We start from the raw sequence: 494617 nt of genomic DNA on the forward strand, positions 1-494617 counted from the left end.
CCACAGACACATACACGTACAGACACCACCGAGATATATGCACAGATACAGAGATGTAAACACACAGACATACACACGATGCAGACATACAGAGACACAGAGACATACAGACACACGTATGCTCACATGCACATGGCACTCCATACGCAGGAAGATGGGTGCGGACCAGCCTTCCATGCCCCAGCGTGTACAGTGAACTGGCCTGCACACGGCCTCAGACACAGTTTCTCCTCCTACCCTTCCAGGCATCGCCCCAGTCTCACTGAATGACAGGTGCTTCTGCTCCCATCTGAATCTGCTTGGTAGAGGTGCAATGCGCCCTGTAAATGCCTTGCCTCGCTTGTTGGCCAGTGGGTCTCTGCTGCAGCTGACCCTCTCTCCGCCCCCAACTCCCACCGGGCCTTCACCCCCACTTTTCCCATGAGCTGACCTCCTAACACTCCCAGAGGCCAGGGGTGGCCCATCACAAGGACCTAGGGGCCCAAAGGTCTGGAGAAAGGGGGCTGACATGGATGCCTTTGTGTCAGGCCTCCCAGCACTGGCCCCCAGGCCCAGGCCGGCCTGCAGCTGTGGCCCCCATCCTCTCAGAGGCTGAGCCGGGCCACCGTCCTCAGCACCTTCTCTGTGAAGCCAGAAGCCCCGTGGCGGCTGAGCGGAGAAGCAAAGCCTACAGGAAGGAGTGTTGTCCCTGGTCTGCCTGGAGCCCAGGAGCTCCCTGCTTCTGCACTCCCTGGGTGAGCGCAGGACCCTCACAGCCCGTCACAGCAGTGGGGCTAACCTGGGCCTGTGCCTGCCACACTCCTTCCCTGGAAGTGTGTCCTACCTGGTCCTATGGAGTTGAATCCCGAGCCCCACTGGGGCCCCAGACAGTGGCCCCAGCAGGCCCAGACACTCCCAGTTGAGCCCTGCCTGGCCCAGCAGCAGAACACTGAATCCTGATGCCTCCAAGTCTCCCTACAGCCAGACTTTCACAAAATTGTGATTAAATAGCCCATCTTTACTAGGGAAAGCGGGAGGTTTGAACCTCTTTGGAATCACAAGGCAGCTGTTTAGTATAATGTCATCTAACAAGAGAGTGTTAAACAGAATTAAAATAACCAGTGGAAATCTGGCCAGTGCAAGGTGGAGTTTGAAGCCTACCCAGCCTGGTCCTCATTTCCAGAACTTGGAGGTGATAACCCTCCTGCCTGCAGGTGGAGTGTGCAGTGAGGCCAGCTACAGGAACGTCCTGCGGTCGGAAGAGGTTTGCATTGAGCTCTACAATCACAGGCATGCATCCTGGTTGCAAGCAAGCTATTTGAGAAACCTATGCATGATGTTAGAAGACGAAATGATTGGGAAGGAAGGGGCCGAGTCTCTGTTCACAGATGATGCAATTGCCAGGGCAGAAAATCCTAAAAGTTTATCAAAAATACTATAAATAATAAGGGCATTTAACAAGGTCATGAGATACTAAGTCTATATACAAAAGAAATTGTGCTTCTATAATCTAGCAACAAATAAATGGAAGACAGAATTTGAAAAACAGCATTTACAATGCCATTGAAAATCAGAAAATACCTAAGAATGCATTTAATGAAAAATTTGCAAATTCCCTATACCGAAAGCTGCAGAACATTGCTGAGAGAAATTAATGAGGAGCTAAACAAATGGGGGAGACACACCTTGTTCATGGATTGTGTAAACCAAAAATAAAATTCTAAGCCCCCAGCCCTCTGAACAGACCACTCCTCTGGGCAAGGGCATTCCAAAATTAACCTGAAAAACTGGTTCAGACCAGGAGGGGAAGGGAGGGATGGATACACGTCATTATACCTGACCCCCTTTTGGAATTCAGGGAAAGTTGACCAGCTTTCAACGTCAACACAGACCTTAAGTCTGATAAGAATCATTTAGAATCTAGTCTCTGAAGCCTGCGACCCAGAGACTTCAACTGTTGATAAAACTTTGATCTCCACAACCCCTTACTGTAACCTAGACATTCCTTTCTATTGATAATAACTCAACCAATTGCCAATCCCAACATTTTTAGCTTTACCTATAACCTTGAAGCCAGCCCCCACCAGGTTGTCCCACCTTTCCAGACCAGAGCAGTGTTTATCTTACATGTATTTGATTGGGTCTCATGTTCCCTTAAATGTATGAGACCAGGCTGTGCCCAGTCACCTTGGACGCATGCTTTAGGATCTCCTGAGGGCTGTGTCAAAGGCCATGGTCACTCATATTTGGCTCAGCATAAATCTTTTCATATATTTTACATAGTTTGACTCTTTTCATTGACAATTGGAAGGTGCTTTATTTAAGGTGAAAATTCTCCCCAAATTGATCCATAAATTCAGCACAATCCAATAGAGATCTCACAGGCTTATTTTTTAGAAATTGAGATGTTGATTAGAATTGAGGTGAAAATGTGAAAGATTTATAATAGCCAAAACAATTGTGACTAAGAAGAGCGACGTTGGAGAGCTCAGAGATATAGAGACTAAGGGAAGCTGGTGGAGTCCGAAAATAGGACCACCCACACGGAGAACAGATTTCCAACAAGGGTGTCCATTTAATTCAGTTAGGGAAAGGACGGTCTCTAGATCACATAGTTCGAGAACAGCTGGATATCCACAGGGGAAGATGAACATCAGACTTACCACATCCCTTTCACAAACACTAATTTGAGACGGCTGATAGACCCAAACTAAAAGCTAACACTGTCAAACTTGTAGATCTGTGTCCAGCGACACAAGAAGCAAACAAAATGTCAGGCCACACCTGGGAGGAAACATTCATATTCCTTGTATCTGATACAGGACTTGTATCCAGACACATAACTGTCCCTTACAACTGAGTAATAAGAAAACAGCCCACTTCTTAAAATACACAAGAGAAGCCGAGCACAGTGGCTCAGGCCTGTAATCCCAGCACTTTGGGAGGCTGAGGCCCGTTGATCACTTGAAGTCAGGAGTTCAAGACCAGCCTGGCCAACACGGTGAAACCCCATCACTACTAAAAATACAAAAATGAGGCTGGTGTGGTGGCGGGTGCCTGTAGTCCCAGCTACTCAGGAGGCTGAGGCAGGAGAATGGCTTGAATCTGGGAGGTGGTGGTTGCAATGAGCCGAGATCTCACCACTGCACTCCAGCCTGGGCAGCAGAGTAAGACTCTGTCTCCAAAAAAAAAAACAAAAAAAAAAAACAAAAAAAAATAGCCCGGGCGCAGAGGCTCAAGCCTGTAATCCCAGCACTTTGGGAGGCCAAGGCGGGCGGATCACGAGGTCAGGAGATCGAGACCATCCTGGCTAACATGGTGAAACCCCATCTCTACTAAAAAAAATACAAAAAACTAGCCGGGTGAGGTGGCGGGCGCCTGTAGTCCCAGCTACTCCGGAGGCTGAGGCAGGAGAATGGCGTAAACCTGGGAGGCAGAGCTTGCAGTGAGCTGAGATCCGGCCACTGCACTCCAGCCTGGGCGACAGAGCGAGACTCCGTCTCAAAAAAAAAAAAAAAAAAAATATATATATATATATATATGCACAAAAGATTTGAACACTTAAATAAGATGTGAAAATATATCTAATATCATAAATATCATAATCCTTTGTCATTAAGGCCTGAGGTACCAAACCACTCCCACAATAAAGGCTAAAATTTAAGAAGCTGACAATACTAAGTGTTGACAAGGCTGTGGAGCAATATATGGGGATGTGAAATGTTACAAACACTTGGAAAACACTGGGGCAGCTTCTTGTGGAGTTTAACATGTGTCTACTTTATGAACCATAGTTCTACTCCTAGGCATCTGCTGAAGAGATATGAATGCATGATCCCACAAAAGCCCATGCACACAGGCTGTACCCTGTTCTCATGTAACTGCTAAAAACTGGCAACAACCCGAATATCCATTATGGGATGAAGGATAAACACACAGTACATCCACATAACAGGGACTACTCAGACTAAAAGGAAATAACAAAGGAGTGAGTCTCAGCACCCTCGTGCTGGGGGGCCAGAGTCCAGCCTGGGAAAGTTCATCTGTGGGGGAGGCAGGTGAGCAGGGGCCTGTGGTGGAGGCTCGGGGTCAGTGGAATTGTTTTGTGTCTGATGGGGGCAGAGGTTAATGGTTGTGTTCACCTGTCAGACATGTTTGACAAATGCTTCTAATGGGTACAATTTATGGCATGTGAATTGCACCTCAATAAAATTGTTTTTTAAAAGCCTGCACTGGTGGAAGTGGGTGAAAGGCCTGGAAGCAGATCGAATGCTCCAAACCCTCTCGTGTCTCTTGGGAGAAAATCCAGGCCTCAGCTGATTACAAAGGAGAACCCAGAATGGCCTCAGCCTCGGGAGAAAAGGGTAGGAAGGGGCAGGGGACAGGTGGTGGGCAGTGCGGGGGGGGGGGGGGACAGGTGGTGGGGGAGGGGCAGGGGACAGGTGGTGGGGGAGGGGCAGGGGACAGGTGGTGGGCAGTGCGGGGGTTTGGGGGACAGGTGGTGGGTGGTGGACAGCGGGGAGGGGACAGCTGGGCACACACTCTGGCTCTTGGTTGCAGGTGGGGTGCAGGTCCAGTGTGCTTCGGCCAGGTAGGTCTCCATGTGTCCTCCTTCACATCTTGTCCCCACAGAGACCCCCATCTCTGCCCTTTCTCAGCCCCAGGGCGGCCCTCCCAGGCTGCAGAGCCCCAAACTCTCCAGCATCTTGGGAACTGTCTCTCCCCGGCCAGGCTGGCACATGTGGATGTTGCAGGATTGGCTCAAAGTAGACAGTGTGGGTCAGTGCGAGGTACCGCCGACCCCATCCCAGCCCCTCCCGGGTTCCTGTGCATCCTGCTCCTGCCCACCCAGCCCAGGCTGGCACCTCCTCCTGGTCTCTCCCACACGCCATGCACTGCCCTGGTCACCTTCGTGGTTGGGGTGTTTCCCTCCTGGGGAGGCGCCTCCTGCCCTGTGAGGCCTCTGAGCCCCAAAGGGTCACTTGAGACTGTGTCCCCAGGTAGCAGCTGGTGGTTCTCTCTGGCCCCCACAGACACCTCAGGCCCCCGTATGCCAGGCCCCATGGAGACCGGGTCTTCCGTGCTCCCTTCTTCCCGAGGGCCCACCCGTCACCCTGTCCACAAGCACAAGTGAACGGTTCCAGGTGGAGAGGGCTGGTTCTCCAGCTGGAATTTCCTTGACTGCACTGTCTTATTAGATCCGGAGTGGAACTGCAGGAAATTAACAGGCAGATTTGGGCAGGATGGAGTTCAGTTCTCCCAGCCCAGGGGAGACCACAGCCAGCACTCCATCCACGGTCCAGGATCATGGCAGCCCCGCTCAGAGGCTCGGCCTTGCAGGCCTCGGGCTTCTGTGGTTTTGTTGCACGCAGGTTTTGTCATCTTCTTCAGAATGTTTCAGTATTCACGTGTTCCTGGATGATTGGCGTTCCCTCTCAATTTTCACATGCAGTGGTATAGGGGTGTGCAGTCTGCAGACCCCTCTCCTCTCCTCCGCCTCCCCCTCAACCTCCCTTCCCCCCACACCCACCTCCCCTCCCTGCCTCCCTCCTCCACCTTCCTCCCCTCTCCTCCTCCTTTCCCTCCCCTTCCCTCCTGCCACCCCCCATCACAACCCTTCCCCCGCCCTCCCTGACCTTCCCCGCACCGGCGCCCGCCTCCATTCTCCTCCTCGCAACACCCACTTCCTCCTCACAACACCCACTTCCTCCTCCACCTTCCCCCTCATCTTAGTCCCTCTCCTGTTCTTCACAGTCCCAGCTGCACCTGGGTTGGGCACCCTTTCTCGGTCCTAGCACTGGAAGTTCGTTTTATTTCTTAAACTGGCCAGCGCATTCTCTGTTCCTCTTATTTTCTTTCAAGGAACTACCTTTTGGATCTAAAATATCAAGTTTTACTTAAGAGGCTGAGGCAGGAGAATAGCTTGAACCCAGGGGATGGAGGTTGCAGTGAGCCGAGACACTGCACTCCAGCCTGGGCGACAAGAGCAAGACTCCATCTCAAAGGAAAACAAAACAAAAATCAAGTTTTAATTGCTTTCCAATTAATTTCTGCTTTTCTCATTTTTTCTTTTTCCTGTTGATTTTGTTGTTCCTTTTCTGTTCTAGTTTCTGAGTTAACTGCTATGTTCCTTTAATTTGAATAAAACTAGGAATAATAAACCATTTAATAATTCATTCCTCTCACAGGGCACCTCTGGCCAGCCCATAGGTGCTGTGTCACTACATTTGTTGCCGTCAGCCTCTACGTAGGACGTGATTTTTGCTTGACTTCCTTTTGGACTCATGACTCATTTGAGAGAATGATTCAAACGTTTCCAGCGGCCAGATGTTGTTTGTTGGTTTCATTAATATGTCGTTTTATAAAGTTAAGATCAAAGAAGGTGGCCTAAGCAGGTTTTCATTTTGTGAAATTGTTTTGTGCTTCGATTTGTGGCTTGGTTTTGGGTTATCTTTTAAACTTTTTCATGGGCTTTTGAAAAATGCATATTCTCTATGCACATTGTGTTTTCTATGAACAATAAAATCTAAATTGCAAACAATGGGATTTCAGTCTTTCATAGCCTCATTTGCATTTTCTGGGGTATGTGTCAAGTTTGCCAGAGTTGAGGGCCCTCTGTGACTGGGGTTCACGCCTCCCTGCATGTCCGCGCCTTCGTGTCCACATTTTAGGGCAGTGTGGAGATGGACCTGCACTGCACCACCTGCGTGTTCTGCCGCTGCGCCTGCCTGAGACCCTCGGCTTCCTGTGCAGCCTCCTTATGGCTGTTTCAGGTGCATCCCCCAGAGCATGGGGTGGAATTTGCTTTTCTACAAAAAGTGTCCACCACAAGTGCCTGACCCATGGTCTCCACCACTCCACGAGGCTGGCTGTGTGGTGGGGACTGACGGCCTCCTCAAGAGAAGCCGGTGATGACCCAGGGAGTGGGCATGGGCACTGCCAGACCAAAGAGATCTGCAATGAGCCAAAGAAGAGGCTGGGCTGCTGCTGTCTGTGTCCGCCCAGGGGAGCTGCGTCCTGGCCTCAGGACCTCCCTCCCGGCCTGAGCAGCAGGGGTCGGGCCGGTCCAGCTCTCAGGAGCATCCCAGGGGAAGAGGAAAGTTGCCCTCCTGTCTGCTCCAGGGAGATCCCCAGGCTGTGCCACCAGCAGGCGGCGTGGACATTTGTGACTGTTGGATCAGGGGCCTCAGGGAGAGCCACGGGGGAGAGCCACACCCACCTGGAGGCTCAGCCCAGGCCAGGACCACAGCCTTCGAATGTGCAGAGATGCCCCGTCCCCACCCAGGCCCTGGTCTCGAGACCATGTGGATGAGAGACAAGCGGGTGCTATAATCCGCAGTCACCAGCAGAGCAGATGGCCTCTCGCCCAGAACAGGGCACCCGGGACAGCGTTGGCCCCAGCAGGGAGGGGCCGGTCTCAGTGGAGTGGGGCCAGTCACAGCCTGGCCCTGGGTGTGGTCCCAGACCCCTAATGCCGAGCCTGCAGGTTCCTGGGCCACGAGTCTGACCTGACACGGAGTCTCTGGGCTGGTCCACCTGTCCACCCTGTCCCTGTGTTTGTGCTGATAAGAGGACAGTGCACAAAACACATGACGGCTGTGCACTATGATCCATACTCACCAGCACAGCAGACGGCCTCTCGCCCAGAACAGGGCACCCAGGGCAGCGCCAGCCCCAGCTCTCCCTGGGGCCCCCTGTGTGCTCACTTTTACACAAGACCTCGCGCAATGGAAGCTCTTCCTCCAGGCAAATCACAGGGGCAGATCCCTCATGCTTGAGGCGCCCGTGCTCACAGTACCATGAGCTTCCACTATCTTACCACCTGGAGGCCTCAGCACCAAGTCTGAGAAGAAAGAAGACTCCATCAGGGCGGCAGGTGGCCAGGCTCAGGGCTGGGGCAGGACGGGAGCCGGGCCTCGCTGCAGGCTGGGCCTGGAGGGCAGGGGCCTTTGCTGCCATTTCCTGGGTGCTCTTTTGTAAGCAGAGGCTGGGGCTGCGTCCTGCCCAGCAAGCTCTACTGGTCCTTCCGGGCACAGTGCATCCCTCCCACCCGCCTAAGGGGACGGGAGCCGCTGACCTTTAGGACCTGTGCAATGGTCATGGCGCTGTGTGTAGGACATGACTCCAGGCCACATCCTCCCTCCGGCCCATGAGGGTCCCTGGGATAAAGTCCAGAGGAGCCACAGGGAGCCTGGCCCATCACAGTGCCAGCCCTAGGCCTTGTTGCTATTATTTTGTATTTTTTTGTGGTAAAAGAGACATAAAAAGTACCATGTTAACTATTTTTGACTGCACACATCAATGACATTAAGGACATTCACACTGTTGTACGGCCATCACCCCCATCATCTCCAGAACTCTTTCATCCTGCAAAACTGAAGCTCAGCACCCAGGACACACTCACCCACAAACCCCCACGTCTCCCTCCCAATCCCCCACGCCCCCTCCCAATTCCCCGAAGCCCCCATCCCAATCCCCCGCGCCCCCATCCCAATCCCCCGCGCCCCCTCCCAATTCCCCGAAGCCCCCATGCCAATCCCCTGCGCCCCATCCCAGGTCCCCGCGTCCCGCCTCCCAATCCCCCGTGTCCTCCCTCCCAATCGCCCGCGTCCCCATCCCACTTTCTGGCCGGGTTTGGCCACCGCGGCCTCTAGGTGGAACCGCGCACAGTGGGCGTCCTCCGGTGCCTGGCCAGGTGCGCTCAGCATCGTGTCTCCAGGTCCCTGCACGGGGCCGCGGCGCGGGAACTTCCTTTCAAGCCGGCGATCCTCCCTGCGTGCGTCTCCACCTTTTCATTTTTCCTTCACGGATGGACATGTGGACGTGTCCTTCCGCTTGGCTGTGGTGACTAAAGCCGCTGTGCTATCGTTTTTACTGTCGTTGCTATGAAAAGTTGACAAATGAACCTTCCTCTTACTGTTTGGGTTTTTCCCATTTTATCTGCTTTTAACTGTCCAGGTTCATTGAGCGCTAGCAGCGGGCCCGGTTCTTGGCTCCAGTGGCGGGGCCCCTCGCCTTCTCCCCAGCAGCAGCCCCTTTGACGACATCAGGACTTTCGGTCCATTCCCTGGGTCGACGTTTCCAGAACCCCGCGCCCAGGCCTCGGAGCCCGTCTAGGTGGCGTGCGGGTCCCCTTGTGCGCGCTCCCGGAGGCCGCGGGTTTCCCGCACGCAGCGCGGGGAGCGGCCACCAGGGGGCGAGCGGCGCCCGGAGCCTCCGCGGGTCCCCGCCCAGCAGCCCTGCGGCGCAGGGGGCGGCGCTGCCGGTGGGGGTGGGGGTTGCAGGGGGCGGCGGGGACAGCATGGCGGGGCAGGGGCGGTGTGGGGGGGTTGGAGGCGGTTGTAGGGTCAAGGGGACCGGCTTGGGTGGCGGCGCAGGTTGCAGGGAACGGAGGTGCAGGGGGCGGCGGCGGGGGCCGGGCGGCCTGCGTGGGGAGCGCCTGAGGCTGGCCCGGGACCTGGGACCGCAGCCTCCGGTTCAGGCGGGTCTCCACGCGAACGGCGGGCGCTGGCAGAAAGCGACACACGCAGAGTTTCGCGCGAGCCCGAGGGGCCCAGCTGCCGCCCATGCGCGGTCCTGGAGGTGCCGGGAGGGGGTCGCGGACCTTGAGGCTGGATCCACGTGGTCCCCACGGCCCCAGTGAGTGACATCACTGCGATGCTGCGCATGGACCAAGTCTACACCCGGGAGATGGCCACAGTGTGCGTGGACCAAGGTCTGCACCCGGGAGGTGGCCATGGTGCGCATGGACCAAGGTCTACACCCGGGAGGTGGCCACGGTGCGCATGGAGCAGGGTCTACACCCGGGAGGTGACCACGGGACAGACGCTCCCATGAGGTTTCCAGGAAGACCCCCGCCCTAACCCTCTGAAGGTCGGAGGTCACGGATCAAAGCCGAGAACAGAAGCTGGGGCGGAGCACACGGAGCTGGAAAGAGGGGCCTGAGTGTGGGGCGGCCACCAGCAGGGTCCCCTCCAGGCCACAAGGATGCTCCGGTCCCAGTTCCCGGAAGAGGGTAGCTCCAGTCACCAGGGGGGTGACCAGCAGAGGTCCTCATGGCTTGCGGTCTCAGGTCAGGGGAGACCTGAGACTTCTAAGTTGAGCACAACAGCGTCTCCACCGCCCCCGCAGACAGAAAGACCAGGCCAACCCAAGACTGCAAGCTCAAGCTCTGGCTGCAGGGCAGCTGAGCCTGTGAGGGCCCAGGGCGGAAGCTGCTCTGAGCCAGGCCCCGGGTCCGCAGTCCTCCCCCGCTGCTCCCCACCAGTACCCGGCTGTGGGCTTGGATTTTTGATGCTTCCAACTTTTAAAGAGAAGCTTGAAATCTGTAATTCTTATGTGAAACCCTGCCTTTCTTAACTAAAGACTTAAACTTAACTAGTTAAAATTAATTACTATTGATTAAATTTGTACCAATTAAAGCTAACTGAATTCTTCTCAAAACACCGTGCAGATGAAACTAGCCAGAGACACACCTGTCTGCAGCCATGGCTTTAGGAGACACGGAGTCGGGGCCAGGGACGTGGCCGGAGCTGCCGCAGACGGGACAGAACAGGACGTTGTCAAGGGCTCCATGGCTGATCTGTCTCTGTTGCACCAAAGTATTTTAAGTGTTCTCTCACGTCCCCTGGAAGATCTTGGATGGGGAGAGAGGCGGGGTGGAGGGTGGTGTGGGAGACCTGTGGCTGGGGCTTCCTGGGGACCCTGCACTGCAACCGGCCTGCATGTGTCTCCTGGGACAGTGCCTCAGAGGCCTGGCCACTCCGAAGGGCCTCTGGACACCTCTTAGCCTTCCCAGGCTTCCCTGGCCTGGCTACTGCCCTGTTGCCGGGACTTGGGCACCAGCCACTGCCTCCCCACATGTCAGCTCCTTGCACAACAGCACCTGCTTCATGGAGCTGCCCAGGACTCAGGAAGAACAGAGCTGGAAGCTGGGTCCTGGGGCTGCTGGAGCCCTGGCAGCAGGAAGTGATTTGAGATAGAGAACCCGAGGCCAGGGCACTGGGGCTCAGAGAGCAGCCCCAGGAGACGGGTCTTCCCTATCAGTGGAGCCAGACCTTGGTCTTGTGACACTCTGGAGTCCCTGGCTTTGACCCCGTAGCCCCTGCCACATTCTCCTGAGGCTTCTTGTCCACTCTGGGTGAATTAGATGCTGACCTGTGCCTCGTGGCCCCTGCCTGGCCCTGAACCCCGGGCCCTGCACACCTTGCTGGTAGCCTCTGCCACAGAGATGGGAGGGTCCACCTGGAGTGTCCCGCTTCAGTCACAGCCCTGGAGTGGTTCGTGGCCAGAGCAGAGCAGCGAGGGCTGGGGTTTGTGCAGTGACCAAGACCAGGGTGCAGGGGCCCAAACCAAGGCCACTCACTGCCGTCAATTGAGCAGAAGGGATGTTCCGGGGAGCCTCAACCCTCCACCCCACTCAGACGGTGTGCCTCTCTTGAACCCTGCCCTGGGCTCTGGTGACCCTCAGGGATGCTAGTGAGGAGCTTGTCCTGGCTCAGACTGAGCCCTCTGCTCAACTAACAGCACAGATGCAGCCCAGACGGCTGCGGAGGAGAAGGGGGGTGTGGCGATGGCCGTGCCCTCAGCACTCAGACTTGGCCTGCTGAGCCCAGTGGGGTGGGGAGTGTTAGTGCGATGCCCACACTTGCCCCCTGTGTCTCTGACAGAATCATTCCTGTTCAGACATGAGCTCCATTCCTTCGAGGGCATGACCAAGAGGTCACCTATATTTAGGGTCGTGCCATCCAAGGCAGTCTGTGCCGAGTGGCTCCATATTCAGACAGTGGTGGCATCATCTCCAAGCCTGATCTCAGTGGTCGGCACATCCCATGCTGGTGAGAGACTGGAGGCGGCTTCTGAAAACCCTTTAGGGCCAAGACTGTCTAGTCGGGCTCCGCACGGCCGGTGACAGATCAGGCCAGACAAGTGCATGACGCCCGGCATCCAAGACGACAGACTGAGACCCCCAAGCCCAGGTGGGCCACGGCTGGCTGGACCTCAGCTGGGACTCGGATATGCTTGCTCTGCAGCCTGGCCCCAGGGTGTGGGCCTGCAGCTCTGGCTGCTGAGAAATCCTGAGTGAGCACTTCAACCTTTGAAGGGGGAAGGATTCGCCCCATTGTCACTGCAGTGAGATCCCCTGAGAACCCAGGAAGCCAGTGGTGCCACAGAAGGGGTGCTGGCCGGCGAGTCCTGGGGATCCTCCCAGGGATGCAGCCGATGGTGGGGCTGTGACCAGGCTGCAGTGGGCGTTTCTTCTTTGCATGTGGCCAGCGTGACTCGAGTTCAGCTCCAGAAATATGTGTGTGAGGACTACATTTGGTTTGAGCCAGGGCAGGCACAGGTAGGGAGCGGAGCTGCTACAGGAAGCCCTGCGGCCGGGAATCTGAGGGAGTCAGGGCAGGCTTGTTCCCACGGCAAGACAGAGGACGGCCACCTGGTTGCTTGGAATAAGATGGAGAGCTGTGTTCCAATTTCTCAGCACACAAGAAAACACATTTCAGTTAAATTGAATTTTCTTTTTTTTTTTTTTAGACGGAGTCTGGCTAGGTCTCCAGGCTGGAGTGCAATGGCGCGATCTCAGTTCACTGCAACCTCTGCCTCCCAGGTTCAAGCGATTCCCCTACCTCAGCATCCCAAGTAGCTGGGATTACAGGCGCCTGCCACCACACCTGGCTAATTTTTGTATTTTTTGTAGAGACGGGGTTTCACCATGTTGGCCAGGATGGTCTCGATCTCTTGACCTTGTGATCCATCCATCTTGGCCATCCAAAGTGGTGGGATTCCAGGCGTGAGCCACCGTGCCTGGCCTAAGTTGAATTTTCATGTGGAAGTCAATAACTACATACATTTGGGGATGCCAGTGGCAGAAATCACAAAGGAAAAGACAGGTGGACATGCTTGCATCCAATCTAAAAACATCTTTAAGTCAAAAGTCACCGTGAAGAACTGCCAGCCGCTCCGCTGTGTGGAAACATCACAACAGTGAGGCTGGGTGAGCATCAGTGTCCTGGGTCCATTAGGCAATTGCCTCCGTCTGTGTATTTAGGTCGGTGAGGTGTCACCATGTACCAACAAGCAGAAACACACACACACTGAAAATGGCCAGGGGTGTGGGCGAATCCTCCCATGGGGACCAGCGGTAGGCAGGGTGCTCCGGAGACCACGGGAATGCCACGTCCTCCAGCTCCAACTTGCAAAGATTTGCTAAGATTTATATATTTTTTTCCAGTTGTTTTTCAGTCTTTATTTTATGGAGGCCCCTGAAGGTACTTGTGGATTCTGATTTGCAGCTCTGTCCAGGGAGCGTCCGGCCAAACCTGGAGCCCGGGGCGTGCAGATGGACCTCTGGACGTGGGGCCACACCTGCGCACTGAGTTGTTCTCACTTACTGTCTGGAGGTGGTTCCACATCAGCACACACAGAGCTTCTATGTTCCTCATTAACAGCAGTGAAGAACTAGTCACTCAAATGCCCATCACTCTCTCTCACAGGGTATTTTTTTTTTTGAGACGGAGTCTCGCTCTGTCGCCCAGGCTGGAGTGCAGTGGCCGGATCTCAGCTCACTGCAAGCTCCGCCTCCCAGGTTCACGCCATTCTTCTGCCTCAGCCTCCCGAGTAGCTGGGACTACAGGCGCCAGCCACCTCGCCCAGCTAGCTTTTTGTATTTTTTAGTAGAGACGGGGTTTCACCATGTTAGCCAGGATGGTCTCGATCTCCTGACCTCGTGATCCGCCCGTCTCGGCCTCCCAAAGTGCTGGGATTACAGGCTTGAGCCACCGTGCCCAGCCCACACAGGGTATTTTTAAGAGAAATTGCTAGACATGGAGTTTGCTGTCAAAATGGCCCCCAGTGTGACAAGCAGATTTATTTTCACTATAACGTCCAGTTCTGGTGATGACAGGGGCAGACAGCCCTCCACATGGGCAGTGGGCACAGGTGAACCTCAGGCAATCAGTCACAGCCCCAGAGACAGGATCCGCATGTGAACAGACCATCCACAGGGGCCCAAACGTCGGAAACGCAGCTTACTCTGCGAGAGGCAGCACGTCATACCCCCTGCTCCCAAAATGTAGGAAACTGGCTTGTGCCAGGTGTGGCCAGAACGTGGGCATAGGGGAGCCCTGGGGTCACTCATGGAGCATAAACCATGCAGCCTTCCTGGGGAGCAGCCTGGCCCTGAGAGTTGGGGACGCCAGGGCCCCGCAAGTCCTCTCCAGGACCCATCCCCCAAGGACTCCTCCACAGCCACACAGGACCCACACGGGGACATGCCACAGCTAGGTGAGGCCGGCAGGAGCCACACAGGGCCCACACGGGGACGTGCCCACAGCTAGGTGAGGCCGGCAGGAGCCACACAGGACCCACACGGGGACGTGCCCACAGCTAGGTGAGGCCGGCAGGAGCAGGACACTCCATGTCCATCACCTGGAGAGAGTCAGGCAAAGCGCACTGGGTGCCCACTGTGGCCCCCACAGGAGCTAATCCACCACGCAGCAGGGAGGGGTCTTGGAGATGCCATGTGGGAATGGGAAGTGGCACTGGCACCCCCGCTAGGGTGCCCACCGTGGCCCCCACAGGAGCTAATGCACCACACAGCAGGGAGGGGACTTGGAGACACCATGTGGGAATGGGACGTGGTACTGGCACCCTGGTAGGAAGCGAAGTCAGAGTCCAAACAAAGAGACACAGGCTCCTCCAGAACAGGAGGGAAGAGACCACACCAGCAAGGACAGCTGCCCACATGGGGGAGGGGTAGGGGCCAGAGCTGGGAATGAGGATTTGAGGGACCAAGAGGCGGAACGACAAAGGTGAGGGGCCTTGCGGAGTGGTGACAGCAGTGGCCAAGTGCCAACGAAGAGGACGAACCCAACGCTAGGCTGAGGCCAAACAGAGAAACAAGAAGAACAGCCCCCAGGCTTGGAGCTGAGAGATGCCCGAGCCCCGGACTGTCGGTGCTGTCCTCTGAGCTGGCCTCTCTGATCCTGCTTTCTCCCTGATAAAGAGGCACTCTCATGGCTGGCGGAGGGGATGCTGGTGGCCTGGCTCAGCCTCAGCAGCTGCTCTTACCACTGCTGTGGTCATTCGCTGCCCTTCGAAACAAAGCTGCTTGCCAGCCACCCACGTGCAAAGGAAGAAGGAAAGAACGGGAACAAACGACTGAGCCTAATCCACTTTCCCTGCCATGTGAACCACAGTATTTTCCACTACTATGCACTTGGAGAGAGCAAATGTCACCGTCTTGTTGAGAAGACGAGAGAGGCAAGAGATCTGAACAACACCCAGCTCGGGGCAAATGCCTTCAGACAAGCACGACCAAAGTAAAACAGGAATGAGTAATGACCCTAAAAGATGCGCTAAAAATAATTGACAAAGTATAAAATAAGTATTTGAGTATTCTATTGCAATAATTTGCCATGCCATTCACTCGCAATAAATCAATCTCTGTCAAGTTAGAACAGTGTTGCCTTTGTCCTTCTTTTGAACCAGGATTACATATGGTCGTTCTGGGGCCCGGAGTGCCTCCCAGTGTTCCCACTCCTGGCCTAGTGGGTTCCAGCTACAAGTGCTGGACTCTGCATTGGAAGCGAGGGTGAGGCCTGGCACGGTGGCTCATGCCTATAATCCCAGCACATTGGGAGGCTGAGGCGGGCAGATCACCTGAGGTCAGGAGTTCGAGACCAGCCTGGTCAACATGGTGAAACCCCATCTCTACTAAATATACAAAAATTAGCCAGGTGTGGTGGCATGCACCTGTAATCTCAACTATTTGGGAGGCTGAGACAAGAGAATTGCCTGAACCTGGGAGGCGGAGATTGTAGTAAGCCAAGATTGTGCCACTGCACTCCAGCCTGGGGGACACAGCGAGACTCCATCTCAAAAATAAATAAATAAATGAAAAATAGTAATAATAAAAAGTGAAGGTGGGAACCTGCACAGCAAAGAAAGATAAGACTTCCAGGCTGGGTACAGTGGCTGACGCCTGTAATCGCAGCACTTTGGGAGGCCGAGGTGGGCGGACCATAAGGTCAGGAGATTGAGACCATCCTGCCCAACATGGTGAAACTCCATCTCTACTAAAAATACAAAAATTAGCTGGGCGTGGTGGCGGGTGCCTGTAATGCCAGCTATTCAGGAGGCTGAGGCAGAAGAATCACTTGAACCCAGGAGGTGGAGGTTGCAGTGAGCCAAGATCACACCACTGCACTCCAGTCTGGCAACAGATCAAGACTCCGTCTCAAAAAAAAAAAAAAAAGACTTCCAGAAATACATGCACATCACACTGACACACCACCACACACATTGCCACATCGGCATCGCAAAGGGAAACCCTCATGACTACTGAACATTTATGACGGTCTCCGGGAGGTTTTTCAAAAGGCCAAGTTCTGAAAACATCCACTTACAGCGCGTGGAGGAGCAGAACCTAGACTCTCTCTCCCCCATGAAACAACTGAAAAAACAGGCAAATATGTGAAGCAAAATGTTTCCAGACCCTGGTCTCCCAGCACCGTGGTGCAGTGCTCCCTGAGAGACACGAAACAAACGGGTTGAGACCTAGAACTGCCAGAGCTCATGACAGGGAGAAAGTTTCCAGGACGCAGCACAGTGAAAAGGAATCCAGGCAGAACTACAGTTTCCTACAGCTGAAGAAACAAAGCTGGGAGCCTGAGAGGCAAACATGGCCAGAAATCACGGGACGGAGCCCCAGACAGAAAGGAACTGTACTTACGGTAGATTCCAACAGTCCGTGGAAGATCCTCCTCCGGTATCTAGTTGTGAATGGATCAGAAATGAAGGAGCTGAACTTACAGTAGATTCCAACAATCGTGGAAGATCCTCCTCTGGTATCTAGGTGTGTACGGATCAGTGCAGGTGTGAGAGGCAAATACTCAAGGCCAGAGAAGGACCATCAGAAAGAAGCAGGAGTGACCCTTGGAGCTCATGCACAGCCAGGAATGCTGCCTGTTCCCGCCAGTCAGAGAGCAGATCTCATGGCCCATGGGACGTGGAGTGGAGCACTCGCAAGACTTTGCCACAGCAGGGGAGATGATCTTGTTCTAGGCTAAAAACTGTTCTGACCTTGCGTGAAAAGTTCAAAGCAAGCCCTGGAAGAAACAGACTGTTTCCATGTAACTTAATTGCATTCCAGAACAAAGCTCAAGAATATTTGTAGGAAGACAAAAATGTCAATTATTTAACAAAATAAACTCATAATGTCTGGCATGCAATCAAAAATTAATGGGCATGCAAAAAATAATAAGAAAGAAAGAAAACATAACCCAAAATGAGGATATAAATTAATCCATGGAAACACATCTAGAAATGACAAAGAAGGTAGATTTAGTAGAAAAGGACATTAAAACAATTATTATAACTATATTTTTATGTTCAAAATGGCAAAGAAAAGAGTATTAGGAGGAGACACATTGAAGATTCAAAAAGAACACAAATTAAACTTCTAGAGATGAAAACTACAATGTCTGAGGTGAAAAATGCACTGGATGGGATCCCTGCAGATTAGACACTGAAGAAGGAAAGATGTGTGAACCTGAAGACACAGCAACAGCAAGAGAGACTGTACAAAATAAAACACACAGAAAAAAGACTTAAAAAAATGAGCAGAGCATCAGTGAGCTACAGGACAACTGAAAGTGTCCTCATATGTGTGTAATGTTAGGACATGTCAAGTTGTAAAACAAGGATTTGAACAACGGAATCCCACAAATCCAAGAATCTCAGTAAACCCCAAGCACAATACATATTAAGAAAACAGGCCGGGCGCGGTGGCTCAAGCCTGTAATCCCAGCACTTTGGGAGGCCGAGACGGGCGGATCACGAGGTCAGGAGATCGAGACCATCCTGGCTAACAGTGAAACCCCGTCTCTACTAAAAAATACAAAAAAACAAGCCGGGCAAGGTGGCGGGCGCCTGTAGTCCCAGCTACTCGGGAGGCTGAGGCAGGAGAATGGCGTGAACCTGGGAGGCGGAGCTTGCAGTGAGCTGAGATCCGGCCACTACACTCCAGCCCAGGTGACAGAGCAAGACTCCGTCTCAAAAAAAAAAAAAGAAAACAACACCACGTCACATTATAATCACACTGCTCAAAACTTGTGTTAAAGAAAAATTTCTTAAAACCAGCCAGAGGGAGGGAAAACTTCGCATACAAAGGAATGAAGATAAGGACAAGGATGGATTTCTGATTGGAAACAATGCGAGTGAGAAGACCATGGAGCAACCTCTTTAAAGTACCAACAGCCAACAGATAAATATATACACACATACATATATATATATATATATATATATTTTTTTTTTTTTTTTTTTTTTTTTTTTGAGACGGAGTCTCACTGTGTCACCCAGGCTGGAGTGCAGTGGTGTGATCTCGGCTCACTGCAAGCTGCCCCTCCCAGGTTCAAGCAATTCTCCTGCCTCAGCCTCCCAAGTAGCTGGGACTACAGGCATGTGCCACCACGCCTGGCTAATTTTCATGTTTTTAGTAGAGACGGGGTTTCACCATGTTGGCCAAGGTGGTCTCAGTATCTTGACTTTGTGATCCACTCGCTCAGCCTCCCAATGTGCTGGGATTACAGGTGTGAGCCACCGTGCCTGCCCGAAAATACCAACAGATTTTTAAAAAGGGTTCAAATTCTATTACCCGAGAAAAGCATCTTTTAAAAATGGAGGTGAAATAGACTTTTTTAGGCATCCAAAGACTGAAAGATTTCATCAACAGTAGACAAATGTCATATGACATGTTAAAGGCAGTCCTCAGACAGGACAATCTGAATCTGGAAAAAGGAATAAAAAGTATTGGAAATGGAAAACGTGGACAAATATTAAAAACTTACTTTTAAAATCTCTTTAAAAGATAACCAACTGCTTAAAATGAAAAGAAAAAAGCCTAATGATGTATTGTGAGGTTTAAAAATGCGTGACTTTGGCCAGGTACAGTGTCTCACGCCTGTAATCCCAGCGCTTTGGGATGAGATGGGCGGATTGCTTGAGCTCAGGAGTTTAAGACCAGCCTGAGAAACATAGTGAAACCCCATCTCTACAAAAAATACAAACAATTAGCTGGGCATGGCGGCATGTGCCATAGTTCCCACTACTCGGGAAATTGAGGTGGCAGGATCTTCTGTGCCCAAGAGGTCAGGGTGGCAATAAGCCATGATCATGCCGTTGCACTCCACACTCCAGCCTGGATGACAGAGTAAGAAAGACCCTGTCTCAGGCAAAAAAAAAAAAAAAAGTGTGAGGTTTAGAAATGTTTGACAACAGCACAAAAGCTATGAGAGGGAATGGAAATACGCTATTTTAATATCACATTACTGTATAAGTTAAAGATGTATATCATTTATCTTAAAGCTACACATAAAAGAAAAAAGAATTATAGCTATTAAGCCAACAAAGAAGATAAATGGAACTAAAATCACAATGCAAAAGAAGGCAGAAAAAAGAAAAAATAACAGATGGAACAAGTATAAGAAGAATAGTAAGATAATAGGTTTAAACCCAATTATATTCATAATCACAATTATGTTCTAATGGCCCGAACATTTCAAATGGGGCAGAAATTATATGATTAGATAAGAAAGCCAGACTCAACTTTATGTTGCTGGCCGGACGCGGTGGCTCAAGCCTGTAATCCCAGCACTTTGGGAGGCCGAGACGGGCGGATCACGAGGTCAGGAGATCGAGACCATCCTGGCTAACACGGTGAAACCCCGTCTCTACTAAAAAATACAAAAAACTAGCCGGGCGAGGTGGCGGGCGCCTGTAGTCCCAGCTACTTGGGAGGCTGAGGCAGGAGAATGGCGCAAACCCGGGAGGCGGAGCTTGCAGTGAGCTGAGATCCGGCCACTGCACTCCAGCCTGGGCAAGAGAGCGAGACTCTGTCTCAAAAAAAAAAAAAAAAGAAGAAAGCCAGACTCAACTTTATGTTGCTGACAGGGAAAAACACTTTAAATGTAAATATACAAATTGGTTTAAAATCAAAAGATGGAAAAATATATGCCATTACACTATTCAAAAGATGGCCGGAGTAGCTATTACAATATCAAAGTAGATATCAGATAAGGAACATTGTAAGAAATAAAGAGCATTATTTTATAATAATAAAGGGATCAATTCATCAAGAGATCTTAACAACCCTAACCATGTACGCACCTAATAATAAAGCTTCAAAATACGTGAAGGAAAGACAGCTATAGGACATAAGGAGAAGCAGACAAACCAGCAATTATAGTCAGAGATTTCAAAACCCCATTTCAGTAACTGATACAACAAATTGACAGACAACTTAGGAAACGCAGACAAGACTTGAAGGATACAATCAGCCAAATTAATATTTATCAAACATGTCACCCAACAACAGGCGAATACACATTCTTTTCATCTGTACACAAACAATTTACCAAAATAGGCTGTATTCTGGGTCACAAAACAATCCCTGGCTGGGCGCGGTGGCTCATGCCTGTAATCCCAGAACTTTGGGAGGCCGAGGCAGGCGGATCACAAGGTCAGGAGATGGAGACCATGCTGGCTAACATGGTGAAACCCCATCTCTCCTTAAAAAAAAAATGCAAAAAAAATTAGCTGGTCATGGTGGCGGCGCCTGTAGTCCCAGCTACTCAGGAGGCTGAAGCAGGAGAATGGCATGAACTTGGGAGGTGGAGCTTGCAGTGAACCAATATCGTACCACTGCACTCCAGCCTGGGCGACAGAGCAAGACTCCATCTCAAAAAAAAAAAAAAAAAAATTCCCAATAAATTTGAAGGATTCACTGCACCAGGGTATGTTCTCTGGCCCATCGGAAATATATCAGGTATTAATAATACAAAGATTTCTCAATAATCTCCAAATATTTAGAAATTGAAAACAGATATCTGAATAACCCACCAGTCAAAGAAATTATGAAAAGGGAAATTAGAAAGTATTTTAAACTGGTTGAAGATGAAAACACAATTTGAGATTCTTTTTCTGCTTTCTCTGGTTTTAACTGAGCATCTTACATGATTCTATATACATTCCATCTTACATGTTTCTTTTCTTTCCATATCAATTTTTATTAAATATTTTAAGTTGTTTTCCTAGAGTTTGCAATATACACTTATAATTCATCTAAATCCACTGTCAAATAATGCTATGTTGCTCCACGTACAAGTATCCTGTAACAGACTATTCCCAATCCTCTCCCATCCCTTACCACATTGCTGTCATTGGTTTTACTTATCTCCTATATGCTATAATCACACAATATCATTATTATTACTTTTCATAAATAGCTGTATTTTAGATAAACTAACAATAAGGGGGGAGGATTTTATATTTATTCATTCTCAAACACTTAGTTTCTTTATGTAGTTTCAAGTTTCTGAGCTATATAATTTCCTTCTTCCTAAGGAACTTCTACTATTTCTGCTGGTGATTAATTCTCTCCATTTTCATTTGTCTGAGAGCATGTTTATTTTTCCCTTACACTGAAGAATAATTTTACTGGATATAGAACTCGAAGTTGGTGGGATTCTCAACACTTTTTTTTTTTTTTTGAGACGGAGTCTCGTTCTGTTGCCCAGGCTGGAGTGCAGTGGCGCCATCTCGGCTCACTGCAAGCTCCGCCTCCTGGGTTCATGCCATTCTCCTGCCTCAGCCTCCCGAGTAGCTGGGATTACAGGTGCCGCCACCACACCCAGCCAATTTTTTTGTATTTTTAGTAGAGACGGGGTTTCACCGTGTTAGCCAGGATGGTCTCAATCTCCTGACCTCGTGATCCGCCTGCCTCAGCCTCCCTAAGTGCTGGGATTACGGGTGTGAGCCACCAGGGCCTAGCCTTTTCAACACTTTAAATATTTCACCCTGCTCTGTACTTGGTTAAATGTAGATAGAAAAATTCTCAACTAAAATGTTAGCAAATTATGCCCAAAAACATATAAAAAAGAAACTCCATTGTGACCTATTGGTGTTTATGCCAAGCATGTAAGGTTGGTTTAGCAATGGAAAATCAGTGAATGGAATTCACCACAATAAACATAAAGAAAAACCATATGGTCAATAGATACAGAAACACATTCCTGATAAATCTTAAAAGCATAAGACAGTGAAAGAAGTCAGGCAGAAAACACTACGCACTATATAACCCCAATGATATGACATTCTGGAGAAGGCACAGTCATTGTGCTGGCAAAAAGATCAGTGGTGAAGAGTTTGTGGGAAGGGCTGGAGGACTGAATAGCTAAAGCACAGGAGATTATTTAGGGCAGTTAAAGTATTCTGTATGATAGTGTATTGGTGGATATGTCATATTCCAAACCTATCAAAAACCTGTGAAACTTTATAGTACAAACAATGCACCTCATTGTATGCAAATTTAAAAATCATTTAGGAAGCTCAGGGACCTCAGGATGGAATCCAGAATGTGACAAAACCATCTAACTGTATTACAAATGCATGAAACATCCTCACTGAAGGGAATGGGGGGAAAGCAGTGACCTAACTCAGGATGAGTGGAGTCTGAGACTACAGGCAAAGGAACATACGCACTGGACTCTAGCTGACAAAGCTGTCTCCCAGTGAGGCATGAGTTAACAGTTCCGACACCATCATAATATTCTCCTAGTCTGTTTTCTGTTGCTATAACTGAATGCCCAAGACTAGGTACTTTACAAAGAAATCTATTTCTTTTTTTGTTTTTCCTTTTGAGACGGAGTCTCGCTCAGTCACCCAGGTTGGAGTGCAGTGGCGCGATCTCGGCTCACTGCAAGCTCCGCCTCCCAGGTTCACGCCATTCTCCTGCCTCAGCCTCCCATGTAACTGGGACTACAGGCGCCCGCCACGTCGCCCGGCTAGTTTTTTGTATTTTTTAGTAGAGATGGGGTTTCACCGTGTTAGCCAGGAAGGTCTCGATCTCCTGACCTCGTGATCCGCCCGTCTCGGCCTCCCAAAGTGCTGGGATTACAGGCTTGAGCCACCGCTCCCGGCGTAGAAATCTATTTCTTACCATTCTGGAAGTTGGGAGTTCCAACATCAGAGAGCTGCATCTGGTCAGGGCCTTCTTGCTAGTGGAGACTCTCTGGAGAGTCCCAGGTGGCACAGGGCATCAGATGGTGAGGACACTTACAAGAGACGGCCAGACTCGCTTCTACAACAGACCCATTCTCGTGAGAACTAACCCACTCCCTGCATAACCCATTCATCTATGAATTGATTAATCCAATCACCTCTCAAAGGTCCTGCCTCTCAACACTGCTTCACTGGGGGTCAAATTTCAACATAGGAACTTTTGGGGAACACATTCACACCACAGCACATGTATACTGAAATTGAACAATTAAATACACGGATAGCAGATGGTAGGAGCCAGGTTTCTCACTATTAGGAGGTTACAGAAGCAAGAGGAGGCAGCTGGGATGATCCACGTGGTGCTAGATTTGAGTTGCAGACATTGGTATGAACTGATGTTTAGCCCAGTATAGATTCCGATGGCTACCCGGAGAAGTGTTTTAGATACGCATATACACATGGGTTAATACCTGCACATATATTTTCTTCTCTGTGAGCTGAGAGGGTTTAGCAGCAGCAACATCCCATTGGCTATAAGCACATCTCATGCTCAGATCTTGGTTTTCAACACCCTTCTTCAGTGAAAGGAACCAGGGTTCCTTGAAGAACTGTTGGATTCCAGAGCTGGGGCCAGTAATATACAAGATGAGACTTCTAGTAAGACCTCTAGCATCTTCTAGTAAAAGGTAGTAGTAAGATGCCAAAACAAACCTCACACTGACGGGCCTTGTCAAAGGGCTACAGGAGCTGACTGGAACAGCTCCTAACGGGCAATGCTGGAACAGTGTGAGCAACAAAATCAAGAAATGTTATTGCAACATGACCCAAGTGTAAATACCCACAAATCCATGCCAATCGTAAACAAAGGATGCCATAATATACCACAAAGAAATGAAGGAGAAGAGACAAATCTGTGTGGAGGAATTACAAATAATTAACGTAGACACTCTGCCTCAAAGCGGGGTAACTCCTTGCGTGCAGGCTGGGCACAGCGACTTCCCTCCAAGAGGATTGTTCTGGAAGGGGAAAGGACATGGTCAGCAAGGACACGGACGAACTGTCTCAGCCAGGTGATGAAAGTCCTCATCAATGGTGACAATCATGTTGGTCATATGGATCCTTGACATGATTGGCTGAAAATGGCAGGTTACCTCAAGGGTCTTCTTCCAAAACCCCACAATCCCAGATTAATCATGAGAAAACCTCAGACCCCAGCAGATCCCAACTGAGAGACACTCTGTAGAATATCTGCCCAGTCCTCCTCAAAACTGACAAGACCATTGAAAGTAAGAAAAGTCTGAGAAGCTGTCACAGTCAAGAGAAGTCTCTGGGGATGAGATGACTAAACATAGTATGGGATTCTGAACAGGATCCTGGGACAGAAAAGTTGCCTTAGAGAAAAACATAAAATCTGAATAAGGCAGGGACTTTGGAGAGTGACAATGTATCAATATTGGTTCATGAATTGTAACAAATGTATCCTAGTAATGGAAGATGTTTATAATGAGGGAAGCTGTGGGGATACCAGGTATGTGGGAACTCTCTGTACCATCTTCACAATTTTTCTGTAAATCTGAATCTGTTTCAAAAAGTACTTTAAGGTGGCTCATGCCTATAATCCTAGTGCTTTGGGAGGCTGTGGTGGGTGGATCACCTGAGGTCAGGAGTTCAAGACCAGCCTGGCCAACATGGAGAAGCCCCATCTCTACTAAAAATACAAAAATTAGCTGGGCGTGGTGACGGGTACTTGTAGTCCCAGGTACTTGAGAGGCTGAGGCAGGAGAATCGCTTGAACCAGGGAGGTGGAGGTTGCCGTGAGCTGCGATTGTGCCACTCCAGCCTGGATGACAGAGACTCCATCTCAAAAAAACAAAACAAAACAAAAAAAACAACAACAAAAAAGGATTTAAAAATAAATAAAAGAAAAAACTACACTAGAAAAAATTGTGGCAAATAAGCACATGAAAGAGTGTCATTATTCACGAGGGAAGCGGAAATTAAAACAGGGTGAGACAGCACCACCCACGGCTGGAAGGGCTGAAATGCATACGATTGCACATACCAGGTGCTGTGGAGGAGGGGAAGCAGCTGGAACACCCGTGCACTGTGGCGGGAATGTGAGAGCACAACTGCTTTAGAAAGTGGTGCGGCTGCTCCTCAAAAGATACACTGCCAGCCAGGCTCGGTGACTCACGCCTGTAATCCCAGCACTTTGGGAGGCTGAGGTGGGCAGATCACCTGAGGTCAGGAGTTCAAGACCAGCCTGACCAAACATGGAGAGACCCCGTCTCTACTAAAAATACAAAAATTAGCCGGGCGTGGTGGCGTGTGCCTGTAATCCCAGCTACTCAGGAGGCTGAGGCAGGAGAATCACTTGAACCTGGGAGGCAGAGGTTGCTGAGATCACGCCACTGCACTCCAGCCCGGGCAACAAGAGCGAAACCCTGTCTAAAAAGAAAAAGAAAAAAAAAGATACACTGCCACATGACCCAGCCATCCCACGCCCAGGCATTTACTCAGGAGAAATAAAAGTGTGTGTTCATGAACTAGAAGTAACCTAAATATCAATGTGTGAATCGATAAATTGTGGTGCATCTGGACAAGGAATACCATGCAGCCATATAAAAAGGAGTGAATGGGCTGGGCGCGGTGGTTCACACCTGTAATCCCAGCACTTTGAGAGGCTGAGGTGGGTGGATCATCTGAGGTCAGGAGTCAAGACCAGCCTGGCCAACATGGCAAAAGCCACATCTTTACAAAAAAATACAAAAAATTAGCCAGGTATGGTGGCGGGTACTTGTAATCCCAGCTACTCAGGTGGCTGAGACAGGAGAATTGCTTGAACCTGAACCTGGAAGGTGGAGTTTGCAGTGAGCCAAGATAGCACCCACTGCACTCCAGCCTGGGCAACAGAGTGAGACGCCATCTCCAAAAAAAAAAAAAAAGTAAATGACCAATCCACATGCTCAGTGAAGGAGTGACCAGCCCACATAATGCCCTGAATGAATGTCAAAGCGACTGTACTCGTGACTAAGGCCAGTCTAACAACAGTGTGCGCTGCCTGATTCTTTTTTTTTTTTTTTTTTGAGATGGAGTCTCACTCTGTTGCCCAGGCTGGAGTGTGATGGCATGATCTCGGCTCACTGCAACCTCCACCTCCCTGGTTCAAGCGATTCTCCTGCATCAGCCTCCCCACTAGCTGGGGCTACAGATGTGTACCACCACGCTCGGGTAATTTTTGTATTTTTAGTAGAGACACGGTTTCACCATGTTGGCCAGGCTGGTCTCGAACTCCCTACCTCAGGTGATCCACCAGCCTCAGCCTCCCGAAGTGCTGGGATGACAGGCATGAGCCACCGTGGCTGAGGCTGGTGGATCACCTGAGGTAGGGAGTTAGAGACCAGCCTGGCCAACATGGACTCGAGTCCATTTCTACACAACTCTGGAAGGTGGGGATCCGTCGGTAGCTCTGGAAACAGACCGACAGCTGCCTGGGGACTGGGGAGCAGTATAAGAATCCGAGGGGGAGGAAGATATTTTGGGGTGAATATGTTTATGATCTAGATTTGTGAGTTTCACAAGTGCCTACATAGCACATTGTACACTTTAAATGTGTGCAATTAATTTGCGTTCCCAATAAAGCGAAGCCAGGGTGGGGGAAGCACGTAGGAACCCCAGAGTTGGAAATGTGGGTTTTGGAGTAAAGCCTGAGGATTGCTGTTGTTACAGGGGGACCACAGCACTGCCTTTAGCATTCACCCTGGAGGTCTGTGGGTTCTTTCTGAGATTAAAATGATTTACTCTCAAGTCTGTAAACACAGACCGTCTAGTGGCACACTCCAACAGAAGCCCTGTCATCGGAGCGGATTTCATTTCACCCAATCTTGTTAAACAAACAGCTTGCATCGAATGAGTCATAATTTTTAAGACAAATATGTCTTCCGAATTCTCTTAGAATGCGTCTCATGTTTAAAAAATAACACTGCTAATAGCTGACTTCTCCTCAGCAGGCTGAGTGGAAACGTGCCCCACTGAGCTTCTTGGCAGGAAGATAGCAGCCCAAGTTGCTGTCCTGATGGGGGGAAACAGATTTGGTCTCCAGAACTCAGATGGAAATTTCCAGAGACCTTTTTTTTCCTTTGTCACATCTTTAATTTTTCAAATGGGCCTCTCTCTTGCTCCAGTTGCCAGGTTAACAAAGCTGCCAAGGCCAAGAAGAAACTGGCAAGCGTCCCCAGAGATGCATCTTAGTCTTCAACATAAACCAGACCTGATTCCGCCCGCTCTGCTGTCTCCAGCCACCTCCGTCCAGGGGCAGCCAGCACAGGCGCCTGGGAGGCCTAATCGGATCACAGCTCCCAGAGAGTCACTAATCAGATTGTTTTGCCTGCCTTGTTCCTGTCAAAATGAATGTGCAGCGTTTCCAAACGGACGCCGTCTTTAAAAGCACACGCTTCCCTCCTCATTCCAATTAGAAAAGACAGAGTGTGCAGGTGCATCGTGATTCATGAAATCGTTCTTTGCTCAAAGGTCTGTTAATGGACTATTGTTTTGGATGAGATCTGGTTCTATGAACTGCTACCTATGACCCTGAGAGCGTGATTTACTCTTTCTGGGCCCCAATCTCCTGCACCTTGCGGTCGAAGTGTCCCCTTCCTATCTACCATCCTGGGGCTCTTCGGACTCTGATTCAGTGTTTCTACAAAGTTCACGAAAAAGAGACCGTTTATTTTCTATCATGTGAAAGAAAGCAACTGCAGAGGACACCAGCAAGGCTGCAGGTCTTGTGTGGGTCTCTGCAGCTTTCCTTCCAGGGAGAACAGGTAAAAGTTTCTTCTAGCATGAACTGTCCAGCTGTGCAAGTCAAAGGCCAGCTATTAGGTACATGCAGACAGAGCAGCCCCAGGGGCTACTGTAAGAGGAGGGAGGAGACTTGAAACCTGGGGTGAGAGATGCGTTGGAGGATGACTCAACACCCTGGAAAGGACAGAAGCTGGCGTGGGGTGCTGGAGGAGGCAAGGCCCTGGCCCAGCTCTGAAGTCGCCACGACTTGTGGCCAGCTGGATGCCTGGTTCTTACCAGGGGAGGGGGCTGCAGGGAGTCTGGGTTTGCAGGCCAACTGCCTATCCTCAGGGTTCAGCGACTTCCCCATTAGTGCTGGGTGCACACACTCCCCTGCTGGAGGGGTGCCCTGATGCTCTGAGCCAGTCAGCACAGCCTCCGCACTGATCCCAGCTTCTGTCAGATGGCCCTTCAATCATCAGGGCAGTTCCTGATCTTTATTTGGAAGTATAGGACAGAAGCTCCTGCTGTCCCTGGTGTGGGGTGTGGGGTGTGGGTGTGAAGCCTGGAACTACTGCAGTTTTTTTTGTTGTTGTTTTGCTTTTTTGTTTTGTTTTTTTTTTTTTTTGAGACGGAGTCTCGCTCTGTCGCCCAGGCTGGAGTGCAGTGGCCGGATCTCAGCTCACTGCAAGCTCCGCCTCCTGGGTTTACGCCATTCTCTCGCCTCAGCCTCCCGAGTAGCTGGGACTACAGGCGCCCGCCATCTCGCCGGGCTAATTTTTTGTATTTTTTTAGTAGAGACGGGGTTTCACCGTGTTAGCCAGGATGGTCTCCATCTCCTGACCTCGTGATCCGCCCGTCTCGGCCTCCCAAAGTGCTGGGATTACAGGCTTGAGCCACCGCGCCCGGCCTTGTTTTTGTTTTTATACAGAGTCTCACCCTTTTGCCCAGGCTGGAGTGCCGTGGCACGATCTTGGCTCACTGCAACCTCCACCTCCCAGATTCAAGCGATTCTCCTGTCTCAGCCTCCCCAGTAGCTGGGATTAAAGGCACACACCACCACACCCAGCTAAGTTTCACATTTTTAGTAGAGACAGGGTTGTACCATGTTGGCCTGATGACCTCAAGTGATCTGCTTGCCTCGGCCTCCCAAAGTGCTGGGATTACAGGCATGAGCCACTGTGCCCGGCTACTACGGTTACTTTGATACCAGGAGGGAAGCATCCCTGAGGGTAAGACAGAGGCAGATGGGTGGAGCACAGTGTAGCAGAGATTTGCAGATAAATGTTACTGGAACCCTGATCACATTGTACCCGAACCTGCTCTTCTCTGGACTTTCTAGTTATAAGAGTCAATATTAATCAACAAATTCGTGTTTAAGCTGGTTTGAGTTGGGCATTCTTTTCTTTTTTTGGAGGCGGAGTCTCGCTCTGTCGCCCAAGTTGGAGTGCAGTGGCCGGATCTCAGCTCACTGCAAGCTCCGCCTCCCAGGTTCACGCCATTCTCCTGCCTCAGCCTTCCAAGTAGCTGGGACTACAGGTGCCCGCCACCTCGCCCGGCTAGTTTTTTATATTTTTTTTAGTAGAGACGGGGTGGGTTTCAACGTGTTAGCCAGGATGGTCTCCATCTCCTGACCTCGTGATCCACCCGTCTCGGCCTCCCAAAGTGCTGGGATTACAGGCTTGAGCCACCACGCCCGGCCGAGTTGGGCATTCTTGAAACATAGAAGTCCCCATCTGATGCCAGCACTAAATAGCACATTCTTAGTACTAGAGAGAACATCAAGCTCTCGGGTTGCTAAAGCTGTCTTTCTGTGGGCTCATACATGCCAATGATAACAATGTAATAATACAGTGCCTGACCCTACCTGGGGCAGTGCCAAGGTCTCCACAGGCAGGAACTGGCTTCGTCTTCCCAACAGCATGCTGGGCGGGAGCTGTAATTAGCTCCATCTTGCAGAGGAGGAAACAGGCTCACAGAGGCAGGAGCTTCACCCGCCTCCCTGGGTTCTGCTTTTCTTTCTCCCACACAGAGACACCCTGGGGTGGGGCAGGGGGTGGGGGATTGAGGACAGGCCAGCTTTGGTTTCTTTTGGTAATCTTTTTCCCTGTGGTTTTTTTTTCTTCATTAGACACACGTAGGATGTTTCCAAAATTCGTGTGATTCAAATTCATTCCCAGCATGTGTCTGTGTTTCTTCGCTTTGACTCCTTCAAGCAACACAGGGCACGTCCCCATCTGCGTCAACAGATCCTTCTGAGGCCCGAGGAAAACATTTCCACTTATGTTTTCAGTTATTTTTCTTTCCATTCAAATGTTTTTGTTTATTCCTCAAAAATGTCTAGAGCCCTTACTTGAGTGGGACTCTGTCTTCTCCGAGGATGTTAGCTGCTTTCACTCTCCCTTGGTGCAGCACGACGTCTCTGCCTTGGCCTCCGGGTCAGGTCTGCTTTGCAGCCGTGTCTGGTCTGTGACTGGCTCCCAGGAAGGGCCTCCTGGCCTTGTGACCCGCATTTCTCTGGAACTCAGCTGTAGCCCTGGCTTCTTATCCCACTCTCCTCTTTTCGTGGCTTTTTGCCTCATCGTAGTGGATGCTGAGGCTTCCAGACCTCGCCCATTCTGTTTGTCACAGCCCAGAAGTTTTAGGTGGGACCACCTTCCACCTGCTGGGCTGAGGGGCCTTCGAATGGTCTCATGGTGGTTTATTCTCGGCCTCTCAGTGTTTTTCCGTTTTGCTTGTTCCCACAGATGTAAAGGCCAGCAGCGGCTGCACACCCTGCGTTTTAGTTTCTCCGGCTCTGCTGAGCTCTCCTCATTGGCTGCATCCCCCCTGCAGAGCCGCCTGTGCTAACATGCCAGACTGGCGGCGACGCCGACCACCTGGGAGAAACGTCCCACACCTGCGCCCGATCACCTGGGAGAGACACCCCGCACCTGCACCCTGGCAGGACAGCGAAGCCAAAGAGGCAGTGGGCGTGCCGGCCACCCTCCTCCCCGTCCAGACTCTTTTGTCCCAGGGCCGTGTCCTGGGCCTCACTTCCTGCCCTGAGCAGCCTACCCCACACCCGGCCAGGCTCTAAAGTCCCCTCGGCCCACGCCTGCAGCCTCAGGCTGCCCATGTGTGGGGAGGGGTCGGCTCTGTAGGTGGTTCTGACCTCAGTGAGCCCCGGGGCCTGCGGGACACCAGGTTTCAAGGCTGCAGGCGTGATCCGCATGCTTCTTTTTCACAACGTTAAACTGATCTTGGCGGAAAGCTGCTGATTCCCTGCTGTGCCCTCCTGAGAGCAGTGAACAGTCCCACGTTTTAGATTCCATCCTTTTTCCCCCAGAGTAGGGGAAATCTAACTGCCCAATGCTTCTTATGGGGACCAGGGCCTGAGGAGGACTTGGCACCGTTCTTGGGCCTGGAGCTGTGTGTGGCCAGCCGGCTGCAGCTGGGTGGGCTGGGAGTCTGCGGAGGACCTCCCTGACCTCTGTGCGCCCCGGGAGTGCGCAGGCATCCAGCCCCACCCCCACTTCAGTGAGCAGCCAAGAATCGGGCAGTGCCCCCCATCCAGGGGCAGAGAACACCGACGCGGACCCCACCCCCAGGCAGAGGCAGCAGGCACTGCTCGGAGAGTCACAGGGCCACAGGGCTGGTGGGGAGGGCGTGGAGGCCCTGCCCCGGCATGACAGGTGTGTCTCCCACACAGCCCCCACCCCACAGCAGCTGCCGTCTCCCTGCTGGTCTCCCCTGGAGCGCCTGGCTGGACAGTGGGCCCGGGCCACTTTTTTTTTTTTCTTTTTTTTTTTTTTGAGGCGGAGTCTCGCTCTGTCGCCCAGGCTGGAGTGCAGTGGCCGGATCTCAGCTCACTGCAAGCTCCGCCTCCCGGGTTTACGCCATTCTCCTGCCTCAGCCTCCCGAGTAGCTGGGACTACAGGCGCCCGCCACCTCGCCAGGCTAGTTTTTTGTATTTTTTAGTAGAGACGGGGTTTCACCTTATTAGCCAGGATGGTCTCGATCTCCTGACCTCGTGATCCGCCCGCCTCGGCCTCCCAAAGTGCTGGGATTACAGGCTTGAGCCACCGCGCCCGGCCACTTGATGCCCACAGGATGAGGAGGAGTCAGCCCAGCTCCTGCCTCCGGTGATGGGCATTTTCTGGTTGTTGGTGGTTCAAGTTTTTCTGTTTTAGTTCCTACCTCATTAAAAATTATAAGAATAATTTAAAACCCCTCCGAGTTTGTACAGGTTGGTGGACTCTGCGGAGAACACCTACGTGGCCGTAAGCACTTCTGAGGATGACCCAGCCCCACGAAGCAGCTTACAGCATGCACCACCGGGCCCCTCCCATCTCCTTAGGGAACCAAGAACCCTCGCATTCTCCAGGGGGCCCCCAAAGTGTGACCTGCTCCCGAAAGCAGCACCCCCCAGGTGGGTGGGAGAGGCCCTGCCCTGTATCCCGGCCGGCCCCTGAAGATATGCACAGTAACAGCCCCAGCACTGCAGACGCGCAGTCACCACCCTTGCTGGACGAGTACTTCCCACATCCACTTACCTGGGCACAGGAGCTCACCTGTGCCCTCCGGTGGGGCGCCGTGAGTAAGCAGTGCCCAGGGGGCTCCTGGATTTGCCTCCAGAGACAACAGGATGGAAGTTTGGTGCTGAGAATTTTATGTGCCTGTGGGTAGTTGAGGTTAATTAGCTTCTACTAAAATGCACAAACCAGGTGTCTATTTCTGGGTTCTGATCACTTCATGCATAGGTGCACCCGCCACCCAGAGCAGGCCGGGCTGTTTCCCCACGGGAAAGCCCCTTTCCCACCAGCTCCCCACCCGCTGCTGGGCATACCCTGGGAGGATTCTTGGCTTCCCTCCCTGCAGCTGGGTTTCTGTTCCTGCCGTGGGGATGGTGGTCCAGGTGGGTTTCTGTTCCTGCCGTGGGGATAGTGGTCTCTCTGCTGAGAGGGCTTTGAATGCGCAGCTGGACAGCACCAGCCTTGGGTGGACATCAGTGAAACTGCCGCCAACAGTCTTGGCCCTTGGAGCATCCATCCCGAGGAGGACCTCGCAGGCTCCACTCCGGCCCCCTGGGCCTTCTCTCAGTGCCTCCTGAAGGCCCCCGCCTGGCGCCCCCACTCATCCTGCCCTTGTCCACAGCTGCGTGAGCTGCAGATGCAGGAGGACCCTGGGACGAAGCTCCCTGCCCTGGCCCCCCTTGCCCCCTCACATGGCACCCTGGCCCAGCTCATTCCCCTGCCTGCAGGGCCGCCGCTGTGAGCAACTCTGGCGTCACGGCTTGGTTTCTCCCTGGCAGACGGGCGCCTTCACAGCTGATTTACATTTCGAACACGGACGCTGTCTCCCTGGCCTCTCACACCGTGTTAGTGGCCCAGCCTGTATTCCATTAGCTGATTAAGCCTTTTCTCGTCCTTCATTTGTTAGAAATAAAAGTTGGCTGAATCCCCCAAGCTTTCACCAGTAACATTTTTTGTCCCTTGTTTCCGTCTTCCTCTCATTGACAGTAAAAGTCTTCTCTCCTTCATCAGAGACCCTGGCTGTCCTTCCGCCCCACCCAGTCCCTGGCCTGTGCCAGGGAGAGGCGTGCTCCCCACCCCACCAGCTTGTGGAGGCCCCGGAACCACCCGGGAAGGACACTGCGGGGCCGGTGGGTTTGTTCAGCTGCTGGCTCAGCTCAGCTGGAACCTCCAAAATGAGGCCGAAGCTGCCTGAGGTAGGCTCCTGGTTTCCATGGGTCTTCGGAGCCATCGACCTACAGGTTGATTTTAGGGGTGAGATAACCCTTGAGTTCCCCCTGGGGCAGGGCAAGGGCCGCAGAACAAGAGGTGGCATCTGGGGAGCTGCCTGTGGCGGGGAATGCTGCAGACAGGGACAAAAGGTCAGTTCCCACCTCTCCCCAGACAGCCTTGGGCTGCACAGGAAAGCGTGCCACAGCACCAAGCAACACCTGACACTGATTCCTACCTCTGAACACACAATGCCATCTCTTCTCATGGTGAGGAGAACCTGTCAGAGCGACCTGGGCCCATGCTCCATGCCTCCCCTGACACGGGGCAGCCCATGCCTTCCTGCCAGTGGCTGCAGTGGGCTGGGCGAGCAGCCCTCACCCCGTGGGAAGCAGCAGTTGCCTGCCTCGTATGGCTTCTGGGCAGGGGTGAAATCTATCTGGACCACATGGCACTGCCTGGGCACTCCTTGGAGGGGCTTGAGGACCCCTCCCCACTAGCCCCCCAGGCACTCCCAGGGTGGGGGGCTCTGTTTAGCGCTGCTGGCTCTGGGCCACAAGCCACCCAGCTGGCTGGCAGCTCCACCACACCAGGAAGTGATTGGCACTTTTCGCAGGAAGAAGAAGGCAGCTGTGCCGGACCTGCAAGGTTTCACAGAAGCAGGAAGTCCTTCCTGAGCTCCGTTCAACAAGAATCCGGAGGCTCAATTGGACCCATGAGGTTTCAGCTCCTGCCAAGGCTGGGAGCCCCGGGAGTTAGAGGGTGAGGGTCCTGCCCAGCTGGGAAGCCACGTGGCCCAGTGGCCAGGACACGAGATGCCGTGGGACAAGCACTCTGCCTCCGTGGGCCCTCCCTCCACCAAACATCAAAAATCCTGTTTTACATCTGTGTTGATAAGAAGCCCAAATGTGCTCATATTATATATGAAAACATTTTATTTGACCTAAAATTTTTTTTGTCTTTTCTTATGATTTAAAAGTAATTATAACAGTGTTGTGGGCCCTGAGCTGGCCTGGGGGAGACTGGGGGTTACCAAGGAGGTGGCGACTTGGTGGCCCCAAAGGACCTGGAGGAGCTTGGCGACTCTAGTGGTGAGAACCAGGAGTTCTCAGGGTGATGGGCAGGACAGTCCACCTGCTCAGGGGGCCCAGGTGGGCTGTGTGGGGTATGTCCCGGCTCAGGAAAGGGCCTCGAGTGCTGGCCAGTGCACAGCCCTGTGGAGGGGGAGAACAATCCACCTGCTCAGGGGGCCCAGGTGGGCTGTGTGGGGTACGTCCTGGCTCAGGAAAGGGCCTGGAGTGCTGGCCAGTGCACAGCCCTGTGGAGGGGGAGAACAATCCACCTGCTCAGGGGGCCCAGGTGGGCTGTGTGGGGTACGTCCTGGCTCAGGAAAGGGCTGGAGTGCTGGCCAGTGCACAGCCCTGTGGAGGGGGAGAACAATCCACCTGCTCAGGGGGCCCAGGTGGGCTGTGTGGGGTACGTCCCGGCTCAGGAAAGGGCTGGAGTGCAGGCCAGTGCACAGCCCTGTGGAGGGGGAGAACAATCCACCTGCTCAGGGGGCCCAGGTGGGCTGTGTGGGGTACGTCCCGGCTCAGGAAAGGGCCTGGAGTGCTGGCCAGTGCACAGCCCTGTGGAGGGGGAGAACAATCCACCTGCTCAGGGGGCCCAGGTGGGCTGTGTGGGGTACGTCCTGGCTCAGGAAAGGGCTGGAGTGCTGGCCAGTGCACAGCCCTGTGGAGGGGGAGAACAATCCACCTGCTCAGGGGGCCCAGGTGGGCTGTGTGGGGTACGTCCCGCTCAGGAAAGGGCCTGGAGTGCTGGCCAGTGCACAGCCCTGTGGAGGGGGAGAACAATCCACCTGCTCAGGGGGCCCAGTTGGGCTGTGTGGGGTACGTCCAGCTCAGGAAAGGGCCTGGAGTGCTGGCCAGTGCACAGCCCTGTGGAGGGGGAGAACAATCCACCTGCTCAGGGGGCCCAGGTGGGCTGTGTGGGGTACGTCCCGGCTCAGGAAAGGGCCTGGAGTGCTGGCCAGTGCACAGCCCTGTGGAGGGGGAGAACAATCCACCTGCTCAGGGGGCCCAGGTGGGCTGTGTGGGGTACGTCCCGGCTCAGGAAAGGGCCTGGAGTGCTGGCCAGTGCACAGCCTGTGGAGGGGGAGAACAATCCACCTGCTCAGGGGGCCCGGTGGGCTGTGTGGGGTACGTCCTGGCTCAGGAAAGGCCTGGAGTGCTGGCCAGTGCACAGCCCTGTGGAGGGGGAGAACAATCCACCTGCTCAGGGGGCCCAGGTGGGCTGTGGGGTACGTCCCGGCTCAGGAAAGGGCCTGGAGTGCTGGCCAGTGCACAGCCCTGTGAGGGGGAGAACAATCCACCTGCTCAGGGGGCCAGGTGGGCTGTGTGGGGTACGTCCCGGCTCAGGAAAGGGCCTGGAGTGCTGGCCAGTGCACAGCCCTGTGGAGGGGGAGAACAATCCACCTGCTCAGGGGGCCCAGGTGGGCTGTGTGGGGTACGTCCTGGCTCAGGAAAGGGCTGGAGTGCTGGCCAGTGCACAGCCCCGGGGCAGGTGGGTGGGGCTGCTGATCTGATCCTCAGATCCTGCCCACATAACCCTGGATGCCTGGAGTCAGGGCACAGCCAGGCTGAAGGTGAGTTATGCATGTGCTTGGACTCCCCAGGGTCAGGTGAGCAGGGACAGTGACCAAGTCTGCCCCTCGGGGTCATGTGAGCGGTGACTGCGATGTCTGCACCAGCTTTTGGAGAAGGTGTGTGGCCTCACACCCGTAGTGGGGAAGAAGCTTTGGTGTGGCCTGGAAGGTTCCTGAGCCTTCACTGCCCTTCAGGGAGCCTGGGAGGGGCCTGGCGACTGGGGCAGGTGTGGTCTCCACTTGGGACCCAGATGCGCCCCAGTGCAGGCAGCGAGGCCAGCAGGCAGAGGTGGGCGAGTGTCCTCGCTGTGTGACTCTGGCCCATCCTCAGCCATGGGGGCTCCTGTGTAGGCAGCTGTCCCAGGCCCACTTCTTCTTTCTGAGCTCCAGAATCGATTTCCTGGTGGAGGTGTGAGGGCGTGGCACAGCTGTCTCTGAACCTGCTGCAGGTTCTGGCCCGAGTGCCTGGATGCCAGACACCCATAAGCCCTGCATCAGACCCGCCTGCCTTGGCAGCCTGGGGCTCACCTCTTGTTTGTCCTTCGACTGGAGCTGGCCCTGAGCCAGTTTCTACAAAGAGTCTGTCACTTTGATGGGACTTTTCCCCGGCGCTGGCTGGACATCCATTCACCACCCTGCATCCACGTCCCTCCCACTCAGCCTGGAGCTCTGCGCCCAAGTGCTGCATCTTCAGGGTGTCTCTGCCAAACTCTACTCGAATCAGGGAATCGGGGCTCCCGCTGCCACAGTGTGCATTCCTAGCCTGGGGCCCACCCTGCCCTGACACTCACAATCCAGACAGGGTTCTCTCCACCCTGGCCTGCAGCTCCTGGAGAGGAGTGCTCCTGGGGGAGGGGAGGGTCACCTCCTGTGCACAGCACCCCTGGGATGCGGGTGCTTCTGGGATGTGGGTGCCCCTGGGATGTGGATGCCCCTGGGAGCAGTCACCCCTGGGATGTTGGTGCCCTTGGGATGCTGGTGCGCCTGGGATGCAGGTACCCTTGGGATGCTGGTGCCCCTGGAATGCAGGTGCCCTTGGGATGCTGGTGCCCCTGGGTTGCAGGTGCCCTTGGGATGCTGGTGTCCCTGGGATGCGGGTGCCCTTGAGATGCTGGTGCCCTGGGATGCGGGTGTCTCTGGGATGTCTATACCCTTGGAATGTGGGTGCCCCTGGGATGTGGGTGCCTCTGGGATGTCTGTACCCCTGGGATGCTGGCACCCCTGGGATGTGGGTACCTCTGGGATGTCTCTAACCCTGGGATGTGGGTGCCCCTGGAATGTGGACAACCCTGGGATGTGGGTGCCCCTGGGATGTGGGTACCCCTGGGATGCAGATGCCTCTGGGATGTTGGTGCCTCAGGGATGTGGATGCCCCTGGGATGCAGGTGCCCTTGCCTCTGACATCCTTCCCAGTGGGCAGCTTCAGCCACTTGGCCTTTGGCCACTTGTGTAAACTCTGACCACAGCTTCATTTCAATGTGAGCCAAGGAGAGCTTCCTGGTGGCAGGGACTGGGAAGGCACAGTGGAAGCCCTGCACACTGTAAGGTTCTGCCTGAAGGTACCAGTACTGAATGGAGAGTCGAGGTGCATGAACGGTGGGTGTGATGGCATGCAAAGCCAGCAGCCCTGTTCCAGAACTTTCTTCAGGTTCCTGCATGGGGCCAAGACCTCTGGTGCCAGCTGCACCCTCGTCAGGCATCTGGCCACTGGGGGGGCAGTTGGAATGTGAGGCTGGGCTTCAGCTGCAGCAGACACATGCCCAGTGCCAGCCACCAGCTTCCACATTCACTCATTCGTTCCACACACATTCTCGGAGGTCCTCTGTGCTGCCAGGGCAGGCTGGGTGTGTGAAAAACAGGCCCCAAGGTATAAAACAGCTCAAGCATAACAGTGTTCTCCACCCCTGTGGTCCCAGATGGGGTCCCTGCCTAACTGGTGGCTGAGCCCCACCATTTCCTGAGCCTGATGGAGACACAGCTGCCTCTAAAGGCCTCTAAAAGTGGAGTGGACTGCGTCTCTCCTGCCAAGTGCTGCTGGTAAGAACCAGTCTCAGGGCCACACAGGTCCAAGGCTTTCTGGATGGCAGTCACATCCCTGCCAGACTCCCCATGGGGTGCAGGAGGAGCTGGTCATGGTCTCCACCCCATTCCAGGTGCTTTTGCCACTCTGCAGCTGTGACCGCAGGAGGAGAAGGGCAGGATGCCACCCTGGGAGTGCACACCTGGCAGGGGACAAATCTCAGATGGCGAGGACGAGGCAGGAGGCCCGGCAGCACTGGGAGGGTGGGGACGAGCGAGTAGGAGGTGACACCGCAGTCCCAGGGGAATCTCTGTGGGAGACAGGCCCATGCCCCACACCATTCAGTGAGTGCGAAGCCAGGTGTGAACTGTAGCAGACGTGAAGGGAAGGCAGTGACGAATTCTCACCTCCCTCGTCAGACGCCTGCTTGGATTTGAATATGGGCTCAGAGAAGGCCTTGGGTGAGGAGGGTCAACGTGAGGTGGGCGTTGGACCTGCGCTGTCTTTCTGGCACAGCAAAGCCACTGACCGGGTCTCTGGGGCGATCGCTGGTGGCCTGCACCCAGACGGATTTCAGAATTGCTGTGGGCCAGCGGCCACTAGCACCCGTGCCCCTCTTTGGAGCAGGGAGTGCTATTTGCAGCTATTCTGTCCCGTTGTAGACTAGGGGGATCCATACCTGCGAAGCCTCAGCCTCACCTGGACCCCATATGGATGACGAGATCATGCACTTGGAGCGATATTCTAGGGGATGCGTCATTGGGGCTTTGAGCAGGGTGAGTGCACCCTACATGCCAGCACGTGATTCACTGTGGCCAGTATGTTCCCCAGAGACGGCTGCCACAGCCCTCATCCCATAATGGGACCCCGAGTCCAGCATGCCCCATGGCCAGGCTGAACGGCAGCACACAGCAGGGCCGCCTGTCCTTGGGAACAGGCTTATGGCCACCCCTTCCTGCTGTCTGGAAGCTCCTGCCATGCAGGAAGTCCACCTACCCTAGAACCCTGTGCTGGGTGGAGCCCAGGCTCATGGAGAGGCCTGGGGGGTGGGCTTCCATGTGGGGAGAGGGAGCCCAGGGTCGGGGGTACACCAGACAAGCAAGTGAGAAGGAGGCCGCCTTGGAAGGGTACTGTCTGCCCAGCCCAGCCTTTTTTTTTTTTTGAGATGGAGTCTTGCTGTGTTGCCCAGGCTAGAGTGCAGTGGTGTGATCTTGGCTCACTGCAAGCTCCGTCTCCTAGGTTCGTACCATTCTCCTGCCTCAGCCTCCCAAGTAACTGGGACTACAGGTGTCCGCCACTGCGCCCGGCTAATTTTTTGTATTTTTAGTAGAGATGGGGTTTTACTGTGGTCTTGATCTCCTGACCTCATGATTCACCCGCCCCGGCCTCCCAAAGTGCTGGGATTACAGGTGTGAGCCACTGCGCCTGGCCCGGCCCAGCCCAGCCTTTTTAACTGAGCAAGTCCCTCAGCTGCTTTAGGGGTCAACGTTACGTGGTTAGGGACAGCAAACAGCAGGAGCCCCTGGGAAGGAACGTGACCTCGTACAGAGCAAGCAGGAGGGGCCCTGAGGGCCTCCTGGGTACTCCGCACAGACATGAGGTTACCAAGGCTTCTGACTCTATACGGTCTTTGGTGAACCCCTGGTATTTTTCTGGAGAGTATGGTGGGCGCGGCTCTGGGGAGGTAGTCATGGTCCTCAGAGAAGGTACCTGGTAACAAGGGCAGGTTCCTCCTTTCTAAAACCAAAACAGCGTGAGTCTCTGTACCCTGCAGTGGGGAAACTCTGTGTGACTCACTGCAAGCAGGGGTGGTGTGCACCAGTTCCATTGACAACAACAGGGTCTAAGGATCCCTTTATCTTAACTCACACCACCAAACTTGGAAAGATAAGATCAGGCTGTGAAAATTAGAGATAAAGTGGTTTTTAAATGGAAGTGGTAGAGAATTCACACAAACTTCTCCCCACTGTAAGGTTTGTCATATCTTGATACACATTTCAGTTTTCAAAGTAAATAGACCAATGTTCAAAAACTGTGTTCCTTCTCTCCATTGAAAATAGACTGTGGCGATTATTTCTGTCACCAATTTGACTTGACAGCACTTGGGAAACCAGCTGGATGCCTTTTGCAGGGAGAGTTAATCAGATTTTTTAAACTGACTTTTTCTTTTCCTTCTTTTTTTAAAAAATGGTATAATACTAATACATGTGCATGACAAAATTTAAACATAAGGGAAGTAAAATTTGAGATACAAGTTTCTCTTTCCCCATCCCTACAAACTCTGGTTCCATTCCCCACTGGAACCTTGCAGAACATATATGTGCAGAACCAAAGGGCGTGTGTGTGTGTGTGTGCATATGTATACTTTTAACACATCAGGGAGATCACACTATGCAATACTGCTCTGCATCTTGGCATATTGAATAAATAATACATTAAAGGGATCTTTTCAAATTAATACAAACAGACTCAACTCATTCTTTTGTATCCTGTCTGTTGTTATTGTCTTGTCAGTGAAATAGATATACACAACTTATTGTGGACTCACAGTTCCATTAGCATTTGCCCTCTGTGTTTGGAGGCCATGTTCTTAGGTGCATATGGATTCATCACAGTCATTCCTCATGCCCACAGTTTTTGTCCATCACAGTTTTTGTCCTGCTGGTGAGTCATTCCTTTTAACATCTTTGACGTTCATGATGCTTTTTGCCATTAAGTGTATTTCATGGGATAGTCATAGCAATTCAGCAGCTTTCTAATGGATAATATTGGTTTAATATATATTTTCTTTCACTTTATTTTAAATCTTCCTGTGTCCTATGTCAGCATATCTCTTTTGAAAAAACACATATTGGCCGGGCGCGGTGGCTCAAGCCTGTAATCCCAGCACTTTGGGAGGCCGAGGCGGGCGGATCACGAGGTCAGGAGATCGAGACCATCCTGGCTAACACGGTGAAACCCCGTCTCTACTAAAGAAAAACACAAAAAACTAGCCGGGCGAGGTGGCGGGCACCTGTAGTCCCAGCTACTCTGGAGGCTGAGGCAGGAGAATGGCGTAAACCCGGGAGGCGGAGCTTGCAGTGAGCTGAGATCTGGCCACTGCACTCCAGCCTGGGCAACACAGCGAGACTCTGTCTCAAAAAAAAAAAAAAAAAAAAAAAGAAAAAACACATATTTATAAAATATTAAAGGTACATACATACAATGTAGAAAGAAAGTGCAATCAACACAGGAGAAGTAAAGAATTCTAACCACCCCAAGCTTCCCTCCCCATGCAATAAATAGTAACAGTTTCTTACAGATCCCTCTAGAAAACTCTGTCAACAAAAACATAATGTCATTTTAGGTACTATGAAGCAATGGTCCCCAACCTTTTTGGCACCAGGAACCAGTCTCATGGAAGACAATTTTTCCACAGATGAGGGGTGACAGGGGGCTATGGTTTCAGGATTTCAGGACAAAACTATTCCATCTCAGATCATTAGGCATTAGATTCTCGTAAGGAGAATCAAACTGCTTCTCACAGTTTCCCCTATTGCTGTTTAGGTGTTGGTTTCAGTGTGTTTAACAGCTACTCATTCTTCTCCCCAGCTGCTTTTATAATCTTTGTCTTTGAGAATCTCCAGTACAACAGATGTGTCCAGATGTGGCTTTCTTCAAACACACACTGCTTAGATTCTCTGAAGCTTCAGAGTCTGAGAGATGGTACCTTTCCATTCACATCTCTTGGCCCATTTAATCCATTCTTCCCCCCCTGGAGCCCCAGTTAGGCCATGTGGGGCCATTTTACTCCATCACAATGCCAACCACTAAAGATAACTTGTTTTTCACCCTTTGTCTGTGTTGCATTCTGGGTGACTTCTTCAAATATATCTTCCAGTTCGCTAATTTTATATGTATTTGCATCTAATTTGCTGCTTAGCCTATTCATTGTTTTCAAATTCATTTATTCTTTTTTATTCCTAAGATGTTTCTCATATCTGCCTCCTCAATTCTGACTGTGTGGCAGGGTGCGGTGGCTCACACCTTTAATTCCAGCACTTTGGGAGGCTGTGGCGGGTGGATCACCTGAGGTCAGGAGTTTGAGACCAGCCTGGCCAATATGGTGAAACCCCGTCTCTGCTAAAAATACAAACATTAGGTAGGCGTGGTGGCACATGCCTGTTCCCAGCTACACAGGAGGCTGCAGGAGGCTGAGGCAGGAGAATCGCTTGAACCCAGGAGGTGGAGGTTGCAGTGAGCCCAGATCGCGCCTTTGCACTCCAGGCTGGCCACAGAGTGAGACGCCATCTAAAAACAAACAATTCTGATGGTGTCTTGTCCACCTATTTTTAACACCACGTTTAGTTCTTTAAAGGGTCAGGATACTCCCAGGCCCAGGCTGGGCCGCTGTCTTCCTCGTCTCCCCTTGGGGCAGGGACGTGTAGGAGCGAGCGGGGCCTTCGCACGGAGTTCTCCAGCGGACTTCTTCCTTTCTCGCCTTTTCGTTTTTTTATTTATAATTTTCCCGTTCCACCCAGACCCCTCTGGGGCGCGGGGACGGTCCCCAGGTTGCGGGTCCCGCGCGGGCCGGGCCGCGCTTCTAAGGCGGGACAGCCGCGTGTCGCTCACGGTGTCGCGTGTTCTCTGCGGGACCGACGAGTCTTCAGGTCCAACCCGCCCGGTGGGAAGCGCAGACACTGGTTTTCTCGAAAAAGTCCTCGTTCCGTTTCCCGCATTGGTAGGAAAGCTGGGGAGACAGAAGGGGGCTCAGCGTCCTGGACCAGGCGGAACGACGGGGGCCGCTCCCGGTCCGGGTGCGACTCGGTGTCGGGGAAGGAGCCCCGAGGACGCGCGGCCGAGCCCAGACCCAGCACAGCGCGCGGCCGCCCGCTCCCGGGTTTCCCTCCGTCTCGGCCCCGGCCGCCTCTGAGGTGCTGGACCAAGCCCGGCGCCCGCGGCCCGCAGCAGCCCTCGCGCCGGAGCCGGCTGCCGAGAGCTCCGTGCCCGCCCCGGGAGCGCGAGGGCGCAGGGACCGCGGGGAGGGCTCCGGTCGGCAGCGGCGGCTCCCAGAGAACCTAAGACGGAAACGGCCCAGGATGGGCGGCGGGGCGGGGCCAGGAGGGGGCGGGGCGGAGATACGAGAGGGCGGGGCAGGGGCGGGGCGGAGGCGGGCGGGGCAGGGGCGGGCGGAGGCGGGCGGGGCGGAGGCGGGCGGGGCGGAGGCGGGCGGGGCGGGGCGGAGGCGGGCGGGGCTGGGCGGAGCCTGAGACACCCCGCCCCCCACCTCCGCCTCGGGCCCGCCCCTCCCCCAGGCTCCTGTCAGGGCAAACCTGGGGGTCCTCTCCCCTGGCTCTGTGGGGGACCCCGGGGAGGTCGCCCTGGCACGGGACACTGCCACGGCGTAGGGCCCGAGAGGGTCTGGGGCGGTCGGGCTTCGTGCTGAGCCCCGTCCGGGTGCAGGGGGCCTCGGTGCTGGGGAGGCGCGCGCCTGCGGGAGAGGTGGGGCGGGGGCGGCAGGGGTCCCCGGGGCACCCACGGCGGGCGAGGCGGCGGCTTCCACTCGCAGGGAGCGGGGGTTTCGCACAGGGGACGGCGCCCGGCTTGAAGTGTGGGAAATTCCGATGTCCCGGCCGCGCGGGAGGCGCTGGGGCATTTCCAGGCCGTGATAGGGCCGGGCCGCGTGGGGACCCCGGGGCAGATGCGCGCCAAGCCTGAGACGCGCCTCCCAGGGCCTGCCCGAGAAACCCTTGCATGCGCGGGCACACAGAGATACAAGCAACACTCCATGTGGACACACACACAGAGATACACAACACTCCACATAGGCACACACACAGATACACAGGTACACACAACACTCCATATGGACACACAGAGATACACTCCACACAGACACACACCATGCACAAACCACACACATACAACACGCCGCCCTAACTCCACCCTGAGGGACGGGGTTTGAGGTAAAACCTGTGGCCAGCATGTCCTGTGGAAGGCAAAACCAGGGCATAGGTGGAAATCGCCCTAAAGCAGCATACGCCCAGTAACCTAAAACTGTAATAACGTTTACATGTGGTCCCCTCGCACCGGGCTTTTCTTAATGAAGTATGGGTAAAAATATGCACAGTTTAATTTTAGCTATATCATCATAAACTGCCAATCAAATGACACCACTCTGTCACTCAGACACAGCCCAAACCTCAGCTCCTCCTCACACACCCCACAGAAGCACCTTGAACTCTGTAACCAGGTGCTGACATCACTTCACAGAAATCAGCCTGCACACCCTCTGAGAGAGTATCACTGCAAATTTCAATCATCCTTGCTTTAAGCTTACATTTTGGTGTTTGCAATTCTTTGCTCACTGTCAGAAGAACCAGATTGCTGGTTCAGAGCTCTGGCTCTGTGGATGTCGTCGGTTAAAAAATCCATCTACCTTCCTGGCTAACACGGTGAAACCCCGTCTCTACTAAAAATACAAAAAATTAGCCGGGCGTTGTGGCAGGCGCCTGTAGTCCCAGCTACTCGGGAGGCTGAGGCAGGAGAATGGTGTGAACCCGGGAGGCAGAACTTGCAGTGAGCCGAGATCTCACCACTGCACTCCAGCCTGGGCGACAGAGCTAGACTCAGTCTCAAAAAAAAAAAAAAAAATCCATCCAAACACAGAATTCCCAGTAACAGACACACAACACACCACATGGACATACAACACACACATGCACAAGGACGTTCACGATGACAGTGCTTGAAATAGAAGAAAACTATGCGTCCACATTTCTGTTAGTCAACTGTGGACCGCCCATGGCCACCCATCCACAGGGCCTGGTTGAGGTCACACGGGGTCCCCGTCAATAACGCAAGAAAATCATCAGCCAACTTTGCTGGGAACAAGGGTGCAAAAATCTAAACTTACAGAAATCACTACACAAATCTGACAGTGATTTAAAGATAACACCCGGCGATCAGTTAGGAGTGCAGGGCAGGCTGACAGGGAAACCTGCACCTGTTAAGGCAGGAAAATTGGGTCTGGAGGCAGGGAGCATAAGGCAGTTCACACTTCAGCTAAGACAGGAAATATCCTCTCCATAGGGCGTGGGCCCAGTAAATGACTTTGTAACTTCACTTCATCCTCTCCAGTTACATAGGGCGCACCCCCAAGAAGCCAATGGAATCCCCTAGAAGGTATTTACACTTCCAGAAATTCTGTAATGGGGGCCCTGAGCCCCTATGCTTGGCCGCGGCTCCCACACTGTGGCAGGTGCTTTCGTTTTCAATCAGTTCCTTCATTCCTTGCTTTGTGCATTTTGTCCAATTCTTTGTTGAAGACGCCAAGAACCTGTACACCCTCCACCGTTAACACTGTGACGCCTAGGTTTACGCCCAGCAGCGCCCCACGGCCCCGTCGCCGCAGGCCCGGTCGTTTGAGCACTGAGGGCTGCTCTGCTCTGGGATGCGCCTGCCGCGTGCATCGATTTAAACGTCAGTGAGGTGATTGATTCAAATCCTGCCTACGCTTGCTAGTATTTTCCTTGCATGCTGATATGGGTTGGCTGTGTCCACACCTAAATCTCAACTTGAATTGTATCTCCCCGAATTCCCACGTGTTGTGGGAGGGACCCAGGGGGAGGTAATTGAATCATAGAGGCCGGTCTCTCCCGTGCTATTCTCGTGAGAGTGAATAAGGCTCACGAGATCTGATGGGTTTATCAGGGATTTTTGCTTTTCCTTCTTCCGCATTTTCTCTTGCTGCTACCATGATTCTGAGGCCTCCCCAGCCATGTGGAACTGTAAGTCCAATTAAACCTTTTTTCTTCCCAATCTCAGGTATGTCTTTGTCAGTGGCATGAAGAGACTAATACACATGCTTTATTGGTGACCAGGAGATGTTTTAAATTTTTCTATATGATTGTGGATTTCTCTGCTTCTCTCTTGGACTCTGCAACTTTGTTTTCTGTAGTTTGAGGCTGGCATCTTCCCGTGGGCTGGGCCCCATGCCGCCAGCTGACCCTGGTCTGCTGAGCCCCTTGCCCGTGGTTCCTCCACTTGGTGTTAATGCTGCCACCCCAGCTTTCCAGACCTCCCTCTCCATTTATCCTTCTGTGGCCTTACATTGAGGGCTTGTCTCCTGCAGGATCCAGTCTGACCATCTTTCTGTTTGAATTGAACTTTCTGGTTCTTTTATTTTGATTTCATTATCTGGGTTTGAATTCTGGCATTATGAATTGTTTCCTGTTTTTCCTACCTGTTCCCTGTTCCTTCTTCTCTCTTCTTGTGGCTTCTTTCAGATCAATTATTTTTTATTCCATGTTTATCCTCTCCTAGCCTGCCAGTTATAAGTTACTGTTCATTCAGTAGTTGTCCATGTTAAAGTCCAGCGTAAATTCTTCCTGCCATCTCTTACCAGACCACCAAAAATTTAGATTCCCCCTTTATTCCATCCCACCCTTTGTTCTGTTGTTCTTACGTATTTTAACTCTACTCACGTGTCAAACTCTGGAAATCACTATTGTTATTATTTTCTTTTTCATTTTTTTCAGGGTCTTGCTCTGTCACCCAGGCTGGAGTGCAGTGGCACCATCACAGCTCACTGCAGCCTCCAACTCCCAGGCTCTAGCAATCCTCCCACCTCAGCCTCCCCAGCAGCCAGGACTACAGGCATACACGACCATGCCAGCCTAATTTTCAAAAATTTTTGGTAGAGACAGTGTCTCGCTGTTTTGCCCAGGCTGGTCTCAAACTCCTGGGCTCAAGTGATCCTCCTGCCTCTGCCTCCTAAACTGCTGGAATTGCAGGTGTGAGCCCCTGTGCCGGGCACGTTATCATTATTTTCTACCATGTGTGCATCTGTGTATTCACTCCCGCTTCCCGGCTCTGCGTTCCTTCCTTTATCCCCAAGCTCCCATCCCACCTGGGGGGTCATTTCCCTTCCACCCTATGAGCCCCTCATCATGGGCACAGGTCTCTGGGTGGCCGCTTCCCTGCCTGCCCGGGGTCACCTCCCTCCACTCTCCTGCCCGTCCGAGGTCACCCTCTCCACTCCCCTGCCTGCCCGGGGTCACCTCCCTCCACTCCCCTGCCTGCCTGGGGTCACCTCCCTCCACTCCCCTGCCTGCCCGGGGTCACCTCCCTCCACTCCCCTGCCCGTCCGGGGCCGCCTCCCTCCCACTTCCCTGCCCCCACCCCCCTGTAGCTTCTCTGCGTTGCTACTTCTCCTTCACCTTTTTTGGTTGATTTTCGTCTTGTAGCCCTTGGCATTTTTGGTTGAGTGACAGACGTTCCTAGGACAGGTCTCAGGGGCCATCTCAGACCACCAGTGGTGCTGTCTCCAGGGAGCCGAGTGGCGCTCGCTCCTGTGGCCACCCAGGGAGGGAGACCCCTGTGGCCCAGTGGCAGACGCTGGGAGGGTCAGGTCAGGCTGATTCCCCTTCAAGGTTCCCACCAACAGCTGAGGGGCTTCTCGGCTTCTTGGGGCCCCTCTTTCGTTTCCTTTGGCCCCATGAGTGCTGAGAGCTGAGTCCAGCTCCCATGGCTCACCTCGGCTTTTGCTTCCCCAGTGATTGGTCAGCCCGGATCCACGCTGCCCCAAGCGTCAGCCCATCATCTTTACTTTCCCTTCTTCCAGACCTTGGCCCCCCACATTCTCACTGCTTTAGGAATTCTCCATTGATTTTGAACAGACATGTTAAGATAGTTTTTTCTAGCTTGTGTTGTTGTTTTTAATTGGAGAGTTGGTCAGTGTCTGCTAGAAGAGAGCTACGTCTATGGAACCTTAGACTTGTTCGTGCTTTATTGTAAGTTTCAGTCACTCCTGTGTGCATGTGTCTCTGTATGTGTGCGTGTGCATGGTGTGTGTGTCTGTGCATATGTGCATGCATATACGTGTGTGTCTGTGCATGTCCATCTGGGCATGTGTCCATCTGCATGTGTGCATGTCTATGTGTCTGTGCATGTATGTGTGCGCATGTGTGTATGTGTGTATGTGTCTGTGCATGTGTGTGCATGTGTGCTTGTGCATGTGCGTGTGCATGTGTCCATCTATATGTGTGCGTGTGTGTCTGTACATGTGTGTGCATGTGTGTCTGTACATGTGTATGCATGTGTGTGCATGTGTGTATGTGTGCATGTGTGTGTCTGTACATGTGTGCATGTGTGTGTCTGTGCATGTGTGTGATCTGAGGCATCTTCCCATGACTGCTGCTTTCTGCTCCAGTTGCTCCTGGCTGAGCATCAGTGCGGCATCAGTGCACTCCCTTAGCACCTGGACATCACTCCAGAGACTTCTGAGCAGAGGCTGACAGTGCATGGGGACTTACTAGCTGCCTTTCATGCTGGCCATGGTGGGTGAGCTGTCCAGTTCTCCTCTCCCAGATCTCCCAGGTGCCAGCAGGCTTCCTCTAGCCACAGGGCCTGGGGGCACTTCAGCCTACCTGGGCAGGTGCTTGCCAGGCCCGTGGGGACCAGCAGGCTCCCACAGGCCCTCCCAGAGCCACATGCAGCAGTGAGGCTGGCAAGCCCCACTTGGGGGAGACCCTGCTGTTACTGGCCAGGCCTGTGGGACAAGCACAGTCTGACATCTTTGCTGATGGCCTGGAGATGAGCACCCCCTGCTCTCTCCTCAATGTTGCAGCAGAACCCACGTGTAGAGAGGGTTGGGGCGAGCAGTCCAGGCAGACCCCCGGGATTTTCCTGCCATATTGCACAAGCATTCATGCGTTCATTTAATCTTGCTTTTTAAGGCAATACTTTAAAAACACAAAGACCCAACAACCATCTTCCGCTTGACAAGACAGATCATTCTAATTTGAGCGGAAGTTGCATGTCCTGCCCTTTGAACGCGGCAGCCTGGACAGCTGACAAGGACACACTGTGTATTTCCATTCCAATTCTGGGAGTGCTCTGAGGCCTCTGGGGGAGAAGAACCCATGAAATATTCAAAACATAAGTGGAAAAAAAATCCAGGTGCTAGATATGGGCCAGGAAGAGCCCTCGGCCCTGCCAAGTGTGTGCGATGGTGAGAAGCTGTGATGGTGAGAAGCTGCTGGAAGAGATGGTCTTGGTTCATTCCTCAGACATTTATCAAGCTGACGAATGCAGCAGAGATGCTTCGGTCGGCTGTAATTCCACGGGTGGAGTGCTGGCTAGAGAGGTACCTACAGCCGTCCACGGGTGGAGTGCTGGCTAGAGAGGTACCTACAGCCGTCCACGGGTGGAGTGCTGGCTAGAGAGGTACCTACAGCCGTCCACGGGTGGAGTGCTGGCTAGAGAGGTACCTACAGCCGCCACACTGCATGGGTTCCGGGACGCTGGGACTGCCCTTGTGTGGTGTCTCCAGAGGGCCTTGCAGGTGTCACGCCACTGCTCCACACTGCCACCTGCTGTCACACCTGTGCAATGTATCCAGGTCTCTGGGGGCTAGAATGAAAAACATGCATCTCCTAACCAACAAAATCGGGCTTGCCCTGAAGACCTGGTGCATTCGTCTGTTCTGACACTGCTATAAAGACATACCTCAGGGCTGGGCGTGGTGGCAGGAAATCACTGAAACTTGAGAGGCGGGGGTTGCGGTGAGCTGAGGTCATGCCATTGCACTCCAGCCTGGGCCACAAGAGCGAAAGTCTGTCTCAAAAATAAATAAATAAAAAGACAGCAGGTGATGTGGTTTGGACCTGTGTCCCCTCTGCCCAAATCTCACCTCGAATTGTAATCCCCCACGTTGGAGGTGGGGCCTGGTGGGAGGGGATTGGATCATGGGGTCCTTCACGAGTGGGTTAGTGCCAGTTTCTTGGTGCTGTTCTCGTGATAGTGAGTGAGTCATCGTGAGATCTGGCTGTTTGAAAGTGTGCGGCACCCCCTCTTTTTCTCTCCTGCTCCCGCCATTGAGACGCCTCACACTCCCTTCCTTCTACCATGACTGAAGGTTTCCTGAGGCCTCCCTAGAAGCAGAAGCCGCAATGCTTCCTGCACAGCCTGCAGAACCGTGAGCCAATTAAACCTCTTTTCTTTATAAAGTGCCCAGACTCAGATATGTCTTTTTTTTTTTTTTTTTTTTTTTGAGACGGAGTCTTGCTCTGTCGCCCAGGCTGGAGTGCAGTGGCGCGATCTCAGCTCACTGCAAGCTCTACCTGCCAGGTTCACGCCATTCTCCAGCTTCAGCCTCCCAAATAGCTGGGACTACAGGTGCCGCCACCACGCCCGGCTAATTTTTTGTATTTTTAGTAGAGACTGGGTTTCACTGTGTTAGCCATGGTGGTCTTGATCTCCTGACATCGTGATCCACCCGCCTCGGCCTCCCAAAGTGCTGGGATTCCAGGCATGAGCCACTGTGCCTCGCCTACCTGCTGTCCTTTTGCATCTTCCAGGTAGATGCAAACCTCAAAGATTGGTTTGTTGTCAGCATCACTTCTATAATCCGTGGTTCTATATGGAGAAAACAAAACCCCAGTTGGGGAAAATGAACACACAGCATTTTGTTTCTTACCCTGAAGCCATTTCTGGCGTTTTATCAGTAAGCACACAGACCCACAGGACAAGCTCAGCTCATGGCCTGGAGTGCTGGTCTTGCTCATGGATATGCAATCTGAAGCCCCTGTGCTCATGGCAAGGAGCTACATGGGCTTTCAGGGTGGAGCCAGGGCTTCAGGGAACCCCCTCATCCCAACAGGCACACCCAGAGCAGCCTGCAGCAGCGTGGAAGGGGCTGGCACTGGGCCTGAGGTACAGGGGAGGCCTGCCTACCTGCCTGCCACTGGGCTTGCCTGGGCTCCCGCCTCCAGACCATGAGAATTCCCCTAGCATAGGAAGAGAGTCTGACCAAAGTGACAACAGCCACCCCCTGACTGCACAGCACTGTTCACTTCTTCCCAGATACTCCCACCAGACTAGGTCAGCCCTTCTCTTACTGGGGGAGCAGAAAAGTCCCCCCAGCCCCAGTCCGGGACTCCAGATGATGCCCGTTCCTCTCCCAGTCCCAGCAATCTCCCTTCTCAGCATCTGGCATCTTGGGATGTACCCTAAAGTTCACTCACTCAGAGCGCCCTAACTATGGCTGTGGCGAGCGGGGGAGGGCGGGATCAGGTCGGCGTGCTGCACATGGGCCCTGGAGCAGGAACAGTATTCCGAGCTATGCTCCTGCGGCTGGGCCCTCACAAGGAGGGCAGCGTCTGCACCCTGTCAAGGCTTTGCAGATAAGGGTTTATTGAAGAGGGAGGTGACCCACACCATCCCCGCTGAGAGATCTGGTTAGGGGGCTCCCCCCGGAATGTAGGCAAGAGGGCAGCACCCTGATCGTGAGGGTTGGTCACCTGGGAACCACAGTAACGTCCGCAGGGACCTTCCCCCAGCAGCACGCACTTCCCAGAACGCTCATGGTCACCCTCAGCTTTCAACTGTGGGGACCTCACATGTCTCCTGGTAGAGTCCTCACTCCCTCGGCTAAAACTTCTGAAAGCAGCGAGGTCGGGCTCCCTGGCTGGGACAGCTCTGGCCCTGAGTGGGTCATCCAAGTCGAGTTTCCACCATCCAGCACCCTGTGCTTTCCCCAGCCGGCTGCACGCTGGGCCTCTGGGAAGCCAGCAAGCCCACCTGATTCTGAATCCTCCCCGCGAGCCCGGGGGTCAATTCTGCTGACATCAAAGGAACTGCCAGAAGCTCCCAGCAGGGAGTTAGGCAGGGAATACAAGACTGTGTCCAGAGCAAGGGTGACGCCAGCTCCTCCAGGACGGAGAAACCAGTGTGACCCTGTCCCAGGCCCCCATGGCCCTGGCTGCTCCTGGTGGACAGAGGGGCATCTTGCCCATGCTATTCCTTGTTCCCTCCGGGCTGCCATGGCCCCTGGAGCAATTCCTGGGACAGTCTGGGGAGGAGCTGACAATCACGCAGGGTGGACTGAACTTGACCCCTCCCAGTCACCTATGCGTTCCTTCCTCAGACTTCCGTGGGGCTAGAGTCATGGTCTTGTTCCCCATCCCATCTGCAGGCCGCCCCTGCCTGGATGTGGACCACTCCAACACTCACACGCCTCCCTCCAGGAGGACCCCAGCTCCACTTTCTCCAGGACTGCCTGTGATGCACCAGGATCCATCCTGTAATCCCAGCTACTTGGGAGGCTGAGGCAGGAGGCAGAGGTTGCAGTAAGCCAGGATTGGACCACTGCACTCCAGCCTGGGCAACAGAGGGAGACTTGGTTTCAAAAAAAACTATGCAAATCCCAATTACACACGCTGAGCGGCATGTTCAGCTGAGCCACCTGCCCAAGGTGGGAACCTCTCTTCCTCCATCTGCAGGTCATGTGGAGATGGCAGAGCACCTGCACGTGCACCTGGAGACCCTTTCAAGCCTGGTCTCCTGACACTGCCTCCTCCTGATATTGGGGGCTGCTGGAAGTGCCAGCCTGTAACCCTCATTGCAATGGCACCTGCCTGGTGCTATAATTCAGACATTTGTCTCCCCAACCTCGTGTTGAAATTTTGAACCCCAGTGTTGGAGATGGGACCTGACAGAAGGTGCCTGGGTCATGAGTGCTTAGTGCTGTCCTCGCGGTCATGAATGCTTTCATGCTTTATTCCTTCTCACAAGAAGTGATTGTTTAAAACGCTTGGCACCTCCTTTGCCCACTCTCTCTTGCTCCCTCTCTCACCATATGGTCTGCACGCACCTGCTCCCATCACCTTCCGCCATGAGTGGACACTTCCTGAGGCCTCACCAGAAGCAGATGCTGGTGCCATACTTCTTTTTTTTTTTTTTTGAGGCGGAGTCTCACTCTGTCGCCCGGGCTGGAGTGCAGTGGCCGGATCTCAGCTCACTGCAAGCTCCGCCTCCCGGGTTCATGCCATTCTCCTGTCTCAGCCTCCCGAGTAGCTGGGACTACAGGCGCCCGCCACCTCGCCCGGCTAGTTTTTTTGTATTTTTTAGTAGAGACGGGGTTTCACCGTGTTAGCCAGGATGGTCTGGATCTCCTGAGCTCGTGATCCGCCCGTCTCGGCCTCCCAAAGTGCTGGGATTACAGGCTTGAGCCACCGCGCCTGGCCGGTACCATACTTCTTGTACAGCCTGCAGAACTCTGTGCCAAATAAACCCCTTTCCTTTATAAATCACCCACCCTCCCAACACAAATCATCCAAGACACCTGGTGTCCCCCAAACAGCTCCTTGGTCAACCTCAGATTCCGGACCAATCTGAGAGCTATTTCCACGGAGTGGGGAGAGGAGAGCTGTTTGCTGAAGAGGACATGGCTTTGCTCAAGATCCCTGCATCCTCTGCTGTGGCTCTCTAATTCTCCTCTCTGAGCTTGTGGCAGACATGGCCAATACCTCAAGCATGGCTGGGCAGCAGACGTGGGGTGAGAGGAAGAGGCTGAGCCCAACTTGTCCCTCCTTAGACCCCAGAATTGCCAAGACCAGAGTCCTCCATGAAGACCTCACAGAGAAGGAATCACTGCATGCTTTTGCACAATTAAATACCTGCACATCTTAAGGAAAGGCCCTAACATCCTTCAGTAGTATCTCCTCCCAGGGCAGGGAGTGACTGGGTCAGCAGCCTCAAGTACCTGGAAACTGTTCACATCAGGCAAAGTGTCGGGAGAGACACAGATGTTTCCACTGGCATTTAAAAGAAAGGAAAGAAAATTATTGACAAGAAGCTTCCATGGTGGATCAGGCTTTAACGTTTTGATGGACCTGGCCTCTCTTGGAAGCAAACCCCTGGATGGAGCCCGTGTCTCTTTGGGCCCCCAGAGGCAGCCCGACCTTGACACGGAGTGCAAAGCAGACTCAGCTGCTTGTGTTTAATGTGGATTTGCATAGTGTTTTGTTTTTTTTTTTCTTTTTTCAAGATGGAGTTTTGCTCTGTCGCCCAGGCTGGAATGCAGTGGCGTGATCTCTGCTCACGGCAACCTCTGCCTCCCTGGTTCAAGTGATTCTGTTGCTTCAGCCTCCCGAGTAGCTGGGATCACAGGCACGTGTCACCATGCCCTGCTAATTTTTGTACTTTTAGTGGAGACGGGGTTTCACCAGGTTGGCCAGGCAGGTCTCGAACTCCTGACCTCAAGTGATCCTCCCACCGTGGCCTCGAACAGTGCTGGGATCACAGGTGTGAGCCACCGCACTAGCTGGGATTTGTGTAGTTTTGTCCATGCTGTTACATGGTGCACTGGGCAGAGCCAGCCCGTCCCGCCTCGAGCCATGTTACTTTAGTCTGTGATGCAGATGTTGTGTGGCAGTGGAATGGCCTCATCAGCCCCACCTGGGACCTGGCAGGGGGTGGGTCTGAGCAGCCCGAGAGGAGGGTCCCCAGGGCCCACAGCAAGAGTGACATGACCCACACCATCCCCACTGAGGGGACCCACACAGTGACCCTCCTCCCACACATCCTCTACAGCATCCTCTATGGCTCTCCCCGTCGGCCACTTGGACCAGAGAGACATTATCAAAGTGCCCTCTCGGAAACGTCCCCTTCATCCACCATCCTCTTTCAACCCACTGGGCTTGGTCAGGAAGCCGTCGGTCAGCAGGTGGGCGGGTGGGGTTGGGGGCACCCCTATGTCCTGTGAGACCCCGGCAGGCACTGCAGCTTGGGGTTCCCAGAGGCTCCGAGGTGGCTAAGAACAGGATGACAACTCCAAGGTTCAACTCTTCCCCCAATGGCCACTCCTCCCTATACTGTTCTCATCTCAGTTTTTACCTGTTTTTCTCAAGATGTTGGAAATGAGATCAAAGATCAGTGTGGATCTGAACATCACTATTCATCAGGGAAATGCAAATCAAACCAGAGATGAGACACCACAACACTCACACTCGCATGGCTAAAATTTAAAAGTCTAGCTGGGGCCGGGTGCGGTGGCTCATGCCTGTGATCCCAGCACTTTGGGAGGCTGAGGCAGGAGGATTGCTTAAAGCCCAGGAGCTCATAACCAGCCTGGGCACCAAAGCAAGACTGTACCTCTACAATAATTTTTTTTAATTGGCTAGATGTGGTGCACATGCCCGTGGTCACAGCTGCTTGGGAGGCTGAGGAGGGAGGATCACTTGAGTCCACGAGTTTGAGGCTTGGTGAACTGTGATCATGCCACTGCACTCCAGCCTGGGCAACAGAGTAGGACTTCATCTCTTAAAAATAAAGAAAAGAAAGGAAAGGAGTGGAAAGGATAGGAGAAGAGAGGAAGAAACTTGGTATTTCAATTATTTTAAATTTGTTGAGACTTGTTTTGTGGCCTAACATGTGGTCTATCCTGGAGAATGTTCCATGTGCCGAGGAGAAGAATGTATATTCTGTGCAGCTGTTGGATGAAATGGTCTGTAAATGCCTGTTAGGTCCGTTTGGTCTAAACCATAGTTTAAATCCAATGCTTATTTGTTGATTTTCTATCTGATGATATGGTGAAGGCTGACAGTGTGACGTTGAAGACCCCAACTGTTAGTATATTGGAGTCTCTCTCTCTCTTTAGATCTAATAATACTCGCTTTATATATCTGGGTGATCTGGTGTTGGGTGCATATATATTTACAATTGTTATATCTTCTTGCTGAGTCAGTCCCTTTATATAATGACCTTCATCTCTTTTTAGTTTCTGACTTAAAGTCTGTTTTATCTGATAAAATATAGCTACTATTGCTCACTTTGGGTTAATGAAATACCTTTTCACATCCCTTTCCTCTCAGTCTGTATGTGTATTTCTAGGTGAAGTGAGTTTCTAACAGGCAGTATATAGTTAGGTCATTTAAAAAAATAATCCATTCAGCAAGTCTATGTCTTTTAAGTGGGGAATTTCATCCATTTACCTTCAGGATTATTATTGGTAGGTGAGGGTTTATTTTACACTTTTGTTAATTGTTTTCTGATTGTTTTGTATATCCTTTGTTTCTTTTTCCTTTCTTCCTTCTCATTATTAATCATTGAGGTTGGGTGGTTTCTTGCAGTGATGAGGTTTGATTCTTTTCTCTTTCTCTTTTGTATATCTGCTTTACCAGTGAGTTTTATACTTTTGTGTGTTTTCACGATAGTGATTGTCATGTTTTCACTTCCAGATGTAGGATTCCCTCGAGCATTTCTTGTGAGATCAGTCTAATGGTGATGATTTCCCTCAATTCTTGCTTTTCTGGGAAATATTTTGTTTCTCTCTCATTTCTGAAGAATATATAGTATAGCATTCTTGGCTGACTTTTTTTTTCTTTCAGCACTTTGAATATATTATCTCATTCTCTCCTGCCCTGTAATATCTTATCTCATTCTCTCCTGCCCTGTAATCTTACGTTAGTCTAATGAGGATTCCCTTATATGTGGCTTGATGATTTTCTCTTGACATTTTTAGATTATTTCTTTTACTTGAAAGTTTGACTATAATGTGCCTGTAAGAGGACATTTTGGGGTTGAATCTACTTAGGGACTTTGAGCTTCTTAAATGCCAGTATTCATATCTCTCCCCAGACTTGGGAATTTTTTAACTCTTACTTCATTAAATAGATTTTCTTTGCCTTTCTCCTTCTCTTCTACTTTTGAAATTCCCATTACATGAACACTTGTTCACTTAATAGTGTTACATACTCCTTGTAGGCTGTCTTCACTGTCTTTCATTCTCATTTCTTTTTGTCTTTGATGGGGTAATTTCAAATAACCAGTTTTCAAGTTCAGAAATTCTTTTTTCTGCTTGATCAAGTCTGCTGTTGAAGCTCTCTATTGTAATTTTTATTTCATTGCTTGAAATCTTCAGCTATAGGATTTCTATTTGGCTCTTTTTATTATTTCTAGTTCTTTGTTAAATTTCTAGCTCACATAACAAATTGTTTTCCTGATTTTGTTGACTTGTCTTATCTACTTGTATCTCATTGAGTGTCCTTAAGATCATTGTTTTGAGTACCTTTTCTGGCAGTTAGTTGATTTCCTCTTCACTGGGGCCTGTTAGTAGAGAGTCATTTTGTTCCTTGGTGATATATTTCCTTGTCCTTTTATGTTTCTTGTGTCCCTGTGTTGATGTCTATGTCTCTGGTGGAACAGTTGCTTCTTTCAAACTTTCTAGAGTGGCTTTCATAGAGAAAAGCTTTTACTTGCAGTGGATTTTAGCGTGCCATTTGGGAAGGGTATGGTGACTGTTTCTGGATCAGGGCAGTGGTATAGTCTCTGCAGCTTGTGGACCCCCAGTAGCCTAGGCTGTAGGCGTTTGTGACACTGGTGGGGACAGTGTAGGTTTTTAACGTCCTCAGTTCAAGGGCTGTTGGGGTTCTTCTAGTCTCATTTTCCCCATAATGGGAAGATAAGCCAGGGGGATTCCTTAGACTCTAGGGGGATAGTTCAGCTCCAAGGAAGCAGGCAGTTGAGTTGTTTGGCCTGTAAGGTGGGATGTCTGGGTTCAGCTACTTCTGTTTCTCTGGGATGTAGGGCCCTGCCTCAGCTCAGCCCTGGGGTATGCAGCTGCTCCGCTCAGCCAGGGCTCTGATTCCCCTTGGGGTGGTTCGTCGCTTCCGCTCGGGCCTGAGGGACGGGACTGTCCTGGGTGGCCCAGGCATCATTTTCCTGGATGCAGAGTGCTGCTTCAACTTGGGTGCCAGGAGGTACCACGGCTCTGAGCAGCTAAGGTATTGTTTTCACCGGAGGCAGTTTATGGCTTGAGCTCCAGCCTGAGGGGGCGAGAGCGGGTAGTGAGTGGTTCCACCTTTGCTTGGCCCCACAGAGAAGGTGTAACAGCTGCCTGCAGCTTGGCTGGGGGATGTGGGGCCACGCGGTGGGGTGGATGGGCAGCAGGTTAGCCTCAGGGGTGAAGGGGAACTGGGGGCTGCTCCCCCAGGAACAAGACACTCCACGGTAGTTCCAGTTCCAGGAGGGCACCGCGAGGGCCATGCGGTTAGGCACAGTGTGGATTCCTTCTCTGGCGGGAGCACCGTGGTGTGACCTCCAGGCAGCTCACTCCACCCTGGGCTTCGTGCCTGTGAGGACGGCAGGGGACCCCAAGGGTGAGGGTGGTGGGTGTCCACGGTGTTGGTGGGGGCTGCTGGGGTCCTCTTGATTACCTCCTCACTGAAGGGAGATATCTTCCTGGCTTCTAGCTGACCCTGGTTAGGGGATGGGGTGGCAGGTGGCTGGCATTTCCTTATGTTCTTTTTGTGATTATCACAAATTTCTGGGCTCACCAGGGTTGCTGTGGCTCCTCTGATGTGTTCTGGAGCTCCCTGTGGGGATTTTCATTAACATTTCATGGCTTGTGGCTGGGCAGAGTGACTCACGCCTGTAATCCCAGCACTTTGGGAGGCCAAGGCAGGCAGATCACCTGAGGTCGGGAGTTTGAGACCAGCCTGGCCAACATGGTGAAACCCCATCCCTACTAAAAATAAAAAATAAATAAAAAATTAGCCAGGCATGGTGGTGGGTGCCTGTAATCCCAGCTACTTGGGAGGCTGAGGCATGAGAATCACTTGAACCTGGGAGGTACAGATTACAGTGAGCTGAGATCGCACCATTACACTCCAGTCTGGGCGATAAGAATGAAACTCCATCTCAAAAAAACAAAAAAACCATTTCCTGGTTTGTTTACTGTTCTGTGTCTTTGTGAGGGACACCAGTGCTGGGGGCTTCTAGTCAGCTGTTTCACTGACATCACTATCCCCCACTTTTTTCTTTTATTCCATATTTTACTGTACCTGTTCTATGCTTAGATACACAAATACCACTGTGTTACAGTCGCCTGCAGTATTCTGTGTTACAGTCGCCTGCAGTATTCAGTGCAGTCACATGCTGCACAGGTGTGCAGCCCAGGAGTGATATGCTGCACCACATGGCCTGGGTGTGTCGCCAACTCTACCGTCCCGGTGTATGTGAGTTGCCTCTGATGTTCTCACAACAGCGAAACTGCTACAGATGCGTCTTTCAGAAAGTCTCCCTGTCATTAAGCGACGCATGACTGTAGCACTCAGCAGTGAAAAGGAAGGAAGTACTGATGCGTGGACCTCAGGATGATTCTGCCAAATGAAAGAAGTCAGATAAAAAAATCTACACAGTATCATCCCATGTATCCAGAATCCTACCGCAAACTTACCAGCAGTGGCAGGACGCAGACCTGCACTTGTTGTGGATCCAGGACATGTAGGAGGGAGGGGAGGACAGAGGGAGGAGGGAGGGGAAGATGGAGGGGAGGAGGGGGAGGAAGGAGGGGAAGAAGGGGAGGAGGGAGGGGAGGGAGGGGAGGAGGGAGGGGAGGCAGGATAAGGAGGGAGGGGAGGGAGGGAAGGAGGAGGGAGGGAAGGAGGAGGGAGGGAAGGAGGGGGGAGGGAAGGAGGAAGGAAGGAGGAGGGAGAGGATGGAGGGGAGGAGGGAGGAGGGGGAAGGTGGGGAGGAGGGAGGGGAGGAGGGGAGGAAAGAGGGAAGGGAGGGGAGGGAGGGGAGGAAGGAAGGAGGGAGGAAGGAAGGAGGAAGGAGGGGAGGAGGGAGGGAAGGAGGAGGGAGGGAAGGAGGAGGGAGGGGAAGGAGGGACCACGAGAGGAGGGAGGGAACTCTGAGAGCTGCAGAGATGGGTTCAGGGTGTCATGTGTCAAAACTCAACATGCTGTGCACTTTAAACAGGGGCAGCCTAACTACATGTAATTGTGTATCAATTATGCCTCACTAGAGCTGGAGGAAAAAACAGAAAACAACGGAAAAGTCAGAGTAAAGAGAATTCACTTTCGAAATGCCAACCATTTAAAAATACTCCATACTGAACATTATAAGCCTTTTCCATTATTAATGCCTGAGGGAGAAATCAAAGTCCAGGCCGCAGCTATCCCTGCTATTCTCGAGTTAGGAGAAATCACCGTGTCCTACTTGACTTCAGGGTGGGTGGCGAGCGTTCCTGCGGCAGCTGCAGCCTCGCTGTGCCTGAGTCATGCTCCGCTGTGCCCTGGGCAGCTCCGCTCCCACCCACGCCCTCAGGTTGCTTATATGCTTGTGCATGTTAGTTTGGACTTTGAGGGGTGCTTGCTGTATTTTATGTTAAGGTGCAGTTTACAGGCAGTAAAATGCATCCGCTGTCACTTTACAGCACAGTAGAGTTCACACACATATACGCTTATGTGACTGACCCCCCGAAGCAAAATATGGAGCATTTCTATCTCCCAGGAAGTCCCCTCCTGCCCCTTCCCAGGCAGCAGCTCCCCACCCTACCCCTACTAGATACTCACAGTCTGATTTCTAGCCCGGCGATTCGTTTTTCCTTTCTCGAGCTTCGAATAAAGTGGAGTGCCTCGGTGTGTCCTGTGCTACAGAATCTGATCCTCTCCATCTGAGCTTTGAGACTTGCACAGTGTTTGTGCCTCCCACAGTGCCCCACCCCGTGTGTGGGCCTCATTAGCATATCCATTCTCCTCTTGCTAAATGCCGGCACTGTTTCCAGTTTGGGGTGTAACGCACAAGGCTGCTGTGAAGATTGTTCTCAAGCCTTTTTGTAGACAGATGCCTCCATCTCTTGGGCACACACCTAGAAGGAGCATTGCTGGGCCATAGGGTGGATATAGGTTTAACTTTATTAGAAATTGTCGAAATGATTTTCAAAGTGATTGTACAGTTCACACTCCCACAGCAACGTACAGGACTTCCTACGGCTCCCTGTCCTCGCCGGCTGGTGCTTGGTGTTGTCAGTCTTTTTAACGTTCATCCTCCTGGTGGGGGTGTGGTGGTGTCTTGCGGTGGTGTTAATTTGCATTCCTCTGATGAATGCTGATTCTGTGCACGTGTTCGATGCTTAGGGCTGCCCGGATGTCCTGTCCTGGGAAGCACCTGCTCAAGGCACTGTCAGTGCTTTCGTTCAGTTGTTTGTAGCTTTCTTAATTACTTGTAATTCGTTATCTATCTGTACAGAAATCCTCTGCCACATAAACGTTTTACAAACGTCTTTGCCAGACTCTGGCTTGCTCTTTCATTGTCTTGACGGTGTCTCTTGATGAATTTGTAGTAGATGCAATACTGTCACAGATATTCAGCGTTCTTATATCTGCTGTGTCAATTTTGGTAGGTTGTGCTTTTCAAGGAATTTGTCTCTTTCTTCCTTTTTTCTTTATTTCTTCTCCTTCTTCTTTTTTTTTTTTTAGACAGTCTCACTCTGTCACCCAGGCTGGAGGGCGATGGCACAATCTCGGCTCACTGCAATCTCTGCCTCCTGGGTTCAAGCGATCTTCTTGCCTCAGCCTCCTGAGTAGCTGGGACTACAGGCACGTGCCACCACGCCCGACTAATTTTGTATTTTTAGTAGAGATGGGGTTTCGCTATGGTTGGCCAGGCTGGTCTTGAACTCCTGACCTCAGGCGATCTGCCCACTTCGGCCTCCCAAAGTGCTGGGATTACAGGTGTGAGCCACCGTGCCTGGCCAAATTTGTCTAATCCATCTTGAACAAAATGCTTTTAATTTTTTTAAAGTCCAATTTGTCAATGTTTAATTTTACATCAGTGGGATTTTTCAGTCCTGCCCAAGAAATCCTCACCAGTGCCTGGTCCGGAGGCATCTCCTGTGTTTTCCTGTAGAAGCGTCATCGTGTTTGTGCCCCTTATGCTCCATCCCCTTTGGATCTATGACCTGCTTCAAATGAGCTTTCATGTGTAGCACAGAAGAAGGGCCAACGTTCCTTATTTTCCCTATTGACGCCCAGTTATTGCGGCACCTCTGAGTGAAGATGCCGCCTCCCTCCAGGCAGGTGGCTGAGTGCCGGGTGGTCTTCACGAGGAAGTGTTGATGTTAGCCGAAGGTTTCCCATAGATATGCTTTACCGGACTGTGGAACCTACTGCTTCCAGTTTGTTGATAGTTTTTGTTGTGAACCAACTGAATTTTATAAAATGTTATTTCCACCGGGCATGATGGCTCACGCACGCCTGTAATCCCAGAACTTTGGGAGGCCAAGGTGGGTGGATCACCTGAGGTCAGGAGTTCAAGACCAGCCTGGCCAACATGGAGAAACCCCATCTCTACCAAAAATAAAAAATTAGCTGGGCATGGTGGCGCATGTCTGTAATCCCAGCTACTTGAGAGGCTGAGGGTGGAGAATTGCTTGAACCCGGGAGGTGGAGGCTGTGATGAGGTGAGATCGTGCCACTGCACTCCAGCCTGGGCAACAAGAGCGAAACTCCATCTCAAAAAAAAAAAAAAAAAGAAAAGAAAAGAAAGAAAAAAATGTTTTTTCCGAGTCTATTGAGTTGATCATATGGTTTTTGTTTTTTATTTTATCAGTGACATTGATTGATTTTTAAATGTCAAAACAATCTTGCATTTCTGAGATAGCTTTTCTTGGTCTTGGCCTTTTAATTTTCATTTTATTTATTTATTTGTTTTCGAGACAGAGTCTTGCTCTGTCGCTCAGGCTGGAGTACAATGGCAAGATCATGGCCTACTGCAGCCCTGACCTCCCAGGCTCAAGCGATCTTCCCACTCATCCTCTGGAGTAGCTGGGGCTACAGGTACATGGCACCACACCTGGCTAAATTGTAAACATTTTTGTAGAGATGGGATCTTGCTATGTTACCTAGGCTAGTCTTGAACTCCTGGGCTCAAGCAATCCTGCCTTGGACTCCCAAAGTGCTGGGATGACAGGCGTGAGCCACCGCGCCTGGCCACCTTTTCGTATGTCACTGAGTCTGATTTGCCGGAACCCGGTTTAGGATTTCTGAGCACAGGGCTTTCCGTGGGAACACGGGCAACACTGCATTTGTTCTTCATCCTTAAGGGTTTGCTGGAGCTCACGGTGACCCCTCAGGGCTGGGAGTTTTCTCTGTGGAATCTGTTTAATTATACATTAAATTTGTAATGGATATAGTATGGCAGTAGATATGTCAGAGTTTTTATATCTGTGTGTGTCAATTTTGATAGGTTATGTTTTTCAAGGAATTGATGCTTTCACCTGACATGAAATTGCTCACAAGAGCCTTGTCTTAACCTTCTGGTGCCTGGAAGACCTGCCGGGTGTCCGCACCTTCTTTCCTGAGAAAGTAGCCACCATTGCTCCTTGCTCATTTTTCCCCTCTGTGTTTTTTTTTTTAAATCAATTTTATTGATCATTTCAAAGAACCGGGTTTCCGTTTTGTTGGCTTTCTCCGTTGCACGTCTGCTCTCTCTCACTGATGTCCACATTTTGCTTTTCCCTTCTGTCTGCTCTCTTTGGGTTTAGTTTCTCCGTCCAGCTTTGACTCCTTGTGATGGTCCGCTGCTCGCCTGGTCCCTCTGTCCATCTGCCGGCCTCCCTGCCTCTTCACTCCAAAAACGATACGAGGTTGCCACAGAGTTCTCCTGTCAGTCGCAGGCTCTTATGTAGAGCTGGGGAGAAGCAGCTGGTGTTAGTGAGCGAGCTCAGGCTGGAATGGCAAGGACGTCACCGTGCAGGGCTGGGAAGAGCAGCTCCTGGGCAGCAGGCCCAAGATGTACCTCCCTGCCGGGAGCAGCCTCAGAGCCAGGATGACGCCATGCCCTTCTGAGCAGGAAGGTGGAGCGGCCGTCTGATGCCCTGAGGTTGCTGTTTCAGGTGACTGGGGGTGTGGAGGAACCTGAGGCTTACAGAGCGTAGGAAGATGACATTCCGGTTCTTCTCAGACAGTTATTAGCTGGGGACATTTCACACTAGGAGCATCAGACTTTAAATAAACCTGGAAGTGACTCACCCTCAGTCTGACAGAGGCTGCCTCCTAAAACCTCCTAGGGCAAAAATGAGATGTAAGTCAGAAGTCTTCGGAATCTCAGGAAGCTTTGGGGTTTGGGTGCATGACTTGGCTTTTAGGGAGTGGCGCTGTCCCAGGCCCCTGGGCTCTCCCAGAAGGGCTCCAATGAAGAGCAGAGAGAAGGCGCTTTCTTCCTCACTCATTCGCACAGATTCCCTCGGCACCAGCCCAAGACCACTTTCTATGGGATGCTGGAGAAGAAGAGACCAGGTCCAGCTGGGGGGCCCATGTGTGCATTAGGATCTAGAGTGAGAGCAGGTCCAGCTGGGAGGCCTGTGTGTCTGTTGGAATCTAGAGTGAGACCAGGTCCAGCTGGGGGACCTGCGTGTCCGTTAGGATCTAGAGTGAGACCAGGTCCAGCTGGGGGACCTGCGTGTCCATTAGGATCTAGAGTGAGAGCAGGTCCAGCTGGGGGACCTGCGTGTCCGTTAGGATCTAGAGTGAGACTAGGTCCCGCTGGGGGGCCCATGTGTGCATTAGGATCTAGAGTGAGACCAGGTCCAGCTGGGGGGCCTGCGTGTCCGTTAGGATCTAGAGTGAGACCAGGTCCAGCTGGGGGACCTGCATGTCCGTTAGGATCTAGAGTGAGACCAGGTCAGCTGGGGGACCTGCATGTCCGTTAGGATCTAGAGTGAGACCAGGTCCAGCTGGGGGGCCTGCGTGTCCGTTAGGATCTAGAGTGAGACCAGGTCCAGCTGGGGGGCCTGCGTGTCCGTTAGGATCTAGAGTGAGACCAGGTCCAGCTGGGGGGCCTGCGTGTCCGTTAGGATCTAGAGTGAGACCAGGTCCAGCTGGGGGGCCTGCGTGTCCGTTAGGATCTAGAGTGAGACTAGGTCCAGCTGGGGGACCTGCGTGTCCGTTAGGATCTAGAGTGAGACTAGGTCCCGCTGGGGGGCCCATGTGTGCATTAGGATCTAGAGTGAGACCAGGTCCAGCTGGGGGGCCTGCGTGTCCGTTAGGATCTAGAGTGAGACCAGGTCCAGCTGGGGGACCTGCATGTCCGTTAGGATCTAGAGTGAGACCAGGTCCAGCTGGGGGACCTGCGTGTCCGTTAGGATCTAGAGTGAGACCAGGTCCAGCTGGGGGGCCTGCGTGTCCGTTAGGATCTAGAGTGAGACCAGGTCCAGCTGGGGGGCCTGCGTGTCCGTTAGGATCTAGAGTGAGACCAGGTCCAGCTGGGGGGCCTGCGTGTCCGTTAGGATCTAGAGTGAGACCAGGTCCAGCTGGGGGGCCTGCGTGTCCGTTAGGATCTAGAGTGAGACCAGGTCCAGCTGGGGGGCCTGCGTGTCCGTTAGGATCTAGAGTGAGACCAGGTCCAGCTGGGGGACCTGCGTGTCTGTTAGGATCTAGAGTGAGACCAGGTCCAGCTGGGGGACCTGCGTGTCCGTTAGGATCTAGAGTGAGACTAGGTCCCGCTGGGGGGCCCATGTGTGCATTAGGATCTAGAGTGAGACCAGGTCCAGCTGGGGGGCCTGCGTGTCCGTTAGGATCTAGAGTGAGACCAGGTCCAGCTGGGGGACCTGCATGTCCGTTAGGATCTAGAGTGAGACCAGGTCCAGCTGGGGGGCCTGCATGTCCGTTAGGATCTAGAGTGAGACCAGGTCCAGCTGGGGGACCTGCGTGTCCGTTAGGATCTAGAGTGAGACCAGGTCCAGCTGGGGGACCTGCGTGTCCGTTAGGATCTAGAGTGAGACCAGGTCCAGCTGGGGGGCCTGCGTGTCCGTTAGGATCTAGAGTGAGACCAGGTCCAGCTGGGGGGCCTGCGTGTCCGTTAGGATCTAGAGTGAGACCAGGTCCAGCTGGGGGGCCTGCGTGTCCGTTAGGATCTAGAGTGAGACCAGGTCCAGCTGGGGGGCCTGCGTGTCCGTTAGGATCTAGAGTGAGACCAGGTCCAGCTGGGGGGCCTGCGTGTCCGTTAGGATCTAGAGTGAGACCAGGTCCAGCTGGGGGACCTGCGTGTCCGTTAGGATCTACAGAGTGAGACCAGGTCCAGCTGGGGGGCCTCCGTGTCCGTTAGGATCTACAGAGTGAGAGGACCAGAGCTCCTCCTGTGTGGACATGTTTACCCTCCACCCGTGAGGAAGGAAGAACCCCAGCAACACTCCACATCAGCCCTGCAGGCTGAGTGTCAGAAGGTGCCACATCACACACAGTGCACACCACGCCTGCGAGACGGGCGGGCCCCGCAGGGCAGAGGCCTGGCCAGCACCCCCACCTGGGGCTTCCCTTTCAGCTCAGTTTGAAGTCCTGCAGTTTACCTGGGGCTGGGCCAGGGTATTTGTGGGTCAGCGTAACTGTTACTGTGCATTATTCATGTAACGGGCAAGTGCTTTAGGTTCGCGGAGTAAAGTATGCAAGAGACAAAGACTAGAAACCATGACAGGGAGAGAGGGCACCAGCCACAGCAGGAGGCTTCACAAGTGGGATTTGAGTCCTGGAAGGGAAGGAATGAGAGTACGAGCAGAAGACATATGTAAAGAGGTAACGACTGATGATTACGTAAAATTGATACCAAACCCCAGATTCCAGAAGCCCCACACACCACGCAGGATAAACTAAAAGGAAACCTCACCCTCACCTGGAGGGAAAATGTGGAAAGCCACGGAAAAAGGGAAAAATTGAAAGTGAAACAAAGGACAGTTGAGTGAGGCGTTGAGTCTCCAGCCAAACGCCCACCTGCAGAGACCAGACACGGGCTGTTGGAAACCTCTGAGTTGAGGGGTGGTTCATTATCCAGCAAAAGCTGACTGATAAAATCCTTGTTTCATCCCAGCCTCCAAAGTGAAAGAAAAAACCAAATATTCTTTTTTTTTTTTGAGACAGAGTCTCACGCTGTCGCCCAGGCTAGAGTGCAGTGGCGCGATCTCAGCTCACTGCAGGCTCCGCCTCCCAGGTTCACACCATTCTCCTGCCTCAGCTTCCCAAGTAGCTGGGACTACAGATGCCACCACCGCGCCCGGCTAATTTTTTGTATTTTTAGCAGAGACGGAATTTCACCCTGTTTGCCAGGATGGTCTCGATCTCCTGACCTCGTGATCCACCCACCTTGGCTTCCCAAAGTGCTGGGATTACAGGCGTGAGCCAACGTGCCTGGCTGACAAAACAAAATTTTCTAAGAAAATATGGTTACGACCTTGAGATACACAAACGGCACTAAACATAAAGGCAAAGACTGGTAAACTGGTAAGGTTAGAATTCAGACCTTCTGTTGTCTAGTGGATGCCATTAAGAAAGCGAACAGGGGCTGGGTGTGGTGGCTCACGCCTGTCATCCCAGCACTTTGGGAGGCCAAGGCAGGTGGATCCCCTGAGGTTAGGAGTTCAAGACCAGCCTGGTCAACATGGTGAAACTCTGTCTCTACTAAAAATACAAACATTAGTGGGTGTCTTGGTGGATGCCTGTAATCCCAGCTACTCGGGACGCTGAGGCACAAAAATCACTTGAACCCAGGAGATGGAGGCTGCAGTGATCTCAGATGATGCCACTGCATGGCAGTTTGGCAAACAAAGCAAAACTTTATCTCAAAAATATTTAAAAAAAAAAATAGGAAAGAAAGTGAACAGACATGCCACGGAGTGCAGGATGGTGCCTGCAGCGCATGCAGCCGTGGAGGTCTTACAGACAACACGCAGGAGTCCTGCAAATCCAGAAGGGAAACGGCATGGTGGGAAAGGGGACAAACACGTCCAACTTCACCAAAGAGGACATTCGAATGGGTGGTAAAAAGTCAGAGGGTGAAAAGCCTCAGGACCCACCAAGGAAATACAAGTTAAAGCTCAGTCAGATGCCACCACGTGGCAGAATGGCTAAACTATGGCCTTGTCGATGACCCTGTGGGGTGACAAGGACCCCAGCAGATGGCGGGCGCGAATGTGAACTGGCTCTGCCTCCTTGGAGGGCTGCCTGGCCCCCGGTCATTAAAGCCAAGCATGTCCGCCGGTGCTGACCCAGCAATTCATGTCCTAGGTCCATACCACAGACAAGTGCACGCATGTGTGCTCAGACGTGAGAGAAGGGAGAACGGCCACAGGCTCACCAGCAGAGGGGAGAGAAATCAAGACAGACGACACAGTAAGCAGGCGTGGGAGCGAGCAGGCTGCAGGTGTACTGGGTGACGGTGACGCAGGTGACCACCGCGTGGGGAACAGAGGAAACCACGTGTAGGAAACTCATCCAGATGAAAAACAGAACGGCCCTGGCGGGGCGCCAGGAGGGCTGTGGATGTCCAGAGTTCTGCTGCTTTGCCTTTGCCAGCTTGGTGGTAACTTGCTAGCCATCCCCTTCTGCTCTGTGCACTTCTCTGTATGTAACACTGTAACAAAAGTTAAAGAAGGCCACGCCTCCACCACCTCCACTGCTGCAGACCTCCCAGGGATTTGTGAAAGCCAGGGAGCTTCATGGAACCTAACAGAGCCTCTCCCACAGTCAGCCCACTCCTGGACTGTCCTGAAAGGAGGACAACATGTGTATTCCAAAGTTATTCATACTAATGGGCACCACTGCAGAACACACACATCTGGCACTTCTCATGACGTGGTCTGCACATCCCTCACCTCCCAGCAGCCCCAGCTGGCAGACCCCGTCCCCGCTGGCCTCCTCAGCCCCTCCTGCCCCTTGGGTCTTGCACTGCAGAGTCTGTCCTGGGCCAGGCGGAGGGTGGTGAGGACCACACGGCAGCTGTACCCCAGCCGACATCTGCCTTGTCCTGGGTTAGCTGGCTGCCCTGCACGTACTGACCACCTTGCACCACAGGCTTCCCAGGAGCCCGTGTCCACCTCGCCCACCCAGAGAAGCTGAGTCTCTGCTGAAAATGCCTCCTTGTCACCCTTCCCACGCAAGATCCCGGTTTCCCACCAGCCCCTCCCCGCCGGGCTCCCGGCCGGGATCCACGCCTACCCACAGTTTTCTGTGCAAGACAGGTCACCTTAAAGGATGCTGAGTGTCACAAGGCTTCAAAAAAGCTGAATACTTAAACTATATTTACATCACATTTTTAAATTAAATGGTTAAGACATCGTTAAAGTTTTGGTATTTAGAATGAGTTTTGGTTTCTGTAAGTTATCTACATGGGTGCAAAATGCCTTGGGCAGTGGTCCCCAGACCCGTGTCCCACATGGCATCATCCCAGCTGTGTGGTCTTGGGCAGGTCACTCCCTCCTGATGTCTAGTGGCCCGGGGGTCTCTGCTCTTTCCCATCAGGGCCTGCAGATGTGGCTAGTGAGGGCGGGTCATGGGGGGCAGGTTCCTCCAGGAAGGTGGCTGCTGGGGACGTGGATCTCTAGACCCCCATCGGCACTCCTAGAATCACTGCTGAATCCACTCAGCGGACCAGAGGGTGGACACGCACGTGCATCCTCTGCACAGGCCATCAGCCCAGGGTGGGCTCCCCAGCAGGGTCTGTGAGCTCCACTCCCGCCTGCAGCCCCGGGGCCAGCAGGTGGCTTGGTCCTCCTGTGGGTTCTGTGCTCGTCTGGGGTACCCCACATGGATGAGAGATGAGGGCACTTAATGAGACCTCGCAGCAGCGCAGAGAACGCCGTGAGAACCAGCTGTGGTGGCCCTGACCCATGGGAAGGAGCCGCAGGGTCTGCCCCACTCTCACTCCTCGCCCTCCCACAAGCTGAAGCCTGGAGCGATGGCAGAGGTGCTGCTTCCTCAGGCCCTGGGGCAGCCACTCCCTCTGCCCAGGCCTCTCCTCCTTTCTCCCTATTTCCCTGATCCGCTCTGCCTCTCTGCTTTCCCCCTTTTCTTCACTCTTCTCCGCAAGGTTTTTTCAAGAGCCTGCTGGACACCAGGCACTGTGGTTTAACCAGAGCCACAGAGGTGTGTCCTGGAGATGGGAAATTCGAGGAGGAAGCTTTTGGACAGGAAGTTTGCCCCAAGCCGGCTCCCTCTGCTGCTCAGCCTGGCTGCTTGCTGGACAGCCAGCGCTCGGGTCTGCTTAAAGCACCTTCCACGGCCTGCAATGCCATTCGGTTCTCACAGTGACCTTGAGACCAAGTCAGGACATGGATGTCCTTGTCTTGCATGTAGAGAGAGAAACTGAGGCCCAGAGACAGTGGGTGCCGACCAGGCAGCTGGAGGTACTCATGTAGGGGAGTGTCCACCCAGGCAAACCTGACCCTGACTGGGGAGAGTGTGGGTGCCCGGGAGGAGAAGGACAAGGAATTTTGAGGCCCGGCTCCTGGACTTGGGAATCACTGACCCAGGGATGTCTAGAACGCTTAACAAAAACAGTGCAGTTACACCCACAGGGGTAAGAATTATCTGGTGTGGACCACCGAGCAGACTCAAGTTGCAACCCCGAGGTGGTGTCTGGGCCACCCTGCGGGCTCAGCAGCCTCATCTGGACAGCCTGGGCTTCCTTCTTTAACTTCTCCCAGAAGCAGGTCACACGGAGGGGGGCAGATTTCCCATAACTCAGGAAATAAATATCTTTGCTTTGTAAAATCACTCTCAAGCGAATTGCGTGCCGGGAGCTTAAAGAGAAAAAATAAGCTTAAGCCAAATACTTTGGTTTCCAGTGACAGGCAGCAGGAAGTACAATGCCCCGTGTCTCGAGGACCGAGGCTTTAATCCGAAGCCTCCCCGCACAGTGATATAAACTCTCAGGAAGGATCAGTCACTTCATCCTCATCAGAATCTTCCCCAGACTTTTCTCCCTGAACATTTTAATGCCCAGCTTTGTCCAAGATGAGTGTCGTTTGTCACGGAGAATGACGCAATGTGGCAGGGTGCCGGGGCGCCGGGGGTTACTGGCTCTGTGAGGAGTCCTGGGGGCCTCACATCCTGGGAAAGGCGTCACAGGACATTACAGAGTGCAGCTGTAACACTGAGCTGATAATCCAAGGGCTTATGGGGACCTGTCCTAGCTTTGGACTGATTAAAATTCTGCTTTTAAAGTGCTTTAAAGGAGCAGGAGCACCTGGGGGTGTGTGTGGCTTGTTTTGCTGTTTCTTTTCTTTTGCTTGTAAGTAAAATGTGGTAACATTCCTGGGACAGTGCTCTCAGCAAGGTGATCAGGTGACCGAGGTGACCAGCTGGCTGGGAGTGGGCAGGGGTCCTGGGGGTGGGAGCTGGGTAGCCTCCTCTCCTTGGAAACCAAGCTCACCAGCCTCACCGATGCCACCAGCCAATTTCCCTTCAGTGCTTGGGGACTGTGAGCCCGTGTGGACGGGACCCCGCATTACACACCCTTGTCTTCCCAGGGCTCGGCGCCTGGGAGGTGCTTTGGGGTTGTGCCGAGTCAGTGAGAGGTAACGTTCCTTCTCATTCCCTCCAGCCCCTCACAGGCTCTCCATGGACGACGGGCTTGTGAACTGGGAAGCAGGGTCCTCATGGAGCTGTGGTGCTTCTCCTCCCAGGCAGGGCCCAGGCACGAAAGCTGCCCCTGGGCTGACAGCAGAGGCTGCAGCATTGACCAGCATTGTGGTGACTCAGCAAAGCGACTCTTTTCAGTTACGCAGGGCTGGGTAACCAGCAGCCCGACACCTAGTGGCTTCGAACAATGGCAGTGGTGTGTATTCTTGTCTGTGTTGGTTCTGTGTTGGCGGGGCTCAGCTGGCTGGCTGTCGTGTGCACTGAATGGTGATAGGGAACCACGGAGGCTCATTCACCTGTGCCTGACCCAGGGCTGGGGAGACTCAGCATCTGGGACTGGAGCTCTAAGCACCCAGTGGGTTCACCTTGCCCACTGCCTAGACAGAGCTGATTTATCAAGACAGGGGAATTCCGATGGAGAAAGAGAAACTCACACAGAATTGGCTGTGCAGGAGACCTGAGATTCATTATTGCTCAAATGAGTCTCCCCAAGCATTCGGGGATCAGAGTTTTTAAAGATAACTTGGCAGGTAGGGGTTTATGTAGGGGAAAGTGCTGATTGGTCAGGCTGGAGACGGAATCACAGGGGGTCAAAGCGAGTTTTTCTTGCTGTCTTCTGTTTCTGGGTGTGACAGCAGACCAGGCTGAGCCAGATGACTGGTCGGGTAGGGTCTGCAGAATACCTCATGCACTGATCTTAGGTTTTATGATATTGATGTTATCCCCAGGAGCAATTTGGGGAGGTTCAGACTCTTGTAGCCAGAGGCTGCCTGACCCCCTAAACCGTAATTTCTAATCTTGTAGCTAATTTGTTAGTCCTGTAAAGGCAGACTTGTCCCTAGGCAAGAAGGCGGTCCTTTCAGGAAAGGGCTGTTAACAATTTTGTTTCAGATTCAAAACCATGAACTGAATTCCTTCCCTAGGTTAGTTCAGCCGAGTCAAACCATGAACTGAACTCCTTCCCTAGGTTAGTTCAGCCTACACGCAGGAGTGAACAAGGGCAGCTTAAGGGTTAGAAGCAAGATGGAGTTGGTGAGGTCTGGCCTCTTTCACTGTCATCAGTTCCTCAGTTATAATTTTTGCAAAAGCAGTTTCAGAACTACCAGGCCCTGTGGAGCCCCGTCTACCTCCACGCGGTCTCCAGCCTGGCTCACTTCAGGCAGGCAGATGTTTTACGTGGCAGCTCGGGGCTCCAGAGGGATTGGCCCCAGAGAGACAGAGCCAGGAAAAAGCTCAATTGTGTTTTCTAGCCTGACCTCAGAAGCCACAGGGCATCGCCCACTCCGTCTTCTGAATTGAAACAGGCCACAGTCCAGCTGGGGTCGAGGGGAGCGGACACAGGCCTTGCCTCTTCGTGGGCCGGTAGCAAGTTCTGGAAGGATGTATGGGCAGGAAATCTGTGCCAGGAAACATTGCATTTTTGGAAAGTATGAGCTGCCATGTTCCTCTAATGCCTCCATGCCTCATTTTCCTCATCTCTGCCATTGGGAGAAAGATGAATACTGATTTGTGGGTCAGACAGTTAAACAATGGCAAGTTCATACAGTTCAACCTCATCAGAACGGCAGCCTTTCTACAGCAATTGCCATGTGCTGAGCACTGATGATTTATGTCTGTTTGCTCATCCTCCCACCAGACCCAGAGACAGACTGTTATTATCCGTGTTTTCCAGTTGGGGACCTAGGCAGGGCTTTACTTGTACGTTCATTGTGGGAATGAATGAACAAAAACAGCTTCTGGATGAAACTCCTGGCCACCCGCACTTTCTTCTCTGCTGTTTCCGATTTCTCCTCGGCATTTTGTGTATTTTTTAGCTCTTTAAATTTTTTTTCTAATTCTTTGGCTTGATGAGTGGTCTTTAAACTTTTTTGGTCATTCAGCTCATCAGTAAAAACATCTGAGCAAATTTCCCCAAATACATGTAATCTAATTAAAAACACACTAAAAACATGCACAAACATGAAAAAGAATGAGATAAAATGGAATAAACAATATTTCCAAATGTTTCTCTTATTATTAAAAACATTGTGCACTCAATTTAACATTTTACTAATGTAAAATTAATACTCATAATCCTATTTAGTGAATTAATGTCGGCTTCCTTATCTTAAACACCTTGGTTTAGCGTGCTGTGAAACTGATTTCAAGAGTCTGGTTTAAGACTAGCTTGTTCGAATAGTTGGCTATTACAGCCGAAAAGAACACCTCAAAAATATGCAAATTCAAATTAAAAAGTGGATTGTTGGCTGCACGTACAGAATCATAATATTCTTGGTTTCACCCCATCTATCAATTATGCACTGGCTTTTGGCTGGAAAATTTCCATCTTCCCTGATACCAGTCCCTGTTCTTGCAAACTACTTGGAAAGAGTTGTATTTGTATATGTTTAACAAACGGCTTCACTGAAACCTTTGATTTAGAATACTTTTTTTAACAGGTTAGAGAAAACATTTCTATATTTTAAGGATGAGCAAATATGGTAGTTTTTAGATGTGACAAGTTTAACAGGTTTTGGCAAGAAGGTCACATGACATTCAGAAACCGTTCCAAACGTTTGCTTCCCCAGCAGCCTCTCCCAGCACCTGCCTCTAAGGGCAGCTGACTTTTCAGTGATTGCTAAAAACTTCATTTTTACCTGGAAGGGAGAGAGATTATGTCAGTTCTTTTGCTTTTTGTTAAGACCACCGGCAGCGCCCCGCTTTCAGGCCTGCCTGGAGTGTGAAGACGGTGCCTGTGTGAGCGTCCACAGGCTGGAGAGCCGGCAGGGTCAGTGCCTTCTCTTCCACGTGTGGTGTGAGCTGCTGCCTTGTCTCCAGCCTGTGGGGCTGTGTGTGTGCGTGTCTCTTAAAGCCACTTATCTTACCCAAAGGATTATAAATCATGCTGCTATAAAGACACATGCATACGTGTGTTTATTATGGCACTATTCACAGTAGCAAAGACTTGGAACCAACCCAAATGTCCATCAATGATAGACAGGATTAAGAAAATGTGGCACATATACACCATGGAATACTATGCAGCCATAAGAAAAGGATGAGTTCATACCCTTTATAGGGACATGGATGAAGCTGGAAACCATCATTCTGAGCAAACTATCGCAAGGACAGAAAACCAAACACCGCATGTTCTCCCTCATAGGTGGGAATTGAACAATGAGATCACTTAAACACAGGGTGGGGAACGTCACACACCAGGGCCTGTTGTGGGGTAGGGGGAGGGGGAAGGGATAGCACTAGGAGATATACCTAATGTAAATGACAAGTTAATGGGTGCAGCCCACCAACATGGCACATGTATACATATGTAACAAACCTGCACGTTGGGCACATGTACCCTAGAACTTAAAGTATAATTTTTAAAAAAGCCACTTATCCATCTGGTGGGGGATAGTTACTGAAAGCAGAGTGAGACGTGTGTGCACCCACGCCGTCAGGCTCATGTCACCTGGACCTGAGAAATTTCACCCAGAGCCTGTCTGGTTCCACCTGCCTCTCCCGTAGTAGGACATAGACCCCGTAGAAATCCGTGGGGCCAACCAACGGGGTGTCTCCACCTGGATCCCACACTCCTTCCCTGGAGAACCACATCCTGGGTCCCCGAAGCCTGGAACTTCCTGACAGACTATCTGGGTAGCTTTCAAGCCCGTGTGGGCCTCCAAGGCAGACCCAGCTGCCAGCCTGGGGCCAAACGGTGGCCGTTTCCAAAACGTGGCAGACAGGCCACCGCAACGATGCTTCATGGCCCTAGGGTCAGGTCAGTGAGTGACAGCAAGAATCCCCAGTGTCATCCTGCAGACGAGGCTCTGCTGTCTCAGCCCTGTCTTGCCCGCAGTCCCCACACCCCTCACTGCGAGGCTCATCTCATGCCCCAGGCTGATTCAGGCTTCGTGCTCCAGCCCCTGCATCCCACGGCTTCCTTCTGGGTTCAGTTTCCTTCTTGCTGGGCCATAACATTCAGTGGTCACTCTGGACGGACACTGACCTCAGCTCCCAGCTGGATGACAGTTCAGCTGGGCCCATTCTCGGGGATCCGCTCCCCTCCTGGGCCCGTTCTCGGGGGTCCGCTCCCCTCCTGGGCCCGTTCTCGGGGGTCCGCTCCCCTCCTGGGCCCGTTCTCGGGGGTCCGCTCCCCTCCTGGGCCCGTTCTCGGGGGTCCGCTCCCCTCCTGGGCCCGTTCTCGGGGGTCCGCTCCCCTCCTGGGCCCGTTCTCGGGGGTCCGCTCCCCTCCTAGCGGGGAAGATGTCGCGCTTTCTCTGGCATCTGAGGCTGCTGCTGGCCCCTCCTGTCGCTCTGGTCCCTCCTCCTTGACAGCATTTACCTTTTCTTTCTAGTTACCTTCAAGCTCCTCTTCACTTTTGAGATTCTGTGTTTTAATCTTGCCCAAGCCTAAGAAGGCTGCTTTCCTGTTTTTCTATCTTCAGTCGCTTTTGTTACAGGCTGAACGGGGTCCTCCCCCCTCACCAGATTCCTGCGTCGAAGTCCTAACCCCCAGACCTCAGAATGGGACTGCACCGGGAGGTGGGTCACTGATTTAAAATGGGGATGTTAGGGTGAGCCTAAACCAGTATGACCGATGTCCTTACAGGAAGAGGGGATGAGGACACAGACACGCAAGAGGGATGGCCCTGTGAGGACGCAGGGAGAAGATGCCATCTGCAAGCCCAGGGGAGAGTTCCCAGAGGAACCGGCCCCATGGCACTCTGACCTTGGACATCCAGCCTCCGGGACAATGTGCCTCGTTTAAGCCGCTCAGTCTGCGGCATTTCTCGTGGCAGCCCTAGTAGATAAAAGCACTTCACATTCTGGAGAATTCTGAGTCACCATCTCTTTGAACCTCATCTTCTTCCCCTCTCTCATCACTGCCTGCTGTGCTTTGAATACATGTCCCCCAGATTCGTGTGTGGGAACCTGAGCCAGTGTTAGGAAATGGGGCTTAGGAGATCGTTAGGCCACAAGGGCTCTGCCCTCAGGAGTGACTTTCTTTCCTTTTCCTTTTTGGAGAGAGTCTCATTCTGTTACCCATGCTGGAGTGCATTGGCGCAATCCTGGCTCACTGCAGCCTTGACCTCCTGGGTTCAAGTGATCCTCCTACCTCGGCCTCCTGAATAGATGGGACTGCAGCATGCACCACCATACCTGGCCAATTAAAAAAAAAAAATATATATATATATATATTTTGAGATGGAGTTTCGCTGTTGTTGCCCAGGCTGGAGTGCAATGGTGAGATCTCGGCTTATGGCAACCTCCGCCTCCTGGGTTCAAGCGATTTTCCTGCCTCAGCCTCCCAAGTAGCTGGGATTACAGTCATGTGCCACCACACCCAGCTAATTTTGTATGTTTTTAGTAGAGATGGGGTTTCTCCGTGTTGGTCAGGCTGGTCTCGAACTCCCGACCTCAGGTGATCCGCCCGCCTCAGCCTCCCAAAGTGCTGAGATAACAGGCGTGAGCCACTGTGCCCAGCCTAATTTTAAATTTTTTTTGTAGAGACAGGGTCTTACTATGTTGCCCAGGCTGACAGATGAGGTGAGTGCCTCATAAAAAGGCTCAAAACAACGGTCGGGGCCCTTTTTGCCTTTTCCATCATCCTCCACATGAGGACGTAGCCACAGGGCACCGTCTTGGAAGCAGAGACAGCCCTCACCAGACACCAAACCTGCCGGCACCTTGATCTTGGACTTCCAGCCTCCGAACTGTGAGCCATAAGCTTATGCTGTTTACAGCTCGCATGGCCTTGGGCATTTTGTTACAGCAGCAGGAACTGACAGATGCCGCCTCTGCTACGTGGCTCACTCTGCTTTTCACATCTCGTCATGACCCAGATCCTGAATATTTTAAGGCCTTTCTCTGCTGTTTTCTGGATAATTTTCTCATCTCTGCATTCTAGCTTGTTTGTTCTCATTTCTACAGTGTCTCATCTGGTTCTCGCCTTTCCTTTGAGTTTTTAGGTTCTGTGATTATGTTGTTCATTTCTTTTTTTTTTTTTTGAGACGGAGTCTCGCTCTGCCGCCCAGGCTGGAGTGCAGTGGCCAGATCTCAGCTCACTGCAAGCTCCGCCTCCTGGGTTTATGCCATTCTCCTGCCTCAGCCTCCAGAGTAGCTGGGACTACAGGCACCCGCCACCTTGCCTGGCTAGTTTTTTTTTTTTTTTTTTGTATTTTTTAGTAGAGACGGGGTTTCACCATGTTTGCCAGGATGGTCTCGATCTCCTGACCTCGTGATCCACCCTTCTCGGCCTCCCAAAGTGCTGGGATTACAGGCTTCAGCCACCGCGCCCAGCCTATGTTGTTCATTTCTAAGCCATTTGTTTATTCGTGTTGCTCTTGATTTTATTATTGCTTTGATTCTTTAATGCATCTTTAGCTCTGGAGGACACAGAACCTACATTCCTCAGCTCTTTGATGCTTCCTCGTGTGTTTCTCTCCCTCGTGGGGCTTGGGTGTCTTTAGAACAAGCTTGTCTTTCAGGTTGCAGGAGTTTCCTTCCAGGGAGACATGTATTTGCTTCTTTCCAGGCACCAGGGACTTCAATCACATTAAACAATGTTTCATTTTACTTTTTTCGTTGAGATCCACACACCAAGAGTGAGTGGAAAATCAGATTTCACGTGGTCATATGTCACATGTTCATTTATCTCTTTGGGGAGGTTTTTTTTTTCATTAAGATCTCTAGGCAGAGGGAAAATGCCTTTGCTGATATCTTAGAGCCGTGGGTAGAATTTACCTAGTCTTTTTTCACGGATGAGATAGCCCTTCAGGGTGTTGACCTTGCCAGTATCCTTAGCTGGGCGCGGTGGTGCACACCTGTGGTCCCAGCTACTCAGGAGGCTGAGGTGGGAGGATTGCTTGTGCCCAGGAGGTCAAGGCTGCAGTGAGCCAGGATTGTGCCACTGCACTCCAGCCTGGGCAACAGAGCAAGACTCTGCCTCAAAAAAATAAAGAAAAGAAATGTCATGGGTGAGGGCAGAGCCCTCGTGGCCTAATGACCCTATAGGAGGCTGCTCTCCCTGCTGTGGCAGGCCAGGGCCATCGCTTTTACCCCATTTGAAATAAAACCCAACCCTCACCTCTCCAGGGCCTGTTTCTGGTCCCTCTTCCCAGGGCTGCTTCCAGCATCAGCTCCCATGACAACTCGGGCTGTGACGTCTTGCTTCTTTTGGGCACTGATGAAGTTCTCTTTCTTTTTAAATCTTTTTTATTTTACTTTAAGTTCCAGGATACATATGCAGAACGTGCAGGTTTGTTACATAGGTATACGTGTGCCATGGTGGTTTCCTGCACCTACTGACCCATCGTCTAGAGCTTCCCTCCCCTCACCCCCCACCCTCCAACAGGCTCCAGTATGTGATGTTCCCCTCCCTATGTCCATGTGTTCTCGTTGTTCAGCTCCCACTTACGAGTGAGAACATGCAGTGTTTGGTTTTCTGTTCCTGTATTAGTTTGCTGAGAATGATGGTTTTCAGGTTCATCTGTGTCCCTGCAAAGGACATGATCTCATTCCTTTTTGTGGCTGTGTAGTATTCCATGGTGTATATGTACCACATTTTCTTTATCCAGTCTATCATTGATAGGCATTTGGGTTGGTTCGTGTCTTTGCTATTGTAAATAGTGCTGCAATAAGCATACGTGTGTGTGTGTCTTTATACTAGAATGATTTATAATCCTTTGGGTATATACCCAGTAATGGGATTGCTGGGTCAAATGATATTTCTGGCTCTAGATCTTTGAGGAATCACCACACTGTCTTCCACAATGGTCGAACTGATTTACATTCCCACCAACTGTGTAAAAGCGTTCCTGTTTCTCCACTGTCTCTCCAGCATCTATTGTTTCTTGACTTTTTAATAATACCTGTTCTGACTGGCGTGAGATGGTATTTCATTGTGGTTATGATTTTCATTTATCTAATGATCAACGATGTAAAGCCTTTTTTATATGTTTGTTGGCTGCATAAATGTCTTCCTTTTTTTTTTTTTTTTTTTTGAGACGGAGTCTTGCTCTGTCGCCCAGGCTGGAGTGCAGTGGCCAGATCTCAGCTCACTGCAAGCTCCACCTCCCGGGTTCCCACCATTCTCCTGCCTCAGCCTCCCCAGTAGCTGGGACTACAGGCACCCGCCACTGTGCTCAGCTAGTTTTTTGTATTTTTTTTTTTTTTTTTTTGAGACGGAGTCGTGCTCTGTCGCCCAGGCTGGAGTGCAGTGGCCAGATGTCAGCTCACTGCAAGCTCCACCTCCCGGGTTTACGCCATTCTCCTCCCTCAGCCTCCCGAGTAGCTGGGACTACAGGTACCCGCCACCTCGCCCGGCTAGTTTTTTGTATTTTTTTAGTAGAGACGGGGTTTCACCGTGTTAGCCAGGATGGTCTCAATCTCCTGACCTCATGATCCGCCCGTCTCGGCCTCCCAAAGTGCTGGGATTACAGGCTTGAGCCACCGCGCCCGGCCGTTTTTTGTATTTTTTAGTAGAGATGGGGTTTCACCGTGTTAGCCAGGATGGTCTCGATCTACAGACCTCGTGATCCGCCCGTCTCGGTCTCCCAAAGTGCCGGAATTACAGGCTTGAGCCACCGCGCCTGGCCTATAAATGTCTTCTTTTGCGGAGTGTCTGTTCATATCCTTTACTCACTTTTTGATGGGGTTGGTTTTTTTTTTTTCTTGTAAATTTGTGTAGGTTCCTTGTAGATTCTGGATATTAGACCTTGCTTAGATGGGTAGATTGCAAAAAATTTCTCCCATTCTGTAGGTTGCCTGTTCACTCTGATGATAGTTTCTTTTGCTGTGCAGAAGCTCTTTAGTTTAATTAGATCCTGTTTGTCAACTTTGGCTTTTGTTGCCATTGCTTTTGGCATTTTTGTCATGAAGTCTATGCCCATTCCTATGTTCTGAATGGTATTGCCTAGGTTTTCTTGTAGGGTTTTTGTGGTTTTGGGTTTTACATTTAACTCTTTAATCTATATTGAATTAATTTTTGTATAAGATGCAAGGAAGGGATCCAGTTTCAGTTTTCTGCATGTGGCTAGCTAGTTCTTCCTGCACCATTTATTAGATAGGAAATCCTTTCCCCATTGCTTGTTTTTGTCAGGTTTGTTGAAGATCAGATGGTTGTAGATGTGTAGTGTTATTTCTGAGGTCTCTGTTCTGTTACATTGGTCTATATGTCTGTTTTGGTATAAGTGCCATGCTGTTTTGGTTACTGTAGACTTACAGTATAGTTTGAAGTCAGGTAGCGTGATGCCTCCAGCTTTGTTCTTTTTGCTTAGGATTGTCTCGGCTATATGGGCTCTTCTTTGGTTCCATAAGAAATTTAGGCCAGGCATGGTGGCTCATGCATGTAATCCCAACACTTTGGGAGGCCAAGCTGTTGGATCATTTGAGGTCAGGAGTTCAAGACCAGCCTGGCCAACATGGTAAAAGCCTATCTCTACTAAAAATACAAAAATTAGCCGGGTGTGGTGGCAGGCGCCTGTAGTCCCAGTTACTTGGGAGGCTGAGGCAGGAGAACTGCGTAAGCCTGGGAGGCAGAGGTTGTGGTGAGCCGAGATCATGCCGCCACTGCACTCCAGTCTGAGTGACAGAGCAAGACCCCTCTCAAAGAAAAAAAAAAAGAAAGAAAAAAGAAATTTAAAGTTTTTTTCTAATTCTGTGAAGAATGTCAATGGTAGTTTAATGGGAATAGCATTGAATCTATAAATTACTTTGGGCAGTATGGCTATTTTCATGATATTAATTCTTCCTATCCATGAACATGGAATGTTTTCCATTTGTTTTTGTCCTCTCTCATTTCCTTGAGCAGTGGGTTGTAGTTCTCCTTGAAGAGGTCCTTTACTTCCCTTATTAGCTGTATTCCTTGGTATTTTATTTTCTTTGTAGCAGTTGTGAGTGGGAGTTCATTCATGATTTGGCACTCTGTTTGTCTATTATTGGTGTATAAGAATGCTTGTGATTTTTGCACATTGATTTTGTATCCTGAGACTTTGCTGAAGTTGCTTATTGGCTTAAGGAGATTTTGGGCTGAGACAATGGGGTTTTCTAAATTTAAGGAGGTAATCCTCCCTAACAAATTTTATGAAGCCAGCATCATCCTGATACCAAAACCTAGCAGAGACACAACAAAAAAGGAAACTTCAGGGCAATATCCCTGATGAACATCGATGCAAAAATCCTCAATAAAATACTGGCAAACCAAATCCAGCAGCACATCAAAAAGCTTATCCACCACAATCAAGTCGGCTTCATCCCTGTGATGCAAGGCTGGTTCAACATATACAAATCAATAAGCGTAATCCATCACATAGATATAACCAAAGACAAAACCACATGATTATCTCAATAGATGCAGAAAAGGCCTTTGATAAACCTGAACATCCTTCATGTTAAAAACTCTCAATAAACTAGGTATAGATGGAACATATCTCAAAATAGTAAGAGCTATTTATGACAAACCCACTGCCAATATCATAGTGAATGGGCAAGCTGGAAGCATTCCCTTTGAAAACCGGCACAAGACAAGGATGCCCTCTCTCACCACTCCTCTTCAACATAGTATTGGAAGTTCTGGCCAGGGCTATCAGGCAGGAGAAAGAAAGAAAGGGTATTCGAACAGGAAGAGAAGTCAAATTGTCTCTGTTTTCTGACACCATGATTCTATACCTTCCTTTCTTTCTTTCTTTTGAACAAGGCTGGATAGCCAACACTTTATTGTGGTGGTTGTGTATTCTTAGCCTAGCTCCCCAAGCAAACAGAGCCTGAGGCAAAAGTCTTGTGCCTGCATTTTTCTGGGGAGTGCAATCCCAGGAAGCAGGAGTGAGGGAAGAGGGGACTAGGGCAAGAAAAGCAGGGAAGCGACTCTCAGGGAGGTCCACTGCAGGCTGATGGCTGGCTCCATGCTTCTCCTCAGGGACTGCGTGAAGCTCCTGCATCTCTGATCAGTGGAGCAGGGAGAGGAGTGGGACAGGGTGGACCTGCCAGTTCCTGTTGCTGGCATCATCTCACACCTTAGAATGCAGGTGGCAGACAGCTTCTGATGCGTGTCCCCCATCACAGGCAACAAGAGAGCCCTGAGAAAGTAAGCAAGAGGCCTCCAGTGCGATCGGAGCTGAGCGTTGTTGGGGTTTGTTGATACCTGATGGGTGGACCTGGGAACAACTCCCCAGGGACCCCAGCAACTGGCCACGGCTGCAGGAGCAACAGCAGCCACCCAGCTGTGCATGCAGGAGCTGGGCTGGACATTCGCGACGGCTGCTCAAGCCCGACAGCAAGGCGACCATGCCAGCCTCAGTGACCTGAATGGAACCTGAGATAGTCCACCCCGCGAGCCTCACCCAGGAACAGACGGCCCTGGAACCGATGACAGCCCACCCCGTGAGTCTCACCCAGGATTGGATGGCCCTGGAACCAATCACAGCCCACCCCGCATGTCTCACCTGGGAACAGATGGCCCTGGAACCAATCACAGCCCACCCCGCATGTCTCACCCGGGAACAGACAGCCCTGGAACCAATGACAGCTCACCCTGCGTGTCTCACCCGGGAATGGACGGCCCTGGTTCCTGCGGGGTGGTGCAAGTGCAATTCCTCCAGAGGCTCTCTGGTTGTAATCTACTGAAAAGCCATTAAAAGGGTTGCCACACCAGGCTGTGGTCCCTGCTGACACCACTAGTCCTGGGGCCAAACCCCACACTAGCCTGTCCTTGCCCTCCCCACATTCTAGACTGGCCTCCCTCAGCTGAGCCTTGGTCCAAACTGTTCACCCCACACACCCAGGCCTCGGTCGTCCTGCATTGAATGGGTCATGGTTGCTGTGATTACAGCTGCCACTCAGCGCAGATCCCGAAGTGCCCCAGCGAGTCTGTTGGCTGCAGGCATTCCCCTCATTGTCCCTGTGGTGCAGAAGCAAGCCTCGATCTCCACGATGTTCAGAGCCTGCCCACTCCCCATCTCCATGTGTTCAGAGTGTGGCCCCCCAACCCCAATCTCCGTGGTGTTCGAAGCCTGGCACCCACCCCACAACCCCGCCGATTTCCATGATGTTCAGAGCCTGGCCCCTTCACGGGTACAGCAAGTGCATGTGTGGCTTGCCCACTGACACGAGGAGGCCACAGTGGCCAAATGGTGGCCATGGCTTCCAGTCTTGAGGCAACCTGTGTACTCTGGCAGGAGCCTCGTCTCAACCAGGGTGCCAAGGGTTCCAGTCCAAGAGAGCCTCAGATTTCAGCCCCAGGAAGCACAGTCATGCGAGCCGTTTACCGTGCATGCTGGGGAGGGGCCGAACTGGCTTCCATCCCTGGGGTCTCTGGAGCTTTGTTTGCAAGGTTCCAAGGACATGGGATCATTTCCTGACCGTGGGCTCAGCACGGATCCTACATCCTGAAGTGCAGTTCCTGGGCCAGACAGGCCCAGGCTGTCTCAGAGCTGCCACCCACGCTGGGCCATTCGCAAGTCTCCCTTCACTTGTTGTAGGCCGGCTGCTTCTGGGTGATGGGTCTGTGGTAACACCAGTGAATTGCACGGTCACATGCCCATCATCAGACCTTCTTTACTTGGAAGAGGTCTCTGGGTGCAAGGCAGGTGCTGTGTGAAATACTGTCATAAATGTCTCATGCAGCGTAAGGAGCTACCTACGAACTCAGTGGCCTGAAACCTCGACGTGTTATCTCTCACTGTGCTGAGGGCCGACAGGCTCAGCTGGGTGTTCTGTTCTCACTCTGTTCCTTCACGTGGTGCAGTCAGATGGCAGCGGAGGCTGGAATCATCTGAAAGCTTCTTCACTGGGACACTGTGTCTGCTGCAGGGATCTCTCCTTCTCTGAAACCTCTCCTTCCGTCCAGCTGGGGTTTCCTCATGGCATGGTAAGCCCAGCACAGTTGGATCCTATGTGCTGACTGGCTTTTCTCAGAGTGAGCAATCCCAGAGGGAAGAATTTGCAGGTCAACCCCAGAAATGCACAGCATTGCTTCTACCATACTGTATTGGCTAAAGAACCCACCCACTTTCAAAGACAAGGAGCACAGGTTTCACCTTTTCATGGGAGGGCTGTCAAGGAATTTGTGAGCATCTTTAATCTTCTATGTCAGCAAGTCAGTGGGGTTCAAATTCTGAAAGCCACTGCCAGGGGAGCTGGAAGACACAGGAAGGGTGGGAAGGCAGCCCCACACCGTGAGTGTAGGTCAAGTTCTGTAAGGATGAGTTGCCCTCTTCTCCAAGGCGAGAGGAGTTTGAGGTCATTGGTTTGCCTCCACGAGGCTGACTGGTTTTCCCCAAGAGCAGGGCCAGGTCACAAACCGTGCTAGTCCATGCTCTGGCAAGCCAGCCTTGAGGAGACCCACGCTGCTGGACCCAGGCCAAGCTTTCAGCCTTTCTCTCTTGTGTGCTCTGTTCCTGGCTCAGTTGGCTGATGGCACAGGCTGGCTCGTGGCTACTATCTAGCCATCCAGTCAGCCTGGTGGCCTATTGCGTTCTCTGCAGGAGATGCTTCCTGGTGTGTGTTAATGTAAGACACAAATGCCTCCACACATGGGGCCCTCTTTTGTAGGACCACCTGCCTGCCTCTTCCCCCACATCTATTATTTCCCATGTTCTGATCTTCTCCTTTTGGTTTGCTTGCCTAGGAGCCAGTGAAGATACCTGCCATCCGGTGTTTAGCATTCGTTCCACAGAACTGGAGCCCTGAGTGCTGTGTGCACAGCTCTCACCAGGAGGACTTCCCGCACCCAGAGAGGTCATCAGGTGGCAGCATCCATGCCTGGCTGGAACTAACATATTGTGCTGCTGCATCTGTGTTTCTGGCTAGAAACATGGCAGCGTTTCCATTTTCCTCTGTCAGTTACCACAGGGAACCCCTGCGAGAGTGCGCTGTAAGCAGAGGAGGAGTAACGGTGCATGGAGGCAGGCAGCACGGACTCCGCAGCACCTGAAACTCACCTGTGCCTTCTGAACCTGCTCAGACTGTTTCCCTTGTGCTCTGGGCTGACCCTGCACTCGCCCTCCTGTGGCTCGGTGCACTGGTGATAGCCAGCCCACACGGCAGCTCTGCTCACACAGTCACTTGACCGCAAGTTGCGTAGTCAGCCTCTGCTAACGCCAAGCGTGCCCAGTTGCTTTTGAAATGGAGGGTAGCTCTTTGGCACTGAAGGCACGGCCTTGCTTGAGAACTCCAAGGGATGTTCTGTGACTGTCGTATCAGGATTCACCAGAAACACTGCCATGCCGTTCTCTCCAGAGGAACTTCCAGAACCATTGACTCTGCCGATCCCACAGAACAAGTGGCTCAGCAGCTTGCACTGTGGCCTGGACCTGATGCGGAGCCTTCCCTTGCTCTGGGTCCCACTGGAAACAGGCACTTTCTGGCTCTGACACTAGGTGGGTTGGAACTCATTCCAGCTGTGGCATCCGCTATCTCTGAAATCTACAGAGGCCCACCAAAGCCGGTGCCTCCTTCTTAAAGGAAGAAGATTCAAGGTGCAACAACTTGCCATTTACCTAGAAGGCATATCCTGGCATGCCCGAGTCACTAGACCCCCACGTCTTCACTCCTGGGTGGGTCCCTGAGTCCTCCTGGATTGGCTCCCAATGTCCTGTGCACAGGTATTTCCTAGGGCAGGTAGGACACTGCCGTGTTCTGCTTCAAGGGCGGCCAGGGCACCATGGTGTTCAGCTCCTAGGGTGGGCAGGGCACCGTGGCATTTAGCTCCTAGAGCCGGCAGGGCACCCCCGTGTTCGGCTCACCAGGCGCAGTTAGGATGCAGCAATACAGCAGCCCACAGCACTCAAGGCCCTGTGGACTACACCCTCAGTAGTCCGAGAGCAGCGCGGGGTTGGGAGCCTGTGCTGCTGTTCCGGCCACGCCGGTGAAGTGCTTCTGGTCTCCATGCTGGTGGAGACTGAGGAGAACATGGGTACCGCTCCATAGCTACCTTCCTGGGCCAGAGGCTGGGCGGATCCGCCCCAGGTAAGACCCCACATCTGCTGCGGCAGCTGCTGTCGGGCTCCTTGAGGCTGGTTTCCTGGCCCCTCCTTCCCACCACGTCCCCTTCCCACCAAAGCAGTGACATCAGCTCCATCTAGTTTGAAAACAGAGGCTGGTTTGAGGGCTGGAGTCAATTAGTAATCACATTAAAAATGTGTGCTATCCCTGGGGAATTTCCTGCAAGGTTTCACTTCTTTTCTGTTTTCAAAGAACAGCACTCTTGTTGGCAGGGACTAGCAGAAGACGGAGACGTTTTGCCATAACTGGCTGCTGCTGTGGGAGTGGTGGGCTGAGAATGCAGCCGAGTCTTCTCTGGGGCATGTGGGTCTCTGAGGCTGGAGGTCTCAGATGGTGTGTGTGCATGTGTATGGGCTGTGGAATCTGTGTGGAGTGTGTACGTGTGTGATGTGTGTGTGTATGTATGTGTGGTATATGTGTGTGTTGTGTGATATGTATGTGTGTGAGGTGTGTTTGTATGTGATGTATGTGTGTGGTGTGTATGCATGTGTGGTGTGTGTGATATGTGTTTGTATGTGACATATGTGTGTGGTATGTGTGTATGGTGTGTGTGATGCATGTGTGTGTTGTGTGTGATATGTATGTGTGTGACGTGTGTGTATGAGTGTGCGTGTGATGTGTGTGTGATATGTATGTGATGTGTTTGTGATATGTATGTTGATGTGTTTGTGTGTGATGTATGTGTGGTGTGTGTATGTGTGTGATGTATGTGTGTGTTGTATCTGATATGTATGTGTGCTGTGTGGTGTGTATGTGTGTGATGTGTGTGTGGTGTATGTGTGTTATGTGCGTACGTGTATGTGTGGTGTGTGAATGTGTGTGATGTGTGTGGTGTGGTGTGTGTGGTGGTGTGTGTGGTGTGTGAATGTGTGTGATGTGTGTGGTGTGTGTGTGATATGTGTATGTGTGTGATGTGTGTGTGGTGGTGTGTGGTATGTGTGTGATGTGTGTTGTGGTGCATGTGTGGTGTGGTGTGTGTGATATGTGTATGTGTGATGTGTGTGGGGTGGTGTGTGTGATATTTGTATGTGTGTGATGTGTGTGGTGTATGTGTGATATTTGTATGTGTGTGATGTGTGTGTGTGTGTGTGTGGTGTGTGGTGTGTGTGGTGGTGTGTGTGGTGTGTGAATGTGTGTGATGTGTGTGGTGGTGTGTGGTATGTGTGTGATGTGGTGTGGTGTGTGTGTGTGTGTGGTGTGTGGTGTGTGTGTGTGTGTGGTGTGTGTGTGTGTGTGGTGTGTGTGATATGTGTATGTGTGATGTGTGTGGGGTGGTGTGTGTGATATTTGTATGTGTGTGATGTGTGTGGTGTATGTGTGATATTTGTATGTGTGTGATGTGTGTGTGGTGTGTGTGTGTGATATGTGTATGTGAGTGATGTGTGTGGTGTGGTGTGTGTGATATGTGTATGTGTGTGATGTGTGTGGTGTGCATGTGTTTGGGGGAGGGCTGTGCATTTCTGCTCTCAGCTTGGCCCCGGGCAGCCAGCAGAGACTGCTCTCCCCTGGGCCCCCACACACGAAGTGGCAACCTGGCTCCAGGCCTCTCCCCTGCGTTCACACTGCCTCCTTGCAGTCCTCCCAAAGGGCTGCCAGGCACAGGGCCATGGGCATGCTGGTGACCGGGCACAACTTCTCCAGCCCGGAGCATTCCCGTTGTTGGCGCCGTTCTGCACCCGCAGTCTGTGCCAGGGAGCTCAGCGCCCTGCCACTCCATGTGTCCAGTAGCCCGGGACCACGGTGCGGGCGTGCTGCGGCTCCACCGTGGTTTGGACAGGACTGCTCACAGGATCAGCACAGCATGCTCTGCCTGCCGCAGAGGGTCAGCGATCAGAGAGACAAGGAACAGCAGTAGCACCGTGCGTGGGTGCAGCTGTGGAGCCTGCTGGGGTGGAGTTGAAGCTGCTGTCTGTCAGGCCCTCTTTGAGCAGCTGACAAACACCCTCCGTGTAGTGTCCACACCAGCAGAGTGAGTGCCACCAGCTCCTCTGGGGTCCTTTAGGCCAGAGGTAGGCAAGGGTAGACCTGCTGTGCTCCAGGAGAGAGCCTGTGTGGGCCAGGGCTGCTGATACAGAGCTGCTGGTTAGTGGGGCAGCTGGGCATGCGGCCCAGAGCTGGGTAGCGGCCACAGAGCTGGTGGTTAGTGGGGCAGCTGGGGCATGCGGTGGGGCAGACCCCAAGGAGCTTCCCCAGCTAGAGCGGCCTGGAGCGCCCCTGGCTCTCCAAGATGGCTGACCCCGGGACTCGGGAGTGGACAAGCAGGCTCCTCCACCTCCATCTCCACCTGTCCCTTCAGTATTTAAGCAGGGACCCACAACGGGCGCGGGGTGGGGTGGGGTGGGGTGGGGGGGGGGGGGGAGAGGATACACCAGTGCGGACGGAGCTTGGGACGCCAACAGATGTGAGTCATATCTGTGCCTTTCCAGGAGGCCCCATCATCTGGATGTCAGGCAGGGAGGAAGGGAACCTGCCGTGGCAACCCACCTGCTGGGCGCATCCTGTTCTCTGGGTGTGGGGCTTCCGACTTGTTCACTCGGGAGGCCAGAGGGCAGTACACACAAGACCTCCTGACCTTGGCTTTGTTGCCAGCCTTTGTTCATAGGTTTGCAAACTCCTAGGCTCCCCAGGTACCATAAACATAGAGACTGACCTAGTCCTAGGTGGTCTGGGGGGTGGCAATTGGGAGAGAAGGGGCTAAAAAGAATCCTTTGTGAGCCAGACTAAGTTCCTATGTTCCCCATTTGTGACTCCAGCTACAGTGGAGGGTTTTGTCCCCTTAATTTACATCTTAATGGTATATTTCTCACGATTTATGTTCTTGAATTTTCACCATAAAACACTTACCAGAGGTCGTTGGTTGCAAGGAGACTAAATGCATTGGTATTTATTTTCCAGTCCAGTAAAGTAGGAAGGCGGGTGCTTGCTAAACTGTGGCAGAGGTGGGACACCAAGAAATTTGGGGTCCTAAGTAAATAAAGGCTTGGGGGGCTGGGCGAAGAGTGTCCCACCACCCTCTTTCTCTTACAGGAATACTCTGCTGAACAGCTCCACGTGTTTAAATCCATCTCTACAAATATTACAGAGGAGTACTGATGTCAACAGAGAGGTTTTAGGTGGCTGTAATAAAAAAGCTGCAAATGGATATAAAAGTCAGTCTTAAGGTGTTACTTGTCGGTAGGCAAAGCAAGGGCGTCTGCAGCACACCCCACCCATGCTGGTCTGCCCAGCAGCTGGTGGACTTTCTTTGCGGGATTTGGAAGCTTTGCGTTTCCCCTCCAGTCTCTTCCTGAGAACCCAGCAGAGGTTGGAGGGAGGGTGGGAGTGACGTGGTAGCTCGGCACCAAAACAAAGAGTTGTTCTAATTTTAGAGTCTTAATGGTGCCCGTTGAGGCACACAGAGAAGGGGCGGAGTTCTGGCTGCCTCTGAGCAGAAAGTCTTCCCAAAATAAAAGGAAGGTCTGGATGACCCGTGACGTTTCTGGTGCATCTGTGAAGTGTGTGCATTTCTTCTTTATGCAAAATATAAGAAACCTTGCATATAACAAAGACTGGGGAGAGTGCTCTGCGTGCAGTGGGGGAGGGGCCCAGGGCAGAGGAGGACTGCTCCCCAGGGCTGAGAAGCACCCAAGGGCACCAGGGTGGCAGCAGGAGCTCTTTCCTCCCTCTCTGTCTCTCTCTGTCAGCAGTGACTCATGGACCTCAGGGCCTGAGATGTCTATCCCAGTTGCCGAGATGCCCGTCTGAGGGGGGCAGGCCAAGGATTCATTTGCTTCTTACCATGAAGGGCTGAGAGGACACAGGGCCCACCCCTCATCCATTAGGCATGATGAGGGCAACTGGGGGAGTTCTGGGCGCTTCTCCACAGCCAGATATTAGAGACCCTGTGATTATTTTCTGCTAAAACCAGGGCACGCCGCCAGAGAAGCTGATGGGCTGCTCTGTGTGAGACTCCAAATCACTTCCACGATGTTTTACCCTTTGGGGCAGAGCCATCTGCTTCCATGCATGGCTTGAATCCAACTTACCAACATTGATAACTTTTTGTGCATATGATAGGGACAGGTGTCACTGCCAGCCCTTCACGTTGGCAGAGCAGGCACTCCCCATCCTGTCTGTGTTCACTCTGCGCTGGGCAAGGGGGTTGGACACTGAGGGAGTGGCCAGGATGCAGAAGCAGTGCGGAGTGTGCTTCTGGGAGATGCCTGAAAGCAGGGCGGCTGTGGGGCACAGGGCAAGGGTTACCTTGCCAGCGCTGAAGAGGAGAGGCGGCTGCAGCCCCACCTACGCCAGATTTCTCTCTCCACCTGTCCTGGGTGTCTCTTTCCAATGCTCCACCCATGCCCACTGCCCTTCCAGAGCACACTTCCAGGAAGTGCCCTGTTCTGGGTGTCACCATCACCCAAGCTGGGGGCACCTTGCAAGCCTGCTGGCCATGGCTTGCTGTCTATCTGTAGGTGCCCCAGGCCCAGGGCCAGGAGCCAGTCAGGCAGTGCCGCATGTGGGAGCTGCCTCTTCAGCAGGGGGACAGAGGAGAGGGCATGAGGGGACCCCTGAGCAGCTTCATCTAATCCAAGTACAAACACCACGGCACCAGGTAAGTTAGGTCAGGTGCATTTATGATGAGGCTGATATAAAAAGGAGGAAGCGGAAGTGGGAAGTATTTTTAGTTTCTGTATTTCCCTAACCAGGGCAGCTGGCACAGGAATTGGCTTCTTGGTCTCTGATTTCCACTCCAGCACTCTGGCCATCAGAGGATCCTCTGTGAGCTCAGCTGAGCCAGCCCCCCCCCGCTCCCGCCACCCCAGCGGCTTTTGGTGGGCAGTGGCAGCGGTCCCTGTGCAGGGCAGGAGCCTGGGGAAGCAGGGGCTGGGTGCTGCTGGTCCCTGGAAGAGGGACTTCTGCCCCAGTGCTTTGTGAAGAGGACAGGAGGGTAAAGTATTCATTTGCCCCTGGGTAACATGTGTTCTGGGGTTGCAGGCTGAGGTAAGGGTGTGAATTCTCCCTGAGGAAAGGCTCAGCCTGGAGTGTAGTCCTGCTGAAGGCCACAGAGACCACACACTCCACCCAGACTCCGGATCTCCCTCCCCAGCAGGGGGATGGAGGCCCTGCCGCTAGGAGTGCTGGGGTTGTGTGGAAGGACTGGGCTTCTCCAGGGCTCCTGGGAGGCCTAAACATCTCGCAGGATTGTGACGCTAATTACCACCGTGATTGCTTTCTGTGTGTAACTGCTTTCCCCAAACTTTAGCCATCTAATGTGGAGCTACAGAAGGCCCCCGCCCCTACCCCTCCAGATGTCCCAGCCCACCACAAGCAGGAAGGCCGGGTGCTGGGAGACTTCCTGGGGCTGGATCTGACATCATTCCAAGCAGATGATAACCTGCCTTCCCGATTTCCATACCCACAGCAAGACACCCTGGAGTTATTTATAAATGTGAACCTCTGGTGCCGGGACCAGCACCCTGACGACCATGAGAGGGTGGAGACAGCGCACTCCGAGCTCAGGGAGGCAGGAAACTCTGGACCTGGAGGCCAGGGACCATGAGGGACACGCTGCAGGCCCAGCTGCTGCCACCTGGGGCGGAGCTGCCCTGCAGGCTCCCGGAGAACCCAGAGCGAGGCCGGATCAGCGCGTGTCAAGGGGCGGGGCGTGAGAGATGGAGCTGCTTTTTTCTTCGCAGGGTTGGCAGGAACTGGAAATAATAGAAAGTCGTTAGGGTCCAACACGCTGCCCTGAAAACACTATCATTACTTTCCTAATGACTAACTGTGTCTTTCAGCCGGTGGGGCAGGCAGCTGAGGCCGCAGGCTCCCGCAGAGGACCGCGACGTGGGAGGCTGGCAGCCTGTAATCTGGGGGCGCTGACAGCGCTCTGCCCAGACCCTGGCGCCGGCTCCAGCCTCCAGCACAGCAGCCCTCGGTCCCTCCAGCCCCCCGCCCGTAGAGTCCAGGTGAGGCTGAGGCCGCCCAGTATCCCTTCTCCTCCTCCTTTTTAAAAAAACACAGTCTCACGATGTTTCCCAGGCGGGTCTCCAACTCCTGGGCTCAAGCGATCCTCCTGCCTCGGCCTCCCAAAGCGCTGGGATTAAGGGGCAAGCCACTGCACCCGGCCCACCATCCCTTCTGGTTCATTTCCAGTAAGGTCCTGTCCACAGCGTCCTTCTCAGCATTCTCACCAGGCTGCGGGCCTCGGCCTTCCTCTCCCCCATTCTCATTCTCCCCGAAACCGCCAGGCCCGTCCAAAGCATGGGTTCGCCAAGCGCCCCCCGCTCCACATTCCCTTCCCCGCGGACTCAGCCTCCATAGCTCGCGGACGGCCCCTCCTCACGCCAGCCCAGGCTTTTTTTTTTTTTTTTTCTATTTTAAGGTTTTCTTTTAATGACACAAGCGACATTTGGAGACAAGAGGGCACATCTCTTCCTGACCCACCTCCAACCCCAGCTGACGGCCGCCCTGCGCCTGGCGTGGACGGCCGGAGCGTTCCCTGGGTGGGTTCCGTCCATCCCGACCCCTGTCCCCGCGCCCGCTCCGGGGGTGCTTGGGGCCTGTGACGTTGCCTCGAGGCCGCATCCGGTGACCCGGCAGCCCCTGGCGCTCGCGGCAGGCGGGCGGGCGCGGACCCCGGGCTTTGGGGCGCAATTCCTGCCACTGGCTGCCGGCCTGAGGTTCTGGGGTGTCCGAGGTCCCGGGCGAGGAGAGGACGTTTCTCCGGCTCAGCCCCCCACCTCCTGCGCTGCCGCCCCCCACCCCCAGCTCCCCACGGACGCCCAGAAGCGTCTCCCACCCCGGCGAGGACCCGCGGAGAAACGGGGCCCAGGCGCGGCGACTGCGGAGGACGCGTCTCGGCCCCAGAGCCCCGGTCTTGGGGGCGTCCAGCTCCCCTTGCCCGAGGCGGGCGCTCAGCGCCGCGGAAGAAACGCCCGGGGCGGGACGCACAGCGAGGCGGGCTCCGCGGGAAGTACCGGGAAAACGGCGCGGAGCAGAACAGCCCGGAGCCAGTCCAGAGAAAGGGCGGCCTCGCCCTGCAGACCGCGGGGCCCGGCAACGCCCCGCCCCAGGCCAGGGCACGCGAACGCCGGGCGGGCGGAAGGGACGGGGCCGCGGGACCAACGCGGGACGGGCGGTGTCTGGGCCCAGCCCGAGAGGACCCGCCCTTCACGGGGCGCTCGGAGCCCCTGCCCGCCGGGCGCTGCGGCCCCAGCCTCGGGGCCGGGGCCAGACCCGCAGGGAACGAGAAGCGGGAGCTGCAAGGGGACCCTCGGGGCTGCGGCCCGGCCGGGAATTCAACGGCCACTAGCGTCCAGTCCGGCCCGCCCACCACAGGCCCGCCCCAGTCCACCACGGACCCGCCCCGTCCACCACGAACCCGCCCCGTCCACCACGAACCCGCCCCGTCCACCAAGGTCTCGCTTACCGCAGGCCCGCCCCGCCCACCACAGGCCTGGCCCGCCTACCAAGGCTCGCCCCGCCCACCCTCGGTCCCGCCCACCACAGGCCCGCCCCCAGTCTGGACCCCGCCCCGTCAAGGACAGGAATCCCCCAACCCCGAACCCCGTCCACTGCTCTTGCTCGTCTCCCGCCAGCCCCGACTTAGACCTCTCCCCGGCCTGGCTTCTCGAACTCAGCCCCGCCCCTTCCCCACCCCAAATGATGACCGGCCCCTCCTACTGCCCGTGTCCGCCCCGCTTCACTTCATTAGGGCCCCGCCCCGATTCTTGCCCCGCCCGCTCAATGTCCCGCCTACGACCCCGCCCACCACCAGTGACTAGCACGCCCTTTCGAGGCCCCGCCTCCTCCCCGCCCAATACTCGGCCCCGCCCTACGCGTCTTTGGGCCTAGTCCCCGCCCGCCCGCAGCCCCATCCCCGCCCCTTTGACTCGAGTTGGCTTTTTCCAGAGAACTTCCCGGGCTTGGATTGGCCGCGCCGGTCGATGTTCCGCCGTTTGATTGGCCCGCGACGCCCGCTTTCGTGAGCCTGCCCTTAGGCGGGGGCGGGGCCGGCGGCGGCGCGCGGCGCTAGATTGGTTAGCGGCGCAGAGGGGCGGGCCCGCGCCGCGCGCAGCGCTCCGGCTGAAGCGCCTGAAGCCGCGACCGCCGCCTGAGCCGCCTCAGCCGCGGTCGCCGCCGCCTTCTCACCCGCCTCGCCCGCCTCGCCCCGACCCCGCCCCGATCCCGCCCGGGCCTCCCGGCCTCTCCCCGCCGGCCCGCGGGCTCGCCGTCCGGCGCAAGGCAGGTGAGTGAGCGATGGCGGGCGGGGTCGGGGTCGGGCGCCCTTGCGGGTTACGGAGACCGAGTCCCCGACGGAGGCCGAGTGGCGGGGCGACCCCGGGCCGCGGCAAACTTCGCCCGAGCCGCGGCGGGCGGGGGTCCCGGGCTGGGTCGCGCCGTCCCCGATCGCCGCCGGCGCCTGCGTCGGCCCGGGGCAGCGAGGGGACCCGCGCTCCCTCCAGGTGCGGTGGCCAGGCCTGGCCCGCCCGCCTCCGCCCCTTCCCCAAATTCGGAAGTTGCGGCGGGAAGCCGAGAGCGCCTCGGACGTGGGTCAGAAAACGTCTGGACTACTTGAGGCTTCAGTTTCAAAACAGCACACATTTCATCTCTTGGTTGAGAAGAGATCTGGGGAACACCCCGGGGCGGCCGCGGCGGCGGGAGGGCGGCGGGGCGCGGCGCGGGGACTCCTCCCCCTGGACGGCCTCCGGGAGCGCGCGGCCTCACCCCTCAGTGACCCCACGGGGAGCCGCGCGCGGGCGGTGGGGCGCGCGCAGGTTCCTCTTGTTGGTAGCTGTGCTGTTTTAATTTGGGGGGTGGTTAGAACGTGTGTCTTGTTGTCCCCACACGTGTTGTGATTGGAAGTCTTGTTTTGTGAAAGAGTTTGTTTTCGCCTGGCGGTGGTTTCCAGTTTCCCCTCCCCCTGCTCGGAAATGCTGGCGTAAGACATTTGAAAGTTCACCAAAAGTCGGGTCCTCCATCTCGTGGCTCGGGGTGGATTATCTTCCACCGTCCTTCAGAGCAGCCTGGATTTGCAGGACTTGTGAGCCCTCAGTGTGAGCCGATAGCACTCTTAGTTGTGGAGTGTAGAGTGAGATTCACCAGAAGGAATCTTGGGCAGCAGGGCCTTGCGGAGAGGCCTTTAGAGATTTGACTGGGTAACTTACAGACTCCCCCCATTTCAAAAATATTTCCCTGGCACAGGCCCTCACACATTCCTCCGAAATTGAACTCACTTTGAGGGGCAAACTGTTGCCCTTTTTCTTTTCTTTGGACTTTCTCAGATGTGGATCCCAAAGGAGTGTGCAAGGGTGCTTCCCTATTTAAGAGAACTAACTCCCAGTCTCTTCATAGTCAAGAAAAATTCATCATCTTAAAGCGCGTCAGAGATACTTATTTTAGCCCCAAAAGGAGTGTTTGTAGAACAGTGGCACTCTGAAGGGATCACTGGCAAGATCTGAAAGGACCTGATTGATCCTCACATGAGAGAAACAGAAATAGTTCTGGTGTTTTCAGACTTGGAGATCCATCAGAAAACATGGGGCCTTAAAACATAAGTGCAGTGACTGACGAACTGATGTCTCACTTTCGAGTCGTATTTTTTTTTCGCTTGTGTGTAGATGCTGTTGTTTATACAGTGCAAGTTCATTACAAATGTTTTAGAACTTACATAAGTTCACGTATTTACTTAGTTGACACTCATAAGGTTTTGAAAAAGTTTTGATGGTAAATGGGGTCTTTATAACTGAAAAAAATGGACTCTCTAGAATTCAGTGCTTTTGGCTGGTATTGCCACAAGTGCTGCTGATTAGCAGTGATATTGGACCTCAAAACATCTCTTTCCCAGATATCTTTACAATACTCAAGGTGGGGGAAAATCCACACAGCTTTGTGGTTACATTTTTAGCTATTTATGAGAAAAAATTCAACACATGGTTATATGTTGTTAGCTGTTTTGAAGAAGCTATCCTTTACCCTATTGTTCTGAGGGAGGCTGAGAGCATGCTGCATTTATAAATTTGAAAAAGTCTCAATGAGCTTCTTGAACCAATCTAGCCATTCAAATTTGGATTCTGTGTATCAGTTTTGATTATTTCAGTTCCTGTGTCAATGGCAGAATCATTTCTATTTTTACAAAAGTCTCAGGGCTTTATTGTAAAGGTGATCACTGAAGCAGATTTTAGTAGATGTAAGTTGTGTATCCTCTCGGTGAAGAAGGCTGTGCTTTGGGCCATAACCAAGGACAATACTTGCTCATGTATTGGAATTGCCCCAACTTAAACATTAGAATAAATGCTATAGATTTTGGGGCAGCTCTGATGTCTCAGCTCTCATCTCTGGTGGCAGTGACTCTCACAGGCAAGGCGTCATGGGCCCGCTGTCCATGGTGCTGAATCCGTGTCACCTGTTTCTCTCTCTGTGTGTGTGGGTGTGTTTTGCGTGGGGCGGGGGGCTCAAACTTCCTTTCCAGCGTACTTTAAAATTAATTTCAGAATTCATATGATTAAATAAAATTTGATCAGGGAAATTCTGTTGAATGGGAGCATGTCTTCAAAACACTTAAGCCATTTTATTCTTCTTTTTAAGGAGGATGGTTATGCTACAGCATTCCGTTTCCTTTGCTTAGTCTTCACCGTCTCTCTAGGTGGGAGTTTTGTTGCTTGAGTGTGGGCATCAAGTAACAAATCACTGACATTACATGAAACCCTGTTTTCTTAACAACCATTCTTTTAAGAAAGTACCAGTTTGTTTTAGTCTGTTTTGTTTTGCTTATAACAGAATACCTGAAACTAGGTAATTTACAAAGAAAAGGAATTTATTTCTTATAGTCATGGAGGCTGAGAAGTCTAAGGTCCAGGGGCCAAAGCCATTAGTTCCAACTCACATGACAACCCACTAATCCATTAACCCTTGAATGGATTAATCCATTTTATGAGGGCAGAGTCCTCTTGATCCAATCACCTCTTAAAGGCCTCACCTCTCAATACTGCTGCATTGAGGATTATGTTTCAGCATAAGTTTTGGAGGGGATATTCCAACCATAGTACCTTTATTACAATACAGACAATACATCTGTAGGCATATATCTACGCAGGGGCAACTTGTTCCCAAAAGGGTTGACTGTAGCATGTTTTGCATTCTCCAGTATGTTGGTTCTCAGCCTTTCCTGATGAAGGGATCTGTTTATGTGTTGGGTTAGTGAGTGGTTGTCAGGCATTCCTGTTGTGTTAGAGCTATATCTACTCTCTTTTCTCTAACGTTGAGGACATTTTTGTAAATAATTTTACATGAGTCTTTTCTTTCTCTTGAGGTTAATTTTGTCAGCTACTTTAGAATTGCCCCACAGGTTAGCAGTAAAAAAAAATGATAGATGTCACTTGTGGTACAGAGATTGTTGCACATGGTAGTAAATTGTATATCAAGCTAAGCAGTGGATTGTTGAGGTGCTTTTTGTTATGATCATCTGAACTAATGCTTTGGCCCCATTTGTTGTACACTTAACCCAGGTTAGTTTTTGACATCTCTTTTGTTGACAGAAACTCAGGAAATCTTCCTTCTGCCTCATCCAAGCTTCAGAAATACTCCCTGATTGCCTACTCTTTGCCATTTCCTATGCTGTGACCTGGGAACCCATGGGGGAATGAGACAGAGTTCTTACTGAAGGGCTCACCAGTTCAGATTGAGGAAGGAACATGTAAACATATAATTATAGGGGGCTATAGTCAGTGCTACAGTTGGGATACATAGAAAGCCAGGCGAATGTGTTGAGGGGTGATTCATTTGGGCCGAGAATCAGGGAAAGCTTTAGAGAGGAGGTGGTCTTTGGGCTGGGCCCTAGGGCATGAGTTATAATTGGGCATGGATTGGGTATACATTTATTAGAACAAGACTGGAAGGTTGGAATAACCGGAGTACAGAGCGTGTAGTGGTGTGGAGGCTGGAGGTACGGAAGCATAGTAAAGGAGTTGGGACGCTGCTGGAAGTGTTAGGGGCATTGTGAAATGGTTGGAACTCTGTTGGAGATGGAGGGGGGCGAAAGTGGAGGAGGAGTTACGTGGTAGGTAGAATAATGGCTCACAAAGCTGTCCACATCCTAATCTCAGGACTATGTTATGTTACATGGCAGGGGAGTTAAGGCAGCAGATGGAATGAGGTTGCTAATCAGCTGATTTTAAAATAGGGAGATTATCCTGGATTATCTGGGTGGGCTCTGAGTAATCACAAGGGTTCTTAAAAGTGGAAGAGAGAGGCAGAATAGTCAGTGTCAGAGTGATGTGAAGTGAGAAAGACTCTAACTGCCATTGCTGGCTTTGAGGATGGAAGGGTGCACTAGTCAAGGAATGTGGGAAGCCTTTGGAAAAGGCAAGAAAAGGGATTCTTTCCCCTAGAGACTTGGGAAAGGAATGCAGTCCTAGATTTCTAGCCCAGTGAAACCCTTGTCTGACTTGTGACCTCCAGAACTGTAAGGTAGGTAAATGTTTGTTGTATTAAAACACTAAGTGTCTGGAAGTTTGTTCCAACAGCAGTAATAAACTGATACAAGCTGGGGCTCTTCATTTGGCAGTCTTAGCTGACAAAATTAAGGAGGAAATAACATGATTAGATTGGTTTTAGAAGATAAAATGATGGAGCTGCCACTTGGGGAGAATTCACTCCAGATAAGCATAGTTCTATTCTCTATTTCACCTCCTAGGCAAGACTGGCATCTGATACTGTCTTATTTGGCCCGGATCCCACTTACAGTCTCTCTGAGCAGCTTCCACAGCCTCTACCCTTCCCAATTGCCATGTCCCACTGGGTCATCTTTCCTCTGTGTTGGACACGTGGGAAAGAGTAGACCAGGTCAGGTATACACTTACCACTGAGATTGTGTTGTCACAGGCTAGGCCCAATTCCAACAACCTAGTTGTTGTCAGATTACTTTCCAGAGGTTAGTTTCTTTACATCCTCACTAATCCTTTGTATCTTCAGATGTTTTAATTGTTGTCAATTGAGTAGATATTAAATATCTTACTGTTTTAATTAGCGTTTCCTTGGCTAGTGAGTTTGAGGATTTTCCACCCATACTTTGGCTACTTGAACTTCTTCTAAAAATTGTATTCTTATATTGTTTGTCCATTTATTGTCTGGATTATCCTTTTTATAGCTTTGTAGAAGTTCTTTTACATATTCTAGATTATATTTGTATCCTGTTCTTTATCCTTTGAAATATGCTGTTTTGATGAACAGATGTTCAGTTTTAATGTAGTCAGATTTATCAATCTTTTCCTTATGGTTTATGGTGATTGAGTCTGATTTAAGAAATCTTGTGTTACTCCAAGGTCGTTGTATTAGTCCATTTTCATGCTGCTGATAAAGACATATCCGAGACTGGGCAATTTACAAAAGAAAGAGGTTTGATGAACTTACAGTTCCACGTGGCTGGGGAGGCCTCACAATGATGGCGGAAGGTGATGATGATGAAAGGTACATCTCACATGGCAGCAGACAAGAGAAGAGAGAGAGCTTGTGCAGGGAAACTCCCCTTTTTAAAACTATCAGCTCTCGTGAGTCTTACTTCCTATCATAAGAACAGCATGGGAAAGACCTGCCCCCATGATTCAATTACCTGCTTACTGGGTCCCTCCCATAACACATGGGAATTAAAGATGAAATTTGGGTGGGGACACAGCTAAACCATATCAGTCATGATAGATCCTCCTCTTTAAAAAATATTTAAATATTTGCTTTTTATAGTCTACTTGGAGCTTATTTTTGTGTGGGGTATGAGATAGAGATCCAATTTTAAATTTTTTTCCAAATTGATAACCAGTTGTATCAGCATTGTTTATTGAGTACAGTCCTTTCCCCAGTGATCTGCAGTGGTACCTTTGAAATACATCACATTTCACAAATGCGTGAATCAGTTTCTGGTTTCTTTATGTACCTAATGATAACTTAATTTATTTCTCCCTAGTTCTTAAATCTTTTATTGAGCTTTTTTTTTTTTTTGTCTTTTTTCCTTTGCTTGGACCACTAGAGAAAGTTGCATGGAGATTGTGGTAAGATTATCCTTATATTGTTTTTCATTTCAAAGAAATGCTGTAAAAGACCTAATTGTGAACTTTGTTATTTTTTTTTCTTGGTCGATTCCTTTATTAGGTTAAGGATGATCACATTTACTAGTAGTTTAATAAAAGCTTTTTTAAAAAATCGTGAATAGATTTTGAATTTTCTCAAATGGTTTTCTATACAGTATACTTATTTACATAATTTTATGCTTTTCTTAAAACTTATGATTGAGATGAAATATTTTATTCTTTTAATTTAAGCCATCGTTGATTTCTTGGGAGAAACTGTGATGTACTACATTAAAAAGTATTATCGGGGCAGGTGTGGTGGCTCACACTTGTAATCCCAACACTGAGAGGCTGAGGCCGGAGGATCATTTGAGCCCGGGAGTTCAAAACCAGACTGGGAAATATAGTGAGACCCCATTTTTACAAAAACAAACAAAAAAAAAACCAAAGAAAAAAATTGGCTGGGCATGGTGGCATGCATCTGTAGTCCCAGCTACTTGGGTACTTGGGGGACTGAGGTTGAAGGATCACTTGAGACTGGGAGGTTGAAGCTGCAGTGAACTGTGATCATGCCTCTGCACTCCAGCCTAAATTATTGGACCCAATATGCAAATATTTCATTTAGGATTTTGGCATATATTCATAAGAGGTGTTGACCAGTGATAATCTTTTCTTGTATTGCCCTTATTCAGATTTAGTATCAACATGATACTTCATCATCTTTGTAATAGTTTCTTTCTGTTTTTTAGGGACAGGGACTCTCTCTGTCACTCAGGCTGGAGTTCAGTGGTGCTATCATATCCTACTGCAGCCTTGAACTCCTGGGCTCCAGTGATCTTCTTGCCTTAGCCTCTTGATTAGCTGGGATTATAGGCACAAACCACCATGCTCAGATAATTTTTAAATTTTCTTTTTGTAGAATAAGGGTCTTGCTATGTTGCCTAGGCTGGTCTTGAACTCCTGGGCTCAAGAAATTCTCCCACCTTGGCCTCCCAAATGTAATAGTTTTGGAAAGGGAGGAATTTTTGTTTCCTGGAAATTTGGCAAAATCGATTCTAGCTGGTCTGGATCTGGACCTTTTTAAATATGGAGCCACTTGCAGTAGCAATTAATCACTTTGGAAGGGTCGCTAGTCCATTCTGCTCACATTTCATGGCCAGAAGGAGTCATTCTGGCCGTACCTAATTTCAGATGGGGCAGGGTGGTAGAATCTTCCTCATCCTGGAAGCAGGGGACACTCAGTCCAATAGCACAAGGAAACAAATTTTGTCAATAATCTTGAGTGAGCGTGGAAACAGATTCTTCCTCAGTCAAGCCTTCAGGTGAGAACACAGCCTGGCTAACACTTTGAATGCAGCCTTGTGAGACCCTAAGCAGCCGACCCAGTTAAGCCTGCTTAAATTCCTGACTCACAGAAACTGTGAGATATTAAACACATATTGGTTTAAGGTGTTAAATTTGTGATAGTTTGTTATGCGGCAATAGAAAACTGATGTACTGATTTCTACTGACCTCCCCTTAGAAGTGGATTTGGGTTGATGAAGGGTGTTTGACTCTGTTTAAGGTAATCAACTTATTATTTATTTTCTTTTATATGATGTTGTTTCTATTTATAAAAATAATATAAATATTTTGTGTAGAAAAATTGGAACAAACAGAAAAGTATAAAGTAGAAGATCAACATTATCCATAATCTTACCACAAAAGCATATTCAGTGTTTTTTCCTACTTATATTTTTGTATGATATGCATATCCTAAAATTGGGATTCATTCTGAAGTATGTTTTTTGAAGCAATATTTTTCCTTTTACTAGATCATGAGCATTTCCTTGTCTCATAATGTGTTCTTCCAAAATATGATTTCAAATGGCTGCATACTATTCCGAAGTGTCCCAGTTTGTTGAACCATTTCCCTATAGCTAGACATTTATGTTGCTTTAAAATACTCATCATTAATAAATAATGCTTTGAAAAATATCATATACAAAAATCATTGTGCGTATCACTGATTGCTTCTAAATTTCTAAAGGTAGAACTATTAGCTCAAAGGTTGTAAATGTTTTTAAGTCTTTTTGTGCTTAACCATCTATCTTCCAACATTTCTAAAAAATAATATAAAACTTAGACATCTGTTTTTGTAACTCACCAGGTTGGGATAGGACAGAACTATTGATTTTTGAGCATCTAGATTCCTGTTTTCTTAACCCTGTTTGCAGAGTGGTTTTAAATTATTCATTAAAGTGCAATATGGATTCTATTTATAGACGCATTTGTGTATGAGATCGCTCCCTTAATGTTTGGGGAAAAGCCTACAAATTGCTATTATCACATTCCTATCTTTGTAAATCTTTTCTACTCCTATTCACCCTTTCTTTGTTCTCAGTCAACCCAGTAGAGACACTGAGACAAATAAGGACTTGTATCCTTATATTACTCAGATAAAATGGCTATTCTGAGCCAGCCCTTGTTCTTTTCTTCTTGACATTTATTAACTAGTGGATCTCAAAAAGATGAGCCATCAGAATGTTAATGATTAATTCAAAAATATTTTTCCTGGTCTCTAAAGTAATGGATGTTTGTGTAGAAAATTTCTAAAGGAAAGATTAGCATAAAAAGCAGAATAAAAATCTTGATAATTCTGCTACCCACAGATGACCACTATTTAACCATAACTTGATCATGCCAGCTTATTCTTAAAATATGTGACTGGATTCTGATGGCATATATATATATATATATATATATTTTTTTTTTTTTTTTGAGATGGAGTCTTGCTCTGTTGCCCAGGTTTGAGTGCAGTGGCATGATCTCGGCTCACTGCAACCTCCTCCTTCTGGGTTCAAGCAGTTCTCCCTGTCTCAAGCTCCAGAGTAGCTGGGATTACAGGCACATGCCACCACGCCTGGCTAATTTTTGTATTTTTTAATAGAGACGGGGTTTCGCCATGTTGGCCAGGCTGGTCTCAAACTCCTGACCTCAGGTGATCCACCCGCCTCAGCCTCCCAAAGTGCTGGGATTATAGGCGTGAGCCACCACACCCGCCCTGATGACTAATATTTTGTTTGGAGTTTTTGCATTTGTGCCTGTGAGTGAAATTGGCTTGTAATTTTCCTTTATTATAGCTGTTCTCTTTCTAATCTGAGATGAATACTTAATTTGTTAATTTGCAGCTTTTCCTTTTTTTCTAATATGTGTGTTTAAAGTGATATATTTTCTTGTAAACAATGCCTCAACTACATCATACAAAGTTAGATTTAAGGCATTTTCATTATTGTTTGTTATACTTTCTAATTTCCATTATGGTTTTTTCTTTGATTCCTAGGTAATTTAGAAGAACATTTAAACATTTCCAAACATATGCATATTTTATTGTTTTATTATTCTTCAGGACAATTATATTGCCCAAAGATCTTGCTTTCTATGATTTTAATCCTTTAAAATTTGCTGATTTGCCTTATAGCCCAGAATATGGTATGTAAGTTTTCTCAGATATTCCTATGTGCCTGGAAATAATTGGGTTCAATGTACTATACTACGTATTCTGTTTAGCTGAGTTGGTAAGCATATTATATCTGCTTTCTTACTAGTTTTTTTGGTTGTTATATCCATCACTGAGATAATTACACAATTTCATTATGATTATGGATTTGTCTCATTTTTCCTTGCAGTTCTGTAAGTTTTTATTTACAAATTATTGAGACTGTGTTGTCAGGGCTACACAGATTTAAAACTGTTAGGTCGGCCGGGCATGGTGGCTTAAGCCTGTAATCCCAGCACTTTGGGAGGCCGAGACGGGCGGATCACGAGGTCAGGAGATCGAGACCATCCTGGCTAACACGGTGAAACCCCATCTCTACTAAAAAATGCAAAAAACTAGCCGGGCGAGGTGGCGGGTGCCTGTAGCCCCAGCTACTCGGGAGGCTGAGGCAGGAGAATGGCATAAACCTGGGAGGCGGAGCTTGCAGTGAGCTAAGATCCGGCCACTGCACTCCAGCCTGGGCGACACAGCCAGACTCCGTCTCAAAAAAAAAAAAAAAAAAAAACTGTTAGGTCTTCCTGATGAATGGAGACTTTAATTATTATGACTGTTTCTCTTTGTATCTAGTAATGAATATTTGACTTTATGATATAGCATATCTGATGTTAATATTAACATACCTGTACTAGATGTTTTAGGCTCATATTTACATGATGTCTTTGTTTTTTATCTTATTCTCGACCTTACTATACTTTTATGCTTTAGGTTCGTCTCTTGCAAAGAGTATAGTTAGATTTTTTTTTTTTTTGAGATGGAGTCTTGCTCTATCGCCCAGGCTGAAGTGCAGTGGTGCGGTCTCCGCTCCCTGCAAGCTCCGCCTCCCAGGTTCACGCCATTCTCCTACCTCAACCTCCCCAGTAGCTGGGACTGCAGGTGCCCACCACCATGCCTGGCTAATTTTTTTTGTATTTTTTGGTAGAGACGGGGTTTCACCGTGTTAACCAGGATTGTCTCGATCTCCTGACCTCGTGATCCGCCCACCTCGGCCTCCCAAAGTGCTGGGATTACAGGCGTGAGCCACTGCGCCTGGCCGATATGTATTTTTTTTTCATTAAGTCTGACAGTCTGTGTCTTTTAATTGGAACAGTTCATTTACATTAAATGTAATTACTGATCTATTTGGGTTTAAATTCATCATCCTATTATGTATTTGTCTTGTTCTACATTTTCTGTTTATTTTTCTCTCTTTTTCTTGCATTATTTGAATCTGATTATGTGATATTTTGAAAAAATCACTCCATTTTTCTACCTTCTCCAGTAGATTGGAGATTATGTCCTATTTTTCGTTCTTTTAGAGGTTATTGTGTAAATTGCTACTAACTTATCCAGATAATGTAGTTATACCTTTATCTTTCTCCTAGACAAATCATAGTTTCTTAGAAGACTTGAACTCTATGAGCCCCCCTCCAGTTTCATATGTGCTTATTATTGTGCACTTTAATTCTATATATTCTTTTTAAATTCAGTGAAATAAATTAACATTAGCAGTATTATATTAACAATATTGGTATTAATAGTATTATTACTGGTAACATTAGCAGTATTGTATTAACAGTAATATTAACAGTTAGTGTTCATTTAGATTTATTCAGATACTTGTCTTGTCTTTGCTCTTCATTGCTCTCTGGCATTTCTGACTTATTCTGCGATGATTTCATTTCTGCCCAAAGGGCCCTCTTTAGAAATTCCTTTATTGTAGGTCAGCTGATATAGACACTGCATATATATATATATGTGTGTGTGTGTGTGTATATACATATATATATATATATATTTTTTTTTTTTGAGATTCGCTCTGTTGCCAGGCTGGAGCGCAGTGACGTGATCTTGGCTCACTGCAACCTCCGCCTCCTGGGTTCAAGCGATTCTCCTGCCTCAGCCTCTCTAGTAGCTGAGACTACAGGTGCACACCACCACACCTAGCTAATTTTTGTATTTTTGGTAGAGACGGGATTTCACCCTGTTGGCCAGGATGGTCTCTATCTCTTGACCTTGTGATCTGCCCACCTTGGCTTCCCAGAGTGCTGGGATTACAGGAGTGAGCCACTGTGCCTGGCCAACATTACGTATTTTTTAATCTAAAAATATTTTTATTTCATCTTTTAACAAATTCTTTCAACTTACTTAAACATTTTGTGGGATATAATTCACACACCATAAAATTCACCCTTTCACAGTTTACAGTTAAGTGTTTTTTTGGTGAATTTTCAAGGTCGTACAACTATCATCACTACATAATTCTAGAACCTTTTTTCACTTCAAAAAGAAACCTCATACACAGTAACTACCGGTTTCTCCCTCCCCAAAGGCCCTGGCAACTGTTAATTTAGTTTTCATCTCTGAGAATTTGCCCATTATGAACATTTCATATAAGTGGAATTATATAGGATATGGCCTTTTGTATCTGGCTTCTTTCACTTTGCATAACATTTTCAAGCTTTATCCATGTTGTAGTAGGTATCAATATTTCATTCCTTTTTATGGCTAATATTCAATTGTGTAGATATATGGCATTTTGTTTATCCATTCATCAGTACATAGGCATTTTGGTTGTTTTTTGGCTATTGTGAACAACATGCTATGAAAAGTCGTACGTGTTTTCATATGAATATATGTTTTCACTTGTCTTGGGTTTACACTAGAAGTAGAATTGCTGAGTCATACAGTAACTCTGTTTAAATTTTTGGGTAACTGCCAAATTGTTTCCCAAAGATGTTGCAGCATCTTCGGAAAACAATTTGGCAATGTAAAATTCCAAACAATTTGGAATGTAAAATGGTGCACCATTTTATATTCCCATCAGTAATTTATGAGGGTTCCAATTTCTGCACATTCTCTCAAACACTTGTTATTTTTCAGTTTTTTGATTATAGCCATGTAGTGGATGGGAAGTAGTAGATATTGTGGTATTAGCATTTCTGTAGTGACTGATGATATTCAACCCTTTTCATGTACTGCTTATTGGCCATTTTTGTTTTTTCTTTGGAGAAATGGCTATTTAAATCCTTTGCACAAGACTTTATGACTAAAACACCAAAAGCAATGGCAACAGAAGCCAGAATTAACAAGTGGGATCTAATTAAACTAAAGAGCTTCTGCACAGCAAAAGAAACTATCATCAGAGTGAACAGGCAACCTACAGAATTGGAGAACGTTTTTACAATCTATCCATCTGACAAAGGTCTAATATCCAGAGTCTACAAAGAACTTAAACAAATTTACAAGAAAAAAAAAAAAGTCCATCAAAACGGGCGAGGGATATGAACAGAAGAAGACATTTATGCAGCCAACAAACATGAAAAAAAGCTCATCACCACTGGTCATTAGAGAAATGCAAATGAAAACCACAATGAGATACCATCTCACACCAGTTTGAATGGCAATCATTAAAAAGTCAGGAAAGAACAGATGCTGGAGAGGATGTGGAGAAATAGGAACGCTTTTACACTTTTGGTGGGAGTATAAATTAGTTCAACCATTGTGGAAGACAGTGTGGCAATTTCTCAAGGATCTAGAATCAGAAATACCATTTGACCCAGGAATCCCATTACTGGGTATATACCCAAAGGATTATAAATCATTCTACTATAAAGACATGTGCATACATGTATTTATTGCAGCATTGTTCGTGATAGCAAAGACTTGGAACCAACCCAAATGCCCATCAGTGATAGACTGGATAAAGAAAATGTGGCACATATATACCATGGAATACCATGCAGCTGTAAAAAAAAGATGAGTTCATGTCCTTTGCAGGGACATGGATGAAGCTGGAAACCATCGTTCTCAGCAAACTAACACAAGAACAGAAAACCGAACACTGCATGTTCTTACTCATAAGTGGGAGTTGAACAATGAGAACACATGGACACAGGGAGGAGAACATCACACACCAGGGCCTGTCGGTTGTGGGGGCCTAGGAGAAGGATAGCATTAGGAGAACTAATATAGATGACATGTTGATGGGTACTGCAAACCACCATGGCACTTGTATACCTATGTAACAAAACTGCACATTCTGTACATGTATTCCAGAACTTAAAGTATAATAAATTTTTAAAAAGCTGAAAGCAAAAACAAAAATAAATCCTTTGCCCATTTAAAAGCTGGATTGTCTTTTTATCACTGAGTTGTAAGTGTTCTTTATATATTCTGTATATTAGTCCCTTATCAAGTATATGATTTGCAAATATTTCCCCTTGAACTGTGAGTAGTCTTTTCATTTTCTTTTCTTTCTTTTCTTTTTGAGACAGAGTTTCACTCTGTCACCTAGGCTAGAGTGCAGTGGCGTGACCTCGGCTCACTGCAAGCTCCGCCTCCCAGGTTCACGCCGTTCTCCTGCCTCAGCCTCCCGAGTAGCTGGGACTATAGGCGCCCGCCACCGTGCCCAGCTATTTTTTTGTGTTTTTAGTAGAGACAGGGTTTCACCGTGTTAGCCAGGATGATCTCGATCTCCTGACCTCGTGATCCACCCGCCTCAGTCTCCCAAAGTGCTGGGATTTACAGGCGTGAGCCACCGCACCCGGCCTCATTTTCTTGATAGTATCCTTTGATGCACAAATGATTTTTATTTTGATAATACCACATTTATCTGTTTTTTTCTTTTGTTACTTATGCTTTGCCATATTTAAGACATTGCCTAATCCTAGGTCACACAGATTTATACCTCTGTTTTATTCTACATCTGTTTTATACTTTTAGCTCTGAAATTTAGGTCTTTGGTGCATTTTGAGTTAATTTTTATCTGTGGTATGAAGGAGGAGTTTAACTTCGTTCTTTTACCTGTGGCTGTCTAGTCCTGGTACCATTCGTTCAAAAGACTACCTATTGAATGGCCTTAGCACTTTTGTCAAAAATCAATTGACCATAAAATATGGGCTTATTTCTGAACTCTCCACTCCATTCCACGGACCTTTATGTCTGTCTGTATGCCAGCAGCACACATTCTTGATTATTGTAGCTTTGTAGTAAGTTTTAAGATTGGGAAGTGTGAGTCCTTCAACTTTGTTCTTTTTATTTATTTTGGTTATTCCTGGTCCCTTGCATTTCCATATAATTTTTAGGTTTGGTTTGTCACTTTCTGGAAAAAAAAAAAAAAAGGCAGGTAGAATTTGATGGGGATTAATTGAATCTGTAGATAATTTGGGGAGTATTGTCAGGTTAACAATATTAAGTTTTCCAATCCATGAGCATAGGACTTAGTAGCTATAATAGTTTTTTAGTGGATTCCTGAGGATTTTCTATATGTAAAAATATATCATCTACAGATATATATGCTTTTAATTCTTTGTTTCTAATCTGCATGACTTTTAAAAATTTTTCTCGTGTAATTGCCCTAGTTATAACCTTTAACACACTGTTTAATTGTTGTGGCAAGGGTGGACATCATTGTTTGTTCCTCATCTTACAGCGAAGCTTTCAGCCAGTCACAAGTAAGTATAGTTAGCTGTGAATTTTTATAGATGCACTTAATTGGGTTGAGGAATTTCCCTTCTATTCCTATTTTGTTGAGTATTATTACCATGAAAGGGTGTTGAATGTTGACAGATGCTTTTCCTGCATCTGTACTATGTTATTTTTGTCCTTTATTATATTAATGTCATGTATTACATTGATTCAGTTTTGTATGTTGAGCCAACTCTGAATTCCTTAGATAAATCCCATTTGTCATGGCGTATAATCCTTTTTATATATTGGTGGATTTGGTTTTGCCAGTGTTTTGTTGAGGATTTTTTGAGATGGAGTCTCTCTCTGTCACCCAGGCTGGAGTGCAGAGGTGCGATCTCAGCTCGCTGCAGCCTCTTGCCTCCTGGATTCAAGCAATTCTCCTGCCTCAGTCTCCCAAGTAGCTGGGATGACAGGTGCATGCCTCCATGCCTGGCTAATTTTTGAATTTTCAGTTGAGGTGGGGGGGGTCTTACCATTTTGGCCAGGCTGGTCTCGAACTCCTGACCTCAAGTGATCCACCTGCCCCGGCCTCCCAAAATGCTGGGATTACAGACATGAGCCGCCACATCCGGCCTTGTTAAGGATTTTTATGTTTGTATTCTTAAGGCATGTTAATCTGTAGTTTTCTTGTGATCTCTTTGTCTGGCTTTCGTATTAGGGTAATACTGGCCTTATAGAATGAGTTGGGAAGTGTCCGTTTCTCCTTGTTAAGGATTGGGTGTTCATTCTTTAAATGTTTGGTAGAATTTAATAGTGAAGCCATCTGTTTCTAAATTTTTCCTTGTGGGAAATTTTAAAAATACTGAATATCTTTACTTGTTTTAGTTTTTTTTCAGATGTACTATTTTTTGGGTTAGTTTTGATAGTTTCTGTCTTTCTAGGAATTTGTGAATTTCACCTATTGGCCAACAGTTGTTCATAGTATTTCTTTATAGTCCTTTTATTTCTGTAAGGTTGGTAGTTTTCTTTCTGATTTTAGTAAATTGACTTCCCTCTTTTTTTCTTGGTCATTGTAGATAAAAGTTTGTCAATTTCGTTGGTCTTTAAAAAAAGAAAAAGCAACTTTGGTTTCATTGTTGTTTTTCTATTTTCTATTTCATTTTTGCTCGAATATTTGTTTTTTTCTTCCACTTGCAAAGATTTAGTTGGCTCTTTTTCTAATTTCTTAAGGTAGAACATTAGGTTATTGATTTGAGATATTTCTCTTTTAATATAGGTGTTTACAGCTATAATTTTGTAAGAACTGCTTTCACTGCCTTTCATAAGTTTTGATATGTTGTGCTTTCTTTTACTTTACTTTTTTTTTTTTTTTTTTTTGTGAGACAGGGCCTTGGTCTGTCATGCAGGCTAAAGTGCATTGGTGCCATCACAACTCACTACAGCCTCAACTTTGAGTCTCCTGAGCTCAAATGATCTTCCCACCTCAGCCTCCTGAGTAGGTGGGACTACAGGTGCATTCCCCTACACCTGGCTAATTTTTACATTTTTTGTGAAACACAAGGTCTTGTCGTGTTGCTCAGACTGGTCCTGAACTCCTGGGCTCAAGCAGTCCTCCCACTACGGCCTCCCAAAGTGCTGGGATTACAGGTGTGAGCCACTGTGCCTGGCCTCATTTTTAATGATCTCAAAGTCTTTTCTAATTTCCCTTGTGGTTTCTCCCTTGACTCTTTGGTTATTTAGCAGTGTATTGTTAAATTTCCACAGATTTTGAATTTCTTAATTTCTATCTGTTACTGATTTCTATTTTTTTCCCTTGTGGTTGGGGAACATATTTTATATTATTTCAATCCTTTAAAATTTTGAGACTTATTTTCTTGGCTAACGCCTGTTCTATTCTAGAGAATGTTCCATGTGTATTTGAGAATAATATGTTTTCTGCTTTTTGAATGGAGAATTCTATAAATGTCTGCTAGGTCTAATTAGTTTATTAGTATTGTTTAAATCTTTTGTTTTCTTTCTGATTTTCTGTCTTGCATTCCATCCTTTATTGAAAGTGGACTTTTGAAGTTTCCAACTATGACTGTTGAACTGTCTGATTCTCCCTTTGTCTTGTAGTATAATTTGAAGTCAGGTAATGTGATGCCTCTAGCCTTGTTCTTTTTGATTTGGTTATTTGGGCTCTTTTTGGTTCCATATGAATTGTATGATTGTTTTCCCTAACTCTATGAAAAATGACATGAGTGTTCTGGTAGGAATTGCATTGAATCTGTGGATTGCTTTGGGCAGTATGGTCATTTTAATGATACTGATTTTTCCATTTCATGAGCATAGGATGTTTTTCCATATGTTTGTGTCATCCACAGTTTCTTTCATCAGCATTTTGCTGTTGTCCTTGTAGAAATCTTTCACCTTCATGGTTAAATGTATTCCTAGGTATTTTATTACTTTTTGGAGCTATCACAAATGAAATTGAGTTCTTTATTTGGTTTTCAGCTTGATGGTTATTGGTGTTTAGAAATACTACTGCGGGGGTATGGTGGTTCATGCCTATAATTCCAGCATTTTGGGAGGCCAAGGCAGGAGGATCACTTGAGGCCAGGAGTTCAAGACTGTCCTGGGTAACATGATGAGACCCCCATATCTACAAAAAATTAAAAAAAAACTTAGGCAGGTATGGTGGTACGTGCCTGTAGTCCTAGCTGCTTGGGGGGCTGAGGTGGGAGGATCACTTGAGCTCAGGAGTTTGAGGCTACAGTGAGCCTTGATCACACCACTGCACCCTGGCCTTTGTCACAGAGTGAGACCTCATCTTTAAAAAAAAAAGTGAGGCCGGGCGCAGTGGCTCACACCTGTAATCCCAGCACTTTGGAAGGCCGAGGCGGGCGGATCACAAGGTCAGGAGATCTAGACCATCCTGGCTAACACAGTAAAACCCTGTCTCTACTAAAAATACAAAAAATTAGCTGGTTGTGGTGGAGGGTGCCTGTAACTCCTAGCTACTCAGGAGGCTGAGGTAGGAGAAGGGTGTGAACCCAGGAGGCGGAGCTTACAGTGAGCTGAGATCCGGCCACTGCACTCCAGTCTGGGCGACAAAGCGAGACTCCGTCTCAAAAAAAAAAAAAAGAAGTGCTACTGATTTTTGTTGGTTAATTTTGTATCCTGAAATGCGACTGAATTCATTTATCAAGTCCAGGAGTCATTTAGGGCTTTCTAGGTCTTTAGGGCTTTCTAGGTACAAGATCATATCCAAACATACAACCTTCCAAGATTGAACCAGGAAGAAATTAGATATCCCGAACAGACCAATAACAAGTAGTGAGATTGAATCAGTAATAAAAATTCTCCCAACAAAACAAAGCCCAGGACCAAATGGAATCAGAGCTGAATTCTACCAGATGTGTAAAAGAAGAACCGGTACTAATCCTACTGAAACTATTCCAAAAAATTGAGGAGGAGGGCCTTCTCCCTAAGTAATTCTGTGAAGCTAGTATTACCCTGAAACCAAAGCCAGGCAAGGATACAATGAAAAGAAAACTAGAGACCAATATCATTGATGAAAATACATGCAGAAATTCCCAACAAAATACTAGCAATCCAAATCCAACAACATATCGAAAAGATAATACACCACAATTAAGTGGGTTTTATTCCAGGGATGCAAGGATGGTTCAACATATGCAAATCATTAAATGTGATTTACCACATAAACAGAATTAAAAACAAAAAACATATGATTATTTCGATAGATGCAGAGAAAGCATTTAATAAAATTCAATATCTTTTCATGAAAAAATCCTCAATAAACTAGGCATAGAAGGAACATACCTCAAAATAATTCAAACCATATATGAAAGACCCACAACCCACATCATTCTGAATGAGGAAACACCTAAAGCATTCCCTCTAAGAATTGGAACAAAACAAGGATGTCCATTTTCACCACTCTTGTTCATCATAATACTGGAAGTCCTAGACAGAGCAGTCAGGTAAGAGAAAGAAATAAAAGGCATCCAATTTGGAAAACAGGAAATAATATTATTTCTGTTCATTGATGATGTGTAGAAAAAGATTTATCTTTTAAATCAGGTAGGAGGAAAGGGTTACAAACAGAAGTTACATTTATACTGTCTTTTATATTTACCGTTATAGTTATATCTTTACTGGTGCTATTTATTCATTCACCTGGATTTTGTGTACTATCTAGTGTCCTTTAATTTAAGCCTGAAGGACTCCTTTTACTGTTTCTTGTTAGGTAGGTTTTCTAGTGACATCGTCTCTCAGCTTTTATTTGAGAGTGTCTTAATTTCTCCTTTGTTTTTGCAGAATGATTTTTCTGGATATAGAATTCTTGTTTGACAGTCTTTTTCTTCTATGATTTTGCATATGTTATCCTACAGCCTTCTAGTTTCTATGGTTTCTGGTGAGAGATCTGCTATTATTCTTATTGAGAATCCTTTTTTTTTTTTTTTTTTTTTTTTAAGACAGGGTCTTGCTCTGTCACCAGACCGGTGTGTAATAGCGCGATCTCAGCTCACTGCAACCTCTGCCTCCCGGGTTCAAGCAATTCGAGAATTCCTTTTTAATGAGTTGCTTTCTTGCTGCTTTCACAATTCTTTGTCTTTGATAGTTTGATTATAATATATTTAGGTGTGGATATCTTTGAGTTTATCCTTGAAGTATATTCAGGTTCTTGAATGTATAATTTTTTTCCATCAGATCTGGGAGGTTTTCAATTATTATCCTTTCAAATATTCTTTGTACCCCTTTATTTTCTCTCCTTCTGAGAGTTTCATTATGCCTTCTTTCCTTCCTTCCTTCCCTCCCTCCCTCCCTCCCTCCCTCCCTCCCTCCTCCCTCCCTCCCTCCCTCCCTCCCTCCCTCCTTCCTTCCTTCCTTCCTTCCTTCCTTCCTTCCTTCCTTTTTCTCTCTTTCTCTCATTCATTCATTCATTCTTTCTTTCCATTTTTGTAGAGATGAGTTCTCACTATGTTGCCCAGGCTGGTCTTGAGCTCCTAACCTTAAGACATCCTTCCACCTCAGCCTCCCAAAATGTTGGGATTACAGATGTGAGCCACCTTGGTTGGCCATCTGTTGGTATTCTTGGTGGTTTCCCACAGGACTCTGAGGTTCAGTTCATTTTTTTCAAACTTCTTTACTTGACTTTCTGTTCCTTAGATTGGTTAATCTCAGTTGATCTATCGTCAAGCTCACTGATTCTCCTGCCTGTTCAAATAAGATGTTGAACCACTCTAATGACTTTGCTATTTCAGTTATTATATTTTTTAACTCCAGAGTTTTTATTTGGTTTCTTTTTATAATTTGTTTCTTTATTGATGTCTGCTTGGTGAAACAACACTGCCATTATTTAATCCTTTAGACATGGCTTCCTTTAGTTATTCAAATATGTTTAAAATAGGTTATTTGAAGTCCAATACTGGGGCTTCCTTGGGAACAGTTTCTATTGATTGCTTTTTCTTGCCCTGTGTATGGGCCATATTTTCCTGTTTCTTTGTATGTGTCATAATACTTTTTTGAAAACTTTATGTTTTAAATAATATAATATGGCAACTCTGGAAATCTGATTCTCCTTTCTTCCATTTTCTTTTGTTGTTGTTGTTGCTGCTTGTTATAGTAGTTTCTGTTCATTTGTTTATGTAGTGACTTTCCTGAACTAACTCTGTAAAGTCTGTATTCTTTGTCATGTATCTTCACTGACTCTGTACTTGAATAGCTTAGTGGTCAGCTAATAATTGGACAGAGGTTTCCTTAAATGCCAGGAATCAGTAAGTCTCATAGTCTTTCCCAGGAGACCCTGTGTATGTGTTGGGACAGGTGTCAGCTCTTAACCTACCAGTTTATAATTGCAAAGGCAACTTTTCAAGTCTCATTGGAACAGCCTGTTCTCACAGTCTGCAGGAAAGAAACAGGGCAACATTTTGCAACATTAGTCTTCATTTCCTGATTGTGCAGAGTCTCAGTATCAGCTCAGTGTGAGCGCTTAGGGCTATCTCAGGGCACTCCAGTTTCTTTTCTGGGCATTCCCACAACCTTGAGTAGGTGCATGGCTTTATGTATGCACCATGGTCTTCTAGATTTCCACAAATATAGAGTTTTTAATACCCTGTGGGCATCTCATTCCCCAGATTTTCCTTTTAAGCTTTTGGGTTAACATATTATTTGCTCCAACTGTTGTCCACTGTCTCAGGTAGTCACAAAATTAAACAATTGTCTTTAGTTGTTTTGACAGATACCTCTGAGGAAAATACTTTTCAGTGAGCTCTGTGTCAGGCCAAATAAATGGAATTACTAACCTTGCAGGTGGAACCTTGTAGCCATAACAAATAATAAGACTTTGAAGGAGCTCCAACCCTGTTTTGTCCTCTTCTGTTGCTGCCAGGATAGGATGTTGGTTTTCACTATGATTGTAGGCTGTTGGTTTTCAAGACTACTATAGAGCTGGGGTAGGGTTGGGGATTGGGGGAGGGAATAGGGCAAGTTAAAATACCACAGAATTTATGTTCTTAGGATATTTAATCATTTTCCTTTAACAAATATTATCCAGATTGTGACAAATCTTTGGTTAAATTTCTAGATTTCTAAAGAAAAGTTGATTTGGCTAATTTTTTGGCATTTAAAAATTGCTTTTGTGGAAGAAGGGATTTTTGGAAGTTCTTACTTTGATATTTTCACTGATATCACACTCTCATGTTTATTCTTAAAAGATTTTGTTTCCGTATATTGAATTTAATGTTGACATTATTTTTTTTCAGCACATTGGAGATATATTTCCACAGCATGTGGCTTTTCTTGTTCCTGTTCTGAAGTCAGTAAATGTAACTGCTATCCTCTGGAGGTAATCTATTGCCATAAAGGATTTTCCAATTATCCTTAGGTTTCTATGGTTTTACTAAGTTTCATGCATCCCTGCCTGAGGTATGTTGGCTTCTTGTATCTATGGCATGATGTCTTTCATAAGTCTGGAAAATTCACTGCCATTTTCTTCAGCTGTTGCTTCTGCATCATCCTTTTTCTTTCTTTCTGGGACTCTGATTAAATTTGTGTTAGATTTTTCACCATATATTCTCATGCTCTCTCTTGTATTTCTAGATTTTGGCTGCTCCACTTTGCTTTGAATATTTTATTTTATTTTGACCTAGTTTCCAGTTCACCAATTCTTTCTTCAGCAGCACCCAATCTGCTTTAAAACCCATTCATGACTTTATAACTTTTCAGTTTTAGATTTAAAAAAATTGAAACTATTACTTTTTGTAGCTTCTAATTTCTTGTTTCTGTTTTTAACTACAAGTATAGTTTTAAAATTTTAGTCAAGCATATATAACAAAATTTGCCATTTTAAAGAGTACGTTTTATGTGTACAATTCTGTGACATTAAGTACATTCATGTTGTTGTGCAACCATCCATTTCCAATACTCTTTTCATCTTGCAAAACTGAAACTCTTTACCCATTAATCCCTGGCAACTACCATTCTACTTTCTGTTTCTATGAATTTGACTTCTATAGATACCTCGTATAAGTGGAGTCATACATATTTTTCCTTTTGTGACTGGCTTATTTAAGGTAGCATAATGTCTTCAGGGTTCATCCGTGTTGTAGCATGTGTTGGAGTTTCTTCCCTTTTTAAGACTGTATAATATTCCACTGTGTGTGTGTGTGTGTGTGTGTGTGTGTATATATGTATATATACACCACATTTTGTTTATTCATTCTTTGATGGACACTTGGGTTGCATCTACTTCTGGCTATAGTGAATAATGCTGCCACGAACATGGTTATACAAAATATTTGAGTCCCTTGCTTTTACGTCATTTGCGCATATACCCAGAAATGGAATTACTAGATCATATGCTAATAATTTTCTTAACTTTTTGAGGAATGACTGTATTATTTTTATAGCAGCTCCAGCATTTTACATTTCTACCAGCAGTACACAAGGCTTCCAGCTTCTCCATATCCTAACCAATACTTATTATTATTTTGATGATAGCCATTCTAATGGGTATGAGGTGATATCTCTTTGTAGTTTTGGTTTGCTTTTCTCTAATGATTAGTAATGTTGACCATTTTTTTTTGTGCTTATTGCCCATTAGTATGTGTTCTTGAGGGAAATGTGTATTCAGGTTATTGGCCAGATTTTTAATTGGGTTGTTTGGGTTTTTGTAATTATACAAGTGTAGTTGTTAAAATAGTCTATGTTGGGTAATTCTAACTTTTTGTCTTTGTAGATATGTTTTTGTTTGCTGTGATTTCTACTCTTTCTTCCTGGATGTGTTACTGATTTCTGTTAGGCTGCTAGACGTTTGTATTTGCAGAATTTTTTTGAGGAATAATTTGAGATAATTTGGGATGATTATTGTTTTTAGAGAGGTTTTTGTCAGGTACTGCTAAGGTTCTTAAAGGAGCAAACTTAATCCATTGTAGTCTTAAGGACAGCCGGATGAGTAGAACAAAGACTCAGTGCTTGGGAGGGCTGACTTGCTTCTGAGGACTTATTCTCTACCTTGAGGGGTTAGCCTTTGTGGTTCCAGTGCCAATTGAAGGGTGGTTTCTCAGTATCTGATTCATGCTTTTACTCTGTATCTCTTGCCCCCAGTTTTTGGATATTTTGGTTAACTTTCAATCCCACAAATTTCAGGGCCTTACATGGTAAAATTTACTTCTTGCTCGTGTAACAGTTCACTGTGGATGTTCCTCATCAGTGATCAGGTTTCCTCTGTGTGGTGATTCGGCCTAGCTCCTCACAGTGGGTGGTCATGCCATCTGCTACGGAGGTGGCATCCTTATCCTCTACGCCCAGCTTCCTGTAAGTCCAGCTGGCAGATGGGAGAGCACACATGGAGAAGGCACACATGCTTCTCAGCCATGTTGGCCCAAAAGTGACGAGGACCATGATCTGTATCTCTTCATACTTTCCACTGGCAAGATCTAGTTACAGGGTTCTATCTAGATGCAAGCGTGAGATCTGCAGTGTGTTATTCCTGGTTGACAGTTGCTTCCCAGTTTCATTGCTGTCCTGGGAAAGGGGAGCACAGTTCTTCATGAACAGTTAGTTATCTCTGCTTCAGTCCTTTGCCTTGGCACACCCTTCTTTCACAACTGTCATGCATTTATCTCTCCAGGGACACAATCCAGAGTTGCACCAAGTTACTGTGTCTTGCACAAAGGATGGATTACTAGCATTGTGTGATCTTTATCAAATCCAGTTGTTGCTCTTGTGGTTTGAATGACTGAACTGACACACAGATTATCTGCTGTTCACATTGTACAATAGTGGAGCCAAATCAAGCCAATTGCAATTTTAAAACTTCCATGTTGGAAGGGGAGAATGGAAGATAAACGTCATTTCTTGGTCCACAGTAAGAGCAACATCCCATGGGCAAGTATTATGAAGGTATCTACCAATGTTTTCTAAGCAAAGGCCACTAGACACTCACTTGGGAACCATGGGGTGTTGTGGTAAGAGGGCATTAGAAAGAACCTGTTATAGGATTTGGACTTTGGTTAGGTGATTTGGGGGAGGGTTCAAGAAAGTGGGATGGTATCACTAAGTGGGGACAATTTTATGATAAGTGTCTGTAAATCTTATCTACAAGGAGATTAGACTGGAATGAGGATAAAGCTGTGATTGGTAAAGAAACAGTCATCACTTACATCAGTGGGGAGAGGGATTTTGGCACAATCTTTTTGTCTTCCTTCATCGTGGTCACAGTGTGGCGTGTCTGATTCTTTCCACCTCCTATCTTGGAAATGGGGGCAGGAGAAACTGGTCTGTTGTTCTCCAGGGCTCCTTTCTCTGTCCCTCCATCTGGCTAGGCCTTGGGAGTGCTGTGGTTTGAATATTTGTCCCCTCTAAAACTCATGTTGAAGCTTAATCTTCAGATATGATTGGATCTTGAGGACTGTTCCCTTATGAGTGGATTAATCCATTCATGGGTTAATGGATTAATGGATTAATGTGTTATCAGGGAAGTGGAATTGGTGACTTTATAAAAAGAGGAAGAGAGACCTGAGCTAGCACACTCAGCCCCTTATTGAGTGATGCCCTACACCACCTCAGGACTCTGCAGAGTCCCCACCAGCAAGAAGATCCTCACTAGATTCTCCTCCTTGACCTTAGACTTCTCAGCTTCTACAACTGTAAGAAATAAATTCATTTTCCTTATAAATTACTGAGCTTTTGGTATCCTGTTATAAGCAACAGAAAATTGACTAAAATAGGGAGAACATCTTCCTTAGGGGTTAGGGGTCGCAAGATCCCACATCCTGCTTTCTGCTTGTGGAAGTTTGGAGGTCTGGGGTTGTTTTGACGGTCACTGACTGTTTTAGGCTCATGTTTCTTTGGCAATGCAGTTTCTCCCCAGTTCTAGTGGCTTCTGATCTATTTGCGTCTGATAGTTTCATGTGCCAGTAACTATAGCCAAAGTTCTTTTCTAGTCACAATCTTCCAGCTACTTCATATTTTTGCTTTCTTATGCATGTGTCTCTCCCTACTCAGGGCATCTTGAAGCTTAACATAATATAATAGGCATAGGTGTGGGTGGGAGACACACCTGTAATCTCACCTGTGTGTACAGTTTAGCCCTCTTTTCATTGTGGAGTCTTAATGGGTCTTTGCTGCTCAGAACATGTTCAGTCGCATATCTTACTCTTGGGGTGCCGAGGGATAGCTTTTCCTGGATTGTGAGGCCCATGTTTCTGGACTGTCTCTAGATGCTTTCCTGTCTCTCTCAAGCCAGCCAGTTTTTGCCTAAGCTCATGTCTTTCTGTGATGCTCAACTGAGTAAAATGGGTAACAGTCACCTAGACAGTTGGCATTCTTTTTTCTCTTCCCCCTGAGCTGGAGGCTGGGTGTGTGCATGGTCTGCCTTCAGGTGATCAAGGGTAAATGGTTTCATAAAATGACATGCACTGTATAAAATAGGTCTTCTCATTATCAGCTTTCTGACAGCGGTTTTTATTATGGTGTCACCTTCTTCAAAGAGCCCAATTCCATGTTAATTTATTTCTGTTGAAATATGTGTTTAATGATAGATAATTTGAAAGAAGAAAATTTCTGATTAGACTCTTTCTTTGGGACTCTTTCTTTGGCAATTATTTGACCCATTTTCTTCTTCTCTCCTCCTCTCCACTGTTTGGAAATGAAGCTGTACATTTGTGGCAGTTTTCTAAGCAGACGTCACAAAGGTGTGGTATGGCAGTTCATCTTTTTTGTTTTTAACTGTGTTAACATTGGAAAATCAAACCTTTTCTGATTTCTTACAAGAAGAAAAAACAAGACACTTCAGTTTTTTTTGAATAAAATGAGATATAAAGATAAACATTTTTGATGAAGAGAAGAGTTTTGCATTTAAGTTGCAGTGATGTGGACAACTCCCAGACTCATTCCTGTCTCTCTGTAGTATCCTACAAGAAGTGCCTGGACCTTCTTGCTTTCAGTCTTTTTCTGCTTTGAAGACAGGCAGAAACGAATACCTGGCCTGAGCTTCTCCTGGGGCCCTTGTGGAAGCAACATGAAATGACTGATGTGCAAACACATTCAGTAGTAAAGCTCTCTGGGTAGAGAAGACATTATTTCATCCTGAAGTACTTTTGGAAGGTAAATGATTTATTTAGCATACTAAGTTCATCCTCTGAGGCCATGTGTTTCTACTATAAGGTACCCAAACCAGCCTTGGAAACTTACACATTGAGAGAGGAGAGGTTCCAGTGATCATGTCTGTCTATGAGTTTTACTGAGTTGGGGGCTTTTCTATAGCGTTCTGAGCTCTATTTATAATTATCCTTAAGCAAAAAAGAAACAATCCAAAATGGTGACACAGAGAGTCCAATTTACAGTTATCTGTGATATAACCCAGTTAATAATCACCATAATACTTAGGGTCCTAGAATGCCGGTTTGAGTTTTTATGGAATTTTGAAGATAATGAGATTTTGTAATGGAACCATGTTTCTCAGTAATGTCTTTTACTGAATTATCTTGTCTTGAGTCAAGACAAGACTCAAGAGTGACTTTATTTTAAATGTAAATCTGCCATGTAACTTCTGACTAACCCTGACCTGATCATACCTCCACAATGTTTAGTTAATGTTATTACTCTTTATGTAGGAAGACCAATTCATTGTAAGTTTTCTTCAAAACAACCCTTGTTTTTGCAGAGATCATAGGCTGTGATTAGAGCATCCTACACATATCTTCCAGAGCACTATACTTTTGTTCCAAGATATAAACCCTATGTCTAGTTTTGTAGTGCAGAAATCTACCTGTTTGCACCTGCCCAAGACCATGATTCTGTCTGTAAATTCTCCAGTAAATCACCCAATACCAACAAACTGGATTTCTCTGTCTCCTTTGGTTTCTTGGATTTCTCTGTCTCCTTTGGTTCCTCCTTTGGTATTTGAGGATCGCTTTGCATATATGGCCCTTTCACAGAACACTTGATTAATTATCCAATTAATTTAAAAAATGATAATGAAGTAGGTTATGTTGCTTACTAAAAAATTGATAAACTTGAGGTAGCCATACTTCTTTAGGTCCACTTAGGAAACTGAAAGTTTTAGTCTTTTCAAAGATAAGCCATGTATTATTCATATGATTAGTGTGGAGGCTGATATTGAGAGAAGGTGTAGTAGCTTGCTTTTATATGAGGGCACTGGAATGAGATGTGATCTGTAGATTCCCATAGTCTGTGACCCATGCTGGGACTGACTCTTCTCCCCAGCTCTTGGAAAAGGGATCCAGCCCCACATGACTTCCCCGTTCCCTGGCTCATTTGGACATCCACAGGGGCCTCTTTCTCTTGGACCTGCCCCACCTAGCACCCATCATTTCTATTTCTCTTGCTCTGGGTGCCACCACATCTTCAGGACACAGCTTCTCCCGAGCTGATAGGGATGCCCTGGAGCCTGTGGAGTGCCTCTGTTGTCCAGAGTTCTGTGGTAAGGTCCCAAGAAGTTTTCTTACCTGAAGAACAGCATAGTTGAGGTGAGGTGCTGTGCTTTGCAGGACTTACTGAGGAGACTTTGACCCCGGTCTTCCTTCTGTCATTTCCGAAAGTGAGTGCATGGGGCCAGTGGGGTGGAGGTCAGTTCAGTGAGCACACACAGTGGGGAGGCAGAGCCTTCTACCTCTTGGGCAGCTGAGGCTGAGGTCCTGGGCTGGGCCTGTCTGCTTGGTGTCCTTGATGCAGGGATAGATCTTATTTTAGCGAACATGCCCCTACAGACAGGCGGGTGCCACCAAGGGAACCCACAGACAAGGCCCAAATGCTCTTATTTGTGATGTACATTAGGCAAAGAACCAGATTGGACTATCAAGCCGGAAGGGAGCTTACAACTTCCTGCTGAACAGAGGAAAAAAATGTGACCCATTGAGGGCAGTAATAGCTGACGAGCAGTCATGGTTGTTCTTACTCCTGGTTGGCTCAGGGCTGGGGGCACTAGGCATATTGCAGCGCCAGTGAAAGCAGAGCTGGGACTCAAACCCTCTTTTTTTCCCTCTCTCTATGCCATAGCAACCACGGTAAGCCTGTAAAATCTCCTGTGATTTGTGGAGTCTCAGGGTCCCTGGAAACCTTTCAGTGAACTCATAAGGTCAAAACTGTTTTCATAATGATATGGAGCCATTCTTTCCTTTTTCACTGTGTGGACATTTGCACTGATGGTGTAAAAGCAATGGCAGGTGCTTTGACACAAATCAAGACTGTGGCACCAAACTCTACTGACAGTCATCATACTCTTCACTGCCACCCACTCACATACAAAAAGCCAACAGCATTTAAGAATGTTCTTGATGAAGTCATAGGAATGATTAATTTTATTAAATTTTGACCTATGAGTACATGTCTTTTTAATATTCTGTGAGATGGAATTGAAAGTTTGCATAATGTACTTTGGCAGATGGAACTACAATGATTGTTTGAGGAAAAGCACTTGTGCTTTTTTTGGGTTAGGAGTTAAACTAGCTCCTCTTTTAATGGAACACTGTTTTTACTTTAAAGAACAACTGACAGACAAACCATGGTTATTCAGACTGTATTTTTGGCATAAAATGTCTGAAAATTGAACTGACTGAGACTGTTACTTCAAAGGAATTAACTGCCTGTATTTGTTGCAAATGATAAAATTGAATTTTCAGGCAAAAGTTAGAATTGTGGAAAACTTGTATCTGTCATGGTGAGCTTGATAGCCTCCCCATATGGGCATCACTCATTTTATTGCACTTTACAGAATTTTTTTTTTTTTTTTAACAAATTTAAGGTTTGTGGCAACTCTGCATCAAGAAAGTCTTTCAGTACCATTTTCCCAATAGCATTGCTTACTTCATGTCTCTGTGTCACATTTTAGTACTGCTCATGGTATTTCAAACATTTGCATTATTATTATATCTGTTATGGTTGTCTCTGGTCAGCGATCTTTGTTACTGTTGTATTATTTTGTGGTGCCATGAACTGTGCCCATATAAGATGTTGTATGTGTTCTGACTGCTCCACAGCCGATCATTCCATCTCTCTGCTTCTCTTGGGACCTCCGTATGCCCTGAGACACAACAATATTGAAATTAGGCCAGTTAATAACCCTTCAGTGGCCTCTACATGTTCAGATGAAAGGGAGGGTCACACATCTCTCACTTTATTTTTTATTTTTATTTTTGAGACAGAGTCTCACTCTGTTCCCCAGGCTGGAGTGCAGTGGTGTGATTTCGGCTCACTGCAACCTCTTCCTCTTGGGTTCAAGCTATTCTTGTGCCTCAGCCTCCCGAGTAGCTGGGATTACAGGTGCATGCCATCATGCCTAGCTAATTTTTTGTATTTTTAGTAGAGGCGGGGTTTCGCTATGTTGGCCAAGCTGGTCTCCAACTCTTGGCCTCAGGTGATCCACCCGCCTCGGCCTCCCAAAGTGCTGCATTAGCCACTGCGCCTGGACACGTCTCCCACTTTACATGAAAAACTAGAAATGATTAAGCTTAGTAAAGAAGGCATGTTGAAAGCCCAGATAGGCCAAAAGCTGGCCCTCCTATGCCAAACAGCCAAGTTGTGAATGCAAAGGAAGTTCTTGAAGTAAGTGAAAAATGTTATTCCAGTGAACACACAAATGATAAGAAAGTGAAATAGCCTTGTTGCTGATATGGAGAAAGTTTGAGTGGTCTGGATAGAAGGTGGAACTAACCACAACATTGCTTTAAGCCAATGTCCACTCCAGAGTAAGGCCTAATGTGCTTCACCTCTATGAGACTGAGATAGATGAGGAAGGTATAGGAGAATTTGAAGCTAGTAGAGGTTGGTTCATGGGATTTAAGTAAAGAAGTCTCCCTAATATAAAAGTGCAAGGTAAAACAGCAAGTGCTGATGTAGATGCTGTACCATGTTCTCCAGAATATGTAAGAGAACTGATGAAGGTAGCTACACTAAGGAATAGATTTTTAATGTAGACAAAATAGCCTTCTATGGAAAGAGCATGCCATCTAGGACACTCATAGCTAGAGAAAAGAAGTCAATGCCTGCCTGCAAAGATTTAAAGTACAGGCTGACTTTTTTGTTAGGGTCTAATGCAGCTGACGACTGTAAGTTGAAACCAGTGCTCATTTACTATTCCAAAACTCCTAGGACCCTTAAGAAGTATGCTAAATATACTCGGCCTGTGCTCTATACTGGAACAATAAAGCCTAGATAACAGCACATCTGTTTACAGCATGGTTTACTGAATCTTTTAAGACTTCTCTTGAGACCTGCTGCCCAGAAAAGGGTTCTTCTCAAAATATTACTGCTTGTGAACAATGCACCCGGTCACCCAAGGGCTCTGATGGAGATGTGCAAGGAGAAGAATGTTGTTTTCATGCCCGTTACCACCGCATCCATTCTGCAAACCACGGGTCAAGGAGTGATTTTGACTTTCAAGTGTTACTACTTAAGAAATACATTTTGTAAGGCTATAGCTGCCACAGATGGTGATTCCTCTAATGGATCTCGGCAAAGTAAATTGAAAACATTGTGAGAGGCATTCACCATTCTCGATGCCATTAAGAACATTTGTGACTCATGAGAGGAGGTCAGAACATCAACATAGTTTAGAAGAAGTTGATTCCAACCCTCATGGATGCCTTTAAGGGGTTCCTTCCTTTATTGAAGGAAGTCACTGCAGATGTGGTGAAAACAGCAAGAGAACTAGAATCAGAAGTGGAGCCAGAAGATGTGACTGAATTGCTGCAATCTCATGATCAAACTTGAATGGATAAGGAGTTGCTTCTTATGGATGAGAAGCAGGAAAGTAGTTACTTGAGATACAGTCTAGTAGTAGTGAAGATGCTGTGAACATTGTTGAGATGACAACGAAGGGTTTAGAACATTACATACGCTTAGTTACTAAAGCAGCAGTAGGGTTCGAGAAGACTGACTCCAATTTTGAAAGAAGTTATTCTGTGATGAAAGGCTATCAAACAGCATCACATGCTACAGAGAAAACTTTCGTGAAAGGAAGAGTCCATTAATGTGGCAAACTTTAGTGTTGTCATATTTTCAGAAATTGCCACAGCCACTCCAGCCTTCAGGGACTATCAACCTGATTGATCAGTGGCCATCAACATCCAGGCAAGACCCTCACCACTAAAAAGATGATGACTCACTGAAGACTCAGATGATAGTTAGCATTTTTTTTTAAGCAATAAACTATTTTTACTTTTTTCTTTTTACTTTTTTGAGACGGAGTCTCTCTCTGTTGCCCAGGCTGGAGTGCAATGGTGCAATCTTGGCTCACTGCAACCTCTGCCTCCTAGGTTCAAGCAATCGTCCTGCCTCAACCTCCCGAGTAGCTGGGATTATAGGTGTGTACCACCATGCCCAGCTAATTTTTATATTTTTAGTAGAGACGAGGTTTTGCCATGTTGGCCAAGCTAGTCTCGAACTCCTGACCTCAAGTGGTCTACTCACTTCAGCCTCCCAGTGTGCTGGGACTACAGGTGTGAGCCACCACTCCTGGCTGCAATAAAGTATTTTTAAAATCAAGGTATGTACATTGTTTTTAGACATAATGCTGTTGCACACAATAGACTACAGTAGGGTGTAAACATAAATTTTATATGCCTTGGAAAATGAAAAAATCCAGGTGACTTGCTTTAATTTAATGTTTGCTTTATTATGGTACCTGAAAAATGAACCCGCAGTATTTCTGAGGTATAGCTATATTCTAATAGGTGTCTTTTATCACATTTGCAAATATTTCTCTCATCCTGTATCTGCTCTTAATCCTCTTAATCAGTGCTTTTGCAGATAAAATATTTGTAATTTTCATGAAGTCCATATTATCAGTTCTTACAAAGCATGTTTGGTGTTAAGTTTAGCCCTAGATCACAAAGATTCCTTCTATTCTGTCTAAGTTTTACAGTTTTATGTTTTATATTTGAGTGTGCAATTTATTTTCAGTTTATTTTTGTGTAAGATGTGAGACTTAGATTGAAGTTCATGTTTTTGCCTATGGATATTTGATTGCTCTTACATCATTTTTTGGAAAGTCTATCCTGTCAGCAGTTGCCTTTGCAATTCTCCAAATCATCTGAGAAACTCATTTCTCCAAAATCATTTGGTTCTCTATAGTATTTTCCATACTGGATTTCTTATATTGTTCGATTGATTGCCACATGTCCATCCTTCTGACAGTGTCACATAATCTTGGCTACTGTGACTGTAAGTCTTGAAATTGGGTAGAGATTTCTCTCATTTTGCTCTTTTAAAAAATGTTTCAGTTATTCTAGTTTCTTTGCTTTTCCATATTTATTTTACACATATATATTATTTGCTTTTCCATATTATTATATACACACATTTTTTATGAAATTTTAATGAAAGTTGCATTAAATTTGTATAATAACTTAGGGAAAGTTGATATCTCTACTATGTTGAATGTTCTTATCCATGAACATAGTATGTCTCCATTTATTTAGATCTATTTTGTTTTAATTCTTCAGTGTTGTAGTTTTCAGCATAAAATCTCTACACGTTTTGGTGGATTTACACCTAAGTGTTGTTTATTTTCAGGGATTTTATTATATTTTAAATTTGAGTATCCATGTGTTCATTGATAATATACAAAAATGAAATGAATTTTTGTGTGTTTATCTTTAGTTTTATGACATTGCTGAACTCATTGATTCTAGAATTTTTTGGTAGGTCCCTTGGGATTTTTTACATAATCAAGTCATCTGCAGATTTGGACAATTTTAGTTTATCTTTTCTGATCGCTAGGTCTTTTATTTATTTCCTTATTACACAGATTAGAATTTCCAGCACTATGTGGAATATGAGTGAGCAACCTTGTCCTGTTCCCGATGTTAGGGGAAAATCATTCACTATTTTACTATGAAGTATTATGCTAGTTGTAGATTTGTATAGATTATATTTATCAAGTTAAAATAACTTTTTCTCTGTCCTAGTCTATTTGTACTGCTCTAACAAAATACCTGGACTTAGTAATTTATAAACAATAGACATTTACTTCCCATGGTTTTGGAATACGGAAAGCTCAAGATCAAGGTCCCAGTATTTGGTAGTTGGTGAGAGCCTCCTTGCTGCATTCTCACATGGCAGAAGGGTCAAATGCTCTGTCCTTACGTGGCAGAAGGCAGAGGGCAAAAAAGGGCCTAAGCTAGTTCCCTCCACCCCTTTTATAAGACATTAATCTATTTATTAGGGCAGAGTCCTGATGACTTAATCACTTCCCAGAAGATGCCACTCTTAACACCACTACAATGGGGATTTAGTTTCAACACATTAATTTTAGGGGACAATCAGACCATAACGGCCTCTATTTCTAGTTTTCTGAGAGGTTTTGTCATGAATAGATGTTGGATTTTGTCAAATGCTTCACTACATTGAGCAATAGGATTACTTGATTTTTCTTCTTTAGCTTGTAAATATGAAGTACTACATTAATTGATTTTCAAATACTGGAGCAGTTTTGCATTCCTGGAGTAAACCCCATTTGGTCATGTTGCACAATTCTTTGTACAGAGGCTCCCTGATTTAGGATGGGGTTACATCCTGATAAACCCATTGTATATTGAAAGTAGCATAAGTAAAAAATGCAACCAGTCTTTGGTCAAAGAATCACTGTTCCTAAAAGTCTGAAACCTCATGGTTTCATATGATTTTTTCACCATCATAAAATAAGAAAGTCATAAGCTGAACCATTGTAAGTCAGGGAATTGCTGAATTCTATTTTTTAATACTTTGCTAAGGATATTTTACATCTATATTCATGAGGGATGTAGGTCTGTATTTTTATTTCTTTCGGTAATGTCTTGTTTGGTTTTGGTGTCAGGGTAATACTAACTTTGTAAGATGAATTCAGAAGTTTTTCCTCTTCTTTTTTCTTCTGGAAAATATGATAACCAAAATAAAAAACTCAATGGATGAATGGAGAGATCAGAGGAAGGAATCAGTGAAATGAAAGAACATTAGAAATTATCTAAACTAATAACAGATATAATATAGACCAAAAAAGAACAAAGGCTCAGAAACCTGGGGGGCTATGAAAAAAAAGAGTAAGAATCATGTCATCACAGTTCTAGAAGAAGAGGAGAAAAAGAGCAAAGCTGGAAAAAGTACTTGAAAAAACAATAGCTAAAAATTTCTGTGGTGTTTGTCTGGAGTGAGCAGTTATTTTGTTAAAGTTTTCTGTCTTACTAGGCTGTCCCTTTTCTGGTCAAAACTAGATAAAATATGCTTTTGTTGGGGCTTCTTCCCCCTCCCACCCCATTCATATTTATGGTATTATGAACACCCAGGGAATTCACTATCGTGTCATTCCTTGGGTCCCAAGGTTTCTAGCTGGTCGGCCTTCCTCTAGCCATCTCTCAGAGTCTATGATTTGTTTTATATATAATGTCCAGTGTTTTCAGTTATACTTAGTGGGAGGAATACAGAAAAAAGCACATCTACTCCATCTTCCCAGAAGTGGAAGTTAACCTACAGAAACATCATTCTGACTAATATGGGACTGACTGCCTGTAACTGGGCAACAGCTGAAGCAAGAAGACCTATTAAAAAACTGAATGCACTTATCCACGTGAAGAATAATGGTGGCTTACGGCCATAGAGTGATAGCAGTGGAGGTGGTAAGAAGTAGCTGGGCTCTGAACATAGTGTGAAGAAAGTGCAGGTAGAATTTGCTGATTTATGAGGTATGTAGTATGAGAGGAAGAAAAGAGTCCCAGGGTTTTAGACTGATGAGCACGAGAATGGCGTGCCATCAGTTGATATAGAGAAAGATGAGGAGGAGCAGACTAGGGGGAACAGAAGGATGATTGAATTATGTTTTTCAAATGAGAAGTGAAACATGCCAATTATACAGCCAAATCAAGGTGTTAGGTAGGCATATGGATAGCACCTTGGAGTTTAGGGAATGGAGTTCAGGCTGAAAAGATATACTGGAGATTCATCAGCCCATAGGAGTTGTTTAGAGTCATGAAACCACGTGAAATCACTAAGGAAGTGAGCTAGAGAAGAGTACCAAGAACCTAACCCTGGGTTTTCCAGTGAGGCCTGGGATAGGGGAAGGAATCTAAAACAAAACAAAACAAAATACTGCATATCATCAATCAGAGAGCTAGGAGAAAAGACAGAATAGGGGTCTATCCTAGAAGCCAAGTAAAAAAAGTATTTCAAGAAGGAGGGAACAATGACCTGGTTCAGATCCTGCTGATAGGTCAAATAAGATAGGATTGAGACTTGACCACTGGATTTAGCAAAGTCAAAGAGGCCTTTGGTGATCCCCACAAAGCTGTTTTTGGTGGAGTAATAGGACAAAATCCAGATTGCAGTGGGTTAAAGAAAGAATAGGAAGGAATTGGAGATAATACATGTAGATTTAGGTGAGTCACTAAGTTCACCTATAATTGAGGATAGTGATGATGCCTTTCCTTCCTTAAATTAATCTTTACTGAGGACTTACTTTGGGTTAGACACAGCAAAGTAAGGAGATCTAGGGTGAAAGAGACTTTTAGGGTTATAGGGAGAGATATAAAAATAACAGGTATATTGGATTGTAACAGGAGATCATAGACAAATATGTATAATACTGCAATGGAATGGCAGATTCTTTACAGGATGGGAAGTCAAGACAGAATTTTCCAGGAATGTGACACTATGCCTTGAAGAAGTTTATCACAGGAATCAATACACGTGAGTGTTTTAAAAATAAGGTGTTGCTGCGCCTGTAGTCCCAGCACTTTGGGAGGCTGAGGCAGGCGGATCACGAGGTCAGGAGATTGAGACCATCCTGGCTAACACGGTGAAACCCCGTCTCTACAAAATTACAAAACATTAGCCCCGCGTGGTAGCGGGCACCTGTAGTCCCAGCTACTCGGGAGGCTGAAGCAGGAGAATGGCGTGAACCCGGGAGACAGAGCTTACAGTGAGCTGAGAGCGCGCCACTGTACTCCAGCCTGGGTGACAGCGAGACTTCGTCTAAAAAAAAATAAATAAATAAAATAAATAAGTAAAATAAGGTGTTACTGGGCATGGTGGCTCATAACTGTAATCCTAGTGCTTTGGGAGGCCATGACAGGAGGATTGCTTAAGACCAGCCTGGTCAACATAGACCCCATGCCTACAAAAAGAAAAGAAATTGCCAGGTGTGGTGGCACATGCCTGTAGTCCCAGCTACTCTGGAGGCTGAGGTGGAAGGATCACTTAAGCTCAGAAGTTCAAGGCAGCAGTGAGCTGTAATCACACCACTTCACTCTTGCATGGGTGACAGTGAGACCCTGTCTCTAAAAACAAAAACAAATAAATAAGTAATAAGGTCCTGTGGAAGTATATGTTAAATTATTTAAGAGGGTATTAAGTATGAAATTTAATCTGTTCTGATGGTGCCATTGGTAAGGAAGGACCTGAGTTTAACTCTTAAGAGAGATGGAGAACTACTGATTTTACTGCTTTATATAGTTTGGATATTTGTCCTTTCCAAATCTCATATTGAAATGTGATCCCCAGTGTTGGAGGTGGGGCCTAGTGGGAGGTGTTTGGATCATGGGGGAAGATGCCTCATGAATGGCTTGGTGTCCTCCCCGCAGTAATGAGAGAGTTCTTACTCTGTTAATTCACATGATAACTGTTTGTTTAAAGAAGAGCATGGAACTTCCCCCCTCCTTGCTCTCTTTCTGTTTATGTGACATGCCTGCTCCTCTTTCACCTTCCACCATGAGTAAAAGCTTCCTGAGGCCTCAGAAGAAGCCAAGCAGATGCTGGTGCCATGCCTATACAGCCTGCAGAACCATGAGCCAAAGCACCTCTTTTCTTCATAAATTGCCCAGTCTCAAGTATTCCTTTATAGCAATGCAAAACAGAATAACATAGTGCTCATAAAATGTCTGCTAAACCAGAGGAATATGAATGGGCAATCCTACAGCTTAATTTTCCATTCTTAGTATTTATAGTGATTTACATGAGGTTTGATGAATGTTAAGCTATGGAACAAAACACACAGAAGTCTATCTTCCCCACACCCTGCCCCCTGCTACTCTGCCACAGAAAACCATCAACTTATATCCCTGTGACTCTCTACCATATCAGCTTGTTGGCTTGAACATTTTGGATATTACAAACCATCATCCTAACATTAGAAGCAAAGACCAAATGTTACACTTTGTTCAAAAACAAAGAGAGGTGAAATAAGCCAGTCATAAAAGGATGAATAATATATGATTCCACTTAAGTGAGATACCAAGAGTAGTCAAATTCAGAGACAGAAAATAACATGGGGAGTGGGTTTTAAAGGTTGTGGGGAAGGGAAAACTGGGGAATGATTGTTTAATGGATACAGAGTTTCAGTTTTGCAAGATGAAAACAGTTCTGGAGCTAGATGGTGGTGATAGTTGCAAACAGGGTGAATGTACTTAAAGCTACTTAGCTGTACACTTGAAAATGGTTAAGATGGTGAATTTTATGTGTAGTTTACCACCATTAAAAAAATAAAAATAAGAAATACAAAAAGGAAGGATACCTTTGCCTCTGCCCATGATGGAGTAACCAGGATAGGACTTATCCTTCTGTTTTAAACAACCAGAAAACTGGCAAAATACATAAAACAATTTTATATATTTATAAATATATAATATTTATAACAGGCTGCACAAGACTGATAAAAGATAAACCCTATAATTCCCAACTTTCTTAGTAAAAGTACTTTTCAAACTGCATGGCAATGAGGGGGAACATGAACATAAGCAGAGGCTGACAGCATTCGAGTTGGTGAAACAGATAAAAGCTCAGGCAGGCTTAGTTAGTTGGAGATGGTGAAGAGGAGATACATGGAAAGACTGAAGAGAAGTAAAAACGGCTCCAAACATCTGCACTGGGGATTCCTTCAGTCTGTTGCCAAACACTGACCAATAACCAACACATGAAACTCCATGAGGCAAGACAAGAAACAAAAACAAAACAAAACAAAAAGCCTATAAGATGAATTTTTTTTTTTTTTGAGATGGAGTCTTACTCTGTCTCCCAGGCTGGAGTGCAGTGGCACGATCTTGGGTCACTGCAGCCTCTGCCTCCTGGGTTCAAGCGATTCTCCTGCCTCAGCCTCCCAAGTAGCTGGGATTACAGGCACCTGCCACCATCTTGCCTAATTTTTTGTTTTTAGTAGAGACAGGGTTTCGCCATATTGGCCAGGCTGATCTCAAACTCCTGACCTCAAGTGATTCACCTGCCTTGGCCTCCCAAAGTGCTGGGATTACAGGCGTGAACCACTGTGCCTGGCCTAAAGTGAACAATTTACATTGCTCAACAGAGGGTTGGGAGACAATTAGAGTTTTGGCCAGCCAGAATAGAGCATCCCTGCTGAACCACCAAGGCAATCAGTAGAGATAATGACAGGTGTACCTCCAGAGTAGGGCTAACTTAGCTCTAGAGTAAAAGATACTGTACATCCAATCTAACAAAGCTTAAAAAAGCTGACCCACAAGTAAATTAACTGCATGAAAGAAGAAAGTCTACTGTTCTTTAAAAAATATTGACAAAATCCAGACACTTAATGTAATTTTCACAATGTCTACTATCATCTAAAGCTATTGAACCTACAAAAAAGCAAGAAAATATGGCCAAAAACAAGAGGAAAAACAGTCAATAGAAACAGACCCTGAAAGGTAGAGATGATGAACTGTCCAAACAAGGATCTTAAAACAAGTATTATAAATATGTAGAAGTACTTAAAGGGCAGCATGAACATAGTGTAAGATAAATAGAAGATATATAAAAAAGAATCAGATGGAACTTTGACAGTGAAATAAATATCAGAAATGAAAAATTTAATAAATGAAATTAACAGCTGATTAGATGTGCAGAAGAAAAAGAGTGGTATAACATAGAAACAGAAAAGACCTAAACTAAAACACAGGGAGGGAAAAAGAGCTTCAGTGACCTGTGGAACAATATCAGGCAGTGTGTCATAACTTAGAAGTCCCAGAAGAGGAGAAGAGGAAGGTGTGAAGAAAAAAAAACAATTGAAGAAACAATGGCAGGCAATGCCAGAAAATATTTCAAATGTGATAAAAGCAATAAACCCACAATTTGAAGATGCTTAATAAAACTCAAGAAAGATAAGCACAATGAAAACCATATTGAGACCCCAAAGTATCGGAGGAGAACCTTAAGCACAGAGGCAGAAATATAAGAATGAATAGGCATGGATTTCTCATCAGAAATTAACCTAAAAAACAAACCAACCAACCAACCAGTGGACCTACAACTTTAAAGTGCTAAAAGAAAGACTGTCAACCTATAATTCTATTTCTGGAGTAAATATTATTTAAAATTAAGGGGAAATAAAGACTTCCAGAAAAACAAAAGCCGAATTTGTTACCAGCAAATTTAGGTAATAAGAGATGTTAGAGAAAGTTCTTAAGGAGGAATTAAAATGATATAGGTGAGCATCTATCCATCAAGAAAAAGAAAAATCTGGCCGGGCGCGGTGGCTCAAGCCTGTAATCCCAGCACTTTGGGAGGCCGAGACGGGCGGATCACGAGGTCAGGAGATCGAGACCATCCTGGTGAACACAGTGAAACCCCGTCTCTGCTAAAAAAAAAATACAAAAAACTAGCCGGGCGAGGTGGCGGGCGCCTGTAGTCCCAGCTACTCGGGAGGCTGAGGCAGGAGAATGGCGTGAACCCGGGAGGCGGAGCTTGCAGTGAGCTGAGATCCGGCTACTGTACTCCAGCCTGGGCGACAGAGCGAGACTCTGTCTCAAAAAAAAAAAAAAAAATCCACTGTGATAGATATGGATAATACAGTGATGTTGTCAGGGCTGGAGATAAATGGAATGCTAAAAGATAAAGAACTAATAAGAGGAACAAAGAACAGATGAAATAAGCAAAAAACAAGTATTAAGTTAGTAAATTCAAACCCAACAGTATCAAAATTAAATAATAAAAGTAAATGGTCAAAACATTCCAATTACAAGGCAAAGACAGGATAAAAAAAGAGACCCAACAATATGAATAAAACTCACATTAAATATAAAGATACAACCAGGTTAGAAGAAAAAGGATGAAAAAGATATACCATGCAAAGACTAATTAGAGATAAAGACATTTCTTTTCTTTTCCTTTTTCTTTTTTTTTTTCTTTTTTTGAAATGGAGTCTCGCTCTGTTGCTCAGGCTGGAGTGCAGTGGTGTGATTTCCACTTACTGCAAGCTCTGCCCCCAAGGTTTCACGCCATTCTCCTGCCTCAGCCTCCCAAGTAGATGGGACTACAGGCACCCACCACCATGCCCTGCTATTTTTTTTGTATTTTCAGTAGAGACAGGGTTTCACAGTGTTAGCCAGGATGGTCTCGATCTCCTGACCTCGTGATCTGCCCGCCTCGGCCTCCCAAAGTGCTGGGATTACAGGTGTGAGCCACCGTGCCCCCAGCCAAAGATATTTCATAATGATAAAGTATCAATTTATCAAAAAGATATAACAATCCTACTGTGTATGTACCCAAAAGCAAGTTTTAAAATACATGAAACAGAATTAAAAGTAGAAATAAGACAGCACTCTTTTCCCTGTACTAAAGCAAGTAGACATGAAATCAGTAAGAGAATAGAAGAGTGGAACAACACCATCAACCAGTTTGTTCTACTGAAACTTATAGAATATGTCAGCAACAACTGAAGAATACAAACTAATTTCAAGAAAACATGAAGAAGTGTTAAATAATAAAATGTTTTCTGACTACCACAAAATTAAATTAGAAATCAATAATAAGGTTATTGATAAGAACACGAGACTCTTCTTATGATTTTTGCAACTTCTGGTAAGTCTACAATTATTTCCAAATATAAAAAGTTCAAAAATATGTGGGATATAGCTAAGGCAGTGGTTATATACAAGTGTATAGATGTCAGTGCTGATATCAGAAGAGAAAAAAGATCCCAAATCAATTACTCTAACCTTTACCTTAAGAAGCTAATAAAATAACAGTAAAGTATATCCAAAAAGGAAGAAAATAATAAAGTTAAGAATAAAGATCAATAATATGAAAAACAGTAAAAAGAAGACTATGAAGGCATTATCATTTTACTTGAAAAAGTTGATAAAATTAATAAACCTCTGGCTCAACTGATCAGGAGAAGAGAAGAAATACAGGTTAAAATATCAGTAGTAAAAAGAAGACATCATTACAGATCTTACAACACTGAAGAGGCTAATGATGCAATATTTTGTATCACTGAACTTGATAACTTAGGAAAATTCAGTACCTTAATAAAACAACATAAACAAATTACTAAAATTGACTCAGGACACAAAAATCTGAAAAGCTTTAAAAATCTAAGTCCTTAATTTAAAATTTTACCACTAAGAAAACTTGAGTCCCAGATGAATTCTATCAAAAAAGTTTGAGAAAAAAAAATTCCTTCACAATTTTTTTTTTTTTCAGAAAATGGATGAGGGAATACTGCTGAATTTTCTTTAATGAGGCCAGCTTTATCCTGTCATGAAACCTGGCAAAAATATTCCAAGATAAAAAACACCAGAAAATTTAACTCAGGATCATAGATATAAAAGTCCTTAATCACTGATATAAAAGATGACAAGTATTAGCAAATCAGACTTAGGAAGATAGGTAGGTAGGTAGATAGCCACCGGGACCAAATGGGGTTCAACCTAGGAATGCAAGGTTGGTTTAACATTTAGTAAACTCAAAATATTAACAGAACAACAAAAAAAGTCTCTCATCACCTCAATACGTGCAGGTAAAACACTTGACAAAATTCAACACACGTTGCTAATAAAAAAATGTTAGGAAACAAGAAAAAAAGGGAACTTCTTCAAGCTAACAAGTGGATTTATGAAAAATCCACATTAATATTATACTTCATGGTGAATGACTGAATGTTTCCCCCTAAGGTAAAAAACAAGGCAAGAAGATCCATTCTCACTACTTCTATTCAACTTTATACTGGAAGTCCTAGACAATAAGGTGGGAAAAATAAATAAAAGGCACACATATTGGATAGAAATTCACAGACGACCAGATCATAGAGCAAAGGTTATTAAAACTAATAGCTTTAGCTAAATCGAGGATTCAAGTTCAATATATAAAGCAAACTATTTCTGTATACTAGCTAACATTGGAAATGATAAAAATTATAAATAGCCATTTATAATAGTACCCCAGAATATGAAACAGGGTAAAGTTAACAAAATATATGCAAGACTTGTATACTGGAAATTTCAAAAACAGTGCTAGGAGAAACGAAAGACTTAATACATGAAGAGATTATGATGTACACTGAATGGAAGACTCAATGTTGGTAGTATGTCAATTTGAATTGATCTACAGATTGAAAGCTATCTCAGTCAAACTCTAGCAGGCTTTTTTGGAAGAAGTTGAGAAGCTGATTCTAAATTTTTGTTTTTAAATGCAAAAGACCTAAAACAGCCGCAACTATTTGGATAAGACCAAAGTTGGAGGACTTGATTTATCTGGTTTCAAATATCCAGTAATCGATAGCGTATAATAGCATAGGAATAGGCATGTAGATGGAACAGAACACAGAGTCTAAAATTAGACCCAAGCTTGTATGATCAATTGATTTTTGACAAATGTCAAGGCATTTCAGTGGAGAAAGGGAAATATTTCCAACAAACTGTCAGAAGAACTGAATATCCATATAAAAAAAATGAACCTGATTCTTGCCTAACACTGTATTCAAAATTAACCTGAATATAAAAGCTAAGTCCATGAAACTTTTAGAAGAAAACAAAGGAGAAAGTCTTTCTGACCTTGGGGCTTACTAGATTCTTAGAAACATCAACAAATAAATAAATAAAAATAAAAATAAAGCAATATACCAACAAAAGAAAAACTTTACATTTCATCAAAGTTTTAAAATTCTGTTCTTTGCAAGGCACCATTTACAAAATGAAAAGGCAAATAACAGAATGGAAATTTTTTTTCCTACATATATCTGAGAAAAGGGCTCATTCAGAATATACAAAGACCTTTTGCAGCTAAATAATAAAGAAACAGCAACTCAATAAAAAATACCAAAATATTTCTACAGGTACATCCTAGAAGACATATAAATGGTTAATAAGCATATGAAAAAGATGCTCATCATCATTAGTCTTCAGGAAAATGAAAGCTAAAAACACAATGAGATATTAATATCTATATTAATTAGTCTTTAGGAAAATAAAAACTGAAGTTATAAAGAGATACCAGTATACATCTAACAGAATGCCTAAAATGGAATGAAAATAAGTAGTGATACAAATAGTGGTAAGCTGGATCCATCACACAGGCCAAGTGGGAGAGTAAACCACTCAACTGCTTTGGAAAACAGTTTGACAGATCCTTATAAAGCTAAATACCATAGCACTTACCATATACCACCTAACCATTCCACTCCCAGATTACCCACAAAAAAATGAAAGTATATTCTTATGCAAAGACATGTACAAAAGTGTTCATAGTAGCTTTATTTATAATAGTTAAAAGCTAGGAACAATTAAAAAATCTATCAACAGGCAACTAAACAAAACATATAGTGCAATAACTAATAAACAGGAACAAAATACATTGATACAATATGGATTCATCTTAAAAATGATGAAAGAAGTAAGCCAGACATAACAAAAAAAGTCAGTACATATCATATGATTCTATTTACATAAGCATATCAATAATTGCCCAGACTGGAAGGTGAGAGTGGGGAATATTGAATGAAAAGGGGTACCAGAACTTTTTGGGGTGATGTTCTATATCTTGTTTGTGGGGGTAGTTATACAGCACTCTATTTATATGTATGTGTGGGTGTGTGTATATACATCACAGTTCACTAATCTGTACACCTAAAATAGATGAATTTGATTGTATTTAAATTAAACAGAGAGAGGGAGAATTCGGCCTTCAATTAGAATACAGCGAGTCAGAGCAGGCCAGTGTTACCAATGGAACAAGCGGATTTATAAAAAATGATAAATTGCAAAAACTGTATTTCTAAAATGATCAAAGCAATGAAGAGTATATGAGCTATAACAACCCTTCTAGATAAGCTAAAAATAAGCCAATAATTCCAAACATTGCCTGGAATCAGGTGTGGTTCAAGCTGAGGGATTCTATGGGAGAAAAGAAAAACCAGCAGAGTGTTTGTAGAATCTTAAGTTACTACCGTAATTGACTGGGAACTAAAGGAGTCCCCAACACAAGTCCTGTTCTGTCCATCAGATTATCTGGCAAGTTCTGGAACTGTGCAGGAAGCCAGGAGATGGGCCAGTGAGATAGAACGGCAACTCTCCCACATTCTCCAGGTGTCTAGGGAATAAAGTCACCCTGAAGGAAACAGGCCTGCAACAAATACACAGTCCATCTCCCCCTCAAGTCATTTTTCCAGATTTTGAATCCATCAGTGTGTGGCAAGAAGCTAAAAAGATCAGCTCAGAAGCTTTACCTGGCTGAACTTGCAGGATTGAGGAGATAAGGACCTGGAAGGGTCTCAATGAAGAATCCAGGAAGGCCACTCTCAAGTTCAGGGACAAACTAAAGTTTTCCAAATAGTGACTTTAGGTTGCACTCAAAAAACTAGAAAAAGAACAGCAAAATAATCTAAAGTAAGTTGAAGGAAAAAAATAAGATCGTGGAAATCAGCAAAATTTAAAACAGACAAAAAATTGAGCTAAAAGCTGGTTCTTTGAAAAGATCAACAAAATCTATGAGCTCATAGCTAGAATGATCAAGATAAAAAAAGAAGGCACAAAACATGAATATCAAAAATGAAAGAGGAATTATCTCTACAGATCCTACAAATAATAAAAGGATAATAAGAGAATATCCTAAACAACTTTAGCCAGCATATTACACAACTGGGAAGAATTGGTCGAATTTCTTGAAAGACTAAAGCTCATTCAAAACAACGAAGCAATTAAAGCTCATTCAAAAAGAAGTAAATAACCGGAAAGAAATAAATAACCGGAATAGGCCCATATCTACTATATAAATTCAATTTCTAGTTAAAAACTCTAAGCTCAGAAGGCTACACTGGTGCATTCTACCAGATATTTTTAAAAGAATTAATACTGATTCTACCCAGACTCTTCCAGAGAATGGAAGAGAGGAAAACACTTCTGAACTCATCTTACTTATGAGGCCAATAATATCCGGATACCAAAACCAGATGAAGATATCACAAGAAAAAGGTACTGACTAATATTCCTCATGTAATTAGATACTAAAATCCTTAAAACATTATGAAATCCAATTCAGAAATATTTTAAATGGATAAAACATCACAACCAAATGGGGTTTATAGCAAGAATACGAGGTTTGTTTACTCATCATTCAATATAATTTACCATATTAACAATAAAGGAGAAAAACCAGACAATTATTTCAATAGTTGCAGAAAAACATTTGACAAAATTCAGCACCCACTAATGATAAAAATTCTCAGTAAAGTAGGAACATACAAGAATTTTGTCAACCTGATAAAGGGCATCTATAAAAAACCTACAGCTAACTTCATACTCAAAGGTGAAATAGTGAACTATCCTAAGACTACCAACAAGGCAAGGATGTCTGCTCTGGCTACTTCTCTTCAACATTGTTCTGATACGCACGATAACGTGGGTGAATCTCAAAATTATTATGTTAAGTGAAAGAAGACAGAATTAAAAGAGTTTATAGTATATGATTCCATTAATAAAAAATACAGACTAACCTAAAATGACAAAAACATGTCTGTGTTTTTCATGGACCCAGAGGCAGTGGAGGGCATAGCCTATAAAGGAACACAGGTAATCTTTTGGGGGTAATGGAAATGCCCTGTCTTAGGATCATATACAACTGTTAAAACTCATCAAATTGTACACTTTGATTGAATATAATATTTAAGGTAAATTATTCTCCAATAAATTTGATGAGAACAAATATGATTAATATGTTTAAAAACAGGAAAAGAGGAACAAATGGATAAAAAGATGAAGAATTTCAATGCTGACAGAAAACTGTCAATCTAGAATTTCTATACCCAGTGAAAATATTTTTTAAAAATGAAGGGCAACATAATTATGTTCTCAGACAAAGATTGAGACAGTCTGTCATTGACAGACCTGTACTATAAGAATACTTTTAGCAAGTTCTTTAGGTTGAAAGGAAATATTCCCAAATGGAAGCATAGAAGGAATGAAGAACACAAGAAAGGGTAAGTATGTGAACAAATATTTTAAGATACTGACTGCTTAAAACAGAAATAATATCATATTGAATCTATAACATGTAAAAGTAAAAATGTATGACTCTGTCAGTGCAGGAGGGGATAAAGGGAGTTAAACTCTTCTGAGATTTTAAAAACAGTCTATAATACATTATAGTGTAATTGGAATCTCTTAGATAACTACTAAAATGATAACACTAGAATAAACAAAAGGCTGAGATTAAAACAACGGAATAAAAAATACCTCATTATTCCAAACGAAGATGGGAAAGGGGAAATAAAGTAACCAGAGAACCACAGAACCAAAAAAATAACAAAAACAACAACCAACCAAATAGCAAGATGGTAGAATTAAAATGAACATTTTAGAAATACAAATTGAATGCATCTAGATTAAACACTCCAATTAAAATTCTAAAGGTTGTCAGACTGAATAAAAACTATGTTCTGTCTAAAAGAAGCATATTTTAAAAGTAAGGATGTAGTTAGGTTGAAAGTAAATGAGAAAAATCTATACTACTTGAACATTAACCCAGACAGACTGGAGTAACTTTATTACTGTAGTCAAAATTGACACTAAGACAAAATATATTACCAGAGAAAAAGAAGGACATTGCATAATTATAAAAGGGCTAGTTCAGTGGGAAGATGTAACACCCTGAATAGGCATGCATCTAATATTGTCTCCTTAAAATACAAAAAGCAAAAACAGAACTGAAAAGAGGAATAGATAAATACGCAATCATAGTTGAAGACTTTACATGCCATTACACTGAAATTTGTAAATACATTTAGCAAGGTTGCTGGATAGAAGGTGAATAAACACCACTCAATTATATTTCTATGTAGCAGCAACAGTAGAATCAAAAGAATTTCTAGAAATAAATTGAACAAAACCAGTGCCTCTATAGTAAAGACAACAGAATATCATTGTGAAAAAGAAGCTTAAGTGGAGGAATAAATCATATTATTTGCATTGAAAAACTCAATATTATAAAAGTATCAGTTCTTTCTCAAACTACTCTGTGAAACTTAAACACGACAATAGAAATTTCAGCAGGTTTTTTTTTCTTAGGTGTAAAGCAGCATGTTTATTCTAAAATGCATAAAGATGTGCAAAAGACTTCGAATAGCACAGGCAGTCTTAATGCAGAATGCCAGTGGAGGATCTCCACCAGCCATTATGGGGATATACTATCAAGCTGTGGTAATCAGTACAGATCCTTGACATAAGATGGAGAAATTGAAACAGAAGAGTCAAGAAACAGACCCACCCAAAAGGTGTGCTGTGCCAGTTATCTGTTATTACCTCTTAACTCCTGATCCCACCTGTCTTGGCCCCATTTGTTGAAATTGGTGCTGGACCCTAAGAAAATTTCTTCTTGACCATTTGGCATAGTGGTGGGCTTGTCAGCAGAGGGTGCTGGAGGGACACTGGTAGAGGAAGGGGCCTCTCTTCCAGGTTCCAGGGCTTTTGTTCTTGTTTGATGGCATGGCAGCCAGTGGGCAGTTTCTTATTAACAGTAGCCAGCACCCCAGTAGATGAGTGCCCAGAGAGTCTCACAGGCACCTCAGCATTGGCTCCAGCCTCAAGTACCTCAGTGCGTTTCTCCAGTGGGTCAGTGCACTCTGTCACAGTGCCTGAATCTCAGACTTGTTAGAGAGACCCTCTTCTGTGTTTATTCCTTTTCTTAGGACTCTCCTTTAGTGGCTTTTACATTTGTTATTCCTGTATTCTTTACAGTGGTCTTCACCCTTTACCCATCTTGATAGTTAATCCCTTTTACTAGTTAATTATTCTTTTTATTAAATTTTCCCTACTCAGATTACTACTGTAATTATTGTCTCCTGACTAGAACCTGGTACATAAGGCCGTTTGATTTTTAGCAAAGGCACCACCTACAATTAAGCACGAAAAGAATGATCTTTTCCGGCCAGGCGCGTTGGCTTACACCTATAATCCCGGCACTTTGGGAGGCTGAGGCAGTTGGATCACGAGGTCAGGAGTTCAAGACCAGCCTGACCAACATGGTGAAATCCCATCTCTACTAAAAATACAAAAATTAGCCTGGTGTGGTGGCACACACCTGTAATCCCAGCCACTCAGGAGGCTGAGGCAGGGCAATCACTTGAACCCAGGAGGCGGAGGTTGCAGTGAGCTGAGATCGCGCCACTGCACTCCAGCGTGGGTAACAGAGCAAGACTCTGTCTCAAAAAAAAAAAAAAGGGTATTTTCAATAAATGGAAGTAGAGTAACTGGACATACATATGGCAAACATGTACTTGGACTCCGTCTCACACCAGCCACAGTTGGATTGGACCTAAATGTTAAATGAATATACTAACACTGCTAGAGGAAAATATGGAAGAATATCTTCTTCATGGCTTCAGGGTAAACAAATTTTTCTTAAACCAGACTCAATAAGCCCTACCTATAAAAGAAACTATTGAGAAGTTGGACTTTATTAAAAATAAGAACTTTGGTTTATCAGAAGACCATTGAGAGAAATGTGCGAAGACAGGGCACACACTAAGAAAAGAAGTTTGCAATACATACATTAACCAAAAGATTTGTCTCCAGAATGTATAAAAGCGACTGCAAGTTAATTTTTTTAAAAAGGCAACAAACAGGCCGGGCGCAGTGGCTCACGCCTGTAATCCCAGCACTTTGGGAGGCAGAGGTGGGTGGATCATGAGGTCAAGAGATTGAGACCATCCTGGCCAGCACTGTGAAACCCCGTCTCTACTAAAAAATACAAAAATTAGCTGGGCATGGTGGTGCGTGCCTGTAGTCCCAGGTACTCGGGAGGCTGAGGCAGGAGAATTCCTTGAACCTGGGAGGCGGAGGTTGCAGTGAGCCAAGATTGTGCCAGTGCACTCCAGCCTGGCAACAGAGCAAGACTGTCTCAAAAAAAAAAAAAAAAAAGCAACCAACAAAAAGTGGGCAAGATACTTGAGCAGACACTTCACAAAACAGGACATTGAAATGTCCAGTAACTTATAAAGAAGTGCTCAGTGCTGTCAATGATCTGGAAAGTACAGATTAAAACCACAGTGAGGTACCATGACAGCCTTTAGAAAGGCAAGCGTGAAAAAGACAGAAAATGGCAAGTACTGGTAGGAGTGTAGAACAACTGAATTCTTACATGCTGCTGGTTGATTGCGACCTGCTTTGACCACTTTGAAAAAATGTCTGGCAAGTATCTACTTAAAATAAACCTACACCAACCATATGACACACCAGTCTTCCTTCTGGATATATATGCAAAAGAAATACGGACATATGTTGGCCAAATGTTATCTATAAGAAATTTCATAGAAGCTTTATGCCTCATAGTGAAATACTGGAAACATCCCGAATGCCTGTCAGCAGTTCAACTGTTTTAGTTAAACAAACAAGCAAATTATGGAACATATGTACACTGGAATACTACATGGCATAAAAAATTACTCTAAATATCTTCCTAAATTTATGCTCCAGCACAAACTTGTGGAGAATAGACTCACTAATAATTTAATTTTTAAAAACTTTTCCATCTTAATCATACAAACCACTTTAAAAAATCACAAAGTTGCCAGATGCAATGGCTCATACCTGTAGTTCCAGCACTTTGGGAGGCTGAGGCAGGAGGATTGCTTGAGTCTGGGAGGTTGAGACCAGCCTGAACAACATAGTGAGATGCCACCTCTACAAAAAATTTAACAATTAGCTGGGTGTAGGTGTGCACACCTGTGGTCCCAGCTACTCGGAAGGCTGAGATGGGAGGATTGCTTGAGCCTGGCAGGTGAGGGCTGCAGTGAGCCATGATCATGCCACTGCACTCCAGCCTGGGCAACAGAGGGAGACCTTGTCTCAAAAGAAAAAAAAAATTACAAAGGAATTATTCTCCTACTTACAGTATCTTATTAATAAGACAGAGACAGAACATGTAGCCGTGGCTCATTTTTGAATCAGCTGTGTCCTACTAGTTTCCACAAAGTCCAGAAGACTTCTCCTCTGTTGTGTGAGCCTCAGAAGTGGCCAGGGGTAGATATCATGCAGGCTGAAGCATCTCAGTCATCAGACACCAGATACTGAGTCCCCATCTGGCCTGTCCACCTTCCCTACACACTACTCCCCATGCACCTTATCCTGTTGACTCACCTGGGCTTTACAATTTAGTCCCTGAGAGATGTGGAAAACAACTTTTTTCTATTTTACAAGTTAGAAAACAGAAGTCTAGGCAATAAAATAATAGTAACTCTCCCTTACTGCAACATCCCTATGTGCCAGGCCTGTTCCACAGCCTCTCCAAGATTAGGCTGTGGTGCCATCCTCTTGAGGCTCCTTCCCTTTCTCCAAAGTGCTCACCTCTCTGACGCTCCACATTGCTTTGTGGAGTGTGTGCTCTTCTCTGATTGTGCATACCTGACACTGTATGGCACTGAAGACACTTGTGTTCATGCATTAGCCTCCCATTATGGGGGACACATGCTCCTTGAGGATGGGAGCTGTCGCCCACCAAGCAGCTACCAGGACAGGGCTTTTCAATAAGTCATTTGTTGGACTGAATTTCTAGCATCACATCTCAGAGCCTCAGCCTGGCAGGGCTCTCTTGGGGAGAAGGGATCTGGGGATCATCTGATGAAAGCAAGGACCAGCATGTGACATAGAGGAAAAGAAAGAGCAGTCTACATGAGGTCTCTGGTCTGGTGCAGTGACAGCACTCATTCCAGAAGAGCTCTTGGCCAGGAATGTGGGAGCCAAAAGGCTGATTAGCTCATTGCTGCACTGCTGGCAAGCATGCTGGCCTCTTGGCACAGCCCCAAAAGAATGTGATGTGAACATTATGCGCCATTAAGCTGACTCAGAGAACAAATGACTAAGTTTCCCATAATCAAGGAGATTTTGGCTTGGCCCTTCATTTTGATGCAACCTGAGTTTAATGCATCATGATGGATGATTCCGGTCCACCCCAAAGGAAGTGTCTTTGCTGTGAGGTGTGTTCTTAGCCAGTCTTGCTTCACGGCAGGGGCAGGGAACATTTTACTGCCTTCCTAATGTTCTCCCAGCTATTTGGAATCCTCTGTGAACACTTTTCTCCATAGCAAGCTATAAAACAGGTGATTCTGTTTATTGGAGCTGTGCTATTTAAAGACCAGCTTGCTCATTAACATCACCTGCCACAGCCCTGAGCTTTATGTAGCAACTCAAACATGGCCCACAAATGGAGGAAAGTCTTCATACCCCAAGGTAATGAAAGATGTTAGAGGGTAATGAAAGAAATAAAATGGGCATAGACAACCTAATCCACACCTCTGAGTCCCCAGCGAGGCATGGCCTAGGGCTCTCCCAAGTGACCTAGAAGCTAACAATTCCACATCACTTTCTGCATTTTCATTATTCCTCCATCCTGGAGACCTTCTGTGGAGGGCACTGACTCCTGCGATTGATTCTTGAATGGCAGGAGACGATGGAGATTAGAAGATAAGCCAGAGTTCAATCTGCCCTTCCTCCAATGCAATCTGATAGAGCTTTCAACCAACACCCACTCCCTGTTTGTTACTAACACCAAACCTCAGTGCCATCCAATGTAGAGAAAGAGACAGTAAGAGAGTCCAGAGTCACATATAGCTTGTCATATCTGGAACTCTAGCCCTTACCCAGTGTATTAGTCTGTTTTCACACTGCTAATATAAACATACCTGAGACTGGACAATTTACAAAAGGAAGAGGTTTAAAGGGCTCACAGTTCCACATGGCTGGGGAGGCCCTCACAATCATGGCAGAAGGTGAAAGGCATGTCTCACATGGCAACAGATAAGAGAAGAGAGCTTGTGCAGGGAAACTCCCTGTATAAAACCATCAGATCTCATGAGACTTACTCACTATCACCAGAATAGCATGGGAAAGACCCACCCGCACGGTTCATTTATCTCCCACCAGGTCCCTCGGACAACATGTGGGGATTGTGGGACCTACAATTCAGGATGAGATTTGGGTGGGGACACAGCCAAACCATATCATTCTGCCCCAGCCCCTCTCAAATCTCATGTCTTCACATTTCAAAACCAATCGTACTTTCCCAACTGTCCCCCAAAGTCTTAACTCATTTCACCATTAACTCAAATGTCCACAGTCCAAAGTCTCATCTGAGTCAGGTTTTCTGATTTCATTTCTATAGTCAAGAAGCTGAGGGACAGGACCCATCATGCCAGTGACAATGTTTGCTGAGTCTGGTGGGAGGCTCCGCAATAGCAGGAAAAGCTCCCTGGGTGCTTCTGCTCTGAGACGGGAGATCTAAACCAGATGATTTCTCAGGACACTTGGATTATTAATATTTTGTGGTCAGTGATGCCCTTAGGCCCTGAAAAATCCTGTCTTTTTAGAAAGACTCAATCATATTTAATGTGTTCTAGGGAATAAATCAGAAACTTAGTCTTATGGCTTAAGGAATTTTCTAGTAATGGTCTGGAAACTGAAAGGGAACACATTAATCAGAATTCCCTGTTCCCTGGATTCCCAATAGAAGAGATGTTCCTGTATTTCCACAAGGGGCCCTGGAAGCAGCCCATAGATGGAAAGGACTGAGGCCAAGTGAGGATGAGTACACAGCACCCCTGTACTGTGATCCTGGGCCTGTGTCCCACACCCTCCACAGGGAGAGTTCCTTCTGCAAGGTGCCCGCCCAGCAACAGCGACCTCTCTGGTGCTGACAGACCTTTTTTTCTCCACTGCGCAGTGTGCCATAGGTACCCCGTGCATGTGAGTGAGCCAGCGAGCTCCATGTCCTGATAACAGGCAGTGAGATGTGAATTCCTGTCTAGGGCTGTAACCTGCCAGACTGCTTCCAGCCTACATGAAGGCTGGTCACTCCCTCCTTCTCAGGCACTGCCTCTCTTGGCCCAGAGCCTTCTGTAGAGAGTTGCTGTGGCTCCAGCTTTCCCATCTCCTCCACCATTTTACGTCGTCTTAGGCAGCCTTTCCATCGAGAGCTTGTCCTACCAACATTCTCTGCCTCCGAAAACCCTTAGGAGCAGAAAAATCATCTGCAATATCCCTGATCCCCTTCTTAGAACAGCGCATTGCCCCCACCAAGTGCTAATAAATGTTGTTGGATAACAGAGCAATTTGGGTTAAATCTCCTCTCACAGAGGATAATCGCCTGGAGGGATTTTGCCTTGAAAATTAAATTCTGATATCAGTTTCTAAAATTATTTGCAATATTAAAGTTGAAATGAATCCATCAGACAGTTTCCTTCCAATGTTAGTCTTTCAAGTGAACCTACTTTCCTATTAGCACTCACCTAAAAACAAACAAGCAAACAAACAGATCTTCCCTCTGACTCAGTGTGAGGAAGGGGACAGGCAGCATCTGGTGACAGCTTATCATCTCAGTGGGTCCATCGTTCTTCACCAAAACCACTTATGTGTCCTCCTCAAGCACCAAGGTATCCTATGACACTAGGCCAGTGGGCTCTCAAACATTTTGGATTCAGGACCCCTTTCCTCTCAACTTCTTAAGTTGGGTTCTATCTATTGATAGTTACCTTACTTGAAATTAACACAGAGATTTTAAAGTTACTCAGAAATTCATTTGTAATAATAATGAACCCATTACATAATAAAAACATTTTATTATTTACTTTTTGAGACAGAGTTTCATTTTCTTTTTTTGAGACAGACTCTTTTTTTTATTTATTTATTTATTTATTTATTTATTTTGAGACGGAGTCTTGCTCTGCCGCCCAGGCTGGAGTGCAGTGGCCGGCTCTCAGCTCACTGCAAGCTCCGCCTCCCGGGTTCACACCATTCTCCTGTCTCAGCCTCCCGAGTAGCTGGGACTACAGGCGCCCGCCTCGTCGCCCGGCTAGGTTTTTGTATTTTTCTTAGTAGAGACGGGGTTTCACCGTATTAGCCAGGATGGTCTCGATCTCCTGACCTCGTGATCCGCCCGTCTCGGCCTCCCAAAGTGCTGGGATTACAGGCTTGAGCCACCGCGCCCGGCCTTGAGACAGACTCTTACTCTGTTGCCCAGGCTGGAGTGCAGTGGCACGATCTTGGCTCACTGCAACCTCTGCCTGCTAGGCTCAAGCGATTCTCCTGCCTCAGCCTCCTAAGTAGCTGGGATTACAGGTGTGTGCTACCACACCAGGCTAATTTTTGTATTTTTAGTAGAGATGGGATTTCGCCATGTTGACCAGGCTGGCCTTGAACTCCTGACTTCAAATAATCTGCCAATTCGGCCTCCCAAAGTGTTGGGATTACAGGTGTGAGCCACGTCACCCAGCCCCAAAATAACATTTTAATAAAAAGAACTATATTTTATAAAACAAAAATAAATTAGGAGAATTTCTAGAACTCTTTAATGTCAGCGTTACTACGACAGCTTGATTTGCCTATGTCTTTCTGCATTAATCTGTTGTGATACATTGCTCTGATTGAATTATGTGAAGAAAACTAGAAATAAGAGGAGTGTTTTTGTAGCTTTATCAGATTGTTGTAGATGTTCTTGTTAGATAGGACATCAGAACTTGACAGGTGGTAGTTTCTTAAAGGTTAGTTGCAAAATGGAATCTGAAACACTATCAATAAACTTGTAGTACTTTATTATAACCCATTGTCTGTCAGTCTTGCCCCTCAAAGAAATATTTTACCATGCATGATTTTCGTAACATGCATTAGTCATTTGGAAATACTAGTTCGCTGAGTTACGAAGATTTTCCTAATGTTAACACATTTCTATATACGGTGTCAAAAATAACTTGATAATTTCACCGCTAAGCTCATTAGAAACATCAACTATAGGCAAATATCGGAGCTATTGTAGCTTCTATTCCAGACCACCACAATAAAGTGAATATCAAAGCAAGTCACGTGAATTTTTTGGTTTCTCAAGGCAAACAAAAGTTATGTTTACACTCCATTGTGTGTAATAGCATTATGTCTAAAAACAATGTATGTGCCTTAATTTTAAAAATACTTTATTCCTAAAATATGCTAATGATCATCTAAGCCTTCAGTGAGTCATCATCTTCTCACTGGTGGAGAGTCTTACCTGAATGTTGATGGCCGCTGACTGATCAGGGTGATAGTTGCTGAAGGCTGGGGTGGCTGTGGCAATTTCTGAAAATAAGACAACACTGAAGTTTGCCACATCAATGGACTCTTCCTTTCATGAAAGTTTTCTCTGTAGCATATGATGCTGTTTGATAGCCTTTCACCACGGTATAACTTCTTTCAAAATTGGAGTCAGTCTTCTTGAACCCTGCTGCTGCTTTAGTAACTAAGCTTATGCAATGTTCTAAACCCTTTGTTGTCATCTCAACAATGTTCACAGCATCTTCACTACTAGTAGACTGCATCTCAAGTAACCGCTTTCCTGCTTCTCATCCATACGAAGCAACTCCTTATCCATTCAAGTTTGATCATGAGATTGCAGCAATTCAGTCACATCTTCTGGCTCCACTTCTGATTCTAGTTCTCTTGCTGTTTTCACCACATCTGCAGTGACTTCTTTCAATAAAGGAACCCCTTAAAGGCATCCATGAGGGTTGGAATCAACTTCTTCTAAACTCTGTTGATGTTCTGACCTCCTCCCATGAGTCACAAATGTTCTTAATGGCATTGAGAATGGTGAATGCCTCTCAGAAGGTTTTCAATTTACTTTGCCCAGATCCATCAGAGGAATCACCATCTGTGGCAGCTATAGCCTTACAAAATGTATTTCTTAAGTAGTAACACTTGAAAGTCAAAATCACTCCTTGACCCGTGGTTTGCAGAATGGATGCGGTGGTAACGGGCATGAAAACAACATTCTTCTCCTTGCACATCTCTATCAGAGCTCTTGGGTGCATTGTTCATGAGCAGTAATATTTTGAGAAGAACCTTCTTCTGGCGTACCGTGACTGGGAGAGGGCGAGTTGGTCTTGAAGGGCCTTGGAGTCTGATGGGAGAATTAGACTTTTACTCCATGGGAAATAGGGAGCCATTGCAGGGTTTTGAGCAGAGCAGTGACATGAATAGACTTAGCCTGTAAAAGGATGATTGTGCCTGCTGTTTCAGGGGGCATGAACAGAAAAAGGAGCATATTTACTAGGGAGGATGGTGGTGGCTGTGCCCAGGGTGGCAGCAGTGGATATGCATGGTGGCTGGGTTCTGGGTGTAGTTTGGTGGTACATCTCCTGGGGCTTGCTCATGAACATGCATGTGACATGAAAAGGACAGGCATCAAGAATGGCTCTTGGCCTGATAACCTAGGAAGATGGCTTTGCAGTTGTCACATGAGGTTGCAGTTTGGACATGTCCTGTGGGGGACAGCAGTGGGATGTTACATGTGAGCCAGGGTTTGGGAGAGGGGACCAGTACCTGGAGATGGAGGTTGGGAGTGGTGGATGTATGAAATTACCAAGTGGGGGGGAGTACAAGGAGAGACGAGGATCCAGGTTGGAGGCTGGCCCTCTGGCTGATGTCAAGAGGTTGGAAGGGAAGACACGTTTCTCTTGGGGAGTTGGGAAGAACAAGCTGGTCAGCTGGAGGAAAGCCAAGGGGCACTGCCCAGCCGCTGAGTGGGTGGTGGTGAAGGTCGTATGAGATGCTGGGGATGGATCCAAGGAGACTCTGGTGGCAACCCTGAGCACTGTGGAGTCAATGGTGACTGGAGAAGGACCGCCACTGCTGGGGTGGAGCAGAGCCCTCAGGAATGAGGGGAGTTGACATAGTTTTTCTGCAGAAAAGAGTAAGGAAACATGGTGATTGATGGGGGAACTGGGAACAAGAGCAGGAAGTTTTAAAATGCAAGACATGATATCTTCTGTTGCTGTGGTCTGCGGGCCAGCTGCAGACTGGGAGGCTGCAGTGTCTGCCTCCATTTTCCTGCTCTCCCTTGGCAGAGGTGCCACAGGGGGCTCCAAGGAGTGCTGTCTGCTACTGGGGTGGGGCGGGGGGGGATCGGATATGAGAAGGAGGGAGACATGGAGACATTAAACATTGTCTAAGTGAAGGGCAATTGTATTTGAAGTAATTTGAAGATTGACAGGAAATTCATAAAGGGAATATGGAGTTCCATTTACAACAGCAAGAGATTGCCTTGTCCATAGCTTCCTGACCTCTGGAAGAACAGAAGTTGCTGCTGGCAGAGTTCCAAAACATGAAAATGTAAAATGGAATTGAATAATCTCTCCTAAATCAATTTTGTGAGCCAAATGACCTAGAGAGTGATGTGATACAGTGCAGGTAGACGACACAGAGCCCTGCTGTCTGCTGAATACATGATGACAGTTGATTCTGGAGATAACCAAATACCAGCTTCCCTTTGGCCTCTGGAGCCTGGTTTCTACCGTTAGCCTCCACAGAGCCCATCTTGGGGAAGTGTGCCTCTTTTTTCTGGCTTTAGCGTGCTGATTCCAGACTCCATTGTGAGGGTCACCTTGCTGGCTGTGAGGAGCTCTCTTTCTGGGCCCAGCCAGAAGGCCCCTGCGGCCTCTTGTCAGGAGCACTGGGCTGTTGCTCTCTCTGCAGCATGGTGATGGATGCATCCTCTGAGTGAGGCTCATTTGCTTATGTGAGTTCTCTTGATCAGCCAGGTTCCCAGGGAATCTCATGGAGACTGGCTGCGTCGGCCAGTGACGCCAAGTGAGGGCTGTTGCTGTTTGTACTTATCCAGGGACACCTTCAGCTTGAGGCTCCACCCTTGTGAGCAGGGGTCTCAGTGAGCATCTGAGGGCCTCTATGTGAGGTCACAGCAGGACCCAGGCTGGAGATGTGGGCACAGTGTGTAAGTGACACCAGGGCTGGGACAAGCAGGGCCCCTCCTCGGCTGAAGATGGCCACTGTGCACATAGAGACAAGGGCTTCTGCAGCTCCCTGGGGAGTCTAGCCATTGGTGGCTGTGTTTTCTCTGAGGATTCTTTACTGAGAGTGCACTTCTACATGGCTTGACCTGCTTGAGCCATTTCAGGGTGCTCCTGTCTGAATTAGCAGGGAAAGTGCCTGTCAGTGTGGACCCAAATAGGGAACCTCTTGGCACCTGTGGTTGCCACAAATCAGGGATCTGTGGATGTTTTCTGTCAAGGCCTGGGTAGTAAATATTTTAGGCATGAGGGTCACATGTGGTCTCTTATAGTCTTTTTTCCACCCCTCAGCCTTTTAAAATAATAAAAATCATTTTTAGTTCATAGGTTGTACAGAAATGGTCTGTGAGCCATGGCTTACTGACCCCTGCTGTGAGCCCAGGAGGCAGGAATAAAATACTGACTTGGCTGTGGTGCTCACTAATTCAGTCCCTGTAGAGGTGAGAGAGGCACAGAGCACGTCTCTTTTTGGGACAGATCATTCTTTTGCACGTGTGTGTTTATGTCATTGTGAAAGTCAGTTTTTTTTTTTTTTTTTTTGAAACGAAGTCTTGCTCTGTCACCCAGGCTGGAATGCAGTGGCTGGATCTCAGCTCACTGCAAGCTCCTCCTCTCGGGTTCATGCCATTCTCCTGCCTCAGCCTCCCAAGTAGCTGGGACTACAGGCACCCGCCACCTCGCCCAGCTAGTTTTTTGTATTTTTTAGTAGAGACGGGGTTTCACGGTGTTAGCCAGGATGGTCTCGATCTCCTGACCTCGTGATCCACCCTCTCGGCCTCCCAAAGTGCTGGGATTACAGGCTTGAGCCACCGCGCCCGGCGAAAGTCAGTTTTGAAGAGGACTCTCCATCTTTCTTACAGACTTTCACTGTTCAAGACACTCAGTTGTCAAAGAATCTTTTCCACCTTTACATTAGCAATGTTGTGTTTTAGAAAATCCTCATTGCTGCAATACACCAGAGGTAATGAATTTGAACAAACTCTTTCTTCCCCTAGAGCAGTCTTCTCTACTCTGACTACACATTAGTCATCTGGGAGGCTTTTGCAAAACAGCAGTGCCCAGGTCCCCTAACCAGGAAAGTTGAATCTCTTGGCGGCCCTGACATCGCTGTGTAGCCAGAAGAAGAGCCCTCTGCCCAGGCTTACAGCATCTAGCAGCAGGTTCATTGATTCTGAGTGTGCTGCCTGGATGTCCAGTCTGGCTGACATTACAGTATGCAGAGTCTCTCACACATCGGAGTGTGACAGGAGCTTACTATTGCTACTAGTGCAGGCTTCTCCTTTCCCTCCCTCTGCTCTCTCTCTCCCTTCTCTTCTCTCCCTCCCCTCTCCCTCTGCCTTCTCTCTCTACTGCCCCTTTTTCCCTACCTGTCTCTATTTCTCTCTCTCCCTCTGTATAGCTCCCTCCCCAGTCCCCACCGCTGCCCATATACTGTAAATGCTCTAGAATTGAGGAAAGATTTTTGGCTTAATCAGCAAGTGCTGGTTCAATTAGCACAAATCCCAAATGACATGAGGAGGTCTTTCAGCATTTAGGTTGAGAAGCCCTAGCCAGGCGGAGGGAGGTGGGCTGATGTGGAGCATCCACGGTGTGCACTTAGGGTGAGCTCGCTGCCTCTCAGATGTCAGGGACACCAGAAAGCCCCTGTTCTCTCTCTGTGCTTCAGTTGATACTGTTTCAGTTCCCAGTGGGACTGACATCTAGGAATTAGGTATTTACTTTAAAAAATATTTATCTCTGCAGTTTGGATCAAAGTTCAAGAAACTGCTTAGAAAGAGGTTGGGGCCGGGCGCGGTGGCTCAAGCCTGTAATCCCAGCACTTTGGGAGGCCGAGACGGGCGGATCACGAGGTCAGGAGATCGAGACCATCCTGGCTAACACGGTGAAACCCCATCTCTACTTAAAAAAAAATACAAAAAACTAGCCGGGCGACGAGGCGGGCGCCTGTAGTCCCAGCTACTCGGGAGGCTGAGGCAGGAGAATGGCGTAAACCCGGGAGGCGGAGCTTGCAGTGAGCTGAGATCCGGCCACTGCACTCCAGCCTGGGTGGCAGAGCGAGACTCCGTCTCAAAAAATAAAATAAAATAAAATAAAATAAAATAAAATAAAAGAAAGAGGTTGGTAAAAAGATGACAGAAAATCTCTTGGTTATGAGGCTTGTCAGCACATTTATTTTGTCCTTTTCTGTAACTTTTATTTCTAGGCCCCTAAGGTCAGCCTCTGCTTGCTCTTCATGCTGAGTGTGCACGCACATTATTGATAGCAGGAATGGGGAAGGAGTAATGCTTTCTGCTTGGGAATATTCCCTGAGAGAAGCCTTGGAATTGGAATACTTTTTTGTCTCTGGGGATCTAGGTCAGCGCTTCTGAAACTTTAGTGTGCATGAGTCACCTGGGTTTTTAAAATGCAGATTATGGCCGGGTGCAGTAACTCATGCCTGTAATCCCAGCACTTTGGGAGGCTGAGGTGGGTGGATCACCTGAGGTCAGGAGTTCAAGACCAGCCTGGTCGACATGGTGAAATCCCATCTCTACTAAAAATAGAAAAATTGTCTGGGCATGGTGGTGGGAGCCTGTAATCCCAGCTATTCGGAAGGCTGAGGCAGGAGAATTGCTTGAACCTGGGAAGCAGAGGTTGCAGTGAGCTGAGATCATGCCATTGCACTCCAGCCTGGGAGACAAAGTGAGACTCCATTTCAAAAATAAATACATAAATAATAAATAATATAATAAATAAAGTGCAGTTTCTGACCCAGTGGATGTGAGGCGTGGGGATCCGCATTTCCAGTGAGCACCTCTGTCCACACTTTGTGAGACTTTGGGCCATCATTGCATGTGATCCTTGACTGAGGCATAATCAGAATGATTCCAGAGGATGTTTGCCAAATACAGACGTATTATTAGGAGCATAATATCCAAATAGTGGAGGTGATAGTCCTGCTTCTCTGTGTGCTGCCTGCCTGTTCTTGGACTCCTCGGAGAGCAGGGAGAGAGTGGGGCCATCACTGGCACGTGCAGTCAGAGGAAGTGTCAAGAGCCCACGTTGAAGGATCCTCTGAGTTACAGAGCCGAGCACCCAGGTGTCATCCTGACTGCATGTGCAGCCCCAGGAAGCTGGTCCTCCCAGGTGAGGAGGATGACCTGAGAAGCTTGCTCAAGATCACTGCACTGGTGTCAGAACTTAGCCCAGGTGTCTTCAGTGGCAAAGCCCACATTCTGCTTCATCACTGAGTAACACTATGGGACTGAGGAAGTTTAGTTCTACTGAGATAGTCCGACTCAGCATACCCTACTTCCCTCCTTCCTAGGGGTTCCACATGCCGAAATTGGGAAAAAGCTTTAGACTGGTTCTGTATGAAAAGAGGATGTTTGGGCTCACCATGTGGGTGCTGTGGGGGATGGATGGGTTGCAGCTTTTCTTCCCAAGGGCTGGAGTGGTGCTCTGGTCTCCTGAAGGTATTCCTGCAGAGGCTGGGCCACTTTGTGGGAGGAGGCATGGCAGGAGGGTCAGAATCTGCATTTCTATCCAATTCCAAGGTTAAATTGCTGCTGTGAGATTTTCGGGATCCTGTGACTCCCCATGATCTCTGACCCCCTGAACCCTTGAGGGACACTGTTGATCAAGAAGCCAAGGAGAGCAACACCACTGTTTTGCTGCGTAAGTTTGGAAACCATGGAAATCTTGGAAGCTGACAAAGGATTATCCTAAAATTCAGGAAATAAAGTGAGAATAATCACTTGTAAAACATAGCTTCATATAAGCAAACTTCATGAGATAAAGAAATAAAAATCAATGTCTCATTTAAATAGAAAAAGAAAAGCTAGCAACTGTAGCTTGCAGCAGGAGTGGGAGTTAATACAATGAGGGGTTAATCGCTTCAAAGGTTCAGAAATACTTTTAGGGAATTAATGTCCAAGATCTAATGGCATATTGGTGACTGTGATTCATGTGGGTTCTGTAGGAGCTTTTAGACCCTGGCTCTGTTTCAAGGGCGGAAGAATCCTTTGTTCCCCGTAGGAGCATTTGCACTGTTCACACAAATGTCCAGTTGTCCAGAAAGCTCTGCACATGGCTGGGCGAGGCCCCCACTGGCAGGCCTGTGTGTGTGCAGAGGCCAAGGGACCCAGCATGGATGAAGAAGCTGGCCTGAGCTTCAGTGCCTGGTAGATGTGATTTCAAAGACTGGTTCCCTTGCTTGCTAGCTGTAGAAGTTGTGGACAAATGCTTAGCCTTTCTGGGCCTCTGTTTCCCCATCTGTAAAACAGAAACAATAGTCCTTGTTTTGCTGAGCTGGCATGAGGAGAGCAGCCATGCAGAGGAAGTGCCTGGCATGCTGTAAGTTCTCAGCAGAAGGGGCTGCTGTTGTGGCAGGGTCCCAAATTGGTAGCCAGTCTTCAGAACATTCAGCCTCTTAAGCTGAGTATTCACTGTAAGAATTAGGAAATATTTTGGGGCAAAGCTGACGTTTTCTGCTTCAGTTGTGACTAAGCACATCACATACCTTAGAGGGGAAACACTCTATATCTTAGACATACGGCATCTAACTGGGTGCCTCAAATGATGAAATATTGAGTACTTCCTGTAAAGTTGGACTTTCTGGGTTCCTCTTCTAAAGACACTGTTACCATGACCTCTACAATGTCAGTGTCTGAAGATAGGCGACGACTTTTCAGAATTTGACACTGCTGTGAGAGCTGCTGTTTTCCCAATGTGTTCAGACTAAGACTGGGGCCTTTTTTTTCCTTTAATTACTATTTCTTAAAAATTTTTTTTAAGATTTTAGAACAGTGTTAGATTTACAGAATTATGATGAGGATGGTACAGAGAATCTTTGTAAACCCCACATCCAGTTTAACATCTTACATCTGTAAGGGATATTTGTCAAAATTAATGGACCAATATCAAGCCATTATTATTAACTAAAGTCCATATTTTATATTTCTTCAGTTTTCCCTTAATGTCCTTTTCTGTTCCAGGATCCCAGTCAAGATCCCACATTATATTTAATCATGTGGTTCCTCAGACTCCTCTTGGCTGTGACAGCTTCTCAGACTTTCCTTGTTTTTGATGACTTTGACAATTTTGAGTAGGACTGGGCAGGTATTCTGTAGAATGTGCATCAGTTGGGATCTGCTGGGATCTGGTGTTTTCTCGTGATTAGTTAGGGGTTTTTTTGGTTTTGTTTTGTTTTTTGAGACGGAGTCTCGCCCAGGCTGGAGTACAGTGGCGCAATCTCGGCTCACTGCAATCTCTGCCTCCCAGATTCACGCCATTCTCCTGCCTCAGCCTCCTGAGTAGCTGGGACTACAGGTGCCCGCCACCTCGCCCGGCTAGTTTTTTGTATTTTTAGTAGAGATGGGGTTTCACCTGTTAGCCAGGATGGTCTCGATCTCCTGACCTTGTGATCCACCCGTCTTGGCCTCCCAGAGTGCTGGGATTACAGGCTTGAGCCACCACGCCCGGCCAGTTACGGGTTTTGGGGATGAAGATCACTGAGATAAACTGCCAGTGCTATCACATGTCAAGGAAGCTCACTGTCAACATAACTCATCACTCTTCATGGTGACCTTGATTACCTGGCTGAGGTGTGTTTGTCAGATTTCTTCACTGTAAAGTGACTCTTTTTTTTCTCTGTCTTTCCATACTGTACTGTTTGGAAGGAAGTTATCTTGTGTAGTGCACACTTAAAGGGTGGAGGGTTGTGCTCTGCCTCACTGAGGATGGAGTGTCTATATAAGTGATTTAGACTAGTATTATCTTGGGAGATTTATCTGCTCTCCCACTTATTTATTTTTCTAATTATTTATTTATTTCAGTATGAACTGATAGATTTTTAAAAAATTCTTGGGTTTATAGTTCCATGTTGCATTTTTTTTCTCTCAAATTGCTCCAGCTTTGCCCATTAGGAGCACTTTCAGTTGGTTCCTGTGTCCCTTTGACATACCCGCATTGTTGTGTGTGTGTTTTGTTTTTAAGCACCTCTTTCCTTTCTGGTACTACTGAAAGTGATGATGCTCCAGGCTCACTTTGTGTATAATATTTCCTGCCCTTGTGGTAGGATCAGCCATTTCTCCAAGGAGTCCTGGTTCCTTTTATTGGAGAATAATATAAGAAACCAATATCTAGGTGCTGCATGTATTTGTTGCTATGGGAGTTTTGTTGCTTTTAGGCCATTTTAGCTGACAGAGCAAAGGAGATATATGTTTGTATACTAACTAACTTGTATATAGGCACATGTCTATAGATATTTCCATATGTAACCATCTTTATCTTTCTTGAGCTGACCTGTGTATATATACATCTATAGATATTTCTATATGTAATTATCTGTACCTTTCTTGAGCATTAGTTCATACTGACATTTGTAACTTGAATCCATTGCCGCATGGATTGTTCTAGCCTTCTCCCCTTGCTGGCCTCTCACTCCAACAGTGAGAAACTGGTTTGCACCATCCACTATTCATTTACTTAATTGTTCACTTTCAGTATACACGTATAGCAGTATGAGGATTGTTATCTTGTACTCCTTGGTAAACAACTTTAACTAGAGTACAGTGCTTATGTACTTCAGTGCTTACAGTTCCTTTTTCTCCTTCCACCTTAGAGATTCTACTCATTTCTAAAATGACTTAGGTCAACACCTTCTTCTCCAACCCCTTTGGTAAGGTTGTTTAATATATTTTTAATACAGTTAGATTGTTTTGTCACTTTCCACATCTTGTCTTGAGCTTCGACCTCCTAAATTATTTTTTAAAATAAAGTACCTACAGTAAGTTTTAATTTTTGTGTTGTAAAGTTCTGTGGTTTTTGAGAACTGCTTAATGTCTTGTAGTTATAATTACAGCATCATACAGGGTAGTTTCACTGACCTAAAAATCCCCTGTGCTTCATCTCCTTACCCTTGCCCCTGAATCCCTGGTAATCACTGATCTGTTAACCATCTCTCTAATTTTGCCTTTTCCAGAATGTCATCTAGTTGGAGTGATACAGTGTGTAGCTTTAGTGGTATGCATTTAAAGTTCATCTGTCTTCATCGCTTGACAGTTCATTTCTTCTTATCACTGAATAATATTCTGTTGTATAAATGTACCTTGATGTGTTTATCCATTCGCTTACTGAAAGATGTCTTGGTTGCTTCCAGTTTTTGGCAGTTATGAATAAAGCTACTATAAACATTTGTGTGCAGGTTTTTGTGTGGATATGTTTTCAGTTCATCTGGGCAAATACCAGGGAGCACAACTGCTGGATCATATTGTAAAAGTATGTTTAATTTATAAGAAACTAGCAAACGCTCTTCCAAAGTGGCTGTACTAGTTTGCATTTCCACCAGCAGTGAATGAGATTTCTTGCTGTTCTACATCCTTGCAAACATTTAGAATTTTCAGTTTTTTTGATATTAATAATTCTAACAGGTGTGAGGTAGTATCTTGTTTGAATATCCATTTTCCTAATTTTGATGTGTTTTTTAATGTGGTGATCCAGTTTGGAAAACTGACTCTTTTGTACCTCTTTCAGGTAAATTTTTACTTCTCCAAATGATTTGTCTTCGCATCTTTACTGACACGGTACACATTGGTTTGTGGTCAGCATCTTATTAGCCTGAGCTGTTATATACTAATTATGATGATGATGATTATACATTTCTTGTGAGGGTTGCTCTTTCTTTCTTTCATTTCTTTTTTTTTTTTTTTTCTATTGAGATGGGGCCTCACGCTTTCACCCACGCTGGAGTGCAGTGGTGCACTCATGGCTCACTGCAGCCTTTGACTTCCTGGACTGAAGCGATAGTCCTGCCACAGCCTCCTGAGTAGCTGGGACCATATGTACACACCACCACGCCCAGCTAATTAAAGAAAATCATTTGTAGAGGTGTGATCTCACTGTGTTGCCCAAACAGTTGCCTCTGTGTTGTTGTGGTCTCGAACTCTGGGCTCAAGTGATCCTCCTGCCTTGGCCTCCCAAAGTATTGGGATTACAGGTGTGAGCCACCTTACGTGGCTGAGGGTTGCTCTTTCTATGAGTCATTTACACTAAACTATTAATGCCTTTACAGGAAGCTACAGAGGCCAGCTTCTAGGACCACATGGGAATTTTGGGATAAAATGTATTATGTAGACTTTAGGAAATTACTTCCAGTAGTAATGGATTCCAGATTTCAACATGCCACTACTGCTAAAAGTTGTGCTTAGTGTCCCTTTATCTTCCAGATAAAGCCCAGCCAGCAAGCCCCTTGGCCTCACATTCCAGATCTTCTGCCTTTGGCTTGCAGGCTCTCTCTCTAGCATATCCTACCCTTCTCCCTTTTAGTTGGTTTATGATCCAGACAAACTGGGATGAGCCACTGGCCTTGCTCTTGCTTTCTACCTGCTAGGACTGCCCTCCTGCAGACTGCATAAGCAGTCCTGCCCACATGGCCCCATACAGACACACTTTGTCTGTCCATGCAGTGTTCTTATCTACTACCCAGGGCCTGCTTTTGAATATTGTCCCTCACTAATGACCACCTTATGAAGGCAGAGCGAGATTTCTTCCTTACTTTGCACGTGGTTATGCATGTACCTGCCCCTCTTCCTGAGACAATGTGGGCTCTCTGAAGATGTGCCTGCACCTGCTGATGCCATGCTCCACTACTTGCATGGCACAGAGGGAGCACAGGACAGGCCGCACGCACTCTTTAGAGCACCTGCCATTCCAGCAGCCTCTTGATGGTGCTGGTGCTGATGAGAATGACGCTGCAGATGTGCAGCCATGTGAGTCTGCTTCAGCATCTCCTCCCAGAACTTTCCCGAAGGAGGAGCCAGTGCTGTTGTCTTGGGATTTCTGTTTTCTGTTTTCTGGGACTTCTGATTTCTGTTTTCTTCATTTGCATGCGATATTTTTATTGTTGTCTTATGAAGAGGGCCTGTTGCCAGGACAGCTAGGGGTGGGGTATGGGCAGAGCCACTTGGTCAAATTCCAGTTGTGTTCTTCCTTTATTTCAGTTTTGGGGATGGGAGAATGTAAACATTGTACACTTCTGTCCTCTTGTTTTGTCTTTCCTCTAAGGGCTGGCAGTTCCCACACATTCTTCTGAATGCACTGCCTGTGCTCTGTGTTTTCGTTCTCTTCAGCGTGGCTGGGTGTGCCTCCTTTTCCCCTTTGGGGTCTCATCTCTTCTCTCAACTTTAAATACTGGCTGTGCTCTGATGACTCCTGCTCTGGGACTCTCCCATCAACTCCAGACTAATTTGTCTCAGTGCTTATTTGACATTTCCATTTGCAAGTCTAATAAGCATTTGAGACTGAATATGTCCAAAACTGAACTCTTGAGCATTCCAGGACAGCTCCTTTTTCTGGTTGCTTAGGCCAAAAGCCTTAGTGCCACACTGGGGTCTACTTCTCTTAACCCTTAGTCCAGTCCTCTAGGAAACCTGTTTCAGGGAAAACACACACACATATGCATATGCAGATTCACAACGATGAAGCTCACATTACAGGGTATTCATAGACTTAAAGGAGAAACTACAGATAAGATTATACGTTTGAAAATCATATAACTTGAAAGGGATTAATATCAAAGATCTAGAAAGAATAAGCATACAGTGGATAAAAGGCTGTAAAATGACAAGTCAAAATGAAGAAGCCAGAAAAGGTTATAAGTATATGGAAACTTCATTTTTGAGATGAATCCATGAAATGTGAATTAAAACAGTGAGATACCATTTCACATTCATCAGCTTGGCAAGCATGAAGTCAGTTAATATGTACTGGTGAGATGTGGGGACCTTGCTCTTGGGAGTACACATTTTTATAACCACTTTGGAGACTATTTTGGAGGCACATTTTCAGGTAAAGTTGAAAATGTGCACATAATATGACCCACCGATGCCATTTTCAGGTGTTTGCCCTAGAAGAACTAGTGGGTGCCCAAGGATATGGGCCTGTGGTGTTTGTAAGAGCAAAACAGTAGAAACAGTTTATCTGGCCTCAGTAAGGGGAACCGGACATTTGTTTTATTCACATAGTCAAAAACTATTCAACATTAAAATGAATGAATTAGATCTATGGGTATCAAAATGGATAAGTCTCAGTAACAGTGTTAACAAAGCAGGTTGCAAAAGGATAAATGCAGTTTGGCATTGTTTTTGGATATGCACATGGTTGGTGAAGATATGTGCATGTGAATGTGAGTACTGAGGTACCATCTGTAGATTATGTGGCTGCCTTCCTATAGGGAGGGCGGGGTATCAGTGGAGTATAGGGCTTTGGTGGTATCTGCAAGCATTTTTAAAAGAGATCCAAAGCAAATCAAAATGTTGACAACTTTTTAATCTTCATGGTAGGTATATAGATGTCTATTACGTTTATTTTTTGAATTGAGGTATAATTTGCATACCATAAAATCCTCCCATTAAAGCATCCAAGTGAGTAGTTTTTGGTATTAATATATTTACAGAGTTGTGTAACTATTATCACTAATTTCAGAACACTCTTTATACCCTGAAAATAATTCCATATACATTATCAGTCACTCTCCATTCTTTCCTTCCCCGAGAAATGGGACGAAAATGCCAGAGTGTTTTCCAAATTGACTGCATCATTTTGCATTCCTGCCAGCAATTTATGAGTGTTAGAATTTTGCATGTCTTCACCAGCACTTGTTATTGTCTGTCTTTTTGATTATTACCGTTCTAGTGAATGTGAAGTAGTATATCGGTGTTATTTTCATTGGCATTTCCCTGATGACTGATGATGTTGAAAAGCTTTTCATGTGCTTACTGGCCATTTGCATGTATTTTCCAGGGAAATGTATATTCAAATCATTTTCCCATTTTTAAGTTAGTCATCTTTTTATTGTTATAGGAATTCTTTATATGTTCTGGATACTAGTTCCTTATTAGATTTGCCCAATTTTTCCCTTGTTCTGTGGGTTGACTTTTTACTTTTTTGATCATGTCCTTGCAAACACACAAGTTTTTGATTTTAAGCCCAAGTTATTTATTTATTTTTTCATTGCTTATACTTTTGGTGTCATGTGTAGGAAACCACTGCCTAATCCAAGGTCAGATTTTCATATTTTTCACGTTTTATTCTAAGAGCTTCCAATAGGTTTAGCCCTTAGGACTTTGATTCATGTTGAATTAATTTTTGTATGTAGTATGAAATAGGGTTCCAGATTCATTCTTTAGCACGTGGATATCCAGTTGTCCCAGCACACTGGGACAATTATTAAAATGAATAGTGTTTCTCCATTGAATTGTCTTGGCAGTCTTAGTGAAAACCAGTTGACTATAAATGTAAGGGTTAATTTGTTGATTTATATGTGGGGAGGGAGAGAGAATATATCTATATCTACATCATTATACCCTGAATTAGTCTGCTAGGGCTGCCATAACAACATACTACACTGAATGGCTTAAACAGCAGAAATGTATTTTCTCATAGTTCTGGAAGCCAGAAGTCTAAAATCAAAGTGTTGGCAGCTTAGGTTTCTTCTGGGGACTCTCTACTTGGTTTGGAGATGACATCTTCTCGCTATGTCTTCACAGTTCTTTTGCTGTAAGGATACCAGTCCTCTTCCTGTAAGGACACTAGTTCTTTTGGAGTAGGGCCCCACCGTTATGATCTCATTTAATCCTAATTATTAATACCTCTTTAAAGTTCCTATGTTTAAATATAGTGATTTGGGGGATTAGGTCTTCAACACATGAGTTTTGTGGGGATACAGTTCAGATGTATTGAGTGCTGTAGCTTTGTAATACATTTTCAGATTGAGAAATGTGAGTCCACTGACTTTGTTTTTCTTTTTAAAGATTATTTTGGCTATTCTGAGTCCCTTGAGTTTTCATATGAATTTTAGGATCAACTTGTCAATTTCTGTCAGAAAGTCAGCTGGGATTTTTATAGAGATTGCATTGAATTTGTAGATTAGTTTAGGACATATTGCCTTCTTAATAATACTACATCTTTCAATTGGTGAACATAGGATGTTTTTCTGTTTATTTAGGTTTTGTTTAATTCCTTTCCCTTTTTTGTAGTTTTTGGTGTATAAGTCTTGCATTTTTTAAAATTAAATATATTCCTAAGTTTTTTATTCTTTTTGCTCTATTATGAATGGAATTTTATTTTATTTTATTTTTGGATTGTTCATTGCTAATGTACAGAAATACAAATACTTTTTGTGTATTGATCCCTGCCACCTTGTTGAACTTTATTATACTAGTTTTTTAGTGGATTTCTTATTATTTTCTATATACAATATCATGTCATCTCCAAATAGAGATATTTGTATTTTTCCTTTTCAGTCTGGATGTCCTGTATTTCTTTTTCTTGCCTAATTGTCCTGGCTAAAACCTCCAATACGGCATTGATTGTACTGGTAAGGGCAGGCATCCTTGTCCTGTTTCTCATCTTAGGGGAAAAGCTTTCAGTCTTTTGCTGTTGATCATGATGTTATCTGTGAGCTTTTCATAGATATCCATTATTAAGTTAATAAAGCTTCCTTTTATTCCTAGTTTTTTTGAGTGTTTTTATCATTAGACATAATGAAATTTGTCAAATGCTCTTTCTGTGTCTACTGAGATGATCATGTGGTTTTTGTCCTTTATTCCATTAATGTGATGTATTGCATTGATTGATTTTTGGATATTAAGCCAACTTTGCATTTTGGGGATAAACCCCACTTGATTATGGTGTATAATCTTGTTTATATATTGTTAGATTTGCTTTGCTAATATTTTTGTTGTGATGTTTTACATGCGTATTCATAAGAGACATTGGTCTTTGGTTTTCTCCTGATGTCTTTGTCTGGGTTTGGTATTGGGCTAATACTGGCCTCATAAAATGAGTTGGGAAGTATCCTTTTCTTGTCTGTAATTTTGGAAGAGTTTGTGAGGGGTTGTTGTTAATTCTTACTTAAATGTTTGGCAGAATACAGTAGTAATCCCATCTGATCCTGGACTTTTCCTTGTGGAAAGTTTTTTGGTTACTAAATCTCTTCACTTGTTTTAGGTTTGTTCAGATTTCTCTTTTATCTTGAATCAGTTTCTGTATGTTTCTAGGAATTTGTTCATCTAGGTTTTTTGTTGATATAAAATTGTTTATAGTATTTTCTTATAATCCTTTTTATTTCTGCAAGGTTGGTAGTGATGTCTCCACTTTCGTTCCTAATTTTAATAGTTTGAGTCTTCTCTCCTTTTTTTTTTTTTTTTTTGCTAGTCTAGGTGAAGATTTGTCAATTTTGTTGATCTTTTCAAGAAACGAACTAACTTTGGTTTTGTTTTCTATTCTGTGTTTAATTTCTTGTTGCCATAGTATTTGTTGTTTCCTTCCTTCTGCTTACTTTGGGTTTAGTTTTCTCTTGTTTTACTAATTTCTTAAGATGGAAGTTTAGGTTATCGAATTGAGATCTTGTTTCTTTTTTAAAGGTAGGTGTTTACAGCTTCGAAAGACTCCTGTCTTGTTCTGCCCCTTCCATGCCCACCAGGCTGCTGGTTCTCATTGATTGCTGGGCTCTTGGTTTTCAAGGCTCAGATGCAGCTCGCAGGAAGGGAATGGAAGTAGGATAAGTTAAAATGCCACAAAGTTCACTGTTCTTACTAAGGTCCAGTTGTTTTTCTTGAATCAGTGATCCTTGGATTGCTGCAAGCCTTTGATGAATTTCCAGAGCTCTTAAAAAGTTAATTGTGACAATTTTGCCAGTGTTCTCATTGCTTTTATGGAGAGGTAAGCAGTTAGTGGTTATTACTCTGCCATTCTCACGGATGTCATCTGCGTCCTATGTTTTATAATGAACACTTTTCAAAAAATGAATGTGATTGCCACAGGATATTTTATGAAAATTGATGAACTGCTTCTCAATGTCACAATTAAATAAAAGCACAAGACTGGCCAATAAAGTTTGGAAAAGAACAGCAGTGCAGAGCTGTTTATTCATCTGATATCAAGATGCTCTGTAAAATAAAGGAGTGGAAACTGTGTGGGACTTGTGCTAAGCAGGGCCAAGCAGCAAATCTAGAGTCCAGCTAATGGGATGGGAGGTCAACGTGTGAGAAAGTTCTATCTTGGGTTAAACCTGGCCTGGCTGAATTCAGGGAACAAGCCATGTTGTATGATTAGCTCAGCTGTATCTGGCTGACTGTTCGTAATCCTCACCTTGCAGCAAGGTTGGCTTTACCTCAGAATTAGGGCTGAGGCAGTTGGGAAGGGGCTTCTCAGTGGATGTGAGTGACTTGGGGCCGCTCTTGGGGATGAAGGACAGAACAGCAAATGTTCTCAGGGAGGCCAGAGGGGCCATCACTGAGAGAGTTAAAAGAAGACAACTGAGGAACTGAGTAGTGAGAACAAGCCATATCTAGTGGCAGGAGATATGGGCAGAGGGTTTTTAGTGTGTCTTCTCCAAGACATACTGATATGGTTAGGCTTTGTGTCCTCACTCAGATCTCATCTTGAATTGTAATCCCTATTACCCAAAATCCACACATGTCAAGGGCGGGACCAGGTGGAGGTAACTGGATCATGGGGATGATTTCCCCCATGCTGTTCTCGTGACAGTGAGTGAGTCTCATGAGATCTGAGGGTTTTATAAGCATCTGGCACTTCTCCATCCTGCCACCCTTTTAAGAAGGTGCCTGCTTCTCCTTTGCCTTCTGCCATGATTCTGAGTTTCCTGAGGCCTCCCCAGCAGTATGGAACTGTGAGTCAATTAAACCTCTTTTCTTTATAAATTACCCAGTCTCAGGTATTTCTTCATAGCAGTGCGAGAATGGACTAATACACATACTACGTCATGAACACCAAATATGGAAACTAAAAGATTGCCAGATTTTTGAACCTCTATAGGCAAAATCATTACCTACCAACTTGTAAAGCCAATGAGAGTAAGTGGAAACCTGAGGGACCAGTAGAGAATGCACCACCAAATGGCCCGCCAGAGATAAGCCAGCAGGACAACTGCAAAGGTCTTTAACATCCACCGGTCCTTAGTGCCTAAAGAGGAATGCTCACTGCTGCTTGTACTTTATTTAGGGCTCAAAAATATGGTAAAAATATGATACTTGAGTTCTGGGATACATGTGTAGAACATGCAGGTTTGTTACATCTGTATATATGTGCCATGGTGGTGTGCTGCACCCATCAACCCGTCATCTACATCAGATATTTCTCCTAATGCTCTCCCTCTCCTTACCCCCGACCCCCTGACAGGCCCCAGTATGTGATATTCCCCTCCCTGTGACCATATGTTCTCATTGTTCAACTCTCACTTATGAGTGAGAACATGCGGTGTTTGGTTTTCTGTTCCTGTGTTAGTTTGCTGAGAATGATGGTTTCCACCTTCATCCATGTCCCTGCAAAGGACATGAACCCATTCTTTTTAATGGCTGCATAGTATTCCGTGGTATATATGTACCACATTTTCTTTATCCACTCTATCAAACCTGCACGTTCTGCACATGTATCTCAGAACTTGAGTATAATAAAAAAGTAATAAAAAATAAATTAAAAAACATATACTAATCAATTTTTAAAAACGATTTAAGCAGTGTGAGTACATTATTCTTTTAAATGCCTTAGCAGTAAAAATATTCAGAAATACAATGATTGTTTAGAGTTTTGAAAACACCTGCACTGTAGTTTAATTCTCCATCACCTCTGTACCTTTACCTTTGTAGGGTTGCAATGGTTTTGATGGATGCTTCTCTTACCTCTCTGGTGCGGATAACGTCCAGCAGCTCAGCACTTGCACCCTAATCAGCAGGGTGTGGGCTTCATGTTCTAGACCAGTTAGTCTAGGACAGGTGACTTGGTTGCATGTTCTAAGATGATTTGGACCTTGAGTTCAATCTGAGTTCCTGCTTCAAACTTAAACAAGAATATTACTTACTCTCTCCAATGCCAGGATGGCCACAGCTTGGCTGGGTGTGGGGGCCCTTTCAGCTGCCACTTTGTGCTGCCCTGCGCTGCCCCAGATGTTTGAAGGTAACTTGCTTTCTGGTCAGAACACTGTGTCAGGCCCTCTGACTTTTTCTTGCCTCAAGTTGCAGAAGCAGCTACTTGGCCAATAATGTTTGCAGGTATAGAAAGTTGTATTTGAGGCCGGGTGGGATGGCTCATGCCTGTAATCCCAGCACTTTGGGAGGCCGAGGCAGTAGGATCACTTGAGGCCAGGAGTTCAAGACCAGCCTGGCCAATGTGGCGAAACCCCCTCTCTACTAAAAATACAAAAATTAGCCAGGTATGGTGGCAGGCACCTGTAGTCCCAGCTACTCAGGAGACTGAGGCATAAGAATCGCTTGAACCCGGGAGGTGGAGGTTACATTGAGCCAAGATTGCGCCACTGTCTGTACTCCAGCCTGGGCGACGGAGTGAGACTCCATCTCAAAAAAAAAAAAAAAATAGTCTAAACTCTTGGCTGCAGGACTGACCATGAGTATTTGTGGAGACCATTTTTGGTGAGAGAACTGGAAATAAGCCTTTTGTGGTCCCAAGTTCACAATGATATCCACAGCTCCTGACCTCAATTTAATTATTTTTAAATGACTTGATTATTATTAGGTTCATTTAAAAGTTATTCTAATATGAAAGACATCAGAATTTCTTATCTAAATGTATTTGCTTAAATTTGTTGAGCTTTGACCAGAAGCTACTGGTTCCACTTTCTTTTCATGCTCCATGTGTTCCATTTGGTCCACTTTGTCACTTTCCTGTCGAATTTCACAGAGGTCCATAGACAGGGAGGGGACTGAGTCTTACTATTGATTAAGCAAATGTATGTGCATTGTTCTTTCACGATCTCATCTGCATGTGTTTTGAGAAGGTTGATAAGGTAGAGTTTTGGCAAGAAATCACAGAAACTGAAGTCACTTCGTGTGTTTCAGAGGATGACTGTGGGGAAGCAAGCTTCTGGGGGCTCTTTGTTCAAGTGTATGAGAAGCTCTGAAAATATTTATGCACTCTGGCTGAAAATTCTGCTCTTACGGCTTTATCTTCAGGAGATAATCAGATAAGCACTAAATTTATGTACGGAGTATGTTCACTACAGCAGTAATTTAAATAATTAACAATTGGAAGCAACCCAAATACCCAGTAATAAAGGATTTAGTAAATCAGTTATTGTGCTTCACAACACAATGAGATATTAGACAGCAATTAGTGTTTATAGGAATGATCCATGACATGAAAAAAATGTTCCCAGTATACTGGCACCTAAATCAGTAATGTAGGTAAAAATGGCCTACGTTTCATAAAATGTAAGTGGATATATGTGTGCATGTGTATGTGTGTGTACAGGTGCAACCAAAGGCTTACAGCATCTGTCGCTGAGAGCTAAGGTCACCCTGCTATTTGTTTTCACACACTTCTGAATTTTCTAAGCTTTCTTAAGTGAATGTATATCACTTTTATTCTCATAGGATAAATAATATATATTTTTATTGTTGGAGAAGAATTATGTGAATATTAACCTGATATTTGAAATGCAGAAGTATTTCTCTAAGCATAAAAGCAATCCAGATAATCTTAAATAATAGAGATTTTCGTAGACAAATTTCTTTGACTATTAATAAATATTGTTAAAAGGCTAAAAACAACCTGTTATAAATATTTTCTACAAATACTACAGATACAGATTTACTACATTTTCTTAGCGAACATATGTGTGATATCATTTTTGTTTTAAAAATGTATATAGGTAAATGTAGCCGGGCACAGTGGCTCACGTCTGTAATCCTAGCACTTTGGGAGGCCGAGGTGGGTGGATCATGAGGTCAGGAGATTGAGACCATCCTGGCTAACATGGTGAAACCCCGTCTGTACTGAAAATATTAAAAAAAAAAAAAAAAAAAAATTAGCCGGGCATGGTGGCATGCACCTGTAGTCCCAGCTCCTTGGGAGGCTGAGGCATGAGAATCACTTGAACCCGGGAGGTAGAGGTTGCAGTGAGCTGATATCGCATCACTGCACTCCAGCCTAGGAGACCCAGCAAGACTCCGTCTCAAAAAAAAAAAAAAAAAAAAAAAAAAAGTATGTAGGTAAATGTAATAATAAGAAAGTACTAGAAGAAAATACACTCTACTGCTGTCATCGTTTCTATCTGGGAAGTGGAGGTGCTTTTACAGATACTTTTTGCACTTTTCAGTTCTTTCCAGCTTTCTGCACAGAGAGCTGGCATGTGTTTGGCAACCAGGGGACACACAGGCGTCCTAGAGAGTGGCTCTGAGCACATGGCCTGCTGTCTGGGGCCTGGCGGCCTGCTGTTGAGGGAGGCTCTGGGGCAGGGCTCTGCAGAACTAGTTCTCCATCAGGGATTGGTGATCATATGGGCAGTTGTCTAGAGAGTGTAGCAGATATATTTTAGGCAACTTCACTACCCTGGTGAGAGGCCAGACTTCCTGTGTCCAGTTCTGATAATGAGAGTGATCCATTCAGAAAAAAGGAAAGTAAAAATAGTGAATTTTAAATTTTTAATAAGTTCATGTGCTAACATTGAAACAAAAATCATTTTATAAATCATTACAAGTTGATAGTGAGTAAAGCCCATCAATGTAATTTTATAAGATTGAAACATGAGTATATGTATCTGTATTCACACATACCTGAAGTATGATCTATCTTAAATAGAACAGTGAAATAAAAAATACACACTGTGGGCAGAGGCTGAATGTCTAAAGGGAGGAAACTTGCTGTCGAGTGTCTGGAAGAAGGGAAGGGGCTGGCTGCTGTCCCAGCAAGGGAGCACAGCCGGCACAACACTCAGGTTGGATGACAGGCCCAGGGTCCAGCCAAGGGTCTGTGGGATCTGCATTTCCTGGCCTTGTCAGTCATGTCATGGCCATGCCACTTTTGAGGGGGAGGAGTAAAGAAGTCCACCTGCTGACTGCTTCCTTCTTCTTTCCGCTAAGACCATCACTGAGAGTGGTAATTATTTATAATAGAAATGGTGATTACTGGTGGATTCTGCGATAGGAATTAAGTTGAATCTTCCTTGCCCGTCCTTTTCCATCATAAGCTGTTTTAAACTCTAGCTCCCTCACATCCTGCTTCTTGTTGGCACTGTAAAACTCTCAATTCACTCACCTGGAGAGGGTGAGTTAATGAGACACTCTGTCCCCCAGATCTGGAGAAATTCAGAGTCAAGGCTGTTCCCCTCCTGAAGTCAGATCCTTGCTGTGGCCTATTTAGGTTTTAGATAAAAACATAGCATTTGCTCATCTTCCTTTATTGAGATCTGTTGAAGTCTGAGCTCCTGTTAACACATGTAGCAAAAATGGAACCTATGAGCAAATTCCTAGGAGCTGCATTTCCAGGGGTGTCCAGCTGTGACCCACCCCCTCCCCCAGTGTTACCCTGAGTCATGAGAATGCAGTCTTTGGAAGTGGTGGGCTAAAACACTCCACAGGGTGGTGCATGGGGGCTGCCCCCACTCTGCTGCTTTCTGCTCTCTGCTTGCTCATCCTCTCCCCGTGGGGCAGCCCCAGAAGCCAACACTGCATGTTGGAAGGAGTCCCAGCCCTGCCCCTGCCAAGCGAGGTGGGGACAGCTGGGAATCTCGCTGCCTTCATGGTGGCGGGCCAGGCTGCTCTGTAACACGAACATTAAAACTGATGTGAGGTGTTAGCGGTGTCACCGTAAGTGTGAGAATGAGAAGCGGCGTAAGACATGTAGACGTGTGGGCGGTGATGGGGAACAGCAAGGGTGCGGTGCCTCAGTGGGATCTAAAAGAGAACCCGCCCTCCCTCAGTTGGAGTGGCACTCTGTCTGCTATTGTTTTCAGGCTGTTGGGCTGTGAGGCTGCTCTGGTCTGAGAAAGTGGGTGGCAGGAGGACAAGACGGCCTCTCTATAAGGGAGGCACTGACTCTCAGGAAATGCTGTCATTGGGATACTACAGTATTCCATGAACTTCCTCTATAACTTAAATGATGAAAGTTACAGATAATAGCTCAAATAAACTGTTTCGAGCAGTAAGTATGGCAGTTTGTATCATGGTTAAATCTGCAGAAGGTGTAACATTTTGCTTGCTTTTTTTTTTTTTTTTTTTGCCCTATTACTGGCTGTGTTTTAAAAATATCTTTCTAATGAAGAAATTCTGTCGTGGCTGTGTGATTTCCCCTGCGATGCTAGGATGTGTTTGCAGACCAGTGGCAATGCCAGAGCCTGGGCCCTGGGCTGCGGCACATCGGCTGGGCGTGGTCTGTGGTAGCTTCCACCTGCGGCCTGTGCTTGGGAAGCGCCCTGAACTCTGAGCAGATGACTTCTGGTCAGACAGTTTCTGATGGTGCTTTTTTTCTGATTAATTGAATTATAAGTATCCTGTGGAAGGTTCAGGGTTTTCCCTTTCCCTTGTCCAATAAGAATTACTTCATTCTGTGATTTTTTAGAAAAGGAAGAGTGCCCACAGATGTGGAGGCACAGATGCCCTGGGTCTCACAGCAAGCTTGTCCTTAATGCCCCATTCTCCTTCAGGACCTGCCACTTTGGGAGAAGACTTTGGGGGCAGTGCCTGCCTGTCCTCTCTCCATCAAGCCTCTGCTGGGGGCCTGCCTCCACAGTGCTCTTCCCAGTCTCGGAGTGGCAGGGAACACACAGGCAAGGTTCTTACTACCATGGGCCTTATTTCTAGTGGGCGGGGAGAGGGCCCACAACCAAAGAAAGTGACTTACAAACACAGCAGGCACATGCTAGACGGAGAGCAGGGAGGCTGAGCAGGAGGGACTGAGGGGCTGCCTGGAAGGTGGGCAAGGGAGACCTTTCTGAGGAAGAGCTGCTGGAACTGGGTGGCAGGAGGGAGCCAGGCATGTGTCTAGGCAGGAGGCGTGCATGGGGCAAAGAACTGATGGAGGAAAGGAAAGGAGGCAGGGGGCAGCTGGAGTGAGGAAGCCAGTGCAGGAGATGAGGTCAGGAGGGCAGGCCCCCTTAGGAGGTCAGGTGTCACCCTCAGGGCAGCGGACAGCATGGCCCCAGACCCCACAGCACAGGCTCACCCTGGCTGTGGGAAAGGCACTGGGGCGCAGGTTTGGTACGGAGGCCGCAGGTACCCAGGCAGTGTGGTTAGGCCTGCTGAGATGTCATACGTGCTGAGGCCACCAACAGGACTGGAGGGAGGACTACGACCTGACTCCGAGGGGCCTGAGCAACTCAGATGGGATGACTTGGGGAGGGTCAGGTCCAAGGTGGGAGGGGTTAATTATTTGGTCTTGGACTTTAGGTTATAGACGTCCAAGTGGCTTGGCCAGGTAGGCAGTGGATATGGGAGCTCATGGGGGACAGCAGGGGCAAGGAGATTAACTTAGGAAATTATCAGTAGAGAAAGAGAGCATGGCTATGGACTGGGTGGGCTCACCTAGGAGAGGAGCAGAGGCCCAGGTCCAATACCCAGAGGCCTGTGGCTGGAGCCCAGAAGAGACTGGTGTGGTTAGAACTCCAGGTGGGGCTTGCTCCACTCCATCCTGGGTGCTCATGCCCCAGACCTCTGTGTGCTCAAGGAGTGTTGACAGCATCCTGACTGGCTCTGCTCACATGCCCCATCCCCTGCTTTCCCCTGTCAGTGGGTTGCAGGCCCATGATCCCGCTAGGCCTGTCCATCTGTCCCTGTGTCGCAGACAGTGCTGACTTTTCCTGATGTTTGTGTCTCCCACTTGAAGCCTGCCTGTGTTTCCAGTGCCTTCCACCACGGCATTCAGGATGTGGAGGACAGTGACCCGCGTGTGGCTCCCATGGCTGGTCTGGCTGGTCTGGAAAGCATGTGTTGCGCTTTCCTGGCCAGATCATCTTTTCATGTGCTTATTTGCCATCTGTATATTTTCTTTGAAGTACCTGATCAAATATTTTGCTCATTTAAAAAACTGGGTTGTTTATTTTCTTATTGGGCTTTGAGAATTTTTTCTGTATATATTCTGGATACAGTCTTTTATGGGGTATGTGTTTTTCAAATATTTTCTCTCAGTCTGTATCCTGACTTTTCATTTTTATAACAGTGACTTGAAGATGAAAAATTTTAAAATTTGGTAACCTCCAACATCAGTTTTTTTCTTTCGTAGTTCATGCCTTTTGTATCATGCTTAATAATTCTTTGTGAAATTGAAGGTCTTTAAGATTTTCTCTTCTTCATTCTTCTATAAGCTTTATAGTTTTGACTATTACATTTAAGTCTATGATCTATTTTGAATTCTATATTGGATGCAAAGAAAATGTCAAGGTTCTTATTTTTCTTGTTTTTTAAAAATATAATGTCCAGGTGTTCTAGCACCATTTCTTGAAAAGATGATCTTTTCCTCATTAAGTTGCGTGGGAAACTTTGTCAAAATGACTTGTTCGTATGTGTGTGTTTTCAGGAGATCTGGGATTTGTTTTAATCCAGTGTGCTAAGACATGAGACATAGAAATGACTTCATGAAGGAAGAAAGTGTTTGTACCCACAGCTCCCTGGAAACAGGAGCACGGCTGCCAGGCAGGGCCACGCAGGAAGCACCGGGTAGGTTAAGAGGCAGAGGGAGCAAGGGGACAAAGTGGGCAGGGAAAGCCTCACTGTGGTCTCCACAGGACGAATGGGTGAGGCACGGGGAGCAGGCTTGGGAGTGGCAGTTTGAATCATTTCAACAGGCCCTTGGGTGTAGAGTCTGTCCCTAGTTGTCTGGTGCCTGGCCTTGGGTGATGGGGGCAGGTGGGGAGTGGCCCCATGTGAGAGGAGGTGGTTGGCGTGTGGGCTCTGGATTGGTGGGTTTATATTTGAAAGGTACACTCTAGGGTGGGTTGTTTGCTATTTCTAGGAATTGGCTAACGCTTGGAGGGCAGTCCCTCCAGGGTCAGCAAGGCCCTGGATGTCAAAGCATCAGATACGGAAAAGGGAAAACATGGTTAATACTGTGTGCAGACTATTTCTGGACTGTACTCTATTCCATGGGTCAATTTATTTATCTTTATAACCAGCTTTATCTTGAAATCGGGCAGTATAAGCCCTCCCATTTTGTTCTCTTTTTCAGAGTTCTTTGGCTGGTTTATTTCCTCGGTATTTTCATACAAATTCTAGAATTAGATTAGTTCAGGTTTTGATTGGGGTTGCACTGAATTGATAGATCAACTTGTGGAGGTTGGTATCTTGTTAAAGGAAGTGCTTGGAGGAGACAGTGTAACTTTGTTCCTGAATGTAGGGGTAAGCATTCAGTTTTCACCCCTGTGTATACTGTTAGCTGTATGTTTCAACTGGAGGTCCTTTATCAGGTTCAGAAAGAGTCCTTAAATTCCCAGGTTGCTGAGGATTTTTATCATGAGTTAATGCTGAATTTTGTCAAGTGTTTTCTCTATATCTATTGAGATGATCATATGGTGTCTCTTTTTTGTTTATATGGTGAATTACGTTGATTGTTTTAAAAAACAATAGTAAGCCAGTTGCATTTCTGGGTTAAAACCCACTTTATCTGCATGGATTTATTTTATATTGTTGGATTTTTATATGCTAAAATTTAAGAATTTTGGCATCTATATTTCTGAGGAATATGGATGTATTTTCTTCTGTGTCTTTTTCTGATTTTGTATCATGTTAATGCTTGCCTTATAGAATGAATTGGGAAGTATTCTCTCATCTTCAGTTTTCTAGATGAGTTAGTAAGAAAGCGATATTATTTCTTCCTTGAATATTTTATAGAATTCACCTGCGAAGTCATCTCAGTCAGCTCTTTTCTTTGTGGGAAGGTTTTATCTTGAATGCAGTTTCTTTGATATATATATATAGGATTATTCAATTCTCCTTGAGTGAGTTTCGATGATTTGATTCTTGTAAGAACTTGCTCCATCTAAGTTGGCAGATTTACTGACATGCAGAGTAGTTCATAGCATCCGCTTATTGTATTTATTTATTTATTGAGGTGAAATTCACTTAAAATGCAGTTAGCCGTTTTAAAGTGTACAATTTGGTGCATTCAGAATGTTGTACAACTAGTATCGAGTTTCAGACGTTTTCAAAACTTGTTTGTTACTACAGAGGAATACCTCCCACCCATTAAGTAATCACTCCTGGTCTCCCCCTTTCCTTATGCCCTGGAAACCACTAACCTGCTTTTTGTCTCTGTGGACTTGCCTGTTCTAGATATTTCATCTGAAGAGATAATGCAATATATAACCTTCTGTGTCTGGGTTCTTGGACTTAGCCTAACCGTTTGGAGGTTCATCTGTAACACGTGCCGTCCTTCATTCCTTTTGATGTCTGCAGAATACTCCATTGTATGGCTGTACTAAACGTGTTGATCCATTCATCTGCTGATGGACATTTGGGTTGTTTCCCCATGTTGGCTATTGTGAATAGCACTCTTAGAAACAAGCATCTGCTTAAATCTGTATTTTTAATTCTTTGGGGTCTGTACCTAGGAGGGGAGTTGCTATCCTATGGTGATTCTATGTTTAACTTTTTGTGGAACTGCCAGACTGTTTTCCACCCTAGCAGCACCATTTTTCATTTCCACCAGCGATGTATGAGGTTGCCTGTTTCTCCAGGTCCTCATCAACACTTCCATTAGACTTGTTTGATTATGGCCATTCTGGTGTGAAGTGGTATCACATTGTGGTTTGACGTAATTGTCTTTATAATATGTTTTGTGTCTGTATAATGTTCTATTTCTCATTCTTGATGTTGGTAATTTCGGCCTTCTCTCTTTTTTCTTGGTCAGTGCAGTCAATATTGTTTGCCTTGTTAAAGAATCAACTTTCAGTTTCATTAATTTTCTGTATTTTTTACTTCTATTTATATAATTTTAGAGACAGAGGCTTGCTCTGTAACCTTGAACTCCTTGGCTCAAGTGATCTTCCTGCCTCTGCCTCTTGAGTAGCTAGGACTACAGGGATGTTCCACCATCTACCATGCCTGGCTAATGTAACAGAATTTTCTTCTGTAGAGAGTAGGTCTTGCTATGTTGTCCAGGCTGGTCTCAAACTCCTGGCTTCAAGTGATCTTCCCACTTCAGTCTCCCGAAGCAAGTATTTTTAAAATGGCTTTCAGCTTATAGATTTCTATTCTGTATTTCCTTTCTTCTGCTTACTTTGCTCTGTTACCACCGGAGTTGGTTCCTTCTTCCCGGTGGGTTCGTGGTCTCGCTGGCTTCAGGAGTGAAGCTGCAGACCTTCGCGGTACAGCCGTCCTGTCCCGGATACTCTCCCTGCATTCTTACCATCCCCCATAGATTCAGAGGGATTTGAGAATCAGCTGTGCCCCAGACTTCAATGAGGCTGAGGACTGTGGGTCAAGGTTCAGGGACCCTGCGGCTCTAAGTCTTTATCAGTATTGTGTATGTGCCAGACTCAGTTTAGAATTGAATCACTTTTTGTGGAATTTTTTCTCTGGGAAACTGTCTTTGACCTTCCCAATAACTGATTTATGAACATGTCTTTTTAATAGATGACTTTGGTTTGATAAAATTTGGTGTCTAAGGTGAAAGATGATTGTGATTTCTGTCTCTCTTTGGAAAGCCTGTGATTTCCAATTTTAATTGTTTTTTCCTTCAACTGTTTACAGGACTGTCTGCGAGAGAGAAGCTCCCCACGTGGTTCTGTGTAAGTAGTGCTTCTTATGATGCTGTCACAGGCGATATTTTTAGACTAAACGACTCTTTCTGTGTCAGCAGAGTGGAAGCCGTGTGTCTCTGCCTTCCCCCTGGATCCTGGTTTTATGTCTCATGAGGAACCTGCCTCAGGTCACACTACTGCCAAGAGCATATAGTGTGAGTGACACGCATTTTCCGTTCTTGCTTCTGTGGAACCAAGATTTTCAAAGAGGCAGTTTCCTCTTTCTCTGGTAACCTTTCTTCACAGTTAACCTGACCATGTAGACCAGCAGGAGCTGGAGGGCCAGTTGTTAGCACTCTTGGAGCCTACTGCACGCCTTTGTTCTTGTGCCGACAGTGCCCCCTGCCCTATAGTGCGTGTGTATGCGGTGGCCGTGATGGCACCACAATGCCTGAAGCCACACGGTGCGTGGGTGACATCTGTGGAAAGGACCTGGCACCAGCCAGCACACAGCAGCACACACCTGTCTCAGACAATGCACTGTGGTCTCAATTCTAGTTTTGTAAAACTACCTCGAGATGACTCCTTTTAAAATTATCCTTAAGATGTCTTTCTTTTTCTAAAGCTTATAAATGTCATTTTCAAAACGTTTTCAGCAGGAACTTAGTGTATATTTGCAGTTTTGCATGGAAAACTAATGTAGTTATGATGGCTGCTGATGCTGGTGAAGTAGTACCAGCCACCCTGATTTGATAACTTCCATAGAGTCACTCCCTTCATCCTCCCAGTGCCCCTTTGAGATAGGGATTGTTATTCCCTGAGGCTTGGCGAGGTGAAGTAACTCACTCAGGTTATCTTGGTGACAGTGGTGGGGCTGGGATTTGAGCCAAGTCTTCCAACTTCACAATAGTAGAGTAAGAAGAGCTGCCTTGTTGATGTGATGTTGGTCGGAACTCCCAGTGTGTCTTGCCTTCCTGGTGTGCTTGATGGCAGCCCTGGGCTGCTGTGAGGTCCTGGGCACAGTGCATCCTGAGGAGACAGTGCTGCAGTTCCCACCCACCGGGGTGTCCAGAGATGTCAGCTGCAGCAGGGCAGCGCCCTGGTCAGAGAGATGGCATGGGGAGTTGGCAGGGGGAGCCCCTCGGAGAGATGGCATGGGGCGGTTGGGAGCCCGTGCATGTAGGTGCTTGGGCTTACAGGTGACTGGAACCCTAATATCCTAAGAGGAGAGTTCTTACCAACAAATTACTTGAACAAATACTTTGTTTGTTCCTTCATTTGTTTAGCAGATGTTTACAGTGTGCCTGCGATGTCCCAGGCACACTGCCAGAATCCTGACATCCTTGCCGGGGACTCGAAAACATAAATCTAGTCAGTGAGTTCATTCTGTGGCATGTCAGGGGCTGACAGTGGCTGTAGGGGAAACAGGGAAGGGCAGGGTGTGGGATCCTGGTGCCATGTGAATAGGCCATCAGTCAGCCCTGAGACATGGGGCATCTGTGTGAGTCTTGCCAGAGATGCAGGTGTGAGCCCCTTGGTGCAGGAGGTAAGTAAGGGGCTGCAGGGCCAAGGGTGTTTTGAGCAGAAGTTCGGGTCTGACGTGCCTGGTGCATCCATGGAGCAGTGAGGAGGCTGCGGGGCAGGAGGTGAGAGTGCGGCTGGGGCACGTCAGGGGCCTCACAGGTCATCCTGAGGCTGCTCTCAGTCCGCATGGCGTTGGGGGCTAAGAGGAGCCTACCAGCAGGGTGGGTGTGGGAGTGGGGAGCCAGCCAGTCTCTTCTCTGTGCTAAGTTATTGTTGTGGCTTTAACTAAAGCTTCTGTAATACCTACTTCTTGGAGGAATCCAAATCGCTGTTGCCTTGGGGCCAACTTCGTAATCTTACAAATCTGGATCTAATTTTCACCAAAATCTCAAGGGAAGAGCCTCTGGGACTCAGGCAGATAAGCAACACCCGTTATGTGCTGTTCCCATTTTCTCTTTGACTTTGGCGTTGTCCACATTCTTCTTCTGAGCCTAACTGTAGGCTCTTCAGACCCAGCCTACAGTTCTGGAAATAAACCAATGTGCTGGGGTGGGGCAAGCCTGACCTCCTGCAAGCCGTGCCTTGGCAGCCAGGCTGAGAGGCAGAGCAAGCAGTGCAGGTGGAACCATCGCCTGCCAGCACATGGGTTCTGGAGGCTGCAGCAGGCAGATTCTGGAAATTCCCTGAGGCCTGTGTGCAGTACAGACAGGGAACTTTTATAGGCACCTGTGGCCTCTTCTGCTGGTGGGAAGGAAGGTGCTATGAGCACTGAGCTGGTTGGAACAGAAGGGCTCTCCTCTCGTGGGCTGTGTCGAGTGAGTCCTGCAGCTTCCCCCTGTGGGATTCTGGGGTGCGGTGATGAAGCAGCGCAGAGCTCATCTGAGTGGATGTTTCCCAGGGGAGCCAGTAGTTTTGGGAGCACTTGGTTTTTCCATTCCCATGTCTTGGAGAACTCTTCCCCCCTCCTGAGAGAGAGCGATGAACGTAGGCCTCATGGAGAAGCACAGGTGGGCCTTCCCTGGGCTGTGTGTGGTCTGTGCGGACCTCTGAGGGCCACTTCATTTTGCAGGTAAGGACCCATCTCCCATAGCTGGTTAGTGCCAGAGCCCACTCCTAGCCCCATCTAGGGGCTGTTTTTCCGCTACAGCAAGATGGGGAAATAAGTAGCAATGAACACTTTGTTGAAGATTTTTATTTACTTTGAGGTCTTTTATTTCTTGTAATACTGAGTTGGTTATTTACTTCTTAGAGTTTTTGTTTGTTTTTTTGTTTCTTGAGACAGAGTCTCGCTCTGTTGCCCAGGCTGGAGTGCAGTGGTGCCATCTCGGCTCACTTCAAGCTCTGTCTCCCAGGTTCAGGCCATTCCCATTCTCCTACCTCAGCCTCCTGAGTAGCTGGGACTACAGATGCCCGCCACCAGGCCGGCTAATTTTTTGTATTTTTGGTAGAGACGGTGTTTCACCGTGTTAGCCAGGATGGTCTCGATCACCAAAAAATTGAGAAAGAAGATGACAGAACTTTGAAAGTTGGAAGGCAAATGGACAAACAGAGCAGATCTGAACCTACAAAGCTGAGAGGTGCATGTGAGTGTGAGTGTGTGTGGTGTGTGTAGTGTGCGTGTGTGTGAAGTGTGTGTGCCTGTGTATTTACCCATGCAGGTCTGTGTACACATGCGTGTGTATGTGTGTGCAGGTGAGTGTGTGTATAGGTGCGCACACACGTGTGTGTGTGGAAGGTGTGTGCGTGCGTATGTGGTCTGTGTGCATCTGTTGTATGTGTGTGTGTTGAGGGGACTGGGAAGTGAGTTTCTTGTGTTGCAGACAGTGCCCCCACGTCTTGGGAATGGCGTTACTATGCGGCTGAACATGGGGAGGCAGTGGAGGCGGTGTTGACATAGGAAAGCTGTCGAAAACCTGTCTGAGAAGGACTCGGCCTCTCAGCCCTCTCCTACCCAGTCTGGTTCCTCCCTGGAAGGTGACCTGGGAGCCTGCCGTGTGTTGGGGGACTGTCCTAAACGGAAAGCAGGGCACAGAATAGCTTCACCCCAGCCCCTCATTTGGCCCCAGAACACTGGGAACCTAGGAACAGATGCAGGAGGGAGGGAAAGGAGCCACTGGGTGGGTGAGGAAGCTGGACGCTGGGGCCCTGGAGCGTGGCTCCAAGAAAGGCTTGGAGGGTGATGTCAGGATGAGTGGGTCTGCAGTGGTCAGCCCCATGGCTAGGAGTTTGGAAAGAAATCAACCCAAGTTCATAGAGCACCAAGCAAAGCAGTCGGGAGAGCCTGATTCCCTGCGAGAAACAGAAACAAGAAGGGAGCTGCAGCATGAGGTGTAGGTACCAGGCGCACAGCCCGCGAGGGGAGTCCTGGAGAGTGGGGAGGAGGGCGAGGTAGGGGCTCAGGAGAATTGGTGCTCATCTTTTATAGCAGGAAGCTAACAGCTGACACATAGAATTGTAAGATCACGAACGGCAAATACAAACTCAGTGATTAGAAATATGGAGATAAAGAAGTGCCAAAGAAGGCTGAGCTCAGGGAAAGATTGTGGGGGGCGGGCAGGGCCACCGCTTTTTATAAGCTTTCTCGAATTATTTGCTTTTAAAAACTGTATATTTATAGTTTGATTAAAAATAAAAAATTTTAAAGGTTATATGGGCAAATATTATTTTATAAAATATTGATGAACCTCAGGGCCTGGGCTCCCTTGCTTGCCCTGCTCCTGCCAGGTCAGACTTCCACTGCCCTTGCCCTCTGGTCCTCTCCACCGCACAGGCCCAGCCTCTGGCTTGGTGAATCTGAGGCAGATCTTTCTACTCAGGTTGCTTGAGCTCTGCAGCGTTAGGCCTGGTGAGCGCCTCTTGCCCAGTGCTCTAGGGGCTTTGGGGAAATTTCAGTCCAGACGATCTGCGTCAGGTATTCAGTACACACTTCCGTGCCCTGCTTTTTAACTGAATAGTATTCTGCAAAGTGTTCGACCTTACCTAGTTTGAAAACATTATTTTTAGAAGGTTGCATGGTTTCCCATGTATGGATCTAGGTATCATTTATTGGATTATTCCCTTTTTGTTTATTTTTTTCTGATTTCCACTAATATCCATAATACAAGGTAAACATCCTTGTGCATAAATCCACAGCAGCTTCCTCTCTTTTGTAGGCAGTGTTCACACCTACAGAATTCCTGGGTCAGAGGACATGGACATTTAAAAGAGGCATAATGTGTAATTGCCAGGCTGATCTCAAAAGTGCAAGTTTGTACTGGAACAAGCTGTACCAGAGCACCTGTGCTGTTGTATCCTGACACACCAGGTGCTGCATATGTCTCCGTCTCAGAAGGCAGAAGCGAACTGAACACACATGGCTTTAGCTCTTTAACAATAATGTAGTTTTCCCATGCTCATAAGCACTCTTGCGTTATTGAAGATACTCTGCTTTTATGTTTGTGGGAGGAATTCTCCCCAGTTGAGTCATGCACCCTTTCGTCTCATCTGTAGCATTTTGGGTGGCTCTCAGTATTTTCCCTTGTGATGTCATCGTCTATTGTGTTTACATTTAGAAAATCCTTTTCTTGGGATTTAGTTAGGTGTATGTTCTTAGATCTAAGTTAGTTTTCTTATATTAGAAACACCATTTATTAAAAAATACTTCATTTTTCTAATGATTCATGCTGCAACTTCTGTTATGTATGTGTACCACATATGAAAATACTGTGTATTTTAGTGTCTGTTTCTGAATTCTCTAATTGACCTCTTTGTTCTAATGCTGGTACACTATTTTAATTATTTTAGTTTCATGGTGTATTTCCATATCTGATAAAGGTAACCAATATTTCAAAAAACATTTTGGTTATTCTTGGCTACCTACTTTCTAAATGAACTTTAGAATGATTTTCAAGTTTAAAAAATTAATCATATTGAGGTTTCTTTTCAAATGGATCAGATCTGTAATTTAAATTATAAACAGCTGGTATTTTAACAATATTTAAATAGTTTCCTATATATAAGAGGAATTCCTCTTTCCATTTATTCTGTTATTAGCCTTCAGTTACATTTCATAGCTTTCTTGCTATGGGTTTTATCTTTCAAATTCTTTTCCAACTAATTTGTGTTACTTGGTTATTGTAATTGGGACTTTTCCCATGGCATTTATCAAATATTTAACATTATATAGGAAAACTATCAGTTTTTATATATTTGAATGTGGTCATGTGTTAAAATGGTTTTATTTGCAAGAGGGTTTTCGGGTGAAATTTGGCTTATTTTTACCTTGACCCAAATGCCTTCACCATGAAGTTTGCTTGCTGTAGCTATCTGGTAAATATTCTTCATTAAGCTACAGAAGTTTTCTTTTATTCCTATTTATTAAGTTATGTGTTTTTTAAAATAGAAAATGAAAGCTGCATGTCACTAAATGTGTTCATTGCTACTATTTAGGCAGTCATGTGATTCCTGCTTTTGTCTCTCAGTGGAGTGAATTCTGTTCCTGACATTCCAAGTGTTGATTCTTGGAATAAATACTGTTAGGCCATAGCTCTTCCAATTATAATACGCTTCCAGTATCTTACTGGGACTAGAATAAGGGTTAATAATAGGGTTAGGGCTAGAGTTAAGGCTAGCATAAGGGTTGAGGTTACTGTTAGTGTTCGAGTTATTGTAAAGGTTAGGATTAGGGTTAGTGTTAGGGTTATCGTGAGGGTTATGGCTAGGGTGATATTGCTCTATAAGGTTCTTTTTTTCTAATTTTTATATGATTTTGGTAATATATAGCTTGCTTTCATAACATGATTTGAGAATCTTCCCATGTTTTTCTATCCTTTATTTAAATAATGAATTTTTCTGTCCACTGTTTAGAAATGCAAATGTTATCAGCCTTTGATAGAATTCTACCTTTGATATAATTCGTCTATCAAAGCCGCTAAGCCTGGAGTCTATTTTGGAGACTAATTTTTTAGTGTCTATATAATTTCTTCCATGGTTATTGGTTTTATACACATTTTCTTATACACCAATGGTTTTTTCTTAGGAAATAGTCAATTTTAAGCAAGTTTTTAGGTAGATAGGTAAAAATGTATATATGTTATATATACACACACATATGTATGTATGTAATATATATGTTGTGTTCTTGTCATTTTTCAGTCTTTTAAATTTTTTAATTTAATTTAATTTAATTTTAATTTTTATTTTTTTTTTAGAAACAGAGCCACACTCTGTTGGATATTGATCTCAGCTCACTGCAGCCTTGAACTACTGGGCTCAAGCGATCCTTCCACCTCAGTCTCCTAAGTAGCTGGGACTACAGGCATGTGCCAACACATCTAGCTAATTTAAAAAATTTTTTTAGGGACTGGGGTCTTGCTTAGATACTCAAGCTGGTCTCAAACCTCTTGGCCTCAAGTGATCTTCCTGCCATGGCCTCCCAAAGTGCTAGGATTACAGGTGTAGGCCACCATGCCGGGCTTCGCTTTTCAGTCATTTTATCTGTTACTATGTTCCCTTTATTTCAAATATTTATTTCAGCATTTTAGTCACATTTGTCTAATTTTTTCTCCAAAATAGCTTTAAGTTATATTGATCATTTATAATTTTACTATTAATTTCTCATTTTAGCATACATTATAATTATAATTCTCTTTTTCTTCAAGTTAATGCTATTATTTTAATAGTTTCCTGAGTGCTTCTTTGAACATTTTCATTTATTTTCCAACTAATGCATTTGACTCTCAATCTTCCTCTAAGACACTTTTAACTCTGTTCTACTGGCTTTGTATGTACTGACCTGTTGTCACTCATGTTTTTATTCTTTAATTTAAAAGATTAATTTCTTGGTAGTCCTGTCTAGGAGGACTATTCTTTTGTTGTTAGGTTTCTGCTTTTTAAGTATCATGTTTGCCCTGTGTGGGTCAGAGAGGGACTGGCCCTTTGTGATTGTGGGTGTTTTGTAGGAGATGGCTGTGGGGCTTGGGGATGGAAGAGTGGCACCCACTGTGGGCATGTCACAGGCTATCACAGAGCAGCAGGGTACAGTGTGAGCAGTGGAGAAGGTGCCCAGAGGGACCCCATGGGGTTTTATGCTGCCTGTAGTCCTGGGAGATGGAGTGATCGCATTGGAAGAAAAACAGTCTGGCGTTTGCGGGGAGCAGACAGACTTCTGTGTGAGACCCGTAGGAGACATGCCATGGAGGCTTTTGGAATCCCAGCTCACAGCTGAGGGGGCGGTGTGGGGCATACAGAGAGCCATGTGCCAAGAGGAGGAGTTGAACCCAGGGGAAAGGGTAAGCCACAGAAACACAGAGCTTCCCAGACCCACCAGCTTTATTTCATAAGGTCAGATGCTCTTGTTGACATCATCGTTCCAGGATGGGAGGGCTGGGCTCTGTGAGGCCTTCCCTGGCCTGGGCTCTGGGTGGCCTGCCATTCTTGATGTGTGGTTTCTGTCTCTTGCTATGTTGTCATGACTGCAGAGTTGGAAGGAACCCAGGTGCACCTCGTGTGTTCTAGCTTGTGGATGCAATAGGGGGCAACTTCATTTTAAGAACTGGAGGCCCAAGTTATGCTGACTTGTATCATGGTATCTGAGACCAGGTGTGTCTAACATGTGCCAGGCGACCCTTTCTGCAGAGGAGCTGGGCAACACATTCTCCCGCTGGGCAGCCTTGGGCTCAGCCAAAGCTCTGTCTTCACAGACAAGGGGAGGAGAGGACAGGGGAAGAGCTTCTGCCTCCATAGGCAAGGATGAGGACATAGGAGGCACTGAATAGTGGCCAGGAGAGGAGTGAGTGAGGACGTGGGGTCACCCACCCTTCAGAGTGAGGCACACTTGCAAGAGTGTTGGCGTTGTGTGAAGGCAGACATAGCGCCCACACGGTGTTGTGTCAGCATCACTGGATCAGTCCGTTTTCAAACTGCTATGAAGAGATACCCTAGACTGGGTAATTTATAAAGAAAAAGAGGTTTAGTGGACTTAGTTCCGCATGGCTCGGGAGGCCTCACAATCATGGCCGAAGGGAAGGAGGATCAAAGGTGCATCTTACATGGTGGCAGGCAAGAGAGCGTGTGCAAGGGAACTGCCTTTTTATAAAACCATCAGTTCTGGTGAGACTCACTCACTGCCATGAGAACAGCATGAGAAAAACCCACCCCCATGATTCAATCACCTCCCACCGGGTCCTGCCCACAACACGTGGGGATTATGGGACCTACAGTTCAAGATGAGATTTGGGTGCAGACACAGCCAAGCCATATCAATTGCAAAGCCCACCGGGCATCCTTGTTCTAAGAGGAGCACCAGGCTGGGGGGTGAGTTCTGGGCCTGCTGAGCCTCCTGGATTCTAGCCAGCACAAACCTGGCATTCATGGGCGCTGCTGTGGTGACGCAGCAGGGCTGTTCCAGCCCTCCCAGCCAAGACCCAGGGCCTGCGGGGATGGGCGGCACTATTGCACTGTGGAAATGTGGGCCCCAGAACCAGGAGGGCCAGGGAAGACCTGGAGGTCTTGACCGGCTGGGGCAGGGCGTTTCCACATGCTCTCAGTCACAGAGGCTGAGGTCTTGCCCTTACCCCCCTCCTCGCCAGCCAGCAGAAGCTCTGCAGCCTCAGCGAATCTCAGGTTCTTTATTGGAAATGGTGTGGCACACCTCTCAAGGGAGGGCAGACTGCCATGGGCCCAGCGGAGGTCTCATGGCACTGGTGCCCTTCTTTCCTTCCTCTGAGTTTTCTCCTTGGCTAGGTAGCGTTCCTTCTGGACCTTCTCCGCTTTGCTTTTTTCCCCCTCACAGGGATTTGGAGAGTGCTGCCCTCCCAGAGGTTGAGATCAGATTGCAGCCTGGCATGGAGGGATGATCATTTTTCGTGATGACTCATCCCTCCTCCGTGCCGTGCTGCCAGGCTGTCTGGCGACCCTGCGTGCAGAGACAGTGATGGATCTAGAGAGCCGTTGTTGCTGGTCCGTGGTGGCCGGGGATGGTGGAGAAGAATTTCCTCTGTGTGCACATTTAGACAGGTGGGAGTCAGCATTTCTGTGTGCTTTTATTTTACAAAGGCACTATCTGTTCATTGGAGATGCAGCCTGTCTACTCTTGCTCGTCAGCGTGCATGGTGAGCTGCATCCATCCCAGTCTCCTGCTCCTCCCAGGCCTCCGTCGTCTTCCTCTGGATCTGCGGTGACACTTGACAGCTTACTTCATTCTGTGTAGTGTTCATGCGTTTGTGCCATAGGCCCTGTGCGAATTGTGTCACAGAGGCCACCCTGTCTTTGGTGATGAAGGGCAGTCAGTGATAGAGCTAGGTTGAGGCTTTCGGTGTGGGTATGAGCTTTACTCCAAGTGCTCTGGCCATTTTGCTTTTCTGAGGTACAGGCTGAGGTACAGCCCTACAGCTTTGTTCACCTGGTAGTGAGTCAATGGGCTTGACTTTACCCACCTGTTTCCCAGCCTCTGCCTTCGCAGCAAACCCAAGATGGGACTCCTCCGAACACGGCTGCATCCACGTGTACCTTCTTTGCTGAGCTTCTGCCTCTGGCCACATCCAGCAGCGCTGGTTGCAGTTGGGGGCAGCTGTTGTTAGGAGCACAGCGGTGAGCTGTTGTCATTGTTCCCTTGTGTTAAGCTGGCAGAGTCTGAGCACAAGTCCTGGGAAGAGAAGTGTCCGGTAGGGACCCAGCTGGGCCGGTGGAGCAGGACTAGCCTGAGAAACCAGAGACTGTGTTCTGCTTCCGTCCCCTCTCCCAGATCACCACGCGACCTCGGCTGGGTTCCTTCCCTCTCTGTGCTGCTTTTCCATCTGTGAGACTGGGTTTCCTGACCTGGTCCTGCCCTGACCCTTGGGGGAAGGTTCCTTCAGCTTTTACAAAGAGGGCAAGAACCACCCGTGTCTTTCTAGGAACAAAATATGACCTGTGAGAAGATGGTTTCCTTAATCATTACTATATTCGCTGCAAAGGTTCCTCACTTAATTCCTGTAATTCTCCAAAACCTTGGAGAATTAACCCTTGTTATCAGTAAAGAAACAGAAACTAAAGATGAGTCAGCATTGGAGCAGAGTCCAGCCCATTGTTCCCCCTTTTCAGAACCTTCTCTCCTTCGCTTTATTACTATTAGATTGTAAGAAGTTCAGATCTCAAGTACTCATGGTCAAATTACCACCCAGAGTCACGGATATTTTACTCGTTCACCAGCGTGTAATGAGAGTGCCTGTGTGAGCACCCCTCAGTCACGCTGCATCACCAGGAAGCACTTTTTCTTTGTTCCAGCTTGAGAAGGGAGGAAAGCACAGCAGATGAGAGCTGAAAGATGGCATGGGACTTGGCACAGGGATGGTCGAGAGGTCCTGAGTCACTTTGAGAAGGTGCAGAGGAAGCCAGATTGAGCCAGCTTGAGGAGTGAGGGACAGGGAGGGGTGGAGATGGCTGTGTGAGATGTTTGACTCTGAAAACTTGGGGCCTAGAAGGGAGGTGTTTGGGTTGCATCTTTAGTATTAGCTACTTGGTTATGTTTAAAGCCTGAAAATGAGTTAGTAGAGAAACTTTGAAAATTAAGAGACAGAGAGCACGTGGGTGCTGCTAGACATTGGTCCCTGTGGAGTCAAGAAAGTTATTTGGAGGGTGGAGAGGTGCTGTTTCCTGGGCATAGGGGTGTCCTCTCATCACCACAGCACCATTTTACAAAACCCATCTTAATGCTACACCCCAGTATTTCCATTCCCTCAGTAATGTCTTTTATATTGTTTTCCCTCCAGCACAGGATGTGGTCTGGGATCAGGTGTTGGCACCTACTCGTGTGTCTGTCGTCTCTGTCAATCAGGAACATTTTCCACAGCCTTTCTGTCACTTTCATGACATTGACGTTTTGAAGAATAGTCTCTTTTAATAAGTAGACGTTTCCTCCTTTGGGGCATGTCCGGGGACTCCTGTGATAGGGTTCAGTGGCGCACGCTTGGCTGGTGCCTGCCTCCATGGGATTGGGCTTCCTCAGGGCCTCACCTCACCAGGTGCAGAGCAACCCTCTGCCCCACCTTGGGGTGTGAGGTTGCTGACTCACTGCAGAGCTCTTTGGCTTCTCCCGACTTTGGTTACCACTCATGACTAATAAACCATCTGCAGGAAGCCCCTGGAAGACCATGCGGAAATCCTACATCTCGTGGCATTTCCCCTGGACTTAGCCGTGGTTGGTTTCTGCCTAGGCCCGTCTTTACTGTGATGGCTGTAAGTGGCGCTTGTGCAGCCCCCATGCAGACTTAGCTATCTGCTGGGAGCAGGCCCCTCCCTTCTTCTCCATTTGCTTATCTGTTCATCTCTTACCAGCTTCTTGTCCTGGACTCCTGTGTCTTAATTCACCGCTGTCCTAGTGTCTCATTCATCACTGTCCTTGAGGATTTTGTGCTCAAATTCTCCTAGATTTGATCAGTGGGAGCCCACCAGACCAATTCCCGGTTCCTTCCCTCTTTAGTTCCCAGCTTCCTTTCTCTTCCTGCTACCATCTGCCTTATTTAAAGAAACAGTTTCCTAACTTTTCCATATAATGTTTCCGGCCCATCTTGTACCTAACCTACCCAGCCCTGGAGTCCACCAGATAGATGTTTGAAGGGCTCTAGTTTTTGTAGTGTGAAAATGTTACCAAGGAGCAATATCTGGGTACGAGGTAGGCTTATTGCTGTCAGGTGTCTTTGCTTCTAACAATGTTAGGGGTCAGAGCTGGGAAGTACGTGCATGTACACATACACACCTCTGTGTAAACATACATGCATGTAAGTGTGTGTGTGTGTGTATATATGCACATATACATGCATATATCTGCGTGTATAAAACAGACGAGTCCCACAAAGTCCTTTCTTTTCCTGTTATCCCCACGCCTAGTACATGACAGTGATGTTCCAAGGTGGTCTCTCACCAGCTCCTGGAGCCACTTCTGCACATCTCTTCCCAGTTCTGTGTTTAGTGACATCATGGCAGTAGGTTGGAAATCGCCCACAGTGGGAGGGTTTGCACATGGAAGGAAACTGGCAAACACTACAGGCCGGGTCCTCCCTCCCACCCCAGGAGCTGTTTGTTAAACGTTTGCTGGCATACCTCTAGGCAAACACATTTTTACAATTAGCCCTCCATATGTATGTTTTCTGTTTCTCTTCTTTCTCACCTAAAATGTACATAATGTATCTTGCTACATATGTTCTCTTTTTACTATTTTTATTGTAAACGAATATAACATTACATTTGCTATTTTAGCTGTTTTTAAGTGTATAATTCAGTGGCATTAATTACATTCACAGTGCCATGCCACCATCTACATCTCCCTTTTTGTACTTTGTGTTTTCTATTAAACAGCATCCCTGGAGTCGCTCCGTACCAGGGTGGAGTGATCGTCCTCATTCTTCCTTTTGCTTCCTCTGCTGCCCAGTGCTGCATCCTCGTTTGGGTTTCGTGATGGTGGGATGATGACGTAGTTTATGATATTTTGCAGTTACACACAGTGCAGTGGTGAATAGCCTTGTGCATTTGTATTTGTGTGACTGTATCTCCTGGAAAGGCCTTAGCGGTGTGGTAGTTGGGTTCAGTGGCAGTGCTCCGTGCTCCTACTTCAGTTAGACAGTTGCAAATCCCCTTCAGGGGTGGCCACCGCCCTCACCACCCACAGCCACACCACGGGGTCTGTTCTTCAGCTCATGAATTTTTGCCAAAGTGATGCCTGAACAGTGTAGCTCAGTGTAGTTTTAACTTACATTTCTCTTCTTGTGAGTGAAGTAGAACATCTTTTCATAGGTTTAAGGACGTTTTTATGTCTCTTTTCATGTATTTTATACATTTTTCTACACGGTTTTTGGTCTTTTTTGTCCCCTCAATTTAAACATTTATTTATTTATTGGTATCTTAGGGATATTATTTATTTTCCTGTGGAATACATTGCAAATATTTTCTTCCTAGTATTTCTGTCAAATTTTCTCATGTCATTTTGCTGTGCCAAGGATTTTTTAATTTTTATAGTCAAATTTATCTTTTATCTAGATTTTTAATTCACAATTAGAAAGCCTTTTCTACACCCAGATTAAAGAGGAAATCACTCATGTTTTATTCTAGTACTTGTGTAGTTTAATTTTTTATTAGTTTATTTTCATGAATTTTTCAATTGTTGATTTTTTTCTATGGGATGTTTTTCTGTTTCATTAATTTATGTTTTTATTTCTTCATTTTGTTTTTTTCCAGTTCATGTTTCTGTTCTTTTTCAAATTTTTGTTGGATGTTTGCTCATTGATATTCAGCTTTTTAAAAATGTAGATAAGCATTTAAAGTTGTACATTTCCCTCAAAGTATGTTGCAGTGCATAGATTTAGGACTTTTATTATCCTTAACTTATAAATGTTATCTTGTTTCTACTGTGACTCCTTTTTTGGCTTATGAGTTACTTAGAAGTATTTCTCAATTCCAAATACACAGAGCTTTAAAAACCATGTAGGCCGGGCGCGGTGGCTCAAGCCTGTAATCCCAGCACTTTGGGAGGCCGAGACGGGCAGATCACGAGGTCAAGAGATCGAGACCATCCTGGCAAACACGGTGAAACCCCATCTCTACTAAAAAAAACACAAAAATCTAACCGGGCGAGGTGGCGGGCGCCTGTAGTCCCAGCTACTCGGGAGGCTGAGGCAGGAGAATGGCGTAAACCCGGGAGGTGGAGCTTGCAGTGAGCTGAGATCCGGCCACTGCACTCCAGCCTGGGCGACAGAGCGAGACTCCATCTCAAAAAAAAAAAAAAAAAAAAAAACCATGTAAAAATATACATTTATATATAAATAATTTTAATTGTTTTAGTTTCTAAGTTCACTGCATTGTGGACCAGGTGATCTTTGTGTTTGTGGTCAAAGGGCAGCTCACATATGGTCACGTATTATAAATGACCTGTGTATCTGAGAGTGGAATCTATTCTACAATTTTGAATATATGCTTTCGGTATATGGCCATTAAGTGAAGCTTAATAATCTTGTCTTCTCTGTCCTCATAGATATTTTTCTCTGTGGCACCCTTCTGTAATCTCAGCATTTTGGGAGGCTGAAGGTGAGAGGGTTGCTTGAGGCCAGGAGTTCGAGACAAACCTAGGCAACATAGCAACCCTGTCTCTCCAAAAATTAAAAAAAAAAAAAAAAAAAAAAAAATTAGCTGAGCATAGTGGTGTGCACCTGTAGTCCTAGCTACTCAAGAGCTCAAGAAGATCCTTGAGCCCAGGTGGTCAAGGCTGTAGTGAGCTATGATCGTACCACTGCATGACAGCCTGGGTGACAGAGCAAGACCCCGTCTCCAAAAAAAAAAAAAAGAAAAGAAAAATGTTTCTCCAACTGATACATCAGCCACTATGACAGTTGTGTTCACATGTGCTGGTATGATTGGATTAATAGATTTGCCTATTTTCTTATATTTCTGTTCATTTCTGCTCTTAGGTCTGTGTAAGTTTAGAATTGTAGTATCTTGCTGATAAGTTGAACTTTTTAATCTTTATGTAAGATAGTCTATCTCTGCTGGTGCTTCTTGTTTTAAAGCAAACTTTGTCTGATGTATTTGCCTATATATATTTTTCTTTCCCCTTTTTTCAGTGTCTCTGTATCTGAGTTATGTTTTAGTGAATCTTTTAAAATGGGATGTAATGGATTTTTGTTTTATCCTTCCTGACAATCTTTGCCTTTTAAAGACTAGAACATTTACTTTACTTTCATTTATTTTAATTACTTATAATTTGGACTCCATTATACCGCTTTATTTTGGACTTTCTATGTAGCTCAACTGTCTTATTTTTTCTTTCTTCCCTTCTTTTGATTGACAGATGACTGTTTTACTCATCAGTTTTCTCCTTCACTGTATAATTTCGATTTCTCTTATTTTTGTGTTTGTCTTATATGTAGGCTTAATTTATCAGGGTCCAGAATTAGTTAGTACTCTGTCCACATTCCAGAGAATGCAGGAATCTCACAGTGCTCACCTCTGATGATTCTCTCCTGACTTGAATGGCATTTTCATTCTCAACTGTTGTATTTTTAATATCGTGCAGCCTTCTCTAACATTTTATACATTGGTGTCTGTTTAGATTTACTCATATCTCACAACATTCATTACTGTTTGTTGCCACTTGTACCACAGATAATGCTTCTTCTAAAATGCATCGTGGTGAGAATGTGGGTAAAAAACTATTTTTAACTGAAACCTTCTACCTTTTTTCAAAACCTGTATTTTATTTTTAATTTTTAATAAGTCAAATATATTTTACTTATTAAGTCATTCTGAAATTGTTTTACCCAAGACTTCTTTCCAAAATTAAATTTTCATGGAAAAATATTGGCATGTGGCATAGAAAAAGCTTGGACTACAAGTTTAGGAGTAGTGATGAGTCTTTGTTCAACATATGTATAATATTATCATAATGAAAATGGTTATGATAAGAGTAGTTCAAGTACCCAGTAAAAAATTGATGCTGAAAAACCAAGAAAACTTTTAAATTGTGTCCTGGAAATCTAAGGTATTGACTTATTTGTTGTATCTTTGCCGGTACAGTTTTTTTTATTTTGGTGATTAATGTCAGTGGCTCGTTTCTTTTGCCGTGGTTGTTTAAATTAGGCCTGCTAACCTACCCAAATCTGCTGGTGTTTCTATTTGTGACCCACCAGAAATTATCTCAGATTTTCAGCAGCATTTAAAAAATATTCCTTGTTGACATAGCTAGAAAATAGCTAGAAAATATTCATGAGTTTTAAATTTAGCATGACACCTTGTGTCTTCTCACAGCCACGTAAAGACTTAAATGGTAATTGCCTGTGTATCCCACATTAGAGTTTAGTAGAGAGTTTGAAAATCTAGTAATAGAGAAACTAATACTAACTCCTGCTCCTCTGGGTTGAAGTTCTGGGTGGAAGATTATTTTCTTAGAGTATGGAAGAGATTTTATTCTAACGTCTTTGGCTTCCATTGCTGTTGAGAAGCCATCTTTCAATTTAAATAATACTCAGTTCAAGGAATTTCTTTTAAAATTCTGGTTACTTTTAAGATCTGTATGTCTTTGGTGTTTTACAGTTTTACTATGGTGTATTTAAGTGTAGATTTCTTATATTTATTTTGCTTGGGCTTGTTCTTGGTATCTTGTTTAACATCAAGTATATTGATATAATTTACATAGTATAAAATTCACCCTTTTAAGGATACAGTTTTATGAGTTTCGACAAATATATGCAGATATTAGCTGTCCACACAATCATATTATATATAGAATATTTTCACCAGCTCAAAGTTCCCTCCTGACCCTTCCCCTGAAGCCCCTGACAATCGCTGATCTGTTTAACTGCAGCTCTGCCTTTCTCAGAATGTGGAATCATACAGTATGTGACGTTCTGATTCTGCTTTATCCCTTGCCCATGATACTTTTGAGATGCATTCATACTGTTGCTGAGTAATTTTTGATAAATATGCCACAATTTATACATCAATTCACCTATTGATAGAAAGTTGGAGATTTACAGTTTTAGAGATTATGAATAAATCTGCTATAAACTTTCTTGTACCGGTCTTTATGTGGATGTATGTTTTCGTTTTTCATAGGTAAATACATAGGAGTGGGCTTTTCTAGATCATATGGTAAGTGTGTGTATACTTTTGTAAGAAACTCCCAATGAACGCATTGTCCCAAGTTGCTGCAACAGTCAGTGTACATTCCCACAAGCAGTGCATGAGAGTTCCTGTTGCTTGTGAAATAAATGGTCAGCATTCGGTGTTGTCAGCTTTTACAATTTTCTCCTTTCTAGTGGGCATGTAGTGGTATCACATTACAGTTTTAATTTGCATTTTCCTGGTGACATGTGATATGGAACCTTCCTCCCATGCTTGTTTACCATCTGTGTGTCTTCTGTGGTGAAGTGTCTGTTCATACATTTTGCCCATTAAAATTAAAACCTTGTGTACTGTTTGTTTTCTTATTGTTGATATGTGAGGGTTTATTATATACTATGAATACCAGCCATTTATCAGATATGTATTTTCCAAATGTTTTATCCTAAAGTGTGCCCTGAATTTTTATTTTCTTAATGTCTTTAAAGAAACAGAAGTGTTTAATCTTGGTAAAGTACAATTTGTCAATTTTTGTCTTTTATGGTTTGTGGTCCCTGTGTCCTAAGAATTCTGCACATTCCCAAGGTCACAAAGATTATCTCCTGTTTTCTCCTAGAAATTATATAGTTTTAGGTCTTTTAATTAGGTCTCTGATCTATTCCCCACCCCCCATCATTTTGAGCCAGTTTAAAAATATATAGTGCAAGATTAGAGGTGAGGTTCATTTTCCCCCAGGGATGTACATTTCTTTGAGCATTGTTTGTTCAGAAATCTGTTATTTTCTTCATTGGTCATCTTTGCTCTTTCACCAGGCAGCCATCTGTGCTGGCATCTGTCCGGACTCTGTATTCCAGTCCACTGCACTCCATTCCTGTCTTCTCACCGGCACCAAAGTGTTCTGTTTACTATAGTTTTATAATAAGTCTTTAAATCAGGTACAATGAGTCCTCTAATGCAGGTCTTTTTCAAAATTGTTTTTCCTATAAAGTCCTTTGCTTTGATTCTAAAATATAAATTTTAGAATCAGCTGTCAATTTCTACGACCCCCTGAGATTTTGATCGAGATAGTGTTGGGTCCGCAGAACAATTTGAGGAGAATTTGCATGTTTTTAAAACCTTTATTTCCATTTTATCTTGTTTGTATTAAGATATAATTCACACACTATAGACTTTAGTGGTTTTTAGGACATTCACTGGTGTGTGCAGCTATTATCACCATCACCACCGGTAAAACAACCCCGGGAGTAGTCACTCCCCAGTCCTTCCTCCTTTCTGTTCCTATGGATTTGCCTCCTCTGAAGTTTTGTATTAATGGAATCATACAACATGTGGCTTTTGGTGTCTGGTTTCTTCCACTCAGCATATTTTCAAAGTTTATCCATGTTGTGGTATGTATTAGTACTTTATTCCTTTTTATGGCTGAATAACATTCCATTGTATGGATGGACCACATTTGGTTTATCCATTGTAGTTGATGGGTATGTAGTTTGTTTACACTTTTTGGCTATTATGAATAATGCTTCTACGAACATTCCTGTACAAGTTTTTTATATGCACATATATTGTAACTTAGCTTGAGTTTATACGTAGAAGTATAATTGTAGTGTCATACCTTAACTCTGTGTTTACCTTTTTGAAAAGATGCCAAGTGGTTTTTCACAGATGCTGTCCCGTTCGACATTCCCACCCATCTGTGTGAGTGTTCCCGTTTCCACACATCCCTGTCAACACCCATCTTCTATTTCTTTATGAAGTAGTATCGTGCTGTGGTATTGATTAGCATTTCCTGTTTCCACACATCCTTGTCAACACCCATCTTCTATTTCTTTATGAAGTAGTATCGTGCTTTATGAAGTAGTATTATGAAGGTATTGATTAGCATTTCCCAGGTAACTAGTGATGTGGAACATCTTTTCTTGTGCTTATTGACCATTTGTATATCTTCTTTGGAAAAACGTCTATTCACATTTTTTGCCCACTTTTAAATTGTTTGTTCTTTTTATTGTTGAGTTGTAGGTTTTTAAAAAATATATATTCTGGGTACTAGACACTTTTCAGATATAAGATGGCTATCAGTTTTCTTTCATTTAGTAGGTTGTCTTTTCATTTTCTTGGTAGTACCTTTTGACAAACAAAAGTTTTTAATTTCAGTGAAGTTCACTTTACCTATTTTTTCTTTGGTTGTGCGCAGTTAAGGTTATAGCTAAGAAACTGCTGGCTAATCCGAGGTTATGGAGATGTATGCTGGTGTTTTCTTCTAAGAGGTTTGTAGTCTTAGCTCTTACATTTAGGTCTTTGGGGTCTCTCTTGAGGCTGCACACCAGCTGGACAGCCCACTTCCAGGGTACTCTCGCAGGGCAAGGGCAGGAGGCCTCAGCCCAGCACCTTGCGGCCTCCCCACAGGGCTGCGTGCGTGTCTGTGTGGCATTGCCATTCGCTTTTCCTGAACAGGTGATTGGAGAGAGAGAGAGAGAAAGAGAGAGATAGCAAGGAGGGGTCACGAGGCCTGCATGTCCTAGTCTCAGGTGTCACACCCTGTCCCTTCTGCCACACTGTGTTCTTTCCATGTGCATTACCAAGTCAGTCCACTGTTAAGGGAGGGGAATTGTGCTCCACCTTTTTTCTTCTTTTCTTTTCTTTTTGTTTTTTTTCTGAGACAGAGTCTCACTGTGTCACCCAGGCTGGAGTGTAGTGGCGTGATCTTGGCTCAGCCTCGCAACTTCTGCCTCCCGGGTTTAGGGGATTCTCCTGCCTCAGCCTCCTGAGTAGCTGGGATTACAGGCGCCCGCCACCACACCTGACTAACTTTTTTGTATTTTGTTATTTTTAGTTGAGGCAGGTTTTTGCAGTGTTGGCCAGGCTGGTCTTGAACTCTTGACCTCAAGTGATCTGCCTGTCTCAGCCTCCCAAAGTGCCGGGATTACCGGCATGAGCCACCACGCCTGGCCTGCGCTCTGCGTTTTTAAGAGAGATGTATCCAACAATTTGTGGGCATTTTCTCAAACCACCTCACTCTCATTGAGGACTTCTCGGATTTTCCACATTTGCCTTGTAGGTAAGGCCAGTGGCAAACCTTCCAGGGGGTCATATGAGCCCTGGCTTTTCTGTCTCATCACTTTTGTGGTTACTTTCATTGCCTTTTCTTTTACAATAGGTTTTCTCTAGGTAATTTAACTTAAAGAGACAGTATGTATCCACATCTTCTTGCTGCTTGCTTAGGATTGAGGTTGACACGTACCTCTTAGAAGGCTAGAGGTTTGGTCACTGGAGCAGCAGCGCTCGGTGACTCTCCAGAGGTGCCCCCTCTGGCTTTCCGCTCGGTCAGCTGAGCCGCACAAGCAGCAGTGGCACTGCCCTTACATGGGGCATGCTTTGCAGGGCTGAGGTTTTGCAGTTCCCACCATTGAGGGCTGTAACATTTCTCTATTTCTGGCTTAGAAGATGTGTAGGATGATAATTATTTATTCAGCGTTCATTCCGCTCACGCTGTGCTCTGACCACACAGCAGGCACTGCGTGCGGTGCTGGCACAGTCTCAGGACGCGGCTTCTCAGCCGTGGGGCTCAAGGTGCAGTGGAGAAGGCGCGAAGGGGCTGCCTGTGGATGGATTTGTTTCCTTTGCCGTTCGTTGTTGCTCCTCTCCCTCTCTTCTCCTAAACTCGGGGTAGAGGAGAGACAGGAAGAGGCAAAGTTCACTGCAAAGATTTTTTTGGGTTGAACACCTGGAGGATAAGAATAGCAGAGGGCACCCCCAGACGAGATGCGACCGTGGTCAAGCCTCAGGATCGTCTGCCTGAGCCCATCAGTGTGGTCCTGGAGCAGGGAGGTGGCAGAGCCAGGGCCGCAACCTCCCCGCGGGTCTCCCGTGCTGCTCGCTGGCGGTTGGTTTCATCAGCGCCCTGGCGAGTGTCGCTGGTTGCACGTGGGCAGTGTCCACACAGAGCGATTTCTCAGGCAGGCCTCCTTCCTCTCTCTCCCCGGAGGCTGCTTCATGGCACTCCCTCTATTTGCCTGTGGGAACCTCTAGGTTGATCACTTGATCCTTTGATCTGCTTTTAGTTGGCCTTGATTTTTGTCTGCATTAAACAATTAATTGAGCTTCTACTAATACAATGTTTTCAATGTCATACATGGCTTTTCCTGTTGAAACATCTGCAGAAAAAAAAATAGCTTTATTATTTGTGAGTGAAGCTCTCTAGCTCCTCCCTTTTGTTCTTAGTGAGATAATTGCTTTTGTAATACAAAGTTTGTTTCTTTTTTTTCTTTTTCTTTTTTTTTTTTGAGACAAAGTTTTGCTCTTGTTGCCCAGGCTGGAGTGCAGTGGCACGATCTCGGCTCACTGCAACCTCCGCCTCCCAGGTTCAGGCGATTCTCCTGCCTCAGCCTCCCAAGTAGTTGGGATTACAGGCATGTGCCACCACGCCTGGCTAATTTTGTATTTTTAGTAGAGATGGCATTTCTCCTTGTTGGCCAGGCTTGGTCTCGAACTCCAACCTCAGGCGATCCACCCGCCTCAGCCTCCCAAAGTGCTGGGATGACAGGCGTGAGCCACCGTGACCAGCCAGTAATACAGTTTCTTGAATACAACAATTGTGCTAGAGCAAAACAAGCTGGCTGTGTATTAGTTAACCACTGAGTGAGGGGTGCTGCATGTTCTGACCCTATTTCTGACCACTTCCGTTAACCCTGCTGCCCACCATGAAGCCTCTCTCAGAAACTTCAGCTGCAGGCTGAAGGCAGGGGGCTTGCAGAGAAACTTTCGCTGCAGTTTTCTGGAAGGTGGGCAGGCAGATGGGCTTAGGAGTACACCTGGGGTACATGGAGTCAGCCCACTCAAGAGTGTTTTCATGCTTTTAATTTAAAACAAATCATAGAATGTAAAAAATAGCTTTATAATGTTAGTTTTCCATTTACCATATTCTGGCAAGGGAAAGAGTGGTGCCATCATCTGTGTGTTTGCTAAGTGATAACTACAAGTGTGGAGACAGATGTGCGCTTCCTGGGAACGGGTGGGGGCTATGCTGGAGATGCTCCTGGAAGGGAGGAGGTCTGGGAGTTTGGCTGCAGAGCCTTGAAGCTGGACAGGAAGGATCAGTGGTCGAGGCCCAGGGTGGGCCGTGGGGCCTGGGCCAGCCTGTGGTGAGATGTGGACTCGCTGCTGTCCATGTGTACGGCCCATAGAATGGACACCTGGTGTGTGTGCAGAGGGCATGAGTGTGCCTGACAGCACGGTGTGGGGTCAGAGTGCAGCTGCTGAGTTGGGGATGGTGCCCTTTAGGGGAAGGTGGGGGTAGACAGAGAGGCATGAGCAGATGTCCCTGTGGACTTGGATGACTGGGCACCAGGGTGACCCTCCAGGGGTGCCAGGATGTCTGTGGTGAGAGGAGAGGGTGGCCAGGCTGGGGTCTGGGAAACCCTTCCCAGAGCGCCATCTGCATCATCAGGTTGGGGTGGACATTGGCCAGATGAAAGCAGGTGAGGTAATCAGATTTTTTGTTTCATAAAAATTATGGTCCTGAAGTGAAGTTGGTAGAAACAATAAGTTAAATAGGAGGACAGCTCAAATAGAAAAAACCCCTCAGTCAAACCAAGTCAGCAGCTACAGTGAGGAGCTGCAAATGTGCTCTCCCCGCGGGCTGGGCCTGCCAGCCCCCAGGGTGCATGCTGCCCCTCCTGGTGGGGCTCCTGGGACTGGTGAGGGCACTGAGGACAGTGCCATGCTGTTCCTGGGGGGCTTTGCCAGTGCGACTCTTCCATTGCCTGCCTTCCTGAGGGGTCGGGGTCTTGTCTCCTGGCTCCTGCCTCCTGGCCAGTCCCTAGGAGGCCCCTCATATCCAGACATCGGCTTCAGTTTAGGGCTGTGGGGACTTCCATGGGGACAGCTGTTCACTGGAGTAACTGCGGATGGTGCTGATAATAAAATACAGAAACAAATCATTCCTCCTGAACAAGCACTGGCGACGTGCTTCCTTCATGTTCTGAGATCGGGGAAGGCTCAGATTTTGTTCAGTCTCATAATTGTGCTGAATAATAGTGTACTCAGTGGATGCCTTCAGAAGTCTCCCGGAGCCTGGAAGGATGAATGCAGTAACGTTAATGGTCAGTGATGTTGGATGTGGGCTACTGTGCCTTTTAAATGTGGAGATGTTGGCACATTTAAAGCAGCGTTTTTTCCCATGGTCTTGTCTCCTGTGAGACTGATGTGGGTCTGTACAGCATCGTCATCCACGGCTTCACAGTCCCAGGCTGAGGATGTGGGGAGCAGCGGCGTCGACCAGCGGTCCTTCGTGAGGCACCTGCCCTGCAGATGGGCCGCTGGAGTGGCTGGCCATGCCTTTGATGTGTTGCTGTGCCTCATGTGACTTTCTCCTCCTCAGATACCACCAGCTATGGACCGGATTGTGCCCCCAAGTTCACGTGTTGAAGCCCAAACTCCTAGTGTGACTGCCTTTGGAGATGGGGCCCTTGGGATGTGATTAAGGTTACTGAGGTCATAAGGGCGGGCCCAAATTTGACAGGACTGTGGCCTTGTAAGAGGAGGAAGGGATGCCAGAGCTGTCTCTCTCTGCACCCATGTGAGGACACAGCAGGGAGGCAGCCCTCTGCAAAAACGAGGAAGAGCGCCGGCACCAGATTCCAACCCAGCCAGCACCCTGATCTCAATTTCCAGCTTCTGTGTATAAGCCCCCAGTCTGTGTGGTTCTGTTATGGCAGCTGAGCAGACGAAAGCACTGTGTTTTACATCATGGTTACACTTTTGGGAAAGCAGCCTGCAGCTGGCCTGTGTGAGCACAGGCCCCAGCAGATGCCCACAGATGTCCCTGTCACCTGTCACTCGTTGGTCATTGAAAAGGCTGGAGGGAAGAGGCAGATTTCCTGTCAACAGGAAAGGTGTGTGGCTGCCAGGACTCTGCCTATCCTGAGTCTCCTTTCCCCCTTAGGGCTTCATAGCCAGTTAACTTGTGGATTATTTAGAGCTTTTTCTTTCTTTCTTTAAAAAAATGAAACAAATGAGAAAGCCAACACAACAAGAAGAGTGGTATCATTACTGTGTCAGACACTGACTAGAAACATGTCCACTTACACACACACAGTCACTCACTAACACAGTAAGTACTCAGTTTTGACCCTGACAGCAGCTCTGTGAGGGGTCACTCCCCTCCCCCCTTTTAATTGAGGCATAATTCACATAACATAAACTGTGCCATTTTCAAGTGTATAACTCAGTGGCATTGAGCACAGTCTTCATGCTGTGCAGCCACCACGTCTGCCTACTTCCGGAACATTGTCATCCCCCCAAAGTAAAGCCCTGTGCCTGTTAAGTCCCTCACAATCCCCCCTTTCCCCAGCCCCGGGCAGCCACCGGTCTAATTTCTGTGTACGGATTTGCCCATGCTGGGTGTTTAATATAAATGGAACCACACAGTGTCTGGCTTCGTTCACTTGCATCCTGTTTTTGAGGTAGTTCTACGTCGTCGTAGCATGTGTCAGAATTTCATTCCTTTTTATGGCTGGATAATGTTCCATTGTATGAATATACCACATCCACTTATTGGTTAGTGACTGTTTTTTTCCTGCCTTTCGGCTGTTGTGAGTAGTGCCGCCATGAACGTTCTTGTACAAGTTTTTGTTTGACACCTCTTTTCAGTTCCTTAGGAGTGGACCTGGGGGACATGTAGAGACTCTGTGTTTAACTGATTGAGGAACCACCAGACTGTTTTCCACAGCAGCTGCACTGCACTGTTTTGCCTTCTCGAGGTAGCACTTTTTTTATCCCCATTTTAAGAAATGGGGCATGGAGAGGTAAAGACTTGCTCAGGATAGGACAACCCTTTGTGGTGAGGCAGCTCTGTGCTGGCCAGTCGGGAGGCCATGGCAGGGCCCCTGCTCCTGCTTCGGTGCTCATGTCAGTCCCCAGGCCCCTGCAGGTGGTGCCCTAGAGGGCACTGACAGGCTCTCAGAGAGGAGGGACCCTGTGCTGGGCCCTGAGCTGGCAGAGGGAGGGCTCTCAGAGGGGCAGGCAGTGTGAGCGAGGGCACAGATCCTGCTGGTGTTTAGTGAACTCTAGCAGGTTTGCTTTTTGCTTGTTTGAGAAGGATGCCTGTAGTTTTAGGACCAGTACCGCTACCCACGTTGGCCAAAGGCCATGGTGCCAGTGTCCTTGCTGCCGCAGTGCACCAGCTTCTGTCCTGCAGGTGGCTGGCTGCTTCCCTCCCAGCTGCACTGGGGCACACTCTGTGGGGCAGTTGCCTTCTCACCCTTTGGCAGGGAGAGCCTGGGCTGTGGGGTGCCTCTCTGTGTGGCCGCCATGGTGCCTGCTGAGGCCTAGCACTGCTGTGGGCCTTTGCTGATGCTTCCTGCGTGGGTGGCAGTGAGCCACCCTCATGTTTCTCAGCAAAAGCACTTGGACAAGATGAAGGTTTCCAGCATTGCGAGACTCTCACGTCTGTTATGTTGTGTTATACTTGGCTTTGGTTTTGCTTACAGTAAATTCCTGAAGGCATTTCAGTTGCTCAGTGGAAATCATTGGCAGAATTCTTGTTACTGAGCATCAGACTGTGGGGCATGGTCATGGTGTCTTAGGGATGTCAAAGCAGATGCATTTGAGGGGAGATGTATTCACATTTTCCAGTATATCATTACCACATTCTTGTGTGATAGCTTCCTGGTAATTCAACTTGATTTAGTGTAATACAGCAGCACAACTTTTCCTTTCTGAATTGTGGAGATTTAAATTTGTTGAGCAAAGGAAACATTGAAGATGGCTCAGAACACTCCAGTTGAGTGCACACATTGCATGAAGCTGATGGCTCTGCCTGCTGCTACTTTCACCCCATTGCACTGGTGTGCTTGGCCCTCCCCACGGCAGCAGCAGGCTTTCCCAGAGCGCCATCTGCAGTTGGAGGCCTGGCTGAGGATGTGCTGTGCCTGCCCTGTGAGCAGGGAGCTGGGCACCCCTGGCCTGCTGTGCCATCGTCCCCTCGTCTCCACGACAGGCACCTCTGCCTGTTCTGTCTGACGGGGATGCCAGAACTCCAGGGCGCAATCAGGGCATGACAACCGATGGCAGGAGGTGTGTGTCGGGTGTTCCAGGAGGATGGTACCTCTGCTTCTCTGTTCAGGGCTGTTTGGGGATTGTTACCAGAAGTAGGGTTCAAGGCTTCGTGTGGCACTGGCTGCAGACTGCATTGCCTGTGCTGACTTAGCTCAGCCTCTGCCCCTCTTTCATTTGTTTCTCCACTGAATCCTTGTCTCCTTGCATTCACTGGGCATTGGCTAAGGCCCAGCTCAGTTCCAGGGCCCCACAAGGCACTGTGGGTGGCATGAGATGGGTTTTGTTTTCCCACAGTGCTCTCTCATGGTTATTCTGTGATTTGAATTGAGTGGACACAGGTTTCTACAGTTGAGAGAGTGTTGAACGACTTATTCCTCAAGGTAAAAGCTAGCCCTCCCAAACCTGTCCCTGAGTGCAGGTGACAGTGCGTGCTCACCATTAGAAGGCGTGGGTGCTCACGCAGGGCTGTCTGCTGCCTGTGCTGGGACTGTGGTGGCATCGCCCGTCTGTGCGACTGGAGCACCTGCGTCTCTGAAATGAAAGGGATCTTCAAATGGGCGCCCCCTATGGTGCTTTGTTCAGTTTAATTCTTAGAACCACCTATCCAGGCAGGTCTTGCGTTCTCCCTACAGAAGAGAGAACTGGTGTCTGGACCTTTTAGGTTGCCTTCTCTCAAACTCTGGGTTGGTGTGCAGGCCAGCCTGCCTCTGCCCCACCCATTATTGCAAGTTCTCTCTGGGGTCCTAAAGTCCTGCATTTCTGCCTTGCCAGGTCTTCACCCTGGCTGACTGTCTCTTGTAGGCAGGCCTCTGTAGTGTAACTAGTGTGTGATATTCAGAGAGAGAAAATGGGCTACTCCTTTCTCAAGTGATAGAAATGTGATGTGACATATTTCAGACAAAGCTTAACAGCACGGCAGCTCTGTGACTCAGCCCAGCAGAAGCTGTCTCTCTTGTTAGGAAAAATACACTTTATTATTAAACCTGTGGGAAGACAAGATGGAAGAACTTTTCTGAACATTGTTTAGCCTGTAGGAGGTTTTGTTTTAGCCCTGAGATGCACAGTGGACCATGGGGGTAGTAGTGCTCACCACACAGGACATGGTGAACGCAGGGAGTTCGGCAGGTGGCGGCCTCATGTTGGACATGGTGAATAATCGAGGGTCACCCTGCCTCCCCGCTCCTTGTGTCTGTCTGGACGGCGCACCCGAACTCTGCCAAAGGGGCGCCTCCTCTCCCCTGATGTCAAATAAGCAAACAGAAGTTTAAGAATATGGAAAGTAAATGAAATTTGTAATTTTGATCATTTCTTCTCATGATTACAGTTCCTCTAGACTTTATCTAAAGCTATGTTAAAGCCAAATATATTTTTTATTCATATTTCCTTTCTTTTTAGACTACCGTTTTACAATTTTTAATCTCGTTTCATCGAGTTTTTCTTTTCCTTCTTGTCTCTGAAAGCACGTAGCAGGCCATTGACTAAAATCACTTGTTTCTTTTTGTACATATTTCTGAACATGTGTTCTTCTACCTTCTGCTGTGTTGTTGTGTTTTTCTTCATATGGCAGAGACTTTTTTATGGCTTCTGTGTTTCTTTCTTTCTGTTTGTTGCTCCCTGAAGGAGAAGTCAGTGCTGGTCTTGTCTCTTCCCAGCGTGCATGTGTGGACATTTTCCGCTGTGCTCTCTCCTAAAGGATCCCCTTTAAGGTTGTTCTGACCCTCAGCTCAGCTGGATGAAAGTTCACTTGGGCCGTGCCTCATACCAGCTCTGGGCCCCCCAGCCTTCTGAGGTGCTGAAAGGGGGCTTGGTGGCCTCTGGTCCTGTGTGGCACCCTGTGTGGCTGGGACCAGCCTCTGCAGCCATGTATCCCCAGCATCTCCCTCATCCACTGCCTCCGGTGGCACACTGCTTTTCAGGAAGGGCAGGAGAGGGGCCTCTAGAACCCGCCTCCCATGCCGTCACATGGGAGCTTGTGGAGGGCCCTGCATCTGTGCTTTCCAGTGGCTTGTTTTCCTGATTTCTTCACTCAATTCAGTGGAAATTTGGGAAAGATGGAGCATAAACGTGTGTGCCTGAGTCACCCATCTGCCTTCGCCAGTCCTCATGTCCTGGCCGGAAGGCCTGCTCTTCCCCCTGGCTCAACCAGGGGTCTGCATTGCTGTCCATTGATAGAATTGTTGGTGCTTTACGATCCAGCTGCTCTTGTTGCCTTGAACCAGGATTTGAAGATTGTAACTTAAAGTGTTTTGCATGTTTATGTCCAGTAGATTATGTATTTTGAGACTAGACAGTGGGCTAATTAATATTCCACACGGGGTCCTGTGGGACACATGTTCATAGTGAGTTCACTAAAATTCTGTTTGAAGCACATGGTGGGTGTTCAATAAAGACTTAGAGATTTCGATTGGCCAAACATTTAGCATTGATTAGCAGTTTAGTGTGATGGGTGACTGAAAAGTAAATGTAAGCTTTGAGCATTTTCAGAGCATAGTTTTGTCTAAAATTAATCAGTATATTTCACCATCTTAACAAACTAAAAACGAAAAACAGTATCATTTTAGAATATGCAGTGAGATCATTTGACAAAATGCAACACTCCTTTCAGATAGAAATGTTCAGGAAACTGATAATAGAAGGAAACTTACTCAGATGCATGACATTTATGAAAAATCTAGAGCTAACCTCGTATTTGATGGTGCAAGACTGAATACTTTCCCCTAAGATGAGTAGTAAGGCAAGGAAACCTGCTCTCACCTCTTCTATTCAGTATTTTACTGGAGGTTCTAGCAAGTTCAATAGGCAAGGAAGAAAGAGGCATTGGAATTGAAAAAGAAGTAAAACTGTCTTTCCTCTCAGTCAGCATGTTTGACCCTGTAGAATGTCCTACAGGATCAAAACAAAGCTCCTGAACTAATGAGTAAGTTTATCAAGGCTACAGGATATAAGATCAGCATACAAAAATCAATTTTATATCTGCATACTAGCAAGAAATAATTAAATATTAAAGTAAATTATTTGTTTTTTATTCATTAAGCTATTCAATTATACAAATTTATGGGACATGTGAAATTTCGTTATATGTGTATAATGTGTAGTAATCAAGTCAGGATATTTAAGGTATCCGTCACCTGAATACAATATAGTTTTGTTAAATACATTCACCCTACTCTGGTATTATTAGATTTATTCCCTCTATCTTACTGAAGGTTTGTAACCCACTTCCTTTCCTCTTTATCCTCTCCCCTAACCCCCATTCACCCTTCCTAGTCTGTAGTATTTATCTTTCCATTTTGTACCTCCATGTGATCAAATTTTTTAGCGTCCACATATAAGTGAGAACGTAAGAATTTGTCTTTTTGTGCCTGGCTTATTTCACTTAAGGGTAATGACTTTGAGTTCCCTCCATGTTGCTGCAGCTGACATGATTTTATTCTTTTTTATGGCGGCATAGTATTCCTTTGTGTATATATACTACATTTTCTTTATTCATTCATCCTTTGATCAATACTTAGGTTGATTCCATATCTTTGTTATTGTGAATAGTACTGCAATAAACATGGGAGTGCAGGTACTACTTTGATATATGGATTTTATTTCCTCTGGGTAGATACTCAGTAGTGGGATTGCTTGATTGAGTGGTAATTTTATTGTTGGTTTTTTTGAAAAATCTCTGTACTGTTTTCCATGGTGGCTGTACTAGTTTACATTCCCACCAATAATATGTAAGTATTTTCTTTTTCCTGCATCCTCACCAACACCTGTTATTTTTTGATAATTGCCATTCTATTTTTAACAATAGCCATTCTGAATGGTTCAAGATGACATCTCATTGTGGTTTTGATTTGCATTTCTCTGGTGATTAATTATGTTGAACATTTTTTCACATACTTCTTGACTGTGTGTGTGTCTTCTTTCAAGAAATGTCTATTCAGGTCCTTTGTTCTAATGGGACTGTTTGTTTTTTTCCCTTTTGATTGTTTGAGTTCCTTTTATATTCTGGATGTTGATTCTCTGTCACAAGAATAATTTGTAAATATTTTCTCCCTGTTCAACGGTTGTCTTTTCACTCTGCTGATTGTTTTCTTTACTGTGCAGAAGCTTTTTAATTTAATATAGTTTCATTTGTCTATTATTGCTTTTGTTGCCTATGCTTTTGAGGTCTTAGTCATAAATTCTTTGCCTAGACCAATGTCCAGGAGAGTTTTCCCTAGGTTTTCTTCTAGTGTTTTTATAGTTTCAGGTCTTACATTTAAGTATTTTTATAGTTTCAGGTCTTACATTTTAAGTATTTAATCCATTGTGAATTGACTTTTGTGTATGGTGATAGATAAGGTCTAATTTCATTCTTCTGCGTGTGGCTATCCAATTTTTTCCACCATCATTTATTGAAGAGGGTGTCCTTTTCCCCCAGTGTAAGTTCTTGTCAGCTTTGTTGAAGATTATGTTGAACATTTTTTCACATACTTGTTGGCTGTTTGTGTGTCTTCTTTTAAGAAATGTCTGTTCATGTTCTTTGTTCACTTTTTAATGGGACTATTAAACCAGAAACTTTGTGGTTTTATTTCTGGGTTCTCTATTCTGCTCCATTGATCTCTATGTCTATTTCTATATAAGTACAATACTGTTCTGGTTACTGTACCCTTGTTATGTATTTTGAAGTCAGATACTGTAATGCCTCCAGCTTTGTTCTTTTTGCTCAGGATTGCTTTAGCTCTTTGTGCCGTTTTTTGGTTCCATATGAATTTTAGAAATTTTTTTTCTAATTCTGTGAATGAGGTCGGTATTTTGATAGGGCTTGCATTGAATCTGTAGATTGCTTTGGGCAATATGGTCGTTTTAATGATATTAATTCTTCTTATCCGTGAACATGGGATGCTTTTCCATATATGTCATCTTCAGTTTCTTTGATCAGCACTTTGTAGCTTTCCTTATAGAAATCTTTCGTTTCCTTGGTTAAATTATTCCTAGGTATTTTGTGTGGCTATTGTAAATGTGATTGTCTTCTTGATGTCTTTCTTGGCTAGATCACTATTGGTGTATGGAAATGCTACTGCTTTTTGTATGTTGACTGTGTATCCTGTAACTTACTGAATTCATTTATCGCATCTACAAGTTTTATTGGGCTGGGCGTGGTGGCTCACGCCTGTAATGCCAGCACTTTGGGAAGCTGAAGTGGGTGGATCACAAAGTTAAGAGATTGAGACCATCCTGGCCAACATGGTGAAACCCTGTCTCTACTAAAAAAAAAAAAAAAAAAAAAAGCAAAAATTAGCTGGGTGTGGTGGTGCGCACCTATAATCCCAGCTACTCGGGAGGCTGAGGCAGGAGAGTCCCTTGAACCTGTGAGCCGAGATCGCACCACTGCACTCCAGCCTGGCGACAGAGCAAGACTCCATTTCAAAAAAAAAAAAAAAAAAAAAAAAGTTTTTTTGGTGGAGTCTTCAGTTTTTTCTGGATGAAATTATATCATCAGCAAAGAAGGACAATTTGACTTCCTCGTTTTCTATTTGGTTTCCTTTTATTTATTTCTCTTTCCTGGCTGCTCTGGCTAGGACTTCCAGTATTATGTTGAATAGGAGTAGTGAAAGTACATATCTTATCTTCTTCTAATTCTTAGAGAAAATACTTTCAGCTTTTCTCTAGTATTATGTTGGTTGTGGCTTTGTCATATATGGCTTCATTATTTTGAGGTATGTCACCACTATGCTTAGTTTGTTGAGAGTTTTTATCATGAGGCGATGTTGAATTTTATCAAATGCTTTTTTGCATTTATTGAGATGGCCATATGGTTTTTATCACTCACTCTGTTTTGTGATATATCATGTTTATTGATTTCTGTATGTTAAACCATACTTGTATTCCTGGTATAAATCTCACTTGATTATGGTGTATTATTTTTCTGATGTGCTGTTGAATTCGGTTTGCTAATATTTTGTTGAGCATTATTGTGTCTGTGTTCATCAGGGATATTGGCCTGTAGTTTTATTTTGTTGTAGTCTTGTCTGGTTTTGGTATCAGGGTAATGCTGGCCTCATAGAATGAATTAGGAAGAATTCCATTCCCTTTGATATTTTGGAGTAGTTTCAGAAGGATTAGTATTAGTTCTTCTTTGTAGTTTTAGTAGAATTCTGCTGTGAATTCATCTGGACCTGGGCTTTTCTGTATTGGGAGACTTTTACTACTGATTCAGTCTCACTATTCCTTATTGGTCTGTTCAGGATTTTTATTTCCTCCTGACTCAGTCTGGGCAGGTTGTATATTTCCAGTTTATCCATTTCTTCCAGGTTTTCTAGTTTGTGAGTATATAGGTTTTTTTTTATAGTAGTCTCTGATGACCTTTTGTATTTCTGTGGTATCAGTTGTAATGCCTCCTTATTCACTTCTGATAATTGTTTTCTTTGGTTCTTCCCTCTTCTTTTTTTCATTTAAAAATTTTTTTAGAAACAGGGTCTCACTGTGTTGCCCAGGCTGGAGTGCAGTGGCATGATCACAGCTCACTGCAACCTCAAACCCCTGGGTCAAGCAGTCCACCAGCCTCAGCTTCCCAAGTAGCTAGGACTACAGATGGGTACCACCACCCTTGGCTAACTTAAAAAAAAATTTTTTTTAGAGATAAGGTCTTGCTATGTTGCCCACACTGGTCTTGAACTACTGGCCTCAAGCAGTCTTCCCACACTGCAGCTCTCAAAATGCTGGGATTATAGATATGAACCACTGTGCCCAGCCTTCTTCTTTTCTTGGTTAGTCTAGCTAGTGGTTTATCAATTTTGTTTATCTTTTTGAAAAATCAAGTTTTTGTTTCATTCATCCTTTGTATTGTTTTTCTGGTCTGTATGCCATTTAGTCTGCTCTGATTTTTATTATTTCTTCTCTTCTGCTAATTTGGGGTTCGATTTGTTTTTGCACTTCTAGTTCCTTGAGATGCATTATTAGATTGTTAGTTTGTAAGCTGTCTGCTTTTTTCAGGTAGGTATTTAATGCTATGAAATTCCCTCTTAGCTCTGTTTTTGCTGTATCACACAGTTTTGAAATGTTGTGTTTTTATTTTCATTTGTTTCAGGGATATTTTTGATTTTCATTTTTTCTTTATTGACCCAGGAACATAGGGAATTTCCATCTGTTTGTGTAGTTTCCAAAGTTCCTGTTGGTATTGATTTCTGGTTTTATTCTGTTGTGGTCTAAGAAGATACTTGATATATAATTTTTAAACATTTGTTGAGACTTGTTTTGTAGTCTGTCCTGGAGAATGTTCCATGTGCTGATGAAAATGTATATTCTGAAGTTGTTGAGTACAGTGGTTCTGTAAATGTCTGTTAAATCCATTTGGGCTGATGTCCAATTTAAATCTAATGTTTCTTTGTTGATTTTTCTCTTTAGATGATCTGTCTAATGCTGAGAGTGGGATGTTGAAGTCCCCCACTATTTTTGTACTTGAGTCTCTCTCTCTCTTTAGATCTAGTAATATTTGCTTTATGAATCTGGATGCTCTGGTGTTGGATACATATATATTTAGAATTGTTATATCCTCTTCCTGGATTGATCCACTTATCATTATTTAATGACTTTCTTTGTCTTTATCTTTTACCTTTCTTGACTTAAAGTCTGTTTTATCTGATATAACTGTAGCTTCTGGTCACTTTTGGTTTCCAATTTGTACAAAATATTTTTTTCCATCCCTTTAATTTCAGTTCATATGTGTCTTTACCAACAAGGCTAGTTTCTCGCAAGCAGCATTTAGTTGGATCATGTTTTTAAAATATATTCAGCCATTCTGTTTCTGGAGCATTTAACCTGTTTGCATTCGAGGTGATTATGTGACAGGTTTGTTTCTGTTGTACAGTTGTTTTCTAGTTTTATGTATTCTTTGTTTCTTTTTCTCTTATTAAGTTGGTGGATTTTTCTAGTGGTACCATTTAAGTCATTTCTCTTCCTTCTTTGTGTGATGCTTTACTACTGAGTTTTATAGTTTCATATATTTTCATGTTGGTAAATGTCATCTTTCTGTTTCCAGGTTTAGGACTCCCTTGAGCATTTCATGTAGGGATGATGTAATGGTAACAAATTCCCTCAGCCTTTGCTTGTCTTGAAAGGACTTTATTTACAAAGCATAATTTTATTGGATATAGTCTTCTTGGATGGCAGGTTTTTTTTGTTTTTTGTTTTTTTTTCACCCAGTACTTTGAATATATCATCACATTGTCTTCTGGCCTGTAAGCTTTCTGCCCAGAAATTTGCTGTCAGTCTGAAGGGATTTCTTTTATAGATGACTAGGTGCTTTTCTCTTGATGTTTTTAGGATTTACTGTTTATCTTTGGCTTTAAAGATTCTGACATAATATGCCATAGAGAAGACCTTTTTGCATTGTGTCTGCCTGGGAATCACTGAACTTTCTTATCTGAATGTCTAAATCTTCTGCTAGACATGGAAAGTTTTCATCTATTATTTCATTAAATAGGTTTTCTAGGCCTCCTTTGTCTTTTCACCCTTGGGGATACTGATAATTAGAATATTCTATCACTTTATGTTGTTCCAAATGTCATGAAGGATTTCCGTATTATTTTTTATCTTTATTTTTATCTGACTGGATTATTTCCAAAGACTTGTCTTCAAGTGCAGAGATTCTTTCTTCTGCCTGATTTAGTCTATTGTTGCCGCTTTCAAATGTATTTTGTATATCCTTCAATGAATCTTCAGTTCTAGAATTTCTGTTTTTTTTAAAGTATCTGTCTCTTTCATACATTTCCTTTTTATATTGTGAATTCTTTTTCTGATTTCTTTGTATTATTTTTCAGAATTCTCTTGTATCTCACTGAACTTCCTTAAAATCAATATTTTGAATTCTTTATTTGGGATTTCAAATATTTCTTTTTGATTAAGATCTATTATTGATGGATAATTATTGTGTTCCTTTGGGGAGGGTCATTTTTTTTTTTTTTTTTTTTTTTTGCTTTCTCATGTTTCTTGTGCTCATACTTTGATGTCTGCACTTCTGATATAACAGTTGCTTCTTCCTATTTTTGAATTCACTTCATAGTGAGGACTTTTTCCTGAAGATGAATCTATCATGTTGGTTGGGATATTCTGGGTTTGACTGTGGGTGCATGCAGTAGGGAAGTCTCTGTATGATATCTTCGTCTGTAAACAGCATTAGTGGTGTCTGTGATTTCTTCAGTAGGTTAGGGTGCAGTTAGTAGTGGAGGCTGTGCTGAAGTTGTGCTGAGACTGGGATGCCAGGCGAGCCAGACTTAAGGCCCCACTAGAGGCAGCATTGGAGTGAGCGTGCCCATCTTTTTGTCCCAGGGTGGCATATCCTGGCACCTGTGCTAGTGGTTACCAGTAGACCGACTATTGGGCCTCCACGTGTCTTCCTTGGATCCTCGTAATAGCAGCAGTGGACCAAGCTGGTGGGTGGATTCTTGGGCCCCTGGGAAACTGGCATGGGCGATGACAATAGCAGTGGTGGGATGATACTCTGGGTCCTAGGCAATGTACATTTATGTTGGTGGTGGCTGTGATGAGCAGGGAGGGCCAGTCTCCAGACCCACAGGTGGTGCTTGCAGGTAGGTGCCAGCTGAGGTGATAGCAACTGGGAGATGAGACCCAAACTCAGGCCCCAGGAAGGAGTGCTGAGGTACCCACAATGGTAGATTGGGTTGGGCAATGCCCAGGACCCTGGGCTACATGCTCTGTCTTGGAATAGGGGAAGAAGGTGAAATTGTGCTGGATGGGCTTGTGCTCAAGACCCCCCAGTAGTGAGGGCAGATACCAGCTTTGGTTGGTGGGGGTGGGTCGATCCTCAGGCCCCAGGTAGAGTGCTGGGTGAAGAGTGGGAGCAGCTGCACTGAGGCCCTGCCACTGGAGCGGGTGGGTCCATCCTCAGTGATCAAAGTCTGGGTTGATAGATAGGGAATGCACACCCCTCTCAGCTCCCAGGCCCCCCAGCCCTGGTGGCAGTAGGCTGTGCCTCACGTGGTTCTTATCCTCAGCTGTAGGAACACTCCCAGCTTGCTCCCCAGTCCCAGCAGCGACAGCCTGAGTTTCCGTAATGCCTCAGTAGCAGCCCTGTTGGGCCCTAGGACATCATGCAGTTTGCCAAAGGCTAGGTTTGAAAATGGTGCCTTGCTGTAGCCACTTAGGTCTCAGGGAGTCGTGGGACCCAGCATGAGCTCCCTCCCTGGAGCAGCTCTGTCCCACGGTCTCCTGGCAGCTCCTGGTGTTATTTTCGGGACTGGGGAAGGTTGGGGGAGTCTCCCATGGCCAGAATTGCATGATTCCATGGTAGGGATGTGGGCCACTGGAAGTTTCTCATTCAGCCTTTCCTTGTGTTGGGAAGTCACTCTTGGCTCCCGACCAATCCCAGCCAGGCAGGCTCCCTGTCTTCCTTTTCCTTAACTCACTTTTTGTATTTCCTGTTACTTCTCTGTTGAATTCACATTCTCTCTTGGATAATATATTCAAAATGTGACTATACATTCTTTTGTTTCTTCAAAGTAGAGGAGGTGGGCATAAATTGCATCTCGTCAGCCATCTTGAAGCTCCTTTCCATGAAAAAATACTATTTTTAATAACATTAGAAATCTAAGTTGGACAAGAGATGTTCAACACTTGAACATGGAAAACTACAAAAAATTGCTGACAGAAATTGTTGAAGACAAATACATTGAGTGATATACCATGTTCATTGTTAAGATGACTCAGTGTTGTTAAGATGTTAATTCTCCCCAAATTGATTAACAGAACCAATGAACTCCCAATCAAAGTCCCAGAAGGCTTTTTCTAGACATTTGACTATAACAGTACTTGGTTTTATGATTTATTATAGGCTGCAATAATCAATGCAGTGTGATATCGCTGTTAAGATAGACAAGTAGATCAGTGGATCAGAATAGGAAGTCCAGAAATAGGCCTACACATACATGGTCAATTAATTTTCAACAGTAGTGCCCAGGCAATTTAGTGGGGAAAAGCATAGCTTTTTAAACAAATGATCCTGGAATAATTGTATATCCAGGTGAAAAAAAATCCTATACTTCTTACCATTTATAAAAATTACAGTAGATCAGGAATTGATCTCTAAAACTCAAAAATACATAATTTCTTGGAGAAAAGATGAGGCATTCTTTATGACCGTATGATCTTGCATTAGGCAATGTTTTCCTAGTTACGACTTTAAAAGCAATATTCCTAAAATATACAAATTTATAAATTGGACTTCATAAAATTAAAAAATTTCTGCTCTTCAAGATACAGTGTTGTGATTTTTTCCCTCTGATTTGATATTGAAGTGTCTCTCTGGAAAGAGGTTATAAATTCTAGTTATGATCTGATGGGGCTCCAGGGTCATAAATGTTTACAGTGTGCTTTAATGGGATTCTTCTTTATCCTGGCAGGTGGTCTAATGCCTACTTAGGTACCTGGTCCAACCTGTGACGAGGTGTCCCTTTCACACGCAACTTGTTTATACTGGCTGATGTCCTTGCAGCCCTTGTTTGACTGTGTCTAGTTTATTTTTACCAGGGTAGCCACTCTCTAGGAGAGACCTGATCAGGACAGGAGAGTTGGGTCTGGGTATGTGGCTCAGGTGAAACACACAGGAGACAGCACAGCAGAGCATGGAGCAATGGAAGCATTTGTATTATGTAATATGATCCCAGAGAGAATAAGACAGCCATGCAGGGCCAGTAGGCAGGGGGAAGCCATGTGGGACACGTGCACTCAACCAGCAGGTGGGGAGCGAGAGAGAGACAGAGCCAGGGACTGATGGGCCAACAGTTTTATTGGAGTCTAGGACATTGCTCAAGCTGGTTTCCTGCAGGGAATTTTAGTTGGTGGGTTTCGATCAAGCAGCCACAAGGTCCGTGGGATCACACTGACTGAGAAGGTGTCAGTGGGGTATATCTGGGCCGTCATTTGGGCTGTGGGGGTAAGTGGGGGAATCAAGTAGGTTGTGTCTAGCTGTCCCACAGGAAGGTGATCACCAGGAGGCTATGGTGTAAGGCAGATATCTGATCAATCACCTTGAGGACCCGGGAGGAGGTAGAGAACTGGAAAGTTTGTCAAGGATGATCAAGCCCTGCTCCTGGTATGAGAAAGTCCAACCTATATTCAAAATGGATTCTCAGGCAACATAATATTATAAAAATTCACTACATTCTCTTACATGGGTAAGAGAATGGAAAAACAAGCCACAGACCAGGAAAAACGTTTGCAAATCACATATCTAATGTATCTAAAATGTGTAAAGAACTCTTAAAATGCAGTACTAAGGAAATAAAGAACAAATAAAAATGACTGAAAGATTTGAAAATCCATTTCACAAAGACAGACGTGTGACTGGTGCATAAGTACGCGAACAGATGCTCAGCATCATTGTCATCAAGGAAATGTGAATGAGAACCCCGATGAAGAGCCACTTGGTGTAACTGATCATACTAAGTATGGGCAAGGATGGGAAGCATCTTTCATCTACTGTTGGTGGGAATGGGGAATGGTACAGTTACTTTGGCAACATTTTGGCAGTCAAACCAAGAGCTTATTAAGTATGTACCTGCCAACATCCCACTGTAACGTATTTACCCAAAAGTAATGAAAGCATATTTCCATACAACTTTGAACAGGAACATTTGTAGCAATTTGTTCATATTGCAAATGTCCATCCATACATGAATGGCTATACAAATTGTTGTACATCTATATAATGGAATACTGAATGAAGGTGTGTACATATGTTAAAACATTTCAATTTGCATATTTACAATATGTACATTTTGTTATATATCAGTTACCTGGCAACCACTTACTTGCCTTCTGATGCTACAGAATTTACTTTCACTGAAAGTTTATATAAATGGAAATGCACAATATATATACTTAGGATTTTTGGTCTGGCTATTCTTACTCATCGTAACTCACAAAATTCCTCAGTGCCATTATGTGTATCAGTAGTTCATTCAGTATTCCATTATATATCTCAAAGCTGATTTCTTTTTCCCCCAAAAGAAAGCAGCATTCCTTTTTGGAGCAAGATAACATTGTCCATAGTCTCAATTATTTTTTAACCATGATGTTCAGTACTCAGTAAAAAATTTTGAAGCATGCTAAAACAAGAACAGTAAGTGAAAGACAAGAGATAAAAACATGACAAATAGACCCAGAGATGATTTATATAATTGCATTACCAGATAAGAACTTTGAAATAACTAAGATTAGTATGTTTTTTTAAAAAGAGAAATAGACAGAAAAATATATGAAAAGATGGAGAATTTCAAGTGCAATAATCTATAAAAAGAATCAAATGGACATTTTAGAATTGAAAAATATAGGATCTGAAATTAATAATTTACTGGACGTGTCTAACAGAAGACTGAACACAGCAGAAAACAGGCACGGTGCATTAGGAGGCAGTTCAGTGCAGTCAGTCAGTGTTGAAGCACAACAGAAAAAAGGATGGAGTCATTCAAGGTAGAATGCAAGAGGCCTATAGGATGGAGTCAATGGTCAAGTGTCATGTAATGAGCATCCCAGGAAGCAGGGGGTCAGAAAAATATTTGAAGAGATAAAGACCAGGGATTTTCCTAAAGCATCAAAAGACATTTATATTCAAATTCATGAAACAACCTACCCTGAAATGAACAAATAAAAAAAGCAAGCAAACAAGCAAAGCAAACTTTTCACATCTGGGCACATCATTATTTGTTGCAAACCAAAGACAAAAAAAATCTTAAAAGCAACCCAACCAGATTTTAAAATGGTCCGTTGCTCTCCGAGGAGCCCAGCCGGCATCTGGCACAAGCTCGTGGTGGGCGCAGCACACGCTTCTCTGTGACGCGTGTTGCTGAGCGGAACTGCTGTGTCGCAGGCTATGTGGAGCTTCCGCTTTGCTGACTGATGCCATTCTGGCTTTCTCTTATTGTTTGTACTCCCACTGGTAAAATACAGACTGATCTCATATAATGACCATTCGGGCAATCACTTTCCTCCACAATTGCTCTTCAAAAGCTATACCAAGTTTTGGACAGCAGCATCTTCCACCTTTCTTGCCCAGATAATGACATTTTTGCCCAAAAATACATTAAATAAACTATATGGAGTAAAATTTCAGCAATATGGTTTTGGTTTTAATTTGTAAATCTTAATTTGCAATCCGTGAGCATCTTTCCATGTGCGATTGGCCATTTGGAGCTCCTCTTTCATGAAGGGCTTTCCTTGGTTTTCAGCCGTTTTTCTGTTGATGTCTGTGTTATGTATAAGGGATGATCAGGCTGGTCCGAGTTGTTTTTGCCACAATTTCCATGGTAGAAAAAAGTGTAGCAAAGTATACAAAAATCTTTAGAGAAAGAAATGATATTCTCAATAGTACATTTTCAACCTGTAAGAACTTGGGAAAAGTGATTCTCACAAGCATTGTTGAAAGAGCTCCTGGAGATAGAACCAGATGCCAAAAGAGGAATGGAGAGTGGGGGAAGGTCACAGAGAGTGGCAGTGGCCTCCCAGAGGCACAGTGCACAGTGGAGTGAGAAGTCGGGGTGGGGACAGGGTTTTAACGTTGCAAGCTTCACAAGGTAGCCATGATGATGGAGGAGGTCAGTACACGGCCTGAGCTGCAGGGGCCAGGGTCAGAAAGTCGGCTTTGTGCTCTTGGGGCCAACTGATGAGCAAGCAGGGATTTCAGGACAGCGTTCAGTGACTACCAGTAAAAGAACCAAAACCAGCTGGATAACCTACTCACTCCAGCAGTGGCAAGCGTGTGAAGATGGCAGTTTCCTCCTCCCCCTTGGGGAGCCATCAGTTATTCCGCTTCCTGGACCAGGTTGTGAGCAGGACTTCACACACACAAAGCACGGAGTTCAGTGAGCATAGAGAAGAACTCAGACTCACTAAAAATGGTTGCAGTTTTATAGTTTTAAGTCATTAAAATGACGAGGTAACATTTTTTCTTTTCAGTTTGTCAAAGGCTAAAACATTCGAGAGTGAATAGTGTAAGCAGTGGTGTGAAACAGCCCCTTGTCTACCTTGATGGGGATGTAATTTGCAGAGTCCAGTGTGGAGAAGATTCTGGCTAACATCTCCGAAATAAAAAGTGTACAATGTTTCACTTTTTGTGCCAAGGTAGCTCTGAATGTGCTGATTCAAAAAAATTTTAAGGTGTTTTGATTGTAAAGAATAACATGCCAGGTATAGAAAAGGCATGAACGTTTTGCTCCTACCTGTGTAGGAAATTCCTGGATGGACCACCAGGGAATGTTAATAGTCACAGTGAGCTCTGCATAACAGGAGAGAGTCTTGTTTTCCATTGTTGACATTTTCACTCTTTATATTTAAGTATCTTTTTTTTTTTGAAATGGAGTTTTGCTCTTGTCACCCAGGCTGGAGTGCAATGGCACAATCTCAGCTCACTGCAGCCTCCGCCTCCTGGGTTCAAGCAATTCTTCTGCCTTAGCCTCCTGAGTAGCTGGGATTACAGGCACCCACCGACATGCCCAGCTAATTTTTGTATTTTTAGTAGAGACGGAGTTTCATCACGTTGTCCAGGCTGGTCTTGAACTCCTGATCTCAGGTGATCTGCCCGCTTTGGCCTCCCAAAGTGCTGGGATTATAGGCGTGAGCCACCACGCCCGGCCTTAAGTATCATTTTGAAGAGTTACGAAAACCACCTCAGCCACAAAGAATTTTAAGAATTATTATTGTTAATAAGAGAATTTACATGTATTGCTACGTTCATTCCAACTCATGGTATGTTCCTGTTGTTTAATAATTGGGAAACGTGAGACATGATGTGAAGTAATTCACCCCCAACTTGGGGGTGCCTGCAGAGCAGGAATGTTCTGGTACCATGATTGCTCCTAGGAACACAGAATAATAGTCATTAAAATGCTCAAAATAGCAATGTGTCCTGAATTCACCCACACCCTCTGAAGGAATTGTTAGAACCTGTCTCCTGCCTCCTTCCACGAGAGTCCATGGGTCCCCTAGTGGCATGCAGCCTGCTGGGATGGAAAGGGCCTGTGCTGCAACTCTGCACAAAGAATTTCCAGCTGTTGACCCATCCCAACTGCTTCCTTCTGTGAGCCTGATCCTCATCTACAAAAATCATGATAATAGTGCCTGCTTTTTAATCTGGTAAATACTAGGTATATTGTAATAAACCTGAATGTTCTTAGAAATCATAAAATGCTTGAAAATAGTTTCATCTCCTTTTTAAGATTTTGCATGTGTTCATAATCAGTGCCTGTTTCTGGAACGTAATTCATTAGGATAACAGCTGGATCTTGACGTTTCGTCTGAGTTTCGTTTTGTTTGAGACAGGGTCTTGCTCTGTTGCCCAGGCTGGAGTGCAATGACACGATCATAGCTCACTGCAGCCTCAACCTCCTGGGCCCAAGTGATCCTTTCATCCCAGCCTCCCAAGTAGCTGGGACTACAGGTGCGCGCCACCACACCTGGCTTTTTTTTTTTTTTTTTTTTTTAATAGAGACTAGGTCTCCCTATGTTGCTTGTGCTGGTCTCAAATTCCAGACCAGCCGTGACTCAAGTGATCCTTCTGCCCTGGCCCCCCACAGTGCTGGGATTACAGGTGTGAGCCCCTGTGCCTGGCCTCATCTGAGTTTTTTGGAAGTGTTTCCTTGCTGCCTAAATTCTATAGAGGGGCCTCCAGGGAACAAAGCGAGTCCCCCTGCTTGGGCCCTGGTGGGCACTGGCATTCCTGTCCGCACAGCAGTAGGGGACATCCCAGGCTATGGCTAATGGCTGTCCACAGGGTAGGGCCTTGCATCTCCATCACTTGGCTCCATTAGATGGTAGAGTTTGGTTGGGGTCTGTAGCATGCCAGGCACCTGTGACGCTTCACAAATGTATTGCCAGATTTTTAAAAATGTATTTCTGCTATAACTGAGGATGTGGACTGTTGCAACAGGAAAAGCTGAAAGCCTTGCTAGAGATGAGGCTTTGCGGTATAGCTCAGGTAATGCTACCTGCACGTAAAGGGTAACTTTTTAGCAGACTATAGCAAAGGTGGGGAGAGAGTGGGGAGACCTACGGGGGAAGGTGGGGGCACCTACAGTTGCAGGGTGGGCACCAGTTGTCAGGAGTTGACAGGAGGGCATAGCCGGGAATAGCTGGTGTCTCCTTACCGTGACCCGCTGTGACCTGTAGAATCGTGTCTGACCATTGCTGGAGGATGCAGTACTGAATTCAAGTAACAAGGTGTCCTGTGAACCCCCCACAGTCAGATGGGTGAGGGATGGGGAGGGTCATGCGGGGTGTGGGCGGTGTGCCTGGCATCGGCCCTGCCAAGTTCGTCGGGTAACGTGATGCTTCTCCCTTGCTTTTTGGTAGATGGACAGTGTCTCACCCTCGGGGAGCAGGTGGGCTGGCAGGACAGGCGGCCCCAGGCCGGGAGAAGGAGACACTCCCAGGTACTCTCGTCTACCCCTGCTGGTGACCTGCCTGCCCGGCCCCGTCCTGTTCCAGATGATGGCTCACCTGTGACCCTGCCTGCCCTGCCCAGCTTCTCCCCCATGCCTGCCTGTCCCTGACCTCAGTGCTGTCGGCTGACCTGCCTCAGCCCACACCCCGCCCCCTTTTTTCCCACCCCACGGGGCCGATCCTGACTTCTGGTTGCTCCCTTTGCTTGACCGTTCTCTCGACGTTCTTAACCCTGAACTGCACCTACTCCCACTGACCTCAGTCACTGTGGGCCGCCATGAGGGCCCCTGCAGAGGCGATGCTAACAGCCTCTCATGCTGACCTGCTTCTTGTCTGTTTCCTTTTACAGGGTAATTTGTAGTGGAATGAGAAAAAAGTGTTGTATTTCTTAAACAACATGATCTGGAGTATGTGGTGACTGTAAACTTTTCATCTATGCAGAATGTGAATGACTCACCAGTCACAGGGCAGTTCTCCTCGGGTTAGAGACACAGTGGAGCTAATGACACGTTTCAGAGTTAGAAATGGTTTTAGGAGTCATTCTAAATGAGGTTGGAAGAATTGAATTGCTGTCCAGATCCAACAGACTTATTCAGCCAGCGGTAACTAAACACATGCTCTGTGCCCGGCTCTGTCCTAGGCTTGGAACACACTCTCAGTGAGCGCACACCAATGGCCGTGTCCCCAGAGCTGGCCGTCCTGTGTGTGCTTCATTCCTGAGAAAAGGAGATGGCACGCTCAGCAGATCAAGGACGGGCACGAAGCAGAGGCCAGGAGTGAGTGTGTGCACACGTGCGGGTGCATGTGTCTGCACATGCAAGTGTGCACGCATGTTTGTGCATAGTGTGTGCACATGTGTGTGTGTGAGTGCATGCATGTGTGTGATTGTGCACGTAGTGTACCTGCATGTGTGCGAGGGTGTGTGTGCATGTGAGTTGTGCCTGTGTGCATGAGTGGGTGCATGTGTATGTGTGCTTGTGTGCCTATGAGTGCACGAGTGTGTGCATATGTGTTTGTGATAGTGTCTTTTCATGTGTGTATGTGTACACGTGTGTGCATGCATACATGCAGTTGGGGGTTGCCAGTGTTCAATAGGGCCGTCAGGGTCGGCCTCATTGAGAAGGTGATGTTAAAGGAAAGATGAGGGTGTGAGCCATGGATGAGGAGTAGTCCGGGCAGAGGAGCCCCCAGCATGAAGGCTTTAAGGTGGAGAACAACCTGGGGCCAGTGTGGCTGGAGTAGAGTGAGTAAGGAAGAGCTTCAGGGGATGAGTTCCAGGAGGTGAAGAGCAGGTCATTTGTGGCCCCCTGGCGTCCTAAGAGCTTTTGCTCTGAGTGGGAGCCATTGGTTCTTGTCTTGAACAGGGGAGGGACCTGAGCCGAGTTAGGTTCTCGCCAAATTGCTCTGGTGTCTGGGTAAAGAATAGTCTGTCAGCCAGGCGCGGTGGCTCATGCCTGTAATCACAGCACTTTGGGAGGCTAACACAGGTAGATCACGAGGTCAGGAGATCGAGACCATCCTGGCTAACACAGTGAAACCCTGTCTCTACTAAAAATACAAAAAAATTAGCCAGGTGTGGTAGCAGGCGCCTGTAGTCCCAGCTACTCGGGAGACTGAGGCAGGAGAATGGCGTGAACCCAGGAGGTGGAGCTTGCAGTGAGCCGAGATCACGCCACTGCACTCCAACCTGGGCGACTGAGCGAGACTCCGTCTCAAAAAAAAAAAAAAACAGAATAATCTCTCAGGGGATCCAGTGGGGAAGCAGAGACCAGTGAGGAGGCTCTACCTGGACCCAGGTGAGAGGTGGTCCCAAGGACGTCGTGAGAGGGTCAGATTCGGGATTGGTTTGCAGGTAGGACCTTCAAACGGAGTAGAAGTGACCTGTGGGATGAGGGAGTTGAGATGACTGCGGGGCTCTAGGCCCGATTAGCAGGAGGGATGGAGTTGTGTCCAGCACTTCCGACGAGGGCAGCCACGGTGAGGCGCTGTGCCATTCAGGCAGAGCAGTGAGCACACAGTTGGATAGAGAGACGCAGGAGAGGTGGACTTGTGCCTGATTGGTCCCGCCATGATGTTTTATGCCAGGAAATGGCATGGGTGGTCCAGGGGCAGTCTGCGGAGAGAAGAGGAGCGAGGACTGAGGCCTGGGACACCCCTCCCTTGGCAGGCTGGGATGCACCAGAGGAACAAGCAAAGTCTGAGCCTAAGGGACCAGCGAGGGACCCAGGAGACGCAAAAGCTGAGGGCATTGCCTCATCAGGAGAGGACAGAGAGTCTCAATCCTGGGGACAGGTCGGGTAAAGGGAGAGCCAGGAATGAGCCACCAGAGCTCATGCAGGTCCTTGGGGGTCTTGAGCAGTTTTAGACTTGGCAGGCAACAAAAGCAAAAGTGGGGTGCTCTGGAGACGGAGAAGGACAGCAGAAGTGCTGGGGCAGCAAGGTGGAGTTTAAAGGAAGCCACAGTTTTATTTGAGAGTGGAAGAAACCGTAGGTTGTTTCTGTGCAGGTCACAGCAACCAGCAGAGCTCTCCCAAGGGCAGGAGAACCACTGAGGCAGCCTTGGGATGCCCAGGATGGGGGTAGGCTCAGTAGAGGGGCTGGCCAACCCACCGAGGCCAGCATCTTGGAGTGGTGAAGGTGCAGAGGTGGTGGGGTCCATCCCAGGAAGCCCCTCACAACAAGGCTGTGTTGGTCGTCAGCCCAGCATGGGAAGGGGGAGGTTTGAAGACAGGAATCGGTATGAGATATGCATATTTATATGTTTTTGACGTACGATAAAAGGCAGTTTCATATGGTTCCATGTCTGGTGTGTGCAGTAGAATTTGGAAGGCTGGGAGCATGGCCAGGCCAGGAAGTGGGTGTTGTCACTGGTGTGTGTGGCCTTCCTGTGGTCTGGTCTGGCGTACACTGAACCGTTTGTGTTCTCCTCCAGTTGTGTGCAGCTCCAGAGTCTAGGCACGGAATTGGCAGAGAGTGAGACTTTAATAGGGTGTGACTTTTGTCAAGCAAAGACAAGGAAGCAAGCGGGGAGCCAGATACGAAGGCAGAGAGGAGACAAGGCTCCCGCGGCATGATCTGGGCTATCGAAGGAGAGAAGCTTGGGAGGGAGGTGTGCAACAGCCAGAAGGCAGGTGACCGCCAACAACTTTCTTTTTCCAGTTGGTGGCAATCATAAGTCAGTCTCTATCGAAGTAGAATACAACTAAGAAAAAATTTTAAAATATAACTACCTCTTCAACTTAGAGAATAGTACTACTTGGTTTCCTTGGTAACTGTCAACCGCTTGACTAACTGCACAGCAAGTGTTAGATCGTGGCTCAGGGTAATTACAGACAACAGAGAAATTGCAGGGTAAGGCTTAAATAAACATAAAGCAACTGCATAGTTAGGTCCTGCTCATGAAAGCGAGGATACAGTTCATTTCCAGCCCTGGGCTGCACTCAGGAGCCTCATGCCCAGTCCCCATCCTAGGGCAATGCCTGCCCTCAGGCTGACAGCCTTTCCTTTCCTTGCTCCAGTCGCTTGGGTGTGAGTCCTGCTTCTCCCGTCTTCTCTGTGCTGGGACCTCAGGCAAGCCAACTCCAAGCCTACCTGGCCCAGGCCACTGCAGGGCCACCCTTCCCAGGGCCAGGCTGTGAAGCAGTTGAAGGCCAGGCCCGGGACTCCAGACTACTGTGTTGAGGTTAATCTTACCAACCAGAACTTTAAAAATTGTGTTTCCAGCCTTTATTTGAAAGTGGGAGAAACAGTAGCTTGTTTCTGTGCCGGTTGCAGCAACCCACAGAGCTGCAGCAAGGGCAGGAGAACCGCTGGGGCAGCCTTGGGATGCGAGGAGGGCTGGCTCAGTGGAGGGCCCAGCTGGCCCACCGAGGCCAGCGTCTGGCAGTGATGAAGGTGCAGAGAAGGTGGGGGCCTCCCAGGAAGCCCCTCTGGGATAAGAAGTTAGCTTATCTATTGTCTGTGGAAAGAAAACCTAAATAGAGTTTTCTTTTTTAGAAAAGACAGCACAAGTCGGTCTTCTGGTGATTGTAACAGGATGGTCACCAGAGAACAGTGATCTACTGACACCCTGAACCAGAATCTCTAGAAAAGACAGAAATTTTAAAACACCAGCAACAACAGAAATTCATGATGTGCTAGGAGACAGGGATGACTGCAGTCAGAGGACCAGATGTCTTGATTGATTATTAAGAGATAGAAACAGGCAATGTTTGTGGAATCAAAACACCACAGAAGACACGCAGAGAAGAGTGGAAGTGAGGACACTCAGCTCAGATTAGTGGACTCAGGGAGTTGGGGGTTGGCTGGCAGCACTAACTCAGAGGAGCAGAGTCAGGTATCCCCCTCAAACCCCCCGACTTTGGGCCCAGGCAGTCAGAAGGTATGTTGGGGCCAGCCACCAACTCCAGAGAGGGACAGGGAGCCAATTCCAGGAGACTAAACATTGTCACATGCAGTCCAAAGACACCCCTCCCTCTCCCCGCTGCAACACCCGAGTCTAACAAAAGTAGACAGGAACAGTATCCAGGATGAGCAAACCAAGACTCTCCAAAGCCAAACTGCCGACAAGCTGGGAACCACAGCATGCTGAAGGGAAACCGGCAGCAGGAGAAAACAGCAGCAAGCACGGCAGAAAGAAGACGCGGGGCTGCCTTCTGGACGGAGACTGGGTCAGACACACGGCTCCTTCAAAGGGAGCACCAAAGGCCTTGAAGAGTGGATGGTCAAAATGGCACAGCCAGGAAGGCAGGACTCACAGAACAGGCAGCATGAAGAGCGAATAGCCACGGACTGTTGAGAACGCAGACCCAGAGCTGTTACTGCACTCAGACGTCAAAGACCGAGAGCTACTCCCAAGCGCAGACTGAGGACCAGCGAGTCCAGGACTCGCTGATGCAGAGCTCCAGGACTGACAGGCGAGGAGAGCAAGAGGAAAAGCTGAGGCTGAGTGCGATACTGAGAAGCTCCATATTGTGTTTAACAGGAGTCTGAGGACCAGGAAAGAGAGAAGATTGAGGGGAAGACAATGCAGACATCCTAGAAGATCATCTCCCCGAGCACAGAGCGCATCACAGGACTGACCAGTGTTGAGTGGGCGTGGGGAAAACACGGCTGCCAGGACCTGTGAGAACCGAGTTCAGAGTTCCAGATACTGTGGACAGCAGAGACTCCACAGGGGCTCTGCAGGAGGAGACAGGAGGCAATAGTCAGCCTCTGCAAAGCTCTGGCTGGTGATTGGCATCAGACTTCTCAATGAGAAATTGTACTCTAGATTTAATTGGAACAGTATCTTCAAAATACTCGGGAAAAATGATTTCAAGCCTGGAATTTTAGACACAGACAGACTAGACACAGACAAATTCAAATTGAAGGGCAAAGGAAAAGTGCCTTCAGATAGTGAAGGACTCAGAGGTTACCAGCCTCATCCCTAATACCCTGACAAAACTAAAAAAAAGACAACTATCTATGAAAGAAAACAAGTTTTGATTCCACAGATAATGGTGAGGAAAGTATCCAGAGTAACACGTACTAGTCTAATCACTGTTGGTGTATATTGGTATGCAAATTAAAATACTATTTGAAATCAAAATCTCAAGTATATGTATCTGTATGTAATGATGAGAAGGAGAAAAATGAAAGCTTACTAAACTTCAGGGTTTTTTTTTTTTCAGGGGGAATTTATAGATGCTACTCATCTCCATAGTGTAGAAATGAAGGCTTAAATGGATTAATGATTTCCAAGGAACGACTGTAAATGATTTACAAGGAACCCTGGCTCTACAGAAAATTTACAAGTTAGCTGGGTGTAGTGGTGCGTGCATGTGGTCCCAGCTACTCCAGAGGCTGAGGTAGGATTATCGCTTGAGTGTAGGAGTTTGAGGCTGTAGCAAGCCATGACTGTGCCTCTGCACTCCAGCCCAGGTGACAGAGCGAGACCCCATCTCTAAACATAGATAAGTAAATAGGAGCCCCCTGAGGAATAGGGACAGATGCATGACTTCACATCTTGAACAGGAAAAATTTCAGAACTAAGAAAACCTCATCAATTCACCAAAAGGTGTAGTAGAAGGGAAAACATTTGAAATCATAGAAAATATATAAAGCAAGACATTATGTAGACATTAATTCAAATACAGGGTTAGATTTCTCTACTAAGAGGCAGACCTCAGATTGTCTTAAAAATGACCCAGAGATGTGGTAGCTGACGCCTGTAATCCCAGCGCTTTGGGAGGCTGAGGCGGGAGGATCACGAGGTCAGAAGATCAAGACCATCCTAGCTAACACGGTGAAACCCTATCTCTACTAAAAATACAAAAAATTAGCCGGGCGTGGTGGTAGGTACCTGTGCCCCAGCTACTCGGGAGGCTGAGGCAGGAGAATGGTGTGAACCCGAGAGGCAGAGCTTGCAGTGAGCTGAGTTCGTGTCACTGCACTGCAGCCTGGGTGACAGTGCAAGACTCTGTCTCAAAAAAAAGAAAAAAAAAAGACCCAGAAACAGAGAATTTGTTAATGGGAAGGGCACTGAGCAATGCCAGCCACTAGAAAGCAGACCAGCAATGACATTTTCACGAAAAAGATGAAAGGCATTAAATGGGACAAAGATACTTCATGTTGGTAAGTTATAATCCTCTAAGAAAATACGATCATTGTGAACTTTTATGTACATAATTACATAGCTGTGAAATTTATGTAGGAAGAAATTCTTTTTTTTTTTTTTTTTTTTGAGACGGAGTCTTGCTCTGTCACCCAGGCTGGAGTGCAGTGGCATGATCTCGGCTCACTGCAAGCTCCGCCTCCCGGGTTCACGCCATTCTCCTGCCTCAGCCTCCCGAGTAGCTGGGACTATAGGCGCCTGCCACCACGCCCGGCTAATTTTTTGTGTTTTTTTTTAGTAGAGATGAGGTTTCACCGTGTTAGCCAGGATGGTCTTGATCTCCTGACCTCGTGATCCGCCTGCCTCGGCCTCCCAAAGTGCTGGGATTACAGGTGTGAGCCACTCCACCCGGAAGAAATTCTAAGAATAAGAGATGGATTAATTCAGTACCATAATGGGAAATTTCAATTGACAAATCAAGGGGACCAGAATGTCTGTATGTTTACGAGGAATTTGAAGAACATTTGTAACCCACTCTCTTTTTGGAAGGGGACACAGAGGACACTTGTCTTCTTCTTTTTTCTTTTTTTTTTTTTTTTTGGCTTTCCTTTCTTCTCTTTTTTTCTTTACCTTCTCTGTCCCTCCAGGACCATTCACAAATGTCTCTGCCATGTATTCGATTTTATAGAAAATCTTAATTTTCAAAAGCGGAAATCATAAAGTACAATAAAAATGGAAAAAAAAAAAACAAAATGATAGCCAAAAATAACCCAGATGTCATTATATACTTGGGAATTTTGGAATGCCTTTAAATAAGGCATACTGTTTAAAAAGTAATGAAAATGAGAGAACACTGCGTGTCAAACATGAGGGATGTCACAAAAGCAATTCTCAGAAGAAAATGTTGGAAAACCAGAAACGTTTACAATGAATGAACTGGTCATATGACTCTAAAGATTAGAGAGACTTAAAACCAATTCAAGACAAAGTAGGAAAAATGAATGAAGATAAAAGTAGAGGTTGATACAGTAGACCATGGAAACTTATTGCTTGGTGCGATAAATTCTGAAAAAGAATCAATAAAATACTTAAACTATTAGCCACTTTGATCAAGAAAGAGAAGGTGTGAAACCTTAAAACTTGGGAAACAGGAAAATAGATGGCACTGCATGTAGGAAGCTGTTAACACTCTAAGAAACTGCTGTTTACAGCCTCTGTGCAAAGAAATTTGGAAATCTAGGTGAACAGTTTTCTACAAAGATGTATATCAACAAAACTGCCTCAATGTGTGTGACAAGTCTGAAAAGACCTGTAATTGTGAGAGTGACTGAAAACGCCATTCAGAGGGCTGCACTCAGACCACCTGACGATCCCCTCTGCAGGTGCGTTTCAGCGTGTCCCGAAGAAAGGGTGATGTGTGAGGTCTGTAAACCATCCTGGAGTAAAGAAACAACAAAAGTTCTGCAGATTGTCTGATGAGCTCAGCAATATTGTCATGCAGAACTTGTGCAAGAATTGTTAAAAAAAAAATTGTATAGGTAACTGTACCCTCAGGAAACAGATGTGCAATCGTAAGTAAAGTGTTAGAAAATTAAATCCAACCTGCACTTAGTTTTAACTTTTTATTTTCATTTAGGAAGAGCTTTTTACAATTTGGTTGGGAGATTTTGCTGTGTCTCCTGCCTTAGTTTCCTCTTTGGGATGCTGTTCACATGTGTTTGCACTTCCTTGTCTGTCCTCTGTATGTATCACTTCTCTTGAATTCGTTTCATTGCTTTTGTAAAAATTTTAGAAATTTTTCTATTTTTTGTCTGTTGTGTTTATTTGGTCTTTTTGTGTCTTCTAATTTCATCTTTATTTTTTAAGTATTTTTCTTTCTATTCCCACGTATTTTGTAGTTCTGTGACCTCAGTTTTTTAGTTTTTCTAATTCTGATTTGTATTTTTTCACCTTTTGCACCGTTAATGCCTTTTAGCCTATTAAAAAATACTAGATTATGATTTTTGTGTTTTTCATTAGCATGTTTTTATGGTGTGTTTATTGTCAGTAAAGATGATACTTAGTTTCTTATTTTCTTTTGTCTTTTAAAGAACTTTATATGGGGTTTGAATTGCGTGAAATTTGTTTCCCAAACCTCTTAGAATGGAAGCATGATTTATAATAGCATTTCTAATTACATAGCTCTTGAAGGCCCTCTTGTGTTATTTTTATGTAAAGTTTAAATATGAGGACTTAATCAATGAATTTGTAACGTGTCTGGGGACAGAGCATGGAGAATCAGCAGAGAATTAGGTGATAGTACCGGCTCAGTGCTCATGTTCTGATTTTGATCATTGTACTGTGGTTATCTGTACGTTGTTTTGGGGAAACACATGGTACAGTATTTGGGGTGAAAGAGTATGGTGTCTGGTAAGCACTCTCAGATGGTATGGGCCTACAGAGAGAGTGAATATGTGGATGGATGGATGCATGGATCTGTAGAGACCGTGAATGTGAATGCATGGATGGATGGATGCATGGATCCATAGAGAAAGTGAATGTGTGCATGAATGGATGAATGCATGGATGGGCGAATGCATGGGTTCACAGAGAGTGAATGCATGGATGGATGAGTGCATGGATCCATAGAGAGAGTGAATGCATGGATGGACGAGTGCGTGGATCCACAGAGAGTGAATGCATGGATGGATGAGTGTATGGATCCATAGAGAGAGAGAATGCATGGATGGACGAGTGCGTGGATTCACAGAGAGTGAATGCATGGATGGACGAGTGCATGGATCCATAGAGAGAGTGAATGCATAGATAGACTGGATAGACGAGTTCATGGATCCACCGAGAGTGAATGCATGGATGGATGAATGCATGGATCCACAGGAAGTGAATACATGGATAGACAAGTGCATGGATCCATAGAGAAAGTGAATGCATGGATGGACGAGTGCATGGATCCACAGAGAGTGAATGCATGGATGGACGAGTGCATGGATCCACAGAGAGTGAATGCATGGATGGACGAGTGCATGGATCCATAGAGAGAGTGAATGCATGGATGGACGAGTGCATGGATCCACAGAGAGTGAATGCATGGATGGACGAGTGCATGGATCCATAGAGACAGTGAATGCATGGATGGACGTGTGCATGGATCCATAGAGAGAGTGAATGCATGGATGGACGAGTGCTTGGATCCATAGAGAGAGTGAATGCATGGATGGACGAGTGCTTGGATCCACAGGGGGTGAATGCATGGATGGACGAGTGCTTGGATCCATAGAGAGTGAATACATGGATAGACAAGTGCATGGATCCATAGAGAGAGTGAATGCATGGATGGACGAGTGCGTGGATTCACAAAGAGTGAATGCGTGGATGGATGAGTGCATGGATCCCTAGAGAGAGTGAATGCATGGATGGACGAGTGTATGGATCCATAGAGTGAATGCATGGATGGACGAGTGCATGGATCCATAGAGACAGTGAATGCATGGATGGACGTGTGCATGGATCCGTAGAGTGAATGCATGGATGGGCGAGTGCATGGATTCACAGAGAGTGAATGTATGGATGGACGAGTGCATGGATCCATAGAGAGTGAACGCATGGATGGATGAATTCATGGATCCTTTGACAGAGTGAATGTATGGATGGATGAGTGCATGGATCCACAGAGAGTGAATGCATGGATGGACGAATATATGGATCCACAGAGAGTGAATGCATGGATGGACGTGTGCATGGATCCATAGAGTGAATGCATGGATGGACGAGTGCATGGATCCATAGAGAGAGTGAATGCATGGATGGACGAGTGTATGGATCCACAGAGAGTGAATGCATGGATGGACGAGTGCATGGATCCACAGAGAGTGAATGCATGGATGGACGTGTGCATGGATCCATAGCGTGAATGCATGGATGGACGAGTGCATGGATCCATAGAGAGAGTGAATGCATGGATGGATGAGTGCATGGATCCATAGGGAGAATGAATGGAGGCATACATGGATGAATGCATGGATCTGTAGAGAGAGTGAATGCGTGCATGGACGAATTCATGACACACAGTTGGGCCAGAATGTAAGTAATTGGATAAATGTGGTAAAGGATGTGTAGATTCTTTGTAATACTCATACACTTTTTTCAAGATTTGAAATTATATCACAGTAACAAGTTGTCCAATGAGTACAGTAGTCCCCCTTTGTCCACAGTTTCACTTTCTGTGATTTCAGTCACCCATGGTACAGTATAGTGAGATATCTTAAGAGAGAGACCATATTTACATAACTTTTATTATGGCATATTGATAAAATTGTTCTGTTTTGTTATTGTTGTTAATCTCCTTCTGTACCTAATTTATACATTAAAATTTATCATAGGACAGTTTATAACAGGGTTTGGTATAGTCCGTGGTTCCAGGCAGCCACTAGGAGTCTTGGAATGTACCCTCCTTGGATAAGGGGGTAGGGCTGCAGAATGAATTCTTCAGCCTTCTCCTCAGAACAGATCTTCTGTGAGACTTTGGCAGATGATGCTGTGACCCCACCTGGGCGGCCAGGCCAAGGTGTCTGTGCCTGGTCCTGAGGGGCCAGGAACGCGTCCTTGGCAGGGCCACCCAGAGCCTGGGGTGCTGGGAACTGGGCTTTGTTTTAGTTTCTCAAATGCTTTTCTCAAACTGGAATTTTAATTACAACAAAATTAATGCCTCGGAATATGATTAAGAAATAAATAATGAGCGAGAACAAGCAGCCTCTTGAGGTGATGTCCCTGTGGCTGAGCCTATCACTGCATTTGCTAATTTGTTGCATTAGCAAGTATTTGGCTTGTGCATGCAAGACAGCGTTAAATAGTCCAGTGTGGAAACAGAAAAACAGTATGTGGAGATCCAAACCCATATGATTATTCCCCATGATCTACTCAGTTTCATCAGATTCTGCAGGTTAATCATGTTTGTGATCCCTCCCGAACATCTCAGCATCATCTGTGGAGCTGGTCTGTTGTCCTGTGACACTGACTGTCCGTCTGTGGCTCTCAGGGTCTCCCCTCCTCTTCCTTGAAGGCATCGTCGTGATTCAGCAGTGACTTCTGGGCTGGGTGGCTAGAGGGGCTCCCTCCTTTACCCTCAGACCCCTTGGAAGCAATGCTGGGCAGAGGCCTTGGCCCAGTGTGAACTTTCTGCCCACGTTCTCCTGGTAGTGGCTCTGTAGCTGGGCGCTGTTTCCGCCCTGTCATGCAAGTGGGGTGGCCGTGGCTGGGTACAGAGGCTCGCAGCTGGGTGCTGGGACTGGGGGTGAGCCAGCCGTCCAGCCCCTGCATCAGCACCACCCCTTGCTGTGTTCCTGAAGCGTCCTGTCTTCCATGGTCAGGATGATCTTTCAAGACAGCCCTGATGGCATCACCTCCCTTCACTCGCCTCTTCTTAGCTTGTTGTTCATTAAAAACAGTTGTACTTACTGAGTGCCTACATTGTCCTGTGGAGATACTCGGCCACCCGGGCTGCCCAAGGTGGTATGAGTGTCAGGGCACGTGGCCCAGAGGGCTCTGCAGGGAGGGCTCTGAGAACAAGAGCGAGCTGTACTGGAGAAGGGACAGGAGCCCCTGGGAGACATGAGAGATGGGGACGGGCTGAGGGAGGAGGAGGACCAGGCTCGGGGCGGATGGTGGGGCCCTAAGCAGGGCAGGAGATCAGATTGTGTGTTTGGGATGTTCCTCTCCTTCAGGGGGAGGAGAGGCCCTGAGGGAGACAGGAGCAGGAAGGGCATCGGACCCTGAGGAGCCCAGGCAGGGCCTCCAGGGCTGGTGCTGGGAGGAGGCAGGGACAGGAGGGGTCCGGAGGGCCCTGAGCAGGGCTAACCCCAGGGAAACCACACGCAGGCCACAGAGGGAAAAGCTTTTAACCCTTGTCGTATATAAAGGACTCACTAGGTCTTGGTGCATTTTTCATTGGTACTTATATATTTACTGTTGAATCTCTATGAGTTCTTTTTAATGATTTTTCTTGTTTTCAATAAAGTAACATTTCCCGTCTGCATTACACAGTCATAATTTGAAAACAAAAGTTGTTTTGTTGTGTAAACAATTGTTCTGATTCTTTTTTTTTTTTTTTTTTTTTTTTTTGAGACGGAGTCTCGCTCTGTCGCCCAGGCTGGAGTGCGGTGGCCGGATCTCAGCTCACTGCAAGCTCCGCCTCCCAGGTTTTACGCCATTCTCCTGCCTCAGCTCTGATTCTTTAACTTCATCTATTCATTGGAAATCTGTCACAGAGCCACTTCAGAAAACAGCCCGTCTCTGCCTCCAGCCTGGTGTGCCTGCAGCTGTGTGGGTGCGTCCCCTCCTCACTTTCTCAGCAGAGGCAGAGGCTGCAGTCTGAGTGGCAGAGCCCATGTTTCTGCTGCGGGTGGTGGCCATGTAAGGGTATTGGTGTGTTTTTTGCACATGTAGCTGGCCATGCTTTAAAATAAGCAGACTGACTTTTGTTTACCTTTTGCCCCTCAGAATGGTTTGGTCAATGACAGCAGCCATTTTTGTTGTTTTTATTGTTTCTTTTCTGTGGTGACAAAGGTGGCATCCCCTCCTAGCAGCTGCACACTGGGGTGGTCCTGAGGAAAGGAGGGCGAGAGCAGAGCTAGCGGGTGGGCCATGAGGGGAAGTCCAGGCCTCTCCATCCAAGGATGACCCTTTCTCCAGGATCCTGCAGTCTGTTGTTGGGTCGGGAAAAGCCGTGGTGGTTTTATCCTGCCAGTGCAGGGAGCTTTCCCGTGAAGTTTAAGTGCAAACAGGACACTGAGGGCAGGAAGGTATGCTGAGCTGCCTTGCACAGTGCTTGGCTCTGGTGGCCACCCCACGGTCCCTGGGCACTGCAAACCTGGGCATGAACCTGGGATAACCCAGCAGAACCTGGAGCAATATGGGCTCCGTGAGACCCCTGAGTTTCTCTGGGACCCAGATGGCGACAGCCTGGAGCATGGCTTCCCCGTGGCCTTGCCACAGTCAGGCTTCGTGAGGTGACCCCGTGCCACGGCACCATGGCTGCTCCCAGAAGCCTGCACAGAGTCTGCCTCAGGGTGGCCCAGGTCCTGCTGGGGTGGGCTGCTGAGTACCTTCCTGTGAATGTTGTTCCTGCGCTGTATCTCAGTTGTGCCCTCGCTGAGATGAAGGACGCCTAGACCTTAGTGTGGGTGCCTTGGGGGTGTCCTGGCACTAAACATCCTTGAGACGTCTGTGGTGCTTCTCTTCCTCATCTGTGGCGTTGTGGGCCTCCAGGGGAGGTGGCAGTCTGCCTGGAACAGGAGGTCCAGCCCACAGGTGCCCACTGCCGCGCCTCCCTCTCTGCTGCCCACGTGGCTATAGCGTTTTTTACCCCATTGCTGTTTCGCTTGGCACATACACGTTGGTTCCCTCCTGTGCACTGGGCTTTGTGCTGCAGGCTCTGGCGTGTTCACAGGACTCCTTTGGACGGATTCTATTTTTAGAATTCGTGGTACAATACCTTGTCATCTTGGTAACTTATTCTTAATAAAAATGGTATAAAATGTGTTGCATCCTAGTGCCCACACCATCCATGTAGATTATATTGGTTTACTCCACCTATTCTTTGAAAGGCTTTGAGGTGATGTACAATGTCAAACCACATGAAACATCACGATTAACTGGCAAAACCGAAAACCACGGAAATGAGCAGAGGAGCTTACTGAAGATCCTAGTCTTAGGGGAGATGCTTGGTGAAAATGTGTGCATTTGCTTATAAAAGACTTGTATTTATTCTGCACCCCCCAACTCTGAGTGTCCCTTGGTCAGTGGCCTGGGCTCTGCTGTCCTCAGCAGGCACTGCTGCTTCCCCAGTCCCTGCTGTCCTGCTGATGTCGCCACATGCCAGGCCTTCGAACCCCCGAAATCACAGTGACGCTCAGGAATCACTTGGGTTGCAGTGTTGGCCACTTTTAGCCACATGAAGATGGCTTCTGAAACCTCCTGTGTGTGAATGCCAGTTTTCACCTTGGGCCAGTTCTGCTGCTGCCACCACAAGCAGGAGGGGTGGGAAGGAAGGATCGCCCCTGAGAGAGGCAGCACGGGAAGGCCAGGCCATGTTCCTGGGAGTCAGGCTCACCAGCTCAGAGCTGGGCGTGGTTCAAATCCCAACCCTGCTGTGGCAGGCCCTGTGCTTCTATGAAATGGGCCTCACAGGAGGGTGTCGTTGACGTAGATAAAGGCCTCCCACTGCCTGGATGCTGTGACTGCCTGATCCCGTGGTGATGGCACAGCCCTGCTGTGGGGAGAGCCTTGCGGCCCTACGCCATGTGTGGGAAGGCCTGTGCCACCCTGGGCATCATCATCTTAGGCCATGGCTGCCACATATGGCGCTTCCTAGCAAGGCACTACGTCACAGCTGCACCCCTGTGGCCTGGTCCCCGTGGCAGGCTCTAAGGCTGTACCCCGGAAGCCTGCCTTCTACAGGAAGAGGCATTCCTGTGTGACTCGCTGGTGGTTTGCTTGGCGGAGCTGGGAACCCCCCAGGTGGTGTCTAGGGGAGGAAAGTAATTAGAAGATAGATTATGGGTGGGTGTGACTGGTAACATGCAGGGATTTGGCACCCCCTTTGCCCACCTGCCCTGTGTGCTGGGCCTCGGGGAGGTGGCCACGGGCAGCCCTTCCTTCTGGAGCCCCATGTCCTCCCTCATCCACTGCCTCAAGGTTCCCGCCAGCAGAGTGGGGCCACCTGGGTTGGTGCTGACGAGGTTCTCAGAGGCCTTGTGGGCAGTGTGGCAGAACAGCACACACAGGTGCCTAAAATCAAGTTAGGGGACCTTGAAGATAATGCTTCCTGTCTGCTTTTGTGTCACCAGTTGGGGCAAGCACATTCCGCAGTGAGGGTGTGACTGGAAGGACCAGCCGTTGCTGCTGGCAGCTCGTCCCCGCACCTGAGCTTGCAGGCATGCTCCTGTCTTTCTGTGGTGGCAAAGGTGGCATCCCCTCTGAGCACCTGCACACTCGGGTGGTCCTGAGGAAAGGAGGACGAGAGCAGAGCTGGGGGGCAGGCCATCAGGGGAAGTCCAGGCCTCTCCACCCAGGAGTCTGTGCGGTTCCCATTGCATGAGAAGATGGAGGAGCCTCCCTGTGCTGCTGTGTCTCAGCAGTAGAGAGGGCAGTCCACATGAATGTCATGTTGTGGGGGATGTTTTTTATTCAGCCTCTGTCATTGCTGCCTCCAGGGCTCTCGCTGGGCAGAGAGCAGATGTGATGTGTCTGAGGACCAGCAGCTCTGCACAGAGTGTGGAAGACCCCAGCATAGCCACCTTGCTGCAGGATCGCAGAATCACCCTTGTGGCAGGCTTGGTGCGGATAAGTGGCTGTACTCGCGTGCTGGATGGAATGGCGGCCTCTCTGTCCCTTCAGCCAAGTGCATACAGAGACTCGAGCAGGGTGGGAGCTGAGGGCTGCTGCCAGCTACCCCTCACTGCACAGAAAGGGAAGTGGAGGTGGGGGCAGGAGACATGTTCTTCCTGGAGTACAGGGCCAAGTCCTCCTTTCTTCTCAGATCCACCGGCACTTAACTGCACCCTGGCTCTGTGTGGCCCTGGATGCCTTCAGAAAAATATGGCCAAGGCATTCCTCCTACTTTTCTCTGTCCCCTTTTCTTATCTCCTATTTTTACTCTAGAATTATGCTGGGAAAATAAGGCTTGAAGTTCTCTCATTTGTATAGCACTTTGCAAATTACAGAGTACTTTTCACAACCTTGAAAGGTGGGTATTTCATCTCTCTTTTTTGGAATGAGGAGCTGAGTCATGGGGACCAGCCAGGGCCGCTCTAATGAAGAGTCCTCCACAAAGCAGACCCCAAAGGGCCAGGGACCCAGGCCGCAGAGTCCCCACACCCCGCAGAACATCTCCTTGGGGTCAGGGAGCAGCCTGCATTCAGAATTCCACTTCTGGTCCTCTCACCCAGAGCACTGAGGCACTGGGGTCTGTTCTTTCTGGATGCTGGCCTGCCTGCCTCGCTCTTGTTCTTTCTCATCAGATGCTCCGAGCGCCTTGTCATTGGCTCCTGTACGCAGCACCCAGTCTCTGTGTACACTGCACACTCCAGGATTTAGAAAAACCCTTGTGGCTTTTCATGAATTTTATATTTGTGTTGCATTGCCCATTTTCCTTTCAAGGGAGTCAGCTTAAAAAAACAAACAAACTGATTTCTGCTATTTATGACAGACCCACTGCCAATATCATAGTGAATGGGCAAAAGCTGGAAGCATTCCCTTTGAAAACCGGCACAAGACAAGGATGCCCTCTCTCACCACTCCTCTTCAACATAGTATTGGAAGTTCTAGCCAGGGTAATCAGGCAAGAGAAAGAAAGAAAGGTATTCAGATAGGAAGAGAGGAAGTCAAATTGTCTCTCTTTACAGACGACATGATTGTATATTTAGAAAATTCCATTATCTCAGCCCAAAATCTCCTTAAGCTGATAAGCAACTTCAGCAAAGTCTCAGGATACAAAATCAAAGTGTAAAAACCACAAGCATTCCTCTATACTAATAATAGACAAACAGCCAAATCATGAGTAAACTCCCAGGCACAATTGCTACAAAGAAAATAAAATACCTAGAAATACAACTTACATGTGATGTGAAGGACTTCTTCAAGGAGAACTACAAATCACTGCTCAAGGAAATAAGAGGACACAAATAAGTGGGAAAACATTCTGTGCTCATCGTTAGGAAGAATCGGTATCATGAAAATGGCCATACTGCCCAAAGTAATTTATAGATTCAATGCTAGCTCCATGAAGCTACCATTGACTTTCTTCACAGAATTAGAAAAAACTACTTTAAATTTCATATGGAACCAAAAAAGAGCATGTATAGCCAAGACAATTCTAAGCAGAAAAACTCAAACCTGGAGGCTTCATGCTACCTGACTTCAAACTATACTACAAGGCTACAGTAACCAAAACAGTGTGGTCCTGGTACCAAAACAGATATATAGACCAATGGAACAGAACAGAGGCCTCCGATATAATGCCACACATCTACAACCATCTGATCTTTGACACACCTGACAAAAGCAATAGGGAAAGGATTCCCTATTTAATAAATGGTGTTGGGAAAACTGGCTAGCCATATGCGGAAGACTGAAACTGGACCCCTTCCTTATACCTTACACAAAAATTAACTCAAGATGGATTAAAGACTTACATATAAGACCTAAAACCATAAAAATCCTAGAAGAAAACCTAGGCAATACCATTCAGGACATAGGCATGGGCAAAGACTTAATGACTAAAACCAAAAGCAATGGCAACAAAAGCCAAAATTGACAAATGGGATCTAATTAAACTAAAGAGCTTCTGCACAGCAAAAGAAACTATCATCAGAGTGAACAAGCAGCCTACATAATGGGAGAAAATTTTTGCAATCTATCCCTCTGACAAAGGGTTAATATCCAGAATCTACAAGGAACTTAAGCAAGTTTACAAGAAAAAACAAAAAAACCCATCAAACAGTGGGCAAAGGATATGAACAGTCACTTCTCAAAAGAAGACATTCATGTGGCCAACAAACGTGAAAAAATGCTAATCATCACTGGTCATTAGAGAAATGCAAATCAAAGCCACAATGAGATACCATCTCACACCAGTTAGAATGGTGATCACTAAAAAGTCAGGAAACCGCAGATGCTGGAGAGGACGTGGAGAAATAGGAATGCTTTTACACTGTTGGTGGGAGCGTAAATTAGTTCAACCATTGTGGAAGACAGAATGGCGATTCCTCAAGGATCTAGAACCAGAAATATCATTTGACCCAGCAATCCCATTACTGAGTATATACCCAAAGGATTATAAATCATTCTACTATAAAGACACATGCACACGTATGTTTATTGCAGCACTGTTCACAATAGCAAAGACTTGGAACCAACCTAAATGTCCACCAGTGATAGGCTGGATAAAGAAAATGTGGCAAATATACACCATGGAATACTATGCAGGCATGAAAAAGGATGAGTTCATGTCCTTTGCAGGGACATGGATGAAACTGGAAATCATCATTCTCAGCAAACTAACACAAGAACAGAAAATCAAACACCGCATGTTCTCACTCATATTGTGGGATTTGAACAATGAGAACACATGGACACAGGGAGGGGAACATCACATCAGGGGGTGGGGGGCTAGGCAAGGGATAGCATTAGGAGAAATACCTAATGTAGATGACAGGTTGATGGGTGCAGCAAACCACCATGGCATGTGTATACCTGTGTAACAAACCTGCATGTTCTGCGCATGTATCCCAGGATTTAAAGTATTTAAAAAAAAAAAAAAAAAAGATTTCTAAGAGCACTTATCATTTGTGATTTTCTGCTTTTATCATTTTACAATTATATAAATATTGGATGACTTATTGTAGTAATTATCTCTCTGCATTTCCATCTCTAATCTAGAATTTATTTCGATGACTCTATACATCAGTACATCAGGGTTCAGTTAGGAAAGCCATTTCCACTCCAGGCATTTAAAGAGAGCATGTTGAGTACCGGGAGTTGATTAGAAAGGTGATGCAGGGCTGAGGAGTATGAGAGATAAAGAGGGGGTGTGCGAGCAAGAGGAGGAAGGGGCTCACTCGGGCTGGAGTTGCTGGTGGTTCTGGGCTGGGCCTGTCAGCCTGGGCCAGCTGCTGCACTGGGAGCACTATTGTGCTTGGCTCTGGATCCACGTGAAGGATCTGATTTGTGTAGGGCTTGACTCTCCTAAAAGGAGCTGCCTCTGCCCCCCTCCTGCCACTGCCACTACAGCAGCTGCTAAGCGCAGCAGATGCCAGCAGCTGCTATGCTGCGATCCGGGTCGGGGGAGGGCCCTCTGTCCTGCTGCCTCCTCCCTGCAGCATCTCCCACAGGAAGCCAGCTGATGAGGTTTGAGGGGGCAGAATTCTAGGGGTTCCTAAGGCTTCTGCTCAGTGGTGTACAAGCCTTGCATACACGCATCCTCTTGAGAGTGGCTGGGATCTGCTGATAAGGTGGGACATCACCCCTGTGATTATGCCATGTTACTTGGCCAAGGGGTTTTGCAGATGATATCAGGGTTTCTAACCAGTTAACTCTGAAGGATCAAGGACATCAGTAATCAGGGTGATGCCACTGGAAAGCAAGTTTTAGCCTAATAGAAAAAAGATTTATTGTGAAGTTTTATGCACAGTATTGAATTTTGTCAAATGCATTTTTCTGCATCTATTGAAATAATAATTTACTGCCTTATATTAGTATGGCATATTACATATTGCCAGATTTTGCAATATATAACCAATTTTGCATTCCTGGTATAAACCCTACTTGGTTGTGATTCAATTCTTGGGGGTGTGTGTGTGTGACAGAGTCTCGCTCTGTGGCCCAGGCTGGAATGTAGTGGCACAATCTCAGCTCACAGCAGTCTCAGCCTCCTGTGCTCGAGCAGTCTTTACACCCCAGCCTTCTGAGTAGCTGGGACTACAGGTGTGCACCATCACACCTGGCTAATTTTTTTTTTTTTTTTTTTTAAATAGAGATGAGGTTTAGCCACATTTCTCGGGCTGGTCTCAAACTCCTGGGCTCAAGCGATCCTCCCACCTCAGTCTCCCAAAGTGCTGGGATTATAGGCGTGAGCCCTCTGTGCCCAGCCAATTCTTACATTTTTTTCGCGAGTATTTTGGTAGTGATTTTTTATAGCTATGGTCATGGGAGACATTTTCATTTTTCTCATCTCTGTCAGATTTTAAATTCAGTTATGGTTGGTTTATGCAATGACTTTGGAATCATTCCCTCTTCCCTGTTTCCTGAAAGGGCTTGTGTGAGGTTGGTGTGGCTGCGTCTCTGTGTGACAGAATTTGCTGGCGCCTTGAGTCTTCTTGTTGGGAAGGTATTTGACAACAAATTTCATTTTTTGGTTTATATAGAGATACTCAAATTTCCTTTTATAGTTTGTATAAATTTTGGAAGTTGTAGTTTTAAAATGGCCCCACTTCATCTAAACGGATGCATATGTTGGCGTGAAGTTGGTCATCATAGTCATCTCACATTATCATTTTAATATCTACCAGATCAGTACTGACAACTTGTCTTTCATATCTTTTGTGATTTTGTTTTCTTTTTCTCTTGGTCTAGGGGTTTTTCCATTTCTTCGTATTTTTATATTAACCTTCTTTATTTTGTTTACTGTTTGTTCACTGTGCTTTCATCAGTCTCCATTTCTGTTTGTTATTTCCTGCTGCATTTGCTACAGATGGCCACCTCCAGATATCACCACAGACTCCATGGCTTACAGCACGAGCTCATCACCTTTCAGTTCTGCTGATGAGAACCCCGACAGCAGGAGGCCCACTGGGCTCTCCACAGCAGCGCTGCATCCCTTCTGGAGGCTCACGGGAGGACTCCCCTCCTTGCCTCTTCCAGATTCTAAAAGTGCTCCTGTTCCTCTGCTCCTGAGGCCTCCTCCACCTCCTGTGTCAGCCACAGGACCCACTTTGGAAAGATTCTCCACTTTTAAGAACTCAAGTGATTAGAGTGGCCCTACCTGGATAATCCAGGATAATCGCGCCATTGCCAGGTCTGTGACCTTCATCACATCCGCACAGTCCCTTTGCACAGAAACAGCCAACACATTTAGGACTGTTACATCTTCTTGACAAATTGACCCTTTTTTATTGTGAAACGTTTCCCTTTCTACCTGCTAATACTCATTGTCCTTACACCAGCTTTGTCTGGTATTAATGAGCCATGTTGGCTTGCTAGGATCAGTATTTGCATGCCATATTTTTTCTCATCATTTTACTTTTCACTGTCTGTGCCTTTGTATTTGAAGTGTTTCTCTAAAAGTAGCATGTGCCTTGAGTCGTGCTTTGGTTATCTAGTCTAGCAGTACATTTTTAACTGGAGTGTTAAATCTGTTTACACCTATTGTAATACCTGATTTGGTTGAGTTTATTCTTTCTTCTTCTTATATGTTTTTTAAATTGTCCCTCTCTTCTTTTATATCTTTTCCTTTTCCTGCCTTAATATTGATCAGTTATTCCTTAGAATTTTATTTTATTTCCTCTTTATCTTTTAGCCGTGCTTTGTATTGTTGTTTTAAAAATTGCAATATACGGCCAGGCGCGGTGGCTCAAGCCTGTAATCCCAGCACTTTGGGAGGCCGAGACGGGCGGATCACGAGGTCAGGAGATAGAGACCATCCTGGCTAATACGGTGAAACCCTGTCTCTACTTTAAAAAAATACAAAAAACTAGCCGGGCGATGAGGCGGGCGCCTGTAGTCCCAGCTACTCGGGAGGCTGAGGCAGGAGAATGGCGTAAACCCGGGAGGCGGAGCTTGCAGTGAGCTGAGATCCGGCCACTGCACTCCAGCCTGGGCGGCAGAGCAAGACTCCGTCTCAAAAAAAAAAAAAAAAAAAAAAAAATTGCAATATACAACCTTGCTGTCGTTCACTCAAATTTATATTACACCTTTTCACATTTACTGTGAAGATCTTTACAACAATATACTTCCATTTAACTGCTCCCTTTTGGGGGAGATTGTGTTGCCATACAATTAACTTCTGCACATGCTGTCCTAAGCCAGAAAGTATCTGATACACGTCTCAGTCAATTTAGAGGTTTATTTTGCTAGGGTTAAAGACCATGGGCCATGACACAGCCTTGAGAGGTCCTGAGAACATGTACCCAAAGTGTGGGTTTTATACATTTTAGGGAGACAGAAGTTATAGACACAAACATAAATCCATGCCTGTAAGGTATATATTGGTTTGGCCTAGAAAGGTGGGACATCTCAAAGCAAGGGCTTCCAGGTCATAAGTGGATTAAAGATTTTCTGACTGGCAATTGGTTGAAAGAGTTAAGCTCTGCCTGAGGAGTTGAGTTCAGCATAAAGAAATGCTTGAGTTTAGATAAGGGGGTTGTGGAAACCAAGGTTCTTGTCATGTATATGAAGCCCCCAGGTAGAGGGCCTCATAGAGAATAGGTGTAATAAGTGTCAGACTTTCCGGAAAAGACCTAGTAAGGGAAGGAAATTCTCTACAGAATGCGAATTTCTCTGAAAAGAGACAGCTTTGCAAGGGCATTTCAGAATATATCAATTTGGGGATAAAATACTTTGATTTCCTTCAGGGCCTGCTCTCCGTCATGTGATGCCATACCAGAGTCAGGTTGGAATTTGGAATCTTGTTGCTACAAAGAGTCCATTTTGTCAGTCCTACCATCTCTGTTCTAGTGTGAAAGTTGGTCAGTTGTGTGTAAACTCCAAAGGGAGGAGGTATAATGAAGCATTGTAGTTATAATGAGGGGGGCATGTACAACCCCTCCCCTTCCTGTCATGGCCTGAACTCATTTCTCCCATTTCTTTGGGATCCCCTTGGCCAAAAGGGGAGTCCATTCAGTCATTCAGGGTGCTTAGAATTTTATTTTTGGTTTACACTATAAACCATATAAAATATTGTTATAATTTGCTTTAGTCAGATTTCTTTTTAAAATATTGAGAATAAGGAAATATTCTTTACTGTTTTCTGTTTTTGGCACTCTGTATTCTTTCTCATGGATCTGAGTTTCCATCTGGCATCATTTTCTTCAGTCTGAAGATTTGCCGTTAACATTTTGTTGTTGTTGTTTTTGAGATGGAGTCTTGCTGTCGTGCAGGCTGGAGTGCAATGGCGCAATCTTGGCTCCCTGCAATCTCTGCTTCCCAAGTTCAAGTGATTCTCCTGCCTCAGCCTCCTGAGTAGCTGGGATGACGCCCACCACCACACCTTGCTAATTTTTGTATTTTTAGTAGAAACCAGGTTTCACTGTGTTGGCCAGGGTGGTCTCGAACTGCTGACCTCAGGTGATCCACCTGCCTCGGCCTCCCAAAGTGCTGGGATTACAGGCATGAGCCACTGTGCCCAGCTGTTAACATTTTTTGTAGTGCAGTTCTGCTAGGTGTGAATTCTCTCCATTTTTATTGATAGATAATTTTGATGATGTCTTTGTTTTGCCTTCATTTTGAAATTCTCTCTCAGATTTTAGGTTAGAGGTTTTGGGATTTTTTGCCCACATGTAATATATCATTCCTTTGCCTCTGGCTTCCACTGTTTTTGATGAGAGGTCATTCCTTACTGTGTTCATTCTTTTTGTGCAATGTATTTTTTTCCTGTTGCTTTGAAAATTTCTCTGTCTCTGATTTTCAGCAGTTTGCCTAGGATGTGTATGTGTATGGTTCTCTTCTGTTTTGTATGGGAGTTTGTTGAGCGTCTTCATATGTGTGATTGACACTAGCCATCAGATTTAGAAAACGGTTAGCCATCATACTTAACTTTTCCCATTTCCGTCTTTCTCTTCTAGGACTCCACTTAAACATACTTTAGACCACTCACTATTGTCACACAGGTCTTTCCGGTTCTGTGATTTTATTTTTAAGCTTTTTTTTTTCTTCTGTCTGTGCATAGTTTGAATAGCTTCTGTTGATCTACATTGTAGTTCACTGGTTGCTTTGTCTGTAGTGTGTTCTGCTGCTAAGCCCATCCAGTGGATTGTCTTTTCAGAAATTTTTATTTTTCATTTATTGATTTCTAGTTGGCTCATTTTTATAGTTTCCATTTTCTTCTTTAGATCCTCTGATGAGTTCACTCATTATGTTCAGTTTATTCAGTTTTCCTTTCATTTTCTTTTTTGGAGATGGAGTCTTGCTCTGTCACCAGGCTGGAGTGCAGTGGTGCGATCTCAGCTTACTGCAGCCTCTGCCTCCCGGGTTCAAGGGATTCTCCTGCCTCAGCCTCCCAAGTAGCTGGGATTACAGGCATCCACCACCACGCCCAGTTACTTTTTGTATTTTCTTTTAGTAGAGATGGGGTTTCACCGTGTTGGCCAGGCTGGTCTTGAACTCCTGGCCTCAAGTGATCCACCTGCCTTGGCCTCCCAGGGCGTGAGCCACCACGCCCAGCCTTCCTTTCATTTTCTAACAAATTTATAATATCTCCTTTAAAAGTCCCTGCCCAATAACCCCAATATGTCTGCCATCTCTTTATTTTTATGGACTAAGTTTGTTTTCTGATACTGGAGCATGTTTTTCTGTGTTTATGTATGTGCAGTATTTTTTGTTTGTATGATGTTCATTGGATAGTTGTGCGGCACTTAATGACAGGGACACATGCTGAGAAATGTGTTGCTAGGCAATTTCCTCCCTGTATGAACATCATGGTGTGTACTTACACAAACATAGCTGGTGCAGCCCACTACACACCTAAGCTGTATGGTACAGCCTGTTGGTCCCAGGCTACAAAGCTATGTAGTGCCTGACTGTGCTGAATACTGTACGCAGTTGTGACACAATGGCAATTGTGTGTCTAAACACATCGAAACATAGAAGAGGTGCAGTACAAATACAGTATAAAACATAAAGAATGGCACACCTGGGTAGGGCACTTATGAATGGAGCTGGCAGGACTGGAGTTTGCTCTGGGTGAGTGAGTGGTGTGAGTGGAGAGTGGTGGGTGAGTGGTGAATGGTGAGTGGTGAGTGAGTGGTGAGTGGTGAGTGAGTGGGTGGTGAGTGAGTGGTGTGAGTGGAGAGTGGTGAGTGAGTGGTGAGTGGTGAGTGAGTGGTGTGAGTGGAGAGTGGTGGGTGAGTGGTGGGTGGTGGATTATTGAGTGAGTGGTGAGTGGTGAGTGAGTGGTGAGTGGTGGATTAGTGAGTGAGTGGTGAGTGGTGAGTGAGTGGTGAGTGGTGGATTAGTGAGTGAGTGGTGTGAGTGGAGAGTGGTGGGTGAGTGGTGAGTGGTGGATTAGTGAATGGTGAGTGAGTGGTGTGAGTGGAGAGTGGTGGGTGAGTGGAGAGTGGTGAGTGAGTGGTGAGTGGTGAGTGAGTGGTGGGTGAATCTGAAGGCCACGACATTACTGTGCACTGCTGTAGACTTCATAAGTACTGTACACTTGGGATGTGCTAAATTTATGATATAACAAAATTTATTTCTTCAATAATAAATTAATCTTAGCTTACTGTAACTTTTTTGCTTTATAAACCTTTAGATTTATTTTTTAACTTTTTGACTCTTTTGTAATAACCTTAGCTTAAAACACAAACACATTGGATACAGCTGCACCAAAATATTTTCTTTCTTTATATTATAAGAATTTTTCATTTTTAAGATTTCTTTTCCTTTCTTTTTTCTTTTCCTTTTTAAACATTTTTGTTAAAAACTGAGACACACACACACACGTTTAGCCTAGGCCTGCACAGGGTCCAAATGGTGCATGCCACTGTCTTCTACCTCCACGACTTGTCCCGCTGGAAGGAAGGTCTTCAGGGGCAGTAAGAGGCGTGGAGCTGTCTGCTGTGATCACAATGCCTGCTTGTTGGCACCTCCTGAGGGACCTGCCTGAGGCTGTTCTACATTAACTTTTTTTTTTAATAAGTAGGAGTACACTAGCATAATGGTAAAAAATAGTATAGTAAATACACAACCAGTAACACCCTTGTTTCTTATCATTGTCAGGTATTACTATTATAAATAATGATACGAGTTACGCTCTGATGTGACTGGCAGTGCAGCAGGTGAGTCTACACCAGTTTCACCGCCAGTGTGGGAGGAGCCATCTGCACTCCTGCCTAATGAGGCCACAGCGTCGTGGGGTGCTGGGACTTTTCAGCTCCATTCTAATTTTAAGGGACGGCTGTGGTATATGGCACGTCTGTTTTGCCTGAAATGTCGTTGTGTGACACGTGACTATATATGCTACGCTGTTAAGAATTTGGGGTGTTGTGTTTGTTGTTTTGGTTTTTATTTCTGCAGGCATCTAATTTACTGAAACTTCATGTCATGGCTCGGTCGAACTTTGTCAAGGAAAGTCTTCACTATCTCTTCCTCTAGAACTTAATGTTGTCCTCCTCCTAAGGTGTAGCCTTTCGTGGGTCTCAAGTGAACACCCTGAATGCTGAGTGAGGGGCCTCCACTGTGGCCTGTGAGCAGTCCCTGCCTCATGGTACCACATGACATTCAGCGTGTCTGTTCATCTCATACACCCCAGTAGTTCTCTCTCTCTCGGCCGTTCCTAATGGAGTCCTTGCATGCACAGCATAGTATTTGGCCGACATCTTCCTGCAGTCTGGGGGCCCTGTCTCCTCTTAGCTCTTGCCTTTGCTATCCCCATCTCTCATATTCCAGCCACGGCCGCAGCCCCCATGCTTGCCTTTTGTCCTCAGCCCCCCAGCGAGGCAGCAGCTTCTGTGTGTGCTGCACTGCCATGGGCAGCAGCTTGACAGTGGACACAGCTAGAAAGCAGCCGATGAGGAGCTCAGCGTGCGTCTCCGCCGGGTGAAAGATCACAGTCCTGCACCCTGCTGTGCAATGCCCGGACACATTTGCTTCTTATTTCTGTCCAATTCTTAAGGTTTTTATTGTGGGATCGTAAGTCCTTACTCCTTCATGGTTGGAATCAAAATCTAAAACCTTGTAATTTCCATTTTCAGTTGATGATATCCTTATGAACTCAGGATTTATTTCACTTTTGAAAAGTTAGTCTATGTTTTAGGGCAGTTTTATTCTACAATACAGAAAAATTATTGGAAAGTAAAGAGTGTGCCACCTTCTCCCCTCATACAGAGCTTCTCCTGTTACATATATCTTGCCTCAAGTGTGGTACAGTCAATGAACCAATATTGGTACATTATTATTATTTTTTGAGATGGAGTCTCGCACTGTCGCCCATGCTGGAGTGCAGTGGTGCGATCTTGGCTCACTGCAACCTCTGCCTCCTGGGTTCAAGCGATTCTCCTGCCTCAGCCTCCTGAGTAGCTGGGACTACAGGTGCGCGCCACCACGCCTTGCTAATTGTTTGTATTTTAATAGAGACGGGGTTTCACCTTGTTAGCCAGGATGGTCTTGATCTCCTGATCTCATGATCTGCCTGCCTGGGCCTCCCAAAGTGCTAGGATAACTGGTATAAGCCACCGCTCCCAGCCTGGTTCATTATTATTAATGGATGTTCATAGTTTGCATTGGGGTTCACTGTGTTGAACACAGGTTTTGACAAGTGTCCAGTGACATGTGTCCCTGTCATTACTGTGTCATACAGAAGAGCTCCACTGTCCCCATGAGCTTCACGTACTCACTCCTCCCTCCCCTGAAGCCCCTGGCAACCACTGATGTTTTTATTGTCGCTATAGTTTTGCCATTTGCAGAATGTTTTGTAAGAAACTGCCAACGTTTTGTAAGAAACTGCCAAACTATCTTCCCAAGTGGTTGCATCATTTTGCAAACTAAAAACTCTCCAACCATAAGATCTATTAGTCATGCTCCTTGGTATTTACTCGAAGGATTTGAAAACTTCAGCCTACACAACAACCTGCACACAGATGTTTATAGCAGCTTTGTTTATCATTGCCAACACTTGGAAGCAACCGAGACATCCTTTAGTAGGCAAATGAATACATAAACCAGTGGTGCATCCAGACAGTGGAATATGGTTCAGCACTACAAAGAAATGAGCTGTCAAGCCATGAAGAGACACGGAGGAACCTCAAATGCGTGTTACTTAGTGAAAGCTGTATGATTCCAACTATATGACATTCTGGAAAAGACGAAACTATAAAAATAGTGTAAAGATCAGTGGTTGCCAAGAGTTGGGCGGAGAGATGGATGTGTAGGTGGATCACAGAGGACTTTTACGACAGGGAAAATACTCCGGGTGATGCTGTCGTGGTGGATACATGTCAACGTGTCACTACACATTCGCCCAAACCACAGAGCACGGCACCGAGCGTGAGCCCTGCTGTGACTCCGGACCTGGGGGGTGGTGATGTGCCCACGTGGGTTCGGTTGTGACTAATGCGCTGCTCTGGTGGGGGGCCGTGGGGGGATGAGGGTATATAGGAAATCTCTCGGCTTTGTGCTCAGTTTGCTGCTCCAAAAAATAAAGCCTAAACAAAGCAGTCGGAGTTCCTGAAGACTGTCCTGTGACCAAGCAGGAAGGACTCCCTTCGCTCAGAGGGAAAGCGCTGGTTATGTATTTGCTCTGCTCCCAAGAACACTCAGTCTAATTTTGATCCTCTTTACAGACGGGAGGAAGAGCATGTCCGTCAGGTAAGCTGATGCAGGTGCGGAGACAACACCTGGCACGATACTGCCATTGGGCACCCTGAGGCTGAGGCCGGCAGCCACTGTTGTCCCCAGAGTCCGTCTGGTTTCTAGAGTGGAAAATGGAAAGGGGCCAAATCGCCCGTACAGCCCTGAAGTCCTTGATGGTAGCCCAGACTCTACAGTCTTCCCCAGATGCTATCTTGGCTGAGGTGGGGAAGACTCCCAGGGACTGTACTTGGCCTTTTCTGCCTTAATATCCTGCTCACGGCTGGGGCCAGAGGGCTTGTCTGGCAGCTGCTGGGTGCCTCTTTCCAGGGCTGTGCCAAAACGTCTAGCAGATGGGTGGGGGACACAGGGCCTCTGCCAGATGGACTCAGGCCAGGCTCCGTCTGTCATTTTAATTGTGGGTCCATGATGGTGTCTGCGTCTCCTGGAGTGGGCAGGAGCTCAGGCCCCAGACCCAGCCATTGTCTGAAGACCGGGGGCCTGGCCACTACCCAGCCATTGTCTGAAGGCCCGGGGCCTGGCCACTCACTCTGCCCATCACGCGGTCAGGCCCTCTGGAGAAGGGGGGTGAATGTTTGCTGTACTCCGCAGGACTGTTGTGGGTCTTCCCTGGAGTCAGGGCCTCCCTTTCAGCCACTGGGTCTGACCCATGGACCAACTCAGACCTCGTCTTCTTCTTTGAAGGGAGTGGTGTTGGCCTTCTCCCGGCTCTCGGGAGTTTTTGGTGTGTCCATGTCAAGTGTATCCGTCCTAGGGACACCCAATCTGGCTGCCACGGCAGTGGGCACCACGGGCCAGCGCACCTTTACTGCCTGTGAGGTCATCACACCTACCTGGCCCCATGGGCTCCATTTTACCTTGTCGCTTTGCTGTCTGGGAACTTTTGTCACCCACGGATAGGAGTGCCAGGCCCAAGAAGATGTCACGCAGTGTTGGCGCTTTGGCTGGGCTGCTGGCAATCCCTGTGAGGGCCTGTGATGACCCAGGTCAGGATGGGACAGGTGGCTTGGGTTCTGCGGGCCACGCACTCTGCAGCGTGTGTGGCCTTGCCCTGGTGCTGGAAGGCAACTGCAGACCACGAGTCAAGGCGAGGGTGAGACTGTGCTCCGGGGAAATGTGGATTGTGGAAATGGGCAGCCAGTGGGGCCTGCAGACCCCTGGGTTAGAGCCAAGCCCCAGAGGCACCTTGGTCTGGGAGAAGCCAGGGGAAGGATTTCCTGGGAGCTGGAGGATGACCGTGGACTTCTACTGCCACCTTGTGGCAGAGCTGACTTATCTGACCTGCGTCCTTTTTTCCTGGTTTAGAAATGTCCCAGTGGGAGGCGCTTTTTCATCCTTGCAGCCAACAGGCAGCTCTGTTGGCCCCGCGATCTGGACTGTGTGCCCCGCCTTTGGCAGAGGCCCTTAGGACCCTGTGGGATGCAGCCCCGAGAGGACAGGGCCTCAGACTCTGAAGGCCACAGGAGTGATAGCACACCTGTGTCTGAGGAGTGCGTTCTGAGAGGAGACCCGGCCCCTCGTCCTTGTCCATCCACGTGGCTGCTGCAAAGCACCCTCGTCTTGCAGAGCCAGCGAGCCTGACGTTGTGACTTGGGCTAACTTGGCAACTTTTTTCTTTTTAGAGGCAGAATCCTTTCTTGAGAACAGCATCTTTCTACTCCTGACCTGCTCCCCCTTCCCGGTTCCCCCTCTTTGCCTGGCAGGCTGGGTGGCACCCGCTCTCCTGTGCAGCCTTTTGCTAATCCTGGACTCTGCAGGGGCTCCAAGACCCTCAGGACCGCCAGTGACTCCTGGGTCGCACTGTGGCCCAGCACACACTGAGCTCCAGCCTGATGTCCAGCCCAGCAGGTCCTCAGCTGAGGTCCAGTACCCCACTGCACCACGCTGTGGGCCCCACACCCTCCCCCAACTCATTTCTAGAACACTTCCCCGTGGCACCCTGCTGTGGGCCCCGCCCCCTCCCCAACTCATTTCTAGAACACTCTTCCTCACCTGTCTCCCTGGTTCTTGCTCTGGCTTCTCCACGAGAACCTCCTGTCCTCCCGTGTGATGCTGACTGCTCGTGACATGTTGCAGCCTGTCTCTGTTCCCTTCCCTGCTCTTGTCACTTCTGCCTGGTGCTCTGGGGCTGTCACGCAGACTGGGGTTGGGGTTCTGTTCCCTCTACTGTACTGGAGCTGCAGCTCATGGGAGGCAGCAGAGCCCAGCCCTGGCCCTTCGTGCCTCCGTCGTGCGAGCGCTGGCAGTGTCGGGAGGCACTGCCCCGGGGGGCTCCTCCTCAGGGTGCATTGTCACTCGGTGTTTCCGAGACCTGCTCTCATCATTTTCCTACCTTATCTTTTCTGACAACTTAGATATTTATCAAACCCCAAAATCATGACCGTTGAGAAATGATATTCCACGTGCTGATCCTCTGGAGAGCACCTGGAACTGAGCTTGTTCCCTGCTTGCCCTGGGAAGTGGTTTCATGATGTCCCTCGACGTACGACTGTCACCCATAGCTTCCGGCATCTCTCTGTTTTCAGTGTGAGGCCATTTGCTCGTTTGACCCTTTTGAAGGTCAGGAGAAGCTGGCAGGACTCCCGCAGGCACAGGTATCGTCATCCTGGAAGCCATCGGGGTCCTTAGTCCCCACTGCAGCCTGAGCCTTTCTTCTGGCCACACTGTCCATTTCTTTAGCCCCTCTTTTGCCTTTTCTGGGGCCTTCTCTAGTGTTTTGTGTTCTTTTAAATGTTTCATGGTTAAAACTGGACACATCCCCCAAGAAGCTATAAATCAACCATAGCAAGAACTGATCTCTTTCCAGGTGACTGTAAAAATTATTTTTAAAAAACGATTCTTTAAAAATTGTAGTCAGTTAAGCAGATAACAGACCCAAGACACAGCCAGGAGAGTGAGGGGTGGACATGGCATGGGACAGGGTTAGGAGCGTGAGGGGCAGGGTTAGGAGCGTGAGGGGCGGACCTGGCACGGGACACACCCATCTTGGCTGTGAGTTTCTGACTCTTCTTGGTTTTGGTGACCTTGACTGTCCTAGGCAGGACTAATCAGGCATTTTTCAGGATATCCCTCAGCTGGGATCTGTCTGATGCTTTTCTCGTGGGTACAGGAAGGGGCTATGAGTTTGGGGAGGAGGCCCCCAGAGGTGAAGTACCACTGTAACCCCATGGTGTCAGGCACACTCTGTCCCTGTGACTCATGAGGCTGAGCTGCACCCTAGCTGGTGGCAAGCTCTTCCTCCTCCATGCTGTCCTCTTGTAGGACGTCGGTCTGTGCAACCTAAGGGGTAAGATAAGATGGTAGTTGTATTCAACTCTCACTTTTAAAATTTTACAAGGACTTACACTGATGTAGTGGGTGAGATTAGAATTTGACTGTGACTTTTTTACTTTCTGGTCTAAAACTGATTGTACCAGCACCTTTTGCGAAATGACCTCTCCAGTCCCCATGACCTCTCAGGTCAGTCATCTCTATTCCCTGCATGTCGTCCTCCCCGGCGCCCGCTGGTGTGGCTGCTCTGCTGTGCCAGGAACACAGAGGAGTTTCAGGGTTTCGGAAAACATCGACCTTGATTCCTTCAGAGGACCTTCCACACTCTGCAGCTCCAGGAGAGCTGGTTGAGGCGTCCTGGGGATTTGGCTGAGGCGTCCTGCTGGGGATTCGGTTGAGGTGGCGTCTGGTCTCTTCATGAGTGGAAAGTGCAGCCACTTAACCCCCTTGAGCCCCAAGCCCAGGCGTGTACTTTCCGCTGTGCAGATTCCCTTTCACGTCCTGCGGAACCATGCATGTCCATTCTTTCGAAAGTTTTTCCTGGTCCTCACACAGTGCGTGGGCTTGGCATGGGCTGCAGTCTTTGGCTCTGTGAGTCACTGACTCTCCCAAAGGGGTGACCAATAGGTGCCTGCAGGGCAGCCGTGGCAATTCGGGGTCTATGGGCCTGGGGTCGGGGATGCTCCTCAGAGAGCGTGGCAAAGGACCCCAGCAAAATAGGTTGTTTGTTTTATTTTTTAAATTTTATTTATTTATTTTGAGACGGAGTCCCATTCTGTAGCCCAGTTTGGAGTGCAATGGCACGATCTCGGCTCACTGCAACCTCCATCTTCCGGGTTCCAGCAATTCTCCTGCCTCAGCCTCCTGAGTAGCTGGAATTACAGGCACCCACCACCACACCCGGCTAATTTTTTTTTATTTTTAGTAGAGACGGGGTTTCACCATGTTGTCCAGGCTGGTCTTAAACTCCCGACCTCAGTTGATTCACCCACCTTGGCCCCTCAAAGTGCTGGGATTACAGGCATGAGCCACCATGCCTGGCCTGTTTGCTTCTTTTAAATAAATGCTTCTCAATTTATAACTTGCCTTTAGTTGATTTCCAGCATCCTAAAATGGCTATTTTTTATGGTTTCGTCCCATTTTCCCATTTGTCATTGTCTTGGGGAGGGGATGTGCTGAGCCCCTCACTCTGCCTCCTGGGAGTCCTGTCTCCCATATCGTTTCTCTCAGACACTCAGGACAAGTCTAAGGATCACACCACTGCACTCAGATGCAAGTTCGTTTCCAGAGCACATGTGCTTTTAGAACCCTCCGAGTTTCGCTCTGTGTTTGGATCTCATTTCCTTCTTTTTCTACATTCGTTCCATTGTCTAACTAAGAGACTCAGGGCATCAGGCAAGTCATGTCAGAAAGATTGGCTTGAGAACCCACATCCCAGAATTCCTGAACTTAATCGTGGAAGGAAGGAGCAGACTGACAATGCATTCCCTACGTCCTCTAAAGAGATTTCTCCTCTGCTGCTCTGGGCCAGGGCTCTGGATGGGCCCCGCGTGGTGGGGGCTTCAGGTTCTCTGAGATTCAAAGCTCTTTGGAGAGAGGACACTTTGCTGGAGAGAAGGTGCGTGGTCCATTTCTTCAGGAGTCCATGGCTTCTGCAGTTGTGAGCCTCTGCCCTCATCGAACACCCTCAGCATGCTGGCATAGCTCCCTGCACAGGGAGCCCGGGACCAGCAGAGAGTGCTGGGCAAAACCCCTTCCCGCTGGGCCTCTCCTTGGCATTCCTTCTCTGGGCCTGGTTTAGAGTGTCCCAGTATCTCTTGCAGTGTTTTCTGAACTTTTGGTGGCCTAGAGGTACCAGGACGGTTCTTTTAAGACACTTGTAAGAAGCCAAGCCACAGGAGGCTGCTTTCCTTGTACAAATCCTGGGTTACTGGGCTTCCTCACCCCAGACCCCACCTGAAGAGCAAAGTTCTGAAGGAGACGTGGCTGTTAATGCAGTGCGGCTGGCTACACCCAGTGCGAAGGGAGCCCCCGCTGTTCCTCTGCCGGCTGCCCGGGCGGCTGGCTACACCCAGTGCAAAGGGAGCCCCCGCTGTTCCTCTGCCGGCTGCCCGGGCGGCTGGCTACACCCGGTGCGAAGGGAGCCCCCGCTCCGCAGGCTGCCCAGGCACCCTGCAGGGCCCTCCCCACCTGCCCCCCAGGCTCATACACTTGTCCCACTTGAAGCGGGGAGGCCTGGTTCCCCTGACATTTTGCTGCTAGGAAGATGGAGCTCTAGGGCAGTGCAGGCATTTTCTTCAAGTGGGCCCTCATCCTGGCAATCTTATGCCATGGCAACTGCCAGTAACCTCAGCTTTCACCCACCAGCCTGAGACCAGCTTCTGCTGCCCTGCTGCAGTCTCCACCTTAGTTTGGGGCCTGCCTACTCAGCTGGGGAGCGGCCTCCCTGGGCCTCCGAGAGGCAGGTTTCCCTAGGCAAGTAGGAGGCTGTGGCCCCAGGGGATGGAGGCAGCCTTCCCCTGACTCTTTTGGGGGCATGCAGTGAACATGGGCCCTGCAACCCTCGACCAGTCTCCAGGCGGGGCAGATGTGGCCCCTCTGTGCCCCAGAGCCTCGTCCTAACATCTGTGCAAATGTGCACTGTGGAGGCCACTCCTGCCCCACCAATGGCACTGGCTCTGCAGGGCACCCCCCTTTTTTGCACAGCGCAGGCATCTCTTAGACTGCTCCTCTGAGCCCCTCCGTGGGAGGTTCAGGAACACACAGCCTTTCGGAGGCCTCTGTAATGCGCGGAGCAGTTCTGTCCCTGAACGGGAAGAGGAGACCTGCTAGACTACGGACAGCAGGCTCGCTGGGAGAGTAGGGTAGAGAGTGAGGCCGCTGACCTGTTGGGAGTGTGTGTGCGCATGCTCAGCACAGCCTAGGGCAGGGCTTCTAGCGCAGACAGCACGGCAGCGGGCTCAGGAGGCCTCTGAAGGGAGGGGAGAAAGCCTGGACCAGGACACCAAGGGCCACCCCGGGACAGCGGCCGCCCCTCCCCACCCCTTCCCCCCTGCCTGGGTTGTGAAATGGCAGAAGCCCGTCTCTAATTAAATGCTCATCCTTACGTAAATCATAGCTTTAATAAAGTAATTAATCAATGGTTTGGGAATTGGGTATACTAACTTTATAAGCCAGCATTATGATGCCGAAAATGTTTAATGATGAGGCCTTCCCAGAAAGGCAGAGAATCGAGAGTGACGTAGTCACTGTCCGCCTTTGTCCCTGCTGTCTATAAAGAAGGAGTGCTGTGCCCTCTGCCCTTCTCTCCCGGGCCCTTGGCAGCTTCTCCGGCGGACAGCAGTCCCCACACTGCCCAGGTGGAGCGGCCCCTCCGCCCCCCACTCTGGAGCAGAAGTCAGTTTTCTCAACGAGTGTCTCTGTAGTCTGTCCTGCCCTCCTGGCTGATTTGTTCTTCTCTCCTGGGCTTAAGGAAAGGCCTCCTGACTTGCCTCCCTGCAGCTGGCTCTGCTCCAAGGGCCCTGATCACAGGCTCACTGAGGCCATGTCCAGGCCCTGAGGCTGGCTAGCTCCAGGCAGATCCTCCACACACTCCTCAGGGCGGTGCCGGCTGTCTCTACAAAAAATATAAAAATTAGCCGGGTGTGTGGCACGTGCCTGTAATCCCAACTAGCCGGGAGGCTGAGGTGGGAGGATCGCTTGAGTCAGGGAGGTGGAGGTTGGAGTGAGCCAAGATCATGCCACTGCTGTCCAGCCAGGGCAACAGAGTTAGACGCTGTCTCAAAAAAAAAAAAAAAAAAAAAGTATCAAAACTGATTAACGGCTTAGGGAATTAATGTAAGAAAACATGAGAATTTGATGTGCATATAGATGGTGAGGTCTGTTGTTGAAAGTCTGGCTCTCAGCAGTGCAGAGGCTGTAGTAGGATTTTCTAAAGAACTTCATAGCTTTTCAACCTGAATTGTGCTGTATTCCACACACTGGAAAGCATTGCACTGGTCATGTTACGGGAAGGGGGTCCCGATCCAGATTCCAAGAGAGGAATCTTGGAATCTCACACAAGAAATAATTCAGGGCAAGTCCATAGAGTAAAGTGAAAGCAAGTTTGTTTGTTTGTTTATTTTAGACAGAGTTTCACTCTGTCACCCAGTCAGGCTGGAGTGCGGTGGTGCACATGTGGCTCACTGTGACCTCCACTTCCCAGGTTCAAGCGATTCTCCTGCCTCAGCCTCCTGAGTAGCTGGGATTACAGGTGTGCGCCAGGATGTCTGGCTAATTTTTGTATTTTTAGTAGAGACGGAGTTTCATAATTTTGGTCAGGCCGGTTTCAAATTCCTGACCTCATGTGATCCTACCACCTTGGCCTCCCAAAGTGCTGGAATTCCAGGCGTGAGCCACCGCACGTGGCCAAAGCAAGTAGATTAAGAAGGTAAAGGGATAAAGCATGGCTACTCCATAATCAGAGCAGCCCTGAGGGCTGCTGGTTGCCCGTTTTTATTGTTAGTTCTTAATTGTATACTAAACAAGGGGTGGATTATTCATGAGTTTTCTGGGAAAGGCATGTGCAATTCCTGGAACTGAGAAGATTTTACACCATATAGGGTAACTTCCTGATGTTGCCTTGGCATTTGTAAACAAACTGTCATGGTGCTGGTGGGAGTGCAGCAGTGAGGATGGCCGGAGGTCGTGCTCATCTCCATCTTGGTTTTGGTGGGGTTTGGCCAACTGTTTTACTGCAACCTGTTTTATCAGCAGGGTCTTTATGACCCTGTGTCTTGTGCTGACCTCCTATCTCATCCCGAGACTTAGAATGCTTAACCATCTGGGAATGCAGCCCAGCAGGTCTCAGCTTTATTTTACCCAGCGCTTACGCAAGATGGAGTCACTCTGCCAAATGCCTCTGACAGTCAGAACTTCAGCTTTGGGAAATTGACCGCTCTCTGGTGTGCAGCCACCCCTGGGACCCCACACCTGCATCATGTTGACAGTGAGTCCCACCCCCATGGCCCCACGCCAACCTCGTGTTGTACAGTGAGTGAGTCGTGGCTTCCTCCTGAAGTTGAGCACTCCTAGGAGCAAGAGAAGAAACAAATTTGGCAGATGGAGCTTAACAAATGCAGCTGTATTAGTTCGTTTTCACACTGCTATAAAGACATACCCAAGACTGAGTAATTTATAAAGGAAAGAGGTTTAATTGACTCACAGTTCCACATGGCTGGGGAGGCCTCAGGAAACTTAGAATCATGACAGAAGCCGAAGGGGAAGCAAGCACCTTCTTCACAAGGCGGCAGGAGAGAGAAGTGTGGATGAAGGAGGAACTTGCCAGACAAAACCATCAGATCTCGTGAGAACTTGCTGTCTTGAGAACGTATGATGGAACTGCCCCCATGATCCAATCACCTCCTGCCAGGTCCCTCAACACGTGGGGATTGTGGGGACTACAATTCAAAATGAGATTTGGGTGGAGACACAGCCAAATCATATCAGCAACCAGCAAGATTCTCTGTGGGCAGCTGTGGGCACATGCAAGGGACGGAGTGGGCACCCCCATCCAGCAGGTGGAGACAAGGCCTCAGGCCATGGGCAGGCAGGAGCTACCCCCACCTCGCAGTTATTAAATAACTATGTTACATAGGTAACTGTAGGTAGGGCAGTAGGGCTTTCATTCGTCAATATGTAGCATTTTTATGTTCACACAGTTTTGGACTTTGCTTGCCAGTTACTGAATGCCATCAGATGGAAAGCTGAGAGAAAGCCTGTTGTCCCCTGAGGCATCTCTGTAAAGAAGGCATTGCCAAGCTGAGGGGCGCTTCCCCGGCCTCACAACAGTACAACCTTAGAACCTAAAAAATCCAGCATGCTACTTGTGGTGCATGCCAGGCTCAGAACTTTCCCACATTAGCCCCCGGCAGCTTATTCACAAAGACCGTCTGGTTCCAGCCAGTTGCCGAGGTGCTGCCCGTGTCAGGAGAGTGGGTGGAGGAGGCGAGAAGGGCTTCTTGGGACAGAGGGCATTTCTACTTCACCAGGATGCCAGACACGGGCCACCCCCCTGAGCACGACTGGATGGTGCCCAGGCCTAGTGTATGTGCCTATGAGTGTGAATGGCCAGTGCCAGTGGCAGAGCTCAGACCTAAGGGTCTAGGAGCTCTGGAAGGATCGTCTGTTTCTGGGCAGACCACAGGTGGCTGCTGTGGCCCCGTGCAGGGCAGGGTCATGGAGGGACCACCTTGCTGGGAGGAGCTTGCGGCCCTGCCTGCCTGGGCAGGAGCTCAGGGAACATCTGACTCCCTCTTAAAGTCATAAAATCATATTTGAATGTGAAATCTGTTTTTTAAATGTTGGAAACAAATTTGGACCATGTTGGCAATTGACTCACCTGTGCTTGTCACCACTTGGTGACCTCTGAGGATGGCGTGGACGTTGTCTGGTCACCAGAGGGACAGCCAAGCACAGGGAAGGCTAGGGGCTGAGCCAGGACATGTCCTGGGTAGGGAAGGGAGGAGCTGGGCTGGCCGGCACCCCCACAGCCTGGGACTGCCACCAAGGCTCTGATTCACGAGTCCATAGAGCTCAGGAGTCTGGGTCTACATGGAGGTTGTCAAGGGCCCAGATTCCAAGCAAGGCCAGGCTGAGCAGGCCCTTCAGGAAGATGCTGCACAGTGACTGGAGCCCGGCCGGCAGCTTCTCTTCCTGGCAGTGTTGTGTCCTGTCACTAGCTCCGACCGGGGGGCGTGTTAGAGCAGGGACTGGAAGTCGTGAATGAATCACCAAATGCTTTCTAGAGTTGACCGAAATTTGTGATTAGCTAGGATATCCATTTCCAAGGCACAGTATTTGCCGTGACAGAGTCTGGGGGTGGATTCCCTGTGCAGCTCGTGCCTGGGGAGGGGCCAGCTGCCTCCTCGCCACTGCCCAGCACAGCTTGTCCCTGTGCCCACCAAAGAAATCCTTGTGCTAGCCTCACAGCAGAAGACGGCCACGGCCCTGCTCTCCCCAGACCACCATGTCCACGAGTGCTGCAGTGTGAGGGTGCAGCTGGATGCCTCAGAGGCAGCAGCACCTGTGAGACGGCGTGCAGATGGAAGCAGGCCATCGGACTCCAAAGGAAGCACCACTGAAAAATCAGATGTGTCTCTCAGAGGGGGCCCACAAGGGAGGTGGTATGAAAGGTTTTTAAAAGGACAAAGCAGACTTCGGAGCTGCCTCTAGAGAGCAACAGGTGAGTTCCGAGGTCACCTGGCACACTTTTCGGCAGAGCCCGGGAATGCCCACTTCTGAATGCTGAGTGCAGACCCCGTGAGGCAGCAGGCATGGGGAGGCACTGTGATTCCCTCAAAGTGCTGCTGGAAATGTCACTCTGCTTGGTGTCCACCTGTGCTCAGGGTGGGCAGCACAACTAAATGACGCGGGCGGCTTGGGAGGCTGGTTTGAGGATGCCGCAACAGCCTCTGCTGACAATGGGGGCTGCTCCCCGCTCACAGAGCCACAGGTTCCTGTGGGTTTGTTTATGAGGATGTAGGAATCATAGGAGTTAGGTACATCTTTTCCTGTGGCAAGTGCCAGACGAGGGGAGCCAAGACAGAGAACAGCCCACGACTCCCTTGGGCCCCAGGGGTAGGGCCTACGCAGGCTCCCAGGAGTGTGGATGCGGCCTGTTTAAACTTCATTCCCCAGGACCTGCCTGGGAGCCTCCTGCACAAGACTTGCCCCACTCTGGAGGCTTAGCAGCACGAGGTGCTCTGTGGCCTGTTGGCAGAGAGGAGTCTGGCGCTCCTGTGCGTGGGGGTCACAGCAAAGCCAAGTGGCTGTAGCACTTTTAACCCTGGCCTCAGGTCTCCACACCTCCCTGTGGGCCATCAGCTCCCAGTCACAGACAGCACTGACCTGGAGCACCTTAAGGAACTGCTCTGCAAGTCCCTGTGCATCTGAGAGGTCAGAGAGGCAGAAATACAGATCCAGGGTTCAAACCTAACTTGCCTCAGCATCCCGGGCACTCACATGGTGTGCTGGGCCTGGCCTGGCCACATGGTCCCTGTGTGAGGAAGACGGAGCCTGGGCATGGCCCCACATCCCTGCGGGCTGCCCATGGACTTGGACCCTGGTTCTGGCAGACGAGGCTGCATAGCGGATCAGCTTCTCCTGAACCATTTTCGAGCCAGGCTACACCTGCCAGCTTGGGCCAGGGACAGACAGACCCTGGGCCCAGGGTCTTGAGCTTGACCAGCAGGAGGCCTGAGCCTTATGCCCTGGGGAGAAGAGACTGCAGAAGACCAGCGTCACAGCAACCCCAGGGGAACAGGCCCCAGGCTGGGTGGGGTCTGGATCTCAGTTGGACAGGGGAAGCTGTGGCCGCAGGCAGGTAACCTCACCAAACAAAAAGCTGCCCATCTTCCAGAATCTGAGCAAGAAGTCTGTGAGTCCTTGATCACCAGAGGGGCAAGGTGGGGCCCGAGATGACAGGGGGTGCAGGCCACCCCCAGCAGCTCCTCCTTCAGCCTTACAGAGGGGCTACCTGGTCTGCTCAGAGCTTTGCCTGCTTTCCTGGCCATGGGCTGCCCTGCTCCCGGGGCCGACGTCAGCAGATCTGTGGGGGATACAAACGGAAGGAACCTCAGACTCCTTCCTGGTTCCTCCTTACTCATCTGATTCAAACCCTCCCAATTCTGCCTCCAAAGCGGACCCTGACTCTCCCCAATCCTTACCATCCAGTCTCCAAGACGAGTCTACCCAGGCAGTGGCCAGAGGACAGCCCACCTGTGCCAGGCCTGTGTGTGCCTTTCCTGGCACCTGGAATGGGATTTGGTGCTGCCTGTGGCCAGGCCTGCTGGTCATGCCTTCCTGCCCTGCTGGGCCTCATCTCCATGACAGCGTCTTGGCCTTCCTGCCATCCTTTGTAAGCACTGCACGCTACCTGGCCCGGGATCATGCGTGCTGGCTCCTCTGCTTGCAATACTTGGCTACACTTTCCAGTTTATTCATTAAAATGTTGTGACATGTGAGAACTAGCATATGACACATATGTAACGTGAGCTGTGGAGCGTACTTTCTAATGAACAGCCGTGAACCCACGCCCAGGCTAAGCGAGATGACCCGTGCTGCTGCAGGTGCTTCCTCTTCTGGATCCTCCTCAACCAGACGTTACCGTGATCTGGAATTTTGTTTTCTCTTTAAAATAAGTTTATTACACAAAATTGCTTGTTTCTGAACTCTTAGAAAGTGATGTCAGTCTCTATATAGACTTCCCAAATCTGTTCTTTTTAGTTACACACAAGTTGTCTTAGATTCGTGTGTGTTTCTGGGCAGAGCTGCAGTTTCTGCACCCGGCTGCATGGTGTTGCACTGTGTGAATATGCATAGTTTATTTGTTCTCCCAGCAGGGCCATGCAGTTCGCTTGCCATTGTGAGTGATGCTTCTGTGGACATTCCTGTGTGTTTCTTTCGGTGCACACATCAGGTGTTTTTGGTTTAAGGAAGTGGAATTGCTGCATCGTAAAGTCTGTGAAAGGCGAACTTTCAGGAACTTCCAGGATCATGTCAGATTTGTTTCAAAGCACAGGTATCGATTCCCATCCCCCAGCAGCGTGTTAGTGCCACAGATGATCTATAGTCCCACCAACGTTCTGAATGTTTGGCAATGCAGCGAATATAAATAATGTTTCATTGTGTTCTGTATCTCCCATCCCACATGCTCTTATGCTGTGACTTTGATGTGCCTCCCACCAGGGAGGGGCTCGTGATCCTCCTTTAATCTGGGCAGGCATGTGCCTGCAGCGGAAATGATGTTATGTGACGTCCGTGTCCAAGCCACAGGCAGTAGCACGGTGCTGCAGGGCTCCCAGGATGCTGGCTGTTGGAGCCCAGGGACAGCGCTGTGAGGAGGACAGGCCACGGCGCCCTGGCTTCACATTATAGGACATGGCTACGTGCATGTGGAAATTCTCCTACAGGCAGTTTCGTCTCAAAGGCCCACTTGTAGCCCTGGGTTGTCTGCCTCTTGGGGTTCGCAGCCGTGTGGAACGCCTACATTCTGGATTTGGCTGGCTGCCTCCTCTGGTGTGGTGCAGAGCCCACCTGCAACCCCATGTTTGCTCTGGTAGATCCGAGGCGTGATTCCATGCAGAGTTATTTTTCCTGTGAGGCGAGCGAGCCTCCTGAGTGGCACTGCACGTTGTACTGCATGGCATGATGAGGCGTGTGGTCTGGCCTCTCCTTCACTGGTGCTGAGACTGAGGAGCGAGCTTAGGGGGTCAGCCTGATCCGCCACTGCTGGGTTCCCCACCAGCCTTGCAGCTTGCTGTCAATATTCACTGATGGTCGTTGCCTGGATGCAGTACACCGTTAGGGGTTGCAGAATGGTGATTTTCTAATTGTGTTATTCTTTCTGTACTTATTAGTTGGGATTCATCTATGTGGAATAACGTTTGCCTCATCCACTAGGGCTGTTTGGTTACCTAAATTGTGGTTCATGCCAGAAAGGCAGGATAGATGCTTCATTCTTTGCACTCAGTTGTTCTCACTGGGACGAGCTGGTTTCTGGAAGCCCCAGTGGTGTCCTGTGAGTTTGTCTTTGCCTGGTTTTCTTTCCCTGTGAAGCATTATTATTAACTGGTGGATGGTATACACACAGTGGAGTTTGGCCAGTGCAGCTGCCATTTCTTTACTCAAATTGTTCTGCACAGGTTTTTGGACTCCCCCGTCTTTCTGATATAACCACATCAGTCTTGGATGGCTTTATTGCCTTCTGTCATATGTGTTCCCACCTTACCTTTTATATTTTCTTCCACAGACCACCCGGAATCAAACTCTTGTAGGAGGCCTGTTTTTGTCCAAATAATAATAATACTATTTGGGGAATAATAGTTAGAGACCACAGCGTGAGTATTAGGAGTGCTCGTTGCAATTGGGTTGTCATTGCTTTTTTATAATTTAGTGAACAGAAATAAATCTTTGTAATTTTAAAAGAAGAGAAAATTAAGGTAAATATTTCTAAATCATGTTTAAGATTACATTATTTTAACTTAAAAATTTTAAATTTATACTAGTTTTTCTTTTCTCTCATCATTACCATGATTACTTATTTGTTTTAGCCTAAATAAATGTGTAACAGGCTTGGAGAATAATACCAGTATCATGATTAATGACTAAATTTAGAGCAGTATATCTCTTTGCACTTTTTTCTGTCTGTATAATATATTCCCTTGAGGATATGCAGTCAGATTCCTGTGTTTTAAGGTCAGTGCCCACTCCTCTCTGTGGTTATAGCTTCAACTGAAATTCCTGCATTTGATTATGTAAAATACAAACATTTACATGATTCTAAAGCCAAAATTATTGCAAGGGCTATTCACAAAAGTCTCACTTCCCTCCCTTTCTCTCCATTCAGTTCCCTCCCTTCCCCTGTAAGTAGCTTTTAAATTTTTTAATCTTTCCATTTTTTCTTTTTGAAAACATCAACAAATGTGTGCATACATGAATTCTTCAATTTAGTAAACTTTCCCTCCATGTTCATGTTTCTTTTCACTTTTAGGAAGGTTTGTATTTTTTTTCTTGGCTTTATATTATCACTATATAATTTGCATAAACCCCTCTTTTTTACATAATTTCTATTGACTTACTATTGTATGCAGTATTAGAATTAGCCAGAATTCTCTTCTTCCTCCTCTCCTACTCCTAATATGCAGTATGAAAATCAGCCAAAGTCTCTCCTTCCTCCTCTGCCACTCCTAATGTTCGTTTGCTCTCCCACCTCTTCTCCCATTTCATTAGTGTATTAATTTTATGTTTTAAGCACATTTAATGATTACATATTATCCTGTCACCCTTAACCCCATCATTTAGTCCTAGTTCAGTAGTTAAATGTGTTTGACACTTATCACCATACCTTATGACAAAGCTTCTCCAATTATTTCGTGGTTGGCCCAACCCCATTTTATAGTAGGTTCTTCAGGATGGGCTCATCAGAAAAATATTATCTGTGTTCTTGTGAAGTCATATCTTTTTATCTGAAGCCTTCACAGGAGAAGGGTAATTTGGCTCCATAAAATCCTTGGTTCATATTTTTCTCTTTAGTATCTTAAATATGTTGCTTTACACCATGGTGATTCTGACTGTGTGTAGGCCTAGGCTAATTTGTGTGTTTATGTCTAGTTTTGTTGTTGTTGTTGTTTTTGAGATGGAGTCTCACTTTGTCACCTAGGCTGGAGGGCAGTGGTGCAAACTTGACTCACTGCAACCTTCACCTCCCAGGTTCAAGCAGTTCTCCTGCCTCAGCCTCCCAAGTAGCTGGGATTATAGTTGCCTGCCACCACACCTGGCTAATTTTTGTATTTTTAGTAGAGACGGGGTTTCACCATGTTGGTCAGGCTGATCTCAAACTCCTGACCTCAAGTGATTCGCCTGCCTCAGCCTCCCAAAGTGCTGGGATTTCAGGCATGAGCCGTAGCGCCCAGCTCTATGTCTTAGTTTTTAACCAAAAGTTTTAAAGTAAAAATATAAAAATTTTAAGATTAGAAATAAGCTTATAGAATAAAGATATAAAGAAAATATTTTGTGGAGCTGTACAATTTGTGTGTGTGTGTGTTTTAAGCTAAGAGCTATAAAAATTTAAAAGCTTATAGAGTAAAAATGTTATAGTAAACTAATTTAATTTATTGAAGAAAGAAAAATATCTTCATAAATTTAGTGTAGCCTAAGTGTACAGTATCTCTGAAGTCTACAGTAGTCATCCTGTCCCAAGCCTTCATATTTACTCACCACTTACTCACGGACTCACCCAGAGCAACTTCCAGTCCTGTGAGCTCCATTCATAGTAAGTGCCCTAGATAGATGTACCATTTTATTATCGGTTCACTGCAACCTTGACCTCCTGAGCTCAAGTGATCTTCCCGCCTCAGCTTCCTGAATAGCTGGCATGTGCCACCATGCCAGGAGAATTTTAAAATTTTTTATAGAGCCGAAGTCTCTCTATATTCCCTAGGCTGGTCTCAAACTCCTGGGGTCAGGTGATCCTCCTGCCTCAGCCTTCCAAAGTGCTGGGATTATAGATATGAGCCACTGCACCCGGCCTTTTAAAATCTCTTATACCATATTTCGTGGAACATTTTCTATGTTGTTTAGATATGTTTAGAAACACAAATACTTACAATTGTGTCACAGTTGCCTACAGTTGCCTTCAGTACAGTAATGTGTTGTGTACCGCTTTGTGGCTTAAGAGCATTAGGCTACACCATCTAGCCTAGGTGTGTAGGCTCTCTCACCTAGGTTTGGGTAAGTATGTTCTATGATGTTTGCACAGTGATGAAATCACCTAACAGTGCATTCCTCAGAACATATCCTTGTCATTAACGCAGGACTGTGTCTCCCCACGCTCTTGGAAGATGCAACAGGAATCGCAGTTGTGTGTATGTTGGATCTCTTTTGCCTGTCATTTGTGTCTGTCATGTTCTCCTGAACCTTTTTTACCTCTCTTTCTGTTTAATTATTTTCATTCTCTTCTTTCTGTTTTCTTCCTGTGCCTTCTGTGATGTCTCCTTACTCTTACATTTCTTCTACTTTTCATTTCTGAAAAAAAATCTAGTTTGTTCTTGAGTTCTGTCAATAATAAAATATCTTCCTGTTTTCTTACCATTCCACTTCTGAGATGTTCTAATACTATTTTAAATTATGTTCTTCTAAAATGTTGGTTATTTTCTTGATTTTTAGTTCAGTTTCACATATTACGCTATGATTTTCACTTTCTTTGTGTCCACAGTTTTTTGTTATATTTTCATTATTGGCTACTATGTTATTTATCATACTTTTACTTCTTTTTGGTAATATTCGCATGCAGGATTTGAAACATAATTTTTTGTTTCCGATTTTTAAATAAGGGTCTTCCTGAACTATTAGGAGAAAGTTTTCTGTGGAGGAGTTGGGAATGAGCCACAGTAGCATTCCTAGCCTCAACAACCAAGAGGTCTCTCTGTTGTTACGGTGAAATGTGTTTGAGGCTTCTGTGCGTGGACACTTCTGTGTCTGGACATCACCTCCCACTCAGGAGGGCTCCCTTCCCTGACTCTTGTCTGGAGACGCACAGCCTCTCACTCTCCATGCTGAGCTGTTGCCTTCAGTCACTGCCCTTTGTCACCAGTATGTTCTGGGGCTTACCTCCTCTGGATCTCTCTTTCTCTAGCACTTTCAATACAGAAATGCCTCGTGTTCCAGGCTGGCTGAATTTGTGTTTTGCTTTGGGCAGTTTTCTTTCAGGCAGTTCTCTGTGCAGAAGTGAATCTTCGTTGTGTATTTCTGAGATCCTTCAGGACTTAGGCCCTTCAGCATGGGTTAAATTTCCACTGAACTCCCTAATAGTTCTTTTTTGTTTCATTGTGTTGTATTTTCTTGTTACTTTCCTGGAACTTGGAGTCTACAAGTACGAGTTGGAGTTTCTCCATTTGCTCTCAGGATATTCAAATAGATTCCCACTTGGTATGATAAATGATACATTCAATTTCTTTAACTGCTGTAGGGATATTGAGATTGTCTGTTTCATTTTTTATTGGGTTTATTTTGTTTGTTTGTTGTTCATTCTCCATATAGCCTACTTATTTGCTGAGGCTTTTTTAGAAACTTGGTTTAAGCCTGTCTGTAAAAGGCTCAGGGAAGCTGCTTTAAAATCCTGGTAAAGGAATTCTAGCATCTCTCTTATCTCAGTATTGGTTTCTGTTGATTTTCTTTTCTCTTTCGTGTTGAGGTATGCCTAATGTTGGGCATGACAAATAATTTCTGTTTGTATCCTGGAAGTATAGGTTATGATGTTATGAGGGTCTGAATCTTACATCAGTCTTCTGTTTTGGCCTCTGTTGACACCGTGGGGAAGGGATGTCTTGTTACCTGCAAGCTAGGGTGGAGATCCAGGCTCCTCCCTGGATCCTGGGGACACCATTGCTGGGGAGAAGGGTGCTTGGTACTGCTGGGTGGGAGTGGAAGCCAAGGCTCCCAGCTCAGCCCCTCTGACAGGGCAGGGTGCTGTGTGTGTGCTGTCCTCTCTGCATGGAGTAGGGCAGGTATTATCAAATGCTTTCTGACTTAATAGGTTCCCCTTTACCCATTCCTTTCCCTGGAGAGAGTTTTCTTCAGACTTTTTTTTTTTTTTTGATGTGTATCCTTTGGCATTTTTAAATTGCAGGCTTTTCCAGTGACCTGTCTGTAATATACAGGAGGAAACACAAACAAATAAGAAACCCAAAGAATAGTGAACTCACTGCTATGTCATTCTTCAAATCCCAAGGGCCCCAGCCAGTCCCCCTTCTTGTATCCAGCTTTCAGGGTTCTCTTCTGTTTGTTCCACATGCCATGTCCATAGTTGTTGGCTGTGCTCAGCAGGAGGAATAGGGAGAAAGGTGTCTATTCCATCCTGTCCAGAGCCAGAAGGCATGGCTTCCTTCCCATGACTACATCCCCTGTGCCTTCGCAGTTGTTTTTCTTGATTAATCTTGTCAGAGGGTTGCATATTATTTAGACTTTAAGAACCAAATTTTATATTTACTGATCTTCTCAGTTGCCTTTGTTTCTTTGCTTAACTTCTCAACTTTTCTTTGTTATTACCTTCTTTCTACTTTCTGTGGATACTTGGATACTTTCTGTTCTTTTCCTAACTTCTTAAATGGGATTTGTGACTCACTAATTTTGTTTCTTTACTCCTTTTAAAAGTTGTAAACATTACTGTGAGTCCTGCTGCAGCTGTTTGCTACAAATCTTGGCATGCAATGATTTTATTGTTGTTGAGGTCTGTTTTCTGATTTCATCCATTTCTTATCTAGAAATGTTTAAAAAGTGTTATGTCCAAGGGAATTGTAAAGTTATCTTTTGCTAATGATATTTAATTGCCTACTGAGTAGCAGGTACATTCTGTGGATTCCATGTTTTCAACATTTGCTGAAACCTGCATTGTGAACTAAAACGTTAACAATTTTTATTTTGTTCTCTGACAGCCTTAGGAGAATGTGTTACCTCTACTTGTCAGGTACAGGGTTTTATACACACACAGACACACATACGTACTATCATGTTGTTTGTGCTGTTAATATATTCTGCATCTTTATTACTTTTGTGGGGTGTGCTTGTGGGAACTGTAAAAGAGAGAGGTGTGTTGGCATCTCCTACCAGATGGGTGGTTTGGGGCCTGTGACCTCTGACCTCGCTGCTCCTTCTTGTAGCATTCTTCCCCCATTAATGCTCGTCTCTCTCCTTGACCTTCTTTCAGTGTTTCTTCTCAGTGTTTCTACCCAAAATTGCAGGCCCCAGCTCCAGCAGTCTGGTTGCGGACAAGACCATACTTATTTTTTGTTGGGCTGGTCTGTCCAACTCCAAGGCTGCCCTTTGAGCTGGACGATTGACCCACTGCATTAGGAAATGCTTTGCCATCTTGGTGCAAGCCCCACTTTAAGGAGGTCTTGCGCACTGCTGCATGGAGCACAGACACACTGGGTGGGAGGTGCCCCAGCACCTAAGGACTCTTTTGATTGGGTGGCAGGGATGGGTGGTGGTGCCTTGCCCTCCAGAGCCCTTCACATGGTCCAGATGCCACCCAGCTCGAGGTGAGGGAGCTCTGGGGTCACATTCTCCACCCTCCCTCCAGCATTGTCACAGCTGCAGGACACCTGCAAGGGTAGAATTCAGTGTGGCAGGAGGATTTTGTGCGGCAGAAGTAATGGAGGTGGTAGGCAGGCTGGGCTCCCCACTCCTTTGTGAGTACTGTGTGTTGGTGCTCCCTGTCGATGGCACTCCTGCAGCATGGCTCCACGTGCACCACAAGGGCAGTGTGGCTTCCTCATCTTAGATGTGACACAACGGAGGTAGTTCTGGGTGTTAGCCTACAAAAGTGGCAATGTTAGGGTCCAAACTCTGGCACATATGAGACCACGGTTCCTCTTTCTTCCTCTCCAGGCAGATTCATAAGAAGAAGACTGGGTCTGAGTTTATATATATATATATAAAAGCTTTATATACATATGTTTATATATATAAACTTTATATGTATAGATCTTTTTTAATACATGTGTATAAAGTTTTTTATATTTATAAATATATTTTTATATTTTATTTTAATGATACATATTTATATTTTATATATAAATAAAAGTTTTTATACATAAACATATATAAGCTTTATATATAACTATAAACATATAAACTTTATATATGTAAGTTTATATATAAACTATATATACATATATAAACTATATATATAAAGTTTATATGCATAAACCTTTTTTATATACATGTATATAAAGTTTTTTATATTTATAAAAATATATTTTTGTATTTTATTTTAATTATATATATTTATATTTTATATATAAATAAAAGTTTTTATACATAAACATATATAAGCTTTATATATAAACTATATATATAAAGTTTATATATATATATAAAGCTTTATATACATATGTTTATATATATAAACTTTATATATAAACTTTATATATAAACTATAAACATAAATATAAACTTTAAGTTTATATATAAACTATATACATATAGAAACTTTATGTATAAAGTTTCTATATGTATAAAGTTTATATATGTGTATACCTTTTTATATATATAAAGTTTATATATATATGCTTTATTTAAGGTTGAAAAAAATTTTGCATTCATCAGAAGCTTCCTTTTATGAATTCTTAGACTTTTTTTACTGGGTACCCCAGAAATTTAAGGTATCAGCTTGAATATCTTCTAAACTCTCCTCCCTGAAAGGACCATACCTGGATTCCCAAGGAGTCCACCTATGGAGGGGTCACTGACGTTCTGCTCTCTTATGCCTTTTGTTAATCTTAACCAGACTTGGTTAGCAAGGGGCTCCTGCCACCAGATGATCTCTTACCGAGTCATGGTTTCCTGTATGAAGCGGCTGCCCTGACGCTGAGAGTCACAAGGAGAATTTTACAGAGGGACAGCACGCTGCCTGGTGATTGTCTGAGGTTTGAAACCTTCTGGTAAAGCTGAAGCCACTTCTTAAAAGCCTGGATAATGCTGTGAGCTGCTGAAGCACCTGTGTGCACGTGTGTGAGTGTGTGCCTTTGCCGTGTGTGAGCTGCTTAAGCACCCGTGTGCACATATGTGAGTGTGTGCCTTTGCCATGTGTATGCATGTGTGTGAGCTGCTTAAGCACCCGTGTGCACACGTGTGTGTGCCTTTGCCATGTGTATGCGTGTGTGTGAGCTGCTTTAGCACCCGTGTGCACACGTGTGTGTGTAGTTTGCAGCTGAGTGCACGGCTTTTGTCTGGACTGTGCCCAGGAGGGAATGCGACACCCCTGGGGTCCTTGCCTTTGAAGCTGATCTGTTGTGGCAGCCAGTTCAGCATGTTCAGCAAGATGTTAAAGCCATTGCTCTGCTTTCCTCCCAGGGTCTCACAGCCAGAGCAGGCCAGAGCTGAGGAAGGGGATTCCACGCCTCCTGCATCTCCTCCGTCTCCTTGCCTTCCTAAACAACTCTGTTTTCCACTGAAAAGGGAGCTGCAGAGCATTTCCACGTGGAGATTCCATCTCGTTCGTGTCCAGCTCCATCGGGGAACTGCTCTCAGGCTCCCCCGGGCGTGTGCATGAGGTTGGAAGAGGCGGGTCACTGCAAGAATGTGTCGGTCTGTCACGTCACTCTCTCAACGTCTGGTCTCATGGTGTTCCTTACCAATTTAGGGGCTTATTAGGGAGGTATCTATAACTGGATTGATAGATACACGTCATGAACCAGTTCCCCTTAGGTGTTTCTAACATGATGTAAATTACCAAGGAAGTATCCTTTGGTTAAAGTTCATTATTTTCTAGTCTTGCATTGTTAGCATAGACTGCTGTCTGCTGCCTGCTGTCTGTGCCATTTCTATTTCATGTAACTTCCTGAGGTTTTCTTTGTGCCCTAATACAAGCTAGTTTTTTTTTTAAATGAATGTTTCAAGTATGTTTAAGAAGAAAGTATAATCTCTATTATTGGAGTACAAAGTTTGATGTAATGTCCCCAAGACCTACTTCCTGTTATTAGCTCTCTTTCATGTTTAATTATTTTTGACCACTTACCTTGCCATGGTTGACGGTCATGTGTTAATGATTGCTATTCTTATGTTTCTGTTTCTTTCCCCAACACCTATAGTTTCTGCATTATAAAGCCAGCTTCTGTGTTTGGGGGTTCTAGTAGATTCTTAACTCATAGGGCCTCACTGTGCGCTGGGTCCTCCAGCTTCTGTGTTTGGGGGTTCTAGTCGATTCTTTGTTTTTGTTTTTGAGACGGAGTCTCGCTCCGTCGCCCAGGCTGGAGTGCAGTGGCCGGATCTCAGCTCACTGCAAGCTCCGCCTCCCGGGTTTACGCCATTCTCCTGCCTCAGCCTCCCGAGTAGCTGGGACTACAGGCGCCCGCCACCTCGCCCGGCTAGTTTTTGTATTTTTAGTAGAGACGGGGTTTCACCGTGTTAGCCAGGATGGTCTCGATCTCCTGACCTCGTGATCCGCCCGTCTCGGCCTCCCAAAGTGCTGGGATGACAGGCTTGAGCCACCGCGCCCGGCCGGTTCTGGTAGATCCTTAACTCATGTGGCCTCACTGTGCGCTGGGTCCTGCGGCGTCAGGAAGTGCCCTTCTTGGTCTTGCTTCCTGCTTTGAGGTGCGGCTGGACCTTGTCTGACAGGCAGATTGCAGCCCTGCTCTTCAGCCTGGTGCATGGACCCCACGTGCTTCTGCGCATTCCTTGACATTTAGCCTTTTCAAATCACTTGGCATTGGTCGTGTCTCTTGTGTAAAGCAGAGCTGGCTTTGTGAGCCAAGTGGAAACTTTTCATAGGGCCACGTGTTGCACGTGTTTACTCACGTGTTGCTAGGACCGGCATGTCCTGTCCCAACTGCCGCATAACTTGTTCCTATATTTAATGTATGTGTTGTGTTTTATTTATTGTGTGTCTTTTTATTTTTTAATGTAGTTTGTGTCTTTGCTTTTTTTTTTTTTTCTATTGTTTCTGGCATTTAGGAAAGTCTATGTTTTGTCCTGTTGGCTACTGTTACAATAACACCTCTTATCGCACCTTAGTCCCTCTGTTTCTTCCTCTGACCTCTTTATTTTGGCTTGTCTGGTGGGATTCTTTTCTCCCACCTATTTTTCATGCTTCAGTCTATGAACTTATTCTACATTCCTTTTTTCCGGATTCATCTACCTCTGATTTATTTGCTGTATTTTTACTTCTGCAGAACAGCCTGCTCCCCGATAAGAAGCTGTTTCGTACCCCACCCCCATCCTTGTCCTCACTTTCTGTTTTAGTCTGTGCTCCACAGCTTTGTTATTTTTGTTTATGTCAAATTTCCCAGTGGTGTCTTGGCTTGAGGGAGATTATTTTGTAGTAGGTTTCTCATGAAGGGCCTGGAAACACAGTGTTCATGGGGTTCTTAGCTATTTAAAACTATTTCTCTAGAGCTTTAATTCTGAAGGACAGCTTGGCTGACATAAAATCCTTTGGTCACACTTTATTTTTACTTGAGTTTATGAAACTAATTGCTCCACTGTTCACTTACCTTGTACATTGCAGTCAGGAAGTCCAATCCCTGTCTGATTTTCTTTCCTTTGTGAATGAGCTGTTCTTTTTGCCTAGAGTCCCAAAGAATTTTCTCTTTCAGTTGTGATCATTACTGGGCAGTGCCTTCAGGGCCATCGTTCTGGGTCAGTTTGTTCAAGTACATGATGAGCCTTTCAACTTGTCGATTATTTTTTTTCCTAAGAACGTTTCTAGGAATTTAAGTATTAGGTCTGTTTCGTAGTTTTGCTTTTCTTTTTTGGGAACTCCAGTCTGTGTTTCTTGGGTCTTTGTTGGCCTGGGCTCCGTATCTGGCAGCTTCTCTGCACGTCTCTCACCTCTTGGTCGGCCTCATGTTCTTTTTCATGTTCTCAGTCCTCCTGCAGTGTTCCTTATGCAGTCGTTACCGGTAGAGGGTGTCCAGGTGGCATCTCGAACAAAGGACTGGACAAAACGCACAAACAAAGCAAGAAAGCAAAAGCAGGGTTTTATTGAGAACGAAAGTACACGCTATGGTGTGGGAGCAGCCTAACCATTGGGGCTCAGGCGCTTACAGAATTTTCTGGGGTTTCAATACTCTAGAGGTTTCCCACTGGTTACTTGGTGGATATTCTATGAAAATGAAGTCAGAGTCATTTACTCAGAACGCACCCTACTGTAAAGGGAGAGGATATTACTTGGAGTGTGTGGTCTGTGTAAATGGAGAGGCTGCAGGTGAAGTTACAAAGGGTAAATGCTGTGAACTGAGAGGATGGAGTGCAGTTGCAAAGCTGTTCACATCCCTGTCATTGCTGAGGAGCTTTCATTTGATTTAGTTCTAGGAAGTCAGCCTGGATGAATCGGCCTTCTGTTCCCTGCCTCCTTCTGTTCTCCTGCCTCACACTCAACTGAATCTCTCTCTTTTGGTACCTTGTAACTTAGTCTCATTTCTAGGCTAATTGTGTCATTCTCTTTAATTTCTTTCTTAGGTTAAATTAATTCTCATTTCGCAGTTTCTTATTTTAACTGTGCATTTGTATTCTTGGTATTTTTAGTGTTTCGTTTCTGGTGTTTCTTACACCTGCACAGCTTTTCCTCATTTGACTTTAGACTGCGGTGCTGGGCGGGAGTTCTCAGTTCCATTAGCTGAAGAAGTTTCAGTGCCTACACCCTGGTTTCCTCTCCCAGAGCCATGGACTTCAGGAGTGTCTGCGACTGGAGAACATCATTTACCCAAAAGGATTTTGCATGCCTTTTTTCTATTTATTTTAAAAGCACTTGGATTTTCCTGCACTAACAGTAACAGATGTTTCCAGCCGGGAACAGACGTACCGAGGGACACGGGTGGTTTACTAGGTTTCTTTGTCCAATAGCATCCTTTTTTGTTGGTCAGCAGAAACGTAGGTTTTTTTAAGAAAAAAACTGAATGGTTCATTTGGAGATGGATTAAATCTATGTCTTCTTATGCCTTGCTATGCTTTTATTTCTGTAGGAAACTGAATTTCTACCTTTTCCATCTCTCCTTCCCTTTTTCTCCCAAGGTTCCAAATATGCCTTTTTTTTTTCGATGGAGTCTCACCCTGTCACACCCAGGCTGCAGTGCAGTGGCGCAGTCTCAACTCACTGCAACCTCCACCTCCCGGTTTCAAGCAAGTCTCCTGCCTCAGCCTCCGGAGTAGCTGGGATTATAGGCGCCCGCCACCACGCCTGGCTAATTTTTTGTATTTTGGTAGAGACAGGGGTTTCACCGTGTTGCCCAGGCTGGCCTCAAACTCCTGACCTTAAGTGATCCTCCCGTCTTGGCTTCCCAAAGTGCTGGGATTACAGGCATGAGCCACCACATCCACCCTCAAATGTGCCTTTTTTTCCCAAGTCTCTCCTCTAAGACCATGCTGAAATTGAAGAAATTAGATGAAATTTGTTCACTATCAGTGAAATTAGAAAGCCAGCCATGTATTAATGTATAATTTAATAAATATTGTTTTAAAATCAGTGTAGATATAAGCAGATACACTAAGTAAGTGCAGTTTTATCAAAACATTTCATGTAGACATCTCACTTGTGAAGTAGAAGCCTGCCTTTGGGTTGAGTCATCTCATTTGGGGTGTTGGGGGGAAGAGCACCAGGGGGAGCGCTTGCTGGCATTCCGTCTCCACACTCACACCATGCCTTGTACTCGAATGCTGAAGAGGTGTTGACTGCTGTGTTGAAGGCAAGAGGCAGTTCTATTGAAACCCAGTGCTGGCGGGCAGGCCCCGCACTAATGCACTCACACAGCCCTGTGTTTTTGTGTTTTAGGTCGGTGGGCTCCACGACAAAAGTCAACCCTTCTGTAAATCACCTGCTGTGGTTATGATGCTCTGAGTTCAATACGTCTGAACCTTTGCTGTCTATGGATCTGCTCTAAACCTTATAGCCTGCTTATGGGGGAAGGTGAGTTACTGTCTTTTGTTGGCATGTTTGTTTACCAAGAGTGTATATAACAAAGTCAGACTTACGCTTGACAAATGAAATCTGTTTGAAGTAACACAGTGCTATATTTCACCCTGCTTCAGTCTACAATGTGCCCTGAAGACTATTCTGTGTATGACTTTGGGAAATCGGGGATCCCCACTTTTGGTAGCAGTGAGCTGGTTGTGGTTGGACACCTTTGGGTCCAGTGCTTGGCCAGGTGGTTCTTGCACAGCCTTTCAGCTCTGCCCTGGAGCCAGCCCTGAGAAGCAAGGGAGGCACAGGTTTCAGGAATGAAGGACAAGAAGGCGGTGCTGGGGGCTGAAGATCGTTCCGAGGTGTTTGGAAAGAGTAGGTAATGAAAACATCAGGAGTGGGGGTGCTGTTTTGGTGGTCTGGTGATACCCTGCAGACATTAGTGCCTGTGGCTTGAGCTATTACCATGAACTTCTGTTGATACAATTGCAAGGAAAGGTGGATGAGTGAGCAGTTGTGTTTGGAGATTTTAACACATCTCTCCAAGAAGTAGGGCAACAAAAAAGCAGGAGTATTAATATCTGAAGCAATATAATAAATAAGTTTGAGTTGTTAGTATATTTTGAACTCTACATGTTACTTTCTAAGCATACAGAGAACATGTACAATACTGGGATGTGTACAGGTGAAGTCTGTAACATAGGGAGGTATGTGTACAGGTGAAATCTGTCTATAACACAGCATGTGGAGAGCGTAAGGCAATTATACTGGAAATTAATAGTAAAGGAATAACTTATATAAATAATATGCTATAAAAACTCTTGTTAGAAATAAAATCATAAAAGAAGTAAAGGAACTTTAGGGCTGAGTGATTATGAAGCAGTATATGTCTAAATAGCACGACATAGCTAAAGCAGTGCTTAGAAGGACATTTGTAGCTATAAACACATGTGTTAAGAAACATGAAACATTAACTCAAGAGGCTGAAAATAGAGCAAGGGAGAAAGCCCAAGGATCCATAAGACAGGAAATAATAAAGGAAAGGGCAGAAATCCGTGCAATAGAGAGCACAGAAAAACACAGAGAAAATTAACAGCCCTAAAAGCTATTTTGTGTTTTAGAGTCAATAGTTAGATCTCTGGTTAAAGAAAGTGGAAAGGGCTGGGCACTGTGGCTCATGCCTGTAATCCCAACAGTTTGGGAGGCCGAGGTGGGCAGATCAAGAGGTCAGGAGTTTGAGACCAGCCTGGCCAACGTGATGAAACCCTGTCTCTACTAAAATACAAAAATTAGCTGGGCGTGGTGGTGCGTGCCTGTAATCCCAGCTACTTGGGAGGCTGAGGCGGGAGAATTGCTTGAACCCAGGAGGAGGAGGTTGTAGTGAGCCGAGATTGTGCCACTGTACTACAGCCTGGGCCATGGAGTGAGACCCCATCTAAAAAAAGAAAAAGAAAGAAAGTGGAGGGGTGATACTGGTGACAGTTGATGGAACAGAATATAGGAAGGAGTGAATGAGTGAATAAATAAAAATAAATGTAGATGGATGGATGGATAGATACATAGATAGATAAGAAATAACCATAGATACAGCCGAGAAGAAAAGTTAGAGTACTGTGGGAACACATTTGAATATGCGAACACATTTGAAAACATAGGTGAAAAGAAACCACCATCAGAGTGAACAGGCAACCTACAGAATGGGAGAAACTTTGCAATCTACTTATCTGACAAAGGGCTAATAATCAGAATCTACAAAGAACTCAAACAGATTTACAAGAAAAAAACAACCCCATCAAAAAGTGGGCAAAGGATATGAACAGACACTTCTCAAAAGAAGACATTTATGCAGTGCACAAACACATGAAAAAATGCTCATCATCACTGGCCATCAGAGAAATGCAAATCAAAACCACAGTGAGATAGCATCTCACACCAGTTAGAACGGTGATCATTAAAAAGTCAGGAAACAACAGGTGCTGGATAGAGGATGTGGAGAAATAGGAACACTTTTACACTGTTGGTGGGACTGTAAGCTAGTTCACCCATTGTGGAAGACAGTGTGGTGATTCCTCAAGGATCTAGAACTAGAAATACCATTTGACCCAGCAATCCCATTACTGGGTGTATAACCAAAGGATTATAAATCATGCTGCTATAAAGACACATGCACACATATGTTTATTGCGGCACTATTCACAATAGCAAATACTTGGAACCAACCCTAATGTCCATCAATGATAGACTGGATTAAGAAAATGTGGCACATATACACCATGGAATACTATGCAGCCATAAAAAAGGAGGAGTTCATGTCCTTTGTAGGGACATGGATGAAGCTGGAAACCATCATTCTGAGAAAACTATCACAAGAACAGAAAACCAAACACCACATATTCTCACTCATAGGTGGGAACTGAACAGTGAGAACACTTGGACACAGGGTGGGGAACATCACACACCGGGGCCTGTTGTGGAGTAGGGGGAGGGGGAGGGATAGCATTAGGAGATATACCTAATGTAAATGACAAGTTAATGGGTGCAGCACACCAACATGGCACATGGATGCATATGTAACAAACCTGCACGTTGTATACATGTACCCTAGAACTTAAAGTATAATAAAAAATTAATCAAAAAGAAAACACTAATCTATCTCATTAGGAACAAAATACTACTTATCAATAAATTATCACTAAGTATAAAAAAAAGAAGACGTAGGTGAAACTGATAACTTCCTGGGAAAACAGGAAATGAAAAAATAGACTTGAGAAGAAATAGAGATAAGCTATAACTTGGATAAGCCAACAATACTAAAGAAATGTAAGTGACAATCAAAGACTTTCATTCAAAAAAAGTTCTCAGACACATTTTTATGGATGAATTATACCTAACTTGAAGGAACACTTGATTTCTAACTAACACAGATTGTTTCAGAAAATAGATAATAATGCTCCCCAGCCCTGAGGCTGGAAGAAGAGAGGCTGGTCCACAGGTATGAAGTTACGGTTAGACAGGAGTAAATTCTGGTGTTCTGTTAACAATAGTGTAACTATAGCTAATAATGTGTCTGTCCAGATAGCTGGAAGGCAGGATGTTGAATGTTATCACAAAATCGTAAATGTTTACAGTGATGGATATGCTAATTTCCCTGGTTTGATCATTGTATAACGTACACATGTATTGAAACATCATACTGTATCCTATAAATATGTACAACTATTATGTGTCAATTATAAATAAAGCTTAAAAAAAAAATGATGACTTCAAAGGTCGAGTAAGGGGCCATGAGGCAAGGAATGTGGCCTGGAAAAGACAAGGGAAAATTTCTCCAAAGCCTTCAGAAGGAACACAGCCCTGCAGCCACCCTGACTTTTGTTCAGAAGGAACACAGCCCTGCAGCCACATTGATTTTTGTTCAGAAGGAACATAGCCCTGCAGTCACCCTGACTTTTGTTCAGAAGGAACACAGCCCTGCAGCCACCCTAACTTTTGTTCAGAAGACACAGAGCTCTGTGGACACCCTGACTTTTGTTCAGAAGGAACACAGCCCTGCAGACAGCCGACTTTTGTTCAGAAGACACCCTGACTTTTGTTCAGAAGGAACACAGCCCTTCAGCCACCTTGACTTTTGTTGAGAAGGAACACAGCCCTGCAGACACCCTGACTTGTCTAGTGAGATCTGATTCAGACCTCTGACTTCCGGAAACAGAAGATAATAAATTTGTGATGTAATTTGTAACATCAGCAATAGGAAACTAATACTGTAACTTTTATAGAAAAATGGGTGAAGGATCTGAAAGACAGTTTACAGAAGAAGAAGTACAAAAGGCTGGTGAAGAGATGTGCAAACTCACTTCTTGTCCAAGAGATGCAGAGTGACATGGCGTGTACCCTTCCTACGGCTGAGACCAACAGGAGCAGGTGATGAATTTGCACCAGGCATTGGGAGCAGATGCGGAAAGTGCACGTGCCGCTGTCCAGAGGGGGTGGGCTGGCATGTCTTCTCTGGAGCCTGGGACTGGGGAGTCAATGGGGCATGTGACCTGGTATGCTCTCCTGCATCTCTGTGGCAACAAAATCTCCACAGGTTCATGGAGACAGATGCACACGGCATCTCCTTGTGCTCTGTGGGTGTCAGGATGGGAGGTGACCTCAGTGCCCTTGCCTATAAGAGTAAAAATATGGCTGTGGCAGAAGTCAAATGCCATGGACTGGATGTGCCAATGGGCCTTAAAGGCAGAGCTGGCGTTACTGATGGAGGGTGTCCAGGTTCTTGGCGTTTTGAAAAAATAATTGGACAAAACACACAAACAAAGCAAGGAAGAAGTCAGTGAGAGCAGAGATTTACTGAAAACGAGAGCACAGTCCACAGGGTGGGAGCAGCCCGAGCAAGCAGCTCACGCGCCCCAGTGACAGAATTTTCTGGGGTTTCAATACCCTCTGCAGGTTTCCATTGGTTGCTTGGTGTACACCCCCATGTGAATGGAGAGGGTGTTCCTGTCCTGGCTGAAGTGTTTGCATTTGATTTAGTTCTAGGAAGACCTTAGGTTTCTTCCCTGCAGGCCCTGTTCTCCTGCCTCACTGGGTTAAAAAGCTAAGAAACATGAGTGGTGTTAAAACCATTCTGCCTGTGTGAGTACAGATGCTTGCATAGGAAATTAAATACACATATACTTTGCAAGAGCATATGTGAGTGAGAGTCAGGCACTCGGTATTTTAGAATGGGCTCCTGCGTGGTGGCAGTGGCAGGTGGTGGTGGTGATAAGGGCTGGTGAGAATGAAAAGGAGTCGATGATACGGTGCAGGAGCCGCTCCCGGGAAGCGGTGGTGCCGATGTGTCATAAACTGTAGGATGAACTCCGCATCTCAGCCTCTGTGCATGAGGCTAGGAAGAGAAAAGATTTCCAAAAAGGTAAGAGTGGGGGGGAAAAAAAAAAAGCAAAGAAACACAGAGAGCAGCATCCTTTTGAAGTTGGGCCTGGGAGAGAGAGGGAAGGGGTGGGATGAGGCCTCCAGGTTTCACAGCTCAGGAACCTGGGCCCTGAGAGGCTGAGCGGTTTGTTCCATACAAGTGCCAGTCTGGACTTGCAGGCTCAAATATGACTCCTCATGCCCTGCAGTGTGTGTCAGCTACCACAAATGCTTTTTTAAAATTTGTTTTATTTTTAGTTGTGGTAAAATGTACCTAACATAGAATTTTCCATCTTAACTATTTTTTGGCATACAGTTCAGGGATATGCTGGGATTATATGGCATTTGTCTGTTTGTAACTGCTTATTTCTTTTAGCCCAGTGTCTTCAGGGTTCATCTACACTGTGGCATGTGTGAGAATGTCCTTCCTTTTGAAAGCTGACCGATATCCCATTGTATGTAAAGACCACAGCCATCCATGGACAGGAGGGCTTCACCCACTTGGCTGTTAGGAGCAGTGCCCTTGTGTGTGCCTATCTTAAGTATTTTATTTTTTGTGATGCTATTGTAAATAGAATTGTTTTCTTAATTTCCATTTTGAATTGTTCACCTTGAGTAGAAGATGCTCTTTGATGAGACTGAAATGAAGCTGAGTGTGGGCTGTGGGTGGGTGGAGCAAGCACTCTGAGCCTCTGCCCCGCGGAATGCAGTGGTCTGAGAAGTGAGTAGCAGGAGTGTTGGAGGAAATGCAAACTTACAATCTCTCCTGCCTGAGTTCACGGCAGGCTGAAACCCAGAAGCTGGCAGAAAGCTGACAGGGAGCTCCAGGAGGAGCCTCTGGGAACAGCTCAAAGAGCAGGAAAGGGGTCCCCGGTGCCCAGGGAAGTGGGGGCATGCCCTGGGTTTCGGTCTCCTCTCTGTTGTCTCACATCTAGACCCTAGGCAGCCTTGTGGCGACAATAGTGGTGCCAGGAATGGCCAAGGGGGTCCGCAGGGGCCCCCAGGCTCTACCATGGAGGGAGGGAGCCTTCCTCTCCAAGTCTGGCAGTGATGCCCAAGTGGCACGATCCCCCAGTGCCTTCTCTCTCTCTCTGCACTTTCCCATAGCTGATCCCAGAGGAGTATGCCTGGGAAGTGAGTTCAGAGGGCTGGAGCTTCCCGACTGTAGGAGGGAAAAGAGGAATCCTGGGATCTGGGAGGCATAGGGAGGCCAGCGCAGACGCAGGCTCGGGAAACCCACAGAGAAGGCTGGGCAGTCTCCCACACTCACCCCCAGCTTCACATACACGCATCCGCCCCCAAACAGCCCATCACAGACCTTGAGAGCCACGCCATGGGGTGGACTGCTGCCCAATTCCCAGACCCCACCAGCACAGGGGGGCATGCATGGGAAGGCCTGGATAGCCCTGCAAAGACTGAAACCACCAACGTGGGAACCACACACAGAGCCCCTCAGAGCCAGGCTGGTTGCCTTCTACATCTGAGATATAAATACTCTCTGTGGGATTTAAATGAGACCCAGGGCTGCCTCCGTACCCCACCACCCTAGGTCTGTGCTGCAGGCCATACACTGTGTGGGATCAGGCCCACATGTCTGTCTGCCTTCTGCCCGGGATCCAAGTGCTCGAGGGCCGGACCCCACACAGGCACAGAACACACCACAGAAGTGACAGGCGGGTGGAACTCAGGGAGACAGAAAACCTCCTGCCAGGGAAGATGCTCGGCTTGTAGTGAGAACTAAATTCTGACCTATTTCCTCTCTTGCCCCCAAATTCCTATCTAAGGAGCCTGGGGAGTCACACCCTACAAACCGTAACGTCTCATGAGATGGGTTTTATTTAACCCAATATAATGTGGTTTTTCAGTCTGACTGTGGCTTCATATCACATGACAGATAAAGTAGGAAATAGAAATATTTTACCCCAAAATATGTTTATTTGACATAGTTTGAAATGGGCCTCCAGAACCATCTTTTGTGGGGGAAAGTTTGCATCTGTAAAGAATCTGTATTAACATAACTGGATCTTTCCCCTTCCAGACCCTCCCAATCCTGAGGAGACTGGCTGAAAGTCTAGTGCCTCGTAAAGGTCTGAACAGGAAACATTTGTCATGTAATCCCTCTAAGGGAGGACACCTGTGAGGTTTCAGCCATATAATAAGGACCTTGGTCTCCACAGCCCTTACCTTGACCCGGACACTCCTTTCTATTGATTCCAGGCCTTCAGATAGTAACTTAACTCATTGAACCAAGTGCCCATCAGAACATCTTTTATCTCATCTGATACAGCTTGGATATTGGCCCTACCCACATCTCACATGGAAATGTGATCCCCAGTGTCAGAGGTGGGTCTGGTGGGAGGTGTTCGGGGCATGGGGGCGGCTTCCCCATGAATGGTCTGGGCCATCCCCTTGGTGATGACGAGCTCTCGCCCTTGAGTTCACAGGAGACCTGGTTGTGTAAAAGTGTGTGGCACCCCCTCCCCTTCTGCTCTGCCCAGGTGACATGCCTGCTTCTCTGCCTCCCGCCATGATCGCACGTTTCCTGATGTCAACGAAAAAAGTCCAACTCTAAAATATTTGAAGAGGTTTATTCTGAGCCAAATCTGTGTGACCATGGCTCTGTGTGACCACGGCCTGCGACGCGGCCCTCAGGAGGTCCTGATGACATGTGCCCAAGGCAGTCGGGGCGCAGCCGGGTTTTATTCATTTTAGGGAGGCATGAGACATCAATCAAATACATTTAACAAATACATTGGTTTGGTCCAGAAAGGTGGGACAACTCAAAAGTGGGGGCCTCCAGGCTATGGGTGAATTTAGACGTTTTCTGGTTGACAGTTGGTTGAGTTTGTCTAAAGACCTGGGATCATAGAAAGGAAATGCTCAAGTTAAGATAAAAGACTGTGGAGACCAACGTTCTTCTGAAGTCTCATAGTGCCTGCCCTTAGAGACAATGGATGACAAATGCTTCCTGTTTAGACCTTTAAAAGCTGCTAGACTCTTGGTTAATCTCTTCAGGATTGGGAGGGCCTGGAAGAAAAAAATCTAGCTATGTGAATAGAGATTCTTTACAGATGCACATTTTCTCCCACAAAGGACGGCTTTGCAGGACAATCTCAAGATACGGCAAAGAAACATGTTTTGAGGTAAATTATTTTGTATTCCTTGTCTCATAATGTTACGCCAGGTTGGAAAGTAAGTCACGATATAGGGTTAAATAAAACCCATCTGATGAGAGTTTATGGTTTGTAGAGCATGACTACCCAGACCCCTTAGATAGGAATATAGGCAAGATAAAAAAATCAGAATTGAGTCCTCATGGAGGCACCTCTCCAGAAGCTGAGCAGATGCCAGTGCAGAGCCTCCTGTGTGGCCTGCAGAACCTGAGCCAGCTGAACCTCTTGTCTTTATAAATTACCCAGCCTCGGGCATTCCTTCATAACAATGCAAGAACAGCCTAATACACCACCTATAAGCCCCCGCCTTCAAGCTGTCCTGCCTTTCTGGACCTCAAACCAGTGCACACCTCACTGTATCTCCCTAAACCATATAAAACCACACTGCAGCCCAACCACCCTGGCCACAGGTTCTTAGGTTCTCCTGAGGTGTGCCTCAACCATGGTCACTCACATTTGGCTCAGAGTAAATCTCTTCAAATATTATTTTGCAGAGTTTGGCTCTTCTTGTTGATAGGAGCCAGCACCCACCAGTGACCAGAAAGCCTCCAGCCCTGATGCTAGCTTCTCTGCCCCTCTTGGATCCATGAGCCCTGGAAGGGGACGGGGAAACAGGGCTGCCCCCCAGGGCCTTGCTCTCCAGTGTTGACGGAGGTGTCGTGTGGGAGAGGCTCGCGGAGGGCAGGGATGTGGGCTCCCCCAACAGCCAAGCCAGGCCTCCCTCATTCCCACACCCTTCCCAATGCCGCGCTCCTCAGACCCACCCTGCACTCTTGCCTTGTGGGCCCCGCCCCAGGGAGCCTCATGGACCTCCCTCACCTCCCTCCCGTCTCTGACCTGTCAACCAAAATGGGACTGTGGCAGATCTTAATCTGCCCAGAGGTTTATTTTGCCAGGGTTGAGCACTCGCCTGGGAAAGAGAGACAGAAGTTACTGTAGGACCTGTGGCCTGGGCTTTTTCCGAGGAGACTTTTAAGACTTCCGTGTTTGAAGGGGAATGAGCTGGCGGGAGGCGGTAGAGGACCTGTCAGGTACGCACGGTCTCTCCATGAGTCTGCATTTGTCATAAAGTGAAGGAAGCCTGCAGCAGAGGAAGACATGCGTGTGCCGTGGGCAGAGGAAGACATGCGTGTGCCGTGGGCAGGCGGAGGAGGGACGGCTTCTGGTCTGGTCTTAGTCCTGTACCTGTGAACATAAGCTGTTTATTGACACTGTCAGGACACTGCCTTAGGGCACAGACTGGGGCCCAGAGGGCATTTCCTTGTGGGCAGCTGGTGAGGTAGGCCCCGGGGAGACTCGCAGCCTTCTATCTGCAGCTGTCTGCTTAGGACCAAAAGGAAGGCCACCTTTGCGTGACTCTGTTCCCAAACTGAACTTTTCGTCATAGTGGGTTTGGGGTCCTGAGATTTTATTTTCCTTCCACAGTTCCCAGGTCCCCCTTCAGTGAGGTCTTCCTGACGGATGCTGATATGGTCTGGCTGTGTCCCCATCCAAATCTCATCTTGAGTTGTAGCTCCCACAATTCCTACAGGGCATGGGAGGGACTCAGTGGGAGGTAAGTGAATCATGGGGGCGGGTCTTTCCCATGCTGCTCTCGTGATAGTGAGTAAGTCTCACGAGATCTGATGGTTTTCTAAAGCATAGTTCCTCTGCACATGCCCTCTGTTGCCGGCCACCGTGTCCAAGATGTCCCTTTGCTCTTCCTGCATCTTCCACCATGATCGTGAGGCCTCCTCAACCACGTGGAACTGTGAGTCCACGAAACCTCCTTCCCTTATAAATTACAGTCTTGGGTATGTCTGTATCAGCAGCATGAGAACAGATTAATACAGACGCCATTTGAAACCTCAGTCCAGCCTTGTCTGCTGCCACCAACTCCTGCTGCTTGTCCGCTCCTTTGTTGGTGTCACCGTCCTTGGGATGTGAGCTCTGTGAACGCCCGGTGCTGCACTACGGTGTCAGTAGGTGCCCGACCAGGAGCAGCCGGCCCGGGAGGGGCTAAGTGGCAGAGGTGGCCAGCGAGTCAGCTGGCCTGGGAGGCGCCACACAGCAGAGGTGGCCAGCGAGTCAGGGTGCAAGGCCACAGAGGGTTCTCTGAGGGGGAACTGCATCATATGGGGGTTCCCCTGCATGGCTATGCATCAGAAGTGGGGATGAACCCATTCCACACTCCCCATTTACTGCTTCAGAGCCCCTGGGGAGGAAAACTCCCAGGTTGCCCAGGAAACTCCACAGTGGCCCTTGGGACCCTGGATAGCTGGCCTTCCACTGGCTGCCAGCCTCACCTTGGCTCCCTGCCTCTGCCCAGGGAAGGCCAGTCCTAAGACACAACGTCTCCCCTCTTGGAGAAACCACTAGGCGTGGCCGTCAGTGTGATGGGTGGGTGCCTTGCCCTGGGGCAGGCTTCACACTCCGCTAGGCACCTCCCTCTCCAGGGTCTGTTCCAGCACAGGCCCTGGAGAGAGATCATGCACCGTGAGCAGCACAGGCCTGCACCCCACGTGAGGGCAGTTTGCCTGCCAGGCCTGGTCTCCACACCTGGGTCACAGAGACGCTTCACCTGAGGAAGCAGGGCAGGTGACCTCTTCCTTCAACACCTTTAACTTCCTTTAAATGGAGAAGGCTGCTCCTGGGGAACATAGAGGGCCACTCTGCTGTCAAACCCCAGCAGCTGTGCACTGGAAGGGGCCTCCGGGATCAGCCAGCCCAGGGATGGCCGGTGCCCCCATCCTCCGACAAATGCACCCAGGAGTCAAGCATGAGGGTGTCCTTGGCACCTGGATTGGAAGGTTCTTGCCATCGTGGATGGGGTCTGACCTCCTGGGCTGCTGGTGGGTAACCAAAGGCTCCAACACGCAGCTTCAGAAAGATAGAGCCAGACCCAGGTGCCCCCTCCAGCCGATGGCCGGGCCATGGCCTCTGGGCTGATTCTCCTTCCCATGGCTTCCAAGTCCCAGTGTACGTCGGTGCCCTTCTGGGTCCTGGTGGTTTTAGAGAAAAGGAATGAAGCAGCTGTATTCACATACTTGTACTAAATGTGAAATTTTTACAGCAACACTGTTAGGTCCCTGATTTTATTATATCGAAAGTTGCATGTTGGCAGGAGCAACGTGGGTAACGGCAGTTAGGACCGTGCAGCTGACTTGGTTGACATTTCACACCATGTTGCTGTCTGTGTTGAACATGTAGCTGGGGCTGCAACTCAAATGGCCTTTTATCCTCTTTCTACCGAAATGGCTCAAACACAGAAGGGTTCCATGGAGAAATGGCAGATTCTGGGTGGGGAAGCACAGATGAGCCTGAGCACGTGACAGCCCCAAGGCAGAAAACCCACCGCCCTGGAGGGGCACCAAAGCCTGCCTGAAAGAGCCTCTCATGGCCAACAGCAAAGATCATGTGAGGCTGTGTGACGGTGCAGAATAACACAGGCACAATGGAGACTGCAGAGGAGACGGACAGCCCTTCCTTACGCAGGCGGTTCACACACACGTGATACAGCTGTGCCTCCAGCCGGCAGTGACCCTCCCCTGAGCATGGCCCTGGGAGCAAGATTGGTAGAGGAAACAGTGTGATGAAGAGCAGCCCCTGGCAGCGACCGCCGTGGAGATGGAGCGCTCGCCCTGGGTGCGGATGACTGTGTTCAGCCCCCACTCCGAGGCTGCTGGCAGTGACCCCTCCGAGCAGGGCCGCTCTGTACCTCCCCTCGCCCTCACTGGGCTCTTGGCAGCATCGAGCCAGCGGCTCTTCCTGCCCATCCTGGGCCCTGTGGAAGCCCCTGCCCCCTAGTTGCCCTCCTGCCTCCGGGCTGCTCCTTCCCGGCCACACCCTCAGCTCCTCCCTTCACAAGCACTGTGGCTTGGTGTGCAGCCACCTCCATGCCTTCTCACTTCTGCCAGCACCCCATCTCAGCTGCTGCCTGGTCAGCTTCCTTCTCCCCACCGCACACAGCAGTAGGGAAGGCCGCTCACCCACAGCACCCACCTGGGCCTCGCGTCTGCCTGCAGCAACCCGCCTTCCACCCCACTGACAACCAGGCCCTGCCTGCCTGTTCTGCTTTGCCTTCCAGTAGGCTGTTTGTGACCACCACAGGCCCACCCATGCCAGACTCAACGCTCAGTGTCCAGTCCTCCCCTGGCCACCCGGGGCAACAGCCTGGGCCCTTGCCAGCCTGGGTGCCAGGCCCACCACCCAAGCGTTAGGGCCAGAGCACGCCCTGAGTGATTCTGCCATTGTTCTCCCCATGTGTAACAGGAACCGTAACGGCCCACACCGAGAGCTGCTCAAGATTAAATTAGTCAGCAGTGCCAGATGCAGAGCGAGGGTTGTCTTAATGTGACCATTGTATCCTCCTCCACTCCGTGTTCATAAGCTCAGTGCTTGCAGACAACACCGAGGGCAGAGCCTGCCCGATGGAGAGGAAGGGGCTGGACAGCGCCTGGGCCTGCTTCTCACCCTGCGCTTCAGCTGGTGCCTCCTTTGGCCCCAAAATTATAAGTACAGACTACAAGGAAATAAGAGAGAGACAGAGTGGGATCTCCCCAAAGGTCATGATTTTAGTCCGTTTCTGCTGCTAGAACAAGATACCCAAAACTGGGCAATTTATAAACGGAATCAATGTATGGCTCCCCGTTACGGAGGCTGGCAATCCAGGATTAAGACTCCAGCAGGTTTCACGCCTGGGAAGGGTTGGCCTGTCTGAGACAACACCTTGAACGTTACTTCCCCTGGAGGTCACAAACGCTGTGTCCCCATGGTGGACGGGATATAAGGGCAAAAAGAACCCTGCTAGTTTTCTTGAGCCTTTTTATGAAGCACTGATTCATTTCTGAGAGTGGAGTCTCGTGGCCTAATCACCTCCTGATACCATCGCACTGGGTCTTAAGTTTTAACATAGGAATTGGGGCAGGGAGAACACGTACATTTAAATCATAGCAATGGTCATTAAATTATTAATGTGACAATTCAGAATACCTGGAATTGTCAGTCATTGCAGATTAGTTGTGTTCTGATGCATAAAAACACACAAAATGGAATACTGTGGGGAATCTGCTCCCTTTTATGCAGACTTCAATACATTAACATAGAAAAATATTTCATATATAATAGTAAGCAAGAAAAACAAACATGATTGGTTACTATTTCTGCTAAAAAGATATAAAAACACAGGCCTACTAGACCGAAATCTGAATAGGCAGACAAGATAACACGTATCAGTGGTGATCCTTCTGGGTAATGATCAGTGACAGGTATTTCTTTTGCATGTGCACATATTCTTTCTTTTTCTGTGTGAACCTCCGATACTCGTTATTTTAGTTTCTTTCTTTAATAAGCAATCGGCTGACTTTGCTTGGTCAGTAAGACCTGCAGGACTCCACACACTCTGTCTCTGTGCCTTGTCTGGCATCAGAAGGCTGCAAGCACATTGCCTGGGCCCCAGCAGGAGCCAGCTCAGCCTGTCCCCGATGAAACCGGGCCCTCTTCACAGCCCAGTGGCTTCTCTTTGCATTCACGTTTCACCTCTGCCCGTTCGGTGTGCTTTTCTCATTACCACCCCTGAGTCTTGTGTAACATGGTGGGATCAAGGTAAGAAGCCCGTAACAGAAGAGAGGGGGACTTTCTCCTGCTCCATGGCAGGAGTGCCCAGTTCAATGGGTGGAGCAGGGTGCGTTCTGCACCTCCTCTCTTGGCCCCGAGTGCCTGGGCTATGGGGTCCTGGGCCAGGCCTTTCCACCCCACCTGCCCGGGGCACAGCTGGCGTCAGGACCACACTTGAGGCTGCAGCTTGTCTGCTCCGCTTCGCGTGGGTTTTGCTTGTGGGACAGACCTAGAATATCTCAGTCACAACAAAGAGGAAAACAGGGAAAGGAGGGAATTTCCAGTTTATGCTGTTTCAGGTACCTCCTCCTGGTGAGGAACAGCCTCATCCTGCAGTTCATGAGGACCTGCAAGAGCGTCGCCAGCCAAGCCCAGGTCAACCTCGCTGTCTGGGTAGGGGCCTGCTTTATACCCACACCGCCCATGGCAGACCAGCGGCAGCAGCAGCAAAAGCTCGTGGCTTAGGAGCCGTGTTGGGATTAATGCTGGGCCCTGGGGTTTCTGCCCCCACCCACCCCTTCCTATTCCAGGGGCTTAGCTGCTGCGGCCGTGTGTCCTACAGGCTTGTCAGGCTGTTGAGTCGCCCCTGTGGGGGGAAGAGGGTATTGAAATGACGGTGCATGAGCGCTGGGTGCACCCTCCAAGGGCATGAGGGGAGCTGGGCAAAAAGTGGGTCACATGTGCCTGGCCCATGTCACGTGGCTCCCGCCCGAGGCCAATGGGGTGGGCAGCCTCCCTCGGTGGAGAGCGAAGCACCACTCTCATTTTTCTCTGTTAGCATCTCATCTTGTCTAAACGGGGAGAGTGGCCATCTGTCTGATACCCGCATCAAACCTGATCGTTCCCAGCCTCACGGAGCTGCTTTGTTCCGAGGTAAGGGATTGAGGGCCCTGGGTGAGTGGTCCGTGGCAGGACGGTTGGCCGAGACTGGCTTCGAGGGGAGCCGCAGGCGGCGTGGCGGGCAGAGTCCATGCTTGGTCGACTGTCGGGAAAATGCCTAGAGGATCCGCATAGCCGTGCACAATGCGTTACTATGAAAAAGCGGAAACTGGGTTACATTTACAGCCCGCTCGGGTGATGAGGTTCCCGTCAGGCCTGCTGTTCCACTAACAGGGTTCCTTCCAAGGACCCATAGCAAGTGTTAATGTTCTTTACTAGTCCAGTGTTATTATTTATAGAAACATAAACGTGGTTTTACGGACGTTTGTCCATCAGAGATACTGGATGTGGTATGGGAGTGTGACTCCCACCTGCGCAAACACTGGTCACCCTCATGGGGCTAGACTTTTCAAGTCTGATGAGTGCCTTCAATCCCTGCTTCTGTGGGTGAATGCTGGCCTCGAAGTGAACAGGTGAGCGCGTCCTCGCCACTAGCGTGGGGCACTGTGAAGTCCAGCATCGGAGTGAGGCGGGATCATGGGTGCTGCCGATGGATGGAGAGCATGCACTTTTGCAGCGTGGTGCTTACAGTGGGGAAGAACACAATTCTCTTAACCTCGGGAAGGCCAGTGAGCAGGATTCCTGTGTGATGAAGCCATCAGGGAATACATAATACTTTAAAATGTTTAGAAAACAATGCTGAGTTTTGCAATTCATAAATCACAACAAATTGTTTTAGTTTCGCCTATTGTAAGTGAACTAAAGTGTTCCCTTAGCTCAGGATCTTTCTGGCGAACGTATTTTGGCAGTTGTGAGTACAATAGAGAGGGTTTGCAATGTCTGTGTGGTGTGCCGACCATCGCTGCCATGTTTAGACACATTTCCTGCTCCTGCTTGCATTTGCTGGGAAAAGCGTTCCTGGAAATAGCTTGCCAGAGCCAAAGTCATAATGGAGTTTGATTTGAGTGTGTCCTATCAGGGAAATGGTTTTTCCTTTCAGAGCTAAATATTTTAAATTTGTGTTTTAACTGGCTTTCCAGGCAAGTGGGTCTGTGACCAAGTTCATAGAAATAAATATAAACACTTTAGATTTTTAAATTATTCTACATTTTAGTTGTATGGAATAGCAGTTGTACCCCTGATAACAAAAAGAAGCTTTTCTCTGCGTGAAAGTAATACCCTTTGAAAACATTCTGCATTTAGGCTACTACCCAGTTCCCCCCAACTACAGCCTTCAAACGAATCTCATGTAACATTTCTGAAGGCTATTTCTTACCAGTGTCAATCTTGAGGGAGGGAGTTTTTCTCTCGTTTCTTTAAGATGGGGTAGAAGAATGTAATGTTTTCATTTTATAAATGCTTCTTTTATGCTTGGGGAAAGTCCCACTTACTTTGATGCAGTTTTTAACATTATCTCCATTTTTCTGCTCCACCTGACATATGTCCCAAAACTTGGTTTAATGGGAGCAATTAGTCATCGTATGTGGTCACAAGACAGGGAGATGCTGCTGTAATGAGCATGTCTGCTCATATTAAAAATATTACAAAATCGTAGCCCACCCCCAGTCGCCTTTAGGGGAGAATGCGTACTGCTACCTCCAGGAACAAAGACTGCCGGTGCTACTGGATGGATTTTCCCTTGCTTCTATCCGTGGAAGATACTGCTGTTTCTGCAGAAATAATGAAATGAAACGATGCAGAAGCAACAAGATGATGTCCCCTTTGTACTTCTCAGAAGAACCTCCATGCCTCCCATCCCATCCGCCACTGAGTATCTCATGCAGTGTCCTCTGGCACCAGGCAGGGGCTGGCGTTCTTCCTCACGTTGGCCTCATTGCTTGGGTCCTGACTCATTTGGGAACTGAAAGGGCTGCTTGGTGGAGCTGGGTTTGAGGGTGGTCTTCCGCAAGGCCCTACAGACGCCACACGGTCTGCTCCGTGTGCCGGGTGTGTGTTGTCACCAGGAGCTATGGGCTCTGCTCAGAAAGTGGGGACTCGTGCCGCTTCTGCATGACCAGGACCTCAGTGGGGCAGGCAACTGTCCTACAGAGGCCTCAGGCAGGCTCGGGGTGTGCACCCCCCACAGCCAGAGCCTCCCAAAGAGACACTTTCACCCCAGCTGAGGCGACTGAAGGGACTCAGAGCCACAGGCTGGATGCTGTGACAGGGTCTCCAGGACCCCTGTATGGACAGGACCATCTGTGGGCAGAGCCAGCAGGCTTGGCCTGTCCTGCCACACTCCAGCCGGCAGAAGAGCAGTGGGCTTCCTTCTCCAAGCATGGGCTGCGGTGTTTCAGTGAAACAGGACGAGTCAGTGACTTTCCACCTGTGACCCCTGGACCCCCGTTGCCATCACCTGAGAACCTTCTGGACCTTCTGGATCTGTAAATTTTCAGCTTCCCTCCCCACCGGACTATGTCAGGAGCAGTGAGGTAGGGCCCAGCTGAGTGTCCACACCTTGCACCCAGGGCCAGGGGCGCAGCCTGTGCTGTTCAGTGAGCCATCAGCTCAGATACAAGCCAGACAGACCTGTGGCCCAGTGACAGGAATTCCATGTACACTTGGCCAGGTGCACAGGCCAGGGTTCTTCTAGCATGGAAATGACACAGGGCCTGCTCCATCTGCCCCATGGACAGTGAAAGGAGAAGGGGCTGTGGAGAAAATGTGGTCCTGCTCACTCATGGTCAAGGTTAGCAGGAACCCAAGACAGAGGCTGGGTGGGAGGGACATTGTGGCAGAGGCTGTGAGCCCCTCCAGGGGCTCAGGAGAAATGAAGGGTCTGTGTCTCTGGGGCAGGAACCAGCCACAGATGGCCTTAGGGGAGGAGAGGACCTGGCTGGGGAGGGGTCTGGTGGGGGGCGGGAGTGGCTGGGGGCAGTCCCAGAGAGGCTGAGGTGTTCAGGCTGGCCCCAGACGCACACAAGCATGGAGCCTGTTCAGAAGCCAGCTCCTCACACCCTCTCCCCTGCCAGAGGCTCCAGCACCCCCTCCCCCTTCCTGTCCCCTCTGCTTCCTGTGGTCATCCTGCCCACCCCACCCCCCTCTGTGTGTCACCCTCACGGAGATGCGTGTACCAGGGCAGAGTCGGAGACAGTCGTCAGAAGGACACAGGAAAGAAGGGAATAGGAATCCCATAACAGAACATTATCAGGCAGGAATGAGTAATTAACACAGGCAGGACTGGAGGCTGGTTTTGTTTTGTTTTGCTTAAATAACAGTGGTATTTAAGTTACTTGGCATGGGCAGACTATTCAGTGAAAGACATCGGGTCACTGAGGTATCTATTCCAAACTACGGTTTAGTACTCTGCCACACACCGAACGCAGCGCCACAGCAGCCATAGAAACGTGTGTTTAACGTGGTCTTTTGGTGGAGGCATCCTAAGCAGAGCAGGCGTGGAAGGGAAGGTGGCCGACGGAACGGAATGCTGGCACGCAACCGCCGCTGCGCCAGATCTGAGGTAGGGCCAGCCTGCGGGAGCAGCACCATCGCTCGCAGGACAGCGATGGAGCCCCCACGAATCAGTGGGAAAGCAGCAACCACCTAGAAATGAACGTACAGCTGCTAAGAAACACAGAATACGGATGACCCGAGAGACTTCCTGAATGTAGTCACTGGCACACAGGACCTGGCGCGGGCGTGCGGGCAGGATGGGTCGCGACAGGGTCCCTGGCGCACCTGCTGCCGGCACTCACCGCACGTGGAGGGTGCGGGCCCTGAAGATTATAAATGCAAATATCCTTCCACCAGCCAGTTCTCCTTCCAGGAATCTGCCACCCGACCCTTGCGTTGCGCACAGACATGCTCCGGGTATTTGCAACCCGATTGTTTATCTGAGAGAGAGAAGTGAAACCTCCAGGCTCACTGTGAGCTGCAGGAGCTCTGGGTGCTGTGCCCATCATGGAGACAGACAGCTGTCTCTCATGAATGCAGGACAGCAAGTCCGGCTGCGGCCACAGAAGACTCGACCTCCTGGACGCAGCATCTTCCTTCCTCAGCCCCACACTGGAAGTGGCCAGTGCCATCCACAGCAGAAGGGGCCAGCAGGGACCAGGCTCACACCGTGGAATTCTGCTCTGTGGTAAGAGGAAGAGCGATAGCTAGAACCCAGTCCTGTCGCACACACAGCATGGATGAGTCTCAAAAATGTTACTTTGAGTCAAAGAAGCTGGACACAAAAAGGTGCAAGCCAGATGGTGCTGAAGAGGCCGCAGGAGGCTGGCAGCCAGGGGGTCTGGCACCTCACTCGGGGGCGCAGCGGCCCTGTCCGGAATTAGTGGCCACACGGTAAGTGCCGAGTGGACATCAAGACCTCACTTCAGACTCCTGCGCGTCACTGCCTGTCAGTTATGCCGGAGCTTTGAAATCAAGTCACAGAACACCTGGAATGTGGTGTTTACGCAGAACAAAGCAGGTGCCTCGGAGGAGAGAGCCCAGGGACAGGGGCTCCTCCCGGTGTGGGCACCCAGGGTTGCTGGGTCGCTTCCTCTGTCTGCACAGTTTTCAGAGCCCCAGGGTCCTGCCTGCCCGGCTGCAAGGAGGCGGCCCACACCCTGCTCTGCCCCGCCGAATCTCAGCCTGCGCAGCTTTGCTGGTGTTTGTGTTGACTTATTTGCTCTTTTTTTTTTCTTTTTTTTTTTTTTTTTAAATAAAGGATTCCAATGCTGTTACAGTCAAATCTTTTAAAAGCCACAGGTCTAGGTGACCTACAAATGTGTGTGTCTGACTTTCCGCAGTTTAAATCGCCACTGAGCCTTAGGTCGTCTGGCAAGCACATTGAGGAATCCACCTGGTGTCGGGGTCCCCATGTTTGCCCAGCTCCCTGCCTCAGCCTGGGCAGGTCTGGAGGGCATTTCTGCGAGCCTGTTCCTGGGCCCGCCTCCTGGCCAGACTTACAGAAACACTGTCCCCATCCCCGGTGTACATCCCCCTGTCGCCAGAGACTGCAGCCCACAGCACTAGGAAGAACCCGGGAGGCAGGCGTTAGGACGGCATGGCCGAGATGGGAAAGGGAGCCATGGCGGACGTCCTCATCCAAGCCAAGCCAGGGCTTCCTGCCCCTGTGGCACTGACAGGAGCCCCGCGGGATGGTGGGGTTGGCTCTGGGCAGCTCAGTGGATACTTCCCTTTCAGATCCTGCCACAGCAGAGCTCATGAGACTCACTTCTTCCCACTGGAATTCAGTAAGAACAAAATCAACGATTCAGATGCCCCAGCTGGAGGTTTAGTTTATGGATTTTACCTGTGCAGTATTTAGGGATGTGTTTATGAGGAAAGGTGTGTGTTCTGGCAAGTGGAAATACAGAGCTTGTCTTTCACCCAAGTATCTGTAACTTTCTCCCAGCACAGACCCTGAAATACAATTAAAAAACCAAACCCATTAAACATGAATTAGATGAGGCAGGCTGCTGGGAGGCTGTGGGATTAACAGGCCATCAGCGGATTGAAGCTGCGCACATGACGGGGATGCTGCTGCCGGAGGATTCGGTCTAATCTGGGAGCATCTGGCTAGGCAGTGGGCAGCGTCTGCAGTCGTGGCTGCTTGAAGGTATGAAGGTTGTGGCCTTTGCTTCCCCCCACCAGGCTGTACCCTGGACCCCACTCAGACCCCTAGGACACCACGGGGTCATCTTCAGCTCCCCCTCCTCTTCCCTCCTTCTTTTCCGCCTAGGCCCCTACTGTGACCCGAGGTCAGCAGAGGACCCTGGCAGGTGGCCACTCCCTGGGGCTCGACTGTGCAGGCGAGGCTTCGGGTGACCGCTGCTCCTGCTCCTCTCGCCGTCCCCACCCTTTGCCATCATGCTGTCAACATGCATGTGGGCTGCAGTCCTCAGCCTGCAGGACGCTGTCAGTGTACACACATGTGCGGCTCCTCAGTGGCCGGGCAGCTCCAGAGCTGGGAGGAGATGGGTGTAGAGACCTCGGTGGGCAGAAGGGCATTGGGGCCTGGGGAGTGTGACCCCAGGGCACCAGGGCCTGTCCCCTCACCACCAACCTTGCATGCCACCGCACCTGGCACCTCTTTGGATCCCTGCAGCCCTGATTGTAGAGCTGCGTACGCACTCCCTCGCAGGCAGGGCCCACCAAGGTGCTGTGGCCGCACTGGGGTTTAGCACCGGTACCTTCAAACCGGTGGTGCTAGGCCCAACCACGGACTCACACCGTGCTTAGCTTTTTAGTCAGATTTTTTGTAGCTGTTAGTCGCACTTCAAACTTTAATTTTTTTGTGTATGTTTCTTTATTTGTATTGAATTTAGTTTTGTTCATTTATTTTTTAGTTGTAGTGTTATCTCTTTATCTTCTTAACCTTCATAAATTTTAACTGTTATCATTTATTTATCTTATATCACTCATTTGTATTCTCTTTAAAGTTCTACTCAACACTTATTGTCTTCTGGGTTTTTCTTAGTGGTTTTTTTCTTTCTTTTGGGAAGATTCTTAATGGTTTTAGTTGCTTTAGCTTATATCTTTTTTAAGGAGATATTTTTAGCAGATACCATGTGTCATATTATTAAAATATTAAGATGCTGAAAGAAATGATTTGCTAATCTAATTTTAGCTTATTTTTCTGCCATAATAGAGTGATCTATCTTACCTGTGATGATGAATGAGTCTCCTAAAAACATTAATTCATGCCTCTGAGGGGACCTGCCAGGCCCATGCACACCCTTCCTAGGGCAGCAGGGAGGCTGGGAGCTGTGTCTCCTGCTTCCCTCCTTCCTAGCCCTCCATGGAGACACATGTGACCACCACCTGCAGCCTTGCGAGGCCAGGCCCAGCTGCGAGCAGCTCTGGTTGGCTGGAAGCTCCTGGGGTCTGAAGTGATGAGGCCTGGCCCACACCCCGGGCCCTTCCTGTGCATAGCAGGGTTGACTGGGCGGACCAGAGGGTCCAAACCCTACTGCTGCTGCCCACCACTTGCCACGCGACCATGGGCCAAGCCACTCACTGCCTCTGGCCTCTTTCCCCAGCTGCGTGTGTCCAGCCAGCAAGTTTGTGAGTAGTGTTACCTTGTTTCTGTTCCCACCACACTCATCCCGTTCTGAAGGCAGAGGGGATGGTGAGTCTTCTTAGGACAGGGAAGTCAGCTCTCTCATGCGCAGAACCCCTGTGGCACCTGGCCGGCCTTCTCACCAGGTCTTCACACCCCTCACGAGACCAGCCAGGAAAAGGGGGCCCCCAGGGAAGGCTGTATAGCCCAGTGCCCAGGAGAGCCCAGCACCCCCCGGGGAAGGCCATGCAGCCTAGTGCCCAGGAAAGACAGGAACCCCCCCCCAGGAGGGCAGTGCAGCCCAGTGCCCCGGAGAGATGCCCCCTCGCCAGGAAGGCCATGCAGCCTAGTGCCCGGGAGAGCCTGGCAGCCCCCAGGGAAGGCCATCCAACCCGGTGCCTGGGATAGCCCAGAATCCCCCAGGGAAAGCCATGCAGCCCAGTGCCCAGGAGAGATGGGCACCCCCTGGGAAGGCCATGCAGCCCAGTGCTTGGGAGAGCTCAGCACCCCCCAGGGAAGGCCATGCAGCCCAGTGTCCCGGAGAGCTGGTGCCCTGTGACTAGGGTGGGGAAGGTGCTGTGCAGGGCTTGCCTGAGTCCTCCTCCCTCCACCCGCACCCAGAGACCTTCATGGGAGACACCTCCTCTCCACGACCCTGGGGGCGGGGTGATACTGCAGAGGCGACTCTGGGCTTCCTCCCTCTTCCCTGCCAGGCTCTGCTTCACTCCTGCAGCCCGAGCAGGGATGTGGGGTGTGGAAGGAGAAGCGAGTGACCCCTCCTCTTCAATCCTTGCTGGAAGCTGCAATCCCTGAGCCTAACCAGGCCACAAGAATGCAGAGCCTGCTGAAAGGAGGCCAGGGCCACTGCCCTCTCCCTGCCCTTGGCACCAGTACCATGGCTGTGATCTTTCTGGTGGCGAAGTCTCCGACTCTGTGGGAAGAAGCATCCCTGCACTTGCCTCTCCCCTCAGAGCCCTGGTTCCGCAGAGGCCCTGGTTCCTTCCATGCCTGTTTCTGGGAGTTTTCCTTAAGCAGCTCCTGCAAGGATGCAGTGGTGTCTCCTGCTGCAGTGACAGTTCCCTTGGGATGGGGAAGGTGCCAGGCTCCAGAGAACACTCCTAGAACAGAGGCCTCCGACCCCCAGGGGAGGGGCTGGGCTCCGGTTTGGGGGCGCACATGAGTGAGTGGGCGAACACCTCAGAGGGTTGGGAGAGCATCCGCTCGTGCTGGCGGCAGCTGTGTGCTGTTGCTCCAACACGCTCTGCCTGGGCATCCCGCAAGCCTTAAGTGAGCTGGGGAGGGGTGTGGACAAGGATGAGGGTTCTCCTGGGACGAGGGTCCCTCCTCAGTATCACGTCCATGCAGACCTGTGTAGACCCAGCCTTTTTCTCCATAGCCAGCTGGGCTTTATTTTTCCTTAAACATCTTAGGTGGTACTCAAGTAATTGGAGGCTCGTCTGCTTTTCCTGCTAGCAGTGCAACACCCCATTTTACCATGTGTGTCTAACAGGCTTCCCTGGTCCCTCATTTTTCCTAGTCTCCTCAGTTACCTCCTGTGACCATTTGCTGTAACGAAAGCTGGAAGGAGAGCTCTGTGCCCTACCCACCCACTTCTGTGAAATGTGGGAGCAGGGACAGATTTGGAATCAGTGCTGTGCTTTTGTGTTTTGGTGAATTGTCTTTACCTTCCCTGAGCTGTTTTCTTCCGTTCCTGCGGGATTGGATTCAATTCCATTTGATGGTGATGGCTGTGGACAGTACTAAGTGCCCTCCGAGCTTCTACAATGGAGCAGCCTGCTCAGTGTCCAGGCCCCGGAGCCTGCGATGGGGCTTCGGTCCCAGTGCCCCTGCCCACTGTGTGGCTGTCGGCACGGTCCTAGCCGGCCTGCGGCTTCCATGCTTGGAGGGCTGTGGCAAGGGCTGTCTGTGCCTGGCGTGTGGTAAACATTCTATCAGTGTGTTGTTTATTATTATTTGTATGGTTATTGGGGTTTCCCCTTTAATTTGTCAATTATGTTGACAGAATTTGTGATATTACGATACCCATCCATTCCTAAAATAAACCCCATAAGATACTATCTGATTAGTCTTCATATATACGACTGATTGCATTTGTTCATATTTGATTTGGAACACGAGTTGGAATTTCTGTCTGGATAGAAGCTGGAATTGCTGCGTCACAGCATATGCCCACAGACAACCTTCCTGGGTGGCACCGAGCGGCTTTCCCCGGCGATGCGGGCGAGCGGGGCAGGCTGCCTGGTGCCGCGTGCTCTCCCGCGCTTCCTGGAGTGATTTTTGTTGGGCTGTGTCTTCACCTCTGGGGGCTGTGGGGTGTGTGCTGCGACGTCCGGCTGCCTCTCCCTCCTGGCTGATGCGTTCCACTGCCTTTTGGATCACGGATTGGCCATGAGGGTGTCCTTCTGGGATGTGCCTGCTCAAGGCCTCTGCCCAGTCCTCTGTGAGCAACACAGACTATTCTCTGCGTAGGAACCCCTCGTATTAAACAACTGCAGGCACCTTCTGTCACTTGTGGGCTCTATTTCTGTCCCTTCACAGTATTGGCTGATCCAAACGAAATCTTAATTCTAATGTGGTTTATCATTTCAGCCTTTTTCTTAACAGTCAGAGCTTTCCGGTGTCTGAAAACTCTGCCCTTCCCGGTTTCCCAGCTCCGTGTAAATCTTCTCCCCTGCCTCCCAGCCCTGTGTAAATGGCGTCCTGTGCTGTCTTTCAGACGCTGTGTCATTTATGCTTCCGCTTGAGATGCACAGTGCCCGAGTCCGTGTGAGGGTGGATTGATGAGGGGGTTCAGGCTTCATTTTACCCACCTGCCCGTGCAGGGGACCATGCACTGGGTACTGAAAAGCCTTCCGCTCTGCCCGTGTCTGTGCACACCTGTTTTTCATGACCTTCCGTTGAATTATTCCATGGTCTGCGTGTCTGGTTTTTATTGTTGTTGTTGTTGTTGAGACAGGGTCTCGCTCTGTCACCTAGGCTGGAGAGCGGTGATGCAACCTCAGCTCACTATACCCTCCACCTCCCAGGCAGCTGGGACTACAAGCGTGTGCCATCATGCCTGGCTAATCTTGAACTTTTTTGTAGAAACAAGGTCTCTGGATATTGCCCAGGCTGGGATCACAGGCGTGAGCCACCACACCCGGCCCAGACTGGGCTCAAGTGACCCACCCGCCTCAGCCTGCCTAAGTGCTGGGGTCACAGGCGTGAGCCACCACGCCCGGCCCGCTTGCGTATTCTCATGCCACTGCCATGTGAGCTAAATTGCTGCAGCTTCATGTCCAGATTGCTGGTAAAATAAGTCGGCTCACTTTTATCTTTTTCTTCAGGATATTCTTGAACTGATGAATTTTTCCTGTACATTTTAAAATCAGCTTGTCTGCGAAATTGAATCTGATCAAAATTGGAGAGATCAAACATGGGAGATCTAACATTTTAAGTTATGGACTAACTTTTTAAGTTTAAGTTTAAGTTTAAAATGTTAGTTTAAGAACTAACATTTTAAGTTATGGAGAGTTTGAGTCAGTGAAAAATATGTTTTCTAATTCTCGGGTCTTCTTTAATTGCTCTTTATGATGCTTTGTAATTTCTACATAGAGGTTTCACACATCTTTCTTTGGGTCTATCCCAACTCTTTGCCTTTTTTCTGATAGCCTTATACATGGTATCTTCTTTTTTTTTTTTTTTTTTTTTTTTTGAGACAGAGCCTTGCTCTGTCACCCGGGCTGGAGTGCAGTGGCGCAATCTCGGCTCACTGCAACCTCCACCTCCCAGGTTTAAACGATTCTCCTGCTTCAGCCTCCCGGAGTAGCTGGGATTACAGGCACTTGCCACCGTGCCCGGCTCATTTTTTGTATTTTTAGTAGAGACGGGGTTTTGCCATGTTGGCCAGGCTGGTCTCGAATCATATCTTCTTTTAAGATTTGATTTTCCGTTGCTGGCTGCGTGGAGATGTGGAGTGCCCTCACCCTGTGAAGGCATCCCTTTCTGTCACTGTGTCAGTCACTGTGGTTTTTGCTGCCTGTGTCCCCTGTGCTGCTGCTCCTTCCTGCTGGCCTCTGGCTGTGTCACCAGCTCTGGAGTGGCCCTAGAGAGCGTACAGGTCCCAAACTGAGAGTGGTTGGAGGCAGGAGTGCTGCAGGAGTGCCTGGGCCAGCCCATGTCCAAGTAGGGAGCTCTGCCCAGCTCCCAAAAGAGCCTCCTCACATAGACAGTCACTGAGCCCAAGCAGCGTGGTCGCCCCTGACGCGGCACCTTCCTTCCAGGCTCCCCGCCTGGCTCAGGGCGTCCAGCAGCAGCCACATGGACTGGGGGCTCCTCCATGTTGCCCGCTCCAGCTGACTCACCGAGGCTGGGGCCCTCTCCATGCTGCACGCTCGGGCCGACTCTCCGGGGCTGGGGCCCTCTCTATGCTGCCTGCTCCCGCTGAACATGTGCTGGCAGCTGTTCCAGGTTGCCACATCCTGGGATTATCTTTTCAAGTAAACTGTGGGGTCTGCAGGCCCAGTACTCGCCTTGCTGCCTTTCACCGCCTGCACCACGGGGATGCATTGGGTCAAGTCACACAACGTCAGAAAACTCAAATTCGATTAAAAGCTCAGGTCTGCGCTGGGTTCCTGGGAAGGTGCAGCGTCAGTCGGGGCCACTCTGGCGGGCTGCAGTGCCTCTACTTCTCCCTGGCTCAGTCTGCCCACACCGGCTTCCCCCAGGGGTCTTGGGACATTACCAGCAATGGCCAGGGTGACGCCACTCCCTGTCCAGGACGAGAGCAGGGCAGATAATGTCTCCGATGCTCTCCAGTGAGCTGGGAAGGACTGCTCATTTGCAGCCTCTCCTCCTCATGCCCACCGGCCCTGAGGCTACGGGGAGGTTGACCTTTGCTTCCTTGCAAGAGGGTTGAACTTTCACTGTTCACTTCTGGATCTTTCACCTATATAGGACACAGGTTTGAGGACAAGGTGGGATCCAATGTTGATTTTTGGCCATCTGGATCCCCCACTGCCCCAGCCCCAGCCCATAGCCAATTTCTCCACCAGACTGCCCCGCATCCCTGATGCTGTGTGGGAACTGAAGAAAGGTGTGGGGTGAGGAATGTTCCCGCTGGACCCTTTTTCATGGGCCGATAGGATGTCCCTGCTGCGTTCAGCTTCCCACTGCAACCAGAGGGCCCGTGGAGCCTGAGCTGCTGTGTGCAGCGCCAGGACGCAGATGGGGCCAGGGGCCTGAAGCTGCCCTCGGGCATGCGAGTCCACCTGTGTCCATGACAGCCAGGATGATGTCAGAGCTCAGGCTTGACCCAGCTCTCAGGGTGGCCTACCCTGTCTTTCATAAGAGATATTATGAATCCCGAAATCAGCATTTGAAAGAATTGGGACATTTGTAGGAGGCACACTCGTAGGTGAATTCCCAAAGGTGGGACCAAAGAACGCTGGCACCGTGAGGGCGTCTGACTATGGCCAGGAAAGCTCAGCATCTTCCAGACATGAGACCAGTGTTCCTGGGCTGCCGGAGCACGGGAAGGTGAACGGTCACTGGTCCCCACCGGCACCTTTGTCTGCCTTGACACTGAGTAGCAGGAGAGCAGGCTGTTCAGGATGCTCGCCGAGGCCAGGCTGTGTAAGCCCTGGATGGCCTCCGAATGCCGCCTGTGACAGGCAGGAGCATGAAATTCCAGAAGCCTCCCCTGCTCTGGGTGGCCTCAGGGACATGATGTGCATTATGTGAGGCTCTCAAGGAGAATGTGGCAGCTAATCTGCCCTGTCATTTCCGCCGTCCTGGCCTCATGCAGCCTGATGCAGGCACTGAGCTGTTAAACAGGATAAATCAAGTTGGGGCTGCTCCCGCCCACCCCCTGCTGTGTTCCCTCCCATAGTCACGTCCCCCAGACAGCTGAGGCCCTGAGTGCAGCCCTGGACAGAGCACAGCTAACAGGGGCATGGCTGGAGCCGCTGGCCGTGACAGCGCTCGCTGTGGCTGCAAGGACCCCAGATGGCAGTTTGCTGGCAAGACTTCTCCCGCCTTCTCGTGACAAGCAGTGGCACATAGTAGAGAGCTCAGGGCGCCTGCTGCCAGCTGCACTCATAGCTGTGTGACCGCCCTTCTACACTCCAAGGCATCTCTATGTTAATATCCAAACGTATTCATCCGTCCCCCAGAAAACAAGCCTTACAACTTGGGCCTCAGGTGACACTTTCAAACAGGGGGTTCTTCCCTTCGAGTCTGAAGGGATGTCATTCACCGTTATTTTTGGGATGAAAATAGATGATGGGTTACCTGTCTGGTTTTTGGGAACTTGGGCCTGGAGCCAGCTGGTCACAGTTCAGGGTCATCGCACTGCATCGCCTCATGTGTAAAGCGGAGGAAGAACTCGCCCTACTGTGTTAGGACAGCCTGGATTTATATATGGAAAAATGTGGGGCTGTCACCCTGTGTGGCCGCTGTTGCATTACACATCACTTCTTACTAGGACAGTATTCATTTTACTAGCATTCTGTTGATTTGAATATTTTTTAAAAAAAGAGTAACTGGCAAATTTGTCAGAATTTCTCTGTAATGGTACCAGTTTTAAACAGATGTTGCCAATTTAATCAATATAAAAATGAAATGGCCAGGCGCAGTTGTTCACGCCTGTAATCCCAACACTTTGGGAGGCCGAGGCAGGCAAATCACCTGAGGTCGGGAGTTTGAGACCAGCCTGGTCAACATGATGAAACCCCATCTCTACTAAAAATGCAAAAAATTAGCCAGGTGTGGTGGCGTGCGCCTGTAATCCCAGCTACTCGGGAGGCTGAGGCAGGAGAATCACTTGAACCAGGGAGGTGGAGGTTGCAGTGAGCTGCTGTACTCTAACCTTGGCAACAAGAGTGAAACTCCATCTCAGAAAAAAATAAATAAATAAATGAGGTTTGATTCTGGTCAAATGGAAAGGGGGTACACCCCCCGCCCCTCCCACTGAGCACAGCTGGGACTTCTGCACAGATAGCTGGAGCAGCTCCCTCGGGACGAGGAGGCAGCAGTGGGGGCAGGCTGGAAAGGAGTCCAGCCCAGCAGGAAGCTTCCCGTATCCTCGCTGCCCTTGCTACATGGCCTGGACTCCAGGCAGCCACATACCCAGAAGAGCAGCCACAGAGAAGCTCCGCATTTCTGTCTGAGGATGGAGAGGGAGCTCCTGCTGGTTGGCATTTGCTCCAGCTTCCAGTCTCTCCCATCCTCACCCCCAGGCGATCCTGTGGCCACAGTGGCTTTGAGGGCACAGCAGCCTGACAGACTGGAAATGCAGAGGGACAGAACCATTCTGTCTGACCAGAGGACCTGTGGTCCCGGAGAATGAGGGGGCCCTCCCAGGGCCATTTCCCGTCCCTGCCCTCCGGGGTGGGGGGTCCTCCTGGGGCTGTTTCGTGTCTCTGCCCTCCTGCCTCTGGGCCCTAGATGGGATGCAGGTGCAGGAAGTTTCTGGCACTGTGGCAAAAGCCAGACCCTGGCCAGAAAGCCCTGGAGATCACAGAGAGGGGCGAGTTTGAGAAAGGGATTTCATGAAGTTGTATGTGCATTGCTGGGCACTGCCTGCACTCTACGTGTAGATCCGACCACACACAGCACAGCAAAGGCTTTGACAAGGGGACTGCAGGGTTGATGACCCCCAGGTCCCAGCCGGGCACTGGTGGCACACACGTGGCACAGAGTTATCAGAGGTGCAGAAGCTCTCAGAACAGAACTGACATTGGAGCCACAGCCCACAGAGACTTTGGAAGTAACTAGAACCACTGCCTGACAAAATAAAAATGTCGTGATTCTGCATAAGATTTAAGTGATCACTGGAGTGTTATGACAATATTCAGACAGACCAGGGACAACTCGACGTCCGTACTCAGCACAGGGAGAAGTAGGAACTCAGCTTCTCCAGCCGGGAGATGAGCAGCACACACCAGCCTGGGGTCCTTCCTGGTGGAGGATCCACAAGATCCTCAGAGCAGCTGTACCACCGTGCTCCAGGAGGAAGGGCGAGCCCTCTCAAAGTGAATGGAAAAATAGGAACTCTACACAGGGAAAGCAAAGGTTTTGTTTGTTAGTTTGTTTGAGTGAGGTAGGGTCTCATTCTGTCACCCAGGCTGGAGTGCAGTGGTGCAATCTTAGCTCACTGCAGCCACCACCTCCCAGGCTCAAGTGATCCTCCCATCTCAGCCTCCCAGCAGCTGCAGCCACAGGTGCAGCCTCCACACCTGGCTAATTTTAAAAATTTTTTGTAGAGTTGGGGTCTCTCTGTGTTGCCCGGGCTGGTCTTAAACTCCTAAACTTAAGCGGTCTGCCTGCCTCAGCCTCCCACAGTACTGGGTTTACAAGCGTGGGCCACTGCGCCTGGCCAAGGAAGTAGAAGGTTTAGAGAACAATATGGAAATTTTAGAACTAAAAAATCTAATAACCAGAATTAAAAATGCATGATGTAGACTCAATAGCAATGGACGTGACAGGGCACAGAGTCAGCAAACATGAGGACAGCTCGGTACAAATGATCCATGCTGAGCAATAGAAAAAGGACTGGGAGAAATGAATGGAGCTTCCGAGACCTGCAGACAATCCAGACACCACAGTACACGTGGTTTTTATGTGCACATGGGATGTTCCCCCAGGCAGGCCATATTCCATGTAAAAAACTAAAGCCTAACAAATTTAAAATAATTTAAATCATATAACCTGTATTTTCTGGCCACAGTAGAATTAAACTATAAATCAATAACCAGAGATAACTGGAAATTTTCCAAGTACTTGAAAATCAAAACACACACCTCTAAATAATGCCCTAGTCGAAAAGGAAGTATCAAAGAAAATTAGAAAATACTTTGAAGTAAGAGAAAATGAAAAAAAAATCTATAGGCCACTAGTAAATCAGTGCCCCTAGAGAAATTTATAGCATGACAGCATCCATTAGAAAAGAGGAAAGGTCTTCAAACAATAATGTAAGTTTCCACTTGAAGAAACTTTGAAAAAAGAAAACAAGCAGAAGGGAGTAAATCATCAAGACCCAAACCCAATGAAATTAAAAACAGAACTAGGCCTTTCGCATTGGAGCAGCTCAAATAAAGGAAGGACAAAAACAATCATGGGTTTCAAGAGCTTGGCAATTCTCTGCTGTCTGCTTTTGTTGTGTGGCGTAAGAGTCTGTCCTGTTTTCATGGCATTTTTCTCTGCATCCTTTTTATTGACAAGATATTCCTTTCGTGAGTGGTTTTCCTTTGGCCTCTTCTAGGAGCTGGTGGATTTGCAAGTCACATCGAGCCTTCGAAAGCAGGACTGTTGCCTTGTTCCCCAGTTGCCCTCCTGGAATGCTCTACCCTACTGGCTGGGAATGGCCCTGGGCCTCGGAGGGGAGCGCCTGGGGCGCTGTGGTCCTGGCCCCACACAAATTCTCCTGCCATGACCCCACACCCAGCCCTGTGCCTCCCTCTGTGGGGCTGGCACACAGCAGACTCCCAGCAAACCCTCAGTGACTGACTGAATGGAAAACGTGGGAGTGGATGGTGTGAGGGGAAATAGGATTGCAATACTTTGAGTATTGAGTTTAGAAATCGCTGAATTTCAGAACGTTCCAGGAGGCCATGGAAATTGAGCTGGGCTCAGTGTGCATGGTGTGAATCTGTCTAATCCTTAAATACATCCTTTTGCCCCCTTGTGGGCCAAGAGTGGTGCTGGGAACTGGGGATTCAGTGATGAATGGAGGAGACACGTGTGCCCTCTGCCCTCTCGGTGCCAGGGTGCCCCAGGTGACTGCAGCAGGGCCAGGAGAGACGGGGTTGCAGGTATGGCCTGGTGGGCAATGCCCTCCAGAAGAAGGCCCTGGTAAGTGGTTAGGAGAATTCACCCTGTCCCTGCAAGGGAAGCCAGGGAGCCAGTGGGAGGGCAGGGGGCAGTGACAAACAAGACCGAGGGGGCAGGTGCGAGGCTCTGGGCGGGAGGCTCAGAGCCGGGATTGAACAGCACAGCAGTGGGAAGGTACCCAGGGGCTTCAGCAAGGGGCGAGTCCAAGCTTACAAGCTCACTGGCAGCGTCAGGCAGCTCATGCCCAGCCAAGTGCTCCTGAGCGGACGTGCCTGGACAAGCTGCGGGCCACAGCTGTGGCTGCTTTCCTGGCTGTCCTTCATCAAGCTGAGCGAGTTCACCTCTATTCCTGTTTTTTTTCTGACCGTTTAATTTTTATAATGAGTTGGTATTGAGTTTTGTGACAGGCTTTTCTGCATGCATTGATATGATTGTGTGCTTTCTTTAGTCTGTTAATAAGGTGGATTACACAGATAGATTTTCCAACCCTGAGCCAGCCTTGTATCACAGGAAGAATGGTTATAGCATATAACTCTTCTGGTATATTGCTGAATTCTATTTGTTCATGTTTGTTTGTGTGTGAAATGATTAAATCAAGCTAATTAACATATTCATCACCTCACATACCTTTGTGGTGAGGCTCGAGCGATCCTCCCGCCTCAGTCTCCCAGGAGTTGAGACCACATGTGCACACCACCATACCCAACTAATTTTTTCAACATTTTGTAGAGATGGAGTCTCTCTATTTTGCCCAGGCTGGTCTTGAACTCCTAGACTCCAGCGACCTGCCTATCTCAGGCAACAGCCTAGGCAACATAGAAAGAGACCCCATCTCTACAAAAAATTTAAAATCTGCTCTCAGCAATTTTCAAGTATACATTGTTCTTCCCCATAGTCACTGTGCCGCACAGCAGCTCTCCAGCCTGTTTGCCTCCTGTCTAACTGAACTCGTGTCCAGTGACCAACAGCCCCCATTTCCCCCAAACCCCCGCAGTCCCCGACAGCCACCATCCCACCCTCTGCTTCTGTGAGATGCACTTTTTTAGATTGCACATGCGTGAGATCATGCAGGATTTGTCTTTCTGTGCCTGGTTCATTTTACTTGTTATAATGTCCTCCAGGTTCATCTGGGATGTCACAGATGACATCGTTTCTTTCTGTGTGTGTGTCTGTGTGTGTGTGACATTTTCTTTATCCGTTCATTTCTCCGTGAACACTTAGGCTGATTCCACCGTATCTTGGCTGTTGTGAGTCGTGCCACAATCAACATGGGCCTGCATGTGTCTCCTCACTGTAGTGACTTTGGGTATATGCCCTGAAGTGAGACTGCTGGATCCTATGGTGGTTCTAGTTTTAGTTTTTTGAGGAACTTCTGTACTGTTTTCCACAATGACTGTACTAACTTAGTTTCCTATCAGCACTGTACAAGGGTTCCCTTCTGTCCAAATCCTCACCAAAACTTATCTTTTGTCTTTTTGATAATAGTCATTCTAACAGGTATGAGTCAATATCCCATTGTGGTTTTAATTTGCATTTTTCCTGATGATTAGTGATGTTGTGTACTTTTTCATATACCTGTTAGCAATTTGTATGTCTTCTTCTGAGAAGCTTCCATTCCATTTCTTTGCCATTGTTTTTAAATCTAGTATTTGTTTTCTTGCTATTGAATTGTTTGGGTTCCTTATACATTTTGAGTATTAACTCCTTATCAGATGTTGTATGGTTTGCATTTTTTTTCCAGTTCCCTAGGTTGTCTCTTCACTCTGTTGTTTGTTATGCAGAAGCTTTTTAGTTTGTTATAATGCCATTTTTCTACTTTCTGCTTTTGTTGCCTATGCTTTGAGGGCCATATTAAAAAAAAAAAAAACATTAACTAGACCAGTGTCATGGAATTTTGCCCTGTGTTTTTTCTTAGTGGTTTTACAGATCTTACATTTAAGTCTTTAACCCATTTTGAGTTGATTTTTATAGATGGTGTGAGATGAGGGTCTAATTTCATTCTTCTGCATAGGGACATCAAGTTTCCCCAACACGGTTCACTGAAGACACTGTCCTTCCTCGGTGTGTGTTCCTGGTGTCTTTGCTGTAGGTGGATGGATTGGCTACAGCTGTGGGGTTTTCCGCCAGGCTCTCGGTTCTCCGTTCTCCTCCACTGGCCTGTTTGTCGTTTTAACACCAGCGCCACGTTCTGGTCTTTAGCATTGCCTTCTGCTGCTTACTTGGATTTATTTTGTTCTTCTTTTATTAGATTCTTAAAATGAGTGCTTAGATTATTGATTGGAGGCTTTTCTCTCTTCAAATGTGTGTGTTTCATGCCACAGGTTTCCCTCTCAGCACTGCTATAGTTACATCCTGCGATTTTTGATATGCTGTGTTTTTATTTTCATTCAGGTCCATGTGTTTTTTGGATGTTCCTTGAGATTTGCTGTTTGACCCATGGATTGTTCGTGTCTGTATTTCATTTCCAAGTGCTTGGAACTTCTCTTGTTACCTTCCCATGACTGATTCCGGTTTGATTCAGCTGTGGTCAGAGAACATACACTATGATTTCAATTCTGTTAAATGTGTTGGGGTTTCTTTTATGGCCAAGGATATGGTCTATGCTGTTATAGATTCTGTACATGCAGGAAAAGAGTATGGATTCTGCCGATGCTGGACAGAGTGCTCCGGAAGTTTCATTAGACCCCGGTGGTTGAGAGTGTTGAGTCTTCTAAATCCTTTGCTAATTCTCTGCCCAGTTTTTCTTTCAGTTGTTGACAGTAATAAAGTCTTCAACTATCGTTGTGGATTTTTATATTTTTCTTTTCACTTCTATTAGTTTCTGCTTCACATATTTTACAGCTCTGTTATTTGACTCATACACATTTAGGATTGCTATTGCTTATTCAGACTCTTTTATCATTATGTAATGTCCCTCTCTGTCTCTGATCACATTCATTGCTCTGATGTCTATTTTTTCTGATACTAATATAGCCATTCCTGCTTTCTTTTGATTAATGGTTGCATGATACACCTTTTCCCATTAGTTTATCTTCAGTTTGCTTATATTGTTCTATTTGAAGTGAGTTTTCTGTAGACAGTATATGATGGGGTCATATTTTTAAATCCACTCTGCCAATCTGTGCTTCTCTTGGTGTATTTGGATCATTTATACTTAAAGTGATTATGGTATTGAGATGTTAGGGCTTAAATCTGGCATTTTGCCTTTTATTTATCTTTTGTACTTATTTATTTTGAGATAGGGTCCTACTCTGTCATCCAGGCTGGAGTGCAGTAGTGTGATCATGGCTCACTGCAGCCTCTTCTGGGCTGAAGTGATCCCCCCACCCCAGCCTCTCAAGTAGCTAGGACCACAGGCTTGCACCACCATGCCCAGCCAATGTATTTTTACATTTTGTAGAGACAGGGTCTTCCTGTGTTGCCCAGGGTGGCCTTGAACTCCTGGCTCAAGTGATCCTCCCACCTGGACCGCCCAGAGTGCTGGGATTACAGGCGTGAGCCACCGCACCTAGCCTCATTTTTAATTTTGTTGGTTCTGTTTTTTGTTTCTCTGGTTTTAGGTTTCTTTTCTGTCTTCCTGTGAGTTAGTGAACATTTTTTCGGAATTTTATTTTATCAGTAGCATTTTTGAGTATGTATCTCTGTGACTTTCTTTTTTAGTGCTTGCTCCAGGTAGTATATCATACATATATACACTCATGTACTGAATTCTAAGTATATAGCATGTATACATAGACACACATACACACACATATGTAGCACAGACATATATATATACATATATACACAAACATACACATAACACACATATGCAACATGTATGCACATATATACACATATGTCACACGTGTGTGCGTGTATAATATTTGAGACAGGATCTTGCTCTGTTGCCCGGGCTGGAGTGCAGTGACACAATCATGGCTCACTATAGTCTCGACTAATCAGGCTCCAGCCTTCCTCCCACCTCAGCCTTGCCAGTAGCTGGGACCACAGACAGGCACCACCACACCCAGCTAATTTTTAAAATTTTTTTGTAGAGACAGGGTTTTGCCATGTTGCCCAGGCTTATATATGTTGTCAATTCTACTGCTGTCAACATTTCACCAGTTTGAGGGAAAAAACTGTAACTTCCTTTATTTATTTTTTTTACTGTCCGTCATTTATGATGTAGTTGCTTTAAATATTTCCTAGACATTCTGTACATATCAATGCTATAATTTTTGCATCAGCCATCAATCATAATTTAGAAAACTCAAGAGGAGAATGAAGCCTTTCTATGCACTCACGTTTGCCTTCTGTGTTCTTTCTTCCTTCCTGATATTCCAAGATTTCATAGTTATTTTGTCTCTGTTTAGAGGACGTAAGCATTCTCCCAGTGTAGGCACGCTGGCAGCAACTTCTCTTAATTTTGCTTCATCCCATAATGTCTTTATTCCTGATTATTTTCACTGGATATATCATTCCAGTTGGCACTTCTGTCCTTTTCAGCACTGAGCAGTTCGGGGCCACATCCTCCTGGCCTCTGTGGCTTCTCGCCTGAAATCCACGCCAGCCCTTGTCTCCCTTCTGTAGCGCAGGCTCGTGTCCCTCTTGCTGCTTTCAAGAATTATTATTTGCCTTTGGTTTTTAGAGTCTTTTTTTTTTTTTTTTTTTTTTTTGAGACGGAGTCTCGCTCTGCCGCCCAGGCTGGAGTGCAGTGGCCGGATCTCAGCTCACTGCAAGCTCCGCCTCCCGGGTTCCCGCCATTCTCCTGCCTCAGCCTCCCCAGTAGCTGGGACTACAGGCGCCCGCCACCTCGCCCGGCTAGTTTTTTGTATTTTTAGTAGAGACGGGGTTTCACTGTTAGCCAGGATGGTCTCGATCTCCTGACCTCGTGATCCGCCCGTCTCGGCCTCCCAAAGTGCTGGGATTACAGGCTTGAGCCACCGTGCCCGGCCGGTTTTTAGACTCTTGACTACAATGGTGTTTGTGTGGATTTCCTTTGATTTATCCTGTTTGGGGTTTACTCAGCTTCTTGAATATGTAAGCTTTTACTTTTTGCCAAATTTGGGAAGTTTTAGCCATTATTTTTTCAAGAGTCTTTATCCCCATCCCTTTTGTTCTCTTTTTCTGGTACCCTAAGGACATGAATGTTAGGTCCTCCTCATGTCTCACAGGTCTCAGGAGCCCCATCTGTGCGTCTTTGGTCTGTTTTCTCCCTCTTGTTGGGATTGGTACTTTCTGTTGTTTTTTCTCACAGCTCCCTGCTTCTCTTCCCTGACTCTTCCACTCTGTTATGGTACTTTCTAGTTCTGTCGTTCCCTTTTAGTTCTCTGCAGCTCCCATTAGCTTGGTGGGAATTGGCTTCCCTGTGGAGACATTCTGTTCTGTTTTCTCATTTGTTTAAAGAGTGTTCCTGCTTGTTCGCTGAAGCATTTTTATGAAGGCTGCTTTCACGTCTTTGTCAGAGGATTCCGACAGCTCTGTCATCCTGGGGCTGACACTGTCCTTCATTCAGTTTGAGATCTTTTGGGTTCTTTGTATAACAGGTGATTTTCTGTTTGAAATCTGGACCTTCTGGATATTATGTTAGGAGACTCTGGTTATATAAACCTTCCATTTAGCTGGCTGCTTCTGATACTTCTCCAGCAGGGGAAACAAGAAGTAAAAGTCCAGACTTTCCACTCGGCCTCTGCTGGTGCCAAGGGCAGAGGACGTGGTGAGGTGTGGAGGAGGCCTCACTGCCGCGGGGCAAGGGTGGGAGCTCTGGGGCCCTGGAGGCCTGTGCAGAAACCTCCCTGCTCAGAGGAGGGGCTCCCTCATCCCTGCCCCCGCATCGCCTCCACTGACACCAGGGGGCAAGGACTCCCCACTGCGGGGATGAGAGCCCCTGTCCCTGCTCAGCCTGCTCTGAAGCCACCCCAGCGTGGGGTTCGGGAGCCTCTTGACAGCCTGGTGAGGGTGGAGGTCTAGGCTCTGTATGCGGCCTTTGCTGCCTGGGTGGGGAGGGGCATTGTGTCCTCCGCGGTGCCTGGCGGAATAAAGGAGCTGCCGCTCAACATTTCCGGCCTCACTGAGCTGTCCCTTCACTGACCCTTCGGCTGGAGAGAGCAGACTTTTGTTGAGGCCCTTTTCTTGTCTGTGCCTGTTGGCATTTCCGGCTTGCCAGCTTTTCCGCTTCCAAGTCTGAGAGACACAGAGAAAGCCAGGGGGTTCACCACCATCCCGTTCCCTGGCTGCCCTGGTCCCTGGCTAGTCTACTTTCCCTACGCATTTCAGTCTTCTAGTGTTTGTTGTGGATACAATATCCAGGCTCTTTTGTTGTATTTAGCAGGAAGGATTGGGAAGCGCTTGTGTGCTCCATTTCCCAGAAGCAGCAGCCTTGCCGCTCCTGTTATGCATGTGGCATCTGAGAGCACAGATGCTGGAGCTGCTGGGGCTACCTCAGCTTTGCCTTGCTCAGCTGTGTCCCCAGTGCAGGCCCTCCAGCCTCTCTAGCGTCAGTCCTTCCATCTGTAAGACAGGGTGATGGTGGCTCCACACCTCATTCAGTTAGAGGGACAAGTAAACGCATCAGCAGACACCAGCTGCTGAGGACAGGCCCAGCCAGAAGCAGACAGGAGCTCCTTGGTGTGGGGGACACTGTCACTAGTGGCCTCGTTACCCAGCTGTGCACACGTTGGTGCTGGTTTCCAGTGGGCACCCACGCAAACAGCGTCGCCATTCCGGGCACCTACTTTTTGAATGTCTGTGGCCTTTTTTGTGGGAGGAGAGATTTCTGCAAACATACTTTTCTAGTTTAAAGATGGCAAGTATTTTAGGCTATTGGTACATTCTGCCAGGTTGCCCTGTATAGAGCCTGCAACTGCTACACACTCCCCAGGCTTCCCAGAGAGCCCTGGCTTTGTGACGACCTCACTGTTGTCACTGCTGCTCTTATCGATAGATGTCTAGGACCAACCCCCAGCGAAGAGAGACAAGCCTGACTCTGGAAGGTGGGGCTGCCTTTCCCCGACCTGCCCTTGCAGCTGTGCCTGCAGCTCTGTCCTCCGGGGATGGCCCTGCATCGCTGCTGACCCGTGGGCATTTCCGGAGGGGGCCAACAGTTCTCAGGGTCTCTCCTCAGGAGCACTGGGGTCCGCACACTCTGCTGGGTACCTGTCTTGGCCGTGTACGAATCCCAGGGAGGCTGCACAGGGCAGAGGGGTCTCCCGTAGCTGAGCCCTGCTCTGAGCCTGGGCCCTCCTTCTGCTCCTGCAGCTCTTCTGTGTCACCTGTTTCTGTTACTTTAATAATGACAGTTCCTTTCTTGGGAAGGCACCTTGTTTTACCTGTTTTTCTTCAAGGACAGCACAGAGCCTAAAGCTTAGTGACTGCCTAGGAAATATTTGTGAAAATAATCAAGTTATTAATTAATAACTGGTGTTACCTCCAGGGTGGATTTCAATCTGCTCCTTTCATTTATGGGTACCTGCAGGTGGGAACCAGGGCTGGAGCAGCCCACCCTGCTCCTGTAGTCCCACCTCCCACACCACAGCAGGGTGGACTGGCCCCTCACCCACCCAGTGTCTCCCAGCCAGGGCCGCCCACACACCACCACACGCAGCACCTTCCCCATGGCAGACGCCTGCTCTGGGGCAGGGCCCTGCTCCACAGCGACACGGCGTGTGATACCACAGGCAGCTCTCCTCCCGCCAGCCTCCTGTGTGCAGCTTCAGTGCTTTGAGACCCGCCATTGGAGCTGAATTCTTAAATCCATTGTGGGTTTTGAGTGAAGCTGAAATGAATAAACACATGTTACACACGTGGACAGTATCTATACATGGAACGATTATAAGGTTTGCATGTTAAATAGCCCTTGTATGTTAACTTCCTAAATATACCTTTATGGGCTCAATACCACTTTGCCATAAGCAGGTAAGTAAAGAAAGAAATCTTGCATTCTGGCCCGTGCACTGTTGCGTGACTGGAGCTGCATTGATGCCCTAATCCTGGGTCTGTTTCATCTTTGCAGACAAAGAGTGATGTGTGTGGGAGTAGGGGTTCAGGCAGGAGCGCTCACAGGGCCTTCAAAGACGGTGGAGTGGAGAGAAGAGCTGTGCCTGTTAAATGTAAGCGCCCCGAGCTGCCATGAGCCGCTGCGTGTGGGCCAGCAGCCTCTGATGTGTGCTTCCTCTGACTGCAGAAGGAATCATTAAGTCACATCAAGCCTGGGGCCTGTTTAGAAGCTGTCAGGACCATCTTCACTGCTCCCTGATGCCTCCATTGTGAAGACCCAGCCCACCTCTGAATGCAGGGACAGCACCTGTGCTTTTTCTGGCAGGCACAGCTCAGAGCAGGAAACCTGGTCTCCACCTTGGGCAGACAGCAGTGGTCCAGGCAGTGTGGTCTCCTGGCACCCCTTCCTCCCCTCCTCGTGGCCAGGGCCACAGCCAGCCTCCTTCTCCCTTCTTCCGCAGCCACCCTTGGGAAAGGATGCTGTGGAGTTAGAGGCAGGGGAGCTTCAGGCCTGGTTGCGTCTCTCCCTAGCCTGGGGACCTTTGAACAGTTCCTGAGTCTCCTCCCACGGCTCTTGCAGCAGTGCGTTGAGGTGGCTACAGGTCTCTGTTGCTGTGAGTGCTGCTCAGCCCTCAGGGGCATGTCCGTCCGCCTGTGGCACTGGTGTCCAGGGAAGAGCATGCAAGTACCTGGAGATTTCACCTGCCGCTTCTGATCCCCCCCAGATTCTCTCCAACATGACATTAAAGAAAAGATACTTTTGAAAACCAAAGGGAACTTTTAGAAGTCAGCGTAGCTCCGAGACAGAGGCTTGTTTCTGCTCTGTCTTGGAGCTGAGAGTGGCTCCAGCCAGCCACCCTGTTCCTCCAGTAGCCCTAAGTAAGGAGTGCTGTGTCCCTGGCCTGAGAACTTGGCCCATCCAGGGGCCTGGACTGTGTCTGTCACTGCCAGGGGTGGGAGATGTGGCCTCGCAGCTGTCACAGGGACAGTTTCCACTGGCTCCTCTGCCATGGGAGAGAATGGAGCAGACAGGCCATGAGGCCAGCATGCAAGCACGTGGAGGGGTCCTGCCTGGCGGCACCCTGCAGCTAGACAGCACTGCACACCCGCTGGCCAGCACTGAAAAGGCAGATCAGACCAGGTGTTGGCAGGGGCGTGGAGGAGCAGGAGCTCTGTGTGCTGCTGAGGGGATGTAGATAATAGAACCTGGAGCTCTGTGCGCTGCTGAGGGGATGTAGATAATAGAACCTGGAGCTCTGTGCGCTGCTGAGGGGATGTAGGTAATAGAACCTGGAGCTCTGTGCGCTGCTGAGGGGATGTAGGTAATAGAACCTGGAGCTCTGTGCGCTGCTGAGGGGATGTAGGTAATAGAACCTGGAGCTCTGTGCGCTGCTGAGGGGATGTAGGTAATAGAACCTGGAGCTCTGTGCGCTGCTGAGGGGATGTAGTAATAGAACCTGGAGCTCTGTGCGCTGCTGAGGGGATGTAGGTAATAGAACCTGGAGCTCTGTGCGCTGCTGAGGGGATGTAGGTAATAGAACCTGGAGCTCTGTGCGCTGCTGAGGGGATGTAGGTAATAGAACCTGGAGCTCTGTGCGCTGCTGAGGGGATGTAGGTAATAGAACCTGGAGCTCTGTGCGCTGCTGAGGGGATGTAGGTAATAGAACCTGGAGCTCTGTGCGCTGCTGAGGGGATGTAGGTAATAGAACCTGGAGCTCTGTGCGCTGCTGAGGGGATGTAGGTAATAGAACCTGGAGCTCTGTGCGCTGCTGAGGGGATGTAGGTAATAGAACCTGGAGCTCTGTGCGCTGCTGAGGGGATGTAGGTAATAGAACCTGGAGCTCTGTGCGCTGCTGAGGGGATGTAGGTAATAGAACCTGGAGCTCTGTGCGCTGCTGAGGGGATGTAGATAATAGAACCTGGAACCCTGCACTGCTGAGGGGAATGTAGATAGTGGAACCGCTGTACCGTGGCCTTGAACAGTTTCTTAGGATGTTCCGCATGCAGCTACCGCAGGATCCCGCCGTTCTACTCCTAGGTGGTACCTGCAGGAAATGAATGTGCTTCCATGAGAAGAACTGTGCACAGATGTCCAGAGCAGCTTGATTTGGGTAGCTCCCCTGGGAAACAGCTCGAATGTTCTTCACTGGGTGAATGGAAGCCAGTGGTGGTATTTTCCCATAGTGGAATTCTAAACAGAAAGGAACTGTTGATACGCTCAGCAGCATGGATACATCTTCAGTAAATACCGAGTGAGAGAAGCCAGACACAAAAGAATACTTACGACATGATTCCATTTGTATCGACTTCTGAAAGTCCCGGAGCCTATAGTGACCACAAGTGAGGGATTGTCAGGGGGCAGTGACGGGTGCAGCGGGAGCAAGGACTGCGAGGGACCAAGGACTGCAGACTTCTGTGAGCCGCTGTGGGGCAGCTCCAGGTGTAGACACGGGCAAGGCTGTCACACTGTAGACTTTAAGTTTGTGCAGCCTGTTAACAATCAATGATACCTTTAAAAGGCCACGGCGCCACATTACACACGCAAGGATAAATGGTGAGTCGGTCTACACTGCTGGACGGGGCCGTCAGAGCTCTCACTGAGTACCTGCTCCCCTGGCCTGGCCCCTCCTCCCACACAGCCCCAGGGCCTCTGCGCCCCTTTGACCTCAGGCGCCAGCCTCCTGGGTTGTCTCAGTTGTGCCGTGCCTGTCACCCAGTAGAAGCAGCCCCTGAGGCAGGATGTCCACACAGCCTGCATTCCACAGAGCCCCACCGGCCTAAAATCACCACAGGGTCAGAATCTAATGTAAGGGGGGTTTATTCAAAGGTGGTTGGAGGCTGGCCCAACCGGAAACACCAACTCCAGAGGAATGGAGTCCGCCCTCGGAAGCAGGGAGGGGAAGGGTGCCATTGGGCAGGTAGAGGCCGAGGGGCTTCTAGCAGGATCGTGGCGTCCTTCCTACAAGGTGGGCACAGTCACAGCGTTTGACGGGTGACGGCAGTGCCTGTTTCAGGGAAGGGTACATTTAACCCATCAGAGGGTGCGGCAGTCACGGCTTCCCGTCTTCTGGTCTAAGCAGTGCAGAAAACAGGGGAAGTTCATCTACAAGGGTCATGAACCAAGAAGGCAGGAGGTTTCTGCCCCTGGCGTTGGTTAATTCTCTCCAGTCATTGTGCAGAACAAGGAAACAGCAAATTAGTCCCTGGCCTGAGAAAGGGGAGCTGCACGTGCATGTCAGGGGTGCAGTCCCATCTCTCACAGGGCATGAGGCACGGTCCTGTCTCTCACGGGGCTTCATGTGCCCAGACTGTGTTCATGTTCACACCTGGGAGGAGGGGAAGCGGGCATGGGCTGTGCGGCAGATCCAGCCGATCCACAGGGCCTTGGATGAGGCGTCTCTGCAGCTGAGGCTGGCCCTGCCAGGACTGACCCCAAGGCTGTGGCTAAATTGGGCTCCCAGCACTGGCCCTGTGTCCTCTGTAAGGGGTTCTTCACCCCAGTTCTACGCACGGACTGTCCCCACCTCTAGGCCCCACGCTCAGCCCCCTTCAGCCTGTGTGTCCTCAGGGCACCTTCACTCCATCCACCTGGATCTCCCCATCTTAGTGACCGTCTCCACTGTGGGTGCCGAGACCCTCTCTGCTTCCGTAGCTATGCGTCAGGGCCACTGTGTGAGCTGGAAGTCGGCGCAGGGAACTCTGGAGAAGGGAGGGAGTTATGGGGAGGGGAGCCATTACTAACAGGGAAGCCCCAGGAGGAGGGACCACCATGGAGCAAGGACTGAGCGCGAGAAGGAGGGTGTTCTAGGCCCAGGCAGGGCGAGAGTCTCGGGGGAGGAGAAGTGCCGGGGGCTTTTACCCTCAGGGCCTGTGGCAGTTGGGGGGTGGTGGATGAGGCCTTAGACTAAACTCTGAGAGAATGGGACCGTGGAGAGTTGTCTTGAGTGGGGAGGAGGGAGGGGGCTCTGTGTTGCTGGTTGGAGGCGTCCCTGGCACCTGTGACAGCAGGGGCTGGAGAGTGGGGCAGGACTTGGGGGGCAGTGAGGGTGGAAGAGGGTCAGAAAAGCTCAGATTGTGCCTCACATGGTAGGTAGGGGCTGCTGGGTTTGTTAATGCATGGGATGGGGTAGGTCAGGAGTCGTGCTGGTCACCTGTGTCAAATGTGGGTGTCTGAAATCCCCGTGGCCACAGCTATAGGCTGCATCCCCTGGGATCTGGGGTGCAGAGTATGTTCTGGCCTGAGACACATCTGGGGATGGTGGTCCACAGACCCTCTGGGCAAGTGCAGACAGTAGGAGGAGGTGGGGACCCCGGGTGCAGATGCGGGGCAGGGGGAGGCAGGTGGGGACCCTGGGTATAGACAGGAAGGGAGGCAGGTGAGGGCCCTGGGTATAGACGGGAAGGGAGGCAGGTGAGGGCCCTGGGTGCAGATGGGACAGGGGGAGGCAGGTGAAGATCCTGGGTATAGACAGGAAGGGAGGCAGGTGAGGGCCCCGGGTATAGACAGGAAGGGAGGCGGGTGAGGACCCAGGGTATAGACAGGAAGGGAGGCAGGTGGGGACCCTGGGTATAGACAGGAAGGGAGGCAGGTGAGGGCCCTGGGTATAGACGGGAAGGGAGGCAGGTGAGGGCTCTGGGTATAGACGGGAAGGGAGGCAGGTGAGGGCCCCGGGTATAGACAGGAAGGGAGGCAGGTGAGGACCCAGGGTATAGACGGGAAGGGAGGCAGGTGAGGGCCCCGGGTATAGACGGGAAGGGAGGCAGGTGAGGACCCAGGGTATAGACAGGAAGGGAGGCAGGTGAGGACCCAGGGTATAGACAGGGAGGCAGGTGAGGGCCCCGGGTGCAGATGGGGACAGGGATGAGGCGATTGGGGGCCCAGGCCCTCATGGGATGACTGTGCCTGTCTCTTCTTCCCCTCCCGTTGCATGGGCTAAAATGTGGTAAATCTCCAGCACTGGACAGGACAGAGGGAGGGACCTGGATGGACCAGAGCTCTGCCTGTTTCTGGAACACAGTGTGGGGAGTGGTGGGCAAGCCTCAGAACGGGCTCCATTCTGAGGAATGGCCAGTCGCATGGGGCCTTGGATGCCCGTGGTCAGAGCGTGGGCTGCTGCAGGCTCCACTTCAGCCCTTCATATCCTGGTAGCCACCAAACTGCCCCATGGACTGTGGGCAGATGGCCAGTGTTAGCTGGGAAGGACAGCAGCAGCCACAGAGGTGGCAGCAAGGCCAGGGTACTTTGCAGATGGCATGGACGGGCAGGTGCCCAGGGACAGCCAGGGAGTAGCTGACACCTCGTTCACCCTGGCCTTCCAAGTGGTCTGCAACTCTGGGAGCTGCTAACTGGAGCAGGGTAGATCCTCTGGGGTCCTGGGCACTGAGTCCCAGGTGACCCGCACTGCACAGGACAGCCCGTCACTCACGCTGCCCTTGCAATGAAGAGAGGCGCTGGCTGCAGCTCGCTGGCCTGTGTGACTGATAGAGGCTGACAGCCTGGAGCCCCAAGCACCCCTGGCAGGAGCTGACCCACTTTCCCTTCCCTCGGCTGGAAACCTTGACATAACAGATGGCTGCAGGGCCCTGCTGTCCCTCTGATAGGGAGGAGAGTTTTTAATTAAAAAGGAGGCACAGAGCTCCAGAGCGGCCACACTGAGATCCAGTCCATGTGTGCTGGTCTGTCGGTACCCACAGATGAAAGGCTGCAGCCGGGCTTATCTCAGGCTGTCCGTGTGCACGCAGAGGTGCTTATTGGGCCACGCCATGCATTGGAATGGATACTCTTCTCTCCTTTCTGAGACCTTTCTACACGAATGCACTACTTAGAATGAGTCACCGAAGCGATGGCATGAGCTGTGCTGTCCAGCAGAGCTGTCCGTGGTGCCAGAAACGGCCTCTCTGCATTTCCCCCGGGAGCTGCCGCTGCCCACACAGGACTGTTTTGCACTTTAAATGTGCTTGTGGATGTTTAGTTTTAAACTGAAAAAGCCACATGGGCCGATGCAAGAGCATTTGGATGCAAGGGTGGTCTGCAGGACCCTTTGTGCTACGTGAAGTCCTCGTTAAATGCAACGTGAAAATCCTTGTGCTTCGAAGTGTCATTTTATCACACATAATAATGTAATAAAATTATAAATTAATACAAATAATATTACAGATAACAGTTTGTAATAAAATTGCAGTAATTTTGTGATAGTCTGAGTGTGTTGATGACGTGTCCTATACCTGCGTTTTTAAGCACAGTAAGCACGGGTGTAGACAGCATCCGCGGGGGTGTAGACAGCGTCAGCGTGGGTATAGACAGCGTGTCACTTTGTCAGTGCAGAGGTACATCTGAGGCTGTGGCTCCACCCCAACACCTGTGGCTGCTCTTTGCAGATCCTCCTTACACACCACACAGGCAGTTGGAATGGGCTTTGCCTCTGTGTTATCTTTGTGTTTTTCTTTTAGCTTATTTTTAACAGAACTATTTTATTGAGAAAAAAGCCCTTTGTCCCATCTTTTAACCCATCGCCTCTTCTTCTGTGTGAACCGGTTGAATGGAAGGGCAGTGTCCAGGCAGCTCGATGATGGTGGGGGTGCGGCTTCACAGGGTTCTGTTCCTGGTGGATTTTGCGAGGCAGCCCCCTGGGTGAGGTGTTGCCCTTCAGGGAAGGACTCGGTGTGGAACTGACTCTGCAGAGCCCAGTTCCTCGGAGCAGGGCCCCCACCGTGCCGCACAAAGTCGCCCTGACTGTCGCACGAGCTCCTCCCCTTCACTACCATCATTCTTTGCTGGTCAGTCATAAAATGAGGCCTTAATTTTGCCCAGTGGGCTCCGTCAGTTCGCTGGATGACAGTGCACAGCAGTGACACGATGACTGCAGACAGCGCTGTGTGCGTGGAAGGCACTTGCCGAGAACTGCCAGGGACACCAGCTGTTTGGCAGCTTAGTTGACAGAGACTAAGTCACATGAGAGCATGAGGGGATGAGGATGGCAGGCTCGGGATGTGAAGGGCCAGCTCCTACACCCTGGCGAGGGGACTCTGGCACCCCGCAACCGTGTGTTGAGGCCACAGCAGAAGCAGAGGGGCAGAGCCGCAGGGCGCTGGGCCTATGAGATGCGAGTCCCCAGGGCCTCACAGGGGTAGCTCCTGCCAGTCTCTGGCTGCTGAGAGAGGTGCTTCTATGAGCCTGGGCAGATGCAGACCTTGGCCAGGAGCTGCAGTGGCCTGTCCAGTGTCAGGAGGGAGGTAGCCGTGGGGCCTCCCTGGAGACCTCTCCCAAGGCCCTCCCCTGAACTCCTGCATACGCTGTGCCAAGCATGCGAGGCCTGGTCAGCATGTGGCGGGTGGGCAACCCCTTCCCACTGCCACCCAGGAGGCCCCTGGATGTGCATGGGCCATGAGACTCTTCTCTAGCAGCAGCTGTGCCTTCTCTCTCCAGGTGACGCCTTCTGGGCCCCATCTGTCCTTCCTCACAGCACCCTCAGCGCCTTAAGCCACCACCCCCAGCCACAATTTGGCAGAAGGATGGAGTCCAAGGTCTCAGAAGGTGGCCTGAACGTGACCCTTACCATCCGCCTGCTGATGCATGGAAAGGTAAGAGGAGCCGCCATTGGCACTGTAGGAAAGGCGGCCGCAGCAGACAGAACCTGATACTGCCTGGGTCTTTGGATCATTTTTTAATCTCATTTTAAGCAATCTCAAACTTACAAAGCAGTTATAGGTACAGCCCCTTTGAGACTCAGTGCCAACCTGATACCTCCTGCGTGTTTCCTACCAACAGGGACCTTCTCCAGCACAGCCACACACAGCCATCAGTGTCAGGGCACCCACACGGATGCATTCCTACCACTGGCTCCCTTCATAGCGGCCATACAGCATCCCCTGGTGCCGTCTCGAGTCCCTTCCACCTGGAGTAGATGGTTGGCTTTGACTCTGCAGTTGACACTTTGCAGTGTGTGTGGAGCACCTGTGCCTTGGTCTAGGTCTCCTGGCCGTTGGCAGGAACACAGCAGCAGCTCTGCCCTGGGGTGTGCCTGTTGGCCGCTCCCAGGAAACTCCTCGGACTTCCAGAGCATGTGTTTCTGTCCTCTGGGAGGCGGGTTGCTGTGTTCTTCCCTGGCTCATCCTTCCGTGACCACGTGATTTGCTCCGATGCCCTCGCTGCCCTGCTTTGGCCAGAACCCCAAGGCCTGACGAGTCCCTATTCCTACAGCCCCATCCTGCTCTCTGTTCATCTTGTCCTCCTTGTCCCAGGCCTGGAACCAGCCACTCCCTCAGTGGCTCCTGTATGTGGTGGCATGTTCTGGAAGCCAGGGCGCGTGGTGCTCCTGGGCTGCTGTGGGTCCCGGGCTGCACCTCCGCAGAGCACTTCCTTCCATGTTCAGCTCCCTATGTGGAACCCCAGTTCCAGCCCCACAGCACAGGGTCCCCCAGTTCTTCCTGCCTCAGGTGTGCACCATGAGGAATCCAACTGCCAGTATCTGTGTGTGGCCTCCCTCCAGGAGGAGGATGGCGGAGGCTCTGGGCTCTAGCCCCACAGCACTGGCACATCCTAGGTTTCCAGAAGACAGCCTCCTCCTGAGGGAAGGTGGTGGTACCCACACCCAGAGCGTTCATTCCTGCAGTGGAGACAGAGGGACCTGCCTCTCCGACTGTGGGTGTCAGGAGCCAAGGCCCCATGGTAGATGAGGCTCTGTGAGGCCAGGTGCACAGCCCCATCTCCAGCAGCAGTGGCCATGCTACCCAGCTGCACTCTGAGGGGGAGGTGACCTGGTTGACAGGGGCCCCTCCTTGTGTCCAGTGTCCCTCTCCCTCCATGGACCCCTCTGCACGCCGTCCTCACGGCCTCCCTCTCTCTCCACAGACCCCTCTGCACGCCATCCTCACGGCCTCCCTCTCCCTCCACAGACCCCTCTGCACGCCATCCTCACAGCCTCCCTCTCCCTCCACAGACCCCTCTGCACGCCATCCTCACAGCCTCCCTCTCCCTCCACGGACCCCTCTGCACACCATCCTCATGGCCTCCCTCTCCCTCCACAGACCCCTCTGCACGCCATCCTCACAGCCTCCCTCTCCCTCCACAGACCCCTCTGCACACCATCCTCACAGCCTCCCTCTCCCTCCACGGACCCCTCTGCACGCCATCCTCACAGCCTCCCTCTCCCTCCACGGACCCCTCTGCACACCATCCTCATGGCCTCCCTCTGCCTCCACAGACCCCTCTGCACACCATCCTCATGGCCTCCCTCTGCCTCCACAGACCCCTCTGCACACCATCCTCACGGCCTCCCTCTGCCTCCACCAGCCCCTCTGCAGGCCATCCTCATGGCCTCCCTCTGCCTCCATGGGTCCCTCTGCACGCCATCCTCACAGCCTCACAGAGTCACCATTGTTGGCCCCGCTTCAGGTGACAGGCATAGTTGCACCCGTCAGCTCCGCCCCGCTGCTGGACAGGGAGACACTGGGCCACTCAGCGCAGCGGGGAGTGTGTCCCAGACCACCTCGGGCTCGCAATCAGAACTGTGGCAGCGTCTTCCAGCGTTCCTTTTAACAGGCCGCCTTTTAAATAGCAGTCATGGAGCACTAGCAGTGCTAAGTTTTATTTGAGTCACACAATGGAAGGCTTTATTTTTCACACATTTCTTCCAGGGTTTCCTGGCAGCCTGAGTGCATAGGTGATGCCCCCTGAGTTATTTATTGGGGGCAGCAGCTGCCCTCCGCTGGGGCACTTAGAGTCAGCCCATCTCTGGCCTGGTCAGGTGGGTGCCCAGGAAGCCCCAGCTCAGGGCCTCTGTAGGGGCAGCCTGGCTTGTACACACACACCCCACCCCCACCACCGGCAGATTCTGAATTCTCCCTTCTTCACTCACACAGGGAAGGTAGGCAGGTTTCGGCAATGTCTGCCTCCAGTGTTTCCTCCTCCTGCTGTATGACATTATCTTTCTGTGATTTTTTTCCTGCAGGAAGTTGGAAGCATCATTGGGAAGGTAATTATTGATGGAATCTCTGCCTCTCTTGGGGTCTCTGTGAGGGGATGGTGAGGACGGCAGCCTCCTTGGGTGCTAGGTGGCACCCAGTAGGTGCGCCGTTCCCAGTAGGTGGGTGGTCTGTGTTCCATGAAGTCAGGACCCCAGAGGTGTCACCTTTATGCTGCGTGACATTGAAGCTGGTCCCTGGCTCTGTGCAGCCTGAGGGGAAGGGGTTCTCCCCAGCTGGTCGCCTCGCTGCCCCCTGCCCGTGGCCTTGGTGGCCAGCCCTTCTTTCCCGGTTGAAGACCCCACAAAGAATGATTTCTCACGCGTTCTTCAGCCAGCCGTGTAGTCTGGGTGGTCTCCAGGAGTGCCGGTGGAGGCGGCAGCCCCCAGACACTTCCTTTCCAAATCAGGGCTGGCCCAGGGGAAGTAAGGCCCAGTTTGGAAGCCTGCTGCCCTGGGAGGCTGAGCAGTGAGGGCCACCTCCCCGTCTTTGTCACATTTTCACCACCTCCGGGGGTCCTGTGTCCTTCCCCTCAGTCCCACCATGGGGGCGCCTCTAGTAGGTCATTGTCCCGGCTTCCTCCCAAGCACTTGAGAGGGCGCGTCTCCGAGAGTCACCACCTCCGGGAGGGCGAGCCAGAGCTCAGCGGGCCATGTGGGGCACCTGAGGGCACACACACTGCCACGTGCCACGAGTGAGCTGCTGTAGGGAGTCAGGTCAGACCTGCACCACCCTTGCCAGCTGTGTGCCTGTAGGTGGGTGCACCTGCCTTCCTAGGCCTCAGTTTCCCATCCGAAATGTCCACCAGGGTGTGGTGGGCATGAAGCCTGGCCTTCTTAGTGGAGAGGCTGGTTTGCTCCTCCAGCGCCGGTGGGAGGCTCTGCTGTGTGGGCACATGGGCCAGGCCGTTCCCCACCCACCCTGGGCCGCATTGTCCTCAGTGCCAAAGGGACGCCTCTTCCTTATTGTCTAAATCTTTATTCCAGAAAGGAGAAACTGTGAAGAAGATGCGTGAGGAGGTGAGTGTGGTGGGTCCTCACCTGTCTGCAGCCATTCCCCGGTGGGTGGGGAGGGTCCCCAGACTCTGCCCCTGCTGACATCCTACCTGTGCTCCCAGCCCGGGCCTGTGGGGAGTGCAGTGTGGGGCCTCTTTCCCCCTACTCGGGCCTCCTGTGCTTCCCTGTGGGGAAGGAATCCATTGTATTCCTTTTGCTAATTAAAATTTCCTTGTGAAGGAGATTGTTGAGAAGCATTTTACTGTTCAGTCGTGGTTTGCCAGTCAGCGGACAGAGGCATGTGTTTGTGTCAATTGTCAACGGACTTTGGCCCCCGGCCCACTGGCCCAAGGGTTTCTCTGCTCTCACCCTAGAGTGGTGCGAGGATCAACATCTCAGAGGGAAACTGCCCAGAGAGGATTGTGACCATCACAGGCCCCACAGACGCCATCTTCAAGGCCTTTGCCATGATCGCATACAAGTTTGAGGAGGTAACCTGCACCCGGGCACCTTGGCCAGCCTGGCGGGGGCGGGCCTGGTCCCAGCTGGCTCCCTGGGCCTGCTTCCCTGTACCTGCACTAGGGGATGCCCCAGCCCGCCCAGGCAGCCCCATAACTACATTCACCTCCTTTACCTCCCAGGGTCTCTCCCCAGCTCTGGTTTGCCTGGTCAGGGGCCAGTGTCCCTCTGTCCTTCTGAAGCCAGCTACTCCCGGCTGTATGCCTTAAGTCCACCTCCCTCAGCTTCCCCAGACCCTGCCCTGGGGCACCTAGCATGGCCTCAGAACACCCCACCCTTCCCCCCGGGGCATGCAGCCTGGCGGACCCTCAGGCCCCACCAGCACCTCCAGCCTCCAGCCAGCTCTGCCATGTGGCTCACGACGAAGCCCTGGCTGCACAGCCCTGGTCCTCAGCCACACAGCACCATGCCTCTGGCCCCCCATGAGAGCTGATGTAGCCTGGCTTAGATATAGATGGTAAAGGTAGAGATCATCCGTGTTGGTGGTTATGAGACAGAGACAGAGACAGAGAGAGAGAAACAGAGAGAGAGAGAGAAACAGAGACGAGAGAGAGAGACAGACACAGAGAGAGAGACAGAGAGCGAGGGGGAGAGAGAAAGAAAGAGCAGCACTTCTGTGTATTCTGTCATTGAGTGAAATTATAATGTCTTCCATGTGTTTCTAATTTTCTTTAAATTGCTGGAAGTTAGAGATGCATTTAGTGTCTTTGAGGGGTGACCATTAAGTAATGAGGTACACTTTGTGGAAATAAACAAAGAGCCCTCCAAGGGAGAATGGGCAGAGGCTCTTTAGTATTCAAAGCTGGCCATGGTGGTGGTCGGTGCCATCTTCTGTGCTGGACAAGCTCAAAGTCAGGCAGGAGGGGGAACTTCGGAGTGGGAGAGGAGGGGAGGGATGTGCTCTGGGGGAGGCAGTGGGGCAAGAAGTGGGGCATCCCATGTGACTGGTTGGGGGAGTGTGCGAGGCCTTTTCCAGTGGGTCCTGAGTTGGAAGTGGGGACGCACATGAGGGAAGCTGACTGCTCAGGGCCGAGTGCAGCAGAGGCTGTGGCCTGGCCTCCAGGGCTGGACGCTGCAGACACTGGGGCCAGTGTTCCCCTATCACAGGTGGCCTGGCCACTGTCTGGAGGTTGTTTCTTAGTTTCCCCTTTTAGCTATTCTCTCATTTGCAAGAGGATAGCCAGTTCAGGAAAGGCTAGAGAGCCAGGTCATGCTGCTTGGGGATGGTTCAGTTGCCTTTTTGGTCAGCTGTACTGCGGGGTCCTCTGGATCTTTCTGTTGCTGAGTCATTCTGGCCATTGTCTGACGGGAGACTGATGGAATGCAGCAGACCAGCATCGTGACACCAAGACAGAAACAAGAACAACTGAGTCCCCAGATGGTGGTAAGACCAAGAGCGCTGTTACCCAACCCAAGGCAAGAGGACACATCCCATAGCCATGAGGACCAGCCTTGGAGAGCCTCGTGGCCACTCCTTAGGGTGCTGGGCAGCCCGCTCCTGGGACCTTCGCTCTACAGGTGACATGTGCAGTGGCACAGACACCAGCATGGCTGGCCAGCAAGAAACCTGGAGAAAAGCAATTACTTACCGCTGCTTATGCCAACACATCTTCCACCCAGGGCAGGCGGTGTCCCACATTACTTCTGCCAGAGTTGGCGATGTGTTTCTGACCGCAGTTTCTGCCTGTGTGAGTCCCACTGTGGGAGACATTCAGTCATCCCTCCCACAGAGTACACAAATAATCACAGGTGGCCTGGTTTTGAGTTTGAGTCAGAATTTCCAGCTGTGGAGATTATAGAATTAGGGTCTTTGTATATAAAGAAGTCTCAGGATACCTTTGCTAAGGTGTCTGAGGTATTCATCTGAGGCCAGCAGGGCCTGGTGACTGGCCCCAAGAAAGCAGTGTCTGGTGGAGGCATATGGAGACTGGGGAAGGGCTGTGGCTCAGGCCAAGAGGTTAGAACCGAGGCCTGTACCCTCCAGCTTCAGTTGGGACCTGTCTTTGTTTCTCCCTCGTGGCCAGTGTTTAACGGCTGGTTGCCCTATGCAGGTTGCTGAATTTAAGTTTCAAATGACCTGGGGACCGATCAGTAAACTTTAATAATTGTTTGCTTTTCTAAGAGAAAGGGATGCTAGCAAAGTCACAGGTGATTTGTTTAGAGTCAGTTGTCCACGTAGATGCAAGCAGAAAGCATCAGCTGTCATCCCCCAGGGTCCCATTTGATGAAATTGGCATGTCTTGAGATTTTCCTCCCTGGGGCCTGGTGGTGGGCGGTGTGTCCAGTAGTTAGTGAGAGTGAGGGCAGTGGTTACTGTTTGAGATAATCAAGAATGGCATTAGAATGAATATGTGTTAACCTAACAATTATCATCAAGTGAAAAGAAAATAGAAAAGGGACCGTCACCAGAGGTGGATGACAACCAGGGGCCCATGGAGAATGAGAGGGAGAATGATTAAATGTAAGCAGATGAAAAAGGAAACAAATCAGACAGAGGTCTTGTCAGGACATCTAAGCAGAAACTGGCCCTAGTCCAAGGTCTTCGGCTCTCAGGAAGGTCTCGGATCAGCCGTCTGTTTCTGAAGAACGGCTGCCTCTAGAGGATCTCAGAGAACCTCAGTTTGAGGTCCTGTATGGGAGTCATTTTCTGGTTGTGTGGAATTCTGAATCGCCACTTTGGCTGTGAAATGTGAAACCAAGGACTGATTCCTTGGAGTTTCACTGCTGGATTTGTTAGCAATACTTCCAATGAGGTTAGAGAAACAGATTTTCTCTGATGTCCCTTCCAATAGACAAAATCTCCTGGTTGAAGAACCTACGGAGGATGTTTGGGAAGATGTCATGGGAAGCAGCCGTAACCTACGCTATTACGTAGGTTACGTAGGGCTGTGCTGAGTTCTCTGGAGTCATTTGCCATCTCTGCCCGCAGCAGGACAGAATCAAGTATCGGGAATCCCTAAAGGTACGAGCCCTCCAGTCATCAGTCCATGGAGGGGAGAGCTGAGGTGTCTCCAAGTGAGCAGACTGTTTGGCCAAGAAAGCTTGAAGGATTCGGAGTTTTCATCTTTGGGTCCTTCGGTTTTTCCAGAAGACTGGGGATGGTCAGGACAGTGTTGTTCTTGAGTAAGGGATAACCACTCACAGAGTTCTGTTATAATGGTTCGTGTAAAATGTATTTCTCAATCACTTCATGTAAAAGTTGGTATGCTTCAGCTTGGAAATACAAAATCAAGGAATTTTTTTTAGCAACTTTAAGGACTACAGCTTTTAAACAAGGAAATGCTTCAACCCATCCTGAAAACAGACACACAACAACGAAAGCATTTCCAGTCCCAGGTGGACGCTGGTTAAAATCTACCTGAAGGTGTTCAGAGGGCCCTTGAGGCGTCGCTCTGGGGAGTTATCTCACCCTCACACCATGTGGGATTGTGCTGTTGACCGATACCTGGCCTGAAAAGAACCTCAGCAGTCTTTGTAAAGCTTCCCACCGATGCTGACTGGAGATGTTCATCCATTTGTCTATGGCATGAGGAGTAGTTTCATGGATTGACTTAGCTAATACCCGTTTGAAATCTGGTGCCAAAGCCAGCTGTCTTGCGAGCACCAGAAAAGACTGAGTAAAGGTACAACCAGAATTTTCAGAATTTGTCCATTCTTCCTTTTCAAAATCAGGGGTGAAGTGTGGAAATCTTACAATGGCCTCTTTGCTTGCCTCCAGAGATCCAGCCTTCAAGGCTTAGCTGGAGTCCGCCATGGCCAAAGCACTGGTGGGACAGAATGACCCCCCAGGGCACCTCCTCCAACCTCCGCATCTCCATCTGCACTGGCCTCGCATCTGCAGTCACCACCTCTCTAGGAAGAAGTGTGCCTGAGAACTCAGCACGCGGCCCATGTGGGGTGGGCTTCCAGCAGAGCTAAAGCCCCTCTGTTTCCAGAGCATCCACCACCACGGGCCCTTGGCCAGTTGACAAGCGCCGGCGAGTGTGCTGAGTTCTGCCTCTGGCAGGCTTTCCCCATCACAGGGGACTGTGCCAAAGGAGAGCCAGGTTAGCAGCAGCACACTGTCCAGCCTGCTTGGGCTGCCATTGCAAAATGCCACAACTGGGCGGCTTACACAGCAGACGCTGGTTCTCTCACAGTCCAGGAGGCTGGAAGTCTCAGATCAAGGTGCCATCAGGGCCGGTTCCTCTGAGGCCTCTCTCTTTGGCTTGCAGACGCCACCTTCTTCCTGGGTCCTCACAGGGTCACCCCTGTGTGTGTCAGTATCTTCGTCCCCTCTTCTTACAAGGACACGAGTCAGATTACGTTAGGTTCTACTGTAGGCACCCCATTTTACCTTAGTTACCTCTGTAAAGCCCCATCTCTAAACACAGTCACACAGAGGATCAGGGTTTCAGTGGATGAACTTGGTCCGGTTCTGTAGCATAGGCCCTGCCTGATCATCTCCAGCTTCGGTTGTGAAGTAGGACGTTAGGCTGGGGTTCTCAGCAGGAGTCTGCTAAGGCTGCAGGTGGGTGGGGTCCCTCCACAGGCTTCCTGGTCTCTGAACAAAGGAGGGTGTCACCAGGACTGAACTGAATTGCTAGGGAGATTTAGGTCTTCTAGGTCTTAATGAGCACCTGGAAAAAGCAGGAGAGGGCTTCAGTGACCCCCAGGGCGTGACCGTCCAGGTTCATCGTTGTCCTCCCCAGTGAGGGCAAAACATGCTCACTCTCCTGTCTAGCGGCAGCCCTGGAGGGACAGCGTGAACACCCACCACCATGAAGCAAGTGGCTTTGGGAAGAATGGACAGCGAAGTTGTGTTTCGGTTCAGTACACTAGGAAGTAAGGGAGAGTGATTTTGTTGGTGGCCCTGAGGTCTGCAGCAGATCAGTATCTCTGTCTGTTTGGTATCTGTACTGGCAGGACGGGCACGTCCCAGCGGCTGGGGTCGGGTCAGGAAGGCCTTTGGGTAGGAGCCGTAGGGGTGGGGTCAGGTCGGGAAGGCCTTGAACAGGGGACGTTTATCAGTAGTTTAAGACCTTCTTTTGGATTTGGGGTCACAGGATTGTGGAGAATTTCGGGTCATGTTTTGGTGGAACCTCTCGGAGCCTTTGGAGGCTCTGCCCCAGTCATTTTGCCTGTGTTAGTGGGATTGTGTCAGGTGCAGCGTCAAGACCCTTGTCTGGAGTCTGCACCCACCTCATGAGGTGGGGGTCTGCCCAGAGCCCACACAGCTTGCCAGTGGGCCAAGGAGTTCTCCGGGAGCTCAGGAAACAGTGTCTCTGATGTGCATTTAAGATGCCATTCCATTTTCAAGCAAAGTCTCTGCCTACTAAATTTTCAGGGGTGGAGTCCCAGAGCAGGAATGAATGTTTTCCAGGCAAGGGCCCAAGGGTTAGGAAATAGGGAGAGAAAACACGGCGGGTTATTTGAAGCGCCTTCCAGGGTGTGGTTGTACCTAAACTGAGGAGGAGGATGACATGAGACCTTTCTGCAACTCGGATGCAAGAAGAGTCGCCATAGCCACCGGGAGGATGAGGAAGACGCCCTGCGTCCAGCATTAGTCACTCTGAGGGCTGAGGGCCAGGTGGGATGCTGGCCGCCCGTTCCTTCCCGGGCTCCCTCACTGCCTGGACCCAGGATCTTTCTGTGTCTCAGTTGTTATTTCTGAGGATGGGATCATCTTTTCTCTGGCGTCCTTTCTGAATGCAGCAGCTATAATGAGCATCCTTGTCCGGCGCTGGGGCTGGTGAGGGGTTCCTAGCTCTCTGATCTTCAGGAATCCTGGCTCATTTTTGTTCCAGAGCTTTTTCAGTGTGTTCTGCCAGTGGCTGTCATTCAGCAGAAGGGCTATTCCCATCCCCACTTCTGTTTTCACGTGGGGTTTCACTCCACTGACCTCATGGGACGACAGGGCTGCCCTTACGCCAGCGCCTCCCTTACCTTGAAGGGTAGAGACAGTCGAGGTTGTCAGAAGGGACTTTCTAGTCTGTCCCCAAATCTCCAGTCGTTCCATCTTACGGCTGTTTGTGATTGTTCTAATCAGTTTCTGCTGGGGATGTTTTAGGAGTGGCATTTAGGACTTTGCTGTGGGACCTTTTTTGATCCTCGGGTTTATTTGTTGACAGAGTTCAGGTAACTCTGGGTCATGTGCAACCAAAATAATTCTAAATTCTTCTGTTGGTCATTGCAGGTCTTGTCTGGGTGTAGGGAATCCATAAGTATAGCTCTGAATTCAGCTCCAATCCAAGGTTTAGCTTCTGGAGTTGCCTATTCACCTGGCTTTTGGGGGGTTGGGTTTTTACAGGCAGCTGGCATTTGGGGGTTTTAGGAGGGCTGGAAAAGAGAGAGGTGGAGTCGATGGAGGAACTGGAAGGGAAGGACAGGGCGGGGGAGTGCTGGGCAGGGGCAGCGGGAGGAAAAGGAGGGGAGAGCTTATGAGCCTGGGGGTCTGGTGTGTTGCTGATGTCTGCCAGGTTGCTGACTAGCTTTAGCCAAAGAATGTTTAGTGAAGCTATTTTTAAATCAGAACTTCATATGGAGGCCTCTTCCTACCAATCAAAAACTGCTGCCCATTGGGCCTGAAAAAATCTTATTTTCTTTCTTTTTTAAGGTGCCTCTCCCTGAACAATTTTGTTAAAGTCGAATGTTCCCCGGGGCAGCCACTGAGGCCCAGTCATCCTTGGGGAATTGAAACCACTTGGAGAAACAGGCACCAGAATTCGGGTTGCAATGAGTCCATTCAAGAGTTTTCTTGGGAGAGGAGGGGATTGAGACATGGCCCCATGAGAGTGGGTGGCAGGAAGTGGGAATTTAGTGCCCGTGCCTGTGCCTCAGGTCCCCAGCCTTGACACACAGAGGCTCTCCCCAGCCTCCAGCAGGTACAACACCGGAGAGAGCGCTCTGTCTGGGTCAAAGTCAAGCTCCCAGCACCAAAAATAGACACATGGGAACACCGTCCTATTTTCTTGGTAGTCTATAGCAGTTTGTCCAGGCACACACTGACCCAGGCCTTGTTTCTAAGAAAAGGGCACTTTTTGTGGAGACCAAATTGTGTTGCCCTGAATCGTAGCTCAGGCATGATGGACCCAGAGCTGGGGGGTGTCCTGGGGGAGCCTCCCTGTCACTGCCTCTGCCGAGCTCTTTACCGCGCTCTGCAGCGAGCTCCAGGCCACAGCCTGGACACTTCCCATGCAGCTGATGGAAGCCCTGTCCCCCATGGGTTACCAGCCTGAACCCAAAGCCCAGCTCCGTCTCCTGGGTGTCAGGACCACGAGCCAAACACCAGGCTGCCCAGGAGGGTGGGCACTGGCCCACCCCCACCTCAGCCTTTGCTGCCCCCTCACACTTCTACATGCGTCTCCTTCCCCAGGCCAGACCCCAGGAGCCATTCTCTGCCCCCATACCCTCGACACCCAGTTGTGGCCTGTCCCCAGCAGCCCTGCCTCACCTGGCCCTGGGCATCTACCCAGCCCTGCTAGTCTCCAGCCTCCATTCTCCCCTCCCCTTATGCCAGTGTCCACACTTCCTGTGTCAGCCTGTCTACCCATATCCCCTGCCCACCAGGTCTCCACGACCAAGGCCAGACCTGCCCCAACCCCACTGTGGCACAGTGACCATCCTGCCTTGCCGTCTGTGTGCCGTGTTGGGCCTGCCCGTCCATCTCAGCAGCATCTCCTGGTCCTCCCTGGCCTGGCCTGGCCACTGTGTCCTCGGCTGTGCACGGGAGGGGCTCTGTGGGCTTCTGAGCGTGGGAAGTCAGGACGCACCCCCTGCACTCCTCCTGCTTTCTCACTGCGTGAGGCCTGATGTGCTGCCAACACGTGTGTCTCTCCCTAGGATATCATCAACTCCATGAGCAACAGCCCTGCCACCAGTAAACCCCCAGTGACGCTGAGGCTGGTGGTGCCTGCCAGCCAGTGCGGGTCCCTGATCGGCAAAGGAGGCTCCAAGATCAAGGAGATCAGGGAGGTAACAGGACCTTCCCAGCCTGGGCCGCTGCGGAGCCTCTAGGCAGGCTGCGGATGGTGGCCACAGGTCAGGCAGCCTTCCTGAGCCTCATCCCTGCGGTCTGTAAGCCCAGTGCTGGCCACGCAGACCCCACAGCTCCAAGTCCAAGAGAGGAACACAGGACCCATGAGCAAGTGCAAGTGTGCTGCAGGGACCCGCCCCCCCCCCACACCCCCCCACTGCTCACCCATGGATCCTGCCCACCCACTGCACACCTATGGGCCATGCTGGGGACAGGGAGGAACTAGCTGGTCGCATGGCTCTGGACAAGGGAGGCCCTGGGCACTGGGCGCTGTATCTGCTCCCTGTGAGGGGCCTCCATGGCACCTGGAGACAGCCCTGAGCCATCGGCCTGTCCCAATGGGCGGAGTTTGCAGGTGTGAACTTCACATTCACACGTTTGTCCCGTTTCAAGGAAAGCCTGAATCCTTTCCCTACGCAGCAGGACAGCCGCCCCAATCTTCATTTCCTTTCCCAAGACCAGAGTCCACCTTTCTCTGTGACCTAAAACTCCACAGAGAGAGAATTCCATGTATTTGAAAGGAGTCATTTATCTCCCTGAAAACGCCTGTGGTTAGATGCCTCCTGTCTAGCCTTGGCCAGGTGTCACTTGCACCTGAGGGAAGGCACAGGGCCGGGTGGCAGGCTGTGGTGGCAGCAGCGGCACGGGGGTGGTGCTGGGATGGGGGCGGGGGAGGGGACACGTGACTGAGTGCCAGGCTGTGGTGGCAGGGGCAGTGCTGGGATGGGGCAGGGGAGGGGGTGCGTGGGTTGTATGCAGGTTTCTAAGGAAGTGTTCTCAAGCTGCCTTGGGTGCCGAGACCCGGGAGGTGCTGCCACCCTGGTGCTCCCTTCCAACGTCACCTCTCTCCAGTCCACAGGTGCCCAGGTGCAGGTGGCCGGGGACATGCTGCCCAACTCCACGGAGCGGGCGGTGACCATCTCGGGGACCCCAGATGCCATCATCCAGTGTGTCAAGCAGATCTGTGTGGTCATGCTGGAGGTACCGTCTGCATGCCAGGACGAGCCCACGTCAGTGCTGTGTTTGGCCTCCTGGCACTGTAGGCAAAGGCTTGGAAGGCCCGGTTGCCCCGAGGACTCACACAGTTGGGGCTGTGGAGGGCTCCGGACCTGGGCTTCCAAGGCAGCCTGAGCGAGAGCTGTGTCGGTGTGGGTGCCATAGGGGTACGGGGGCTGCCAGCTCAGGGTCCAGTGTCTTCATGGGGGCTTCTAGGGGAGAGCAAATGGAGAGGAGGGAGCCTCTCCTCTCATCTTCAGAGTTGGATAAGAAGTTGTCATCCCACTGAGGGGTCTTCTGCACTGAGTTGGAGCTGCAGAAATGGTGCTCATTACACTGGAGCCAGGCCTTGGCCGGCAGCTGGGGGTGGGAGGGAGGCAAAGGCAGTAGGCTCCTCTGCTCATGCAGTTCTGCAGAAGGAGGCGTCGTTTTAAACCACTGTGGAGGAACAGAGGGCAGAACTCGGGAAAACATACGAAACCCATGCAGAAGTAGAGATGGGTGAACAAAAGCATTAAAATGGAAAAGCAGAGAAGGACCGGCTCAGAGCAGACGCCTGTCTTGAAATTTTGGGGGGAGGAAAAAAATCTCTGAAATATACTCAAAATTCATGAAGCTATCAACAGTTGCCAGTCTTTCCTGAAGCAAAAATGAAGAAGCATCACCCCAAATGGAAGGTTCTAGCAGCTCTGCGGGGTCAGCCTCCGGCCCCTCCTGCAGCCCAGGCTCACTCCTCTCTCATACTTGGCTTGGGGTTCAAACCCCGTGTTTGCCTCTTTAAAAAATGTTTGTGTAGTTGTTTCCCTGAAGTTTGATATTTTGTGAAGTCAAAAATATTTTTCAAAATATTCTTGTTCTGAAATATTCCCCACTCCCTGGTTAGGGTGACAGTGCCACGCTGGTCGGAGCTCTCTGTTCAACCCTCCAGTCTCGGGTCCTGGGGCCCTGCCGGCCGAGGCTTAGCAGCAGCCAGTGACATGAACAGTTCTAGGAGGGACATCCCTAATGGAGGGCCGAGGTCCAGCTCCTCAGCAACACGTGGGTCTCGTCAGTGCCACCCCGTGCCTCTGCAGCTGCGTCCCGGTGCAGTGCCAGCTGCAGCTCCACAGATGCAGGTGCACCCGCTGTCCCAAGGCTGCCCACGCCCCCAGGGCCGTCATCCCAACCACCTTGTCTCCTTCCTGGGCAGGGAGGTTTGAGCAAGACAGGGAGCTCATAGCATACGTGGCCAGTGAAGATGGCCGGGCAGCTGCCCTCACTCCTGCTGACTGTGCAGCATCCCGAGGCCCAGGGGCCATCATCCCAGGGAGGAAGATTCGTCACACCTGGAAAGAGCTGGCTCCGCCCTCAGATGAAGAGTGACTGGAAAAATAAATCAAGGATGCCTTGAAGACCCTCCTGGTTGATTGCAGGACTTCTGGGCTTGGTAGTGGGCATGCCTCACCTCACACCTGGGAGATGACGGAGGAAAGGGCTGCCCAGGGTGCCATGAGTCTGGGTGGGGCCCGCCGAGAATACAGACATCGCCACAGATGGTGCCCTGCCCACCCAGGGCCCAGCACCCCTGCACCCAGTGCAGGGAGGCTCGTGCGGTCCCAGGGGAGGCCAGCAGGCCCCGTGCCCACACAAGAAGCAGGAATCACAGGTCAGGGTCAGCTGGGAGCTCCTGTGCCAGGGTAGGGGTCGAAGGCCCATAGCACAGGGGCACCGGCCTGAAGCTGAGCATCTCCAGGAGTCAAGGAGGGTGGCGGCGGCTCCCGTCCACCTTAGCCAGTTCCTCCCACCCCAGACCCAGCCTGAGTCAGCCCAGACCCACCCAGCATCCCCTTCCTCACAGTACTTGAGGCCACACCCTAGGACCCTGGCCCTGCGGATCCAGCCACCCACTCCCCATCATGGGGTTTTGAGTGTGAGTGGCGCTCCCTGAGTGCTGGGCTGGCCCTGAGTCAGCCAAGGCCCCAGAACTCCCAGCAGGACAGGCTGCCCCCTGCCAGGAACGGCTCATGGGCTCCAGCCCCCACCTCTCCCTGCTGGACCAAACCCAGCTGTGGTGCCCCCCAGACCCAGGACTCCTGCCTCCCTGACCTGGGCCTGGGGGACGGTCACACAGGGAACTGACCCAGGAGAAGCAGGGCAGGCTCAAAATGCCAGCGCTTGAGAATGTTAATCCTCTGTTTCCGACAGAATAACCAAGGGAAATTACGGCCAACCTCATCATAACTATGGGATTTTTCCTTTGGAGTCTGTAAGCGCTTTAAATATGCTTTTTCAAATAGTGAAGTGGGGTGTTTCTAAGTCTCCTGTGGAGATCTCTGCTGACTGTCACCACAGGCCAAGCCAAGCGCTTTGGACATGGGTCCCGGTGGAGTCCTGCAGGGCTCAACTTTCTTCAGCGCACTCAAGAGAATTGCTCCAAGGGGCAGCTCCCTGTGAAGCCGTGCAGCCTGCAGGGCCCTGCGCATCCCAGGAGGGGCCCCCGCGGAGAGGCCAGCACCAAAGGGACCGTCTGGGTTGGCGGCCAGCCCTTGTCCAGCAGGGTCTCATGCACAAGGGACCCACCCCACCTGGCCTCCCACAATGGGACTGACCAGCCACAGAGCCTCCCAGGGATGTTCGGGGCAGGTGGTACTCTCAGGACGCCGGTGTGTGGCAAACTGCCGCCCAGGGCTCTGCAAAAAGGAGCCATCTGGAGGGACGGGCCGTAAGACAGCCACACAGAGGGTGTGGGGGCCGGAGGTCTTCACTCCCCTCCCCCAGCACTGCTGCGAAACTCAAAACTCAGGGAGGCGTGGGGATGGTGGAGCTGGTGCAGGGGGGTGAGTGGGGTGGGCCGGGGCGCGCCTCTCCAGTACCAGGCTGTGAAGCTGCTCTAACGCTCTCTCTCCCTCTCCTGTCCCTTTTCCTAGTCCCCACCGAAAGGTGCCACCATTCCCTACCGCCCAAAGCCCGCCTCCACCCCTGTCATTTTTGCAGGTGGTCAGGTAAGAGCCGATCCGCTCGCGGCCTCCACTGCCAACCTCAGCCTTTTACTGCAGCACCCGCCGCTGCCCGTTAGTGCACTCAGGTTTTCTCGCCTTCTCACGTGCACGTCTCCCACCCGTGCTGGAGGCAGAGCTCTTCCACCTACACCCAGCACCAGGCGGGCGCAGGGGGCCTTCAGAACGGCATCCCCCACCAGAGACGGCCCCAAGGGATCATGTTCTCCCTCCCTGACCCAGGCAGGAAGATTTGGCTCTGCCTAAATCCAGTTCTTGGAAACTGGGTGTTTTTAGGAAGCTTAGATAGCCAGCATGCAGGCGCTTTCTAGGTGATTTGACTGCTCACGTTGGAAACAGCATGGTGAGAACCAGGGTCTTGTTTCCCCTGACATCCATGTTCCCAAACTCCCAGGATGTGCTCGTAGCAGGGACACACGAGAGGGGGGAGCTCTGCACCGAGGAAGGACGCGTGGCCCGACCAGCGGGCGTCTGTGCCGCTGTGCCCAGACCTCTCTCCGCTGTGAGCAGGGTCCTCGTGGGCGCCCCACGCCCAGTCTGCAGAGCTGGCCCTTTTGGTGTCAGCCTTCGAGCTTTGTGTTCTCCCACCAGGGATGGCAGCACCTCTGCAGGAGAGTGGCGGAGGGGAGCCCTGCCCCAGCCCCTCATCTGAGCCCAAACCCTGGCCAGGGCATGGGGAGCACCCGTCCACCCACGGCCACTCTGTGGCCAACAGACTGAAGGTGTCCGGCGGGGGTTGGCCTGGAAGAGCTCTGCGTCCAGTCGGCTGCCATGTATGTCTTTGTTCAAGGGAGAGTTGAGACAGACGTCCCCACGGGTGACCCTGGCAGGGCAGAACGGGCCTGAGGTTTGACTTTACCATCAAAAAGAAGAGAAGAGGCAAATGTTAGGACTTTTCCTGGTGCTTTTCTTTACGGTGTAAAGGAAACTTATCAGATCTCCCAGTTGTGGCCCACGTTTGAGGGAGAGACGGAGTGTGTCCATCCCTTCCCTCCAAGGGGTCCCGTGTGCTCAGGGCAGGGCACGCCTTTCCCCCACGCTGGCCTCGTCTCCACAGCCTGGCACACACTCCTTCCTGCCTTGCTGTGGTCAGGGAGCACCCACATGCACGTGCTGTCCTTACAGCAGCCCCAGGACACGGCACACCCCCATTTTATAACCAGGAAACTGGGCCTGGCTAGCCAGGGATTTGCCTCGTGTCACAGCCCTGTGGGCAATGGGACATGTCCTTACCTCGCTGACTTAGGGGGCTCAGGTCACAGGGCCACACGGAGTCACACAGCGGGAGAAGTCCCTGTGCAAAACTCCATTTCACTGCTTTCCCCAAATTCATGGTTAGGTAACCGGGTTAATAACCTGTGGACTCCACCGATGTTTAAATAAATCCATGATGATATCATGTGGTAAAAGGTAGGATTTTTTTAAAAAGGAAGGTGTATTTATACAAACACATGTGGAGTCACTTAAAGCCACTGGGGGTGGAGTCACAGCTCCAGGAGAGAGGGGGTACAGCTGAGCCCTGCTCAGCCACTGGCCATGCACCCCTCACTCCTGCAAAGAGGGCAGTAGCCCACCCTCCCGACTGCAGCAGGTGAAGTGCAGTGGGTGCTGTCCCAAGGCTGATACTAAAATGTCAGCCCTTTGAGCTGGGCCCAGGGGCCCTGGTGACAGTCTGGTCTGGCCAGTGGTCAGCCTTAGTGGTGGAGGACAGAGTCGCAGGGAGTTACCTGCCCTGAGGTAACCCAGGGGAGCTGCCAAAATGCAAACCCAGAAGTGTGGGCATGAATAAGACCTGAGCCTGCAAGGCCACTGGCGTCTCCTTGACAACTCAGACCCACAGGGCCTAGATTAGGACACACACCCCAATATGGACCTGAGAGCTCACCTGGAGGCCCGTCCACTTCCTGAGAGCTCACCTGGAGGCCGTCCACTTCCTGAGAGCGCTCACCTGGTGGGCTGTCCACTTCATTTCTGTCCAGTTGGAGAAATCAGGGACCTGGAAGATGCCCCACCACTGTGAGTGCTCTGGGGGTGCCCACGCAGCTCCCCTGTGGCCTCTGCACCCAGCAGCAGCTCCTGTCAGCCACCACCGCGTTTCTAGCACAACATGGTCATGAGTTCAATCAGCAGAGCCTGCTAAGGGATGAGCAGATAGAAAACATAACAACACTAAGAAGATCAGTCAGAAAACTCGTGTGGCCCAGGATGCAGGATGCTTGAGCTCTTCCTTCAGCTCAGACAGTCGGGGCTGACCTGGGACCCTGTGCCCTGAGGGGGCAGCTCCCAGCGTGAGTTCCATGGCCCCTCACCTTCAGTGACATGTGGGAACATGCCCCTGGCAGCACAGGCCCCTCACCTTCGGTGACACGTGGGAACGTGCCCCTGGCAGCACCTTGACAAAACCCTCGCAGTTGGTCCTCAAGACACTTTGTCCAGGACAGTGAGGCCTTTGGTTCCTGCTCTACCTGATAAGATTCTTTTACTTCCTCAGCCGATGCAGCACTGTAGCCTCACAGCCCTGGGGCTTGTTTCAGAGCTGGGCTGCAGGCCGGGTCCCTGTCTGGAGGTCGATTGGCCTTTAACTCGCAGGATTGGGTTGTTTATGATGAAAACTCTTGGCAGATACAAAACCCATGGGAGGGTTTGGGCTGCACAGAGGTGACACGCGTCCTTCCCTGAGGCGTCCCTCTCAGGTGCACAGGGGCCCCACGTGTGGCCACCGCAGACACTGACACCACAGGTCCTCATGGGAAGTGGTGTGGGGCCTGCACAGTCAGGGGCGTCCCTCAGGTGCACAGGGGCCCCACATGTGGTCACCGCGGACACCGACACCACAGGTCCTCAGGCAAAGTGGCGTGGGACCCACACAGCCAGGAGCTGGTAGCTGCTCCCTCCACCCCCAGGCCGCCACCAGGACTGGTGCAGTCCCGTCCACGTCCTGAGTCCTGACAGCTGTCCATGGTCTTCACTCTCCCTTGATTCTGTGTGATCCATTTGTTGTCTGGCCACGAGTTTCTGAATCACCTGAAAGCATCTCCACTGATGGGACCTGTGGGGCAAGTGGGGCCTCGCTCACCTGCCCGGATTTCAGAGTCAGGGTGGATGGGAAGAGGCTGCAGGTTGGAGTCACTGTTTTGAAGGCAGGGGAAATGCTGAACCCAAAATGAGGCCTCAGGAACCCCACACGACAGCTTTGGAGGGGCGCATTGCCGCCCCACATCAGGAGGAGCACCCCCTCCCCGCCGCCCCCACGTCAGGAGGGCCACCCCCTCCTGTCTTCAGGGCGGTCATGAAAGGCAGCAAGCTGTTACTGACGTAGACCCGCTTCCTACGTAGACTGGCTTTTGGTGCATTGCTTTTGGTCACCTTTTAGAGCTTTTCTTTTGTTGTTTGAATTTCTTGGGGCTAATATTTCCCAAAAGTATTTACTCAGTTGGCTGATTACATTTTCAAAACCTTAATAATTAGTGGACCTCTTACTGGGAGGTCAAACAGATAACTCTTTGATTCTTCTGCTTTAAGAAACTTGGAGGCCGGGCGCGGTGGCTCAAGCCTGTAATCCCAGCACTTTGGGAGGCCGAGACGGGCGGATCACGAGGTCAGGAGATCAAGACCATCCTGGCTAACACGGTGAAACCCCGTCTCTACTAAAAAATACAAAAAACTAGCTGGGCGCGGTGGCGGGCGCCTGTAGTCCCAGCTACTCGGAGGCTGAGGCAGGAGAATGGCATAAACCCAGGAGGCGGAGCTTGCAGTGAGCTGAGATCCGGCCACTGCACTCCAGCCTGGGCGACAGAGCGAGACTCCGTCTCAAAAAAAAAAAAAAAGAAACTTGGAGTCGGAAGCATCAAAGCTGAACTGTTTCCCTCCCGCCCCCTGAACTGGCCAGCTCAGCTCTGCCTGCCCAGAGCAAGTGGGTGCGGCTCCCCTGGGGCTCCTGGTGCCCTGGGAGGGTTGGCCCTTTGTCCTAGGATGGGGACAGGTGGAGAGGCACACGAGGGGAAGCTTGTACCGGAGTGTCCTTGTCATGCTGGAGGGTGGCGGCGGGTGCCGAGCCACGGTGCAGCCGGGCCGCAGTCTGACAGGGTCTCTCTCTCTCCTCTCTAGGCCTACACAATCCAGGGACAGTACGCCATCCCTCACCCGGATGTGAGTCTTCACTTTGTCTTCCTCTCACCTTTCTCTTCTCATGGTCGTTTACCTACCTGCATGCTGCTGTTAATTGCTACTAACATTAATATTACACAATAATATTAATCCACTTCTCAGCGTTCCTGACCTGTGTCGTATCCATATGACCTCAAATAACCTTTTAACCTCTTAGCACTAATTCTGCTTGTGTTGAGGACTTGGCCTGATGTCAAATTGTCTCGATTCTGCCGCAGTCCTGGGTTTTCCTCCCTCCCATGGGGCCTGGGAGGGAACTGAGACGGGCTCTGTCCCCGTGCAGGGCGGCGAGGATGCGCTCACCGCCACAGGCAGGTGTCAGTGGCACTTTCTATGCCTCTAAGAAGTTGGGCAACGTTATCAAACAGGCCACAAAGATACCTTGGCAAGGACATTTGAGGGCCTGGTGACATTAACGCTCCCCTTTCAGAGTCCACATGGAAATGTAGGGTCCATGTACGCACAGAGATCCGGGCTGTGGAAAGCCAGTGGAACAGGCCTTTGTCTTCATTCCAGAGTCAGTGGGATGCCAGGCGGGCATCAGCGTCCTTGGCCCGGGCCATGCAGAGCTGGGTACCATGCGTCTCCATGACTGGTGGCTCCGACACCTCTCTCCTGCTCCTGCTGGGTCTAGGTGTCATTCCAGTGATGGAGGAAGAAGATACCCTCAGATAAACTGTTGGAGGGGAACCCTGGGCTGCTCTGGGCTGTGCGGCTCTGAGCCCTTAGTGGCCAAGAGATAAAAGGTGCAAACTGTGAGCAAAGGGCCTCTCTGGAGGCAGCCTTAGGGCCCCCAGGGAGTGAGGGCTGCACTGCTAGGTGCTGGGGAGAGGAGAGGCGAGAGCAGGAGAGAACGAGAGACGGCCCCACTGGAAGGGCTTCGTGTGTCCACAGATGGGGCAGACCTGGAGTTGGTTCTGAGGAGGTTTCTCTTCTCTAAACCATTTTGAACGGTTGCCCAGCTCAGCAGCTGCTCCTCGTAACACATTTCCTGGCCGTTCGCTGTTCCCTGTGAACTGTGAGAGGCACCGCTGAGCTGGATGGGAGGCGGCCACCCGGTGAGCGGGCTGCTCAGGAGCCTTCAAACCCTGATGCTTTTGAGTTGGGGGCAGGGACGTCCATCTGAGTGAGATGAGTAAGGCAGGTCAGGAGTGTTTTTAAGAGTTAACGATCATTAAATAAGTCTGCTATAGAGTTGCAATTTACTATCATTGCAGGAAAATTTGTATTGAATGGAGAATAGATAACAATAGTTATTCCATTGAAGACAACACATGAATCAAATGGTAGAGAAACCTGATCAAGAAAAGCCTTTCGCCACCTGCCCCAGAGGCCATTTTTAGTGGTTCCTGGCTTCAGACTTTTGGTAATGCTGCTGTAGCTACATCAAGGACATCTCATCCTGGGGTCAGCTGTAGACACCAGTGCCTGTCCCCACCAGGAAGCCGGGCTGTGGCCACCACACACTGGAAGGCACTGTTGGGGCCGCTCAGCAGCAGTGTTGGGCAGAAGCAGAGGTGTGTATGCGTGTGTGTGGCAGGGGCACGGGGGGCAGGTGTGATGTCTCCCAACGGAAAGCCTGTGTGAAGGAAAATGAAGATGGAAGCCAGGGGAGTCAGAGCCGACTTTCTGGGATGGCCCAGTTCCATTTCAGACTCAGGACAGGTGGTCATGCACATCTAGAGATACACATGTACAGAGGCAGGTTCCAGACGGGGCGGGGGCTGCTTGACTTTGCAAAGCTCTGGAACCCAAAGGAAAGGCAATGTGTGGCACCCGTGGTAAAGGGAAGGTTAGTCAGTGGGGTCAGGGTTTGTCTTTACCCCAGACAGTAGCCCTGAAGTTGGATGATCAGACCTGCAGGGACCCTCTGGTGGCAGCTTATGGGTTTCCTGTGGCCACAGAGCCACACCTTCTCCCTGCGGCCTTTGGCTGAGCCCCCGTCTGCGCCAGAATGCTTATGGTCTGAAAGTCTCAGAGGCTGTGGCTGTGTGCACACGGTGGGGCCGCAGGAGCCTGATGTGTGGTTATTGGCGTTCACATTGATCGGTGACTTTGCTCTTTCTCATGTGACTGTCTCAGTGTCTCTTATAAATGGGTAGTTGTGCAGATTGTCTCAAATTAGTTTAAATTAATGTATAACTAACTGTTAAGTGAACTGCTTCAGTGCATATGCTAATGATTTGAGATACCTGGTGCTATAGTTTAAATGTGTCTATTCTTCCACAATTTCTGTGTTGGAAGCTAATCACCAAGGTGATGGTATTAGAGGGTGGGGGGTCCCAGGGCTGGGGAGTGATTGGATCATGAGAGCTCCACCCTCGTGAACAGCATTGGTCCCTCTCACAGAGGCTTCAGATAACAGAGGCTTCAGAGAGTGGCCTCCCCTCCATCCCTCCTGCCATGTGAGGGATACCATACTGAAAGCAGAGACTGGGCCCTTCCCATACACCAACCAGCCAGCACTTTGATCTCCAGTGTCCAGCCCCCGTAACTGTGAGACACATTTATGCTGTTTCTGAATTGCCCAGTCTAAGGCATTTTGTCATAGCAGCAGGAGTGGACTAAAGCGCTTGGTTCTTTCCTGTGAAATAGCTCTCTGTGGAAGACATTCTGTTTCTACATCTGTGTCGTGAGATTTGCAGAGCAGCTGTTATTAATAGAAGACTGGAAGCTTCCATAGTGCTTTTGTCGTAGGCACGTAAAATGGAAGACTTGGACACATCACTTAATAATTCACTAAACACAAAAATAAAATGATTATTTAGTGACATATGTAACAACAGTCAGGAAGCAATTTTTATCTGAGCTTGGGATTTATTAGAAATCTTTAAAGCTTCAATTTCTTACAATATCAATATAATTATAGATTATATTGTTTTAATTTATAATATAATTGAATACAAGTTTATTTATACCACAGTGGCGGCTTATGGACAGATACTAGAGTCATTTTTTAGCAATGTGATATTTGACCTGGATGTGTGGGCCCGTGAATAAGAAACATTGAGCGTAAGTTAATACATTCCTTAGGTTTGAGTCTTTCTTTACGTAAAACTAAAATATGCATGTGTTTTCTATGCCCAATTTAAAAAGTGTTTTTAGCTTGTTTTTATTTAAGAATCATTGGGGCTAGGCATGGTGGCTTAGGCTGGGTGTGGTGGCTCAAGCCTGTGATCCCAGCCCTTTGGGAGGCTGAGGCAGGTGGATCACTTGAGCTCAGGAGTTTGAGACAAGCCTGGCCAACATGGCAAGACCCCGTCTCTAACAAAACTACAAAAAAATTTAGCCGGACGTGGTGGCACACACTTGTAGTTCCAGCTACTCGGGAGACTGAGGTGAGAGGATTGCTTGAGCCCGGGAGGTGGAGGTTGCAGTGAGCCAAGATCATCCCACTGCACTCCAGCCTGGGCCAGAGAGTGAGACCCCATTTCAAAAAAAAAAAGGAGTAATTGGCACTGATCTGCCCTCGCCCACTTTTCTCCAGCTCCTCGCATGCCACGTACATCGTTTTACCCACATGCTCCTCGAGGCTCATTGTGCTCTGGATGTGCAGGTGTTTTGAAGAGGCTCAAAGCCACTCTACAGGGGGAAGGACTTTGGAGGACTGCAGTCAGGCTCTCCAGTGTGGCCACTCGTCAGCCCTGGAGAATATCCATATGACTCTGTGTGTCCTGCCTGGGTCAGGCCAAGTGCAGTTTCAGAAATGAGAAAGAGAAATAGCACCTGAGACCTGGCACCTGAGAGCAGAGCCCAGAGCACCCACACCTGGACAGACCACTTGACTCTCACCCCCAGCACATCTGCACCTTTAATTATAGCAGGGAAGTTACACCAGGAAGGAACTGTTTTTTCTGGAAGAAATGAGTGAACTTCAAAAATACCCTCATAGGCCAGGTACAGTAGCTGTCTCCTGTGATCCCAGCACTTTGAGAGGCCAAGATGGGAGGATTGCTTGAGCCCAGGAGTTCGAGACCAGCTTGGACAAAAGAGCAAGACCCCATCTCTACAAAAAAATACAAAAATTAGCTGGTTGTGGTGGCACGCACCTGTAGGCCCAGCTACTCAGGAGGCTGAGGTGGGGCGGTTACCTGAGCCCCAGAGGTCGAGACTATAGTGAGCAGATATTGCTCCACCACACTCCAGCCTGGGTGACAGAGCAAGACCTTATCTCAAAAAAGAAAAAATACCCTCATATATACAAATCTTTACTTCCAGTCTTCCAGGTCTCCTTATCACTCCCTTACTTAACGTCCCTATCATTTAAAGGGGATGTTGAAAACAAGCAAAAATAAAAACATGTTAGAGTTGATGAAGAATTTGCCATGTAGGCTATTTTAGATGAGCCTTGCATCAACCCTGTGAAGCAGATCTCGGGACCGTGGGGCCAGTTCAACACACAAGCAAGTGGAAGCTCTGAGAGGTGCCTTGGCCAGAGCTAAGGAGCCAGGAATGGGGGGGCTTGGCACAGCCGCCCAGGCAGCTGGAATGAGCAACAGATGTGCAGCAATGCTGGGAATCAAGTGGACACCAGTATCTGCTAAGAAGCTGGTTCTTCAGTGAAAGAGTCGTGGGGAAATTGTAGAAACATGTCGTCGTAAGAGGAACCCAGGGATAGGAGGCATGGCCAGATCTGTTGCTGGGCGCAGCCCTTCATCCCAGCTGTGCAATCCCCGGGACTCTGTTGGTGCCATGCATTTCCCCTGGACACATGAAGAGCATATGTGGGCTCTCGTGACAATCTCGTGTACCTGCAGAGATTTGGACAGACTGTTGCAGAGTGCTTTCTCCTCCCACTTGTTCTGTGTCTCCCTCTAGAACCCTGTGGGGAGGTGGGTGAGGGGCCCCCTCACTGTAGAGAGAGAGTAGTCAGTGCCGCGTGCCCTGGGCACCTGCTGAGCGGTCCAGTCTGTCTCGCTCTGAAGCCTGGCACCTTCCTAGCACCTTCCTAGACCCTGCGGCTGCAAGTGGTGCAGAGACTTGCCCATGGCCCCACCTGCTGTCAGAGCTGTGCTATTGCAGCCACTCCTCTCACGAAACAAGAGGCCCAGGCAACCCTCACTGTTGGCTGGAGTTCCATCTTTCCTTTCTTGGAACACTCCATCCTCTCCAGGGCCCCAGTGACACGGCTCTCACACACCGTTCCTCCCAGCTTACCCTTCTCAGAAGGGCAAGGGCTTGCATTTTTACAGGACCCTCGGGCAACTCACTGGCCCGTGGAGGTCTGAGAAACACTGGTCAGGAGGCCTGAGAAGGAAGAACATGCATCCAGTTGGAAGCCCAGAGGAGACATGGAATGGAGAGAGAAAATTCCAAGAGACACACAGAAAACCTTCCAAAATTGGAAACCATCCTCATATTCAGAAACCTCAACAATTCCCAAAAAGAATAAACAAAGAGAAATCCATCTTAGAAATATCGAAGCCAGACTATATAATACCAAAGACCAAAATCAAATCTTAAAAGTAATCAGAGAAAATATGACAGAGGAACAACAGTGAGAAATTTGGTGACATATCAGTAACTTTAGAAGCCAGCAGATGTTGGTATAATCAAAGAAAATAGTTGTCAGCATAAAATTCCATCTTAAGGGAGGATCTGCCAAGGACCTACATGTAGCCATTTGTAGACAAACTGATCTGACCAGCAGGCCCCAGCACATGATCTTCTGATGGATGCCCTGTGAGAAGAAGGAAAACTGTCCCAGAAGGAAGGCTGGAAATGCAAAGAAAAGTGTGCACATTTGGTAAACATACATCATCTGTGAACTCACTGATGCCTTTGCCTGATTCACAGGATTGATACAACAGTCGAGTGGGTAGAAACAGCACACATAAGATCAGGTGTGCACGAGGAGATACGAACACCCGGAACAGTCAAGTGGATACAAACAGTACATGTAAGATCAGTTGTGCGCGAGGAGTTGTGAACATCCGCAGGTCTCTGTCTCATTCCACTGCAGGGTGAAGACACCGAGTGTAGACTCTCAATGCACATGTTAAAATTTCAATGACCACTAACAACAAAGGAGTCCGATATGTAACCTTCTGTGACAGGACAGGGGAAACAAGTGAGGGGGAAATTATTAATCCAAAAGAAGAAAAGGAGTGAAATCAAAAACCCTGGAAAAGCAGGACAATTAGAAAACAAGTGTCAAAAATTAGTCTAAACATGTGGATGATTGTGATCAAAGTAAAATTATGAAATTCTAGTTAAGAAGCAAAGGCTGCCAGACTGTATTTTTAAGCTGAACAAATAGGCAAATCAACAAGCAAAAATAACTTTGTTGTTTTTTTCTCTTTCAAGAGACACACTTAAAGCGTAAAGACCCAGAAAAAATGAAAGAATTGAAAAAGGCTAAGGAATATGCAACAAAATTAACTGGTGTACCAATATTAACATCAGCAGGGGAAAAAACAAGACTTTAAGAGAAAAACTGTAATCATTACATGTTGATAGAAAAGTCAGCTCACAAGAAGATAATAATTCAAAATTTATGTGTGCCTAAAACATAGCTTTAAAATATATAAAGAAAATAATTGACAAAACATAGAGAATTTGACAGACATTATAGCAAAAACTTGGCACACCTCTTTCCATGAGTGATAGGTCAAGTAGACAAGTGTGAAGAAGGCATCAACAGAACTATCCATGATCTTGACGTAATTGATGTACCTTGAACACTACACCCCCACAGCTGTAGAATTCATGGAGACATTTACAAAACCTGATCATGTACCAGACCATAAAGCACATCTCATCGTCTTTCAAAAATTGGAATTGTATCACCCACACTGTCTTAGCACAAAGCAATTACAGTCATGCACCACATGACGGTTCAGCCAGCATCAGACCACATAGACGATGGTGACCCCATGAGAGTATAGTGGAGCTGAGAAATTACTGTTGCCTGGAGACCTTGCAGCTGACCTGAGATTGCAGCACATTACCCCCATGTGTGCTGCTAGTGCAAACGCACTGCGCTGCCAGCTGTCTGGCCGTCTAGCACCCGCTGTTAAGCACAGCTCATCATTTTTCGTAACGCTGATAAACAGCTGCTTTACTGGTTTGTGTATTACTATGCTTTTTATCATTATTTTAGGGTATTCCTTCTAATTATCTAAAAAAAATTAGCTGTAAAACAGCCTCAGGCAGGTCCTGCAGGAGGTGTCCAGAAGGAGGCACTGTGATCATCAGAGATGACTATGTCAGACTGTGTGGTTTTGGTGCAGTGGGAGACAAGTAGACTGGATGAGACGTGAGAGTCCAGGATCCCTCACACAGGAAGGAAGCCATCCACGATACTTGGACGGAACAAAGCTGCCCACGAGAGCAGAGAGGGCAGATGGCCCACATAGTGCCAGGACAGTGGGTCAACCATGTGGGGAAATTGATCTTTACTTCCTGCCATAAACAAAAATCATTTCCCATGTGTCAAGAACTCCAACACAAGACAGAAAAAATGAGCAGTTTTAGGAGAAAATATAGAAGAATGTCCTATTCTCAGGTCAAGGGAGGATTTCTTAAAATGTAAGCACAGACCGTAAAGGAAAATACCGGTGAGTTCAACTATATTAAATGTTAGAATACTGTTTCTTATAAGACACCATGGGAGAGAGGGGAGAAGATCTGTGCAGCAGGAATGACAGACAGGCTGGCATCTGAAATGCTGGGTGCTCTTGGGAAGTCAACAAAAATCAAGCAATAAGAAAAATGGACGAATGACAGAAATAGGCATTTTGCTGCAAATGAAATAGAATGCAGATTAGAACCACCGTGGCGGGGACCTGTTTCTTGGCCTGAGTGATAGTTGCATGAGTGCATTCGTTTTGTGTTAATTCATTGAGTTGCATCTTAACAAATGGTTGCAATTTTAGTAGTTGTCTGTGTGTTACATTCTGAGACAATGTGAGGTAGAAAAGACAGTTTACAGAGAAACATCAGTAACGGGATATTTCCCCTGCCCACCCTCCTGCCCTCCTCTCCCTCCCTCTCCCCCTCCTCCTGCCCTTCCTCTCCTCCCTCCCCTCCTGCCCTCCTCTCCCTCCCTCCCCTCCTCTTCCCCTCCCTCTCCCCTTACTTCCTCCCCCTGCCTTCCTCTCCCTCCCCTCTTCTCCCTCCCTCTCCCCCTACTTCCTCCCCGCCTGCCCTCCTCTCCCCTTACTTCCTCCCCCTGCCTTCCTCTCCCTCCCCTCTTCTCCCTCCCTCCCTCTCCCCCTACTTCCTCCCCGCCTGCCCTCCTCTCCCTCCCTCCCTTCCTGTCACCTGCCTACCTGACTTTCTTCCCCTTTCCTCTCAGTGATTTGGAGGTACTGGTGAGAACCAAAAGTCTCATTTTTTTACAGGGCAGAATCTTCTCAAAAAGTGGAAGGCCCCTTGGCACTTAGTCCTGTTCTCTCCTTTAAAAAATGTGGAAATTGAGTCCAAAGGAGGTGCAGTGGCTTGACTGATCCTGGGCAGAGCTAGGGTGAGCACCTGCCCATCCTCTCCACAGATGCTCCCCAAGCACCGCCCTGTTCTAGTCCAGACCTCCCTAGGACGTCCCCTACATTTGTAGGTGGGGAGGAGAGAGATTTATTTGCTAGTGTGGTCATTTCTTCGTAAAAAGCCGAAAACCTATTGAGAGACTTTTTGTCATCCACAGCCACAGTTGCTGCTCACTCACATCCATTCCCTCACTTTATAGTTCAAGGAACTGAGGCCTGGAGACACCAGGCCTTCTATCGCCACAGCAACAGGCTGGGCCATCTTGCAGCTGACTCCAACCCCTGTAGAGCCCAGGGGGTGCCCCTCCCCTGTACCCCATTCCCTGGCCGCAGGGCAGCTCCTGAGCCCCACTGGGATTCAGGGGTTTGCGGATCCCACCTGTGCCATTCAGCATCTGATGACTGGATGAATTTGCCAGGAGTGTCTCACCCCACCATGGGCGATCTTGCCTGCAGTCCTCCTACCCGGCCTGGGACACCTGCAGTCTTTCCTGACGTGCCCTGTCCAGGTGGGGCGCCTTCACTAGGACCCCAGATATGCCTGCTTCCTCCTGCTGTCCCCGCAGGGCCTCACGTCTTTCCAGGAGGTAGACTGTCCCGGTGTAAGTGCTCACCAGATGTGTCTGCAATGGCAGGTGCTCAGGGAGCGAAGTCAGGCTGCGGTGACAAACACCCTACAATCTCATGGCTCTCCACTGAACGCAGAGGTGTGCCAGAGGCCACGGGCTTGCCATGGGGACCAGACCCTATCCTGTGGGAGCAAGAAGAGGCCAGATGGGCCGCAGCATGCCAGATAGCCCCCTCCTGCCAGGCCTGCCCTGCCCCCCAGCCCAGCACCTGGCTGCAAGGCCAGGCATTGGGGAGGGGCGGGGCTGGGGAGCAGCCCCCCATCCTCCCAGGGTACTAGGTACTGAGGAAGGGGCCTTTACCTTGACTCTGGGTGAACTCTTAGTGGAGGGCTCCCTGCTCCTGGGAGGCCAAGTGCACACCCACCCAGTAGTGCGCAGCTGGGAAGGTGCTGGGACCATAGTCGTTGCCTTCCTGACTGCTCCCTGGTGTCAGGGAACCCAGGTTCCAGGGCTGGCCAGGGCAAGCATGGGGGTCTGGTCGGGTGCTCAGCAGCCGGCCTTCTCACATGGGGACAGCAGCTCTGCTCCGAGTGCCTACACTCCAAGCATTGGTGGCCTCTGTGGCAGCTTCTGCCACCCACACCCTGTGCAGTGAGGAAGCTGGGCTGCCTGCCTGGCTGTGGGTCGCAGGAGTCCACACACAGCCACACTGTGATGCATTTGGGTTGAATGTTCTGAAGGGAAAGTGCTGGGGAGGTGGTACCCTCCCCGAATGTGCCGCCTCCCCTGCCTGCCGGGCAGTACTACAGAGGAGCTTTGCCCGGTGCCCTCGTGAGCCCAGGACACCCTCTGCAGCACCCATCCTTGACAGCGCCACTGGAGGCCTGCGGCTCCTGGGAGAGCCAGGCCTGACGAGCCCCATGCCCTCTGCTGAGCAGCCCTTGGCTCTCCAAAGGGTGGAAGAATTTTGAGTCTCACCTTGTCACATTTACCGTTATCTTCTGCTATTTTTAGTTTTTATTTAAGAAATGAGGCTCAGGTAAAATAACTTTAAAAATGGCATCAAAGCCCCCTTGAAAAGTCTTGTGGCCCGAGGATGGGAGGAGAAGGGCTGGGGGCAGCCTGCAGGGGCCAGTGGCACAGGCGGCTCCCAGCTGAGGGCCCTAGGTGTCCCTCATACCCTCCACAGAACCTTCCAGTGCTAGTGTTCTGTAATCCCAGGGAAGGCGAGACGCTCTTGGAGGTGACTAAAAGGCAGGTGTGTGGCCCTTTGGGTGTTCCCCCCACCTCAGGTCACCTCATGAGTAAAGCAAGGCCCTGCAGGGGAGGGGAGTGGGCCAGGCCTAGCACAGGGTGAGACCGGGGCGAGGTTTGCAAACTCGTGCCTCTCGGACCCCCCAGGGGCTAGTCTGACTTTAGTGACTAGTGACTTGGCCTTGAATCACCTAGAAGCACAGCTGGGTTTCCTCTGTGGCTCCTGGACTCCCCCAGACACTCCGTGGCCCACTGGCCCAGCCTCCTGTCCATACCAGCCAGTGAGAGGGAGGCTGGGCCAGTCCAGGCTGGAGCTGCCAGGAAGCCAGGGAGGGAAGACAGCGACTTCCAGTGCTGCTGTCTGCACGCCGGGCATTGGCCTGCTCATAGCCTGGGCTCCATTGGCTTCCCCCAGGCCAAGTCCTTGCGTTCTCTTGCGTCTGCCATGTGTCCGCATGGCCCTCTTTCTATCTATCTGTGCAAAGTTCTGTTACTGCCGTTTTAATTTGGTGTGACTTGTACTCGATGACAATAACCTTCTTAGCTCTCATGTCCCTCCTACCCCAGCAGTTGACCAAGCTCCACCAGTTGGCCATGCAGCAAACCCCCTTTCCTCCCCTCGGACAGACCAACCCCGCTTTCCCCGGTACGTACCCAGCCCTTTTCTCACCTCCTTCTCTTCTCACCTGGGGACTTTCTCTTTCTGAGCTGTGTTATTCGGTGCAGCGTGTAGAACAGGTGCAGTTGGAGTTGTGAGTGCCGGTGGTGCAGGGTTCACATGCAGCAGGCTTGCCAGGACCGGGACTGGGGACAGGGCAGGGGCGGGGTGTGGGTCTCGCTCCCACTGTGGGGAGCTAGTTCACCTTACAGCTGGCCTTGCCATAGCCTTGCTTGTGAAGAGATGTCTGCCCACCGAGGGTCTGCACTTGCTGGGCAGTGCCCTGTGCTGCCCAGAGTCTGTCCTGGGTGGCCCTTCCTGCTGAGCGTACCCATTGGGCCGCCCTGGAGACTTCTCTCCAGGAGCGAGAGCATAGCAGACATGGATGCTATTCTGCAGGAAGCCACTGTGTATCCCAAGGTGGCACCCAGCCCTGCCCCAGGAGAGCAGTGGCCCGAGTCAGCCCCAGCCCAGTCGCTGTCATGAGGCCATCAAGGGTGGCCATGTGTGGCAAGCCCATCCTGCCCCTGGCGTGCCTGGCAGTTGGGTGTCCCTCCCCACAGAGGCAGTGCCATGCCTGTGGCCGTGGCCGGAGACAGCGCCGGTGCGTGTGCCAGTCATATTTTGAGCTTCCCTAGTTGAAGGGACCCTGCTTATCTCCTTGAGGGCAAAACATTAAACCTGTCTCTTCTTTGCTCTCCAGGAGAAAAGCTGCCTTTACACTCCTCCGAAGAAGCTCAAAATCTGATGGGCCAGTCATCAGGTAACACAAAGCCACACGGACAGGAGAGCAGGCCAGGGCGGCAGAGCAGAGCCCCCGCGGGAGGAGGTGTGGGGGCCCTACAGCTGCAGCAGTTTACATCTTCCATGGGAGGCTGTGGACCAGCCTCAGGCACTGCCAAGGGCATGGGTGGTGCCATGCTGCCACTGTGGCTGGATGGTGGGGCCTGAGGTGCTCAGAGCAAAGCACCCCAGCAATGGGAGTCGGCCGTGGGAGCAGGAAATGGAGTTGTCCCATGGTGTGCTTTGGAAGTGGGATTTTTAGGACTACGAGCAAACCCTTAAGGAGGACGATCAGGCTGTGCTGGATTTGCCTGCACCCCTCCCGACTCGCATTAAAATGTTCATTCCTCGGATACTGTGGGGTAGCACATAGATTTGTAGATTCAGTGACCAAGGCCATGAAACAGACACAGTTGTTTGCCTGGGGCTGCTTAGCGGGTTCCTAGGTGCCCATGAGGAAGATGCCACACACACGCAACACCTCATGGCTCCATGTGCATGTGGCCGGTGCCACAGTGGCTTCCTGGTGGCCAGGTAGGCGTCCTGTGATGACCCTCCCCTCACCAAGGCCCTGGGGACTGCAGTGCACACACATGCCAGCCACAGCAGGGTTAAACTGAGTGGGCAGCAATGGGAGGTGTTTGTGGCCTCTTTGAATGCTGAGGCCAGGAGACTTCCAGCATGGGCTTGGGCGGCAGGTTGGGCGGCCTCCTTTACCCTGGTATCTGGAATGTCGTCATCTTCATAAGAAACAGACTCACCTGGGCCATGCTGTCCTGAGATGAATGAACACATCGGCCATGCCGTCCTGAGATGAATGAACCCAACGGTCATGCTGTCCTGAGATGAATGAACCCAACGGTCATGCTGTCCTGAGATGAATGAACCCAACGGTCATGCTGTCCTGAGATGAGTGAACCCAACTGTCATGCTGTCCTGAGATGGATGAACACATCAGCCATGCCGTCCTGAGATGGATGAACACATCAGCCATGCTGTCCTGAGATGGATGAACACAACGGTCATGCTGTCCTGAGATGGATGAACACCTGGGCCATGCCGTCCTGAGATGAATGAACCCAACGGTCATGCTGTCCTGAGATGGATGAACACATCAGCCATGCCGTCCTGAGATGGATGAACACAATGGTCATGCTGTCCTGAGATGGATGAGCACCTGGGCCATGCTGTGGATGAACACATTGGCCATGCTCTCTTGAGATGAATGAACACATCAGCCATGCTCTCCTGAGATGGATGAACACAACGGTCATGCTGTCCTGAGATGGATGAGCACCTGGGCCATGCCGTCCTGAGATGAATGAACCCAACGGTCATGCTGTCCTGAGATGGATGAACACCTGGGCCATGCCGTCCTGAGATGAATGAACCCAACGGTCATGCTGTCCTGAGATGGATGAACACATCAGCCATGCCGTCCTGAGATGGATGAACACATCAGCCATGCTGTCCTGAGATGGATGAACACAACGGTCATGCTGTCCTGAGATGGATGAACACCTGGGCCATGCCGTCCTGAGATGAATGAACCCAACGGTCATGCTGTCCTGAGATGGATGAACACATCAGCCATGCTGTCCTGAGATGGATGAACACATCAGCCATGCCGTCCTGAGATGAATGAACCCAACGGTCATGCTGTCCTGAGATGGATGAGCACCTGGGCTGTGGATGAACACATTGGCCATGCTCTCTTGAGATGAATGAACACATCAGCCATGCTCCCCTGAGATGGATGAACACAACGGTCATGCTGTCCTGAGATGGATGAGCACCTGGGCCATGCCGTCCTGAGATGAATGAACCCAACGGTCATGCTGTCCTGAGATGGATGAACACATCAGCCATGCCGTCCTGAGATGGATGAACACATCGGCCATGCTGTCCTGAGATGGATGAACACATCGGTCATGCTGTCCTGAGATGGATGAACACATCGGCCATGCCGTCCTGAGATGGATGAACACATTGGTCATGCTGTCCTGAGATGGATGAACACATCGGCCATGCCGTCCTGAGATGGATGAACACATCGGCCATGCTGTCCTGAGATGGATGAACACCTGGGCCATGCTGTCCTGAGATGGATGAACACCTGGGCCATGCTGTCCTGAGATGGATGAACACATCGGTCATGCTGTCCTGAGATGGATGAGCACCTGGGCCATGCCGTCCTGAGATGGATGAACACCTGGGCCATGCTGTCCTGAGATGGATGAACACCTGGGCCATGCTGTCCTGAGATGGATGAACACATCAGCCATGCTCTCCTGAAATGGATGAACACCTGGGCCATGCCGTCCTGAGATGGATGAACACCTGGGCCATGCTCTCCTGAGATGGATGAGCACCTGGGCCATGCTGTGGATGAACACATTGGCCATGCTCTCTTGAGATGAATGAACACATCAGCCATGCTCTCCTGAGAGGGATGAACACCTGGGCCATGCCGTCCTGAGATGGATGAACACCTGGGCCATGCTGTCCTAAGATGGATGAACACCTGGGCCATGCTGTCCTGAGATGGATGAACACATCAGCCATGCTCTCCTGAAATGGATGAACACCTGGGCCATGCCGTCCTGAGATGGATGAACACCTGGGCCATGCTCTCCTGAGATGGATGAGCACCTGGGCCATGCTGTGGATGAACACATTGGCCATGCTCTCTTGAGATGAATGAACACATCAGCCATGCTCTCCTGAGAGGGATGAACACCTGGGCCATGCCATCCTGAGATGAATGAACACATTGGCCACACTGTCCTGAGATGAATGTCCTGGTTTTGCAGACATTTCTTTATATTATTTGCTTAACTTTAGTGCCCTCCTAGGAAGATTTCCCATACTTTCCTCCCTTCAATCAAAATATCCCAAGTTCAACAGGTCTGGCTCACTCCTCTCTGTTCATCTAAGGTCTACTTTGTTCGGGAATTCCTGTCTAGGACTCAGGCAAGACCAAGGAAATCTTTTAAGTGACATTTAAAATATCACTGTTTATGGAATGTGTGTAGGTAGTTGAATAACCAAATAAGTGTTGTTTTGAAAGTATCTTTATTAAAAGAATATAAAGAACAGAAACTCTAGGCTTATATATGCAAAAGAAAAATAATGGAGAATTAGAGATGAATTGGTTCATTCAGCACCAACTGATCCCCTCCTGTGCTGGACGGCCCCACAGGACTGCATCTGCCCTGTGGGGTCTCTCCCTGCCAGGGAGACTGGCTGGTCACAGTGAGAGGATCCTCTGGTTGGGGGTATCAGTACCATAAGACAAGATGAGAGGTGGCATTGTAGACAGACTGCCCCACCCAGGGCCCAGGGAGGGTGTGGCTGGCAGGGACGGGGGGCAGGGCAGAGGTGGTGGGAAAGAACAGGAGCTGTGTGGCTTTAACATGGAGTTGGGGGGCACAGGAGGCGCTGTGAAGAAGTAGGAGCTCATTGGGAGTCTACAGCCATTGGACGTGCATTTTGGGGAGCCCTCTGGTCTGTCTGGAACCTAGACTAAGGGGCACAGCAGAGGCAGGAACCAGCAACAGGGGAGCATGTGGGTGGGAGGAGGGCTCCCCAGTCTGGGGTATTCTGAAGGTACATCAGCCGGGCCTGTGATGGTTAGGAGGAGTGGATCCTGCAGTTTCCAGGGCCCAGGCTGAGCTGCAGAATCCAAGTCACAAGAACCACGTGGGGCCTGCAAGGGGAAGAGCAGAGTGTCAGCGTTAGACTTGCAGGTTGGAGCCGCCACTTGTCCAGGAAATGGAAATGCTGAGCATGAAGAGCACAGCAGGCCTCTGGCCCTGCCCCTCCTGTGCCAACACTCATGAGGCTTGCAGCCTCCAAGCAAGAGCAAATCTTGGACTTGAACTCTGAGAGGTTGTCTTTTATCTGCTGGTACTAAGTGGAGATTTGTAAATATAAAAACTTAGGCGTGATGATCAGTTAGACCCATATCGTCACTCTTCAACAAAGAAAGATATCTATATAGAAATGTGCAGCTTTTCATTGGTCCTAGCACTTCTTTTTTGGCTCGGTGATGCTATTGAATCTCCTTGCTCCAATTTGGAAGAACTGCCTGGTGGACCTGAGCTGTCTGAGCCAGGCTATGTGCAGGGGCCTCTGGATAGAGTTACATCAGAATCGGAATGAGAGGCAACTTTATGTGCTCTGCCATCTGCTGTCCCATGCAGCAGGCCAGGGGGTGTCACAGGGAGGTGGGGCACTGTTGGGTAGAGCGGTGTAGGCCTCAGAACCAGTGGGGTCTCCTGAGAACTAAGGGAAAATGGGTACTCAGCATCAGTGTGACCAGCATGTCCTGTGCCCTGGGTGCTGCACAGAGACCCTGAGACATGCTGGGTGGGCCCTGCCCTTCAGCCGGGGGCCCACCAGGGTGGCCTTCCAAGGTGTCACAAGAGAGCATACAAACATGACGGGAGTGAAGTCACGCAGTGTACAAAATGAAAAAAACAAAATGTCCTGCTTAAGTCTCTCTTTCCTTCTTTTGAGAGAAGTTGGGACTAAGGAAGTTAGGTGGCAGTTTCAGACTGAAAGCTCACAGGGTCCTGGCCCTCTGGGCTGTGCTGACCCTCACACTTGGGCCAGCTCTACAGCCCTGTCTCACTTGAACCAGGAGAGTGGGGGCACTGGGGTGTGACTGTTAGCAGCCTTCCACCAGCCTAACCATGTCCCCTTGGTATGCCCAGGTCTGGACGCCAGCCCACCGGCCAGCACTCATGAGCTCACCATTCCCAATGATGTGAGTATGCCCCCTGTACCTGCCTGTCCCTGGGTGGAAACGCTAGGCACAAGTGGCTGTCAGCTCTGCTGTCCTTTGGGCAGAGGGACCCACTGCTTGGTGATGCCTTCACCACCCCAACCCCACTGTTTGATCTGCATCCTCCCTCCTTTCCTTTTTAAAGTGGGTTTAATGCCCATCAAAAGTTGTGTGCTTTTATATCCCTAAGATGTTGAACAAGCAGCAGGCTAAAGGGGACTTCAGATATTAATCAGTAGTCAGATGAGAGTTGGGCTGAGAACTCATGTTGCTGTGGAGGCACTGCCCTGGTACGGGTCAAACCTTGAAGAACAAGGTGGCCCAGGAATGCTCTAGAGTGGACCCACCCGCAGTATTATCTCCATGGGCCCTGGCCCCTCAGGAGGTTTGGGATTCTCCATGAGTTGGCTCCAACAGACCTGAAGTTGGTTGGATGTCACAGACTTGTCTAGATTTCTTCTAGCACCCCTCAGTCTGTTCATGCCTTAAGCATACCTGAGGATGTGGCCTTACGAGCTCCCCTCAACACACTCAGTCCTCCCCAGAGTAAGCATGGGTCCTGAGGATAGTGAGGACTATTCTCTGAATGCTTGACTTATCCACACACTGAGAGACCAGGGAGGGCATGGGCCACATGTCCTTGAGGGATAGCTGCCAGAGCAGCAAGCAGAGTCCCTGTGTGGGCTGTGGAGATGGCTGCCCCACTTATATCTCAAGCATCCAGCAGCCTTTTCTGCCCTAGAGCTGTGGATTTTGGAAACCTTCATTGTTCTGCCCCCCTTTACACCTGCTGGGCAGGAATTCTAAGCCCTGTTCCTTCCTTTCATACAAGCTGACCATAGGAAGCACAGATTTGGCAGTTCAGGGAGATCACCAGTCCTGTGTGTGGAAGATGGACAGTGGAGCGGGAGAAAAAGAGGCAGAAGAGAGCAGGGTCACCAGAGGAGTGGACCATGAGGCTGTCTGGCTGGTGCCACTGACCCGCCTGAAGAGCCATCTCATTTGAGCCCCTCGTGGCAATGTGCACTCTAGGCCTTCTGTCCCGGTTGCTGGTCAGGCACAGAGTCCCCATGTCTGCTAACAGAAGCTCAGGACACTCACCCTCCGGGCAGCATTGTGGTCCAGCCTTCTGGCATCCCCGAGGATTTCTAAGGTTGGCCCAACTTGAAAGGCAGCAGCACAGAGCCATCTGCCTAGGTGTGGGGTGGCACAGCCAACTGGTCCCTGCATTCTTGGAGAGAGGGGATTTTTCCTCAGCCCTTTCCCTCACTGCAGTGGTTCCTTGAGCATGCGACTTCTGGCATCCCTCTGAGTCTTTTCCTCCAGGTAGTAAAGCCAGCAGGCTTTTCCTGTGGGGTTTTCCTTCTTTGGTGAATCAGTGTTCACTAACACCAGGTTTGGTGCTCTTATCCAAACACTCATTTAAAACGGGAATGAGCTTTAAGAGGATAAGTCATCTTTGGAGAGCTGGTCAATCTGTTTCCTGGGGTCTCCTTTGTACACATGGATGCTGGTTTTCTGAGCTCTTCACCACTCACTTCCCATCCTCCTCCTGGTGATCTTCCTAGGGAAGAAACCCACTTCTCAGAAGGAAGGCAGCTTCCTCTTATCCCAGTGCATTTGGGCACAGCCTTCCATGCTTCTTCATGGAAAAGGCTGTTGATGGCACTGTCTGGGGCTTTCACCAGCACCCCCAGACTTCATGGGGAATGTATCTGGGCTGCACCAAAGCTGATATTCCTCACGTGGTAGCTGCCTGCTACCTTCTTGGAGAAAAGGAAGAAATAAAATGGGTGTGCTTGTTCTGAACTTGCCTGTCATCTCGCTCACGTCCGTCTCTTGGTCACAGTTGGATCATGCTGCCTCAAGGTTCCTGCAGAAAGACACTGCTTGGAGGCAGGGACTCTTGAGACTCGCAGGCTCCCCAGCATGGCCAATGGGGACACAGGGCAGTCCAGGGGCCCCAGGCCTTTGGTTCCCTTTCTGACAATCACTGTGGGCTTCCCTCGATGCCTATTTCAGTGCTTGCTCTTGGCCATGCAGACTGTGGTGCCTGTGGTCTCCCCTACTCTGCCCTAAGCAACAGTCACCCACCCACCAAGGCTCATGCCCCTTTCCCTGGTTCTCAGCTGCAGAATCAGCCAGGCCTTCTGCTGGGGAAAGGAATCTAAGGTGTCCAACAGTGGTCTCTAGGAGGAGAGGCTGCAGTGGGAGGTGTCACCACAGTTCCAGTGGAATTTGGCATTGACATCTGATTAGGAGGGGTCACGTTATTTCAGAATATTTCCATCGTTCTTCTTTGAATTTGCAGTGGAGGCACACGAGGATGAGAGGAGGCGAGGAGTCTGCTAACTGCTGGCAAGGTTCACAGGTGCAGGTGGGGCCAGGTGGGAGGTGCCCTTGGGCTGCAGAGCTCAGCCTAGAAGCCATCTTCCCCTTCACTGAGCCAGCCAGCCTAGGGCAGGGCAGGTGAAGGAGGTCCGACCTCCCCACATTCCCTTCTCGTGGCGGAGAGTGCCGGTACAGAAATCACAGTGCTGTTCACCTTGGCATTTGTGGTGAGGTGGGCATGCCTTGGCGGCTCAATGATGTCCCATCAGCATTCAGACCCCACAGCTGTGTGCAGAGGAGGGGAAAGGCCTGTGGCAAAGGCAGCATCCTCCAGAGCCTGGGGAGAGGGGCACCCTGAGCAGCACATCGCAGGGAGCAGACGGAGAGGGCGGGGGGAGAGCAGGAGGGGAATGCATGCCAGGGCACAGCTGGAGTGAGGCAGTTAGAAGACGGGCAGACGGTTAAGAGAAAAGGGTAGGCACTTTGTGCAGGAGGGGCAGGGAGATACTTCCTCCAGCAGGCTCTGAGGAGAGATCCAACAGCATACGTGCACGAGGTTCTCAGTGCTGTGCGCTTCAGCAGACACCACGCACTCCAGCGCAGAAGTGCTAGGGAGGAAAGCTGGCTGTGTGCTGGCCAAGGAGGGGTACAGGAAGTGGGGCAGTGCGAAAGCCCAGGAGCTCTCCCTCCTGGATGCTGGCATCTTGCAGGGACCTGTGGTCATGCTGCCGAGTCAGCCACATTCCCCCTCCCCATGCGGGCCGTGGCTGCTGTCCCTGGCCCCCAACAGAGATGAGCCCTTCAGATCTCTCTGCCACCAGGGAGGAGGATGCAGCCAGGCAGGTAAATGTGGCTTTGTGCTGATTAGGAAACCACCCTCCTGACCCCAGGGGCACACTGAACACCACACACAGGCGTGAGCAGGGAGAGGGCTGGACTGTGGGCGGGGCCTTGGGAGATGTGAGTGGGGCCTGGGAGATGTGGGTGGGGCCTGAGGTGTGGGTGGAGCCCAGAGATGCAGCAGGAGATAGAGGGCTCCCAGCAGCCCTGGATTCTCTAGAGTGGGGGTCTCTGTAGATGTCTGCAAAGACTGAGGGTTCTGTAGTCTAGTAAGACGGCTGTCATTTCCTAAGTAACCAGCAGAGACGGCCTCTAAGGTGAACAGAGTTGAGACACCGTTGGTCTCCTCAGGGACAGGGGCTGGCTGGCAGGGCAGCTGTGTCCCACTGTGGAGCTGCTGCTCACACCACAGATCGAGCCCCGGCACTCTTGGAAGTGGACGTCCCTCCTGCATGCCACCACATGGCCTGGCCCAGCCCTTCCACCCAGCGTAAGGACAGAAACCTGCTCCTGTCACTCAATTTCACCACCATTCTGACACCCTAGCAGCCTCAAGGGAGGTGGAAGTGGACTCCGCCTGAGGGCCCTCAGGGATCTGTGTGCCCAGTTGCCCTCCTGGCGCCCTGTGCCAGGTACCTTCCAGTCTCGGGCTCTCCCTGCCACAGGTCTGGCTAATTCTCTTTCCTTCCAAGCTCCAGAGCTCTCATCAGTGGCCTGTGCGTGCATGAAGGGACTTCCGTCCAGTGGTGGGCATTGAGAGATGCCACTGACTCCTATGCAGTCTTCTCTGGGGGCCCGAGTTGTCCCTGAAGCCCCTCGTGGCTGCTCCATACACCACCCTCCTCTCTCAGCTACTTCAAGGAGCACCCTCATTCTTGATGACCGCCTTGGCCAGAGGCCATTGTGTTCCATCTTTAAACAGGGGTCCCAAAGGGAGAATGAAAAGAGGCGCCTGAATGGCCTCAGAGTTTCACCTAAGTTCAGCAAATGCTGAGTTTTAGGCAGCAGTGAGTTTCGCTCTGGCTTCAAGCACACATTTCTTTTTGAGCATTTGTGATGTTGCCTGTCTGGGCAGAACTGGTCTCCCTGGGATGCGGCCAAGAAGACGCCTCCAGGCCGTGGTGGAGCCTCCCTGCTCAGCCCCTGGCTGCCACCTGTGGGTCACTCCTGGACCCCGGGGTGACCAGTGTGGAGCGCCCGGGCCAAGTGACTGTGGCCTCTTGGCTTGGTGGACCTCCCACAGGAGCGGGGAGCAGGGCGGCTCTGAGAGGGGCCAGCAGAGGCACAGGTGCTCTTAGCCTGACCTCGGGCAGGTGGCCTGGATCAGGCACCACCTGTAGGCAGGTGTGGGCGGGGCCTCTCCAGGGTGCTGCGCTCAGGGCTTGGGGCAGAGTCCAAGGCTGGCGGCCTGTCCCACAGGCCCCTCGGGCACACTGCCCACAGTCTTCAGGGGCTGGCTCGGGTTCTTCTCTAAGAAATCCCCCTGTCCTTGTTTCTAGCTAATAGGCTGCATAATTGGACGCCAAGGGACCAAAATCAATGAAATTCGACAGATGTCTGGAGCTCAGATCAAAATCGCCAACGCCACTGAAGGGTCATCGGAGCGTCAGATCACCATCACAGGGACCCCGGCCAACATCAGCCTTGCCCAGTATCTCATCAACGCCAGGTGAGCAGCTCCAAGGGCCTCTGAGAGATGCCCAGAAAGGGACGCGCCAGCTGGCGTTACATCGCCCGGACAGTCGGGGGTGGGAGGAGGCACGGTCTGGGCCACACTCTGCCTCCTCCTCTGTTCCCTCTGCTCCAGGCCGGATAGTGGGGACAGGATGGGATGGCGACAGCCTTCATGTAGACGTGAGGCCACCTCACTCTCCTGACCTCCCATCCAGTGTCTCCAGGGATGATCCCCAAGGCTAGAGGGGAAGGCAGGTGCTCCCGTGGCCCCAGACAGGCGGCCACACCTATGCTGGAAGACCTGACTCTTGTCCACTCAGAGCTCTCCAGAAAGACCAATGTTTGGGGACTTTGCTGTTTTGCCTCCTTTTTCATCCTCATGGAAAAGTGTAGGGAAAGGCAGGACAGGACTCTGCAGGCCCCTTCCTTCCGTGGGTCCCTGGTGCACATGGGAGGGTCTGAAGCCACCTGGGTCCCTGTGACTATACCCCACTCGGCCTCACTGGCCTCTCAGCCAGTGCCCCACCCCTGCCAGGCAGGCTGTACCACCAGCACCCCCTGCCAGGCACGCCGTACCACCAGCCACCCCGCCAGGCAGGTCGTACCACCAGCACCCACCCCCGCCTGACACACCACACCACCAGTCCCCCCACCAGGCAGGCCGTACCACCAGCCCCGCCTCTGGTGTAAGGAACATCCCTCCTCCCTCCCCAAGGATGTCCTCCTGCAAGAGCCCCAAGCTGGGCTTGTGGGAGGAAAGGGGAGAGGAGGGAAGGGGAGGGGAGGAAAGGGGAGGGGAGGGAAGGGGAGGCGTCTCTGGGTAGATACAGCCCTGTGTGGGCCCTGGAACCCCTGTCCCATGACCCTTCTGCTATCTGCGCGCCCAGTGAGTGGGTGAGGGGCTGCCTGGAGAGGACAAGGAGCCCCCCCGACTTTACCCACGGATGCCCCATTGGGCTTCTGCCTCGATCCAGAGCCAGGTTAGGCCTCTTTCCATCCCTGTGGCTGCAGGCCCATGGGCAGGAGGCTGAGCAAAGCGCATTGTTGGCAAACCCAGGGCGAGCCTGGGGATGGGGCTGGTCAAGGAGGCCCCGCCTGCCCGACCACATCACTGACAGCCCCGCTGGGCCCCGTGCTTAGGGCCAGATGGCTCTTACCCACATACGCTTACTCCTGTGGCAACCAAAGCCCCTTCTCAGATGCCAGGTGTGAGACTGGGAAGGCCTTGTGCCCCCGCAAGGGCAGACCCGGGGCTGCACGGGAGGCTCCATACGGGGAAGGCCTCCAGCCCCCATGCAGGGCTGGCTCACACACCTGACGTGGTGACGGGCATGGCGGGGACCAGGGCGGAGAAGAGGCCCGTGTACTCTGCTGTGGTCTCCAGCTCAGAACTTCCTGAGCTGACCGGGACAGCCTGTCCCAGCGAGCACAGAGGCCACACAGCCCAGCCTCACATCTGCGCACGGATGAGGGTGTTCATTGTGACCGTCTCTCCCTCTCCTGCCTTTGTTCTAGGCTGACGTCCGAGGTCACCGGGATGGGCACGCTCTAATCCTACCCAGCACCCTCCCCCGACGTCACCCACCTGCCAGAGCCCAAGGCCCCGGCTCTCACACTCTGGACAGCCCACCTTCCCTCACACTCCGGACAGCCCACCTTCCCTGCCTCACAGATATCCATAGAGAGGTTTTCCTAATTGACAGAAGGACGTATGCCCTGGAGAAACACCCCCGTGCACACACAGCCACTCTACAGAGGGTGCAGGCTCCGCCGAGTCCCCCTTCCGTGTTATTTATGACGTACAGCGCTCCAGTCTGCCCATGCACCGGCATGCAGTGTTAATTATTTTAGAAATATTGTTCTTTGGTGTCAGCGTAGCTGTCTGTCTTAGGAGCTGGGTCGGCGTTCCAACAGCACTTCCTGTCTACCATTCTCCTCCGCCATCCAGAACTGTGCAGAACTGTTGCCTGAGACCCCTTCTGTCTCATACAGCCCTGCTGTGCTGACTCAGTTTCCCCTCAGAGCCAGTGTCATCTGGGCTCGAGTTTCTGCCCCAGGTCAGGTTGTGTGCTGGAATCAGGGGTGGCTCTCCTGCCACCCACGGGGAGCACCACCCACGGGGAGCACCAGAAGAGGAGGGTTGTGGAGGAGGTTGGGGCTCTGACCTCAGGAGTGGGGTGGAGGGCGGAGCCTGCTGGGGGCCCTGCCTCCACAGAGATGCTGCGTACTGGGAAGGCATCGGGGTCCCCTGAGCGTCTCCCAGGGTGGCTGGAGAGCACAGACGCGCCAGGGAGCCCCTCTGTGCTCCTCAGAGTTCAATAAATGTCGTGGCTCCTCCTCACCGGCTCTGGCTCGTCTCTGTGCCCCCAATGCACCCAGGACTCAGCATGTCCTTCCCCTGGGGAGACACTGCCCTGAGCCCGGTGCTTATCGGAGAAGCCTGAGTTTCTTCTCACACGCAGATACGATTTCATGCCCCCTTTCCACAACACACACAAGCACTTCTGTTTGTACTTTGGCAAAACTACCTAAAATGACAAACAGAAAAACACCATTCTTGCCCAGGCACCAAAATGCCAGTTCCTAATTCGTGAGACTTACTCCCCCACAGCCATCGTGGGTACCAGAGGCTGTGCCCGGTGACCCCCAGTGCTTCCACAGCGTGGAGCCTGTCCACGTCACACCCACTTGGGGACGGTCCGCATGGCTCACTTGGCAGCCTGTGCTCACCTTAAGGAGCCCGGCTGTGCCCCTGCTCAGTCCTGAAGCCCTGGATGTGACTCAGGCCCTCCCTCAGGTGATTAATCCCTAACCCAGGCCCAGGGCATGGGGGGAGCCCCCAGGTGATTTATCAGGAAGGACCCAGACCCAGGATGGAGGGGGAACCAGGCACCAGGGAGGGCAGGACTCGGAGGCTCCTGTCCCAGCTCTGCAGGCTCAGGGTACCACCTCCACACCTGGATCCTAGTGTTCACGGGACCTTCTAGAAGGTAGTGGGCCTGGGATGTGTGGACAGACACAGCTCACTGACCTCTCACTGGAGGTGTCTGTCAAGAGCAGTTCCAGGAGGATGGGAGTCTGGCCAGAACCTGGGGAGCCTCCAAGGGCCCAGGACAGCCTGCCCCAGGCTCCTAGCCAGCCACAAGGCACCCGCTCACAGGAGCCCCGTCCTGCCCGATCAGGCAGAAGCCGCCGTTTCCCAGACTCCACCTGGCCTGCCTCAGGCACCTGGCTGAGGTGCTGGCCTGGAGGGCCCCGACTCAGCCTCCTGGACACACTCCTTGCCCACCTCTGCCCCCGGGAGGGCCCAGTCACAGGAGTGAGCCTAGCATGGCACCTGGGCACACATGCTGGCAGCTTAGGACTGAAGTTCCCCTTGGGGAAGACACAGGCCTTCCCCAGCACCCGTGTCAGTGGAGATGGTTAGTCAACAGCGTGGATACAACTGACAATGACAGACACCCTGGAAATAAGACACCACGAGAAGAGAGGAATCAAAATGGGATGGAAGGACCCCGGAAGATGCAGGCTGGGCAGGACCTAAGAAGGTAAGGGGTTAGTTGCTCACTCATCTGGACGAAAAACAGCAGGCAATGGAGCACTCCAGGTGGGGAGCACTCCAGGTGTGGGGAGTACTCCAAGCGAGGAACACTTCAGGTGGGGGGAGCACAGTAGATGTGGGAAGCACCTCAGGTGCAGGGGCAGCCAGAGCTGGGGTGGAAGGGAGCCCAGAGCACGTGAGGAGGGGAGACGGGGGTGCTGGAGTGGCAGGGTGGGGGTTGTGCAGAACTCAGCCCCTCAGGACCCGGGGGCACGGAGGCACAGCAGAATCCAGAGTCCCAGCTGGGCATGAGGGGGCCTGAGTGGGGACTCAGGGCCAGGGACCAGGGCTCGAAACCAGAGCTGGAGGCATCCTGTCACTTGGGGCAGCTCACAGGGCAGTGCTGCGAGCGTTGGACCTCACACGAGGACTGGGCTCTCCCGCGATGGGAGACCCCGCAAAGTGGCAGTTCTCAGTTCTAAGGAATCGAGTGAGCATGAGCCTCAGCCCTGCAGGTCAGTGGTTCCCATCCTGTGCCTTCTTACATCTCCAGCAACCCAGCTCCCGGTGCCCCTTCCCCACAGTGTGAGTCCCGGTTCCACCCACAACCACGTGGTCAAGGCCTTGGGCTGAGGAAACGTGCAAGCTTAGAACAAGGGGCGCTGGGGCACCCCAGCTCTGCTGGGCGCGCATCATGGGCATGGGAAATGTGGCTGTTAGCTTCTGGAAGCCTGTGGCTGAGTCTCCATCTCGCCAGGGCACTGGCACCTGGCCCAGGGCCACGGGGTCACACCCTGTCACAGCGAGTGTCCCAAGTCATCAGACATCCCCACACCTCGGTGTCCTGTGGACACAGCAGGGTCTATGCCCCCTGCTTCCTCAAGGACAGCGGTGGGGTCTGTGGCTGTCAGGAAAGGGGCAGGAATTGGCTGACTCCAGTGGCGTTAGATAGATGCTCACAGTAATTGGAAAATAATTTGACAGTCTCATGAAGCAGCACACGTACCCAGAAGGGCGGCATCTGAGTCCCTCAGTTGCCGAGACTGGGAAACAGACGACAGAAATGGGTGGCTCACAATTCTGGAGGCGGGGACGTCCGAGATGGAGGCGCTGGGTTATGTGTCTGGTGAGGGCTGCTCTGTGCTTCCAAGGGTGCCTTGTTACCGTGACCTCAGGCAGAGGAACGCTGCGTCCTCACGTGGCTGGAGAGCGGAAGGACGAGCAGGCTGGAGGGCCCCCTTCAGCCTCCTGCAGAAGAGCACTCGCCAGCTCATCACCACAAGAAGGCCCGCCTCTACTACTGCTGCGTTGGGGATCACGTTTCAACGTGAATTTTCAGTGGCCTGCATGCAGGCTACACAGGAAGTGTGTGACCATAGTGGACGGACCCCACAGAGGCCCTGGGACCCCCACTCAGCATTGGAGAACCCCCTCCCTGGGGCCGTGGGAGGGATCTGTGAGTTGCTTCTGACCTGTAGGATGTGGCAAGGGCCAGGACGTCACTCCCTGGCACTGCGTAAGGCTCCAGCTCCCCTGGTGGCACTGGAGAAGCAAGCAGGCATTGGGGACTGCCCTAGAGTGCCCGCAGAGTGACCGCCTCTGGAGGTGGACTGCCGGCACCCCTCCGAGCGAGCTTGGGGGCCCCAGTGACAACCAGCCAACACCGGAAGTGCTCACTCCTGTGGCTGCAAGGAAATGAATTCTGCCAACAACCTGGGTGCGCCCAGAAGTGGGTTCTGCTAAAAATACTACTACTAAAAATACGAAATATTAGCTGGGTGTAGTGGTGGGCTCCTGTAGTCCCAGCTACTCGGGAGGCTGAGGCAGGAGAATGGCGTAAACCCGGGAGGCGGAGCTTGCAGTGAGCTGAGATCCGGCCACTGCACTCCAGCCTGGGTGACAGAGCGACACTCCGGCTCAAAAAAAAAAAAAAAAACTACTTTGACAGGAGTAAAAAGCATCATGCTAAAAAGGATTAAGAGGTCTGTGGTTGACGAAAGGGCGTGTCACTGTGGTGAGACCTGAAACAAAGCTCACGTTGGCGTGTGCTTTTCTCCACAGCATGCCACGTGCAGGCTGCACTGTCAGCTTCGTTCAGCATCATCCAGAGAATAAATTCTCTTTACCTCCCATGGGGATTGTCTTCTAGTTTGGAGAAGTTGGAGACAACTCTGTTAAGTGCAGAGCCACACAGTCATAAAAACACACTTGAGGGCACCGTTTTGAGAAAGGCAGATGTTCCAGCAGAAGCATCTGGGCCGGGCACGGTGGCTCACGCCTGTCATCCCAGCACTTTGGGAGGCCAAGGTGGGTGGATTCCTTGAGCCCAGGAGCTCGAGACCAGCCTGGCCGATGTGGCGAAACCCTGTCTCTACTAAAAATACAAAAATTAGCCGCGCGTGGTGGCACATGCTGCTAGTCCCAGCTGCTCTCGAGGCTGAGGAGGTGGGAGGATCACTTGAGCCCAGGAGGTCGAGGCTGCAGTGAGCCAAGATCGCGCCACTGCACTCCAGCCCGGGCAACAGAGTGAGACCCTGTCTCCAAAAAAAAAAAAAGAAAAGAAAAAGCAGCGCCTGGCTCTGAGGAATCCCAAAGGCAGCGCCACCCTGAGCGGACCCGTCTGCCCCTTCGACTGTCACCCACCAGCCCCTCCTGGTGCCCTGTGTCGTCACATGACTGGCTTGTTGAGCCCAGAGGTCACCCCAACGCCTCCTGGAGTGATGCCAAGCTCACTCTTTGGCCCCCGGAATTCCCACAGGCTGGAGGTGGCCACAGAGGCTTTGTCGATTCCGTTCTCTTTTTGGCAAGGACACTTCCAGGTGCATCTGCACGGGCACTGACCCCTGGGTGGGCACTGGGGCACCCTCAGTACCCGCAGGGCTATGCTCCCAGCCTGGGTCTGATGGGCCGGGATGCGACCACTGCCAGCGTCTGCGATGCTGTGAGTGGGCGGCGGTGACGTACTCACCCGGGAATGACAGTGAGTGCCCTGACTGCCAGATTCCCCCCAGGCTTTCACGTCTAAGGATTACGAGGAAGACCTGGACTACGTGCCTTTGTAAGATGCCTCCTGTGGGTCCCTGAGGACGTCGGGTACCACCTCGCCCCTGCGTGACCGGCCTTGAAACGGTGACCTGTGACCCTGGGGCGGGGTGGCCTTGGGGACACTAGCAGCGAAGGGTGCACCAGGCCAGGGCACCCGGCTGGGGGCCTTGCCCAGGACGACAGGCAGGGCTTGTCCAAAACCCCCTGGCCCTGTTCCAACCCCCAGGAGGGTTCGAGCCCTTTCGAGGATCCCATGCTGTGTCCAGAGCAGCCATGCACCCACCTTCTCCACTGCAACACAGCCACCCTCCTTCTCCGGAGTGGCCTTTTACAAAGCACACGTATCATTACCTCCTGAGTGAACCTGTCCTCAGGGCGGAGACTGTGTCCCAGGCCTGGCCTCAGACACACCCCTCTTGCCCGCCTCCCTCTCCAGGCGCTGTCCTCACTGCCCCGTGGCAGCCTCCCAGGGGCCACCTCCTGCTCTGCCTCCAGGACCCACTCAACCTCCAGGGTGCTGTGGCTCCTCCTCAAGGGAGGGCGGCTGGGGGAGGAGACGCCTCAGTACAGAAAAGCCCAAGGCTGTCGTTCGGTCTGACCCCACCTCTCCTGCTGTTTCCTGCCAAGACAGATGAGGATTTAGCTCTCGACTCTTCACCATGCCTGCCGCCTTCTTTGCAATCTTTGTAAATTGTATTCTTATTCTGTTTCCATATTTAATAACTCACTTAAATTCTTACCATAAAAGATGACAAACATACACAAAAGTACAGAGAACCTAAATACCTGATACAATGAATAATTGTAAGACACCTTCGTCAAGAAACAGAAAATACCCAGCCCCTGACTCAGCTTCTAGAAGTAACCGGGCCCTCCCTGCAGGTGTAGGCTGGGGCTGAACACACCTGCCCTGGGGACAGAGCTGCTTCCTCTCCATCCCTCTTACCACCCTTCATGGCATCCTGAAGACTAGGCTCCCTCCAGAGGTGGGAGGTGGTCTGAGCGTCCCTCCCCAGCCAGCACCAGGGGCTAAACCTCTCTTGGAGTTTGCCCTGTCTTCCCCATGGGCACCTAGGGGGATTTCTGGAGGTGGAGTCTGCAAAAAGATGAAACTTCCCTGTGTCCGCGGCGCCCAGGGGCTCCACACTTCCCTGAAGCTCACAGCCTTCAGCAGTTTGTTATGAATTTCCGGTTCTACCATCTTGCCCTCTGCTGTGGCCTTCAGGTAAGAAAACGCCAGGACCCTGCAGGTGCCTGTCTCTGGATTTTGGGCTAGAGATTGGTCCTGTGACCTTGGTTCTCTGACAGGCTCAAGAAAAGTTGTTAATCTGCAGTTTGCAAAGTTTGTTACTGAATGGAACTGGGGTCTGCCTACTCCACAGAAAACCAAGCCCCAACATCGGGATTTGCAGCGAGAGAAAGCGAGGCGTTCATTGCAGGGCGCCAGGCAAGGAGAATCGGGCAGCCGGTGCTTCAGATTTGAACTCTCTGATGGCTTCCGGTTCAGGTTACTAAAAGCGGGAGGCAGAGGTCAGGGGCAAGGCCAGAGATCAATACCTGGAGGCTGCCCTTTGGCTTATCCTAAAGGGTGGGACATCTTGAAGCCGGGGGCTACAGGTCATATTCTCTGACTTGTGATTGGTTAAGGAAGGGAAGGAAACTTTATCTGGAAAACTGAGGCCATCAGAAAGGAATGTTAGCTCTGGCCCATGGGTGTGACTTCCTCCAGGCCCCTCAGGAAGAAATTGAGGACAGAGAATGGTGGTCCCAGTTCAGTCCTCAGCACCCCGACCCCGTCTGATGTCTGTGGGTGACGGGACCTTTCGTTTCTCTGGGGAACCGAGCATTTGGCCTCTCACCTCCTTGGCTGTTGCTTTCAGCTGTTCTGACCTTCTTGCTTATCAGGCTGCTCGCTTACTTTTTAAAGCCAGCGACCTGCCTGGAATTTTCCCTGAAGGGACTCAAGATTTCCCTCGACTTCTGTGTTTTGGGCCCTGCACTTAAGCGGGATCCCTGCTCCATCTTGAGTTTTCTCTTCTTACTGTACGGTTCCTTCCAGCTCAACAGGCTCCGGGCTGAATCCCAAGCTATTGATTTTTAATTTCATCTTGTATCTGGCAACTTGGCTAAATTGTCTTTGACTGGTGATTCTGATGGTTTCTGTGGCTGGATTATGTCACCTGCAGATGACAGCCATCTCTCTTCCCTTCCTATCTTTGCATTTCTTTCTTTCTCTTTCTACACTTAGCCATGGTAGGAATAACACTCAAAATCCTAAGGAAATTGAACACTCAAACAAAGGATTCTCAGCAAAGCAATTTTACTTCTGCACAGAGGGGTGCCTCCTCGGCCAGTCACCATGAGAGAACACCTGAACAGAGGGGCACGAGAGACTTTATTCCTGACGCACGTCCTGCCCCTGTGCCCTTGCCCCATTGGCCAGGATTGGGTCATACAATCTAATCCCGGTTGGCTAAACATCTGAATTTGTTTAGATAAGGTGAGCACATAAAAGAAAAAGAGAGGGAAGGGGAAGGGGTGTCTGTAGTGGGCTAGAATGTTAGTCCTCTTTCCAAATAAGGAAAGGAATGTGAGTTGGTCTGTGGTCTGGTACTGTGGTCTGGTACTGTGGCGTGGTCTGGTAATGTGGTCTGTACTGTGGTGTGGTCTGGTACTGTGGCGTGGTCTGATACTATTGTCTGGTACTGTGGTCTGGTACTGTGGCGTGGTCTGATACTATTGTCTGGTAATGTCTGTACTGTGGCGTGGTCTGGTAATGTGTGGTACTGTGGCGTGGTCTGGTAATGTGGTCTGGTACTGTGGCATGGTACTGTGGTCTGTACTGTGGCATGGTACTGTGGTCTGTACTGTGGCATGGTACTGTGGTCTGGTACTGTGGTCTGGTACTATGGCGTGGTCTGGTACTGTGGTCTGGTACTGTGGCATGGTACTGTGGCATGGTACTGTGGCATGGTACTGTGCCATGGTACTGTGGTCTGGTACTGTGGCATGGTACTGTGGCATGGTACTGTGGTCTAGTACTGTGGTCTGGTACTATGGCGTAGTCTGGTACTGTGGTCTGGTACTGTGGTCTGGTACTATGGCGTGGTCTGGTACTGTGGTCTGGTACTGTGGCATGGTACTGTGGCATGCCTGGGCATCTAACAAAGGCAGAAAGGATAAAGGGAAAAAAGAGTGTGGGGGCTACTATGAATTAAAAGATTGATCAGGCTATTTGAAGAGAAACCTCATCATATCCCACAGCCAGGACATCCAGTAATAAAACTTGAAATCAGGCAACTTTCCCTCTCTCCTCACTTTGCTAAGAGTTTGTATCATTCATGGGTATTGAACCTTGTGGGATGTGCTTTCTGCATTGGCTGAGATGTTTTTCTCTGTTTAGCCTGTGACTATGGTGAGCTACACGACAGACCTCCCGATGCATGCGTCTCGTATTCACAGACAAGCGTTGCTTGATCATGTGTGGTTTTAAAAACATACACTGTTGGGTTTGGCAAGCTAATATTTTATTTAGGATATTTTCCTTCATGGGCCTGCTGTTTGTTTTATTGTTTTGTGCCAAGCACCTTGGGAACGGGACCGAGGCAGGCCAGGTCTCACGCAGGCCCCCGGAACAACTGTTTCCACAATGACTGAGTGGTGAGGTTAAATATTAAAAGCTGATAGAGTCAGCGCCCTTATGCAAAGGCTGCCTTATGCAAAGGTAACAGAAGCCCCGGAGAGTTGTGCCCAGGCCTCTCCAGGGCCTTGAAGCTTGACAAGATAACAAAGGAATTCTTGACAGGACCCGTTTAGGATTAAACAAGTTTTACTGGGGTCTGAAGAAACTCCTCAGACCTCCACAAACGAGCTTCCTTGGAGACTAAAGGAGCTCCCTAAACCTCCGTGATTTGGCAGAAGGCAAGATAAGGGTGATCACCCCAGCACCTGGACCCAGTTAGATTCAGTAAATCCACTGAGGCTCCAGGGGAAGGTTTTCAGGACTCAGACCTTAGTGATAGACGAGAAGCTACTCACTTACGTCTTTAGAAGAATGCACACTTACACGCAGACACAGAGCTTAGACGGCACACAAGTTCTGGAAAACGTTGGTCTGGCAGTAATTTCCAGGCCTCCTCCCTGTAACTGGTTAAATCCCTTCTCTCCCAGCTCATCTGCGTCTCGTTACTGAGCCAGGAGCAGCCCCTACCCTCGCTTTGGTCTGGGAACGGTACCCAGCAGCGGAGCAGGCAAAAGCTCAGATTATCTTTAGCTGGTTTTGGAATCGGCTTTACCAGCCTTTTGCCCCTTCTCTAAGTTCTGGGACAGTTTGTCTAAGTTAAGTCAGCTGTTCCTCGAGATTGGCACAGTCCACCTGGAAGCCTGGGGCAGGCGCACACCGGCCTCTTCCGGGGTCAGCTCTGGCATTTTGTTTTTCCTTGAAACGATCTGGGAATTCAAACGTTAGAATGCAGCTGCTCATAATGTTCTTGTGATTTCTTTCATCCCTTCTGTCTGCAGTTAGTTTTCTATTTTCAGTTTCTATTGTTATTTATATATTTTCCTCTTTTTTGCTCATGTCAAAATCAGTCTATCTTTTCAAAGTATGATTGTTGGTTTTTCCTACTCATATTATTTTATTGTTCTCTATTTCATTGATTTCTGGCAGTATCTTTGTCAGTTTCCCTTTGTCTTATTAATTTGGGATCATTTGTGACATTGCTGCTTTTTCCAATTACATGATTTGTATCATTAGTTCTATTCTCACTTGACCTATTTTTTTTTTTTTCTTTTTTTGAAAGAAGGTCTTGCTGTCTTCCCCGGGGCTGGAGTGCAGTGGTGCTGTCATAGCTCACTGAAGCCTCAAAGAAATTCCTAGACTCAAGCGACCCTCCCACCTCAGCCTCCTATGTAGCTGGTTCTACAAGTGCTGTTAGAAATCGCAAAATTGTTAGATAATCGGTGCCGTGAAGAAAAGTCAGCACAGAGACAGAAGATCTCTCAGCAAGGCCATCTTCACTTTCTGCAGAAAGGGTGCTTGATTGCAGATGGAACGACGGCGAGAGCACCCCCGAACAAAGGAAAGGCAGACATAGTTATCCCTCACGCATTTGGGTTGTCCTGACCGCTGTGTCCTGCATCCACTGGCTGGAGCAGGACCTCACAATCTTTCAGATTGCTGAAAGCAATAATCACGGGGCCCTGACGCCTCCCACCTGGGCTGTGACCCTGGCCCAGGGCTCCTCTCACCTCCTGCACCCCACAGCCTCGGGGCCAGGCTCTGGCTCCCACCCAGTCCCTCCAGCCGAGGGAAGCCGCTGCCTGCAGGCCTGGGGGCCTCCCTGTCCAGCTGCCCCCTCACCAGCTTCCGGCAGGGTCAGGACAGGGAGGGGGTTGCAAATCCACTGATTCCAGTGGAAGCCTCGCCGGAGTTTCCCAGGCACGGGTGGACCCAGGCACCTGGGGCCAGTGGAGAGGCCACGGAGAGGGGACAGTGAATGGCTCTGGGCCCCTCTGGGGACCGTCCTGCACTGGTGCCCATGGGCAGCAGAGGGCACCCCTGACCATCCCTCCATGGCATCCGTGGGAGCCTCACCAGCTTCAGGGTCCAGGGGCACCCAGCTGTCAACCTCGGAGTGAGCTTCAGTGGGAGGGGAGGAGGGGCCTGCGATTGTGTAGGGACGAGGCTGGGGGAGCAGAGACTCCAGAAACGGTGTCCCACACCCTGCACTGCCCCGCACTGTGCAGCCCCCGCCTCCCTCCCAGAGCCCCCCAGCAGCTAGGCTGTGACAACTGCTTGTGTATCGGGACCTGGCAGGCAGCAGGTCGCTGTGATCTTGGGGCCTGGGGTCCCAAAGCCAGGCTGCCTGCCCCTGGTTCCCCCACGGCCATCTCCAGAGCCACCACCACCTGCTTTGCCAACCCCGGCCCTCCCTCTCACTGCAGGGCGGCCTTGGACTCCCTCAGACCCTGAGTTCAGACTCTGGGGTGCAGAGGCTGATGGCCCGGCGCTGGCCTCCTGCGCCTTCCTCACCCCTGGGCACTCACTGAGTCCTGGGCCTGCTCTCCCGAGGGCTAAAGGGCACCCAACCCCTTCCCCAGCTCTGAAACAACCCTCAGATCCTGATGCTTTTGGGGTCTCATGTTTGGGGGGGGAACTGGCGACAGCCCAGGACCCCCCAGACCATGGAGGTCGCCCTGCTGAACGCAAGGGTCTCTGCTTCCCAAGGGTGGGGACTCCAGAGGCCGGGCACCAGGGAGGGCCTTGCTCTGGGCCCTCCTGCCTGGCTGTGGCTGGCACCCTGGGACCCCAGACCCGGCTCAGAGCAGGGATGGCTGCGTCTTGCTCCCAGCCTGTCCTGACCCCAGGCCCTCCGGCCACAGCTCCATAAGGTGGGCGCTGAGATGTCCCTGAAGCCCGGAGGCCCTGAATGGAGATGCCATCTTTCCGTGGACCGGCCGTGTTCCCACCGCACCCTCTCTTTGGGGTTTGATTGGCCCAAAGAGTGTGAGTGTTTCTGAGAAGCCCAGATATTACCCAAGCGCTAGGCCCCAGGCTCTGTGACTCCCATGTGGGGACAATGGAAACCAGATGCCGGGAAGCCGGGCTGGGTGGGCGGGCCCCTGGCAGCTGTGCGCTGCGTCCATCTGGACTGGTCTCTGAGCCCCCAGGCCTGTGGACCTTGGCCTCATGGGAGCCCCAACTCTGTCACTGTTACTCCCTCCACCAGCTGCTCCCACCGACAGAGTAGGTGTTCTCTTGACAACTGGAGAAAACAGAGCTTCTGGGAGCCTGTGTTCCGACCTGAGCTCACGCAACTAGTGGGTGACAGAGCTGGGACCTCACCCAGTGCTGACTGCCTCAGCTTTCCTGGCTCATCCAGCCTGGGGTATACCAGCAGTTTCTCTGAGCCACGGTGTGGCCAGGCAGAGACAGAGGGTCTGAGTGGCCCCCTATAGATGCTGTGGTCCTGCGTGGAAACCCTCTGGGTCTCTGAGGAGTGGGGTGACCTGGGACTGAGGCCGCCCATGTTCAGCTCCCTGCAGAGGGGGAAGGAGCCCCCTGCCCCATCTCTCTGGGACCCAGCCAGAGTGGGGGCTGCTGGACTGTAAGGGACCCTAACCCTGTCTGCCCACTGCCCCAGCCTCATTAAAACTGCCGCACCCCGGCGGGTGGGCGGGATGTGGGGCAGCCCCGCAGCCGAGCTCCCCACTGCGGGGGGAGGGCCTGTGTGGGGCTCCCAGACCAGGTCCTAGAAGCCCCTCAGCCATGCCCCGCACTGCGAAGGGAACCGGGTGTCTGAGCATTGGGCCTGCAGGACCCACAGCATCAGGGCCGGGAAAGGGGCTTGAAACCCAGTGCTCAGGAGGCTGCCCTTGCCCCCACCACCTTTTGGGCCCAGAAGCCATGATGGGGGCACAGAGGAAGGAGGTTCGGGCCCCAGCCCCGGGGGTTCTCACACAGGGACCCCAGGTCTGAGCTGTGTCCGTCGTGCAGCCCTGGCCCTCCCCAGCCTCGGTGACCCCACCCGAGGGCCCCACTGCTGCCCACAGACATCTCAGGGTCTCCCAGCCCGGGTCAGTGGCGCTGGAAGTGATTCTCGTCAGCAGGAATGCGCTGGCTGCCCGGGACCCTTCAGGGTGGGCTCTGGGGGGCCAGGTGCGGCCTCAGCGCCGTCACTTCCCGGGAAGCCTCGTCCCTGGGGTCCACGCCGGCTGCTGCTGGCTCCCCCATTCCTCTGAAATCTGAGGAACAGGCTCTGGGCACGCAGCCAGACTCCCCCACAGCTCAGAGGGCTTTAAAGAAATATTCCTGCCAGATGTTGGGAGGCAGAGGCCAGCATGAGGTGACGTGGAAAGCTTAACCCGTCCAGCCCCGCAGCCTCGCAGCTGCCTCCGGGGCCCAGCTCAGGGGGTTGCGGGGACCCTGTGCCGTGGGGGACGCCCCTGCTGCGTCCGTGCCCCGGGGGCTGGGCCTGCCTGCTGCGGGAGCCCCCCGTGTGCGGTCGGACGGGCTCAGAGCGCTTTTCCGCAATCTGCAGCCCTCCCTGGAGGGCGTGTTGGACCAGCCCCCCATGGGCACCCGGGAGCCACAGCATGGGGCATGATGCCAGCCTGGGAGAGGGGTGCATTCGGGGGTCCTCAGGAGGCGGCGCCAGCACCCGGCATGGCCTGGAGGAGCCTCTGTGTTGCCAGCGCCGGGCAGCCCTGGACCCCCCACCCTTTGCCTCATGGGCCCTGGGTTTCAGGGCAGTGGCCTCTCAACCCAGCGAGATCACAGCGGCATCGAGACAGCCTTCTTTTCCTTTCCTTTCCTTTTCTTTTTTTTTTTTTTTGCGTCTCTTTGAAATGACAGTTCCCGGAACCAGAGCTTCTAGGATGTATTCTCACCAGAAATGAAATCCTCAGCTTACAGGCAATGGAACAAAATGAATTAGGCCAGTGCACGTGGCCCGGGAAGCACCAGGGGGCCTCAGCGGGCTCCTGCGTGTCACTCTCTGCGGGTGTTTCCGCTTCGGCCCGTCTCGGCCGGAGCCACTAAAGGAAACGCAGGGAGGGCGGGGACGCAACCCCAGGACCCTGCGTCTCCCGCCACGGGGTCGCGCCCGCCCGCTGATGTCCAGAGTCGGCGGCTCCCAGAGGCGCTCCGGGAACACACGAGGCGCGCAGAGCTCTCTCCCCCGCAGTCTGGGGGTCCCCGTCCCAGGGCCCGTGATTGACAGAAGAGCCCCTGGAATGGAGCCTTGACTGTGTGGCCGGGTCTTTCCAGTTACAGGCAATGCTCCAGAAACGCGTGTTTCCTCTCTGGGAGTCAGCCTGTGGCAGACCCATTCCTGGATCACCGACGTCGCCCACTCTCCCCAGAAGCCGGCTCCCTCCCGACCCGACCGGTGCGAGGCCGCGTCCCCCCCGCTCGCCAGGAGCCCGGCCTGCAGCCGAGGCGTCTTCCCTGCAGCCACCGGCCCGTGTGGCACCGGCCGCCTCTCCCCGGCCTGTTTCCTGCCGTCGCCGTCCTGTTGGTGACTGGGGAGGCCCGTGGTCAATGAGGCCCCAGAGATCACCTGGGGGACGTCCTGGAGGGAGAGCCTGACTCAGAAGGACCAGCGTTGAGCCGTCGCACCCCCGCTTGGGACCAGGACGGGCTGCACCTTCCCCACCTGTGGCCCCGGGACCTGTCCCGCCCGACCCCGGGGAGATGCAACCGCAGGCTGCCTCCGGCCAGCGGACTCATTCACACTCGGCAAACAGGCTGGGGCCAGGCGCCGCCCTGCCCTAGGTGCCCAGCAAACACGTGGGCCAGCCAGACCCCTGGACCCTCACAGGGAGGAGATGGAGATGGGTTCCCCCCCTACAGAGGTGGGAGGGGGAGGGGATGGCCGCCGTGCCCAGGTGCCGGGGCGGAGCCCACTTGGGCGTGTACCACTTGGGCCCTTGGAGGGGCCGGCATGGGCCTCTCTGTCCCTGTGCCACTTCCACCGGCTACAGGGCCACCACCATGGAAACCGCATGTGTAACCCCTGGAAACAGGGTCCTCCTTGATGAATCGTGTTCTAAGTTGGGAGGAAAATTCACTGGATAGTGGAGGCAGTAGGAAGAAATAAAAAATGTCTGTGTTCCACAGATGCTTGGAGGGCTTGGGTCCTCGGTGTTTATAGTGGGGGCTGCCTTCCAACACCACACCCTAGGAGGGAGTCAGGGAGGGCCTTCCGGAAACTCCGCAGTCACTGGGGAGGGGTCACAGACAGCCCCACCATCCACCCTCTGGGCGCAGACACAGGGCCTGTCCCCTGCTCGTGGGCGCGGCTGTCCTGCTGCCTCCCAGAAGGCACTTGGACTTTTGTGGAAAAAGAGCTTCTGGATGGAAAATCCCTGGATGAGTTTCCTCCCAGCCTTTCCTGGGGGTGGAGGACAAGAGGGAGGTCCAGCCAGCGCCGGGAGAGTGGAGGGCGGGCCCGAGGCTCAGCGCTGCAGCTTGGCCCTGCGGGGCTGGGAGCACTGTCCCCTCCCCGTCCACCCTCGCTGCGTGGGCCTTGGTGGCCTCCTTGTCCAGAAAATGTCCCAGGTGGGGCCTGGGTTTTTGGAGCCCATGGAGAGCAGGCCCTGCACATCTCGGGTGCCCTGGGTAGGGCAGGGAGGCGACCAAGGCGTCGCGCAGAGCTTGGCCAGCCGTGGTCAAAGGAGAGGGGGTGACTGAGAGACCAGGGAGGAAAAAGATTTTTAAAGGGGAGGTGGGACCCAACCCTGGGGCTGGAGTTGGGGGCTCCGCGTGGGCGGGGGAGGGGGTGCAGTTAGTCCAAAAGGGGAGGGGGAGGAGAGGCGTGGGGAGGAGAGGGGCTGGCAGAAGCGGGGCCTGGGCCAGCAACTCTGGGCTCCCACCAGCAGCCCTGGGTCTCCTCTTAACTTCCCTGTGGACAAAGGCAGTTTCCTGGGATGGTCTTTCCTTCTTGTTCCACCCACTTTTATGGGTTTAAGAAAACCACTCACACAGGACAGTGGGGGTGGGTAATTCCCCTTTTCCTGCGCTTGCTGCTTTTCCCGCGCTCACGTTTGGAGGCACCAGGGCTCCCCGAGGCGGACTGAGGGGCTCCTCTCCCAGAACACAGGATCCCGATGGGGTGGGGTGGGGGTGGAGGGCAGGCAGATTCCAGAAACAGCCCCGCCCTCCCCTGCCTCCCGGGACAGCTTCCTCTGCCAAGCCCACCACATGCTCCCTCCTCATCCCCTGCCTGGCCAGGTCGTGCTGGAAGAGGAGGGTCGGGTCCACCCGCAGGAGTCAGAGAGGCCCGCCGGGGCACTGCCATTCAAGGCCCTCTCCTCCATCCTTCTTCCTCTCCCTCCTCCCACCGTCTCCCCCTCCCACCCCCTCCCCCTCCTCCCACCCTCTCCCTCCTTCTACCCTCTGCCTCTTCCCACCCCCTCTCCCCCTCCTCCTACCCCCTCCCCCTCCTCCCACCCTCTCCCTCCTTCTACCCTCTGCCTCTTCCCACCCCCTCTCCCCCTCCTCCTACCCCCTCCCCCTCCTCCTACCCCCTCCCCACACCTGGAGACTCAGACCCACCCAGGGCTGTGGACGATGGGCACAGTGGGGTAAAGGCCTGCTCCCCACAGCTGCTTCTGGGATACCAGACTGGGCCCAGAGTCCCCATCCGCAGAAAGGCCAGCAGGCCCGAGAAAGAGGAAAAGTCCCCAGGTTGCAGGGGAGGGGGTGTGGCTCGCCTCCTTCTTCCCTTTCTCTGCAAGCGCGTTTGCCTCCCCCCACACACAGGCGGGGCTGCAGGGCCCTTCCCAGTCAAACCCTGCAGTCCAGCTCTCCGGTAGTCCCCCCAGGGCAGCGGTTTCCTGGCTCTGTGCTTCCTAGGATCCTGGAAGCCGACTGGGCTCAGGAGGGGAGCCCCGTGGGAGAAAGATCTCTTGCAGGAATGGCCTGGATTGGGGCTGGGGGTGGACATGTGCCAGAGACACCTGGGTAACTTCAGGAGAGAGGAGGGAGGGGGCGAGGGGGAGAGGAGGGAGCAGTAGAAGAGGATGAGGACAGGGGAGAGGAGGGAGGGAGAGAGGAGGGAAGGGGAAGAGAAGGGAGGGGCAGAGGAGGGGACAGGAGAGAGGAGGGAGGGGCAGAGGAGTAAGCGTGAGAGGAGGGAGGGGGAAAGGAGGAAAGGGGGAGACGAGGGAGGGGGAGAGAAGAGGGGGGAAGAGTGAGCATGAGAGGAGTGAGCATGAGAGGAGGGACGGGAGAGGAGGTGACAGGAGAGAGGAGGGAGTGGGACAGGAGTGAGCGTGAGAGGAGGGAGGGAGGGAGGGGAGAGGAGGGAAGGGGACAGGGGTGAGCATGAGAGGAGGGAGGGAGAGAGGAGGGAGGGGAGAGGAGTGAGGGTGAGAGGAGGGAGGGGAGAGGAGGGAGAGTGAGAGAGAAGGAAAGGGGGAGAGGAGGGGCAGGAGAGGGGAGAGGAAGGGGGAGAGGGAGTGGGAGAAGGAGGGGAGGGGGAGCGGAGGGAGCTCACCCGCTGTGGGGTAGGGTAGGGCGGGGAGTGGAAATCAGCCCCATGACAACAGTAAGCTCAGCCAGGACTGGGATTCAGGATGTTTTATTTTCATGCTTTATGTGGTTTTCATATTCTCCCCAAGACATAAGCATCACTTACAGTCAGGGAAGATCCCTGATGAAAGTGCGTAAAGGGATACAAAGCACGCGATCGCATGTCTATAAACATGCTTACAGCACGGTGGCCGCAGTGGCTCATGCCTGTCATCCCAGCACTTTGGGAGGCCGAGGTGGGCAGATCACCTGAGGTCAGGAGTTCGAGACCAGCCTAGCCAATATGGTGAAACCCCGTCTCTACTAAAAATACAAAAAATAGCTGGGCGCGGTGGCAGGCACCTGTAATCCCAGCTACTCGGGAGGCTGAGGCAGGAGAATCACTTGAACCCGGGAGGCGGAGGTTGCAGTGAGCCGAGATCGCGCCACTGCACTCCAGCCTGGGCAAGGAGCAAGACTCCATCTAAAAAAAAGAAAAATGCTTATAGCAGAAACACACCAAAGTATTAGCTCTGAATCCTGCTCAGTGGTGAAACTAGATGTTGCTTTACGATTTAAAAAAAAATTCGCTATGATGAACATGTATCTTCTTCATAAGAGAAAAAGTAAAGTTTACTCTGGGTCATCACCGCAGAGTTCCTGTGAGGCAGAGGCACCTCTGGGCCCCACCCAGGCCTGGAACCGCCCTGAGCCTGAGGCCCTCACTCAGTGCGGCCCCAGCCCTGCCTCCAAGAAGTGCAGGCCAGGCTGCAGCGTGGGACCCGGGGAGGAGTCGGACCGTGGCCCTGGAGCTCCGAGTGCTGCAGCCTGGCGTGTTGGTGTTATTCCCACGCCATTGCCACAGCTCCTGCCGCACCCGCCTCGTGAAGTGGGCACCCACGCTGCAGACCTGCTGGCGGTGCTGGTGGTGTACTGTGAACTGACTCACGAAACCACCTCTGCAAGGCAAAACAGGCCATCGGCCACTGGGCCCAGTGACCACGTCCCTGTGTGTCAGGGCGTCTGCATCTCTTCCGTTTTACAGACCGTGTGTCAGCCACCTGCTGCTGTGTGCCTGTGGCGGGGCCCTCGCTGCAGGGAATGCCGTGTTCTTGGTGTGTGCTTACCCAGCAGTTCCAATTTCTTTTCCCAAATCTGCAAGCACTTCTTGCAGATAAAACAGCTCAGACTCGGGGAGGCCAAGAGAACACAGAGGTCCTGAAGCCCCCTGTGCTTGAGTCAGGGGCCCAGAGGCTGGTGCCACAGCTCCAGGCAGGCAACAAGCCTCAGCACCCACAGCCACAGTGTGGATGACATCAGTGGCAGGTAAATTGCCTGTACAGTAAGTGTACAAGGCCAGGCACGGTGATTCATGCGTGTAATCCCAGCACTTTGGGAGGCCGAGGCAGGAGGACCCCTTGAGTCCAGGAGTTCGAGATCAGCCTGGGCAACATCGTGAGACCCCCCATCTCTACAAAACATAAAAAATTAGCTGGGTATGGTGGCACGTGCCTGTGATCCCAGCTACTCGGGAGGCTGAGGTGGGAGGATCACCTGAGCCCACGACATTGAGGCTGCAGTGAGCTGTGATGAGGCGACTGTATTCCAGCCTGGATGACAGAGTGAGGCCCTCAGATAATAATAATAATCGGAAGAAGGAGGAGGAGGAGAGGAGTTTACAACTTCTATAAAGTAGGTGTGGGGAAATATTGAAGGCAACCCAAGAATAGTCTGTGGCGTGGTGGGATTACGTATGAATTTTAAAGGTTTTTTCAAATGTTTCTTTAACATGGTTTTTCGTATGAACAATTTGTGTATGTTTTAAAATTACCAGACATTTAAGCGGGTGTTAGGCAAGTGTCAGCAGCTCCAGCTCTGGGAAAGCTCTTCTGGGACCTTCTGTGGGGCAGGGATGCGTCTGGCCCCATCTGGAGCCCACCCCCGGGTGACATCAGGACGTCCCCTCTCTCCTCTCTCTCTCTGTGTCTCTCTCTGTCACTCTCTCTCTGTTTCCCTCTCTCTGTCTCTCTCTGTCTCTCTGTCTCTGTCTCTGTCTCTCTGTCTCTGTGTCTCTGTCTCTGTGTCTCTGTCTCTCTCTGTCTCTGTGTATCTCTGTCTCTGTCTCTGTCTCTCTATCTCTCTCTGTCTGTCTCTCTTTCTGTCTCTCTCTGTCTGTCTCTGTGTATCTCTGTCTCTGTCTCTCTGTCTCTGTCTCTCTGTCTCTCTATCTCTGTCTCTCTGTCTCTGTCTCTCCACACACACCATATATAACAACTATATTGTGGGCAACTTTGTTTTCCCATAGTACAAACAAATATCTTTGGCAAAGATGTATTTGACTACACTGTGAAGAAATATTTACGTGAGAAAGAACTCAGAGACTGTTAAGGCAACGGTTCAGCCCTTGGTGAGATCCTCTGTGGGAAGCGGTTGGTGGGAAGGGGCGAGTGAGCCTGCCTGTGCGTCCCACACGGAGACGTCTGGATTGGAAACAACCAAAAAATGTTTCAAGGAGACTCTCTCTGGGGGACACGCGCGTTTTCAGACATTTTATTCAGCCTGGCTGCAGTTTCGTCCTCCCGGACACAGGAACTGAACTGCGGGCCACGGCGAGCCAGCCAGGGAAACCGCCTTCTCCAGCTACAGCCAGCGGGGCCCTGGGCTCAGAGCTGCTGCCCGTTCTGGAGGAAGAGACCCCAGCAAGGAGGCCGTGACTCATGGGGCCAGCTCCTCCCCGCCCCGCCCCGGCCCTCCCCCTCCCGCCCCTCCCGCCCTCCGCTCACTCTGGCTGGGAGCAGAAGACGGCCTCGGTCTCTGGTCGGCCGCGGAGGCCCACCCTGCCCTGGCCGCGCTGTGTGGTGACTGCAGGCCCCAGACATGAGGGCAGCCCGCGCTCTGCTGCCCCTGCTGTTGCAGGCCTGCTGGACGGCCGGGCAGGATGAGCTGGAGACCCCCAGGGCGGTGGCCTTCCAGGGTGAGTGGTGGCTGGGGGTGGAGGCTCCAGACTCCCCGCTCTTTGCTGCCGGCCAGGGCCAGATACGCGGGGTCCCTTCCCAACCGTGGAACTGCAGATTGGGGGCCTGGAGCCCCTGAGCCCCACTCCCTGCTAGGGGTGGCTGCAGCGCCCAGCTCTGCCCCACCAGGCCTTGGCCGGGGCCCCTAGAGGGTCAGCCTTCTCAGCAGGGAAGGACAGCAGGCAGCTCGGGAGGGGCTCCCGGGCGAGGGGGAGCTGATGCGGGGCTGTCTCAGGGCTCCGTGAACGCCGTCGAGCCGTGAATCCGTTTGACCCCTCACCTGGCAGTGAGTCCAGACGCACGGCCCCGTTCTAGACTAAGTCGTGCCGCTGCTGGTTCTGAATCCAGCGAGACACCTTCACGTGAGGTCTCATTTGTCCAGTCCCATGCCAGGGATGCCCTGCCCTTCGGGGGAGGTTGTGAAGGGTTCTGACTCCCCTCGGGGCACAGGAGTGGTTTGGGGTCTCTCACTCCAGCCCCTCCCCACCGTCCCCACCGAGGGATGACGGACGTCCTGCTGCCTTTTCCTGGGAGAGCCTCTCCAGGCCCAGGGCTCTGTGCTGCAGGCGCTGGGCTGGCGGGGAGGGCAGGCCCAGCAGAGACGCGGGGAATGGGGCAAGAGCTCGAAGGCCCCTCTCCTCCGTCTTCGGCCAGACTGCCCTGTGGACCTATTCTTTGTGCTGGACACCTCTGAGAGTGTGGCCCTGAGGCTGAAGCCCTACGGGGCCCTCGTGGACAAAGTCAAGTCCTTCACCAAGCGTTTCATCGACAACCTGAGGGACAGGTAGGAGGGACGCCCTGTGACCTTCCTCCGGTGCTTCTGGGCTTCTTGGAGGGTGGGGTGGGGGCCCAGGGGACCACGGACGCGATGGCCTCAACCTCCCCTCTAAGAAGGGCAAGCGTTGCCCTGGCCAGAGCCCCTCCTGGCGCCCTCCAGAGTGAGCTGGTTTGAGACCCTGCTCGCGGGGGTGGCACCTGTTCAACGGGCCGAGGTGACAGTGAGGCTGAGACGTAAGGAAGAGAGGCTCCCGCAGGCTGACCGAGAGGGCTTGGCGCGTGGGCCCAGCCACGCAGTCCTGCCGGGTGCCCGGCAGCCCCTCACTAACCAGCCGGGCCCTGGTCCGTTCTGTGGGCCGTGAGAGCCTCTAGCTGGGTCCTGGATTCCACGTTCTAAAGCTCCCTGACTCAGGGGCCGGGAGGGGCGTCGCTCTGCAGCCCCAGGGCCCCCAGGCTTGGTTCTGGGCTTGGGACCTGGCACACTCTCCTCCGCGTTCCTCCATCTGTGCGTGTGGCTGAGGACACACCGGGGGCAGGGAGGGGTCCGTCCCGTGGGTGCACAGGGCCGTGGGGGTGGGGCATGTAGAATGGGGGCTCCCCCACTGAGACGGGCCCTGGCAATGGGGACACAGCTCAGCCGGCAAAGGACCCCCCAGTCTTCCCCGACCCTGCTGACTGGCCGCTGGGCCCGAGCCTCCCGCCCCTAGAAGGGGCACAGTCAGAGGCTGCGGTAACAGCACCGTGTACCTGCCAACCCCCACCGTGCCCAGCGGGAGCCACTGGGATTAGAAACCCTGGGCTTAGTGGACGTGGCCAGGCCCGTGAGGCAGTGTGCTGGGGGTCTGGCTGTGGATGGCACCAGGGAGGGGCGGCCACGTGGCCCAGCGTCCCCCGAGTTGCCCTTGTTGCCTTTACTCAGGCTCCCCATGACTCAGTTTCCCACCTGTGAAATGGGGCGGAGTCATCCCCACATTGCCGCTGGCATTCCTGCAGGAGCTGCGGTCATTCTGCGGAATGGGCGGAGGGTGGGTGGGGCAGAGGCGAGCCCACCCCAGGCTGGGGCAGAGCAGACCCCTGAGAGCCTCAGGCCCTGGTGCTCAGACCCCCCGGGTGCCTCCTTCCCCCAGAGTCATGCTGACCCACTGCAGGCCCGAGGACCCCACCCCAGCAGGGCCACATGCTCAGGGCTCCTGGTCTGAGGCCGGGGGATCGGGGCATAGGTCGCCTGCTGGCCACACCCGCCCACACAGCCTTCCAGGAGGGCCGGCCTCAGGGCCACGGGGAAATCCAGCTGTGTGTCAGCCTCGGCCAGGGTGGGGCAGCCCGTCCATCCGGGTGATGTCGCACCCTGGGACGGGCAGTGATGGTGCCAGGGGCCGCCCGCCTGACGCCCACCGTGCCTGTTCCTGGCAGGTACTACCGCTGTGACCGAAACCTGGTGTGGAACGCCGGTGCACTGCACTACAGTGACGAGGTGGAGATCATCCAGGGCCTCACGCGCATGCCCAGTGACCGCGACACGCTCAAAAGCAAAGTGGACGCCATCAAGTATTTTGGGAAGGGCACCTACACTGACTGTGCCATCAAGAAGGGGCTGGAGCAGCTTCTTGTCGGGTGAGTGGCCTCCTGCCCACGCAGCTCTCACGCGTGGTACCCAGCCTGGGCCGGGGTTGGCCTGGGGGCCCTGTGTGGCTTCAGCTGCAGCCTCCCTGTTCTCTTGGAGGCTGTATGGCCTCCCTGACCACTTTGTGGGCAGGAAAGAGACAGAGACAGAGAGAGACAGAGAGAGACAGAGACAGAGAGAGACAGAGAGACAGAGACAGAGAGACAGAAACAGACAGGGACAGAAAGAGAAAGAGAGAGAGACAGAGGGAAACAGAGAGACAAAGACTGATAGAAAAAGACAGAGGCAGAGAGAAACAGAGACACAGAAATAGAGACAGTCAGACAGGGACAGACAGAGACAGAGATAGACAGAAACAGAGAGACGGAGAAGGAGAGAAACAGAGACAGAGAGACAGAGACAGAGAGAGACAGAGACAGAGAGACAGAGACAGAGAGAGACAGAGACAGAGGGACAGAGATGGGAATAGAGACAGGCAGACAGAGACAGAGAGACAGAGAGAGACAGAAACAGAGAGAGAGAGACAGAGACAGAGGGGCAGAGACAGGCAGACAGAGAGACAGAGACAGAAAGAGATAGAAACAGAGACAGAGACAGAGACAGAGAGACAGAGGCAGAGAGACAGAGAAGCAGAGACAGGGACAAAGACAGAGAGAGACAGAAACAGAGAGAGAGATAGAGACAGAGGGACAGAAACAGGCAGACAGAGACAGAGGGGCAGAGAGGGAGACAGAGAGATAGAAGCAGAGAGAGAAAGAGACAAAGACAGAGGCAGAGAGACAGAGAGAGAAGTGCAGAGACAGACAGGGACACACAGAGACAGAGAGACCAGAAACAAAGGCAGAGAGACTGAGAGACAGAGAGAGACAGGGCTGGTTTTCCCCACAGCATCAACACCAAGCAGGGCTAGGATCATTGGAACTGACTCTCATCAGACCCAAAGCACACGCTGAATTTTGTTTGCTTCCTCGGGGATTTTTCTGGACTGAGGGGTTTCCTCTCATCCCAGTGTCCAGATGTGGGGAGAGAGGGGCTGCAAGCCCCAGAGTGTCTGGAGGGGAACGTGGCCTCCCCACGCCCAGCCCTTCCCGAGGCCTCAGGATCACAGTGGGGGTCCCGAGGCTGCCCTGTCCATCGAGGCGGTGCGGGCAGTGGGGAGCCTCTCCCGAGGTCGGTCTCAGAGACCCACACGGCCGGCCTGGGCCAGACACTCGCTTTCCAATGGTTGTGCCCACCTCCCTCCAGAGTTGGTGCCACGCTGGGACCTGGGGGACTTGGAGTCGCTAGGAAGTTGTCTGCTGTCTGCAGGGGGTGCGTGGGGGACGTGGCCGCGCACGCCAGAGTGTGGCCCCGCCGTGGAAGCCATGGACAGACATGACTCCTCCTAATGAGCTCGCCCTGCTGGCCGACAGGCTCGGTGTCCCCAGCAGCCCGCTCCCCTGCCCTGCGACGCTGCCCTCCTTCCATCTGCTCTCACTTTCCCTTTAGGGGGATTTGATTTGGGGCACTCTGGGATCGCCCTGTTGTTTGCTCATCACACCCATTTCCTGCAAAAGCCGTAGTGACAGAGCAGCCTTCAGTTGAGGCAGCTTGTGGGTGGACGAGGCGGGCATCTCGGAGGGGCACGGTCCCTGCCCCTTTCAGCCTCCACTCACTGGCCAGGGGCTTTGTGCCGCGGGCACCCCGGGAACCAAGCCTCCTTCGGGGTCGTGGGTGCCTCTCCTGGGAGGGCGTGAATTTTCCAAAGCAGTTTAGAGAAATGAGAGCCACAGAGCATTACTCCCCACGGCGAGGTTCTTTTCAGTGATCCTCACGGTACAGCCAGGATCAGCAAAGAGAAACAGCTCCTCGCGATGAGACAGGGACCAGCACCTCCCAGATGGGCTTGGGTCTCCCTCCAGTTCCCCCACCTAGTCTCGGGGTCTCATGCTGCCCTCTCCTGTCCAGGGGCTCCCACCTAAAGGAGAACAAGTACCTGATTGTGGTGACGGACGGGCACCCCCTGGAGGGCTACAAGGAGCCGTGCGGGGGGCTGGAGGACGCCGTGAACGAGGCCAAGCACCTGGGCGTCAAAGTCTTCTCAGTGGCCATCACACCTGACCACCTGGTAGGCACCGCCTGCCCCGCAGATGCCCCCAACCTCATGGAGTGGCGGCTGCGAGGCCCCTGGCAGCCGGGCCGGTCTTTTGGTCCTCAGGAGGGTGTGGGGACTCCAGCCGGCCACCCTTGCCCCTGAGAGGCCAGCCCCTCCTGCTGAGGAGCCTGGAGCGCCCCAGCCCCCGCTCTGGCCCTGTGGGAAGCGTCCCCGGCCATCAGGGGTCCCAGCCCTGCTCAGCCCGCCCTGAACACTGCCCCCAGGAGCCGCGTCTCAGCATCATTGCCACGGACCACACCTACCGGCGCAACTTCACAGCGGCTGACTGGGGCCAGAGCCGCGACGCGGAGGAGGTCATCAGCCAGACCATCGACACCATCGTGGACATGATCGTGAGGCCCCTGCCCGGGAGACGGGGAGGCCCTGCCCAGGAGACGGGGAGACCCGCGGTGGCCCCAGGTGGAAAGTAATTCTGCGTTTCCATTTCTCTTTTCAGAAAAATAACGTGGAGCAAGTGGTAAGAGCCCTCCCCGCCAACCCCCAGCCACCAGTCCGCACACGTCCACCCACACGTCCACCTGGTGTTCAGGATGCGTGTCCCCATGCACAGCCACCCATGTGCCTGGGACGTGTGTCCCCTGCATGTCTGCCCGTGTGCCTGGGACGTGTGTCCCCTGCATGTCTGGCTGTGTGTCCGGGACGTGTGTCCACCCGTGTGTCCGTCTGCCCATGTGCCTGGGTCACATGTCACCCTGGGTGTCCCAGCCACGTGTCCGTGCCTTTCCCACTGACTCGTCTCCACGCCTTCCCCCCCACAGTGCTGCTCCTTCGAATGCCAGGTGAGTGGGGCCTCCCACCCCTGACCCCGTGCCCTGCACCCTGGGAACCTGAGTCTGGGGTCCAGGCTGACCGTCCCCTCTGCCTTGCAGCCTGCAAGAGGACCTCCAGGGCTCCGGGGCGACCCCGGCTTCGAGGTGAGTGGTCACTCCTGCTCCTCGTGTGTTGTGGGGTGTCCCTGCAGCTCGGGGCCTGGGAGTGGGGGTGGCGGGACCAAAGCCTCCTGGGCACCCAAGTCCACCAGGAGGGTCTAGCAGGCGGGTTCTGGCCCGTGCAGGGTGTGGGCTGCCCTGGGGGCGTTGGGGGCTTCTGAGGGTGTCTCTGTCCGCCCCGCCCTCAGCCGCACTCGGCTCAGGAGAAGGACGTTTCTAGGGGTCGGAGGGTGAGACCGTGGGGCCCCCAGTCGTGTGTGGCTCACACAGGATGACCTTCAGCGTTATAATTAGCTGCTGATAATTGCAACTTGCCACGAGGCTGCTCATGGACTTCAGATTTCTGGCTTCTCCTAATAACCATCCACCCCAGCAGCTGTGGGCCATGGCCGTATCCTGGGGGTCGAGCCGTGGCCCTGGGGGGCTTCTGTGCTGCACATCCGCCCGGCCTGTGCCTGGGGGTCAGCAGAGCTGAGCAGACAGGAACGGAGGCAGGGAGTGGGGGGAGCTGGCGTGCGGGGTGGAGCTCCCAGACCCAGGCTGACCAGGAGTGATGGGGAAGGTGCTTTAAAGCCCTGTGATCCCTGAAGACTGGAGGAAGTGTCTTTTTAAAAACCTGTTTTGTGAGCCAGCTTTTTAGAAAGAAACGGGACTGCCCCCAACCTTGACCTGTTTTATGTTCCAGGGAGAACGAGGCAAGCCAGGGCTCCCAGGAGAGAAGGGAGAAGCCGGAGATCCTGTGAGTGCCTGATTGTGGGGTGGGGGCCCTAAGAAGCTGGAGGTGGGGAATGACTAGGCCTTGGAAACTTCTGGAAGAGTGTCTGGGTTCTGAGCGCCAAAGTCACACTGCCTGTTCCTTATGGGTGGGAGCAGGTCTGGAGGGGCCACAGCCCAGCCATCCTTCCACACAGCCCCCCAGGCAGCCCCTGAGCCCACCTGCCAGGGAGGGGCTGGGTGGGGAGGTGGCCCCGGGTGCTCAGGCCGGCGCCGTCTGGGGCCTCTGCTGTGGCTCCTTGGCCCAAATCCTATCCATAGACCTCCCTCCCCCAGCTCCACCTTGGAGCCCCTCAGCACCACGGGCCCCGTGCAGCAGGGCCACTCTCTCGGGTTGACCAGGCCTGGGCTGGAGGGAGGGTGTGCGGCTGGGTGGGACTGGCCCCTGCCCCTCCGGGGTCTCACCGTTTCCTCCTGTGTTCCAGGGAAGACCCGGGGACCTCGGACCTGTTGGGTACCAGGGGATGAAGGTACGTGCCCCACCTTTCCTCACCCGAGCCCGGCAGTGCCCTCAGCTCTGCACGACACTAACAAGCCTTCCTCTTCCTCTTCTTCCATGGGGCGTGTAGGGAGAAAAAGGGAGCCGTGGGGAGAAGGTGAGTGAGGCTCAACCTCGGAGCTGGTCCCTCTGGGCGCAGATGTGCCATCCTGGACGAGGGTGACCCCGGGGATGAGGACAGCGTCCCTGACAGGAGCCACGTGCCCGGCAGACCCGCTCCACCGCCCCTCGCCGTCCCCTCCATCTGGAAGGACAAGGACAGCCACCTGGCACCCAGCAGGGGCACTTGTGTCACTTTCACCCCACCCCAGAGCGGGGTCCCACGGGCAGTTACCCTCTGCAGAGTGGGGGGCCCACAGGCGGCTACCCTCTCTGGAGTGGGGGTCCTCTGGGCAGTTACCCCCTGCAGAGTGGAGGTCCCATGGGCGGTTACCCTCTGCAGAGTGGGGGTCCCACGGGCGGTTACCCTCTCCAGAGCGGCCCCTCCCCATCACTGTCAGACCCCATGATTCTCAGCAGTGACGTTGCCCCCTTGGGTTGGGGGCACCCGAGCCCCTGCCTTGTGTGGGCCTAAGCCAAGGTTGCTCTGCCCTCCCCCAAACACCCCCTCACACCCTCTTCCTGTCTCCGCAGGGCTCCAGGGGACCCAAGGGCTACAAGGTGAGTGTGGGCTGCTGGGAGGGGGGAGTTCTGCCCCCACAGCAGCACGTCTGACCTACATCTGACCCCGCCTTCGTTTTCCCGCCTCGCAGGGAGAGAAGGGCAAGCGTGGCATCGACGGGGTGGATGGCGTGAAGGTGACTGGGGAGGATGGGGTGGACGGGGGGGATGAGGAGGGACGGGGAGGTAATGGGGGAGGAGGGGTGGACGGGGGGGATGAGGAGGGACAGGGAGGTGACTGGGGAGGATGGGGGGACGGGGGGGATGAGGAGGGACGGGGAGGTGACTGGGGAGGGATGGGGTGGACGGGGAGGGATGGGAGGGACGGGGAGGTAACTGGGGAGGGATGGGGTGGACGGGGGGGGATGAGGAGGGACGGGGAGGTAACTGGGGAGGGATGGGGTGGACGGGGAGGGATGAGGAGGGACGGGGAGGTAACTGGGGAGGGATGGGGTGGACGGGGAGGGATGAGGAGGGACGGGGAGGTAACTGGGGAGGATGGGGTGGACGGGGGGGATGAGGAGGGACGGGGAGGTAACTGGGGAGGATGGGGTGGACGGGGGGGATGAGGAGGGACGGGGAGGTAACTGGGGAGGATGGGGTGGACGGGGAGGGATGAGGAGGGACGGGGAGGTAACTGGGGAGGATGGGGTGGACAGGGAGGGATGAGGAGGGACGGGGAGGTAACTGGGGAGGGATGGGGTGGACGGAGGGGGATGAGGAGGGACGGGGAGGTAACTGGGGAGGGATGGGGTGGACGGGGAGGGATGAGGAGGGACGGGGAGGTAACTGGGGAGGGATGGGGTGGACGGGGGGGATGAGGAGGGACGGGGAGGTAACTGGGGAGGGATGGGGTGGACGCGGAGGGATGAGGAGGGATGAGGAGGGACGGGGAGGGACAGGGAGGGATGAGGAGGGACAGGGAGGGACAAGAAGGTACGAGGAGGGTCGGGAGGGATGGGGAAGGATGGAGTGAAGCTGACCCTGGTAGGAGGGACAGTAAGGGATGGGTTGGACAGCATGAAGGTGACCAGGGGAAGGATGGGTAGGGATGAGGAGGGATGGAGTGGACTGTGTGACCTTGGGAGGGACAGGGAGGGACGAGGAGGGACGGGGAGGGATGGGGAGAGATGGAGTGGACGGCGTGAAGGTAGCCAGGGGATGGATGGGGTGGACAGTGTGAAGGTGACCAGGGGAGGGACTGGGAGGGATGGGGTGAGGTGACCCCGGCGGGAGGGACGGGGAGGAGTGGGGTGGACGGTGTGAAGGTGACCCCAGGGGGGTGTCTGCTAGGTGGGGCTTTCCAGGGAGGGCATGGAGGGCGCAAAGTCTGACAGATGATTGGCCTTGGTTTACCCACTTGGCCTTCAGATTTCCTGGTTTTCTTCCTCTTTCCAGGGGGAGATGGGATACCCAGGCCTGCCAGGCTGCAAGGGCTCGCCCGGGTTTGACGTAAGTCACTTCCTCTCACTGATATGTTAAAACTAGCGCTGTGAGCAGCACCACGTGTGGACTCAGTTTTGACTCCGTCTGGGTGGCCCGGTGGCCTCTGCTGGTGTCATGCTGCCCTCTTCTCTCCAGGGCATCCAAGGAGCCCCTGGACCCAAGGGAGACCCCGGCGCCTTTGGACTGAAAGGAGAAAAGGTGAGTGACTGGAGGCCCCTGGAGGGCCAGGGCCTTCACGGTTGGCTGAATCGGAAACGCTCCTGGAAGCAAGTCCTGGTCCGAGCGGGTCGGCCACCCGTGCGGCCTCAGAGGAGGGGAGCTGGTGGAGGCTGGAGGCAGGCAGGGGAGCGGCGGGCACAGGGCCCAGCGTGGGGATAGCCGCCGTGGTGCTCCTGCCCGGAGCCTTCCCTGCAGCCCAAGGGCCTTCAGGCCTCCGCCATTCTGTTGCCCGCACCTGCCGCTCGCTCTGCACAAATGGGACCGCACCGCGTCACTCCCAGCCTGTGAGCCGTAGCCCAGAGTGGCTCTGAGAACTGAGAATGGGCCAGGTGGCACTGAGGGCGGCAAGCAGGTGGGAGGGAGGGCGGCAAGCAGGTGGGAGGGAGGGCGGGCAGCGGGAGTGCTGTGGGAGGGCAGGAGCGCAAGGCGGGAGAAGGAGCTTTTGAGTCTGACTGAAAGCTGAGTCTGCCATGGCTGGTGTTTTCTCTGGAGTTTCTTTGTTGAAACCGTACGTGCTGCAGAAGACAAGGGTGAATGCTGACCCCACCCCACATGTTCCCGGACGAGCTCCTAGAACCCAGCAGACGGTTTCCAAATCTCATCTTTGAGTTCCCAGATTGCCCTCCAGGCCCTAGATTTGAGTTTGCCAATTTGCCAGCCTGGCAAAGCTGTGCCTTCTCTAATGGGAACCAAGTCCTGCCCCTTAGATAAGACGGCCCTTGGCTGGGCCTCATAGGGAACAAGGTTGGAACATTCCAGGAGGTTTTTGTGCAGGGTTGTGCATGTGCAGGCTGAGGGTGCTGAGGGATCCGGGCTCAGAAGGTGTTGGTCAGAGGGAGGGCCTGGTTTCGGTGAGGCGGGCCCTGTACGTGGCATGTGGCAGCTGCACCCCTGGTGCACACCCCTGCAAGCGTGTGTGACCCCCCCGGTCTTCCCCAGGGTGAGCCCGGAGCTGACGGGGAGGCAGGGAGACCAGGGAGCTCGGGACCACCTGGAGACGAGGTGAGTAGGTGCACAGCCCCCCAGATGCTGGGCATGAGCCCAGGGAGGGTCAAGGAGATGGAGCGACTATTCTACCCCTGTTCCCCACAGGGCGAGCCAGGAGAGCCTGGTCCTCCCGGAGAGAAAGGAGAGGCGGGCGACGAGGTGAGTGAGGGCTCCGGACACCTTCCTGGGGAAGTGCACGGCCTCAGCCTCCGATCCTCTTTGCTCGGGGTCTGCTCCACATCCCTGAGACCAAATACAGGGTGTCCACCAGACTAACGCGGCTCTTCATCGCAGGGGAACCCAGGACCTGACGGTGCCCCCGGGGAGCGGGTGAGTGGGGCAGGGGTGGCCTGCGCTGTTGGCCTCACCGTGTAACTGTGGACGTGGCCTCTGTGGCCCAGTCTGATCCTCCCAGCACTGAGAGTCACGGCCTCCCGCCCCAGACAAGTGGGTTTCTTCACCCACACGTCCAGGACGTCTCTTCCCACAGGCTCGGAACGGGTGGGACCTGGGCAACCAGGAGATTCCGGCCTCTGGAACCGTGGGGCATGAGGTGGAGGGATGGCACCTCGCAGGGATCCTGCTGGGGCAGTCGGCCCAGACCAGGCCTCAAGCCCCACCCCAGCGGCTGAGGCTTCACCCTCTGTGTCTCTCCACTCAGGGCGGCCCTGGAGAGAGAGGACCACGGGGGACCCCAGGCACGCGGGGACCAAGAGGAGACCCTGTGAGTCACAGTTCTTGGACCTGGGACCCACCCCAGGAAGGGGCAGGCAGATGCTGGGGCTGGTTCAGGCCTCTGGAGCCACAGGACATGCCACGGAGCCCTCGCCTTGCCCAGCCCATCCGCATGGCGTCAGGGCGCCCAGCCACGTGCCTGACGCTGGGACCTGTTTCATGTGACGGTGCCCGTGGGCCCGGTGCCCACTTTCCCACCAGGCGGCACCCACATTTCTGCCTCCGAGCTTGGGATCTTCTTTGGAATAATTTTCCTTTGTTAAAATTACCAGCGTGAGGAAGTTGGGTCAGAACCCCAGATGGGAAGCTAGGCGCCTGCCTGGGAAGACTTGACATAGAAACCTCACCCCAAAGCAGAGATTCTGGCGGCCCCAGAGGCCACCCCCCACCTCCAGCTCCATGGCCGTGGGCCTCGCTAGGCCACCCCACAGCCCAGCCTCAGGGTGCAGAAGCACAGGGCCCTTCTCTGTCCCTGTGACTTGCTGGGAAAGCTGTACTGGACCCGGGGCAGGGCAGCTGGCAGATTCTGGGTGTCTCAGTCCTGCCTGGCTCAGGCAGAGTGAGGGGGGAAGAATGCCCTGCTGTGCCCAGCTGAGCCGCCAGGCCTCAGAGGCAGTGCCCCCAGGTGCTGCCTCGTCCGACAATCAGGACATGCAGCTGTGGTGTGCTGACAGTCGGGCGGGGCTCCAGCAGGGCCGGGGAGCTGAGCTAGGGCCAGAGTCACCCCACCGAGGGGTTTGGCTGCCCAAAGGGGGATGGGGGATTTCTGGCCTCCTCCCTGGGAGCTCCCCAGAAGCACACAGCCCGCATGGAGGGGTCGGGGGGATGTCAAAGCAGGGGTCGTGTGACTTAGTGACTCAGACCACCTTGCAGGCCCACTTCTCTGAGATCAGGAAATGAGACTGACAGCCAGGCAGAGCCCAGAGGAAGGGCGGGCCACACAGCTCTGGCTTCCCAGCAGGCCACAAGTCTGTGGCTACAAACACCTGCCAGGTCTGCAGAGCTCACTGGAGAAGCAGGGATGCACGCAGGGACGCCTCTGGGGCCCCAGGAGAGCTGCCGGCCTCCTGAATGAAGACAGCCAGCCATGCTGATGGCCGCGCACGTGGGCCGAGGAAACGCTTGGGGAGGCCAGGAAGGAGCTGTGTGGGGAGGGAAGGCCGGAGCAGCCCGGTGACCACCTGGATAGCACGCTCTGGCTCCCAGCGTGCCCTGGCAGCTGTCCTCCCCAAGGATGGCCCAGCTCCACACTCACTGCTCGTCTCTCCTCAGGGTGAAGCTGGCCCACAAGGTGATCAGGGCAGAGAAGGCCCCGTTGGTGTCCCTGGAGACCCGGTAGGAGGCCCTGTGGGGTTGGGGGGCATTGGCCAATTTGGGTTTTGGAGGTAGAAGTGCTCCAGCAGCTCACGCACTGGGGGCCTCTTCATTTCCATTCGAGGGCGTCTGTGTTCCCGTAGATCTCGTGGGTGTCCCTGCACGGGAGCTGGCTCCTGGGGGTGAGGCACAGCCTGGGCCGGGCTGGGGTGGATTGGTGAGGCCCAGCGCCCGGGGGCCCGACGCTCAGACGCGCAGCCCCAGGTGGAGAAGCGCTGTCCGGGGACCCGTCTGGGGCAAGGGTGCCTTGCAGTGAGGAAGAGGCGTTGGAGCCCCTGGGAGACACTGTGAGAGCTTGGTCAGCATTTGTTTTTCTGGGTCAGGGGCCAGGCATGACTGTGGCTGGAGGTCAACTGGGGAGTGTGAGGCTATGGAAGGTTCCAGAATCCCGGGGTGTCGGGATGAAAATGCACTCTCATCTCATTCTAAATTCCCTTCTCCGAGCCTCTGGAATCGCTGTGCTTTCTGTCTCTTCCCCCATTCTGATGACTGCCATGATGGTGAATCCACTGTGGTGTTGCCCACAGGCTGGGCTGGACCGTTGCATCCTCCCGGAGCTCACCTGCCCCACAGGGACAGGAAGGCCTCCACATAGTCACGTCCAGAGACAGCAAGTCTGTACTCCCCGAGCTTGTCTGCTTCTGTGGACAAATCAACCTTATAGCTCCATGCGCGTAGCTGCCCACCTGCCATGCATAAGGCCAGACCCTGGGCATGGCAGCAGGCATGGCAGCTGTCTCAGACATCCAGCAAGACGGGGCCTCAGACCCAGGGAGATGGGAGAGGCCGTCCCAGTGCAAGTCACATTTGTATTTCTGTGCACGAGGTGAAATCGTGCTTTTGTGATGCCAACAGGTGTTGCACAGCTGTTAAAAATACCTGTGTCATATATTAGGACCAGGGCAGGGCTGGGCAGGCGGGATCTGGGTCGTTCGTCCACCTGGTCCTGCGTGCAGCTCATAGCCAGGGCAGAAAGGGCTCCCGACACCTTCCTGGGGAAGTGCACGGCCTCGGCCTCTGATCCTCTTTGCTCTTTGAGCTCCCGGGGCTCCAGCCCTGAGGCTGCTCTGACCTCTGGTGTGGTCACTCCAGGAGAGGGCCAAGTGCAGGGCGCAGTGCATGGAAGAGGCCATGCAGCCAGTGGCAGGTGGTGGGGCGGGGACAGCCCAGGGCCAGGTTCCAGGCTTGCGAGGCTGCTCAAGGCCTTGGTAGCTGAAAGTCTCAGTGGGAGTGAGCGTTCAGAGGCCAGGACTTGCTCAGAGAATTCTGACCACACCCTATCTGTTTTATATGTTCAGTTTTCAAAGTAATTAATAGCCACTATCAGAAAAAACAAAGCCACTGTCAAAGAGTTGTGGTAAGAGAGGCAGTCCCGTGAGCAGGCGGCTGCAGGAACCCCCCTGTCACGGGGCAGGCTGCACAGGGGCTGGTTGGTCCCGTGCCTGGGGTCTGGGAGCCGTCCCTAGGCTGCTGTCCTGGAGGAGGTTCCCCCAGCGCCTGAGACCAGGGCACCATGTTAGCCTTGACTCACAGCTGCCTCACCGAGGCAGGCACTTGTTCACCTGGAGCCTCCCCGGGGCCTTTTGGGGCCTGGGATGTGGATAGGTGGCTTTGGAACCACATTTGTCCATTGGGACGTTGGGCTCCCAGCTGGCCTCCTGGGCACTCACTGCTCTGGGCACCTCCCTACTCAGCTCTTGCCAGACTTACCGCTCCCCTCCACCCCGCCCAGCACAGGGCTCTCCCTGTATGGACACCAGAAGTGGTTGGGCCCTCAGGGCTGGTCCCGGGAGGTGCCCCCAGTGAGCTGCCTCTGCAGAAACTGCTGAGTCTGGCCTCCTGCTCTCTGTGGCACACTCTGACTGTGTGTGGTGAGGTCCAGGCCTTCTGCCTCCCACTCACCTGGCCCAGGGCACAGAGACCTCCTTTCCATCCTCCCTCCTGGCTCCCCTTCCGTGTTCCCAAGGCAGGGTCTCAGGGTACCAGACTAACCCCTGTGAACCCCAAGTTTGGTGGGCTTCGGGACCTCCTTGAGGCCTGTGTGCAAAGTCCCCAGTCAAGCGTGCAGTCCTCACACTGCTGGGGTGTTGAGCACGCAGGACGCAGGAGCTTTACAGCCAGGGCTGGATGCTCACACGGTCGGGCAGGGAGAGCAACACACTAGGTGCCGCCCGTCTGCCTGGTGGAGGCCACGGGTCAGGCTGGTGAATGGGCCAAGTCTGGTAGTGGGGAAGTTGTAAACATTTGAACACCAGGAACGGCCTCATCGCGAAGCATCAGCCTAACCACAGGCCAGGGACAGGCGTCCGACCAGGCTCATGGCTGGGGCCCACCAGGGCCAGGTGGGCCAGGCGGTGTGCACACGGCTCCCTTCTTTGCTCAGCTGGCTGCATTGGGAAGTGCTTGGGGAGCCTGGGCTAGACTCAGAAGGGCGGGGACTCACCACTGGATTGTCCACGGAGCAGGCCCTCGAGGGTGGAGGTTGGGGCCAGCTCTGGGAGTAGACCCCACAGGGAGTCCTCATGAGATGGGGGGGACCCAAGGAAGTCCCGCAGGCAGCCTCAGGTGCAGGTGGGGGCAGGGTGGTGTCCAGGCTCAACCCACAGAGGCTCCTGCGGTTGGGGGTGGGCTAAGGGGACCAGGCCAGGCCCAAAGGGGACCATGAGGGAGGGCAGTCTGGCGCCACTCTGATGGGAGAAGGGGCAGGTGGTCTGAGGCCCAGGGACCTGTAGCCTCACCCCTCCATGGGGGCCTGAGGCACCAGCCGGGCGCTCACTGAAGTCATCTGAAAGAGGTTTCAACACGTGCGCCCAGGCCCTTCATCAGACCCAAGAGTGGGCCTGGCTCGCCCCCTGTGCTGATTGGACCAGGGCCGGAGCCTGGGGATCCTGACGCTTCACGGTCCGAGACCCTCAGCTTAGGGTCAGGGAGGGCTCAGGCCTGAGGGCTGGGTGAGGCCTGCGGTGCAACGTGCCACATCCGTCTCTCTACAGGGCGAGGCTGGCCCTATCGGACCTAAAGGCTACCGAGGCGATGAGGGTCCCCCAGGATCTGAGGTGAGTCCCACTCCCCACCCACGCCTGCCACCCAGGAGGAGCCTGAGGATCCAGAACCCACTCTCTGCCCAGTGCTTGCCCCACGTCCTCTGAGGACTCCATGGTCCTGGGTGTCCTGGCTCCTGTTGGGACCTCTCCCGGCCCCAGGAGGGCCCTCTTCCCTCCAAGGTCACCATGCCTGAGCCTGCTCCCTTCATGCCTCCCTCTTCCTCCTCAGGGTGCCAGAGGAGCCCCAGGACCTGCTGGACCCCCTGGAGACCCTGGGCTGATGGGTGAGAGGGTGAGTGTCCAACAGCTCCGGCCCTGGGGCTGAGGCCTGGCTACCAGAGGCCCTGGGGAGCCCCAGCCCTGCACTGTGGAACTGCCTGGGGTCCCTGACTGGGCCAGGAGCGCTTGCAGCATCACTGGCTCCTGGCCACAGTCAGCACCTGAGCCAGAGGCTGCCTCAGCAGGGCCCCTCCTGCCCTGAGGTCTGGGTCCCAGGGTCCACGGGGACCAGCAGGGTGGCCCCAGGGGAGGGAGGGGCTCTGTGGGGTCAGTGCTCCTGGGCCCGTGCTGGTCAGTATCCCAGGCCTGGCTGATTCGCATTGTGACGGCTACTGTGCTCCCCCAGGGTGAAGACGGCCCCCCTGGAAATGGCACTGAGGGCTTCCCTGGCTTCCCCGTAAGTGCCCAGAGGCTGAGCCCACATAAACATGCCCCAAGCCGCCTGCAGCACCCTCTTTAGTGGACTGGGCACTCCTGGGTGGGCGGGTTGGCCCCAGGACCGCCGGCTGGCCCAGGAATTCCATGGCCAGGATTCTGTCAGCTCAGGCCCTTCCCAGTGCCCCCCTCACAGCCTCCCCTCGAAATCAGAACCCGGCGTCACTGCCCTGCTTTTCCATGACAGGGGTATCCGGGCAACAGGGGCCCTCCCGGGATAAACGTGAGTACACCCCCTCCTCCATCTGGCTGTGGGCACACACATTCACAGTCACAGGGACACGCACGTGTGAACACACACGTGTAAACGGGCTCCCGAGCAAACACACAGGCACCGACCACTGCCCTGCTCTGTGACCACAGCCCCAGTCGACACCAGCTCCCGCAGAAGCCGAGGCTCGTGGCCAAGGCCCTGCAAGGCTCCCGCTGTGGTGTGGCCGGTGGGTCCCCTGGCTGTGCCTGGTGCCCGATGCTCCCCTCGGTGAACAGGGCAGGCCCAGCCCCAGAGGCCGCCCCACGGCTCCCTAGGCCACTCCAGGACCCCGTTTCTCCAGCCCAGGAAATAGGGAAGTGGGGAAGGGAAGAGTGCCTCCCTTATCTTTATTTTTCTCCTTTTAAAATTTCTGCTTCCTAAAAACAAAATAAAACCCATGATAACCAAGCACTCTCCCATCACTGCAGGGCACGAAGGGCTATCCCGGCCTCAAGGGGGACGAGGGGGAAGCCGGGGACCCCGGAGACGACGTAAGTGTGGACGGGGGCAGGGCCAGCCCCGAGTCCACCTGGACCACAGAGGGTTGCCCTCGAAGGGCAGTGGACCAGGACCGGCTGGTGGGAGGCCTCATGGGCCCCGGCTGCTGGACGCTCTGTGGACGGGGCCAGTGCGCAGATGCCCAGACGGTGCACAGCCTGTTGACACGCTGTTTCCTTCCAGAACAACGACATTGCACCCCGAGGAGTCAAAGGAGCAAAGGGGTACCAGGGCCCCGAGGGCCCCCAGGTGGGTGGATGTGGCTGGGTGAGGCCACGGTGGGCTGCGCCTGGGACCCTGGATGCTGGGGCTGGGGAACGCTGGAAGAGGCTGGGAGAGTGGGAGGCAGCGGGAGGGAATTTGGGGGAGCACGTCATCTGGGAGGCTCTGGGGGTGGGAGGCGCCGGTCGCCAGGGTCTGGTGTCGGCCAGGGTCGGGGTGGCGGCCAGGGCAGCAGAGCTGAGCCCAGGGAGACAGCAGGTCCTCGGGGGGGCCCCACCTGGGATGGTCGCCCGGACCACCAGTGTGCGATGCCCCAGGTGCCCTCACAGGACCCTCACTGGAGGACGAGGGGCCGGGCAGGGAGGGGCCGGGGGTGGAGCCTGTCTCAGCTCAGGAAGCTCAGTGGGCACCTCACCCTCAGAGCTCCTCTACCCCGTTTCTCGGACAGGGACCCCCAGGACACCCAGGACCGCCTGGACCAGACGTAAGTGGGGCTCTGTGAACATCGCTGGGGGCGACCACTGCGGCCTCTGTCCCTGGGGGTGTGGGTCCTGTCCGTGGGAGCTCCTGTAGGCGCTGCTCACAAGGGGGGTGGGTTGTGGAAGAAGAGCTGGTGCCAGGCCATGAGGACACGTGAGGATCATGGGGGGACACGTGACGGCCGTGGGGGGACACGTGACAGCCGGGGGGGGACACAGGATCATGGGAGGACACATGACGGCCATGGGGACCCGTGAGGATCTTGGGGGGCCTGTATCCATGAAGACCATGAGGGGACCCATGGTGGCCACGAGGAGACCCATGACAGCACTGTTTCTGTGACCACGTCAGGGGTCCAGCCATGTAGCAGGGGTGTAGTGGGCAGAGCTGGACATACCTGCAAAGAACCCTGTGCCCAAACCCAGCCCTGTGGGGGCCCTGGGGAGGGTGACCTGGAGACCCAGTAGCCCACAGTCCCCGCTGGCAGGGGCTGTCCATGGCCTCAGTACCCTCGTCTCTCCCTCCCCAGGAATGCGAGATTTTGGACATCATCATGAAGATGTGCTGTGAGTATCTCTGAGAAGCCGTCCTTCTTAGGGAGAGCAGGGCCGCCAGCCTGGCCTGTTCCACTCCTAGAAGGATCTCTCCCCTGTTGGGGGCCCGGGTCTCTGGGTACATCCTGGAGGAGGCACCTCAGCCAGCCCCTACCGGCCTCCAAAGCCCTCCCAGGCCCCCGGGTCCCCGTACAGGCTGAGAGTCCCCGGTGCCGGGCAGAGCTGCCACGTCGGGAGGGCGGCCAGGGAGGCAGGGAGGGAGGCCGGGGAAGGGGGAAGGCTGCCCTGAGAGCAGGAGTCTGAGGTGCGCAGGATGCAGCCCTGACTATGGTCTAACTGACTCTCTTCTCCTCAGCTTGCTGTGGTGAGACCCGTGCTCTAGCTCCGGAGAGAATGGATCCCGGGGGTGGGGGAGTGAGGCCTGGGTCCCACGCACGTCACAGGACAGCACATGGCACCCTGGTCCCTGCCCACAGCTCCTTGCACCTGTCCACCCCTCTGGGGTCTGCTCCAAGCCAGCAGGGTCCCGGGTGCTGGGCTGGGCCCCTCCCTCTTTCACCCATAACTGAAATAACCAGGAGCAGGCTGGGGGTCCCTGCTCCATCGTTCTGGCCCACAGGCCCCACGCCCAGCCTGAGCAACGCAGGCCCTGACCAGCCACCGAACGGAGCGGCCATTGGGGGGCCATGGGAGGGGGTGGGCTCATCTAGGGCTGAGACAGGCGGGTCCCCGTGTCAGGCGATGACATGGCAGCCAAGGAGGGGCCAAGGCGGAGGAGGGGAGGGGCCAGGGCGGAGAAGGGGAGGGGCCAGGGTGGTGGAGGGGAGGGGCATGCCCTTCTGACACCGCCCCCGCCTGCAGAATGCAAGTGCGGCCCTATCGACCTGCTCTTCGTACTGGACAGCTCAGAGAGCATCGGCCTGCAGAACTTCGAGATTGCCAAGGACTTCGTTGTCAAGGTCATCGACCGGTTGAGCCGGGACGAGCTGGTCAAGGTGAGGCCTCGCCCCTCCCGGCTTTGCCAAGCACAGGTGCATCCCGGCCCTGCCAGCCGCCCCTGCCAGCGCCAGACCTCAGCCTCCCGAGGCCGTCGCTGCATCCTGTGACTTCCCTTCTCGTGAGGAGGATGCCAAGCATGCGTCAGTCCATCCAGGCCTCCAGCTCCACCTGGCGAGGCTGGCCCATTCTACACAGGCACCCCAGATGAGGGAGGGCCGCCCCCTCTCCTTGAGGGCCAGCAATCTGGGGTACTGAGTTCTGGGGGTGGGCTTGTCCCTCGTGGACAGAACCTACGAGGGCATCATCCACCAAGGAAGATTGGTTTGCGGGGGACCCAGGTTCTGGGGGCTGTGCCACCCCCTGGGTACCCAGAGCCAATCGCAGGGGACCCAGGCACCCGCAGCCAACAGAGTCATCCCTGGGAGGCTTATGCGGACCTGGGGCAGCGCTCCCGTCCTGACCCCGGTGCCGGTCCCACAGTTTGAGCCGGGACAGTCGTACGCAGGTGTGGTGCAGTACAGCCACAGCCAGATGCAGGAGCACGTGAGCCTGCGCAGCCCCAGCATCCGGAATGTGCAAGAGCTCAAGGAGTGAGTGCCCCCACGCGGCCAGGGCCCTCCCACCCCTCGCCCCGACCCCTGGCCCGGCAGCGAATCGGCCCTGACCCCTGATCCCAGGTGGGCTCGGCCCCGCGGCAGGCCTGGCCCCAACTGGCCCCTCCCACCCCTTCTTGTGCAGAGCCATCAAGAACCTGCAGTGGATGGCGGGTGGCACTTTCACAGGGGAGGCCCTGCAGTACACGCGGGACCAGCTGCTGCCACCCAGCCCAAACAACCGCATCGCCCTGGTCATCACTGACGGGCGCTCAGACACCCAGAGGGACACCACACCGCTCAACGTGCTCTGCAGTCCGGGCGTCCAGGTGGGGTGGCCACCCCCAGGCTGCACCTGCCCCGCCTAGGGCGCCCCGCCAGCCAGGGTGGCCTTGTCCCCAGAAAGTTGAGGGCAGAGCGGGCTGCGCCACACCGACACCGTCTGTCCACACAGGTGGTCTCCGTGGGCATCAAGGACGTGTTTGACTTCGTCCCGGGCTCCGACCAGCTCAATGTCATTTCTTGCCAAGGCCTGGCACCATCCCAGGGCCGGGCCGGCCTCTCACTGGTCAAGGAAAATTATGCAGAGCTGCTGGAGGACGCCTTCCTGAAGAATGTCACCGCCCAGATCTGCATAGGTGCCCGGGGCGTCCAGGGGTGTCCCAGATCTGCATAGGTGCACGGGGCGTCCAGGGGTGTCCCAGATCTGCATAGGTGCACGGGGCGCCCGGGGCTGTCCCAGACAGAGGCCTCCTCCCAGCTCACTGTGACCTTCAGGGGCACAGCCACCCCTGTGCTCAGCCAGAGGTCCTGGGACATTTCCTAGGGGTTATAGGTGGAGCAGTGGGCCCACATTGCATGGTTTTTCTCTTTTACAGATAAGAAGTGTCCAGATTACACCTGCCCCAGTGAGTACCTCAGCGGCCCCGGCACATGGGGAGGAGGGCACCGTGGCTGTGGCGGGGGCTCTGAGAGGAGGGGGCTCTGGGAGGAGGGGCCTCTGGGAGGAGGGGGCTCTGGGAGGAGGGCCTGGCAGTCACAAGAGCAGGTGCATGGCTCACTCTGGTGGCTGAGCACCACTGTGCCGTGCCCTCTCTGGGGAGCTCGGACACCCTCTGGCCGGCCCACCGCGGCTGCATCACCCTGGCCTCATGCTAATGTCTGCCCACCCCGCTCTGCAGTCACGTTCTCCTCCCCCACTGACATCACCATCCTGCTGGACGGCTCTGCCAGCGTGGGCAGCCACAACTTCGACACCACCAAGCGCTTCGCCAAGCGCCTGGCCGAGCGCTTCCTCATGGCGGACAGGACGGACCCCGCCCATGATGTGCGGGTGGCTGTGGTGCAGTACAGCGGCACAGGCCAGCAGCGGCCAGAGCGGGCGTCGCTGCAGTTCCTGCAGAACTACACGGCCCTGGCCAGTGCTGTCGATGCCATGGACTTTATCAACGACGCCACGGACGTCAACGACGCCCTGGGCTATGTGACCCGCTTCTACCGCGAGGCCTCATCTGGCGCAGCTAAGAAGAGGCTGCTGCTCTTCTCAGATGGCAACTCACAGGGCGCCACGCCCGCGGCCATCGAGAAGGCCGTGCAGGAGGCCCAGCGAGCAGGCATCGAGATCTTCGTGGTGGTCGTGGGCCGCCAGGTGAATGAGCCCCACATCCGCGTCCTGGTCACCGGCAAGACGGCCGAGTACGACGTGGCCTACGGCGAGCGCCACCTGTTCCGTGTCCCCAGCTACCAGGCCCTGCTGCGCGGTGTCTTCCACCAGACCGTCTCCAGGAAGGTGGCACTGGGCTAGGCCGCCCCGCACGCAGGCCCCAAACCCTGTCCTTCTACCCTCCCCACCCATCACTAAACAGTAAAATGTGATGCAAATTTTCCCGACCAACCTGATGCGCTAGATTTTTTTTTTTTTTTTTAAGAAAAGCTTGGAAAGCCAGGACACAACGCTGTTGTCTGCTTTGTGCAGGGCCCTCCGGGGCTCAGCCCTGAGCTGGTGTCACCTGTGCAGGGCCCTCTGAGGCTTAGCCCTAAGTTGGCGTCACCTGGGCTCCCCGCCCCGGGCCCTCCTGCCCTGCCCTCCTGCCCGTCCTCCCTCCTGCAGCTCCTTCCCTAGACACCTCTGTGCAGCATACCAGCCTGAGCCGGACGCCCTCTTGGGACCTGTGCCGCACACACCTCCCTCTCCTTTGTCCCCATAGCCAGCTTTTCCCACCAATCCTCACCTAACAGTTACTTTACAATTAAAGTCAAAGCAAGCTTTTCTCCTCAGCTTGAGGCCGCCATTGGACTCTGTCTCATTTTGGGAAACCAAGGTCAGGAGGCCGCTGTAGACATAAATCTCGGCGACTTGGCCCTGTCTCCTGAGTGTCCTGCTGGTGACCGGCCTGGACCTTGGCCCCACAGCCCTAGGGGCTGCTGCTGACCAGCACTGACCCCGACCTCAACGAGTACTCGCAGGGGCGCTGGCTGCACTCAAGACCCTCGAGATTAAAGGTGCTAACCCCATCCGCTCCTCCCTCCCGCAGAGACTGGGGCCTGGACTGGACATGAGAGCCCCCTGGTGCCGCAGAGGGCTGTGTCTTACTAGAAACAATGCAAAACTCTCCTTCCTCAGAACAGTGACATGTTTGACGTGTTATCAAAGGCCCCCTTTCTATGTTCGTGTTAGTTTTGCTCCTACTGTGTTTTTCTCTGAACCATATCCATGTTGCCAACTTTTCCAAATAAAGGTTTTCACTCCTCTCCCTGTGGTTATCTTCCCCACAAAGTAAAATCCTGCCGTGTGTGCCAACGGAGCAGGCACAGGAGGTTGGGGGAGTGTGCATGTGTGCCCACTGCCAAGCCCCATCACCACCAGTCCCAGGCCAGAACCAGGGCTGGCCTTGGCTACAGCTGTCTGATCTGCCCCTGATCTGCGTCTGCGTCAGTGACACGGAGATGACGCTGCACCTGTGGACAGAGAGGAGCTGAGGAGACATCACCCTGGGCTTTCAGGCCTCAGTGGTCTGGGGCCGGCCACATCCACCAAGGTCAACCACAAAGGCCAGCCCCAGGTTCTAGGCTTGGTACTGAAATACCCCTGGGAGTTGGCAAGGAGAGTTGAGATCCTGCAGGGCCCAGAGGAAGAAGTCCTGGGAGGCTCCACCTTCGGGGCAGAGCAAGAGGAGGGTGAAAGGTGGAGGGCGGAGGGCAAAGGCAGCGGGGCTCATCCTCAAAAGAAAGAAGTTCGTAGCCCCTGAATCCCAGAATCTGGGGTGCACGGTTGTTCCTGGGGGTTGTTGGGGGACTAAGAGGATCAGCCGAGGGCTGGGCTGGAGGAGGACAGCAGGAACAGGCATCGGGGGTGAGGGTGGGGCATCCTGAAGGCCCTCACCTGCAGCAACCCTGGTGAGCCCCTCAGGTACCACAGGCAGGGACATGCCTTGCTCGATGCGTCACACCATGTGGCCAGCAGAGCTGCAGGAAAATGCTGGGGCCGGCCAGATGGAACAAGGTCAACCCAAGAGGACCCGCCCAAGGCTCTAGCTTTGGTACTAAAACACCTCAGCCAAGGGGCCTTAGGGCTGCTGTGTCCCGAGCGTGTCCAAGACCCTCTTCCTGAAGGGATGTGAGAAGCCACAAATGTGAGCTTCGCTGTGCGTTCAGCCATTCTCACCCTGCTCTAAAGAACTGCCGAAGACTGGGTGTTTTTTTTGTTTGTTTCTTTTTTTTGAAACAGAGTCTTGCTCTGTCGCCCAGGCTGGAGTTCAGTGGCGCGATCCAGGCTCACTGCAAGCTCTGCCTCCTGGGTTCACGCCATTCTCCTGCCTCAGCCTCCCGAGTAGCTGGATTACAGGCACCCACCACAATGCCCTGCTAATTTTTTTTGCATTTTTAGTAGAGACAGGGTTTCACATGTTAGCCAGGATGGTCTTGATCTCCTGACCTAGTGATCCGCTCTCCTTGGTCTCCCAAAGTGCCGGGATTACAGGCCACCAAGCCCAGCCAAGACTGGGTGATTTATAACTAAAAGAGATTTTATAACTAAAAGAGATTCCATTGACTTACAGTTCCACATGGCTGGGGAGGTCTCAGGAAACTTACAGTCACGGCAGAAGGGGAACAAACACGTCCTTCTTCACATGGCAGCAGGAGAGAGAAGCATGAAGGAGGAACTTCCAAATACTTATAAAGCTGTCAGATCACAAGTGAACTCATTCACTATCACAAGAACAGCACAGGGGAGGCCACCCCTGGGATCCAGCCACCTCCCTCCCTCAACACGTGGGGATTACAATTTGAGATGAGATGTGGGTGGGGACACGGAGCCAAACAGTATCGCCTGCTTCAAGAAGGGAAGTGCCTTGATCCCTGAACCATCCTTCAAGCTGGTGGCCGCACTGTGCTTCTCACCTGTGGACTCCCAGGTCAGGAGCACCCTTTTGTTCTGGGTGCTCCCCCACACACAGCAGCTCGACTTTGAAAAAATAGTTAGGAAAGAAACCTTAGCCCATCAGGCCCATGCTTATTCCCAGTTTAGAAAAGTAATGTTTCAGATCATCACACTAAGCCTCCAGATAAGAGGGAGAAGCCAGTCACCCCGATGCTCTGAGTGATCAGAGACCCCAATCCTTCCTGGGCCGTGGCCATCCACAGCATGGCTCCCTGACTCCTAGGTCAAAGCAGGCTCTTGCACCTTCCTGGCCCCTCCTGTCCTGGTGCAGGAGGAGCTGGGACCCACTGGCCTCAAGGAGACAGGGGATTGGCCGGAGGCACAGAGCCCTAGGATCTCAGGCCTGTCAGGAGGGTCTTCCCCTGCAACCATCCATCCTGATCCAGAACCGTGGGGGCAGTGCCAGGCTTGGGCCTCTCCTTGGGAGCCTCTGGCTGCAGTTCCCTCCCAGGAAGGGTCCTTGAGGGGACAGGGACCCAGGGGATCTGAGGGAGCATTGGGGTCTAGCAGACTGTGGGGGTCCCAGGTGTCTCCCCAGCCCCCTTCCAGCCCTCACCAGCTCCCCTGTGAGGCCAGCCCCACCTGCCTACCTCAAAAGCTACCCTAGATTCCACAGCCTGAGCTGGGGACTACAGGGCCTATTCGCCCACCTCGGGACCCCTCTAGCTGAGTGCCATCCAAACCACCATCCGTCACCGGGGGTTGGTGGTGGATGGAGGTCTGAGGCCGCTTTTGTTTTTCCTTCTGCCACTGCAGCTATGATGGCCCAGCGCTGATGGTCTGCTCTCATCCACGTCGGTGAAAAACGACCCTAGCTGCGGCTTTGCTGTGAACCTTTCCTGGACGGCACCAGTGCTGGGGTCCTCACTTTCCTTTTCTGGATTTCGTTTCTCCTTGTTAGGTTTCACTTTCACTCTTTTGAGATATGTTGTCTTCCATGCACGTTTGCAGACAGCAGTATTCACATTTCCAAACCCAATCAGGTCATCTTTGCTCTTTATGGAAAAGTTAAACACATTCATAGTTCAGACAACTGACATTTGGTCTTTTCAACGCTACGCTACGATTATGGAAGCACGTGGAGGGATTGTCTCCATTCCATCCAATGTCGGTTGGTCGGTGCAGTTCCGTGACCCCCACCCGAGGGAGACCTCCGGGTTGGTGAGATGACTGAGCACAGGTGTCCTCCCACCCTCCGTGCTGGCTGGTCCGGCAGCACTTTCTGCAGAGACAGCTTCTAGACAGCAGCGTTGTCTAGAACCCACACAGGTTGCAGACCATGCCCCTCTCCTTGTCACAGTTCCAGGTGGTGATGCCTCAGGCCCCGGAGGCTGGGAACCACATCTTGAATGAGGGTGCGATGTCGCCTCAGGGACATGAGTTACACTGTGAGAGACGCCCCCTCACACCCCCAAAAGACTGAAGCTGGACTGGCAGCACCAGCGCCGGCAGTCTGCAAGGACATGGGGTGACGGTAGCCCTCTTGCAGGCTGTGGGGTGCAGCTGCTTTAGAATGTCCCCTCTGTTTCTCAAAGCCAAGAGCACACTTGCCCACCCCAGCCAAGCTCCTGTGTGTTTACTGAGGTCAGTGAAACACAGAACTCGTGCACAAGTTCGGAAAGACGCACATGGATGTTCACAGCCGCTTCGGTTGGTGAGTGGACTGGGAGCAGCCGGACGTCCGCCAGCAGGAGAGCAACCGGCAGACTATGGCTGGTCCATCTATGATGGTGCCCAGGAACAGAGGGCAGGTGGCAGAAAGCTCCACGTGGGGGTGCCGTGTGGAAGAAACTGAGAACTGCCAAAGCCAACTGTGGCGATGGAATCAGGACAGCAATTCCCTGCAAGATGGGCTGGATGGGTGCCAAGGAGTGTTTTGGAGTCCTGCAGAGGCTTCTGTCCTGGAACATGGGACACGGGTGTGCATTTCCCAAAACTCTGAATTGTACGTGTGGAATCTACACATTTCCTGTATGAACACTCGACCTTAAACAGACAAACAGAGTAGCTGCCACTGTTCCTCATCTGGCCACCGCCTCCCGTCCCTCCTCTCTCCCCATGGTCAACCCAGCTTGAGGCACGACCTCCTGGGTGGGAGGTGCACTGGGACCGTGCCTCCCTTCTCATTTTATTGGCAAAGCCACTCAGCCTTTTTGCAGCTGGAATATAGTGTGTATTTACCATCCAGAGACGGCCCTGGGACTCCCCACTGACCGTGCCCCACATAACTCCTTCCCCTGGAGTGTGACTCTGCTGGGGCCTCCCACCCGGGACGTGCTGCATTATTCGGCATCAGGGACTTTGCGGTTGTGATTAAGTTCCCTCATCGGTTGACTCTGAGTTCATCAGAGAGAAGGTCGCTTATGCTTGGTGGGTCAGACCTAATCAGATGAGCCCTTAACAGATGCCAGATTCTCCTCCCGGCCTTAAAGGAGCAAATACCCTTCTTAGAAACTGCCTGGCCGGGCGCGGTGGCTCAAGCCTGTAATCCCAGCACTTTGGGAGGCCGAGACGGGCGGATCATGAGGTCAGGAGATCGAGACCCTCCTGGCTAATACAGTGAAACCCCGTCTCTACTAAAAAATACAAAAACTAGCCGGGCGAGGTGGCGGGCGCCTGTAGTCCCAGCTACTCGGGAGGCTGAGGCAGGAGAATGGCGTAAACCCGGGAGGCGGAGCTTGCAGTGAGCTGAGATCCGGCCACTGCACTCCAGCCTGGGCGACAGAGCGAGACTCCGCCTCAAAAAAAAAAAAAAAAAAAGAAACTGCCTATGGGGGGCACATGACAAGACCCCAAGAGTGGCCAGCAACAAAGCGGCCTCCGCCCTGCAACTGAAAACACCTGAGTTCCGCCACCACCTGGCGAGCTTGAAACAGGAGCCTGAGCCTCCAGTGAGGGGCTGACGCATTGATTTCACCTGTGAGACCCCAGCACAGGCCCCAGCTGAGCCGCGACCAGGCGTCTGACCACACAGCCGGCGAGATGGCACGTTGGTGCTGCTGAGACCCCAGCACAGGCCCCAGCTGAGCCGCGACCAGGCGTCTGACCACACAGCCGGCGAGAGGGCACGTTGGTGCTGCTGAGACCCCAGCACAGGCCCCAGCTGAGCCGTGACCAGGCGTCTGACCACACAGCCGGTGAGATGGCACGTTGGTGCAGCTCTGAGGCACTGCGATGCTGATGCTTCGATACGTGGTTGTGTTAGAGAATGAATACACCTCATCTTTATCCCCAACCCTGTGAGCTCTTGCCATATTTCTAGTAGACTTTTCCTTCCCTCCTCCAAACCCTTGCTCCTGGAATGGAGCCCCCATTCACCCAGGGTGGGTGCCCCTCCTTTCTTCCATGCAGAGTGGGGGCAGCTCCTTCCATGGCTGGTTTGCACATCAACCATCCCCTCCCATAGATCTCCTGGGGAAGTGAGGCCTTTCCACCTCCTGTCAGCTCTGGGACCCACTGGCCCCGCACACAGACCCAAGCAGGAGCAGAGGGTCTGGACCCCGGGCAGTCTGGTCCATCCTGGGCTTGGGGGGCTTCCTGCAGATCTTCATTCTTTCCCTTGGAAGGGACAGGGCATGAGCAAACACCTCCAAGGGAGTGACCTCTTCACAGAGTGACCTCGTCAAGGGAGTGACCCTCCACACCCCACCCCACCCAGTCAGCGGTGGTGGCTTCCACCTCGCCCAAACGCAGCCAATGGGCTTGCTGCTCAGTGGTGTTGCGAGGCCTCGCTTCCTGGCCCTGTTTGGCCTACCTCACCGTATTACCTTGTGTCATTCCCTCCAGCTTTGACAGTGTCTTTTGCAAACCCAGAGCTCCTTGGAGAATCACCCACAGCCCAGAGTCCTTTCCAGCACAGTTTCCTTTCTTCCCCTGCACCTTTTGTGATGACCGCTGGAAACACCTTGCCAGAGAGAGCCGTCTCTCTCAGAGTCTATCATTCCCAGCTCTTGCCTGGCTCCTCTCACTGCCAGACGTGACTCCCATGAAGAGGCCACTCTGTGAAGAGGTCACTCCCTTGGAGAGGTCAGTCTGTGAAGAGGTCACTCCGTGATGAATTGATGTGTTTTTAAACATAAAGTTTCGGTTGTTTTTGCGCCTCAAATCCTGATCATGGATTATATCACTTTGGCTTCTAAACATTTTGGATTCTTCAGAAAACACTCGGCCAGGGACTGTGAGGACACGCCCTCAGCCGGGCGGCCTCGTCCTCAGCTCGAACACAGGACGGCTCTCCCTGGAAGAGTCATGAACGCGGACCTCGCAGCGCCGTCTACTCCAGGACAGTCAGCACACTGGCCCCATCTCATGGTGTCCAAGACTCCCAGCATGCGGTGCCCGGGAGCTGGTTCCTGAGACATCGCTGTCCCTTCTGAGGCTCCCTGGAGAGAAGTCATAGAAGTAACAAGGTGGGCAGGGCCGAGCTTTCCCTGCCAGAGCCAACAGCCAGGCACAGGGCTGATGCCACCAGCAACCCCACAACCCTCTCCCCCTGCCCCCTGCTGGGACCGCTCGCCCTGGCCCTCTGAGCATTTCTTCCTTCTCAAGCATCAGCTCACACGGCCCGACGGCCTTGCCCGATCCCGTGTCTCATTAGATCCCCTTGTTGTTTTTTCCTCACCATCTTTTCTTTCATTTATGAGACTCCTTGAATATTGACAGTACAGCAAACCGTCCAGTGAACATCCCAGCTCCATCTCCCGGGTCAGTTGCTACGGCCATTCGCCAAGCTTGCTTTAATGACCTTTTAATTTAGTTTTAATTTTTATTTATTTATGTATTTTCGGACAGACTCTTACTCTGTTGCCAGGCTGGAGTGCGGTGGCACGATCTCGGCTCACTGCAACTTCCGCCTCCTGGGTTCAAGTGATTCTCCTGCCTCAGCCTCCCGAGTAGCTGGGACTACAGGCACGTGCCACCACACCTCGCTAATTTTTGTATTTTAGTAGAGACAGGGTGTCACCATGTTGGCCAGGATGGTCTTGATCTCTTGACCTCGTGATCCACCCGCCTTGGCCTCCCAAAGTGCTGGGATTACAGGCGTGAGCCACCGCGCCCGGCCTGCTTTGATGACTTTATAGGTAGAATGTTTCTGAGTGAGTTACGGACATTATAACAATTACAGGTAAATACTTCAGTATTCATCTCTAAAAAAGAGTGCTTTCTATACAAGTGTAACACCATTACTGCACTTAGCCAAATTAGAAATAGCTCCCGAACATCTTTTAACACCCAGAGCACACTTAACATTTCCACAGTTTCCTGATGTTGTCTTTACAGCTGCCTCTCTTTCCTCCAAACTTTGCATGAAATGAAGACTTATTTTCCGTCCTTTTTGTCCTGTGCCGCACTAAGGGTGGTTGGTAAAGTGTGGCGTTCTGGAAGTACTTGCATGGATTTTTTTTTACCGTTTTTACCTTTGTGGGGTCATGTTTTGAATGTATGTAGTTTGAATGAAAATGTAGTTACATTTTCAACTTCTTTTCAATATTGAGATTTTTGTTTCTTTTTAATTTAGTTTAACAGTTCAAATATAAAAAACAGTGACCTGGTTAAAAGTCAGAGACCAAAGTGTCCCCGGAAAGGCCAGGTTTCCCAGCCTGTCTCTGCCCCACGCGGCTCTCTTCCCAGCAGGAGCCTGTTCAATTTCTGGTTAATTCTTTCAGTGTTTCTTTTTGTGACACCTTTTTTATAAAGGTAGAACACTACTGTCACAGATCTGCACTCTACTTTTTCACTTAATAACATGTGTTGGCGATTACTGTATATCACTCTGTGTTCCCTGTAGAAGGGGGTTTCCAGGAGGTGGGTCTACCAACATTTCAAGAGCCCTTCACAGTAAGATGTCTGGGTGGTTTCCAGTCTTTGAGGCTGCAAAGGAAACCCACATGCCAGCATCATCCACATGTCGGCATCATTTCCTGCTTTGCTCACATGTGCGCTCTCAGGACAGGTCAATGGAAACGCATCTGTGACTTTGTTGGGACTGGCCGTCTCCCTTCACAGGGTCATGCCGTTTTGCATGACAGCCAGCAATGTATATCTGGGCCTTCCCTCACCATTCCTGCCCACAGAATACGCGGTCGGCCGCAGCGTCTATCACCCTGGGGGCTGGGACGAGCTGTTTCAGAGCGCTGGCCTGTCTTTCTCTCTCCACCGCGGAGGTTGGGTCCTTGCTTGCGTGGCGGGCCGTGCTCGGCCGCTGTTTCTGAGAAAGACGTGTTCATGGCTCTTGCCCGTTGTCCTGTCGTCCTGTTTTTAATTCTCCATTTCTGGAAACTATATATTATGTAGATTCACCCTTTGTGACAACGTACAAGTGTTTGTTCACAATTTACCCCCGGTATTTTGATTTTGCTTTTTTGGGGAGGGGATGGCCAGGGGTGTTTTGTATTTTAAGGTAGCTGAATTTCTTGGTCATTTCTTCTGTTGGTACGGAATTTTGAACAACATTTAAAAAGGATTTCCCCATGCCCAGGTGATGAAGCGATTCTTGTATTGTCTTCTGGTGTTCATGTGATTTCCTGTTTCCTGTGCGGCTCGATGACCTCACTGGAGTGTGTCCTACACTGTGAAGCCCAGTGTGGCACAAGGATCCAAGCCACGTTTCCAGGTGGCCTCCAGAGCAGCCAGAACCATTTACTGACAAGTCCATCTTCTGAGCCTGATGGGCTGCTGTTATCACACATAAACCCCACGTATTCATGTGGGCCTATTTTTGGATCTTCTAGTCTGTTCCATTATTCATTTATTTGTCACCAGAACCACACTATTAATTATGAACACTTGATCCTACTTTTAATATCTGCCAGGGTCAGCCCCACAGCCCCTGCCCTTGCTAGTCTTTTCCAGGATGTTCCTGACTCTTCTTATTTATTTTTTCTTTTGGAACCTTAGAATAAATTTTGTCTAGGCCCTGGCAGACACGGAGAACCTTTTGGTATTTTTGATTATAAATTAATTTAAGGAGACCTGACAACTTCACGATATTGAGTCTTCCTGGCCAAGAACAGGCCCTGCTTTTTCATTCGTTTAAGTCTACTTCCATGTCTTTTGGGTTAAACTTTCTTCTAATAGATTTTCTTATTTCTTGTTTATTTCTGGCTATGTTGTCCACTTTCTACTATTATTTGTTGATTGTGTCTGTGAGGACTACTGATTTCTCTATGTTAATTTTATATCCTGCCACTTTAGTGAATTTTGTTATTGTTTTAATATTATAGTTTCTTGGTCAATTGCCTTGATTTTGCCAGAACTACAATCTGCAATAGAGGTGGTTTCACCACTTTTTTCCAGTTCCTGTGCATGTGAGTACATGTGTGCATGTGTGTGTACATGTGTGTAAGTTTGTGCATGAGTGTGCATGCATGCATGTGTGTGCATACTGGTGTGCACGTGTGCACACCTGTGCGCATGTGTGTGCATGTATGTGTGCATGTGTGTGTACATGTGTGTAAGTTTGTGCATGAGTGTGCATGCATGCATGTGTGTGCATGTGTGTGTACATGTGTGTAAGTTTGTGCATGAGTGTGCATGCATGCATGTGTGTGCATGTATGTGTGTGCATGTGTGCACGTGTGTGCGTGTGTGACTTCATGTGAGGATGTCTGCCTCTAATAGTGGGGGTAACAGAGTGAAGCCTGTTCTTGTTCCTGACTTTGGCAGAAATGCTAAAAGTGTGTCCCACTAAGGCACTGTTTTTCTATTTGTCCATAAAAATGAGGAAATAAATCTTGTTTTTCATAGATGGAGATGATTATATAATTAGCTCCCTTTGAAATCACGGAAGCCTGGTGATTTGGGGTCAGGGGTTGAAGGGAGCAGTTCTGATTTTTCTATGTGAATGTGTCTGCTTAGATTTTCTATATTTACTTAATTTCGGTCAGTCATATAAAACTGTCTTTTCATTCAGGTTTTTCAGTGTTTGGGTTCAGTGTTACAACAATCTTCTATGTTGTTTTTTTTTTTTTTTTTCTTATAGGAAATCACTTGGTGATCAAGCAACCAAGAACATTATTCTGACAATCATCGAAATTTTAATATGTCTGTGAATTGGATGATGGCGTTGTATCAGTGTTAAATTCCTGATTTTGCTCACTGTACTGTGGTTATGTAAGAGAATGTTCTTGTTTTTGGGAAACACATACTGAAGTATTTAGGGATAAAATAATACTGACTCTACTCAGCAATGGGATTAGCTTTTGTTTAGTAGTTTCAATAAGCAACTTTGCAAATGCGCAACGGCCACAATGTTTTTAACAAAGGTTCCATTTGGAATAAATTTACTAATACCACTGAAGTAAGAAAATGGGGTGTATAAAGTAAAAATTCTAACACATAACTAACATATTTTGGTGTGTATTTCTACAGCAGTTCCATGTCTATTGTTTTCTGAATATACAGAGTAACCCAGAAAGTTCTAAAATGTAGGAGGAAAACACAGAACCTCACACAAGCTGCAGACTAAGTTTCTCTTGGGAAAAAAAAAGTGATAAATGTTACTAAATTACTGACCCCCCACCCCAACAAGGTTGGAAAAAATCGAGTTTTACCGATAGTGTACGGCCATGTTTATTTCTTCACATACCCATAGCTATGAACATTGTACATCGTCCTTGGGTGGACATATACTTTCATTTCTTTGGGTAAATACCTAAGAGCGGAATGGCTGTGTTATATGGTAGTTACTATTAACTTTTTAAGAAATAGCCAAATTGTTTCCAAAGTGATTCTACCATTTAACATCCTCATTGGCAGTGTATGAGCATTCCAGTTGCTTCACACCCTCAGCAACACTTGGTCTGATCAGTCTTCTAAATTTTAGCCACTCTCACAGATATGTAGTGGTATCTCACTGTGGTTTAATTTGTATTTCCCTAATTACTAATGCTGTTGAGAATTTGTCATGTGCTTATCTGCCATCTATATATTTTTTTTGTTAAGTTTTTCTTTAAATCACTTGCCCATTTTTAAAAATTGTTAGTTTTCTTACTGTTGGGTTTTGAGTTTTTACTTATGTTCTAGAAAAGTGACTTTAATCAGATGCATAATTTCAGTAGTTTTTTTTTGCCAACCTTGCTTTCATTCTCATAACAATGTATTTCAAAGAACAGAAGTTTTTTAATTTTGATGAAGTCCATCTCTTTATTTAATGAATCATGCTTTTCATATATGTAAGAACTCTTTGCCAAGCCCAATATTTTCCTCTGTAAGTTTCATAGTTTTAGGTTTTAAATGTTCCATTTTGAATTAATAATTGCATATGGTACAAGATATGGATCCAAGTTCATCTTTTTTCAAGTAGATGTCCAGTTGTTCCAGCACCATTTGTTGAAAAGACTATCATTTCTTCGCTGATTTTTATTAGCTCCCCGGTTAAAAAAATTCGCTGTGAATACATATTTGGATTTATTTCTGGACTCTATGCTGCTCCATTGATCTATTTGTCTATCTTATGCCAATATTACACTGTCCCAATTGCTGTGGCTTTACAAGTCTTGAAATACAGAGTGTTAATTTTCCGATGCTGTTGTCCTTTTTGAAAGTTGTTTTGACTATTCTAGGTCCTTTGAATTCCCATATTAATTTAAAATCAGCTTGTCAGTTTTTATAAAATACCTTGCTGGAATTTTGATTGAATCAGCAGACCACTTTGGGGATAAATGACCACTTAACAATAACAATGGACACAGTTGACTTAGTTCATTCTGTGTTGCTATAAAGGGATAGCTGAGGTTGGGTAATTTATAAAAGAAAGTTTATTTAGATCATCGTTCTGCAGGCTGTATAAGGAGTATAAAGATGGCATCTGCTCAGCTTCTTTTGTGCTGCTTTAAAACACAGTGGAGAAGGTCAGAAAGGAAGCAAGCGCATGCAGAGGGGAACCACCCCTGACGTGCATCCTGACTTTATAGCCACCCACTCTCAGGAGCTGGTGCATTCATCCAGAACCAATCCAGTCACCATACAAACATCCAGACTATAGCAACAGTATAATTCTCCATTTATTTGGATCTTATTTGTCTCAGCAATGTTTTTTAAGTTTCAGTGTACACGTTTTGCTCATATTTATATAGATTTATACCTTAAGCATATCATATTTTATGCCAATATTGTAAATGGTAATTTTAAATTTCAATTTATAAGTATTTGTTAATAACAGATAGAAATACAATTGATTTTTGGATATTGAGCTTGTGTCCTGCAACACTGCTAAACTTATTATTTGTAGCAGCTTTAAAAAGATTCAGTTGGATTTTCTATGTAGATGATCATACTGTCTATAAATAAAGACAGTTTTACTTCTGTTATTCCAACTTAGATGACTCGTTTCTTTTTCCACCTTGTTGCACTGGCCAGAACCCCTATTCCAATATTAAAAAGAAGTAGTGAAAGTGGCCATCCCTGTCCTGATCTCAGAGTTTCCAACTAAGCATAATGTTAGCTATAGCTTTTTCAGAAATGCACTTTAACAATTGAGGTACTTCCCTTCTATTCTGTGTTTGTTCAGAGTTAGGGGCTTTTTTATTTTAATAAAGAACAGATACTGGATTTTATCAAATGCTTTTTCTGCATGTTTTGAAATGATCACAGTTTTTCTCTTTTCTAGTGTGTTAATATGGTGAATTACAGTAGTTGATTTTCAAAACTTAAACCAATCTTGTAATGTTCATGCATTTACAAATTTTTTAATGTTTTGTTTTGAGATAACTGTAGATTTCCATGCAGTTGTAAGAAACAATACAGAAAGATTCAGTATACCCTTTACCCAGTTTCCCCCAATGGTAGCATCTTGCAAAACTATAGTACAATGACACAAACAGGATGTTGACATCGACAGGCCCATAATAAAGAACAATTCCATCACCACGAGGATCCTCTGTGTGGCCCTTTTGTAGCCATACCCACTTTTCTCCCATCTCAATCCCCTCCACTACTGGCAACCACTAATCTATAGTCCATCTCCATAATTTCATCATTTCAAAACTGTTATTTGAATACAATCATATTATCTGATCCTTTTGGATGGATTTTTTCACTCAGCATAATTCTCTGAAAATTTATCCAGGTTATTTCAAGTACTAATAGTTCACTTCTTTTTATTGTTGAGTAGTCTTTTATGGTATGAATGTACCACAATTTGTTTAACTATTCACCTGCTGAAGGACATCTAGGTTGTTTCCAGTTTTTACCTATTATGGATAAAGTCACTATAAGCATTTGTGTATAGGTTTTTGTGTGAACATAAATCTTCATTTCTTTGGGATAAAATCCCAGGAGTACAAATGTTGGGTCATATGGTAGTTGTATGGTTAGTTTTTTTTTTAAACTTCCAAATTATTTTCTAGAGTGTCTGTATCATTCCCTCCAGCATTATGTGGATCCAATTTCTCCACATTCTTGTCAGAATTTGGCATTGACTGTAACCTTTATTTTAACCATTCTGATAGATGAGTAATGATATCTCATGGTTTTAATTTGCATTTCCCTGATGGATAATAATGTTGACACATTCTCATGTGACTATTTTCAATTGATACATCTTCTCTAGTGAAATATTTCTTCGTGTATTTTGCCCAGTTCCTAATTGAATTGTTTGATTCTTTCTGTTGAGTTTTGAGAGTTCTTTATATATTTTAATACTAGTCCTTTGTCAGATAAGTGATTTGCAAATATTCTCTATAATTCTGTAGTCTTTTTATCCTCTTAATAGAGTCTTTCACTGAGCAAAACTTTTCAATCTTGATAAAGTATAAAGTACAATTTTTTTCTTTTATGTATTGTGCTTTTGGTGTCAAGTCTAAGAATACTTCGTCTAGCACTAGACCCTGAAAATTTTCTATTTTTCCAAAAGTTTTATACTTCTATATTTTTCATTTGTTTCCACAACCCATTTTGAACTAATTTTTGTATAAGTTGTTGCTTAGGTTAAGATTCATATTTTTGCTTATGAACATCAAATTACTCCAGTACCATCTGTTGAAAAGGAGTTTTCCTCCACTGAATTGTTTTTGCACCTTTATGCAAAATTGAGTACTTTTTCAGCTCTGCCCTCTCTTGCTTCTCTCCTCCTGGGACCCTGGTGGCATGTGTGTCAGATCTTCAGTCAGTCCCACAGGTCCTAAAGCTCTATTCCTCTCTTGTTGTTCAGATCGGATTATTTATATTGTTTTATCTTCCAGTTCACTATTTTTTGTTTCCTTCATTCTTCTCCTTTTTTATTTTTTTATTTTTTTTTATTTTGAGACAAAGTCTTGCTCTTTCATCCAGATTGGAGTGCAGTGGCATGATCTTGGCTCACTGCAACCTCTGCCTCCCAGGTTCCAGTGAGCCTCTCAAGTAGCTGCCTCAGCCTCAGCTTCTCAAGTAGCTGCTTCATTCTTCTTTTGAACTATCTACTGAACTTTTTATTTTGGTTATGACAGTTTTCAATTATAAAATTTCCATCTGATTCTTCTTTACATCTTTTTATTTGATAAGACTTTCTATTCCATTGCTTTACTGAGGCTTTCTATGTTTTTTCATTTGTTTCAATAATATTTGTAACTGTTTGTTGAGGCAGTCTTATCATCACTATTTTAAACACTTTGTTAGATAATTCTAATATCTGTCATCTCAGCACTGGCATTTTTGACTGTCTTTTTCATTCAGTTTGAAATCTTCCTGGTTCTTGGTATGGTTAGTAATTTTTTAATTGAAACCTGGACATTTTTGTATTATGTTATGAGACTCTGGATCTCATTAAAAAACTCGTTTTAGCTGGCTTTCCTTGACACTTATTTAGCAAAGGGAGGGAGGAAGGCACTACCTTGTTACTGCCAGGTGGAAGTAGAAATCCAGGCTCCCACGAAGACCTGTATTGATACCCAAGAGGAAGAGAGGCACCTTATTACTTCTGGATGGTGGCAGGATTTCTGGCTCACCATGTGGTCTCCACTGATTCCACTCTAGGGGAAGCCTCATTACTGCTGAGTTATAGTGGAGGTCTTAACTCCTCACTAAGCCTCCTCCACATCACCCCACTGGGGAGGTAAAGGCATGCTTTATTACTGCTGGGTAGGAGTGGAGGTTTAGGTTGTTTGTGGTTTCCATTGAACTGTGAGGTGTGGGGTGTCATGCCTTATGATCAACTGGTGGGGACAGAAATACTGGTTCTCTCAAATACTTGGCATGTGACCTCACTCTCATGAGCATGAAAATTTAGGCTCCCCAACTTGGGCTTTGCTTGAGTAAGTGAGAGTGAGGTCACAAAGTTTTCTGTCTTCACAGGTTGCTTCTATCCTGGTCCTGTGGCTAGAAACACTAAACTCTTGTTAGGGATATTTTTGTCTGCTGTTTGGTGCTTCTAGGTTTCCAGCTTCTTCAGCTCCATATCTGGGATATACAAGGGAAAAGGAAAACCCAGGGGGCTCAACACCCTATCATTCTTCAAGTTCCCATGTTCCTAGCTGATCTGCATTCTTCGCTCCACCTTTCAGAATATTCTTCTCTTTGTTTTACATATAATTTTCAGGGTCTTTTTGTTGTACTTAGCAGGAGGAATAGGGAAAAGTATATCTACTCCAGGTCCCAGAGAGGAAGTCTGTTCCTGTGGTTTAATTGCTGTGTTATTTGGTGCATTAATATTTCATCGTTGGCTGAGCAAGGTGGCTCGCGACTGTAATTCCAGCACTTTGGGAGGCTGCTTGAGCCCATGAGCTCAAGAGCAGCCTGGACAACATGGTGAAACCGTCTGTACTAAAAATACAAAAAATTGGCTGAGCATGGTGGTGCATACTTGTAGTAACAGCTACTCGGGAGGCTGAGGTGGGAGAATCACATGATCCTAGGAAGTTGAGGTTGCAGTGAACCATGACTGCACCACTCCACTCCACCCTGGGTGATGGGAGTGAGACCTTGTCTCAGAAAAAAAAATTCATGATCAATATACAGTGCTGTTTTAACTCACTTCATGATTTGTGTCTTGAATTTAATCTGCCTTTGTTTCTCTAGGTTTTAATGTGCCCTTTCTGAATCACTTTGTTTTAGATGAATTTCTTATTTACTTGGGCTTTGCTACAACTTTCAATAGGTGAGTATATTTAATTTGCATTTGACACATTTTATTTTAATGCCAGCATTTTACATTTTCTATTTATAATGTTTTCTTTATTTTCTAATTCTCACTGTATGAATTTCTTTCAGAAGTGGGATGCTTTCCTTATAGTAATCTGAAAGGGTTACACTGTTTAATTATTACACCTTTTTCTTTCATATATTATACCCTGTATTAGTTTCCCTGGGCTACCATAACAAAGTACCACAGACTGGGTGGCTTAAACAACAGAAATTTTCTTTCTATCATAGTTCTGGAGGCTGGAGGTACATCAAGATGCCAGCATAGGTGATTTCTGGTACAGGGGAGGACCTCTTCCCAGCTTGAAAACAGTTGCTCTCTTGCCAGGTTCACACATGGGAGGAGATCGTGAGGGCAGAGAAAAATATTTGGTGTCTCTAAGGACACCGCTCCTACCAGATCGGTGCCTGACCCTTATGACCTCATTTAACCTCAATTTCTTCCTGCTTTAAATATGGCCACACTGGAAGTTGGGCTTCAACATACGAATTTGAGAGAGGAAGAGACACAAGCATTCAGTTCATAAAACACCCCAACACTCTTTTCGTAGATTTAGCACATTTAGACAATGTCTATTGAACATCTATGTTAAAAGATAAGAAAAGCAGCAGACTTTCTCTTACTTACTTTTCTCACCTCTCTTCCTCTTATCTACTTTCTGATCTTTCTTGATTATAATTCTTTCTTTTTGAGACAGAGTCCTGCTCTGTTGCCCAGGCTAGACTGCAGTGGTACAATCATGGCTCACTGCAACCTTTGCCTCTGGGTTAAGCAATTCTCCTTCCCCAGCCTCCCGAGTGGCTTGGACTACAGGTGCACGCTGCCACTCTGGGCTAATTTTTTGTATTTTGGTAGAGATGGGGTTTCATCATGTTGCCCAGGCTGGTCTTAAATTCCTGAGCTCAGGCAATCTGCCGGCCTCAGCTTCCCAAAGTGCTGGGATTACAGGCGTAAGCCACCATGCCCAGCCAATTCATTCTCATTTTTATTTTAGTTCTTCATATGGCTACCTTTAGAACTGTTACTTCTTGATTTTTTTTCCAACTTAGAAACTATCTGTGCCTTCCCACTGTGAAAGACCAGTAGTCTAATACACTTACACTCCTTTCCCCAAACCTCCTGATTTGTCAACTTCACCTCAAAAAGATTTATGTCATTTTCTTCCAAGACTGTCTACAAGTTGTTGAGACTTGGCTTTCCAAGCTGGCAAACCCAGCCCTAATCCATAAGGAATCACCATGGGTCTGGTGGGGGCAGGAGGAAGTAAGTGAGAAAGGCCACAAATGCTCTGAAATTCCCACCTCCTTTCCCATCTCCTTCAGCTCTCTCTTTTTGGAAGAATCAATGGGAGGCAGAGAGGGAGGGCATTCTCTTGGGCTCTGACTTCTGTCCTCTCCCACTGCAGCTTCCAGGCAGAGTGGAGGCAGGTGCTGCTTTGATGCAAGGAGCTGATCTCCCTTCCTCCACTTTCAACAGTAAAGGCTGTTGCTGTTTGTCTTTTCTTGCTCAAATCCTTGTGGTTCACATCCTTGGGTGTGAGGGTAGTGAGACAGAGGGCTTCATCCAGCTCCCTAAACCAGAAATCACTGACAATTCTTCAAAAGTACAGAGTAGGTGCTATGGTCCCTAAATTACCGAAGAGAAAACGGGGACCAGGGTAGGTGACTTGACTTTCTCCAGGCCCTCAGGCAGTGGATGGTGGGGCTATAGCATGGAGCCTTCTCCCTCCTTGTCCTGTACTTTTCCTTCTCCAGTGGGGTAGAGACAGAAACATTTTCTGACCACAAAATTAAGAGAGCTTCATTCACCAGAGGTGTCTTGGTGGAAAGAGCTCTCACTTTCTTTGCAAAAACTCAACAAGTACTGAGATGAAGGGCAAAAGTGCTGGCACCTATTCTCCTCGTTATGGCTACTTCAGAAAAGGGAGTTGGCATAACTATACAGTCAACTGAAGAGTTTACAGTCACTAGGGGAAATATGGGAGGGAAGAGAAAATACTGAAGAGTTTACAGTCACTAGGGGAAATATGGGAGGGAAGAGAAAATACTGAAGAGTTTACAGTCACTAGGGGAAATGTGGGAGGGAAGAGACCACGCTGAGGCTGTGGAGTGGTTAAGTCTGGGGGAGAGCAAAGTGGACTTCAGAAGTCCAGGTACATCTTAGTGTTTCACAACACGAATACCCTCTGCAAGCGCCTCATGTAGCAGAAGCTTTTGAGAAGTGCCACAGTGTAGAGTCCTGCACCCAGGTGAATGTAGGGCGGGACTGCCTGCAGCATACAGACCCTGGTCCTAAGACATGGAATCAGGAGAGGGAGAGTCTTCATGAACTAGCAGAAATCCCCCAGGAGAACCCTGGACTTTGACATGACTAGACTCAAAGCCAAATGTATCTGGCTTTTTGAAGGAAGAACGGAACTTGAACTTGACAGCTTCCTTGCTTTAGTCCTTGTTACTGTGCCAGAGGCAGCACAGTGCTGAGGTTAACAGCATAGGCTCTGGAGCTGACCTGCAGAGACTTAGATCTCAGCCGTCAGGGCCTCCATTTGCTCATTTCTGATGTGGGAGTAATAACATCACCCACAGTAGAATGCTGTTCCGCGGGTTCAAGTGATCTTTGCAATACACTTAGACCAGTGCCAAGGGCATGGTAAGTACGATGGGAAGTATTTAAATAAAATGTGTAAAGCTGGATAAAAGTGTCTGTCGCATGGCTATAAGAGGAAGTGAGGAGGGGATGAAAACTGCCTCACTCTCTAGGCTGCTCCACACATATGAGCTGTAGCCATCCCCCACTGTGCTTTTTGTTAAACAGCATTCCTAGCTCAGATCCCCACTACTTTTGCCTTCAAGTTGCTTTTCTGTGGGTTCTGTCTCCTGTTCAGCCTATTTGTTCATCTTTTGCCAGTTGGATCTGAGGTTTCCCCTAGGGCTTGCGTTTGATCTCTTCTCCCAGATGGTTCCCAAATGTGGCGGAAGAGGCTGAGGTCAGCTGCCATAGTGCTGTTCAGACTTTCTTCTGTGGTAGAGCACGTACAGGATGGCTGAGCTGAGGCTGGCAATGTCTGAACCACTCCAGGAGACTGAGGGGACAAGTACGGTAAGTAGTCCCAGACACACAATGGACTTCCCATGTGTCAAACTGCCTCCCACTAAATGGGGGCACAGAAATGACCCTGCAGACTCCAGGCGCAAACTGGCAAGGGACCTGGAGCCATCACCTGGACTCCATGGTCTACCATCTCCTCCAGGTGGCCTTCAGTCCCAACCTGATCAGGCTTTCAGAGTAGAGGTCCTCTGCTGGCTTCACATGCATAAGTTGGGGGTCGGGGAGTCTTTAAGGATTCTGAGGCCAGGCCCAACCCAGACCAAGTCACTCCCACCATCTGGGCTAGAGCCCAGGCCCAGCTAGCGTTGGAAAGAACCCAGGTGATTTAACGAGCTGACATTGTCTTGGAGGAAAAGCAGCCCACGGGCTCAGGTCTGGGATGTTAGCATTCCTTATGTGATCTGGAAGCTACAAAAACCAAACAAAACACTTTGTTCAAACACCACATGGAGGAGGATGAGGGCCACTCGCAGCTGCACAAGAACATTCCTTCCGTGAGGGAGATGAGCTTCCTCACGGGCTTTCTGGAGGACTCGGATTGGAAATACTTGCAATGTAACAATGTCTCCCAAACCAGCTTCCCAGAAAATGAAAAGCACTTCAGCATTCACCCTGGAGCAGGAAGAGCTTTCAAAACCTGCAACAGGCCCCAGAGCTCGAAGGCCCTCAAGGGTGGGGCTCTGGCTGCTGCCATCCGTTCCGCTCCAGCCAGCGGTGAACCTGTCCCCAGAAACCCCACTTCTCGGAGCCTGGGCTCCCGCTTCCACGCTTGTTCCCCTGGGGTCCCGAGGGTGCCACTGCACGGGGACAGGAACTGCAGCCGGACAGCAAGTGCCCAGGGACTCCGCAAACACCGCAGATCGAGCAGCTGCAGACCCGGCGCCACCCCTCTGGTTCCGAAGACAAACCCTTCCCAGAATCCCCCAGGCTCCTAGTCCTTGCATCTCATTGGCTGGAGGGGCATCACGTGTGCATCTCTAAACCAACCACAGGCTAGATGCGCGGTGGCCTGGCTCCTGCGTGCCTTTGGATGTGTGGTTCCAGTTATGTGGGCCTTCCAGCGGCATCCATGTTCATCCACAGTGGGCGGCCCCTGCCTCACCCTCCCAGCTGAGTGGGAGCCTCTTTCTGGTCCAGAGCCTCCTGGTGGGCTGCTTGGTGACCGCCTGGCTTGGGCCACCTGGGCCTGCTGGGGGCAGTTTGCACAGGTGGAGCTGTGTAGTCCCCAGCAGCTGGCCAGACAGGCTATGCCTGCTCCCACTGGACCCATGGAATAACTGAGGCACAGGGCCGGGATCCAAATTCAGCACCGTATCCACAGCCGAGGGTGTTGATGACTCCACTGAGCAGGTGATTGGTCCCAGCTTGGAGTGGTCTGCGTCTGCCCCCTCCTCTGGGGATTCTGGGGTGTTGGCATCACCCCCACCCGTGTGGACGGTGTTGCAGGCTGACTGTTACCTCACGTGCCTCAGTGTCCTTCTGATTCAGCCACCTTCTGAAGTGGATCCTCTTCCTTCCCATGTGTCGCAGATGAGGCAGTGAGGCACGGAGAGGTCAAAGGTGCCCACCCAAACAAACAGGGCTAGAGTTGAGGAGTCAGTGTCCGCATCCAGGGTGACTGCATTCCGAGCACCGCATCGTCCACCTGTGCGGACGGGTCCGCAGTCCAGGGTGAGTTTCAGGATGGTGTCCAGGCCAGACCTGTCAGTTATCTGTGGTCATGACGAGTCTTTCCTAACTGTCCAGAGTTTTGATGGACTCAAGCTCTCTCAATATCAGGAACTTTAAAAAAGGAAAAGAGTCCACCCAGGTCTGAATGTAGGAGACGTTCCTGATGTGAGCAAAAAAAAAAAAAAAAAAAGGAAACCCCAGGAGGGAAAGCTTTTAATTTTCACCTCAGTGGCGGGGACCAGGGCAGTGTGGACTGAGGAGAGTGACTGCAAAGCTGGAGTCTCCAAGATGACTTAGAAGCCATAAAACTTCCTCCGGTTGGTTTTTGTTGTCACCGGTCTGTTTTGCTGCAGTGACAGGCAGTAAAACTGTTATCTTCAAAATGCCTTGTCTAAAAGGCAGCCAAGAAAGGAAAACCAGGGAAATGCATCCCATTCATGCTGATGTCAAAAGAAGAGGCAATTCCAGAAAAAAGCCTTTGAAGGAGCGAGATAATGGAAACACAACTTAACATGTGGCCCTGGACTTAGCATGGGAAAGGCCTCACTTTTCCAGAAACATCTGGTTCAGAGTGACGGTGTCATGTGAGAAGAGCCAGCATAATACTGGACAGGGGTCTTGTGGGCAGGCTGTGAGAGGCTCTGCATGACACGCTTGCTCCCTCATGCCTTACACTGCAGTGCCGAGTACCCTAAGACCTGAACCCAGAAATATCTACATGTGGACTCAAAGGTGTGGGTCAAAAGTGTGACATGAAACAGTACTTTAAAGAATTACAACTAGAAACAAAGAAAATATCCATCAGTAGGGAAATGGCTAAATAAATTCCAGCACATTCATACTGGAGAATAATATGCAGCCATTAAAAAGAATGGGAGAGCATCACGGAAGTGCAAGTTAAGACTTTATGAGGCCCTGTCACACACCCAACAGAGGACAGTACTCTAAAAAGGCTGATAATACCAAATGTGGTGAGGACGTGAAACAACTGGAACTCTCATACACTCTTGGAATGCAAAGTGATTCCATCATTTGGGAAAATAGGCAATTTCTGTTAAAGCTATATATACATCTCTTCATGACACAATCATTTCACCCTAAGCAAAGTTAGAAAAATCAGTGAAATGTCCAACAAAAATTCACAGCGACTTTATTGATAACAAGCCAAAAACTTGAAGCAACTCAATTGTCTATCACTTGACTAATGGAGAAATAATTGTGGTGTAATTCATCAATGGAATCGTATACAACAATAAAAAGAAGAAGCAATGAAGACACATGACAATATGGATGAATCCCACAGACATTATTTGAGCAAAAGAAGTCAGGCACAGTAGAATACATACTATGCACTTCCAATTATTAAACTTAAGAACGGAAAAATCTAAACCATGATGCTAGAAATGAAAATAATGGTTTTCTCTGGGAGACAATATTGACTGGGAAGAATAATGACGGAAATGTTTTATATCTCGATATGAGTAGTGGTCACACAGTGTAAATATATCTAAAATTTGTTGAGCTATACAACTGAGATTTGGGCATTTTGCTATATGTAAGTTATTCCTCAATTAAAAAAAAAAAGACAGCGAAAGTTAGTGATTAACTTTGACTTTTATTTTTATTGTGCTTTCAGTACTCTACCAATAGTGCAAAGGCATTACTTTTGTGTGAAAAACAAAGTATAAGTGTTCAAAGCTCTAAATTATAAAGTAAACCTATTGTGTTCACATGAAAAAAATCCATGACACACTGACTGGAAAAAGAAAGTAGCAGAATGCCAGATACAGGAGAGTTCTGCTTTATATTAAGATGAGAAAGACTTTGTTCCCATGAGAACAACAAGAGAAACTCAAACAAAATTAAAATTGTACTTTTTTAAAAGACCCGGGGCAGGGGGTTGGGAGGGTAGTCAGGCAGCGGCATGAAGAAAGCCTTGAGAACTCAATTCCAGAAGGAAACAAGCATAGGCAAGAAAGAGAGACATGACAGCTCCCAGGCTTCCTACTGCGGTCTGAGGAGGATTGGCCTGCTTGGATAAGAAACTTTATGGGGACAAAATGCTGTCTGCTGATCTTTGGGTGGCAGTATGAACTGATGGGACAAATTGGAGCCTAGAAAAGCCACAAAGGCAAGGACAGAGCATCTAACCTGAGCAAGTCTTCCCCACTCCAAATTTTGACATAAATACAGCAGTGGAGGAAGGGTGGCTAAGCAGAAACAAACCGTAAGATCTCGTACTTGCTGTGATTAATGGATTCCACACCCCTGCCTGAGTTGAAACTGCAACCAGCCCCTTCTGAGACCAAACATTGACAAGTCTGAAAAACTCTATCTCAGGAATTTGAAGTTGAGTAGTCACAGGTTAAAGCTGCAACTTTTTTTTGGTCTGAAGGAGATTCTAGGAGAAAGCTGAGTGATTGGCTTCTCACCTTCACTACATTCTGAGGAAAGGAAATGCATGTCTAAGGAACCAACACAAAAATGCTTCAATCTTCATTATTCATTTATACACAATGTGCCAAACAACAAAAATATATGAAACATACAAGTAAGTGAAAATGTATGGTTTATACTTAGGAGAAAACAAAATCTCTGGAAGGAGATGGTTAGCAGATGAACCAGTAATTGGGAAGATAAAATACTAAAACAATTATTTCAAATATGGGTGAGCAAATGGTATATTTCAAAAGATGAATGTGAGTACTAATAGACCATATGAAAGAAAAAAATAAATGGGTGGGCTTAAACTATAATGCAAAAGAAAGGATCAGTGAACTTGAAGGTCACTGGAAAATATTCAAACTTTTTCCTCAAGACAAAGGAAAAAGATTTTTCAAAATATGAACAGAATTTCCGCAAAATGTGGGATTATAACAAGTAGTCTGAAATATAAGCATTTGGGATCTAAAAATGAGAGAGAAAGAGAGAGAAAATGAAGGACAAAAATATGTGAAGAATTAACAGCTTAGATAAAATGGATGAAAACCTTGGAAGATCTTATCAAAACTAACCCAAGAATAAGCAGAAAATCTGAAATAGAATTTATACTTAAAAACTTTCTAAGAAAGAAGACTTCGGATTCAGATAGTTTCACTGATAAATTATACCAAGCACTTAAGGGATAAGTAATGCCTATCGTTCACAAACCCTTTCAGAGGAAAACAAAGGAAGAGAGGATGCTTCCTAAGTCATTTTATGAGGCCAGAATCATCCTGATACCAAACCCTGACCAAAAAAAAAAAAAAAAAACCCTACAGACTAATATCCCTCATGAGCATAAATTTAAAAATTAACAAAATGTTAGCAAATCAAACAACAATACATTAAAAGAGACAATGTATCATGACAAAGTGGGGTTTATTCCAGGAATGTAATTCAAAAATCAATAAATATTTTTTACCACATTAATAGGTTAAAGGACAAAACTCACATGATCATCTAAATAATTCATTTAAAACTTTGGTATAAAATTTAATATCTGTTCATAATAATAACAACTGTCAAGACACGGGGAATAGAAAGTGGCATCTTCAACTTGTAAAATTACAGATAACATCATACTTTTGAGGAAATGCTGAATGTTTTCAACCCAAGATTGAGAACAGGGCAAGGATGTTGGCGTTTATTATGTCTGTTCAATGTTATACTACAGTTCCTAGCTAAGTGCAATAAGGCAAGAAAACTAAAAATCATAAAGATGGGAAAGGAAAATGTAGACCTATTTGTTCATAGAGAACATGACTGTGTATGTAGAAAATCCTAAGTATCAACAACAACAAATTACTAGAGCTAGTAAGTGAATTAAGCAAGAACTCGGGATACCAAGTCAGTATGCAATCATCAAATGAATTTTTATGCACTAGCAAAAAACAGTTGGAAAGCTGAAACCATTTAATGGAAAAAACACCATTAGTAACATCAAAATAAAAAATATTACAATATTTAGGATTAACTTTAATGAAAGATGCACAAGAACTGTTCACAGAAAACTATACAATATTGAGAAAAATTCAAGAAGACAAACAAATGAAGATTTGTTCATGTTCATGGACTGGAAGGGTACACACTGTTAAGATGGTCAATTCTCCTTTTTTTTTTTTTTCTTTTTTGAGACAGAGTCTCACTCTGTCACCCAGGCTGGAGTGCAGCTCACTGCAACCTCTGCCTCCCAGGTTCAAGCGATTCTCATGCCTCAGCCTCCCGAGTAGCTGGGACTACAGGCACACACCACCATGCCTGGCTAATTTTTGTATTTTTAGTAGAGATGGGGTTTCGCCATGTTGGCCTGGCTGGTCTCGAACTCCTTGCCTCAAGTGATCTGCCCACCTCGGCCTCCCAGAGTTCTAGGATTATAGGTGTGAGCCACCGCACCCGGCCCCTCCCAAAATTAATGTACAGATACAATGAATTCTCAATCAAAATCACAACCAGCTTTCTAAGAACAGAAAGTCACGAGTTGATTCTAAAATTTACATGGAAATGCAAAGGACTTAGTAGCCAAGAATTTTTGGAAAAGAATAACAAAATCAAAGATTTTACACTACCTGAATTCAGAACTTAGTAAAGCACTGGTAATTATGAGAGTGTAGTATTAGTATAAAAGCAGGTAAATAGATCAATGGAACAAAATGTAGTTGAAAATGAACCGGCACTTACATAGCCAATTTATGTTCAACTAAGCCACCAAAGCAATTCAATGGGGAAAAGAAAGTGTTTTCAACAGACTGTGCTTGAAAAACTGGTTAACTGTTAGGGACAAATACTTATCTTGATGCCTACCTTACACCATACATAAAAAATTAATTCAAGCTGGCACAGTGGCGCATTCCTATAGTCCCAGATACTCGAGAGGCTGGGGCAAGAGGATTCCTTGAGCCCAGGAGTTTGGGTCCAGCCTAAGCAACATAGCAAGACACCATCTCTAAAAAAAAAATTTTTTTAAGTTTTTTAACTACAATTTTTCCCTCCTGTCTTGAACTTGCAAATTGAGCCCTAAATATGTAGTGTTTGGCATGTGGCTTCCAGGCCAGATGTGACCCCAGTGAGGTTATCACAGAGCTCAGGGAACATTTTCAAAACATGATCCAGAATCTGACATCTCTTATAAACAGCTTTCATTTAAGGGGAATCGCTGGATGGAGGACAGTGTGGCCTGCCAGGATTTTCGTAAGAGATTTGGTCTCTTCCTTTGCTCTGAGCTTTCTCCAGCTCTGTTGGCATTAACCTCAGCTGGGCCACAGAACCAGTGTTACATACCCAGAGAAGCAGCTAGGTCAATGAGGCAGCTGAAACGCACACATCAAATGTGTTAAGTCAGTGCTTTTTACGTGAATTAATTGTCTTTTGGAGCCCTTCTTCGAAATTTTTATTTTTAACCTGCTGTGTAACACCCTGCCTTTGAGCAATAATGGAGCAAACAGGCATTATTCATAGCAGCAACCAAAGTCCACTAGGAGACTGCCATTCACCCCAGTGCTGGAGGCACCCAGCTGACCCCCACAACAACAAATACTAAAACCTCACCCTCATTCTTCAGCACTTTCTCAGGGATTTCTGAGGAACATTACTGGGGCATTCTGGAATGAAATCACAAAGTAAGCCAGGGACTGAGCATCTGGCTGTCTTCCTTCTATGAATCTCACTGTCAGAAAAATAAAGGAGATAGCTAAAGCTGCAATCCAATCCACCTGTGGTGCAAGTAGAAGCCTGACGTATCTCCCAACCAGTGATGCACTCAGGGCTGTAAATACTTGTGGGGAAGCTAATCTCCTCCCCATCTCCTCTCTCAGTCCCTGACAATTTGGCATCTGGGTGGCTTTAGTTTAGTTGTTTGCGGTCCCACATTACCAGCCTCAACCCGCTATCAGCAAGCTTGCACCAAGCACCTGCCCTGCATCTACTATGTACAAACATCTCCACATGCCCCATAAAGATGCTGATGATATCTTCATTTTACAAATGAGCAAAGTAAGACTGAGAGATGGTGGGTAATGTGTTCAAGACTGCACAAGAATCAGTGATGATTTGGATTCGAATCCAGGCCTGCCCAGTTCCAAAGTCTGTTCTCTTTCAAACAAACATGTCATTCTCCCTGACATTATCAACAATGATTAAAAAAGAAAGACTCCATGACCTCATGCGTGTACAGCCAATTAGGGAAGAAAGAGCATCATTATGTAGTGAAGTCCCCTGGTTGCTCTCCCCATCCACAGTATCTAAGATAGCCAAAGACCACACTCGTGGGAAGAGGGGTGGCACCACAGGAGAGCACTTAATGAGGAGTCCAGGGGCCTCGGTTCTCATTCTGGCTCTGTGCTAACCTTAAGTGTGGTCTCAAGGAGCTCGCTCACTTTCCTTACCTCAGATATAAAGCAGAGTCCAAGTTTTAAGCAGAAAAAATAGTGTCCAACCCCCTGTACCCCCTCCGCACACACTCATACATTAGAGTTTAACTACAGAACCTCAGGGATAAGGATGATTCACCTGCAAAGGAACAATTAGATTAACAGCAGACTTCTCGGCTGGGCGCGGTGTAATCCGGGCTCATGCCTCTAATCCCAGCACTTTGGGAGGCCGAGATGGGCGGATCACAAGGTCAGGAGATCAAGACCATCCTGACTAACACGGTGAAACCCCGTCTCTACTAAAAATACAAAAATTAGCTGGGCGCAGTGGTGGGCGTCTGTAGTCCCAGCTACACGGGAGGCTGAGGCAGGAGAATGGCGTGAACCCGGGAGGCGGAGCTTGCAGTGAGTGGAGATAGCGCCACTGCACTCCAGCCTGGGCGACAGAGCGAGACTCCGTCTCAAAAAAAAAAAAAAAAAGCAGACTTCCCATCCAGATGAATAGAATCAAGAAAACAATGAAGAAATAGCTCCAACTACAACTATTTTACACCCAGCTAAGGTTTTACTCAAGACTGAAGGTATAATGAGAATAATTGAATGTAGACATGTGACCTAAAAGAATGAACTGTTGTTTTAAACTAGAGTTTAGAAAAACTGTAATGGGCTCAGAACAATTTCTCCAGGCAGCAAAGAGCTCTCAAAGCAAGAAAGGTCTTCAGGGCAAAAATAAAACCCGGGTCATTGTCAGCAAAATGTAGTCTCAGAGTAAAGACGAAGCCACACATCTGACCCAAAATTATTGTTAAGATTTTTGGTAGCTGGAAGTTGGATGCTGCTGAAAAAAAAAAAAAAGACCTGAAATTTTGTTAATTTGGGAAGTAGACAGCAGGCAGAAATCTGATGGGCCTTGATAAGGCTATTGGTTAGAGTTTAAAGGGAAGTAATTAAAATGCTCTTGGAAGTGGACATAAAGGAAGTTCTTGTTACATGGCGTGGAAGTTTGGCAACACTGACACCTGAGGGAACATGGAAAATAGAAAATATTCCTAATAAACTGATGATCTAGCTGAGGCAATTTCTGGGCAGGGGATGTTGAAGATGCTTCCTGGATTCTTTCAGCTGCCTATAATAAAATTCAAGAGCAAAGAGGTGAACTGAGAAACTTTTCATTTTTCAAGTAAAATTTAGAGAAATTATAGAGAAACAGTCTGACTTGCCAGAATATGATTCTCAAAGTAAAATCAAGCTTAAGGATAAAAATCAAATTCAAGTCACTGTTCAGATAACATGGTCTCAGAGTAATATAAAACTGAGGATGTGACTGTAAAATCCCTAGTTAAGACCTCTGCTGTGGTCTGAATGTGTTCCCCAAAATTCATGTGTTGGCAAATTGGTCCCCAGTGCGGTGGTGCTGGGAGGTGGGGCCTGTTGGGAGGTGTTGAGGTCATGAGGGCTCCATCCTCATGAATGCATCCATGTTGTAAAAAGGGCTTTGGGGAGTGGGTCGGCTTTCCCTTCCACTCTCCACCATGTGAGGACACTGCATGAAGCCCTTCACCAGATTCCGGTGCCTTGGTCATGGACTTCTCAGCCTCCAGAATTGTAGGAAGTAAATTTCTGTTCTTTATAAATTACAGGCCGTGGCATTTGTTGCAGCAGCACAAAAGGACTAAAGACAGATCAAAAATATTTAAAGTAATGCCTCAAAGACCATTTCAAATAAGTGACTTTCTAAGGATCTTACAGATGTGCCTTCTATGTTAACCAATAGATTTTAAGAATTTTAAGATCACCTTCCCACAGTAGCCTCACTGAGAACCTAAGGTACAGAAGAATCTTTTTTGGTGTGGCTTATTTTTTTTTTCCGACGGTCTCACTCTGTCACCCAGGCTGGAGTGCAGTGGCGTGATCTCGGTTCATTGCAATCTCCGCCTCCCGGGTTCAAGCGATTCTCCTGCCTCAGCCTCCCAAGTAGCTGGGATTACAGGTGTGCACCACCACGCCCGGCTAACTTTTGTATTTTTAGTAGAGATGGGGTTTCACCAGATTGGCCAGGATGGTCTCAATCTCCTGACCTCGTGATCCGCCTGCCTCAGCCTCCCAAAGTGTTGGGATTACAGGCGTGAGCCACCGCATCTGACAGGTGTGGCTTTTATCTAATGCAATTTATATAATTTAAAAACCACAATATTTCTAAAGGAATCATATCAACTTTGTCTAAAAGGAACAGAGACGATACCAACTTACAAGAGGTCTTTGGGCCCCTGAACTTCTACAAGAAGGAAGTAGATAAAACAACAACAACAAACCTCAGCTGCAAACATTGGTCATTTCTTATGAAAGATAAAAGATGACTCCGAAGGTCATAGAAGCACTCAGAGAACAGAGATAAGAGAATAGGAGAGTCTCTCATAAGTAGTGGGGAGCCTCGATCAGGGAACTGGTGATGGATGTCTGACCGGATGTCAGAACTGCTGTGAGCCAGTGACTGCTCCGTGCCTCCCATTTTCTCCCTTTTCAAACAGGAGTGTCTGTGATTATCCCATCCCTGTCCCACATTGTATGTTGGGTGTGTAGGTGGAAGATCACTTGTCTCTCTCTTCATAATCTGCAGAACAAGAGGGAGTGCACTTGAGGAACCAGTCCTGGGGCGTCTTACCCCTGGACCTGATTAGGGATAAGAGCCTCAGCTTTGAGCATGAGATGGAAAGCGTAATGGGATGTAGCTATTGGGGGAAGTCTTGGGAGGAGATGAATATATGTGGCTTGATGGGGAGTGTAAATAGCTTTTGTCTAGAGAGAGACTGTGGCAGTTTTAAAACACAAATGCAGGTTATTTGACACTTCTCCCTAAAGAGGAGGGATTCTACCGCCCTTCCTTCTGCAGGCGCTGGGCTGTGCTGAAGCTTTTCTTCTGGATCTAAGTGAGTGCGTGGCTCCTTTCACCAGGAGAGTCCAGTGGAATAACACGAAGTGATCCCCATTGCTGGATCCCCACAGAAGCCCAGGCGCACCTTCTGCTCAAGGCAGAATACTTGCTCTTGGTGCTCTGGGCAACCATGCAGGAAGTGTCTTGAAGCTGCCATGTGGTGAGGAAGCTCAAGCCACGCAGACAGGTCAGGTATAGGTGCTCCGATCCACAGTTCCGGTCCGCAGTTCCCGCAGGCCGGTCATGTATAGGTGCTCCAGTCCACAGTTCTAGTCCACAGTTCCAGCAGGCAGACTGTATATAACTGCTCTGATCCACAGCTCTGGTCCACAGTTCCGGTCCACAGTTCCAGCTGAGCCTATCCTTCACATCACCTCCGTGCAGACACTAGACATGTGAGCAATGAATGGTCCAGGTGATTCCAGCCCTCAGCTGTTTTAGTCCTTCCATCTGAGAATGCAGACATCCTGGAGCAGAAACAAGCCATCCCTGCTATGTTTACATAATCTGTTTACATATGTTTACATAGCCTGACCTACATAATCTGGGAGAATAATATTTGTGTATACCAGTGCATTTTGTCATTGTTTGTTAAGCAGCAATAGAAAACCAGAAGAAAAGCTTAAGTCCAAGGTACTCGCTAAAAGAAGGAGAGTACTTCATCCAAAAGGAAGATGAATTTGGAGAAATGGCAAGGGTTATAATAAAAAATGGTCAAATTTTGGCGCCTCTCACAAACTAGTGTTTACAAAGTTTAGTCTTAAAAAGGTAAAACTAAAATAGACAATACAACATGATAGGACAGAGTCCCATGGAAGGGAGGAATGCTAAGGTCTTCCCATTCTGGAAAAGAATAGATATTTTGAGTAACTTTAGGCTTTCTCAGAAAATGTCCAGTTAATGTATGATACAATTTTAAGGTTAACTTTTGAAATAGTAGAAATACATATCTTTGTTTTCAAAGTAACAGAGAAAATCAGAAATAGATTAAAAACATATTCACTAAAATTCAAGGAAGAAAAAAAGAAAAAAGCAGGGGAGATAAAACCCAAGTAAGTAGAAAACGCATAATAATATAGTAGGGAAAATGTTTACATATGTCAGTAATTACTGTAACTGTAAATAAATTAAATTCACATTTTGAAAGATAGAGATCAGCAGACCATATTAAAATAAAATTCAGTTAATGCTGCTTACGTAGACACACCCAAAATAAACCACACAGCTCTCTGAAAACTATAGCTTGCCACAGTGGACAATTTCATCTTGTTTCTGACACCAGTGGAAATTTTCTAGTTTCACTATTAAGTCTAAGGTTAACTGAATTTTTGATAAATATCTTTGATCAAATTAAGAACATTTCCTTCTATTTCTATTTGCTAATATTTTATGTTTTGAGTGAGTACTGAATTTTATTAATTTTTTGCATTTATTATGATGGTTGTGTGGATTTTTTCTTTTATAATTTATTTATTTTTTCTTTTTGAGACAGTCTCTCCCTCTCTCACCCAGGCTGGAGTGCATTGATGCGATCTCGGCTCACTGCAACCTCTGCCTTGCAGAGTTCAAGTGATTCTTCTGACTCAGCCTCCCAAGTAGCTGGGATTACAGGTGCCCACCACCAAGCCCGGCTAATTTTTGCATTTTTAGTAGGGACGGGGTTTCATCATATTAGCCAGGCTAGTCTTGAACTCCTGACCTCAGGTGATCCACTGGCCTCGGCCTCCCAAAGTGCTGGGATTATAGGCATGAGCCACCATGCCTGGCCAGATTTTCTCTTTTAATCTACTCCTGTGGCATTCACAAATTAGTATATTTTCTAGTGTTTGGCAGGATTATTATTTCTTCTCTTAGGAACCAGTGCCTTTTGAAATTGGGGAAGAACACTTTGAGGTTAGATTGTATGTATTTTGGCCAGGTGCAGTGGCTCAAGCCTGTAATCCCAGCACTTTGGGAGGCCGAGACGGGCGGATCACGAGGTCAGGAGATCGAGACCATCCTGGCTAACACGGTGAAACCCCGTCTCTACTAAAAAAAAAAAAAAAAAAATATATATATATATATATATATAAAACTAGCCGGGCGAGGTGGTGGAGCCTGTAGTCCCAGCTACTCAGGAGGCTGAGGCAGGAGAATGGCGTAAACCCGGAAGGCGGAACTTGCAGTGAGCTGAGATCCGGCCACTGCACTCCAGCCTGGGCAACAGAGCGAGACTCTGTCTCAAAAAAAAAAAAAAAAAAAGATTGTGTATATTTTATTTCTCAAAGAACATGGGAAGCAAATATGACAAAATGCCAAGATCTGCTGAACCTAAGTGGTGGCTCCATGAATGCTGGTAGAATTGTTCTCTGCATTATCTTTGCATTTGACAGACCCCACTATTTCCTAAGTGAAAAGAATGCAGAGCAGTTTAGATCTTACAGAAAATCAGACCATGTAAAAGACAACCTCAAGAAAATGTCTTGGTATACAGAAGAGAATATGAAGTGAAAAAAAAATGATGAAGCATTAAAACATGTGAAGGACAGATCCAGATGTCTTACATAGAGATCCTTTCCTCACACCACACATAAAAACATGCATGCGTGGACAACTGGGCAGCTAGAGGCTGGTTTTAACTGATAGATAAATAAATTTTAAAAGAGCCTCGAGAACAGGGAGATACTATAGAAAGAAGTTGTGGTGAGAAGTAAAACCTTAGTGAGAGTGGTGAGCTAGGTTTAATTCATTGTGGTTTACCTGGTTGTAAAATTTAATTCAAGTAAACTTTTAACATAAGTTATACATTTAGTCTTTAAATATATTATATTTACTATTAAAAAATAATGTGTATATAAAATACCAGATCATCTCAACAAAAACTAGGAGATATGGTGAGTAAAATAGTACCAGGTTTTCTACCCTTCACACTAGAGTTCAAAATGTTTGTGGGTCACTTTCTTTACCCTCTCAGTACACAGTGGGAGTCTTCTCACTGCTCTTTGGAATTTACTTCTGAAGGGGCACATATTCCATCTGAAAACAGTAACAGTTCGCTTTTACTTTCAATCCCTGGGTTCCAGAGGCTGTTTGTCTGCCCTGGGCTGACTCTGTCTCCCACTGTGTTTTCATCTCGTGATTCACACAAATTGCCTTGGTACCAATTTTCTTAGAGACTCCGGAGTGGGAACGTTGGGGGATGAGGTGTGATTGCAGGCGGTCTGGGGAGATGATGGCCTCATGAAAAGGGACAGATTAAAATGGAGAAAAATTTCAGTGCCTCAAAGAGCACACAGGTGAGTAGCTTTGCAGGGAAAGCTGTCAGGCCCACGCTTGTGGCTGGGAGGCAGGCATCAAAGCCTTCAGCAGCCGTCCTGAAGTTTTCCGGATAAAGAAGAGCCAACGAGTCGGGGAGGAGACCCCATCCCTGCCCCAGGCAGCTTCAGTGTAGGAGGAAACCTGTGGTCTGCTCCCTTTCACGCAGCTTTCTGAACCACGTGTTCTCTGCAGCTCCTGCCCAGAATTACTGGATTCCAAACATCTGACAGGGGGCTGGGGCACCCCAAAGTCTGGGATGAGAGGCCCAGGCTGTGTCCTCTGGGTCAATGAAGCACCTAGGCTGACACAGTGCAGGAGGGAGCAGCGTCTCTTCCTCGACGCCTGCCTTCCACTCCTGGAGTAACGTGTCTCCCCAGCAGGCTCCCATGTCCAGAGCTATGGACAGTCGGCCGGCATGTGAGGACACCGTGCCAGGGAGCTGAGCCTTTCCCAAAGTCATGCAGCTGTCGCTCTCCCTTGGCCAAAAGCAGGTCAAGGGAAGGTCTCCATTAAGTCAAGAGCCTGAGGCTGGGCAGGGCTGGGGACAGTGGGGTCTGCCCTGGGGTGACGCAGGAGGGAGAGGAGCAGATGCCTGAGGCCCACTAGGGTGGGATTTCTGCACCACACAGCAAGCTGCAACCCCACACCCTCCAGGCATCACCTAACTCAGCCCTCATAGCAGCTGCATGTCCCCTGCGACATGGGGAGCCCGAGGCACAAAGTGGCACCCGCATGGCAGGGGCGGCCCCCTGGCTCGACCCCTCCCCGCGGTGCTCCACAAGGAAGTCTGGGGGCCCTGGGTGGCAGATTGGGTCGGGCCTCCAAGCCAGGGGCACACAGAGTCAGGCAGGGGTACCTGCCTCGGGAGCCCACACCTTCCAAGTCCAAACCCTGCATTCCCTCCACCAACCACAGTTGCCCTGTGGCCTTCAGGCATTGCCAAGGGTTTGAGGGTGACCATCGGGCACCTGAGGTCAGGATGACCCAGCCACACCCCCAGGTGACCAAGCAGCGCCCCCATTCCCAGGACCAGAAGACTCTCACTGGGACCACCACACGGCCACAGCAAAGAGGCAGATCCTGCAGCCAAAGTGTCAACCACTTCATCTCTCTGCCTCTGGGTTCTCTCTGTCCTGCAGGCACCCACACACGCTCCCACACGCACGGGCACGGCCACAGGCAGGCCAGCAGCAAGCCGAGGGCTCCCAACCCCTACACTGCACAGCTCCCCGGCCCCCCACTGAGCAGAGGAGGCAAAGTCCACCGGGAGGCCCTCGGGTAACAGCCCTCCACGTGGAGTCTTGGGGTCGCAGCAGGAGCTGGAAGCCACGTGGATCTGGACTCGCCGTCTCCCTCTGGGAATCAGTGATGCTCCCACAGACCTTCTCCCAGGGACGTGGACAGGGACATGGACACAGCACACTCCAGCTGCGTCTCCCTGCTGATGTTTCCTGTTCTTCTTTTTCCGTTCTGACTACATTCAACCCTCCCTGTTCTGAGAAGTGAGGACAGGGAAGGAGCCCTCTGCCCTCATGTCAGCACAGCCTGACCTGTAACGGCAGCTCCCCGCATCCTCGGCCTCCATGTCAGCGCAGCCTGACCTGTAACGGCAGCTCCCCGCATCCTCGGCCTCCATGTCAGCGCAGCCTGACCTGTAACGGCAGCTCCCTGCATCCTTGGCCTCCAGGCTGGCACCAGGCTCATCTCACAGCATAGCCCAGTGGCAGCTACAGCCCCTTGGTCGGTCCCAAACCCACCGACACCTGCCCCGGGCTGGTCCCCTTCCCACCTGCTGCACCCCTGTGTCGGCAGCTGCTGCTGGGCTGAGTTCCCCCCACGTCTGTTGGCCCTGGCGGACTGCAGGCCTGCTGGGCTTTGGGAGCCTGGGGCACAGCCTTCCTCCTTCCAGAGACTCTGGTACAGTGTTCACTTTACTTTTAACTTTTTATGCAATATCTATTTATTGAAATCAAAGGGTGTATATGATATTGATACATGGGAAACAAGCAAGTTATAAACAGAAACCTGAAGAGAATCTTATTTTTTAAAAACAACATATTGGGTGGCCAGGCGCGGTGGCTCAAGCCTGTAATCCCAGCACTTTGGGAGGCCGAGACGGGCGGATCACGAGGTCAGGAGATCGAGACCATCCTGGCTAATACGGTGAATCCCCATCTCTACTTAAAAAAAAAATACAGAAAACTAGCCGGGCTATGAGGCGGGCGCCTGTAGTCCCAGCTACTCGGGAGGCTGAGGCAGGAGAATGGCGTAAACCCGGGAGGCGGAGCTTGCAGTGAGCTGAGATCCGGCCACTGCACTCCAGCCTGGGTGGCAGAGCAAGACTCCGTCTCAAACAAACAAACAAAAAAAAACATATTGGTGTGTGTAGATGTCTTCACACCTAGAAAATTTTCTTTTCTTTTTTCTTTTTTTTTTTTGCGATGGAGTCACTCTGTCGCCCAAGTTGGAGTGCAGTAGCGAGATCTTGGCTCACCGCAGCCTCCGCCTCCTGCTCCAGTCATCCTCCCAACTCAGCCTCCTGAGTAACTGGGATTACAGGCGTGCGCCACCACATCCGGCCATTTTTGGTTTTTTTTTTTTTTTTTTTTTTTTTTTTGGTAAAGACGGAACCTCACTCCACTGTCCAGGCTGGTCTGCAATTCCTGGGCTCAAGCAATCTGCCCACCTTGGCATCCCAAAGTGTTGGGCTTCCAGGCAGGAGCCCCTTGTCTGGTCACACAGAGCACACCGTGGAGGATGTCCTGGTGGGTGGCATTGGGCGGCTTATTGACGCTTTGCCATTTATTTTTTGTGCTCCTTTGTAAACAGTTCCACGTTTTCTCAGGAAACATGTGACACTTCGTTTTCATTTTTCTTTTCTTCTTTTTTTCAGTCAAGAATACAGTGTTTTTTAATTGAGATGTAATTCACATACCATGGAATTCACCACTGTAAAGTGTACAGTCCTGTGGTTTTCTGGTATATTCACAGAGATGTGCACGGCCACCGTGCTCGGATTCCAGCACCTTCCCACCGCTTAGAATGGAGCTCACACCCACTCAGGCCCTCCCCAGGGTTCGGGTAACTCATCATGCACTTCCGACCCTGGGTTTATGTGCTCTGGACATCTCAGACACGTGGGATCACGTGTTCCGCGGCTTCTGCGTCTTCCTCACGTAGCATTTCCCGTGTTCATGGGCGCTGTGGAGCGTCAGTACCTCACTCCCGGCTGTGGGTGAGTAACGGTTTACTCTGCGGCTGCACCACATGGCGTTCATCTACTCACCAATCAGTGGGGACCTTTCAGCTGAGTGATGCTGCTGTGCCTTTGTGCGAGTGTCTTTGTGCCTTTGTGAGCGTCTGTGTGGATGTGGCTTTCAGTCCTCTTGGCCTGGGCCTAGGAGAGGAAGGGCTGGGTACCCTTTAGCGCAGCCGTCTCGGCGAATGCGAAGCAGCCCCTCACTGTGGTGTTTACTGACATTTCCCTGACGTCTGAAAAGCGCTTAAAACCATTCGTTACTAGGAAAATATACATTAAATCACAATGAGTTACCACGACACACTCACCAAAATGATCAAAATTAAACCATCAGTACCAAGCATTGGAAGCATTTGGAATCACCGAACACCGGGCTTGGGAGGGGGTGGCTGATACACGCAGTCCCGGGCTTGGGAGGGGAGGTTAACACACGCAGTCCCAGGGGTCCAGGAGGCAGCACGGGGCGCCGGGGGGACCCACACGGAGGCAGCACGGGGCGCCGGGGGGAGCCACACGGAGGCAGCGCGGGGCGCCGGGGGGACCCACACGGAGGCAGCACGGGGCGCCGGGGGGAGCCACACGGAGGCAGCGCGGGGCGCCGGGGGGACCCACACGGAGGCAGCGCGGGGCGCCGGGGGGCCACACGGAGGCAGCGCGGGGCGCCGGGGGGAGCCACACGGAGGCAGCGCGGGGCGCCGGGGGGAGCCACACGGAGGCAGCGCGGGGTGCCGGGGGCACACATGGAGCCGACGCGCAGGGTCTGTGCTTTCTCTTTGGAAATGAGATCTCAGTTTTAAAGTAGTCACAGATATCCACTAAGAATTCATTCCCTTGAAGTCTCGTAACTCCTGTTAGGGATATTTATCAACAAGCTAGTCTGGAATGTAAATATTTACTCAATCTCTGGAAGCCGTGTAATCACCAAGTGTTTGTAAGGGCTCCCACTGACGGGAGATTATAAGGGACTTTGGTTCCATTCTCTGTGCCACAGTTGACCCTGGAAGAGGCCCCTGAGGAAGCGAAGCCCTCCCCTGCCCAGTTACAGAAGGATCGCGCCGCCAGGTCTCCTGGGGTGTAGACGGGCCTCTCCAGTGTCTGCCAGCCTCCAATAACCCTGCATCTCCTGTGGTGTGGACAGGCCTGTCCAGTGTGTGCCCAGCCTCCAATACCCCCGCGTCTCCTGCAGTGTGGAGAGTCCTCTCCAGTGTCTCCTGCGGTGTGGACAGCCCTCTCCAGTGTCTGCCAGCCTCCAATAACCCTGCATCTCCTGCGGTGTGGACAGCCCTCTCCAGTGTCTGCCAGCCTCCAATACAGTCTTGTCCTTTAACGAGGTCTTAGGGACAAGGTACAGGGGCAATTGTCTTGCATTCACAGCAGCAAATAAGTCAGTAGGATGAACTTTCTACTGTGGCCAGCTGGAAAATTTCATCCTTGTCAGTGGGCGCACAAAGACCTTCCTTAGTTGCCAGTTAAAAATAAAAGGAAAAATAAGAACTGTTGGCCGCGGTTGTGTGCAAGCAGCCCAGAGGCCTGCAGAGACAGACTGACCCGGCTTCCACGCTGAGGCCCCGCAGAGCACTAGGCTGAGGGGGAGCGCCTGGGCAGGAGGCTGCACGGCAAAAGCACAGGGTGTGCCATGGAGGTTCCCCGGGAGCCACAGCCCTGCCTGCTCTTCAGGGCCCCTGGGAAGTGCCTGCCTCGCCAGAGAACGGAATCCACGACCCAGCCACAGATAATCAGGGGAAGGTATGGAGGGAGTGAGGAGAGATGGGAGCCAGGCATTGGAGGGATTACCAGGTTTGGGGTCCTGCAGGCAGAATTCAGGCAGCAGGGTGGGGATGCATCACCCCCAAAGTGAGCAGGGGCCACGCAGTGCAGCCTGACGGGGGCTTTGCCCTGAGGACTGTGGGCAGCTGCTGAGGGCATTTGGGAACACCCCTCCCCGAGGGGTGAGGCGGCCCAGCCTGCAGCTGCCAGGGACCTGCAGCACAGGTTCTGCTGCACAACCCACAGACGTGGCCACAACAGGTCACAGTGCAGCTGCCAGGGAACTGCAGCACAGGTTCTGCTGAGGAACCCACAGACATGGCCACAACAGGCCACAGTGCTCAGGCCCACATGGCCTGGACCTACATGGCCCTGCGTCCCCTCCTCAGGGGCAGGCTTCAGGGCCTCGAACCCAGAGACCGCCCCTCGGTTCTGCTCCATGGACGGCATAGGCAGGCCCAGGCCTGTGACGAGTTCATGGAAGCTCCAGGATGACCCCCACTCTGCGCCCTCCTCCAGCATTCCAGACCACAAACCACTCTGGGCTAAAACAAGGCATCTCCAGAGCATCCCACTTCCTTGGAAAGCTGCGGTCTGGGGACATGTCTTGGCCCTGAGGAGGCTCCAGATGGCTCCCATCCGGTCTCTCCGCCTACGTGCGGCTGGCATGGAGTGACAGAGCGTCAGGGATATAGAATTCAGAGCTGGGCCTGGGGCTGCTTTGAGATACTGACGGCTGCCCGGGGCACAGAGGCCCGTCCTGCAGGCAGGGCTGTGAGGGCCACGGGGGGCCTCGGGGAGAGGCAGTGGGAGGGAGGACAGTGGGGGCGTCTGGCTGGGTGAGGAGCTAGAGCGAGAGGGGCCCAGGGCTTGCGATGGTGCTGCCGACCCTGGAGGTGCCAGCCCTAAGATGGAGAACACGTGGGGCCCCCTGGGAGTCAGGAGGCCGGGTCTGACCTCGGGAGCTGCAGCCAGGGGAAGCCGGCACCCCAGATAACCCCCAAAGAACTGCAGGCCCGGAGGCGAGGCCAGAGTGGGGGCTGGGGCGGGCCCAGCGGAGGAGGGGCTCCATGCTGCCTGAGCAGGACAAGCTGTCGGGGCTGCAGGAGGCGAGTGTCCGGCAGCCCCCACCCGGCCCTGGACAGCTCCCAGCAGATCATCTCCACACCCAGGCCCGGGCTCAGGTGGGGACCCGCCGCCAAGCCCCTCCCCAGTGCTGGGTGCTCTCGGCCCCATGACGGGGTGGCCCAAGGCTCTGAAGGTGGAAAGGCCTCGCACACTCTGCCCCGGCTGACGCCTTCCTTGGGCCAGTCTCGGAGGCGTGTAACAAACACCAAGACGCGTTGTGAAGAAGGGAGGCTGCGTTTCCATCACCGGCCTAATATCAAACAAAAGTGCCGTTCTGGCAGCAAAAGCCAAAATTGACAAATGGGATCTAATTAAACTAAAGAGCTTTTGCACAGCAAAAGAAACTACCATCAGAGTGAACAGGCAACCTACAGAATGGGAGAAAATTTTTGCAACCTACTCATCTGACAAAGGGCTAATATCCAGAATCTACAAAGAACTCAAACAAATATACAAGAAAAAACAAACAACCCCATCAAAAAGTGGGGAAAGGATATGAACAGACATTTCTCAAAAGAAGACATCCATACAGCCAACAGACACATGAAAAAATGCTCGTCATCACTCGCCATCATAGAAAGCAAATCAAAACCACAATGAGATACCATCTCACAGGCCGGGCGCGGTGGCTCAAGCCTGTATCCCAGCACTTTGGGAGGCCGAGACGGGCGGATGCGAGGTCAGGAGATCGAGACATCCTGGCTAACATGGTGAAACCCCGTCCTACTAAAAATACAAAAACTAGCTGGGCGAGGTGGCGGGCGCCTGTAGTCCCAGCTACTCGGGAGGCTGAGGCAGGAGAATGGCGTAAACCCGGGAGGCGGAGCTTGCAGTGAGCTGAGATCCGGCCACGGCACTCCAGTCCGGGCGACAGAGCGAGACTCTGCCTCAAAAAAAAAAAAAAAAAAAAAAAAAAAAAAGAGATACCATCTCACACCAGTTAGAATGGCAATCATTAAGAAGTCAGAAACAATAGATGTTGAGAGGATGTGGAAATAGGAACACTTTTACACTGTTGGTGGGATTGTAAACTAGTTCACACATTATGAAAACAGTATGGCGATTCCTCAAGGATCTAGAACTAGATGTACCATATGACCCAGCCATCCCACTAGGGTATATACCCAAAGGATTAAATTACTCTACTACAGACACATGCACACGTATGTTTATTGCGGCACTATTCACAATAGCAAAGACTTGGAATCAACCCAAATGTCCATCTGTGACAGACTGGATTAAGAAATGTGGCACATATACACCATGGAATACTATGCAGCCATTAAAAAGGATGAGTTTGCGTCCTTTGTAGGGACATGGATGCAGCTGGAAACCATCATTCTTAGCAAACTATCACAAGAAGAGAAAACCAAACACCGCATGTTCTCACTCATAGGTGGGAACTGAACAATGAGATCACTTGGACTCGGGAAGGGGAACATCACACACTGGGGCCTATCAGGGGGAGGGGGGAGGAGGGAGGGATTGCATTGGGGAGTTATACATGATATAAACGTTATGCACATGTACCCTAGAACTTAAAGTATAATAAAAAAAAATAAAAAATAAAAATAAAATAAAATAAAATAAAAGCCAATTCCTAAAATAAAATATAGCAACCAAGTAATAAAGACCTTAATAAACCAAAAAAAAAAAAAAAGTGCCGTTCTGAAAATGTAGTCCAAGGTTGTCTTCTGTGGCACGGAAATGGCCAGGCCAGACCTCCATGGGTCATCCTTCGTGTCCGCGTCAGGGCCCCACGTCCACGCTGTGGGCACCGTGATCTCACGTGCGGAGCTGAGCGGGGCCGGCACCCCGAGAGCCGGGCCGGTCATGAACGGGGCCTAGAGGGCGTCAGGCCCCAAAGCACTCACAGATTTCTCCTCAGTCCTTGGGGCCTTCAGACACCCGCATGCGCCGATTCCCCTGGCCGCAGGGTTTCCACAGTGTGTGCTCAGAGGACAGTTTCCTCCAGGATGACCCGTCAGTGGCTCTCTGTGCCGGGGACGTGACGTGTTAGGTCCCGGTCTGAATGCTTCCTAAGGATTTAACCAGTTCCTTTCCTCCACTCAGGGGGCGTTTGCTGAGAGGCACAGGCTGAGTCCCCAGTGCTGATGTCATGACTGAGGGAACAGGTCTCCCCGTGGCGTGAACTGACCCGGCCAGGCACCCACCGTCCACTCGGACTGTCCCCCAGGTACGTGGTGCCCTCCACACACGCTGCTTTGGGGCTCGTCCTGATGAAAGCCGAATGCGGGGGTGCAGCTTTCACCGACTCAGAATCCCGTTTGGAAGGGACACAGTGAGACACGATCCACCCTAAGTTGTGATCCTGGGTGAGCCGCCGCCCACACCCTGCTCAGGGTCCCTTCACCCACTTTATTCTCCAGAAAGCCCTGCCCATCAGGGCTGAGTCCCACGCCCTCTCCCTCCGTCCAGGCCTGGCTTTGACATCTGGGGTCATATGGGGCGCAGGGAACACCCTGTCCAGGCAGAGGCCCTACGGCTATCTGGAGGAAGTGGTGGGAGCTGGGCTTCTGCCTGGAGGACGCACCCAGAGGGGCCACAGTCCACGCAGAAACACACAAGTGCCTTCCAGATGGCTGAGCCAGTCCAGCCCAGGGGAGCCTGGGGGTTGGGGGCTGAACCTGGCGTGTCCCCAGCAGCAGGGCTCAGGGCTTCCCAAAGCGTGTGGGGGAGGGGCAGCACCTCTCAACCAGGTCATCTGAAACGCGAACTGAAAGACGTCCTGAGTTAAGACATTAACCCCCGTTGTCAAGGTGCCATGGTCAATTTCTTCCCCAAATCCTTCTTTGTTATTTCATGAATTCACAGAGTGACGCTCGGTATTTCATTCAGCCCTCCAGGCAGGCCTGCAGAAGCCACATCTCAGGATGGCCAAGAGCCCGGCCAGGCCCCACGGCTGCACCGAGGACGGGATTCATGCCCCATGCCTAGCGTCTCACAACCACAGAGTGCCTTTCCCGGGACTGGATAGAGGCAAAGTGAGAGAAGAGCCTGGAGCAAGTGTTTTGGACCACAGTGAACAAGCATGGAGCCCGTGAGAGGACTGGAGCGTTCGGCTGGTGTTCTGAGCAGCCGTCAACCTTGAGTTTTGCTGTCAAAAGCTCTCCTCTCTTGCCCCAAAATATGCCCAGACCATGCCCCAAGAGGAAAGGCCTTTGTGCCAGGTGGGCACCCAGCTGCCTCTTGGCAAAGACTTGTTGGAAAAATGAGTGAGTGACGAGGCTGCTGGTCACTGTGTGGACTGTGGCGTCACTAGGGCCTCTGGCTGCTGCAGGAACCAGCAGAGGAGCCTGCACTGCAACCCTGGCTTTCCCACGTCAGGGTCTCACCGGGAGCCAGAGAGCTTGTTCCCAGGCAACCCTGAAACGGAGAAGCGTCCTTGGAGGCTTCGCCCACGCGGACCTGCTGCTTCCTGGTAGGGGCCGGCCTCACCGACCTGGCTCTGTGAGGAGAGCGGGCTCCGGGGAAACAACCTGGCGTTGGCGTGGCCAGCCTGTGACTCACGGGGAAGCCAGCCACCCGGACGCCCCCTGAGGACCCGGTGAGTCCGCACGCAGCACAGCAGGGCCTGGGCCCACACCGCCGCCTATTCCTGCAGGCCCCTCACATCCACTGACTGCACCTCCAGGGACTCTGCCCGGCAACCCAGGCACCCCCAACCCACCCCACCATGCAGCTCCTTCTGCCTCACCCACACCCCACCAGACCCTGAGTGCTCGCGGAGAGTCTCCTTGTCAAAAACTTTGAGAGCCAGTTGCTAAACACAGATGTTATTTATTTATTTGAGACAGAGTCTTGCTCTGTCACCCAGGCTGGAGCGCAGTGGTGCAATCTCGGCTCACTGCAGCCTCGGCCCCCCGGGTTCCAGTGATTCTCCTGCCTCAGCCTCCTGGGTAGCTGGGATCACAGGTGGGTGCCACCACGCCCAGCTAATTTTTGTATTTTTAGTAGAGATGGGATTTCGCCATGTTGGCCAGGCTGTTCTCAAACTCCTGACCTCAGATGATCCTCCTGCCTCAGCCTCCCAAAGTGCTGGGATGACAGGTGTGAGCCACCGCACCTGGCCTACAGATGTTATTTTTTAAATTACATAAACTTACAATTAAATACATTCAGTTAAATACCACAGTCACGAAGGTGCCTTCTGCCTCTGCATCTGCACGGTGGAAAATGCCGCTGCAGCGTTTAGGAGCTTCCCAAGGTGGCGTATTTGCAGCTGGAATCAGCACTCGCGACGAATCCCAGGTGCTCTTCCTCAGGGCCAGTGGGTAAACAGTTACCAGCACGGTGGGCCTCACCCCAGCCCACCACTGCCCGCCAAGAGCCAGCCCTTCCCTCCTGTCCATTCCATAGTGCAGAGCCACGTCCCGCCCCCCACCCTCCCTCCAGCCCCTCCCAGGACCCTCTGCATGTCCCTGGTCCCCGCAGCCTGCATCTGAGCGAGACTCCCAGGGTTTGCATGGCTGTCCCTGGGCCTTCATCTTCTGACCATCTCTTTGCTGCAGCTGGGACCCCTTCTCGGGCACCTGCGCACACTCAGGGCTCCCACCCCAGATCTAGCGTCCCTCAGAGCAGCTCTGCCTTTGAAATCTTCTCCTTGGGGTGTCCTCTGTGAACACCCCTACTTTGCCTCTGGCACCAGGGCCACTGACTGACCAACATCTCCTTCTGGGGGGTCAGGTCGCTCTGATTTCAGTCCCTCCCCACCCAGCGGGGACACGGCCACTCCCTTCCAGGTGGGCTTCCCAGCTGAGGTCAGTCCCCAGGCCAGGGAAGACGGGCTGGGCGCAGGGACCAAGGGGGCCTGTGGGGGACCGTGGCAGGGAACAATGGCACTGCAGCCGCACCTTCAAAGCCCACAGGCCTTCTTCTCTGTCACAGGTGGGCCGTTCAGCTGCAGCTGGGGTCCCGGGGCCTCCAAGATCCCTCTTTTCCACTCTCCACAGCATGGGCTCTGAGCCTGCCCCCTCCCACGCCTGTCCCCACCCCAGCCCAGCTCCCCTTGCTCTCAGCAGAGGGCCACAAAGTGTGAGCTTCTCTTGTGTGTTTGATGGTGCCACGTGTTGAGACTTGGCCGTGTCCCCAGCCGGTCTCTCCGTGAATTGTAATTATCCCCACACATCAAGGGCAGGGCCAAGTGGAGACAATTGAATCATGGGCGCGGTTTCCCCCACACTGTTCTCATGGTGGTGAATAAGTCTCGTGAGATCTGATGGTTTTATAAAGGGGAGTTCCCCTACATAAGCTCTCTTCTCTGACACCATGTAAGATGGCACCTTTGCTTCTCCTTCACCTTCCTCCATGACTGTGAGGCCTCCCCAGCCATGTGGAGCTGTGAGTCCATTAGGCCTCTTTCCTTCACAAATTACCCAGCCTAAGGTATGTCTTTATTAGCAGCATGAGAACAGACGAATACACCAGGGCAGGTTGGCCAACGTGCTGCCGACCGACATCATCTGTTTAAAGCTGACTCCTCGAAGATCAGCTGTGAGTAAAGGCAGCACTCCAAACTCAGGCCCTTTGAGCCGCCATGTGTGGTCCAGTAGCCAGAGCACAGTATGCCTGTCGGCCAGTGGGACTGAGGGCTGGGGCCCCCAACCCCAAGCTAGAGCCTGCATCCAGACCCCAAACTTTCTCCCACTGCCATCCACTTGGCCAAGCTGAGTCAGGTACCTTGGAGAATGTCACAAATAAAAATGAGCCCAGCGGGGTTCCGGCATCTACTTACTGCAAACCCTAACTTCCTTCACACGTGTCTCTGCAGAAAGGTCTGGTCTGGGGAGTTTCTACCCATATCATAGGCAGAGTCTGACCTTCCAATACTTCTCTCGTTCTCAGGTTCACAAAGCTGAGTGAAGTCTAAACAGGAAACGCCCAAATACAGCCACACTCAGACACACCACAACTCAGAAACATCACAACTCAGACACATCACACACTCAGACACATCACAACCTAACTTCTGAAAAATAAAGACAAAGAAAAATATAAAAGAACAACAGTTGAAATGACGGCAAATTTCTCATTAGAACCACGGAAGCAGCCGGGCACAGTGGCTCACACCTGTAATCCTAACACTTTGGGAGACTGAGGCAAATGGATCACCTGAGGTCAGGAGTTTGAGGCCAGCCTGGCCAAGATGGCGAAAGCCCATCTCTACTAAAAATGCAAAAATTAGCCAGGCATGGTGCACACCTGAAGTCCCAGCTACTTGGGAGGCTGAGGCAGGAGAATCGCTTAAACCTGGGAGGCAGAGGCTGCAGTGAACCAAGATGACGCCACTGCACTCCAGCCTGGGCGACAGAGTGAAAAAAAAAGGAAAAAAAGAAACCACGGAAGCCAGGAAAAAGTGGCACTCTAAGATAAAGTCACAGCTCACTGAAGCCTCTGCCTCCCAGGTTCAAGCGATTCTCCTGCCTCAGCCTCCTGAGTAGCTGGGACTACAGGCGCCCACAACCACATCCAGCTAATTTTTGTATTTTCAGTAGAGACAGAGTTTCACCATGTTGGCCAGGCTGGTCTTGAACTCCTGACCTCAGGTGATCCACCCACCTCGGCCTCCCAACGTGCTGGGATGACAGGCGTGAGCCACCACGCCCAACCTGGCACATTGTTTAATTGCTGAAAGAAAATAATTATCAGTTAAGGATTCTATATCCAGCAAAAATATCCTTCATGGATGAGGGTAAAATGGAGACATTCTCAGATGAAGAAAAACTAAGAAAATTTGCTGCCAGTAAATATACCCTAAAAGAATGCCTAAAAGAGTTTTTCAGATAGAAAACCATCAGGAATGAAGGAAGAGCAACAAAAATGATAAATATTGAGAAGATGTAATAGACTGTTCTTCAGTTCTTTAAAATATGTGTGATGATGAAACGCAAGTACCGTAATATTGTTGGGTGGAGTTTCAGCACATGCAAATGTATTGACTAAGACGAACTGCAGAATAAAAGATGCAGGTCCAGGAAGCTACACAGTGGCAAGAGTTCCACAAAACACTTGAAATGCTAAAACACTGATTCTAAGGAGAGGGGAAATGTTAAGTATGCATATGGTAATCCCCAGAAAACCAGTAAATATTTTACAGAGCTATATCATCAAAAACACAATAGGTAACTTAAAATACCAAAAAATGTTCAAATAATCAGAAAAAAAAAAAGACAGGAATAAAAAACAAAAGAACAAAGAAATGGAGGAAATAAGCAGAAAACAAAGTCTCTAGGGAATTTAAAGATAATATTTAACTGAACAAAAAGGAAAGTATATCAAAACCTGAAGTATGCAACTAAAGTAGTGCTTGGTGGAAAATGTATAACACTGAATGTCTATATTACAAAAGAAGATCTCAAAAGAATAATCCAAGCTTTGACCTGAAGAGATTATTTTGAAACAGCAAAATAAACCCAAAGCAAGTAACAAAGGAACAGAAATCAATGAAACTTAAAACATGATGGAGAAAATCAATGGAAAGAAAGCTGGTTTCTGAGACAATTAATAAAATCCATAAAGCTTGAGCAAAACTGACCAAAAAATGAGAGAATAAATAATATCAGGAATAAAAGAAGGGATATCAAAATTATAGACCCTGTAGACATTAAAAGGAAAACAGAATACTACAAGCAAATCTACACACAGAGATTCAACACATTGGATGAAATTAACGAATTACTCAAAAACAGCAAGCTACCAAAACATCTCCAAGTGGAATGGATAATCCAAATAGTTTTACAACTCTTGAAGAAATGGAATTTCTTTAATAAGTTCCTTAGCTGAAATGCCTTCCAAAAAAGAAAATCCTGGCCCAGATGGTTTCACCATCTGGTGAATTCTACCAAACATTTAAAGAGGAAATAGCACCAATCCTATCTAATATCTTCCAGAAAATAGAAGAAAGAGCACTTTCTGTGTGATTATATGAAACCAACATTACCCTGACACCAAAAGAAGACAAAAGCAACATTTTTAAGTGGCGCACTAATATCTGTCATGAGCAAAGATGCAAAAATCATCACAAACTGTTAGCAAATCGATTACAGAAATATATAAAAAGAATTATAAACCACGATCATGTAGGATTTATTCCAGGAATGCAAATGCTCTTTGACAGTTGACGGGGTAAATAAACTTGGACATCCACACAGGGAATACTACTCGGTAACGTGAAGGAACAACTACTGAGACGTGCAACAATTTAATGGATCTCAAATGCATTATACTCAACGAAAAAGACCAATCTCTCTCTCTCTCTCTCTCTATATATATATATATATATAATCCTATATAGTTTTGTTTACATAATATCCTTGAAATACCAAAGTTGTAGAGCTAGAGAACAGATAAGTAGTTGCCAGGGGTCAGGGTTTGGGGCAGAATGTGACTGAAAAATGAAGGAAAGTCATATATCCCGACTGTGATCATAGTTGCACAAATCCATGTTTGTGAACTATGAACAGAAAAACTACATGTAAAAAACTGACAAAATCTGAACAAGATCTGTAGCTCTGTGAACAGTTTGGTACCAATGTCAGTTTCGTGGTTTTGATATGCTTTGATTTTGATAGTTATATAGGATAATATTGAAAACACTGGTTGAAGAGCACATGAGAACTCTGTACTTTCTTTGCAGCTTCTCTGAGAGATGTAAAATTATTTCAAAACTCAAACGTTTAAAAAAAAAAAAAAGGCTGGGTATGGTGGCTTCTGCCTGTAATCCCAGCACTTTGGGAGGCTGAGGTGGGAGGATTGCTTGAGCCCAGGAGTTCAAGGTGAGCCTGGGCAACATGGCAAAACCTCATCTTTACAAAAAATACAAAAAGTTTAAAAAGAAAAAGAAAGAAAGGGAGAAATAATTAGAACAGATACTGCCTGAAAGAAGATACACACGCAATTGACCAGCGTGCTCAGGAACCAGAGCTCAGACCATCGACCATCAGGGACACGCAGAGGAGAACCGTGATCAGAGCCCACAGCACACCCACAACAATAGCGGAAACTTCAAAGACTGACAGTAACAAGTGTTTGCTGAGGGCATGGAGGAACGGGAGCTCTCATGCACCACTGGTGAGAATGCAAGATGGTGCAACCACCCTGATAAACCAGCAGCTTCATAGGAAGTTAAACACGCACCTGCCTCATACCCTGGCCACTCGAGTCCACATGTTTGCCCACAAGAAACAGAAGGACACATCCTCACCAAGGCTCAGGCCCAAGTGTTCACAGCAGGCTTCATCACAGTGAACCCCAAACCAGAGCAATTGTGGCACAGCCATGCCGGGGAACATCTGGGGGACATTCAGGGGACATTCGGCAATCACAGGTGTTTTTTTATTTTTTATTTTTTTGGTTTTGTTTTTTTGAGATGGAGTCTCACTGTGTCGCCCAGGCTGGAGTGCAGTGGTGTGATCTCAGCTCACCACATCCTCTGCCTCCCGGGTTCAAGCAATACTCCTGCCTCAGCCTCCCAAGTAGCTGGGATTATAGGTGCCCACCACCGTGCCAAGCTAATTTTTGTGTTTTTAGTAGAGACAGGTTTCACCATGTTGGCCAGGCTGGTCTTGAACCCTGACCTCAGGTGATCCTCCCGCCTCGACCTCCCAAAGAGCCGGGATTACCATCGGCCGGCAATCACATTTGGATGCGCCTCAAAAACAAATGCCAAGGCCAGAAGAGTCCTTACTGTCTTATTCCACCACAGGAAATCCACACAGAAAACACATCTACGGTGACAAAGCACCAGTCAGCGATTGTATGAGGTGGGGCGGTTTGTTGAGGATGGCATGAGGGGTCTTTTTGGGGTGATGGGATGTTGCAGATGGTAACATCCACTGCCTTCCACGCCCTCTACCCTGCTGACCAACTCCCTGTCCACCTTCCCCCACTTGGCCCAGCGCGAGGGGCAGCCCCCTGCAGTGAGAGCAGTTAGGGCCTCCTCCTCCGGCACCACTCAGGAAAAGGTGACTGGAGCCTCTGGAAAGGATTCCTGACTCCGATTCCCAGGAAGAGGTATTCACACTGCATCCCTCCTCTGTCCCAGAGAGCCCCAGGCTTCTCGCCAAGCCCAGCTGGCCGAATCTGTGCAAAGCTCCCTCCATACCAACTTGAGTAACTTCTCTGGCCGAAAATGGGAAGGAATTGCATAACCAGACATCTGTGGATCCAATTCCTGAGAAAATGTAGGCAGATGAGCTGGACAGTTAGGAGAGGCCTGGAGAAGATGAAGACACGGGCCGGAGGCCGCACTTGGCCTCTCTCCCGTTGGCCTGACACATTTTGCAGCTGCTTATCAGGGGGTTAGGAGAACGCCGAACAGGAGGCTGGGGAGGCCAGTTCCACAGCATATTACACACACAAATCACCGCTTCCAGGGTAATTCATCAGATCAGTTCTTTGTGTAATCACCTAATGCTTCCTCCTGGGGGAGAGGATTTGTTTATTGATCTTCTTCCCTTCCTATAGATCTGTTGTTCACAGGCGTGAGGTGAACACGTGGATTTTCCAACCAGGAGAATGTTCTGCTCAGCACGCACACCTGGAGACAGCCCAGCACTGAGCAGGAAATGCCTGCTGGGCTTGAAGAGGGCTTCCTGGGGTATGATGGATGATCAGGTTCTTTTTAAAGAATAGGAGGTCCCAGTCGGCTTTCCAAGTCCCACAGCCAGGAGGTCTGGGGGACAGGCCCCTGGCCAGGACCCATCCTGCTGTGGCCCCAGCACCCCCAGACCTCCTGGCATCTGACCCAGACTCTTGGGACCTGGCACCCTCGTCCCTAGAGGACAATGCTCCAATGTCCGCTGGGTGTCTGACCTGGAGGAACGGGCTCTGAGGCACAGCCCACGGCTCAGAATGAAGAAATGGTGCCCTCACGGCGGACCCTCCACCACGCGGCCAGTGAAGGAAGTGTGTTTGTACGGAAGGACTTCCAGCCGCCGCAACCCCCACCATTGAGCAACCATCCTCTCGGCCTGCCACAGAGCCCACTGTGCCCACAGTGGTGGCAGGGCTCACTGGGGAGGGTCCTCGGAGCACGGTGGTGAGTGGACGGCACCCTGACCATCCTGGGCAGGCTTTCCAAACACGGCTGGTGGACAGCTTCCCCCCTTGGTCCCCGAAGTGAGGCCAGGTCACTCACAAGTCAGGAGCACTGGCTGCACCCTGGCAGCCCTTGGCATCCTCTCTCATTGGGGTGTCACGTTGTTCCGGGGAGCCAGGCCGGTGACACTGGGGTCTAGGAAGAGGGACCTGGCCCTGTCACACACACCGTCGGACCCCCAAGGTGGCACGGGGACAGCAAAGCCAACAGCTCCTTATGTGGAACTGGCTGGTCCCGTCGGCTCTGGAATCAGACCCCCTGAGGCTCAGAAATAAGACGAACCAGGGTCAGGGGATGCTCAGTCGAAGGCAGACATGGCTCCCCTCTTCGCCTCACAAACAGAAGCTCTTCCCAGCGAAGGCACAGCAGGGCAGGGGCCACCAGGCACAGCGAAGGGGGTCAGAACCTGCAACCCCCCGCCCAGAAGTGGGCAGGGCGCCGTGCAGGCTCTGAGGTGGGGCAGCCACTGGAGCTCCCTGATGTGGACTAAAGGGCAAGTGGAGAACCTGGGACCTCTGCAGGGCGCACAGCCATTTCCACACACAGCCACTTCAGACCACTTGCTGCGGTGGTCACCAGTGGTCATAGCACATAGCAAAGCGTCTGGTCCTGCGCCCCAACCCTGCCAGCAGGACAGTCCCCAGTGGCTGCATGGTGGCCTGGGCAGCTGTGATGGGAGAGGCCCTCAAAGGCAGGGCCTCAAGTCAGCTCCTGGCTCTGCCCTGGACCAGCTCTGGGTTCTTGAGAGGCTTGCCCAGCCCTGCACTGCTCTGAGCCACGCAGACCCCGTGTGGAGGACCCCATTCTGCAGATCCCTCACCTGTAGCCCCCACTCCAGGCCAGACTGAAACACCGTGGTGGGCTCCCGGAGCACCCCCCACACCCGAGGCTGGCTGGCCTGGGAGGGGGGGACAAAAGAGCTTGGGACGGCAGTTCTCAAAGTGCAGTCTGGGGACCCCAGAGGTTCCTGAGATGCTCTTGGGGGGTCTGTGAGGCCCAACTTAATTTGATGATGAAACTGAGACACTGCTTGTCTTTCTTATTCTCACTCTCACAAAGGTTCCAAGTACAAAACCCACGCTATAGTTTCAGATCTCACGTTGCAACAAACCTTTAAGACAGGACCCCTTGTCGGGTTTGGGGATCAAATCGAAGCTTATCCACAGTTATCTGAGAGGACTGCCGAGGCTCTCCTCCCTCCAAGTGCGTGGAGAGGCCAGACTTTCCGCAGATTTACCCAAAACCCCGTTGCAGCGGCTGGAACACAGAAGCAGCTCCGAGAAACAGCTGTCTCCCAAGAAGCCAGACACCAGAGACTTGGAAAAGTGAAAAACAGTGCATACTCCTCACAGATCTTCTGTCTGGGAAACTATAATTTAATTGTTTTAATTAAAAACATATGTGAAAATGCGGTGGGTTTATCCTTGTTAATGTGAGATGGATCGATACATCGGTATTTTGGGATTTCTGTTTTAGTTTCTGATATAATCAATGTTGATAGACATCACTTGTGCCAACAGAAGCTCTTCACAGTTCCCAAGATCTATGGGCATGGGGTGGGGTCGTGAGACCACAGTGTGGGGAGCAGGTCCCTCAGTCACTGTCCGGGCTCGGCAGCCCCTTGGCATGGGAGTCTGCGTCCAGAGTCCTGCAAGAAGGAGCCTCAGAGAACGGAGCCCCAGGGGCCCCAGTGGGACAAGCCTCCAACGCTTTCTCAGCATCTTTTTCCAGATAGAAATGCCAGCCCTTCCTCTCCAAAGATCTGAACCGCCTGGTGTTTTCTTGGCCTGGCACGACGCCTTCCCTCATCCGGCACCAACCCTTCCCTCCCGTCTCCATGGTTTCTCCCACTCTTTATCCTCACAGCCCTGTGGAAAGACGTGGTCTGTGTGCCTGGAAAAAATGCAAGGCCGTGGTGCCTGTGACGTCCTCAGACTCACACCAAGGCCCTGGTGCCTGTGACATCCTGACTCACACCCCAACACGGAGGACTGAACGTTTGTGTTCTCCCCAGTTCACAGGTTGACGGCCTCGCCCCCAGTGCAGCTGCGTCTGGAGATGGGGCCTCTGGGAAGTGATGACGGTTAAACGATGTCATGAGGATGGAGCCCCAGTTGGCTATGGCTGTGGCCCCAGTGACACCGGCGTGCTCAGCCGCCTGCCAGCTGGGAAGAGGCCTCACCAAGCCCAGCCCTGCAGCACCTTGGCATTGGCCTTCCAGCCTCCGGATGCAAGAGGATAAACGTCTCCTGCTGAAGCTGCCACGTCTGTGGTCTCCTCGTGGCTGCAGCGGCCGCACTAAGACACCAGCCACACCTGGTTTCTCCACAGCCACTGACAGCCACAAGGAGAAGGCCACCCTCTCGCAGGTCACAAACACGGGTGCTTTTTAACTTTCACAGTCAATTGCATCCAGGTGTAACTTACATAAGAGGAAGTGCAGATCTTAAGGGTAGACTGATGTCTTCTTGCAGGTGCACCCGCCGTGGAACCACAGCCACAGTGGAGCCGTGGAATGTTCCCGTCACCCACAGCCTGCCTCTCGGTCACTGCCCATCACCCACAGCCTGCATCTCAGTCACTGCCCGCCTCTCAGTCACTGCCCACCTCTCAGTAGTTACTGCCACCACCCTGGCCGCTCCTGGAGTTGCACAAAAATGGAATCCTGCGCTTGGACGCCTCCGTGCCCAGCCCCTGTCCCTCCGCGATTCCTCCTTGCTGCTGCATGAAGCAGTCGTTGGCCACTCACAGCTGGGCAGGGTCCGTCCTGGGAACAGACCCCTCCTGCTGCGGCGGTTCCCCCGGGGGTGGACAGGGCTGTTGGCACATTTTAGCTGTCATCAGTAAAGCTGCTGTGAACATCCTCGTACACACCGTTGTGTGGAATGAGTTTGATGTGTCTTAGGGAAATCCTTGTGAGTGGAATGGCTGAGTCATCAGGTGAGGATAAACTCAACGTTTTATGAAACTGCCAAGTGCTTATGACACTTGCACTCCCACCACTGCTGTGTCATCGTCTGGCGGTCCCGCAATCCCCCACCAACGTCTGGTGTCTTTTTAATTTTAGACGTTCCAGTGGGTGTGCACTGGTGTGTCATTGTGGTTTTAATTTGCATTAAATTAACTACGTAGGCCACACACACACATATATTTGGTGTTATACCAATACCACAGTCTTATTTACTGTAGCTTTATAGTAAGTCTTAAAATTAAGTAGTTTAAAACATACAACTTTGTTCTAAGATTACTTTATTCAACGCCTTTTGAATTGCCATATACATTTTAGAATCAGCTTTTTGATGTCCATGAAAAAGACATTGATTGGCATCACATTAAATCGAAATATCAAAGATTTAATGAGTTTTGAGGAAAAACTCTAAGCTTAAAAAGTTGAGTTTCCTAATTCATGAATATAATATATTTTTCTACTTTTTAGGTCTTTAATTCTCAGCAATGATTTTTAGTACTCAATGTACTGATCTTGTACCTATTTTCTTTTTTTCTTTCTTCTTTTTTGAGATAGGGCTTCTCTCTGTCGCCCAGGCTGGAGTACAGGGGTGCAATCTTGACTCACTGTAGCCTCAACCTCCTGGACTCAAGCCATCCTCCCACCTCAGCCTCCCCAGTAGCTGGGACTACAGGCACACGCCACCACGCCCGGTTAATTTTGTATTTTTTTGTAGAGACTGCGGTTTCTCCACCTCGCCCAGGCTGGTCTTAAACTCCTGGGCTCAAGCAATCAACCCACCTCGGCCTCCCACGGTGCTGAGATCACAGGCATGAGCGTGGCCTATTTTCTTAGATTTATCCCTAAGTAATACATTTTCTTTGATGCTATTGTAAGGCCTTTCTTTGATGCTACAATAAGGCTTTTTTAATTTCTCATTTTCCACTTATTCACTGCTAGAATATGCAGGTATGCAGTGTGCAGGTCGGCCCCACGTGACACAGCGGAGCAGAGAGGGACGGCCCTGATGGCAGGCCCGGGATCAGCACCGCCCACTGGGCCTCTGACCCCTCTAACCCATGCCCTCCAAGCCCTGGGGTCAGTCTGTGCCCAGGCCTGGTCTGTGCTGGAGCCCTCCCTGCAGCCCCCTCTGGCAGGACTTCAGATGAATCCTCGGCTCCTGGCCCACATGGCCGCATCTGGCCCAAACACACACGTTCCTTTCGCCACTCTCCTCTGAATGGAATCTGGCTTGCCCTGTACAGCCTCTGCCTCCCCCTGCCCCACAAAGACCCTGTCTCCCTCTGCCCTGCACAGCCCCTACCTCCCTCTGCTCCAAACAGTCCCCCACCTCCCTCCACCCCACACAGGCCCCTCCCTCCCTCCACCCCACACAGGCCCCTCCCTCCCTCAGCCCCACACAGGACCCCCTGCCTCTCTCTGCCCCACACAGGCCCCCATGCCTCCCTCTGCTCCAAACAGTCCCCCGCCTCTCTCTGCCCCACACAGCCCCCTGCCTCTCTCTGCCCCACACAGGCCCCTCCCTCCCTCTACCCCACACAGCCCCCTCCCTCCCTCTGCTCCACGCAACCCCCCTGCCTCTCTCTGCCCTGCACAGGTCCTGCTTCCCTCTGCCCCGCCCAGGGAACGTGCAGGTTCAGGATGGAGTGGTCTGGCCCAAGCCCTCAGCCTTTCCTTGTGGGTCTGGGTGCCTTCTGAAGGGGCTGAGAACCGGTTGGTGGTTTGGACTCTCCCTTGGGAGCTTATGAGCCATCGCACCTCGGTCCTGCCATGGAGACCTCGGGCTGACATCCCCTCAGAGCCTCCCCCGTGGCCAGAGCCCCAGCAGGCAGTGCTGAGCCGGCCACACTGAGAGGCCAGGAGGCGGTGCGTGGGGTCGCGGGAGGAGCACCTGGTGAGCTGGGAGGCGAGGCCCTGGGGCAGGACGAGTAGCAGACATCTGTGCACACAGGCTCACTGTGGCTCCTAACGGCCCCAGACTGGCTCTCTGCTCCATGTGGTCCTCAGGATTCAGGCTCCTTGGCCCCGATGGTTCTGCCCACCTAGCACCTTGGGGCTATTCCTCGAAACCCCCCGCCCCCTGAGGTGGGGATAGGAGTATGTATTACTTAGGGATAAATCTAAGAAAATAGGCCAGGCGTGGTGGCTCACAGCTGTAATCCCAGCACTTTGGGAGGTCCAGGTGGGTGGATTGCCTGAGCCCAGGAGTTTAAGACCAGCCTGGGCAACATAGTGAAACTCCCACGTAGACTGTCTCTACAAAAAGTACAAAAATTAGCAGCTGGGCGTGGTGGGAGCTGGGCCGAGAGTCAGGCCTGGAAGTGGTGCCCATCACCAGGTCCTGCTCAACAGAGAGGAGGCTGGGAAACGAGGTGCAGCTGTGTGCCCACAGGTGGGTGGGGCAGGACTGGGCCTGGATCCCGCACCCGCTCCCCGCACAGCTCAGCGCAAGTGACCTCCCGGGGGCCTCCTCTCTGCAAGGGGAGTGCGTGCCTGGCCCTGACCCTGCTTGCTGATTCCCTGGAAAGTTCACGTCTAGGACTCCTCAGTGACCCTGGGCAGAACCACCCACATGTGCTGCCCCCTCCCACCGCCTGACAGGGCTGGAGATGTCTGGAGGTTTCTGGCCTCCACCGGCAGCGACGAGCGTCCCTCCTGCAAGGCTCAGCCTGTCCCCTCCAGCTGCGGACCCTTTGCGCAGGACGCCTTGGTCTGCTGTTCCTTTTGTGCACAACCATCAGTGATGACGTCAGCCCTGAGCTGGGGCCACAGAACCCTGAGCAAAGTGGGACATAATGGAAAGCAAACAAAAAAGAAAGAAAATGATGGTTTTAAACTAAAAACCTGAGTTCACATAGCGATAGATTTGAAACTATTTTAGAAAAACTCTCATTATCTTCCTGGCCTATTGTTCATTAAATTGACCAAATCTGTGGCTACTCGAGTGCTTGTGATGACGGCAAACGCGCATGCGAGCCCACAGGGAGGCGGCTTCCGTTCGTCTTCGCCAGCGCCCCTCAGTCCTCACTCTGAGGAGGGCAAATGTGAGATTTCCTTTTTCCAGCGGAGACTCTCCACATCCAGCCTTTCACCAGAAGCCTCTCTGAGAAACGGGGGTGAGTAAATCTCCACTGCTGCTGCCTTCAGAGAGGCTCGAGAACTAGCGGCCTTTGGTGCCCGCCCCACAGCCCCCACGCGGTCCCGGAACTCGGGCCAGGCAACACCCTCTCCTCCCGCCGGGCTTAGTCACCGCCGTGCCGCTTGGCAGTGGTCTGTGGCCCCTCAAAATGTTTCCATTTATGGAGAGGACGTGGCCTCCCCGATTTGCTCGCACAGATGGGAAAGCTCAGGCGCTCAGGAGGCCTCAGGCTTCTCTCCAGAGCAGCAGAGGTCGGGGCCTGCAGGCTTGAGGGAAGCTCCCCGCGCGGCCCGGCTTCTTCACAAACCTCCACCAAGTGTGGACCGTGGGCCCGGCGGGGGGACCAGGGGGCGGTGCCCACCCTGATGGGCACTGTGGTTGCCCACTGGTTCTGTTTGTTTAAAGTCTGGGCCTGAAGGCCTGCAGGTCTCACCACCCAGGACCCTCCCTGCCTGTGATAGGTGGCAGATGAGGTGTAGGCAGCCCCCACGCTGCCCCTGCCCCAACCAGAGGGTGCACTTGTGCCGTGGCTGGGGTGGCCGTAGTGGCCCCGGATGTCTGCAGCTGGTGAGCAAAGACAGCACACCCTAACCCACCCCGGGCCCACACCTGGCCCTCGGATGCACCACGGTGCACACACCTGGCAAGGCCCAGCACCTGAAACTGCCTGGCTCCCCCGCGTCTCTCCCAGGACCACAGCCCCCCAGAGCCCACTCAGCATTTCTGCGGCTTTGGCGGCAGAGCCCGCGGCTCCCTGTCACTCTCCCAGCTGGCTGAAGGCACAGACCCTCAGCTTCCACAACCCACTACTCCGGGAGGGGATTCCCAACCAAAGGCAGAGGTCTTCCCCCGCGGGAAACCTTCCATCTTCTTCAGGCTGTCAGCTAAAGTGCAGCCACTTTTCAAAATAACCGTTTCTCCCTTTATGTGACGTGAAAGATGAAAGCGCTCTGCCTTCACCTCAGTTCTGTCGCCCACACGGCAATCTCCGGGGGCTGGGGCTGTGAGTCCCCGTCACGCGGGCGCCCAGCAATCTCGGGGGGCTGGGGCTGTGAGTCCCCACCACGCAGGCGCCCAGCAATCTCCGGGGGGCTGGGGCTGTGAGTCCCCGCCTCGCGGGCGCCCAGCAATCTCCGGGGGCTGGGGCTGTGAGTCCCTGCCACGCAGGTGCCCAGTGCACAGGGTCGGGGAGGGCGGTGGGATCATAGAGCAAGGCTTTGATCTTTATCCCACATCTCCCTTGAAGAAATTTACTTCTGTGACTGGAAAGAATGGGTGCTCCTGCCTAGAAAGATCCAAGCCGCGCAACTTACGGCCGGGCTTTCCTGTTAAACCCATGGAGTGGGGTCTGATCCCTGCTCACAGCCTGGGCAGGTAGCACTGTGCTGGGGAGACGTCCAAACGAAGGTGCTGGGGCTCAGCTCCCTGCAGGTGGGTCCTGCAGCTCCTGTCCCCCGAGCGGGTGATGTGGCCTCGCCATGTTCCCAACCGGCTCTCCACAGAGGCTGCACCTCTTGTGCATCTTCAGTGTCAAGGCAAAATGTTCGAAAAGTTAAAAACATGCCCCTCTCCAAATGCAGGGTGAGGACACAGCTGAGCCTCTCTTCAGCGGGAGATGGCAGGGCCGGTGCAGGAGGTGTCAGAGGAGCAGGGACAGCAGGGCCTCAGGAGAGACACTGTCAGGGAGGGTGTGGGGCAAAACGCTGCACCCTGCACAGCAGAGAAGCTGAGCCCAGCCGCACGGCGCTCTGCCCAACAGAGGCTCTGGGCACCTTTCCTAGAGAGAGACAGGAAACTTCACAGAACCGGAGCCTTGAATGAACCATGATGTGAAACACGAGCACACAGGTTCACAGGCCCAACACCCCACAGGCCCAACACCCCACAGGCCCAACACCCCACAGGCCCAACACCCACAGGCCCAACACCCACAGGCCCAACACCCCACAGGCCCAACACCCACAGGTCCACAGACCCAACACCCCACAGGCCCAACACCCACAGGCCCAACACCACAGGCCCAACACCCACAGGCCCAAACCCCACAGGCCAACACCCACAGGCCCAACACCCACAGGCCCAACACCCACAGGCCCAACACCCCACAGGCCCAACACCCCACAGGCCCAACACCCACAGGCCCAACACCCACAGGCCCAACACCCCACAGGCCCAACACCCACAGGCCCAACACCCACAGGCCCAACACCCACAGGCCCAACACCCCACAGGCCCAACACCCACAGGCCCAACACCCACAGGCCCAACACCCCACAGGCCCAACACCACAGGCCCAACACCCCACAGGCCCAACACCCACAGGCCCAACACCCCACAGGCCCAACACCCACAGGCCCAACACCCCACAGGCCCAACACCCACAGGCCCAACACCACAGGCCCAACACCCCACAGGCCACACAGCCACAGGTCCACAGACCCAACACCCCACAGGCCCAACACCCCACAGGCCAACACCCACAGGCCCAACACCCACAGGCCCAACACCCCACAGGCCCAACACCCACAGGCCCAACACCCACAGGCCCAACAACCCACAGGCCCAACACCACAGGTCCACAGACCCAACACCCCACAGGCCCAACACCCACAGGCCCAACACCCCACAGGCCCAACACCCCACAGGCCCAACACCCCCAGGCCAACACCCACAGGCCCACACCCCACAGGCCCAACACCCACAGGCCCAACACCCACAGGCCCAACACCCACAGGCCCAACACCCCACAGGCCCAACACCCCACAGGCCCAACACCCACAGGCCCAACACCCCACAGGCCCAACACCCACAGGCCCAACACCCCACAGGCCCAACACCCACAGGCCCAACCCCACAGGCCCAACACCCACAGGCCCAACACCACAGGCCCAACACCCACAGGTCCACAGACCCAACACCCCACAGGCAACACCCACAGGCCCAACACCCACAGGCCCAACACCCCACAGGCCCAACACCCCACAGGCCCAACACCCACAGGCCCAACACCCCACAGGCCCAACACCCCACAGGCCCAACACCCACAGGCCCAACCCCACAGGCCCAACACCCACAGGCCCAACACCCCACAGGCCCAACACCCCACAGGCCCAACACCCCACAGGCCCAACACCCCACAGGCCCAACACCCACAGGCCCAACACCCCACAGGCCCACACAGCCACAGGTCCACAGACCCAACACCCCACAGGCCCAACACCACAGGCCAACACCCCACAGGCCCAACACCCACAGGCCCCACACCACAGGCCCAACACCCCACAGGCCACACACCCACAGGTCCACAGACCCAACACCCCACAGGCCCACACAGCCACAGGTTCACAGGTCCACACACCCACAGGCCCACACAGCCACAGGTTCACAGGTCCACACACCCACAGGCCCACACAGCCACAGGTCCACACACCCACAGGTCCACACCTAAGTTCACAGGTCCACACGTCTACAGGCCCAACACCCCACAGGCCCACACAGCCACAGGTTCACACGTCCACACACCCACAGGTCCGCACACCCACAGGTCCGCACACCCACAGGTCCGCACACCCACAGGTCCACACACCCACAGGTCCACACGTCCACAGGTTCACATATACACAGGTTCAGACACCCACAGGTCTACACACTCAGAGGTCTACACCTAAGTTCACAGGTCCACACGTCTACAGGCCCAACACCCCACAGGCCCACACGGTCACAGATTCACAGGTCCACACACCCACAGGTCACACACCCACAGGTCCACAGGTCGACATGTCCACAGGTCCACTCACTGACAGGTCCATAGGTCCACATGTCCACAGGTCCACAGGTCCACACACCACAGGTTCGCACACTCACAGGCCACACACCCACAGGTCCACACACCCACAGGTCCACAGGTCGACATGTCCACGGGTCCACTCACTGACAGGTCCATAGGTCCACATGTCCACAGGTCCACAGGTCCACACACTCACAGGTCCACACATCCACAGTCCACAGGTCCACACATCCACAGGTCACAGATCTACACTCACAGGTTCACAGGTCCACACATCCACAGGTCCAGCAGTCCACGGGTCCATGGGTTCACACACAATCCATGGGTCCATGGGTTCACATGTCCACAGTACACAGGTTCACAGGTACACAGATTCAGAGGTCCACAGGTTCACACATACGTGAGTTCATAGGTTCACAGGTCCACAAGTAAACAAGTCCACAGGTAAAGTGGTCCACAGGTTCCGAGGCCCACAGGTCCGTAGGTCCACACATTCACAGGCTCACAGGTCCTCCAGTCCACAGGTCCACAGGTCCACAGCATTAACATGACAAGCTGGCATACCATACCCCAGTGTGATGCTGAATGGCCCCATCTCTTTCCTACGTGTCCATGTCCAAGTTTTAAATAACCCAAGGTTACAAGTAATGACACCAGGACATAAACGCTTCCCCGAGCCCCATTCTTCAGTGGCGCTGTTGACAGGCTGTGTAGACATGAATGCCCACCTGAGCCCATTGCTCAGTGTCTATATGGACAGGTGGTGTAGACATGGAGACTCGCCTGGGCCCGTCCATCAGTGTGTGTGTGGACAGGTCGTGTAGACATGGACACTCACCTAAGCCCATCCCTCAGTGTCGTGGACATTCCCCTGAGTCCATCCCTCAGTCTCTCTGTGGACAGGTAATGTGGATATAGACACTTGCCTGAGTCCATCCCACAGTGTCGGTGTGGACAGGTTGTGTGGACATGAACGTTTGCCTGAGTCCATCCCTCAATCTCTCTGTGGACAGGTCGTGTGGTCATGGACGTTTGCCTGAGCACGTCCCTCAGTGTCTTTGTGGACAGGTCATGTGGACATGGACGTTCACCTGAGCCCATCCCTCAGTGTCTCTGTGGACAGGCCGTGTGGATGTGGACATTCCCCTGAGCCCATCTCTCAGTCTCTCTGTGACAGGTCGTGTGAACGTGGACCTTCCCCTGAGCCCATCCCTCAGTCTCTCTGTGGACAGGTCGTGTGGACATGGACGTTCCCCTGAGCCCATCCCTCAGTGTCTGTGTGGACAGGTCATGTGGACATGGACGTTCCCCTGAGCCTGTCCCTCAGTGTCTGTGTAGACAGGTCATGTGGTCCTGGATATTTGCCTGAGCGCATCCCTCAGTGTCTGTGTGGACAGGTCGTGGGGTCATGGACGTTCGCCTGAGCCCATCCCTCAGTCTCTCTGTGGACAGGTCGTGTGGATGTGGACGTTCCCCTGAGCCCATCCCTCAGTCTCTCTGTGGACAGGTCGTGTGGACGTGGACGTTCCCCTGAGCCCGTCCCTCAGTCTCTCTGTGGACAGGTCGTGTGGTAATGGAAGTTCGCCTGAGCCCATCCCTCAGTCTCTCTGTGGACAGGTCATGTGGATGTGGACGTTCCCCTGAGCCCGTCCCTCAGTCTCTCTGTGGACAGGTCGTGTGGACGTGGACGTTCCCCTGAGCCCGTCCCTCAGTCTCTCTGTGGACAGGTCGTGTGGACATGGACGTACCCCTGAGCCTGTCCCTCAGTGTCTGTGTGGACAGGTCGTGTGGTAATGGACGTTCCCCTGAGCCCATCCCTCAGTCTCTCTGTGGACAGGTCGTGTGGACGTGGACGTTCCCCTGAGCCCATCCCTCAGTCTCTCTGTGGACAGGTCGTGTGGACGTGGACGTTCCCCTGAGCCCATCCCTCAGTCTCTCTGTGGACAGGTCGTGTGGACGTGGACGTTCCCCTGAGCCCGTCCCTCAGTCTCTCTGTGGACAGGTCACGTGGTTGTTTCATGCTCCTCATTGTTCTTTTTCTCACATGGAGTTGTTAAAACAACAACAACAAAAATCCAGAGTGTCGTTGTTTTCATAATGTTTGCTTAGTAGAGTCGTACGTTTCATACTCTGAGTTTTGTACAAGTCATGGGATGGTTTGTCTTTCTAATTTAAGAGATTGCTTCTTGATCCTGGACTGAAAGTCAGGTTCTCCAGCCCCACCTGCCTTCAGCAAGCACAAGGAGATACCACACACCAGGGTGCAACAGTCACAAAGGCCGCCAAAGCAGCTGCATCCAAAACTTTCTAAAGGTTAAAGGGTTGCATGGGTGAAGGTATTTATTAAAAAGTTAGTAAGTCATGTTGAAGAACTCATTTTTAGAAGTTCTTCTGAGAGAGCCCATGCCTCACTTTTCCTGACGTGCCAGTCACAGGGCTCTGAGGGTGGAGGGCTGTGGACCCACTCCCGACCCACAGCCTCAGTGGCCCTGGGCAGGCCACCCTTCCCCACCCTGGCTCTCTGTCCCCATTAATCATGGGACCTGCAATTCTACAGCTAGAGAAGGATTGTGGTTTGGAGGAGAAAAACAGCCCAGGTCACGCCACAGCATGGAGGGGCCGTCCCTTCCCCCAGTTCCTCTTGTCCCCGCTCTGGAGTGTCATTCTGCAGCTTGGCATTTGGCTCTGACTGGCTTCCTTCAGCCTTGCTTTTCCAGTGAGGCGGTGACCATGGTGAAACAAGGATCATGAGAATCCATTCAGCCAAAACTCACAGTGGAAGTGGGTCACAGGGTGACCACAGTGAGTCATGCTGGAGAGGCTCAACCCCCGCCTCCCTCGGCCGCCTGGGTCCTCCGGGGATTTCCAGTGGAAAGTCTCTGCCTCTGACTCAAGAAGGATGGGGTGGCCCATCCCAGTGGGAACGCTTAAGAAAGTCAACGCAACGGAAATCGATTTGAAATAAACGTTTACTAAGCTTTTCTGAATCTGTTTGCCAGACCCTGTTCATTATGTCAAAGTAAGCAAGAGGCCACATAAATTTGGATGGTATTGGAAACAGTTCTCATGCAAGAGTGCTTTCCAGCTCTAGAAAGATGGTTGAGTTGGAAACAGATGGCGATGATTGGGGCACATTTCAGACGTGGGGAAGAACATAAGAGAAATGAGAGGCGGGAACCTCATGCTCCATCCTTGGGGAATGGCAGGGGTTCCTTTGACAGGGAAGCTCCAGCACTGGCCGTGTTGCCAACTCCTGAGCTCCGGTACTCCAGGGAGAGATCATCTCTTCATGCTCTGACTTTTATGCCAATCCTTTCTGAAACCTCTGCAAAAATTATAACAGTGGGGAAAGTCTACAGTGAAAGAGATCTAACCAACCCCATCTTACTTTTTTTAACCTCCAAACTGCCCCTGGTCATTCCTGGGCTTGGCAAGCTAACTTGGGAGAAATTAGTTTATAGTTTAAATGATAATACCCCTCTTCCAAAACTAAACCACCTTTGTAAACCTAACGAAAGACCACCAGATTAAGAGGATGAGAGGCACCCGAATTTTGCTAAGATGTAGGCAAAAACGATGACCAGCCATTATGCCAGAGGTCACAAGATTTGCAATGTCTCCAGTTACTCCTGTGGGTCACATCACTACCGTAGAACCTGAGATTGGCCTTTTGAGGCCAAGCTGCGCCAAGCTCTGCTGAAGGCAGCGGAGCACCATCCCCTGTTGTCCTCCCTCAGTTTCATCTTCGCCCATCCCCTTCGAGCACTGTCTACAAAAGAAGAAAATGCACATTTGAAGAAAAGACAGCTAAGTGGAGCCAACATTTGGTCATATGAATCACTCATTGGTTTGTTTGTGATATTTGTTTCTCATTAAGTTGTGAGAACACAGAGGAACACACAAGCACTTGGAATTGTTCTAAATCTTGGGATAAAGGATCTAACTCTTTAAGGCTCAACCCTTAAGACCCTGGAGATTTCACTAGGAACCTTCTTCAGGCTGTTTTCTGGCTTATTCTGCACAGGGCAGGTTGAACACACAGACTGCATGACCACAGGTGTCTACCCTGGTGGAACTGCCTTTCACAGGGTTTTCTCATTTGCTGCGTCTTCCATGGCCGCCTCACTGCTCATCAGTTATGGGCTATAGTAAGCCCCAGCAACAAACCCTGACACAGGCAACTCTGCCTCCACCATGCATGGTCATCTAGCTCCCAGACTACAGAGCAGTGTGGCCAGGGGTCTGGCCTGAAACTCAGGAAAAGAAGGACCCAGGCCCATTCCCACCTACTAAACTGCAGATCTCAAGCACTGTTTAAAACAATCTTTAGACAAATTAAATTTAGCAGTTTACTCGAGTAAACAACAATTCACAAATCAGGCAGCACCCAGAACCTCTAGAGGTTTAGCAAGTCCCACCCAGAAACATGTGCAGGCAGCCCTTATAGACAGAACCCAGAAGTGAGGCACAGAAACAGTCTGATTGGCCAGAGCTGGACGTCTGCCTCATGTGGGTGTGGTCTGATCTGTTGGCAGCCTGTGATTGGCTGAAGCTTGGCTGCTGTGATTGGCTGAAACTCAGCTACTTGTTGAAAGAATACCAGAGGCCCCTCAACTTACAATAAGGTTATGGCCCAATAAAGGCATCATAAGTAGAAAAAAATCATGAGTCAAAAAATGCATTTAATGCCCCAATAAACCCGTTGAAAAATCAAAAAAATCGTAAATCAAACCAGTGTCAGGGACCACCTGAACACATTTAGTTAGGTTGCAACTTGTTTACATCCTGCGGTAGGTTGCAGTTCACTACATATGGGGGCAGCTTCAGGCCAAACTTAATTTAACAGCACCCACGACCCACCCTGGAAGCCCGCATGTGCCCACAGCCCCACAGAGGTCCTCTGACCCCAAGTATGCTCAAGAAGAGGCTAGGCAGCCTGGACCTGTCACCTGAAGGGGAAGCCAGAACTTCCCCACCCATAGAGGCCAGAAGTTCAGTACCTGTCCAAGCCACCTGCACCCAGCAGGAGGGAGCTCTGCCCTGCCGGAAGTCACAGGGACCTGGCACCAGAGGCCCTGGAAAGCCCAACAGCATCTGGCGTGTGGGTTCCATTCGCTGGTTTTGGAAACTCCAGTGGATGCTGAGGGTCCTGCCAGCCCTGCCCGGAGCCCCTCCAGGATCAGTGCCTGTGCAGTAGTCACGCCCACCATCTCTGCTCCCTCTACTCGTGCTGATTTCATAGGTCTCAAGAGAAAGGGGGGCCACGGCAGCGTTTTTACAATAGCTAAAAGGTGGATGCAATCCACGCGTCCCCAGTGGATGAACGGAGTCTATCCACGCAACGGAGTATCGTTCAGACGTGAAAAACATTAAGTCCTAACGCATGCATGCTACAGCATGGGCGAACCCGAGACGAGTTCTGCTGAGCGAAGGAATCCAGACACAATAGGCTCCTGTTGTAGGATTCATTTATACGACTTGTTCAGAATAGGCAGATCCATAGAGACAGAAGGTAGGCTGGGGGTGCCAGGGGCTGGAGGAGTGAGGAATGGGCAGGGGGCCGTCTGCTTCCTGAGGACCAGGTTTCCTCTTGGGGAAATGAAATTCTCTGGAACTGGATCGAGGTGGGGGTGCACAACACTGTCAAAGTACTACATGTGGCTGAACTGTACACTTTTACAAAAGTTAAAATGATAGATCCTGAATTTTATCTCAATTAGGAAGGAAGGCTTCAATTTATCTCAATTTATCTCAATTAGGAAGTTCTGGCTTCCCCTTCAGGTGGAAGTGAGGAAGGAAGGAAGTGAGGAGGGGAGGGAGGGGAGGGAGGAAGGAAGGAAGGGAGGAAGACAGGAAAGGAGGAAGAGAGGAAGAGAGGAAGGGAGGGAAGGAGGAAGCAGGGAGGGAGGGAGGAAAGAAGGAAGGGAGGAAGGAAGGGAGGAAGACAGGAAAGGAGGAAGAGAGGAAGGAGGGAGGGAGAAAGGAGGGAGGGAGGGAAGAAAGAAGGAAGGGGTGGGGGGAGGAAGGAAGGAAGGGAGGAACACAGGAAAGGAGGAAGAGAGTAAGGGAGGGAGGAAGGAGGGAGGGAGGGAAGAAGGAAGGGAGGAAGGAAGGAAGGAAGGAAGGAAGGAAGGAGGAAGGAAAGAAAGAAGGAAGGAAGGGAGGGAAGGGAAAGGAAGGGAAGAGAAGGAAAGGGAAGGGAAGGGAAAGGAAGGGAAGGGAAAGGAGGGGAGGGAGGAAGGAAAGGAGGGAGGGAGGAAAGGAGGGAGGGAGGGAGGAGAGAGAGAGGCCTGTTCCGGTCTCCCATGGTGGGTGCCTGACACCTGTCATCTGAGGGTGCTCGGCTCCCCCGGGAGGCATGGAGGATGGCACTGGGGGGTGCTCGAGAGATGGAATAAACATGCCGAGACCCAGAAGGGGCCTCCATCTGCTTTATAGGGAGGCAAGAGCCAGGGACTGCCTGGTGACCGGCCAGCAGCAGGACAGGGTCCCACCCGTGCCGCGCTTGCCTGGCCCTGTGTGTGGCGCCCCTTTCTCTGGGCCTGGTTGAGGGGAGACGGCCTCACCCCACTGCTTGGGAGCACGCTGGCAGTGCCTGCACCTCCTCCACCCTCGACGCGGGTGCTGCGGGATGAACTGGAGGTTGCATCTGGCCGTGGGCCTTCTCCTTAAGTTCCCCAGCCTCCACCTTTCCGCCCGGTTGCTGGTGCTCAATGTGCTGATGGGACCTTCCCTCCAGTCATAACCACCTAGTGTCTCCCTGCGGCTGCTGGCGTTTCAGAGCGAACAGTCCACGCAATGTGTCACTGGCGCTGGCCGTTGCTCCATGCGGAGCCACTGCTCCTGGCCCCTTTCCCCATGGAAAAGCCAGCTCCTCTCCTTCCTGTGGACACTGGGCGTGGGCGGGGGGGGCCGCCAGCAGAATAGGGCGCGCTGGGACTGGGGCGCGGCCGCGTGTGTCGCTGCCATGCACTCAGATGCTTTGGAAGTCAGTTTGGATTTTTGTGGAAACTTTATTTTTTTACTTTCCCTCTCGTTTCTCTGGTAACGCCAAAAACAAACACTCACAGCTGTGTCACCTGGCTCCCTGCTACATTTTTCCAGCAGACACCTAGGGCTTGGACTCCAGAGGTCCAGGCGCCAAGCTCCCTCTCCGTTAACCCCTCCTATCCCGCTCAGGCCACACCCCTGCCCTGCCACAGAGCTGGGTGGGAAACGCCTCTTCCAGGGCCCCCGGGAGAAGGAACTGGGGCTGCTGCCTCCGCCCGCAGAAGAAGAGGCGTCTCCCCAGACTTCTCTGGCAGAAAATGAAGCAAACAAGAAACAGCCGTGCTTCCACACCAGGCTGAAGATCCCTGTCTCTAGAAGTCACGGAATGTGTTGCTGGACAGTCAGGGAGCCTTTATTCCAGCCTTCTCATTGCAAAATTAGGACTCCAGGGACAAAGAGAAGGCCACACAGTGGATGGGTGGCAGAACCAGAACCGGGAACCCTCATTCCTGCACTGCCTCCCGCCCGACCTTCCCACCTTGCAGCCCCTGAGAACGGCTGTGCCTGTGCGGCCGGAGGCCTCCGGGACCGAGGGCGGCCGCTTCTCCAATTCCGTTCCTGCTGACTTGTTCTATTTTTGTTCTAAACAAAGAATTCCATGTTTCCACCCAGTTTTGAATCCCAAATATATACTGTGACAACACAAATTTTCCTAACACATACAGCGTATCAGCCAAGTTCCCCGCCCTTCATTAATTCACCAAACGGTTGTTCAGCACGTACTGAGAGCAAAGCACCGCACTGGGGGCCGGAGGAAGGAGGCCTGGTGTTGCCCAGAGACCTCGGGAGCCCTGCTCTCCGACAAGGTCATTCGGAGACAAGCCGGTGCACAGTGCAGGCCGCAGCGCGTGGCTGGTGGGTCTGTGCGGAAAGCTACCGCCCTCTGCGGCGTTCTGCAGGGGCAGAATATCTGTCGTTTTGGCCTCTCGGCAAACACAATTTAGTATTTACGTCCTTATTCTTATACCCAAAGGAAACAAAAATAGGAAACAATTATTAAAATCTCCAGGTGTCCACCAGGCTTTGCAAGCTCAGCCATTGCTCCCAGCTACGTGGCTGCAGCGATGCTGGCCATGGTTGGAAAAGCAGCTTCTAACTCCCCCATTCAGGAGCCTTTTAGAAACGCATCTAGGCTGGAAATTCCCCACCCTCTTTAAAAATGCGTGCAGGCTGGCAGCCAGGGGAGAGGCTGAGCTGCAGCCCAGAAGCTGCCCTGCCTTTGTGGAAGTGAGAAGCCAGCAGGAGCAGCTGGGGGCTGTCTGGCTCCCCTTCTGCAAGGGACCCAGGCCCAGGACACAAGGCCAGAGGGAGGGCGGGCCTGGGACTGTTGGGCCATAGACCCCGATGCCCGTCTCTGTGGAGGTGGGTTGCTGGGGCCACGGCCACAGCTGGGGGCTCCGGGATGTCCAGTCACAGAGTCTCTTTTCCTCTGTAGGCTCTCAGCTCCCACCCTGCATGCTGGATCGTAACCCATGAGGCCTCCCTACCGCAGGCTGGAGCATAACCCGACACAAACTCGAGGTCAGTCTCTTCCTTCATCTGGCTGAGAAGGAGTTCTGCTGGGAACATCCTTCAGTCCCAGACAGGCCCCTCTCGGTTCTAGCACGACCCTAAGAACGAGGCACTCGGGCAGAGACCTCCCTCAAAAACACTGAGTGAAGAAAATCACTGGAATTCATTTTTAAATGCTGCCCCTCAGAAGGAAAAAGACAAGAGATGCCAGCTCAGGCCCTTCCAGAGGCAGAGGCCGGAGGGACCTGGATGTGGAGGCATCTGGGGAGGAAGGGGAAGGGAGCCGGGGAAGCAGAGAGTTCGACGGGAGTGGGGTCTGGGACTCCAGCTCAGGTCGGGGAGCTCGGACAGGCCGACGGGGTTCTCGAGCCCAGGTCAGCACTGCATGGGGTCCTGTGTGCCCCAGGAACGGAGCTGGGAGTGCGGCCAGGCCCACCGAGGTGGAGGAGCCGGGAGCTGCCCATCATTCCACTCCCTGCACACCGCACTTCCGGCTGTCTCACTCGCTCCCCTGGGCATTGACCAGAGCCACTTCGGCCTCTCCTCCCTGCCAGAGATCTTAGGGCCACAACTGACGCACGTCCCTCCCTCCATTCCGAATCCCCCCACCCGCAGCAGCTGTCACCCAGGCAAGTCTCAATGACTCCCCTGGAGTGTGGCTCAAGACCTCCTGTGGCCAGTACAAGGCGGCACAGGGCACCAGGCAAGATACCTGGGTTTCACATGCGTGCCCCTGGCCAATGCCTCCTGCCAAGACAGTGACTTCCTTCACTGCATGCACACATACCCAGGCACACATGCACAGACATGCACACACACACAGGCACACATGCACAGACATGCACACACACCCAGGCACACATGCACCCACACCCAGGCACACACACATATGCGCATGCACACACACCCAGGCACACATGCACACACACGCACACACGGGTGGCATGAAGCAGGTTTCTCCTGAAGAGGAAGCATTAGACACACAGGGAAGGAAGGCGAGAATGAGCCCCGTGGTACCAGCTTAGAGTTGGAGGTGTCACTGTGAAGGTACATTCGGCACTCCCCCCACCTCCCCACACAGCACACACATGCACACACTCCCAGGCACACGTGCACACACACATACACATGCACGCACACATGCACACACACAGGCACACATGCACACACACCCATGTGCACATGCACATATGCACACACACGCACACACACACGCACACATCCACACACAGGCACACACATGCACACTCATGGACACACAGAGATACACCCATGCACACATGCACAGACATGCATGCATGCACACACACGCAGATGGGTTGATGGGCAGTAAGAAAACTACCTGCTGTTATTTAACTGGGTGGCTGTAAACGGGGGCAAGGAGGAGGTTCAGACATTTGAAGGCAATTGGACAGAGTCTGAATCTGTTACTCAGAGACTACAATGCCACCGAGGTCCCCGGCTAGAGTGGGGCTTGCAGGGGGGCAGGCAGCTCCTTCGGGGTGTGGTGTCTGTGCGGAATCAGGGCGCTGGTCTGTGCTGCATCCCATCAGGAAGAATTGATGGGTCCAGGAACCCAAGGCTGGGAGCAGAAGTGCCCGCTCCCGTCACTGCCAGTAGCCCTGGGAGAATGTGGCACTTCCTGCCCTGCACCTCTGAGCTCTGTGGGGTTGAAGGTCTTGTCCTCAGAGTCCCCTTAGACCCAGTGTTCTATCTGCCGGCACTCTGGACTCCTTATGTCCCAGGACTAGCAGGTAAGAAGGAAGTGGGAGAGGATCTCTTTTCAATCATAATGCAGCTTCACTGTTACCAAATACACAGGCTGGTGGCAACACGGATTTATAAACCAGTGACAATGTTTAGTTTCTGCTAGAATGACAAGGTGAGCGTCAGCCTCCACTTCCGTAAGAATCCTGAATTTAGGATTTTCAACTGTAATCTCTTCAACTTTTCTTTCTGACGATTTGAAACCAATGGATAGCACGGGTAGACAGGCAGGTAGTTGCAGTTGCCACTGTCTGGTCAGGCCGGGCGCGGTGGCTCATGCCTGTAATCCCAGCACTTTAGGAGGCCAAGGCAGGCATCTAGGAGGAAGGCATGGATTTACGTGGGTGTGGCCCATGCTAGGTGTGGTGGTGAAGGAAATGGTGAAGTCAGGGGTTCGAGACCAGCTTGGCCAGCATGGTGAAACCCCCGTCTCTACTAAAATTACAAAAATTAGCCAGGCATGGTGGCACATTCCTGTAATCCAAGCTACTTGGGAGGTTCCGGAGAGGCGGAAGTTGCAGTGAGCAGAGATTGCGCCACTGCACTCCAGCCTGGGTGACAGAGTGAGACTCTGTCTCAAAAAAAAAAAAAAGATATGCCAAGCAAATAGTAATTATAAGAAAGTTGGAGGTACAACTTTAATGTCAGGCAAAATAGATCCAGGGCAAACCATATAAGGAATAAAGAAGAATGATAAAGAAGTGAACTCATCAAGAAGACAGCACCTAAAATGAATATTCATCAAATGCGAAATTCTCAACATCCATGAATTAAAAACTGATAGAACTGAAAAGAGAAATGGATTAATCCACAATTATAATAAAGGAGATTTCAACTCCCTTTCAGTAACTGTTAGAACACACAGGCATTAGAGTTAATCAAAAAGTCAATAATTATTCATCTAAAAGTCAACATTTTGAAGACCTCCAAATATTCTGAAATTAAGCAATACGCTTTTAAATAAGACTTCAGTCAAAGAGATCAAAAGAAAATTTAAAAATATTTTTTACTGAAAGAAAATAATATTTTTAATATCAAAATAAAAGGTATACCTAAAACAGTGTTTGGAGAAAAACACACAGCCTTATGTGCTTGCATTAAAAAAGGAGGAAAGTCTAAAATCAAGGATATAGGTTTCTATTTAAGAAGCTAGAGAAAGTAAAAGTAAATCAAAAGGTAAGTAGAAAGATGGAAATTAAAAAAGAAAAGAGTGGATATCAATGAAACTGACCAAAAAAGTGGAGAAAACCAATTAAGTCAAAGCTGGTTTATTGAAAATGTCAATAAAATTAATAAACATCTAGATAGATTGATCAAGATAAGAAAAAAGAAAAGACACAAATCACTAACATGAGGACTAAACTGGAGCACAGCACTACAGGTCTCACGGATGTTAAAAGGATCATAAGGAAATATTATATTATAAAGACCTCAAAATTGACAACTTAGAAGAAATGGAAAAAATCATTAAAAGACACAAATTACCAAACTGAATAAGGGAAATAATAGAAAGTCTGAGTATTGCTATAGACTAAAAGAAATTAAAATTATTACCAAAACCTTCCAGAATGGAAACTCCAGGCCCCGAAGACTCCCTGGATGAATTCTATCAAATACTGAGGAAGTAATAATGCCAATCTTCACGAAAGCTGTCAGAACATAGAAAAATTTCCAACTCATTTTTTGATGCTAATATACTAGTCTTCAAAACAGACAGATTTATTTATTTATTTATTTATTTATTTATTTATTTATTTATTTTGAGACAGGGTCTCACTCTGTCACTCAGGCTGGAGAGAAGTGGCACAAGCACAGCTCACTGCAGCCTCGACCTCCCAGGCTCACACGATCCTTCCACCTCAGCCTCCCGAGTAGCTGGGACTTTAGACACGAAACCACCATGCCCAGCTAATTGTTTTTGTTATTGCTTGTTTGTAGAGACAGAGTTTCACCAGGTTGATCAGGCTGGTCTTAAACTCCAGGCTGGTCTTGAACTCCTGGGCTCAAGTGATCCACCTGCCCTGGCCTCCCAAAGTGCTGGGATTACAAGCATAAGGCAGCACGTCCAGCCAAAACAACAGATTTTACAAGGAAAGATAACTATAAGCCAATGTCACTCATGAGCATAGATTTAAAAGTCCTTAGCAAAATAAAATTCAGCAATGTATTTTTTAAAATTCATCATGATCAAATGGGATATATCCCAGAAATGCTAGATTCATTTAATATTAAAAACCAAATAATACAATTCACCATATTAATACAAATTTTTTAAAACAGAGTCTCGGCCGGGCGCGGTGGCTCAAGCCTGTAATCCCAGCACTTTGGGAGGCCGAGACGGGCGGATCACGAGGTCAGGAGATCGAGACCATCCTGGATAACACGGTGAAACCCCGTCTCTACTAAAAAAAAAATACAAAAAACTAGCCGGGCGAGGTGGTGGGCGCCTGTAGTCCCAGCTACTTGGGAGGCTGAGGCAGGAGAATGGCGTAAACCCGGGAGGCGGAGCTTGCAGTGAGCTGAGATCCGGCCACTGCACTCCAGCCTGGGTGACAGAGTGAGACTCCGCCTCAAAAAAAAAGAAAAAAAAAAAAAAACAGAGTCTCACTCTCTTTCCAAGACTGAGGTAGAGTGGCATGATCTCGGCTCACTGCAACTTCTGCTTCCCTGATTTAAGCAATTCTCCTGCCTTAGCCTCCCGAGTATCTGGGACTGCAGGCACATGCCCGCACACATGGCTAATTTTTGTGTTTTTAGTAGGGATGGGGTTTCACCATGTTAGCCAGGCTGGTCTCGAACTCCTGACCTCAAGTGATCTACCCACATAGGTCTCCCAAAGTGCTGGGATTTAAAGATGTGGGCCACAGCGCCTGACCTAGAATTATTTTTTAAAAATAATATGATCATCTCAGATTTTTCTACATCTATAGAAAAAGCATTTGTCAAAATCCAACAGCTGTTTATCATAAAAGTTATTAGAAATCAGAAATAGGGAACTTCTTCAAACCTGATAAAGAATATCTGTAAAAAGCTTATAGGTAATATCAATTTAACGTGAAAGGTTGACTCTTTCCTCTTAAGGAGCAGTACAGTGGTGAATGCTCTCACCACTTCTCTTCAATGGCATATTCAATGCCCTGGCCTAAGCCCAGACTTTTTATGAGAAAAAGAAATAAAAGGCATACAAACTGGGAAGAAAGATGTAAAACTGATTGTCTTTATACACAGACAACATGATTGCATATCTAAGAAACTTAGGAAATCCAAAAAGCTACTAGAACTGACATTTGAATGTAGCAAAGTCACAGAATACAAGATCAATGAACAGTCAGAAATTATAATTTATGAACTATAATTTATGATAGTATCAAATAACAATAAATGCTTAGGGATAAATTTAACAAAATTAATTTGAATCTCCGGGTATAGTGGCTCCTCACACCTATAATCCTAGCACTTTGGGAGGCCGAGGTGAGTCCAGGAGTTCAAAACCAGCCTGGGCAACATGGAAGGACGGCCTCTCTCACTACTCCTATTCAACGTAGTATTGGAAGTTCTGGCCAGGGCACTCAGGCAAGAGAAAGAAATAAAGGTATTCAAGTAGGAAAAGAGGAAGTCAAATTGTCTCTGCTCACAGATGACATGATCCTATATCTAGAAAACCCCATCATCTCAGTCCAAAAGTTTCTTAAGCTGATAAGCAACTTTAGCAAAGTCTCTGGATACATCAATATGCAGAAATCACAAGCATTCCTATATACTAACAACAGACAAGCAGAGAGCCAAATCATGAGGGAACTCCCACTCACAATTGCTACAAAGAGAATAAAATACCTAGGAATACAGCTAACACAGGAAGCAAAGGACCTCTTCAAGGGGAACTACAAACCACTGCTCAAGGAAATCAAAGAGGACACTAACAAATGGAAAAACATTCCATGCTCATGGATAGGAAGAATCAGTATCGTGAAAATGGCAAGTAATGTACAGATTCAATGTTATTCCCATTAAACTACCGTTGACATTCTTCACAGAATTAGACGAAACTATTCTACAATTCATATGGAACCAAAAAAGAGTTCATATAGCCAAGACAATCTTAAACAAAAAGAACAAAGCTGGAGGCATCACACTATTGGACTTCAAACTATGCTAGAAGGCTGTAGTAACAAAAACAGCATGATAATGTTAAAAAAAAAAAACAAAAAACAGACACACAGACCAATGGAACAGAATTGAGAACTTAGAAATAAGACTACACCTCTACAACCATCTGATCTTTGACAAACCTGACAAGAGAAGCAATGGGGAAAGGATTTCCTATTTAATAAATGGTACCGGGAAAACTGGCTAGCCATATGCAGAAAATTGATACTGGGCCCCTTCCTTACACCTTATACAAAAATTAACTCAAGATAAATTAAAGACTTAAATGTAAAATGCAAAACTATAAAAACCCTAGAAGAAAATCTAGGCAATACCATTCAGGACATAGGCACAGACAAAGATTTCATGATGCAGTCACCAAAACCAATGGCAACAAAAGCAAAAATTGATAAATGGGATCTAACTAAACTAAAGAGCTTCTGCACAGGAAAAGAAACTAGTCCACCTACAGAACGGGAGAACATTTTTGCCATCTATCCATCTGGCAAAGGTCTAATATCCAGAATCCACAAGGAACTTAAACAAATTACAAGTAAAAAGCAAACAAGTTCATCAAAATGCAGGCAAAGGACAAGAACAGACACTTCTCAAAAGAAGACATACATGCAGGCAACAAACATATGAAAAAAAGCTCAACATCACTGGTCATTGGAGAAATGCAAATCAAAACCACAATGAGATACCATCTCACACCAGTCAGAATGGAGATTATTAATAAGTCAAGAAACAATAGATGCTGGCGAGGCTGTGGAGAAATAGGAAAGCTTTGACACTGTTGGTGAGAATGTAAATTAATTCAACCATTGCGGAAGACAGTGTGGCGATTCCTCAAAGATCTAGAACCAGAAGTACTATTTGACCCAGCAATCCCATTAGGGGGTATATGCCCAAAGGAGTATAAATCATTCTATTATAAAGATACACGCATGCATATGTTCACTGCAGCATTGTTCACAATAGCAAAGACATGGAATCGACCCAAATGCCCATCCAACATAGAGTGGATAAAGAAAATGTGGTACATATACACCATGGAATACTATGCAGCCATAAAAAGGAATGAGATCACGTCCTTTGCAGGGACATGGACAGAGCTGGAAGCTGTTATCCTCAGTAAACCAACGCAGGAACAGAAAACCAAACACTGCATGCTCTCACTTGTAAGTGGGAGCTGAACAATGAGACCACACGGACACAGGGAGGGGAACAGCACGCACTGGGGCCTGTCAGGGTGTGGAGTTGGGGGAGGGAGAGCATTAGGAAAAGAGCTAATGTGTGCTGAACTTCATACCTAGGTGATGCGTTGAAAGATGTAGCAAACCACCATGGCACATGTTCACCTGTGTAACAAACCTGTACATCCTGCACTGTACCCCAGAACTTAAAATTTTTTAAAAAATACTCTCAGCTTCTGTGTGTGTTTCTGTGTGTCTGTATCATCGCCTCTTCTTACAGGGACACCAGCCATTAGATTAGGGCCACCTAATCCCATAGAGCTACAGGACACAGGATGTCCTGGTTCCCGGAGCATTGACTGTAAGTCAGATGTTACGTAATAAAATTCTCTCTTCACAAAGAGAAATGGATAAAATGTGTCTACTTTGTCATTTTGGATTGGAGAAGAGAAACCATTTCACCAGGTCTCAGTGGCCCCAAGAATCCTGAACAAATACCCTGGGCTTGCAGCAGGGACCCCAGGCCCACTGAGCTGCAACTTACCAACTAAACCCAAGGATTCAGGCCACGTGGTCCCAGATGGGAGTCAAAGCCCCAAAGCTGCTATCAGACTTTGGGATCCCAGCCAGGTCACCGGCCTCCCTGCTCCTGGCTCCCTCCTGGTCCAGCATGGACTGGGGGTCTGAGAAATCCACAAAGCAATGTGCTCACTGCTCAGACACTCACCCCCGCACATGCTGTCACTGGTGGCTGGGCTCATAATTGGAAACAGATGCATGTGACTCAGAGGAAGCCAGCACTGCCCCAGCTCACACAGGCCCTCTTCAGAGTTTTAACAAGGGACTAGCTTCCTGTGAGCCCCGCTGTGTCCCACTGACGTGTCAGCCACACTGCTGAGCTCATCCAGCCCTGGAAGGTTCTGTTCCCATGCACGTAGCCAACAGCACCAAGCTACACACGCACACACGTGTGGACACACATACACATGCACACACACATGCACACACATGTGTGTGGACATACACACCCACACATACATGTGTGTACTCACACATACACATACATGTGTACACTCATACATGCACGTGGACACACATACACATGCACACAAGTGCACACACAAAACATGCACACATATACACACGTGTACAGACATACACACACATGCACACACATACACACACATGCACACACACATACACATGCACACATACACAAATACACATGCGTGGGCGCACACACACGTGCACACACATACATACACATGCACACACACACAAATACACATGCGTGGGCGCACACACACGTGCACACACATACACATGCACACATACACACATGTGCACACACACACATGCACACGTACACACATACACATGCACACACAGCGTGCTCTCACCAGCCCCTTGCAGCCACCCAGGACACAGGTTCACAGTGCGCTGCAGTGACCACTCAGGGCTCCCAACACTCGGTCCGGAGACCCTCGCTGGGGACTCTGCTTTGGGAAAGTGCAACAGAGAGCAGACGTCCGCAGAGGCAGCCGCAGCCGCACAACTCCCTCACTCCCCTACTCTGCGGGCTCAAGAGGTGCTGTGGGGGTGGCATGGAGGTGCCTTGTGGGTGCCCCGGGGGTGCTGTGGGGGTTCCCTGGGGGGTACCAAGGGGTGGCCCACATGGGCGAGCCCCCGATGGCGTGATGCGCTGCTCCCAGACTTGTCCTGTCAGCGTGGTGCCCCCCATTCTCCTCCTCACGTCCCCTCCTCCTCCCTGGAAGCAGGTCCAGATGTGAAGTTCTGCCCATGTGGCCACCCGTCTCCCAGCAGATGACCAGGAAGTCGCTGTGAGCGTCTCACGGGGATGGAGAAGCATATTCAGTGAGTGTCAGGAGGACGCCAGCCTAGACTGGGTGAGGTCCAAGGTGCAGCCCCGTGGGTCATAAACAGCAGCTACACCTGCAGGGCCCAGGGTGGAGCAGCTGCCGAGGCACGGAAGACGACGAGGGGCACTGGCAGGAGGCCCCCGAGCACCTGGGCTGTACATGCAGATAAAAGCAGCAGACGCATGGCCTCACCAGCTCCCACTGCAGCCCAGCCTGCAGGCCAGGAGTCTGGGGCTCAGCCAGTCTCACGCAGCGACTGCGGCCTGGTCCCAGGCCTGGGGGGATGAACGTCTCCAAGCTCACACAGCTGACAGCCGACCCGTTCCCGGTTCCCGGCAGCTTTGGGACTATGTCTTCCGGGGACTGCGGCCAGGCTCAGCCCTCACCGTCGGCAACAGCCCCCCAGCTCCTCACAGGAGTCCCCAGATACTTCCAACCCTACGACTTCCCTTCTGGCCCCACCGAGGTGCCATAGGCCTCCTGTCATGAGGCCAGGTCCACCCAGTGACCTTCCACCTAAGATCAACTGATGAGCACCCCAACTACTCTGCAAACGGGGTGTCACAGAGCAGGAGTGACGCCAGGGTACAGGCCCGGCCCACCCAGTCTCCTGCCCACCACCGAGGAGAGGATGCTGAATGGGGCTTCTGAGGCCAAGTGAGCCAATGCAGATGCTGCATAGCCCCATCAGGGACAACAGGATGAGGAGGGTACTCGAAGCCGCCCGGCACACGGCTGTCTCCTCCGTGCACCAGGACCTCCTCCCGAGCTCAGACACAGAAGGCCTGCTCTGCAGAAAACACGGACGTCTGACCGTTACCAGTCACTCACCAACAGCCCAAATTCCTTCCTGATAAATGTGCCGTGACACATTCACCTGGACCCAGCCACCTCCAGAACATTTTCTCCGAGTGACGAATATGACTCCACGGCCCGGGCTCTGGAAAGTGTGTCATTTACAGGAATGGCCGAGGTCGTTTAGCTGGCGTAGGGGGTGGGCACGGCCCTGCATCCTCCCAGCCGTGAGGCAGGGACAGACTGTGAAGCCTCCCCCATGCCTCACTGAAGACCCCCCTACGGTCCCCAACCCTAGGGACTGAGGGATGGGCCCAGAGCAGGGACGGGGGAGCCTCAGGGTCTCTGCAGCTGGGGCCTCCCAGTGCTCCCCCTGGCAGGTGGCCGGGGCCAGGGCAGCTGACTCCCCCAGATGGCAGGGAGGCCCAAACCAGCTGTGGCACCCACAGACGCACCCGACAGCTGTGGAAACTTCCCAACAGCAGCCCCTGTTTCACAGCTGAGGAGGAGAGGGGAGCAGCCCGGGGCCCTGCAGCAGATGCTGTGTGGACTCTGCCCAGCCCTCCAGGACCCAAAGAGCAGGTGCAGCCACTGGAGGGCTAGGGATTCCAGGGCTGAGAAGGAGGTGCCGGCGGCTTCCAGAGAGCAGGCCATTTGCTTGTTCTCAGCAGCCCCCAACACACAACAGTGAGAACCTACACCCCACAGAGGAACCTGCAAGACATGCATGCCCATCTCATGGGTGGGGAGACTGAGGCACCCAGGGAGCAAGTGACTTGCTTCAGGTCGGGCAGAGGATGAATGGGGGCCTTCACGCCCCGTCTCTCCCAGGCTCTGAGCAGCTGAGCACCGTTGGCCGAGGCAGCCTGGGAGTAGGGGGCAACAGGAGCCTGGACGGCAAAGAGGGGGTGAGCGGCCAGCTCCCCTGGCCCCTCCACAGACCCCATCCACTGTGCAGGGCCCCAGAGCCCAGGGTCCAGAGGCCACCCCTCAAACACACGTGGCTTTGCAGTCCCTGAGGCTGCCATGCGTGTCTGTCGTGGGCAGTACTAGGACGGGAGCGCAGCAGCCCCGAGGCCAGGCCAGGCGGGGGCAGGGGTCCTGCAGATGCGACCTCGGGGCTCCCGTCAGGACGGCTTTCAGGGTCAACAGCCCGACCCACCCACCCCAGGCAGCCGTTCACCCTGCCTCAGTCACGGCTTGGATGATGACACTCGCTGCTCAGTCATCATGGTGTGGCCCCAGGGGGCTGTGGTCAGTCCCAGAATGAGCAGGCCTGGGGGTGCTGTGCCCCCTCCTGGCAGGGACCCACCCGCTTGATCAGGGTCCACCAGCAGCCACTGGCCCTCTCTTCCCATCTGACCCTTGCTCCCCGGAGACCCTTCCAGTCCCGACCTACCCCATGGGCTGGGCCTTGCCAGAGAAGCCAGGTGGGCTGGAGGGTCCTCTCACTCTGGGCCTCTGTGTCCCTGGGGTGCCAAGCCTGGGACTGCCCACACCAACTGCAGGGAAGAGAAGCTCAGGAGGACTCAGGACCTGGCAATGCCAAGAAATGACCCCCTCCTCCAGGAAGGCCATCGTCACCATCCAGGTCTTCTTATTGGGAGACCCTGGGCCACACCCAGCAGCCCTCCCCTCCCTGCCACCACATCTGCACTTGCAGGGATCTAATAAGTGAGTTGGGTAACTGGGTGGGTTGAGCGGGGACCTCATGTTGCTGGTCTCACCCTCGACTGCATCTGCTCACAGAGAGGAGGTTTGCCCGGTGACGTCTCCACAGGGCCCTCCAAGGCCGGGTCTCAGACCCTGGGGGAGGGCCGGCAGCAGCCTCCGGGAGCCCCGACTGTGGGGAGAAATCGAGAGGTCCCTGTGGCCTTTCCGTTAAACCAGCCCCAGAAAATCCCACCCCCGTGATTACCGAGGGCCCTGGAATCAGGCCCTCCTGAAGTGGCTTCCTGCTGGCAGCCACCCCCCAGCTGCCGCCCACAGCGCCGTGCCCTCCACACGGGGCTGCCGAGCTCCCCAGGCTGCACATTTGTTCCGGGTCTCAAGGCTGTTCATCCTCGAGGCAGCTGGTTCTGTTTAGGGCTTGATTTGTCAGACAATTTAAAATTTTCTTCCTGCTGGAAAGCGGCTCCATCAAAGGGAGGAGAGTCTTCCAGGACTTCAGCCCACAGAGTGGGAGGGGCCCGGAGGGCAGCATGAGTGCCTCAGACCAGGGGAGGGGGCTGCCCAGGAGCCAGGAGGACCAGTGCCCCCAAAGAAACTCAGCAGGGCACACAGCCCCACCACTCCCCACTCCTCCCAATCTCAGGGAGCGGAGCAGGCAGGAGTGGGAGGGAGGCGCAGACGAGGCCCATGGCCTGGGCCTGCCGGGGAGACGCTGGGGAGAGCAGGCCCTGTACCCTGAGGATGTGGAATGGACGCCCCACCGCAGATGGCTGCTAGGGTCCCTTCCAGGCGGCACTCCTAATTTCTGGGGATGTGTCATCCATGTCGCTCGGCTGCACGGACTGTGAGCCGCTCCTGGTGCCTGTGGAGCTGGGGGCTGCTCCCCACCCCCGCCAACATAGGGCGCAGCGGAGACGCAAGCAGCAAGAGCCTGACTTTGAGGCTGGATGTCCGGTCTCTGGGTCTGAACCCCACCCCCAGGCTAGCTGTGGTCCCAGCCCCACTAGTGCAGCTCTGGGGGGACCCAGGGCCCTGTCTTGAACTCTGTGAACTCCCCTCCCCTCTAAAACTGGAAAATGGTCCCAGGAAGTGTGACCGCCCCACACCCGGCCCTGTGGCTGCTGTCAGCGCCCTCTGACACGGCACTGTGGTGGCTTCCTGTGAGCAGCAGCAGACCCATCTGCTCCCGGGTTCCCGTCTGAACCCTCCTGCCGTCCTGGGGGCTGTGGCAGGGGCTGCCAGCCAGACGGGAGCTGACCCGGGCAGTGAGTGCAGTGGTGCTGGGGAGGGTCTGGGGTCTCGGTGAGAATTGCGAAAGGTCAAACCCAGAGGCTGCACCCGAGGCCAGGTCCAGAGGGGAGCCCAGGCCACCCTGAAGGACAGATCCCTGGGTGGGGCAGGAGCCGGAAAAGGAGGAACATTCCGGAATGCATCCCAGGTTTTGCCATCAAGCTGATGCTGGCATCAGGGTGAATGTACAATTCGAATAATGTGAGAATAAGGTTCATTAGAGGTAGATATTGGGTTTTGTTAAAATGTATTTCCAGCCTCTCTTTTTTTTTTTTTTTTTGAGACAGAGTCTTGCTCTGTCGCCCAGGCTGGAGTGCAGTGGCCAGATCTCAGCTCACTGCAAGCTCCGCCTCCCGGGTTTACGCCATTCTCCTGCCTCAGCCTCCCGAGTAGCTGGGACTACAGACACCCGCCACCTCGCCCGGCTAGTTTTTTGTATTTTTTAGTAGAGACGGGGTTTCACCATGTTAGCCAGGAGGGTCTCGATCTCCTGACCTCATGATCCGCCCATCTCGGCCTCCCAAAGTGCTGGGATTACAGGCTTGAGTCACCGCGCCCGGCCTTCCAGCCTCTCTTAAACCAATCACAGGATTTCTCTCCTCTTGTGTCCATCGAGGACACTTATTTAGGTGCCTCCGGGTTTGGCTGCTTATGGTTTTCACACCATCATGCCAGCCTCCACAGTGAGCCAGCGAACCCTGCCTGCGGCTGCCACTGTCCCAACCCTGGGACCTCGGGAAGTTCCTCACGGGCAGCTCGCCTGACCCAGGTGCGGTGAAGAGTCCCCTGTGACCGAGAAGGAGCAGTGACACAGCCAGGGCACAGTGTGACTCCAGGGCCCTGCCCCTGTCTCAGAGGAGGAGCAGTGACACAGCCAGGGCACAGTGTGACTCCAGGGCCCTGCCCCTGTCTCAGAGGAGAAGCAGTGACACAGCCAGGCACAGTGTGACTCCAGGGCCCTGCCCCTGTCTCAGAGGAGGAGCAGTGACACAGCCATGGCACAGTGTGACTCCAGGGCCCTGCCCCTGTCTCAGAGGAGAAGCAGTGACACAGCCAGGGCACAGTGTGATTCCAGGGCCCTGCCCCTGTCTCAGAGGAGGAGCAGTGACACAGCCAGGGCACAGTGTGACTCCAGGGCCCTGCCCCTGTGACTGGTCATGTGGGTGCTTTTGCCCCACCATCCTGACCACTGTCATCATGGACCAGTCAGTGGCACTGCTGTCCTCAGACAGGCTGGCCTGGGCTGAATGGTGGCCTTCAAACTTTATCATCATCCCAGACAAAATGACAGGCCCAGCCATATAACACTGAAATAGAAAACAGGCAAACAGTAGAGAAAATCAACACAACAAAAAGCTGATACTGAAAAGATCAATAAATTTGATACAACTCTACCTATACTGATTTTTTGAAAGAGAGAAGTCACAAATTATTAATATGAGAAATGAAATAGGAAACATCACTACAAATCTGGCAGACATTAAAAGGATAATAAAGAAATATGATGACCAACTTTATGCCAATAAATTTAGACAACTTATATAAAATAAACAGATTCCTTGAAATATATAAATTATCGGCCGGGCGCGGTGGCTCAAGCCTGTAATTCCAGCACTTTGGGAGGCCGAGGCGGGCGGATCACAAGGTCAGGAGATCGAGACCATCCTGGCTAACACAGTGAAACCCCGTCTCTACTAAAAAAAAAAGTACAAAAAACTAGCCGGGCGATGAGACGGGCGCCTGTAGTCCCAGCTACTCGGGAGGCTGAGGCAGGAGAATGGCATGAACCCGGGAGGCGGAGCTTGCAGTGAGCTGAGATCCGGCCACTGCACTCCAGCTTGGGTGACAGAGCGAGACTCCGTCTCAAAAAAAAAAAAAAAAAAAGAAATATATAAATTATCTAAATTAACTCAAAAATATTCCTGTAGTTATTAAGAAAACTGTGTGAGAAGGCTTCACTGGAGAATTCTATCAAACATTTAAGAAAGAAGTAACAGCAATTCTGAATAAACTCTTTCATAATATAGAAGGGAAGGGAACATTTCAAAATTTATTTGATGAGGCCGAAATCATCCTGATACCCAAACAAGAAAAGAAAACAAAAGAAAAACACAGACCAACATCTCAAATGAACATAAACACAAAATTCCTTAACAAAGCATTAGTAAATTGAATCTGCCAATTTATACAAAGGATACTATACCATAGCTAACTGGGCTTATGCAATTTTGGCTTAAGATTTTTTAAATCAAACAATATAATTTACTATAATAGCAGAATAGAGGTGATGAACAATTTGATCACCTCAATAAATGCAGAAAGTATATGTGACAAAATGCAATACCTGTATGTGAAAGTACTCTAAGAAAACTAGGAATTGAAGTTAACTTTCTCTAAAATAAAAACTAAAAAAAAAAGAAGTTAACTTTCTCAACATAATAAAGAGCATCATCACCAACAACCACCAAAACTACCCTATAGTTAATACCATATTTATGTGAAAGACAGTAGACTTTCTCTCTAAATTCAGGACTATGTTAAGAATATCCATTCTCACCACTGCTATTTGACACTGCACTGGAGGTTTAACTAGTGGATAAAGGCTAGAAAAAGAAATAAAGGTGTACATATTGGAAAGAAGAGGTGTATTGGTCTGTTCTCATGCTGCTATAAAGAACCGCCCAAGACTGGGTAACTTATAAAGGAAAGAGGCTTAATTGACTCACAGTTTAATATGGTTGGGGAGGCCTCAGGAAACTTACAATCGTGGCAGAAGGGGAAGCCAACATGTCCTTCTTCACATGGTGGCAGGGAGAGAGAAGTGCAGAGTGAAGAGGGGGAAAGCCCCTTATAAAACCATCAGATCTCGTGAGAACTCACTCACTATCACAAGAACAGCATGGGGGAACCACTTCCATGATCCAATCACCTCCCACAAGATCCCCCCCAAACATATGGGGATTACAGTTCGGATTACAATTCGAGATGAGATTTGGATGGGGACACAGAGTCAGACCACATCATAGGTAATATTGTCTTTATTCACAGAGGATATTATTTTGTGCTTAGAAAATTCTACAGAATCTATTTTAAAAGCTGCAAGAACCAATAAGTGAATTTGACAAGGCACATGATCAAGGAACAAAAATTAATTATAAGGCCAGGACTTCTGGAATGGTGGTGTGAGAACCTCCACAAATCCAGTTTTCCTTAAAAACAGTTAAATTACTAATTATTAATTATCAAAATCTTCCTTTTCAGAGCTCTGCCGATTAACCAAAGGATTGCAACAACCTGGAAAGCATTTATTCCGGAAAAAATACTGTACCTTGGTAAGAATGAACTTCTGACACATGCTCTATCATAAATGAACCTCAAAAACATGATGCTAAATGAAAGAAGCCAGACACAAGAGACTACATACTGTATGAATCCATTTACATGAAACATCCAGAAAAAGCAACTCTATAGACAGAAAACAGATTAGTGGTTTCCTGGGGTGGAGGGTATGAAAGAGTGTTAACCATAAATGAGCATGAGAAGTCTTATTGGGGTGATGAAAACTTTCTAAACCTGATTTATGATGATGATTATACCATTTCATAAATTTACCAAAAATTATTGAATTGCATACTCATACTTGAAAAGGCTGAATTTTATGTTATGTAAAATATACCTGAATAAACCTATTTTGGAAAGAAAAACAAACTAAGCATAGTCTTTGCCAGTTCCTCAGTGCTAGGGAGAAAAACACCTAGAATTCAGGGCCCTCAAAGGAACAGGACCCTTGGCAAATACCTTAGACTCTCAGCTGAGTCCCTTGGAAAGTTAGGCTCTAGGATTAGGGAAAAACTGTTGATATATCGTATTCACAAAGACATAAACTTAGATTTGAATTACATCCAACTGTGATTGGTAAAAGGTGAACTGTCCCTACACCATCTGTCCACCAAAATAACATTAAATCCTATAAAAAGTAAGATAACATTAAACAGAGTGTCTACAATATTTCATACACAATGTCCAGAATTTAATCAAAAATGACCCAGCAAGACAAGAGACGGGACCATATGCTGGTATGGGGGAAAAAACAAACAAGAGAAACAGATCCATGGGTGGCCCT

The 494617-nt window shown here is 49.6% G+C and overlaps 2 protein-coding genes and 1 long non-coding RNA gene across 27 annotated transcripts; 2 read left to right on the forward strand and 1 right to left on the reverse strand.

Moving 5' to 3' along the window:
• Window positions 1–49244: 49244 nt before the first annotated feature.
• LOC117096699 lies at window positions 49245–60424 on the reverse strand. The gene is made up of 4 exons (XR_004442592.1): window positions 60334–60424; window positions 50530–50611; window positions 49465–49606; window positions 49245–49344 (listed from the first exon to the last, which is right to left on the reverse strand). It is a non-coding gene; the product is annotated as an uncharacterized LOC117096699 (long non-coding RNA).
• Window positions 60425–94296: 33872 nt separating this feature from the next.
• PCBP3 (poly(rC) binding protein 3) lies at window positions 94297–367297 on the forward strand. Of its 25 annotated transcripts, XM_033232643.1 has the most exons (20): window positions 94320–94378; window positions 100151–100172; window positions 178135–178172; window positions 195207–195242; window positions 276437–276571; window positions 323349–323503; window positions 325873–325896; window positions 326872–326904; window positions 327255–327371; window positions 335221–335352; window positions 336266–336394; window positions 339316–339459; window positions 343513–343554; window positions 354449–354527; window positions 355243–355302; window positions 360041–360093; window positions 362423–362482; window positions 363153–363285; window positions 363634–363772; window positions 364782–364875. In XM_033232643.1, the coding sequence occupies exons 5-20, from the start codon at window positions 276562–276564 to the stop codon at window positions 364783–364785; spliced, it is 1314 nt and encodes a 437-aa protein (XP_033088534.1). In that variant the 5' UTR covers window positions 94320–94378; window positions 100151–100172; window positions 178135–178172; window positions 195207–195242; window positions 276437–276561; the 3' UTR covers window positions 364786–364875. The 25 variants fall into 25 exon arrangements, with proteins under 25 accessions (XP_033088540.1, XP_033088541.1, XP_033088531.1 ...); XM_033232642.1 differs by lacking the exon at window positions 100151–100172 and having other exon boundaries at window positions 94302–94378; XM_033232644.1 differs by lacking the exon at window positions 195207–195242.
• Window positions 367298–386320: 19023 nt separating this feature from the next.
• COL6A1 (collagen type VI alpha 1 chain) lies at window positions 386321–408859 on the forward strand. Its single transcript, XM_033232639.1, has 35 exons — window positions 386321–386532; window positions 387227–387356; window positions 388763–388963; window positions 390921–391080; window positions 391332–391460; window positions 391565–391585; window positions 391887–391907; window positions 391998–392042; window positions 392743–392796; window positions 393257–393301; window positions 393401–393427; window positions 393964–393990; window positions 394083–394127; window positions 395389–395442; window positions 395572–395634; window positions 396595–396657; window positions 396748–396801; window positions 396937–396972; window positions 397304–397366; window positions 398650–398712; window positions 401745–401807; window positions 402025–402087; window positions 402421–402471; window positions 402697–402732; window positions 403191–403253; window positions 403444–403509; window positions 403931–403966; window positions 404492–404528; window positions 404872–404880; window positions 405378–405511; window positions 405996–406105; window positions 406254–406437; window positions 406563–406746; window positions 406987–407016; window positions 407290–408859. Exons 1-35 carry the CDS (start codon window positions 386436–386438, stop codon window positions 407910–407912), a joined length of 3087 nt encoding a protein of 1028 aa, XP_033088530.1. The 5' UTR covers window positions 386321–386435; the 3' UTR covers window positions 407913–408859.
• The last annotated feature ends 85758 nt before the right edge of the window (window positions 408860–494617 follow it).

Source organism: Trachypithecus francoisi, unplaced genomic scaffold (genome assembly GCF_009764315.1).
Source record: "Trachypithecus francoisi isolate TF-2019V2 unplaced genomic scaffold, Tfra_2.0 Lachesis_group14, whole genome shotgun sequence".
NCBI classification, from domain to species: domain Eukaryota; kingdom Metazoa; phylum Chordata; class Mammalia; order Primates; family Cercopithecidae; genus Trachypithecus; species Trachypithecus francoisi.

Coding starts and splice junctions, on each gene's coding strand:
- PCBP3 (XM_033232640.1), top strand. Junction 323,504..325,872: donor GCCTGCTGATGCATGGAAAG/GTAAGAGGAGCC, acceptor TTTTTCCTGCAG/GAAGTTGGAAGCATCATTGG. Junction 360,094..362,422: donor AGCTCACCATTCCCAATGAT/GTGAGTATGCCC, acceptor TTGAATTTGCAG/TGGAGGCACACGAGGATGAG.
- COL6A1 (XM_033232639.1), top strand. CDS start 386,436: ATGAGGGCAGCCCGCGCTCTGCTGCCCCTGCTGTTGCAGGCCTGCTGG. Junction 386,533..387,226: donor CAGGGCGGTGGCCTTCCAGG/GTGAGTGGTGGC, acceptor GTCTTCGGCCAG/ACTGCCCTGTGGACCTATTC. Junction 397,367..398,649: donor GGGGACCAAGAGGAGACCCT/GTGAGTCACAGT, acceptor GTCTCTCCTCAG/GGTGAAGCTGGCCCACAAGG.